General features: G+C 44.7%; 1 protein-coding gene across 6 annotated transcripts; it reads right to left on the reverse strand.

The window, feature by feature from the left end:
* Positions 1-43,183: 43,183 nt before the first annotated feature.
* Positions 43,184-485,413, reverse strand: LOC141148368 (uncharacterized). Of its 6 annotated transcripts, none has more exons than XM_073635779.1 (14): positions 484,803-485,413; positions 460,928-461,066; positions 395,672-395,986; positions 386,421-386,718; positions 315,306-315,380; positions 264,363-264,560; positions 264,113-264,275; positions 251,493-251,659; positions 179,271-179,578; positions 177,973-178,267; positions 141,004-141,317; positions 99,228-99,528; positions 57,787-57,897; positions 43,184-44,410 (listed from the first exon to the last, which is right to left on the reverse strand). In XM_073635779.1, exons 2-14 carry the CDS (start codon positions 460,931-460,933, stop codon positions 44,382-44,384), a joined length of 2,580 nt encoding a protein of 859 aa, XP_073491880.1. In that variant the 5' UTR covers positions 460,934-461,066; positions 484,803-485,413; the 3' UTR covers positions 43,184-44,381. The 6 variants fall into 6 exon arrangements, with proteins under 6 accessions (XP_073491880.1, XP_073491882.1, XP_073491881.1 ...); XM_073635781.1 differs by lacking the exon at positions 484,803-485,413 and adding an exon at positions 472,757-472,797 and having other exon boundaries at positions 395,672-395,950; XM_073635780.1 differs by lacking the exon at positions 484,803-485,413 and adding an exon at positions 472,757-472,797 and having other exon boundaries at positions 386,421-386,715.
* Positions 485,414-540,980: the final 55,567 nt, after the last annotated feature.

The raw sequence follows: 540,980 nt of genomic DNA on the forward strand, positions 1-540,980 counted from the left end.
GAAGACAAGCCTTAAAGAGGCTTCAAGTGCAACAGCCCACAAAAGCCTTAAACAGGCTTGCTGGAGGATTGGCCAGGGAACCCTCAATATGGCCTCAGAAAATAAGCCTTAAACAGGCTTAGTTGTGTGCAGCGGTCTCCATTCCCCCTCTCTTCCTTCCCCCCCCTCTCTGACATACCGTGGGTGTTCTGCTGGGCGCTGTGGTCCATGCAGTGCTGTGTGGGACCGCCGAGCGCTCTCGGCGTCCTCGCGCATGCGCAGTACGGCTCTTTGGGCGCTTCTATGCTATTTGCCAGTCTCCAAGATGGCGCCGGGTGCCTCGCGGTGCTACTGCGCATGCGCGAGCGTCCGACGCCAATGGCGGCAGATGTAAAAACCACAGCATTGCTGTGGAGGCTGCTGATGGTTGCTGCATGCTACAGACGCCTGCTCTGCGAACCATAGCAAAGGAAAACGCTCTACAAAGGTGGGTCTCTTTCCCCCCCCCCTCCTGTCCAGGTCTGGGTCAGTCTCTACATTTGCTGCTTGTCTTTTCCTTCCAGGTTTCCAACCCACTCACCATGGAGACCGCTGCCCCAGCAGATCACCGCCAGCCTACTAGGTAAAGGGGGGGAAGAAGAGGGTAAGTAGTGAAGATTGAAAAAGAGAGCACTTCTAACGCTACCTAAATTGGTCAGCCCTACCAGGTCCTCAGGAACGTCTGCGTCAAGACATAGAGAGTCCTCGCGCAGGAGAAGTCGCTCCAGACATAGACGGAGCCGCTCCTACCATAGGAGAAGCCGCTCAAGAGGAAGCCAAGATCGCATTCTCGGCATGGTCGATCCCGCCACAGAAGGTCGTCCTCACGTAGGCACCGCTCCCCTGCACGCCATTCCCGTCCTGCCGGGAACGCATGCTGGATTTGTGGTACAGCGGCTGTTCCGGATAAGCTGGTTTGTCAGAGATGCCTGGAATAGGCCACAAGAGACAGAGCCTCAGAGGTTGGGGATTCAGCCCCTCAGGCCTCAATACCAGATGTGGATCTCTCCACCATTACCTCTCCAGCCCGGGCCAGCACATCAAAGGAGCAAGACTCCCTATCTGATAATGAAGGCCTGGAGGTGTCGGCCGGATTCGACTTTGGCCTTATAGAGCCGTTTGTTAAATCGGTCAAGGAGGCAATAGGATGGGAGGAACCCCAGGAAGTCCAGCCAAAGCAGAGAAAATATTTTCCTCAGCTTAAAAAGGAACCAGAAACTTTTCCGTTCATCAATGAACTGGAAGATTTAATCAAAGAAGAGTGGCAGAGACCGGAGAAGAAATCTGGTCTGAACAACAGACTCCAGAAGCTGTACCCACTCAAGGAGCCTAAAGTGAACCCTCTGGTATCCCCTCCGGTAGTGGACGCATCTTTAATGCGCCTCGCCAGGCATGTTACCCTCCCGCTAGAAGATGCGGTAATGTTTAGAGACGTTCTTGACAGAAAGATCGACACGGATCTTAAGCGGGCTTACCTTTCGGCCGAAGGCGCATGCAGGCCTGCGATAGCACTCGCGGCAGTAGGAAGGGCCATCTCGAGTTGGTCTTCAAGCACGGAAAAGCTGGTATTAGAGGGGGCAGACCAAGAGAAAATAGTGAAGGCATTACAAGAGTTAAGCTTGGCTGGTGATTTCGTGGCTGAGGCCTCAGTTGACACTATCAGGTCTGCATCAAAGTCTATGTTGGCCTCAGTGATGGCCAGAAGAGCTTTGTGGCTGAAGCCCTGGACGGCGGATCCGGCATCCAAGTCTAACTGGTGCCGTATTCCGTTCGACGGTGAGCACCTCTTCGGAACAAAGTTGGATACGGCCATCTCCAAAGTAACTGCTGGAAAATCCGGGCTCATTCCCTCAGATAGGAGGCCCAAACAGAGACCTCCTCCTTTTAAGTGGAATCTCCCAGAAAGGTATAGAGACGCGAAAGCGTACAGACCAGGGAAGGAGTACCGAAGGAACTGGAAGAACCCTCAAACTTCTTTTATGAAATTCCAAAAGCCTAAGATTCCCGCTCCCAGTGACCAGAAGCCTTTTTGAAGGTGCGCCCGTCCGGCCAGCAGTAGTAGGAGCAAGGCTTTCCAGTTTCAAGCTGGTCTGGGCGGGGACCATACACGATACCTGGACCCTGGCCACCGTCAGTTTCGGCCACAGATGGGCCTTCAAAAATCGACCCCCAAGAGATCAATTCTGTCCAACCCGTATTCCTCCTCCCGGGGAGAAAAGGTTGTCCCTTCTAATTTATGTCCTAGAACTTCTTCAAAAACGAGCGATAACAGAGGTTCCGCCAGCACAACGAGGCAGGGGATTCTATTCTCCACTATTCCTCGTCAAAAAGAAGTCAGGGGACTTTCAGCCGGTTCTAGACCTGAAGAAACTCAACAAGTCCATCAGAGTGGAGTCATTCAGGATGGAAAGCCTGCAGTCTATCCTTCAGGCCATAAACTTAGGAGACTGGATGCTCTCCATAGATCTCCAGGATGCCTACCTACACATACCAATTCACGTGGCATTCCAAAATTTCCTGCGATTCTCGGTGGGCCAGGAACACTTCCAATTTCGAAGCCTCCCTTTCGGGATCTCTACGGCCCCCAGAACGTTTACAAAGGTTCTGCTTCCAGTAATAGCCTCTTTGAGGGAGAAGGGTCAAAGGGTCCACCATTACCTGGACGACATTCTTCTCCTCTCAAACAGCCAGGAATCACTCGTGCAACATCGCGAGATCTTAGTTTCCACCCTAACGAGTCTGGGTTGGATAATCAACTGGCAGAAGAGCAACATTCAGCCTACCCAGAGGATGGTCTTCCTGGGAGCCGAACTAGATACCCGAGCCAACACGGTAGAACTGCCAAGGGAGAAGTTGTCCCTACTAATTCAGAAAGTGAAAGATGTGGTTCCAGCATCATACTTACCGGCCAGAGCATACCTCAGCCTGCTGGGGTCCCTGTCAGCAACCATTCCAATGGTCAGATGGGCGCAATGGAATACCAGGCCTCTGCAAGCCTCCTTCCTGTGCCAGTGGGATGGATGGTCCATGTCCCAATCGATTCGCATCTCAGAAGAAGCCAGATTATCTCTACGGTGGTGGACTCACCCCGACAACCTCAGCAGATGCAAACAGATAGTCATCCTCCATCAGGATGTGGTAACTTTGGACGCCAGTCTGGAGGGATGGGGGGCACACTACCTACATTATGCAGCTCAGGGCTGCTGGCACTTCAAAACCAGGGATGTAGTGTCAAACGTCCTAGAGATGAAGGCAGCCTTCCAAGCCCTCTTGGCATTCAGCTCACTTCTGAGAGGGAAACAGGTCCTCATCCAAATGGACAACCGAGTGGCTGTGGCCTACATCAACAGGCAGGGGGGTACCAAGAGCATCTCCATGATGCGGGAAGTTGGTCCGGTGATGCGATGGGCTCAACAGGACATTCGTTTCCAACAACGAGTGGTGTCTAAGCCCGCAGGCCTTCGCCCTCATATGCCAGACATGGGGTCATCCAGACATAGACCTCGCAGCAACACCAGAGAACAGGAAATGTCAGAGGTTTCTGTCGAGGAACCCCTTCCCCTCAGCGGAGGGAACGGATTGTCTCCAGCACACCTGGAACTTTCGTCTAGGTTACATTTTTCCACCAACCCCACTGATAGCCAAGTTCCTTCTGAGGCTCAAACATTCAGCAGTTTTAGTCCTGGCCGTGATTCCCTTCTGGCCACGGAGGCCTTGGTTCACCACCCTCCTGCAACTGAGCACAGCGGATCCAATTCCTCTTCCGGTGACAACGGATCTACTAACCCAGGGCCAGCTACTACATCCGAATCCAGAGAGATTGCACCTAGCGGCCTGGAGACTGAAAGGTCTAGGTTCCTAGATCAAGGCTGTTCGCAGAAGGTAGTCGAAACCCTGCTTCTAGCCAGGAAATCTTCCACGAATAACACCTACGAGAGAGTCTGGGGAAAGTTCTCTTCCTTTGCTCAGGAGCAAGGTTGGGACCCTTCTTCCCCATCAGCAATACAAGTGCTTGAGTTCCTACAGTCAGGCCTAGACAAAGGCCTTAGATCCAGCACCCTGAAAGTCCAAGTCTCTGCCATCTCTGCTCTGACAGGGGTTAGGTGGGCACTTAACCCTCTCGTGGTTCAATTCCAGAAAGCATGCCTGAAGCTAAGGCCTCCCAGAAAGCCTTCATTCCCAACATGGGACCTATCAACTGTCCTAGAAATTCTATCCGGAGAACCATTTTCCCCTCTTGAAGATACCTCCCTCTGGGACCTGACTCTGAAAGTATCATTCCTAATTGCCATCACTTCAGCGAAAAGGGTCTCGGAAATGCAAGCCTTACTGATCAAGGAACCGTACCTGATGGTTTACCCAGACAGGCTAACCCTGAAGCCTTCAGACAGATTTATCCCAAAGGTCTCCTCTTCATTCCACTTGATCTCCCGGCTTTGAGCACAGATCAGGGCGTTCCTCATCCCCTGGATGTTAGGGGCAACATTCTGCATTACCTCTCGGTGGCCAAGTCATTTAGGAAATGCGAAAACCTTTTAGTCATCCCACATGGGTTCAGGAAGGGCCAGGCAGCTTCTGCCCGTACCATCGCCTCATGGCTCCTGAAAACTACGAAGAAGGCTTACTCCTTAAGCACCTTGCAGATTCCGGAAGATCTTAGAGCGCATTCCACCAGGGCAATGGCTACTTCATGGGCAGCTTACTGTAAAGTTTCAGCGGAAACCATTTGTAGAGCGGCCACTTGGTCTTCGAGAAACACCTTCATTTCCCATTATAAAATAGACGCTGCACGCTTAGCAGCAGTTGAATTTGGGAGGGCCGTCATACAGGCCAATTCTTCTGTTTCTTGTCAATAAATTTGATTTTTGCATTCCCACCCAGTTTGGCGAGTTACTCCCCAACGTGTATGCTGCCATGATGCGACAGGAAAACGGAAAATTGTATACTCACCTTTCCGTAATTTTCCTTTCCTGTCGCATCTTCATGGCAGCATACAATCACCCACCCTCTGAGGTGACATGTGTATATATTTACAGAGAATACTGGGGCAGGTGTCTACTCTCTAATTTATAGCTATGTGGTCCTATCAGGTTGTGGAGGCGGAGTCACAACCCAACGTGTATGCTGCCATGAAGATGCGACAGGAAAGGAAAATTACGGAAAGGTGAGTATACAATTTTCCGTTTTTTTCCTTTAGAAATGTCATTTTGCTGTCAGACTGTTCTAAACACGGGAAACATGCGCAAATTTACAGACATACTATAGACACCCCCCAGCTACGAAATTTAAAGGAATATTTCATTTTTATTGTTTCACTTTAAGCATCATTAAAATCACTGCTCCCGAAAAAACGTCTGTTTTTAAAACTTTTTTTGCATTGATCCATGTCCCCTGGGGCAGGACCCAGGTCCCCAAACACTTTTTATGGCAATAAATTGCATATAAGCCTTTAAAATTAACACTTTTGATTTTTTTATGTTAGTGTCCCATAGACTTTAACGGGGTTCTGCGGCTTTCGAATTTGCCGCAAACACTGCATATTGTTCGCTATTCGGCGAACAGACGAACACCCGATGTTCGACGCGAACATCGGGCTCATCCCTGTTAGTATCACTCTTCCCCAAAAAAGTGTCAAAAATGTCAGTTAGGTGTCCGATTTGTCCACAACTGCAATGTCGCAGTCCCGCTAAAAATCGTCGATTGCCGCCTTTACGAGTAAAAAAAATTAAAAATTCCATAAAAATATCCTATCATTTGTAGACACTATAACTGTAAATTGATGAAAAAATTTGATATATATTTTTTTTTTATTGGATATGTTTTATAGCAGAAAGTAAAAAATATTGTTTTTTGTTTTTTTTTTCAAAATTGTCGCTATTTTATTGTTTAAAGAACGACAATAAAAAACGCAGAGGTGATCAAATACCACCAAAAGAAAGCTCTATTTGTGGGGAAAAAAAGACATCAATATTATTATTTATCTGGGTACAGCATGGCAGCACTGCGCAATTGTCAGTTAAAGTAACGCAGTGCCGTATCCCAAAAAAATGGCCTGGTCACTAAGGGGGTAAATCTTCCAGGGCTGAAGTGCTTAAAGAGGAGCTCCAGGCTCCTTAGGAAAAAAAAATTGAAGTCAACAGCTACACATACTGTAGCTGCTGACTCTTAATATTAGGACACTTACCGGTCCAGGAATCCAGCATTGTCCACACCCCAGCCAATTTTTCAATCAGCTATCGGGTGCTGCCACCGCCATCTCTACAAAGGGAAACTGGCAGCGCAGCCTTGCGGCTTCACAGCCGGTTCCCTACTGCGAATGCGCAAAGTGCGCTGTGTTCTGTGAATGGGGGTGGCTGTGAGGGAAGGAGGGGGGGGCAGAACTTCTGTTTGAGTTCACTGCGGCAAATTTAGCTGGAAGTGGGAGGGGGTACCTGTCAAAACCAGGTCCCCCCCCTCCCGCGAAAAGGTGCCAAATGTGGCAGCGGATGGGGGAGGGGAGGCAGACAAGCGGAGTTTCCCCTTTTGGGTTGAGCTCTGCTTTAAAAACAGACCAAGTTTGAGGGTCTCCCCCTTAGACTGGGGCTACCAGAACATGGTAACCTATTGAAGATTTCCCCTCTATTCTTGTTCTGGTGACACATTTTATATTCCCATCACTTTCTGTCTCAGAGATATCAGTGACCACAACAACTAAAGAAGATGAATCTCCCCAGTGGGGACACAAACATCAGTAAAAACCTGACAGGGGTTTCAGCCCTCCTATACTCCAAAACAACAACAAAAGTTTTGGCTTACACTTTAACCGCTTGCTGACCAGTGCACGATGATATACGTCAGCACAATGGCACGGCTGCGCAAATGGGCGTACAGGTACATCCCCTTTAAGAAGCGTCATTGTGGGCGCGCGCCCGCTGCGTGCTCCGTGACCGTGCCCGCAGGACCCGCGGACTTGATGTCCGCCGGGGTCCCACGATCGTGTCACGGAGCCGCAGAACAGCCGCAGAAATGCCTTGTTTACATAGGAGATGCATATGTAAACAAGGCATTTCTCTGTTCTAGCAACATGACAGAGATCAACTGCTCCCTGTCATCCAGTGATCTCTGTCATGTTCTAGTGAGCCCAAAAAAACTTACACAATGAGGGAACACAGTTAACCCCTTGATCGCCCCCTAGTGGTTAACCCCTTCCTTGCCAGTGTCACTTATACAGTATTCAATGCATTTTTATAGCACTGATCGCTGTATAAATGACAATGGTCCCTAAATAGTGTCAAAAGTGTCCGTTGTGTCCACCATAATGTCGCAGTCATGCTAAAAATCGCAGATCGTCGCCATTACTAATAAAAAAAATCATAATAAAAATGCCATAAATCTATCCCCTATTTTGTAGGTGCTATAACTTTTGTGCAAACCAATCAATATACGCTTATTGCGATTGATAATTTTTTACCAAAAAGATGTAGAAGAATACATATCGGCCTAAACTGAGGAAAGACATTTTTTTAAATATATTTTTTGGGGGATATTTATTATAGCAAAAAGTAAAAAATATTGTTTTTTTTTCAAAATTGTCGCTCTTTTTTTGTTTATAGCGCAAAAAATAAAAACCGCAGAGGTGATCAAATACCACCAAAAGAAAGCTCTATTTGTGGGAAAAAAAGGACGTCAATTTTGTTTGGGTGCAAGGACCGCGCAATTGTCAGTTAAAGCGACGCAGTGCATATCGCAAAAAGTGCTCTGGTCAGGAAGGGGGTAAATTCTTCCACGGCTGAAGTGGTTAAATATACTTTACATTGTAGATATGAAAGCAGATTGTGTACTCACCTTCCTCTGAGAGTGGACACGGCTTCTGTACTGTCACTTTCATTTCTCCTGATTTATAATCACGGAGCTCTTACCTGTTCTGCAGGAGTTTGAATTTCCCGCTCACCCAGCAGTGTCAGGGAAATTCCCCGCGTATTGCAGCCAATAGGAGTACAGAAGGAAACGATGAGACATGAAGAAGTTACATCTGCAGGCGGTTTATTCAGCAACACAATGTAAGGAATGAAGGTCTAAGGTTTAACAAGGGGACCTCCAGATCCCGGCCCCCTTAAAAAAAAAAAAATGTCCTGTGATGTCCATTCATCTTCTATCATGCCGCTCGACAAATTGAAAAAGCTGTTGCGTTTTTTTTTTTTTTTACGGTCCGTCGGGTGGCGTGATAGAAGATGAATGGACATTGCGGGACATTTTTATTTTTTTAAGGGGGCCGGGATCTGGGGGTCCCCTTGTTAAAGGGGGCCTCCAGATTCCGATAAGCCCCCCGCCCACAGACCCCCACAACCACCAGGCAAGGGTTGTGGGGATGAGGCCTTGTCCCCATCAACACGGGGACAAGGTACTTTGGGGGGCTACGCCAAAGCACCATCCTCATGTTGAGGGCATGTGGCCTGGTACGGTTCAAGAGGGGGGGGCTCTCTTGTCCCCCCCTCTTTTCCTGCGGCCTGCCAGGTTGTGTGCTCGGATAAGGGTCTGCTATGGATTTTGGGGGGACCCCTACACCATTTTTTAAAAAGAGTTGGTGCAGAGTTTTCCTTAATATCCATACCAGACCTGAAGGGCCTGGTATGGATTTTGGGGGGCCCCCACGCAATTTATTTTTTTAATTTTGATTTGGGGTTCCCCTTAATATTCATTGCAGGCACAAAGTGCCTGGTAATGGACTGGGGGGGAACCCATGCCGTTTTTTTTTAATGATTTTTCATCTATATTGCCGAGACCCGACAATTCATTACAGCTGCGATCAGTTTTAAAATACTTTTTTTACTTTAGAAATGTCATTTTGCTGTCAGACTGTTCTAAACACGGGAAACATGCGCTACTTTACAGGCATACTATAGACACCCCCCAGGTACGAAATTTTAAGGAATATTACACTTTTATTGTTTCACTTTAAGCATTATTAAAATCACTGCTCCCGAAAAAACGGCCGTTTTTAAAACTTTTTTTTGCATTGATCCATGTCCCCTGGGGCAGGACCCAGGTCCCCAAACACTTTTTATGACAATAACTTGCATATAAGCCTTTAAAATTAACACTTGATTTTTTGATGTTAGTGTCCCATAGACTTTAACAGGGTTCTGCGGCTTTCGAATTTGCTGCGAACACCGCATATTGTTCGCTATTCGGCGAACACCCGATGTTCGACTCGAGCATCGGGCTCATCCCTGTTAGTATCACTGGTCCCCAAAAAAGTGTCAAAAATGTCAGTTAGGTGTCCAATTTGTCCGCAACTGCAATGTTCAGTCCCGCTAAAAATCGCTGATTGCCGCCATTGCGAGTAAAAAAAATTAAAAATTCCATAAAACTATCCCATCATTTGTAGACACTATAATTGTAAATTGATCAAGAAATTTTATTTTTATTTTTTTTATTGGCTATGTTTTATAGCAGAAAGTAAAAAATTTTTTTTTTTTTTTTTTTTTCAAAATTGTCGCTCTTTTTTTGTTTATAGAACGACAATAAAAACCGCAGAGATGATCAAATACCACCAAAAGAAAGCTCTATATGTGGGGGAAAAAAGACAACAATTTTATCTGGGTACAGCATGGCAGGACTGCGCAATTAAAGATATATATGTGTGGCGCTAGACTGATTATGTTGGTAAATACCAACTGATATCTAGATAAAGTATGTGTAGTGGGCGGGTGCAGTCTCATGACTCTCTCCGGGTGGGGTGGCGGCTGGCTGGACTGACTTTGCTGCAACCTTCGGAGGGGGGGAAGAGAGAGAGTGCAGCCTGGACTGGGGACAGTTCCTGTAAGGGTCGTGATATCCCGGGTTTTAGCCGTAGAAGGATCCCCAAGATTCCATCCCGGTTGCCAGTTTAACACACAAGCTTGTTTGACTCATAGAACGTATGTTCTCTTGAGTTCAAACCATCTGGTAAGCTCATATCTGCTTTGGTGAGGGTCTCATTGCACTGACGTTTTATATATCCATCGCACTCTGATACCATTGTGGTGAACTGGATTCTCTCTCTTTTCACTATAGATTGTGGACTGTGCGGAACTTCCACGGATTTTCATACGCAAGATTTATTATTTAATTTTTAGATTAATAAGCACATGTCATATGTGATACATCATTGTGGTGAATCGGATTTTTTTTCTTTCACTATACACTGTGAACTTTTCAGAAATTTCATGGACTTTTTTCACACATGATTGTCTATATATAATTTTATTCAGCATATTAGGCATATGTTATATATGTTATTTTTGGTTTAGGTTATTACCTTTATGATTTGTATATTTAGATCGATTCACCGTTATTTCACATACTTTATCTAGATATCAGTTGGTATTTACCAACATAATCAGTCTAGCGCTGCCCTTATATATATTTATGATTTGAACAAATTATCTGTTTGTTGTGTGAGCAGCTCCACTAGTTTAGGCAGCGCGGGGTACACTCCTCCTTTTTTTTTACCAATTAGGACTGCGCAATTGTCAGTTAAAGTAACGCAGTGCCGTATCGCAAAAAATGGCCTGGTCACTAAGGGGGTAAATCTTCCAGGGCTGAAGTGCTTAAAGAGGAGCTCCAGGCTCCTTAGGAAAAAAAAATTGAAGTCAACAGCTACAAATACTGTAGCTGCTGACTCTTAATATTAGGACACTTACCTGTCCAGGAATCCAGCATTGTCCACACCCCAGCCGATTTTTCAATCAGCTATCGGGTGCTATCACCGCCATCTCTACAAAGGGAAACTGGCAGCGCAGCCTTGCGGCTTCACAGCCGGTTCCCTACTGCGAAAGCGTGAAGTGCGCTGTGTTCTGTGAATGGGGTGGCTGCGGGGGAAGGAGGGGGGGGGAACTTCTGTTTGAGTTCACCGCGGCAAATTTAGCTGGAAGTGGGAGGGGATACCTGTCAAAACCAGCCCCCCCCCCCCCGAAAAGGTGCCAAATGTGGCAGTGGATGGGGGAGGGGAGGCAGACAAGCGGAGTTTCCCCTTTTGGGTTGAGCTCCGCTTTAAAAACAGACCAAGTTTGAGGGTCTCCCCCTTAGACTGGGGCTACCAGAACATGGTAACCTATTGAAGATTTCCCCTCTATTCTTGTTCTGGTGACACATTTTATATTCCCATCACTTTCTGTCTCAGAGATATCAGTGACCACAACAACTAAAGAAGATGAATCTCCCCAGTGGGGACACAAACATCAGTAAAAACCTGACAGGGGTTTCAGCCCTCCTATACTCCAAAACAACAACAAAAGTTTTGGCTTACACTTTAACCACTTGCCGACCAGTGCACGATGATATACGTCGGCACAATGGCACGGCTGCGCAAATGGGCGTACAGGTACGTCCCCTTTAAGAAGCGGCATTGTGGGCGCGCGCCACGTGCTCCATGACTGTGCCCACAGGACCCGCGGACTCTATGTCCGCCGGGGTCCCACGATCGTGTCACGGAGCTGCAAAACTCGTGTCACGGAGCCGCAGAACAGCCGCAGAAATGCCTTGTTTACATAGGAGATGCATATGTAACCAAGGCATTTCTCTGTTCTAGCAACATGACAGAGATCTACTGCTCCCTGTCATCTAGTGATCTCTGTTATGTTCTAGTGAGCCCATCCCCCTTACACAGTGAGGGAACACAGTTAACCCCTTGATCGCCCCCTAGTGTTAACTCCTTCCCTGCCAGTGTCATTTATATCGTAATCAATGCATTTTTATAGCACTGATCGCTGTATAAATGACAATGGTCCCTAAATAGTGTCAAAAGTGTCCGTTGTGTCCGCCATAATGTCACAGTCATGCTAAAAATCGCAGATTCTCGCCATTACTAATAAAAAAAAATTCATAATAAAAATGCCATAAATCTATCCCCTATTTTGTAGGCGCTATAACTTTTGTGCAAACCAATCAATATACGCTTATTGCGATTGATAATTTTTTACCAAAAGTATGTAGAAGAATACATATCGGCCTAAACTGAGGAAAGACATTTTTTAAAATATATTTTTTGGAGGATATTTATTATAGCAAAAAGTAAAAAATATTGCTTTTTTTTCAAAATTGTCGCTCTTTTTTTGTTTATAGCGCAAAAAAAAAAAACCGCAGAGGTGATCAAATACCACCAAAAGAAAGCTCTATTTGTGCGAAAAAAAGGACGTCAATTTTACTTTACATTGTAGATATGAAAGCACATTGTGTACTCACCTTCCTCTGAGAGTGGACACGGCTTCTGTACTGTCACTTTCATTTCTCCTGATTTATAATCACGGAGCTCTTACCTGTTCTGCTCATAGTTGTTTGAATTTCCCGCTCACCCAGCAGTGTCAGGGAAATTCCCCGTGTTTTGCAGCCAATACGAGTACAGAAGGAAACGATGAGACATAAAGAACTTACATCTGCAGGCGGTTTATTCAGCAACACAATGTAAGGAATGAAGGTCTAAGAGCGAGCACACCCATCCCATAATATACCAGTCTGGCTTCAGTAAAGTGTATAACTGTATGGGGTACTGTTAATAATAATAAAGGAGAAGAAAAAAAATCTGCTTCCCACCCTGCAAAGGGTTAAACGCTTGTTATTTCTAACCCTAGAGTCCATACGGGGTCCTTTTGAGGTTGCTGGGAGTTCCTAGAGCAATTAGTGATGGTGGGTCAATCTCTCCCCTACGCTGTCTACCAAGGCAAGGGGCAACTTTTCCAGTAGCCACCAACACTGACCTCCTCTCTAACCTGCACACATCCACCGTATGCAATGCAGGATTAATGGCACATTGCACAATATGATGCACACAGACCGGGCAGAGGAGGGCAGCATAAAAGCCAGGGGGGGGGGGGGGGGAATTGGGAGGGTAAGTAATGATGTCTGGACTGTGCCAGTATTTCTCGGTCAGTCTTCCTCGGGACCCTTTTTTTTGAGGTTGCTAGGGGTTCCTTTACCAATGAGCAATGGTGGATCAATGGTCAATCTCCCACCTACACAGGGTACCAAAGAAAGCAAGCTAATTCTAATCCTCTCTAATCTGTATACATTCACCATATGCAATGTATGATAAATAGTCCAGCTTTGCATATTATGATGCCCACAGACCGGGAGAGGAGAGCAGCACCAAAGCCAGGAGGGGGGGTTAGAGGAATAGGGTAAGTAACAATATCTGGTCCTATACCAGTGCTCCTCAGCCAGGCTTCCTTGGGACCCTAGGGTTCCTTTTGAGGTTGCTAAGTGTTCCTTTAACAATGAGCGATGGTGGGTCAAGGGTCAACCTCCCACCTACACTGACTACTGAAGTAAGGAAGCAATTTTCCAGGGATCACCAATATAAGGTCTTACTTTTACACTCACCTCCTCTCTAATCTGTACACATCCACCATATGCGATATGCACACTCATATCATGTACAATGCTGGAATAATAGTTCTAGATTGTATGTGATGACACTAGGAGACTGCCCACAGATCAGAAAGAAGACAGCAGCACTAGAGCACTAGAGCAGACCAGAGCGGAGGAATAGGGTAAGTAACAATGCCGGTATCTCCTAGGTCAGTGTTTCTCAACCAGGGTTCTGTATGAGGTTGGTAGGGATTTCTTGACCAATGAGCAATGGTGGGTTGTTCTCCCACCTACACTGATTACCAGTGCAAGGGGGTAATTTTCCACTAGCCAATAAGATAAGGGCTCACTTCTACACATACCACTAACAATAGAGGACATTTGGGTGGCAAGTAGGGTTGCACCGATACCAGTATTGGCATCGGTGGCAATACCAAGTACTTGTACTCATAAAAATGCTCTGATACCTGAAACTAATTCCTTTGTGGTGCAATTTGAACTCATACAAAATGAATGGGCCCAAATTGCACTGCAAAGAATCGCATGTGATTAGAACAGGAATGCTGTGCGATTCCTTTCCAAATCGCATGTGGTTTGCCGTACCACTCCTGTGTGAACCCAGGCTTGTCATAGTGATTTCAGCCTGGTTTCACAAAGGAGCAGTGCGGGAAACTGCATGCAATTCTTTGCAGTGCGCTTTGAGCCCATTCATTTTGTATGGGTTCAAATCACACCGCAAAGGTATCGGTGAGTACTTGACTGAAAATATTGGTGCTGGTACTCGCCAGTAAAATAAAGGTATCGGTGCAAGGCTGATCTAGACATCATGAGCATGTAACCCTTGCAGTGTGGGGGGGGGGGTCCTTTCAAGGGTAGATGTTTTCCAATTTTCTGGATCTGGGCTTTAAACTAGGTGTAAACCCTGACCGAATGACATTTAGATTGATAAAATACTGTACAGGGGGAGATTTACTAAAACTGGAGAGTGTAAAATCTGGTGCAGCTCTACATAGAAACCAATCAGCTTCCAGGTTTTATTGTCAAAGCTTAACTGAACAAGCTGAAGTTAGAAGCCGACTGGCTACCATGCACAGCTCCACCAGATTCTGAGTGCACCAGTATTAGTTAATCTCCCTCCACTGTGTGATTAACAATTACCTTGATATACAACAAGTGACACCAGCGCTAAAACATGGCCATCTGTGGATGAAGGAGAAAGGGCATGGTTAATAGCATGGGGTCTTAACCCAGTGCAACTGGACGGCAGCCATCTCTGGAAGGTATGGATAAACAATGTACAACAAAACAAACGGACCAGCCCTCAATGGGTTGATGAGTGATCACAGTCTCACAGCAGACAATTGAACATAAATAGTCCTAGTTTATTCAGTAATACATATGTAAGAACAATCCTGTTATCAGACAGGAAGGGATATGAGGTAGATAAAAAAAGAAATCAACAGCTTATGCCGTGTACACACGAATCCGGCAGACAATTTGACCGTGTGTGGGCTTCATCGGAACTTTTCTGTCAAAAATCTGACGGACTTTAGAAATAGAACATGTTTCAAATCTTTCCGTCGGACTTGAGTCCGGTTGAAAAATCAGTTCGTTTGTATGCTAGTCCGACGGACGAAAAAGGATGCTAGGGCAGCTATTGGCTACTGGCTATGAACTTCCTTATTCTAGTCTGGTCGTACGTCATCACGTTTGAATCCATCGGACTTTGGTGTGATTGCATGTTGACAAGTCCGATTCAACTGAACTCCATCGAAACTTTGTCGAAAAAGTCCTTCAGAATTCAGTCCGTCAAAAAGTCTGCTTGTGTGTACACGGCATTACAGTTTCACAGAAGGTCCATGGAGCAACAAGGAGCTGACGGCATTGGGGTTTACAAAAAACCTCCTGCAGCATGAGGGGGTGCCTATACCTCTGCTGCACTGTGGCCGAATGTGGAACACGCTCACCAACATGTGGAGGAGGGCTGGACGTGCTGGAGGAGAGAGCAAAGATGACTGACAGCGGGAAGGTGGAAACCCGAACTGCGAGCTGCACGTGGCTAGGGCGCCAAATCCACTGGCATGCTGACAGGTGGAGGCAAGAAAGCCATGATGCTGCAGTATGGATAACGCTATACGTTCCCAGCATGTGGAGCCCAATGGATGTGAATCCCAGCTGTGAGGGAGTGTCCCAAACCGGTGTAGACCTCAGAGAGATGGAAAACCAGGGCTGGATGGGTCAATGTGAATGTCGGTCAGCGATGTTGGGGTTCTAGGAGTGCTGGTCATTGGAGCACCTCATGGACCTGAGTGACCTGTTAGCTGTGGTGGTTGCCTTGACGACGCATTTCGCGCACATGTGCTTTTTTAAAGTCAAACAATTACCTTGGTGACAACAGTTTTCTTTTTTGTATTTACTAAATGTTCCATTTATGCAGTTCAAGGAACAAGGTCTTTAGGCACCCAAGGTGAAGATGGCAATGTGCACATGCCCTCCAGAGCTGAGATGAATCATTCAGTGGTCAGGTCAGCACAGAAATGGCAGCTGCTCCTTCTTTTAGTTCATGGGGTCCAAAGAACCATCTGCACTCTTTGAACCCTTGTCATTTAGTAATGAATATTGGGAAACAGAGACATGATTTTATTATATAATAGTCAAGATTTTTTTTTCTAAATGTGGGAACTAAGACACCTTCTCACAAGTGCAAATTTTTTCTAATTTTGCCACTAAATTATTGTTGGCACAATGTACAGTGACATTTTTAATAAATTAAATGAAGGCTTTTTCAAATTTTCTGCAAGTTTCAACACATTCCAAAAAGAAGGCCAAAGAAAATGAAATGGACAGTAACCCAAAAAAATAACAATTAAAATAAAGACAGAAAATGAGAAGGAAAGAAGGGGATAGGGGGAAAGTTGGTATCTGCTTACTTAAAATGGTTGTTAACCCACTCACATGACCCACAGCCTCTCTCCTCTCCCGAATGACAGCTGCAGTGGGCAGGGCCCAGGATCCCCTGCTGACTTCATTCAGGAGGAGAGAGGCGGCCCCGCCCGCTGCAGCTGTCATGCGGGAGAGGAGAGAGGCGGTGGGTCACGTGAACGCCGATCTGCGCTCTGTAAACAGGTGTCATAAACCTTGGAATATTGAAGTATTTCTCCTTTGATTCTATTACACAGTGGGGGGTCTTCTGCCCTGTTTTAAGGCTAACCCCCTCCAGACGGCTCCATGGTCTGGAAGGAAGGCATTGTTCTGTGTTTGACCATTTGTTTATGTACTTTAATTACCCCCTGGGGCTTCTCTGCGTCATTACACATATCAGTCCTCCTAATCAAGCTATCGGACCAATCCCTGCTGACCCTGTTTCAAGTCCTCATTTGCATGGCCAAGAGGACCTAATTGAAGACTAAAGTGTACTTTACAATTGACCAATAGGAAAGTGGTTGTTGGGGGCGGGGTGTTCAAACTGCTGTGTATAAAATTGTGTTGTGTGCATCCAATAAAAGTGAGATTCCTGTTTGAACTTACATACAGCCTGCCTGGTGTTTGTTCTGAGCTATCACAACTGGATTAGAACGGCACATAGCTGTAGTTCGATTCCCGAAGCATCGGATGACCGAACCATCAGACGTTGCGATCTGCAATCTGATTCTATAGCCACAGAGGAGTGCTGGGAGAGTGGAATCGAGCGAGCAAGGGGCTCGTTACAACAGGTATATACAGTAGATGTATTTTTTATAAAACACAGTCACAGGGGGACATTAAATTAATCAACCAACATAACTGGGTACTAACATTTATAAGTAAAGTTGATCCAGGGAAAATCTGATTGCCTCTTGGAGGTCAGGAAGGAATTTTTTTTCCCTGCTGTAGCAAATTGGATCATGCTTTGCTGGGGTTTTCGCCTTCCTCTGGATCAACTGTTGGTATAGGATTGGGTATATAGGATTGTTCGATATTTTTATTTATTTATTTTTATGGTTGAACTAGATGGACTTGTGTCTTTTTTCAACCTGACTATGTACCTATGAACCAAGAGGATAAAGTAAATTTAACTTTAATTTGAGCAGCAGGAGCGGAGGGGGTGGGCACGGACCCGGAGCTTACAGGCAGGCAGGGAGGGGAGGTGCCGGTGGACAGAGGAGACAGAGAGCAGGACTGGAGATGACAGAGGCACGTAAACTGACCACAGTGTCAGGGCTTAGCAGCCATTATATACCGTGGTCAGTTTACAGGGGGTAGGGTAGAACAAGGCAGGATCAGCCAGGTATTACAGGTGATACAGGGGGCCAAATTACACAACACAAGCACTGTGCTATATAACATGCTTTAAAGCAGGGGTCTCAAACTGGCGGCCCTCCAGCTGTTGCGAAACTACAAGTCCCATGAGGCATTGCAAGGCTGACAGTTACAAGCATGACTCACACAGGCAAAGGCATGATGGGACTTGTAGTTTTGCAACAGCTGGAGGGCCGCCAGTTTGAGACCCCTGCTTTAAAGGAACAGGATCTTTATTTTTTATTTTTTGGGGTTAACAAACGCTTTAACTCAGTCTCATCTTTTATATTTTTATAGAAATGTTAAGATTCTATTGTGTTCGTATGCACTAAAATGAATTTGGGTGTATTTTTACTAAAAATATGGATTGGAGAAACAGTTGTGCTAATATTGTGTGGCATAAATAAATTGCAACTGAAATTATTTAATTGTATTGGTCCTCTGCTGTTTTGAGAGATTTTTTTGTACGTTTTCATGTACAAAATATGGATTTTAACATGTGTGCAAAAAAAAAAAGTCTCTGGCAGTGAAAGCAGTTAATAACTCTCTTTGAATAAGGAAGCAGGTGTCAGTATTACAAAAATGCCATTATTTACTTACAACCACCAATCAAGTCCAGCCCTGCCTGGTGATGGATTTAAACTTTTGAATCTGTTTGTTGTCAGTGTGAAATAATAAGAAATGCAAAATACTCAACCAATAAGGAAAAACCAGTTTGTTTCTCTGTCAAGCACTCAGCATGGATCACACAACAATTTGTATCTTTTTTTTCCCTACATAGGAGTCTCTTTTCTTGCCTTTACATACACCACATGTGATGTGTGCCGATTTATAACATCAATCTGATCAAATGTACCTAAAAATATAGAAAGTGACCCTATTATTAAAAGTGTATGTAGATCCTACCAAGGAGCTTCTCTTATTTGCTTCTATTTGGTTTGTTAAATACACTAATACGTGTTTTGTTATAGTGCTTTGAAAAAGTATTCATACCCCTTGAAATTTTCCACATGTTAAAAAACCATAAACTTTAATGTATTTTATTGGGATTTTATGTGATAGACCAACACAAAGTGGCACATAATTGTGAAGTGGAAGGAAAATGATAAATGGTTTTCAATTTTTTTTTACAAATACATTTTTGAAAAGTGTGGCATACATTTGTATTCAGCCCCCCTGAGTCAATACTTTGTAGAAACCCCTTTTGCTGCAATTACAGCTGCAAGTCTTTTTGGGGATGTCTCTACCAGCTTTGCACATCTAGAGAGGGACATTTTTGCCCATTCTTCTTTGCAAAATATCTCAAGCTCTGTCAGATTGGATGGAGAGCGTCTCTGAACAGCAACTTTCAAGTCTTGCCACAGATTCTCAATTGGATTTAGTGTATTTAGTGTATTTAACAAACCAAACAAGAAGCAAATAAGAGAAGCTCCTTGGTAGGCTCTACATACACTTTTAATAATAGGGTCACTTTCTATATTTTTAGGTTCATTTTATCAGATTGATGTTATAATTCTGCACACATCACGTGTGGTGTATGTAAAGGCAAGAAAAGAGACTCCTATGTAGGGTTTTTGGATGTAACATGACAAAATGTGGATAATTTTAAAGGGTATGAAATACTTTTTCAAGGCACTGTATATCTGTTTTTAGCACAAAACACCTGTTGATCCTGCCAGAAGCCCAGTGAGCTGAGAACTCTCTATGCTCTCTGCCTGTACTGCACTCTTATCAATCACACATTTCCTACTTTTCTCTGTAAAATCTGCCCCTACAGTATGGTATGGAGGAGAGAGGGGTCGGTGTTCTTTTCTAAGGTGACAACGTCCATAGACTCAGTACAATGGGGGGAGTGTTGTCACCCTAGAACAGGAAGTGTGTTACTGACAGAATAAATTATATGACCAAAGGAATTTTCAATCTAGGTCCTTCTACTGAAGACATGGGTAATATGGGTTTGAATGGACACAGCAGCCATATTATTTACAAAACCAAACAACAAAATAAATCAATTAAAATGAACATAAACAACAAACAATTGTACAATGCAACCAGGAGGGGTCTTGGGTGCCCTTAAAGGCACAGTCTATAACTAGAAACTACCCTTGTCCTCAGCTGCACCCCAACTGACTGGGAGACATGTTCTTACTTTTTCTCCTAGGAGAACCAACAATAACTAACCAAGTGGAAGTACTTTAACCCAGGAGTAATGTAAAGGATGCCCTGACTGGATCAAAGATATCACAAACTCATACGCTCTCACATAGCTCCTGGAAGAATCATTAATAACCAATCAAGAGCAAGCACTATACCCCAGAATGGCCGCCAGTTTTGTAATATAATGGGTGACTCTTATTTAGAACTAGAATTGCTCATGTCATCAGCCACACCCCAACCGGATTGAAGATATTTGGAACTCACATGTTCTTACTTTTTTTCCCAGGAGACCTAGCTCCTGGGAGAACCACCGATAACTAACCAAATGTACCACTGTAGCACCCTCCTAGGTAGGTGCTAGAAGAGAGAATATCGTTTCTGGTCTTTCTGCATCATAGGAAGATGGTCAGGTAAAACTTAGAGTGCTCTCTGCCTACCAGGGAGCAGGATCTATTGGTTGATCTGCTCATTGTGCTCAGGTGCAGCTCAGCTTGTCCGACTGTCCCCCACTGGTCCAATAGGGAGGAATATTGAACAGTGGGATGGGACTTGGCAAGTGAGTACATAGGCATTGTTACAGCCCTGGCTATTGGCAGAGGAAAAGTGCTGCATTGCATGCTGGGATACTGTATAAATGCAAAGGGCACATGTGCTCAGGGTTAGTTGAGGCGGAGAGCAGAGTCCAGGTGGGAGGGGGCGGCAGCCCCTCCTCCATGGAGGCTGTTGTGTGGCCTTGGGTGGTCAACCCAAGGGCCTAGAGAGAGCCAGAGAGAAGCTGAACCCAGAGGTCCTGCAGAGCTGACTGGAAGGGGGACACCAGGAAGGATCTGATTCTGCCTACAGGGAGTCAGGGCCATTTTTAAGGCAGGGAAAAAGGGGAAGCTGCCCTGGGCCCCATCATTGTTGTGGGGCCCAAAGCAGCTGCCTCATACTTGCCAACTATCCCAGTTTAAATTCCCTTGTCCCTTGAAAGTTTTAGTACCGTGCTGTGTCCAGGTATCTCAGTGTGAACTTATGTTACTAATAGTGCCCAGCTCTGCCCAATTGCAGTGTACAGATGACTCACCTGCAGACCCTGTGTTTACATGGAAATAACCTGCACTGATGTGTAAATAGCGGCGGCATTAATATGTAAACAGCCACTAAGTAGCTGCATTGATATGTAAATAGAGGCGGAATTCATATGTACATCATGCCCCCCTGAGGTCATATCCACCATCACTTCTGCTGAATGCTGCCCACTGAGAAGTAAAGGGGCATGCTTGAAAGTTCTGCCTACAGCTGTGGTCATTAAGCCTAACATCAGCCTGTTCTGCAAAAGGTAAGCAAATTGGAGGTGGAACCCTTTTTCAAAATAACATGGTGTCACAGCACCGTGAATTTTTGGTGCATGTGAATATGCACATCTCAGTAGATGCATGAGGGTGTCAAACAATTAATATCACTGCTGTGTATCTGCTAAAGAGCAGCACATTTATGTGGTGTGAGGAAAGCAATTTTGCATGCGTTCCCAACACACACAAATGTGAACGCAGGATAAATGTCTTGGTTACATTGGCGGTAAGTGTAAATCTTCTCATTACATTGGGGCTTGGTGTACAATTCTTTCATTCACACTAGTGTCCAGCGTGAATCCCCACTTACATTGGGGCTTACTGTGAATGCTCCTATTACATTAGTGGTCAGTGTAAATCCCCATTACATTGGTGGCCAGTGTAGAAATTCCTCTTTATATTGGTAATTGGTAAAAAAAATTCAAACTTACATTTGTGGTCAGTTTCAAATCCTCCCTTAATTTGGTGATCCATGTAGAAGCCCCCTTTAAATTGGTGGTGCATGTAAATCCCCCCTTACATTGGTTGCCAGTGTAGAAATCCCCCTTTATTGGTTCTTGATGTAAATTCTTTATTACATTGGGGATCAGTGTACATTTCCCTTTATATTGGTGGTAAGTGCAGAATTACCCTTACACTGGTGGTCAGTGTAAGCCCCCCCTAACATTATTGGTCCATATAGAAGTGTCAACTTACATGGATGTCATTGTATATCCCCCCTTACACTGGTGGTTGGTGTATATGCTCCTATTACATTGGTGTGAGTGTAGAAATCCCTCTTTATATTGGTGGGTGGCATAAAATCTCCTGTTACATGGTGGTCAGGGCAAATTCCTGCTCACATTGGTGGTCAGTGTAAAGCCCCCCTCACATTGATGGTCATTGTAAATTCCCCATTACATTGGTGGTCATTGTAAATCCCCCACTATATACTTGCCAAAGATTTCCAGCTTTGCTCTACATGATTTAGAATTTGCCAAAGTGTACTGCCTTCTACCTAATCCCATCCCCTCACCACTGATTCCATCAAACCCCCAGCATTGCCACTGATCACACACCCCCTCCCCCAGCATTGCCCCTGATCCCAGGAGTCCTATAATCCCTAGGAGTTTTCTGTTTATTGATGGGTTCCCTCACCTCCCCAGTCCATGGGGGGCATTCAGTGAGGAGATAATGTGCTATAACTTTTAGCAACCAATCAGTGAGCAGTAATGATGCACACTAATCTCTTGCAGCCAATCATTGAGCGGTAAAGATATGCAGTACCTCTAGCAACCAATCAGTAAGCAGTAATAACGTGCAAGAACCTCTAGCAACCAATTAGTGAGTGATACGGATGTTCAGTAACCTCTAGCAAACAAGCAGTGAGCAGTATTGATGTACAGTAATCTCTAGCAACCAATCAACAAGCAGAAGTCATGTGCTGTAACCTCTAGAAAATAATCAGTGAGCTATAATGTGTGCTGTAACCTCTAGCAGCCAGATCAGTGAGTGGTAATGATACACTGTAACCTCTGGCAACCAATAACAATCGCTGCCTGATCTGATTCAGTAAACTGATTTTGAGTCTAGCAGCTATTTATTGTATATCTCAGAGCAGGTGTAGAGCGAAATTGCATGGAGGGGGGCCCCCCAAGAAAATGTTTGCCCAGGGTCCAATCAATATTAAAGACGGCCCTGCAGTGAGTACAGATCTGTGTCTTTGGGCCTGTCCTGTGAGGGACACCCCCTTCAGCTAGAAGAGTCAGTGGACGGGTGTCAGTAAAGGGGATGCTAGAGAGTGTCCTGAAGATAAGATAGTGCACCAAGTCTTCTGCTAGTGAGAGCAAGAAGACTTAATTCATCCATACATGTGGCAGTATGGTTAAAGCAGTGTGACTGCTTCCACAGATCTTTCAGTGAGGTCAAGTGAGAGTTGTCCTTATTTGTTGGGAATAGTTCAAGTTGGAGTATCCCACTCATCCCTTCTCCCATCCAAGTTCCAAAATAAAATACAAAGACACTGGTCATTGAGTAACGAGCAAGTGGGAGCAAGGGAGGGATGAGTGAAAACCCCTAGCAACCAAAGTGATAAAACCCCTAGCAACTAGCTGCCGGTAACCAGAGAGAGGCCTCAGAAGTCAACACTCAGCAAGCCCTACGGGGACAGTGCTACACCATATTAACCACTTGCTGACTAAGGATGAGCCCGATGTTCGAGTCAAACGTAACAGCAAACAATATGCAGTGTTTGTGGCAAATTCGAAAGCTGCCGGAACACCGTTAAAGTCTATGGGACACTAACATGAAAAATCAAAAGTGTTCATTTTAAAGGCTTATATGCAATGTATTGTCATAAAAAGTGTTTGGGGACCCTGGTCCTGCCCCAGGGAACATGTATCAATGCAAAATTTCTTTTTAAAAACGCCCGTTCTTTTCTGGGGCAGCGATTTTTTTTAAAGCTTAACCGCTTGCCGACCGCCTCATGCAGATATACTGCGGCAGAAGGGCTCGTACAGGCAAAACCACGTACCTGTACGTTTCCCCTTAAGAGGCGGCCTCCGCGTGCGCCCGTGGCAAGCTCCGTGAGTCGGGTTGCGGGTGGACTCGATCGCCGCGGGGATACCTGCGATCGCCTCATGGGGAGGAAGAACGGGGAGATGCTGATGTAAACAGCATCTCCCCATTCTGCCTAGTGACAGTGTCACTCGATCTCTGCTCCCTGTCATCGGAGCAGAGATCAGTGACATCACACACACAGCCCATCCCCCTGACAGTTAGAAACACGCCCCTAGGACACACTTAACCCCTACACTGCCACCTAGTGGTTAACCCCTTCACTGCCAGTGTCATTTACACAGGAATCAGTGCATTTTTATAGCACTGATTGCTGTATAAATGACAATGGTCCCAAAAATGTGTCAAAAATGTCCGATGTGTCTGCCATAATGTCGCAGTCACGATAAAAATCGCTGATCACCGCCATTAAAAAAAAAATAAATGTTAATAAAAATGCCAAAAACTATCCCCTATTTTGTAAACGCTATAACTTTTGCGCAAACTGATCAATAATCGCTTATTGCGATTTTTTTACCAAAAATATGTAGAAGAATACTTATTGGTCTAAACTGAGGGAAAAAATAGTTTTTTTTATATATTTTTGGGGGATATTTGTTATAGCAAAAAGTAAAGAATAATGCGTTTTTTTCAAAATTGTCGCTCTATTTTTGTTTATAGCGCAAAAAATAAAAACCGCAGAGGCGATCAAATACCACCAAAAGAAAGCTCTATTTGTAGGAAAAAAAGGACGTCAATTTTGTTTGGGAGCAACGTCGCACGACCGCGCAATTGTCAGTTAAAATGACGCAGTGCCGAATCGCAAAAAGTGCTCTTGTCAGGAAGGGGGTAAATTCTTCCGGGGCTGAAGTGGTTAAAGTGAAACAATAAAAATGAAATATTCCTTTAAATATTGTGCCTGGGGGTGTCTATAGTATGCCTGTAAAGTGGCACATTTTTGCCGTGTTTAGAACAGTACCACAGCAAAATGACATTGCTAGTCCCCATGGCGTCAGAGGGGGGCAGGGTCACCAGGTGGCCCCGCCCTCAGTTATATAAGAGCTGTCACAGCGAAGACGCATCAGACGGCAGAAGCCTCCCATGGAGGCGGGTCGGTTGCGGCTTTTTTTTTTTTTTTTCTTTTTTTGGTCCATCGGGCGGCGTGAACTTACTACGTGGGACATTTTTATTTTTTTAATTTTTTAATAAAGGACTTGTCCCAAGCTGTGTCTTGTCTTTTTTACCATTTTGACACTTTTTTTGTGAAACGGTAGGGGTACATTTATACCCCCTTACCAATACACAGGGGATGAGGCCCTTGTCCCCATCAACATAAGAACTAGGTGCTTTGGGGGCTACCCCAAAGCACCCTCCCCATGTTGAAGGCTTGTGGCCTGGTACAGTTCAGGAGGGGGGGCGCTCTCCCTCTTTTCCTGCGACCTGCCAGGTTGCGTGCACGGATAAGGGTCTGGTATGGATTTTAGGGGGACCCCTACACCATTTTTTTTTTAATTTGGAGCAGGGTTCCCCTTAATTTCCATATCAGACCCAAAGGGCCTGGTATGGATTTTAGGGGGACCCCCACACAATTTATAAAAAATTTGGATTCCACTTAATATTCATACCAGACCCAAAGGGCCTGGTAATGGACGGTGGGGGATCACATGCTCTTTTTCTCAATCATGTTGCCGAGTCCCGACAATTCATTACAGCCGCGATCAGTTTTAATTGACAATTTTTCCTTTAGAAATGTCATTTTGCTTTGGTACTGTTCTAAACATAGGAAAAATGTGCCACTTTACAGGCATACTATAGACACCTCCCAGGCATGATATTTAAAGGAATATTTCATTTTTATTGTTTCACTTTAAGCATTAGAAAAATCACTGCTCCCAAAAAAAGTCAGTTTTAAAAAAAATGTTTGCATTGATACATGTCCCCTGGGGCAGGACTCGGGTCCCCAAACACTTTTTATGACAATAACTTGCATATAAGCCTTTAAAATTAGCACTTTTGATTATTGATGTTCGTGTCCCATAGACTTTAACGGTGTTCGCGTGTTCAAACAAATTTTTGGCCTGTTCGCATGTTCTGCATAGTTACATCAGCATCAGGTGCTTGATAGCTGCTGATCCAAGACTTATTCATTTTTATGAATGTGAGCCTATCAACGGAGTCTGTGGACAGGCACACTCTTTGATCCGTTACAAACCCTCCAGCAGCAATGAATGTGCGTTCAGAAAGCACACTGGTTGCACTTCAGGCCGGTAGCTCAATTGCAAATTGAGCAAGTTCTGGCCAGTGGTCCATCCTCAAGACCCAGTAACCCAGTGGATGTTCTGTTGGAAAGGTCTCCAAGTCTGCTCTTGCCCCTAGATATTCCTGCACCATGTAATGCAGACACTGGCGATGCTTGCTTGAACTGATCAGACCTTGGCACTGAGAACTGAAAAATTATTTAAAGGCATCGGTCAGCCGACCACCTTCTCCACCGCTCTTCCTCTGACTGAACGAAACTTCAGCAACACATTGTCTAGCACCAGGAAATTGTAAACTCCCAGGGTCTGGAAATGCATTGCACAAACCTTTCTTCAAGGCCTCATGAAGATGTTTCATCCTCTGCTCACTCTTCGAACCTTACCCTTGTAACCTGGATCAAGAAGGGTTGCCAGCCAGTAATAATCCCTCTCCTTGATACCAAGAATCCTAGGGTCTTTTTGCAGGCTTTTCAGAATCAGGGAGGCCATGCAGCGTAAGTTTGCAGAGGCATTTGATTCTGAGTCCTCTGGATCACTAAGGATCATATGAGCTGTAACTACCTCCTCCCAGCCACGTACAACTCCTGAAAACCATCCCTTGAAGACTGCTGCTGAGTGTTATCCTCTACATCCATGCTGACACAATCCTCCTCCTCCTTCTTCCTGTGTGTTTGGCAGGCCCGCAGGAATGCTATCTGGATAAAAGGGGCCTTGAGAGGTAAGGAAGTCCTCCTCTTCCTCCCGCTGTTCTGCCTCAAGTGCCCTGTCCATGATTCCACGAAGCGTGCGCTAAAACAGGAAAACTAGAGGGACAGTGTCACTAATGTATGCATTGTCGCTGCTCACCATCCTTGTGGCTTCCTCAAATGGTGAAAGGACATTGCATGCATCCTTGTTCAGTAGCCACTGTCTTGGCAAAAAGAAGCCAAGCTCCCCTGAACCTGTTCTGGTGCCATAATCGCACAGGTACTCATTGATGGCCCTCTGCTGTGTATGCAGTCACTGCAGCATTGCCAACGTTGAGTCCCACCCTGTGGGCATGTCACAAATGAGGCGATTGGTGGGCAGGTTGCATTCCCTTTGAATGTTAGCCAGCCGAGCACTGGCATTGTATGACCGGCAGAAATGACCACAGACTTTTCTGGCTTGCCTCAGGAGATCTTGTAAACCTGGGTACCTGCTCAAGAACCGCTGCACCACCAAATTCAGGACATGTGCCAAACATGGAACATGGGTCAAGTGTCCATGTCGGAGGGCGGAGAGATGGTTGGTGCCATTGTCGCATACAACCATTCCTGGCTGAAGCTGGCTTGGTGTCAACCAAGTCTGAGCCTGCCCCTGCAGAGCTGACAGAATCTCTGCCCCAGTGTGGCTCCTGTCCCCTAAGCAGACCAACTCAAGCACCGCATGGCATCTTTTAGCCTGACTGCTTGCATAGCCCCTCGAACACTTACGGAGCACCGCTGGTTCAGAGTACAAATCTGCAGAAGAGGCCACAGAGGAAGAGGAGGGGGTGGAGGAGAGAGCTGTGGCAGAATCACCACTAGCATTTTGGAGGCATGGTGGCGATACAAGCTCCAACAACACTGAACCCTGTCCTGCATCCTTACCAGCTGCCAGCAGAGTTACCCAGTGCGCTGTGAAGGAAAGGTAACGTCCCTGCCCATGCCTGCGGGACCATGAGTCAGCAGTAATATGCACCTTACTGCTGACCGCCCTGTCCAACAAGGCCAAAACATTGGCTTCTACATGCCAGTAGAGAGCCAGAATGGCCTTCCGTGAAAAGAAATAGCGTTTTGGAACCTGCCACTGAGGTACAGCACATTCCACAAATTCACGAAAGGGGGGCAGAGTCTACCAGCTGAAAAGGCAGCAGTTGCAGTGCTAGCAATTTGGCCAAGCTAGCATTTAGACGCTGAGCATGTGGATGGCTGGGACCAAATTTCTTTTTACGGTTCAGCAACTGGGGTAGGGAAATTTGCCTGATAAAATTAGATGGTGGTGTACTGCTAGCAGATTGGTTGCAAGTACTTGGGACACCTATTGCTATACCTTCATTCCTCTCAGTGCAGGTTTTTGAGAGGACTGGAGGTATAGTAGGGTTGGAGATCCCAGATGAGGAGCAAGGAGAAGTCCACCTTTTTCTTTGATGTTGGTCTTTCAAGTGCTGTTGCCAACGGACTGCATGGCAGGTCGTCATATGTCTGGTCAAGCATGTGGTGCCCATGCGGCTGCTGTTCTGGCCATGCTTGATCCGCTGCAGACATAGGTTTCAAACAGCAACGGTGTGATCTACTGCACACGTGTCAAAAAAGGCCCACACCAAGGAACTTTTAAAAGTTAGCGGGGAGTCAGCAGCGTCCTGCACCAGTGGAGCTCTGTGGTGTGATGCAATAGGGTGGGTGCCCTTAAGCTGCCCCCTAGAGGACATCCTGCCTCTTTGGAGTTGTGCCTCCTCCTTCTCCTCCTCTCTTCTCTCAGGTACCCAAGTACAGTCAGTGACCTCATCATCCTCTCCCTCCTCGTCACTGGAGCAAACTTGGCAGTATGCTGCAGCTGGGGGAACATGACTGCCAGTTTCTTGTCCTTCTTGGGCACCCCCTCTCTCTAGGCTGACGTTACTCCCTTCCTCAACCTGGGAACCAACATCCGAGCCTTCAAATCGTTGCGCATCCTCCAGCAGCATGTACACAACACTGTGGTTGAATAATTATGGGGACTCTTCCGTGCATGATGGTGGGGCTACGGAACAAGTGACTGTGGACAAGGAGCTGGTGGAATAGGCTGCTTTGGTAGCTGCTTTGGAAGGCAAACTACTCTGAGCCTGGGTGACAGAGAATAAGGAGGATGAGGACGGCTTTGTTATCCACTCCACCAACTCTTCTGCATGTTCTGGCTCAATAACACGGCCAGCAGCAGAAAAAAAGGACAAGCGTACCCCACGGCCACCTGCAGAGGATGCACCATGTCTACGACTAGCACTGTTGACTGTAGACAAAGAGGCTGCTTGCCCTCTTTTAGTGGCCTGTGAGTGACTGCCTCTCCTTGGTGGCCTTCCGGACATAATGTATATTTTGTTTTGCAACACCATACTACACTGTATTAGATACTGTGTACATCACCAGAAGTGTAGTAGAAACTGTAGACACTGTATTAGATACTGTGTACACCACCTGCACTGTATTTGCAACTGTACTACGGCTGCACTGTATTGTGTACTGTGTACACCACCAGAAGTGTAGTAGAAACTGTACACACTGTATTAGATACTGTGTACACCACTTGCACTGCATTAGCAACTGTACTATGGCTGCACTGTATTGTGTATACCACCAGAAGTGTAGTAGAAACTGTACACACTGTATTAGATACTGTGTACACCGCCTGCACTGTATTAGCAACTGTACAATGGCTGCACTCTATTTTAAACTGTGTACACCACCAGAAGTGTAGTAAACACTGTACACACTGTATTAGATACTGTGTACACCACCTAAAGTGTATTAGAAACAGTACACCACGGAATGCACTAGGGTTGTCCCGATACTGATACTAGTATCGGTATCGGCACCTATACCGAGCATTTGCCCGAGTACTTGTACTCGGGCAAATGCTCCCGATGCTTCCCCCGATACCTGGACTGTCAGCAGTGATCTTCGCGTGGGGGAGTTACAGGCTTCTCCCCCCGCGGCTTTCAGCTGCTTTCGTGACATACAGTGGTGATCGGTGCTTGTAACTCCCCCACACGCGATCACCACTGACTGTCACTGTCCCCTCCGTTCTGCTGTGCCTCTCCGCTGTCCCCTCCGTTCAGCCGTTCCACCGTTCCCCTCTCCTTCTCTGTCCCCTCCGTTCAGCCGTTCCACCGTTCCCCTCTCCTTCTCTGTCCCTTCCATTCTGCTGTGCCTCTCCGCTGTCCCCTCCATTCTGCTGTCCTCCTCCTCCTCCTTCCTTTGTGAATGGACAGAGTCAGCTGACTCTGTCCATTCACATAACTGAAACATTGTAATCTCTTGTGATTACGATGTGTCAGTTTATGAATGGAGAGGAGTCGCTGTCTTCTCTCCATTCATTTTCAGTGCAGCTGAGGCTGCAGAGAAAGGGACTGGGGAATCTCTACCCTCTGTCTCTTTCTCTGTCTCAAGGGGGAGATATCAGAGGTCTGGTAAGACCCCTGATATCTCACCAAAGCCCCAGAACAGGGCTGATTAAAAAAAAAAAAAAAAAACACACATATTGCAATAAAGAATAAAAAAAAATATTATTGTAAAAAATAAAAATTATAAATAAAAAAAAAACACACAGACACACAGACACCGTTCACCCCCTCCTCCCCCCCCCCCCCCGAAAAAAAGAAAGCATTGTTTAAAAAAAAAAAAAAAAAACACTGTCACGTGACATTAAAAAAAAAAGTATCTGTAATCGGTATCGGCGAGTACTTGAAAAAAAGTATCGATACTTGTACTCGGTCCTAAAAAAGTGGTATAGGGACAACCCTAGAATGCACTGTAGATATAGGCTACACTGGATGCAGAGTATATATATATATATATATATATATATATATATATATATATATATATATATATATATATATATATATATATATATATATATACACACACACGAGACTGAAGTGTATTAGAAACAGTACACCACAGAATGCACTGTAGATATAGGCCACACTCGATGCAGAGTATATATATATATATATATATATATATATATATATATAGTAGTGATGGAAAGTGTTCAGACCCCCTTAAATTATTCACTCTTTGTTATATTGCAGCCATTTGCTAAAAATCATTTCAGTTCATTTTTTTCCTCATTAATGTACACACAGCGCCCCATATTGACAGAAAAACAGAATTGTTGACATCTTTGCAGATTTATTAAAAAAGAAAAACTGAAATATCACATGGTCCTAAGTATTCAGACCCTTTGCTCAGTATTTAGTAGAAGCATCCTTTTGATCTAATACAGCCATGAGTCTTTTTGGGAAAGATGCAACAAGTTTTTCACACCTGGATTTGGGGATCCTCTGCCATTCCTCCTTGCAGATCCTCTCCAGTTCTGTCAGGTTGGGTGGTAAACGTTGGTGGACAGCCATTTTTAGGTCTCTCCAGAGATGCTCAATTGGGTTTAAGCCAGGGCTCTGGCTGGGCCATTCAAGAACAGTCACGGCGTTGTTGTGAAGCTATTTTAGCTGTGTGCTTAGGGTCATTGTCTTATTGGAAGGTAAACCTTCAGGCCAGTCTGAGGTCCTGAGCACTCTGGAGAAGGTTTTCGTCCAGGATATCCCTGTACTTGGCCGCATTCATCTTTCCCTCGATTGAAACCAGTCGTCCTGTCCCTGCAGCTGAAAAATACCCCCCACAGCATGATGCATGATGAAGCACCATGCTTCACTATTGGGACTGTATTGGACAGGTGATGAGCAGTGCCTGGTTTTCTCCACACATACCGCTTAGAATTAAGGCCAAAAAGTTCTATCTTAGTCTCATCAGACCAGAGAATCTTATTTCTCACCATCTTGGAGTCCTTCAGGTGTTTTTTAGCAAACTCCCATGTGGGCTTTCATGTGTCTTACACCGAGGAGAGGCTTCCGTCGGGCCACTCTGCCATAAAGCCCCAACTGGTGGTGGGCTGCAGTGATGGTTGACTTTCTACAACTTTCTCCCATCTCCCGACTGCATCTCTGGAGCTCAGCCACTGTGATCTTTGGGTTCTTCTTTACCTCTCTCACTCAGGCTCTTCTCCCCGATAGCTCAGTTTGGCCAGACGGCCAGCTCTAGGAAGGGTTCTGGTGGTCCCAAATGTCTTCTATTTAAGGATTATGGAGGCCACTGTGCTCTCAGTAACTTTAAGTGCAGCAGAAATTTTTTTGTAACCTTGGCCATATCTGTGCCTTGCCACAACTCTGTCTCTGAGCTCTTCAGGCAGTTCCTTTGACCTAATGATTCTCATTTGCTCTGACATGCACTGTGAGCTGTGCGGTCTCATATAGACAGTTGTGTGGCTTTCCTAAGTCCAATCAGTATAATCAAACACAGCTGGACTCAAATGAAGGTGTAGAACCATCTCAAGGATGATCAGAAGAAATGGACAGCACCTGAGTTAAATATATGAGTGTCACAGCAAAGGGTCTGAATACTTAGGACCATGTGATATTTCTGTTTTTCTTTTTTAATAAATCTGCAAAAATGTCAATAATTCTGTGTTTTTCTGTCAATATGGGGTGCTGTGTGTACATTAATGAGAAAAAAATGAACTTAAATGATTTTAGCAAATGGCTGCAATATAACAAAGAGTGAAAAATGTAAGGGAGTCTGAATATTTTCTGTCCCCACTGTATATATATACTCATTACTGTATATTAGGGATGAGCCGAACACCCCCCTGTTCGGTTCGCACCAGAACATGCGAACAGGAAAAAAGTTTGTTCGAACACGCGAACACCGTTAAAGTCTATGGGACACGAACATGAATAATCAAAAGTGCTAATTTTAAAGGCTTATAGGCAAGTTATTGTCATAAAAAGTGTTTGGGGACCTGGGTCCTGCCCCAGGGGACATGGATCAATGCAAAAAAAAGTTTTAAAAACGGCCGTTTTTTCAGGAGCAGTGATTTTAATAATGCTTAAAGTCAAACAATAAAAGTGTAATATCCCTTTAAATTTCATACCTGGGGGGTGTCTATAGTATGCCTGTAAAGGGGCGCATGTTTCCTGTGTTTAGAACAGTCTGACAGCAAAATGACATTTCGAAGGAAAAACCCATTTAAAACTACTTGCGGCTATTGCATTGCCGACAATACACATAGAAGTTCATTGATAAAAACAGCATGGGAATTCCCCACAGGGAAACCCCGAAAAAAAAATAAAAAAAAAAAAATGACGTGGGAGTCCCCCTAAATTCCATACCAGGCCCTTTAGGTCTGGTATGGATATTAAGGGGAACCCCGGCCAAAATTTAAAAAAAAAATGACGTGGGGTTCCCCCTAAATTCCATACCAGACCCTTCAGGTCTGGTATGGATTTAAAGGGGAACCCCGCGCCAAAAAAAAAAAAAAAAACGACGTGGGGTCCCCCCAAAAATCCATGCCAGACCCTTATCCGAGCACGCAACCTGGCAGGCTGCTGGAAAAGAGGGGGGACAAGAGTGCGGCCCCCCCCTCCTTAACCGTACCAGGCCACATGCCCTCAACATTGGGAGGGTGCTTTGGGGTAGCCCCCCAAAACACCTTGTCCCCATGTTGATGAGGACAAGGGCCTCATCCCCACAACCCTGGCCGGTGGTTGTGGGGGTCTGCGGGCGGGGGGCTTATCGGAATCTGGAAGCCCCCTTTAACAAGGGGACCCCCAGATCCCAGCCCCCCCTGTGTGAAATGGTAAGGGGGTACTTACCCCTACCATTTCACTAAAAAACTGTCAAAAATGACAAGAGACAGTTTTTGACAATTCCTTTATTTAAATGCTTCTTCTTTCTTCTATATTCCTTCATCTTCTGGTTCTTCTGGTTCTTCCTCCGGCGTTCTCGTCCAGCATCTCCTCCGCGGCGTCTTCTATCTTCTTCTCCTCGGGCCGCTCCGCACCCATGGCATGGGGGGAGGCTTCCGCTCTTCTCTTCTTCTTTTCTTCTCTTCTTCTCTTCTTCATTTTCTTCTCTGGGCCGCTCCGCACCCATGCTGGCATGGAGGGAGGCTCCCGCTCTGTGACGGCGTCTCCTCGTCTGACGGTTCTTAAATAACGGGGGGCGGGGCCACCCGGTGACCCCGCCCCCCTCTGACGCACGGTGACTTGACGGGACTTCCCGGTGACGTCACGGGGAATGCCACAGGGAAGTCCCATCATGTCCCGTGCGTCAGAGGGGGGCGGGGTCACCGGGTGGCCCCCCGTTATTTAAGAACCGTCAGACGAGGAGACGCTGTCACACAGCAGGAGCCTCCCTCCATGCCAGCATGGATGCGGAGCGGCCCGGAGAAGAAAATGAAGAAGAGAAGAAGAGAAGGAAGAAGAGAAGAAGATGAAGAGAAGAGCGGGAGCCTCCCCCCATGCCATGGGTGTGGAGCGGCCCAAGGAGAAGAATATAGAAGACGCCACGGAGGAGATGTTGGACGAGAACGCCGGAGGAAGAACCAGAAGAACCAGAAGAACCAGAAGATGAAGGAAGATAGAAGAAAGAAGAAGCATTTAAATAAAGGAATTGTCAAAAACTGTCTCTTGTCATTTTTAAAATTTTTGAAAGTTTTTTAGTGAATTGGTAGGGGTAAGTACCCCCTTACCATTTCACACGGGGGGGCGGGATCTGGGGGTCCCCTTGTTAAAGGGGGCTTCCAGATTCTGATAAGCCCCCCACCCGCAGACCCCCACAACCACCGGCCAGGGTTGTGGGGATGAGGCCCTTGTCCTCATCAACATGGGGACAAGGTGTTTTGGGGGGCTACCCCAAAGCACCCTCCCAATGTTGAGGGCATGTGGCCTGGTACGGTTCAGGAGGGGGGCCGCACTCTCGTCCCCCCCTCTTTTCCTGCAGCCTGCCAGGTTGCGTGCTCGGATAAGGGTCTGGTATGGATTTTTGGGGGGACCCCACGCCGTTTTTTTTTTTTTTTTTTTGGCGCGGGGTTCCCCTTTAAATCCATACCAGACCCTGGTATGGAATTTAGGGGGAACCCCACGTCATTTTTTTAAAAAAATTTTGGCCGGGGTTCCCCTTAATATCTATACCAGACCTGAAGGGCCTGGTATGGAATTAAGGGGGACTCCCACATCATTTTTTTTTTTAAATTTTGGTTCGGGGTTCCCCTGTGGGGAATTCCCATGCCGTTTTTATCAATGAACTTCTATGTGCATTGTCGGCAATGCAATAGCCGCGAGTAGTTTTAAATGGGTTTTTTCCTTCGAAATGTCAATTTGCTGTCAGACTGTTCTAAACACGGGAAACATGTGCCCCTTTACAGGCATACTATAGACACCCCCCAGCTATGAAATTTAAAGGGATACTACACTTTTATTGTTTGACTTTAAGAATTATTAAAATCACTGCTCCTGAAAAAACGGCCGTTTTTAAAACTTTTTTTTGCATTAATCCATGTCCCCTGGGGCAGGATCCGGGTCCCCAAACACTTTTTATGACAATAACGTGCATATAAGCCTTTAAAATTAGCACTTTTGATTTCTCCCATAGACTTTTAAAGGGTGTTCCGCGGCATTCGAATTTGCCGCGAACACCCCAAATTGTTCGCTGTTTGGCGAACTTGCAAACAGCCAATGTTCGAGTCGAACATGAGTTTGACTCGAACTCGAAGCTCATCCCTACTGTATATATTCATTAATACACTGCCTGCACTGACTGAATATTTAGTCTATGCTAAATGCAGATGCAGCGACCTCTACCAATAGCTAGGTGCTAGTAAGGGTTATTTTACTAGGCTTTTTCAGCACAGGCAAATTTAGGCAGGCCTATGCTGCAAGCTAGGCCTGTCTGTTTTGATCTGGGGGCTGGGAGTGGTCAGAGTAGCAGTGGGTGTGACCACCTGTGCTCTAGTTCTGGGGCACCTCCCCTGCTTCCAGAGAGAAGATTCTGGAAGAGAGGCTGGTCCTGGAACTGGAGTGACAGGCAGCTTATGTGGGAGCCCTGACCAATCCCCAATTGGTATTGGCAGGGGGCGGGCCTCCTATATAAGCTGAGGTGAGATGCCACTGGGGGGAGAAGTCGGCTGAGTGAAGTGAGGAATGGAATGCTAGGCTGCAGCAGGAGGACACAGCCATCTGGTGGGGGGGGTGCCGATCGCAGGAGAAGGCCCAGGGAGAGCTGTGAGGGAACTTTGCCTCTACACGGTCATTGACAATGTCTTTGCTACCACACGGTCGGTGCCAGAGAACTCCTGGAGCAGAGGGGCAGGCCAAGCTGTTGGAACGCATGGTCCAGTCAAGTTCCTCATTAAGGACTCAGGACAGTGGACGGTCGGTGAGTGTTACCACAGTGGAGGGCTGGATGTGCCAGGAAGTCTGTGAGGGAACTCTGCTTTTACACGGTCATTAGCAGAGTCTTCATCATACACACGGTGGGGAGTCCTGGATCAGAGAAGAGGCTGTGGGGATCTGTGTCTAATCAATGTGACAGGAGGGCACAGGATTTGCAAGTTGGGTTGGCTGGGAACAGTGGTCCACCATCTAAAGACATGCTTTTAACCTACTAGGCCTCCGGGGAGAGATACTGCAGGCCTCAGGCCTAGTAGCAGCGAGCAGCCAGAGCCTTATTAGGGGCTTATTCAGCGTGAGTCCTTACTATTTAAAAGAAGAAGATGTGACATGACCCTAACTCTGTAACTACAAGTTTGTGCAGGAGGAAACAAGTCTGTGCAGGAGGAAATACGTTTGGGCAGGAGGAGAAAGAGTTCTAAGACCATCACTTTTACACGGTCAAAAGTGATGTTTTCTTTCTTCACATGGCGATGGATGGGGAATTCTTAGAAGGAATAGTCTGCGGTTGAGCAAAGGAGGAGCAACAGTCTGCATGGAGATGCAGGAGGAGATTTATACTCAGTTTAAATGCACATCTAATCTTCTAACCTTATCCTATTTTACTTCAATCTTAAAATAATATGATGGCAATTATATGTTCTATGGGCATCCTATATCCCTATGCCCTATCCAAGTTGTACCCCCTGTAGCAGAGCGTCCCAGAGAGAGCCAGGAAAAGTCCTGTTCGGGGTTTATACATCTCCCAGGCTCCTCTCATACACGTTCAGGGATCTCTGATCCATGGTCCAGTTCAGGTCTTGGTCCTCTCCCCCAGGCTAATTTAAGCTCACCTGAGCAGACAGCCTTTGCTCTTGGCCTGGGATACTCAGACAAACTTCTGTGTAGGAGAGCAAAAAGGTATGTGGAAGCTGACAAGCTGTAGGCTTGCTCAGCCTGATAGTTAGGATCTGTAAATATTGTTTAGTTAGTGCCGAGACACGGCTAGGTTTTGTTTTGGCTATTTTTGTTCCTATTTGTTTTTTTTGGAACACTGTACAGCACCTGTATATAAACTTGTATATATCACAAATAAACACCGCACTGTTTGTCACTATTTCACTGGATTTGGTATCTGTGCCTGAAAGACTGCTCATCACAGGGAGCTTTGTACCTGCTACCTGTCCCCCAGGTTACATATGGTGAAGACTGCGACCAGCTGTAGTAAGTTACTACTTAAAAGGCCAGTACCTAGAGTGACTAAACATGGAGGAAATCCTAAAACAATTGGTGATATCCAATGCTGCACAGCAACAATCCAATGCTGCACAGCAACAAGCAAACGCTGCACTGTATCAAGCAAGCGCTACACAGCAGCAAACAAACGCTATCGCACAGGAGCAAACCAAGGCGCTGTGCCAACAGATTGGTGCTGTACAGGAGCTATCGCAGAGGCTGTTTGAACAGCTAGCCACTGATGCAAAAGAGGATAGGAAAACCCTGGCTGCGGTTGTGGAGACGCTAGCACAGTGGTCACCTGCTAAAGTTAATGTTGTTGGAGACAAGCCCTCAGCCATCCATGTGGGTCGCTTTCTTTCCAAGATGACTGCAGATGATGATCCAGAGGCCTTTCTCTTAACGTTTGAACGGACCGCTGAGAGGGAAGGTTGGCCCAAAACCCAGTGGGCAGGACTGGTCGCCCCCTTGCTGTCTGGAGAATCGCAGAAGGCCTACTATGATTTGGAGTCAGCAGAAGCAGGAGACTATGAAAAGGTCAAGCGGGAAATCCTGGCGCGATTTGGTGTCACCTTTGCAGTTCGAGCACAGCGGGTCCACAGCTGGTTCTTCCAAGACGAGAGGCCCCCAAGATCGCAGATGTTCGACCTAATTCACTTGGTGAGAAAATGGCTACAGCCGGAGTCCCTGTCTGGGCCACAAATAGTGGAGCGTGTGGTCATGGACCAGTTCCTGAGGTCACTACCAATTCCCCTGCAGAAGTGGGTGAGTCAAGGAGACCCCAACTCGGCGGACAACCTCGTGGAACTTGTTGAAAGGTACTTTGCTGCAGAGAACCTGGTCACCACCCCTACCGCCGCACGGACTTTCCGCCCAAAGCCACGGTCTCCCCAGGCAACCGGTAAGACTGTTCCAGGGGAAGTGGGTGGTAAGCATGGCAAGGGGGGAGGATTTTTGGTGCCAGGACTGAAGTTTGGCGTCCCAAACAAGGGAAGCTACTGCCTGTCAGCAAACCAAACTGGGAAAACATCAGGTGTTTTCGTTGCCAAGAACTGGGACATGTTGCAGCAAACTGTCCATTGACAGATGAACCAATGCAGTGTGATCTATCTATTAGAAGGCAGTCTATGTTTGCTGCTGTTTCATGTGCTGCAGCACCAAGTATGGGAAAACACATGTGCCAAATGACTGTTAATAATAAGCCTATTACGGCCTTGCTGGACTCTGGAAGTCTAGTGACTTTGGTTACAGCTGAGATGGTTGACACTGTGAATTTGCATGCTAAAAAAGTTGCTGTGATCTGTGTACATGGGGATACCCATGAGTATCCTATAGCTACTGTTCAAGTTTAAAACTGGCTTAGGTACGGTGACCCATCCGGTCGGACTTGTGCCCCACTTGGTGCACGAGGCCATCATTGGTAGGGACTTCCCTAAGTTTTGGGAACTGTGGGATCGTCCCGACCCGGTCGCAGTAGCTGACTCTGTGACAGAGCCAGAACTCCTGGCCGCTACTGAAAATGTGGGTTCAGGGGACTCTTCTCAGTGCTCCCCGGGTTTTCCTTTCTCAGTTATGGCAGGAGAGCTGGAGGAGCCTGAGGAGGTCCCCACAACCAGTGGAGCTGGACAGCCATCTGCTGAATCTGAGCCTACGTTGGAGTTTGCTGACCTTAATGTACACAAGGAAAATTTTGGTACCGAGCAGAGAAAAGACCCAACCCTTGCCAGGGCCTGGGAAAATGTAATGGTGATTAATGATGTACCTGTCGAATCAGGGGACAGGCTCTGTTTTCCTTATTTTAGCAGCATCGAGGATTTACTGTATCGTGTATGTAAAAAAAAATGATGAAGTGGTTGAACAGTTGGTGGTCCCTAAGCCATACAGGCGGGTGGTGTTGGAACTTGCCCATGGGCACTTGCTAGGAGGTCATTTAGGGGTTGAGAAAACTACTGAAAGGGTGTTGCGCAGGTTTTATTGGCCCGGGATACAGAAGGATATTGAGAATTATTGTCAATCCTGTCCTGTGTGTCAGATGTCAGCCCCACTACAACATTTCCGAATTCCTTTAGTGCCCTTGCCCATTATTGAAGTACCCTTTGAGAGGATTGCCATGGACCTTGTGGGTCCACTCCCCAAGTCTGCCGAGGTCATCAGTATATCCTTGTAATCATGGATTATGCTACCCGTTACCCTGAGGCCATTCCCTTACGCACCGCGTCTACTAAAAACATTGCCAAAGAGCTGTTTATGGTGTTCAGTCGTGTTGGAATCCCTAAAGAAGTCCTTACAGACCAGGGCACCCCATTTATGTCCCGAATAACTAGAGAGCTGTGCAAGTTATTTAAGGTGTCGCAATTGCGAACCTCGGTGTACCATCCTCAAACAGATGGCTTGGTGGAACGCTTCAATAAGACATTAAAGAGCATGTTAAAAAAGGTTGTTGACAAGGATGGGAAAAACTGGGACTTCCTGATACCATACTTGATGTTTGCCATCAGGTAGGTTCCCCAGTCCTCCACGGGGTACTCTCCATTTGAGTTGCTTTATGGGAGACACCCTCGGGGACTCTTGGACATAGCCAAAGAAACTTGGGAGGGGGAGCAGACACCCCATAAAAGTGTCATTGAGCATATCGCTCAAATGCAGGACGGGATTGCAGCAATCATGCCGATGGTAAAAGAACACTTACTGCAGGCCCAAGCAGCCCAACAGAGGATATACAACAGGGGGGCCCAACTCCGTGTTTTCTCACCTGGTGACAGGGTCCTGGTATTAGTTCCCACTGTTGAGAACAAGTTCCTGGCTAAGTGGCAGGGTCCCTTTGAAGTAATTGAAAGAGTTGGGGAGGTCAATTACAAAATATATCAACCAGGAAAAAGGAAGCCCGAACAGATTTACCACATAAACCTGTTAAAGCCCTGGAAGGATAGACTGGCGTTAACTGCGAGGTCCCTCCCGGTAACTCCTAAGGGTACTGAGTCTCCTCTGATCCCTGAGGTCACGTTTCCAGACACCCTGTCATATTCCCAAAAGCAGGAAACTAGAGAATTCCTGATAAGAAATAGAGAGAAATTTTCAGAGTTACCTGGCACGACTTCAGCAGTTCAGCATGATATTGTTACTGAACCTGGGGTCCGTGTCAAGCTCAAACCATACCGAATTCCTGAAGCGAGGAGAAAGGACATCAGCAAGGAAGTTAAAAGAATGTTGGAGCTAGATGTCATTGAGGAATCCAATAGTGACTGGTCTAGCCCCATCGTGTTAGTCCCAAAACCGGATGGCACTTGGAGGTTCTGTAATGACTTCAGGAAGCTTAATGCAGTGACAAAGTTTGACACGTACCCAATGCCCAGAGTGGACGAACTTATAGACCGACTTGGCAAGGCTCGCTATCTGACCACTTTGGACTTGACAAAAGGTTATTGGCAAATACCCCTGACTGGTAGCGCCAAAGAGAAGACTGCATTTGTGACCCCGGAGGGTTCCTTTTAATACAAAAAAATGCCTTTTGGGTTGCAAAATGCCCCGCGACATTTCAGAGGGCCATGGACAGGACTCTAAGACCCCACCGACAATATGCAGCAGCATATCTAGATGACATAGTGGTACAGAGCACTGACTGGGAGTCTCACTTGCCCCGTGTCCAGGCTTTCCTTGATTCCCTCTTCAAAGAAGGTTTTACAGCAAATCCAAAAAAATGTGCCATTGGTCTAGAGGAAGCCAAGTATTTGGGCTACACTATTGGGCGTGGTGTCATAAAACTTCAAGTGAATAAAATAGAAGCCATCCAGGAATGGCCACGTCCTGCAAACAAGAAGCAGGTCAGGGCCTTTCTTGGCATTGCGGGGTATTATAGAAGATTTATCCAAAATTTTGCAACTATAGCTGCCCCACTGACAGACCTTACGAAAGGGAAAGACTCTGTAATGGTGAAATGGTCCTCAGTAGCAGAGGAATCTTTCCAAGTTCTGAAGAAGGCTCTTTGTGCACAACCAGTACTGTACTCCCCCGATTTCTCCAAAGATTTTTTGGTTCAGACGGATGCGTCTGATGTTGGTATCGGGGCAGTACTATCACAGGTACACAATGGGGAAGAACACCCTGTGGTGTACCTAAGCAGAAAGCTCAATGACCATGAGCAAAGGTATGCAGTCATTGAAAAGGAGTGTTTAGCCATAAAGTGGGCCGTGGACGCACTCAGGTACTATTTGTTAGGACGCCAGTTTGAGTTAATAACTGACCATGCTCCTCTGAAATGGATGGCCCAAAAGAAGGAGACTAATAGACGGGTGAACCGGTGGTTTTTGGCTCTACAGGATTACTCATTCACTGTAAACCACAGGCCAGGTGTTGAGATGGGGAATGTAGATGCCCTGTCCCGTGTTCACTCCTGTTGGGCCACAGGTGTTCCAACCCTGGGGTTGAAAAAAGGGGGGAGGATATGTAGCAGAGCGTCCCAGAGAGAGACAGGAAAAGTCCAGTTTGGGGTTTATACATCTCCCAGGCTCCTCTCATACACGTTCAGGGATCTCTGATCCATGGTCCAGTTCAGGTCTTGGTCCTCTCCCCCAGGCTAATTTAAGCTCACCTGAGCAGACAGCCTTTGCTCTTGGCTACTCCTGGGATACTCAGACAAACTTCTGTGTAGGAGAGCAAAAAGGTATGTGGAAGCTGACAAGCTGTAGGCTTGCTCAGCCTGGTAGTTAGGATCTGTAAATATTGTTTAGTTAGTGCCGAGACACGGCTAGGTTTTGTTTTTGGCTATTTTTTGTTCCTATTTGTTTTTTTTTGGAACACTGTACAGCACCTGTATATAGACTTGTATAAATCACAAATAAACATCGCACTGTTTGTCACTATTTCACTGGATTTGGTATCTGTGCCTGAAAGACTGCTCATCCCAGGGAGCTTTGTACCTGCTACCTGTCCCCCAGGTTACACCCCCAATAAAACAACAAAAACAAAACCAGCAAAAGACTGTTCATTGTCTCTGGAAGTGATGTATGAAGTCTGGCAGTGGGGTGAATTGGTGGATTGTTTGTTACTGGCGGCAACTACATCGCTACACAGAGTATATATGTATGTATATATCTCAAATACACTGCCACTAACTGAATAACCTGCCTGCTTAATCCACACCAACAACACTACACAGGGCCACTCTGTAAGCAGCCTTATATATTGTGGGGCGTGGACTTAGTCCCCCTGAGCCATGATTGGCCAAAGGCACCCTGTCTTTGGCCAATTATGGCTCTCTTAGCAGAGGGCACTGTGATTGGCCAAAAAATGCAGGTCAGTTGCATGCTTTGGCCAGTCATCATACAGCAATGCACTGTGATCTCGCAGTGCATTATGGGGCATTCCACGGCACTCGAATTTGCCACAAACGCCCCATAATGTTCGTTTTTCGGCGAACTGGCGAAAACCCGAAGTTCGAGTCGAACTTATGTTCGACCCAAACACCAAGCTCATCCCTAATGGTAATATGTGAAACAGTGATTAAGTGCACCAATTAAAGAAGCTAAACAGCAAAAATAGACAAATACACATAAATGGCTAACCCTAATTAAAAAAATACAGTAATATGCGATAATATGTGAAACAGTGATTGAGTGCTTGAATCAAAAGCAGATATCCATCGGATTTTACAAAAAAAATATTAAAATAGATCACAAATAATAAAGTGCTTGTGCATCAAAACGTGAAAAGATGTGAAGGTCACGTGCTCAAAAAACAGTTCATGAAAGTTGTGAACACAATTGCTCCCACCATCCAGCTATCCACCAGGGGTGTTCTCTAGCAGCTCACCTTCAACAAAGACCACAACAGGTCTAGTGGTGCTTTTGTATACATATCCTTAGCAGCAGTTCATGTTCCACTCTCCTCTCCTGCATCGAAATCCACAGCTAGTCTGAAAAGGCTGTAATATATGGATCCTTTATGGACAATCACATTCCACTCTCCTCTTCTCTCCTTATAGCATAAACCCAGGGATAAATATCCTCTATGCTGTATTGGATCTCCTCCTCTCCTTCATTCACAGGCCGTACAAGACAAATAAGAATTCCACAGTGTAGTAATTTCACAGGAGAAATATTTTTATTAAAGCATAATACCTTACATCTAGGTTAAAAGCAAGCAGTATCGATAAAATCCCTACTTCCTGGTCTTGGCCGTGACCGGAAGTGATGTCACCGGCTCCTTCTACACTTTATGTCGCTGGTCACGTGACTTTTTAAAAAAACACTTTAACAACTGTTGAGATAAGATAGCAGCCACACAAGGAGTATCCCATTTTTAATGTGTCAAAAGGAGTGCCGTGCTCCAGGGACCCAATGCACAATGTACTCAACAAGCAGACTTAAGCCTGGTACACAGTTTTATTCATTTTTTTGTTCAACCTAGCGGGTTGAATGACAGAAAACTGAGGAGCTGATAGGGGGTGCTACACTGGTCCATGCTCTCAGCCATTAGTCGGCAGACTTTTTTTGGTCATGCCTCATTGACAGAAGTTGGCCAAAAGGCTAAATTCTGTCGGACTGGCTGCAGTAAACACGGGCCCGAATGTCAGCCGGTTTTTATTGTCTGGGAACATATAACAAACATGTAGTGGGGTTTTCTCAAATTTGACTTTGAGAGTGGAAATTACACTTTAGGTTGATTTTGCATTCCCATACACATGTATAGGAAGAAAAGACGTTGGATTTTAAAAGTTCGCCACAAAATTAAAAATTTTGGAAAATGGACTTGAAAGAAAAAATCAATAAAACAAAGCATGGAGCCCCACATCCAAAATGAGAGTACAAATTTGAAATTTTATTCCATTAAAACAGATAAATAGGTTCCACATATGTAGCCAATACATTTGGAAGTCAGAGAATGCCCACTTCATCAAAAACAGAATCAATAGAAACAAGCAAAATGGTTTACAAAATATGCAACTACAATTAAAAAAACAAACATGAACTGAAAGAAGTAAAATGTGTATAATATACTGTATATTAAAAGACTTGGCATACAGTACATAGTGACTATAATAATAAGTAGTTAAAATATAAAATCACAAAATAATAGATCTATAGGTATGAGCAAATGATTATATATATTTATATAGTTCATAACTTTTGCAAAATGATTTCAGAAGCATGTGATAAAGGTATGTGACTTATGAGTACATATTATATAAGCCTATCAGGTTTTAAATCAATGATAAGATACATTGCAAATAAAATCATCTTCTTTTAAATCAAGGAGACTGTCCAACAGAAGGTAAATTCATTCCTCGAGATTATGTAGATCATGTCCTAAAATAGAAAAAACACTTGGATAAAGACTGTGATTACATAGATAAGTTTACCAAAATAAAATGTGCAAAAAGCATGCAGTGCTCCAAAAACGACATGACATACTTTGAATATACTATATTTAATTTGCTGCCAAACTATTAATTGCATGGTTAAAAAGACCAAGTACCAGTTAACTTAATCTAAAGAATTATTATAATTTGCTTTAATTGTTAAGCTTAAATAATATCATCTTAAACTTTGGTCTTTATATAAATGTAATTTAAATAAATTGAAAATAAATAGAGGCATTTAATCACTTGACAACTGGGCACTTAAACCCCCTTCCTAACCAGACCAATTTTCAGCTTTCGGTGCTCTCACATTTTGAATGACAATTACTCAGTCATGCAACACTGTACCTATATGAAATTTTTGTCCTTTTTTTCACACAAATAGAGCTTTCTTTTGGTGGTATTTAATCACCACTGGGTTCTTTATTTTTTGCGCTATAAAAGAAAAAAGACCGAAAAATCTGTAAAGAAATGCCTTTTTCTTAATTTCTGTTATAAAATTTAGCAAATTAGTAATTTTTCTTCATATATTTTGGCCAAAATTTATACCACTACTTATCTTTGGTAAAAATAACCCAAATTGGTGGATATTATTTGGTCTTTGTGAAAGTTATAGAGTCCAAAAGCTATGGTGTCAATATCTGAAAATTAATCACACCTGAAGTACTGACGGCCTATCTAATTTCTTGAGACCCTAACATGCCAGAAAAGTACAAATACCCCCCAAATGACCCCTTTTTGGAAAGAAGACGTTCCAAGGTATTTAGAAAGATGCATGGTGAGTTTTTTTAAGTTGTCATTTTTCCCACAATTCTTTGCAAAATCAAGTTTTTTTTTTTTTTACTTTTTTTTTTCACAAAATTGTCATATTAGCAGGTTATTTCTCACACACAGCATATGCATACCACAAATTACACCCCAGAACACATTCTGCTATTACTCCCGAGTACAGTGATACCACATGTGTGAGTCTTTTACACAGCGTGGCCACATACAGAGGCCCAACATGAACGGAGCACCTTCAGGCGTTCTGGAGCTCCCAGGCCAATTCTGACATTTCTCTCCTACATGTAAAAATCATCATTTATTAGCTAGAAAATTGCATAGAATCCCAAAACATTATATATGTTATTTTAGCAAAGACCCTGGAGAATACAATGGTGGTCATTGCAACTTTTTATCTCGCACGGTATTTGTGCAGCAATTTTTTTAACACTTTTTTTTTGTAAAAAAAACAGTTTTGTGCTTTAAAAAAAACCAAAACAGTAAAGTTAGCCAAATGTTTTTACATAATGTGAAAGATGAAGTTACGCCGAGTAAATAGATACCCAACATGTCACCTTTCAAAATTGCACGCGCTTGTGGACTGGCGCCAAACTTCGCTACTCAAAAATCCCCATAGGCGACGCTTTAAAATTTTTTGCTGGTTACATGTTTTGAGTTACAGAGGAGGTCTAGGGCCAAAATTATTGCTCTCGCTCTACCAATCGCAGCAATACCTCACATGTGTGGTTTTAACACCGTTTTCATATGTGGGTGGGACTTAAGTATGCGTTTGCTTCTGCATGCGAGCACACAGGGACAGGGGCGCTTTACATTTTTTTTTTTTATTGTTCATTTTACTTTATTTATTTTAGTTTGATGCTTTTTTCCAAAAAATTTTTTTTTTGACCACTTTTATTTCTAGTACAAGAATGTAAACATCCCTTGTAATAGGAATATGGCATGACAGGTCCTCTTTACAGTGAGATATGGGGTCAATAAGACCCCACATCTCACCTCTAGGTTGGGAAGCCTGTAATAATAAAAAAAAAAAGATCCTGGCTTCGATCATAGCGGTGAGTCGGTAGAAGCACCGGAGGGTGGCGGGAGGGGGGGACATCCCCTCTCACCTCCCATAAGAACGATCAAGCAGTGGAACAGCCGCTATGATCTTTCATATGGTGTAGGGAATCACCGGCTGAAAAAGCTGATATCTGAATGATGCCTGTAGCTGCACCCATCATTCAGATATCCCCGCACAAAGTCAAGGACGTTGTATGACAGCCGGCGGGCGGGAAGTGGTTAAAACTTTTTTTTTTCCTTTTAACACAAAGTTGTCCATTTATACAATATTTCTAACACATAGCATGTACATACCAAAAATGACACCCCAAAATAGATTCTCCTACTCCTCCTGAGTACGGCGATACCACATGTGTCAGACTTCCACAGCCGGGCCACATACAGAGGCCGAGTACAGCCGAGTATGGCTGAGCATGGCAGAGCATGGCTGTGTATGTCAGGGTATGGCTGAGTATGGCTGGGTATGGCTGAGTATGGCTGGGTATTGCAGGGTATGGCTGAGTATGGCTGAGTATGGCGGGGTATTGCAGGGTATTGCAGAGTACTGCGGGGTATTGCAGGGTATTGCAGAGTACTGTGGGGTATTGCAGGGTATTGCAGAGTACTGCGGGGTATTGCAGAGTACTGCGGGGTATTGTGGGGGTATTGCAGAGTATTGTGGGGGTATTGCAGAGTATTGTGGGGTATTGCAGAGTATTGTGGGGCATTGCAGAGTAGTGCAGGGCATTGCAGAGTATTGCACAGCATTGCAGAGCATTATGGATGGCTGAGCATGGATGGATGGATGGCTGGATGTCACTGTGCAGCGCTGTGGGCATTACACATCCAGCCCACAGCGCTGCAGCCATCCATCCATCCCCCTCTCCGCTCACAGTGTACCGATCGATACACAGGAGGGGAGGAGAGGAAACGGCGTCATTAGATGACGCCGGTCTGTTTACATGTGATCGATCCGTCATTTGACGGAGCGATCACATGGTAAATGGCCTGCGATCACAGATGCGTTCGGGTGCGCGCCCCAGGGGGCGCGCGAGAGGGGAATTCTGGGAGGACGTCATAGTATGCCCTCCCAGAGTTATCCAACCACCCTGCAGCCGTCATTCGGCTATGGGCCGGTTGGTAAGTGGTTAAAATTAAAAAAAGTTATAACGACGCTTACTAAGAATCAGTGTGCGAAGCACTGTTTGGATACCCTGGCAGTAATATCTGGGCTCTCAGTAAGTAGGCCTCAAATGTTATCCTTGGAGGGAAGAGCTTCCTTCCTTCCTTCCTTTCTTCTTTTTCTCTTCTCCCCTTTCTTTTCTCTTTTTCTTCATTTTCTTTGTACACTTTACTGGTCTAATGTGAAAAAACTGACAGGGTGAAGACCCTAATTATGGACGAGCCGAACCCCCCGGTTTGGTTTGCAGCAGAACATGCGAACAGGCAAAAAAATTGTTCAAACACGTGAATACCGTTAAAGTCTATAGGACACGAACATGAAAAAACAAAAGTGCTAATTTTAACCACTTACGGACCACCCGCCGTCGTTATACGTCGGTACTTTGAAGAGGGATACTGTTGTTATGGCAGCAGCTAGCTACCATAACCCTGGTATCCTCTTCTTCAGCGGGCGGTCTGCTTTCAGATAAAAGTGGTCTCTGTGGTGGATTCGCAGTGAGATCACTCTTATCGGTGGCGGGAGAGGGCCACTCCCCTCCCGCCGCGCTCTGGTGTTTTTCGGGAGCAGTGATTTTAATAAGTGAAATAATCCTTTAAATATCATGCCTGGGGGGTGTCCTTAGTATGCCTGTAAAGTAGTACATCTTTCCCATGTTTATAAAAGTGCCACAGCAAAATGACATTTCTAAAGGAAAAAATGTCCTTTAAAACTTTTTGTAATGTATTGTTGGATCCCGGCAATAAAGATAAAAATAGCAAACATACCAAAAAAAATTACGTGGATGTAACCCTCAGAATCCATACCAGGCCCTTCAGAACTTGTATGAAAATTAAGGGGAACCCTGCACCCAAATTAAAAACCAAATGGTGTGGGGGGCCCCCAGGCACTATATACTCTGAACAGCAGTATATATACTATATGGCCTGCCCTATATACTCTGCAGAAAATTGGGCCTTAGGTGTTGGTGGTACCAGAACACTGTAAGCCCTCAAAGTTACTCTTGGTAGGCACAGGAATGGGCCCTGCTGTGAAATATTATATCATATATTGTAATTACATGCCCCTGTTAAACAGGGGCAGAAAAATTGGGCCTTTGGTGGTGGTGCCACAACACTGTAACCCCTCACAGATACTCTTGTTGGGAGCAGGAACGGCCCTGCGTTGAAATATTATATCAAGAATTGTAATTACATGCCCCGGTTAAACAGGGGCAGAAAAATTGGGCCTTGGGTGGTGGTGGTGCCACAACACTGTAACCCCTCACAGATACTCTTGTTGGGCGCAGGAACTGCAGGTCTGATCAGTTCAAGCAACCATCGCCAGCGCCTTCATTACATGGTGCAGGAATATCTAGGGGCAAGAGCAGACTTGGAGACCTTTCCAACAGAGCATCCACTGTGTTACTGGGTCTTGAGGATGGACCACTGGCCAGAACTTGCTCAATATGCAATTGAGCTACTGCCCTGTTCTGCATCCAACGTGCTTTCTGAACTGTGCGTTGGAGTGCTGCTGGAGGGTTTGTAAATATCAAAGAGTGCGCCTGTCCACATACTCCATTGATAGGCTCACATTCATAAAAATGAATCATTTTTGGATCAGCAGCTATCAAGCACCTGATGCTGATGTAACTGATTGAATTTGCTATGGATGTGGGATCCTTTGAAGACTTCCTATGCTGACTATTCTATTCCTCCTTGATCTTGATGATGCTAGCTTCCAACAATATTTTTGGTTTAGGGCACCACCACTACCACCCAAGGCCCAATTTTTCTGCCCCGTATAACAGGGGCATGTAATTAAAATTTTTGATCTAATATTTCACAGCAGGGCCTGTTTCTGTGCCCAACTAAAGTATCTGTGAGGGGTTACAGTGTTGTGGCACCACCACCACCCAAGGCCCAATTTTTCTGCCCCTGTTTAACAGGGGCATGTAATTACAATTTTTGATCTAGTATTTCACAGCAGCGCCCATTCCTGCACCCACCAAGAGTAACTATGAGGGCTTACAGTGTTGTAGCACCACCACCACCACCACCAAAGGCCCAATTTTTCTGCCCCTGTTTAACAGGGGCATGTAATTACAATTCTTGATATTGTATTTCACAGCAGGGCCCGTTCCTGCGCTTACCAAGAGTAACTGTGAGGGCTTACAGTGTTCTGGTACCACCAACACCTAAGGCCCAATTTTCTGCAGAGTATATAGGGCAGACCGTATAGTATATATACGGTTGTTCAGAGTATATAGTGCCTGGGGGACCCCCACGCCATTTGCTTAAAAAATTTGGGTGCAGAGTTCCCTTTAATATCCATACCAGACCCAAAGGGCCTGGTAATGGACTGGGGGGGTAACCCCATGCCGTTTTTTTCAATGATTTTCATCTATATTGTCGGGACCCGACAATACATTACAGCCGCAATCAGTTTTAAATGACTTTTTTTCCTTTAGAAATGTCATTTTGGGTTACTTTACATTGGAGAGACCATTCAGAAAGTTAAAGATAGGATAACAAGGCATAAATATTCAAAGACAAATTGGTACAGTTGCATTTAGCAAGACATTTTTTGGAGAAAAGACATTTGATTTTTCAATTAAAATTCATGGTGCTTAGGGGATTAATAAGAATAGGAGGGGTGGTAACCGAGAATCTATTTAAAAAAAGCGAGAAGTACATTGGATTAATTTTCTTGATATGATTGCCTGGGTTGAATACAGATCTGGATTTATATCTGTTCATTTAGGTGATAATTCATTCGATGTGATGTCTAGATGGTGATACACTATGTACATCGGGTTCCCCGGTGGGACAGGAGAACCCGAGAAAGACCACGGGGGGGGGGGGGGACATTCCCTCCCACTGCTTGTAAAAGCAGTCTAGTGGCTAATTAGCAACTAGTATTGCTTTTGCATTGAAAGCCAACCGCCGGCTGAAAAGAACAATACCAAGATGATACCTGAACCCGCAGGCATCATTCTGGTATAACCACTCAAAGTCCAGCAACAGACCAGTACGTCGCTGGTCATTGTTGGGCTTATATTGTAATGTTCTTTTTTTTTCATGCAGCCTGTGGGCTGAACGAAAAAAAGAGATTGTTTGGTGGGTATGCCCACCATTAGAATACCGCCCTGCATCCACCCACTTCTAATGATGGGCATACATGCACCATTTCTTTTTTAACTGTGGTGGTGAAATCACCTCCTACAGCGCTGGATTTGCTAATTTACGTATCGTGAGAGCAAACCCTGTTGCTGTCAAAATAAATACATCCCTGCTGCAGCTGAATGGCGTACCTGAAAAGCAAACAATGGTAACAATAAAACATTAACTCAATAAAACAACTTTTTTTAATTGCAATCTGTGAATAAAAAATATATGTCGAAGCATGGGGGCAATCCACTCCTAATGTTAGGGGCAAATCGCCCCTCCGCCCCTGCCCCCATGCTTTGGCATATATGCTCTTTCAACTGTGGTGGTGAAATCACCTCCTACAGCGCTGGTTTACGTATCGTGGAAGCAAATGCTGTTGCTGTAAAGATAAATAAATCAGTGCTGCAGCTGAATGACGTAACTGCAAAAAAAAAAATGGTTAACAATAAAACACAGTAAACAGTAGAGTATAAAAGAATTACATAGCAAACATGACAAAACATAGTATCAATAAAACATTGCATAAAATACAGTAAAACAGAGCAGAACAATAGAGATGGAACAATAGAGTTTTATATATATATATATATATATATAATTTTTTTTTTTTCTTTTTTTTTCTTTTTTTTTGGACATTTTCTTCAATAGTGCAAATATAATTTATTTGATACATGAGGTGACAATCTCTTCTTCAGCGAACTATTATTATGTTGTGGGTCTGCTACACACACCTTGTTTTTGTTAATGTATGTAATGTATTACTGAGAAAAATATTAATCATTTTCAGCACCGTAGAGTCACGAAAATGGCCTGATTGTGGCAAATTCTAAAGCACTGTGGGTGTTATTTACTAAAGGATATTCCGCTTTGCACTCCAAGTGTACTGCAAAAGTGCACTTAAAACTGCACTGAAACTGCACTTGTAGTGCAAAGTGGATTTGCCTGTAGTAACAAACCCCCATTGTCACTGTAAAAACCAACTTACTGCAAAAATTGCTATTGAGCATTGAAAGAAGAAGCCACACATTGTTGAGTAGAAAACATTTTACTCAAAGCACATTCACATGTGCGTTAGAAAAGGGTTTTGGAACAAACCAACATCTTTGGTGTATAACTTTTTTTTTTCACATTGTAAATATCCTTTTTTTGGTTAAACAGGCATGTTTCAAAGCATAACATACACAACTCAGGAACTTACAAAGTTCAACTTTGACAAAGTGAAGGCAATATCAGTCATTAGTATGTCCAAACTCTGTTGTTATTGCCTTCATCAGATGGGGTGATGTCACCCCTGTAAAAGCCAAATTTTGAAGTTGCACACAAATTGGGATTCAAACTGGGGATTTCCCTCCTGATCCCATGCCTAATGTCAACATGTGCTAGCTCCCATCATGGGGGATCAATGGACGTGTTTTGGGGGCGCAACCCCTTCCTCTCACCTAATTGAGTTGCGAGGAAGGGGTTGCACCCACAAAACGCGTACATTGATATCCCGTGATGGCAGATAGCACACGTTGACACACAGTGTGCATATTCAAAATTTGGCTCTTAACCCCTTCCCGCTGACCGTATGCAGATGTGCGTACTCGGCTTTCCGGGGTTATATCGGGATGATGCCTGCAGCTGCAGGCATCATCCCAGTACCGTTGTTTAGAGCCGGCGATCGGCTATCTGAGTATAACAACCGATGCGGCCAAAAGCCGCTTGGCTGTTATACCTGAGGAGCAGGAGGGAACGCCCCCCCTCCCGCCGCCTCCCGCCACTCTTACTGGGCCTCCCGTACGATCAGGAGGCCCAGTGACCAATTGGCTGCCTCCAGCGGCTGGGGGCGGCTGGAACGAAGCTGCGGGCTGTGAATATGTGCAGCAAAACAATTTCATTCTTCTAGCAGAAGAAGAAAATGCGCTGCATTAAACTATTTAAAAAATTGCAGCGTGACGAATGTGCTATCTCCATTACGAACGCTAGTTTTACCAGACCGAGCTGTCTCTTTACACTTAATATCATAATAACGATAGTCTATATTTTAGTATTTATTTTAATAAAATTAATTTTTATTATATTTTTTAATATCATAGGGATCATATATTTGATTTTACTGTAAATGAGTGTATAGTATCAAATATTTGGGTTGTGCATGTAGTCAATTATGTGTATCAATTTATTTGGTATTTTAATTTAATTTTTCAATATAAAAATTTTTTTTTTGAAACATTGTTGCAATGGCGAACTAGTGGCGCAACAATGTAACCTTAATCTTTTATTTTAATTTTTTTATATTTTTTTATATAATTTTCACTAGTGGATGTGAGTGTAATACGGGCCTATTCAATATGTTGCTAGTAACTACACAATATGGATCAATTGGTATTTTACTTGCGGAAGTACACATACATATTAGTGATTTTGCTATCTACATAGTTGCCAACATTGGGAAAAAAAAATTCGGGACACTTTTTTTGGCTGTAGGCGGAGTCAGGCTATAATTAGGGGGCGGGGCATGCGATAGTAGGCGGGGCATAGGAAAAAGGAAAAATGTGGCGCGCGAAGCGCGCCGCGCAAAAAGATGGGCGTGGTTTACGTGAAATAGTGGGCGTGGCTTACATGGGCGTGGCTAAATGGGGTGTGGTTAGAGTCTGAGATGAATGAGGGATGCAGAGGGAAAGGGGGGTAGAGGGATGGAGGGACAGCAGACCCAGATCCTACACCATAATAGCAATGTGTATTCCAGAGTTTAATAATCAGCAGATAAAGATACTCCAAACACCTGGTGTTAGCACTTCAATCATCCCGGCACCATGGTTGTTATAATGTCAGGATGATTGAAGCGCATTATTACTATTATTACATTGTAATATAAATAATGAAATCATTCAACTCACCATAATGCAGAATCAGTGGGACCCCTGAGCGTGTCACCTGCCACGTCACCTGCCACGTCACCTGCCACCAGATGCCATCAGGTTCCCCCAGCAGAGTCTGTCCTTACATAAGGTGCCCCCAGCAGAGGGGGGAGAAGGGGGTGCAGGTATGTTGGTGACACAGGGGGGAGAGGGGGGTGCAGGTATGTTGGTGACACAGGGGGGAGAGGGGGGTGCAGGTATGGTGGTGACACAGGGGGGTGCAGGTATGGTGGTGACACAGGGGGGTGCAGGTATGGTGGTGACACAGGGGGGTGCAGGTATGGTGGTGACACGGGGGGGAGAGGGGGGTGCAGGTATGGTGGTGACACAGGGGGGGAGAGGGGGGTGCAGGTATGGTGGTGACACAGGGGGGGAGAGGGGGGTGCAGGTATGGTGGTGACACAGGGGGGGAGAGGGGGGTGCAGGTATGGTGGTGACACAGGGGGGGAGAGGGGGGTGCAGGTATGGTGGTGACACAGGGGGGGAGAGGGGGGTGCAGGTATGGTGGTGACACGGGGGGGGGAGAGGGGGGGTGCAGGTATGGTGGTGACACGGGGGGGGGGGGAGGGGGGGTGCAGGTATGGTGGTGACACGGGGGGGAGAGGGCGGTGCAGGTATGGTGGTGACACAGGGGGGGGAGAGGGGGGTGCAGGTATGGTGGTGACACGGGGGGGGAGAGGGGGGTGCAGGTATGGTGGTGACACAGGGGGGGAGAGGGGGGTGCAGGTATGGTGGTGACACAGGGGGGGAGAGGGGGGTGCAGGTATGGTGGTGACACAGGGGGGGAGAGGGGGTGCAGGTATGGTGGTGACACGGGGGGGAGAGGGGGGTGCAGGTATGGTGGTGACACGGGGGGGAGAGGGCGGGGCAGGTATGGTGGTGACACAGGGGGGGGAGAGGGGGGTGCAGGTATGGTGGTGACACAGGGGGGGAGAGGGGGGTGCAGGTATGGTGGTGACACAGGGGGGAGAGGGGGGTGCAGGTATGGTGGTGACACAGGGGGGGGAGAGGGGGGTGCAGGTATGGTGGTGACACAGGGGGGAGGGGGGTGCAGGTATGTTGGTGACACAGGGGGGAGGGGGGAATCAGGTATGGTGGTGACACGGGGGGAGAGGGGTGCAGGTATGGTGGTGACATGGTGTGCAAGAGGGGAGCCAGGACCATCAATGTCCCCAGCCAGCGGAGCCCCAGTCCATCCATGCTGGACCTCAGCCTTTGAGAAGTGTACTGCAGGGAAAGCTCCAAGCCTCCCATACACTGAGTACACCCCCTCCCCCTATCTCTCTTCTCCCCCACTACACTGACAGGCCACTACTCACAGGTCAGACAACTCCTGAACAGCCAGATGAAAGCCTCCCTTCTTCCCTCCCGTCACTCCCACTATTCCTCAGAGCTCCGTTGGACACACGGGGGCGGAGGGTGATGGCAGTGGAGGCTGATCACGTCTTCCTTGTGTTCAGTGTAGAGCGGGGAGGGGTTGCCAATCCCTCCAGCCAATAGGCTTCAGTGTACAATAGAATTTTCTATTTGTACACTGAAGAGAGAAGCGGATTGGCTGCCCCTCTCCCCTGCACTGAACACAAGGGGAACTTTGTGACTGACTCGTGGAGGCAACGGCGGCCATTTTTGTGGAGCCGTTGCCGTTTTTTACAAAAACACTCACGATTTTCTTGGGACAAACCCCAAAAATTCGGGAAAACACCCGGGACAAAATTAAATCGGGACAAGGGTCCCAAAATCGGGATTGTCCCGGGAAAATCGGGACTGTTGGCAACTATGTATCTATCGCAGTATGTAATGACATGCGATCTGAGGTGTTAACATTGAATGTGTAGTAACACTATTTACCAATGGAGGGAGTTTCGTGACTGCACTAATTAGGTCCATTTTTATGTTCTTATTTTTTATCTGGAAGTGTTCTATATTTGTTTGCAAACCTGTATTTATAAATATATGTTCCCCTTTTTTTGTAAAACAATTAAATAAGGCTGAAGCCAAAATATTTACATGTCATTAGTAGCAGAAAGCAGTATGATGATCCAATGAACACAGCGCTGTCTCCATGGTAACCACAATGCCATAGGACTTAAATACAGAGGCCGTGGCTTCCTGGGTTTATCCTTGAAAAAGTCATGTGTCAGTGATGTAACGCGTGGGAGGAGCTTAGGACGTTCAGTGCTGCAATACACCTGAAGGTTAACAGCAGCTGTTTCTCTATGGGAAACCTCGTCCACAGCGGCTGACTGCAATCTGCTTATTTGAATGCTTCTAATAGACCGGGAGTTTGTGAGTGTATCTCTTGTCTCTGTTTTGCTTATGTACTATCTAGTAAGTTCACTGCACAACGATCTATTTTTTCTTTGCTTGCTTTGCATAAAACCTTTATCCTGAGAGCCGAATCACCAGCAGTATAATTGTTGAAGTGGGATGCAAGAAAAACTAAATATCCTGATACAAACGATCTAACCCAGTGAGTCAATCAATCTGGATTAAGGGAAGGAACTGTTTAATTATTTTTACTTTCTCCCACTATTTATCTCTGCCTGGACATTGTACTCAGAGTGTCATTATTATTTTATTTATACTAACCGTCACATCACCAATTTGAAGATTTTTTTTTTGGCATTTTTTTTTGGCAATTTTTTTTTTTTGGCAATTTTAACACATGTATTAGCACCATAATTATGTATTTATTTTATTCACATGTATGCATTTTTTATTCCTGGATTTAAGCTTAGTCGCAGCAGCATATTGTGCACTATTTATTTAAAGCGCATCAATTTTATACTTAGTACTATTTGTTTGGTTATCTGATCACCCTATATTGATAGCAGCTTTAATTTACAGATTTTTTTTATAGTACTAACTATATTGGTATATATATATTTTTAAGCACAATTTATTTATATCACACATATCTATCCACATCAGCGCTTGGTTTTTATTCATTTTTTTACCAGACCGAGCGCTTCCGTCTCATAATTTATTCTGAGCATGCGTGGCACTTTGTGCGTTGGAATTGTGTACACACGATCAGAATTTACACAAACAGATTTTGTTGTCGGAAAATTTGAGAACCAGATCTCAAATTTTGTGCGACGGAAATTCCGATGGAAACTGTCCAATGGAGCCTACACGGTCGGAGTTTCCGACAAAAGGCTCACATCAAACATTTTCCGTAGGAAAATCCAACCGCGTGTACGGGGCATAACAGGTTTTTTTCTAGGATTGCCCTGTATTTGGCTCCATCAATCTTCCCATCAACTCCGACCAGCTTCGTCCCTGCTGAAGAAAAGCATCCTCACAACATGATGCTGCCACCACCATGTTTCATGGTGGTGATGGTGTGTTCAGGGTGATGTGGAGGGTTTGTTTTCCACCACACATAGAGTTTTGCTTTTAGGCGAAAAAGTTTAATTTTGGTCTCATCTGACCAGAGCACCTTCTTCCACATGTTTGCTGTGTCCCCCACATGGCTTCTCACAAACTGCAAACGGGACTTCTTATGGCTTTCTTTTAACAATGACTTTCTTCTTGCCACTATTCCATAAAGGCCAGATTTGTGGAACGCACTACTAATAGTTGTCCTGTGGACAGATTCTCCTACCTGAGCTATGGATCTCTGCAGCTCCTCCAGAGTTACCATGGGCCTCTTGGCCGCTTCTCTGTTTAATGCTCTCCTTGCCCGGCCTGTCAGTTTAGGTGGACGGCCATGTCTTGGTAGGTTTGTAGTTGTGCCATACTATTTCCATTTTCGGATGACGGATTGAACAGTGCTCCGTGAGATGTTCAAAGCTTGGGATATTTTTTTATAACCTAACCCTGCTTTAAACTTCTCCACAACTTTATCCCTGACCTGTCTGGTGTGTTCCTTGGCCTTCATGATGCCGTTTGTTCACTAAAGTTCTCTAACAAACCTCTGAGGTGCAGCTGTATTTATACTGAGATTAAATTACACACAGGTGGACTCTATTTACTAATTAGGTGACCTCTGAAGGCAATTGGTTCAACTAGATTTTAGTTAGGGGTAGCAGAGTAAAGGGGGCTAAATACAAATGCACGCCACACTTTTCAGATATTTATTTGTAAAAAAAATTGAAAACCATTTATCATTTTCCTTCCACTTCACAATTATGTGCCACTTTGTGTTGGTCTATCACATAAAATGCCAATAAAATACATTTATGTTTTTGGTTGTAACATGACAAAATGTGGAAAATTTTAAGGGGTATGAATACTTTTTCAAGGCACTGTTTTTCTCTGTTACCTTGTTTTGGTTGTTCCTGGGCTGAACTTGGTCCTCCCATTGTATCTGCAATCTGTTCGATGTTATGTGACTTTCCTGGAACATCTCTGCCTTGTTTTCTTTTTTTCTTTGCTGAGGGTTGAGAGCATGATACAGAATCATCATTCGGTATTGCATCTTTGGTAGTGGTGTATGTAGGTTTTGTGCTGGCCTAGGCCTGACTAAACTTGTGCACCCCCTAATTTAAATATGACCCACCCCTACCCATCAAGGCCATGCCCCTTCCTGTTTAAGACACACTCTGGTATCTGTAAACCACACCTCTTCCTCTTTAGGTCCCACTGTTTTACTCTTTGAGTGGCCATCAGTGCCGCCTCATCAGTGGCCATCAGTGCAGCCTATTAGGCTCCATTCAAACTAGCGCGTTTTTTGATGCATTTTGCATTTTGCAGAAATGCACGGGAATTTTTTAACATGGGTTCCTATGGAACATGTTCACATCAATGCCTTTTTGTTTCTCTGCATTTTTGGAAAGGGTCGGGGACTTTTTTTCATGCAAAATGCAGCGTTTTGCATGTAATAGAATTCAATGGACAAGCATCAAAAACGCAAGTGCACCGTTTTTGCACCGTTTTTGCACCGTTTTTGCAGCGTTTTTGGTGCGTTTTTGCCGTTTTTTTTTTTTTTTTTTTAATTTTTTTTAAATTTTTTTTTTAGACTGTAAAAAAAAACTGTAAAAAAAAAAAAAAAAACGCAAATCGCGGCAAAAACGCCGCAAAAACGCCGCAAAAACGCTGCTCAAAAACGTGGCAAGCATGGAAAAAAAAACCTCCAAAAACGCTCAAAAGCAACATGCATAGGTGTGAATCGAGCCTTAGTGCCCATCAGTGCAGTATATCAGTGCAGCATATCAGTGCTGCCTTATCAGTGCAGCTTATCAGTGTCGCCTCATCAGTGGCCATCAGTGCTGCCTCATAAGTGCCTATCAGTGCATCCTTATTAGTGGCCATCAGTGCCGACTTTTAGTGCTGGGACTTTGTTCTAATTAAACTAGGACCTTCTCGCTTATATGTGCTATCACAATATGTCACTGGATTAGTAAAATGACTCCTATCTTATCTCCTAAGATGTTTGGACTGCCACTGATTGTAATCATAAGATCATTTCACTTATTTGTATAATGACTAGGAAGTCCCTAGTCATTATACAAACAAGTGAAATAATCAGTGGCAGCAAACACAAGTCCAAATATCTTACAAGATAAGAATAATCTTATTAATCCAGTGACATATTGTGATAGGCTAGCACATGTGATATAGGTGAGCAGGTCCAAAATATTTTTGCATCATATACAATTAAAAGTCTTAACTGTATATGATGCAATTCAATATGCTCGCTCAAGGATGTTTAAGGAAATGAAATGAATAATATTTATTGAAATGATGCGTGCCTGCCAGCCATCGCCATACCTGGGGGCTTCCCTCTTCTCTTCTCTGCAATATCGACACATATTTACATATCATAACTTCCTCCCAACGATGCCATCGGGGAGGGTAGGCAGAGCATTAGGCTGCTAAGACCTGCCAGTGCCACACTTAGTAGTATTGGTGGCCGCCGGTCTGTCTGAACGTCCTCACTGGCCAGTATTACCATACCAGCAGGCAGCATGTTTTTGGGCCACCCTACTGGCCACTTCTACTTTTAATTATCATGTCCCACATTTTTAACATGCCCTCAGACAACTGTTTACAGACTTTAGGAAGATATTGAAGGTATAAAGACAAAATGCCTTATGCCGCGTACACACGGTCGGACTTTCCGGCATACTTGGTCCGGCGGACCAGAGTGTGCCGAACAATCCGCCCGTGTGTAGGCTCCGGCGGACTTTTCCGGCGGACTTTTTCCCAAAAGCCCACCGGACCTAGATTTGAAACAAGTTTTAAATCTTTCCGTCGGACTCAGTTTCGGGCGGAAAGTCCGCTCGTCTGTGTGCTGGTCCGACGGAAAGCCCGCTCGTGTGTATGCTGGTCCAACGGACCAGATACGACGCGAGGGCAGGGTATTGCATCTCGCACTCGCTGCAATAGGAAAAACAAATTTCCCATTCACCTAGGGAAAAAGTGTAAATAATAAAACACTACACAGGTTTTTAAAATATTTTATTAAACAGCTGCGGGGGGGATCTTCCTCCGGCTTCGGGGGTCTTCTTCCGGCTTCGGGGGTCCCTCCGGTTCATCTTCTCCCGGCGTCCGGTTGGTTCTTCGGCCAGCTCCTCTGCTGTCTTCAGGTAGCTCTCTTGCCAGCAGAGGTCCGGACTTCTGGGCTTCTTGTCTTCTGGGCTTTTTGTCTTCTCTTCTCCAGATGTTGACACGACACTCTCTCCGGCTGGACTGCTCTCTGAGGGCTGCGTTGTGACTTATATACGCGGAGACCCTGCCCCCTTTTGATGTCACAGTCCCTGGGCATGCTGGGACTGTGACGTTTTAGGGGGCGTGGTCACTGGGTGATGTTGACTACGCCTCCTAAAACCTCACAGTCCCAGCATGCCCAGGGACTGTGACATCAAAAGGGGGCGGGGTCTCCGCCTATATAAGTCACAACGCAGCCCTCAGAGAGCAGTCCAACCGGAGAGAGCGTTGTGTCAACATCTGGAGAAGAGAAGAGAAGACAAGAAGCCCAGAAGTCCGGACCTCTGCTGGCAAGAGAGCTACCTGAAGACAGCAGAGGAGCCGGCCGAAGAACCAACCAGACGCCGGGAGAAGATGAACCGGAGGGACCCCCGAAGCCGGAGGAAGATCCCCCCCCCGGAGCTGTTTAATAAAATATTTTAAAAACCTAAAATATTTTAAAAAATACTCCATACTCATTCACATAGGGTGGGGGGCCGGGATCTGGGGGCCCCCTTATTAAAGGGGGCTCCCAGATTCCGATAAGCCCCCCGCCCGCAGACCCCGACAACCAACGGCCAGGGTTGTCGGGAAGAGGCCCTTGTCCTCATCAACATGGGGACAAGGTGCTTTGGGGGAGGGGGGGCCCCGCAGGGCGCCCCCCCTCCCCAAAGCACCCACCCCCCATGTTGAGGGCATGCAGCCTGGTACGGTTCAGGAGGGGGGGGGCGCTCGCTCGTCCCCACCCCCTTTCCTGACCGGCCAGGCTGCGTGCTCGGATCGGGGTCTGGTATGGATTTTAGGGGGGACCCCACGCTGTTTTTTCGGCGTAGGGGCTTCCCTTTATAATTCACACCAGACCTAAGGGCCTGGTATGACCCGCGACGGGGCTCGCAAGGTGTCAAGCTCGCCGATAAAAGCGGAAAGATTGACATCCTTTTCTAGTCCCGTCGCACCCGAGTCACATTCAAAATGAACGGACTTGTCCGTGTGTGGGCAAGTCCGTTCATTCTGAAAGTCCGCCGTAACTCCGGCGAAAGTCCGTCGGAAAGATGGGCGGACTTAGCCCGCCGCAATAGTCTGGTCGTGTGTGGGCAAGTCCGTCCGTTTTAAAGTCCGGCGCACCTGGCGGACAAAGTCCGGCAAAAAGTGTGCCGGACCAAGTAGGACAGAAAGTCCGACCGTGTGTACGCGGCATAAGACATCATAAGTAAATAAACTATGTAGTGCATGCTGCAGCAAATTGTAGATATGACCAAATGGCTGTAACATTGCAGGGACATAACATGGTATGGTTAAAAAAAACCTGAACCTTCTCTGCTCTTGGTCAAGATATATATATATATACACTTACATATACATACATACACAGTGGATATAAAAAATCTACACTCTCCTGTTAAAATGTCAGGTTTCTGTGATGTAAAAAAAATGAGACAAAGATAAATAATTTCAGAACTTTTTCCACAAATAATGTGACCTATAAAGTGTACAACTGTGTAGCTGTGTTCAAAATTAAGCAATCACATTCAGTCTCATGTTAAAAAGGAGTCAGTACACACCTGCGATCATTTAACCGCTTCAATACCCGGCCATAGTCAAATGACGTCCACAGATGGGATCTCCCATCCTGGGTGGACGTCATATGACGGCCTCGGCTTTCCGCCGCTACTGCGGGCCCCCGGGGGCCCGCAGAGTGGCGATCGGGGTACCGTTGTGTCCCTCAGGACACAGCTGTTCCCCGATGGGGGTACTGAAGCAGCGGCGGCGGCGTGCGGAGGGCGGTGGAGCGTCGGTAACGGCGGATGCAGAGCGGCATTGGGAAGCGTGTACTTCTCGGTTTCCGGCGGAAGAGGAGTGATCAGGGCGGTGATCGGGGCTGAGGCTTTTCCCCTGGATACAGCTCAGCCCCGATCACTGTAGCCAATGGCATGGCTCTGCATCACATGACCGGCTGTGTCCAATCACAGCCGGTCACTAATGTAAACAAAACACACACAGTCAGATAGTAACTGCTGTTGCTGGGCTCTTCTCACACACCGATCCAGTGTGAGGAGAAGAGATCAGCTAACAGTGAGTTACTAATTACATGTACTACTGTGCCCAGATCGCCCCTCCTAAATAAAGAGTACCTGTCACCTCAGTACCTGTCACCTCAGTACCTGTCACCTCAGAGTACCTGTCATCTCAGAGTACCTGTCCATCACCTGCCATCAGAGTACCCGCCACCTCATCACCTGCCACCAGAGTACCCGCCACCTCATCACCTGCCACCAGAGTACTTGCCACCAGAGTACCCGCCACCTCACCACCAGAGTACCTGCCACCAGAGTACCCGCCACCTCATCACCTGCCACCAGAGTACCCGCCACTTCATCACCTGCCACCAGAGTACCTACCACCTCATCACCTGCCACCAGAGTACCTACCACCTCATCACCTGCCACCAGAGTACCCGCCACCTCATCATCTGCCACCAGAGTACCCACCACCTCATCACTTGCCACCAGAGTACATACAGCCAGTCAGCCAATATGTCCAGAAAGATGTACACCCCAGAAGAGGCATACCAGATCCTGAGTCTGACCGATGAGAGCAACGGGGAGCTCTCACCGCTCAGTTCAGATTCTGGTTCTGATTCGGAATATGAGCCCCCCGAAGGCAGCACATCCGGATCAGATTTAGAGGAGGAAGTAGTCCGTCCAAAAAGACAACGGTCTGAAAACCAGGCAGCTACCAGCAGTGCCAGCGGCGATAGACCCCAGGAGGAGGGGCCCAGTACAAGCGCTGCTAGACCCCAGGAGGAAAGACCCAGCACAAGTGGACGCCAAAGAAGTAGGGCCCAAACCCATCTTCCAGATTCCTTGGCAAACCCATTGTGTCTGCCTTCTACCACAGGGTCAGCCACGATCCCCCCTTTTACAGCACAGTCGGGTGTGCAGGTCAACACTGCAGGATTTACACAAATGGATTTTTTTAATTTATTTTTCCCGAACGATTGGATTCAAGGCATCGTGGACCAAACTAATCTGTTTGCCCAACAATTTATTGCAGCCAACCCCAGCTCCAGCTATGCCCGCCCTTTTGAGTGGAGACCGCTAACAGTAGTGGAGCTAAAATTGTTTTTAGGCCTAACCCTGAACATGGGGCTTACAAAAAAAAAAGTATTGGTCGACCAAACCCATCCAACATATGCCAATTTTTTCAGCAGCCATGTCCAGGTCCCGATACGAAATCATAATGCACTTCTTGCATTTCAATGACAACTCACAGTGCCCCCCCCCCCGAAATCACCCAAACTTTGACAAATTATATAAAGTTCGCCCCCTAATTAATTTTTTTTCCCAGAAGTTTGCCGAAGTTTATGTCCCTGAAAAAAATATATCTGTGGACGAATCCCTGGTGCATTTCACAGGCCGGCTGGGAATCAAACAATATATACCCAGTAAGAGGGCGAGGTATGGCTTGAAGCTTAACAAGCTTTGTGAAAGTGCCACCGGTTATGTGTACGCATTCCGCGTGTACGAAGGGAAAGATACCCAGCTCCAGCCCCCTGAGTGTCCCTCGTACATGGGAATAAGTGGGAAAATTGTTTGGGAGTTGGCATTCCCACTCCTCCAAAAAGGGTACCATATTTATATGGATAATTATTATACGAGTTTGTCCCTTCTCCGCCACCTATATCTCAAACAAACTTTGGCCTGTGGTACAGCTAGAAAAAACCGAAAGGGCTTCCCACAGTGTCTTGTCACCACAAACATTCCAAGGGGGGAATCGACAAGCTTGAGGAACGAAGAAGTGTTGGCTGTGAAGTGGAGGGATAGAAAAGACGTGTACATCATGTCCACCATCCACGATGACACCTCGGTGGAACTTCACAGAAGACGCGGTACCGTTCGCAAGCCAACCTGTATCGCTGAGTACAATAAATACATGGGGGGGGTGGATTTAAATGATCTGTTGTTGCAGCCCTATCTTTCAACAAGAAAAACCTTATTCTGGTACAAAAAAGTCGCAATTTACTTTTTTCATTTGGCCCTTTTAAATTCTTTCATAATATACCAAAAATCCACAGAAACGCCCACCACCTTCATAAAGTTTATTGAAGACATTGTCACTGCCCTGATTTATCAGCAAGTATCCCCCCCAGAAAGCATTCGCTCCGATTCTGTCAGCAGACTACATGAGCGCCATTTCCCAGACCATATTCCACCAACAGGATCCGGAAGACGACGCCAAAAAAATGTCGGGTGTGCACCAAAAGAGGAATTAGGAAAGATACGAGCTTCCATTGTACCGACTGTCCCTCCCAACCTGGCCTTTGCATCGGAGAATGCTTCAGGCGATATCACACTCTGGAAAATTATTAGTCCATATTTCTAATACTGCCATTTCCCCATTTTTAATTTCTGTCCTGAATATTTACCTTCCTCAACCAACCATATTATTGCCTTCCATGTGAACCGACCCTGGCCTGTTTCTCGACTATGCCTCTGTCTACCGTCTGCATTGTTTTTCCGCCATGTTTTTGCCTTTCACGTGAACTGACCCTGGACTGTATCGACTATGCCTCTGCCTACCGTCTATTTCTGCCTTTTACCTGCACTGACCTCGGCCTGTTGACCATGTTTTTGCCTGCCCCTTGGATTGATCTTTCACCCTGCTACACAGGGGTCTCACATATGTGAGGGGCTCCAGAATAGTGTTCGGAGTTCAGAAAAACAGTTTTTGGTTTTCTGTGTTCCCATAACAGGGTCTGGTTGCCCGGAGGCTTCAAAGCGATTTGGGTGGGAGAAGCCTCTACCCCTGTCCCCATTCTTTCCTGACCAATGCCCTAAGCTTGATGATACTGCCTGCTCCCTGGCCAAATACTCTGGCTGTGCTGACCATACCTCTGCCTGCTGCATGTACTAACTATGGACAGTATTCCTGCCTGCTGCATGGACGATCCTTTGATCCTTTTGCTGCTGCTGACCACATCCCTGCCTGCTATCTGGACTAATGCTTTGGCTGTGCTGACATCTCTACCTGTACTGACTATTCCTGCCTGCTGCCTGTTTTGCTGTCGCTGTCCACGTTCCTGCCTGCTGCCTGGACCGATGCTCTTCTCTGTGGACCACTGCACTACTAAAACTGCAGGTAATCTTTTCTTTACCCTTTACTCAGCAGAATGTATTTTGGTTTGTAATTGGTATGTACAGTACATGCTATGTGTTAGAAATATGAAGGGCCTTCAACAATGTGATAGGTTGGCAGGAATTTGTGTGTAATGTATGCTCCTAGAACAACTGACAGTGCTACTTGGATGTTGGGCCTCTGTATGTGGCCAGACTATGTAAAAGTCTCACACATGTGGTATCGCCATACTCAGGAGGAGTAGCAGAATGTATTTTGGGGTGTCATTTTTGCTATGTACATGCTATGTGTTGGAAATATCTTATGAATGGACAACTTTGTGTAAAAAAAAATGCGTTTTCATTTTTTTTCCACAGTTTCCAAAAACTTTGGGAAAAAAATGAACCATTCAAAAGACTAATTATGCCTCATAGATTATACGTTGGGGTGTTAGCTTTCTAAAATGGGGTCATTTTGTGGGCGTTTCCGTTGTCCTGGTGCTCCAGGGCCTTCAAAATTGTAATAGGTGGTTGAGAAATGAGATGTGTAATTTATGCTCCTAAAATGCCTGGAGCTGCTACTTCAATGTTGGGCCTCTGTATGTGGCCAGGCTGTGTAAAAGTCTCACACATTTGGTATCACCACACTCAGGAGGAGTAGCAGAATGTATTTTGGGGTATCATTTTTGCTATGTACATGCTATGTGTTGGAAATATCTTATGAATGGACAACTTTGTGTAAAAAAAAAATGCATTTTCATTTTTTTTCCACAGTTTCCAAAAACTTCGGGAAAAAAATGAACCATTCAAAAGACTAATTATGCCTCATAGATTATACGTTGGGGTGTTAGCTTTCCAAAGCTGATAGGTTGTCATCATATGAGATGTGCAATTTATGCTCGTAAAATGCCTGACGGTGCTAGTTGGATTTTAGACCTCTGTATGTGGCCAGGCTGTGTAAAAGTCTCACACATGTGGTATCACTATACTCAGGAGGAGTAGCAGAATGTATTTTGGGGTGTTATTGCAAGTATGCATGTGCTGTGTGAGAGAAATAACTTGTTATGACAATTTTGTGCAAAAAAAAAAAAAAATTTCCAAGAATTGTGGGAAAAAATTACAACTTCAAAAAGCTCACCATGCCTCTTGCTAAATACCTTGGAATGTCTGCTTTCCAAAAAGGGGTAATTTGGGGGGTATTTGTACTTTCCTGACTTGTTAGGGCCTCAAGAAATGAGATAGGCCTTCAGTACATCAGGTGTGATCAGATGTGATCATTTTTCAATGATTTGCACCATAGCTTGTAGACTCTATAACTTTCACAGAGACCAAATAATATACACTAATTTGGGTTATTTTTACTAAAGATATGTAGCAGTATACATTTTGGCCCAAATTTATGAAGAAAAATTACTTATTTGCAAAATTTTACAATAAAAACTAAAAAAAAGTGTTTTTTTTTTCAAAAATTTCTCTCTTTTTTCGCTTATATTGCAAAAAATAAAAAAAACAGCAGTGATTAAATACCACCAAAAGAAAGCTATGTTTGTGAGAAAAAAATGATAAAAATTTGGTTTGGGTACAGTGTAGCATGACTGAGTAATTGTCATTCAAAGTGTGAGAGCGCTGAAAGCTAAAATTTGGTCTGGGAAGGAAGGGTGTATAAAAGCCCTGTATTGAAGTGGTTAAAGTGCCTCTGATTAACCAAAAATAAAGTTCAGCTGTTTTAATAGGTCTTTCCTGACATTTTTTTAGTTGCATCCTACAGCAAAAGCCATAGTCCGCAAAAAGCTTCCAAAGCATTAGAGGGATCTCATTTTTAAAAGGTATCAGTCAGGAGAAGGGTACAAAAGAATTTCCAAGGCATTAGATATACCATGGAACACAGTGAAGACAGTCATTATCAAGTGGAGAAAACAACAGTGACATTATCAAGAACTGGACGTCCCTCCAAAATTGATGAAAAGACAAGAATAAAACTGGTCAGGGAGGCTGCCAAGAGGCCTACAGAAACATTAAAGGAACTGCTGGAATATCTGGCAAGTATTCTTCATATGTCTGGACTATGGGGTAGAGTGGCAAGACGGAAGCCTTTTCTTATGAAGAAAACATCCAAGCCCAGCTAAAAAACTTGTTTGAAGACTCCAAAAAGCATGTTGGAAAATGTGTTACGGTCTGATGAAATGAAGGTTGAACTTTTTGCCCATAATTCCAAAAGATATGTTTGGAGCAAAAACAACACTGCACATCACCAAAAGACCACCATACCCACCGTGAAGCATGGTGGTGGCAGCATCATGCTTTGCGGCTGTTTTTCTTCAGCTGGAACAGGGGCCTTAGTCAAGGTAGAGGGAATTATGAACAGTTCCAAATACCAGACAATATTGGCACAAAACCTTCAGGCTTCTGCTAGAAAGCTGAACATGAAGAGGAACTTCATCTTTCAGCATGATAACGACCCAAATCATACATCCAAATAAACAAAGGAATGGCTTCACCAGAAGAGCCCAGACCCGAATCCGATTGAAAATCTGTGGGGTGATCTGAAGAGGGCTGTGCACAGGAGATGCTCTCACAACCTGACAGATTTGGAGTGTTTTTGCAAATTTTGCCAAGTCAAGATGTGCCATGCCGATACCCACAAAAACTGAGTGCTGTAATAAAATCAAAAGGTGCTTCAACAAAGTATTAGCTTAAGGGTGTGCACACTTATGCAACCATATTATTTAAATTTTTTATTTTTACTTCCCTCCACCTAAAAGATTTCAGTTTGTTTTTCAACTGAGTTGTACAGTTTATAGGTCACATTAAAGGTGGAAAAATGATTTATCTTTGTCTATTTTTTTTACATCACAGAATCCTGACATTTTAACAGGGTTGTTAAAATGTGTGTGTATGTGTGTGTGTATATATATATATATATATATATATATATATATATATATATATATATATATATATATATATATATATATACACATACATACAGTGGGAACGGAAAGTATTCAGACCCCCTTACATTTTTCACTCTTTGTTATATTGCAGCCATTTGCTAAAATCATTTAAGTTAAATTTTTTCCTCATTAATGTACACACAGCACCCCATATTGACAGAAAAACACATAATTGTTGACATTTTTGCAGATTTATTAAAGAAGAAAAACTGAAACATCACATGGTCATCACATCACATGGTCCTAAGTATTCAGACCCTTTGCTGTGACACTCATATATTTAACTCAGGTGCTGTCCAAGTATTCAGATCCTTTGCTCAGTATTTAGTAGAAGCACCCTTTTGATCTAATACAGCCATGAGTCTTTTTGTGGAAAGATGCAACAATTTTTTCACACCTGGATTTGGGGATACCCTGCCATTCCTCCTTGCAGATCCTCTCCAGTTCTGTCAGGTTGGATGGTAAATGTTGGTGGACAACCCCTTCCCAGGCTTCCGACGGTTCATATCCCTCTTCGTCCTTGCTGGAACTGGAGCCATATCCTTTTTCCTTCTTGCTGGAGCTGGAGCCAATCACGACGAGCGATGTATTCTATTAATGAATACAAAGCCTGCTTGGATTGGCAGAGGCTGTAACATCATCAGCCCACGCCTCACTGACTCTCAAAGCCAATCCGAGCAGGCTAGTGTATGTAGCCTGCTCGAATTGGCAGAGGTTGTTAATCCAATCCGAGCAGGGTCTGTATTCATTTGAATACATCGCTCACCGGGATTGGCTCAGCGGTATATACTATATGTAGCCAAAGCTACATACAGTATTACCACACATCCAGCAGGCATCCGAGCAGCTGACCCAGCGTATAAGATGACCCCTGCTTTTTGGCCAGTTTTCTTAAGTGTAAAAGGTTGTCTTATACGCCAGAAAATACGGTACACTATCTCACAAAAGTGAGTACACCCCTCACATTTTTGTAAATATTTTATTATGTCTTTTCATGTGACAAAACTGAAGAAATTACACTTTGCTACAATGTAAATTAGTGAGTGTACAGCTTGTATAACTGTAAATTTGCTGTCCCCTTAAAATAACTCAACACACAGCCATTAATGTCAAAACCGCTTACAACAAAAGTGACTACACCCCTAAGTGAAAATGGTCCCAAAGTGTCAATATTTTGTGTGGCCACTATTATTTTCCAGTACTGCATTAACCCTCTTGGACATGGAGTTCACCAGAGCTTCACAGGTTGTCAATGGAGTCCTCTTCCACTCCTCCATGACGACATCACGGAGCTGGTGGATGTTAGAGACCTTGCCCTCCTCCACCTTCCATTTGAGGATGCCTCACAGATGCTCAATAGGGTTTAGGTCTGGAGACATGCTTGGCCAGTCCATCACCTTTACCCTCAACTTCTTTAGCAAGGCAGTGGTCATCTTGGAGGTGTGTTTGGGGCCTTTATCATGTTGGAATACTGCCCTGTGGCCCTGTGACAGACCTAGCTGGGACAGAGGCTTTTGGAGAGGACTGAATGCTAGCCTCTTGCCTTCTGATTATGGGCCCTGGATTTTAAGGGAACAATACTCTTTGCGATGTGTATGCCTGGGGACCTTGAAGTAATGTTACTTTGGATTCAAGTCCATATCCCCCCCAAATGCCAAAATTCTGGGAACCCTGTATATGCCATATTATAAATAGTGACTGATTCATAATGTTGGGGCTCATAGAAGATGTTGATGTCATCAACTCAAGCCAACTGTCTGCTGTCCGCTATAATGTGTTTATTGTAAATAAGGCTAGTGTGGGCTCTAATGCCCCGTAAACACGATCGGACATTGATCGGACATTCCGACAACAAAATCCATGGATTTTTTCCGACGGATGTTGTCTCAAACTTGTTTTGCGTACACACGGTCGCACAAGGTTGTCGGAATTTCCTTTCGCCAAGAACGCGGTCACGTACACCACGTACGACGAGACTAGAAAAGGCCAGTTCAGAACCAAGCGCGGCACCGTTTGGGCTCCTTTTGCTAATCTCGTGTTAGTAAAAGTTTGGTGAGAGACGATTCGCGCTTTTTCAGACTCGTGGTTTTCAGATTGTTTTCTGCTGTTCAGTTTGTGCTTGTGGGTTTGTATCTGCTCTTCAGTGCGTGCAGCAAGTGACGCGTGATTCTTGTCATTCTGTTCTTGTTCATTCATTACTGTTTTTCAGGTCGCTCTTCACAGTCCTTGCTGTTCTGCAGTGTGTTCTGTTACTTCGCTCTGAGCAACCGACCGTTTTCTAGCCACTTTGCGTATACGTACTCCCCATAGAGTTCGTGCTGTGCGGGGGCTTGGTGTTGGGGTCCTGACCTTGACACAAATCCAGTCCATGAACAGGGTGGGGAGGAGTTCATGGACCAAGAATTGGTTGCTTCAGTGTGACCAGTTCTGTCATATGCCTTTGCTCCGTGAGATCCGTGAGAATAATCCTGATGAATCCTGAACTTTCTCCGAATGACGGACCCCGTATTTCACTGTTTGTTGGCTTTGCTGACCCCCTATATCAGCAGGCAGGATACCTGCATGAGGCAAGCCATCACTCCGGAGCAGAGGCTGGTCACCACCCTGTGGTACTTGGCGACAGGGAGAAGCCTGCATGACTTGAAGTTCTCGACAGGCATCTCCCCCCAGGCTCTGGGGATCATTATCCCAGAGACCTGTTCTGCCATCATACAGGTCCTGCAGAAGGAGTATATTAGATAAGATTTTTATCCTTTAACATCACATTTTATTGTATTTAATGTTTGCTAATATATTGTATTTATTTCCTCATTCCCTAATTACCATGATTGGCATATGCTGTGAATGTCCCCTTTGTCCTCATGCATGCTTGATATTTTTGTAATTATTTTTTTGCTCCTTCATACATATTTGCCTTCACTTACCTCCTAAGCATGCTCTCCTGGCCCTATATTCACCTCATGTAGTCACTTAACAATGTATTTTATCAGCTCCATAGTAGTGTTTTATCCCAAACACCCCCTCAAATTTTTTGAAATGTGATTTGTGCTTCAAATTCATGCAGAGTGCCAGAGGCTTTTTTTAGGGGGTCCCCAAATCATTTGGAACCCTCCCTCCCCCCAACTGCTAATTCAGCTGATACCAATTCTCTATCTATCCTCAATCATCTATCTGCTGACTTTGCCAAACCCATACACACTATACCCATCTCTTTAGTGGTCAGATTTATGGATGAATTCCCCAAAGCATGTAGTGCAAGGGCCTGCCTGTATACTTTCAAATGGTAATGTTTAAAGTATTTGTATCCTATTATTATCTTGGTAGGTAATAGCAGAATGTCCAAATGTGCTCAAATGTGTACAGTGTGTATTTATATCTTTGTATTATGACACTTCTTACCTGTCCAGTGGGCTGCCAATAGTGTAACTAAGGAGGGGCTGTTCAAAGTAATACCCATTATTTAGGCATTCATCTCTAAATGAAGTGAAGAGGGTTACCTGTCCAAGAGTCCCCCCCCCTATAATATAGATATTAGAAATGGCCCATGAGAGGGGGGGGAGGGGGAATCTGATAGGTGTACCTTATACTTTGGTGTTTAAAAATTACCTCTAATAAATGGTATCTTGATGTTGGCCAACAATGTTTGTGTCTAATCTGCTTTCCCTATTTATGTGCACAAAGTCTAATTAATTTTTTTTATTTTACTCCACAGTTTCCTTCCACGCCACAGGAATGGCAGACTGTGGCCTCCCACTTTTCCCAGCGGTGGGACTTTCCTAACTGCGGAGGGGCAATTGATGGGAAACACGTCCACATCGTCCCACCATCCAACTCGGGGTTGTACTATTATAATTATATATAATATAATATGTCTGATGGTGGAGTTATCGCCCAGACAGGGTTCTACAGGCGTCTCCAGAATGGCAGCTTGGACTTGCCACCTCCAGAAGACAATGTGGAAGGACTCCCATTTGTCTTCGTTGCAGATGAAGCCTTTGCGCTGGGGGACCATCTTATGCGGCCATTCCCGATGAGGACCCTCACCCCGGACCAGAGGGTTTTTAATTACCGGCTGGCCAGAGCCAGAAGAGTGGTGGAGAACACGTTTGGAATCATGGCCAGCCGGTTCTGCCTATTTCTTACACGCATACATATGGCGGAGCATAAACTGAATCATATTATCCTGACATGCTGTGTTATACACAACTTTTTACGGAAACATTCTGCCAACTATGCTGGCTCAGTTGGGCCTGAGGCTGCAATTACAAATGAACCAACCCTGATGGCGCTTGAAAGTGGCCATCCTGGCTTGCCCTCCCTGAGTGCCCGTGATGTCCGGCTAAGATACCTTGAATTCTTTGCGGGTAGGGGGGCTATCAATATGCCAGAGAGTGTCTAAAACCTTTTTCAATTAAAAAAACAAAAAAAATACTCAAATTTTTGGTGACATTTACTGCTTGTGTTTGTTTTAGCTGACCCTGACAGAAATGTGGTGAGTCCTGAAAATGGCGTGATTGTGTAACCTTACAAAGCACTGTTGGGTGTTATTTACTAAAGGCAAAGACACTTTGCACTACAAGTGCAGTTGAAACTGCACTTGTAGTGCAAAGTGGATTTTCCTTTAGGAAATAACCCCCATTGTCACAGCAAACACCAATTCGAGCACCACAAAAGTGTTGTAGCGTTGAGACAATAATCCACACAATCTTGATTAACAATCTTTTTAATACCAGCACAACCACATGTGCATTTACAAAAGGTTTTTAAAACAAACCAACATGTTTGTTGTATAATAATTTTTAGGGTCACATTAGTAAAAGTTGCAATGTCCATTTAAGATAAAACAGGCATGTTTAAAACCAACAAGAGACACAAATTTTGAACTTACAAAGTTCACATTTGTTAAAACTTGAAGGCAATATCAGACATGAGTATTTACAAACTATGTTTGATATTGCGTTCAGATGGGGTGAAGTCACCCCAGGAAAAGCCAAATTTGGAAGATGCACACAAATTTCCGAATGTCAACATGTGCTACCTGCCATCATGGGGATCAAGGGACGTGTTTTGGGGGTGCAACCTCTTCCTCACAGCTAATTTATTATTGAGGAAGGGGTTGCACCCCCAAAACGCGTCCATTGATCTCCCGTGATGGCAGATAGCACATTTTGACACACTGTGTGCCTCTTCCAAATTTGGCTTTGCTAAAAATTTACACAAAAATGAAAATTAGTTTGACCACAACAAAAACCCAAGGGATTTCGAGGGGTTTTAAACTCTCCCTAAAACATCAGTGATGTCCTTCATTTTTTGCTGAACATCATTGATGTTTTTCAGGATGTTTTCCAAGTCCCTATTACAACCTATGATCTCCCCAATCAGGATCTGGGCACTTTCTGAGGTGAAAGGATCTGGATCCACAACATCACAATCACCTAAAAAGATAGAAACAAAAACACACCATGTATTATAAATATGGCAGCATCCATCTCTTACCTGAGCCTGTGGTCCCAGACACTCACCTGTTGTGATGACTATTTCCACCACGTCTTCCTCCTCCTGCTCTGCTGGTCTTCGGTGGATTTCCCCTTCTTCCAGAGGTGTGGGGTTTGTGGTCTCCTCGGATGAGGGGTGTCCTCCGAGTCTTTTATCCCCTATGTACAAAAAATAGGTATACTTAGCACACAGATATTTGATGGCAGAAATAGGAATATGAAACATTGCTTGGAAGTGGGGTACAATTGTCTGTTTTGGCAGAGTTCAAAGATGTTGCATTTGTCTTGTCCTTTGTCAAGCTTGAATACTTTACCTGTCTTGTACAAGCTTCACAGTTGGAGACACCCCTATAGTATACACTGGAGCACCTGTGTGGGCCCCTAAAAAAAAGTGTGTTCTTGTGTCCCACACTAGTGCTCCAGTGTCCAGATGTGAAAACTGCTGCTGAGTGTCCTCTCCTTACACAGAATCTAGTTTGCATTTCATTCTAGTAACAAACCCATCTACACAACCAAATTAGTTTCAGACAAGTAGGCCCTAAAAAATGTGGGGAAATGCATATGGCCAAAACAATGGTGTTTTCTAGGCCTAAGGAACAATGTTTGATACGAACGAATAATGTGCCCATGAACATGAAAGTTGACATTTTAAACTGGATAAAAGCACATGGAGCAGCACGAACGTAATAAACATAAAAAGAATCAGAACACAACACAACTACTTACTTTTTTGCAGCACTCTCCGGATCTTTCTGTACTGTTCATGCTCTCTTAACTTGAGGTCCGACCACCGCTTCCTGAGCTGATCCTTGGATCGTCGTACCCCGAAATTCCGGTGCAGACTCTTGACTACTTTCGCCATGATCTTGGCCTTTCTGACATTGGGGTTGGGGTAAGGTCCATACTTCCCATCATAGTCGGCCCTCTTCATTATGTCGACCATCTCCAACATCTCCCCAAAGGACATATTTGATGCCTTATATCGTCTCCTTCTGGATCGGGACATTTCAGGCTCCGGGCTTTCCTCCTCCTCCTCCTCGTTGGTGTAATTATCTGACACCTGCTGTGTCTCCGCCATGTGCTCTTGCCCACTGCGACGAACGAGAAGGGGCCAGGGAATAGACTAGAAAGAACGTCAGGGGTGGGCAGAGTTTCACGCATGCACAGTGTCTATAATGCGTAACACGTGTGCGTAGTACGTACGATCTGTGAGCGGAGGAAGGAGCAACGGAGGCGCCGATCGTGATAGCGAAGGTAAGATTTTACATTGGGCCTATACTGCTTCTAGATTAAGGCCTGTATTTGCACAAGTTTAGTAGACTTTAGGCTGACATTAGGGTTTGTCTTGTGTTGTGTCTTGCAGTGAAAATGGAGATCTTTAAAGATGAGGAATTTATGCCCATATTCATTGATATGTTCAGGGAGCTGCCTTGTCTATGGCAGATAAACCACCCTGAATATAAGAACCAAACAAAGAGGAAGGCAGCACTGGATAGTTTGTTGGAATTTGTGAAGCAGCTGATCCCCACGGCAGACATCACCTATTTGAAGGTTCTAATTGGTGGCCTGAGGAGCACATATCTAAGGGAGCGCAAGAAGGTACAGGAGTCCCAGAGATCAGGAGCTGCAGATGACATTTATGTCCCCAGGCTGTGGTACTATGACAGACTGCATTTTCTGGCAGGTCAGACTGAACCCGGGTCATCACTCTCCACTCTTCCTTCCACGCTTCCTTCCCCCCCAGCTGAGGCTTCTGACGCCCAACCCAGGCCTTCCAGGCAGCAACATGTGGAGGAGCCCAGATTGAGCCAGGTATAGCATTCCTCTCAATATTTCTGGTTGTCCAATCAATGATGTTAAATAGATGTTAATTTGGAGTACTAATTTATGATTGTGATTGATGAAGCAAAAACTAAAACCATGTCCCTTTTTCATACACAGGGAAGTCTCAGCCAGGAGGTGGCCGGGCCAAGCAGGCTGCCTGATATCCAGGTCCCTCCCCTACACCTGCAAAGACAAAGTGCCAGGAAGAGGAGTAACCTGGAGGAGGCTGCCATAGGCCTCTTTTGGAAGGCTACAGAGGTCCTGAGAACCCCCCACACTGTGGAGGAGGACTTTGCTGGCATAACTGCCTGCAAAATGATGCAGATGGAGGAGGGCCAATGACTCCTGTGTGAGTTCCTAATTTTGGAAGCTCTCAATAAGGGGTTGAGGGGAGAAAACATGTGCTACCCACATTTGTGACCTCACACATAGTCCTCCTTCTCCTCCTCCTCCAGGTCCTCCTCCTCCTCCTCCAGGTCCTACTCCTCCTCCTGCCACATCTCCAACACCAGAGCCACAGCATGGAAGGAAGCATCTAAGGAAGACCAGAGAGTGATGGCACTGGGTTCAGTCTGGTCTGGCAAAATATACAGCCTCTTGTAGTACCACAGCCTGGGGACAATACATGTCATCTGCTGCTTTACGGATCTCTGGGACTTCTGGACCAGACTGCACTCCCTTAGATATGGACTCCTCAGGCCACCAATTTTGCTGGAAAAGAATTGATGTCTGCCCTGGGGGTCCAAGGCTTCGCTAATTTCAGCTGTTTCTCCAGCGTTGCCTCCCTCTTTGTTTGGTTCTGAGCCCTTCATAAAGGATTTTTGTTTTCAATTATACTCGCCTATGTGTGTTTTCCTTCAAAAAGGACAATTTGTTTGTGAGTAGGCAGGTACATTTCAAATATACAATGTGAAATTAACAAGGGACACCAACACCAAACAATCTCCTTGAGATTCAATAATACAAGATAATAATGGTGTTGTGGTAACTTGACACACAAAACACACACAAAAATATTATGTAGTAAAACACCAAAAAACAACAATAAAAATAAATTAAAAAAATTAAAAAAATACAAACCCCCCCCCAAAAAAAAACAGCCTTGAAAAAAATACAAACCACAAAAAAAAGACAAAAACAGCCTTGAATAAAAAAATAATATTTAAAAACAACCAAAAAAATATTTGGTCAGATGTGACAAGTCTAAATATATTGAGGTAATCACAATAAATAATAAAGAAAGAAGTTTGTGAGAAGTCTGTGTGAATATGAGCAGCAAAACTACTTCATTCTTCTCACATTATAAAGAAGAAGAGAGTGCACTGTATTAAACTATTGAAAACACTGCAGCGTCACGAAAGTGCTGTATCCATTCCAAAGGCTAATTTTACCAGACCGAGCTGTTCCGTCTCGGAATTTCTTCTGAGCATGCGTGGCACTTTGTGCGTCGGAACCGGCCACACACGGTCGGAATTGACGCGATCGGATTTTGTTGTCGGAAAATTTTATAGCCTGCTCTCAAACTTTGTGTGTCGGAAAATCTGATGGAAAAAGTCCGATGGAGCCCACACACGGTCGGACTGTCCGACAACACGCTCCGATCAGACATTTTCCATCAGAAAATCTGACCGTGTGTACGGGGCATAAGAGTCTTTCACCCATTGTTGTTTGTGTTAATTAACTCTGCTATTGTGAGAAGGTTTTCTGTGTTTCTATTTATGATAATGTTGATTGTGTCGTCTGAGCTAAAAGACGGCAAGTCTGTCCTAAAGGTCATGTCTCTGAGTCACCTAGTCTGGGTAAATGATTTAGTAAACTAGCTCATGTTAATTAGGTTTCTGGTTTCAGTTGTATTGTTAGAGTAATATGAGCAGGAGGTGGGAACCTCCTCTTTATTTGTATATAAAGACCATGTTCAGCAACTAAACAAGTATCGTCTCGTTTTGTGCTTGTGAGCGGTTGGAATATCTGATATCTGTATTTAGACTGGGAGAAAGTGGTATATGACGAAAGCACTCAAGCGGAGTGTAGGGACGTTTCGTTACAGGCCCAGTCTCTGAAGGGGGGTCATGCTTGGCTTCAGTATGTCACAGTACATGTTGGCATTCATGGTTCCCTCAATGAACTGTAGCTCCCCAGTGCCGGCAGCACTCATGCAGCCCCAGACCATGACATTTCCACCACCATGCTTGACTGTAGGCAAGACACACTTGTCTTTGTACTCCCCACCTGGTTGCCGCCACACACGCTTGAGACCATCTGAACCAAATAGGTTTATCTTTGTCTCATCAGACCACAGGACATGGTTCCAGTAGCCCATGTCCTTAGTCTGCTTGTCTTCAGCAAACTGTTTGCGGGCTTTCTTGTGCATCATCTTTAGAAGAGGATTCCTTCTGGGATGACAGCCACGCAGACCAATTTAATGCAGTGTACGGCATATGGTCTGAGCACTGACAGGCTGACCCCCCATCCCTTCAACCTCTGCAGCAATGCTGGCAGCACTCATACAGCTATTTCCCAAATACAACCTCTGGATATGATGTTGAGCACGTGTACTCAACTTCTTTGGTCGACCATGGTGAGGCCTGTTCTGAGTGTAACCTGTTCTGTTTAACTGCTGTATGGTCTTTGCCACCGTGCTGCAGCTCAGTTTCAGGGTCTTGGCAATCTTTTTATAGCCTAGGCCATCTTTATGTAGAGCAACAATTCTTTTTTTCAGATCCTCAGAGAGTTCTTTGCCATGAGGTGCCATGTTGAACACTCAGTGACCAGTATGAGAAAGTGAGAGCGATAACACCAAATTTAACACACCTGCTCTCCATTCACACCTGTTACACTAACGAGTCACATGACACCGGGGATGTAAAATGGCTAATTGGGCCCAATTTGGACATTTTCACTTAGGGGTGTACTCACTTTTGTTGCCAGCGGTTTAGACATTAATGGCTGTGTGTTGAGTTATTTTGAGGGGACAGCAAATTTACACTGTTATACAAGCTGTACACTCACTACTTTACATTGTAGCAAAGTGTCATTTCTTCAGTGTTGTCATATGAAAAGATATAATAAAATATTTATAAAAATGTGAGTCACTTTTGTGAGATACTGTATGACCCGTGGAAGGGTCTGATTGCTCAGCACTGCTACATTTGGATCGTGTGCACTTCGCCTTCAACACTTGTTTTATATATATAGATAAATACACCGCCTGAAGCCCTGAAGTGTATTATATACTTTACACCGCCAAATGCACTGTATATATATTCAACACTGCCTGCAAGCCACTAACTAACCTGCCTAACATAGGTGTGCGCAGCCTATTGTATTAGGGTGTGCACCTCAAAGCTCCAACACATATGCCTTTGTGACATATTAACTGGCCTCTTCCCTACTGGTCATCCTAAAACAAAGGAGGGCAGCAGGTGAGCACACAGGGGGACCTGGGCAGCAGAAAGAAAAGGAACTGGGACAAAAGGGGTGGCATACATTGGTACCAATCCCCTGTATTTTCCTCCCGTGGCAGCTGAATATCGGCGACAGGAAGAGGAGGAGAAGCCTACTTTCAGCTGCTGCAGAAGAAAATACAGATCGGTCCCTTAATTTCCACTCTACCTGCCTATCCTGTCCAGGTTCTGGGGGGTCGGCAAGTAAGGATCGCGGCTTACCTGTCACCTGCCCACAATTGATGGGTTGCCATCTCTAGGATTAGGGTGTGCCCAGGCACACCTGGCACACCCCTTGTGCACGCCTATGCTGCCTAATCTAGCTCAAGTTCTCTCTATCTTTGTCCACTCCAACACACTTCACACGGCCGCAGTTATAGTGTGGGGCGTGGACTTGGCCCTCTAGGCCATAATTGGCCAAAGGCACCCGTCTTTGACCAATTACGGCTCTCGCAGCAGAGCACGCTGTGATTGGCCAAAGCATGCAGGTTAGGTGCATGCTTTGGCCAATCATCAGACGTCAATGCAACTCCAATGATCTCGCAGTGCATTATGGGGTGTTCCACGGCGCCCAAATTTGTCACGAACGCCCCATAATGTTTGATATTCAGCTAACACCTGATGTTCGAGTCAAAGTTACGTTTGACTCGAACATCGGCCCCATCCCTACATACAAGCCTTCCAAATATACACTTTTGATTTTTCTTGTTTAGCTTCCATAGACTTCAATGGGGTTCGCTGTTATGGGTTAGAACATTTCCCGTGTTCAGGAGTTCTGCTGCAAACTGAACAGTCCCATCCCTGCCTCCTACCAAGTTCACTGTTCAATAGCTGCAACCCAACATAGCAATCAACTCTTATCTCACACCACCATATCTCCCAAAGTCAATCAATTTCAGCACACCAGTCATGGTAAGTAACTTTGTTTCGGCATGCAGCTGTGCATCCAAGTTCTGAAAACACAGACATGCCACAGTTTGCTAAATACATGTTTTACAAAGAGCTCACCAAGTCAGGTCTCACTAAGTTCAATGACAAACCTGAAAACCACAAAGGATGGAAATCCCCCTTTAAAGCCACCATAAATGAACTAGATATCACTACAGAAGAGATAGATTGATTTGCTTATGAGGTGGCAAGGTATTCAATCTATTGAACATATATCAAAAGACTCAAAGATTTTCACATTAACAACCCTGCTGCAGGTCCTAACTACTTCGGCTCTCACAAATGTTTACCCCCTATGAACCAGACCATATTTTCACATTTCTGCTATGTGTCTATTCATTACTTATGATAAAGAATTGATACATACTGTTTTAGGGGGACAAACGGGGCTTTCTAAAGTCCTCTGAGAATTGTTTTAATTTATTTGCATTTTAAGGCGAAAAAGAGTAAAAATCTAAAAAAAAAAAGCATGTAAACCACTTGCTGACCGCCTCACAACGATATACGTCGGCAGAATGGTACGGGCAGGCAGAATCACGTACTTGTACGTGATCTGCCTCCCGCGGGCGGGGGGTCTGATCGTACCCCCCCGGTGCCCGAGGCGGTCGGCATTTCTCCCCCGGCGATCGGAGGTGAGGGGGAGGCCATCCATTCGTGGCCCCCCCTCGCGATCGCTCCCAGCCAATGGGATCTTTCCTCTGCTGCTGTATAGTAAACAGCAGCAGAGGAAGTGAAGTCATCTCTCCTCGGCTCTGTATTTTCCGTTCCGGCGCCGAGGAGAGAAGACATCAATGTGAGTGCACAACACACACACATACAGTAGAACATGCCAGGCACACATTACACCCCCAATCCTCCCCCGATCACCCCCTAATCACCCCCCCGTCACAGTGACACCAAGCATTACTGCACTGGTGTCAGTTTGTGACTGTTATAAGTGGTAGGGCAGTTAGTGTTAGGTCCCCTTTAGGTCTAGGATACCCCCCAACCACCCCTAATAAAGTTTTAACCCCTTGATCACCCCCGTCGCCAGTGTCACTAAGCGATCATTTTTCTGATCGCTGTATTAGTGTCACTGGTGACGCTAGTTAGGGAAGTAAATATATATTTTCGCCGTCATCATTTTATAGCGTCAGGGACCCCCATATACTACCTAATAAAGGTTTTAACCCCTTGATTGCCCTAGTTAACCCTTTCATCAGTGATCACTGTATAACTGTTACGGGTGACGCTGGTTAGTTAGTTTATTTTTTATAGTGTCAGGGCACCCGCCGTTTATTACCTAATAAAGGTTTAGCCCCCTGATCGGTTATATAACTTAGGTTTTAGGGTCAGATAGGGTCTGCGTCGCCCCAGGCAGCGTCAGGTTAGCGCCAGTACCGCTAACACCCATGCATGCACCGTACACCTCCCTTAGTGGTATAGTATCTGAACGGATCAATATCTGATCCCATCAGATCTATACTAGCGACCGCAGCAGTTTAGGGTTCCCAAAAATGCAGTGTTAGCGGGATCAGCCCAGATACCTGCTAGCACCTGCGTTTTGCCCCTCTGCCCGGCCCAGCCCACCTAAGTGCAGTATCGATCGATCACTGTCACTTACAAAACACTAAACACATAACTGCAGCATTCGCAGAGTCAGGCCTGATCCCTGCGATCGCTAACAGTTTTTTTGGTAGCGTTTTGATGAACTGGTAAGCACCAGCGGCCTAGTACACCCCGGTCATAGTCAAACCAGCACTGCAGTAACACTTGGTGACGTGGCGAGTCCCATAAGTGCAGTTCAAGCTGGTGAGGTGGCAAGCACAAGTAGTGTCCCGCTGCCACCAAAAAGACAAACACAGGCCCGTCGTGCCCATAGTGCCCTTCCTGCTGCATTCGCCAATCCTAATTGGGAACCCACCACTTCTGCAGCACCCGTACTTCCCCCATTCACATCCCCAACCAAATGCAGTCGGCTGTATGAGAGGCATTTTCTTTATGTCCTCCCGAGTACCCCTACCCAACGAACCTCCCCCAAAAAAGATGTCGTGTCTGCAGCAAGCGCGGATATAGGCGTGACACCCACTATTATTGTCCCTCCTGTCCTGACAATCCTGGTCTTTGCATTGGTGAATGTTTTGAATGTTACCATTCACTAGTTGAGTATTAGCATAGGGTACAGCATTGCACAGACTAGGCACACTTTCACAGGGTCTCCCAAGAAAAAAAAAATATATAAAATAAAAAAAATAGTTGTCGTTTCATTGTTCTCTCTCTCTCTATTCTCTCTCTATTGTTCTGCTCTTTACTGTATTCTATTCTGCAATTTTTTATTGTTATTATGTTTTATCATGTTTGATTTTCAGGCATGCAATTTTTTATACTTTACCGTTTACTGTGCTTTATTGTTAACCACTTTTTTGTCTTCAGGTACGCCATTCACGACTTTGAGAGGTTATACCAGAATGATGCCTGCAGGTTTAGGTATCATCTTGGTATCATTCTTTTCAGCCACCGGTCGGCTTTCATGTAAAAGCAATCCTAGCGGCTAATTAGCCTCTAGACTGCTTTTACAAGCAGTGGGAGGGAATGCACCCCCCCCCACCGTCTTCCGTGTTTTTCTATGGTTCTCCTGTCTCAACAGGGAACCTGAGAATGCAGCCGGTGATTCAGCCAGCTGACCATAGAGCTGATCAGAGACCAGAGTGTCTCCAAACATCTCTATGAGCTAAGAAACCAGAAGCTACAAGCATTTCATGATTTCGCCGGATGTAAACAGCGCCATTGGGAAATTGGGAAAGCATTTTATCACACCGATCTTGGTGTGCTCAGATGCTTTGAGGGCAGAGGAGAGATCTAGGGTCTAATAGACTCCATTTTTTTCAAAAAAAGAGTACCTGTCACTACCTATTGCCATCATAGGGGATATTTACATTCCCTGAGATAACAATAAAATATATTTTTAAAAAAATGAAAGGAACAGTTTAAAAATAAGATAAAAAAGAGATAAAAAAAAAAAGAAAAAAAAAAAAGCACCCCTGTCCCCCCCTGCTCTCACGCTAAGGCGAATGCAAGCGATGGTCTGGTTTCAAATGTAAACAGCAATTGCACCATGCATGTGAGGTATCACCGCGAAGGTCAGATTGAGGGCAGTAATTTTAGCAGTAGACCTCCTCTGTAAATCTAAAGTGGTAACCTGTAAAGGCTTTTAAAGGCTTTTAAAAATGTATTTAATTTTGTTGCCACTGCAAGTTTGTGCGCAATTTTAAAGCATGTCATGTTTGGTATCCATGTACTTGGCCTAAGATCATCTTTTTTATTTCATCAAACATTTGGGCAATATAGTGTGTTTTAATGCATTAAAATGTAAAAAAGTGTGTTTTTTCCCCAAAAAATGTGTTTGAAAAATCGCTGCGCAAATACTGTGTGGAAAAAAAAATGAAACACCCACCATTTTAATCTGTAGGGCATTTGCTTTAAAAAAATATATAATTTTTGGGGGTTCAAAGTAATTTTCTTGCAAAAAAAATTTTTTTTTCATGTAAACAAAGTGTCGGAAAGGGCTTTGTCTTCAAGTGGTTAGAAGAGTGGGTGATGTGTGACATAAGCTTCTAAATGTTGTGCATAAAATGCCAGGACAGTTCAAAACCCCCCAAATGACCCCATTTTGGAAAGTAGACACCCCAAGCTATTTGCTGAGAGGCCTGTCGAGTCTATGGAATATTTTATATTGTGACATAAGTTGCGGGAAAAAGACAATTTTTTTTTTTTGCACAAAGTTGTCACTAAATGATATATTGCTCAAACATGCCATGGGCATATGTGAAATTACACCCCAAAATACATTCTGCTGCTTCTCCTGGGTACAGGGATACCACATGTGTAAGACTTTTTGAGAGCCTAGCCGCGTACGGGACCCCGAAAACCAAGCACCGCCTTCAGGCTTTCTAAGGGTGTAAATTTTTGATTTCACTCTTCACTGCCTATTACAGTTTTGGAGGCCATGGAATGCCCAGGAGGCACAAACCCCCCCCCCCCCCAAATGACCCCATTTTGGAAAGTAGACACCCCAAGCCATTTGCTGAGAGGTATAGTGAGTATTTTGCAGACCTCACTTTTTGTCACAAAGTTTTAAAAATTGAGAAAAGAAAAAAAAAAAAATGTTCTTGTCTTTCTTCATTTTCAAAAACAAATGAGAGCTGCAAAATACTCACCATGCCTCTCAGCAAATAGCTTGGGGTGTCTACTTTCCAAAATAGGGGCATTTGGGGGGGGGGGGGGCGTTGTGCCACCTGGGCATTCCATGGCCTCCGAAACTGTGATAGGTAGTGAAGAGTGAAATCAAAAATTTACACCCTTAGAAATCCTGAAGGCGGTGATTGGTTTTCGGGGCCCCGTACGCGGCTAGGCTCCAAAAAAGTCCCACACATGTGGTATCACCATACTCAGGAGAAGCAGTTAAATGTATTTTGGGGTGTAATTCCACATATGCCCATGGCTTGTGTGAGCAATATATCATTTAGTGACAATTTTTTGTAATTTTTTTTTTATGTCATTATTCAATCACTTGGGACAAAAATATTAATATTCAATGGGCTCAACATGCCTCTCAGCAATTTCCTTGGGGTGTCTACTTTCCAAAATGGGGTAATTTGGGGGGGTTTTGTACTGCCCTGCCACTTTAGCACCTCAAGAAATGACATAGGCAGTCAAAAAATAATAGCTAAGTGAATTCCAGAAAATGTACCCTAGTTTGTAGACGCTATAACTTTTGCGCAAACCAATAAATATACGCTTATTGACATTTTTTTTACCAAAGACATGTGGCCGAATAAATTTTGGCCTAAATGTATGACTAAAATTGAGTTTATTGGATTTTTTTTTATAACAAAAAGTAGAAAATATCATTTTTTTTCAAAATGTTCGCTCTTTTTCCGTTTATAGCGCAAAAAATAAAAACCGCAGAGGTGATCAAATACCATCAAAAGAAAGCTCTATTTGTGGGAAAAAAAAGGACGCAAATTTAGTTTGGGTACAGCATTGCATGACCGCGCAATTAGCAGTTAAAGCGACGCAGTGCCAAATTGTAAAAAGTGCTCTGGTCAGGAAGGGGGTAAATCCTTCCGGGGCTGAAGTGGTTAAAGTTATTTAAAAAAGAAATAAAGTTTTTGGGTTCTTTTGCATATATTTCATTTTTCTTATAATGCACAGTGGCATCTGGTGCTCAAAAATTTTTTGGGGGGTGCAAACAAACTGAAAAATACTGAAACCCCCCATCAATTGCAGCCTCACTGTGCCCATCAAATGCAGCCATTGTGCCTTTTAAATGCAGCCACTGTGCCCATCAAACACAGCCATTGTGCCCATTATACACAGCCACTTGTGCCCATCATACGCAGCCACTTGTGCCCATCATACACATCCACTTGTGCCCCATCATATGCAGCCACTTGTGCCCCATCATATGCAGCCACTTGTGCCCCATCAAATGCAGCCACTTGTGCCCCAGCAAATGCAGCCATTTGTGCCCCATTAAATGCAGCCACTTGTGCCCCATCAAATGCAGCCACTTGTGCCCGTCAAATGCAGCCACTTGTGCCCGTCAAATGCAGCCACTTGTGCCCATCATATGCAGCCACTTCCCCCCCATCAAATGCAGCCACTTCCCCCCCATCAAATGCAGCCACTTGTGCCCCATCATATGCAGCCACTTGTGCCCCATCATATGCAGCCACTTGTGCCCCATCATATGCAGCACTTGTGCCCCATCAAATGCAGCCACTTGTGCCCATCATATGCAGCCACTTCCCCCCCATCAAATGCAGCCACTTCCCCCCCATCAAATGCAGCCACTTGTGCCCCATCAAATGCAGCCATTTGTGCCCCATCAAATGCAGCCTCTTGTGTCTGTCAAATGCAGCCACTTGTGCCCATCAAATGCAGCAACTTATGCCTGTCAAATGCAGCCAGTTGTGCCCATCATATGCAGCCACTTGTGCCTGTCAAATGCAGCCACTTGTGCCCCATCAAATGCAGCCACTTGTGCCCCATCAAATGCAGCCACTTGTGCCCCATCAAATGCAGCCACTTGTGCCCCATCAAATGCAGCCACTTGTGCCCGTCAAATGCAGCCACTTGGGCCCATCATATGCAGCCACTTCCCCCCATCAAATGCAGCCACTTGTGCCCCATCATATGCAGCCACTTGTGCCCCATCATATGCAGCCACTTGTGCCTGTCAAATGCAGCCATTTGTGCCCATCATATGCAGCCACTTGTGCCCGTCAAATGCAGCCACTTGTACCCCATCAAATGCAGCCACTTGTGCCCCATCAAATGCAGCCACTTGTGCCCATCATATGCAGCCACTTGTGCCCCATCAAATGCAGCCACTTGTGCCCATCATATGCATCCACTTGTACCCATCATATGCAGCCAGGCTCGGCTGTCACTTCACTAACCCCCTCTACTTACCACTCCTCTCCTGGAGTGGCGGGGCTCTCCTCCTTGGCGGGAAGTGGCGGCTCTTCTCCTCGGCGGCTCTTCTCCTTGGCGGCTCTATTCCTCGACGGCTCTTCTCCTCGGCGGCTCTCTTTCTCGGTGGCTATCATCTCTTCCTCGGTGGCTCTTCTCCTCGGTGGGAAGCGCCGGATGCGGCTCCTGTGTCCGCTTGTCTCCTCTTCCGCCAAAGCATTAAGCATCCAAAAAGATCGCCTACTGCTTTGGCCAATTGGGAGACAGGTCTTACTGACCTGCCTGCTGATTGGCAGGGAGGAACATTAGTGTGAAAATAGCAAAAATTTATTTGCTATGCCACACAACAGGGTGGGATCAGAATGCAGTGCTCTGCGCCCCGAGCCCACCTTATTTTGAAGCCTATTAGAGCCTCTCACGTGCTTCAAAATACACACCCCCGCCTATCCCCGCCATAGTAATTCATGTGTCCAGCATCCTGAAAGGGGCCGGGTACATGAATAGGGAGGGCGGCGGAGGTGTCAGGGGGGGGCGGTGGCCGTGCGCCCACAATGCATGGGCCGCCACTGATAATGCATCAGTAATTTAAAGTTCTTACTAATTTAAAATAAAATAGATATACCCTAAACCATATATTTTTAAAGTAAATCCTTAACCACTTACGGACCACCAGAGATAAAAGACAAGATGCGCCAATCTAAGTGCAGTATTAAAACGTAGCTTTAATATAAATATAAAAGAAACGAACGGCCAAATTGCTACTCACTTCATTTTCATATTCATTTTTATTTTAACATTTTTTCACGTTTCCATTTCCCATTCTTCATATTGCTTTTCATCATTTTCTTTTTCTACTTTTCATCTACACTTCCTCATATTCCCCCTTTTCTCTTTTCTAGGGTATGAATTCCATCTGTTTATAGTTCTCTTTAAAATTTGCATCACCACTTGCTCTTTCTACAATTACCTTATATATTGCTAGCACCTTTTGTCTCCTGCTGACGCTTAGCTACGGACTCCAGCCTCTCTATAAAGGATGCCTACTCCATCAGCCTATTAGAGCTGAAGAAAATGCGGATGCATTTGTAGCACTGGTAGATTTTCCAATCTACCGCTTATAGGTAAATTTAGTGGGTCATCTGTTCTGTACATAGTCAGATTTAGCCTCTTTTCCAGTTTTTGCTGTGTTGCGTGTAGTTTCACACTGTGCCTGTGGGTGTTGTTGTCACCAGAGGTCGATGTTGGAAAGGCAACACGTTGAAGCGTATGAGTGCTCCTCTGTCCCGGAGATAACTCGGCGGAGGTGGTCCTCCGAGTTGCATTCTGGGAGAGGGTATTTATGGGACAGACGCCATGTTTAAGGGTCTTTTTTCTTTCCACCTGCTGGCCCTCCTGGCCGACAGGTATGTGTTAGGTGTAATACCGCGTGGTCCTCTGACCGGGAGGATCGCGTTGCTGCAGCGTGTGGGTGGGCCCAGAAGTCTGTCTGGGGCCTACTACAGCAGCTTTGGAGATGGTCCTGTGCTGTCTGTCCTGCGGAAAGTAGCTGGACAATTGAAAAGAACCCAGGGGAGGACCCGTCATGGAAGGATCATGCAGAGTGCTGGTCTGGAGAGGGGCCTGGTGACTCAATTGGAGGACGCATCCTAAAGTAATCCTACCGCATAGTACTGCCGGGTTGGCTTAAAGGTTCTAGTACTGTGTTTGCTGTTTATCGAAAACCATTACATCCTGTAGCAGAGGATCGTACTGGTTTTATTCCACTCAAGTCTGTGGCAGAGACTTTTTGTTCGTGCTGCGTACCGGCTGCTAGGTTAATGAGAGAAACCTATCCAGGCGGGCAAAGATTTAACTCTGAAAGGAAAGTACATTCATCTACAAGATTTAAATTCCTTAATGCTACACCAAGAAAAGGTATTTGAACTTCCCTGCAACTCTTCTTCTACCTCTCTCCTGCTACGTCTTCCAGTTATCTCCCATTAAAGCATTCAAAAAAATACTCAAGTGACTGGTGCCTACACTGTCTGGTATTAAGCTCAACGGGACCCTAGACCCGGTACTGGTGAAATTACAGGTAACAAAGGTGACGGTAACAGCCCGCTCTAAATCAGCAGCTCCACTGTGAGTTAGTGCTACACATTGAAACGTGTCATCTGACACGTCCATACGCCATTTCCGCTGCCCTGTTCCTAGTGTAAGGTGCGCTTCACGCTGGTTTTCATCCGGTTCCTGCTTCCGGTCCTGGCTTTCGGTGCCCGACTAGATGCCGGCTCACCTTGCGGACACCTGGGTTTTACCATCTTCCCCACAGCCTAGCACCCATCAGTGGAGATTTCCACACTGTGGACAGCCTCTCCACCCTCTCCCCAGCGCCTTGATCACATCGTTTGGAGCCTGCACCGTGAACAGCTGAGATGACGTCCCTGGGCTAGCTACACGTTTTTATGTGCCTTACTTTTACCTTGTCCTTGTGAGTAGCCATTTCGCCGTTCGTTTCTTTTATATTTATATTAAAGCTACGTTTTGATACTGCACTTAGATTGGCACATCTTGTCTTTTATCTCCACATTGCCTTTCAGAGTTCTGCTTCTACTCTCAACAATGCAGCCGCTGGTGCATAGTATCATTCTCATTTGAACTTTATATTATTTCATTGCTATTTTTGGGACTTCCTAGGTATAGCGTATATGTGTCCTGTATTGCCAATACTTATACGCCTTATCGTAGCCATACATTGTCTTTTTGGACATTTTGAACATTTGGGACATTATTTTGATATCCTTATTTCTTCCTCATGTTTGGTTGAGATCTTACGCCATGTCTCCCTTTTTCACTTACGGACCACCCGCCGCAGTTTTATGTCGGCTGTTTGAAGGAGGATATCTTTGTTATGGCAGCAGCTAGCTGCCATAACCTCGGTATCCACTTCTTCAATGGGGGGTCCGCTATAAAATAAAAGTGGTCTCTACGGCGGATTCGCCGCAAGATCACTTTTATTGGCGGCGGGAGAGGGCCCCCCCTCCCACTGCGCTCCATTGCTCTCCGCGGCTTACCGGAGCCGCTGGCAGCGGCGGAGGTGATCGCATGTTGTCTGCTGTCAGGTATGGAGACGAGTGAGGGGCCCCCACCCATCTCCATGCAATTGCTGGGCAGAAGCGACGTCAAAACGTCACTTCCACCCACAGCTCTTAAAGGGCCATTTTTTTAAACTAATTTTTTTAAATGACAATTTTTATTTTTATTTTATTGCATTTTAGTGCAAATATGAGATCTGAGGTCTTTTTGTCCCCAGGTCTCATATTTAAGAGATCCTGTCATGATTTTTTCTATTACAAGGGATGTTTACAATCCTTGTAATAGGAATAAAAGTGAATTTTTAAAAAAAAAACAGTGTAAAAATAAAAGGTAAAGTAAATAAGAAAAAAAATTTAAACGCTCCCCGTCCCGACGAGCTCGCGTGCAGAAGCAAACGCATACGTGAGTAGCACCCGCATATGAAAACGGTGTTCAAACCACACATGTGAGGTATCGCCGTGATCAGTAGAGAAAGAGCAATAATTCTAGCCCTAGACCTCCTCTGTAATTCAAAACATGAAACCTGTAGATTTTTTTAAACGTCGCTTAGGCTGGATTCACACTTATGCAGTTTTAGTGCTTTTTGCATTTTGCAGATTTGCACTACAGTCCATTTAACATGGTTTCCTATGGAACACGTTCTGTAGTGCAAATCTGCAAAATGCAAAAAGCACTAAAAATGCATAGGTGTGAATCCAGCCTTATGGAGATTTTTAAGGGTAAAAGTTTGTCGCCATTCCACGAGCGGGCGCAATTTTGAAGTATGACATGTTGGATATCAATTTACTCCGCTGTCTTATATTTCAATTAAAAAAAGTGTATTTTTTCCAAAAAAAGTGCACTTGTAAGACCGCTGCGCAAATACGGTGTGACAGAAAGTATTGCAACGACTGCAATTTTATTCTCTAGGGTGTTAGAAAAAAAAATTATAATGTTTGGGGGTTCTAAGTAATTTTCTAGCAAAAAAAAATGTTTTTAACTTGTAAACAACAAATCTCTGAAAGAGGCTCGGTCCTTAAGTGGCTAAAGAATACAATGTATATATTTATAGAATAATAGGAAATGGAAATGGGACTTTACATGAAACATGTCATTGTGGGTAGGAATAATATGTATGAATAAATTAAATAAATTTTAATTGAGTTTGATATCATTAACCCCTAAGTCCCATTTCTATTTCCTATTTTTCTACAAATTAATTAGGGATGGAAGCATGTCATTGTTATACCAAGGTTGCGATAGGTCACTTCCTCTGAAATGTATATATGTGCTTTATATTATTTTTTTTCCAACAAATTATTTAAATTAGAAGCATGGAACAGGAGATGGAACTGTTCAATAATGCTTATACATGTTGAAATTCATGTGTTAAGTAGTAAAATAAGAGCATGTCCTGGTTACTTAAAGTGGGGTTCCACCCAAAAAAACAAAACTACATGAAAAATCCTAAAAAGAAATACAAAAAAACATTTGGATATTTTTTTTTTACTTACCTCTAAATGCCTGTTGCTAGGGGGTCCCTCGTAGTCTGCCTCTTCCAGTGCCTGGGCTGGTGACATCACTTCCCCATCGGCACAGGAAGGGCTCGGCTCTGCTCCCTCCCTCCTGTCAATCATCTGGGACCCATTACATGTGCAGTGGGTGCCAGTCTGTATAGCCACAGCCCGGGTCCACAGTTGCAATGCCGGCGCCACTGAACGGAGGGGGAGAGGAGCGGGACTTCGATCCCCCGCATCGCTGGACCCTGGGACAGGTAAGTGTCATTAAAAGTCAGCAGCTGCAGTATTTGTAGCTGCTGACTTTTAATTTTTTTTTTTTGACTGGAACTCCTCTTTAAGATGCCTTTCACACTGATACATTTTTCCTGTGTTTATTCTGCAAGAAAAACGCAAGAAATTTTTTACCTTTTTAATCCTATGGGACTTTTCACAGCACTGTGCTGTGGGGGCGGTGCATTTTGAAAAGTTGTGAATACTGCAAAACGCAGCCTACCATTGAAATGAATGGAAATTGCTGCAAATCACGGTAAATTTGCTGTAAAAACGTACCTCGATTTGTGTTTTTGGTGCGTTTTTGAGTCACAAGAACATTTTTCACAGGTGCAGGCAACCCAAAAACACACCAGAAACACCGCAGAAAGGTGGTAAAAACAAATATGCGTTTTTACCTCTGTGACGGACTCACCAGGGACAGAGGCTTTTGGAGGGGACTAAATGCTAGCCTCTTGCCTACCGAATATGGGCCCTGGCATTTGAGGGAGCTACAAGCATTTAGGAAGATGTTCTGTTATGTAATGCAAAAAGACACTATTACATTTAACAATCAAGGAACCCATGATGGTCTCTGCCAAACTGAAACTCAGTAAACAGATGTATGTGAAAAGAAAGCTGATTAATGAGATCTGGAAAGTCCTGGGTCTTCTGTTAAGGTCTGAGGAGGGGGGAGATCAGTGCTTGTATTGTTCATTGTGCTAACTAACTCATCTATTGTTTGTCTGCAAACTAATATAAAAGTGTAATGTAATGTTGTGACCTTGGGGCCAGGAAGTCTGACCTGAAGTGGGGATACCTGATAAATCACAACATCACCCAGGTGGCTAATTGTTTAATCACTTCAGCCCCGGAAGAATTTGCCCCCTTCCTGACCAGGCCATTTTTTGCGATACGCTACTGCGTCGCTTTAACTGACAATTGCGTGACCATGTGACATTGTAGCCAAACTAAATTGACGTCCTTTTTCCCCTACAAATAGAGCTTTCTTTTGGTGGTATTTGATCACCTCTGCGGTTTTTATTTTTTGCGCTATAAACAAAATAAGAGCGACCATTTTGAAAAAAACACAATATTTGTTACTTTTTGCTATAATAATTATCCCAAAAATTAAAAAAACAAAAGACACATTTCTTCGTCAGTTTAGGCCGATACCTATTCTTCTACATATTTTTGGTAAAAAAAATTAGCAATAAACGTATATTGATTGGTTTGTACAAAAGTTATAGCGTCTACAAAATAGGGGATAGATTTATGGCATTTTTACATTTTTTTTTTTTACTAGTAATATGGCGGCAATCTGCGATTTTTATCGGGATTGCGGCGGACAGATCAGACACTTTTGACACTTTTTTGGGACCATTGTCATTTATACAGCGATCAGAGCTATAAAAATGCACTGATTACTGTATAAATGTCACTGGCAGGGAAGGGGTTCACACTAGGGGGCGATCAAGGGGTTAAATGTGTTCCCTCAGTGTGTGTTCTGTGGGGGGATGGGACTGACTGAGGAGGAGGAGACCGATCATTGTTCCTAAGCAACCCCTGACAGAATGTGGATTTATGTGTTTACCTTACGGCACGTGCATCGACTCCTTAGTGATGAGGCGTCCCCTATACCCCCTAAAGCACTTGCCGTACAGCTACGGCGATTTGCGCACGGGAGGCATTCTGCCGCCGTCTCTCACTCACAAATCTGTCTGACAGGGAACTCAAGAGATAAGACAGCTAATCTAACTGCAGCTCCCACCCCTCCTCTGTGATACTGACAAATGCAGAACAATTTTATCCAAAATCAGCCCTTTTGAAGGGATGTACAAAAACGAGAAGACTGCAGGTAAACAAGTAAAACTTATGTAGGGGGACTTGTTTCATCTCTGTTTATCACCTGAGGCTGTTCACTGCACTGGGTATATGAGAGCCCCCTGGAAGATTTGCCACCCTTCATGACCAGGCCTCACCCGAAGCCGACCCGTCCTTCAGCTCTGCCATCTTAAGTAAGGGAATCAGGAAGTGAAGCCTTGCGGCTTCACAGCCTGGTTCCTTACTGCGCATGCGCGGGTCGCGCTGCGTGTCCTGAGTGTTCCTTGCTGTCTTCTGGGACCTGTGTGTCTCCCAGAAGACAGCAGGGGGGGGGACGGAGGAGGGGCCGGACATGTCGTCGATCACCACGAATACTGCAGCGATCTTTTGTCGGAAGTGGGAGCAAATACCTGTATTAGACAGGTATCTGCTCCCCCGCCCCCCTGAAAGGTGCCAAATGTGAGGGGAGGAATCTGGACAGCGGAAGTTCCATTTTTGGGTGGAACTCCGCTTTAATTTTTGTGCCTAGCTGGTGTTTTCTTACTGTGGGGGAGGTGCTTGTACTAGGGGAAGGCATAGATTAGTGTCCCTGCTTTGCAGGAACACATGGTCCATGCCTTCTGTACTGACAGAACGGCAATCTGCCTTGTTTACATAGGCAGACCGCTGGTTTCCCTCTGTACCGAAGAATCAACAGGTGCCAGCGGACATCGAGTCCGCAGTACCCGCTGTGATTAATCACAGCAGGAGCAGGCCAGTGGCAGTGCGCAAGCATGCCCCAGACCCGGAAAGTGTCAGATCACACACTAGATACGTGATCCGGCACAGCCATACCACTTTGCCACTGTGCATCTAAATTATACGGTCAGCAAGTGGTTAATGCCACTTGGGACAGACTTGAGCGTAGCTTTGGCAGCCCAAAAGCCATTGAGGAGATTTGAGTGAAAAGGTTGCAGCAGTTATTAGGTGTATATACAAGGAGACAGGGGTGTGGTGACATCACAGACCAAACATGGACATGGCCATATTTGGTTGGTAATATCATCACCATTCCTCCCTTATGCTTAGGGAGGAAACTGATACTACCTGCACCTGTTTGCAACCTTAACAACTATTGACAGCGGGACTACGCTGACCGGCCACTTTATTAGGTACACCTGTTCAATTGCTTGGTAACACAAATTGCTAATCAGCCAATCACATGGCAGCACTCAATGCATTCAGGCATCTAGACGTGGTGAAGACGACTTGCTTAAGTTCAAACGTAGTATCAGAATGGGGAAGAAAGGGGAAAGTGACTTTGAATGTGACATGGTTGTTGGTGCCAGAAAGGCTGGTCTGAGTATTTCAAAAACTGCTGATCTACTGAGATTTTCACACACAACCATCTCTCGGGGTTTACAGAGAATGATGGGAAAAAGAGAAAATATCCAGTGAGTGGCAGTTCTGTGGAGGAAAATGCCTTGTTGAAGTCAGAGGAGAATGGGCAGACTGTTTCCAGATGATAGAAAGGCAACAGTAACTCAAATAACCACTCGTAACAACCATGGTATACATAATACATCTCTGAATGCACAACACATGGAACCTTGAAGCAGATGGGCTACAGCAGCAGAAGACCACTCCGGGTGCCACTCCTGTCAGCTAAGAACAGGAAACTGAGGCTACAATTGGCACAGGCTCACCAAAATTGGATGGCTGATACAAAGACAGAGCTGTGCCTCTCCAGGAGGGAATGATTGCTCCCTTCAACCTTGTGGTGCAGGTCCAGTCTGCAGCCTGGATATAAGCCAATAGTTCAAGAAAGGTTGACCGCACTCCTGGGTATGAAGCAGTGATGATTACTTTATTGAAGATGAAAATCCGTCAAGATACATCAAAGACATCATGAGACCTCTATGCAGGCATGGCAAGATTACCGCGTTTCACGAATCAAGGTTTGCTTAAAGGGGTTGTAAAGTTATTTTTTTTTTTTAAATAACAAACATGTTATACTTACCTTCACTGTGCAGCTCGTTCTGCACAGAGTGGCCCCGAACCTGGTCTTCTGGGGTCCCTCGGCGGCTGTTTCAGCTCCTCCCCGCAAGCATTAACCACCTTAATGCAAGCTCCCTCGCATGGTGGTGAGTGCTTGCGGGCGCGCTCCCGTGATACAGCCGGCGGCTATAGCCGCTCGCTGTATCACTCGGCCCCGCCCCCCGGCGCGCCGCATCATCGGATGTGATTGACAGCAGCGCGAGCCAATGGCTGCGCTGCTTTCAATCCATCCACTGCAGCCAATCAGCGACAAGGCTGAGCTGCAATGAAGATGACGAGAACGAGCAGCGAAGATTCGAGGCGTCAGGTAAGTAAAACGGGGGGGCTGGGGGGCGGCGGTATTGTCAAAAGTTTTTTCACCTTAATGCATAGAATGCATTAAGGTGAAAAAATTTTTACCTTTACAACCCCTTTAATCATAATCACCAAAATTGGACAATAGAAGTGTAGCGACAGTGGACTACAGTTACCTTATTATGCGGACCCCCCCCCCCCCGTCATTCGTCATCTATTTTGATGTCCCTCTAGAGCTGGGCGCCAGTCACTGCTATCATATCTGTGAGCCAAGCCGGGAGGATTGTGGGACTAGTAGTCTCTTTGATCAGTCATTCTGATGTTGTGATATTAACCCTGGACTACACATCCCAGAGATCCCTCTGCAACATGAACAGATCTCTGGGGGAACTATAAAAGAACCAGCTGATCCGCCCCGCACTCTCTTCTCCCTGGGCCTCACTGAGTGCACTGCATACAACTCTGCTGCTAAGAGAGAGGGCTGCCGTCTACCACATGGTAATCGAGTGATTCCAGCCCGGCCCCAAAGGGCCCGACTGCTCGTCAGACATCCATGTGGCACCAACTCATCTGACTGACACCACGACCATCGCATCCAGCAGCTGGTGGGTCATCGCTGTTAGTCTTCCTGAAGGAGGTCTCTTCCAGGGTCGCTGTTCACGAGGCCTCTATGCGGTCTGGTTGTTGGTGAGAGGGCAATCGCCCATCATTTGCAATTCTTATCTTTGCTTGGACACTGTGTACAGACACCTTGCCCTTGGGAACACTTTACTGCATTACATAAGACACTGTGCATAGACACCTTTACCTCAAACCACTTCAAGAAGTACTGCTAGCCTGTTTAAGCTTGCCACCATCACATCACTGTACCATATTTGGATATAATATAATGAGCTCCAACTGCCGGTGAAGATTATCGCAGGCCTGCATTTTGGATATGCATTCTGCTGTTATTACTAGTTAAAGGGCCCTATCCTATTCCTATTCTGGTATCTCGTTGGGACATAAAGGTTGAATAGGCCGGCCTTGGATTCCCCTTTAGTGTTGTAATTTATTACATTAAACAGTGATTTCTTTACCATCCTTCCAGGATATACTCCAGTTGGTATTCCATTGTACATAAATGTACTTTTGTACTGTTGAACTGTTACTAAGCTGTGTTTGGGAGATTCCTCTTCTGAGTCTTGGCTGTTATCCATAACTCAGTTGATCGATTATCCCTTGTGTACATATACCTTTGTTTGCTCTAGTAAAAGCTGAGATAATATAAACATACAGTATTTGACTTGTGTGAAGTGTCATTTAAAGGTGCCTGCAAGAAGATGTCTAAACCCAGAGTGTCAGGTGGTTTGGAGAGTTCACAGGGTCAGGGCGATGCAGATGAACAGGTAAATTCAAGCAGCCTTCAAGGGGGCCGTGCTACAGAAGATTGGAAAAACGTTGCTTGGTCTAAAGAGTCTCGATTTCAGCTGGGACATTCAGATGGTAAAGTCAGGATTTGGCAAAAACAATATGAAAGCATTAGACCATCCTGCCTTGTATGCATATACTCAGGCTGGTTGTGGTGGTGTAATGGTGTGGGGGATATTTTCCTGGCACACTTTGGGCCCCTTAGCACAACTTGAGCATCGTTTAAACACCATGGCCTACCTGTGCATTGTTGCTGACCAGTGGCGGCCCGTCCATAGGGGGCACCTGGGCACCGCCCCCCCTCCCCCCTCCGGGCAGTCACAAAAAAAATGTCAAATTTTTTTTTTTTAAACTGGCCCTTAAAAAAAAAAAAAATTACAAAAAAAGGTCCTTAAGTGCACTGTGTTCAGACGCCAGACACAGTGCGACGCTGGACACAGTGCACTTATGGGAAATCATGAGGATTGCAGGCATGGCGCTTCATTTGCGGGAGTTTAGCCCGCCTTGCGGCGCTTTCTGAAGTATGTATTACTACGGCCGGGCGGTTTGATTGACATCTGAGTTTGATGTCACCGGGAGAGAGGAAACAGGAAGTATGAGAGGAACGGACCTTTCCACAGGTGACACTGCTGGAGAGGACAACACACAGCAAGGTAAGTAACAGGAGGAAGGGGGGTTTGATGTGACACAGGTAGGCTGCTGCATTTGGTGGTGACACATGCTGCTGCATTTGGTGGTGACACAGGCTGCTGCATTTGGTGGTGACACATCCTGTTGCATTTGGTGGTGACACATACTGCTGCATTTGGTGGTGACACAGGCTGCTGCATTTGGTGGTGACACATGCTGCTGCATTTGGTGGTGACACATGCTGCTGCATTTGGTGGTGACACATCCTGTTGCGTTTGGTGGTGACACATCCTGTTGCGTTTGGTGGTGACACAGGCTGCTGCATTTGGTGGTGACACATGCTGCTGCATTTGGTGGTGACACATGCTGCTGCATTTGGTGGTGACACATGCTGCTGCATTTGGTGGTGACACATGCTGCTGCATTTGGTGGTGACACATGCTGCTGCATTTGGTGGTGACACATCCTGTTGCGTTTGGTGGTGACACATGCTGCTGCATTTAGTGGTGACACATGCTGCTGCATTTGGTGGTGACACATCCTGTTGCATTTGGTGGTGACACAGGCTGCTGCATTTGGTGGTGACACAGGCTGCTGCATTTGGTGGTGACACAGGCTGCTGCATTTGGTGGTGACACATGCTGCTGCATTTGGTGGTGACACATGCTGCTTTATTTGATGGTGACACAGGCTGCTGCATTTGGTGGGAAACAGGCAGGCTGTATTTGGTGGGACACAGGCTGTATTTGGTGGGACACAGGCTGTATTTGGTGGGACACAGGCTGTATTTAGTGGGACAAAGGCTGCATTTTATGTGACACAGGCTGCATGTAAGGAGGAACTCCGCTGGAGCACCTTATGTAAGGATGGACTCCGCTGGGGACACCTGACGGCATCTAATGGCAGGCGACGTGGCTAGTGAGATGCTCAGGGCTCCCACTGATTCTGCATTATGGTGAGTTGAATGAATTCCTTTTATATTACAATGTAATAATGAAATAATGCACTTCAATCATCCTGACACCATAACAACCATGGTGCCGGGATGATTATAGTGCTAACACCAGGTGTTTGGAATATCTTTATCTGCTGATTGTTAAACTTTATAGAATACACATATTTCTATTGTTGTGTAGGATCTGGGCCTGCTGTCCCTCCATCCCTCTCTCCCTCCATTACCTCGTTCATCTCAGACGCTAACCACGCCACCTTAGAGCCACGCTCACTATTTTGCTGAAACCCATTTTCACCAAGTGGGAGTGGTCAAAAAGGAAGGGCGAGGTCTGGCACCCCCCCATCCTAAAACTTCACCAGCCGCCACTGTTGCTGACCATGTCCATCCCTTTATGACTACAGTGTACCCGTCTTGGCCGTTGAGTGTATATTAGTGGTGGTATTACTGCTATTATACCTGATGTTTGGTTCCTGCCAGATAAATGTTTGGGTGTTGTCTCTGTGTTTGGACTGAACCCTAAACTTTTATATCTGCTGGAGAGCCAATAAAAAATGTCCATGTCACACAGGCAGACACTTGAAGAAGGACCCTCCCACTTTGCAATCTAGAAGATAGAATACTTAGAACCCGGAGCGTCACATGACCACAGATTGTAAGCAAAAGAGGTTTTTACATAAGTATTTTAGTTTAAACTAACATGGTGATTATCTGGGAGTGTGTGTGTGTGTGTGTGTGTGGGGGGGGGGGGTTAATGACCAAATTTTTAGTATAGGAATCATAGCTGTGATGAAGTGGTTTGTGATCACCCTTATACAGAATATACTGTTGGACATGTATATGATATACTGTACAAATGTGTGTTACTCACCGTCACCTTCTCTGAGCATTCTCTGCATCTTACTCCTTATCTTAGGTTCTTTTAAAATTTTAAGAATCTCCAAGATTTTTTCTGTCCCGAGTTTTTCATTGTAGCACCTGAAGATTAACTCAACAACTCGCCACTTGTGTTTACCGTTCAGATTTTCCATTGTAATTTCTTCAGCTTCACCTGGAGGCTTCATGTTGCAAAGAGCCGTCTTAAATTTTTTCCATTTTGCTGCTGAAAGCTCTTTAAGATATTTTGTTATTATTGCTTGATTTTTCATATTTAGGCTGGTGGTTGCTGAAATCTGCCAATAAAAAAATAGACATAAAAATAAAATAGTTAAAAATAACAGCGTAGAATTGTCACCATAAAACAAATTATTCTTCATAATAGCAAATTCTATGAATGCTGATTTTTTTATACACAATGTAAGCACTCAATTACACTAGCGTCAGCCCTTCATACCCCTCTGAAAAGCGATCTATGATGGAGTTGAATGGTGGCTTGTAGGGGATACGTCTCCTCCTTACCGCCCGTTTTAACCCCGAAAAGCCTACACCACTGTCATTGGTTCTGAGTGTTTGTACTTTGGACTAAAGTCCTATGGACTTGTGTACACACGATAGGATTTTGCACCATAGGACTTTTGTTGCTGGAAAGTTTGTTTGCACAACCAACATTTGTCCGATGAAAACCGAAAAAGTTTGTCTGATGGAGCGTACACAGGATGTTGCCTTAAAACAGCTAATTTGTATGTTTGTTGTCAAAAAGTCCTATCGTGTGTATGGGCCTTTACTTTCAGCATTTTACTATGTACAATACTGCACAGAGGTTTTAACCAGCTGAGAAAAAATAATGTCGAGTACAAATGCTTTCAAATATTTATATTTTACTGGTTTCTTTTTATCAATTTTACATTTGCAAAGTGACCGAACAAAAGAAAAATCTTCTTCAAATGATTACAATAACTCTTTAAATCACCTTTGGCTTAACAAAAACAGCATTATTTCCAACTGGTACTCTAATAACACACACAGTATTTGATTTCAGCAATGTGTTTACAGTTTGAATTCGCATGGAATTCGATTTAAAATTCGATTTGATTTTCAATACGAATTTCGTTTCAATATTCAGAGAATTCGGTAAAATTTGTTTGTACTGTAATTCAGGTATTCAGATATTTCCAAATCTCTGAATAATGAAAATGTTGTCTGAATATTTATTTGAAACAAAATGAGCCGCACATGTCTACTGCTGTTACCACCCCCGCCTCCCATGTGAATGAGATCAGATTAGATTTCTGAGAATGCAGATTTTTATCTAATTAATTTTTATCTTTTAATCTAATGTGCATCTTTTTTATTTTTACCTAAGAATGTAACAGTAAAAACCATAGTTGCCAGTAACAAACAAAATCCTAATTTCATCTCAAAATTAAGATGATTCTCAGTGTTCTGTATGTATGGAGATTTTTATTTGTAAAAACAAACAAGATACATAATAACAAACTAACTGAATGAAAATAACAGAAATACAACAATTACTGACATGTTGTTTACGTCAAAAACTTAGCAGTTAAAGGGCATCAATAGTAATAAATGTGACAATAAGACTCCTTTCCATAAATCCATACTTCTCCAACATTCCATTATAAGTCAGAATCGGAGTCACTCTGCTGACTACCAGTTTCCATATCAGATTCTGCGGATCCAGGATCAGGGGGCGGACGCCTCTTAGTGGGCGGGTCATCCTCTGAGCCAATCACATACTCCTTTCCCACTCTTTTTAATTCCTGCTCCAGTTCCTGGGCCTCCAGAGAATAGGAGTCAGCATCTGAATCTGATAAGGCTTCATACCTATTGGTGGAAAGTGCCGTACCCACTTCTGGTGCCCCTTTCACTTTTTTAGCTGGCTTCTGCACTAATGTCCAGTCACTTTCGGGTTTACGGGTAGATTTATCTTTTTTCCTATTCCTCCTCTTCTGACCAGTGATCTTCACAGAGACAGGAACTGGAACAGAAGAGGAATGTGGGGCCGGCTGCTCCTCAGCCTGCTGAACACTGTCCGTCCGTCCGGGAGTAGTCTCCTGGACCTCCGGGACCACCTCCTCCCTAGTCAATACAGCCCCATTCATTAAGGCTTCCTCCTCTAGTTGTTCTGCTGCAGCCAACAATTCATTGTCTGCAGATTCCCCATCCTTATTATGGAAGGCCTCCGGGCAATCCCTATGGAAATGGCCAAGCCCACCACATAGATTGCACTTAACCTTCTCACAGGTAGAACTGATATGGCCAACCTCCCCACAAAGATTACACTTCAGGATCGTACAAACATTCGCCACATGGCCAGATTTACCACATTTATAACATAACCTGGGCTGACCTGCATAGAAGCAAACTCCTCTCTCCTGCCCAATGAAAAAAGAGTTTGGTAGGTGATGGGTAACATTGTTACTTTGCCTCAACTTAACAAGAACCCTCCAACCACCCGTCCAGATCCCATCACTGTCTTTAGTTTTTGTCAACTCAGAAACCATTTCACAATGTCTTCTAAGCCAGATGACAACATCCTGGGGGGGCACAGACTCATTCCAGAACATGATGGTAACATTTGCTGTGTCAGGTTTGGAGATGGGAATAAAGATGAAATTCCTCCAACCCTCTTTGTCCCGCAAACCACTGAAACTGGCCCAGAACCTGTCTAAGTCAGACATGAGCTTAAAGCTGACATCATAACCTTGTCTGTCAGGGAGATTGATGACTGCCAGTATGTCTGGAGGAGCAAACCCCATCTGATGACACAGCAACTCCCTTACTACAAACCTTCTATCAGGGAGCTCCTCTCTGGAACCCCTATGCTTCAATCTCACCACATTCCTTCTCTTAAAGGCCTGACCAGTATAGTTGTTACTGGTGGAAAAAGAAGGGGCCCCACGGCTCCAGGCATTCCGAGGAGGGACATGACCAGATGGACCAGCATTCCCTTGTGGAGCAGGTGGTGGATCCACCAAAGGGGGGAAATCCTGAGAGTTATTCTGAACTGACTCCTCCATCGCTACATTCTCAGAGCCCTCAGACTGCTGATGACCCCATTCAGATATACCAGCATTGATACCATCAGAATTATTCACCACATCAATATTAGTGACATCATCACTGCACCTCATATCATCATTACTAGCAGCATCATTACTAGTTACCCCAGTGTTACTCCCCCCATGAACACCAGTCACCCCAGCATGGCTCCCACCATGAACACCAGTCACCCCAGCATGGCTCCCACCATGAACACCAGTCCCCCCAGCATGGCTCCCACTATGAACACCAGTCACCCCAGCATGGCTCCCACCATGAACACCAGTCACCCCAGCATGGCTCCCACCATGAACACCAGTCCCCCCAGCATGGCTCCCACCAGGAGTACTAGTGGCAGCAGCACTGTTCTCACAATCCATGTGCTGGGAGTCCACCATGTCACTCCTCTGAGTCTCCTGTACTGTGAATGTCTGCTGGGTTATATTGATGTTCCCACCACCCTCCAGAGCTGGAAGTCCAGCAGGAGGATCTACTCCAACCTCACTGTCCTCCAGAGGCTGCACAGTCTTCCGTTCAGTAGACACATGTGGTGGCTGCGTGCGTTGGACCGAATCCCCAGAGTCTGACTCTGTAGAAGACTCAATCCTTCCACTCAATCCCGCCTCAAATCGATCACGATTGTGGTAAACCTCTGCCACTGGTCCCAGTTCTTCCAGAACAGCATCAATGTCCTTTGACACACCGGCCAGTTCAATGCCCAGGGAATTCAGTTTGCTGTCATATAAAATTTCCTTCTTGGGGTTGGCAGCTTTAAGTCTATAAACACAGTCAATCTGCTTCTGGATCCTAGTCTTGGCTTTTCTCAGGGACGCCATTCTTTTTACAAGAAAAGGAATCTTGTCAGCCAGGTGCAGCGCAGGTTCAGACTTTAACACTTTCTGCTTTGCGGCTGCAGGACGCTTGAAATCCTGATCCACCTTCCTATTACCAGTGCTGGTCTGAGGGTATCTGCTGGGTGTAGATGGTTTCACTGGGGCGGATTGTGGAAAATTATTACCACCCTCCTCTTTATTCTTCTGCAGCTTAGAGCGCAATGAACGTCCCTGGCTGCTGCCCACCATTACACACTGTTGTAAGTTCTCTTTAATGGTTTTCTGTTCTAAGGAAGTTCTGGTGTATTTGCGAGGAGTACTGGGAGAAATCGATGTCTCTGCTCCACTCTGAGCTCTATGAGCTGCACTCTGCTGAGCTTGCTGTGGTTGTAATGGCTGACTGGATTGGATCACACTTCCAGAACTTGGACTGTACTGGGTGGTATTAGTATGTTGCTGGACTGAATGAGCCCCACTCTGCGGGGTTTGCATTGACTGTATTGACTGGCTAGATTGAGTTGCACTTCCAGAGTATGGACTGTGCTGAGCGATAATAACATGTCTCTGAACAGACTGAGCTGCACTGTGCTGGGCTTGCAATGGCTGGCTGGATTGGATCATGCTTACAAAACTTGGACTGTACTGGGTGGTATTAGTATGTTCCTGGACTGAATGAGCCCCACTCTGAGGGGTTCTTTGAGTTGCACTTCCAGAGTTTGGACTGTGCTGAGCGATAATAACATGTCTCTGAACAGACTGAGCTGCACTGTGCTGGGCTTGCTGGGCCTGCAATAGCTGGCTGGACTGAGAACTCTTTTGCTGAATAACATCACCAGACTTCCTCTTATCAGTATTATCGGTACTTTTCATACAAACATTTCCACGTCTACTTACAGTCTCTGCAAGTGTCTTCCCATTCCCAGAACTCTGTCCTCCGGCTTCACCACCAACCACAGCTTCACCTGACAGTCCTTGTGTAGGCAGGAAAGCCTGGGACTCTCCTGAGAGAGATCCCCACCCAGGGGAGCCCAACCCTGGGCTTGTACCAGACATCAGAGGAGCTCAGCACCACACAGACGTCAGCTGCTCCACAAGCAGCCACACCCTCTGCACAGTACTACTTCTCTTGTCCTGTATGTCGAATGTAATTCTCAGTATCTGTTCTTATTCTCTATGTATGGAGATTTTTATTTGTAAAAAACAAACAAGATACATAATAACAAACTAACTGACTGAAAATAACAGAAATACAACAATTACTGACATGTTGTTTACGTCAAAAACTTAGCAGTTAAAGGGCATCAATAGGAATAAATGTCACAATAAGACTCCTTTCCATAAATCTATACTTCTCCAACATTCCATTATAAGTCAGAATCGGAGTCACTCTGCCCACTACCAGTTTCCATATCAGATTCTGCGGATCCAGGATCAGGGGGCGGACGCCTCTTAGTGGGCGGGTCATCCTCTGAGCCAATCACATTCTCTTTTCCCACTCTTTTTAATTCCTGCTCCAGTTCCTGGGCCTCCAGAGAATAGGAGTCGGCATCCGAATCTGATAACGCTTCATACCTATTGGTGGAAAGTGCCGTACCCACTTCTGGTGCCCCTTTCACTTTTTTAGCTGGCCTCTGCACTAATGTCCAGTCACTTTCGGGTTTACGGGTAGACTTATCTTTTTTCCTATTCCTCCTCTTCTGACCAGTGATCTTCACAGAGACAGGAACTGGAACAGAAGAGGAGTGTGGGGTCGGCTGCTCCTCAGCCCGCTGAACACTGTCCGTCCGCCCGGGAGTAGCGCCCGGAGGTCCAGGGCGGACTGTCCGTCTGCCCTGGACCTCCAGGACCACCTCTTCCCTAGTCAATACAGCTCCATTCATTAAGGCTTCCTCATCTAGTTGTTCTGCCTCAGCCAACAATTCATTGTCTGCAGATTCTCCATCTTTATTATGGAAGGCCTCCGGGCAATCCCTGTGGAAATGGCCAAGCCCACCACATAGATTGCACTTAACCTTCTCACAGGTAGAACTGATGTGGCCAACCTCCCCACAAAGATTACACTTCAGGATCGTACAAACATTCGCCACATGGCCAGATTTATCACATTTATAACATAACCTGGGCTGACCTGCATAGAAGCAAACTCCTCTCTCCCGCCCAATGAAAAAAGAGTTTGGTAGGTGATGGGTAACATTGTTACTTTGCCTCAACTTAACAAGAACCCTCCAACCACCCGTCCAGATCCCATCACTGTCTTTAGTTTTTGTCAACTCAGAAACCATTTCACAATGTCTTCTAAGCCAGATGACAACATCCTGGGGGGGCACAGACTCATTCCAGAACATGATGGTAACATTTGCTGTGTCAGGTTTGGAGATGGGAATAAAGATGAAATTCCTCCAACCCTCTTTGTCCCGCAAACCACTGAAACTGGCCCAGAACCTGTCTAAGTCAGACATGAGCTTAAAGCTGACATCATAACCTTGTCTGTCAGGGAGATTGATGACTGCCAGTATGTCTGCAGGAGCAAACCCCATCTGATGACACAGCAACTCCCTTACTACAAACCTCCTATCAGGGAGCTCCTCTCTGGAACCCCTATGCTTCAATCTCACCACATTCCTTCTCTTAAAGGCCTGACCAGTATAATTGTTACTGGTGGAAAAAGAAGGGGCCCCACGGCTCCAGGCATTCTGAGGAGGGACATGACAAGATGGACCAGCATTCCCTTACGGAGCAGGTGGTGGATCCACCAAAGGGGGGTAAGTCTTGAGGGTTATTCTGAACTGACTCCTCCATCGCTACATTCTCAGAGCCCTCAGACTGCTGATGACCCCATTCAGATATACCAGCATTGATAACATCAGAATTATTCACCACATCAATATTAGTGACATCATCACTGCACCTCATATCATCATTACTAGCAGCATCATTACTAGTTACCCCAGTGTTACTCCCCCCATGAACGCCAGTCCCCCCAGCATGGCTCCCACCATGAAGACCAGTCACCCCAGCATGGCTCCCACCATGAAGACCAGTCACCCCAGCATGGCTCCCACCATGAAGACCAGTCACCCCAGCATGGCTCCCACCATGAACACCAGTCACCCCAGGAGTACTAGTGGCAGCAGCACTGTTCTCACAATCCATGAGCTGGAAGTCCACCATGTCACTCCTCTGAGTCTCCTGTACTGTGAATGTCTGCTGGGTTATACTGATGTTCCCACTACCCTCCAGAGCTGGAAGTCCAGCAGGAGGATCTACTCCAACCTCACTGTCACCCAGAGGCTGCACAGTCTTCCCTTCAGGAGACACATGTGGTGGCTGCGTGCGTTGGACCGAATCCCCAGAGTCTGACTTTGTAGAAGACTCAATCCTTCCACTCAATCCCGCCTCAAATCGATCACGATTGTGGTACACCTCCGCCACTGGTCCCAGTTCTTCCAGAACAGCATCAATGTCCTTTGACACACAGGCCAGTTCAATGCCCAGGGAGTTTAGTTTGCTGTCATATAAAATTTCCTTCTTGGGGTTGGCAGCTTTAAGTCTATACACACAGTCAATCTGCTTCTGGATCCTAGTCTTGGTTTTTCTCAGGGACGCCATTCTTTTTACAAGGAAAGGAATCTTGTCAGCCAGGTGCAGCGCAGGCTCAGACTTTAACACTTTCTGCTTCGCGGCTGCAGGACGCTTGAAATCCTGATCCACCTTCCTATTACCAGTGCTGGTCTGAGGGTCTCTGCTGGGTGTAGATGGTTTCACTGGGGCAGATTGTGGAAAATTATTACCACCCTCCTCTTTATTCTGCTGCAACTTAGAACGCGATGAACGTCCCTGGCCGCTGCTCACCATTACACACTGTTGTAAGTTCTCTTTAATGGTTTTCTGTTCTAAGGAAGTTCTGGTGTATTTGCGAGGAGTACTGGGAGAAACCGATGTCTCTACTCCACTCTGAGCTCTATGAGCTGCACTCTGCTGAGCTTGCTGTGGTTGTAATGGCTGGCTGGATTGGATCACACTTCCAGAACTTGGACTGTACTGGGTGGTATTAGTATGTTCCTGGACTGAATGAGCCCCGTTCTGAGGGGTTTGCAATGACTGTAATGACTGGCTGGATTGAGTTGCACTTCCAGAGTTTGGACTGTGCTGAGCGATAATAACATGTCTCTGAACAGACTGAGCTGCACTGTGCTGGGCTTGCAATGGCTGGCTGGATTGGATCACGCTTCCAGAACTTGGACTGTACTGGGTGGTATTAGTATGTTCCTGGACTGAATGAGCCCCACTCTGCGGGGTTCTTTGAGTTGCACTTCCAGTGTTTGGACTGTGCTGAGCGATAATAACATGTCTCTGAGTAGACTGAGCTGGACTGTGCTGGGCCTGCTGGGCCTGCAATAGCTGGCTGGACTGAGAACTCTTTTGCTGAATAACATCACCAGACTTCCTCTTATCAGTATTATCGGTACTTTTCATACAAACATTTCCATGTCTACTTACAGTCTCTGCAGATTGCTTCCCATTCCCAGAGCTCTGTTCTCCGGCTTCACCACCAACCACAGCTTCACCTGACAGTCCTTGTGTAGGCCGAAAAGCCTGGGACTCTCCTGAGAGAGATCCCCGCCCAGGGGAGCCCAACCCTGGGCTTGTACCAGACATCAGAGGAGCTCAGCACCACACAGACTTCAGCTGCTCCACAAGCAGCCACACCCTCTGCACAGTACTACTTCTCTTGTCCTGTATTTCGGGTGTAATTCTCAGTATCTGTTCTTATTCTCTATGTATGGACTCTGCACAGTACCACTTCTCTTGTCCTGTATGATGGGTGTAATTCTCAGTATCTGTTCTTATTCTCTATGTATGGACTCTGCACAGTACTACTTCTCTTGTCCTGTATGCTGGGTGTAATTTTCAGCGTTTGTTCTTATTATATACTGTATGTATGCACAGTACCACTTCTCTTGTCCTGTATGCGAATTTCGGAATCACAATAAGAACAAATTTAACCACTTGCCGCCCGCCCACCGCCAAATGATGGTGGGGCGGTTCTATTTCTGGGTGGACATCATATCACGGCTAGTCAAATGTAAACAAGGAGATGCCGGTAATTGGCGCTCCTCGCCTCACACCGACAGAGTATGAGGAGAGTTGAGCCGATCAGCGGCATCTCCTCGAAGAGGACATCTAGGAATGTAATCAGGGCACTGATCATCAGTGCCCTGATTACAATAAAGCCCCCACAGTGCCAGCAAAAAGTGCCCACCAGTTGAGTTGCATCTTGATATAGCACAGTCCTTTAACCTGCAGGGTCCCGACGCGCTTACAAACACATACACATATATACATACTAGGGCCAATTTATAGACAGGATCTGATTAACCTACCAGTATGTGTTTGGAGTGTAGGAGGAAACCGGAGTACCCGGAGGAAACCCACGCAGGCACAGGGAGAACATGCAAACTCCAGGAAGATGGTGTCATGGTCAGGATTTGAACCAGCGACCCTATTGCTGCTAGGTGAGAGTGCTAACCACTAAACCACTGTGCCACCTTCAAGTGCCAGCAATCAGTGGTCATTAGTGATGCCATCAGTGCTGCCCATCAATGCCCATCACTTCTGCCCACCAATGCCACCCATCAATGCCCATCAGTGCCCATCAGTGCCACCTATCAGTGCCCATAAATGTGGCATATTCGTGCCTCCTCATCAGTGCCACCTAATCAGTGCCCGTAAGTGCAGCCTCATCAGTGCCCATAAGTGCCACCTCATCAGTGCCCATCAGTGCAGCCTATCAGTGATCATCAGTGCCGCCTCATCAGAGGCCATCAGTGAAGGAGAAAAATTACTTATTTACAAAAGTTACTGACAGAAACTAAGAAAAACTTTTATTTCAAAATTTTCAGTCTTTTTTAAAACAAATTTAGGAAAAATAAAAAACCTAGAAGTGATTTAATACCATTAAAAGAAAGCTAAATTTGTGTGAGGAAAATGATAAAAATGTCACATGATTACAGTGTAGCATGACCGCGCAATTGTCTTTCAAAGTGTGACAGCGCTGAAAGCTGAAAAATGACCTGAGCAGGAAGGGGATGAAAGTGCCCTGTATTGAGGTGGTTAAACAAATCCAAATAAAATTATAACAAAATAAAATTTTGTTTGAACTTGAATTGAATTTGAAACAAATTCAAAATTCAAAAACAAATTTTGAAATTTAAACATATTGCTGATTTCCTTCAAAAACTGTGTGTAAGTGTACCTAAAATAATTGATGCTGTTTTGAAGCCAAATGGTATTCAAATATTCTATTTGCTCATCCTGCATTTTTAAAATTGATAAAAATAAATTAAAAATAAGTAAAATATAAATTTTGAAAGCATTTACATTACTTTTTCACACTTACCTAAAACTTTTGCACACTACTGCACATCGAGACAGCAAAATGTTGCACTCAGATATTTATTTTATAACATAGAAAACGTCTCATATTCTGAATAAACCATATCAATACAAAGAAGATTAACGTGTCAAAAATCAAACTGTCAGCATTTCTGGTGAATGGAATAATTTTAGCATAATTTGTGTCCAGACCAACATACAGTATATGCTTTTTATAACCTAGGACCCTTTACATTTTTCTGTTTCCTTTTAGTAAAAGTTTAATCCGGCCATAGATGGTGCAGTTTTCTTTTCTGCAGCCACAAGTTGATGGGTGAATTATGTTCTCCCGGGAAGGGGGGGGGGGGTGGCGTATTGTGGGCGTGGGGAGCCATTCCTACCAGGAGAACTAGCAATATTGCTAGTGGCTATATATAGGGACAATTTTAACTGGCTGGGCTTCCTCAGCTTTTGTATAAACACCAAAAAAAATTCTGCATTTGAGAGCGTACTGTATCAATGCAAAACAAACTTTAAAAAAGATGATTTTTAAAGGAGCAGTGATTTTAATGATGCTTAAATTAAATAAAAGTGAAGATTTCCGTTAAAGTGCTTGGGGGTCCCCTTAGTCTGCCCGTAAAGTGGTGCATCTGCATCGTATATAGAACCTGCTGCAGCAAAACTGACATATATAAAAGGAAAAAAAATGACATTTAATTTGATTTTCCCTGCAAGCTTTCTTTATTATGTAAGCAACGGCTTGGGGAGCCAGTCTAAAGTCAAGATTAAAGATTTTTTGGATAAATTCTGGTGTTTCTTTGGTAGACTTTGGATGGAAATTACAAATTTTTGCACCACAGTGAGCAAGCCCTATGTGAAGAAGCCAAACTATAGTACACTCAGGCCAGGATTAACATTTTTTTTTAAATAAAGTCTTGTGTGTCTCTTGTGAAAATTTTGGATAGAAGTAACAAGTGTGGATCCTTGGCACACACAAGATTGGACTTGGCTCTTAAAAATGATGTCAAACAGGTGCGGAAACATTTGGTCCTGGGTGTTAATTGTGCCCATAAAACTTATACCAAAAATCTACTTAAAGAGAAAATAAACACACACAAAGCTAGGCAGTCTTGCAGAGATTCTAGATTCCCAACAAATTTAATTAGCAACATTAGCTTGCTAGCTGCTGCTAATCCAGGACTGATTCATTTTGTGAAACGTCAGCCAGTCAATGGAGTCTGTGGACAGATATGCTCTTTTTTCTGTCACAAAACCTCGGGCAGCACTGAATGCCCATTCGAAAAGCACGCTGGATGCAGCCCAGTAGCTCAATTGCATACTGGGCAAGTTCTGGCCAGTGGTCTGTTCTCATGACCCAGTGGATTATCTATTGGAAAGCTCCATATCTGTTTTCGCCCCTAGATACTTTTTCACCATATCATACAAATCCTGCTGATGGGATCTTGAGCTGACAGCCCTTGGCGCTGAGGACTAAAATTTTTTTAAATGCATCACTTTTTCCATTAGACTGTAACCTACCAGCATATTTAAAGGTTTTACATAAACTCCTCTTTAAGGTGTCCTCAAGCTAGTTTATCCTGTGCTCCCTCTGCGAGGGGAGGATGAGTTCTGAGACTTTCCCCTTAACCGTGGTCAAAAAGGGTTTTCAAGCAATAATCATCCTTCCTTCTCAGGTCCTTTCGCAAGCTTTGAAGAATAAGGGAGCCCATGCACCACAAGTTTGTGGAGGCATGAGACACGTACTACATCCAAGACTTCTGGGGACTGAAAAGCATGTCTTTGACGTATGCCATTCTCTGCTTCAATGCCTCAACAACTGCCATGATCCTCCTCCTATTGTTTGTTCTGTGGTAGAAAGTGGACCTTGAGAGGAATAGAAGTCCTCCTCTTCCTCCCGCTGCTCTGCCTCAAGTGCCCTGTCAATAATGCCATGCAGAATATGCTCCAGCAGGAATACAAAAGGGATAGTGTCACTGATGCATGCATTGTCACACCTCACTATCCTTGTCGCCTCCTCAAATTGTGACAGTACAGTATATGCATCCTTTATTAGCAGCCATTGGTGTGGGGGAAAAAAGCTGAGCTCTCCCGAGCCTGTCCTTGTGCCATACTCACACAGGTACTTGTTGATGGCCCTCTGTTGCATGTGAAACCAATGCAGCATTGCCAAAGTTAAGTTCCACCTTGTGGGGTTGTCACAAATCAGGCAGTTTACAGGCAGGTGGAATTCCCACTGAATTTAAGCCAACGGAACACTGGTTGTGTATGACTACCTGAAATGACTACAGACTGTTCTCGTCTGCCTTAGAAGATCTTGCAACCCTGGGTATCTGTTTAAGAAATGCTGCAGCACCAACTTGAGGACATGTGCCAGGCATGGTACATATGTCATTTCTCCCTGTCGTATGGCGGACAGAAAGTTAGTTCCATTATCACACACCACCATTCCTGGTTCAAGCTACCATGGTGTTAACTACCTCTGGGCCTGCTTCTGCAGAACTGAAAGAATCTCTGCTCCGGTGTGGCTCCTGTCCCCTAGACAGACCAGCTGAAGCACTGCATGGCATCTTTTAGCCTGACTGGTTGAATAGCCCCTTGAATGCTTAGGGGGTACTGGTGGTTCAAAGGACAATTTAGCAGAAGAGGGCATTCAGGAGGAGCAGGGGTGGAGACAACAGATCTTGCATCATCACCACCAGCTATATGGAGACTGTAGATTTTGTGGAAACAATGATGAATAATCAGATGAATCTTGTAGAGAACGTGTTTATTCCTTGCAGTGAACAGTCTGTGTACCTTTTCTTAATTTCACTTCATAACTTCCTACTTCCTGTTTCCACCCCCAGGTCCTCACACATATATATTCTACATCTTTCCCCTTTTAAAAAAAAGATATGCATATATAAAAGAAGTGTAATATAGAACCAACAAGGAGTGCAGCATAGCAAGGAACAATAACAAACTAAAATATAAAACAAAACACTGGGTAAGAGTCAGTGTGTGATAAAGTCTTGTAACTTTGGATTGGGTTTACACGCTCTTCCAGATCAAGTAACAACTTGTGGGGCTTGCGAGTCTGAAACCTCTTGCCTGTCACCATCATAATTTTGTGGTTGTGTGTTACATCCGTTGTTGGAAGTGTTAGTTGGCACAGCAGCAGATTGCTGAAGTGATCATAGGCACATGGGCAGTGGCAGTACAGTATGATTCAGGTACCTGTAGGAGGTGACAGCGGTTTCTTACATAGGTCCTACCATCAGAATGGACAACATAGCTGTTTGGTTGTCAGACCTTTCCATGAACCGTGGCCAGTTTGTCAAACCCATGGGTTGTCTCCATCCTTACCACCTGCCCAGGCTCCAGAGGAGAAAGGTGTCTGGCTGATTTGTCATGGCTTATCTTTCCTTTGTGCCTAAATATAAATAAAAGCAGCCTGAACATCAGTCTCAATTCTTAGCAGGAGCTGGGATCGGACCATAGGAATCAGAGTCCTGATTCATCGTGATAGTAAACGTTGTGCCAGAGAAGGCATGCCATCCCTAGGTGTGTTGCAGAGGTTGAGTAGGGCTCCATAAACGTCAGAACCATCATGTGCACATTTTTTTAGGAGATGCTTGGCCGACCTTATACTACTCTCTGCAAGACCATTGCATCTAGGGTGATTGGGACAGCTAGTGACATGCTGAAAATCCCATTGGTGAGCAAAGTTCTTGATTTCTCTACTTGAAAATGATTTTGCATTGTCAGTCATCAATTAATAGGGAATTCCATGTGTAGAAAATATTCGCTTTAATGTCCTGATCACTGTGTTACTGGAAGTGTTTGGGAGGACATCAAATTCCCACCAGCCAGAGTACGAATCTACTAAGACTAAGTAATCCTTGTTTAACCACTTAAATAAGTCAGCTGCTGTGATAGACCATGGTCTGTGTCAGGAAAGGGTCCGTCCGCTGGTAAGATATATCATTTGGCGTGCAGTACTGGGGTCCACCAGCAGGTGTCTCCTGGCAGTTTGGAACTGTCAGGGGAATCTTTCCCTGCTGGTGTTATTTCATCTTTTGGCCACAGTACTGACGTCCACCTGCGGATGGATCCTGGCAGTATGGAGCAGACAACACTCCCTGCGCTCAGGTGTTACATGAAGACAATTATTGTCAGTCCCATAAATACCCGGCAAGCCCTCACATGCTTGCCTTGGTATCTCTCTCCTTGAGCCCTGACCTTGTTTGCCTGTTTACCAATCCTGAGCCTGCATCCGACCTTGTTCCCGAGCTTATCCTGACCCGGTCCCTTCTGTGTTCCTGTACCCTTCAGCCCGATCCATCCCCTCTGTCCTGTTGGTTCCCTGTCCCTCATTTACTTATCTTCCTGTGTATGACCTTGGCTTGGTCAACGTTTACGCTTCTGGAATATCCCTTGTCCTACTGACCTGCCGTGTATGACCCTGGCCTGGCTGACATCTGTGATTCTGGTACTGCCCCTTGCTGTATATATTGTTGTTGTTGGTGGGTTTGTTGGGTTGGTTGTGCATTGTTTGTATTTTCTTATTTATCTTCTTCCTTAATAAATATCATTATTCACTTTACATACATTTTGGGTTATCTCTGTGCAGTCCACACAGTCTGGTCTACTAATTCTCCTGACAGTATACCAAGGCCATCCCAGACCAGACATGGCTGCATTGAGGAATCCTCCTGGTTTGCTTGGCTCGCTAAAGATGGATTTCAATGAAATTGTCTATTACTCTCTGCTGGCGGCAGAGGATAGTGAATATTGTCGCCAGACATTAAAAGATCGGTCCAGTGACCAGCTGCTGGAAACAATCCGATCGGCTCATTTCCTAGTAGATCAGGGTCATATGTTATTTGAGGATGTGCAGCCTTTAATTCAGTTATGTGCAAAGCCAGCCCTATCATGTTTGCCCGAAGGAAGTGATGACTTCTCTCCCCCCTTCAATTGTGGCCAAGTTGAATCCCTGGTATGGCTGTTAGAGGATGATCTGTTTTTGTTCGATGAACATTTTTCCTCTTGTTCCCAGCAGGTGTTATCTGATTGTATTTGTTCAGTACAATCTCAGATTAAACAGGCTGTATGTGAACCAACTGTTGTTCAACCTGTGCTACAGGCATCTGCCTTCCCAAAAATCTATCTCCCCGTCACCCATGGCAACCTCAGCTACAGTCCAGTATACACAGCTTCCCACCAAGTACTATTACCCAGTCTCTACTCACTGCACCTATCCTGCTTTCAATCCACCTGCCTCTTCTCTTCCACCTGTAACAATTCCACAAAACCCTCCTCCAGCCACTACTCCCTGGTCTTCCTTTTACCCAGTTACATCTTTTTCTTACAGCCCTGCAGTTACCTACAAAACAACAGTGACTAACCCAGTCTACCTCCACACTGACCAACCTGCCCCAGTCTACCTTCACGCCAGTTGAGCCTGATGACCCACCTAAGTCTGATGTCCCCGTGCCTGCTACCCAGTCTGACGTCCCCGTGCCTGCTACCCTGTCTGACGTCCCAGTGCCTGCTACCCAGTCTGACGTCCCAGTGACTGCTACCCAGTCTGACTTCCCAGTGCCTGCTACCCAGTCTGACGTCCCAGTGCCTGCTACCCAGTCTGACGTCCCAGTGCCTGCTACCCAGTCTGACGTCCCTGTGCCTGCTACCCAGTCTTACGTCCCTGTGCCTGCTACCCAGTCTGACGTCCCAGTGCCCGCTACCCAGTCTGACGTCTCAGTGCCTGCTGACAAGTCTGATGACCTTGTGTCCATGTCAGGAACGGTGTCATCTCCGGTTTCTCCTGCTGGTGGCACTATTACATTCAGCACCAAAAGGGTGTAATTCCAGTGGCCACCAGCGGGGGTCTCCCTGCCTGGACTGCAGACTTGCCATCAAGCACACCTGTCATGGTTTTGCTGGACTATATAAACCCGTCCTGAACTAACCTCAGTGCTTCAGTATTCCTCTGCTAAGCCCTTGTCCCTGCCAGTACCTGCTCTTGTTCCAGCTCTTGTTCCAGCCTGTTCCTGTTTGTTCCTGAACCCCGTTTGTGTATCCTGACCTTGAACCCTGTTTCCTGTTCCCTGCTCCTTGGTCTGCTTCATTATTCCTGGTTTCTGTTCCCTTGTCGCTTTGGCCCATGCCTTATTTTTTATTTCATGTTGGTTTGCTCTTGTATTATATTAGTTAGATAGATAGTTAGGTGGGTTTGGGGGTTGCTGTGTTTTCACCATTTTCTTGTTTTTGGTTTGCTGTCTTGTTTTCACGTGTGTCTTTATCATTAATAATAAACATACTTTATTTACTGGTTTGTCCCCGATTCCTTGGTGCAGCCCAGCGATCTGATCACCTGCATTGGATGTTGTGTATAACATCCCCTGACAGAATTCTGAAGCCATACAATCAGATCGGTTGCACCTGGGAATTGGGGCCTGAGTCCCAGCTATTGTTGAAAGATGGACTTTGAAAGTATTTTGTATTTATCGCTCCTGGCAACTGATGACAGAGACCTTTGCTATCAGACATTGGCTGAATACACTAGGGAACAGTTGTTAGAAGGCATCCACCTAGCTCATGTTTTTATTGAGCAAGGCAGTTTTTTGTTTGAAGATGTGCAACCATTAATTTGGATCTGTACTGAGTTGGCCCTGTCTGATGTCGCTGAGGGAGGTGATGACTATACACCCCCTTTTAGTGCAGCTCAGGTAGAATCTTTAGTTTGGCTGTTGGAGGATGACTCAGCATTTTTTTTTAACAATATTCAGCTTGTCCTCAGCAGGTGCTTGCAAAATGCATTGAATCAGTGCAGTCTCTGGTCAGACAAGCCAAGTGCAAACCTGATTCAGTGCAATCATTAATACAGGCCTGGTCAAGTCTGTTGCATTCAGCTTCTGTTAGCTCCGAATATACTTCTCTACCAATGAAATACCAGTACCCGGTTTCCTCCTGTTGCACCTACCCTGCCTTTAACTCCCCTGCTGCTTCTCAACTGCCTCCATCATCTCCACTAAATCTCCCTTCAAAACCTACTCCCTCTGTTTTGCCATCCTTTCACTCTTCGCTTCTACCAGCTGCATTCACTACCTACAGCGTTCCCTGTGTATCCTGCAATTACCTACCTGACTTCCGTTCCTGTTGTGACCCGGCTTGCTTCCTGACGTTCCTGTTTCCTGCCTGCATCCGACCCCGGCTTGTCCTCTACTCTGCATCTGCCTGCTCCTTCTGCCACTTCGCTGCCAGTCTGCTGACGACCCGGCCTGTAATCTGATTCCGCTTCCGCTTCAGCCTCTGTTCCTGACTTGCCCGTTTGTGTATGACCCGGCCTGCCTGTACCTGCCTTCTCTTCAGCCTCGAGGGTGCCACCATCCCTTCTGCTGCACCTGCACTTCTGCCTGTGGGGACCGGTTGTCTATTCACTCCAGCTACCTGCCTACCACTGCTCTGGGATTCCCACAGACACCTCTACAGCCCGGCCAAGTGCTCCGATCCAGCTCCAGGTTCAGTGATCCCACCAGGCACTCGTGCAACTCTGCATCTCGGTGCTTCCTGTCAGCTCTATCAGGGGCTCCAAGTCAGAGTTGTAAGAGAGGCCGTCCTCTGCATATCAGGCTCCATCACCAGGTACGTGACAGTAGCAGACAGCACCTGCTGTTCTGCCTGATGTGCCTACTGCCCAGTCTGAAGTTCCAGTGCCTGCCCTCCAGCCTGATGTCTCGGTGCCTGCTCTCCAGCTTGATGAGCCCACTGCCCAGCTTGAAGTGCCCATGGCTGCTGCCCAGCTTGAAGTGCCCATGCCTGCTGCCCAGCTCGATGCAGATGTGCCACTGCCCAGCGTGATGTACCTCTGCTTTCTGCTCAGCCTGATGACATGGGGCCTGCTAAAAATGTTCCTGAATGATGGCCATCTTGCCGCTGGGTCAATCCTGTCTGTCGCCTGGCTTTAATGTAATGCTCCTGTGTGGTCTGCCTCCGATGGTTTCTTTTCCGTTACCCTGCTAATTTTCATTTCCAGATCCAAACTTCCTGACCCGGGTGGTGGGGTACGTGTCCTATTTTCAGACTCTGATGGCACGCCCCCCAGTGAACTAAAAGACTCTGGCCTCTGGACTCAAAGACTCTGGAAGTGCGAAGAAGTCCGCAGACTCAGTAGGGAAACATTTTAAGGTGTTTCTGCACCCACTCGGACTGTCGTACCCAGGGCTGAATGGAGTGTCCGGAGGCCACTCCTTTAGGAGGGGGAACTGTCAGGAACGGTGTCATCTCCGGTTTCTCCTGCTGGTGGCACTATTACATTCAATAATAGATTGAGAGTCTGCGCTTAGGATATTAACAGGGCTGCTGCCTCCCCTTAATTAATTCCTAGTCAGGAGTTAATTGGATGTACTGGAAAGGGAAATGGGGAAATTGGCGCTGCCCTATACAAGTAAATTTTCTAAAACTTTACAAGTACTGGATTAGTGTGTACTACATAAAAGGGGGTACTATTGTGAGTGACTCCCCCCTACATATGTGCTAAAATTTATAAATACGTGAAAAATAGTATATGGTTCTTAAAAGTGAACGTGCTGCTCCTCTGTGTAACTTAAATAGATATCAAGATGTGTAGGTTTAGTTAAAATGTGCTCCACCTCTAATACAACGTATCAAAAAATATCACCAATGCCTTACTATAGTATTATTGCCACAAAAATAGGGATAAGCATTAACCATGTAAGGGTCTCCTTATATCCCTTGTAAATGCGGAACCAAAAGTGCACTGTGCATAAAATGAAACAATGGTGCAATTAAACTTATATTACTAAATTACATAAAGACTAAATTCATATGAGCAAAACCATCAAGGCATAAGTCCAAACATTAATGTTCATGTAAAAAGTACATCTGTGGGCAATGAAAGTCCCTGAGATAAAAGCCAAACCAGGGAAAACCTTAATAAAGTCTTAGTAGAAGAAAGAATGTTTAGGTAAGTCTGGATCAATTAGCATGCATTCCCAGCTGTCCAAGGGGTGGTAATAGGTGACTCCTGTGCGTATAGAGACTGGTGACTCCAAGTGCTCCCCCCCGTGCTCCCCCACTCACCGGATTCCGTCACCCTCAAAGGGGTATTAGGCAAGAGAGTGGGTGCCTCAGGATGCCTGCTTCTGTGGGATATCCCTCTACCGCTCTGCTCGTTCGTTCGTGGATCCCTCCTTGTGTGCTGATGGTAAGGTTCCCCTTGATCGAATCTGGATGTTGCCACTATTTTCCACCTCCGTGCTGTTAAAAACTCCTCCCGTGAAGAAAACAAACAGGGGGCTTGTATGGTGAAGTACGTCCAATTTATTCAGAGATAAAAACATTTAAAACAAAAAGCGTTTAAAAACAAAAGCGTTTTAAAACAAAAACTCCCGCCGCTGCCTGCAAAGATGGGACCGGGAATCGAATCCAAGCGTGCGTCCCACCTTGCGTTCCAGCCGGCTCTTCCGGGTATGACGTGTGAGCGTGACTCCGCCTTACGCGTTTCGTCAGACGTTGTCAAAGACGAACGAACGAGCAGAGCGGTAGAGGGATATCGTTGTATTAGAGGTGGAGCACATTTTAACTAAACCTACACATCTTGATATCTATTTAAGTTACACAGAGGAGCAGCACGTTCACTTTTAAGAACCATATACTATTTTTCACGTATTTATAAATTTTAGCACATATGTAGGAGGGAGTCACTCACAATAGTACCCCCTTTTATGTAGTACACACTAATCCAGTACTTGTAAAGTTTTAGAAAATTTACTTGTATAGGGCAGCGCCAATTTCCCCATTTCCCTTTCCGGCACTATTACATTCAGCACCAAAAGTGTGTAATTCCAGTGGCCACCAGCGGGGGTCTCCCTGCCTGGACTGCAGACTTGCCATCAAGCACACCTGTCATGGTTTTGCTGGACTATATAAACCCGCCCTGAACTAACCTCAGTGCTTCAGTATTCCTCTGCTAAGCCCTTGTCCCTGCCAGTACCTGCTCTTGTTCCAGCCTGTTCCTGTTTGTTCCTTTTTTTTTTTTTTTCCACTTCAGCGAAAATTTTCCGAGAGACATTATTTCAACTTTATGTGTCAAACTTTATCTCTTCTCCTTTTTCACATCATTGTGGATTGTTTCCGTCACATCTTTATTATTTTTCCCTTCTAGGATATTCTTAAATATTTTTAAAAACCGGCAACAAACCGCCTTCTATAATTATAAACCCTATTATTATCTTATTCTCTCTCAGTTCCTCTTATTTCCCCCCACCCCCCCTCCCCCTCCCCTGTGTCTGGTCCGTTCCTTTATGTTATTTATTTATCCACTTGGCTCTGCACCTGTTCTTTCTTTTATCCTATCTAAATAAATATCCGAGACTTTGTAGTTTTTCCAACTTTCCCATCTACTATTATCCCCTTTCTCTCCTCCTTCCATTTTGTAGTGATAATCTATTTCCTTTAGCCAGTTTCTAATGTCTGGTTTTCCACTTTTTAGCCAATTCTTGGGAATTAAGGCCTTGGCCGCATTCAGGAGGTTAGGTATTATTGATTTTCTATATTGTTTCTTAGGTTTATTGTAGATATGGAAGAGGCATGTCCAAATATTTTGTTCTATTTCTTCTCCAGTTATTTCCTTTATGTTGTTTAACACTTCCTTCCAGTACTCCATTATTATTGGGCATTCCCACCATATGTGTATGATCGTTGCTATTTGGCCACATTTTCTCCAACACAAGGAGGTTCTATCTTGATGGAATCTGTGTATTCTTACTGGGGTCATATACCATCTTGATACTAGTTTATAATTCATTTCTATGGTCTTCATGTCCCAGGCCTTATTATATCCCATTTCTATCATTTTTTCCACTTTTTGGTTATCTATTTTTAAATTCATTTCTTTTTCCCATTGATTTATATATTCTGGTCTTTCTTGTGCTTCCAAATCTGTCAGTATACTATAAATTTTTGATGTTCCGTTTTTTAATGGTGTTTCATTGCTACATAGCTTTTCCAGTGCAGTTAATTTTGTTTCATCTCTCAGTGGGTGTGGTATTGTGCTTACTAGGTGCCTTATTTGAATATAATTCCATTCATTCATCTTCCATCCATTCCTTTCCTCTATTTCTACTCGTGTTCTTATTTTGCCATTTCTAGTGATATCTTTCAGTCGTGGGTTACCTATTCCTTGGATTTCAAATATTTCCCTCCCAGGGGTGAAGAGATTCGATCCTGTGAGTGCTAATAGTGGTGAATTATATTTCCATTCATTCTTTAAGTGAATGGTGTCCCAAATTTTAAATACATTTTTTGTTATTTCGTGCGTGTCGGTGTCCAATATTCTATATTTCCGTGGAATCCAAATATTCTTATGTAGTGTGGCTCCACTTATTGTGTTTTCCATTTCCACCCATTTTTTTTCATTTTTCTCATTTGTCCACTCTAACATTCGTGTTAAAACTATGGCTTTATAGTACCTACTTATATCTGGGACGGCAAGACCCCCATGCTCCTTTTTCCTTGTGATCAGCGTGTATTTAATTCTTGGTTTTTTATTAAGCCATATGTATTTTAGCAGGATTGTTTTAATTATTTTAAAAAAGCTCTGCGGGATTTTTACTGGTAACATCTGTAATCTGTAATTTATTTTAGGTAATATCGTCATCTTAAACATATTTATTCTTCCAATCCATGAAAGTGGCTGTATTCTTAACTTTTTCATTTCTTCTTTGACCTCATTGATCAGTGGAATAAAGTTTGCCTGATAAATTTTTTCGACTCTAGGAGTTATTTTAATTCCAAGGTAATTGAGTTCTTTTACCCAAGTGAATGGGAATTCTTTTTGTAAAAACTGAACTTCCTTTTCCTCTAGACCTATGTTTAATATTTCCGTTTTTATTGGATTAATTTTGAAGTTTGACAGTTCTCCGTATTTTTTAATTTCTTTCAGTATGTTTGGGAGTGACACTCTTGGGTTGGATACGTACATCAAGATGTCGTCCGCGTAGGCAGCGATCTTATGCTCTTTTCCTCCTAGTTTCGCTCCTTCTACCTCTTTGTTATTGCGGAGTGTTACTAATAGTGGTTCTAAGGCCAATACATATAATAGTGGAGACAGTGGACAGCCTTGCCGTGTTCCATTCTGCATCTTAATTTTTGGAGAGAGTCTACCGTTCACTTTTACGACTGCTGTCGGGCCATTATACAAATTTGTTATCCACTTCATCATTTTTGTCCCAATACCCAAGTGCCGCAATGTATCCATCATGAAACCCCAGTCTACCCTGTCAAATGCTTTTTCTGCATCCAATGACAGGAATAGAACTGGGGTCTCATTCTGCACCTTCTTGTGCAACATCAATAATGATTTTAGGCTGTTGTCCCGCCCCTCTCTCCCCGGGACAAAACCAGTTTGGTCCGGGTTGATCCACAGTGGGATTAGTTTTTTTATCCTAGTGGCCAGGATCTTGGAGTACAGCTTCGTATCAGCGTTCAATAGGGCTATTGGCCTGTAGCTTGAGCAGTTAACTTTGTCTTTCCCTTCTTTTGGTAGTATTGTAATATGAGCTAATAACGATTCACTTCTTATTTCTTCATCTTCCCCTAAGGAATTCATATATTCTAATAGTTTTGGAGTCAGCTGTTCTTCAAATTTTTTATAGTATTTGACCGTAAACCCGTCTGGTCCTGGGCTTTTTCCTACGGGAGTTTCCTTTAATGCCAGTTTTACCTCTTCATGCGTAATATTTTTTTCCAATTCTTCTAGTTGGTCTATTTTTAGTTTTGGTAAGTTTGCTTTTTTTAAATATTCTTGTATCTTCTTTGTTCTTGTATTCGCTTCTTTCCAACTTTCCTGTCCTTTTATTGCATAAAGGGAGCTGAAGTATTTTTGAAATGTTATCGCTATATCTGTGGTTTTATTTACCACTTCTCCTTTTTCATTTTTGATCTTCTCAATGTAATTCAAAGACTTCTTTTTTTTTACCAGATTTGCTAGGTATTTTCCTGGTTTATTAGCCCATTTATATTTTTCTTGTACTACTCTGTTGTAGTCCTTCCTTTCTTCTTGTTCCATCCAGTCTTTTAATTGCTCTCTCTTTTGAGATAGTAGGCCGAAGATTTTGTTGTTTACTTGATTTTTGTGTTTTCGTTCCAATTCATAAATTTCTTTAATTATTTGTTGCATGTTTGTTTTCCTTTCCTGTTTTTTTCTTGCCCCTATAGCTATTAACTTGCCCCTAATAACAGATTTATGCGCCTCCCATATTGTTGCTTTCGATACTTCTGGTGTATCGTTTTCTTCAAAATATCTTTTAATTTCTTCTATGATGCTTATTTCGGTCTCACTGTCTTCTAATAAAGTTTCGTTGATTCTCCATGGACCCCTTTCAAGGACTTCTCCTTTTATTTTCATTCTCAAGATTACTGGGCTGTGATCTGAGGCGGTTATTATGCCTATTTTTGTTTCTTCTATTTCTTCCAAGTTTCTATGTTCGACCATGATGTAATCCAATCTGGAGTAAATTTTGTGTACTGTTGAGTAGAATGTGTAGTCCTTTGTGCTGGGGTGCTGAATTCTCCAAGGGTCTATTAGTTGTTGTTCATATAATGTTCTTTTTAATTTCTTTAGTTGATTTACCTCTTTGTCCCTTACTCTTGAGGTACTGTCCATTTTATTATCCATGCTGAAGTTGAAGTCTCCAGCTAGTATTAATTTTCCTTGCTTGAATTCCATTAGTATTTTAATTATATCTATCAAATATTTTTTAGGGTTCTTATTAGGACAGTAGACATTGGCCAATGTATATTTTACCCCATGTATAGTTCCTGTAATAAAAAGATATCGACCCTCCGGGTCTATTTTCCTTTGATCTATTAGAAAACGTACATTTTTCCCTATACCGATGGCTACTCCTTTGGCCCTTCTTATTGGCGAGTCTCCTTGATACCATGTTGGTATGTTTCTTGAATAAATTTTGGCACTTGAGTTTTGGGTTATATGCGTCTCCTGTAGGAAAATTATTTCTGCTTTACTTTTTTCTAGTTCTCGGAGGATGATGTTTCTCTTCCCTGGGGAATTTAGTCCTCGGACATTGTAAGAGATTATTTTTATGCTGTTTACATTTTCCATTCTTGTGCCTTTTCTTCCCCGCCCGTCCTCCGGCCCTCCCCCCCACGCGGTCCCCCTAGGAGACCGGATGGAGGGGACACCCAGCGGACGCACGGGGTCTCCTCATCTCTTGTCTCAGAATAGGTGTGCCTATGTAACCACTCATGTGACTCAGACCTCTCCCTCCCCACCCTCCCACCCCCTCCCCTCCCTCCTCCCACCCTCCCCTCCCTCCCTTTTTTCTGATATGGGTTTTTTACCCCCATATTCTCTAGAGCTGAGAGCATTTTACTTTGTTTTGTGGGGCACGCTCTGCCCCCTCTGCTCTATTTATTGTGAGGCGGAGCTCTGTAAGACACCCTATTACCCCCCTGCCTAAGCACTAATAGGGCGACCCCCTGTCCACTCCGTGAGTCCCTGTCTCCCTCTCCCTGCGTTTTTGTTGTGTTTTACCAATCCTTTCACTTTCCTTTTTTTCCCATCCCATCAACCCCAGCCCCCCCCCCCCTTTCCACTCTAAGGCCCCTTGCACCGTTGTGTGGTATTTTCTCAGATATTAATTTCCTCGAGAGTCCACATCTTGATGTCTGATCCTTGAATTTACTTGCCACTGTAGGTCATCTCTTGCCGTTATTCGCTCCTGACTATTTGCGTATTTTTCCAGTTCTGGGGAGGGGATTTCTAGTTTGTTGCAAAAGTCCGTTTTTCCTTGCTATTAGACATGCTGGAAAACCCCAGTTGTATTGAATTTCTTGCTCCCGGAGGATTTCTAATAATGGCTTTAGTATCCGTCGTCTTTTCAACGTTTCTTGAGATAAGTCTTGAAATATTTGTAATTTACCTCCCGCAAACTCTATTTGTGTTTTCCTCTTTAGGTTTATCCAGATCTGTTTTTTTTCTTCCCATTTTTCAAAGCGTACGATTACATCTCTAGGTGTTTCCCTTGCAAACCTTTGAGGTTTTTTTACTCGAAAGACACTTTCTATTCCTATTGTGTTAGTTGTTTCCTTTCCCAAGATTTGGTTGAAGAGATTGTTCATTTTTTCTATTAGATTTTCTGCTTGTTCTGTTTCCGGTAACCCACGTATTCTCAAGTTTTTCTTTTTATCTCTATTTTCTTGCTCTTCTATTTTATATGATTGTTCCTGTTGTTCCCGTTTTAATTTCTTTATTTCATCTTCTAGTTCCTTTATGTTTTTTTGATGTAGGTCTACTTTGATCTCTACTTCTTCCACTCTGTTTAACATATATCCCATATCTTTATGGAGTGTTGACATCTCTGCTTTTAGGGAATTCTCTAGTGCCGCAAACATTTTTTCCATATCCTGTTTTGTTGGCAACTGTGGCCCTTGTTGTCCTTCCTCCTTTCCTCTGTCTTCCTCTCCCATTTCTGGCTCCATTCTGGGTTCTGAGAGGTGGCTGGTTTCTGTTTGTACTTTATACTGGCCTTTTTTATCCTTGTTGTCCTTCTCTTTTGTATCTATTTGTCTGCCCTTTGAACCCACTTGTTTCTCTCCTTCTCCGATTCCTTGCTGTATATACCTGTTCATAGGGCCTGGACTTGGGCCTAGGCTGGTCCTAGGTGATTTCGGTATTGCTCCCGCACTTCTTGTTGTTTTCCCCTTCATGTTTGTTTCTATGGCTGGATTTATAAGATCTTCAAAGCTGCCTTCCAGAATACCCCTTGATTGGGATTTCTTAATGATGAAAAAATCTCCCAGCCTTTTTAAATTGACTTATTTTTACTAATATTTCTTTTATTCCGTTCTCATACCCGGCATCCTCCCCACAATCCAATAATAGAAATAAATTAATGAGATATGAGTGGTCCCCGTTTTCCAGAAGTTATGTTACTACCTTAAATACATTAAGCATTCCTTAGTGCTGTTCAATTGTTTAAGCGTTCTTAAGCTGGAAAAAAAAAAAAAAAAAAAAAAAAAAAAAAAGGCTCAAAAACGCTCAAAAACGCTATTGCAAAAATGCTGAAAAAAAGCTGGAAAAAGTTAAAAAAAAAAAAAAAAAAAAAAAAAAAGTCACTGCAAAGACACCGGCGTCTTCACAGCGCTTTTCCAGCAGCCCGTGTGCATGGGGGCCCAGGTGCTCAGGAAAATAATTCAAATGTTTTAGCGATATAATGCAATCTAATTCAAGTATTCAGCAAGATGATTTATATATTCAGCAGTATAGTTCCAGTATAAGCTTATTTGTTCCACATTTTGTTACTATGGAATTTCTTCTTATTCTATAGTTTGTACTATCAAGCCTATAATTAGTACCCTTTGCAAAAAAAAAAAAAAAAAAAAAAAATTCACAAGAAAGGGAGATACTGCAGCAGCAGCAGCAGCAGCAGCAGGCAGGTGGGGGCTGGGAGACAACTCTTCCGTTGGCTTGTCTTTCTTTCACCTTCTCCTTCTCTTCTCCCCTGTTCCCCCCCCCTGTTTTTATTGTTTTTCTTAGCTCACTTGATTCTACTTTTTCAGCTCTTTCGCCTTTTCCCCTGCTTGTTCACTTCAAGACAATTGCAATAGAAGAGCCAAAAGAGGAGGAAAAAACAAAAACAAAAAAAAAACGCTCCAAAAACGCTCAAAGACGCTATTGCAAAAACGCTGAAAAAAGTAAAAAAAAAAAAAAAAAAAAAAGTCACTGCAAAGACACTAGCGTTTTCACAACGTTCTCCCAACAGCCCATGTGCATGAGGGCCCAGGTGCTCATAAAAATAATTCAAATGTTTTAGCGGTATAATGCAATCTAATTCAAGTATTCAGCAAGATGATTTATATGTTCAGCAGTATAGTTCCAGTATGAGCTTATATCTTCCACATTTTGTTACTATGAAATTTCTTCTTATTCTATAGTTTATACTATCGAGCCTATAGTTAATACCATTTGCAAAAAACAAAAACAAAAAAAAGACCAAAAAAAAAAAAAAGGATCACAAGAAAGGGAGCTACTGCAGCAGCAGCAGCAAACAGGTGGGGGCTGGGAGACGACTCTTCCGTTGGCTTGTCTCTCATTCACCTTCTCCTTCTCCCCTGTTCCCCCCCCTGTTTTTATTGTTTTTCTTAGCTCACTTGATTCTACTTTTTCAGCTCTTTCGCCTTCATTTACTTTCGCTTTTTATTCCATTTTATTTCGTTTTATTTCAATATGTTCTTTCCCTTTCCCTTTCTCTTGCTCCATTACTTTTCCTTTGCCTTTTCACTTCAAGACAATTGCAATAGAAAAAAAGCCAAAAAAAAAAAAAAAAAATACGGTACTTATCTTTTAGTTGTTGTTGAATTTGGGACAAAAAGGGACGCTCACTACAGCTTGTTGCAGTCAGACGCAGGTACAAACTTCCTCTGGCTTACTCCACAAGACAGCTCAGTGAGTGATGAGCAGGGGGGGCGGGGAGGGAAGCTACCTACACCTTCTCATCAGGCCGATCATTCCTCTCAGCTGCAGGGAGAGGGTTCTCAGGATCCTCACGCCGTGCACAGAGCCATTACCAGGCTCCTCCCTCCTCAAGGAGCTTCCTGTTTGTTCCTGAACCCCGTTTGTGTATCCTGACCTTGAACCCTGTTTCCTGTTCCCTGCTCCTTGGTCTGCTTCATTATTCCTGGTTTCTGTTCCCTTGTCGCTTTGGCCCATGCCTTATTTTTTATTTCATGTTGGTTTCCTTGCTCTTGCATTATATTAGTTAGATAGATAGTTAGGTGGGTTTGGGGGTTGCTGTGTTTTCACCATTTTCTTGTTTTTGGTTTGCTGTCTTGTTTTCAAGTGTATCTTTATCATTAATAATAAACATACTTTATTTACTGGTTTGTCCCTGATTCCTTGGTGCAGCCCAGCGATCTGATCACCTACATTGGATGTTGTGTATAACATCCCCTTACAGTCCATGTTCCAGCCTAAAGTTTTGCTGCCAATGTTCCAGTCTGATGTGCCCACTTCCCAGTCTGAAGATCCTCTGTCTGCTGTCCAGCCTGATGTGTTCCTGTCCGCTGCCCAGCCTGATGTGCCAGTGTCTTCTACTCAGCCTGTTGTGCCAATGCCTGTGCCCGCTGCCCAGTTTGAGGTCCCAGTGCCTGCTGCTCAGCCTGACATCCCAGTGCCCATGTTCCAGTCTGATGCTTCAGTGACTACTGTCCAGTCCGATGTACCTGTTGTTCAGCCAGTTGTGCCAGTACCTGCTGTTCTGCTTGATGTGCCAGTGCCTGTGTCTGCTGCCCAGCCTGAAGTTCCAGTACCTGCTGCCCGGTCTGATGTCTCGGTGCCCACTTTCCAGCCTGATGTGCCCACTTTCCAGCCTGATGTGCCCACTTTTCAGCCTGATGTGCCCGCTGTTCAGCCTGATGAGCTGCTTTCCGGACTGATGTGCCCGTCTTCCAGCCTGATATCCTGGTACCTGCCTTCCAGCCTGGTGTCTCATTGCCTGCCTTCCAGCCTGATGTCGTGATATTGGTATCTCAGCCTGAAGTTTCGGTGCCCGTGTCTTAGCCTGAAGTTTCGGTGCCCGTTACCCAGTCTGTTGAACCGGTGCCCGTTACCCAGTCTGTTGAACCGGTGCCCGTTACCCAGTCTGTTGAATCGGTGCCCGTTAACCAGTCTGCTGAACCGGTGCCCGTTACCCAGTCTGCTAAACCGAAGTCCGTCACTGTTAAGCCAGTACCCGTTATTCGGCTTGCCGAACCAGTGCCCGGTGTCCAGCTCGCTGAGCCGGGGCCCGTTACCCAGCCCACTGGGCCGGGGCCCGTTACCCAGCTTGCTGAGCCGGTGCCTGTGATCCGGCCTGCCCTTACAGTGCTCGCTGTTTGGCCTAATGTTCCAGAGCCTGCTGCCCAGATCGACGACCCGGAGCCTGCTGCCCAGCTCGACGACCCGGAGCCCGCTGTCTGCTGTGATGTGCCCGCTGTCTGCTGTGATGTGCCCGCTGTCTGGTTTGAAGTACCCGATGCCGAGTCTGACTTGCCCTCATCTGTTGTTCAGTGTGAGGCCATTAACTTTGGACAATTACTTCTAGTTTGAGCGTCCGGAGGCCGCTCAAACTGAGGGGGGGTACTGTCAGGAAAGGGTCCGTCCACTTGTAAGATATATCATTTGGCGTGCAGTACTGGGGTCCACCAGCAGGTGTCTCCTGGCAGTTTGGAACTGTCAGGGGAATCTTTCCCTGCTGGTGTTATTTCATCTTTTGGCCGCAGTACTGACGTCCACCTGCGGATGGATCCTGGCAGTATGGAGCAGACAACACTCCCTGCGCTCAGGTGTTACATGAAGACAATTATTGTCAGTCCCATAAATACCCGGCAAGCCCTCACATGCTTGCCTTGGTATCTCTCTCCTTGAGCCCTGACCTTGTTTGCCTGTTTACCGATCCTGAGCCTGCATCCGACCTTGTTCCTGAGCTTATCCTGACCCGGTCCCTTCTGTGTTCCTGTACCTTTCAGCCCGATCCATCCCCTCTCTGTCCTGTTGGTTCCCTGTCCCTCATTTACTAATCTTCCTGTGTATGACCTTGGCTTGGCTAACATTTACGCTTCTGGAATATCCCTTGTCCTGCTGACCTGCCGTGTATGACCCTGGCCTGGCTGACATCTGTGATTCTGGTACTGCCCCTTGCTGTATATATTGTTGTTGGTGGGTTTGTTGGGTTGGTTGTGCACTGTTTGTATTTTCTTATTTATTATCTATCTTAATAAATATTATTATTCACTTTACATGAGTTTTGCTTTATCTATGTGCAGTCCACACAGTCTGGTCTACTAATTCTCCTGACAGTCTGTCAGATATATGGTGAAGAGTTAAAGTGGTTGTAAACCCTTTACAACCACTTTAAACCTGCACGGAAAAAAGAGAGACTTCCACCATGTAAAGTATGGAGTATGGTGGTCCCATCCCTACTATTTAAGTAAGAAAGAGTAACCCCCTATATGGGACTTTGACAGACCACCAACTCAATGATAAAAAATTATATCTTTTAATAATATATACTATAAAAAACATGTGCCATTAACACATAACAAGAATACATACAATGCATCACATGGAAGACATGAAAAAATATGCACAAATACAAATTATCCTAAGTACTCTCCAAGGGGTTGTATGCCCTGATGCCCAACGCGTTTCCAGTATTCAACATTCAGATACCTTCATCATGGGTTGAGAGTTGGATGTATTTACAAAAATATTAATTCCACTGGAATGATTCCATGTTGAAGAAGCACTAAAGGCGAATAAGTCCAATCAAATCCAATCAAAAGTCCAATCAAATATTGCAAGGGCGCCAAACTATATTGATGAACGAATTTTTAAAGTGCAATGCATATACGGCATCAAAAAATGGAGGACGAGGAATATGGGACAAGCTGTCGTTGGAGCCTGGAATATGGGCTCAGTGACAGACGGAGAAATGTCCAAGTGTCCCAAGGTAGGTGTATCCTACTTGGAGGTGTCCCAATTCGGTGTGTGGCGTGCTGTCTTTGTAAACCTGCTGGTATAATCAGGTTTACTTTATTTGACTGATCAGTTTCAGCTTTGGGGTCAATGCTGTGCAATGTGGATAAGGACATGACATTGCATTTGGCACCAGTGTCAATTTTCAACTTGACATGTTTGTTGCATGCAGTTGAGAAGGTGGTGAATACTTCTCCTTAATTTGCAATTGGGTCCACACTTTTACAATGAAAACAGTTTTAGTGATCATCACTTTCCACTTCATAAATTCTGTGCACATTTTGTTGTTTAGTGTCACTAGATGGTGTTATCCATGTACCTATATTTTAAGGCTTGGACCTACAACATTTTGCAAAATGATTCCATTTGTTTCATGAGTTACACCTTTCGTTAAAATCCAGACACTTGTTGCGCTCAGTTGCATGTTCACTACCACAGTTGCTGCATTGCCTTTTGTTCTGTTGCACCACAAACACTTCTGCCTCTCTTTTTAGTTCCTTAGTTGCCCTTTCAGTATGTTCAAAGAACATACATATTCTGGGGCGTGGCCAGCTGGGATAGCAGATGGACGCCTAATTCCACAGCTCTAAGCCAGGGGACAGAATCCAACGCCATCGGCTGCCAAAAAACGATCCTAACTTACCCATTCGTACTCCTCACAGTCAGGGGACAAAAAGGAGGTCATCCAGAAAGAGATTAACCGATCACATACCGCAAAAACTCACTGAATTTGCCTACAAGCCGGCGGGCTGGAAAAACCAAGATGGCACCGGCCAGGCCGCGCCGTCCACAGCATACACGGACCTACCAGATGATGTGACAGAGGATCCTCCAGACACAGGTACTGTGGACAGCCTCCCCCATGCCCCAGAAGGTGACCCCAGCCTAGGCAGCCCAGCAAAGGCAAAGATGAGGCTAGACAAGATCCTGCAGCGGTCGCGGTACTCGCAAATTGAGGCCCAGGCTCCTATCCCCTACTCACTAGACCAGGCCCTACATTCATCTATGTCCTCCTTCCCCACCTCAGGGCAGCCAGTCATGGATACAACACTCAAGGATATGCTCATATCCCTGCAGACCTCCCTCATGACAGATCTATCATCCCTCTTTCACAAGATCACCACTGACATCCACACACTGGATGATAGAGTGACAAACGCTGAGAGAGAACACATGCCGGCACCTCCACAGTGAATGACACCATTGAAGCTGTTAGAGAGGAACAGACATGAATGCGCGCCAAGCTGGCCGACTTAGAAGACAGATCTCGCAGGAACAACGTTAAGCTGAGGGGGGTTCCTGAGTCCATACTACCCGCAGATCTGCCTCGCTATGCAAAAGAACTGATGCATTTAGTTCTCCCTGAGGCTTCCCCGAGGGACGTCATTGTGGATAGGATCCATAGAATTGCTAAACCATCCCATCTAGCTGCCTCGGTCCCCAGAGATGTCCTGATGAGGGTTCACTTTTACCACATCAAAGAAAAACTGCTCATGGGACTCGGGGCTAAATCGCCACTACCAGCTCCCTATAGGGGAATTCAACTCTTCCCTGATCTCTCAAAATACACCCTCCAAATGAGGCGCCAATTTAACCCGATCACCAAAGGCCTACAAAATCATAAGCTGCAATACAAATGGCGATACCCCGCCACCATTCTCATTGTCCGCAACGGTCAAACCCACGCAATAGGGGAACTAGAAAAAGGCCTGAAACTACTCCACACCTGGGGTATAAACCCAGAACCGCCTAATCCTGCTCTACATAACAGAAGTTCATCCTCACCCCACAGACACCTAGATCAAAACATCAAATGAAAGACATCACCCTCCAGAATTCATGAAGCTGATAACAGCTATAATAGCTCCCCTGTGCTATGGCTATATGTTACTTTTGTCTCCTGCTACCCGCGGTATTAACTCTTTGTACCCCCCATACAGAGGTTTTCCAGGTGCTCAGCACCCCCTCTAATTTGTTCTCTGTTTTTGTTCTCTCTCTCTCAAATTTTTTATTCTTGAAACGATATAATCGACACCTATTATTCAGCAAGCTAACTCTACAGTTCACATCACAGATCTTTTTCAAAATTTTCATCGTTCCTTAAATATATCCATGATCTTTATTTGGTTACAATTGTCTTGCTACCTAACGTATTGCTCTATTTGCAGTCTACTAGTCCATCCTCGCCTCGGCCCCCTGGCCAGCCAGAAGCAACGCTCACCGATCCTCCACGCGGAAGTCATCTGACCTAATTCTCGGATCTCCATAACTCATCCTACCCATCACATCGCCTGAAAAAGCCAGCTCCACATGGTATCGTCTAACTGTAAGTGTTACACAAAACACATACCAACTCCACACTCACAAGATGCCGTTTAACATTCTTTCACTTAACGTTAATGGGCTTAATCATCCCGCCAAACGCCACTCACTATGGAAAACCATCAGGGATCTCCAAGGTGACATCCTTTGTGTCCAAGAAACCCACCTACTAGCCCCCAATACTCTTCTGTGTATGAACCGTCACTTTCCAAATGTATTCCACGCAACTCACTCTACTAAGACCAGAGGAGTCATGATTGCTATCAAAGATACCATAGACTTTCAACTACTAGAAGTAGTCCCAGACCCCGAAGGTCGTTTCATTATTCTAATCTGCACCATCAATAGAGCAACTTACACCATTATCAATCTATATGCTCCGAACTCTCACCAGATGAAGTTCCTACGCAGAATTATCCGCACATTGAAACCCATCCAAAAAGGCCACACAATTGTGTGTGGGGACTTCAACCTGGTCCCAGATGTGTCCCTGGACTCCACCTCTTCAGCGAAGAGACGCGACTCACCTCTAAAATCGTTTATAAACTCCCACGAACTGTATGATGTCTGGCGCTGTCACCATGGCGCCGAACGCGACTTCACCTTTTTTTCCTCTAGGCACCGCTCCTACTCCAGAATTGACTTGTTTTTGTCTGATAAGCATATTTTACAAAAAATATCTAAGTCTGTGATCCACACCACGACATGGTCGGACCACGCCCCCACCTCAATTACAATCCAAGATCACAACCTTCAACAAAATACATTCCTCTGGAGACTAAACAACTCCATTATTCAAAATACTAAATACACCCCAGAAATATCAGAACACATTTCAGAATTCTTCTCATTGAATAAGGGATCGGCACCCGACCCTGCCGTGGTGTGGAGCGCACATAAAGCGTATATGAGGGGAATGCTCATAAAATTGAGCTCTCACCATAAACGACAGAGGACGCACCGCATAGATGCATTAACAGCCCAAATAGCGGACCTAGAAAAGAAACACAAATCTGACCCTCAAAACCCACACACAAACCAACTACTATCCCTCAGACAGGAACTAAAAACCCTTCTCCTTCACTCCTATGAATTCCTTCAAAGGAAATTTAAAGCATCTTCCTATTCCACCTCCAACAAAGCAGGAAAGACATTAGCCCAACGTCTCAAAGGTAGACGAAATAAAACCAGAATAACATTACTTAAACACCCCCACACTAACGCTCCACTGAGCAACCCCCAAGACATTGCTGATGCTTTCAGCGTCTATTATGAAGACCTATACAACTTAAAACAAGATCCTCAAACCCCCCAACCCACACAAGACGACATTAAACACTTTCTCACTAAGATCAACCTACCCAACTGACTACCCTGAATGCACCATTCACCGAACAGGAAATCAAAGCTACTATTAATTCATTGCCTAGTGACAAAGCACCAGGTCCAGACGGGATAACAGGGGAATACTACAAACTATTCTCCAATCAACTAGCCCCACACCTCACTGAACTCTTTAACCACGCTGCCTCCTCTGCTAGCTTCTCGAAAGAATACTTAAAAGCGCTAGTAATAACTATACCAAAACCAGGGAAACAGTCGGATACCCCCAAAATTTTTGCCCGATCTCTTTACTCAACTTAGACCTAAATATCTACTCCAAAACCATAGCCAACAGACTAATTGAGATTATGCCCACTATCATACACCAAGATCAAACTGGTTTCACTAGAGGCAGACAATCCTCAGATGCCACCAGAAGAATGCTTGACCTCATACATCATGCTGAATCCACCGGAACGCCTTCTCTGCTTCTTTCCCTAGATGCAGAGAAGGCGTTCGATAGAGTTCACTGGTCCTACCTAGAAGCGGTCCTCCACAAATTTGGATTCCAGGGACAAATCCTAACAGCCATCCTGGCATTATATTCCAACCCTGAAGCTCAGGTGTTTACAGAGGGCATGCTTTCACGCCCATTCCCCATCACAAACGGCACATGCCAGGGCTGCCCCCTCACCCCTCTAATATTTAACATGCTTATGGAACCCCAGGCTGAACACGTACTTTCCCACCCTAACATTTCGGGTATGCGTATCGGCCTCTCTCACCACAAAATCAGTCTATTCGCTGATGATGTAATTCTAATTCTTACAGATCCGACTGTTTTCCTGGCAGCAGTACAAAAATTGCTTACATGGTTTAGCTCAATCTCTTATTACAAAGCTAATGTGACCAAATCATTCATACTAGACATAAACATAAACGTCACCATGAAAAAACTCCTACAACTACAATACCCATTTAAATGGGCAGAAACTGACATATCATACTTGGGCATTCAACTCCCGAGAGAAACTAAGAAAATATACTCGTGTAACTACATACCACTCCTACAACAAATTCAATCAACCTCACAACAAATAGCAAAGCATGAACTCTCATGGTCGGGCAGACTTGCGGCATTTAAGATGATATGCCTCCCCCAAATACTATACCATTTTAGAACCCTACCTATACCTCTGCCAGCTAACTTCTTCAAATTTCTCAAAACTATTTTCAACAAATACCTATGGAATGGGAAAAAACCGAGGAGTGCCCACCACAACTTAGTAAAACACAAACTAATCGGTGGAACAGGATCTATAGACTTCGAGGACTATTACTTAGCAACAATTCTAGCTCAACTACCCTCCTGGTTCCAAACACACCCAAATACACTTTGGGGACAAATTGAAAACTCCTCACTAACGCAACCCAATTTGAAAACTTGGATACTTAGCATACTTAGCATTCCACTGGGCACCATAATACCAAAATCATTACCCCCGACCATGAGAGCATCGGCACATGCCTGGAAAAAATCATTAACCTTACTGACATCCACACCCGCCACATCTCCAAGATACATACCCTTGGAATCCCTAACACACACAGTACCCAAAATCTCTCTATCACCTTGGATCACCAAAGGCATACATTTCATACAGGATCTAATACATAACAACCACATTAAATCATTCGCACAACTCCAATCTGAATTCAATCTAACTACGACTGACAACTTCACTTACATCTGACTACGCCACTACCTGAATATTCTACCTCTCCCCCTCTACAATATACACCCTAAAACCTGGGAATACCTCACCAACACAGCCACTAAAACCAGAGGTATCTCTTACTTCTATAACATTCTCCACAACAAACGTACCTTCCATAAACTAAAATCCCACCAAAGTTGGGAAAATGACCTAGCCCATGCTTTTACGGATGACCAATGGCACCTTGCCCTCAAAACTATGTACACGGCCACTAAATGCGCGGCCCTATGGGAACGCACGCAGAAAATCACAATACGTTGGTATCTCACCCCAGCCAGAATTAAATCCTTTAATCCAAGAATCCCCAACATATGCTGGAGATGCCACTCTTCTCCTAGCGACATACTACATGTATTCTGGACATGTACTAAAATACATAAATACTCGGAAAACCTTTTCGGTTTAATCTCGAACATAACCCACATCAAAATTCCTCCCTCCCCAGCACTGGCGATACTTAACCTAACTATAGAATCCATCCCATACTCATTCAGACTAGTGGTTACTCATATCCTCTTGGCAGCAAACTCAACATAACAAGACACTGGAAGTCTGACAACCTCCTGACAATAGCCCAAGTCATTGACTTAGTAGCCCTGCACTACAGCTACGAGATCACAACAGCTACCTACACAGGCCAGGCGACGAAAATACACAGGAACTGGCAACCATGGACTAACTGGACTGCACACTGCGCAACCCACATACCTAAACATTGATACATAGATCTTCTTCTTGACCGAGCAATACCTTTACATATGCAAGAGAAACAAGATGTATGCAACAGCTAGTACTAACTAGCACATATTTATCAATGTAAATTCATACTAAACAGGGCCTCTTCACTCCTGTGGCACTAAAGCTACCATTTGGGGTGCGACACTAGTGAAGAGAAACAAATTATACAATTACGAGTTATATTTATGTAAATCTAGAATTTATAATGGATATATGTTTAATAAACGTTACAACCAACCCAGGTTAGTGAATAGCAATACATATGGAATTCATACGCTGTACCGTATACCTTGTATTGACTAACCAGAACGTCGTTGCACAACATACAATGTCCAATTGTACAATGTATTTTGTTTGAAAATTCCAATAAAAACATGGCAATAAAAGAACATACATATTCTGATGGCTGATTCCAGTGTCAAATCTTTCTCCCTGAACAACTGAGCACAAACTGCCTCTTTGTAGATCCCATATACAATCCTGTCACATATCAGTTCATCTGTTAGTGCACCAAAATCACATTTTTTAGCCAGCAGTGTCAGTGTGGCTGCATAGGATTGTATTCCTTCATCAGGTTTATGAGCCATGATGTTAAATGCATGTCTTTCTATTATCACATTACGTTGTGGTAAGCATATCTCATCAAATTTCTTGATTAACCACTTCCCTACCCAGCCATAGTCATATGACGTCCTGGGATGGGATCTCCCATCCTGGGTGGACGTCATATGACGTCCTAGGATTCCCGGACGTCTAGGGGGCGCACGCGCCCGCCGCGTTGCTCGGGACCCGGTGCGTGTGCCCGGTGGCCGCGATGTCCGCCGGGCACCCGCGATTGCCCGTTAACAGGTCCTGTCAGGTGAGAGGAGAGCGATCTGTGTTCCCAGAACGGAGGAACACTGATCGGTCTCCTCCCCTTGTGCGTCCCCTCCCCCTACAGTTAGAATCATTCCCTAGGAAACATATTAACCCCTCCCCGCCCCCTAGTGGTTAACCCCTTCACTGCCTGTCACATTTACACAGTAATCAATGCAATTTTATAGCATTGATCGCTGTATAAATGTGAATGGTCCCAAAAATGTGTCAAAAGTGTCCGATGTGTCCGCCATAATGTCGCAGTCATGAAAAAAAATTGCAATCGCCACTAAAAAAATAAATAAATATTTTTTTTTTTAAAATGCCATAAATCTATCCCGTATTTTGTAGACGCTATAACTTTTGCGCAAACCAATCAATATACGCTTATTGCGATTTTTTTTACCAAAAATATGTAGAATACGTATCGGCTAAAACTGAGGAAAAAAATTGTTTTTTAAAAAAAATTGGGATATTTATTATAGCAAAAAGTAAAAAATATTGTGTTTTTTTCAAAATTGTCGCTCTTCTTTTGTTTATAGCGCAAAAAATAAAAACCGCAGAGGCGATCAAATACCACCAAAAGAAAGATCTATTTGTGGGGAAAAAAGGACGTCAATTTTTTTTGGGTACAACGTCGCACGACCGCGCAATTGACGTTTAAATTGCGACAGCGCTGAAAACTAAAAATTGGCCTGGGAAGAAAGGGGGTGAAATTGCCCTGTATTGAACCGGTTAAGACATCAGGATCCTCTCTGTCCTCATTGTCATGAAAATGAAATGACTCATATTTGTCTAGTGCATCTGAACCAGCAAAACTGAGAAGAGTGTAAGCTTTTACCTTTTTTACTTGTCTGAAAGTCCTGCTTTGCTGTACTTGTCCCATTCTATTTTGAATTTCAGACAGTTGTTAGCAATGTCATCCAAAGATCTTACCAAAGATTAGGAGTTGTATGCCACGGAGATTCTGAGCCATAATGTTTCAGTGATCTGACTTCTGTCATCGTGTAGATTTTGTGGAAACAGTGATGAATAGTCAGATGAATCTTGTAAATAACTTGTTTATTCCCAGCCAGCAGTGAACAGCATGTGTACCTTTTCTTAGTTTCACTTCATAATTTCCTACTTCCTGTTCTCACCCCCAGGTCCTCACACATACATATTCTACATATTCCACATACATAGTCCTGTCCTGCATCCTTCCTAGTTGCAAGCAGTTACCCAGTGCGTTGTAAAAGAAATATAGTGTCCCTGTCCATGCTTGCTGGACCATGTGTCAGCAGTAATGTGGATCTTGCAGCTGACTGCCTTGCCCAACGATGCCAAAACATTGCTTTCCATGTGATGGTACAGAGCTGGAATGGCCTTACCTGCAAAGAAATAAGGACTGGGAACCTGCCATTGTGGTACAGCACATTCTGCAAATCCACGGAAGGGGCAGAATCCACCAGATGGAAAGGCAGGAGTTGTAAAGCCAGCAATTTGGTCAAGCTGGAATTTAGACGCTGGGTGTGTGGGTGGCAGGGATTGTATTAGTTTTTTTCACTGCAGCAGCTGGGGCAGAGAAATTTGACTGCTAATCTCTACATTTGGTGGTGTGCTGCAGGCAGACTTGTTGCAAGAGCCTGTGACACCCTTTGCTATACCATAATCCCTGTCAGTGGAAGCTGCTGAGGGGCCATCATGCTATATAGCAGGGGTAGAGATTAAAGGTGAGGAGTGATTAGAAGTGTGTCGTTTTTGTGTGGCTTTCAGGTGTTCTTGCCAATGTTTTGTTTGTGTTTTTGCCTACACTTGATCTGCTTGTGGCAGAGACTGCAAATTGCAACAGTGCGATCAACTGCACATGTGCTAAAAAAGGCCCACGCAGCTGAGCTCTGGGAAGTGGGCTGGGAGATAAGAACTCTATAATCTGATGAATATGCGGGCTTCTCCCTATTATTTCATAATGGTTGCCTCTGAAGGACATTCTGCCTTGTTGGGGTTCTTTCTCCCCCTCACTTTCCTCCTCTGCTCTATCAGGCACCCAAGTCGAGTCAGGGACCTCATCATCATCATCCCCTCCATCCTCATTACTGGAGCCAACATGCTGTGGCTGGGGGAATATGACAATTTGTTGTTTATTAGTGTTCTCTCCTCTCTGTAGGCTCATGTTACTCTCTTTCTCAACCTCAGAACCAACATCAGAATCAAGTATTGTCTGCGCATTCTCAAGAAGCAAGTGGCTGACTCTGTGTTCAAATAAATCAGCTGACTCCTCCATGCATGATGCTGGGGCTATGGCAGCAGTAGCTGTGTACAAGAAAGCAGAATAGGCCGCTCTGGCAGCTGTGGTGGACTGCAAACTAGTGTCAACATGGGTGATAAAGGATAAGGAGGATGAGGATGGTTTAGTATGCCAGTCCACCACCTCTTCAGCATGCTGTGGCTGGACAGCAACGGCCAACATCAGTAAAAAGAGACAAACGTGCCTTGCCTGAGGATGGACCACGTCCACCTTTGCCTGTGGACACAGATGCTGCTGACCCCTTCATAGTGGCATGGTAACGTCTGCCTCTCCTTGTTGGCCTTCCAGACATGATTGGAGGGGGGGATTATTATATTAGATAATAGGAAATGGGTGATTACATGCACTTTATTTAATATGGCAAATTGAGGACTGCCGCTGACACCAAGTGGGCACCCTGGTGGGGTAAAAATGTGCCTAAACATGAAAATGCGCCAAAGCCATGTTTTTGTGAACGTGTTTAGGTGGATTGAGGCATGTTTATGCGTGTCAAGCGCATAGGTATTTCTTAATTTCTTTGGCCAGAACATTAATTTATAACGGTCATTAAAATGAAAAAACGTCCAAGCACTAAATGCACATGGCATTAACACACATTTACAAGCATTTTTGCCGCATTTAGTGCCTGTGGATCTTTTTTTGCCATTATGCTCCTCTCCAGGGTTTTTTCAACCGCTAAACTCCCCTGCCTGTAAGCTCCTCGAAACACCTATTTGTGTATGGACACATAGAATAACAAAGAGGGGCATTTAGAGGCAGGGAAAAAAACAAAAAAACTAAAAATGTCTCTAACAATGGCATTTTTTTTTTGCCCAGTGGGCATGGACCCTAAAAAGTTCAAATTTTTACACTTGTTCCCATTGTCTAAAAAGTCCTAAAAAAGGCTTAAACAAAGCAATTAACAGCAAAATACACCAAATATATAACATAACTTTTTTTTTGCCTAGGCAAATAATGTCATACATGCCAGGAGTCTTCAGGAGCAGGGATTTTCTTAGCTAAGCACACCCTCCTACCTGCATTCCTAAATTAAGGGCAGATGGATTCCAGGAAGTAAGTGCTATGGATGGATGGGGGAGTTTGCTTTGAATAATAAAGATGAATTAAATATTGTTTTGGTTTGTAGTGCTCAGATGCAGTGCAGTTCCACTTTAACAATTTTTTTAAATACAAAAAAAAAAATTTTTTGTATTTTTGTTATTTTACATCACATCATACATGGTCAGAGAACACGATTACACAATGTGATAAACACAAACATATTTTCTGTAAATCTGTTTCTTTGTATATATGATGGGTTTTGTATTTCTTTTGTTGCCTCGAATGAAGGTTCCATAAAATCAGCCCTGATGAAGCAGACATTCTGAATGCCCGTGAAATGCATTGGCTTTACAAATCTACAAATAATAAACACATCTCTGATAAGAATTGATCTGTTGCTTTTCCTGATAACTGACCACTTTGAAGTGAAGACTTTCTAGATTTCAATACTTCTGTCTTTAATAGAAACGCACGACAACCGCTGCCCACCCAAAACTAAGATATACAATTTGTTGCCTTGACCTGCGTTTGTATTATGGCAGAGAGACGAGACAGCTCAGATGATTAGTGTAGGTATTTGTGTTACTCACCTTACGGATATCTTCCACAATTAACATCTTTATTTCGGTTTTGCCCATACGGTCAAGAACCTCTTTGACTGTTGCTTGTGCGTGTTCCATAGTATGGCGGCTAATGATGAGGTTAACCATTTCCTTCACAGATTTATCTTTAATATCCTTCATCTGAATTTTGCTTCCTATAAAAGGCTTCTCTATTGAACAAAGAAAGTATTGAAATCCTACTATGTCTTCATCTCCCAGTTTTTCCAAATGTGTTGTCATGATTTTGCTGGTTCTCTTCTTCATACTGATGTTGGGCAGATATTTTCCTGACTGTGAAGATCCTGGAATAGAGACATAGATGTAAGAATCTGAACAAATACAGCACTTGAAAGGGTCAGTCCATCCAAAACCAACATTTTAATGTCTTAGCAGCTGGTAGATTGAACCCCCTCCAGTGCCCCAAATTGATCTCTATGAACTCCTCTGTTTGGATTCTCACTACTACTGCTAGAAGAGTCTCACCCATCATGTTGCATTCCTTACAATGTAGAATAAAATAAACATTTACAACACTTGGGCTGGGTTCACACCGCAGCACGCTCTGGCTCACAGCAGAAGTCCGGTGCGTCTCCATTTACAGTTTCATGTCCGATTCCAGCCTGAGTGTTTGGCTGAATTCGGACCTGAAACAAATCAAAAGACGCACAGGGCTCCTGTGCAATTTACACCGGAGCCACTGTGGAGATGTGTGAACCAACTCCATAGAGAGCCAGTCACATTCTCCTGCAATGCGAATTGGATGTGGAGAAACCACATCCAATTTGCATAGGTGTGAACCCAGCCTGAAAGCAACAGCAGCTGGGGGGAGATAAGAACTGAATCTTCTATTTTTATTAATATGTTTGGATAGAAAGACACTTTAATAGCATTTCAACAATAGAAACTAAACTTGGCTAATAACAGAAAAAAAATTCTACGTTATATTGTTGCAAAAACTGAGACTAATTTATGTACTGTAGAGGAGATTTTTCCTGTATCTGATCAGTCCTTCAAAAATTATTTGTTCCAGAAAAAAAGCAATGTGATTGGTTGATATTGAGAACTGATCCACTTTTTCTTTAGTTTAGTGCTGTAAATCATTTTACCATACCAATATTACAGGCAAGAAAAGTAAGGCCACAATAAGGATAGTTATCAATACAAAATGGAGATAAATCCAGGCTGCTTTGCACTGCATCTCCGTGTCAGAGCATCACTTGTGTTCAGCATGCCCATTATAATGTGCTCAGAGTGCTCTGCATGTACCTAGAAGAGCCCTCTGCATGTTTAGAAGGTCCTTTGCAAAGTACCTTTTGTGATTGCCATGTTCCTGGCTTATCCTCTCTATGTTTCTGGCAGAGTTCTCCATGTGCTTACTATGTCTGTTGTAGAGTTTAACCTTCTGAGCATGCTTAACATAGCACTAGCATAGTACATCCATTCCCCCGGCATATCTATGACAGAGAACTAAGTTTTGTTATGTGGCTATTCTGTGCTCACTATACTTCTCATGCCTCTGGATGAGGACATTTATGCTGATCATAACCCTGACAAACTTTTCAGTGTTTGCAGCATGTCATTGACAGAGGTTTATTATGCTACAAATTCCTCTAATAGAGTAATCTTAGTGCTCAGTATGTCACTGTATGGGTGCTTTGTGTGATCTGTAAGTCCCTGAAAGTGTGCTTAGTTGTAATAAACATATCCCTGGCAGAGAGATTAGTGTGTTCAGCCTGTCCTTTGCAAAGTGTCTTTTCTGATTACCATGTTCCTGATATATCACTTCTTCTGCTCTGTATGTCTGGTTCAATATATTTATTAAAGTTATAAAACAGACATTATAAATGATTACATGTGCATTTCATGTCCATAAAAAATTAAATAGGTTGTTTTGAAGGATATGCAATACCCCCACTGGCACAGAAATGGGAAAAACTCAAAAATAATGTAGAAGTTTCAGGAGAAATGCCATCTTTATAGCATTCAATCTCTCCAACCAAGATACATACAGTAGTATTTGTTCCATTTGCGCAAAAGATGGTGAGTGGAGGGTAATTTGTCTGATACAGCGTAGTGAAAGTGGGTGTCAAATGTATCCCTAAATATGGAAGGCGGGTAGTCCATGAGAAATTAACAGAGCGCTCTAGACACAATAAAGTTGTGGGATGTAAAGATATATCCATGACTATAGATTTAGACTGATTCATTTTCAGGCCCTAGAAAACAGCACATTTCTCTAAAGAGTGGAACAAAAATGGCAAGGAGACATAAGAAGAAGTAACATTAAAAGAATGCTGTCAGCAAAAAGTGACAACTTATTACCAATACCTGCCTTTTCCACTCCTCTAATATCACTGCATGCATGTACTGTATATACAGTATAATGTAAAAGGCTCTAAAGCCAATATAAATAATATGGGAAATAAAGGGCAGCCTTGCTTTGTACCCCTACCAATCAAAGGACGGGGCTTACATCCACATTAAAGTATAGAAGTGTTAGAAGTATTAGGGGAAGAGTAAAATGCTTCTATCCAGTTTAGGAAATTATCCTTAAAACCCTACCTACAAAAGACAAATAGCATATATTGCAACAAAACCTTGTCAAATGCCTTCTCTATATCTATTGAAAGCAACAGCATTTCTTGATCACAAGTAAGGGTTGTATGTATGAATAAGACTGAGCACCTTCCTGACATTATCACTAACTTGCCTCAGCACTGGCTAAGCTCAATTAGAAGATGCAGTGGGGAAAAACAGTGTATAAAACATGTGTAAGTAACAAATATGGGAAATTATTCCTGTAAACCACAACGAAAAACGATAATAAAAAATATACAAAAGATGAACAATACTGAGAAATAAGGTGAATCATTTACCTTTTTTCTTATTATTGTTCATCTTTTGTTTATTGCAGTGAATGGAGATACTAAAACTGGCATCACTTGGAATGGGTACAAAGAAAGGACATTTTTGCTGCATGTACAGTATATGGGCCATCCAAGAGATGTTGGGTGCACCCCAAGAAGTTAAAAAGCGAGTGGGAGATTTAATGAGGGGAGGGTAGTTGCCTCATACAGCGACTGGTAAGATGGTCTAAGGTGGATGCCCAAATAAGAAATGAAAGTGGACTACTGGAAAGGGAATTGAGTGTGGATGAAATCATATACAGTCTCTTTCAAGGACACATTCAATGCTTGAGATTTGGGCTGATTAACATGAAGACCTGAGAGGGAAGCAAATCCCTGCAAAAGGGAAATAAGGTTCAGTAAAAAGGTATGAGACAACCAAATATCATTTGCGAACAGTTTGTGTGGGATACCCGCAAGCCTAATCCTCAATATGTTGACATTCAAATGCACATGTCTCGCCAGGGTCTCCAGAGTCAGTACAAACAAACAGTATAAACAAAAGAAGAGGAAGGGGACACCACTCGAATGTGCCGCCTGAAATAACAAACAGGGAAGATTCATAGCTGAGATATTCCACCATTGTCGAGGGTTCCCATAAAGAGAGTTGATCCACGCTATGAAAGGGGCCCCAAAACCTCTATGAGCTAATACCACTCTGAGGTATGGCCATGAGAGTGTGTTGAATGCATTGCAAATTGAACAAAAGCAAAATTAGTTGTTAAGGCTGTCTTCATCAGATATTGCCAGGTGATTGTCTCACACGTGGTCCTTGTGGATCAACTTGTGGAGGATTTTTTTCAGGCAATTGGCCAACAACTTTATCAGTATTTTTATGTCCACTCTTAGTAAGGATATTGGACAAAATTTGGTCCAAGATTGAGTGTCCTTCCCTGGGTTAGGGAGTAAAACATATCATGGTACTCTGCAGGGGACAATGACATCTTGTAGTTTTTCATAGAACAAAGCCGTAAACCGATCCAGTTTGTGGTATTTGTTAGCTTTCCACTCCTGAATGACTTGTCGCACCTCATGCTTCATAACATCTGACATGAGAGAACAACACTGTTCCGCTAAAAGAGCAGGAAGGAAAGCTTCATTAAAAGTATCTAAATCAATGGAGGGCTGATCCTGAGGGGAAGAATACAAATTCTCCAAGTGGTAGAGAAACCTGTCCAGAATTTTCACTGGGTTAGAGGATTGAACATGGAACCTAGTTCTCAGGGAGAGGGCTGGTTTCTTAGGAGGGAAACATTTTAATCTATTTACCAACATGGTGCCAATTTTGTTGGCATTGGCATAAAATTTCTGTTTTGTCCATCACCGTCTCCATGAGACAGAGATCCAAATACATTCTGAGGTAGTCAACCTATGTTCTATTTTGCTTAGGATAGTGCTTGAAATCAATGGCAGTTGCTTCTAATTCCACCATCAGTGATATGAGCTTGCCTCTCTTTGTCTGGAAGCATATTGTATTATATGGCCCTTTTAATTTATTTCCACCTTGTGATCCTGCCAGTAAGTATATTATCTTGCACCTTCCTTTAACAGACTAAGCTGTCCAGTAAAAGCAGCAGTTAGAGGGTTGGGACAAAACCGTTTACCACTAGCAGGGGTGCCTAGAATGAATATATTCATTTATGTAAAACCTTTATCCCAAAAGGAACACAATTTTTACTATAACTGCTTGAAACATGGTAGATGAAGTTTTGCTTTAATTTATTGGTTAAGTCCATGTAAATCTGCTAGCCCATCTAATACTAATTCCCCTGTAGACTGACAATGCTGCTGCCAAAGGTGTCTCAATTGCTCCTCCATTCCGAGGGGAGTCACCTTAGGACAGGAAGTGTGTTATGTGCAGGATCGCCAGGTGAAAACAAAGAAAAAAATAGTCTAAAAAAGAACACTAATGCAGCTGCAATATATTACTTTTTATTTTTGTTTTTGGGTTTGATGCCACAATTATTGTGAACAAATAAATGTACAGTGCCTTGAAAAAGTATTCATACCCCTTTACATTTTCCACATTTTGTCATGTTACAACCAAAAACGTAAATGTATTTTATTAGGATTTTATGTGATAGACCAACACAAAGTGGCACATAATTGTGAAATGGAAAGAAAATCATAAATGTTTTTCAATTTTTTTCACAAATAAATATGTGAAAAGTGTGGCATACATTTGTATTCACCCCCCTTTACTCTGATACCTCTAGCTAAAATCTAGTGGAACAAATTGCCTTCAGAAGTCACCTAATAGAGTCCATCTGTGTGTAATTGAAGCTCAGAATAAATACAGCTGTTCTGTGAAGCCCCCAGAGGTTTGTTAGAGAACCTTAGTGAACAAACTGCATCATAAAGGCCAAGGAACACACCAGACAGGTGCTAATAGAAAAAGGTTACCATCCAGCTAGATCATGTATGTTGCCAACATCCCTAGATTGATAGGTGAAAAAAATACCCCCAAATAAGGTTGTGGGACTTTAACGGCAACAGCGTAATGTAAAAACAATTTTATTCCATAGAAAAATTTATATATGTATACAAAACATTAGCATGGTTAATAAACATAACACAGTGAACACAATAAAAAGCTGAAACACAGCTGTACTGATGTGCATTGGATAAAGATGCTTGTAATGTCTTCCACGAAGGCCTACGCGTTTTGGGACTGAAACTGACCTTCCCTTCATCAAGGGCGACTCGTGGGACAAGCTCTTACCAAAAATGACAGTGTTGGAGCACCCATTGCCCAAATCACGGTGGCGGATATGTCAAAACCACCCACGGATCCAAAAACCGGAGCCTGGGTGTGTGTGGCTGGCCCCACTCTGCCCACACTGATCCACCCCCAAAAAACAGACACCGAATCACGGAGCCTGTCCAAGAGGGTACTGTGTCAGGAAGGCACAGACCCAAGTGGATGTCTGAGTGCTAGAGAATATACAGTGGTGAATCCGTTTGGACATAGCTGCTGCAAGATCTGACGCCCACTAACTAAAGAGCCTTAAACAAACTCTGCTGGTGTGAAGATCAATATGTTCATGCGAGCTAATCAATGACCATTCAATTGGTACCCCACACTCCCTTCATATAGCCCCTTTTTTCTACTCGCCCTAGATTCACCACTGTATATTCTCTAGCACTCAGACATCCACTTGGGTCTGTGCCTTCCTGACACAGTACCCTCGTGGACGGGCTCCGTGATTCGGTGTCTCTTTTTTGGGGGTGGATCAGTGTGGGCAGAGTGGGGCCAGCCACACACACCCAGGCTCCGGTTTTTGGATCCGTGGGTGGTTTTGACATATCCGCCACCGTGATTTAGGCAATGGGTGCTTCAACACTGTCATGTTTGGTAAGAGTTTGTCCCACGAGTCGCCCTTGATGAAGGGACGGTCAGTTTCAGTCCCGAAATGCATAGGCTTTCGTGGAAGACATTACAAGCATCTTTATCCAATGCACATCAGTACAGCTGTGTTTCAGATTTTCATTGTGTTCACTGTGTTATGTTTATTAACTATGCTAATGTTTTGTATACATACATAAATTTTTCTATGGAATAAAATTGTTTTTACATTACGCTGTTGCCGTTAAAGTCCCACAACCTTATTTGGGGGTATTTTTTCACCCACCAGACAGGTGTGAAGTATAAAGCAGATGAAACCAAAATTGAGCTTTTTGGCCTAAAAGCAAAAAACACTATGTGTAGCAGGAAACTAACACTGCACATCACCCTGAACACACCATCCCCATCGTGAAACCTGGTGGCAGCAGCATCATTTTGTGGGGATGCTTTTCTTCAGCAAGGACAGGGAAGCTGGTCAGAGTTGATGGGAAGATGGATGAAGCCAAATAAAGGACAATCTTAGAAGAAAACCTGTTATGCCCCGTACACACGGTCGGATTTTCCGACGGAAAATGTGTGATAGGACCTTGTTGTCGGAAATTCCGACCGTGTGTAGGCTCCATCACACATTTTCCATCGGATTTTCCGACACACAAAGTTTGAGAGCAGGATATAAAATTTTCCGACAGCAAAATCCGTTGTCGGAAATTCCGATCGTGTGTACACAAATCCTACGGACAAAGTGCCACGCATGCTCAGAATAAATAAAGAGATGAAAGCTATTGCCCCGTTTATAGTCCCGACGTACGTGTTTTACGTCACCGCGTTCAGAACGATCGGATTTTCCGACAACTTTGTGTGACCGTGTGTATGCAAGACAAGTTTGAGCCAACATCCGTCTGAAAAAATCCTAGGATTTTGTTGTCGGAATGTCCGAACAAAGTCCGACCGTGTGTACGGGGTATTAGAGTCTGCAAAAACTTGAGACAGGGGCGGAGGTTCACCTTCTAGCAGGAAAACGACCCCAAACATACAGCCAGAGCTACAATAGAATGGTTTAGCTCAAAGCATATTCATGTGTTAGAATGGCCCAGTCAAAGTTCAGACCTAAAACCAATTGAGAATCTGTTCCAAGACTTGAAAATTGCTGTCACAGACGCTCTCCATCCAATCTGACAGAGCTTGAGCTATTTTGCAAAGAAGAATGGGCAAAAGTGTCGCTCTCTAGATGTGCAAAGCTGGTAGAGACATCCCCAAAAAGACTTGCAGCTGTAATTGCAGTGAAAGGCGGTTCTACAAAGTATTGACTCAGGGGGGTGCCATACAAATGTACACCACACTTTTCACATATTTATTTGTAAAAAATGTTAAAAATGAATTATCATTTTCCTTCCACATCACAATTATGTGCCACTTCGTGTTGGTCTATCACATAAAATCCCAATAAAATACATTTATGATTTGGGTTGTAACATGACAAAATGTAGAAAATTTCAAGGGGTATAAATACTGTTTCAAGGCACTGTACATGTATGTCTACTATCTCACCAGCATACCAAAACAGACTTTCAAACACATGGGAAGAGCAGCAAATGATGGAACCATCTAAACAAGAAAAAGCGAAGAGTAATCGAGCAGTAAATGTAAGTGAATGTTTAACAGCATCATGAGCAAATTACAAACATTTTGGGTACTTTCGGATACTTCTATTTAGGTGTTACATACAAATGTGCTGTCAGATTCATCTCTTTAAGTTGAACTAGTAATGAGCTGACAATTTAGTTCAAACCTATGTTCAGGTCGAACTTTGGCTGTTCAGACATTCAGACAAATGCCCGAACTACTGCCTGCTCAGACCCCTGTTTGGGGGGGGGATCGTGCATCATATATAGGTGGTATTTCTGCCGCTTCTTTACATAAGAGCTTCCCACTGTCACTGGTTCTTAAGGAAACCACAAGTGTATGCATTGGGAACCACTGACGTCACTGTCACTATGAATAACCATCCCTTTAAACCATTTCCCATCTGGTCATTGCATAAAGGGACAGACAGGCGTTTCATTAACGTGGGTGGACATACCAGTATGTTCTCCCACTGCTAATGCGCGGCTGCTATGGCACGCAGTGCCATGCTATGGCTATGGCATGCAGTGGCACGCCCTGTGAATGGGAATTAGTACTGTGTCACAAGAGCCAGTGCAGCCATCAACAGTGTCCCTGATTGCTGCCATATCAGGGGGGTTTACCCTCCAAAATATGGTTATATTGTAGGTGTTTCTAGTGTCCTGGTTCACCAGGGCATCCAAAAATGTGATAGGTAATGAGGAAATTAGATATATAATTTATACCGCTAGAAAGCCTAAAGGTGCTCTTTGGGTTTTGGTCCCCCCTTTGTGGCTAGGCTGTGAAAATGTGTCACACGTGTGGTAAGTATGGCAAAACAATGAAGGTGTTTGCTTTCCAAAATGTGGTAATTTTTACTGTCCTGGTTCTCTAGAGCCTCCAAAAAGTCTCACACATGTGGTATCTCCATATTTGTGAGGAGTAGTAAAATGTGTTTTGAGGTGTAATTCTAAGTATATTTAAGTATGGAAGCTGCGCTTAGGACAAAACGTATAGGTGTGCAGCCCCCCTAAAGGAGTTTCCCTAAGGATCCTCCACAAAGTAATGGAATATAAATTAAAAGGGGTGTGGCGCTCCCTACAGGGTTTAGGGATAATATAGGGGAGGGGACGGGATTGTCTGATGAATTATAATAAATCCAGAAGTGGTGACCCCCACTCAATCTAGTAGATACCTGATATTACCAGGAGTTAAAAATACACCAAAATTATTTAAACAAAAGTGATCTTCAGTAATTGTGTACAGATACAAAAATGCCTTATATATAAAAAAGGATGTGTGCTGAGACCCCTACATCTGTGATAGGTCTGCACCATACATCGCCACAGGTGAAATAAGTATAATCCAAATCATAACTATAAAAAATCAAACGTGCTCTACCTATCCGGTGCAAGTATTACTATATATTGTAATCTACCTAAAATAGTGCCAAATATTTTCACATTAGTGATCAAAGTCCAGTGAACAGGTGATTGCACCTCACCCTCATGACTGCAAATATAAAGCAATTAATACTATCATAGTCCTTAAAGTGTAAAAAACTCTTCAACCGCAATGTTCCAAGGAATTTTCTTAACAAGAGAAACCCGTGACAGGAGTGCTCTCAGGTGATTTCTGTGACTTTTGTGCTCCCCCTTTTGGATCCCCACTCACCGAATCCAACGACCCCAAAAGGGGCAAACCAGCATAGGGTATCTCGATCACGGTCAGCTCTCCACCACGGTCATGTAGGGCATTCAGGTAGTTTCCGTACTGTTGGTTTAAGGTGTTCCCAATGGCTCCCCGGATCCACCAACCCCAAAAGAGGGGGCAAAACTAATGGGGTATCACGGTCACGATATCCTCTCCACCACAATCCTACAGAGCATCCAGGGTAATTTCTGTTGAGTTGAAGTATCACAATGGCTCCCTCATGAAGAAAAAGAATAGAAGGCTCCCATGGTGTAGTAGGTGAAGCGGAAGACGTCGATGACGAAACGCGTACGACGGCGCCACGCACGCTACGTCACTTCCGGGTACGGACTCTGCTTGGAACGCAGGTGGAGTGCATACAGCTCCAACCAGTGTTACGCTGTCATTCCCTACAGGGTTGTTGTGTTTTCCAGGCACTTACTTTTACCCAGCGATAATAGACTGCTGGATTCTTTTCTTAGTTTAATCATACAGCCTATTTGTTTAGGTTTTTAGTTTTTTAATGTTAACTCCTATTGAGTGTGTATGGAGTTTTTTTTAATAAAAAATCTTCCGTTTACCTACTACACCATGGGAGCCTTCTATTCTTTTTCTTCATGAGGGAGCCATTGTGATACTTCAACTCAACAGAAATTACCCTGGATGCTCTGTAGGATTGTGGTGGAGAGGATATCGTGACCGTGATACCCCATTAGTTTTGCCCCCTCTTTTGGGGTTGGTGGATCCGGGGAGCCATTGGGAACACCTTAAACCAACAGTACGGAAACCACCTGAATGCCCTACATGACCGTGGTGGAGAGCTGACCGTGATCGAGATACCCTATGCTGGTTTGCCCCTTTTGGGGTCGTTGGATTCGGTGAGTGGGGACCCAAAAGGGGGAGCACAAAAGTCACAGAAATCACCTGAGAGCACTCCTGTCACGGGTTTCTCTTGTTAAGAAAATTCCTTGGAACATTGCGGTTGAAGAGTTTTTTACACTTTAAGGACTATGATAGTATTAATTGCTTTATATTTGCAGTCATGAGGGTGAGGTGCAATCACCTGTTCACTGGACTTTGATCACTAATGTGAAAATATTTGGCACTATTTTAGGTAGATTACAATATTTAGTAATACTTGCACCGAATAGGTAGAGCACGTTTGATTTTTTATAGTTATGATTTGGATTATACTTATTTCACCTGTGGCGATGTATGGTGCAGACCTATCACAGATGTAGGGGTCTCAGCACACATCCTTTTTTATATATAAGGCATTTTTGTATCTGTACACAATCACTGAAGATCACTTTTGTTTAAATAATTTTGGTGTATATTTAACTCCTGGTAATATCAGGTATCTACTAGGTTGAGTGGGGGTCACCACTTCTGGATTTATTATAATTCATCAGACAATCCCGTCCCCTCCCCTATATTATCCCTAAACCCTGTAGGGAGCGCCACACCCCTTTTAATTTATATTCCGTAATTCTAAGTATGCCTATGCTGTATTAAAGAAATATTGTATTTATTGACAACTTTGTGTTTAAAAATATATTTTTCATAAACTTGTGACAAAAAAATTACATTTCCAAAAAACACACTATGCTCTCAGAAAATAACGTGAGGTGTTTTCTTTCCAAAATGTCATTTTGTGGGTGTTTCTATTGTCCTGGCACTTCAGGGACTCAAGAATTATGATAAGCATTAAGGAAATGAGATATGTAATTATTTCTCTCTGAAAGCCCAAAGGTGCTCCTTGGATTTAAGTTGTAAAAAAGTCTCATATGAGGCATCCCTATACTTGGGAGGAGTAGCAGAATGTGTTTTAGAGTGTATTTGTAAGTATGGCTATTGCATATGCTCTGTGTGAGCAACTCGCTAAAATTACAACTCTGTGAAAGAAAAATTGTGACAAAAAAATGTCAACTTAAAAAAACTCACTATGCCTCTTGCTAAATACCTTGAACTGTCTACTCTCCACAAAGCTCAAACCAACCACTTGGTGATTTTGGTGGTAGTTGCACTTTCCAGGCATTTTAGGGCCTCAAAATATGATAGGCAGTCAGTATATCAAGATTGATCAATTTCCAAATATATATCCCATAGTTTGTAGACTATAACTTTCACATAGACTAAATAATATACACATTTTTTTCACCAAAAAATGTAGCAGAATACATTTTGGCTCACATTTATGAAGAACAATTATTTGCAACTTTTTTTAAACAGAAAATAAGAAACTTTTTTTAAAAATATTGGGTATCTTTATATAGCAAAAAAAACAAAAGCCCAGTGGTGAATAAATACCACCAAAAGAAAGCTTTATCTGTCTCAGAAAAATGATATAAAATTAATTTGGGTACAGTGCTTCCCCACTGAGTAATTGGTATTCAAAGTGGTTAAGCAGAGGGTCAGGGATAGCAGTGACACAGAGATAAAAAGAGGGGTGCACCAACCATGTGCATTATCTTTTTGTAAAAGTGTTTATTAAATAAAATAGTAAAGGAAATTACTCACAAACGGTAGTGGAACAAGGTGCAATGTGAAGACTGCACCGACTAGCAGCAAGTCGCTCTAAGATGAGCAAGACCTTCCAAAGATCGTAGAGCACACAAGCGTCACTGCCAGCTGACACGTTTCGAAGGACACATTCCTTCTTCCTCAGAGTCTGACTGCTGAGCTCTGAGGAAGAAGGGATGTGCCCTTCAAAACGCACCTTGTTCCACTACTCCCTTGTTCCACTACCATTTGTGAGTAATTTCCTTTACTATTTTATTTACTAAACACTTTTACAAAAAGATAATGCACATGGCTGGTGCGCCCCTCTTTTCTTTTTATCTCGTTGTTATTAGGATTCCCCATCCTTGAGGGCAGCAAGGCCTGTGTCGTATCATCTATCTAACCATCCACTTGTGCGCAGGAGTTATTTTTTTTATTTTTTTATTTTTTTATAGCAGTGACACCACTGGCCATATTTGGGCAATTACATTTACCAAATATGGCCATGGCCATATTTGGTAAATGATTTCACCACCTTCCCTGTGATTTCCTTTTACATAGCTGATAATAGCAAAATGAGCTGTCATTCGGCTATGAGTACTGTCAGGATTGGGTTGTGTGCGTCGGGTCATTAAGTTTGTTTTTTCCGATGGAGGAGGAGCCTGATAATGGCGTCCGCACAGAGCCCATGCTAGGAGTGCCAGGAAGACTCGTCCCAAACCATGCAGAGAAGGATATAAATAAAACTTCTCTTATTGCCTCTATGTTGCTCCTACGTCTATGCCATTGTTGCCACAGTAGGAGATGGAGGCGGTGATGGACCCGGCCAGCAGCGAGTGGCCCTGGCAAGCAGCCTCGGTGGTAGAGGAGAGGAGGAGGGAAGGAAACTGAGGAGGTAGGCAGTGGCTCCGTGAGAGGGAGAAGCCGAGCCGAAGCAGACCTCTGAGGGGAGAGACTCGGAAGAGATCGTCAGGATCCTGCAGGGTTCAGTGGGGAGCAGAATGGGGTAGACTCTACTAGGTCCAGGCAGACTCAGTCACACTCGGCCGGGTTCGGCAGGGCTTGGTAAAAACCGGAAGACCCAACAGCAGTCCCCGAGAGAGCCAGCTGAGGATCAATTAAATCTCTGGAGGAGAGAACCTGACACATCAGCGGATTGGAAAACTCCATATAGCAAGCACAGTGACAAAAAACACAGGGAAAAGGACTCTATCTTTATCCGTGGGGATATTCCCCCTCTCATCTGGAGTTGTGAGTGTGCTACCATTTAACCGCTTCCCGACCACCTCATGCAGATATACTGTGGCAGAAGGGCACATACAGGCAGAATAACATGCCTGTACGTTGCCCTTTAAGAGGCGGCTCGCGGGCGCGCCCACCGGGAGCTCCGTGACCGTGATCGCGGGTCCCGCGGACTCGATGTCCGCTGGCATACCTGCGTTCGTCTCACGGTGAGGAAGAACGGGGTGATGCTAATGTAAACAAGCATCTCCCCATTCTGCCTAATGACAGTGATACTGATCACGCTCCCTGTAATCGTTAGCGGTGATCAGTGATGTGTCACACACAGCCCTTCCCCCCACAGTTATAATCACTCCCTAGGACACACTTAACCCCTACAGCGTCACCTAATGGTTAACCCCTTCACTGCCAGTCACATTTTTACAGTAAAATATAAAAAAAATATTGTGCTGTCAAAAGAAAATATAAATAAGCAGCTAACACATACAAGTGACCCATTCAAGTAATTACAACCATATAAAGAAAAGTGTAGCGCTAAAAATTATAAACATCATCACTGTTCATGTGCAAAGTTGTGTAAATTATATGTGAAATATAATTGTGCAAACTCCTTATAACACTGTACACAATAAGTCCATAGTATGAAAGGAAGTACTATTGGTACATCTCTCAAACAAAAAATTAAAGGTAGAAAATAGCAAAATTGAAAAGTCCTCAAAGGGTTTAGGAAATCCTTAAGGAATATTTAACACCCAAAAAATTGTGACGAAACTCTATGTTTGTTGATAGAAGATCCACCACCCTTAAGCTGGAGGCTTACCGGAGGGATTGGACACAGCTGGGTGTACACCCACTGGGTCAATCAAGCTTTAAATAGTGGGGATCCACATTGGTATCTGTGCTCTGTAAAGGTTAATCCAGGTGACCCGGATGCTTGGATATATTAAGTGAAATATAGGAGGTAGATCCACTCAGGCATCCAATACGTATATAGAAGAAATGTAAAGATACATAGCGTGATACTGTATAGATGATTTAAAACTCATTTATTGAGAAATAAAAACACTCACATTTGAGAAGAAAGAACAGCGCTTGTAAAAATGCAAATCTCTGGCAATGTTGGTGGTGTCAGCAGTAGTTCCGATGCATTTCGTCCAAGGGGACATCATCTGGGGTCTACATTTTTACAGTAATCAATGCAATTTTTTAGCATTGATCGGTGCATTGATGTGTCCGCCATAATGTCGCAGTCACGGTAAAAAAAAAATTATCAATAAAAATGCCATAAAACTATCCCCTATTTTGTAGACGCTATAAATTTTGCCAAACCAATCAATAAACGCTTATTGCGATTTTATTTACCAAAAATATGTAGAAGAATATGTATCGGCCTAAACTGAGGAAAAACATGTTTTTTTATATATTTTTAGGGGATATTTATTATAGTAAAAAGTAAAAAATAATGAGTTTTTTTCAAAGTTGTCGCTATTTTTTTGTTTATAGCGCGAAAAATAAAAATCGCAGAGGCAATCAAATACCACCAAAAGAAAGCTCTATTTGTGGGGAAAAAAGGACGTCAATTTTTTTTGGGAGCCACGTCGCACGACCGCGCAATTGTCAGTTAAAGCGACGCAGTGCCGAATCGCAAAAAGTGCTGAGGTCAGGAAGGGGATAAATCCTTCCGGGGCTGAAGTGGTTAAATGTCATAGGTGTTTCCTGCTATACATGAACTGTGGATATATGTAGGACATATCTCAGAAGATTACACACACAATTGAGTGAAATAGTGGTGGTTATCTAGTTGAAAGGCATGATGAGGGGCAAAACAGTAAAAGCAATTGGAAATGTAAAATCACCAAAAATAAGCGCTAGCCCCAGGACAATAACAAAAGTACATGTCACACGAAGGGAGTAATGACAAGACAGCAACTGAAAAAAATTGGGAGCCTGGGCAAAAGCAACAGGGGTAAATAAAAACGGATAGGATATCAGGCAGGATGGAGACGCTAAAGCAATCCAAAATTGGTCTGGAGATAGAAAGTGATACAGAAATGGGATATATGGAAAAAGAAAATTTAAAAGAGCAATTGCCCATGAAAGGGAAATGGCGAGTATATTTGCGAAATTAAAACTTTCTTTAAAAACAGGGGGAGGGAAAAGAATAGACCTCACTAAAGATTTGGAAGTCGCCTTACCTCTGGCCCCCTCTTGGTCTCCTCAGGCTATCCCCTACCATACTGTTCCCAAAGAGCTTCCCAGCCTCTGGGCCCGGCTAAGGATGGGAACAGACTAAGGAATGGAGCATGGAAGAAAGGAGAGGGAGAGACAACATGACATTGAATTTTATAACCTAAAATGTAAGAGGTTTAAACACCCCAGTAAAGAGAAAAAAGGGTCTTAAAGAAATTAAACAATACTCTGCAAGCATAGTCTTCTTACAGGAAACACATATATCACACAATGTAAATAATAAATTATACTCAAAACATCAGTACTATGGAGACTCAACAACAAAAAGAGCTAAGGGTGTAGCACTAGGATTTGCAAAAGAGGTTAAGTTCTCCTTGGAATAAAGGATGATAGACCCTGAAGGACTATGTATGTTTTTTAAAGGGAGGTTACATGGGATTGAAAGTACTCTGAGTAATATATATTGCCAAAACAAAAATCCAGCAGGGTCTCTGAAGGAGATATTGGGAAGGTTGATGGACTTTAAAAAAGATAAATTGATTTTGGCAGGAGAATTGAATTTCTGCATGGACCCAAGGACAGACAGTTTGTTGCACATGCTGGGGAGGGATAACCATCAAATAAAGATGGTGAAGAAGAAATGGTATCAAGCCTAGTTGGTGGATGTATAGAGAGTACAACACCCAAGGGTAAAAGACTATACATTTTACTCCCCAGCGCATGGGAAATATTCTAGGTTGGACTATATATTGATAGACCATAGATGGTTGGATTCCGTAGTCAAAACATCTATAGGAGATAATATTTTTATCAGACCATGCCCCTGTAATAATGGAGTTGAGGTTAAAAGAGAACCAGAACAGGATAAGCACTTGGAGATTAAATACGGAACTAATACAAGACAGAGAGGTGGTAGGTAGGATAAAAGAATAATTACAACAATACTTCCTGTTGAATGAAACCCCAGGGGTATCTGAGGCTACGATATGGGAGTCATATAAAGCCTATATTAGAGGTATCTTGATTGCAAAAAAAAAGAGGGAAAGCTTAAATAACATGAAAATATTAACAACAGAAACATACGCATTAGAACAGGGACATAAAAAAAACAGTAGAGAAAGAGGTACAATATACCTTAGTCAAAAAAAGGGAGGAAATAAAAGAGTTAATGGAGCAGGAAACAAGAAAAGTCTTTAATTTAGTAGCCAAAGCAGGATACCAATGGGGAAATAAACCTGGGAAATATTTAGCATGAGTACGTATAAATAGAAAATCAATATATTTTATAGGGAAAATGCTAAATAATAAAGGGGAAATGGTATACATGACTATAATGCCCTGTACACATGGTCGGACATTGATCGGACATTCTGACAACAAAATCCATGGATTTTTTCTGACGGATGTTGGCTCGAACTTGTCTTGCATACACACGGTCACACAAAGTTGTCGGAAAATCCAATCGTTCTGAATGTGGTGGCGTAAAACACGTACACCGGGACTATAAACCGGGCAGTAGCCAATAGCTTTCGTTTCTTAATTTCTTCTGAGCATGCGTGGCACTTTGTGTGTCGGATTTGTGTCGGAATTTCCGACAACGGATTTTGTTGTCGGAAAATTTTATAGCAAGCTCTCAAACTTTGTGTGTCAGAAATTCCAATGGAAAATGTGTGATGGAGCCCACACATGGTCGGAATTTCCGACAACAAGGTCCTATCACACATTTTCCATCGGAAAATCCTATCGTGTGTACAGGGCATAAGAATAAACCTCAAAAAGTGGGATTATGTAGGCAATTTGAAAGAAGAGAGTGTATTTATAAAACCTATATATTTATTACAAATAGATTTCAATAAAATTCCAGATTGGAAAATTTAAAAAACAATGACAATAAGTGATGATATCATATATCATGAAAATTGGATGTAAACATAAAGTGGTAGTCCCCAGCTACTTGCTGTTTCTTCATCGATAGATTGCGATGAAATAAAGTAGGTGGGGATCTCCAACGTGTTTCGAAATTTGCAAATACAAGCAAATCTTCTTCAGGGCACAATACCACTTCTGAAAAAACAATTTCAATTGAAAACACAAAGTATTGTATATAACTGTATATGGAACTGCATTCACAAATGTACATACGTAAATACATGTCCATACTCATATATACACTCACAATGTTTGAGCTTTCTAGCAGGAGCACTCCTTAAGGTGACAAGAGAACCATATATCATTGTATCAAAACTCTTCATAGACTGCAGGGACCCAACAGAACCAGCTTCAAACTACCCCCCCCAAAAAAATGAGTAGACGCTTAGATCTATCCCAATTATATATCAGCGTAGGTTCCTTTGGATGTTAGGTATTACTGCTGTTCAGATATCATATCTGTAATGTGCATCTCCTATTTCTTATTTGTTGTAGCATTCACACACCATTGATATGATTTACATTTATATTTTCAATAAAAATATTCTTGGAAAAAATAAAAATAATTAAAAAAAACCCCAGTGGTGATAAAATACCACCATTAGGGTTTACTTCCTCTTTAAGGACTATCAGGTATACAGCATTCTACTTAAAAAGAAATTCACTGACAAACTGTATCCTGCTCGTTAGGTTGATGAGGCCTTTTCCCTCTTTTTAGAGGATAATACTTCCCACAAGCCCACACTGGATACAGCCTCGGCTGTTCATTTTATTACACAGTACCAGTGTAAGTATAAGAGGATGGAGAACATTTTCAAAAAACATTAGGCAATCCTACTAGAGAACCCTCACCTTAAATCCATCATTGGTGAACAGCCTAGAATGACAGACAGAAAGACCCCTAGTATGAAAAACAGAGTAGCCCCCAACAAGCTTAGGCCAAATAAAAATACCAATAAACATCTTTATGTTTTTTCTTTTCTCTCAGAGGGATGTGTTAGTGTAGGAAGCTTAGATGCCTAACCTGCCAGTACATCCAACATGGTCAGAAACAATTTTTAGCAAAAGGCAAAAAGTGTAATGCCCCGTACACACGGTCGGATTTTCTGATGGACAATGTCCGATCGGAGCGTGTTGTCGGAAATTCCGACCGTGTGTGGGCGCCATCGGACATTTTCCATCGGATTTTCCGACACACAAAGTTGGACAGCAGGAGATAAAATTTTCCGACAACAAAATCCGATCGCGTCAATTCCGACCGTGTGTGGCCTGTTCCGACGCACAAAGTGCCACGCATGCTCAGAAGAAATTCCGACACGGGACAGCTCGTTCTGGTAAACTTAGCGTTCGTAATGGATAAAGCACTTTCGTCACGCTGCAATGTTCAAAATGGTTTAATATAGCGCACTCTCTTCTTCTTTATAATGTGACAAGAATTAAGTCGTTTTGATGCTCATATTCACACACACTTCTCACAAACTTTTTTCGTTACTATTTATCGGGATTCCCTCAATATATTTTGATTTCTCACATCTGACAACATATTTTTTTTTTTTTTACTTTAATGTAGAATCTTTTTTTGTGTTTCTCTTTTTATTTTTTATTTTTTTGGTGATTTTGATTTGTACTCCCGAAAATGTTTGTGTGTTTTTTGTGACAAGTTCCCACAACACCATTGATATGTTGTTCTATTTAATCTGTAGGAGATTGTTTGGTGTTGTTGTCCCTTGTTAATTTCACATTGTACTTTAGAAATGTACCTGAATACTCACCAACAAACTGTCCTTTTTGGATGAAAACACACACAGGAGAGTAGAATTTACCTAAAAATATTTTATTAAGGGGTCACAACTATAAACAAAGAGGGAGGCAACGCTGGAGAAACTGCAGAAGTGGGCGAAGCCTTGGACTCCCAGGGCACACATCAATTATTTAAAAGCAAAATTGGTGGCCTGAGGAGTCCATATCTAAGGGAGGGCAGTCTGGTCCAGAAGTCCCAGAGATCCGGAAAGCAGCAGATGACATCTGTGTCCCCAGGCTGTGGTCATACGAGAGACTGAAGCTTTTGTCAGACCAGACTGAACCCAGGGTCATCACTCTTTGGTCTTCCTTCCACGCTTCCTTACAGGCTTTGGCTGTGGTGGTGGAGTTGTGGCAGCAGGAGGAGGAGGAGGAGGAGGATCGTCCCTCTCCATGACATCTGTCTTGTGTGTCAGTTCCCCACTCTCCCCCTTACGAAGGACTTTATAAATCAGGTCCTCAGAAATCTTGCCCTCCTGCATGCCCTGCAATTTGGTGGCAGCCATGCAGGCAAAGGCCTCTTCAGGACTGGGGAAGGCTCTGAGGGACGCGCAAGCCTCCTGGATCAGCCTGTACGCTGAATCCTGCACAGGACTGGGAGTGGCCTTCCTGGCCCTTTTATATGGCAGGCGGAGGGGAGGGACCTGAGACTCAGTCAGGCTGCGACTAGTCCCTGGCTTCTCTTGGCTGACACTTAGCCCCGCCTCCTCCTGGCTGCCACTAATCCCCGCCTCCTCCTGACTGCCACATTCCACAGCCTCCTCCTGGCTGAGGTCTTCCTGTGTATGAAAAAGGGACATAGTTTTAGTATTGTTTTCATCAATCACACACAATTTTCACCTCCTGACTGCTGCAAATTCAATGTTAACAAATATAACAGACTATCCTTCTGAGCCCAGCATTTTGCATTCTTGTCCCAATTTTGGGTGCCCACTACTGTCTATTGATATGTAAAACACTTTCAAGCAGCAATTAGTGATCAATAATAACATCTAGTAAACATCATTTATTTATTGACCAGAAATCTGTAGAAGAATGCTATACCTGACTCCAGCTGGGCTCCTCCACTTCTTCCTGGCTGGAAGGCCTAGGTTGGACATCAGAAGCCTCAGCTGGTGTGGAAGGAAGGGTGGAAGGAAGAGTGGAGAGGGATTCCCTGACTTCAGTGTGGTCTGACAGAAATCGCAGTCTCTCATAGTACCACAGCCTGGGGACATAAACGTCATCTGCTGCAGCTCCGGACCTCTGGGAATCTGTGACCTTCTTGCGCTCCCTCAGATAAGTGCTCCTCAGGCCACCAATTTTAGCTTTGAAATAAGGGATGGTTGCTGTGGGGACCACCGGCTTCACCAACTCCAGCAGTTTCTCCAGCGCTGCCTGCCTCTTCTGTTTGTGATTATAGTGGGGGTGTCTGACCTGCCACAGACAGGGCAGCTCTCTGTACTTGTCAATAAACAGGGGCAGGAAATTGTGGTCGTTGAACCCATCCATTTTCTCTGCAAGACACAACACAAGACAAACCCTAATGTCAGGCCAAACTCCCCTAATCTTGTTACAATATAGGCTTCAATTTCGAAGCAGTATAGGCCCAAGTTTAGATCCTACCTTCGTTAGCACGATCGGCGTCTCCGATGCTCCTTCCTCCGCTCACAGATCGTACGTAAGACGCGCGCGTTACGATTTATACACACTGCGCATGCGTATAACTCCGCCCGCCCCTGACGTTCTTTCTATTCTATTCCCCGCCCCTTTTCGTTCGGCTCAGTGGAGGAAGAGCACATGGCGGATAGACAGCAGGATCATGCTAATTACAGCAACGAGGAGGAGGAGGACGAGGAAAGGCCGGAGCCTGAAACGTCCCAATCCAGAAGGAGATTAAAGGACTCAAATATGTCCTTTGGGGAGATGTTGGAGATGGTGGACATCCTGAAGAGGGCCGACTATGATGGAAAGTATGGGCCTTACCCCAACCCCAATGTCCGAAAGGCCAAGATCATGGCGAAAGTGGTCAGGAGTCTGCACCGGAAATTCGGGGTACGACGATCGAAAGATCAGCTCAGGAAGCGGTGGTCGGACCTGAAATTACGAGAACATGAGCAGTACAGAAAGATCCGGAGAGTGCTGCAAAAAAGTAAGTAGTTGTGCTGTGTTCCTATTGTTCTTGTGTTTATTATGTTCGTGCTGCTCCATGTGCTTTTAGGAACTGTTGTACAGTTTAAAATGGCAACTTTCATGTTCATGGGCACATTATTCGTTCGGATCACACATTTTTTTTTCGGACTATAAAATACCATTGTTTAGCCCATATGCATTTGGCCACCATTTTGAGGCCCTATACTTGTCTTCAAAGAATTGGGTTGTGTAGATGGCTTTGTTACTAGAATGAAATGCAAACTAGATTGTGTGTAAGGAGAGGATACTGAGCAGCTGTTTTCACATCTGGACACTGGAGCACTAGTGTGGGACACAAGAACACCATTTTTATTAGGGGGGCCACACAGGTGCTCCAGTGTATACTATAGGGGGGTCTCCATCTGTGAAGCTTGTACCAAACAGGTAAAGTATTGCAGCTTGACAAAGGACACTAAAAAAGCTACACCTTGGAACTCTGCTAAAATAGACAATTGTACCCCACTTCCAAGCAATGTTTCATCTTTATAGGTCTGACATTAAATATCTGTGTGCTAATTATACCATTTTTGTTTTACATAGGGGAGAAAAGACTCGGAGGACACCCCTCATCCGAGGAGACCAGAGCCCCCCCCCTCTGGAAGAAGGGGAAATCCCCCCAACACAAGATGAGCAGGAGGATGAAGACGTGGTGGAACTAGTCACCACAACAGGTGAGTGTCTGCGACCACAGTCTCAGATAAGAGATGGATGGCGGCATTTTTTTTAGACCTAATTTATTTTGGGTTTCCTTTCTTTTTAGGTGATCGTGAGGTTGTGGATGAAGATCCTTTCACATCCGAAAGTGCCCAGATCCTGATCGGGGAGATCATGGGGTGTAATTTACAATTGGAAAACATCAAGCAAAACATCAATGATGTTATTCCAAAATATAAAAACATCATTGATGTTTTGGGGCGAGTTTAAAGCCCCTCAAAATCACTTTCTTCTTTTGTCTGCTACAATGTGCGAAATGTTTTTGTGATTTTTCCCAAAGCCAAATTTGGAGGATGCACACAGTGTGCCAACATGTGCTATCTGCCATCACGGGAGATCAATGGACGCGTTTTGGGGGTGCAACCCCTTCCTCAATAATAAAGTAATGGTGAGGAAGGGCTTTCTCCCCCAAAACACGTCCCTTCATCCCCCGTGATGGCAGATAGCACATGTTGACATTGGGAAATTTGTGTGCATCTTCCAAATTTTCCAGGGGTGATTTCCCACCATCTGAACGCAATATCAAACACAGTTCCTAAATACTCATGTCTGATATTGCCTTCAAGTTCTACCAAATGTGAACTTTGTAAGATCAAGATTTGTGTCTTTCTTGTTGGTTTTACACATGCCTGTTTTCTATAAAATGGACATTTTGATTTTGGATAATGACACCACAAAAATTGTTATACAACAAACATGTTGGTTTGTCAGAAAAACCTTTGGTAAATGCACATGTGATTGTGCAGGTATTAAAAAGATTGTTCATCAAGAATGTGTGGATTATTGTCTCAACGCTAAAACACTTTTGGGGTGATGTAATTGTTGTTTGATGAGAAAATGGGGGTAATTTCCTAAGGGCAAATCCACTTTGCACTACAAGTGCAGTTTCAGTGCAGTTGCAAGTGCACTTGTAGTGAAAAGTGTCTTTGCATTTAGTAAATAACAGCCAACAGTGCTTTGTATAAGGTTACACAATCACAACATTTTCTGCACTCCACACATTTCTGTCAGGGTAAGCTAAAACAAACACAAGCAGTAAATGTCACCAAAGAAGAGCCTGGGGGGAGATGCCTGTCGAGAACTTGAGGTCCTGCAGACTTCTCCCTGTGGCCAAATACCGCAGGGTAGCGACCAACCTCTGCTCCGGAGTGATGGCTTGCCTCATGCAGGTATCCTGCCTGCTGATATAGGGGGTTAGCGAAGCCAACAAACGGTGAAACACGGGGTCCGTCATCCTGAGAAAGTTCCTGAAATCATCAGGATTATTCTCACGGATCTCACGGAGCAAAGGCATATGACAGAACTGTTAAATAAAAGATATGTGGCGCTATTCCATCAATCAGTAGTACCACTTGAAATATAAAATAATGGGCCGATCAAACCCCACCTTCTACAGTAAATATCCGGAGAAAGTACCCAATAAATAATAGCATACCAAGTGAATAAAAAATATAAAATGGTGGAGATACAATTCTAAGGTATGGGAAAATTTAAAATCTATCAATATACTATCAAGTGCTTAATCAACAATACCAATTTCCCCTCGTTAAGTAAAAACAAAATATTGTTCTATGTGGATCTGTGAAAAAATAAAACTAACTTCTCAAATAAGATGCTCAAAACCAAAGTACATGTGATAATGATGAATCAGTGCCTTACAAACAAATCAATACCTCATACATATTCACTGTGAATAAAATAAATAAATATATGGATATAAATATGACTAATATGGTAAAGTGACCCTTAATCGTGAGTATGCATATACAGATATTAAAGTGACAAAATAGTGCAAAGATGTTCAGCATAAAATGTGCAATAATTAATACATAGCCAAATGCAAATTTCAATCGTACCATAAAATTATAATAAATAAATAATAAAAATAATAAATTAATAGGGCAGTCAATCCCACCACAGGGATGCTGTCCCAAACAGTGACAATGGTGTAGTAAAGTCCAAAAAAGTGCAGTAGTGGTAGGTGGTTTCCACAGCAAAGTCTTTACACACAGTGCTAAACCAATGTGCAGTGATTTTTTCTTTTTTCTATGCACGTTTTAGTGCATCTCCCAAGTCTTTCCCCCAGCCTCTCACCTCCAGAAGCGGCCCCCAATGGGCCAAGTAGAGCGGGTGGATAATAACTAGGAAAGGCTGTGTTCCCTGCAGCGTGTCTTTAAGCATCAAATGAGTCTGTCTCTCATCCCCAGCTTCCAGCGCTTTCAGCGGTCCCAGCAATTTAATCAAGAACAGAGGAGAGGTCTCATGGTGTAGTATTTAAAACATTTATTTGAAAAAAACGTAATAACTTACATTAAAAATAAGCAGCAAACGGTAGATGTAAGCAAAGCTTCCGGGTTCGGCCGTCCCCGTGAAGCGTCGGCACCTGACTCCTCCTACCCTGACGCGTTGCGTCACAGCACGTGACTTTATCAAAGGGATCCCGCATTTGATGCTTAAAGACACGCTGCAGGGAACACAGCCTTTCCTAGTTATTATCCACCCGCTCTACTTGGCCCATTGGGGGCCGCTTCTGGAGGTGAGAGGCTGGGGGAAAGACTTGGGAGATGCACTAAAACGTGCATAGAAAAAAGAAAAAATCACTGCACATTGGTTTAGCACTGTGTGTAAAGACTTTGCTGTGGAAACCACCTACCACTACTGCACTTTTTTGGACTTTACTACACCATTGTCACTGTTTGGGACAGCATCCCTGTGGTGGGATTGACTGCCCTATTAATTTATTATTTTTATTATTTATTTATTATAATTTTATGGTACGATTGAAATTTGCATTTGGCTATGTATTAATTATTGCACATTTTATGCTGAACATCTTTGCACTATTTTGTCACTTTAATATCTGTATATGCATATTCACGATTAAGGGTCACTTTACCATATTAGTCATATTTATATCCATATATTTATTTATTTTATTCACAGTGAATATGTATGAGGTATTGATTTGTTTGTAAGGCACTGATTCATCATTATCACATGTACTTTGGTTTTGAGCATCTTATTTGAGAAGTTAGTTTTATTTTTTCACAGATCCACATAGAACAATATTTTGTTTTTACTTAACGAGGGGAAATTGGTATTGTTGATTAAGCACTTGATAGTATATTGATAGATTTTAAATTTTCCCTTACCTTAGAATTGTATCTCCACCATTTTATATTTTTTATTCACTTGGTATGCTATTATTTATTGGGTACTTTCTCCGGATATTTACTGTAGAAGGTGGGGTTTGATCGGCCCATTATTTTATATTTCAAGTGGTACTACTGATTGATGGAATAGCGCCACATATCTTTTATTTAATTGTATTTTGGGGAACTGAGTGGACCTGTCTATGTTGGCGGCTCTCCATCGGGTGGTTTACCGTCAGGTTCAAGATTTTCTTGCCCACATTGTGGTTTTGCGCACTAGTTCCCATTCATTTAGTTCTATATGACAGAACTGGTCACGCTGAAGCAACCAATTCTTGGTCCATGAACTCCTCCCCACCCTGTTCATGGACTGGACTTGTGTCAAGGTCAGGACCCCAACACCAAGCCCCCGCACAGCACGAACTCTACGAGGAGTACGCATACGCAACATGGCTAGAAAACGGTCGGCTGCTCAGAACGAAGTAACAGAACGCACTGAAGAACAGCAAGGCCTGTGAAGAGCGACCTGAAAAACAGCAACGAGCGGACAAGATCGCACAGAAAACTCCGATACGAACTGACTGCACGCACTGAAGAGCAGATACAAACCCACAAGCACAAACTGAACGGCAGAAAACGATCTGAAAGCCACGAGTCTGAAAAAGCACGAATCGTCTCTCACCAAACTTTTACTAACACGAGATTAGCAAAAGGAGCCCAAAGGGTGCCGCGCTTGGTTCTGAACCGGCCTTTTCTAGTCTCGTCGTACGTGGTGTACGTGACCGCGTGGTTGTCGATCGGAAATTCCGACAACTTTGTGCAACCGTGTGTAGGCAAAACAAGTTTGAGCCAACATCCGTCGGAAAAAATCCTAGGATTTTGTTGTCGGAATGTCCGAACAAAGTCCGACCGTGTGTACGGGGCATAAGACATGAAGGCATTTCGTAATTGCTCCTCAGAGTTTGTTGTATACTGCCTCAGTTCTCTGTGTGATCTCCTTTATCTTGATAGGACCATATGGACACTGAGGACATTTTTTGGGGAGCACTGCCACTTTATTGAGGAAGGGAGAGAGAAATATAGCGTTCCCAGACACTTTGCAAAATATCATGATAAGAAGACGGACAGTCTGAGATTCAGGGTCATTGTATCTATCCCTACTTTCTACTAGGCAGAACGTTGGCCAGCATGAAATCTTTTGAATTTACGCATTGGATACCCTTGTTCCTGGTGGCCTTAATGAGGAGATCAAGATTAATACTATCCTATAATATTTATGCTCTCTCCCACATATCTATCCAGATGAGGACTATATTGCACTCAGAGTATCCATTTTCGTTGGGATCCTTCTCTGCTTCGCTACCATATATCCTTTTCTTTTTTTTTTTTCTATATCCTTTTCTTATATCATATTCATTTATGCAGTTTCTATAGAGTATGGGTTTTTTGTACATGCTTTTTTTTTTATAAATGCGTTTTTATGTGTGCAATGCCTTTATATGTGCATATTTTCCATTTATTCATACTACTATTAGCTGATAGGTAGTCTTGCCCACACATACATACCAATAGAGTATTCTTTTAGGTTTATGCATGCAGTTTTTTTTACATACTTATGCTTTTCTTTTATATGTGCATTTTTTTATGTATAAATGGGCACTATGTATTTATTAGCTATATATTCTTAATATTAGATTTATTATAGCCTACTTTTTTTCTGTTATTATTAACTGGTTGCAATAGGCGTCAGTCTGCTGGGCTTAGTACTTTCACAGCTCCGCAGCAGCATATGGTTTTGTGATTGTCTTTCCCCTTCCTCTCTTTCCACCTTTGCACTGCCTATTTATTGCTGAGTGTTTTGTGATCGGCAGATACCCACCCCCAAACCCCTCTGTTAAATAGAGCTTGCCTGTCTATGATTTTCAATGATTTGAGAAAGGAGCCAATAGGAGTTCTGAAATGCATCACCATAGCAACCAGCCCACCAACGGTGGTGTGATGTCACATACTGCCCAGTGTTCCACAGTGGCTATCTGTCAGAAATCATGAAATCAGACCGAGACAGAAGTACAGTTAAATCACACTTGTTTAATAATAAAGTAAAAAGAACAAATGCAGTCAAAACATAGCCAAAGTTCAGTAACCGTAACGGATAGTCAGCCAAGCCAGAAGTCAGGGATCAACGTAGTGAAACAGCAAGCAGGATCTGAAGCCAGAAGGGATGTCAGCAAAGCAAGTTTTTAAACAGGAACGCAGGAGATGTTCTCTGTGATGTTGACCAAGGCGAAGGCAGAGCTCCTCTGGACTGGAAGGCTTAAGTAGGCAGGACTGACTAGCAGTATATCAGCAACAGCTGAGTAACCGTGGAGAGATAGGAGCTGGCAATTAGCCGACAGCTAAGCGCCCAGCTCAGAGAAGGAAGGGCTGAGTCCAGCCCTGACACTATCGCTTCCTGAAACATTGGACTTGTAATCAATTGTAATAAACCCATTCATGCTGCACTTAGCTGGCGCCCCTTGTGTTTCTTTTTTCAGCCACAGCAGCTGTATCCCTCACCTAAGGTCAATACACTGCGCCTAACATCTCTCAAGACAATTACCTACTCATCCATCAGTACACCAGGCTTTTGCATTGCAGGAAACTGTAGACACCAGTATGCAGATAATAGACAATACATCTTACCATGAGGCTAGTCAATTATCTCCTACCAAGTTAACTGTTCAACAGCTGCAACCCAACACAGCAATCAACTCTGAATCAGTGTCAGGTATGAATGCCCTTGCACCACCTTATCTCCCATAGTCAATAAATCTCAGCACACCAGTCATGGTAAGTAGCTTTGTTCTGCAGGCAGCTGTGCATCCAAGATCTGAAAACACAGACATGCCACAGTTTGCTAAATACATGTTTCACAAAGAGCTCACCAAGGTTCAATGACAAACCTGAAAACTACAGAGGATGGAAAATCCCCTTCAAAGCCACCATAAATGAACTAGATGTCACTACATAATTGATGGATTGATTTGATTATGAGGTGGCAAGGTATTCAATCTCCTGAACATATCAAAAACACAAAGTGGTTGTAAAGCTCAGTCATAAAATCTGAACAAAGTACATAAATCTGTAGCATTTACTTGTTTCTCTCTGAAGCTCTAAGTGCCTTTTCTCTCTGGTGCTTTGTTCCTCTGTTATCAGCATGAGTCACTTCTGAGAAGTTTTCCCAACACATAAGATACATTTGTGTCTTCTGTGCTTTGTGAAAAGGAGTGTGTTCCTTTCCTCCAATCAGCTCTCACACAGTGTCTCAGTGCTCTAACTGCAGCTCCCACCCCCTCCTCTGTCTGACAAATGCAGAACGATTTTACCTGAAATCAGCTCTTTTGAAGGGATGTACAAAATAGAAGACTGCAGATAAACAAGTATAACCTATTTTTTTCAACTCTTTGTATCATCTGAGGCTGTTCACTTTACTGGGTATATGAGAGACAAGGGTGTGGATACAGACCAAACATAGACATGGCCATATTTGGTTGGTAATATAATCACCATTCCTTCCTTTTGCTTAGATGGCCAGGAAACTGGTACTACCTGCACCTGTTTGTATCCTTAACAACCATTGACAGTGGGACTACACTCCTGGCCACTTTATTATTGCTTGGTAACACAAATTGCTAACCAGCCAATCCCATGGCAGCTATCAGACTGCTACGAACCTGACTGGTGAATCCGCTTGGGCAGAGGATGGTCTCCCTTATGTATCCAACTCATGGCCCCTGGTAGAGAGGACAGATAGCACTGAAGTACGGAATAGTATGAGAGCCTGGTAATGAGGATCCTGATGCTGGAAGTAGGGGATCTTCAGACAGCCAGATGGTAGACAGGAACACAGGCAACGGGTGCTGAGCAGGAGCAGAGCAGGCAAGTCCGGGTTCAGGCCGGGTTCAGCAATGGGCGGGCAGCAAGGTACAGCAGAGTAGGCAGAAGCGGAGTCAATCACGCCGAGGTCAGGTGCAGGCAGAAATCCAGGGAGTCCGAGAGGCAAGCCAAGTCGTCAGGAGATCAGAACACAGATACGGGTACAGGAGCAAGGTCATGGGAAGCTGATGATCAGGCAGCACGCGCAAAGGGTGCTGCAGAACTAAATAGACCAGTCGGCGCCAAACAGTGCGCACATGTGTGCGTCACCCACATGCGCGTGCACACCGGCGCCCATAGGAGCACGCGGACAAGTGCCCACAGGAACACGCGTCCGCGCACCAGGGCCAGCCGGCACATGCACACCAGTGCCCACAGGGGACACGCGCAACAACACGCACCAGAGCGGCCAGCAAGTCATCCAGCCAGGTAACCTCTCTGACAGCAGCAATTCAATGCATTTAGGCATCTAGATCAGGTTAGGATGATTTGCTAGAGTTCAAACCGAGCATGAGAATGGGGCAGAAATGGGATTTAAGTGACTTTGAAAGTGGCATGGTTGTTGATGCCAGACGAGCTGGTCTGAGTATTTCAAAAACTACTGATCTACTGGGATTTTCACGCACCACCATCTCTCAGATTTACAGAGAATGGTCCGAAAAAGAAAAAATATCCAGTGAGCGGCAGTTGTGTGGAGGAAAATGCCTTGTTGATGTCAGAGGTCAGAGAAGAATGGGCAGTAACTTAAATAACCACTTGTTACATCCAAGGTATGCAGAATACCATCTCTGAATGCACAACAAATTGAACCTTGAAGCAGATGGGCTACAGAAGCAGAAGACCACACCGGGTGCCACTCCTGTAAGCTAAGAACAGGAAACTGAGGCTACATTTAGAACAGGCTCACCAAAATTGGACAATAGAAGGAAAACGTTGCCTGGTCTGATGAGTCTTAATTTCAGCTGCGACATTCAGATGGTGGGGTCAGAATTTGGTGTAAACATAAAAGCATGGATCCATCCTGCCTTGTATCAATGGTTCAGGCTGGTGGTGGTGTAATGGTGTGGGGGATATTTTCTTGGCATACTTTGAGCCCCTTAACACCAATTGAGCATCTTTTAAATGCCACGTCCTAGCTGAGTATTGTTGCTGATCATGTCCATACCCAGTGCTGGGACTAGGTCATCTAGAGCCCAGGGCGAATGTACCAAACTGCACCCCCTGCCAAGATACATGAGCATTATGTGTCAGCAAAAAACCCCCCCAAAAATGAGCACTAATCTGCATAATTACCCCCTAAGCATGAATGTCCCCTCCTTTCAGTACAAATCTGCCCCTCCTGCTGAATTCCTCCCTCCCAGAACAAATATTTGCCCCCCATCTCCCAAATCCCCCCAGCACAAATGCACCCCCCCAGACTAGCATAAATCCTCTACCATTAAAATTTCCCCTCCATCATGTTGCTTAAAATTTTTGTAATGGTATCCTAATAGAGCTTGTTACATACACCACACCATGTCATGGGCAAAGAGAGTGGGCAGGGAGGACAAATCCTCTAAAATAAAATATAAGCATAAACATAAACTGTATTCTAACATCTATATTCATACCTAGCAAAAACTACCAAGAAGACTGCTAATTCACCAGTGTAATGTTTGTCAGCCGGTCCGGTGGAGGAGAAGCCTGGGGAGCCAGGGGGGATTACCTCAGTGTCCCCCCCAAAGAGAAAACAGACTCCTATTTGATGATGGTGGTAAAGTAAACTTACTGGGGATATCAGAGAAATGGGGGCTAGGGAAGGAAAAGAAGGAAGGGGTGGGGGGAGGAAAGGGGAGGAAAAGGAACAAAGGAAAAAGGAAACGGAGGGAGAGGGAAGGGGGGGAGGGGAAGGAAGAAGGAAGGAGAACGGGAAAAGGGGGGGAGAAAAAAAAGGGAGAGGAGGTAAAAAAGGGGTGAGAGAAAGGGGAATGGGAAAGACTAGTGGAGAGAAAAAAAGAAGGGTGAGAAAAGAGGGAAAGAGAGAAAGAGAGGGGAGAGGGAAGGGAGTCAGAAACAGGAAAACCAAATAGGTTAGGGAAGGAGGGAAGGAAAAAGAGGGGAAGGAAAGAAGGGGGTGGAAGGAAGTGTAGGAGGGGGGGAGTGAGAAAGGGGAAAGTGGGGGGAAGGGAAAGAGGAGGGAGGGGGAAGAAAAAAGGTGGGGGGGTGAGGAGCAAAAAAATCTAGCCTTAAATTATCAAAAGGGGCCAGAACTGGGTCAAAAGAGGGTCCCAGGTTACAAGAGGCAAAATTGAAGAGTAAATCAAACGACACCTATGTTTTTGCTTATTCTTGCAGCATGGATTGAACCGTGGACAAATCTATATGAAAACCAATAAAAGGTTATTAAATCACTATAAGTAAAGTGAACCCAGAAGGTAGAACACAGATAGAGGAAATGTACTAAAAATTTGGGAAAACGCATGTAATGAGTCCGGAGGCTGCACACCGCAAGGAATATATAGAAAAAAGGAAGAGTTCACCCAGGGGGTTTTTAACAACATGGTGTATTAGTCAAAGGAGTTGAAGATATAATAAAATCAAATCATTTCTTTTATTTATACCCCTATGGGTACTCATATGGATGTCAATTTTATAATTGTATACAATGTACTGTATTGTTGACTTTTACTAACATTGATGGTACATTTCTTAGACTTCCTGTAACCAGAGTTTATAATTTTATGAATTTAATTCATTTATATCTTGATTCATTGTATAAAAAAAAGAAATGATTTGATTTTATGATATCTTCATCTCCTTTGACTAATATACCATGTTGCTAAAAAAAAACCCTGGGGGAACTCTTCCTTTTTTCTATGTACTAGAAATTTAATCCCTTTTTAAAGGGTTCCTCACCTAAATTAAAGGCTTGCTGGTTGTGCATACTTCCTCAGCTGTGCCTTCAAATGAATGACCAGCCACATGCAAGCAGCCATGGGTGGAGGTATTTCTATGTATAAGGGAGTCTCTTTTAATTGCAGGGGGAGGGTGGAGAAATCCCTGATACCGCCCCTGTCACCCGGATCAAAAGTCCAGGATGGCCATATTGAATCCAGAGGGGTGGGAGCGGGCTCATCTGTCCACTGACTTTCCAGTATGGGATGTAGACTAAGGCAGTGGTATACACCCCGTGAAAGTCCCTCTCCAGTGCGTACCACCCACCAAGTAGGCGGTGTGTTGGGTTTCTCCCAGCTGGTCACCATTAAGTTTACTTTACCACCATCATCACATAGGAGTCTGTTTTCTCTTTGAGGGGACACAGAGTTAATCCCCATGGGCTCCCCAGGCTTCTCCTCCAGCGGACCGGCTGACAAAAACTACACTGGTGAATTAGCAGTCTTCTTGGTAGTTTTCTAGGTATGAATATAGATGTTAGAATACAGTTTATGTTTATACTTACATTTTACTTGAGAGGATTTGTCCTCCCTGCCCACTCTCTTTGCACATGACATGCTGTGGTGTATGTAACAAGCTCTATTAGGATACCATTACAAAAATTCAATATATTGAAAGTTTTTAATGTTTAATATTTCATGGTAATATAATTATTTGCTAATGTTTATATACGTTATTTGTCAATAATATGTTTGTATATCTTTCCAGTATTTGTACAAATTTGTGTTCCAATCTAAGGCCCTGATGAAGCGGGACTCCCCACGAAACGCATAGGCCAGTTTTTTGATTCTTCAGCCAGGACCCACACACCCTGGATAAACTTACAGTAACTATGGTTTTATCCAGTTGTATTCAACTTTTTTTAAAGCTAACCATTTGTATATGGAAATTAAAGATTTTTTTAAAGCCTATTTGGTATGTGTATTTATTAGACCCTGCAAGGTACATGTAAAGTCCCACCCAATTTTTGTTATCATTCAGTACAAAAACTAATGTGTCATCACTCTCATTTTTCCCACCCTGTAGTCTTATCCTCACCTCAGGGAGTGTGAGCTAACAATTGGGTTTGGTCAAACAGTGCTTGCGAGCCTCACCTGGGCTTAAACATAAAGATGGATCTCCAGACTCCTATATCGATCCTCAGATCAGTGTCCCAGATACATGTAGACAAAAAATAGGCTCCGATAGTGCTTATAATGTTTAAAAACCAACTCCTTTATTTAAAAATCATAAAATGGATACTCGCATGTACCTGGTGCTTCCAGCGCACCAGGCTATATTGCACATTCAATAGATATGTGTCCTCAAACAGCCACACAACTGCTATATTCCCACAACTACTTGCTCCTCATGAAGCTGCGGTTGCCTCCACCGCCCTTGCCCCTCCCCTACGTGTGACAACACAGGGATATCGTGTCTTCCTCAGGGAAGGCAAATCCCCCATCTCCAAATTTCCCCTCCTAGCACAAATCCCCCACCAATCATCCCTATTTCCCACCCCCCAAATCACCACTCCTAGCACACACACACCAAATTTCTCCTAGAACAGTTCTTACTACCTGCCGCCCCCCAATCTCCTTACAGGGACCTCCCACCACACATGATACCACAGTGCCCAGGGCAGCTTCCCCTCCTGCCCACCCCTTGTCCCGGTCCTGAGTGTACCTATCTTCTGATGGCTCCTTCCAGCAGGATAATGCTCCATGTCACAAAGCTCAAATCATCTCAACACTGGACAATGAGGTCCCTGTACTCCAATCATCTCACCACTGGACAATGAGGTCACTGTACTCCAATGGCCTCCATACTCACTAGATCTCAATCCAATCCCTTTGGGATGTGGTGGAACGGGAGATCGGCATCATGGATGTGCAGCCGACCAATCTGCAGCAACTGCGTGATGCTATCATGTCACTATGGAGCAAAATCTCTGAGGAATGTTTTCTACACCTTGTTGAATCTATGCCACGAAGAATGAAGGCAGTTCTGAAGGAAAAAGGGGGTCCAACCCCATACTAGCAAGGTGTACCTAATAAAGTGGCTGGTGAGTGTATATAAGTGGTAGTATTACTGCTAATATTGTATATCGAAAACTCCAGAGCAAAGGTGGAAAAATCTATATATGCAGTGAATATGAATACAGATATTTTAAATATTAAATATTGCTGCTGGCATTACCCAGTTTTCACACCTGCACCTATGTGGTTCAATAAATGATAATATATGCCGGTGCAATATAAAGGTATAAATGAATAAAGTGCCATCCATGCTGCAATGTATTTATCTGTGCAAAGTAAATAAAGTGCGTTTTTTAGCCACTGATTGTGTACAAGATTTTTGTTTGCAGTGTATCGTGCCTGTATATTTAATGGATCATATACACTATTTATACAATCAATAATATTCAACAATCATTAATTATTAGTCATTACATATACACACCTTTTTGAAAGGCCCCAGAGGCTGCAACACCTAAGCAAGAGGCACCACTAACCAAACACTGCCATGAAGACCAAGGAACTCTCCAAACAAGTAAGGGACAATGTTGTTGAGAAGAACAAGTCAGGGTTAGGTTATAAAAAATATCCAAATCTTTGATGATCCCTAGGAGCACCATCAACTCTATCATAACCAAATGAAAAGAACATGGCACAACAGCAAACCTGCCAAGAGACGGCCGCACACCAAAACTCACAGACCGGACAAGGAGGGCATTAATCAGAGAGGCAGCACAGAGACCTAAGGTAACCCTGGAGGAGCTGCAGAGTTCCACAGCAGAGACTGGAGAATCTGTACATAGGACGACAATAAGCAGTACGCTCCATAGAGTTGGGCTTTATGGCAGAGTGGCCAGAAGAAAGCCATTACTTTCAGGAAAAAACAAAATGCCACGTTTTGAGTTTGCTAAAAGGCATGTGGGAGATTCCGAAAATGTATGGAGGAAGGTGCTCTGGTCTGATGAGACTAAAATTGAACTTTTTGTCCATCAAAAAAAATGCTATGTCTGGCGCAAACCCAACACATCACATCACCCAAAGAACACCATCCCCACAGTGAAACATGGTGGTGGCAGCATCATGCTGTGGGGATGTTTTTGGGCTTTCGGTTTTTGGGTTGAAGCCAGGTAGAGGCACCCGTAGATATATGTGAGTAGGAGTTTTTTTCCTTTCTCCAATCAGTAGGGGAAAGGAGATTGGCCTTAAGTACCATTAGGGGTAAGATTAGCCCCTATCCATTTTTTTTTCAGAGGCCGTTGTTTCTCACTCCTTGATTCATACTTCATACAGGGTGGAACGCAGACCGTCCCGCCTGTCAAGCCACTCTTGTGTCCTTGGGACTTGAATTTGCTCTTGACTGTCCTTGCAGAGGCCATCTTTTGAACCAATTATTAGTCCTTGACTCGGAAGGTGGCTTCTTTGGTTGCTATCACCTCAGCAAGTGGAGTATCAGAGCTGACGGCTCTCTCATGCAAGGAGCCGTTCTTGGTCTTACATCATAAGGTGATGTTGCGTCCTCATCCATCTTTATTGCCTAGAGTCGTTTCTAGTTTTTACTTAAATCAGGACAGTGTCTTGACTTTTCTAATCCTCAGTTGGCAGGAGTAAGATCGCTGCATACTCTGGAGGTAGTTCAGGCGGTCAGGATTTACTTAAATTGTCAGCGCAGGTCAGGAATCCTGGTTTGTGCTGCCAGCAGAGCCCAGGAAGGGCAGTCAGCTATTAAGTTAACAATTTTTTCATTGGATCCGCCAGTTAAATATTCAAGCCTTTGGCTTGAAAGGGCATGGTCCCCACCCCTTTTTGGAAGAGTGCTTGCTACCAGGTGTGTGGGGGCATCTTAGGCCATCCACCATCAGGTGTCCGTGGCTCAGGTTTTTAAGACCAGTACATGGTCCTTGGTTCATACATTCACAGGATTTTACCAGATGGATATCAAAGCTACGGAGTATACTGCTTTGGCCACAGTATGCTACGGGTGACAGAATAAGTCCTTCTCGGGTGGCGGTTTCTGTGATTGATTGTGTCTCCCTAGCCTCAAGGACATTGCTTTAGGACATCCCACATAGTAATTATTATGGCTGCCCTGTGTCCCGTGATGTACGATAAAGAAAAATTGATTTTTCCTACAGCTTACCTGTAAAATCCTTTTCTTGGAGTACATCATGGGATACAGAGGCCCCCCCCTCTTTTTTGGGGATATTTATTACTTTGCTACAAAAATTAGGTACTTCCTGTGTAGGAGGGGTTATATACGGGAGGACTTCCTGTTTGATTAATCTGCCAGTGTGGTGCATAACCCATATAGTCATTATTATGACTGCTCTGTGTCCCATGATGTACTCCAAGAAAAGGATTTTTCAGGTAAGCTGTAGGAAAAATCCAATTATTAATAAATACTTTTAAATTGCGCAGGCATATATTATCATTTACAACTGCTATTATACCTGACGTTTGGCTCCTGCCAGATAAATGTTTGGGTTTTGTTGTCTCTTTGTTTTGATTGAACCCTAAACTTTTATATCTGCTGGAGAGCCAATAAGAAATGTCCATGTCACACAGGCAGACACTTGAAGAAGGACCTTCCCACTTTGCAGTCTAGAAGATAGAATACTTAGAACCAGGAGTGTCACATGACCACAGATTGTAAGTAAAAGGGGCTTTAGTATCAGGATTTTGATTTAAACGAACATGGAGATTGTCTAGGGGGTGGGTTAATGACCGGAGTCCAGCTTTAACACGCCAAATTTTTAGTAATCATTGTACTGGAATCATAGCTGTGATAAAGTGATTTTTGATCACCCTTATACAGAATATACTGTTGGACATGTATATGATGTACTGTACAAATGCATGTTACTCACCTTCTCTAAATATTCTCTGAATCTTACTCCTTATCTTAGGCTCTTTTAGATCTTTAAGAATCCCCAAGATTTTTTCTCTCCCGAGTTTTTCATTGTAGCACTTGAAGATTAACTCAACAACTTGCTTCCTGAGTTTATTGTTCAGATTTTCCATCGTAATTTCTTCAGCTTCACCTGGAGGCTTCATGTTGCAAAGATTCATCTTAAATTGTCTCCATTTTCCTACTGGAAGCTTTTTCAGATTTTTTGCTACTTTGTCTTGCTTTTTCATAGGTAGGCTGGTAAATGCTAAACTCTGCCAATAAAATAAATCAGCATGAAAATAACATATTTAAAAATAACAGCGTAGAATTGTCACCATAAAATAAATTATTCTTCATAATAACAATTTCTATGAATGCTGATTTTTTTCAATAATTCGGAAATTCGAAAATTTGGATATTTCTGAATTAATGAATTTGTCTAAATTCGTTAAAAAATGAATTTGGAACGAAACTAATTGCACATGTCTAATAATGATATAAGTAATATGTAAGAATGTTATACATCCCAGGAGTCTTAAGGAGGAGGGGTTTTCTCAGCTAAGCACACCCTCCTGCCTGGATTCCTCTGCTAAGGGCAGATGGATTCCAGGAAGTAAATGCTATATGAATGATCTGCCCTTACTCAAGTAGACCACGACCAGAAATGCTAGGGGGTGCTTTTAAAAGTGATTTCTCAACAAAATAATGCATGGAGATATGGATGGATGGGGGAGTTTATGTTGGTTTGTAGTGCTCAGATGCAGGGTAGTGTCACTTTAACAGTTTTTATTTTATTTTTTGTTTTATATTTTTACATCATTATTTTTACATTATTTTAGATCACATCATACATGGTCAGAGAACATGATTACACAATGTGATAAACACAAACATATTTTCTGTTAGCTAAAAGCAGACTTTCTTTGTATATATGATGGGGTTTGTATTTCTTTTTGTTGCCTCGAGAATGAAGGTTCCATAAAATCAGCCCTGATGAAGCAGACATTCTGAATGCCCGTGAAATGCATTGGCTTTACAAATCTACAAATAATAAACACATCTCTGATCAGAATTGATCTGTTGCTTTTCCTGATAATTGACCACTTTGAAGTGGAGACTTTCTAGATTTCAACACTTCTGTCTTTGATAGAAACGCACGGCAACCGCTACCCACCCAAAACTAAGATATACATTTTGTTGCCTTGATCTGTGTTTGTATTATGGCAGAGAGAAGTGACAGCACAGATGATTAGTGTAGGTATTTGTGTTACTCACCTTACTGATATCTTCCACAATTAACATCTTTATTTCGGTTTTGCCCATACGGTCAAGAACTTCATTGACTGTTGCTTGTGCGTGTTCCATAGTATGGCGGCTAATGATGAGGTCAACCATTTCCTTCACAGATTTACCTTTAATATCCTTCATCAGAATTTTGCTTCCTCTAAAACGCTCTATTAAACAAAGAAAGTATTGAAATCCTCCTATGTCCTCTCCCAGTATTTTCAGATGGGTTGCCATGATGTTGCTTATTTCCTTTTCCATTCTGGTGTTGGGCAGAGATTTTCTCGACTGTGAAGATCCTGGAATAGAGACATAGATGTAGGAATCTGAACACATACAGTACATGAAAGGCCAGTTCATCCAAAACTAATATTTTAATGTCTTAGAAGCTGGTAGATTGAACCCCCTCCAGTGTTCCAAATTGATCTCTATGAACTCTCCTGTTTCGATTCTCACTACTACTGCTAGAGGGGTCTCACCAATCATGTTGCATTCTTTACAATGTAGAATAAACAAAACATTTAAAACACTGAAAGAAACAGCAGGTGGGGGGGAGATAAGAACTGAACCTTCTATCCTTATTAATATGTTTGTGTAGCAAGGTCCCAGGCCTCCTTCAGTCTAATGAGAACTTCCAGGGCCAAAAGACAGCTGACATCCTTCTGTATATGGTGGGTTGTGAGGCATGGTGGGTGCAAGGTGGATAAAGTTATTGGGCGCCAGACACTTTTTGATTGCAAAAGAGATTTTTATTTCTCTTAACAAACTTTTTGGGGGAAAGAGGGTTAGGGCCAGGACACCCTTAGTTGCAAGTTCAATTGGCAGACTCAGAGACTTCAATAGGAGGACAGCCATGCAGGGAAAGGCATCCAGCAAGCCGCTACATCTGCATGTTAAGGAATGCTGTCTCCTATGGCAACAGTCTTTAACTGTTCCTAACACAAAGCGTAACAGTTCCTTTCACTTCTACTAAAATCTCTCCTTGTAGTTCTTCAGCCCACTGAGCTCCCGGTCTCTCACTAGACATACTGATTTACTGCCATTGAATCCCTTGAGCTCCTTCAATCTTCACAGTGGTATCTTCCTGGAGCATCACCCCCGCCTCTCTGCAGGGTCCCTAGCTTGGCACTCACGATACCTCTCAAGCTTCACCCTACTGGCCTGCTCGGCCCCTGGCTTGACACACAAGGCTGCTCTGCAAGCGTCACTTTCCTGGCTTGATACCCACTGAAGTTTCCCAATTCTTCACTATCCCCGGTTGGTGAGAATGCTCCCTTCTACCTCCAACCACGACAGCTTCTCCGGCTGGCTGAACCATAACTTTTGGTTGGACTGCAAGCCGCAATCCCAACCCTACGCTACTCTCTTGTTTCTGGATAGGCCCTCAGACAGTCTAGCAGCCAGATTTGCCTGGGATAGGCTCAATCTCTGGCCTAGCAGCTGGGGCAGTACAACACACATCCACCCAGACAGCTGTCCAGGTGGCACAGAACACATATCACCTGACTCCACCCAAATATATAGGTTCTCCCAGCAGGACAAGGGATCCAAGAAAACTCCTGCCCATTGGCTGAGATACCCCATATACCCATAACCTGACCTTGCATTGCCCTTCTCGTATCCAGTACCACCAAGTACCCAGCCACCTAGTGGTAGAAAAGAAAAGTGCAACAAGGCCAAACTTAGGGAGAAATCAATGGATCTTTAACAATCGACCAGGATAATTATTCCTGGCAAGTAAATTTTGGGGAGCAACCCTGCCTAAACTCCAGGGTGCTACATTTGTATAGATACTATAGACACTTTAATAGTATTCAAAATTAAAAACTAAATATCTTTCTCGTACATCACGGGACACAGAGTCTCAGTAATTACTGATGGGTTATATGGGTATCACTAGGTGATTGGACACTGGCACACCCTAGACAGGAAGTTCAACCCCCTATAAAATCCCTCCCCTTACTGGCAGTGCCTCAGTTTTTTCGCCAGTGTCTTAGGTGTTGGTTTATGAGTAAAGATGTGCTGTGCTGAGCTCCACTGGAATATCCTATACTGGGGCAAGCCATGCAACCAGATCCATTCGAAGTGACTTTTCCAGGCCGAATTGTATGGTACCCGGGCCTTGTGTCTGAAGAAACAATGTTTTACCTGTAACGCTTCTCTTTTTAGAGAGCTGGACCCCAGGATCCAGTATTTGTTTTTTTCAGCCATATCCCTGGCGTGGTGCTTTACAGGCCCAGAACTGCGGATCCCCCTATACATAGGGGGCCCCTGTCTCTAAAGGTTTTTCTCTAAACGGAGCCCACCGTGAGAGTTGAAGATTGGGTCTGTTACACAGAACCCTGCAGCTGGATAAGGTAAGGGAGACTCCTTAAGAATTTTTCTAGTTCTAATAGGTTTCTCCTTTAAGTAAATGTATGCTATGCCTATAGTCACCACCGGGGGCTGTCAAGAGCACATATCTTTCATGCTTGTTCAGTCTGTCTCGGTGTCCATGCTGTATGCTCATCTAAGCCATGCACCAGGTAGGATGTGGGTAGGGGGGTTTTCTCCTACAGGGATTCTCCCCCCACAGCTTAAGTTGTGCACAGGGAAGCGGTAGTATGCTACACCACCCGCCGCTGCCGCTCGCTGCCACCGCCATGATGGCGGCTTCCCATCCACCGGACCTCTTCCCTCCTCCACCCCAGCCTCCTCTCCAGGCTTGTCCCGAGGATCAGAGCCTCGGGTCACGCTGGAAATCGGTCTTTTTTTTGAAAGGACGAGGGGGGGCTGAAGGGGTGAACGGAGAAGGGGGGGCAGAACATTAATGCAACGTCGGCGTGGTTAGACGCCCACATCGCAGGCTACACACAAGCCATAAAGTGCATCCTTTTCAGATGCACACGGCCTATGGAGGGACACAGAGCAGACGGGAGCATGTGAGGTGGAAGACACAGGCATTCCCAAGGCAACATTTACTTAAGCACCAGACTAAAAACTTGGTAGCAGCAGCAGTTGCTGAACTACATTGCTCAGCAGTCAGTGCATTCTGGTAGTACCTCTGCCTTGTTGCTTGGCACTATGGGCAGAAGAAGTACAAGTACCCCCGAAGAATAGGGGCTCTAATGGTTCTTCCTCAGGCTCTGAGGACCCCCCTCTGCAGCACCTTCCCCCCCTGAAGGACCTGGGGAAGCTGGCCAGGGTGAGCCGTCGGGGTCAGAGGCTGCATCTGCTTCTGGCACTTCAGCCCCCGTGTACATTACTCAGGAGGTTTTTTCCTCAACCTTAAATGGATTAGAGGAAAGACTAGTGACCTTAATCGCATCTTTACTCAGTGGAAGAAAACGCACTAGGTCCCCCTCTGCCACCCAGGACCCTCAAACAGAGGAACTCTGGGAAAAAGGAGAGGAATCCCCCTCAGACAATCGGGATGAAACTGATGACTCCTCTTATGAGGAATCAAGTGTGGAAGAACCCTCTTCACCTTCTTAGGAAGAGAGGTTACTGGGGCAAATTCTTGCTGGATTGGTCCGCTCCACATTTAAGTTACCCGTATCTGAGTCAGTTAAAGAACCCTCCTCTTGTTTGGGTTCACTGAAACCTCCTCTAACTCTACATGCCTTTTCTGCTTCATGGTTTACTGGAAAAGCTATTTATTCTGAGTGGGTTCACTCAGATAAACATTTTTTCCCTCCTAAAAAGTTTTCAACACTTTATCCTATGGAGAAAAAATTTACAAAGATGGGGGTATACCGGCAATTGACGCCAGCATATCCTCCGTAAATAAAAGTCTGACTTGTCCTGTTAACAATGTTCAAATGCTCAGGGATCCAACTGAAAATGGAATTCCTGTTAAAAAACGTTTTTCGCCTTGGCAGGTTCAGTGGCTCAACCTGCAGTGGCAGCAATCGGTCTTTGTCAATACCTGAGAGACCATGTTAAACAGGTCCTCAAAGTTTTACCTGAACAGCAAGCCTGGGAGTGACTTCCAGCGGCTTTGTGTTTTGCAGTTCATGCAATCAGAGACTCTATCCTCCAGACCTCTTGCCTTACGCTTGGGTTGGTGCATATGCGTAGAGTCTTATGGTTGATAAATTGGTCAGCCAAATCACCATATAAGAAGCTTCTGGCTGGATTTCCTTTCATGGTGCAAAGCTGTTCGGAGAGGATTTGGACAATTATATCCAAAGGATCTCTTGACAGTTAAGAAAAGGAGTAAACGTCCCTCTTTTAAACGTGCTCTGTCTCCAGTGCCAATGGCATCAACCTCCAGGTAGTAGCGGTGGCCTCCTCCGTCAGGCTCAATAACTAAATTTCAGAGTCAACCCCAGGGACAAAAGAAGTCCTGGGGGAAGAAGTCTACAAGACAAAACGCTAAAGCCTCCTTATAAAGGGGTGCCCCCGCTTGCTCGGGTGGGGGGAAGACTGCTGCAATTCCCAAGGCTCTGGCAGGAGGTTTTTCAGGACAGATGGGTTATTTCCACAATAACTCTAGGTTACAAACGAGAGTTCCAAGAATTCCCCTCTCCTCGTTTTCTCAGATCAGATGTTTCCAGAGACCCAGAGAAAAAGAAGTCTCTCTTTCTAGCGCTGGAGTGACTTTTGTCGCAAAAGGTCATCGTGGTAGTTCCCATGCAAGAGCAGGGATTAGGGTTTTATTCCATCCTTTTCACGGTGCCAAAGCCAAATGGCGATGTCAGACCCATTCTAGATCTCAAAGATCCAAAATTGATTCCTAAAGGTACGGTCCTTTTGCATGGAATAGATTCCATCGGTAGTCTCCATCCTACAAGGAGGAGAACTTCTGGTGTCAATAGACATCAAGGTTGTACCTGTTTTACCTGCTCATCAAAAGTACCTGAGTTTTGAGGTAGAAGAACGCCACTTTCAGTTTGTAGCTCTGCCTTTCGGGCTAGCTACTGCACCTCGGGTGTTTACAAAAATCTTGGCCCCTCCTCTGGCCAGATTAAGGGCCCAAGGTATAACGGTAATAGCATACCTAGACGGTCTGCTCTTAATAGACCGGTCGGTAGCCCGCCTGGACCAAAACTTGGTCACCACAATCAACTACCTGGAATACCTAGGTTGGGTCCTCAACTTAGAGAAATCTTCTTTAAAACTAGTAAGAAGATTGGAGTATTTGGGTCTGGTCATAGATACAGCCCAGAAAGGGGTATTTTTTCCCCAGGCAAAGATCAGTGCCATAAAAGATCTGATTCAGGTAGTCAGGGCAAAGAAGGGTACTTCTATTCGCCTTTGTATGAGGCTGCTGGGGAAGATGGTGGCTTCATTCAAAGCAGTTCCCTATGCTCAGTATTCACTCAAGACTGCTGCAAAACAGTATCCTGTCTGCCTGGAACAAGAAGGTTCAGGCGTTAGATTTTCTGATGTGTCTGTCTCCTACAGTGCATCAGAGCCTCAGTTGGTGATTGATACCCGAGAATCTGCAAAAAGGGAAATCCTTTTAACCAGTTACCTGGAGAGTGGTAACAACAGATGCCAGTCTTTCCAGTTGGGGAGCAGTTCTGGAACAGTTAACTGTCCAAGGGAGATGGTCTAAGACCGAGAGGGCCTTACCCATCAACATTCTGGAGATCCGTGCGGCATATCTAGCCCTAAAGGCCTGGACCTGGACAGGTTACAGGGTTGCCCTGTCAGGATCCAGTCCGACAATGCCACAGCAGTGGCTTATATCAATCACCAAGGAGGCACCAGGAGTCATGCAGCTCAGAGAGAAGTAAACCAGATCTTAATCTGGGCGGAAAAGCATGCGCTGTGCATATCGGCAATCTTCATTCCGGGGGTAGAGAACTGGCAGGCGGACTACTTAAATCACCGGCAGTTAGTCCCAGGGGAATGGTCTCTTCACCCCGACATCTTTTTGGCCATATGCCAAAGATGGGGAGGCCCTGCTGAAAAGTATTGCATCAAAAATTGTAATTACACGCCCCTGTTAACCAGTAAGCCACCGCCCACCGTCATATGACGGTGGGACGAGGCTTCTGTTGTTCTGGGCGGACGTCATATGACGTCCTCGCCCTCCCGAGGCACTAGGGGGTGCGCGCGTACCCGCTGCGTCGCTCAGGACCCGGTGCGCGTGCCCGGCGGCCGCGATGTCCGCCGGGCACCCGCGATTGCCGGGTAACAGAGCAGGACTGTGGATCTGTGCATGTAACATTAACCCCTCGATCGCCCCCTAGTGTTAACCCCTTCCCTGCCAGTCACATTTACACAGTAATCAATGCAATTTTATAGCATTGATCGCTGTATAAATGTGAATGGTTCCAAAAATGTGTCAAAAGTGTCCGATGTGTCCGCCGCAATATCGCAGTCACAATAAAAATCGCAGATCGCCGCCATTACTAGTAAAAAATAAATTAATAATAAAAATGCTATAAATCTATCCCCTATTTTGTAGACGCTATAACTTTTGCGCAAACCAATCAATATACGCTTATCGCAATTTTTTTTTACCAAAAATATGGAGAAGAATACATAATGGCCTAAACTGAGGAAAAAATTTGTTAAAAAAAAAAAAAAATTGGATATTTTTTATAGCAAAAAGTAAAAAAATATTGTGTTTTTTCAAAATTGTCCCTCTTCTTTTGTTTATGGCAAAAAGTAAAAACCGCAGAGGTGATCAAATACCACCAAAAGAAAGCTCTATTTGTGGGGAAAAAATGATAAAAATTTCATTAGGGTGCAGTGTTACATGACCGCGCAATTGTCATTCAAAGTGCGACAGCGCTGAAAACTGAAAAATGGCTTGGGCAGGAAGGGGGTGAAAGTGCCCTGTATTGAGGTGGTTAAACAAGGGCTGAAAAATTGGGCCTTAGCCACTGGTAGCGGCGCCCAGAACCAAAAATATTCTTACAGGCTATCAGAATGATCATTGAGGAGGAAGATAGTCACTCAGCATAACAGGATAGTCACTCAGCATCAGCATAGGCAGTCTTGAAGGAATCTGACATTTAAAAAAGAATTATTTACATCAGCATCAGGTGCTTGGTAGCTGATGGTGATCCAAGACTGATTAATTTTTATGAAGGTCAGTCGATCGACTGAGTCGGTGGACAGGCGCACCCTATGGTCGGTTACAAAGCCTCCAGCAGCACTGAATGTGCGTTCCGAAAGAATGCTGGATGCAGGACAGGCCAGTAGCTCAATTGCATACTGTGGTACAATGTAAAATTGAGGGTGCTCTGGACAACAGGACTAAGCAGGCAATGTATATATAAGACCAAGGGTCCCGTGGTGGTAATGGTGGTTCTTCAACACTAAGGGCAGCAGCTTTGAAAGTGGAAGCAAACTCTAAAAAACACAAGCAGAAAAAAAGGCGCCTCTAAGTGCAGAAGATTAAAATATTTAATATCCCCAGCGGGATTAAAAACACTTACAAGATCAGAAAGTAGAATAAGCATAACATCGTTGATGGTAAGAGCGATCCAGCATCAGGAGGGTCCGCAGCTTGTTGTAAGACTCCCAGGACTGTGGGTAAGTAGCGGCAGGGACTCCAATGAAGTTGCCAGCAGATGTTGGAAGATCCTGGAGATGCCGGTGGAGGTCACACGATCTGAGTCTAGGGAAAACGAAGATCCCGGAAGTGACGTCGGCGGTGAGGGACAGCAACCAGTGTGGAATGGATGTAGTCATCAAAAAGGGACGCATTTCGGAACTGCTATTGGTTCCTTTTTCAACCAATAGCAGTTCCGAAATGCGTCCCTTTTTGATGACTACATCCGTTCCACGCTGGTTGCTGTCCCTCACCGCCAACGTCACTTCCAGGATCTTCGTTTTCCCTAGACTCGGATCGTGTGACCTCCACTGGCATCTCCAGGATCTCCATCAAACTTTCACTTTTTAATACTTGGTTGCAAATCCTTTGCAGTCAATTACAGCCTGAAGTCTGGAACACATAGAGATCACCAGACGCTGGGTTTCATCCCTGGTGACGCTCTACCTGGCCTCTACTGCAACTGTCTTCAGTTCCTGCTTGTTCTTGGGGCATTTTCCCTTCAGTTTTTTCTTCAGCAACTGAAATGCTTGCTCAATCTGATTCAGGTCAGTTGATTGACTTGGCCATTGCATAACATTCCACTTTGTTCCCTTAAAAAACTCTTTGGTTGCTTTCGAAGTATGCTTCGGGTCATTGTCCATCTGCACTGTGAAGCGCCGTCCAATGAGTTCTGAAGCATTTTGCCGAATATGAGCAGATCATTTCACTAAAACACTTCAGAATTCATCCTGCTGCTTTTGTCAGCAGTTCACATCATCAATAAATACAAGAGAACCAGTTCCATTGGCAGCCATACATGCCCACACCATGACACTACCACCACCATGCTTCACTGATGAGGTGGTATGCTTTGGATCATGAGCAGTTCCTTTCCTTCTCCATACTCTTCTCTTCCCATCACTCTGGTACAAGTTGATCTTGGTCTCATCTGTCCATAGGATGTTGTTCCATAACTGTGAAGGCTTTTTTAGATGTTGTTTGGAAAACTCTAATCTGGCTTTCCTGTTTTTGAGGCTCACCAATAGTTTACATCTTGTGGTGAACCCTTTGTATTCACTCTGGTGAAGTCTTGTTGACTTAGACACACATACACCTACCTCCTGGAGAGTGTTCTTGATCTGGCCAACTGTTGTGAAGGGTGTTTTCTTCACCAGGGAAAGAATTCTTCAGTTGTTTTCCGTGGTCTTCTGGGTCTTTTGGTGTTGCTAAGCTCACCCGTGCGTTCTTTCTTTTTAAGGATGTTCCAAATAGTTGATTTGGCCACACCTAATGTTTTTGCTATCTCTCTGATGGGTTTGTTTTGTTTTTTCAGCCTAATGATGGCCTGCTTCACTGATAGTGACAGCTCTTTGGATCTCATATTGAGAGTTGAGAGCAACAGATTCCAAATGCAAAAGTACACTTGAAATGAACTATGGACCTTTTATCTGCTCCTTGTAAATGGGATAATGAGGGAATAACACACACCTGGCCATGGAACAGCTGAGCAGCCACTTGTCCCATTAATTTTGGTCCTTTAAAAAGTGGGAGGCACATATACAAACTGTTGTAATTCCTACACGGTTCACCTGATTTGGATGTAAATACCCTCAAAATAAAGTTGAAAGTATGCAGTTAAAGCACATCTTGTTTGTTTCATTTCAAATCCATTGTGGTGGTGTATAGAGCCAAAAAGATTAGAATTGTGTTGATGTCCCAATATTTATGGACCTGACTGTATATATATATATATATATTTATTCAGTGTAGCCAATAATATACAGTGCATTCGGTGGTGTACAGTTTCTAATACACTTCAGGCGGTGTACACAGTATATAATACAGTGCAGGTGGTGTACACAGTATATAATACAGTGTAGTGTGCTATGAAAAGAAAAAATCCCCATCATGTCCCGAAGGCCACCAAGGAGAGGCAGACGCTCACAGGCCACTAAAAGAGGGCAAGCAGCCTCTGTGTCTACAGTCAACAGTAGTGGTGGCCGTGGACATGGTGCATTCTCTGCAGATGGCCATGGGGCAAGCTTGTCCTTTTTTTTTTTTTTCTGCTTCTGGCCATGTTATTGAGCCACAACATGCAGAAGAGTTGGTGGAGTGGATAATGATGCCGTCCTCATCCTCACTCCTTCCATAGCCCCACCATCATGCATGGAGGAGTCCCCAGAATTATTCAACCACAGTGAAGGTTACATGCTGCTGGAGTATGCGCAGCAATTTGAAGGCAATTTGAAGGCTCCGACGTTGGTTCCCAGGTGGAGGAAGGGAGTAACGTGAACCTAGAGAGAGGGGGTGCCACAGAAGGACAGGAAACTGGCAGTCATGTTCCCCAAGCTGCAGCATACTGCCAAGTTTTCTCCAGTGACGAGGAGGGAGGGGATGATGAGGTCACTGACCGTACTTGGGTGCCTGAGAGAAGAGAGGAAAGTGAGAAGGAGGAGGCACAACTCCAACGAGGCAGGATGTCCTCTAGGGGGCAGCTTAAGGGCACCCACCCTATTGCATCACACCGCAGAGCTCCGCAGGTGCAGGACGCTGCTGACTCCACGCTGACTTTTAAAAGTTCCTTGGTGTGGGCCTTTTTTGACACGTGTGCAGCAGATCATCCGTTGCTGTTTGCAACCTATGTCTGAAGCGGAGCAAGCGTGGCCAGAACAGCACGCTTGCGGTGCTGTAAGGTCAGCAGTAAGGTTCATATTACCACTGACTCATGGTCCAGCAGGCATGGGAAGGGACATAACCTTTCCTTCACGGCGCACTGGGTAACTGCTGGCAGCTGGGAAGGATGCAGCACAGGGTTCAGTGTTGGAGCTTGTTCCGCCACTATGCCTCCAAAAGCTAGTGGTGATTCTGCCACAACATCTGTATGCTCCCCTCCCTCCTCTTATTCTTCCTTTATGGCCTCTTCTGCAGAATTGTCCTCTGAACCAGCAGTGCTCCCTAAATCTCAAGGGGCTACGCAAGCAGTAAGGCAAAAAGATGTCATGCGGTGCTTGAGTTGGTCTGCCTAGGGGACAGGAGCCACACTGGGGCAGAGATTCTGTCAGCTCTGCAGGGGCAGGCTCAGAGGTGGTTGACACCACGCCAGCTTTAGCCAGGAATGGTTGTATGCGACAATGGCACCAACCTTCTCTCGGCCCTCTGACAGGGACACTTGGCCCATGTTCCTCATTTGGCACATGTCCTGAATTTGGTGGTGCAGCGTTTCTTGACCAGGTACTCAGGCTTACAAGATCTCCTGAGGCAGGCCAGAAAAGTCTGTGGTCATCTCCACTGGTCATACAATGCCAGTGCTTGGCTGGCTGACATTCAAAGGGAATGCAACCTGCCCACCAACCGCCTCATTTGTGACCCCACGCCATTTCTTTCAAATTTTTTTTTATTGCCAGGTGCCAACAATGGCTTGCAGTCGCGAGCCATTGTTAATGCATTCTTTTTCTTTAGAAATGTCAGTTTTGCTGCAGCAGATTCTATACATGGTACAGATGAAGCCACTTTACATGCACACTAAGGGGACCCCCAAGCACTATATTTAAAGAAATGTTTAATTTTTTATTGTTTCACTTTAAGCTTTAATAAAATCACTGCACCTTTAAAAACAATCATTTTTAAAAACAAATTTTGGAAATTGATACACATCTCCCAGAGTAGTACCCAGACCCCCATACACTCTTTATGGCCAATTACTTGCATATAAGCCTTGAAAATGGGGACTTTTGATTTTTCATGTTCGGGTTCCATAGACTTTAATAGAGCTTGCGGCTCAGGGCCAAACTTTTCCCTTGTTTGGGAGTTCTGGTGTGAACCGAACTGGGGGGTGTACATATTATTTGTAGTAGAGTGTTCAGCCTAATTCCATTTATTGCTGGCAGGGAATGCCCTGTGACCAACATGTCTATGGCAAGGTCTTTCATATGTTAAAGGGGTTGTAAACTCTTGTGTTTTTTCACCTTAATGCATTCTATGCATTAAGGTGACAAACCTTCTATAGTGCAGCACCCCCAGACTCCCTTTTTACTCACCTATCCCCGGTCTTTCCAGCGCAGAGAACGAGCACACCCTCTCCACTCAGTGACTCGGGTCCTGATTGGATAGATTGATAGCAGTCCAGCCATTGGCTCCTGCTGCTGTCAATCAAGTCCAATGATGCGGGCACCAGGGGGGCGAGGCCGAGTCCTGCTGTCTGTGTCAATAGACACCACATAACAGAGCCCATGGAAATAATAACCAAGAAATCAATAATTAGATCAAAATAAATTTATTGAAAAAACAGACCAATTATTATTGGACAAGATAGTCTGGGGACAAGGACAGACAAAAAACCTACAAAACAAAACATAAGACATTACCTAAAATGTATCAATAACACCAATAAAGTACAAAAAAGTGAAAATAAGAGTAACCGCATCAGCAGCCGAACATACAGTGCCTTGCAAAAGTATTCAACCCCTTGGCATTTTTCGTGTTTTGTTGCCTCACAACCTGGAATTAACATGGATTGTTTGAAGATTTGCATCATTTAATTTACAGAACATGCACACAAATTTGAAGATTTTTTTTATTGTGAAGCAAACAACAAATAGGACAAAATAACAGAAAAAGTCAATGTGCATAACTATTCACACCCCTAAAGTCAATACTTTGTAGAGCCAGCTTTTGCGGCTATCACAGCTCCAAGTCGCTTTGGATAAGTCTCTATGAGTCTGCCACATCTTACCACTGGGATTTTTGCCCATTCCTCCTTGCAAAACTGCTCCAGCTCCTTCAAGTTGGATGGTTTGCACTTGTGAACAGCAATCTTTAAGTCTGACCACAGATTTAATATTGGATTGAGAGTGGTACAGGTTTTGCTCAAGAATATCCCTGTATTTAGCACATCCATCTTTCTCTCAACTCTGACCAGTTTCCCAGTCCCGACTGCTGAATAACATCCCCACAGCATGATGCTGCCACCACCATGTTTCACTGTGGGGATGGTGTTCTTTGGGTGATGTGTTGGGTTTGCACCAGACATAGCGTTTTCTTTGATTGCCAAAAAGTTCAATTTTAGTCTCATCAGACTAGAGCACCTTCCTCCATACATTTTGGGATCCTCCCACATACCTTTTCGCAAACTCAAAACGTGTAATTTTGTTCTTTGCTGAAAGTAATGGCTTTCTTCTGGCCACTCTGCCATAAAGCCCAACTCTATATGGAGCGTACGGCTTATTGTCGTCCTATGTACAGATACTCCAGTCTCTGCTGTGAAACTCTGCAGCTCCTACAGGGTTACCTTAGGTCTCTGTGCTGCCTATCTGACTAATGTCCTTCTTGCTCGGTCCGTGAGTTTTGGTGTGCGCCCGTCTCTTGGCAGGTTTGCTGTTGTGCCATGTTCTTTGGTTATGATAGATTTGATGGCGCTCCTAGGAATCATCAAAGATTTGGATTTTTTTTTATAGCCTAACCCTGACTTGTACTTCTCAACAACATTGTCCCTTACTTGTTTGGAGAGTTCCTTGGTCTTCATGGCAGTGTTTGGTTAGTGGTGCCCCTTGCTTAGGTGTTGCAGCCTCTGGGGCCTTTCAAAAAGGTGTGTATATGTAATGACAGATCATGAGACACTTAGATTGCACACAGGTGGACATAATTTCACTAATTATGTGACTTCTGAAGGTAATTGGTTGCACCAGAGCTTTTTATGGGCTTCATAACAAAGGGGGTGAATACATACGCACATGCCAATTACTGATATGTATATATTTTTTCTAATTTTACTTCACCAACTTAGACTATTGTGTTCTGATCCATCACATATAATTCAGATTAAAAAAAAACATTAAACTAAAGGCTGTAATTAGGGATGAGCATCGTGTTCGAGTCGAACTCATGTTCGACTTGAACATCGCCTGTTCGCCGAATTGCGAACAATATGGGCCGTTCGTGCCAAATTCGTGTGGCACGTCACGGCCCATAATTCACTGCGGCATCGCAGTGCATTGCTGGCTGATGATTGGCCAAGCATGCACTATGACCCACATGCTTGGCCAATCACCGCGCCGTCTGTAGAGAGAGCTGTAATTGGCCAAAGCCGCGGTGGTTTTGGCCAAATATGGCTCAGGGGGTTTAGTACATGCCCCACACTATATAAGGCAGCTTGCACGGCGGCCCTGTGTAGTGTGTTCCGGCGTTGAGAGACAGAGACAGGGAGACAGTGTAATTTGATTTGAGTTAGATTAGGCAGGACAGTCAGTCAGTTAGCTGCACTTACAGTGTATTGTGTATATATACGCATCCCAGGTGTTGTGTGTATATATATATATATACACACTGTATTCAGTTTAGCTAGATCCGTTCCTGTTATTATCTTCCTACTGACAGGCAGGCTTGTGTTGTTACAGTATTTACAGCTACCTGAAGAAAATTGCTGGTGTTCTTCTGATCCTATTAGTACCACAGTCAGGCAGCTAGACTATTTACAGTTAGTGTAGTGCGTCCTCCTCACAGTGTTCAGTTAACCACTTCAGCCCCGGAAGGTTTTACCCCCTTCCTGACCAGAGCACTTTTTACAATTTGGCACTGCGTCGCTTTAACTGCTAATTGCGCGGTCATGCAATGCTGTACCCAAACGAAATTTGCGTCCTTTTCTTCCCACAAATAGAGCTTTCTTTTGATGTTATTTGATCAGCTCTGCCGTTTTTATTTTTTGCGCTATACACGGAAAAAGACCGAAAATTTTGAAAAAAAATGATATTTTCTACTTTTTGTTCTAAAAAAAATCCAATAAACTCAATTTTAGTCATACATTTAGGCCAAAATGTATTCGGCCACATGTCTTTGGTAAAAAAAATGTCAATAAGTGTATATTTATTGGTTTGGGCAAAAGTTATAGCGCCTACAAACTAGGGTACATTTTCTGGAATTTACACAGCCTTTAATTTATGACTGCCTATGTCGTTTCTTGAGGTGCTAAAATGGCAGGGCAGTACAAAACCCCCACAAATGACCCCATTTTGGAAAGTAGACAGCCCAAGGAAATTGCTGAGAGGCATGTTGAGCCCATTGAATATTCATTTTTTTTGTCCCAAGTGATTGAATAATGACAAAAAAAAAAAAAATAATAAATAAATTACTAAAAGTTGTCACTAAATGATATATTGCTCACACAGGCCATGGGCATATGTGGAATTGCACCCCAAAATACATTTAGCTGCTTCTCCTGAGTATGGGGATACCTCATGTGTGGGACTTTTTGGGAGCCTAGCCGCGTACGGGGCCCCGAAAACCAATCACTGCCTTCAGGATTTCTAAGGGCGTACATTTTTGATTTTACTTCTCACTACCTATCACAGTTTTGAAGGCCATAAAATGCCCAGATGGCATTAAACCCCCCAAATGACCCCATTTTGGAAAGTAGACACCCCAAGCTATTTGCTTTGAGGCATGTTGAGTCCATGGATTGTTTTATATTTTGACACAAATTGCGGGAAAGTGACACATTTTTTTTTTTTGCACAAAGTTGTCACTAAATGATATATTGCTCACACAGGCCATGGGCATATGTGGAATTGCACCCCAAAATACATTTAGCTACTTCTCCTGAGTACGGGGATACCACATGTGTGGGACTTTTTGGGAGCCTAGCCGCGTACGGGGCCCCGAAAACCAATCACCGCCTTCAGGATTTCTAAGGGTGAAAATTTTTGATTTCACTCTTCACTGCCTATCACAGTTTCGGAGGCCATGGAATGCCCAGGTGGCACAAACCCCCCCCAAATGACCCCATTTTGGAAAGTAGACACCCCAAGCTATTTGCTGAGAGGCATGGTGAGTATTTTGTAGCTCTCATTTGTTTTTGAAAATAAAGAAAGACGAGAAAAAACATTTTTTTTTTCTTTTTTCAATTTTTAAAACTTTGTGACAAAAAGTAAGGTCTGCAAAATACTCACTATACCTCTCAGCAAATAGCTTGGGGTGTCTACTTTCCAAAATGGGGTCATTTGGGGTTTTTTTTTGCCACCTGGGCATTCCATGGCCTCCGAAACTGTGATAGGCAGTGAAGAGTGAAATCAAAAATTTACGGCCTTAGAAAGCCTGAAGGCGGTGCTTGGTTTTCGGGGTCCCGTACGCGGCTAGGCTCCCAAAAAGTCTCACACATGTGGTATCCCCGTACTCAGGAGAAGCAGCAGAATCTATTTTGGGGTGTAATTTCACATATTCCCATGGCATGTTTGAGCAATATATCATTTAGTGACAACTTTGTGCAAAAAAAAAAAAAAATTTAAAAAAATTGTCTCTTTCCCGCAACTTGTGTCACAATATAAAATATTCCATGGACTCGACATGCCTCTCAGCAAATAGCTTGGGGTGTCTACTTTCCAAAATGGGGTCATTTGGGGGGGTTTTGAACTGTCCTGGCATTTTATGCACAACATTTAGAAGCTTATGTCACACATCACCCACTCTTCTAACCACTTGAAGACAAAGCCCTTTCTGACACTTTTTGATTACATAAAAAAATAATTTTTTTTTGCAAGAAAATTACTTTGAACCCCCAAACATTATATATTTTCTTTAAAGCAAATGCCCTACAGATTAAAATGGTGGGTGTTTAATTTTTTTTTTTACACAGTATTTGCGCAGCGATTTTTCAAACGCATTTTTTGGGGAAAAAACACACTTTTTTAAATTTTAATGCACTAAAACACACTATATTGCCCAAATGTTTGATGAAATAAAAAAGATGATCTTAGGCCGAGTACATGGATACCAAACATGACATGCTTTTAAATTGCGCACAAACGTGCAGTGGCGACAAACTAAATACATTTTTAAAAGCCTTTAAAAGCCTTTACAGGTTACCACTTTAGATTTACAGAGGAGGTCTACTGCTAAAATTATTGCCCTCGATCTGACCTTCGCGGTGATACCTCACATGCATGGTGCAATTGCTTTTTACATTTGACGCCAGACCGACGCTTGCGTTCGCCTTAGCGCGAGAGCAGGGGGGACAGGGGTGCTTTTTTTTTTTTTTTTTTTTTTTCTTTATTATTATTTTTTTTTTTTATCTTATTTTTAAACTGTTCCTTTCATTTTTTTTTTTTAAATCATTTTTATTGTTATCTCAGGGAATGTAAATATACCCTATCATAGCAATAGGTAGTGACAGGTACTCTTTTTTGAAAAAATTGGGGTCTATTAGACCCTAGATTTCTCCTCTGCCCTCAAAGCATCTGACCACACCAAGATCGGTGTGATAAAATGCTTTCCCAATTTTCCAATGGCGCTGTTTACATCCGGCGAAATCTAAGTCATAAAATGCTCGTAGCTTCCGGTTTCTTAGGCCATAGAGATGTTTGGAGCCACTCTGGTCTCTGATCAGCTCTATGGTCAGCTGGCTGAATCACCGGCTGCATTTTCAGGTTCCCTGTTGAGACAGAAGAGCCAGAGAAAAACACGGAAGACGTTGGGGGGGGGGATTCCCTCCCACTGCTTGTAAAAGCAGTCTAGAGGCTAATTAGCCGCAAGGATTGCTTTTACATGAAAGCCGACCGCTGGCTGAAAAGAATGATACCAAGATGATACCTAAACCTGCAGGCATCATTCTGGTATAACCATTCAAAGTCGTGAATGGCGTACCTGAAGACAAAAAAATGGTTAACAATAAAGCACAGTAAACGGTAAAGTATAAAAAAATTGCATACCTGAAAAACAAACATGATAAAACATAATAACAATAAAACATTGCAGAATAGAATACAGTAAAAAAGAGCAGAACAATAGAGAGAATAGAGAGAGAGAGAGAACAATAAAACGACAACTATTTTTTTTTATTTTATATTTTTGTTTGTGTTTTTTTAATTTTTTTACACTTTTTTTTGTAACTGTAACTTTTATAACTGTAACCGGTTCCAGGTTCGGGTCTCTCAAAATGCGATGGCATCTTGGGAGACCCTGTGAAAGTGTGTCCTAGTCTGTGCAATGCTGTACCCTACGCTAATACTAATGGTAGCGTTCAAAACATTCACCAATGCAAAGACCAGGATTGTCAGGACAGGAGGGACAATAATAGCGGGTGTCACGCCTATATCCGCGCTTGCTGCAGACACGACATCTTTTTTGGGGGGGTTCGTTGGGTAGGGGTACTCGGGAGGACATAAAGAAAATGCCTCTCATGCAGCCGACTGCATTTGGTTGGGGATGTGAATGGGGGAAGTACGGGCGCTGCAGAAGTGGTGGGTTCCCAATTAGGATTGGTGAATGCAGCAGGAAGGGCACTATGGGCACGACGGGCCTGTGTTTGTCTTTCTGGTGGCAGCAGGACACTACTTGTGCTTGCCACCTCACCAGCTTGAACTGCACTTATGGGACTCGCCACGTCACCAAGTGTTACTGCAATGCTGGTTTGACTACGACCGGGGTGTACTAGGCCGCTGGTGCTTGCCAGTTCACCAAAATGCTACCAAAAAAACTGTTAGCGATCGCAGGGATCAGGCCTGACTCTGCGAACGCTGCAGTTATGCGTTTAGTGTTTTGTAAGTGACAGTGATCGATCGATACTGCACTTGGGTGGGCTGGCCTGGGCCGGGCGGAGGGGCAAAACGCAGGTGCTAGCAGGTATCTGTGCTGATCCCGCTAACACTGCGTTTTTGGGAACCCTAAACTGCTGGGGACGCTAGTATAGATCTGATTGGATCAGATATTGATCCGTTCAGATACTATACCACTAAGGGAGGTGTACGGTGCGTGCGTGGGTGTTAGCGGTACTGGCGCTAATCTGACGCTGCCTGGGGCTGGTGCTTGCCAGTTCACCAAAACGTTACCAAAAAAACTGTTAGCGATCGCAGGGATCAGGCTTGACTCTGCGAACGCTGCAGTTATGCGTTTAGTGTTTTGTAAGTGACAGTGATCGATCGATACTGCACTTGGGTGGGCTGGGCCGGGCGGAGGGGCAAAACGCAGGTGCTAGCGGGTATCTGGGCTGATCCCGCTAACACTGCGTTTTTGGGAGCCCTAAACTGCTGGGGATGCTAGTATAGATCTGATCGGATCAGATATTGATCCGCACAGATACTATACCACTAAGGGAGGCGTATGCTGCGTGCGTGGGTGTTATCGGTACTGGCGCTAATCTGACACTGCCTGGGGCAACGCATATCACTGCCGGGCGATCAGGGGGCTAAACCTTTATTCGGTAATAAACGGCGGGTGCCCTGACACTATAAAAAATAAACGAACTAACCAGCGTCACCCGTAACAGTTATACGGTGATCAGGGGTGAAAGGGTTAACTAGGGGGCAATCAAGGGGTTAAAACATTTATTAGGTAGTATATGGGGGTCCCTGACGCTATAAAACGCTGACGGCGAACCTAAATATTTACCTCCCTAACTAGCGTCACCAGCGACACTAATACAACGATCAGAAAAATGATCGCTTAGTGACACTGGTGACGGGGGGTGATCAAGGGGTTAAAACTTTATTAGGGGGGGTTAGTGGGGGTACCCTAGACCTACAGGGGGGTAATACTCACTGCCCTAACACTTCTAACTGTCACAAACTGACACCATGCAGTAATCAGGAAAAAAAAAAAAATACTGCTTGGTGTCAGTTTGTGACGGGGGGGTTGATTGGGGGGGATCGGGGGGCGATCGGGGGGGGGGGGGGTCGGGGGTGTAAAGTATGCCTGGCATGTTCTACTGTGTGTGTGTGTGTGTGTTGTGCACTTACATGTCTTCTCTCCTCGGCGCTGGAACGAAACTGCCAAGCCGAGGAGAGATGACATCACATCCTCTGCCTGTGTGAAACTACACACAGGCAGAGGAGGATTCCCATTGGCTGGGAGCGATCGCCAGGGGGGGCCACAATCGGATGGTCTCCCCCTCGCCTCTCATCGCTTCCAGCCACAAGCCGACCTCCGCTGGCACCGGGGGGGGTCCGATCGGACCCCCCGCCCGCGGGAGGCAGATCATGTACGGGTACGTGATTCTGCCAGCCCGTGCCATTCTGCCGCAGTATATCTGCGTTAGGCGGTCGGCAAGTGGTTAAAGCTACAAGTTAGTTTAGTGTGACCTCTGCACAGTGTTCAGCTAAAGCTACAAGTTAGTGTAGTGCTTCCTCTGAACAGTGTTCAGCTAAAGCTACAAGTTAGTGTACTGCATCCTCCTCACAGTGTTCAGCTAAAGCTAAAAGTTAGTGTAGTGCGTCCTCCTCACAGTGTTCAGTAGGGATGAGCCGAACACCCCCCTGTTCGGTTCGCACCAGAACATGCGAACAGGAAAAAAGTTCGTTCGAACACGCAAACACCGTTAAAGTCTATGGGACACAGACATGAATAATCAAATGTGCTAATTTTAAAGGCTTATATGCAAGTTATTGTCATAAAAAGTGTTTGGGGACCTGGGTCCTGCCCCAGGGGACATGGATCAATGCAAAAAAAAGTTTTAAAAACGGACGTTTTTTCAGGAGCAGTGATTTTAATAATGCTTAAAGTCAAAGAATGAAAGTGTAATATCCCTTTAACCTTCGTAGCTGGGGGGTGTCTATAGTATGCCTGTAAAGGGGCGCATGTTTCCCGTGTTTAGAACAGTCTGACGACAAAAATCCATTTAAAACTACTCGCGGCTATTGCATCGCCGGTCCGACAATACACAAGTTCATTGATAAAAACAGCATGGGAATTCCCCACAGGGGAACCCCGAACCAAAATTTTAAAAAAAATGACGTGGGGGTCCCCCTAAATTCCATACCAGGCCCTTCAGGTCTGGTATGGATATTAAGGGGAACCCCGGCCAAAATTTTTTTTTAAAAATGACGTGGGGGTCCCCCTAAATTCCATACCAGACCCTTCAGGTCTGGTATGGATTTTAAGGGGAACCCCGCGCCAAAATTAAAAATAAAAAACGGCGTGGGGTCCCCCAAAAATCCATACCAGACCCTTATCCAAGCACGCAACCTGGCAGGCCGCAGGAAAAGAGGGGGGAACGAGAGAGTGCCCCCCCTGAACCGTACCAGGCCACATGCCCTCAACATTGGGAGGGTACTTTGGTGTAGCCCCTCAAAACACTCTGTCCCCATGTTGATGAGGAAAAGGGCCTCATCCCCACAACCCTGGCCGGTGGTTGTGGGGGTCTGCGGGCGGGGGGCTTATCGGAATCTGGAAGCCCCCTTTAACAAGGGGACCCCCAGATCCTGGCCACCCACTGTGTGAAATGGTAAGGGGGTACAAAAGTACCCCTACCATTTCACTAAAAAACTGTCAAAAATGTTAAAAATGACAAGAGACAGTTTTTGACAATTCCTTTATTTAAATGCTTCTTCTTTCTTCTATCTTCCTTCATCTTCTTCTTCTTCTTCTGGCTCTTCTGGTTCTTCCTCTGGTGTTCTCGTCCAGCATCTCCTCCGCGGCATCTTCTATCTTCTTCTCCTCAGGCCGCTCCCCACCCATGGCATGGGGGGAGGCTCCCGTTCTTCTCTTCATCTTCTCTTCTTCATCTTCTTCATCTTCTTCTCAGGGCTGCTTCGCATCCATGCTGGCATGGTGGGAGGCTCCCGCTGTGTGACGCGTCTCCTCTTCTGATGGTTCTTAAATAACGGGGGGGGCCACCCGGTGACCCCGCCCCCCTCTGATGCACGGTGACTTGACAGGACTTCCCTGTGACATCACAGTGAATGCCACAGGGAAGTCCCGTCATGTCCCGTGTGTCAGAGGGGGCGGGGTCACCGGGTGGCCCCACCCCCCGTTATTTAAGAACCGTCAGAAGAGGAGACGCTTCACACAGCGGGAGCCTCCCAGCATGCCATGGGTGCGGAGCGGCCCGAGGAGAAGAAGATAGAAGACACCGCGGAGGAGATGCTGGACGAGAACACCGGAGGAAGAACCAGAAGAGCCAGAAGAACCAGAAGAAGAAGAAGATGAAGGAAGATAGAAGAAAGAAGAAAGAAGAAGAAGCATTTAAATAAAGGAATTGTCAAAAACTGTCTCTTGTAATTTTTAACATTTTTGACAGTTTTTTTAGTGAAATGGTAGGGGTACTTTTGTACCCCCTTACCATTTCACACAGGGGGGGGCCGGGATCTGGGGGTCCCCTTGTTAAAGGGGGCTTCCAGATTCCGATAAGCCCCCCGCCCGCAGACCCCCACAACCACCGGGCCAGGGTTGTGGGGATGAGGCCCTTGTCCTCATCAACATGGGGACAAGGTGTTTTGGGGGCTACCCCAAAGCACCCTTCCAATGTTGAGGGCATGTGGCCTGGTAAGGTTCAGGAGGGGGCGCTCTCTCGTCCCCCCCTCTTTTCCTGCGGCCTGCCAGGTTGCGTGCTCGGATAAGGGTCTGGTATGGATCTTTAGGGGGACCCCACGCCGTTTTTTATTTTTAATTTTGGCGCGGGGTTCCCCTTAAAATCCATACCAGACCTGAAGGGTCTGGTTTGGAATTTAGGGGTACTCCCACATCTTTTTTTTTTAATTTTGGCCGGGGTTCCCCTTAATATCCATACCAGACCTGAAGGGCCTTGTATGGTATTTAGGGGGACCCCCACATCATTTTTTTTTTAAATTTTGTTTCGGGGTTCCCCTGTGGGGAATTCCCATGCCGTTTTTATCAATGAACTTCTATATGTATTGTCGGACCGGCAATGCAATAGCCGCGAGTAGTTTTAAATGACTTTTTTTCCTTTGAAATGTAATTTTGCTGTCAGACTGTTCTAAACATGGGAAACATGCACCCCTTTACAGGCATACTATAGACATCCCCCAGCTACGAAATTTAAAGGGATATTACACTTATTGTTTGACTTTAAGCATTATTAAAATCACTGCTCCTGAAAAAACGGCCGTTTTTAAAACTTTTTTTGCATTGATCCATGTCCCCCTTATGACAATAACTTGCATATAAGCCTTTAAAATTAGCACTTTTGATTTCTCCCATAGACTTTTAAAGGGTGTTCCGCGGCATTCGAATTTGCCGCGAACACCCCAAATTGTTCGCTGTTCGGCGAACTTGTGAACTTGTGAACAGCCGATGTTTGAGTTGAACATGAGTTCGACTCGAACTCGAAGCTCATCACTAGTGTTCAGCTAAAGCTACAAATTAGTTTAGTGTGACCTCTGCACAGTGTTCAGCTAAAGCTACAAGTTAGTGTAGTTCGACCTCTGCACAGTGTTCAGCTAAAGCTACAAGTTAGTGTAGTGCGTCCTCCTCCCAGTGTTCAGCTAAAGCTACAAGTTAGTGTAGTGCGACTTCTGCAACGATTGCACGAAGTTGTGCTTGGATGTGTGCTTGCAATGATTGCAAGAAGTTATGTTTGGATGCGTGCTTGCAACGATTGGGGGAAGTTGTGCTTGGATGCGTGCTTGCAACTATTGCAAGTTGTGATTGGATGCATGCTTGCAATGATTGCAAGAAGTTGTGTATGAACGTGTATGAAATTTAATCCGATATGAATCGGTTGTATGAATTTAGGCTGATATGACCCGATTGTAGAATGTATGAAAATTAATCCAATATAAAATCGGACTGTGGAGAGTATGAATATGGATACGATCTGAATCGCTGTGCCACCGACGCGACTAGATTTGAATCTAACTGTAGCGTGTATGAAATTAAACCGATACGAATCATTCGTAAGTTGCATACAATGAATTCTGATACAAATCGGTTTGTAAGGCCCCTTTCACACGAGGCGGACTCCGTTTCTACGGAGTCCGCCTCCGTCCGCCGGCTCAGCGGGAGATCAGTCCGTTGATCTCCGCTGAGCCGGCGGATGACAGGTCCCTCTCTGCTCACTGAGCGGGGAGGGGCTTGTCAGGTGCCGCTGCTGCCTATGGAGGGATCGGATGAAAACGGACAGCATGTCCGTTTTCATCAGATCTCACCCGATCCGATCCGCCAGCGACAGACCTGGACGTAGAGCCATCCGTCTGATGGGGTCGGATGTCAGCGGACATGTCTCCGCTGACATCTGACGCTCCATAGACTAACATGGAGCGCCTGTTCAGGTCCGCCGTCAAAACTGACAGGCGGACCTGAATGGTCCGATCGTGTGAAAGGGGCCTAAAGTGTATGAAATGAAACCAACATGAATCGGATTGTGCGACTATAAGGGGGAATAGTAATGAGGCGAAGGTTTTAACGAATTAATCGGGACCGTGACTGAACTTCGAGGGAAGACGGGGTGTGGCTTTTTTTTTTTTTAACTTGACTGACCTGGAGGAAAATGACAGATGACAACCGGTGAAAGGTTTGACTACCTGACTTTTAAAAGTGACTTGTAACGTGTTTAAGCGACAGGTGCATGAAATTAAATAAAATGAGTGAAATGTTTATGCCATTATAGAGGCACGAATCGGTGTGCCGCGACTGTGCCAATGAGGCCAAGCCAACTGGGGCTTGCCGGGATGAATCGATGCCTGACAGATGCCCTGGACTCGAATCGGGGCGTGGCATGTGACAATGAAATGAATGAAATGTTTGTCATAGAGTGAAATTAATGAAAATGTTTCGCCATGACAGAGGCACGAATCGGTCGTGCCGCAGCTGCGACTGACAGCGAACTGGACTCTGGAGCATGTACTGAAATGAGGCAAGAAGAAAAAACACTAGTGCACACCGGAACAAATCGGTGCATCACGGATGCGACTGGATTTGAATCGGAGCGCTGTACGTAACCGTGAAATGAATGAAATGTTTGCCCCGACAGAGGCACGAATCGGTCGTACTGCAACTGACATTGAACCAAGCTCTGGTGCAGGTGCTGGATGAGGCCGAAACATTTTTTTTGACTGCGACAAATGACGAGTCGGACTGTGAAGCACACAATGAAATGAGGCCAAGACACCTGGGGCACGCCGGGACAAATCGGTGCATCTCGGATGCTACTGGATTCGAATCGAGGCACGGTACGTGACAGTGAAATGAGTGAAATGATGAAATGAATGAAATGATTTGTCATGGTAGAGGCACGTGCCATGACAGAGGCACGAATCGGTCATGCCGCGACTGCGACTGACAACGAACCGGACTCTGTAGCTTGTACTGAAATGTGGCCAAAAATGCCTGGGGCACGCCAAAACGAATCGGTGCATCATGGATGTGACTGGATTCGAATCAGAATGTGATACGTGACAGTGAAATGATTTCCCATGACAGAGGCACGAATAGGGGAGCCGTAAACTGCGACTGACAACGAGCCTGACTCTGGAGCATGTACTGAAATGAGGCCGAAAAATAACTGGGGCACATCGGAATGAATCGGTGCATCACGAATGCGACTGGATTTGAAGCAGGACGTGATACGTGACGGTGAAATGATTTCCCATGACAGAGGCACGAATCTGTGAGCTGTAAACTGCGACTGACAACGACCGGACTCTGGAGAATGTACTGAAATGAGGCCAAATAACAACTGGGGCACATCGGGACGACTCGGTGCATCTCGGATGCGACTAGATTCGAATCAGAGCGTGGTACATGAGGTGAAATGAGTGAAATGATAAGCCATGACAGAGGCACGACTCTGTGTGCCGTAATTGCGAATGATAACTAACCGGACTGTGGAGCATGGTATAAACATGGGACAAGAACAACTGAGACATGGCTGGACAAACAGGTGCGAAGCGGACGCAACTGGATTCGAATCAGAGTGAGGTACGTAAAAATGAATGAAAAAAAAAGTTTTAGAAATGATAGAGGCAGGAATCGGTGGCTGAGTGCTACGGCTATGTGCAGGGTTTCTTAACGAATGACTCGTAAGTTCGGTATCGGGGTTTGAGCAACACACGGTATCTAGCATATGGTGATACATGAAATGAAGAAATGTCAACGAAACCCTACCTGCGACAGCTGAGTCAGACAAGTTTGTACGAAAAACTACGAATGGGAACGGAAGCCTCTCAGAAACTGCGAACGGGAACCGAAAGCCGCTGAAATTTCAAACGTGCAACTCACGAACGTCAACAAGTGACATAACGTACCGCGCACAGGAAACCGACAAAGACCACAGGCGAGCGGGCTGGTTAAATACCCCCCCGGGCTCCTCCCATAAATTCAGGCCACCATACTGGCCTTTCTACATATATATATACCAACTTAGTGGCGCTACATCTCACTGCAGGCCATTAGTATGTCTGGAAGGCCAACAAGGAGAGGCAGACAGTCACAAGCCAATAAAAGAGGGCAAGCAGGCTCTGTGTCTAGAGGCAACAGTGCTGGTCGTGGAGATGGTGCATCCTAATCAGCACGTGGCCGTGGGACACGCTTGGCCTTTTTTTCGGCAGCTGGCCGCGTTGAGCCGTAACATGCGGAAGACTTGGTCGAGTGGATGACCAAGCCGTCCTCATCCTCCTCATCCTCTCTCACACATGCTCAGGGTACTTTGTCTGGCAAAGCAGCTGCCAACGCGGCCTCTTCCCTCGGCTCAATGGCAGCATCAGTGACTCCTTCCCTAGCCCCACTATGTCCTCCTGAGGAGTCCCTCGAACTGTTTGACCACAGTGTTGGGTACATGCTCCAGGAGGATACCCAGCGTTTAGAAGGCTCTGATGATGATACTGAGCTAGATGAAGGCAGTAACATGAGCACGAACAGAGGGGGTGCCCAAGAAGGACAGCAATCTGGCAGTCATGCTCCCCCTGCTGCAGCAAACTGCCAGGTTTGCTCCAGTGATGAGGAGGGAGGGGATGATGAGGTCACTGACTCAACGTGGGTGCCTGATAGGAGAGAGGAGGAGGAGGAGGAGGCACATCAGCAATGAGGCAGGATGCCCTCCAGGGGCCAGCCTAAGGGCAGCACACTGACTGCATCACACCGCAAAGCTCCGCATGTGCAGGGCGCTGCTGTCTCTGCGCATTATTCCAAAAGTTCTTTGGTGTGGGCCTTTTTTGAGACGAGTGCATCAGATCACACCGCTGCTATTTGCAACATATGTCTCAAGCGTATCTTGTGTGGCCAAAACATCTCCCGCTTGGGCACCACATGCTTGACCAGACGTATGTTGACCTGCCATGCAGTTTGTTGGCAAGCGTACCTAAAAGACCCACACCAAAGAACAAAGAGGACCTCTCCTTGCTCCTCATAAGCTGAGATCTCCAACCCCACTATACCTTCAGTCCTCTCTGAGACCTGCACTGAGAGGAATGAAGGTGTAGAATTAGGTGTGACACAGCCAAGTACTTGTGGGCAATCTGCTTTCGGTACACCGACGTCAGATTGTACCAGGCAAATTTCCCTGCCCCAGCTGCTGCACCGCCGAAAGAAGTTCGCTCCCAGCCATCCACATGCCCAGCGGTTGAATGCTAGCTTGGCAAAATTGCTAGCACTTCAACTGCTATTTTCAGTTGGTAGACTCTGCCCCCTTCCGTGAGTTTGTGGAATGTGCGGTTCCTCAGTGGCAGGTACCCAAACGCCACTTTTTCTCACGGAAGGCGATTCCGGCTCTCTACCGGCATGTGGAAGGCAATGTCCATGCCTCGCTGGACAGGGCGGTCAGCGGTGAGGTGCATATTACCGCTGACTCATGGTCCAGCAGGCATGGACAGGGACGTTACCTAAGTTTCACCTCGCATTGGGTGACTCTGCTGGCAGCTGGGAAGGATGCAGGACAAGGTGCAGTAGTGTTGGAAGTTGTTCCGCCACCACGCCTCCAAAATGCCACTACTAATGATTCTGACACACCTCTCTCCTCCACCCCCTCCTCTTCTTCTTCCTTCATGGCCTCTTCCTGTGCTTTGTCATCGGAACCAGCCGTGCTCCATAGGCTTCAAGGGGCTATGCAAGTATGCAGGCCAAAATGCCATGCAGTGCTTGAGCTGGTGTTCTTGGGGGACAGGAGCCAGACTGGAGCAGAGGTTCTGTCAGCTCTGCAGGGGCAAGTTCAGAGGTGGTTGACGCCACGCCAACTTAAGGCAGGAATGGTGGTTTGCGACAATGGCACCAACCTGCTCTCCGCCCTCCGACAGGGACAACTGACCCATGTGCCCTGTTTGGCTCCCGTCCTTAACTTGGTGGTGCAGCGGCTCTTGGGCAGGTACCTGGGCTTACAGGATGTCCCGAGGCAGGCCAGGAAAGTCTGTGTGCATTTCCGCCGGTCATATAATGCCAGTGCTCAGCTGGTAGACCTCCAAAAGGAATTTAACCTGCCCAAGAACCGCCTAATCTGTGATATGCCCACCAGGTGGAACTCAACGTTGGTCATGCTGCAGTGGCTGCACACGCAGCAGAGGGCCATCAATGAGTACCTGTGCGACTATGGCACCAGGACAGGGTCAGGGGAGCTTGTTTTTTTTTTCCCCGCGACAGTGGGCCATGATCAGGGATCCATGCACTGTTTCTGTCACCATTTGAGGAGGCCACGAGGATGGTGAGCAGTGACAGTGCATGCATCAGTGACACTGTCCCCCTTGTCCACCTGTTGGAGCACACGCTGCATGGAATAATGGACAGGGCACTTGAGGCAGAACAGAGGCAGGAAGAGGAGGACTTCCTTAGCTCTCAAGGCCCCCTTTATTCAGACAGTGTTCCTGCGTGCCCGCCGATCACACAGGAAGAGGACGAGGAGGAGGATTGTGTCAGTATGGAGGTGGAGCCTGGCACTCAGCATCAGCAGCAGTCTTTAAGGGATCATTTACAGTCCCAAGAAACACATGGACTTGTACGTGGCTGGGAGGAGGTGGCTGCGGATCATGTCGTCCTTAGTGACTTAGAGGACTCCGGACCGAATGCTTCAGCAAACCTATGCTGCATGGCCTCCCTGATCCTGCAAAGCCTGCGGAAGGCTCCTCGTATTCTTGGTTTTAAGGAGAAGGAACAATACTGGCTGGCAACCCTCCTTGATCCATGTTACAAGGGTAAGATTGCGGACCTTATCTTGCTGTCACAGAGAGAGCAGAGGAGGAAACATCTTCGGGAGGCCTTGCAGAAAGGTCTGTGCAACACGTTCCCAGAGACTGGGAGGTTACAAATTCCAGTTTCTGGACAACGTGTTGCTGAGGCTTCGGTCAGTCAAAGAAGGAGCGGTGGAGAAGGTGGCCGTCTGACCGATGCATTCAGACAATATTTTAGTCCGCAGCCCCAAGGTATGATCGGTTCCAGCAACCATGGCCAGCGTCTGTTTTACATGGTGCAGGAATACCTAGGGGCAAGATCTGACTTGGACACCTTTCCCACCGAAAATCCTCTGGGTTACTGGGTCTTGAGGATGGATCACTGGCCAGAGCTTGCACAGTATGCAATTGAGCTACTGGCCTGTCCTGCATCCAGCGTTCTTTTGGAACGCACTTGCAGTGCTGCTGAAGGCTTTGTAACCGATCACAGGGTGCGTCTGTCCACCGACTCGGTCGATCGACTGACCTTCATAAAAATGAATCAGTCTTGGATCACCACCAGCTACCAAGCACCTGATGCTGATGTAATCGAATACATTTTTTGAAATGTCAGATCCCTTCAAAGACAGCCTATGCTGATCCTGAGTGACTATCCTGTTATACTGAGTAATTATCCTCTTCCTCCTCAATGATCATGATGATAGCTTCTAAGAACATTTTTGGTTCTGGGCGCCGCCAGTCCTGCCAACAGTGCCTAAGGCCCAATTTTTCAGCCCCTGTTTAACAGGGGCATGTAATTACAATTTTTCATGCAATTCTTTGCAGCAGGGCTAGTTCCTGCGCTCCAACTAGTGTATCTGTGAGGGTTTGCAGTATTGTGGCACCAGCACCAGTGCCTAAGGCCCAATTTTTCAGCCCCTGTTTAACAGGGGCGTGTAATTACAATTTTTGATGCAATTCTTTGCAGGAGGACTAGTTCCTGCACTCCAACTAGAGTATCTGTGAGGTGTTGCAGTGTGGTGTTGCAGTGTTGTGGCACTAGCACCAGTGCCTAAGGCCCAATTTTTCAGCCCCTGTTTTACAGGGGCGTGTAATTACAATTTTTGATGCAATTCTTTGCAGCAGGGCTAGTTCCTGCGCTTCAACTAGAGCATCTGTGAGGGGTTCCAGTGTTGTGGCACTAGCACCAGTGCGTAAGGCCCAATTTTTCTGCCCTTGTTTAACAGGTGCATGTAATTAGAATTCTTGATCTAATATTTCACAGCAGGGCCCGTTTCTGTGCCCACCAAGAGTATCTGTGAGGACTTACAGTGTTGTGGCACCAGCACCACCACCATCACTAAAGGCTAAATTTTTCTGCCCCTGTTCAACAGGGACATGTAATTACAATTCTTGATCTAATATTTCACAGCAGGGCCCTGTGAGGGCTTACAGTGTTGTGGCCACAACAACACCTAAGGCCCAAATTTCTGCTGAGTATATAGGGCAGACCCCTACTTTCAAACATCCAACTTACAAATGACTACTACTTGCAAACGGAAGGAGACAACAGGAAGTGAGATGAAATCTACCCCTAGGAAGGGAAATTCTCTCCTGTAAGAGTTAGTATGGGAAAAACTTTTCTCCTTTCCACTGATGCTTTATCACCAATCCTTGTTTCACAAAAAAAAACAAATTTTCAAAAAACATTTGTCATTGGGGCAAAAAGGGAGGTGAAATCTTCTGAAGAGGAGCACAGACAGCAAAACAAATGTCACAGGGGTGATAACCCTTCCCTAGGTTTTCCAAAAAGCATTAAAATAGATTTTTTGTCTGGAGCTAAACACGTTAAAAATGTACCAGTTCAAAATTACAAACAGATTCTACTTAACAAACCTACAGTCCCTGTCTTGTTTGCACCGCCTGTATACTGCTGTTTAGAGTATATAGGGCCTGGGGGCCCCACACGTTGCCTTTTTTAATTTGGGTGCGGGGTTCCCCTTAATATCCATACAAGACCCAAAGGGCCTGGTAATGGACTGGGGGGTACCCATGCTGTTTGTCTCACTGATTTTCATTCATATTGCCAGGACCCGACATTACATTAAAGCCGCAAGCAGTTTGAAATGACTTTTTTTTCCTTTAAAAATGACATTTTGTGCAGGGACTGTTCTAAGCATGGGAAACTTGCGCCACTGTACAGGCATACTATAGATACCCCCCAGGTACGATATTTAAAGGAATATTTCACTTTTTTTTTTTTTTACTTTAAGCATTATTAAAATCACTGCTCCCGAAAAAACGGTCGTTTTTAAAAGTTTTTTTTGCATTGATAAATGTCCCCTAGGGCAGGACCCGGGTCCCCAAACCTTTTTTAGGACAATACCATGCAAAAGGAGGAGCCTGTGAAGTACCCAGCATCTGCAGTGTGTGAGATAGCAGCAGCGGTGAATGAAGCATCTTACCGCTGTGCTCTGGTTTTGCAGCTGATCAATAGAAAGCGATCCCATCTAGGAGAGAGTGTGAGTGGAACAACTCTATCTGATTGATAGTATCCAATTAGTGGTTAATCTCTGTGCAATGGATATTTAATTTCTCTTTTTACATGTCCGGAATCTGAGTGAAGGAGCGATTAGCAGTTAAGAAGAAGTGAAAGAAGTAAAGTAACACATTTTGTTTGACACCAAGTTTATGATATTTTGTTTCAATATTATCACAATATATCTGACACTGAGGAGTCTGATTATATAACACTGATTAATTGTCTACATCTCACATGAAGGATCTTTTAGAAAAAGGAAGATATTTTGCATACTTTTGGCATATTTACATTTATTTATTTCTGGAAGTTTTAAACAGCACGGTATATATTTAATTAGTGGGACTGCTTTAGCAGTCCCACTATTGTTATTCGATTTTATTTATTAGTGGGACTGCTTTAGCAGTCCCACTATTGTTATTCGATTTTATCTATTGTTATTATTCCGTACGTTTTTTGGTTCTGCGTAACTTCTGCATACTTTCAGCTATTAAAACCATTCAACTATCAAAATGTTCGTCTCTTTTAGCTGATGTGTGCTCTTTTTCAACGTTTTTTCTACCATTTATACTTTTTAAAATATTAAGCTTTTTATCACTTTTTTTTAACATTGAAGTCAATGGGAGCATGCTTGAGAAACTTAAAATCTTCTTCCACTCCCAAAAGTTTCAGCTCCTTCATACTTTCACCTAGAGACACCAAGCAAACTTTAAAATGTTCACAAAATATTCAGCTATCTGGCTATATCTTTTCAGTTTGATATCTTTTACAGTTTTTGAGAAAAAGCTTTTTGTTTAGAGGTCATTTCAGGAAATTTTAGCCATTAATCAGAGTGTACTGTGTTTGTTTTGTTGCCATGGTTACCAAAGCTTCTGTTATACACCGGGGGGGAGGTGGCTGGAGCATCTCAGCTCTGAATACAGAGCCCGGGGGAGGGGACAGACACACCATGTACTGATTTATAATAGAGGAATATGATGGGGCAGTTTTGATAGGGTAATTCTGATGGGGCAGTTTTGATGGTGGCAATATGATGGGGCAGTTTTGATGGGGCAATTCTGATGGGGCAGTTTTGATGGTGACAATATGATGGGGCAGTTTTGATGGGGACAATTTTTATGGAGCAGTTTTAAAGGTGGCAATATGATGGGGCAGTTTTGATGGGGGCAGTTTTGATGGGGGCAGTTTTGATGGGGGGCAATATGATGGGGGCAGTTGTGATGTGGCAGTTTTGATGGTGGCAATATGACGGGGCAGTTTTGATGGGGCAATTCTGATGGGGCAGTTTTGATGGGGCAATTCTGATGGGGCAGTTTTGATGGTGGCAATATGATGGGGCAGTTTTGATAGGGCAATTCTGATGGGGCAGTTTTGATGGGGCAATTCTTATGGGGCAGTTTTGATGGGGGCAGTTTTGATGGTGGCAATATGATGGGGCAGTTTGTATGGGGCAATTCTGAGGGGCAGTTTTGATGGTGGCAATATGATGGGGCAGTTTTGATAGGGCAATTCTGATGGGGCAGTTTTGATGGGGCAATTCTGATGGGGCAGTTTTGATGGGGCAATTCTGATGGGGCAGTTTTGATGGTGGCAAAATGATGGGGCAGTTTTGATGGGGGCAATTTTTATGGAGCAGTTTTAAAGGTGGCAATATGATGGGGCAGTTTTGATGGGGGTAGTTTTGATGGTGGCAATATGATGGGGGCAGTTGTGATGGGGCAATTCTGATGGGGCAGTTTTGATGGTGGCAAGATGACGGGGCAGTTTGGATGGGGCAATTCTGATGGGGCAGTTTTGATGGGGCAATTCTGATGGGGCAGTTTTGATGGTGGCAATATGATGGGGCAGTTTTGATAGGGCAATTCTGATGGGGCAGTTTTGATGGGGCAATTCTGATGGAGCAGTTTTGATGGGGGCAGTTTTGATGGTGGCAATATGATGGGGCAATTCTGATGGGGCAGTTTTGATGGTGGCAATATGATGGGGCAGTTTTGATGGGGCAATTCTGATGGGGCAGTTTTGATGGTGGCAATATGATGGGGCAGTTTTGATGGGGCAATTCTGATGGTGGCAATATGATGGGACAATTTTGATGGAGCAATTCTGATGGGGCAGTTTTGATGGTGGCAATATGATGGGGCAGTTTTAATGGGGACAATTTTGATGGGGCAATTCTGATGGGGCAGTTTTGATGGCAGTATGATGGGGCAGTTTTAATGGTGGCCATTTTAGCAATTTAGCTATTCAGCATTCCCACGCATTTTCCCCAGGAAATGCATTTTCTAGTTTTTAATAATTTTATTCCGTACGTTTTTTGGCTCTGCGTAACTTCTGCATACTTTCAGCTATTAAAACCATTTAACTATTAAAATGTTCGTCTCTTTTAGCTGATGTGTGCTCTTTTTCGACTTTTATTCTACCATTTATACTTTTTAAAATATTAAGCTTTTTAACACTTTTTTTAACATTGAAGTCAATGGGAGCATGCTTCAGAAACTTAATATCTTCTTCCGCTCCCAAAAGTTTCAGCTCCTTCATACTTTCACCTACAGACGCCAAACAAACTTTAAAATGTTCACAAAATATTCAGCTATCTGGCTATATCTTTTCAGTTTGATATCTTTTACAGTTTTTGAGAAAAAGCTTTTTGTTTAGAGGTCATTTCAGGAAATTTTAGCCATTAATCAGAGTGTACTGTGTTTGTTTTGTTGCCATGGTTACCAAAGCTTCTGTTATACACAGGGGGGGAGGTGGCTGGAGCATCTCAGCTCTGATTACAGAGCCCGGGGGAGGGGACAGACACACCATGTACTGATTTATAATAGAGGAATATGATGGGGCAGTTTTGATGGGGCAATTCTGATGGGGCAGTTTTGATGGTGGCAATATGATGGGGCAGTTTTGATGGGGACAATTTTTATGGAGCAGTTTTAAAGGTGGCAATATGATGGGGCAGTTTTGATGGTGACAATATGATGGGGGCAGTTGTGATGGGGCAATTCTGATGGGGCAGTTTTGATGGTGGCAATATGACGGGGCAGTTTTGATTGGGCAATTCTGATGGTGGCAATATGATGGGACAATTTTGATGGAGCAATTCTGATGGGGCAGTTTTGATGGTGGCAATATGATGGGGCAGTTTTAATGGGGACAATTGTGATGGGGCAATTCTGATGGGGCAGTTTTGATGGCAGTATGATGGGGCAGTTTTGATGGCGGCCATTTTATCAATTTAGCTATTCAGCATTCCCCATGCATTTTCCCCAGGAAATGCATTTTCTAGTTTTAATTTTAATTTTATTCCGTACGTTTTTTGGCTCTGCGTAACTTCTGCATACTTTCAGCTATTAAAACCATTCAACTATCAAAATGTTCGTCTCTTTTAGCTGATGTGTGCTCTTTTTCAACTTTTTTTCTACCATTTATACTTTTTAAAATATTAAGCTTTTTATCACTTTTTTTTAACATTGAAGTCAATGGGAGCATGCTTGAAATCCTTAAATTCTTCTTCCGCTCCCAAAAGTTTCAGCTCCTTCATACTTTTACCTAGAGACACCAAACTTTAAAATGTTCACAAAATATTCAGCTATCTGGCTATATCTTTTCAGTTTGATATCTTTTACAGTTTTTGAGAAAAAGCTTTTTGTTTAGAGGTCATTTCAGGAAATTTTAGCCATTAATCAGAGTGTACTGTGTTTGTTTTGTTGCCATGGTTACCAAAGCTTCTGTTATACACAGGGGGGGAGGTGGCTGGAGCATCTCAGCTCTGAATACAGAGCCCGGGGGAGGGGACAGACACACGATGTACTGATTTATAATAGAGGAATATGATGGGGCAGTTTTGATAGGGCAATTCTGATGGGGCAGTTTTGATGGGGCAATTATGATGGGGCAGTTTTATTGGTGGCAATTCTGATGGGGCAGTTTAGATGGTGGCAATATGATGGGCAGTTTTGATAGGGCAACTCTGATGGGGCAGTTTTGATGGTGGCAATATGATGGGGCAGTTTTGATGGGGACAATTTTAATGGAGCAGTTTTAAAAGTGGCAATATGATGGGGCAGTTTTGATGGTGGCAATATGATGGGGCAGTTTTGATGGGGCAGTTTTGATGGTGGCAATATGATGGGGCAGTTTTAATGGGGACAATTCTGATGGGGCAATTCTGATGGGGCAGTTTTGATGGCGGCCATTTTAGCAATTTAGCTATTCAGCATTCCCACGCATTTTCCCCAGGAAATGCATTTTCTAGACAATTCTGATGGGGCAGTTTTGATGGTGGCAATATGATGGGCAGTTTTGATAGGGCAATTCTGATGGGGCAGTTTTCATGGTGGCAATGTGATGGGGCAGTTTTGATGGGGCAATTCTGATGGGGCAGTTTTGATGGTGGCAATATGATGGGGCAGTTTTGATGGGGACAATTTTAATGGAGCAGTTTTAAAGGTGGCAATATGATGGGGCAGTTTTGATGGGGGCAGTTTTGATGGTGGCAATATGATGGGGCAGTTTTGATTTGGCAATTCTGATGGGGCAGTTTTGATGGTGGCAATATGATGGGGCAGTTTTATTGGGGACAATTTTGATGGGGCATGTCTGATGGGGCAGTTTTGATGGCAGTATGATGGGGCAGTTTTGATAGCCGCCATTTTAGCAATTTAGCTATTAAGCATTCCCACGCATTTTCCCCAGGAAATGCATTTTCTAGTTAGTGGGAATGCTTTAGCAGTCCCACTATTGTTATTCGTTTTTTTATTTATTTTTCTTCTTATTCCGTACGTTTTTTGGTTCTGCGTAACTTCTGCATACTTTCAGCTATTAAAACCATTCAACTATTAAAATGTTCGTCTCTTTTAGCTGAGGTGTGCTCTTTTTCAACTTTTTTTCTACCATTTATACTTTTTAAAATATTAAGCTTTTTAACACTTTTTTTTAACATTGAAGTCAATGGGAGCATGCTTGAAATCCTTAAATTCTTCTACCGCTCCCAAAAGTTTCAGCTCCTTCATACTTTCACCTAGAGACACCAAACAAACTTTAAAATGTTCACAAAATATTCAGCTATCTGGCTATAGCTTTTCAGTTTGATATCTTTTATGGTTTTTGAGAAAAAGCTTTTTGTTTAGAGGTAATTTCAGGAAATTTTAGCCATTAATCAGAGTGTACTGTGTTTGTTTTGTTGCCATGGTTACCAAAGCTTCTGTTATACACAGGGGGGGAGGTGGCTGGAGCATCTCAGCTCTGATTACAGAGCCCGGGGGAGGGGATAGACACACCATGTACTGATTTATAATAGAGGAATATGATGGGGCAATTCTGATGGGGTAATTCTGATGGGGCAGTTTTGATGGTGGCAATATGATGGGGCAATTCTGATGGGGCAGTTTTGATGGGACAATTCTGATGGGGCAGTTTTGATGGTGGCAATTCTGATGGGGCAGTTTTGATGGTGGCAATATGATGGGACAGTTTTGATGGGGAAATTTTGATGGTGGCAATATGATGGGGCAGTTTTGATGGGGCAATTCTGATGGGGCAGTTTTGATGGTGGCAATATGGTGGGGCAGTTTTGATGGGGCAATTCTGATGGGGCAGTTTTGATGGGACAATTCTGATGGGGCAGTTTTGATGGTGGCAATTCTGATGGGGCAGTTTTGATGGTGGCAATATGATGGGGCAGTTTTGATAGGGCAATTCTGATGGGGCAGTTTTGATGGGGCAATTCTGATGGAGCAGTTTTGATGGGGGCAGTTTTGATGGTGGCAATATGATGGGGCAATTCTGATGGGGCAGTTTTGATGGTGGCAATATGATGGGGCAGTTTTGATGGGGCAATTCTGATGGGGCAGTTTTGATGGTGGCAATATGATGGGGCAGTTTTGATGGGGCAATTCTGATGGTGGCAATATGATGGGACAATTTTGATGGAGCAATTCTGATGGGGCAGTTTTGATGGTGGCAATATGATGGGGCAGTTTTAATGGGGACAATTTTGATGGGGCAATTCTGATGGGGCAGTTTTGATGGCAGTATGATGGGGCAGTTTTAATGGTGGCCATTTTAGCAATTTAGCTATTCAGCATTCCCACGCATTTTCCCCAGGAAATGCATTTTCTAGTTTTTAATAATTTTATTCCGTACGTTTTTTGGCTCTGCGTAACTTCTGCATACTTTCAGCTATTAAAACCATTTAACTATTAAAATGTTCGTCTCTTTTAGCTGATGTGTGCTCTTTTTCGACTTTTATTCTACCATTTATACTTTTTAAAATATTAAGCTTTTTAACACTTTTTTTAACATTGAAGTCAATGGGAGCATGCTTCAGAAACTTAATATCTTCTTCCGCTCCCAAAAGTTTCAGCTCCTTCATACTTTCACCTACAGACGCCAAACAAACTTTAAAATGTTCACAAAATATTCAGCTATCTGGCTATATCTTTTCAGTTTGATATCTTTTACAGTTTTTGAGAAAAAGCTTTTTGTTTAGAGGTCATTTCAGGAAATTTTAGCCATTAATCAGAGTGTACTGTGTTTGTTTTGTTGCCATGGTTACCAAAGCTTCTGTTATACACAGGGGGGGAGGTGGCTGGAGCATCTCAGCTCTGATTACAGAGCCCGGGGGAGGGGACAGACACACCATGTACTGATTTATAATAGAGGAATATGATGGGGCAGTTTTGATGGGGCAATTCTGATGGGGCAGTTTTGATGGTGGCAATATGATGGGGCAGTTTTGATGGGGACAATTTTTATGGAGCAGTTTTAAAGGTGGCAATATGATGGGGCAGTTTTGATGGTGACAATATGATGGGGGCAGTTGTGATGGGGCAATTCTGATGGGGCAGTTTTGATGGTGGCAATATGACGGGGCAGTTTTGATTGGGCAATTCTGATGGTGGCAATATGATGGGACAATTTTGATGGAGCAATTCTGATGGGGCAGTTTTGATGGTGGCAATATGATGGGGCAGTTTTAATGGGGACAATTGTGATGGGGCAATTCTGATGGGGCAGTTTTGATGGCAGTATGATGGGGCAGTTTTGATGGCGGCCATTTTATCAATTTAGCTATTCAGCATTCCCCATGCATTTTCCCCAGGAAATGCATTTTCTAGTTTTAATTTTAATTTTATTCCGTACGTTTTTTGGCTCTGCGTAACTTCTGCATACTTTCAGCTATTAAAACCATTCAACTATCAAAATGTTCGTCTCTTTTAGCTGATGTGTGCTCTTTTTCAACTTTTTTTCTACCATTTATACTTTTTAAAATATTAAGCTTTTTATCACTTTTTTTTAACATTGAAGTCAATGGGAGCATGCTTGAAATCCTTAAATTCTTCTTCCGCTCCCAAAAGTTTCAGCTCCTTCATACTTTTACCTAGAGACACCAAACTTTAAAATGTTCACAAAATATTCAGCTATCTGGCTATATCTTTTCAGTTTGATATCTTTTACAGTTTTTGAGAAAAAGCTTTTTGTTTAGAGGTCATTTCAGGAAATTTTAGCCATTAATCAGAGTGTACTGTGTTTGTTTTGTTGCCATGGTTACCAAAGCTTCTGTTATACACAGGGGGGGAGGTGGCTGGAGCATCTCAGCTCTGAATACAGAGCCCGGGGGAGGGGACAGACACACGATGTACTGATTTATAATAGAGGAATATGATGGGGCAGTTTTGATAGGGCAATTCTGATGGGGCAGTTTTGATGGGGCAATTATGATGGGGCAGTTTTATTGGTGGCAATTCTGATGGGGCAGTTTAGATGGTGGCAATATGATGGGCAGTTTTGATAGGGCAACTCTGATGGGGCAGTTTTGATGGTGGCAATATGATGGGGCAGTTTTGATGGGGACAATTTTAATGGAGCAGTTTTAAAAGTGGCAATATGATGGGGCAGTTTTGATGGTGGCAATATGATGGGGCAGTTTTGATGGGGCAGTTTTGATGGTGGCAATATGATGGGGCAGTTTTAATGGGGACAATTCTGATGGGGCAATTCTGATGGGGCAGTTTTGATGGCGGCCATTTTAGCAATTTAGCTATTCAGCATTCCCACGCATTTTCCCCAGGAAATGCATTTTCTAGACAATTCTGATGGGGCAGTTTTGATGGTGGCAATATGATGGGCAGTTTTGATAGGGCAATTCTGATGGGGCAGTTTTCATGGTGGCAATATGATGGGGCAGTTTTGATGGGGCAATTCTGATGGGGCAGTTTTGATGGTGGCAATATGATGGGGCAGTTTTGATGGGGACAATTTTAATGGAGCAGTTTTAAAGGTGGCAATATGATGGGGCAGTTTTGATGGGGGCAGTTTTGATGGTGGCAATATGATGGGGCAGTTTTGATTTGGCAATTCTGATGGGGCAGTTTTGATGGTGGCAATATGATGGGCAGTTTTGATAGGGCAATTCTGATGGGGCAGTTTTCATGGTGGCAATATGATGGGGCAGTTTTGATGGGGCAATTCTGATGGGGCAGTTTTGATGGTGGCAATATGATGGGGCAGTTTTGATGGGGACAATTTTAATGGAGCAGTTTTAAAGGTGGCAATATGATGGGGCAGTTTTGATGGGGGCAGTTTTGATGGTGGCAATATGATGGGGCAGTTTTGATTTGGCAATTCTGATGGGGCAGTTTTGATGGTGGCAATATGATGGGGCAGTTTTATTGGGGACAATTTTGATGGGGCATGTCTGATGGGGCAGTTTTGATGGCAGTATGATGGGGCAGGTTTGATAGCCGCCATTTTAGCAATTTAGCTATTAAGCATTCCCACGCATTTTCCCCAGGAAATGCATTTTCTAGTTAGTGGGAATGCTTTAGCAGTCCCACTATTGTTATTCGTTTTTTTATTTATTTTTCTTCTTATTCCGTACGTTTTTTGGTTCTGCGTAACTTCTGCATACTTTCAGCTATTAAAACCATTCAACTATTAAAATGTTCGTCTCTTTTAGCTGAGGTGTGCTCTTTTTCAACTTTTTTTCTACCATTTATACTTTTTAAAATATTAAGCTTTTTAACACTTTTTTTTAACATTGAAGTCAATGGGAGCATGCTTGAAATCCTTAAATTCTTCTACCGCTCCCAAAAGTTTCAGCTCCTTCATACTTTCACCTAGAGACACCAAACAAACTTTAAAATGTTCACAAAATATTCAGCTATCTGGCTATAGCTTTTCAGTTTGATATCTTTTATGGTTTTTGAGAAAAAGCTTTTTGTTTAGAGGTAATTTCAGGAAATTTTAGCCATTAATCAGAGTGTACTGTGTTTGTTTTGTTGCCATGGTTACCAAAGCTTCTGTTATACACAGGGGGGGAGGTGGCTGGAGCATCTCAGCTCTGATTACAGAGCCCGGGGGAGGGGATAGACACACCATGTACTGATTTATAATAGAGGAATATGATGGGGCAATTCTGATGGGGTAATTCTGATGGGGCAGTTTTGATGGTGGCAATATGATGGGGCAATTCTGATGGGGCAGTTTTGATGGGACAATTCTGATGGGGCAGTTTTGATGGTGGCAATTCTGATGGGGCAGTTTTGATGGTGGCAATATGATGGGACAGTTTTGATGGGGAAATTTTGATGGTGGCAATATGATGGGGCAGTTTTGATGGGGCAATTCTGATGGGGCAGTTTTGATGGTGGCAATATGGTGGGGCAGTTTTGATGGGGCAATTCTGATGGGGCAGTTTTGATGGGACAATTCTGATGGGGCAGTTTTGATGGTGGCAATTCTGATGGGGCAGTTTTGATGGTGGCAATATGATGGGGCAGTTTTGATAGGGCAATTCTGATGGGGCAGTTTTGATGGGGCAATTCTGATGGAGCAGTTTTGATGGGGGCAGTTTTGATGGTGGCAATATGATGGGGCAATTCTGATGGGGCAGTTTTGATGGTGGCAATATGATGGGGCAGTTTTGATGGGGCAATTCTGATGGGGCAGTTTTGATGGTGGCAATATGATGGGGCAGTTTTGATGGGGCAATTCTGATGGTGGCAATATGATGGGACAATTTTGATGGAGCAATTCTGATGGGGCAGTTTTGATGGTGGCAATATGATGGGGCAGTTTTAATGGGGACAATTTTGATGGGGCAATTCTGATGGGGCAGTTTTGATGGCAGTATGATGGGGCAGTTTTAATGGTGGCCATTTTAGCAATTTAGCTATTCAGCATTCCCACGCATTTTCCCCAGGAAATGCATTTTCTAGTTTTTAATAATTTTATTCCGTACGTTTTTTGGCTCTGCGTAACTTCTGCATACTTTCAGCTATTAAAACCATTTAACTATTAAAATGTTCGTCTCTTTTAGCTGATGTGTGCTCTTTTTCGACTTTTATTCTACCATTTATACTTTTTAAAATATTAAGCTTTTTAACACTTTTTTTAACATTGAAGTCAATGGGAGCATGCTTCAGAAACTTAATATCTTCTTCCGCTCCCAAAAGTTTCAGCTCCTTCATACTTTCACCTACAGACGCCAAACAAACTTTAAAATGTTCACAAAATATTCAGCTATCTGGCTATATCTTTTCAGTTTGATATCTTTTACAGTTTTTGAGAAAAAGCTTTTTGTTTAGAGGTCATTTCAGGAAATTTTAGCCATTAATCAGAGTGTACTGTGTTTGTTTTGTTGCCATGGTTACCAAAGCTTCTGTTATACACAGGGGGGGAGGTGGCTGGAGCATCTCAGCTCTGATTACAGAGCCCGGGGGAGGGGACAGACACACCATGTACTGATTTATAATAGAGGAATATGATGGGGCAGTTTTGATGGGGCAATTCTGATGGGGCAGTTTTGATGGTGGCAATATGATGGGGCAGTTTTGATGGGGACAATTTTTATGGAGCAGTTTTAAAGGTGGCAATATGATGGGGCAGTTTTGATGGTGACAATATGATGGGGGCAGTTGTGATGGGGCAATTCTGATGGGGCAGTTTTGATGGTGGCAATATGACGGGGCAGTTTTGATTGGGCAATTCTGATGGTGGCAATATGATGGGACAATTTTGATGGAGCAATTCTGATGGGGCAGTTTTGATGGTGGCAATATGATGGGGCAGTTTTAATGGGGACAATTGTGATGGGGCAATTCTGATGGGGCAGTTTTGATGGCAGTATGATGGGGCAGTTTTGATGGCGGCCATTTTATCAATTTAGCTATTCAGCATTCCCCATGCATTTTCCCCAGGAAATGCATTTTCTAGTTTTAATTTTAATTTTATTCCGTACGTTTTTTGGCTCTGCGTAACTTCTGCATACTTTCAGCTATTAAAACCATTCAACTATCAAAATGTTCGTCTCTTTTAGCTGATGTGTGCTCTTTTTCAACTTTTTTTCTACCATTTATACTTTTTAAAATATTAAGCTTTTTATCACTTTTTTTTAACATTGAAGTCAATGGGAGCATGCTTGAAATCCTTAAATTCTTCTTCCGCTCCCAAAAGTTTCAGCTCCTTCATACTTTTACCTAGAGACACCAAACTTTAAAATGTTCACAAAATATTCAGCTATCTGGCTATATCTTTTCAGTTTGATATCTTTTACAGTTTTTGAGAAAAAGCTTTTTGTTTAGAGGTCATTTCAGGAAATTTTAGCCATTAATCAGAGTGTACTGTGTTTGTTTTGTTGCCATGGTTACCAAAGCTTCTGTTATACACAGGGGGGGAGGTGGCTGGAGCATCTCAGCTCTGAATACAGAGCCCGGGGGAGGGGACAGACACACGATGTACTGATTTATAATAGAGGAATATGATGGGGCAGTTTTGATAGGGCAATTCTGATGGGGCAGTTTTGATGGGGCAATTATGATGGGGCAGTTTTATTGGTGGCAATTCTGATGGGGCAGTTTAGATGGTGGCAATATGATGGGCAGTTTTGATAGGGCAACTCTGATGGGGCAGTTTTGATGGTGGCAATATGATGGGGCAGTTTTGATGGGGACAATTTTAATGGAGCAGTTTTAAAAGTGGCAATATGATGGGGCAGTTTTGATGGTGGCAATATGATGGGGCAGTTTTGATGGGGCAGTTTTGATGGTGGCAATATGATGGGGCAGTTTTAATGGGGACAATTCTGATGGGGCAATTCTGATGGGGCAGTTTTGATGGCGGCCATTTTAGCAATTTAGCTATTCAGCATTCCCACGCATTTTCCCCAGGAAATGCATTTTCTAGACAATTCTGATGGGGCAGTTTTGATGGTGGCAATATGATGGGCAGTTTTGATAGGGCAATTCTGATGGGGCAGTTTTCATGGTGGCAATATGATGGGGCAGTTTTGATGGGGCAATTCTGATGGGGCAGTTTTGATGGTGGCAATATGATGGGGCAGTTTTGATGGGGACAATTTTAATGGAGCAGTTTTAAAGGTGGCAATATGATGGGGCAGTTTTGATGGGGGCAGTTTTGATGGTGGCAATATGATGGGGCAGTTTTGATTTGGCAATTCTGATGGGGCAGTTTTGATGGTGGCAATATGATGGGCAGTTTTGATAGGGCAATTCTGATGGGGCAGTTTTCATGGTGGCAATATGATGGGGCAGTTTTGATGGGGCAATTCTGATGGGGCAGTTTTGATGGTGGCAATATGATGGGGCAGTTTTGATGGGGACAATTTTAATGGAGCAGTTTTAAAGGTGGCAATATGATGGGGCAGTTTTGATGGGGGCAGTTTTGATGGTGGCAATATGATGGGGCAGTTTTGATTTGGCAATTCTGATGGGGCAGTTTTGATGGTGGCAATATGATGGGGCAGTTTTATTGGGGACAATTTTGATGGGGCATGTCTGATGGGGCAGTTTTGATGGCAGTATGATGGGGCAGGTTTGATAGCCGCCATTTTAGCAATTTAGCTATTAAGCATTCCCACGCATTTTCCCCAGGAAATGCATTTTCTAGTTAGTGGGAATGCTTTAGCAGTCCCACTATTGTTATTCGTTTTTTTATTTATTTTTCTTCTTATTCCGTACGTTTTTTGGTTCTGCGTAACTTCTGCATACTTTCAGCTATTAAAACCATTCAACTATTAAAATGTTCGTCTCTTTTAGCTGAGGTGTGCTCTTTTTCAACTTTTTTTCTACCATTTATACTTTTTAAAATATTAAGCTTTTTAACACTTTTTTTTAACATTGAAGTCAATGGGAGCATGCTTGAAATCCTTAAATTCTTCTACCGCTCCCAAAAGTTTCAGCTCCTTCATACTTTCACCTAGAGACACCAAACAAACTTTAAAATGTTCACAAAATATTCAGCTATCTGGCTATAGCTTTTCAGTTTGATATCTTTTATGGTTTTTGAGAAAAAGCTTTTTGTTTAGAGGTAATTTCAGGAAATTTTAGCCATTAATCAGAGTGTACTGTGTTTGTTTTGTTGCCATGGTTACCAAAGCTTCTGTTATACACAGGGGGGGAGGTGGCTGGAGCATCTCAGCTCTGATTACAGAGCCCGGGGGAGGGGATAGACACACCATGTACTGATTTATAATAGAGGAATATGATGGGGCAATTCTGATGGGGTAATTCTGATGGGGCAGTTTTGATGGTGGCAATATGATGGGGCAATTCTGATGGGGCAGTTTTGATGGGACAATTCTGATGGGGCAGTTTTGATGGTGGCAATTCTGATGGGGCAGTTTTGATGGTGGCAATATGATGGGACAGTTTTGATGGGGAAATTTTGATGGTGGCAATATGATGGGGCAGTTTTGATGGGGCAATTCTGATGGGGCAGTTTTGATGGTGGCAATATGGTGGGGCAGTTTTGATGGGGCAATTCTGATGGGGCAGTTTTGATGGGACAATTCTGATGGGGCAGTTTTGATGGTGGCAATTCTGATGGGGCAGTTTTGATGGTGGCAATATGATGGGGCAGTTTTGATAGGGCAATTCTGATGGGGCAGTTTTGATGGGGCAATTCTGATGGAGCAGTTTTGATGGGGGCAGTTTTGATGGTGGCAATATGATGGGGCAATTCTGATGGGGCAGTTTTGATGGTGGCAATATGATGGGGCAGTTTTGATGGGGCAATTCTGATGGGGCAGTTTTGATGGTGGCAATATGATGGGGCAGTTTTGATGGGGCAATTCTGATGGTGGCAATATGATGGGACAATTTTGATGGAGCAATTCTGATGGGGCAGTTTTGATGGTGGCAATATGATGGGGCAGTTTTAATGGGGACAATTTTGATGGGGCAATTCTGATGGGGCAGTTTTGATGGCAGTATGATGGGGCAGTTTTAATGGTGGCCATTTTAGCAATTTAGCTATTCAGCATTCCCACGCATTTTCCCCAGGAAATGCATTTTCTAGTTTTTAATAATTTTATTCCGTACGTTTTTTGGCTCTGCGTAACTTCTGCATACTTTCAGCTATTAAAACCATTTAACTATTAAAATGTTCGTCTCTTTTAGCTGATGTGTGCTCTTTTTCGACTTTTATTCTACCATTTATACTTTTTAAAATATTAAGCTTTTTAACACTTTTTTTAACATTGAAGTCAATGGGAGCATGCTTCAGAAACTTAATATCTTCTTCCGCTCCCAAAAGTTTCAGCTCCTTCATACTTTCACCTACAGACGCCAAACAAACTTTAAAATGTTCACAAAATATTCAGCTATCTGGCTATATCTTTTCAGTTTGATATCTTTTACAGTTTTTGAGAAAAAGCTTTTTGTTTAGAGGTCATTTCAGGAAATTTTAGCCATTAATCAGAGTGTACTGTGTTTGTTTTGTTGCCATGGTTACCAAAGCTTCTGTTATACACAGGGGGGGAGGTGGCTGGAGCATCTCAGCTCTGATTACAGAGCCCGGGGGAGGGGACAGACACACCATGTACTGATTTATAATAGAGGAATATGATGGGGCAGTTTTGATGGGGCAATTCTGATGGGGCAGTTTTGATGGTGGCAATATGATGGGGCAGTTTTGATGGGGACAATTTTTATGGAGCAGTTTTAAAGGTGGCAATATGATGGGGCAGTTTTGATGGTGACAATATGATGGGGGCAGTTGTGATGGGGCAATTCTGATGGGGCAGTTTTGATGGTGGCAATATGACGGGGCAGTTTTGATTGGGCAATTCTGATGGTGGCAATATGATGGGACAATTTTGATGGAGCAATTCTGATGGGGCAGTTTTGATGGTGGCAATATGATGGGGCAGTTTTAATGGGGACAATTGTGATGGGGCAATTCTGATGGGGCAGTTTTGATGGCAGTATGATGGGGCAGTTTTGATGGCGGCCATTTTATCAATTTAGCTATTCAGCATTCCCCATGCATTTTCCCCAGGAAATGCATTTTCTAGTTTTAATTCTAATTTTATTCCGTACGTTTTTTGGCTCTGCGTAACTTCTTCATACTTTCAGCTATTAAAACCATTCAACTATCAAAATGTTCGTCTCTTTTAGCTGATGTGTGCTCTTTTTCAACTTTTTTTCTACCATTTATACTTTTTAAAATATTAAGCTTTTTATCACTTTTTTTTAACATTGAAGTCAATGGGAGCATGCTTGAAATCCTTAAATTCTTCTTCCGCTCCCAAAAGTTTCAGCTCCTTCATACTTTTACCTAGAGACACCAAACTTTAAAATGTTCACAAAATATTCAGCTATCTGGCTATATCTTTTCAGTTTGATATCTTTTACAGTTTTTGAGAAAAAGCTTTTTGTTTAGAGGTCATTTCAGGAAATTTTAGCCATTAATCAGAGTGTACTGTGTTTGTTTTGTTGCCATGGTTACCAAAGCTTCTGTTATACACAGGGGGGGAGGTGGCTGGAGCATCTCAGCTCTGAATACAGAGCCCGGGGGAGGGGACAGACACACGATGTACTGATTTATAATAGAGGAATATGATGGGGCAGTTTTGATAGGGCAATTCTGATGGGGCAGTTTTGATGGGGCAATTATGATGGGGCAGTTTTATTGGTGGCAATTCTGATGGGGCAGTTTAGATGGTGGCAATATGATGGGCAGTTTTGATAGGGCAACTCTGATGGGGCAGTTTTGATGGTGGCAATATGATGGGGCAGTTTTGATGGGGACAATTTTAATGGAGCAGTTTTAAAAGTGGCAATATGATGGGGCAGTTTTGATGGTGGCAATATGATGGGGCAGTTTTGATGGGGCAGTTTTGATGGTGGCAATATGATGGGGCAGTTTTAATGGGGACAATTCTGATGGGGCAATTCTGATGGGGCAGTTTTGATGGCGGCCATTTTAGCAATTTAGCTATTCAGCATTCCCACGCATTTTCCCCAGGAAATGCATTTTCTAGACAATTCTGATGGGGCAGTTTTGATGGTGGCAATATGATGGGCAGTTTTGATAGGGCAATTCTGATGGGGCAGTTTTCATGGTGGCAATATGATGGGGCAGTTTTGATGGGGCAATTCTGATGGGGCAGTTTTGATGGTGGCAATATGATGGGGCAGTTTTGATGGGGACAATTTTAATGGAGCAGTTTTAAAGGTGGCAATATGATGGGGCAGTTTTGATGGGGGCAGTTTTGATGGTGGCAATATGATGGGGCAGTTTTGATTTGGCAATTCTGATGGGGCAGTTTTGATGGTGGCAATATGATGGGGCAGTTTTATTGGGGACAATTTTGATGGGGCATGTCTGATGGGGCAGTTTTGATGGCAGTATGATGGGGCAGTTTTGATAGCCGCCATTTTAGCAATTTAGCTATTAAGCATTCCCACGCATTTTCCCCAGGAAATGCATTTTCTAGTTAGTGGGAATGCTTTAGCAGTCCCACTATTGTTATTCGTTTTTTTATTTATTTTTCTTCTTATTCCGTACGTTTTTTGGTTCTGCGTAACTTCTGCATACTTTCAGCTATTAAAACCATTCAACTATTAAAATGTTCGTCTCTTTTAGCTGAGGTGTGCTCTTTTTCAACTTTTTTTCTACCATTTATACTTTTTAAAATATTAAGCTTTTTAACACTTTTTTTTAACATTGAAGTCAATGGGAGCATGCTTGAAATCCTTAAATTCTTCTACCGCTCCCAAAAGTTTCAGCTCCTTCATACTTTCACCTAGAGACACCAAACAAACTTTAAAATGTTCACAAAATATTCAGCTATCTGGCTATAGCTTTTCAGTTTGATATCTTTTATGGTTTTTGAGAAAAAGCTTTTTGTTTAGAGGTAATTTCAGGAAATTTTAGCCATTAATCAGAGTGTACTGTGTTTGTTTTGTTGCCATGGTTACCAAAGCTTCTGTTATACACAGGGGGGGAGGTGGCTGGAGCATCTCAGCTCTGATTACAGAGCCCGGGGGAGGGGATAGACACACCATGTACTGATTTATAATAGAGGAATATGATGGGGCAATTCTGATGGGGTAATTCTGATGGGGCAGTTTTGATGGTGGCAATATGATGGGGCAATTTTGATGGGGCAATTCTGATGGGGCAGTTTTGATGGGACAATTCTGATGGGGCAGTTTTGATGGTGGCAATTCTGATGGGGCAGTTTTGATGGTGGCAATATGATGGGACAGTTTTGATGGGGAAATTTTGATGGTGGCAATATGATGGGGCAGTTTTGATGGGGCAATTCTGATGGGGCAGTTTTGATGGTGGCAATATGGTGGGGCAGTTTTGATGGTGGCAATATGGTGGGGCAGTTTTGATGGGGCAATTCTGATGGGGCAGTTTTGATGGGGCAATTCTGATGGGGCAGTTTTGATGGGGCAATTCTGATGGGGCAGTTTTGATGGGGCAATTCTGATGGGGCAGTTTTGATGGTGGCAATATGATGGGGCAGTTTTGATGGCAATATGATGGGGCAGTTTTGCTGGGGGCCGTTTTAGCAATTCAGCATTCCCACGCATTTTCCCCAGGAAATGCATTTTCTAGTTATTTTTAATCATTTTTATTTTATTCCGTACGTTTTTTGGTTCTGCGTAACTTCTGCATACTTTCAGCTATTAAAACCATTCAACTATCAAAATGTTCGTCTCTTTTAGCTGATGTGTGCTCTTTTTCAACTTTTTTTCTACCATTTATACTTTTTAAAATATTAAGCTTTTTATCACTTTTTTTTAACATTGAAGTCAATGGGAGCATGCTTGAGAAACTTAAAATCTTCTTCCACTCCCAAAAGTTTCAGCTCCTTCATACTTTCACCTACAGACGCCAAACAAACTTTAAAATGTTCACAAAATATTCAGCTATCTGGCTATATCTTTTCAGTTTGATATCTTTTACAGTTTTTGAGAAAAAGCTTTTTGTTTAGAGGTCATTTCAGGAAATTTTAGCCATTAATCAGAGTGTACTGTGTTTGTTTTGTTGCCATGGTTACCAAAGCTTCTGTTATACACAGGGGGGGGGTGGTTGGAGCATCTCAGCTCTGATTACAGAGCCCGGGGGAGGGGACAGACACACCATGTACTGATTTATAATAGAGGAATATGATGGGGCATTTTTGATAGAGCAATTCTGATGGGGCAGTTTTGATGGGGCAATTATGATGGTGGCAATATGATGGTGCAGTTTTGATGGGACAATTCTGATGGGGCAGTTTTGATGGTGGCAATATGATGGGGCAGTTTTGATGGGGCAATTCTGATGGGGCAGTTTTGATGGTGGCAATATGATGGGGCAGTTTTGATGGGGACAATTTTAATGGAGCAGTTTTAAAGGTGGCAATATGATGGGGCAGTTTTGATGGGGGCAGTTTTGATGGTGGCAATATGATGGGGCAGTTTTGATGCAGCAATTCTGATGGGGCAGTTTTGATGGTGGCAATATGATGGGGCAGTTTTAATGGGGACAATTTTGATGGGGCAATTCTGATGTGGCAGTTTTGATGGCAGTATGATGGGGCAGTTTTGATGGCGGCAATATGATGGGGCAGTTTTTATGGGGCAATTCTGATGGGGCAGTTTTGATGGGGGCAGTTTTGATGGAGCAGTTTTAAAAGTGGCAATATGATGGGGCAGTTTTGATGGTGGCAATATGATGGGGCAGTTTTGATGGCAATATGATGGGGGCAGGTTTGATGGTGGTAATATGATGGGGCAATTCTGATGGGGCAGTTTTGATGGTGGCAATATGATGGGGCAGTTTTGATGGGGCAATTCTGATGGTGGCAATATGATGGGACAATTTTGATGGAGCAATTCTGATGGGGCAGTTTTGATGGTGGCAATATGATGGGGCAGTTTTAATTGGGACAATTTTGATGGGGCAATTCTGATGGGGCAGTTTTGGTGGCAGTATGATGGGGCAGTTCTGATGGCGGCCATTTTTGCAATTTAGCTATTCAGCATTCCCACGCATTTTCCCCAGGAAATGCATTTTCTAGTTCTTCTTTTTCTTCTTATTCCATACGTTTTTTGGTTCTGCGTAACTTCTGCATACTTTCAGCTATTAAAACCATTCAACTATCAAATTGTTCGTCTCTTTTAGCTGATGTGTGCTCTTTTTCAACTTTTTTTCTACCATTTGTACTTTTTAAAATATTAAGCTTTTTATCACTTTTTTTTAACATTGAAGTCTATGGGAGCATGCTTGAAATCCTTAAATTCTTCTTCCGCTCCCAAAAGTTTCAGCTCCTTCATACTTTCACCTACAGACACCAAACTTTAAAATGTTCACAAAATATTCAGCTATCTGGCTATAGCTTTTCAGTTTGATATCTTTTACAGTTTTTGAGAAAAAGCTTTTTGTTTAGAGGTAATTTCAGGAAATTTTAGCCATTAATCAGAGTGTACTGTGTTTGTTTTGTTGCCATGGTTACCAAAGCTTCTGTTATACACAGGGGGGGAGGTGGCTGGAGCATCTCAGCTCTGATTACAGAGCCCGGGGGAGGGGACAGACACACCATGTACTGATTTATAATAGAGGAATATGATGGGGCAGTTTTGATGGGGTAATTCTGATGGGGCAGTTTTGATGGTGGCAATATGATGGGGCAGTTTTGATGGGGCAATTCTGATGGGGCAGTTTTGATGGTGGCAATATGATGGGGCAGATTTGATAGGGACAATTTTTATGGAGCAGTTTTAAAGGTGGCAATATGATGGGGCAGTTTTGATGGGGGCAGTTTTGATGGTGGCAATATGACGGGGCAGTTTTGATGGGGCAATTCTGATGGGGCAGTTTTGATGGGGCAATTCTGATGGGGCAGTTTTGATGGTGGCAATATGATGGGGCAGTTTTGATGGGGCAATTCTGATGGGGCAGTTTTGATGGGGCAATTCTGATGGGGCAGTTTTGATGGGGCAATTCTGATGGGGCAGTTTTGATGGTGGCAATATGATGGGGCAGTTTTGATGGGGACAATTTTGATGGGGCAATTCTAATGGGGCAGTTTTGATGGCAATATGATGGGGGCAGTTTTGATGGTGGCAATATGATGGGGCAGTTTTGATGGTGGTAATATGATGGGGCAATTCTGATGGGGCAGTTTTGATGGTGGCAATATGATGGGGCAGTTTTGATGGGGCAATTCTGATGGGGCAGTTTTGATGGGGCAATTCTGATGGGGCAGTTTTGATGGGGGCAGTTTTGATGGGGCAATTCTGATGGGGCAGTTTTGATAGGGCAATTCTGATGGGGCAGTTTTGATGGGGGCAGTTTTGATGGTGGAAATATGATGGGGCAGTTTTGATGGGGCAATTCTGATGGGGCAGTTTTAATGGTGGCAATATGATGGGGCAGTTTTGATGGGGAAATTTTTGATGGGGCCATTCTAATGGGGCAGTTTTGATCGCAATATGATGGGGCAGTTTTGATGGTGATAATATGATGGGGCAATTTTGATGGTGGCAATATGATGGGGCAGTTTTGATGGGGCAATTCTGATGGTGGCAATATGATGGGACAATTTTGATGGAGCAATTCTGATGGGGCAGTTTTGATGGCGTCCGTTTTAGCAATTTAGCTATTCAGCATTCCCACGCATTTTCCTCAGGAAATACATTTTCTAGTTTTTAATAATTTTAATAATTTTATTCCGTACGTTTTTTGGTTCTGCGTAACTTCTGCATACTTTCAGCTATTAAAACCATTCAACTATTAAAATGTCCGTCTCTTTTAGCTGATGTGTGCTCTTTTTCAACTTTTTTTCTACCATTTATACTTTTTAAAATATTAAGCTTTTTAACACTTTTTTTTAACATTGAAGTCAATGGGAGCATGCTTGAAATTCTTAAATTCTTCTTCCTCTCCCAAAAGTTTCAGCTCCTTCATACTTTCACCTAGAGACACCAAACAAACTTTAAAATGTTCACAAAATATTCAGCTGTCTGGCTATAGCTTTTCCGTTTGATATCTTTTACAGTTTTTGAGAAAAAGCTTTTTGTTTAGAGGTCATTTCAGGAAATTTTAGCCATTAATCAGAATGTACTGTGTTTGTTTTGTTGCCATGGTTACCAAAGCTTCTGTTATACACAGGGGGGAGGTGGCTGGAGCATCTTAGCTCTGATTACAGAGCCCGGGGGAGGGGACAGACACACCATGTACTGATTTATAATAGAGGAATATGATGGGGCAGTTTTGATGGGGCAATTCTGATGGGGCAGTTTTGATGGTGGCAATATGATGGGGCAATTTTGATGGGGGCAGTTTTGATGGGGGCAATATGATGGGGGCAGTTTTGATGGGGCAATTCTGATGGGGCAGTTTTGATGGTGGCAATATGACAGGGCAGTTTTGATGGTGGCAATATGACGGGGCAGTTTTGATGGGGCAAATCTGATGGGGCAGTTTTGATGGTGGCAATATGATGGGGCAGTTTTGATGGTGGCAATATGATGGGGCAGTTTTGATGGGGCAGTTTTTATGGTGGCAATATGATGGGGCAGTTTTGATGGGGCAATTCTGATGGGGCAATTTTGATGGGGCAATTCTGATGGGGCAGTTTTGATGGTGGCAATATGATGGGGCAGTTTTGATAGGGCAATTCTGATGGGGCAGTTTTGATGGGGCAATTCTGATGGGGCAGTTTTGATGGCAATATTATGGGGGCAGTTTTGATGGTGGCAATATGATGGGGCAGTTTTGATGGTGGTAATATGATGGGGCAATTCTGATGGGGCAGTTTTGATGGTGGCAATATGATGGGGCAGTTTTGATGGGGCAATTCTGATGGTGGTAATATGATGGGACAATTTTGATGGAGCAATTCTGATGGGGCAGTTTTGATGGTGGCAATATGATGGGGCAGTTTTGATGGCAATATTATGGGGGCAGTTTTGATGGTGGCAATATGATGGGGCAATTCTGATGGGGCAGTTTTGATGGTGGCAATATGATGGGGCAGTTTTGATGGGGCAATTCTGATGGTGGTAATATGATGGGACAATTTTGATGGAGCAATTCTGATGGGGCAGTTTTGATGGTGGCAATATGATGGGGCAGTTTTAATGGGGACAATTTTGATGGGGCAATTCTGATGGGGCAGTTTTGATGGCTGTATGATGGGGCAGTTTTGATGGCGGCCGTTTTAGCAATTTAGCTATTCAGCATTCCCACGCATTTTCCCAAGGAAATGCATTTTCTAGTTAGATATATTTTATTTTATTTATTTTGTTTAAGAGCACATGCACATTTTTAATAAGTCTTATCACTAATGCATTTTATGAGCAAATTACATGTATAATGGTGGAATCATATTTTTTCATTTTATAATAATTTTGTAAAAATTTGCAGATTAGGAATATTTGGAGGTAATTTTAGGAGTATATTTTTACCTTTCACTATTTTAATGGGCATATGAGGACAATATAAGCGCAACTGACCACTTTATTATTCATTGATCTATCACTTATTTAGTTGCAGCTATATTATTTGGTCATCTCATATTAACCATTTAGTCTCCATAGCAGTAACTTTTAACCACGTCAGCGCTTGAGCCTTTTATATACCATGCAAATTAGTCTTTAAAATTAGCACTTTTTATTTAGAACGTTCGAGTCCCATAGACGTCAATGGGGTTCTAACTTTCGTGCATATTTTCGGTCCGTTCGCAGGTTCTGCTGTGAACTGAACCGGGGGGTATTGGGCTCATCCCTACTCCTGGAGAGTGTTCTTGATCTGGCTAACTGTTGTGAAGGGTGTTTTTTTCACTAGGGTAATAATTCGTCATTCACCACAGTTGTTTTCCGTGGTCTTCCGGGTCTTTTGGTGTTGCTGAGCTCACCAGTAGGGATGAGCTTCGAGTTCGAGTCGAACTCATGTTCGACTTGAACATTGGCTTTTCGCAAGTTCGCCGAACAGCGAACAATTTGGGGTGTTCGCGGCAAATTTGAATGCCGCGGAACACCCTTTAAAAGTCTATGGGAGAAATCAAAAGTGCTAATTTTAAAGGCTTATATGCAAGTTATTGTCATAAAAAGTCTTTGGGGACCCGGGTCCTGCCCCAGGGGACATGGATCAATGCAAAAAAAAGTTTTAAAAACGGCCGTTTTTTCAGGAGCAGTGATTTTAATAATGCTTAAAGTGAAACAATAAAAGTGTAATATCCCTTTAAATTTCGTAGCTGGGGGGTGTCTATAGTATGCCTGTAAAGGGGCGCATGTTTCCCGTGTTTAGAACAGTCTGACAGCAAAATGACATTTGGAAGGAAAAAACCCATTTAAAACTACTTGCGGCTATTGCATTGCCGGTCCGACAATACACATAGAAGTTCATTGATAAAAACGGCATGGGAATTCCCCACAGGGGAACCCCAAACCAAAATTAAAAAAAAAAAAAGACGTGGGAGTCCCCCTAAATTCCATACCAGGCCCTTCAGATCTGGTATGGATATTAAGGGGAACCCCGGCCAAAATTAAAAAAAAAATGACGTGGGGTTCCCCCTAAATTCCATACCAGACCCTTCAGGTCTGGTATGGATTTTAAGGGGAACCCCGTGCCAAAAAAAAACACGTTGTGGGGTCCCCCCAAAAATCCATACCAGACTCTTATCCGAGCACGCAACCTGGCAGGCTGCAGGAAAAGAGGGGGGGACGAGAGTGTGGCCCCCCTCCTGAACCGTACCAGGCCACATGCCCTCAACATTGGGAGGGTGCTTTGGGGTAGCCCCCCAAAACACCTTGTCCCCATGTTGATGAGGCCAGGGGCCTCATCCCCACAACCCTGGCCGGTGGTTGTGGGGGTCTGCGGGCGGGGGGCTTATCAGAATCTGGAAGCCCCTTTAACAAGGGGACCCCCAGATCCCGGCCCCCCCCTGTGTGAAATGGTAAGGGGGTACTTACCCCTACCATTTCACTAAAAAACTGTCAAAAATTTTAAAAATGACAAGAGACAGTTTTTGACAATTCCTTTATTTAAATGCTTCTTCTTTCTTCTATCTTCCTTCATCTTCTTCTTCTGGTTCTTCTGGCTCTTCTGGTGCTTCCTCCGGCGTTCTTGTCCAGCATCTCCTCCGCGGCGTCTTCTATCTTCTTCTCCTCAGGCCGCTCCGCATCCATGGCATGGGGGGAGGCTCCCGCTCTTCTCTTCTTCTTTTCTTCTCTTCTTTTCTTCTTTATTTTCTTCTCCGGGCTGCTCCGCACCCATGCTGGCATGGAGGGAGGCTCCCGCTGTATAACGGCATCTCCTCGTCTGACGGTTCTTAAATAATGGGGGGCGAGGTCACCCGGTGACCCCGCCCCCCTCTGACGCATGGTGACTTGATGGGATTTCCCTGTGACGTCACGGGGAATGCCACAGGGAAGTTCCATCATGTCCTGTGCGTCAGAGGGGGGCGGGGTCACCAGGTGGCCCTGCACCCCGTTATTTAAGAACTGTCAGACGAGGAGACGCCGTCACACAGCGGGAGTCTCCCTCCATGCCAGCATGGATGCGGAGCGGCCCAGAGAAGAAAATGAAGAAGAGAAGAAGGAAGAAGAGAAGAAGATGAAGAAGAAGATGAAGAGAAGAGCGGGAGCCTCCCCCCATGCCATGGGTGCGGAGCGGCCCGAGGAGAAGAAGATAGAAGACGCCGCGGAGGAGATGCTGGATGAGAACGCCAGAGGAAGAACCAGAAGAACCAGAAGATGAAGGAAGATAAAAGAAGCATTTAAATAAAGGAATTGTCAAAAACTGTCTCTTGTCATTTTTAACATTTTTGACAGTTTTTTTAGTGAAATGGTAGGGGTAAGTACCCCCTTACCATTTCACACGGGGGGGCCAGGATCTGGGGGTACCCTTGTTAAAGGGGGCTTCCAGATTCCGATAAGCCCCCCGCCCGCAGACCCCCACAACCACCGGCCAGGGTTGTGGGGATGAGGCCCTTATCCTCATCAACATGGGGACAAGGTGTTTTGGGGGGCTACCCCAAAGCACCCTCCCAATGTTGAGGGCATGTGTCCTGGTACGGTTCAGGAGGGGAGGCCGCACTCTCGTCCCCCCTCTTTTCCTGCGGCCTGCCAGGTTGCATGCTCGGATAAGGGTCTGGTATGGATTTTTGGGGGGACCCCATGCCGTTTTTTTTTTTTTGGTGCGGGGTTCTCCTTAAAATCCATACCAGACCTGAAGGGTCTGGTATGGAATTTAGGGGGAACCCCACGCAATGCAATAGCCGCGAGTAGTTTTAAATGGGTTTTTTCCTTCGAAATGTCGTTTTGCTGTCAGACTGTTCTAAACACGGGAAACATGCGCCCCTTTACAGGCATACTATAGACACCCCCCAGCTACGAAATTTAAAGGGATATTACACTTTTATTGTTTGACTTTAAGCATTATTAAAATCACTGCTCCTGAAAAAACGGCCGTTTTTAAAACTTTTTTTGCATTGATCCATGTCCCCTGGGGCAGGACCCGTGTCCCCAAACACTTTTTATGACAATAACTTGCCTATAAGCCTTTAAAATTAGCACTTTTGATTATTCATGTTCGTGTCCCATAGACTTTAACGGTGTTCACGTGTTCGAACTAACTTTTTTCCTGTTCGCATGTTCTGGTGCGAACCGAACAGGGGGGTGTTCGGATCATCCCTACTCACCAGTGCGTTGTTTCTTTTTAAGGATGTTCCAAACAGTTGATTTGGCCACACCTAATGTTTTTGCTATTTCTCTGATGAGTTTGTTTTGTTTTTTCAGCCTAATGATGGCTTGCTTCACTGATAGTGACAGCTCTTTGGATCTCATATTGAGAGTTGACAGCAACAGATTCCAAATGCAAATAGCACACTTGAATTGAACTCTGGACCTTTTATCTGCTCCTTGTAATTGTGATAATGAGGGAATAACACTCACCTGGCCATGGAACAGCCGAGCAGCCAATTGTCCCATTACTTTTGGTCCCTTAAAAAGTGGGAGGCACATATACAAACTGTTTTAATTCCTACACCGTTCACCTGATTTGGATGTAAATGCCCTCAAATTAAAGCTGAAAGTCTGCAGTTAAAGCACATCTTGTTCGTTTCATTTCAAATCCATTGTGGTGGTGTATAGAGCCAAAAAGATTAGAATTGTGTCAATGTCCCAATATTTATGGACCTGACTGTATGTCCGGATTACCATCGAGATGACCAAGGACCATAAGTTCCCCGATCATCTCTGTGGTCTAGGAAACTGGAAGCGATGAGGACTTAGTCATTTCCGGTTTCGCTCTGATGTAAAGCTGTTGCTGGCTTATGAAAGCATCTGATCAAACCGATCTCAGTTTGATCAGATGCTTTTAAGGGCAGAGGAGAGATCTGGTCTAATAGACCACAAATGTCTTAGGAAAGATAAAACTGTCACTGCTCATGCTATTACAAGGGATGTTGTCCATTCCTTGTGATAGCAATAAAAGTGATAAAGGCAAAGGCGATCATATACATAGGTCCTGCAAGCATATGTTAACGGTGTTAGCACCACACATGTGAGGTATCACCACAAATGCTGTAGTGAGAGCAAATTTGTAGTACCAGACTCTAAACTGGTAACCTGTAAAGGCTTTTAAAGCGTCACCTATGGAGATTTTTAGGTACCGTAGTTTGTTGCTCTTCCACAGGCGTGACATGTTAGTTATCCATTTACATAATATTTTATATTTTAACAAACAATTGGGTGTTTTTGTGCATTAAAATTCATTAAAGTGTTTTTTCTTTTAAATTGTGTTTGAAAAACCACTGCACAAATATCATGTGACATACAAAATTGCAACACCCTTAATTTTATTCTCTAGGGCCTTTGCTTTAAAACTATATACAATGTTTGGTGTTCTAAGTAATTTTCTAGCAAAAAGCTTACATTTGTATGTGTGAGTGAAGTATCAGAACTGGCCCAGAATTTAAGTGGTTAAAGTAAAATTCCACTTTTTCTTTGACTTTAAATACGGTAGTTCATTTGAGCCAAGCTGGCCCAAATAAACTATTTCCATTACTAACTGATGCAGCCGCTGTGTGCTCTGTACTTTACTGTAGTAGCATTAGCTACATATAGTATTCGACAATGCGTTCCACAGCAGTATATCAATGGATAGAAGGCTTCCTATGATTGACCAAGGTGGAAATGTGTGATGTCACCTGCCTGCCTCTCCACCTCTGCCAATTAGAGGAAGACTTGTATTCATTGATAAAAAATATAAGGCTTTTCTTGAATGGCAGAGAAGCATTTAGGGCAACTTGATTTAGTTCCAGAAGCAGATGAGAAGTCGCCCGTACTGCTGCAAAACACAGAGCTGCATACTGCATATAGCTGAGGCCACAACAGTAAAGTACAGTGCACAGAGCGGCTGCATCGGTATGTAATAGAAATAGTTTGTTTGGACCCCCTTGGCCCAGTATGTGAGATTGGCTTGAGCTTGGAGTTCTAGGATTACTGCCAGATAAATTATGGATTATTTGGCTGATTATACTTGATCACAGTATTATAGTTACAGTGGGCCAAAAAAGTATTTAGTCAGCCACCAATTGTGCAAGTTCTCATACTTAAAAAGATGAGAGAGGCCTGTAATTGTCATCATAGGTATACCTCAACTATGAGAGACAAAATGTGGAAACAAATCCAGACAATCACATTGTCTGATTTTTGAAAGAATTTATTTGCAAATTATGGTGGAAAATAAGTATTTGGTCAATATCAAAAGTTCATCTCAATACTTTGTTATATATCCTTTGTTGGCAATGACAGAGGTCAAACGTTTTCTGTAAGTCTTCACAAGGTTGTCACACACTGTTGCTGGTTTGTTGGCCCATTCCTCCATGCAGATCTCCTTTAAAGCAATGATGTTTTGGGGCTGTCGCTGGGCAACACAGACTTTCGACTCCCTCCAAAGGTTTTCTATGGGGTTGAGATCTGGAGACTGGCTAGGCCACTCCAGGACCTTAAAAATGCTTCTTATGAAGCCACTCCTTCGTTGCCCGGGTGATGTGTTTGGGATCATTGTCATGCTGAAAGACCCAGCCATGTTTCATCTTCAATGTCCTTGCTGATGGGAGGCGATTTGCACCCTAAATCTCATGATACTTTTATGTACACGGATCAGTCGTCCTGTTACCTTTGCAGAGAAACAGCCCCAAAGCATGATGTTGCAACCCCCATGCTTCACAGTAGGTATGGTGTTCTTTGGTTGCAACTCAGCATTCTCTCTCCTCCAAACACGACGAGTTGTGTTTCTACAAAACAGTTCTACTTTGGTTTCATCTGACCATATGACATTCTCCCAATCCTCTTCTGGATCATCCAAATGCTCTCTAGCAAACCTCAGATGGGCCCGGACATGTACTGGCTTAAGCAGGGGGACACGTCTGGCACTGCAGGATCTGAGTCCCTGGCGGCGTAGTGTGTTACTGATGGTAGCCTTTGTTACGTTGGTCCCAGCTCTCTGCAGGTCATTCACTAGGTCCCCAGTGTGGTTCTGGGATTTTTGCTCAGCATTCTTGTGATCATTTTGACCCCACGGGGTGAGATCTTGCGTGGAGCCCCAGATCGAGGGAGATTATCAGTGGTCTTGTATGTCTTCCATTTTCTAATTATTGCTCCCACAGTTGATTTCTTCACACCAAGCTGCTTACCTATTGCAGAATCAGTCTTCCCAGCCTGGTGCAGGTCTACAATTTTGTTTCTGGTGTCCTTCGACAGCTCTTTGGTCTTCACCATAGTGGAGTTTGGAGTGTGACTGAGGTTGTAGACAGGTGTCTTTTATACTGATAACAAGTTCAAATAGGTGCCATAAATACAGGTAATGAGTGGAGGACAGAGGAGCCTCTTAAAGAAGAAGATACAGGTCTGTGAGAGCCAGAAATCTTGCTTGTTTGTAGGTGACCAAATACTTATTTTCCACCATAATTTGCAAATAAATTCTTTCAAAAATCAGACAATGTGATTGTCTGGATTTGTTTCCATATTTTGTCTCTCATAGTTGCAGTATACCTATGATGACAATTACAGGCCTCTCTCATCTTTTTAAGTAGGAGAACTTGGTGGCTGACTAAATACTTTTTTGCCCCACTGTATGTGAAACATTGAATTTGAGAACATTTAAAAAACTGCCTCTTTGCGGATGATGTCATCCTTTGCCTAATGGATCAGTCTTCTTCCCTGGTTAATGCTCATAATGTCCTGTCTGCCTTTAGTGACATTTAGTGACATTTACTACTAAAAGGTCAATTTTACTAAATCACTCATTTTACACATGAACATACCCTCTCCCCTTAAGACTGTCCTTAAGGCCTGGTTCACACTGATGCGCTGTAATTTTGTTCCGTTTTTTGTCCTTTGTGAGGTGCGAATTTACAGCGAATTTACAGCAATTTTACTGTGAATTTCAGGAGTTGGACATAGCTGTGATTGATATTCTAGCCAATGGAATCATAATGTAAAAAAAAAAAAGGTGTTAACTTCCTGTGTACTTCCTGGTTTTTGTGGAGAGTAGTGTGGTGGAATTTGCACATATGTGAACCATCAATGCGATTCAAGAACGATTTACATTGATGTCTATGGAGACTAAATTCGCAACGCAACGCAGTAAACTCGCACAAGACCTTTTTTTTAATCACATCGCATTCGTAGAAGAATCGCAACGCATGTATGTGAACGACCGTCATTGAAAACAATGACTTTAGGGATGACATGCAAATTTAAATTGTTTTTGACGCTTTGCATTCGTCATGAACTCGCATCAGTGTGAACCGGGCCTCAGACCTCCTTCCCATATTCCTGGACTGACGCCAGCATCCCATACTTGGGACTCCAGCTGAAAGCAGATCCCGCAAATTTAACAGACACTAACTATTTACCTTTAATCGATAAGATATCTAAGGAGAACAGGTGTTTGGACAGGGTGCTTAGCCTCCTAAGCACCCTGTTATTTCTTCCTCAGATCCTATACCTATTTCGTACTTTACCCATTCCTCTTAAAAATAACAATCTAAGAGCTTTACAGAGCATTATTAAACAATATCTTTGGCAGTCCAAGTGTCCCCCCGATGCTCTCGTGCACTACTACTCCAGTACAATATTCTTCTGACCCCCCCCAGTACCGTGCCCCCCTAACCCCCCTATACCTTGCCCTCCTGACCTCCCTATACCATGCCCTCCCGACCCCTACCATACATCCTACTAACCTCTGTACACTGCCCTACATCCTACCGACCTCTGTACGCTGCCCTACATCCTACCGACCTCTATATGCCGCCCTACATACTACTGACCTCTGTACGCCGCCCTACATCCTACCGACCTCTGTAAGCTGCCCTACATACTACCAACCTCTGTACGCTGCCCTACATACTACTGACTTCTGTACACTGCCCTACAGTTTACTGATCTCTGTACATTGCCCTACACACTACTGACCTCTGTACACTGCTCTACATCCTACTGACCTTTGTACACTGCTTTACATACCATTGACCTCTGTACACTAACCTACATACTACTGGACCTCTGTACACTACCCTACATACTACTGACCTCTGTACACTACCCTACATACTACTGACCTCTGTACACTGCTCTACATACCACTGACCTCTGTACACTACCCTACATACTACTGACCTCTGTACACTACCCTACATACTACTGACCTCTGTACACTACCCTACATACTACTGACCTCTATACACTACCCTACATACTAATGATCTCTGTACACTGCTCTACATACCACTGACCTCTGTACACTACCCTACATACTACTGACCTCTGTACACTACCCTACATACTACTGACCTCTGTACACTGCTCTACATACCACTGACCTCTGTACACTACCCTACATACTACTGACCTCTGTACACTACCCTACATACTACTGACCTCTGTACACTACCCTACATACTAATGATCTCTGTACACTGCTCTACATACCACTGACCTCTGTACACTACCCTACATACCACTGACCTCTGTACACTACCCTACATACTACTGAGCTCTGTACACTGCCCTACATACTACTGACCTCTATACATTACCCTACATACTACTGACCTCTGTACACTTCCCTACATACTACTGACCTCTGTACACTGCCCTACCTACTACTGACCTTTGTACACTGCTCTATATACTACTGACCTTTGTACACTACTCTACATGCTACTGACCTCTGTACACTGCACTACATACTACTGAGCTTTGTACACTGCTCTACATACTACTGACCTCTGTACACTGCTCTACATACTACTGACCTCTGTACACTGCCCTACATCCTACTGACCTCTGTACACTGCCCTACATATTACTAACCTCTGTACATTGAGCTACACACTACTGACCTCTGTACACTGCCCTATATACTATTGACCACTGTACATTACTCTACACACTACAGACCTCTGTACATCACCCTACAAACTACTTGCACTGGCCAGAAATCAGAGCAGATAGCCAGGCCTGAAATTAATCAAGAAAATCAGCCTGCAGTGCTAGAAGTTCTGTCTTCACGTGGAACTCCGGCAACAGACTTGTGGGGGTGACCAATTACTCGCCAGACATGGAAAAAAATTGTGATTGAAAGTGAATTCTGAGTTTCTCACTGAAGCTAACTTTTAAGGTAGACCAAGTTTATATTTTTACAGTGACATTAGTTTTAGTAGATTTTTCAAGGTTTTTAATGCTGTCTTAACTTTTTATTGGGGGCTTGCTAGGTAATTTCTTTTAAAAAAAGGGGGGTGCAGCACCCCGGTGATCTTTGATCTCTTAAGACCCCTTTTCGCACTGGGGCCGTGGCCACATTAGTGTGAAAATGCTGCTCATTTTAGCGGCGCTAGCTGGGCGCTTTTAACCTCAAAGAAGGAGTTAAAAGTGCCCGTGTTCATTTCAATAGGCAGGGCATTTTTGGAGCGCTAAACCGCCCGAAAGATGCTGCTTGCAGGACTTTTCCTAACATACCGCAAGCGCACCGCCCCAGTGTGAAAAGTCACACAGAATTGAATGGGAGGCGGTTTTCAGGCGCTATTTCTAGCGTTAAAATGCCTGAAAACTGCCTCAGTTTGAAAGGGGTCTTAATGTTGTCCAGGTAGATCTCTATCTCTCAAAGCTTGACTACCCCTGCTCTGCACCAACTTCCACCTAAAATGCAGGCTTCGCTACTGGCCTGGAGGGTGTTGAGGAGAATTCAATGCTCTCCTTACACACAAATTATTATTCCTCTACCCATCAGCATTTTAGAGAATGTGATCCCAAATATATCCCTTGAGCATTGGCATAGTAAAGGTATCACTCTAATCACGGACCTTTACACCAATAATCAAATTAAGTCACTTGAGGAGTTAGAGTCTTTGACTTACCATTCTCAGATTACAATCAGTACCTCAAAAAATGCCATTTTCTCAGAACCCTTAAGGCACACAAACTTTCCCTTCATCCCACAGCTTGGAGGTTTTTTTAATTCAAACCCAACCCCCTCTAAGGGTATATCCATATTTTTAAATTTATTTCAGGATAAGCTTACATACATGAAATCGATTCCTTACTGTGACAGACCTAGCCGGGACAGAGGCTTTTGGAGGGGACTGAATGCCAGCCTCTTGCTGACTGATTATGGGCCCTGGCATTTGGGGGAATGGTGCTCCTTGTGAACTGTATGCCTGGGGACCCTGGTAGTAATGTTACTTTGGATTCAAGTCCATGTCCCCCCCTCCATTGTCATTGGACAGTTTAACCCGCCCTCTTTTCCAAGGGTGGGGGGAAAGAGTCTGAGTTATTTTATCTGTTGTGTCCATGTGTGATAATAAAGGAGTTGATTCCTGGTTGACCCTCAAGACAGAGCTTTGTCTCGTATTTGGGGGGAGAGTTATTCGTATGGGTTTCTTGTTCAGCTGATCGGAGTGTTCGGTAGCTGCCTTGGTGTTCGGGAAGGAAATGTCCTAAACGACTTTAACCCCTTTCATACTCGGGGTGTCGTTACAACTGGTGGCAGCAGTGGGATCATTCCCACAGCCCAGAAGGACAGCTACAAGAGGACACAGGACAATGGAAGCACAGTATGAACAGCTAAAGCTCTCTTCCCTCAAGAACTTACTGGAGAACCGGGGGCCGACCGGCCAACAACCGTAAGAAGAGGGACATTATCGCAGAACTAGTTGAAATGGATAGAGCCGAAAGACCCAACATAACCGAAAGGCCCAGCATAACAGACAGGACACCCGAAGAGGCATGGTTTGATCGGGCTGTTAAAATAAGACTGGCACATTATGGTCTTAACCCTACAGCGGAGATCATAGACCTAGTTATAGTGGCTGTGGATGCAGATTGGCTACAGCAAAGAGGTGCTGCAGCAGCAGCAGAAGTCACAGCAGCACCAACTGAAAGGAGAGGAGAGGTACAGATACCAGCCACCATGGAAGAGGAATTCAGAAGGAGGTTGCGAGAGATGCAGATACAGCATAGAGGGCCAGTATTAGAGCAGGTCCTGCTGGGATGGTCTGATTCTATCCGATGCGAACTCTGGAGGGAAGCGCTAGCTCTCGAGCAGCAACACCAGGGAAGTGCTCTCCCCTCCATCCATGTAAGGTACCGGTCGCAATATAAAGTACGAATGTTGTTATAGGGGGAACAACCGAAGCAGGAGTGGACAGCTGAGTTAAGCAGGCTGATCCAGGCAGAGATGCCTTTGGATGAGAGCTACAGAGCCCTCCGGTGGTATGTAGCCCAAGAGTGCCCATGGTCAGCGCATGGCAGCCCCACGGAAGGCTTTGATTATGATGGCCTGGGATTGTTGTATTGGAGGCTGTCCAGGAACCCTGACTTTGGGAGTGATCGGGAGTGGCGTTTTGAGGAAATAATGGAGCACAGAGAGCGAAGACTGAATGTCTCAGAAGGGCACTGGGCACAGTAAGATTTGGAGTTTCTGGCCGTGCAGGAATGGGAGCTAGAGATCACCTACAGACAGCTGCTAGACTCTGCTCAGCAGCAGGGTGGGGCTTCCTTTGCCTGGGACTATCAGGAAATACCAGTTGACAACTCCGAAATCCTGGCTGAAGAATCAGCAGTGGAAAATCTGGAGATTGCCATCCCCAAAGCTGAAGTGCTGACAACAGGGCAGAGTTCTGCTAACCTCTGCCCAGCACTGATAGCATCTTCTGGGTTCCACGTGTGACAGACTCACCCGGGACAGAGGCTATTGGAGGGGACTAATGAATTCCATAAGTACTTAAAAAGTAAAAAGTTTATTTCGACAATCCCTCATTTGTCGATCTATATAACTTTATAACTTTAAAAAAATAAGAAAAATTATTGGGAATTCCTCAGGTATGTTCTCACTGATGTTGTTGTTTAATGTTTGGATCGCAGGCGCTGCCAGTCCACGTGCCCCCTATCTACTGTGAGAGGGGGAGTTAATCCCAAGTGTAGACCATCGTAAGTCACACAGGTGCTGCTCATGCCTCCCCCTCTATGTATTTGGGGGTTTACGGTTACTGATCGGGGGTTCTGATGGTTGGACCTGATGGTGGAGGCTTCTCATAGAATTGCAAATCCAGAGGACACAGCTATACGTATATTCTTGGTAATTATGTCCAAAAAATCCTTACCACGTACAATTGTATCTTCTTGTCACAACTATATATATATTATTAGTGTTGTTTCATGTATACAAAATTCTCCCACAGCACATGCATTTCCTCTGAAGAAGACCCGATGGGGTCGAAACGCGTCAGGACCATCCAAGCGCTTATTTAACATATCATTTATGTATAGCCTGTTGTACACTTCTGTGCCCATTTCATAGTTCCATGTATACAGTTCATGTTTTTACTCTGATGTGCCATGAATAAATAAAGCTATTTTTATATCTACAACATTTTTTGTTGTTTGCTGCCGCCAAAGCCCCGTTACCAGTTGGGGGTCAATTCCTGTTTTACGATTTTGGTGTGGGCAGCTCCCCCCTCTCCCAGGTGTCTTTTCCCTCTTTTTGAATGTGAGCCTCTTGCCAACAGATTATGGTCCCTGGATTTTAAGGGAACAATACTCTGCAAGGTGAATTAGAAACCCAGTCTGATCTGTACTAATCAGACTCAATTGTGTATATATGTATATATTGTATGTTGTCTCATTCTGTTGTGGACTCTTTGCTGTGGTCATTTTGGGATGTGTGTCCCTGTAGAGCAGGGGTCTCAAACTGGTGGCCCTCCAGCTGTTGCAAAACTACAAGTCCCATCATGCCTCTGCCTGTGGGATTCAAGCTTGTACCTGTTAGCCTTGCAATGCCTCATGGGACTTGTAGTTTTGCAACAGCTGGAGGGCCGCCAGTTTGAGACCCCTGCTGTAGAGGGAGGGGTGGATTCCTTCAGCAGCCCCCCTGCTGATAAGACTGATTCATAATGCTGGGACAAATACTGTTAGGAGATGCTGATGTCAATTCCAGCCACCTGTCTGTCTGTTGCCTGCTAGAATGTGTTTATAGTAAATAAGTCTAGTATGGGATCTAAGAGTCATTAGATCCCCATTGTTGTTTGTGTTAATTAACTCTGCTATTGTGTGAAGAAGAGTTCTGTGTTGATTTGTGACAATTTTTATTGTGTTTTCTGAGCTACAAGACGACCAGTCTGGCCTAAAGGTCATGACTGAGTCATCTAGGCTGTCTAAAGGGATTAGTTAATTAGCCCATGTTAATTAGGTTTCTGGTCACAGGTGTATGTTCAGAGTAATATGAGCAGGAGGTATGCACCTCCTCTTTTACTGTATAAAAGAGCCTGTATTCCTTTCAATAAAAGAGATTCCTGGTTGAACTTGCATACAGCCTGCCTGCTGTTTATTCTGAGCTATCACAACTGGATTCGAACGGCACATAGCTGTAGTTCGATTCCCGGAGCATCGGATGACTGAGCCATCAGACGTTGCGATCTGCAATCTGATTCAATAGCCACAGAGGAGTGTTGGGAGAGTGGAACCGAGCGAGCAGGGGCTCGTTACACCACGGACATGAGATTGTGAACTTCTATCCCCAGACACCAGTTATAGAGATTGGGGATTTGATAGACTGTTCTGCTGAAGAAGAACAACCTGGTGAGCCTCCAGCAGAAGAGCTGGTATCAGGGCCAAACTTCAGTGTGCTCTGCCAAGCACCAACAGCAGCATTTGTGGAGTTACCAGAGATTTCCCCAGCTGAAGCGATGGCCACCGGACAGAGGGTCCTAGACCTCTGCCCCACACCTATGGCAGTTCTGGAGGCCCAGGGTGAGGAGGTGGTGGTCACTCCCGAGCAGAAGATCAGGACCCAAGGAGAGAATGCAATCTGCACCTCACAACTACAGCTTGAGCTGATATCAGTAGATGGGACTTCAGTCTCCACTTGTATACCCCAGGGATGCTGGGCAGTCGGCCCATATACCCAAAAGCATGATGGAGTGAGCCCAGTCACCCTGTCTTCTCTCCAGTGGCTGAAAAGACTCCATGGAGAAGGGCCAGTCCAGGCCTCTCCCCAACGGAGGGCGTGTTCTCTGAGAGAGGCAGAGGTTGGATGGGTAAGTAGTGCTCTGTTTGGGACGATTTATTTGGGGTACTGTGTGGATACCGGCATTGAGGGACTGGAACCAGAGGCGGCTCTCTAATTAGGCGAAATAGGCGGTGGCCTTAGGCCTCGCAGTCATAGGGGCCTCGCACAGCTGAATTGTTTACCTAATTAGAGAGCCGCCCCTTCCAGCAGCAGAGGTATCCGCCATCACACAGTCCTGAGTCCCCTCGTTTTGTTACAGGGAGAGATAACAGGCTGCGAGTGAGATGTGTGATAGGAGCTCACGTACATCTCCGGATCACAGACAGGGAGAGCCGCTCAGCATAGCCTGTTCTGACAGATCTCCCCCCTCCCCCTTCTGCCCGCACAGCCAGACAGAAGAGGAGAAAGAGCTTCTGCTCCTCCTCCTCCCACCCTCTCCTCCTGTGTCTGCCCCACCCACTCTCCTCGGCAGTGTTCTCTGCTCTGCCTCAGAGAAGGAGATGTGTGGGCGGGAAGATTCAAGCTGAAGAAGAAAACAGAAAAGGAAAAGGGAAGTCTGATCCATCCATGCAGTCCCTCCTGCCTCCCAGTGAGTACACTGATGTAGGGGATGCTTTCTTTCTTTCTTTCTTTCTTTCTTTCTTTCTTTCTTTCCTTCTTTCTTTCTTTCTTTCTTTCTTTCTTTCTTTCTTTCTTTCTTTCTTTTTCTTTCTTTCTTTCTTTCTTTCTTTCTTTCTTTCTTTCTCTTTCCATCCATCTTTCTTTCTCTTTCCATCCTTCTTTCTTTCTCTTTCCTTCTTTCTTTCTCTTTCCTTCTTTCCTTCTTTCTTTCTCTTTCCTTCTTTCTTTCTCTTTCCTTCTTTCTTTCTTTCTCTTTCTTTCTTTCCTTCCATCTTTTTTTCTCTTTCTTTCTTTCCTTCCATCTTTCTTTCTCTTTCTTTCTTTCCTTCCATCTTTCTTTCTTTTTCTTTCCTTCCATCTTTCTTTCTCTTTCTTTCCTTCCATCTTTCTTTCTCTTTCTTTCCTTCCATCTTTCTTTCTCTTTCTTTCCTTCCATCTTTCTTTCTCTCTTTTTCTCTTTCCTTCCTTCCTTCCTTCTCCACCCATCCCCCTTTATTTCTCTCTTTGTGACAGCCTACCAGAATAGGTAGGATCTGTGAGAGCAGCTTCCCTGTGCAGCTCTGCTTGAGGAAAATATATCTTTATTATGCCCACTTACCTACCCCCTGTACTGTCCACTTCCCTATACTGTACACTCCTAATACAGTTCATTTTCATCCCTTGAATTATTTTTCCCATTATGGGAGTGAGTGGGGCCTCATGTCTAAGTTTTGCCTAAGGCCTCACAAAGTCTAGAGCCGCCTCTGACTGGAACTATGGACTAACTTCGGAGTCAACCTGTCTGGGGTCTCCTCCTGTGTTAGTCTCCTGCCAAAAGGGGAGAAACGTGACAGACCCAGCCGGGACAGAGGCTTTTGGAGTGGACTGAATGCCAGCCTCTTGCCGACCGATTATGGACCCTGGCATTTGGGGAAACGGTGCTCGTTGTGAGCTGTATGCCTGGGGACCCTGGAAGTAATGTTACTTTGGATTCAAGTCCATGTCCCCCGCTCCATTGTCATTGGACAGTTTAACCCGCCCTCTTTTCCAAGGGTGGGGGGAAAGAGTCTCTGAGTTATTTTATCTGTTGTGTCCATGTGTGATAATAAAGGAGTTGATTCCTGGTTGACCCTCAAGACAGAGCTTTGTCTCGTATTTGGGGGATAGTTATTCGTATAGGTTTCTTGTTCGGCTGATCGGAGTGTTCGGTAGCTGCCTTGATGTTTGGGAAGGGAATGTCCTAAACGACTTTAACCCCTTTCATACTCAGGGTGTCATTACACTGACCAAAAATTGGAAATATTTATACAGTGCTGTGAAAAAGTATTTGCCCCCTTCCTGATTTTTTTTTTTGCTTATTTGTCACACTTAAATGATTCAGATCATCAAACAAATATTAATATTACACAAAGATAACCCGAGTAAATACAAAATGTAGTTTTTAATTGCGGATTTCATTTATTAAGGGAAAAAAAGCTGTCCAAACCTGCCTGGCCCTAAGTGAAAAAGTAATTGCCCCCCTAAAAACAACAACTGGCAGCAACAACTGCAATCAAGCGTTTGCGATAACTGGCAATGACCCTTTCACATTGCTGTGGAGAAACTCTGGCCTACTCTTCTTTGCAGAATTGTTTTCATTCAGCCACATTGGGGGTTTTCCAGCATGAACGGCCTGTTTATGGTCATGAAAAAGGAAATGTCAACAGCACACCAGGATCTCCAAAATTGGTCCAAAACTTTAATCACATAGTATCAAAAAGTGATGTTTCGGAGTCACGCAGGGCCCCTTCTTCAGGTCACATGCCTAAAAAAGGGGTCCTGCGTGGTTCCGAAATGTCGCATTTGCTTTTTGATACTATGTGATTAAAGTTTTGAACCCATTTTTGGAGATCCTGGTGTGCTGGTGACATTTCCTTTTTCATAATTGCATTCGGTTCAAGCCGGTCAGTGGCGGCTGGTGCTCAAAATTTTTTTTTTTGGGGGGGGGGGCACACACTGAAAAATTCTGAAAAAAAAAACCCATCACTTGCAGCCTCACTGTACCATCAAACGCAGCCACTGTGTCATCAAATGCTGCCACTGTGCCATCAAACACTGACACTGTGCCCATCAAACGCTGCCACTGCGCCCATCAAACGCTGCCACTGCGCCATTAAATGCTCCCACTGTGCCCATCAAATGCAGCCACTGTGGCACATCAAATGCTCCCACTGTGCCATCGAATGCTGCCACTGTGCCCATCAAATGCTGCCACTGTGCCCATCAAATGCTCCCACTGTGCCATCAAATGCTCCCACTGTGCCCATCGAATACAGCCACTGTGCCCATCAAATGCTCAAACTGTGCCTATCCAATATAGCCACTGTTCCCGTTCACCGTCTGCCCGGGACTTACCCTGTCTTGGTGGAGCAGCGGGTGATGGTGGCGGGCGTTCTCGATGTCTCTTCCTGTCCTCTCCTATCATTGGATGCCTGATAGGCATCCAATCACAGCACTGGGTATCAGACCCAAGCACCTGATTAGCAGAGAGTGTACCCTTATGGACGCACCGCCACTGTCAAGCACCCAATTCAATAATACAATTGTTTGTGCAGGAACGTGTGCATTGGGAATATTGCATTGGCTGTTTATGGTCATGCCACAGCATCTCAATTGGATTTAAGTCCAGACTTTGATTAAGCCACTCCAAACCTTAATTTTGTTTTTTTCGAGCCATTCAGAGGTGGACTTGCTGGTGTGCTTTCGGATCACTGTCCTGCTGCAAAACTCAAGTGTGCTTGAGCTTGAGATCTGGAACTGATGGTTGGACATTCTCCTTCAGGATTTTTTTGGTAGAGTGCAGAATTCATGGTTCCATCAATTATGGTAAGTCGTCCAGGTCCTGAAGCTGCAAAGCAGCCCCAGACCATCACACTAACACCACCATGTCTAACTGTTGGTATGGTGTTCCTTTTATAAAATGCTGTGTAATATTTGCCCAAAAGTCTTTGGGATGATCAAGATTTTTTTGGCAAATGTCAGAGGCGCCTTAGGGGGAGATTTACTAAAGCTAGTGCACACAAATTTGGTGCAACTGTGCATAGCAACCAATCGGCTTCTAACTTCAGCTTGTTCAATTAAGCTTTGCCAATAAAACCTAGAAGCTGATTGGTTACTATGCACAGTTGCACCAAATTCTGTGTGCACCAGTTTTAGTAAATCAACCCCTGTGTGTTCTTTTTGGTCAGCAGTGGCTTTGGCCTTGGAACTCCCCCATGGAAGCCATTTTTTCTCAGTCTCTTTCTTATTGTTGAATCATGAACACTGATCTTACCTGAGGCAAGTGAGGCCTGCAGTTCTTTAGATGTTGTTCTGGGTTCTTTTATGACCTCCTGGATGAGTCGTCGTCATGCTCTTGGAGTAATTTTTGTAGACCAGCCACTCCTGGGAAGGTTCGCCACTGTTCCAAGTTTTCCACATTTGTGGATAATGGCTCTCCCCGTGGTTGGCTGGAATCCCAAAGCCTTAGAAATGGCTTTTAACCCTCTCCACATGTGTGGCTTTTTTAGATCTTTTAGCATGCTTCACTTTGTCAGACAGCTTCTATTTATGTGATTTCTGGATTCTACAAGTCTGGCAGTAATCAGGCCTGGGTGTGGCAAGTGAAATTTAACTCAGCTTTCCAAAAAATGTGATTAATTACAGTTCATTCACGATTTAGCAAGGGGAGGTAAATACTTTTTCACACAACTGTAAGTAGATTTTACATCCCTGCACAATGGAGCTTTGCATTTAACTCCCTTTATAAGGCTTTAAACTGTGTCAATCACTGGGAATTGTCACAAAAAACTGCATTACATTGGTATCTCACCCCTCATCTTATTTCAAAATGTGTGCTACACATATTTGAAATTAATAAAAACTAATGAAAAAAAAAAAAAATCTCAAAAACTGATTGTTTCTGCTTTTAAACAAATGATAAAACACTTATTCATTTGATATATTACCCTGTGAAAATCTTTCAGATACAGTTTGAAGACCTTTTAAGTCACCTTGTTTAGATTTCTTAGTCTTTGCTGCAGCTTGCTTTTCTTTTGGTCTGCCTTCATCTTGATTTATAGAATCCTGCTGCACATCATCCTGCTCACAGTCGATGAGCCGATTGGAAGATGTTCTATCAAAATCAAAACCAGCGACAAATTGTAATAACATATTAAGCTACATTGTTTTTTTGGATATACTAGTAAATAAAATAGGTGATGGATAGCAGAGGTTAAAAGTTGCATGGGTTAGTGTTCACAAATTTTGTCCCTAGGGTTGTGGTCAGTTGAAGAAAAAATGCTCCTAAGCAGTGTTAATTTCGTAGACGAAGACATTTTCGTCATCATTTTCGTCAGCTGCGTGTTTCCAATGCCGTAAATTATGTGAAAATGACCCCACATTTTTCATCAATTGACAAACTATGACGAAAACTAAACAAATAAATGAAAACGGAATGAAAATGTGAGGAAGGGACGTTTATCCATGCGAACTTACGGTTTCCTCGGAGCTCCGCCTATAAAGCCTGCGAGTGTTTCCCCTCTCAGCAAGCAAGGTAGCCACCATGGTGTGGCATGCTTAGCACTGTGCAGCATTACAGTCCTCATCAGATTGTCCAGAAAGTCTGTGTAGTTTTTTTACTCCAGGAGTATATTATGATTTTAGAAATAGTAGAGAAATGCCTAAAAAATTGAACTTTCGCTTTAAGGGAAGATGTCCCCCTGACATGCACCATTTGGCATGTCATTTTTTTTTTGGGGGGGGGGGGCGGAAACCCTCTGTTTAGAGGGTTCCAGCTCCCACTTCCTCCCGGGGCACCGCAGTGCCGGAAGGAAGTTCACCTCTCTCCCCTCCCTCTCGGCAATCATCTGGGACACGTCACAGGTCCCAGAAGATTGCCCAGCCAATCATGATGCGTAGCTCGCTCATGCGCAGTGTGTGCCCAGATGTGAAGCCACAGCCAGGCGCCCACAGTCACAATGCCGCAGAGAGCAGGAGGAGACGAGTGGGGCTTTGTATGCCCACATCGCTGGAACCTGGTAAGTGTCCGATTTTTTTGCACTTTTTGTAGCTGCTGACTTTTATATTGGTGGAACTCCGCTTTAAAGTGGATGTAAATCCTCTCCTATACCCAGTGAAGTGAACATCCTCAGATGATACACAGAGATGAAACAAATCTCCCTACATAAGTTTTACATGTATATCTGCTGTCTTCAGCTTTATATACTGTTTAGAAAGTGAACATCGTGTTAGAAATTTTTCTGTTCCACCACTGGGTGTGGAGTCTTGGCATCAGGGCCGGCCTAAGACATTGTGCCGCCTGTAGGGCCGGCCCTATGATGGGACCCGGTGGTACCATGGGTACCGACCGGCACTTTCAGGGGGGGCGGCAAACTGATGCCTGCCAGCCAGCCCATTCCGCCTGCTCCGCTGCCTGTGAGGAGCCTGGCGCCGCTGCTGTTAGTGGTGACAGGAGCAGGTGGGCGGAACACTCTCAGCGGGGGGGAGCAGTCAGCGAGTGAACAGGCAGGGGAACAGAGAGAGGATGTCATCTCTCACCACCCGCCCTGCATCACTGCAGTTCTGCCCTCACTGTGCGACCGCGGGCAGATCATCTCTCTGCTGCCTGCCTTCACTCTGGGACACAGCAAGTGACAACATGTGGCAAGTGACCATCCGCAACGTGTGGCAGGTGACGTGGCAAGTGACAATCCGCAATGTGTGGCATGTGATGTGGCAAGTGACCATCCGCAACGTGTAGCAGGTGACGTGGCAAGTGACATCCACAACGTGTGGCAGGTGACGTGGCAAGTGACATCCACAACATGTGGCAGGTGACATGGCAAGTGACAATCAGCAACGTGTGGCATGTGATGTGGCAAGTGACCATCCGCAGCGTGTAGCAGGTGACATGGCAAGTGACAATCCGGAACGTGTGGCATGTGATGTGGCAAGTGACAATCCACAATGTGTGGCAGATGACAATCCGCAATGTGTGGCAAGTGACAATCCGCATCTGGTGAATCAAAACTGTAAGTACAAACACACATCACAAGTTGTATGAGACATGAGAGCCTGAGAGGGACTTGCCTTGCCCAGCCCTGATTAACCACTTAAGGACCAGAAGGATTTATCCCCTTAATGACCGGGCCATTTTTTGCGATCCGTCACTGTGTCGCTTTAACTGAAAGTTGCGCGGTCGTGCGACGCTGTACCCAAATAAAATCAATGTCCTTTTTTTTTCCAACAAATATAGCTTTCTTTTGGTGGTATTTGATCACCTCTGCGATTTTTATTTTTTGAGCTTTAAACAAAAAAAGAGCGACAATTTAAAAAAAATAAATAAACAATATGTTTTACTTTTTGCTATAATAACTATCCAAAAAATAAATTAAAAAAAAAAATTTTCTTCATCAGTTCAGGCCAATATGTATTCTGATACATATTTTTGGTGCAAAAAACCCAGCAATTAGCGTGCATTGATTAGTTTGCACAAAAGTTATAATGTCTATGAAATAGGGTATAGATTTATGGGATTTTTTTTTTTTTACTAGTAATGGCATCGATCTGCGATTTTTAGCAGGACTGCGACATTGCGGCGACAGATCGGACACTTTTGACACATTTTTGGGACCAGTGACATTTATACAGCGATCAGTGCAAAAAAAATGCACTGATTATTGTGTAAATGTCACTGACAGGGAAGGGGTTAACATTAGAGGGTGATCAAGGGGTTAAATGTGTTCCCTGGGAGGTGTTTCTAACTGTAGGGGGAGAGGATTGACTGAAGGAGGAGAGTGATTGCTGTTCCTAATCACTAGGAACAGCAGATCTGTCTCTCCTCCCCTCTCAGAATGGGGATCTGTCTGTTTACATTGACAGATCCCTGTTCTGGCTCTCTGTGGAGCGATTGCGGGTGGCCACTCAAAGGTCCTTTTATACTCCTATAAACATGTGTAGAGCCATGACAGGTCCTCTTTATATTCCTTTACATGTATGGAGCCATTACAGGTTCTCTTTCTACCCCTATATACATGTATAGAGCCATGACAGGTCCTTTTACATTTCTATACACATGTAGAGAGCCCTGACAGGTCCTTTTATACTCCTATATACATGAAAAGAGCCATAACAGGTCCTCTTTGTACTTCTATATACATGTATAGAGCTATGACAGATCCTCTATATACATGAATAGAGCCATGACAGGTCCTCTTTATACTCCTTTATACATGTAGAGAGCCATGACAGGTTCTCTATTTACTCCTATATATATATGTATGGAGCCATGACAGGTCCTCTTTTTACTCTTATGAAAAGAGGACCTGTCATGGTTCTATACATGTATAGGAGTATAAAGAGGACCTGTCATGGTTCTATATGTGTATATGAGTATAAAGAGGACCCAGGACTGGTGTAAGGATTTTTGACACCCTAGGCGAAACCTAATTTTGCCGCCCCATTGGCTCCACCCCTGACTCCACCTCCTTTGCCCTGCCCATGTGACAGAAGGCGCCACTATACAGGAAGCATCGGCTCTGCTTCCTCTAGCGCTGGCTCCAGTACTGCGCTACACCTCTAATTACACTACCGGTCAGACTGAGTTAGTTACATGCTGCAGCCTGCAAAGCATGCAGATGCGGAGGGAAACCAGCGGCCGGGCGCCCCTAGGCAGCAGATCGCCCTAGGCGGCTGCCTAGTTTGCCTAGTGGTAGCACCGGCCCTGAGAGGACCTGTCATGGCTCTATAGATGTATACGAGTATAAAGAGGACCTGTCATGGCTCTATACGTGTATATGAGTATAAAGAGGACCTGTCATGGCTCTTTACATGTATATAGGAGTATAAAGAGGACCTGTCATGGCTCTATACATCTATATAGGAGTATGAAGAGGACCTGTCATGGCTCTATACATCTATATAGGAGTATGAAGAGGACCTGTCATGGCTCTATACATGTATATAGGAATATAAAGAGGACCTGTCATGGCTCTATACATGTATATAGGAGTATAAAGAGGACCTGTCATGGTTCTATACATGTATATAGGAGTATAAAGAGGACCTGTTATGGCTCTATACATGTATATAGAAGTGTAACCCCTTGGCGCTGACCGTACACATATGTGCGGCCCCGGGTTTAGGGGGTTATACTGGGATGATGCCCGCAGTTGCATGCATCATCCCGGTACCGTTTTTTAGAGCCAGTGATAACAACCGATGTGGCTAAAAGCCGCTCAGTTGTTATCCTGGAGGAGCGGGAGGGGACATCTCCCCCTCCTGCCGCCTTCCACCACTCTTACGGGGCCTCCCGTCCCACAGGGAGACGCGATCCGCCACTTTCGGCGGCTAGAGGCAGACTGGCACAAAGCCGGAAACGGCTTTGTTTCAGTCTTCCCTCTGTAAACACGGAAGTGACGGCACAACGTCACTTCCGGTTTACTCGATAGCCAATGGCGCCGGTTTAAAAAAAAATACAGTAGTCATAATCGCTGTTGTCGGCGATCTGAATACTTTGTAGTGCAGAGGAGGGATTTGGGGTCTTTTAGACTCCCGATCCCTCCATAAAGAGCACCTGTCACCACCTATTACTGTCACAAGGGATGTTTACATTCCTTGTGTCAGCAATAAAAGTGATCAATTTTTTTTTAAAACACAACGTAAAAAAATAAAATAAATAAGAAAAAAAATTTTTTTTTAAAAAGCGCCTTCCCAGCGAGCTTGCGCAGCAAAGAAAACACATACGTATGTCGCGCCCGCATATGTAAACGTTGTTCAAATCACACATGTGAGGTATCGTTGCAATCATCAGAGTGAGAGCAATAATTCTAGCACTAGACCTCTAGCACTAAACTCTAAACTTTTAACCGTTAATTTTTTTTAAATCGTCGCCTATGGAGATTCTTAGGTACCGTCGTTTGTCGCCATTCCACGAGTGTGCGCAATTTTAAAGCGTTACATGTTTGGTATCTATTTACTCGACGTAACACCATCTTTCACATCATACCAAAAAATTGGGATAACTTTACTGTTTAGTTTTTTTAAATTCATGAAAGTGTCTTTTCCCCCAAAAAGTTGTGTTTGAAAGACCGCTGCACAAATACCGTGTGACAAAATATTGCAACAATCGCCATTTTATTCTCTAGATTCTCTGCTAAAAAATATATATATAATTTTTGAGGGTTCTAAGTAATTTTCTAGCAAAAAATATAGATTTTAACTTGTAAGCAACAGATGTAAAAAAATAGGCTTAGTCATGAAAGGGATAAAGAGGACCTGTCATGGCTCTATACATGTATATAGGAGTATAAAAGGACCTGTGTCCGACGGCCACCCGCGATCGCTCCACAGAGAGCCAGAACGGGGATCTGTTAATGTAAACAGACAGATCCCCATTCTGACAGGGGAGGAGAGACAGATCTGATGTTCCTAGTGATAAGGAACAGAGATCTCTCTCCTCCTCTTGTCAGTCCCACCCCCCCCCCCCCCCCACAGTTAGAAACACCTCCCAGGGAACACATTTAACCCCTTCCCTGCCAGTGACATTTACACAATGATCCGTGCATTTTTATAGCACAGATCGCTGTATAAATGTCAATGGTCCCAGAAAGGTGTCAAAAGTGTCCGATCTGTCCGGCGCAATCCCGCTAAAAATCGCAGATCGCTGCCCTTACTAGTAACAAAAATAAAAATAAAATAAAAATGCCATAAATCTATCCCCTATTTTGTAGACGCTACAACTTTTGCGCAAACTAATCAATGTACGCTAATTGCGTTTTTTTACCAAACATGTAGAAGAATACATATTGGTCTGAACTGATGAAGAAATATTTTTTTGGGGATATTTATTATAGCAAAAAGTAAAAAAATATTGTTTTTTTTTTTCAAAATTGTCGGTCTTTTTTGTTTACAGCGCAAAAAATTAAAACCGCACAAGTGATCAAATACCACTAAAAGAAACCTCTATTTGTGGAAAAAAAAGGACGTAAATTTTGTTCTGGGCTCCAGTCCTCAGGAAGGATGTACTGGAAATGGAGCGAGTACAAAGAAGGGCAACAAAGCTAATAGTCTGGAAGATATTAGTTATGAGGAAAGGTTGCGAGCACTGAACTTATTCTCTCTGGAGACGATTGAGAGGGGATATGATTTCAATATACAAATACCGTACTGGTGACCCCACAATAGAGATAAAACTTTTTTGCAGAAGGGAATTTAACAAGACACGTGGCCACTCATTAAAATTAGAGAGGAACCTGACGTGATCGCTCCGTCATTTGTAAACAAACTGGTGTCACATCAGGTTCCTCTCTCCCTCTATGTACAGAGAGATCAGATGCTGCTGCAGCGCTGTGGGCGGGATGTGTACTGCCCACAGTGCTGATTTGTGCCCACTCCAGCCATTCAGCCAGCCATCCATCCATCTATACTCAGCCAGCCATCCATACTGAGCCAGCTATCCATCCATCCATAATCAGCCAGCCATCCATGCTCAACCAGCCATCCATCCACGCTCAGCCAGCCATCCATACTCAGCAATACTCATCCATCCATGCTCAGCCATCCATCCATACTCATCCATCAATCCATACTCATCAATCCATCCAATGTCAGCAATCCATCCATGCTCAGGAATACTCATCCATCCATCCATACTCATCCATCCATCCATACTCATCCATCCATCCATACTCAGCAATACTCATCCATCCATACTAATCCATCCATCCATACTCAGCCAGCCATCCATACTCAGCAATACTCATCCATCCATTCATACTCAGCAATACTCATCCATCCATCCATACTCAGCCAGCCATCCATACTCAGAAATATTCATCCATGCTCATCCATCCATCCATACTCAGCAATACTCATCCATGCTCATCCATCCATCCATACTCAGCAATACTCATCCATGCTCAGCCATCCATTCATACTCAGCAATACTTGTCCATCCATCCATGCTCAGCCATCCATAAACACTCAGCAATACTCATCCATCCATCCATACTCAGCAATACTCATCAATGCTCATCCATCCATCCATACTCAACAATACTCATCCATCCATCCATGCTCAGCCATCCCATCCACCCCATCCATACTCAGCAATACCCAGCCATCCCATCTGTACCCATCTATACCCAGCCCTACTCAGCTATACCCAGCCATCCCATCTGTACTCAGCCATCCCATCAATACTCAGCCATACTCAGCCGTACCCAGCCATCCCATCTGTACCTAGCCGTACCCAGCCATACTCAGCTGTACTCATTCATGCTCAGTCATCCCATCCATACTCAGCCATTCCCATCCACGGCTCATCAAACCCCATTCATGCTTATCCATGCTGTGTGTGTGTGCTAATATACCAATTTTGTGAAAAAAAGAAAAAAAAATCTTGATATTGCAAAGAATTGTGGGAAAAAAATTACAACTTCAAAAAACTCACCATGCCTCTTGCTAAATATCTTGGAATGTCTACTTTCCAAAAAGAGGTCATTTGGGGGGTATTTGTACTTTCCTGGCTTGTTAGGCTCGGTTCACACTGGGGCGACTTGTCAGGTGACCTAGTCGCCTGACAAGTCGCCTCCCGTTCTGTGCTATGAAACCGTTCTAATTGGAGCGACGCAAGTCGCTCCGACTTAGAAAAAGGTTCCTGTATTACTTTGGGGGCGACTTGGGGCGACTTGCATAGACTTCTATGCAGAAGTCGTCTCGCAAGTCGCCCCGCAGTCGTTTGCAGGTCGCCTCGCTGAGGCGACCTGCAAGTCGTGCCGCCCATGTGTGAACCGAGCCTCAGGGTCTCAAGAAATGAGATGGGCCATCAGTACATCAGGTGTGATCAATTTTCAGAGATTGGCACCATAGCTTGTGGACTCTAGAACTTTTACAAAGACCAAATAATATAACACGATTTGGGTTATTTTTGCCAAAGATATGTAGCAGTATAAATTTTGGTCAAAATTTATGAAGAAAAATTACTAATTAGCAAAATTTTATAACGGAAACTAAGAAAAATGCATTTTTTACAGAATTTTCAGACTTTTTTCTTTTAAAAGTGAAAAAATAAAAAATCCAGAGGTGATTAAATACCACCAAAAGAAAGCTCTATTTATGTAAAAAAAGGACAAAAATGTCATATAGCTTCAGTGTTGCATGACTGAGTAATTGTCATTCAGATTGTGAGAGCACCGAAAGCTGAAAATTGGTCTGGTTAGGAAGGAGGTTTAAGTGCCCAGTGGTCAAGTGGTTAAACTACGTAGAGGGCTCTTTACTGTAAGAGAGGCAAGGGTGTGGAATTCCCTTCCACAGGCGGTGGTCTCAGTGTGGGGCATCGATAGTTTCTAGAAACTATTAGATAAGCACCTGAACGACTGGAAAGTGACACGCCCTGAGCGTGTCACTTTCCACGTCACCTGCCACCAGATGTGGATTGTCACTTACCACATGTTGTAGATTGTCACTTACCATGGCGCCACCTGCCACACGTAGTGGATTGTCCCTTGTCACAACATCACTTGCCACATCACCTGCCACACATAGTGGATTATCACTTGCCATGACGTCACCTGCTACATGTTGCAGATTGTCATTTGCCACTTCACCTGCCACACATAGCGGATTGTTACTTGCTGTGTCCCAGAGTGAAGGCAGGCAGCAGAGAGATGATGTAATCTCTCTGCTGCCCACGGCTGCACAGTGAGGGCTGAACTGCAGTGATGCAGGGCGGACGGCGAGAGATGATGTCATCTCTCTGCTCCACCACCCGCCAGCCTGCTGATTGCCCAGCAAGCCCGTTCACCTGCCAACTGGCCCTCCCACCCGCTGACTGTTCTCCTGTTCTGCCCGCACGCTCCTGTCACCTCGGCGCCGGGCTCCTCACAGTGGGATAAGCAGCGGAGCGGGCTGCCTGGCGGGCAGCAATTTGCCGCCCCCCAGAAAGTGCCACTCGGGACCGATGGTACCATCGGATCCCATGGTAGGGCCGGCCCTGCTTGGCATACACCGGGTGACAGCTGATCGGAGGAAAGGCACACCACCACAACCCCTTTCCCTCCACATACACAGAGGAATGAAGAAACTTGCAGAGCTGTACTGTGAATAGACAAGCTCTCTGCTATTCTATCTCTAAGCACCATCCCTGACACAAATTTCCAGCTGCTTTTATCTTCTGTGTCAGAGAGCTTGTCAGAAGTTATCATGCTGATAATAGAGGAACACAGCAGCAGAAAGACACAGGACTCAGTGCTTTGGAGAGAGTTAAGCAAACACTGCAAACACTGATATATGTGCCCAGGTCAGATTTCATGAATCGGGTTTACATCCACTTTAAATAATGCATTAGGCTCGGTTCACACCTATGCAGTTTGCTTTTGATCCGTTTCTGCAGTGCTTTTTGCTGTACATTTTGCGTTTTTGCACACGTGTTTTTGACGTGTTTTTCAAGCTATATTTGATGCTGTTTGTGTTTTACTTTAAAAAAAAAAATGGCAAATTTGTTGTTGGGCACATTAACCACCTCCCTACCCAGCCATAGTCAAATGACGTCCACAGATGGGATCTCCCATCCTGGGTGGACGTCATATGACATCCTGGGATTCCCGGCCATCTAGGGGGCGGGCGCACGCGCCTGCCGCGCTGCTCGGCACCCGGTGCGTGTGCCCGGCGGCCGCGATGTCCGCCGGGTACCCGCGATTGCCCGTTAACTGGGCCGGACCGTGGATCTGTGTGTGTAAACACACAGATCCACGTCCTGTCAGTTGTGAGGAGAGCGATCTGTGTTCCCAGAACGGAGGAACACTGATCGGTCTCCTCCCCTTGTGCGTCCCCTCCCCCTACAGTTAGAATCATTCCCTAGGAAACATATTAACCCCTCCCCGCCCCCTAGTGGTTAACCCCTTCACTGCCTGTCACATTTACACAGTAATCAATGCAATTTTATAGCATTGATCGCTGTATAAATGTGAATGGTCCCAAAAATGTGTCAAAAGTGTCCGATGTGTCCGCCATAATGTCGCAGTCACGAAAAAAAATCGCGATCGCCGCTAAAAAAATAAATAAATATATATTTTTTAAAAAATGCCATAAATCTATCCCGTATTTTGTAGATGCTATAACTTTTGCGCAAACCAATCAATATACGCTTTTGCGATTTTTTTTACCAAAAATATGTAGAAGAATACGTATCGGCTGAAACTGAGGAAAAAAATTTTTTTTTTTTTTAAATTGGGATATTTATTATAGCAAAAAGTTAAAAATGTGTTTTTTTCAAAATTGTCGCTCTTCTTTTGTTTATAGCGCAAAAAATAAAAACCGCAGAGGCGATCAAATACCACCAAAAGAAAGCTCTATTTGTGGGGAAAAAAGGACCTCAATTTTTTTTGGGTACAACGTCGCACGATCGCGCAATTGTAGTTTAAAGTGCGACAGCGCTGAAACATAAAAATTGGCCTGGGAAAGAAGGGGGTGAAAATGCCCTGTATTGAACCGGTTAAAAACCGTAAAACATGTCAAAAATGCATAAAAACACACCAAAACCGCACTACATGCTTTTCTACAGTGTCTCAATTGAAGTCTACTAAAGAAAAAAGCACTGTTAACCACTTCAGCCCCCGAAGGATTTACCCCCTTAATGACCAGGCCATTTTTTGCGATATGGCACTGCGTTATTTTAACTGACAATTGTGCTGTTGTGCAACACTACCCAAACAAAATTGACGTCCTTTTTCCCCCACAAATAGAGCTTTCCTTTGGTAGTATTTGATCACCTCTGCAGTTTTTATTTTTTTGTGCTATAAACAAAGAACAACAATTATGAAAAAATAACTTTTTTTACTTTTTGCTATAATATATATCTAAATATATATATATATATATATATATATATATATATATATATATATATATATATATAAAAGACACATTAGTTCATTAGTTTAGGTCAATAAATATTCTTCTACATATTTTTGGTAAAAAATCGCAAATTGGAGTATGTTGATTGGTTTGCCCAAAAGTTATCGCGTCTACAAACTATGGGATAGATTTAGGGACTTTTATTTATTTTTGTTGTTTTTACTGTAATGGTGGCGATCTGCGTTTTTTAGCCAGACTGCGACATTGCGGCGGACATATCTGACTCCAAATGACAGTATTTGGGGACCAGTGACATTATTACATTGATCAGTGCTAGAAAAATGCACTGATTACTATGTAAATGGCACTGGCAGGGAAGGGGATAACACTAGGGGGCGATCAAGGGGTTAACTGTGTTCCCTGGGAGGTGTTTCTAACTGTAGGGGGGTGGGCTGCCAGGGACATGACAGAGATCACTGAAAACAGTAGATCTCTGTCATGTCATCTGTCAGAATGGGGAGCCACTGCACAGCTACGGCAGTTTGAGCCGGAGAGCCGACCTGCCACGTATAACGATGGCGGCTGGTCGGCAAGTGGTTAAAAAAGTCCAAAAATGCATAGATATGAACGTGTCCCATAGGAAACCATGTTAAATGGACTGTAGTGCGTTTCTGCAAAAAGCACCAAAACATGCATCGACGTGAACTGAGCCTTCCAATTTAACTAAACCCATTAAATTTTAGTGGACTATAATGTACTTTAGATTTTAGTCAACTAAATATGATTAAAACAATTCAGATTACTTATATAACTAAACTAAAATGGCATTTTGTTCAAAAGACTGTGACTAAAACTACCGTATATACTCGAGTATAAGTCGAATTTTTCAGCCCTTTTTTTTGGGCTGAAAGTGTCCCTTCGACTTATACTCGAGTCACCGCCGTCTGTCTGCATGATCAGCGTGTCATGCAGGCAGACGGCGGCTGGCGTGTGATGATACTGTTCGGCGGCTATTGCAGCTTTCAAAAGCCGCGCCTCCTGCTTGTCTGTGATAGGCTGAACAGCTGTCAGTGTACAGCCTATCACGGACATTCTCTCATCCTCGTCCATGGTATGAGAATGAGAGAATGTCCGTGATAGGCAGTCAGCGGTCAGCCTATCACAGACGAGGAGGAGGCGCGGCTTTTGAACTGTGGAATGGCCGCCGAACAGTATCATCACACGCCGGCCGCCGCTTGAGGATGGAGATCACCACAGAGAGGATGGAGATCACTACAGGGAGGCTGGAGATCGCCGCAGGGAGGCTGCACAGGACACAGGTAGGCTGCACATGCACACAGGACACATGCACACAGGACATGTACAGGACACACATGTACAGGACACACATGTACAGGACACACACACATGTACAGGACACATGCACAGGGTACAGGTAGGCTGCACAGGACACAGGGAGGCATACAGCTGCAGATGGGCATTGTTGACCCTCTGCATTTCTCACCCTCGTCTTATACTCGGGTCAATAAATTTTTCCCAGTTTTTTGTGGTAAATTAGGGGCCTCGACTTATACTTGGGACGACTTATACTCGAGTATATACGGTAAATGAAAATTTGACACCAAAATTAACACTACTCATAAGTTAGGGTTAGTGAAAGAAATCTATAAACTACATCCATGCAATAAGTAATCACATCCGTGGGTCAGAGAAAATGATGCTTTTTACTTACTGCCTTTGTTGCATCGTTGGTAACAAGAACCTAAGCACTTCATAATAACAGTACTTGGTCCTTGTGGATGACGTTGAACCACTCTCCCTTTCCTTCATTTGTTTATTAAATTCTCTTCGGAAAGTATCTGCAAAATTTCTCCATTTTTTGGGCACTGAACTTACTGGAAAAAACAATTACCAGTAATTTAATGAAAAAAATTAACAGCAAACAATGTAAAATGGCTTAATATGATTAGGTAATCACTTACTTATCTCCTCTTTGCTTTTGGAATTTAGTTTTTTCCAGTTTTTGATCACCTTACTTGCTACTTTTTCCCATAATTTCTTCTTCTTCATTTTCCTGTTACAGGTATCTTGAGAATTTTTGTTATATAAAGCAGGCCGGGCCTCAACCTCTTTGAAGAACATAATAGGATTCTTAACAAGTTCTTTCAAAGCTGTTATTGCTGTATAAAAAGTTGATAATTTTAGATTTATGCACTAATAATTCCCTGTATTGCTGTCAGTGAATGCAAGAACGAAAAAACATTGATGTCAGTGGTCACAATGAAAATTGGTGCTAATAGGCCACATTTATAACCCCCAGCATTGCTGTCACTCACCTCTTGAATAACCACAATTGTGACCTAATACACCTAATCCCTAGCCCTCACAATGAAAGCTCATGTCTGCTGCACTTACGGTACTTTCTTTAGCCATTTGAGCACAGCCAGGGTCTCATTTCAGCAGAATGCTGCTCTGTCACCTTCTGAGGGACCACACGCCATCTGCCAGAGGTTTTCCACAATACCAATGCTCGGGTGATCCCAGAAATACATCCCCTTGCATGCCATGTCATAATGTTGCTGATCATTGCTACAAGCTGCTATCCAAAAGTCATTTGTAGCTAAGCATTGCGATCAGTGCAACATTTCACAAAAACGCATTAGGAACAATTGTTGCTAGCACTTTTGCCACAAGGCTATAACACTGCTGAATCTCGATTGCTGAGTAATACAGCAACAAATGAGTTAAGCAGCCCATAGATGCATGCATTTTGTTTCGCTCAACCAGCTGTTGAATAAAAAAAACTGGCTAATTTTCCCATCCATGCACAGTCTCGACGTGTATGAGGCAATCCTCCCATTGACCTATTGTATTCTGACAATGAGAAACCTTCGCTGCCATCATAATACACTGATCAGTGCTGCCGGCTACAGCCTGCAACAATGATCAAGTGGGGAAAATCCGACAGGATGGTTGTACTGCAGTCAATCGGTAGATCAACACCTGTACAACCTGTACATACATGGATCAAAATTTGACGGGTCCTTGCTGAACCAGACACATTTTGATCCATCTATGGCAGGGGTGTCAAACTCAATTTCATTGTGGGCCGCATCAGCCTTACGGTTGTCCTCAAAGGGCCAGTTTTACAGTAAGATTATATAAACTTTGTGCAACCACGCCCCCCAGCAAACCACATTGAACGTTGGGTGTGGCCAGTTACAGTGGGAGGATCTTAAAGGGGCAATAAATACCAGGAGAATGTTATGTGTGGAGTTCAGGGGTGCGCTATGTACAGAGTTCAGGGGTGCGCTATGTACAGAGTTCAGGGGTGCCCTATGTACAGAGTTCAGGGGTGCGCTAGGTACAGAGTTCAGGGATGTGCTATGTACAGAGTTCAGGGGTTTGCTATGCATAGTGTGCAAAAATCAGCCCTTTTTCATAGGCTATTCACATCTCACTTTCACCCCTCCCCCTGGGTGCGAGGGCCACATGAAATGGCCTGGGGGGGCCGGATTTGGCACGCGGGCCTTGTGTTTGACACATATGATATATGGGCAGCTTTAGCTATCCCATAGAAAATAATTATGAGTTTTTCAGCAAGGAATCACTCTAACAAGGCAGGGGGTTGTTTGTGTGTGTGTTTTCAGTTACTTGTTGCAAAAAATCTCTCATGTGTCATCAGCCTTCGTTATTGTAAAGCTTTGTTTTTTTTCTTTGTTTTTTAACTACTAGCTGCCTGCCCACTGTCATATGACGGCGGGACGAGGCAGCTGTTGTTCTGGGCGGACGTCATATGACGTGATCGCCCTCCTGAGCCAGTAGGGGCGCGCGCGCGTGCCCGTCGCGCCGCTTGGGACCCAATGCGCATGTCCGGCGGCCGCGATGTCCGCTGGGCATCCGCGATCGCCGGGTAACAGAGCAGGACCGTGGATCTGTGTATGTAAACACAGATATCCACGTCCTGTCAGAGGAGAGGAGACCGATGGTGTGTCCCTGGGGACACCAATCGGTCACCTCCCCCAGCCAGTCCCCTCCCCCCACAGTTAGAATCCCTCCCCTAGGACACACATTAACCCCTCGATCACCCCCTAGTGTTAACCCCTTCCCTGCCAGTCACATTTATACAGTAATCAATGCATTTTTATAGCACAGATCGCTGTATAAATGTGAATGGTCCCAAAAATGTGTCAAAAGTGTCTGATATGTCCGCCGCAATATCGCAGTCACAATAAAAATCGCAGATCGCCGCAATTGCTAGTAAAACAAACAAACAAAAAAAATAAAAATGCTATAAATCTATACCCTATTTTGTAGACGCTATAACTTTTGCGCAAACCAATCAATATACGCTTATTGCGATTTTTTTTTACCAAAAATATGTAAAAATATACATATCGGCCTAAACTGAGGAAAAAATTTGTTTAAAAAAAATTGGATATTTATTATAGCAAAAAGTAAAAAATATTGTGTTTTTTCAAACTTGTCCCTCTTCTTTTGTTTATAGCGCAATAAATAAAGACCACAGAGGTGATCAAATACGACCAAAAGAAAGCTCTATTTGTGAGTAAAAAATGATAAAAATCTCATTACGGTGCAGTGTTGCATGACCGCGCAATTGTCATTCAAAATGCGACAGCGCTGAAAGCTGAAAAATGGCTTGGGCTGGAAGGGGGTGAAAGTGCCCTGTATTGAGGTGGTTAAATAACAAACATGTCATACTTACCTCCACTGTGCAGTTCGTTTTGCAAAGAGTAGCCCTGAACACCGACTTCGGGGGTCCTTTCTTAGCTGAAATCTTCATTGCCCTGCCTCAACCCCCCAATACTCTTGCAGCTGTGATCCTCTGATATGGAGGTTAATACGAGCTCCTTGTCACAGGCACTTGTCCAAACTGCTGACTTTGGCCGCCCTTTCCACCCCCATTCATAGACACTGTACTACAGCCTCCATCAGTAAAAATACTCTATTAGTGGAAAATGGGTTTAATGAATGAATGGTCTGTCTCCTCCATTCATACAGTCTCTATGAAAAGAGTAAACAGTGCACTGATTATCAGTGTAAATAATGTACTGACTGTCTTGCTGGTTAATGGCTCTCTTTTCCTCACACAAACACAGTGTGGGAGGAAACGACTGCCAATTCCCGGAAAGTTTGTTTACATGTGATCAGCTAATCACATGGTAAAGGGCTGCTATGAGTGGCCCTTCACCATGCTCAGTCACAGTGGGTGCTGGATGCATGGTCCAAGGAGCACGCAGGAGGCAGGGTTCTGGAAGGATGTCTGTCACGGAACGTCCCTCACTCCGCTTGAGTGCTTCCGTCAGTATACCGCTTCCTAAGTTCTGGAACACGAGCCCAATGGATCTGGCTATAGGAACCCCCAAGAACTAGACAACACCAGTCTTGGAGTACATCAGAACTAACCCTTTATTTGAGATCTCACACACATTTATACAGCAGGGATGACTCAAAGCTAACCTAATTAACATGAGCAAATTTACTAAAAAATTTACCCAGACCAGGTGACAGACTTGTGGGCACCGAGCTTCACAAAGTAGTATAAACACAATAGCTGGAGCTAATTACAACTAACAATACAAACAACAATCTATTTAACCTAATTAACATGAGCTCCAATAGGAGTCGTCCCGTCTCCTACATTGTATAGAGGACAATGTGAGCAGCTCATTCAATTAACATAAACACAGGTAGTTGATGACACCAGCATCTCCTCACAGGATGTGTCCCAACAGTATAATTCAGTCTTACCATTTTAATATGGCATATAAAGGGTTCCCAGAGTCTGTGTGTTTTGGGGGGACAAGGAGCTAATTCCAAAGTAACACCAACCCCAGGGTCCCCAGGCATACAGCTCACAGAGAGCACCATTCCCCCAAATGCTAGGGCCCATAATCAGTGGGCAAGAGGCTTGCGTTCAGTCCCCTCCAATAGCCTCTGTCCCGGGTGAGTCTGTCACAATGTCCATGCACGCCCTCCAAAAACTGGAAGCACAGGGCTCAGATGGAAGTGGGAGGAGGGAGGTCAGGGGGGGCTGTTTGTGGTTTCTTGCACTAGGGCCCTGAAGGTCCTAGGCAGTCAGCAAACTTAATGCATACAGTAACTTAAGCCCCTAAAATATCTGAAGGTACTCCTTACTATTATGTGCCCATATATGTGGCTAGGCTGTAAAAAAAAGTCACACATATAAGGCAGGGGCGTTGCTAGGTGGCAAAAAGACCAGGGGCTTCAGCCCGAAGTCCACGGCCGGCAACGGCGGGAGCGGGGGGAGGGGGTGTGAATGTGGCGCAGGCTTTTTTTTTGGCTGGGTGGTGGGGTTGTGTAGCGGGGGTAACCTCACTTGCTGGTTGCTGCCTGGGGCTTACCAGTGTGCCCATCAATGCTGACCAATAAATTCACTTGCCTGACACACTGACCATTACACTGACCTACAAACACTGACCTACATACACTGATCTACATACACGGACCTACCTGACCTACATACACTAACATACATACACTGACCTACCTGACCTACATACACTGACCTACATACACGGACCTACCTGACCTACATACACTGACCTACATACACGGACCTACCTGACCCACATACACTAACCTACATACACTGACCTACCTGACCTACATACACTGACCTACATACACGGACCTACCTGACCTACATACACTGACCTACATACACTGACCTACCTGACCTACATACACTGACCTACCTGACCTACATATACTGACCTACATACACTGACCTACCTGACCTACATACACTGATCTACATACACTGACCTACCTGACCTACATAGACTGACCTACATACACTGACGTACCTGACCTACATACACTGACCTACCTGACCTACATATACTGACCTACATACACTGACCTACATACACTGACCTACCTGACCTACATACACTGACCTACCTGACCTACATACACTGATCTACATACACTGACCTACCTGACCTACATAGACTGACCTACATACACTGACCTACCTGACCTACATACACTGACCTACATACACTGACCTACCTGACCTACATACACTGACCTACATACACTGACCTACATAGACTGACCTACATACACTGACCTACCTGACCTACATAGACTGACCTACATAGACTGACCTACCTGACCTACATACACTGACCTACATACACTGACCTACCTGACCTACATACACTGACCTACATAGACTGACCTACCTGACCTACATACACTGACCTACATACACTGACCTAAATACACTGACTTGCCTGACCTACATACACTGACCTACATACACTGACCTACCTGACCTACAAACACTGACCTACATACACGGACCTACCTGACCTACATACACTGACCTACATACACTGACCTACCTGACCTACATACACTGACCTACCTGACCTACATATACTGACCTACATACACTGACCTACCTGACCTACATACACTGATCTACATACACTGACCTACCTGACCTACATAGACTGACCTACATACACTGACGTACCTGACCTACATACACTGACCTACCTGACCTACATATACTGACCTACATACACTGACCTACATACACTGACCTACCTGACCTACATACACTGACCTACCTGACCTACATACACTGATCTACATACACTGACCTACCTGACCTACATAGACTGACCTACATACACTGACCTACCTGACCTACATACACTGACCTACATAGACTGACCTACATACACTGACCTACCTGACCTACATAGACTGACCTACATAGACTGACCTACATACACTGACCTACATACACTGACCTACCTGACCTACATACACTGACCTACATAGACTGACCTACCTGACCTACATACACTGACCTACCTGACCTACATACACTGACCTACATACACTGACCTAAATACACTGACTTGCCTGACCTACATACACTGACCTACATACACTGACCTACCTGACCTACATACACTGACCTACATAGACTCACCTACCTGACCTACATACACTGACCTACCTGACCTACATACACTGACCTACATAGACTCACCTACCTGACCTACATACACTGACCTACCTGACCTACATACACTGACCTACCTGATCTACATCCACTGACCTACATAGACTGACCTACCTGACCTAAATACACTGACCTACCTGACCTACAAACACTGACCTACATACACTGACCTACCTGACCTACATACACTGACCTACATACACTGACCTACCTGACCTACATACACTTACCTACATAGACTGACCTACCTGACCAACATACACTGACCTACGTACACGGACCTACCTGACCTACATACACTAACCTACATACACTGACCTACCTGACCTACATACACTGACCTACATACACGGACCTACCTGACCTACATACACTGACCTACATACACGGACCTACCTGACCTACATACACTAACCTACATACACTGACCTACATACACTGACCTACATACACGGAGCTACCTGACCTACATACACTAACCTACATACACTGACCTACCTGACCTACATACGCTGACCTACCTGACCTACATACAATGACCTACATACACTGACCTGCCTGACCTACATACACTGACCTACATACACTGACCTACCTGACCTACATACACTGACCTACCTGACCTACATACACTGACCTACGTGACCTACATACACTGACCTACATGCACTGACCTACCTGACCTACATACACTGATCTACATAGACTGACCTACCTGACCTACATAGACTGACCTACCTGACCTACATAGACTGACCTACATACACTGACCTACATAGACTGACCTACATACACTGACCTACCTGACCTACATACACTGACCTACATATACTGACCTACCTGACCTACATACACTGACCTACATACACTGACCTACCTGACCTACATACACTGATCTACATACACTGACCTACCTGACCTACATAGACTGACCTACATACACTGACCTACCTGACCTACATAGACTGACCTACATACACTGACCTACCTGACCTACATACACTGACCTACATACACTGACCTACCTGACCTACATACACTGACCTACCTGACCTACATACACTGACCTACCTGACCTACATACACTGACCTACCTGACCTACATACACTGACCTACCTGACCTACATACACTGACCTACATACACTGACCTAAATACACTGCCTTACCTGACCTACATACACTGACCTACATACACTGACCTACCTGACCTACATACACTGACCTACATAGACTCACCTACCTGACCTACATACACTGACCTACCTGACCTACATACACTGACCTACCTGACCTACATACACTGACCTACATACACTGACCTACCCGATCTACATCCACTGACCTACATAGACTGACCGACCTGACCTACATACACTGACCTACCTGACCTACATACACTGACCTACATACACTGACCTACCTGACCTACATACACTGACCTACATACACTGACCTAAATACACTGATCTACCTGACCTACATACACTGACCTACCTGACCTACATACACTGACCTACATACACTGACCTACCTGACCTACATACACTGACCTACTAAGACTGACCTACCTGACCTACATACACTGACCTACCTGACCTACATACACTGACCTACATACACTGACCTCCCTGACCTACATACACTGACCTACATACACTGACCTACCTGATCTACATACACTGACCTACATAGACTGACCTCCCTGACCTACATACACTGACCTACATACACTGATCTACCTGACCTACATACACTGACCTACCTGACCTACATACACTGACCTACTAAGACTGACCTACCTGACCTACATACACTGACCTACCTGACCCACATACACTGACCTACATACACTGACCTCCCTGACCTACATACACTGACCTACATACACTGACCTACCTGATCTACATACACTGACCTACATAGACTGACCTACCTGACCTACATACACTGACCTACCTGACCTACATACACTGACCTACATACACTGACCTACCTGATCTACATAAACTGACCTAAATACACTGACCTACCTAACCTACATACACTGACCTACCTAACCTACATACACTGACCTCCCTGACCTACATACACTGACCTACATACACTGACCTACCTGATCTACATACACTGACCTACATAGACTGACCTACCTGACCTACATACACGGACCTACCTGACCTACATACACTGACCCACATACACTGATCTACCTGACCTACATACACTGACCTACATACACTGACCTACCTGACCTACATACACTGACCTACATAAACTGACCTACCTGACCTACATACACTGACCTACCTGACCTACATACACTGACCTACCTGATCTACATACACTAATCTACATACTCTGACCTACCTGACCTACATACACTGACCTACCTGTCCTACATACACAGACCTACCTGACCTACATACACTGATCTAACTGACCTACATACACTGACCTACATACACTGACCTACCTGACCTACATACACTGACCTACCTGACCTACATACACTGACCACTGACCTACATACACAGACCTACCTGACCTACATACACTGACCTACCTGACCTACATACACTGACCTACATACACTGACCTACCTGACCTACATACACTGACCTTCCTGACCTACATACACTGACCACTGACCTACATACACAGACCTACCTGACCTACATACACTGACCTACCTGACCTACATACACTGACCTACCTGACCTATATACATGACCTACCTGACCTACATACACTGACCTACATACACTGACCTACCTGACCTACATACACTGACCTACCTGACCTACATACACAGACCTACCTGACCTACATACACTGATCTACCTGACCTACATACACTGACCTATATACACTGACCTACCTGACCTACATACACTGACCTACCTGACCTACATACACTGACCTACCTGACCTATATACATGACCTACCTGACCTACATACACTGACCTACATACACTGACCTACCTGACCTACATACACTGACCTACCTGACCTACATACACAGACCTACCTGACCTACATACACTGATCTACCTGACCTACATACACTGACCTATATACACTGACCTACCTGACCTACATACACTGACCTACCTGACCTACATACACTGACCACTGACCTACATACACTGACCTACCTGACCTACAAAGACTGACCTACATACACTGACCTACATAGACTGACCTACCTGACCTACATACACTGACCTACCTGACCTACATACATGACCTACCTGACCTACATACACTGACCTATCTGACCTACATACACTGACCTACCTGACCTACATACATGACCTACCTGACCTACATACATGACCTACCTGACCTACATACACTGACCTATCTGACCTACATACACTGAACTACCTGACCTACATACATGACCTACCTGACCTACATACACTGAATTACCTTACCTACATACACTGACCTACATGACCTACATACACTGACCTATCTGACCTACATACACTGACCTACCTGACCTACATACACTGACCTATCTGACCTACATACACCGAATTACCTTACCTACATACACTGACCTACATACACTGACCTACCTGACCTACATACATGACCTACCTGACCTACATACACTGACCTACCTGACCTAAATACACTGACCTACCTAACCTACATACACTGACCTACCTGACCTACATATACTGACCTACCTGACCTACATACACTGACCTACCTGACCTACATACACTGACCTTCCTGACCTACATACACTGACCACTGACCTACATACACTGACCTACATACGCAGACCTACCTGACCTACATAAACTGACCTACCTGACCTACATACACTGACCTACATACACTGACCTACCTTACCTACATACACTGACCTACCTGACCTACATACACTGATCTACATACACTGACCTACCTGACCTACATACACTGACCTACCTGACCTACATACACTGACCTACATACACTTACCTACCTGACCTACATACATGACCTACCTGACCTACATACACTGACCTACCTGACCTACATACACTGACCTACCTAACCTACATACACTGACCTACATACACAGACCTACCTGACCTACATAAACTGACCTACCTAACCTACATACACTGACCTACATACACAGACCTACCTGACCTACATAAACTGACCTACCTGACCTACATACACTGACCTACCTAACCTACATACACTGATCTACATACACTGACCTACCTGACCTACATACACAGACCTACCTGACCTACATAGACTGACCTACCTGACCTACATACACTGACCGACATACACTGACCTACCTGACCTACATACACTGACCTACCTGACCTACATACACTGATCTACATACACTGACCTACCTGACCTACATACACTGACCTACCTGACCTACATACACTGACCTACCTGACCTACATACACTGACCTACCTGATCTACATACACTAATCTACATACTCTGACCTACCTGACCTACATACACTGACCTACCTGACCTACATACACTGACCTACCTGTCCTACATACACAGACCTACCTGACCTACATACACTGATCTACCTGACCTACATACACTGACCTACATATACTGACCTACCTGACCTACATACACTGACCTACCTGACCTACATACACTGACCTACCTGACCTACATACACAGACCTACCTGACCTACATACACTGACCTACCTGACCTACATACACTGACCTACATACACTGACCTACCTGACCTACATACACTGACCTACCTGACCTACATACACTGACCACTGACCTACATACACAGACCTACCTGACCTACCTGACCTACATACACTGACCTACCTGACCTATATACATGACCTACCTGACCTACATACACTGACCTACATACACTGACCTACCTGACCTACATACACTGACCTACCTGACCTACATACACAGACCTACCTGACCTACATACACTGATCTACCTGACCTACATACACTGACCTATATACACTGACCTACCTGACCTACATACACTGACCTACCTGACCTACATACACTGACCACTGACCTACATACACTGACCTACCTGACCTACAAAGACTGACCTACATACACTGACCTACATAGACTGACCTACCTGACCTACATACACTGACCTACCTGACCTACATACATGACCTACCTGACCTACATACACTGACCTATCTGACCTACATACACTGACCTACCTGACCTACATACATGACCTACCTGACCTACATACACTGACCTATCTGACCTACATACACTGAACTACCTGACCTACATACATGACCTACCTGACCTACATACGCTGAATTACCTTACCTACATACACTGACCTACATACACTGACCTACATGACCTACATACACTGACCTATCTGACCTACATACACTGACCTACCTGACCTACATACACTGACCTATCTGACCTACATACACCGAATTACCTTACCTACATACACTGACCTACATACACTGACCTACCTGACCTACATACACTGACCTACCTGACCTACATACATGACCTACCTGACCTACATACACTGACCTACCTGACCTACATACACTGACCTACCTGACCTACATATACTGACCTACCTGACCTACATACACTGACCTACCTGACCTACATACACTGACCTTCCTGACCTACATACACTGACCACTGACCTACATACACTGACCTACATACACAGACCTACCTGACCTACATAAACTGACCTACCTGACCTACATACACTGACCTACATACACTGACCTACCTGACCTACATACACTGACCTACCTGACCTACATACACTGATCTACATACACTGACCTACCTGACCTACATACACTGACCTACCTGACCTACATACACTGACCTACATACACTTACCTACCTGACCTACATACATGACCTACCTGACCTACATACACTGATCTACCTGACCTACATACACTGACCTATATACACTGACCTACCTGACCTACATACACTGACCTACCTGACCTACATACACTGACCACTGACCTACATACACTGACCTACATACACTGACCTACATAGACTGACCTACCTGACCTACATACACTGACCTACCTGACCTACATACATGACCTACCTGACCTACATACACTGACCTATCTGACCTACATACACTGACCTACCTGACCTACATACATGACCTACCTGACCTACATACACTGACCTATCTGACCTACATACACTGAACTACCTGACCTACATACATGACCTACCTGACCTACATACGCTGAATTACCTTACCTACATACACTGACCTACATACACTGACCTATATACACTGACCTACATGACCTACATACACTGACCTATCTGACCTACATACACTGACCTACCTGACCTACATACACTGACCTATCTGACCTACATACACCGAATTACCTTACCTACATACACTGACCTACATACACTGACCTACCTGACCTACATACACTGACCTACCTGACCTACATACATGACCTACCTGACCTACATACACTGACCTACCTGACCTACATACACTGACCTACCTAACCTACATACACTGACCTACCTGACCTACATATACTGACCTACCTGACCTACATACACTGACCTACCTGACCTACATACACTGACCTTCCTGACCTACATACACTGACCACTGACCTACATACACTGACCTACATACACAGACCTACCTGACCTACATAAACTGACCTACCTGACCTACATACACTGACCTACCTGACCTACATACACTGACCTACCTGACCTACATACACTGATCTACATACACTGACCTACCTGACCTACATACACTGACCTACCTGACCTACATACACTGACCTACATACACTTACCTACCTGACCTACATACATGACCTACCTGACCTACATACACTGACCTACCTGACCTACATACACTGACCTACCTAACCTACATACACTGACCTACATACACAGACCTACCTGACCTACATAAACTGACCTACCTGACCTACATACACTGACCTACCTAACCTACATACACTAATCTACATACACTGACCTACCTGACCTACATACACAGACCTACCTGACCTACATAAACTGACCTACCTGACCTACATACACTGACCTACCTGACCTACATACACTGACCTACCTGACCTACATACACTGATCTACATACACTGACCTACCTGACCTACATACACTGACCTACCTGACCTACATACACTGACCTACATACACTGACCTACCTGACCTACATACACTGATCTACATAGACTGACCTACATACACTGATCTACCTGACCTACATACACTGACCTACATACACTGACCTACCTGACCTACATACACTGACCTACATACACTGACTTACCTGACCTACATACATTGACCTAGATAGACTGACCTACCTGACCTACATACACTAACCTACCTGACCTACATACACTGATCTACATACACTGACCTACCTGACCTACATACACTGACCTACCTGACCTACATACAATGACCTACCTGACCTACATACACAGACCTACCTGACCTACATACACTGATCTACCTGACCTACATACACTGACCTACATACACTGACCTACCTGACCTACATACACTGACCTACATACACTGACCTACCTGACCTACATACACTGACCTACCTGACCTACATACACTGACCACTGACCTACATATACTGACCTACTTGACCTACATACATTGACCTACATACACTGACCACTGACCTACATACACAGACCTACCTGACCTACATACATTGACCTACATACACTGACCTACCTGACCTACATACACTGACCTACCTTACCTATATACATGACCTACCTGACCTACATACACTGACCTACATACACTGACCTACATACACTGACCTACCAGACCTATATACACAGACCTACCTGACCTACATACACTGATCTATCTGACCTACATACACTGACCTACATACACTTAACTTCATACACTGACCTACCTGACCTATATACACTGACCTATATACACTGACCTACCTGACCTACATACACTGACCTACCTGACCTACATACACTGACCACTGACCTACATACAATGACCTACATAGACTGACCTACCTGACCTACATACATGACCTACCTGACCTACATACACTGACCTATCTGACCTACATACACTGACCTACCTGACCTACATACATGACCTACCTGACCTACATATACTGACCTATCTGACCTACATACACTGAATTACCTGACCTACATACACTGACCTACCTGACCTACATACATGACCTACCTGACCTACATACACTGACCTATCTGACTTACATACACTGAATTACCTTACCTACATACACTGACCTACATACACTGACCTACCTGACCTACATACACTGACCTACCTGACCTAAATACATGACCTACATACACTGACCTACCTGACCTACATACACTGACCACTGACCTACATACATTGACCTACATACACAGACCAACCTGACCTACATACACTGACCTACATACACTGACCTACCTGCCCTACATACACTGACCTACCTGACCTACATACACAGACCTACCTGACCTACATACACTGATCTACCTGACCTACATACACTGACCTACATACACTTCACTTCATACTCTGACCTACCTGACCTACATACACTGACCTACCTGACCTACATACACTGACCTATCTGACTTACATACACTGAATTACCTTACCTACATACACTGACCTACATACACTGACCTACCTGACCTAAATACATGACCTACATACACTGACCTACCTGACCTACATACACTGACCACTGACCTACATACACTGACCTACATACACAGACCTATCTGACCTACATACACTGACCTACATACACTGACCTACCTGGCCTACATACACTGACCTACCTGACCTACATACACTGACCTACCTGACCTACATACACTGACCTACCTGACCTACATACACTGACCACTGACCTACATACACTGACCTACATACACAGACCTATCTGACCTACATACACTGACCTACATACACTGACCTACCTGACCTACATACACTGACCTACCTGACCTACATACACTGACCTACCTGACCTACATACACTGATCACTGACCTACATACACTGACCTACATACACAGACCAACCTGACCTACATACACTGACCTACATACACTGGCCTACATACACTGGCCTACCTGACCTACATACACAGACCTACCTGACCTACATACACTGACCTACATACACAGACCTACCTGACCTACATACATTGACCTGCCTGACCTACATACACTGACCTACATACACTGACCTACCTGACCTAAATACACAGACCTACCAGACCTACATACACTGACCTACCTGACCTACATACACTGACCTACCTCACCTACATACACTGACCTACCTCACCTACATACACTGACCTACCCAACATACATACACTGACCTACATACACTGACCTACCTGACCTACATACACTGACCTACCTGACCTACATACACTGACTTACCTGTCATTCATACACTGACTTACATACACTAACCTACCTGACATACACTGACCTACATGCACTGACCTACCTGACCTACATACATTGACCTACCTAACCTACATACACTGACCTACCTGACATACACTGACCTACCTTAAATACACACACTGACCTACCTTAAATACATACACTGACCTACCTGACATACACTGACCTACATACACGGACCTACCTGACCTATATACACTGACCTACATACACTGACCTACCTGACATACATACACTGACCTACCTGACCTACATACACTGACCTACATACACTGACCTACCTGACATACATACACTGACCTACCTCACCTACATACACTGACCTACCTGACATACATACACTGACCTACCTGACCTACATACACTGACCTACATACACTGACCTACCTGACATACATACACTGACCTACCTCACCTACATACACTGACCTACCTGACATACATACACTGACCTACATACACTGGCCTACCTGACCAACATACACTAACCTACCTGACATACATACACTGACCTACATACACTGACCTACATACACTGACCTACTTGACCTACATACACTACCTGTCAGTGTATGTATGATCTACCTGACATACATACACTGACCTACCTGACATACATACACTGACCTACATACAGTGACCTATCTGACCTATATACACTGACCTACCTGACCTACATACACCGGCCTACCTGACATACATACTCTGACCTATATACACTGAACTACCTGACATACATACACTGATCTACCTGACATACATACACTGATCTACCTGACCTACATACACTGATCTACCTGACCTACATACACTGACCTACCTGACCTACATACACTGACCTACATACACTGACCTACCTGACCTACATACACTGACATACATACACTGACCTACCTGACCTACATACACTGACATACATACCCTTATCTACCTGACCTACATACACTCACCTACATACACTGACCTACCTGACATACACTGACCTACCAGACCTACATACACTGACCTACCTGACCTACTGTCAGGATAAATGGTAGACCAGACTGTGTGGACTGCACAGAGATAACCCAAAACACATGTAAGTGAATAGTGATATTTATTAAAATAGGTGATAATTCAGGAAATACAAACAGTGCAACACCAACACAACAAACCCACTACAAACAACGATATCTACAGCAAGGGGCAATACCGGAATCACAGATGTCAGCCAGGCCAGGGTCATACACAGCAGGTCAGCAAGAACAAGGGATATACCAGAGACATAAACGTTTAGCCAAGGTCATACACAGGAAGATCAGTAAATGAGGGACAGGGAACCAACAGGACAGAGCGGGGATGGATCGGGCTGAAGGGTACAGGAACACAGAAGGGATCGGGTCAGGATAAGCTCGGGCACAAGGTCAGATGCAGGCTCAGGATCGGGTAACAGGCGAACAAGGTCAGGGCTCAAGGAGAGAGATACCAAGGCAAGCATATGAGGGCTTGCCGGGTATTTATAGGATTGACTATGATTGACTTCAAGTCACACCTGAGCGCAGGGAGTGTTGTCTGCTCCATACTGCCAGGATCCATCCACTGGTGGACGTCAGTACTGCAGCCAAAAGATGAAATGACACCAGCAGGGAAATATTCTCCTGACAGTTCAACACTGCCAGGAGACACCTGCTGGTGGACCCCAGTACTGCATGCCAAATGATATATCTTACCAGCGGATGGATCCTTTCCTGACACCTACCTGACCTACATACACTAACCTACATACACTGACCTAACTGACCTACATAGACTGACCTACCTGACCTACATACACGGACCTACCTAACATACACTGACCTACCTGACCTACATACACTGACCTACCTGACCTACATACACTGACCTACCTGACATACATACTCTGACCTACATACACTGACCTTCCTGACCTACATACACTGACCTACCTGACATACATATACTGATCTACCTGAGCTACATACACTGACCTACCTGACATACATACACTGACCTACATACACTGACCTACCTGACCTACATACATTGACCTACATACACTGACCTGCCTGCCCTACTTACACTGACCTACATACACTGACATACATACACTGACCTACCTGACATACATACACTGACCTACATACACTGACCTACCTGACCTACATGCACTGACCTATCTGACCTACATACACTAACCTACCTGACCTACATACACTGACCTACCTGACATACATACATTGACCTACCTGACATACATACACTGACCTACATACACAGAGCTACCTGACCTACATACACCAACCTACATACACTGACCTACCGGACCTACATACACTGACTTACCTGACCTACATACACTGACCTAACTGACCTATATACACTGACCTACATACACTGACCTACCTGACCTATATACACTGACCTACATACTCTGACCTACCTAACCTACATACACTGACCTACCTGACCTACATACACTGACCTACCTGACCTCCATACACTGACCTACATACACTAACTAAAAGAGGTTAAAGCTGTTTAGGACATAACAATTCTGAACACAAAGGCAGCTACCGAACACTCCAATCAGCCGAACAAGAAACCCATACGAATAATTCTCCCCCAAGTACGAGACGAGGCTGTGTATTGAGGGTCAAACAGGAATCAGACCACACCAGTCTTGGAGTACATCAGGAATAGGCTTTTATTTGAGATTTCACACAAATATATACAGCAGGATGACAATACAAACTGTATCCAGAAACCTAATTAACATGAGCTTATTATCTAATCCTTTAGACAGCCTAAGTGACTAAGAGACATGACCTTTAGGACAGATTTGCCGTCTTTAAGCTCAGAAGACACAATCAACATTATCAACACAGAACTCCGTCATACAATAGCAAGGTTAATTAGTGTAACGAAACGTCCCACACTCCGCTTGAGTGCTTTTGTCAAGACAAGGCGATACTTGTTTAGCAGCTGAGATGGACTGTTTTATTTGAGATGACACACAAATATATACAACAGGCTTACAATAAAACTGTACCCATAAACCTAATTAACATGAGCTAGTTATCTAATCATTGACCCAGACTAGGTGACTCAGAGATATGACCTTTCAGGGTAACACATTACGTCTCCTAGCTCACTGACTATACAATACACTTTACCATAAACATCAACACAGAACTCCTTCATACAATAGCAAGGTTAATTAGCACAAACAACAATGGGTGAAATACTCTTAGAAGCTGTGGCAAGCCAGACTAGACTCATTTACATTATAGAAGACAACAGACAGGTGGCTGGAGTTGATGACATTAGCATCTCCTCACAGTATGTGTCCCAACAGTATGAATCAGTCACTATTTCTAATATGGCATATACAGGGTCCCCAGAGTCTGTGTGTCTTGGGGACATGGACCTGAATCTAAAGTAACACCACCTCAAGGGTCCCCAGGCATACAACTCACAAAGAGCATCGTTCCCCCAAATGTCAGAGCCTATAATTGGTAGGCAAGAGGCTAGCATTCAGTCCCCTCCAAAAGTGCAATGATTGAAGGTTTTAAGTTCAATAAATTTTATATGTTTTACGGTATCACACTATGTTGAGTTTTTTCTATGCATTGAGGTGACACTGGGACAAACAAGGAATTCGGAGCTCACACCCTCAGCTGACCAGCTTTACACCTATGCTTTGTTGCCAAAACACGAGAGTGTGAGGCATTTTGAGTCGGTGAGTGCTGAATTCAAGGGGAGTGGAGTCACTGACACTAAGTGAATTGGTGGACCGTTTCCAGATTCATCACATTTTCTGCACGGTGGTCTGTCTATGGACTTTTATGGACTATACTACTTGATCCCACTTTTGTTTTTATGTGTCATTGAAATTGTCTTGTGTATGGCACACTTTCACATACATTGGTTTATTTTTCACTGTTAATTTTACATTGAATAGGTTTTCTCTGATACAGATTGCCTCACGTTATCTATTCTATTTTCCTTTTGTAGATAGATGTACTAGATCACTTTTGAGTTTTGAATGATCTATCACTGGTATTTAGCGCCACTTATATTGTTTCACAGGGGTCGCATTTGGGCTCTTGGAAATAATAGGACGTATAGGTCAGGTATGTAGGTCAGGTAGATCAGTGTATGTATGTCAGAAGTTTGGCCCTGATACCAGCTCTTCTGCTGGAGGCTCATCAGGTTGTTCTTCCTCAGAAGAAAAGTCCATCAAATCCCCTGTCTCTGCAACTGGTGTTTGGGGATAGATGTTCATCATCTCCTGTCCGTGGAACCCAGAAGATGCTATCGGTGTTGGGCAGAGGTTAGCAGACCTTTGCCCTGTTGTCAGCACTTCAGCTTTGGGGGTGTTAAGCTCCAGATCTCCTCAGGTTTCCACTGGCGATTCTCTAGCATGCTGCTGGACAGGCACATTCCTCCATCTAAGATCATCCCATGCAGAAACAGGATCATCAAGGTAAGTCAGCACTTGCTGCATCTGCCATAAGACCTCCGCGTCCATAGCTGCGGGGGCAGGTTAGCAAAGCACACTGTTACTCTGCCACATTGCCGACTCTTCAGCCAGGATTTCAGAGTTGTCAACTGGTATTTCCTGATAGTCCCAGGCAAAGGGAGCCCAGCCCTGGCGCTGAGCAGAGTCTAGCAGCCGTCTCCAGGCAATCTCCAGGTCCCATTCCTGAATGGCCAGCAACTCTATATCTTCCAGTGCCCAGTGCACTGGAAGATACCCTGTCATCCGCCATCCAAGGTCATGCTTGGGATACATGCCACCGGAGGGCTCTGTAGCTCTCCTCCAGCCACATCTCTTCCCAGACTAGCCTGCTTAATTCAGCTGTCTGCTCCTTGTGCGGTTTTTCTCCCAAAAACAGCACCCGCAAGCCATACTGCGACCAGTACCTTTCCTGGATGGAGGGGAGAACTTTTCCCTGGTGTCGCTGCTCACGGGCTAGCGCTTCCTTCCAGAGTTCGCAGCGGATAGAATCAAACCATCCCAGCAGGACCTGCTCTGATACTGGTCCTCTGTGCTTTATCTGCATCTCTCACAACCTCCATCTGAATTTCTCTTCCATGGCGGCTGGTATCTGTACCTCTCCTCTCCTGCTATCCGGACCTTTGATCCAGGTGGAAGTTTGGATGTCCCAGACTGGAGGAAGCGTCCCGCTGCTTGCCACCAATGTAACGAAACGCCCCACACTCCGCTTGAGTGCTTTCCTCATATACCACTTCCTCCCAGTCTGAATCTAGATATCAGATATTCCAACCGCTCACAAGCACAAAACAAGACAATACTTGTTTAGCTGATGACATGGACTGTTTTATTTGAGATGACACACAAATATATACAGCAGGTTTACAATAAAACTGTACCCAGAAACCTAATTAACATGAGCTAGTTATCTAATCATTGACCCAGACTAGGTGTCTCAGAGATATTTCAGGGTAAGACTTTACGTCTCCTAGCTCACTGACTATACAATACACATTACCATAAACATCAACACAGAACTCCTTCATACAATAGCATAGTTAATTAGCACAAACAACAATGGGTAAAATACTCTTAGAAGCTGTGGCAAGCCAGACTAGACTCATTTACATTATAGAAGACAACAGACAGGTGGCTGGAGTTGATGACATTAGCATCTCTTCACTGTATGTATCCCAACAGTATGAATCAGTCACTATTTCTAATATGGCATATACAGGGTACCCAGAGTCTGTGTGTCCTGGGGGACATGGACCTGAATCTAAAGTAACACCACCTCAAGGGTCCCCAGGTATACAGCTCACAAAGAGCACCGTTCCCCCAAATGCCAGGGCCCATAATCGGTAGGCAAGAGGCTAGCATTCAATCCCCTCCAAAAGCCTCTGTCCCGGGTGAGTCTGCCACAATTAGCACAAACAACAATGGGTGAAATACTCTTAGAAGTAGACAACAGGAGAGTTCATTAGCACACTTAATAATAGGTGAAGGGAAAACTGCCTCAGACAAGATTAACACGATTTACTTATCCAGACAAAAAGCAACATCATTAAGCAATAGAAGGTCGGTCTCTCACATTGAACTTCCTGGACTGCCCATATTAGGAGTTAAACTTCCTGGCCATAGACCTCACAGTGTACAGGGCATAAAATCTTCATATTTCTTGAGAGATATTGTTAATGAATATTACTGTCCCAATTGAAGTATTCCAAGCATATTCTCAGGGTTCATTATTTTCTTGGTCACCCTGTGCCCAAAAGTGACACTAACCTACCTGACCTACATACACTGACATACATACACTGACCTACCTGACATACATACATTGCCCTACATACACTGACCTACCTGACCTACATACACTAACCTACCTGACCTACATACACTGACCTACCTGACCTTCATACACTACCCTACCTGACCTACATACACTGACCTACCTAACCTACACACACTAACCTACCTGACCTACATACACTGACCTACATACACTGACCTACTTGACATACACTGACCTACATACACTGACCTACCTGACCTACATACACTGACCTACCTGACCTACATACACTGACCTACCTGACATACACTAAACTACATACACTGACCTACCTGACATACATACACTGACCCACATACACTGACCTAAATACACTGACCTACCTGACCTACATACACTGACCTACCTGACCTACATACACTAACCTACCTGACCTACATACACTGACCTACATACACTAACCTACCTGACCTACATACACTGACCTACATACATTGACCTACCTGACCTACATACACTGACCTACCTGACCTACATACACTGACCTATCTGACCTACATACACTAACCTACCTGACCTACATACACTGACCTACATGCACTGACCTACCTGACCTACATACACTGACCTACCTGACCTGCATACACTGACCCAGATACACTGACCTACCTGACCTACATACACTGACCTACCTGACATACACTGACCTACATACACTGTCCTACCTGACATACATACACTGACCTACCTGACCTACATACACTGACCTACCTGACATACATACACTGACTTACATACACTGACCTACTTGATATACATACACTGACCTACCTGACACACACTGACCTACATACACTGTCCTACCTGACATACATACACTGACCTACATACACTGACCTACCTGACCTACATGCACTGACCTACATACACTGACCTACCTGACATACATACACTGCCCTACAAACACTGACTTACCTGACCTACATACACTGACCTACCTGACATGCATACACTGACCTACATACACTGAACTACCTGACCTACATACACTGACCTACCTGACATACACTGACCTACATACACTGACCTACCTGACCTACATACACTGACCTACCTGACCTACATACACGGACCTACCTGATATACATACACTGACCTAGTACCTAGTGCATTTGGCACCCGGGGCGGATCCTATATCCGGCACCCCCCCACCTTAAAATGTAAAAACACCCCGCTGTGCCCCCTGCATACCTCTGCATCCTTAAATATCTCTTTATCACTACTGTGTACATTACATTACACATCACCCTGCACCTCTGGACCCCTTTACATTACATAGCACCCTGCACCTCTGGACCCCTTTACATTACACGGCACCCTGCACCCTTTTACATTACACAGCCCTTGTACCTCTGGACCCCTTTACATTACACAGCACCCTGCACCTCTGGACCCCTTTACATTACACAGCACCCTGCACCTCTGGACCCCTTTACATTACACAGCACCCTGCACCTCTGGACCCATTTACATTACACAGCACCCTGCACCTCTGGACCTCTTTACATTACACAGCACCTCTGGACCCCTCTCCATTACACTGCACCCTTCACCTCTAGACCCCTTTACATTACACAGCACTTGTACCTCTAGACCCCTTTACATTACATAGCACCCTACACCTCTGGATCCCTTTACATTACACAGCACCCTGCACCTCTCCACCCATTTACATTACACAGCACCCTGCACCTCTGGACCCCTTAACATTACACAGCACCCTGCACCTCTGGACCCCTTTACATTACACAGCCCCCACAGCTCTGGACGCCTGTATGTTACACAGACACCCCCCTAACAGCTCTGGACCCCCCGCATGTTACACAGATCCCCCTACAGTGCAGACCCCCCCACAGTGCAGAGACCCCCCCATTCAGTACAAAACCCCCTACAGTACAGACTCCCCTACAATACAGATCCCCCTACAATACAGACCCCCCTACAATACAGACCCCCTCTACAGTACAGACCCCCCTACAGTACAGAACCTTCCCTACAATACAGACCCCCTAAAGTGCAGACCACCCTACAATACAGACCCCCCTACAGGCAGACCCCCCTACAATGCAGACCCCCCTACAATGCAGATCCCCCATTTGCAAAGCCACTACAGGCTCTCCATGTGTGTACTGTGTTCTTACCTGCCACTGCCTGTCACTGCGCCGTGCCGCTGTGCTGCTTAAATCGGCCCGCTGTCTCCGCTTCAGTCACTTAGTATGCCACTGTCCTGAGTAAACACTGGAAGGTACCGAAGAATGACCACAATATAGACCCTTATCCGAGCACACAGCACGGCAGGTCAGTAAAGGGGGTGGGGACGAACGAGCTTCCCCCCTCCTGAACCGTACCAGGCCGTATGCCCTCAACATTGGGGGGTGGCTTCTTTGGGGCAGGGGGGGCCCTGTGCCCTCCACCCCAAAGAACCTTGTCCCCATGTTGATGAGGACAAGGGCCTCGTCATGACAACCCTGGCCTTTGGTTGTCAGGGTCTGCGGGCGGCCCCATCTGAATTTCCGAATAACAAAAATTCGTCCGAATTTTAATTTGAAATGAAACTAACTGCACATGTCTACTTAATGCTGATAAGATGACATTGTAATCCTCTCGGATCTCAGCGTCAATTTTGGTGGAAAATAATGCTTGCAAATTAATCTGTCTATTATTTAAAAATTCCACTGCTGCCATAACTGCTCAGTAATAAGGAAAAAGATAAAGAATAAATAAGTGCAATAGGGGGGCCCCACACAGCCAAGCACTTCAGTAGGCAGTAGAAATGAACATTAATTAAAACAGGGAAAGAGCACACAGTGTTCAATTCGTGTCAGAAAGCCTCCCGGAAAGAAGAGAGGGGGTGTATGGTAGCTGCAATCTTGAATGAGCGAGCGGACAGCTGTTACCCCATTATCCAGTGCTTGAACGGACTTATCTGTAACCATCACGCTTTTAACACATCCACTTAGTGTATGTGGTTTTTATGCTATTTGACCAATAAAAAAAAATTTAAATGGAGATACGCTATTGGACTACAATTCGTCTTTGAGACCGTAGTATCGCTTCTGAGACCTCTGATTGAAGATGATTTGGCAGTGGATGTAACTGAAAGATCAGCGGGACAAGTGATCTATTCCCTGAGGTCCAAGCACAGCCTGCCTAGAATCATCCTTCAGTGTGAACAATCAAGGAGGATTGAGGAGATCTCTCTATCAGGCTTTACACTTGCCGACATCTGGTAAGTGTGAAATTCATAGGCAATGGGATCCGTTGATAAGAATACACGCTGCTGAGCCTGTGAGAGAGGCATTTTTTCAGCAGAAGAACGATTTCACATTAGAACTGTTTATTTAAAGAGGAAGTAAACCCTGATGGGTTTTACTTCCTCTTTATTTCCCTGCAAAGATAAAGCATAATGGGCTACTATGCATTGCATAGTAGCCCATTATGTGTCACTTACACTTACATGAAACCGAAGCCCGTGATGTCTCCGCTGTCTCCACTAGCAGCGAGCGTCCATAGCGGGAGCCGCTAGTCACGGCATGACCCCTTTAGAAATGGGACGATCACCGTTTCTAAGGTGCGCCGGCACCATAGACATCGGCACACGGCTCTATTGTAAATATCTCCTAAACCGTGGAGGTTTAGGAGATATTTCCAGCACCTACAGGTAAGCCTTAATATAGGCTTACCTGCAGGTAAAAGTGGTTGTACTGGGTTTACAACCACTTTAAGCTTATCCTTTATCACCTACACTGTATTTAGTAACAGCTTATATCAACAAGTGGTTGATTTACGAGCGCTGCTTGCTTTTCATTATATTTATTTTGGGTTGGATCTTATCTTGAGGATTCCTTCAGCAGCTGCCCACAGACTGTCCACAGACTGTTTTTTCTTCATTGATTAGACTTATTGGTCATGTTTTAATTAATGTTCATTTCTACTGCCTACTGAAGCGCTTGGATGTGTGGGCCCCCCTATTGCACTTATTTATTCTTTATAAGATATAGAGAATGCATAATTATATTGGTCCAAGCTATACCAATGTAACTATGCAAGAAAAAGCCATACCTAAACTTTAGCATTAAAGTGTGTAAGAAAGGTGTAGGTCCACCTTAAAGCGGAGTTCCACCCTAAAGTGGAACTTCCGCTCATCGGATTCCTCCCCCCCTCCGGTGTCACAATTGGCACCTTTCAGGGGGGAGGGGGGTGCAGATACCTGTATAATACAGGTATCTGCACCCACTTCCGGGTACAGCTAGCCGCAGCTAGCCGCAGACACCCCGCCCACCCCCGTTGTGTTGTGGGAAATACACAGTTCCCACAACACAACGGGGACCATTGAGAAAGCGCAGCGCGACTCGCGCATGCGCAGTAGGGAACCGGGCAGTGAAGCGCAACGCTTCACTTCCTGATTCCCTCAGTGTGAATGGCGGCGGCAGCACCCGAGGATCGAGGGACGGCTCGGTCTCGGGTGCCGACATCGCTGGACTCCTGGACAGGTAAGTGTCCTTATGTTAAAAGTCAGCAGCTGCAGTATTTAAGCTACACAATTCACTTTATTTTACAAAAGCCCTGATGAAAGAGTCCCCAAAGCAGGTCCTCAAAAAACGTTGGCTCTTCTTTTGCTACAATAAAAACTCTTCTTAAAGCTTAGCTTCTGTTCATTGCCTGTTCTAAACACATCACTTCAGCTTGCCCCCATGTTTTCAGTTTCTTTTGGCAATAAACCATAACAGAGTTTTTAAGTCCAATCCAAATCTATCCAAAAAAGGTTTTATCTGGAGTTAAGAATTACAGAAGATTTGCTTTAGAAAGCTGAGGGTGAAGCTCCCATCTTCTTGTCATGCTTCGTATTCCTCAGAAAGCCTCCACCGACTGTTAAATTGTAAATTTATCGTAGCACTGTCCCCGTAGGGATTGCTGTATGTAGACTTCCCTGGGCCTTCCCCTTTTTATCTTGCAGCCAGTTACTAGAGGTTTTCACACAACTACCCGTACTCTCATCCGCTCGTTGTCCAATAATCAATCCAGGGGTTTATTTGTTTTTTGGGGTATTTATTGTTGGAACTTGGATGGGAGAAGGGAATAGTAGGATACTCCAACTGGAACTATTTACAGATGAGGACAACTCTCACTTTGCCTCACCAGGTTAACTGTGGTAGCAGATTCTTTGCTATGCCATACAACACTTGTATGGAAGAAATAAGTTCTTTGATTGCATTATTTTGCCACCTCACCGATTATTTTTTATCAATACAAGTGTTTTTTATTTGGGGATTGAAGAAAAAAGAAAAAAAATACAATACAGTTCTGATATTTTAAAAGCATATAGCATAAGCTGGGATGCAACCCAAGTGACTAAACAAGATCAAAGAAAGGTTCCATTTAACAATATGGGGTCACGTAAGGAGCATCTGTTGTTCATAGAGGGGGGAATAATAACAAAATCATAACAAGGGGAAAGAAAAAAAACAAACATAATAAACACTCTGTATTCAGGTTTTATGGCTATATTGTACTACAGAAATTACCTAATTTGTGCACAAAGACATTTGGAGGTCTATTGGTAATGTTATTGTATAATGGCGTTACTTAAAATGTATCACCGTATGAAGTCCATCCGGACCATTTGTTATGGTAGATATGCAATGTGTCTAATATAGTGTGATGGATCCTTTCCATTAGTTTAATGGAGTCCATCCTCTGGAGCACTTGGACCCAGAGAACCGTCGGGGAACACCAATTCAGGGCTATTGCCCACAGGATAGCGCAGAATAATGTGTTCACTAGTTTCTGTGTGTGTGGGGGGGCTCTGGTATAGGTGTGAAAAGCAAGCACATGTCTGTCAATGGGGCTGTCAATGTAACCATGGATCCTGATCTCTGTGCCACCTTGTTGGTTGCCTGGGACCATATGTGTTTCAGTTGTGGACAGCTCCAAAAGGTATGGAGCAAGGAGCCCGAAGCTTGGCACCCCCTAAAGCATGTGGATGGGACTCCAGGGTAACATTTATGTACTCTGTCCAGGGTGAGATACCACCTCGTGTGTAGTTTAACTACAGTTTCTTTAACAGCCATGGAGCAGGGGCATTTATGCATGTTACTCAGCATATCCGACCAGTCCTCTGTAGAGTATACCTGGCCAACATCCATTTCTCAACGGATAATAGCTGTTGATTTCTCAGGAAGGTCTATTTTGTTGAGGTGTCTATATATCATAGAGATGGTACCCCATTCTCTGGAAGAGTTAAGGCATAAATTTTCGTATTGAGAGAATATGGGATTACCATGCAACGAAAATAGAGATTCAAAGAAATGTCTTTTTTGAAGATATCTATAAAACTAATTTCTTGGGATATCAAACTGTTCTTGTTATTGTGTAAAGGAGTAAAACTGTGATCCGTTAGTTAAGGCCCTAAGTGTGGTGAGAGATCTGAGTTCCCACCAGTGGAATTCATTGGGTAGAGCATAGGCGGGGGGGAATCTTTTGTCTCCTAAAAATGAGGATAGAAGAGGCCTGTTTGAAGCTTGAACTTCTGATTGTATAAATTCCATAGGTGGATAGTTTGGCCTACAATATTATTTAGTGTGCCGACTTCTCTAGATTTTATTCCAGATTGCCCACAAGAGTCCAGGTATATCATCTCAAACTGCAACTATGGAATCATAGCCGGGGTGAGTGCCACTGGGCTGCTTGGGCAAGTCTGGCAGCCAAATAGTATAGCCATATGTTTGGCAACCCCAATCCTCCCTGTAAAAGTGGTCTATGTGTGAGCAATTTACCAAATCTGGGGGGTTTGCCTTTCAAAATGAATTTGTTAATGGCTCTCTGGATCATGTTGATAGTTTGGCGAGAGACATATAGGGGAAGCGCTTAAAAAAAAATACAATAATTTTAGGAGGATAGAAATTTTAATAGCTGTGATCCGTCCCAGAAGAGGGATGGAAAATGTGGACCAAAGTTGTAGCCATTGTTTAGTTTTAAGGAAGGCCTGAGGATAATTGGCGTTGTACATAGCACAGAGGGAGGGTGCTAATCTAACTCCCAGATATTGTAGGGAATTGTCCGTAAGGGTGATACTGAATGAGTCCCTAATGCTAGAGGGGATATGAGATGGGATAGGGGGAGCAGAATATTTAGCAAGGTTTACTCCCAGTCCAGAAATGGAGTGGAAGCCTTGCAGGGTGGACATTAGGTTGGGGAGGGAAACCACTGGTTCTGGCAAGAACATGAGCACATCATCTGCACAGAGACTCAGTCTGAACTCCTCCTTCCCTTTTGTGTATCCCTTCGGGTTAGTGATAATGGCCCTGACCAATGGTTCTATGGCCAGGGCAAAAATCAATGGTGACAAAGGGCACCCCTGTCTAGTTCTGCGACTGGGTGGAAAGAACTCTGAAGAACATCCTGAGAGTTTGATTCAGGTGTGAGGGTTATGATATAATGCCTTAAAACCGTTGAAAAATTCTCCCTGGAAACCGAATATAGTCAGAACAGCGTCTATATAGGGCCAGAGGACACTGTCAAAGGCTTTATGTATGTCTAGCCCCAAAATCAATACTTTGTGGGAACCGATGTCTGCATCTTGTATAATATTAGCTGCAAGACGGATGTTATCTGTGATCTGTCTCGTGGGGATAAAGCCTGTCTGTTCTGGGCCTATTAGTGTGGAGATAATGGATGTTAGTCTGTCTGCTAACACTTGGGCTAAGATTTTAGTGTCATTGTTAAGAATCCAAATTGGTCTTTAATTTTGTGGTAGGGAATGGTCCTTATTAGGTTTGGGAATAAGGGTCATATTGGTTGATAGCATCTCTTAAGGGAGTTTATGGCCCAGTAGGATGTGGTTGATTACTCTTGTAAGTTTAGGGGCTAATGTGCCTGCAAATTTTTTGTAGTAGGAAGTGGTATAGCCGTCTGGGCCTGGGGCTGTTGATGATTTTAGGGATTTCATGATAGATAAGATTTCTTGTACGGTGCAGGGGGTGTACAGGTTTTGTAATTGCTCCTCTGTCAGTGATGGAAGGAAAATAGATCTCAACCATGAGTCCATGTCAGTTAGTGAGGGTGAGTCCGGGGATGTTAACAGGCATCTGTAGAAGGACGTATAAGACTTGTAATATCTCCTTGGGATGGGAAATCAGTTGACCCAAACCATTCTTTAGTTTATAAACGTGAGTCGGTTGGAGGGATTGGTGGAGTTTTCGTGTGAACATAGCAGAGACAGAATTGCTATGGAGTAGGAACTAGGGATGAGCTTCGTGTTTGAGTCGAACCCATGTTCGACTCGAACATCGGCTGTTCGCCCGTTCGCCGAATTGCGAACGATATGGGCCGTTCGCGCCAAATTCGTGTGGCGCGTCACGGCCCATAATTCACTGCGGCATCGCAGTGCATTGCTTGCTGATGATTGGCCAAGCATGCACTATGACCCGCATGCTTGGCCAACCACAGCGCCGCCTGAACAGAGAGCCGTAATTGGCCAAAGCCAAGGAGGCTTTGGCCAATTATGGCTCAGGGGATTTAGTACACGCCCCACACTATATAAGGCCGCCTGCATGGCGGCCCTGTGCAGTGTGTTCCGGTGTGCAGAGAGATAGAGAGAGAGAGAGACAGTGTCATTTCATTTGAGTTAGCTAGATTAGGCAGGACAGTCAGTCAGTTAGCTGCACTTAAAGTGTATTGTGTATATATATATGCATCCCAGGTGTTGCATATATATATATATATATATACACTGTATTCAGTTTAGCTAGATCTGTTCCTGTTATCTTCTAGACTATTTACATTTAGTGCAGTGCGTCCTGCTCACAGTGTTCAGCTAGATCCGTTCCTGTTATCTTCCTACTGACAGGCAGGCTTGTCTTGTTACAGTATATAAAGCTACCTGAAGAAAATTACTGGTGTTCTTTTGATCCTATTAGTACCACAGTCAGGCAGCTAGACTATTTACATTTAGTGCAGTGCATCCTGCTCACAGTGTTCAGCTAGATCCGTTCCTGTTATCTTCTTACTGACAGGCAGGCTTGTCTTGTTACAGTATTTACAGTTACCTAAAGAAAATTACTGGTGTTCTTTTGATCCTATTAGTACCACAGTCAGGCAGCTAGACTATTAACATTTAGTGCAATGCGTCCTGCTCACAGTGTTCAGCTAGATCCGTTCCTGTTATCTTCCTACTGACAGGCAGGCTTGTCTTGTTACAGTATATAAAGCTACCTGAAGAAAATTACTGGTGTTCTTTTGATCCTATTAGTACCACAGTCAGGCAGCTAGACTATTTACATTTAGTGCAGTGCGTCCTGCTCACAGTGTTCAGCTAGATCCGTTCCTGTTATCTTCCTACTGACAGGCAGGCTTGTCTTATTACAGTATATAAAGCTACCTGAAGAAAATTACTGGTGTTCTTTTGATCCTATTAGTACCACAGTCAGGCAGCTAGACTATTTACATTTAGTGCAGTGTGTCCTGCTCACAGTGTTCAGCTAGATCCGTTCCTGTTATCTTCTTACTGACAGGAAGGCTTGTCTTGTTACAGTATTTACAGCTACCTAAAGAAAATTACTGGTGTTCTTTTGATCCTATTAGTACCACAGTCAGGCAGCTAGACTATTTACAGTTAGTGCAGTGCGTCCTGCTCACAGTGTTCTGCTAAACCTACAAGTTAGTGGGGTGCGTCCTGCTCACAGTGTTCAGCTAAACCTACAAGTTAGTGGGGTGCGTCCACCTCACAGTGTTCAGCTAAACCTACAAGCTAGTGGGGTGCGTCCTGCTCACAGTGTTCAGCTAGATCCGTTTCTGTTATCTTCTTACTGACAGGCAGGCTTGTCTTGTTACAGTAAATACAGCTACCTGAAGAAAATTGCTGGTGTTCTTTTGATCCTATTAGTACCACAGTCAGGCAGCTACACTATTTACAGTTAGTGCAGTGTGTCCTGCTCACAGTGTTCAGCTAAACCTACAAGTTAGTGGGGTGCGTCCACCTCACAGTGTTCAGCTAAAGCTACCTGTAGAAGGTTGGTGGTGTTCTCATACTACAGGCAGGCAGTTGATTTTGCTAGCTGCAGTATCAGCAGCGGCCTCTTCCCTCAGCTCAATGTCATCAGTGACTCCTTCCCTAGCCCCACCATGTCCTCCTGAGGAGTCCCTCGAACTGTTTGACCACAGTGTTGGGTACATGCTCCAGGAGGATGCCCAGCATTTGGAAGGCTCTGATGATGATACTGAGGTCGATGAAGGCAGTAACATGAGCACGGACAGAGGGGGTGCCCAAGAAGGACAGCAATCTGGCAGCCATGCTCCCCCTGCTGCAGCATACTGTCAGGTTTGCTCCAGTGATGAGGAGGGAGGGGATGATGAGGTCACTGACTCAACGTGGGTGCCTGATAGGAGAGAGAAGGAGGAGGAGGCGGCACATCACCAACGAGGCAGGATGCCCTCCAGGGGCCAGCCTAAGGGCAGCACATTGACTGCATCACACCCCAAAGCTCCACATGTGCAGGGCGATGCAGTCTCTGCGCGTTATTCAAAAAGTTCTTTGGTGTGGGCCTTTTTTGAGATGAGTGCATCAGATCGCACCGCTGCTATTTGCAACATATGTCTCAAGCGTATCTCATGTGGCCAAAACATCTCCCGCTTGGGTACCACATGGTTGACCAGACATATGTTGACCTGCCATGCATTTCGTTGGCAAGCGTATCTAAAAGACCCACACCAAAGAACAAAGAGGACCTCTCCTTGCTCCTCATCAGCTGAGATTTCCAACCCCACTAGACCTTCAGTCCTCTCTGAGACCTGCACTGAGAGGAATGAAGGTGTAGAATTAGGTGTGTCACAGCCAAGTACTTGTGGGCAATCTGCTTTTGGTACACCGACGTCAGATTGTACCAGGCAAATTTCCCTGCCCCAGCTGCTGCACCGCCGAAAGAAGTTTGCTCCCAGCCATCCACATGCCCAGCGGTTGAATGCTAGCTTGGCAAAATTGCTAGCACTTCAACTGCTGCCTTTTCAGTTGGTAGACTCTGCCCCCTTCCGTGAGTTTGTGGAATGTGCGGTTCCTCAGTGGCAGGTACCCAAGCGCCACTTTTTCTCACAGAAGGCGATTCCGGCTCTCTACCGGCATGTGGAAGGCAATGTCCATGCCTCGCTGGACAGGGCGGTCAGCGGTAAGGTGCATATTACCACTGACTCATGGTCCAGCAGGCATGGACAGGGACGTTACCTAAGTTGCACGGCGCATTGGGTGACTCTGCTGGCAGCTGGGAAGGATGCAGGACAAGGTGCAGTAGTGTTGGAGGTTGTTCCGCCACCACGCCTCCAAAATGCAAATGATTGTGACACACCTCTCTCCTCCACCCCCTCCTCTTCTTCTTCCTCCATGGCCTCTTCCTCGGAACCAGCGGTGCTCCGTAGTCGTTCAAGGGGCTACGCAAGTACGCAGGCCAAAAGATGCCATGCGGTGCTTGAGCTGGTGTGCTTGGGGGACAGGAGCCACACTGGGGCAGAGGTTCTGTCAGCTCTGCAGGGGCAGGTTCAGAGGTGGTTGACGCCATGCCAACTTAAGGCAGGAATGGTGGTTTGCGACAATGGCACCAACCTCCTCTCTGCCCTCCGACAGGGAGAAATGACCCATGTGCCCTGTTTGGCTCACGTCCTTAACTTGGTGGTGCAGCGGTACTTGGGCAGGTACCCGGGCTTACAGGATGTCCTGAGGCAGGCCAGGAAAGTCTGTGTGCATTTCCGCCGGTCATATAATGCCAGTGCTCGGCTGACGGACCTCCAAAACGAGTTTAACCTGCCCAAGAACCGCCTAATCTGTGACATGCCCACCAGGTGGAACTCAACGTTGGCCATGCTGCAGCGGCTGCACATGCAGCAGAGGGCCATCAATGAGTACCTGTGCGACTATGGCACCAGGACAGGGTCAGGGGAGCTTGGTTTTTTTTCCCCACGCCAGTGGGCCATGATCAGGGATGCATGCACTGTCCTGTCACCATTTGAGGAGGCCACGAGGATGGTGAGCAGTGACAGTGCATGCATCAGTGACACTGTCCCCCTTGTCCACCTGTTGGAGCACAAGCTGCGTGGAATAATGGACAGGGCACTTGAGGCAGAACAGAGGCAGGAAGAGGAGGACTTCCTTAGCTCTCAAGGCCCCCTTTATCCAGACAGTGTTCCTGCGTGCCCGCCGATCACACAGGAAGAGGATGAGGAGGAGGAGGAGGAGGAGGAAGATTGTGTCAGTATGGAGGTGGAGCCTGGCACTCAGCATCAGCAGCAGTCTTTAAGGGATCAGTCCCAAGAAACACATGGACTTGTACGTGGCTGGGAGGAGGTGGCTGCGGACCAGGTCGTCCTTAGTGACCCAGAGGACTCCGGACTGAATGCCTCAGCAAACCTACGCTGCATGGCCTCCCTGATCCTGCAAAGCCTGCGTAAGGATCCTCGTATTCGTGGTATCAAGGAGAAGGACCAATACTGGCTGGCAACCCTCCTTGATCCACGTTACAAGGGTAAGGTTGCGGACCTTATCTTGCCATCGCAGAGGGAGCAGAGGATGAAACATCTTCGGGAGGCCTTGCAGAAAGGTCTGTGCAACGCGTTCCCAGAGACTGGGAGGTTACATACTCCTGTTTCTGGACAACGTGTTGCTGAGGCTTCGGTCAGTCAAAGAAGGAGCGTTGGAGAAGGTGGCCGTCTGACCGATGCGTTCAGACAATTTTTTGGTCCGCAGCCCCAAGGTATGATCGGTTCCAGCAACCATCGCCAGCGTCTACTGATACTGCAGCTAGCAAAATCAACTGCCTGCCTGTAGTATGAGAACACCACCAACCTTCTACAGGTAGCTTTAGCTGAACACTGTGAGGTGGACGCACCCCACTAACTTGTAGGTTTAGCAGAACACTGTGAGCAGGACGCACTGCACTAACTGTAAATAGTCTAGCTGCCTGACTGTGGTACTAATAGGATCAAAAGAACACCAGCAATTTTCTTCAGGTAGCTGTATTTACTGTAACAAGACAAGCCTGACTGTCAGTAAGAAGATAACAGAAACGGATCTAGCTGAACACTGTGAGCAGGACGCACCCCACTAACTTGTAGGTTTAGCTGAACACTGTGAGCAGGACGCACCCCACTAACTTTTAGGTTTAGCAGAACACTGTGAGCACTGCACTAACTGTAAATAGTCTAGCTGTCTGACTGTGGTACTAATAGGATCAAAAGAACATCAGTAATGTTCTTTAAAATACTGTAACAAGACAAGCCTGCCTGTCAGTAAGAAGATAACAGGAACGGATCTAGCTGAACACTGTGAGCAGGACGCACCCCACTAGCTTGTAGGTTTAGCTGAACACTGTGAGATGGACGCACCCCACTAACTTGTAGGTTTAGCTGAACACTGTGAGCAGGACGCACCCCACTAACTTGTAGGTTTAGCAGAACACTGTGAGCAGGACGCACTGCACTAACTGTAAATAGTCTAGCTGCCTGACTGTGGTACTAATAGGATCAAAAGAACATCAGTAATTTTCTTTAAAATACTGTAACAAGACAAGCCTGCCTGTCAGTAAGAAGATAACAGGAACGGATCTAGTTGAACACTGTGAGCAGGACGCACCCCACTAGCTTGTAGGTTTAGCTGAACACTGTGAGGTGGACGCACCCCACTAACTTGTAGGTTTAGCTGAACACTGTGAGCAGGATGCACCCCACTAACTTGTAGGTTTAGCAGAACACTGTGAGCAGGACGCACTGCACTAACTGTAAATAGTCTAGCTGCCTGACTGTGGTACTAATAGGATCAAAAGAACACCAGCAATTTTCTTTAAAATACTGTAACAAGACAAGCCTGCCTGTCAGTAAGAAGATAACAGGAACGGATCTAGCTGAACACTGTGAGCAGGACGCACCCCACTAGCTTGTAGGTTTAGCTGAACACTGTGAGGTGGACGCACCCCACTAACTTGTAGGTTTAGCTGAACACTGTGAGCAGGACGCACCCCACTAACTTGTAGGTTTAGCAGAACACTGTGAGCAGGACGCACTGCACTAACTGTAAATAGTCTAGCTGCCTGACTGTGGTACTAATAGGATCAAAAGAACACCAGCAATTTTCTTTAAAATACTGTAACAAGACAAGACTGCCTGTCAGTAAGAAGATAACAGGAACAGATCTAGCTGAACACTGTGAGCAGGACGCACCCCACTAGCTTGTAGGTTTAGCTGAACACTGTGAGGTGGACGCACCCCACTAACTTGTAGGTTTTGCTGAACACTGTGAGCAGCACGCACCCCACTAACTTGTAGGTTTAGCAAAACACTGTGAGCAGGACGCACTGCACTAACTGTAAATAGTCTAGCTGCCTGACTGTGGTACTAATAGGATCAAAAGAACACCAGTAATTTTCTTTAAAATACTGTAACAAGACAAGCCTGCCTGTCAGTAAGAAGATAACAGGAACGGATCTAGCTGAACACTGTGAGCAGGACGCACTGCACTGAATGTAAATAGTCTAGCTGCCTGACTGTGGCACTAATAGGATCAAAAGAACACCAGTAATTTTCTTCAAAATACTGTAACAAGACAAGCCTGCCTGTCAGTAGGAATATAACAGGAACGGATCTAGCTGAACACTGTGAGCAGGACGCACTGCACTAAATGTAAATAGTCTAGAAGATAACAGGAACGGATCTAGCTAAACTGAATACAGTGTATATATATATATATATCCAACAACTGACTGACTGTCCTGCCTAATCTAGCTAACTCAAATGAAATGACACTGTCTCTCTCTCTCTCTAAGCACACCGGTACACACTGCACAGGGCCGCCGTGCAGGCGGCCTTATATAGTGTGGGGCGTGTACTAAATCCCCTGAGCCATAATTGGCCAAAGCCTCCTTGGCTTTGGCCAATTATGGCTCTCTGTTAAGGCGGCGCTGTGATTGGCCAAGCATGCGGGTCATAGTGCATGCTTGGCCAATCATCAGCAAGCAATGCACTGCGATGCCGCAGTGAATTATGGGCCGTGACGCGCCACACGAATTTGGCGCGAACGGCCCATATCGTTCGCAATTCGACGAACGATCGAACAGCCGATGTTCGAGTCGAACATGGGTTCGACTCGAACACGAAGCTCATCCCTAATGTCAAGAGCCTACACAAGCACCTGACTTCAGGTAGCTATACTGTAGGTGCAACTGTGCAAGGTACCCAGTACAGTAACTGGAAATACGTCAAGAGCCTACACAAGCACCTTGCTTCAGGTAGCTATACTGTAGGTGCAACTGTGCAGGGTACACAGTACAGTAACTGGAAATACTTTAAAGAGCCTACACAAGCACCTGGCTTCAGGTAGCTATACTGTAGGTGCAACTGTGCAGGGTACACAGTAAAGTAACTGGAAATTAGTCAAGAGCCTACACAGGCCCTGACTTCAGGTAGCTATACTGTAGGTGCAACTGTGCAGGGTACACAGTACAGTAACTGGAAATACTTCAAAGAGCCTACACAAGGACCTGGCTTCAGGTAGCTATACTGTAGGTGCAACTGTGCGTGCAGGGTACACAGTACAGTAACTGGAAATACTTCTAGAGCCTACACAAGCACCTGGCTTCAGTTAGCTATACTGTAGGTGCAACTGTGCAGGGTACACAGTACAGTAACTGGAAATACTTCTAGAGCCTACACAAGCACCTGGCTTAAGGTAGCTATACTGTAGGTGCAACTGTGCAGGGTACACAGTACAGTAACTGGAAATACTTCAGAGAGCCTACACAAGCACCTGGCTTCAGGTATCTATACTGTAGGTGCAACTGTGCAGGGTACCTAGAACAGTAGCTGGAAATACGTCAAGAGCCTACACAAGCACCTGGCTTTAGGTAGCTACACTGTAGGTGCAACTGTGCAGGGTACACTGTACAGTAACTGGAAATACTTCAAGAGCCTACACAAGCACCTGGCTTCAGGTATCTATACTGTAGGTGCAACTGTGCAGGGTACACAGTACAGTAACTGGAAAAACTTCAAAGAGCCTACACAAGCACCTGGCTTCAGGTAGCTATACTGTAGGTGCAACTGTGCAGGGTACATAGTACAGTAACTGCAAATAGGTCAAGAGCATACACAAGCAACTGGCTTCAGGTAGCTATACTGTAGGTGCAACTGTGCAGGGTACACAGTATAGTAACTGGAAATACTTCAAGAGTCTACACAAGCACCTGGCTTCACATAGCTATTCTGTAAGTGCAACTGTGCAGGGTACACAGTACAGTAACTGGAGATATGTCAAGAGCCTACACAAGCACCTGGCTTCAGGTATCTATACTGTAGGTGCAACTGTGCAGGGTACCTAGAACAGTAGCTGGAAATACGTCAAGAGCCTACACAAGCACCTGGCTTTAGGTAGCTACACTGTAGGTGCAACTGTGCAGGGTACACTGTACAGTAACTGGAAATACTTCAAGAGCCTACACAAGCACCTGGCTTCAGGTATCTATACTGTAGGTGCAACTGTGCAGGGTACACAGTACAGTAACTGGAAAAACTTCAAAGAGCCTACACAAGCACCTGGCTTCAGGTAGCTATACTGTAGGTGCAACTGTGCAGGGTACATAGTACAGTAACTGCAAATAGGTCAAGAGCATACACAAGCAACTGGCTTCAGGTAGCTATACTGTAGGTGCAACTGTGCAGGGTACACAGTATAGTAACTGGAAATACTTCAAGAGTCTACACAAGCACCTGGCTTCACATAGCTATTCTGTAAGTGCAACTGTGCAGGGTACACAGTACAGTAACTGTAAATACTTCAAAGAGCCTACACAAGCACCTGGCTTCAGGTAGCTTTACTGTAGGTGCAACTGTGCAGGGTACACAGTACAGTAACTGGAAATACTTCAAAGAGCTTACACAAGCACCTGGCTTCAGGTAGCTATACTGTAGGTGCAACTGTGCAGGGTACACAGTACAGTAACTCTAAATACGTCAAGAGCCTACACAAGCACGTGGCTTCGGGTTGCTATACTGTAGGTGCAACTGTGCAGGGTACACAGTAAAGTAACTGGAAATATGTCAAGAGCCTACACAAGCACCTGGCTTCAGGTAGCTATACTGTAGGTGCAACTGTGCAGGGTACTCAGTACAATAACTCTAAATACGTCAAGAGCCTACACAAGCACCTGGCTTCAGGTAGCTATACTGTAGGTGCAACTGTGCAGGGTACACAGTACAGTAACTGGAGATACGTCAAGAGCCTACACAAGCACCTGGCTTAAGGTAGCTATACTGTAGGTGCAACTGTACAGGGTACACAGTACAGTAACTGGAGATATGTCAAGAGCCTACACAAGCAACTGACTTCAGGTAGCTATACTGTAGGTGCAACTGTGCAAGGTACCCAGTACAGTAACTGGAAATACGTCAAGAGCCTACACAAGCACCTTGTTTCAGGTAGCTATACTGTAGGTGCAACTGTGCAGGGTACACAGTACAGTAACTGGAAATACTTTAAAGAGCCTACACAAGCACCTGGCTTCAGGTAGCTATACTGTAGGTGCAACTGTGCAGGGTACACAGTACAGTAACTGGAAATACTTCAAAGAGCCTACAGAAGGACCTGGCTTCAGGTAGCTATACTGTAGGTGCAACTGTGCAGGGTACACAGTACAGTAACTGGAAATACTTCTAGAGCCTACACAAGCACCTGGCTTCAGTTAGCTATACTGTAGGTGCAACTGTGCAGGGTACACAGTACAGTAACTGGAAATACTTCTAGAGCCTACACAAGCACCTGGCTTAAGGTAGCTATACTGTAGGTGCAACTGTGCAGGGTACACAGTACAGTAACTGGAAATACTTCAAAGAGCCTACACAAGGACCTGGCTTCAGGTAGCTATACTGTAGGTGCAACTGTGCAGGGTACACAGTACAGTAAATGGAAATACTTCAGAGAGCCTACACAAGCACCTGGCTTCAGGTAGCTATACTGTAGGTGCAACTGTGCAGGGTACCTAGAACAGTAGCTGGAAATACGTCAAGAGCCTACACAAGCACCTGGCTTTAGGTAGCTACACTGTAGGTGCAACTGTGCAGGGTACACTGTACAGTAACTGGAAATACTTCAAGAGCCTACACAAGCACCTGGCTTCAGGTATCTATACTGTAGGTGCAAATGTGCAGGGTACACAGTACAGTAACTGGAAATACTTCAAAGAGCCTACACAAGCACCTGGCTTCAGGTAGCTATACTGTAGGTGCAACTGTGCAGGGTACATAGTACAGTAACTGCAAATACGTCAAGAGCATACACAAGCAACTGGCTTCAGGTAGCTATACTGTAGGTGCAACTGTGCAGGGTACACAGTATAGTAACTGGAAATACGTCAAGAGCCTACACAAGCACCTGGCTTAAGGTAGCTATACTGTAGGTGCAACTGTGCAGGGTACACAGTACAGTAACTGGAGATACGTCAAGAGCCTACACAAGCACCTGGCTTCAGGTAGCTATACTGTAGGTGCAACTGTGCAGGGTACACAGTAAAGTAACTGGAAATACGTCAAGAGCCTACACAAGCACCTGGCTTAAGGTAGCTATACTGTAGGTGCAACTGTACAGGGTACACAGTACAGTAACTGGAGATACGTCAAGAGCCTACACAAGCACCTGGCTTAAGGTAGCTGTCGTGGACACTGGCTGCAAGGACCTTTTTCTGTCCACATTCACCCTGTTATTTGGTATTTCTATATTAATCTTTTATTTTTTTGAACTTGCCCAAAGACTATTCTCAGTTGTTTATTCTGAACAATACATGATTCTTGAAAGAGCTCATCACATTAACCTGCAGAGACGAACTGTCTGGTCACCAGGTCTGCCTTAAGTGTTGTGTTAATTAACATGTTAATTATATTATTGTCTTTTAAGTTTTTGCTAGAGGGGAGGGGGGAGTGACCATGAGTCAGCCCTACCTCGTTATCTAACCCCTTGTGTTAAATGTGTATAAAAAGGCTGTGTTCTGCCCAATAAAGCAGTCAAGATTCCACAAGCTATTATCGACTAGACTTGTATTTAATGCAGCTATAATATTATATCTGTCTGATGGTCATACTGGAGGAAGCGGTGTTATTGACGGAGGCACTCAGTGGAGTGTGGAATAGGATCCGTCACAATTGGTGGCAGCAGTGGGATGCTTCCTCTTGCCTAGGCACACCCAAATCACCACCGGGACCCCCTGCTCCTAACAGCAGATGGAACATCACTACGCCAGACTCAAGCGCAGCACCTTGAAGGATCTCTTGGAAGCCCGTGGAAAAGTCTCCAGCAACAAATCCAAAGCGACTCTCATCACCGAACTAATGGAAATTGACCAGGCCAGCAACCCACCAGCAGACACCTCAGAGGTGACAGAGTTCCAGCGTGACGTCCAGTGGCGACTGGCCTTGTATGGTACTCACCCCCCGCAGGAGGTTATTAGTCAAGTGTTACGAGAGGTGTCCCAGCTGCGAATGGCTGAACTCCAGCGGGACCAAGGAGCCTCAGTTATGTTCAACCGGGAAGCTCCAGCGGCCCGCAAAAAGCTACCCTATGCCGCCTTCCACATGTTTCAAGATGGTGAAGATGAGATGGATGTTTACCTGCAAATGTTTGAGCGTCAATGCGGTCTCCAAGGTGTCAATAAAGCAGATTGGGTTACGCCCCTGGTCAGCCGTCTCACAGGAAGGGCTGCAGAGGTGTACAATAATGTCCCTGATGAGATCAGCCAGGACTATGACCGGGTAAAAGAAAGACTATTGGCTCACTTCGGCATTACTCCAGAGGCACACCGTTTGAGGTTTCGCAACCTCCGCCGAAAGGAGAGAGAGCCTTACACAGAATGGGCTCATCAAATGACCCAAGCAGCAGAGAGTTGGATGACCGGGCGCCAAGCTGTTACCATGGCAGATGCGCTCCAGCTAATCCTCCTGGAACAATTCTACGATCATACCCCACATGAGGTTAGAGACTGGGTAAAGGATCGGCGGCCAGTCACAGTAGATGAAGCTGCCACCCTAGCTGACCAATACGTGGATTCAAGGCGGACTGTACAACCAGAGCCTAAGACCCCAGCTCGGCCTGTCCCCAACATTCCACGGAGCTTTGCCCCTCCACACCAGCCGTTGATCCCCGGCCCCACTCAGCTACCATCTTCCCGAGGAAAAGGGGACCTCTGCTACAGATGCAACCAATCAGGGCATGTTAGGAGGTATTGTCCGCAGAATGTTTCCCAGGACGCGCGGAACAACAGGCCCCTTGGACCTACCCGGGCTGCTGCACACTGTCTGGAGAGAGATGATGTGACTTACCCAAGCGAGGAGAATATTGGAATTCTACATGAGGCAGACCTTGTGCAAGCTGCCACTACAGATAATCGTTTGCACCATCGACAAGCCGTGTGGATTAATGGTCGGGCTGCCCAGTGACTGCGGGACACGGAAGCTACTATTACCCTGATACAGTCCCTAATGATAAACCCGGCAGAGCAGATGGGACGGTCTGTGACTGTGCGGGTGGCCGGGGGGAAATGTTATGCGGGTCCCCACTGCCAGGGTTCACCTTGATTGGGGTTCGGGGGCCAAAGAAGTGGAAGTGGGAATAATGCAGAACCTACCTGCAGAGGTTTTGTTGGGCAACAATTTGGGACGTTTAAATTCAGCCTTCTCCCTGGATGTATCCCCGGAAGCTTATCCTGTTACCACCCGCCAGCAAGCTCGGATGGAGGTGCGCTCCCTCGAGGACGGGACCCAGGTAAGACCTGTCACCCCTGACCTAGACTGTACTACCCCAACTATCCCTACCCCGACTTGGGCTTCTCCCCAAGAATTTGCTCAGGCAACTCTTAGCGACCCTTCCTTAACTAGCTATAGGGAAAGAGCAGGATTGGACCCTGGGGGGTTGGAGAGGGAGCGAATAGAGTGGGTCCAGGGATTACTCTATCGGGTTACTGAGGGAAAGACAGCCTCCCATCCACCCAAGCGGCAGCTGGTTGTGCCGCAGAAATATCGTCATGACCTGCTGCGCATTGGGCATGACATACCCTTAGCTGGACACCTGGGGATGTCCCGGACCCTCCACCATCTGACTCAGTCGTTTTTTTGGCCAGGGATTACAGGGCATGTCCGACAGTATTGCCGGACCTGTGACACATGCCAGCGGGTGGGTAAGCATGGGGGCCCGCTGAAAGCTCCCCTACACCCTTTACCGATCATTGATGAACCCTTTAGCCGTGTTGCCGTAGACCTGGTTGGACCATTGCCCAGACCTAGTACTTCTGGGAAGAGATATATCCTTACTGTGGTGGATTATGCCACCCGGTACCCGGAGGCCATTCCCCTGGCAAATATCCATGCAGAAACTGTGGCTGATGCTTTGCTCCGGATCTTTGCCAGGGTGGGTTTCCCTCGGGAAATCATCTCTGACCAGGGGACCCAGTTCACTGCTGAGCTCACTCAGCAGTTATGGAGGCTGTGTGGGATAAAGCCCCTACAGAGCTCTCCCTATCACCCCCAGACCAACGGACTGTGTGAGAGGTTCAATGGAACACTGAAACAGCTGCTTAGGACATTTGCAACCTCTCACAGGGATTGGGAGAGATATCTGCCACACCTTCTCTTCGCTTATCGGGAGGTGCCGCAGGAATCTACCGGGTTCTCCCCATTTGAGTTACTGTATGGGAGGCGGGTGGGGGGGCCCCTAGATCTAGTCAGAGCCCACTGGGAAGGGGGAATTGATCCCCAAGGGTCCTCTATCGTAGCATACGTTCTTGAGTTTAGGGACAGACTGAAGGAGCTCACGGACACTGTCCAGGAGAACCTTTGGGCTGCCCAAAGGCAGCAGAAACGATGGTACGATCGTACTGCTCGGAACCGCACTCTGGAGGTTGGGCAGAAGGTTCTTGCCCTCAGACCAACCAAGCAGGACAAGTTACAGGCCACTTGGCAGGGACCTTACCGGGTTGTGGCAAAGCTCTGTGACACAACCTACGTAGTGGCTAAATGTTCGGATGAAAGAGTCCGACGGACCTTTCATGTGAACATGTTGAAAGCATACTGGGAAAGATCAGGAGAGGTAGCCGCTATATGTGCTCCAGCTGTGGAAGATTCTGAAAATCTTCCCCTGCTGATGCACCCGGAGCTAAATAGAATTACTGCAGGGATAGAGATGATAAAGCTTGACAACCAGCTAGGGCCGATGCAGAGAGAACAAGCTAGACAGGTCCTTAGTCAGAGAAGGGAAATGTTCTCCACAGTCCCCGGGTACACTACTATGGCAGTGCACCGAGTGGAGACCCCGGGACAACTGCCGCTAAGACAGGTGGCTTACCGGATAACTGACGCAGTGAGAGAGGGGATGTGTCATGAGATTAAGGAGATGCTTGAATTGGGAGTCATTGAGCCATCCAGCAGCCCCTGGGCTTCCCCGGTGGTCCTTGTACCGAAGCGGGATGGCACAACTTGCTTCTGTGTAGACTACCGCAGATTAAATGAGTGCACCACCACTGATGCTTACCCTATGCCCCGGGTCGATGATCTGTTAGATCGCATTGCTCGGGGAAAATTCCTGACAACCCTTGACCTATGCAAAGGATACTGGCAAATTCCTCTGGATGCGGAATCTATTCCGAAATCGGCGTTCATTACCCCATTTGGCTTATACCAGTCTAAAGTAATGCCATTTGGGATAAGGAATGCACCGGCGACTTTCCAGAGGATGGTAGACCAACTCCTCGATGGCCTCCAGGACTATGCTTGTGCATATCTGGACGACATTGTGATCTATAGTGATACCTGGGAGGACCATCTGGTTCACCTGGGTGTCGTGCTAGACAGCATCAAGGCTGCAGGACTAACCCTTAAGCCAGAGAAATGCAGCATAGGGATGTCCGAGGTACAGTACCTTGGACATCGAGTAGGCAGTGGACAACAACGACCTGAGCCTGCTAAGATTGAGGCAGTTGCCAAGTGGCCGACCCCCCGTACTAAAACCCAGGCCCTGGCGTTCCTCGGCACAGCTGGGTACTATAGGAAATTTGTCCCGCAATATAGTTCCATCGCTAAGCCCCTGACAGACCTGACTAAGAAGCACCTTCCCCGACAGGTACTGTGGTCCCCTGAGTGTGAAGCTGCCTTCCAACGATTAAAGAATGCACTAACTTCAGCTCCTGTTCTAGCTGCCCCTGACCCAACCAAACGTTTTTGTGTCCAAAGAGATGCCTCTACATTCGGGCTGGGGGCAGTACTTAGCCAAGTAGGACCTGATGGCGGTGAGCACCCAGTGGCCTACATCATTCGGAAGCTGCTACCCAGGGAAGTCGGTTATGCAGCCGTGGAGAAGGAGTGTTTGGCGCTGGTGTGGGCTCTCAAGAAATTCCAACCTTATCTCTACGGACGATCTTTTACAGTGCTCACCGACCACAATCCATTAATCTGGCTTAATCGGGTCTCCGGGGATAATGGACGTTTGTTACGATGGAGCTTGGCACTGCAGCCCTACAATTTTACCATACAGTATCGGCCAGGAAAGCAGAATGGGAATGCTGATGGACTTTCCCGGCAAACGGAACTATAAAACTCTCCCGGACAGCCCCAAGCTGACCCGTGGTGGATCTAGTTGGGTCTGCCGGACTATGGGACAGGGGGGGGGCACTGTCGCGGACACTGGCTGAAAGGACCTTTTTCTGTCCACATTCACCCTGTTATTTGGTATTTCTATATTAATCTTTTATTTTTTTGAACTTGCCCAAAGACTATTCTCAGTTGTTTTTTCTGAACAATACATGATTCTTGAAAGAGCTCATCACATTAACCTGCAGAGACGAACTGTCTGGTCACCAGATCTGCCTTAAGTGTTGTGTTAATTAACATGTTAATTATATTATTGTCTTTTAAGTTTTTGCTAGAGGGGAGGGGGGGAGTGTCCATGAGTCAGCCCTACCTCGTTATCTAATCCCTTGTGTTAAATGTGTATAAAAAGGCTGTGTTCTGCCCAATAAAGCAGTCAAGATTCTACAAGCTATTATCGACTAGACTTGTATTTAATGCAGCTATAATATTATATCTGTCTGATGGTCATACTGGAGGAAGCGGTGTTATTGACGGAGGCACTCAGTGGAGTGTGGAATAGGATGCGTCACAGTAGCTATACTGTAGGTGCAACTGTGCAGGATACACAATACAGTAACTCTAAATACGTCAAGAGCCTACACAAGCACCTGGCTTAAGGTAGCTATACTGTAGGTGCAACTGTGCAGGGTACACAGTACAGTAACTGGAGATACGTCAAGAGCCTACACAAGCACCTGGCTTCAGATAGCTATACTGTAGGTGCAACTGTGCAGGGTACACAGTACAGTAAATGGAAATACTTCAGAGAGCCTACACAAGCACCTGTCTTCAGGTAGCTATACTCTAGATGCAACTGTGCAGGGTACCTAGTACAGTTACTGGATATACGTCAAGAGCCTACACAAGCACCTTGCTTTAGGTAGCTATACTGTAGGTGCAACTGTGCCCGGTACACAGTACATTAACTGGAAATACGTCAAGAGACTACACATGCACCTGGCTTCAGGTAGCTATACTATAGGTGCAACTGTGCAGGATACACAGTACAGTAACTGGAAATACTTTAAGAGCCTACACAAGCACCTGGTTTCAAGTATCTATACTGTAGGTGCAACTGTGCAGGGTACACAGTACAGTAACTGGAAATACTTCAAAGAGCCTACACAAGCACCTGGCTTCAGGTAGCTATACTGTAGGTGCAACTGTGCAGGGTACACAGTACAGTAACTGCAAATACGTCAAGAGCCTACACAAGCACCTGGCTTTAGGTAGCTATACTGTAGGTGCAACTGTGCAGGGTACACAGTACAGTAACTGGAAATACTTCAAAGAGCCTACACAAGGAACTGCCTTCAGGTAGCTATACTGTAGGTGCAACTGTGCAGGGTACACATTACAGTAACTGGAAATACTTCAAGAGCCTACATAAGCACTTGGCTTCAGGTAGCTATACTGTAGGTGCAACTGCGCAGGGTACACAGTAGAGTAACTGAAAATTTGTCAAGAGCCTACACAAGCCCCTTACTTCAGGTAGCTATACTGTAGGTTCAACTGTGCAGGGTACACAGTACAGTAACTGGAAATACTTCAAAGAGCCTACACAAGGACCTGGCTTCAGGTAGCTATACTGTAGCTGCAACTGTGCAGGGTACACTGTACAGTAACTGGAAATACTTCAAGAGCCTACATAAGCACCTGGCTTCAGGTAGCTATAATGTAGGTGCAACTGTGCAGGGTACACAGTACAGTAACTGGAAATACTTCAAAGAGCCTACACAAGCACCTGGCTTCAGGTAGCTATACTGTAGGTGCAACTGTGCAGGATACATAGTACAGTAACTGCAAATACGTCAAGAGCATATACAAGCAACTGGCTTCAGGTAGCTATACTGTAGGTGCAACTGTGCAGGGTACACAGTATAGTAACTGGAAATACTTCAAGAGCCTACACAAGTACCTGGCTTCAGGTAGCTATACTGTAAGTGCAACTGTGCAGGGTACACAGTACAGTAACTGTGAATACGTCAAGAGCCTACACAAGCACCTGGCTTCAGGTAGCTACACTGTAGGTGCAACTGTGCAGGGTACACAGTAAAGTAACTGGAAATACATCAAGAGCCTACACAAGCACCTGGCTTAAGGTAGCTATACTGTAGGTGCAACTGTGCAGGGTACACAGTACAGTAACTGGAGATACGTCAAGAGCCTACACAAGCACCTGGCTTCAGGTAGCTATACTGTAGGTGCAACTGTGCAGGGTACCTAGTACAGTAACTGGATATACGTCAAGAGCCTACACAAGCACCTTGCTTTAGGTAACTATACTGTAGGTGCAACTGTGCAGGGTACACAGTACAGTAACTGGAGATACGTCAAGAGCCTACACAAGGACCTGGCTTCAGGTAGCTATACTGTAGGTGCAACTGTGCAGGGTACACTGTACTTTAACTGGATATACTTCAAAGAGCCTACACAAGCACCTGGCTTCAGGTAGCTATACTGAAGTTGCCAATGTGCAGGGTACACAGTACAGTAACTGGAAATACTTCAAGAGCCTACACAAGCAGCTGGCTTCAGGTAGCTATACTGTAGTTGCAACTGTGCAGGGTACACAGTACACCAGGGGTGTAACTACCACCATAGCGGCCCATGCGGGCGCTATGGGGCCCGCCACCAAGTGGGGCCCAGTGAGGATGAGAGCACCGCTGACACAGTCTCCCAGCCAGGGGAAGAGAGAGGAGAGGAAGAGGCAAGCTGTGACCTTTGCCCAATGCAGCGTGACCTGTGCCCAATACAGCGTTGCCTGTGCCCAATATAGCCTGGTCTGCCTGTGCCCCATACAGCTTCACCTGTGCAGAGGAAGAGGCAAGCCACCCGGATCAGCAGAGAGCTGAATTGCCCGATGTAATAGCTTTTATTAGAACTTCCAGTGTTCCCGGGGCTCACGTCACATAGCTCCACCTCTTGGCCCGGCGCCTTTGATAGACAGAACGCCAATCAAATGCGGGACATGTGACGTCATCAAAGGCGTCAGGCCAAGAGGTGGGGCTATGTGACAATGAGCCCCGGGAAGACAGGAAATTCAAATGAAAGCTATTACAGCGGGCAATCCCGCTCTCTGCTGATCCGGGTGGCTTGCCTCTTCCTCTGCACAGGTGAGGCTGTATGGAGCACAGGCAGACCAGGCTGTATTGGGCACAGGCAATGCTGTATTTGGCATAGGTCACGCTGCATTGGGCACAGGTCACGCTGCATGGGGCACAGGTAACGCTGTATGGGGCACAAGTCATGCTGCATTGGGCACAGGTCACGCTGTATGGGGCACAGGTCATGCTGCATTGGGCACAGGTCATGCTGTATGGGGCACAGGTCACGCTGTATGGGGCACAGGTCATGCTGTATGGGGCACAGGTCACGCTGTATGGGGCACGGGTCACATTGTATGGGGCACAGGTCATGCTGCATTGAGCACAGGTCACGCTGTATGGGGCACAGGTCATGCTGCATTGGGCACAGGTCACGCTGCATTGTGCACAGGTCACGCTGCATTGTGCACAGGTCACGCTATATGTGGCACAGGTCACGCTGCATTGACACTAGGGCAGCTGTGGGGGGGTTATTTGCGGGGGGGTCCCATACAACATTTTGCTATGGGGCCCTGCTATTTCTAGTTACGCCCCTGCAGTACACTAACTGGAAATACTGTATAAACACCTGCCTGCCTGTCAGTATATTATGAAGAGGAGAACAGGATCTAGCTAAACTGAATACAATATATATATATATATATATATATATATATATATATATATATATATATATATACACACACACACAACACCTGGGATGCATATATATATATACACAATACACTGTAGGTGCAGCTAACTGACTCCACCTGCGTACTCTAATTTAAATCAAATTACACTGTCTCTCTCTCTATCTTTCTCTCAATGCCGGAACACACTACACAGGGCTAACGTGCAGGCGGCCTTATATAGTGTGGGGCATGTACTAAGCCCCCTGAGCCATAATTGGCCAAAGCCTCCTTGGCTTTGGCCAATTACGGCTCTCTGTACACACAGCGCTGTTATTGGCCAAGCATGCGGGTCATAGTGCATGCTTGGCTAATAATCAACCAGCAATGCACTGCGATGCCACAGTGAATTATGGGCCGTGATGCGCCACGTGAATTTGGCGCGAACGGCCCATATCGTTCGTAATTCAGCGAACCACCGAACACACGGTGTTCGAGTCGAACATGTGTTCGACTCGAACACGAAGCTCATCCCTATCTATCACCATACTTGGGAAGAGTGGCAGAATGTAAAAGGGTGCAAATATCTGGAAAAATGTCCTTTGCTATTGGAGCATCAAACACATGACTTTTTGCAACATTGGTCTGACTCCTCATGGACCGGCAATCACTGCATGTGTTTGCTGACAAACACAGGAGGTCATATGTGGTGAAACTAATGCAGAGTTACTGATGCCTTAAAGAAAAGTACACTGATCAATGTAATTGCATCACCATCCATGTAATACCAACATTGATCAATGTTACCTCGTTTTGGTTTTCTTTTAGCTAGTCTAGGTCCTTCCTTTTTATTTGCATTTTTTGAAAATCAGTGAAAATCATGCAGGATTACAGATTACATTAAAAATAATACAAAGATCATTGTAAAGGACAGAAGAAAAAACAAACATCCAGGGGACAAAGCCTCCTATTTGTTCATGTAGGACTTTAAGGGATGTGTAATTGTCAAGGAGGCAAAACATGAAATGATTACATTTAAATCAGATTAACTTTATTACAGATTAATACAATTGTAGGTTCAGTTCTAACATGACCACATAAACTTTAAAATATTCCATATACATGTAGGGAAAAACATGATAGGCAAAAAAGTCAATTGATGGGAATTATTGATGATCAGTCCCGACGTGTTTCACAGATTTGATCTGCTTCTTCAGGGAACTTTGATCTCCATCAACTGTAAAACACATTGGAACTATTCAGTTGCTGCAGCTCAAAGAGGGACACCACAGCAGAAGGTCAGCTATGCCCCAACAAGTAGATAAGGGCCACTTTGCCAGACACTGGACCATTCGAGAGGGAAGGTCAACTCTACAATATCTTGTCACGGTCACTGTGGGTAGGAACCCGTCGGCAAATGGAGGCCACCGCTACACTTATTTTAATATAATCATTACATGTTTTGCCTCCTTGACAATTACACATCCTTTAAAGTCCTACATGAACAAATGGGAGACTTTGTCCCCTGGATGTTCTTTACATATTACATTGGATGTGGATGTGTATTGTCATTTTCTCAGCTGGTATTATTCACTTAATACAAAGATCATTGTATTTTTATTACCATATAATACTAACATTGATTGATGTTACCTTGTTTTGGTTTTCCTTTGATGGATCTAGAGCCTCCCTTTTTATTTGCTTTTTTTCCAGTGTTGTGCGAATTTCCTAGAACACAAAACAAGTGAGACTCAAACAGGGTTACAGATTACATTAATAAAAAAACTGAATTTTTGACTTATCAGTAAACTTAGTCATTATGACTGAGCTACAGTATATGCAGCTACCTTTAAGTGATTCAAAAAAAGGAAAACCTTCAGGGACAGGCTGCTATGTAATTCATCCTACTCTGTTTTCCAGGAAGCAATAGGGAGATCATAAATAACAGAGGTGTCAGAGCATCTATGAATAAAACAATTATATGATTTATCATTGCTCTCATTTTGAATTATGAAACGGGATTGTCAGATAGGCCAAAAGCCACCATCATGTGAAATGTTTCCCAGTTGATGATATTAAAGGGGGCGTGGCTTGACCCATGTCTAAGATGAATTCCTGAACCTCCTGCACTGAGGGGTCTGTAATTTGCTATTAAGGAGCCCTTCCCTGCTTCCAAGATGATTAAATCTGACAGGAGTACGTCCGCTTCACCGGTACCTTGAGACTCAGGCACCCAGCTAAAAGGCAATATCCCGCAGTGTTCTGGACCAGGGCCACGGCCAGCCCTGAGGCCTCCCAGATGCCTCCTCAGCACTCTCCTAGCAGTGACTTGGATTATCACACCAGAGAAGGGAAGAGAGCTCACGCTTCTTCAACCCAGCTTGCTAGCCTCATGGACATGCAGACCATACCGTCACACATCCGTCAGTGTTTATCCTCATGACACAACACAGGAAGCACCTCCATGGTTAACAGAGGACAGAATTAAAATTAGACTTGAGAAACTTAACATTAATAAATCACCGGGACCAGATGGCTTGCATCCGAGGGTACTTAGGGAACTCAGTCAAGTGATTGCCAGACCGTTGCTCCTAATTTTTATAGACAGTCTACTGACTGGAATGGTACCAGCTGATTGGAAAAAAGCCAATGTAGCACCAATATTTAAAAAGGGCCCAAAATACATCCCTGGGAATTACAGACCAGTTAGCCTAACATCAATAGTATGTAAACTCTTGGAGGGGATGATAAGGGACTATATACATTACCTGACTGCGAGATTGTGTTTCCAGCGCGATACCATCGCGCTGGTTCTCGGCGACAGGGTACTGTGCATGTCGCGCTGGCTCACTCATCGGGAAAGGAAAACTTTTTTTTCATTTCGCGATGAGTGACAGGCAGTGCTGACAGCTGTCTGGTATGAATCCTGAGGGGGAATGCCGCGCCAAATTTTAAATGAAAAAACCAGCGTGGGTTCCCCCCGGGGCATACCAGGCTCATAGGTCTGGTATGGATTGTAAATCGGCGTGGGGGTCCCCCCAAAATCCATACCAGACCCTTATCCGAACACAGCCCGGCCGGCCAGGAAAGGGGGTGGGGACGAGCGAGCGCCCCCCTCCTGAGCCATAGATCCCGGCCCCCCACCCTGTGTGAATGAGTATGGGGTACATGGTACCCCTACCCATTCAGCTAGGGAAAAGTGTCAATAAAAAAAACACAGTACACAGGTTTTAAGAGTAATTTATTAGGCAGCTCCGTGGTCTTCTTCCGACTTCGGGGGGTCTCCTTCCGACTTCTCCCGGAGTTCGGCCTCTTCTCCCGGTGTTCCGCCTCTTCTCCCTGGCCCCGCCGCTATCTTCTTCCAGCTCTTTTGCCAGCGAGGGGCCCGGTCTGCTGCCGCTGTATTGTCGCCCCCCCTTGTGACGTCATGGTCCCAGCATGCGCAGAGATTCTGGGGTCACGCCCCCTTATGACGCCAGAGTCCCTGCGCATGCTGGGACCATGACGTCACAAGGGGGCGGGGTCACCGCCTATATAAATGGCTCCGCAGCTCGCACAAAGCATTCCAGCCGGAGAGAGCATCAGGTCAACATCGGAAGAAGAGAAGAAGCGACGAGACAGTGGCGGCGAGACAGCAGCGGCAAGACAGCGGTGACAAGACAGCGGCGACAAGACAGCGGCAGCAGACCGGGCCCCTCGCTGGCAAAAGAGCTGGAAGAAGATAGCGGCGGGGCACAGGAGAAGAGGCGGAACACCGGGAGAAGAGGCCGAACACTGGGAGAAGTTGGAAGGAGAGCCCCCGAAGTTGGAAGAAGACCCCGGAGCTGCCTAATAAATTACTCTTAAAACCTGTGTACTGTGTTTTTTTTTATTGACACGTTTCCCTAGGTGAATGGGTAGGGGTACCATGTACCCCATACTCATTCACACAGGGTGGGGGGCCAGGATCTGGGGGCCCCCTTATTAAAGGGGGCTTCCGGATTCCGATAATCCCCCCGCCCGCAGACCCCGACAACCAACAGCCATGGTTGTCGGGAAGATGCCCTTGTCCTCTCCAACATGGGGGCAAGGTGCTTTGGGGTGGGGGGGCCCCACAGGGTGCCCCCCTCTCCCAAGGCACCCACCCCCCCAATGTTGAGGGCATACGGCCTGGTATGGCTCAGGAGGGGGGGCGCTCGCTCGTCCCCACCCCCTTTCCTGGCCGGCCTGCGTGCTCGGATAAGGGTCTGGTATGGATTTTGGGGGGACCCCCACGCCGATTTTTCGGCGTAGGGGGTTCCCCTTACAATCCATACCAGACCTAAGGGCCTGGTATGCCCCGGGGGGAACCCACGCCGGTTTTTTCTTTTAAAATTTGGCGCGGCGTTCCCCCTCAGGATTCATACCAGACAGCTGTCAGCACTGCCTGTCACTCATCGCGAAAGGAAAACAAAGTTTAAGCCATCTCGGCACTGGCTCCCGCGACGGGGTTCGCAGGTGTCAAATCTCGCCGAAAAATGAGGCGAGATTGACACAATATCGTGGTCACCTACTGTACAAGATTTTAGTAATGAGAACGGTATCATTAGCAGTAATCAGCATGGATTCATGAAGAATCGTTCTTGCCAAACCAATCTGCTAACCTTCTATGAGGAGGTGAGTTGCCATCTAGATAAAGGAAGGCCCATAGACCTGGTGTATCTGGATTTTGCAAAAGCATTTGACACAGTTCCCCATAAACGTTTACTGTACAAAATAAGGTCCGTTGGCATGGACCATAGGGTGAGTACATGGATTGAAAACTGGCTACAAGGGCGAGTTCAGAGGGTGGTGATAAATGGGGAGTACTCGGAATGGTCAGGGGTGGGTAGTGGGGTTCCCCAGGGTTCTGTGCTGTGACCAATCCTATTTAATTTTTTAATAAAGGACCTGGAGGATGGGATAAATAGTTCAATCTCTGTATTTGCAGACAATACTAAGCTAAGCAGGGCAATAACTTCTCCGCAGGATGTGGAAACCTTGCAAAAAGATCTGAACACATGAATGGGGTGGGCAACTACATGGCAGATGAGGGTTAATATAGAAAAATGTAAAATAATGCATTTGGGTGGCAAAAATATGAATGCAATCTATACACTGGGGGGAGAACCTCTGGGGGAATCTAGGATGGAAAAGGACCTGGGGGTCCTAGTAGATGATAGGCTCAGCAATGGCAGGCAATGCCAAGCTGCTGCTAACAAAGCAAACAGAATATTGGCATGCATTAAAAAGGGGATCAACTCCAGAAATAAAACGATAATTCTCCCACTCTACAAGACTCTGGTCCGGCCGCACCTAGAGTATGCTGTCCAGTTCTGGGCACCAGTCCTCAGGAAGGATGTACTGGAAATGGAGCGAGTACAAAGAAGGGCAACAAAGCTAATAAAGGGTCCGGAGGATCTTAGTTATGAGGAAAGGTTGCGAGCACTGAACTTATTCTCTCTGGAGAAGAGACGCTTGAGAGGGGATATGATTTCAATATACAAATACCGTACTGGTGACCCTACAATGGAAATAAAACTTTTTTGCAGAAGAGAGTTTAACAAGACTCGTGGCCACTCATTAAAATTAGAAGAAAAGAGGTTTAACCTTAAACTACAAAGAGGGTTCTTTACTGTAAGTGCGGCAAGGATGTGGAATTCCCTTCCACAGGCGGTGGTCTCAGTGGGGAGCATCGATAGGGGGGACATGTATCAATGCAAAAAAAAAGTTTTAAAAACTGACGTTTTTTTCGGGAGCAGTGATTTTAATGATGCTTAAAGTAAAAAAAAGTGAAATATTCCTTTAAATATCGTACCTGGGGGGTGTCTATAGTATGCCTGTAAAGTGGCGCGTGTTTCCCGTGCTTAGAACAGTCCCTGCACAAAATGACATTTTTAAAGGAATAAAAGTCATTTAAAACTGCTTGCGGCTTTAATGTAATGTCAGGTCCTGGCAATATGGATGAAAATCAGTGAGACAAACGGCTTGGGTACCCCCCAGTCCATTACCAGGTCCTTTGGGTCTTGTATGGAAATTAAGGGGTACCCTGCAGCCAAATTAAAAAAAGGAAAGGCGTGGGGACCCCAGGCCCTATATACTCTGAACAGCAGTATACAGGCAGTGCAAACACGACAGGGACTGTAGGTTTGTTGTTAAGTAAAATCTGTTTGTAATTTTGAACTGATACATTTTTAACATGTTTAGCTCCAGCCAAAAAATCTATTTTAAGCTTTTTGGAAAACCTAGGGAAGGGTTATCACCCCTGTGACATTTGTTTTGCTGTCTGTGCTCCTCTTCAGAAGATTTCACCTCACTTTCTGTCCCAATGACAAATGTTTTTTGAAAATGTGGGGTTTTTAGTGAAACAAGGATTGGTGATAAAGCATCAGTGGAAAGGAGAAATGTTTTTCCCATATTAACTCTTACAGGAGAGAATTTCCCTTCCTAGGGGTAGATTTCATCTCACTTCCTGTTGTCTCCTTCTGTTTGCAAGTAGGAGTCATTTGTAAGTTGGATGTTTGAAAGTAGGGGCCTGCCCTACATACTCTGCAGAAATTTGGCCCTTAGGTGTTGGTGTTGCAACAACACTGTACCCCTCACAGGGCCCTGCTGTGAAATATTAGATCAAAAATTGTAATTACATGCACCTGTTGAACAGTGGCAGAAAAATTGGGCCTTTGGTGGTGGTGGTGCTGGTGCCACAACACTGTAAGTCCTCACAGTTACTCTTGGTGGGTGCAGAAACGGGCCCTACTGTGAAATATTTGATCAAGAATTGAAATTACATGCACCTGTTGAACAGGGGCAGAAAAATTGGGCCTTTGGTGGTGGTGGTGGTGCTGGTGCCACAACACTATAAGTCCTCACAGTTACTCTTGGTGGGCGCTGGAACGGGCCCTGTTGTGAAATATTACATCAAAAATTGTAATTACACGCACCTGTTAAACAAGGGCAGAAAAATTGGGCCTTAGGCACTGGTGCTGGTGCCACAACACTGCAACCCCTCAAAGATACTCTAGTTGAGCGCAGCAACTAACCCTCCTGCAAAATATTGCATCAAAAATTGTAATTACATGCCCCTGTTAAACAGGGGCTGAAAAATTGGGCCTTAGCCACTGGTGGCTGCGCCCAGAACAAAAATGTTCTTACAAGCTATCAGCATGATCATTGAGAAGGAAGAGGATAATCACTCAGCATAACAGGATAGTCACTCCGCATCAGCATAGGAAGTCTTGAAGGGATCTGACATTTCAAAAAAAATTATTCGATTACATTAGCATAAGGTGCTTGGTAGCTGGTGATCCAAGACTGATTCATTTTTATGAAGGTCAGTCGATCGGTCGAGTCAGTGGACAGACGCACCCTGTGATCAGTTACAAAGCCTCCTGCAGCACTTAATGTGCGTTCCGAAAGAATGCTGGATGCAGGACAGGCCAGTAGCTCAATTGCATACTGTGTAAGCTCTGGCCAGTGATCCATCCTCAAGACCCAGTAACCCAGAAGATTTTCGGTGGGAAATGTGTCCAAGTCAGATCTTGCCCCTAGGTATTCCTGCACCATGTAAAACAGATGCTGGTGATGGTTGCTGGAACCGATCATACCTTGGGGCTGCGGACTAAAAAAATTGTCTGAAGGCATCGGTCAGATGGCCACCTTCTCCACCGCTCCTTCTTTGACCGACCAACGCCTCAGCAACACGTTGTCCAGAAACAGGAGTTTGTAACCTCCCTGTCTCTGGGAACCCTTTGCACAGACCTTTTTGCAAGGCCTCCCAAAGATGTTTCATCCTCTGCTCCCTCTGTGACGGCAAGATAAGGTCCGCAACCTTACCCTTGTAATGTGGATCAAGGAGGGTTGCCAGCCAGTATTGATCCCTCTCCTTGATACTGAGAATACGAAGATCCTTCCGCAGGCTATGCAGGATCAGGGAGGCCATGCAGCGTAGGTTTGCTGAGGCATTCGGTCCCGAGTCCTCTGGGTCACTAAGGACGACATGATCTGCAGCCACCTCCTCCCAGCCACATACAATTCCATGGGTTTCTTGGGACTGTAAATGATCCCTTAAAGACTGCTGCTGATGCTGAGTGCCAGGCTCCACCTCCATGCTCACACAATCCTCCTCCTCCTCTTCCTGTGTGATCAGCTGGCACGCAGGAACACTGTCTGGATAAAGGGGGCCTTGAGAGCTAAGGAAGTCCTTCTCTTCCTGCCTCTGTTCTGCCTCAAGTTCCCTGTCCATTATTCCATGCAGCGTGTGCTCCAACAGGTATACAAGGGGGACAGTGTCACTGATGCATGCACTGTCACTGCTCACCATCCTCGTGGCCTCCTCAAATGGTGACAGGACAGTGCATGCATCCCTGATCATGGCCCACTGGCGTGGGGAAAAAAACAAGCTCCCCTGACCCTGTCCTGGTCACATAGTCGCACAGGTACTCATTGATGGCCCTCTGCTGCGTGTGCAGCCGCTGCAGCATGGCCAACATTGAGTTCCACCTGGTGGGCATGTCACAGATTAGGCGGTTCTTGGGCAGGTTAAATTCCTTTTGGAGGTCTGCCAGCCGAGCACTGGCATTATATGACTGGCGGAAATGCACACAGACTTTCCTGGCCTGCCTCAGGACATCCTGTAAGCCCGGTGTGACAGGAGGGCCCGTGGAACTCAGAATCCCTTGGAAAGTAGGGGATGCCCTTGTTTCAGCTCCCCATACACCTCTTATGTCTAAGTTACCCTGTGCTATCCTGGCACAGGGTGAGTGAGAAAATATATCTTGGACTACTTAAAATGGGACAGTAATATTTGTCCACAATATCTCCCAGGATGTATGTAGAGACTATTCTTGGTTTGATTGATTCTGAACTCAACATGTTAATTGAGTGAGCTGATCACATTGTCCTCTATACAATGTAGGAGACGGGCCGACTCCTATTGGAGCTCCTGCTATTGTGAGAAAATGTCCTGTGGTTGTACTTATGATAATTAACTCTGCTACTGTGTGAAGCTCGGTGACCACAAGTCTGGGCAAAAGGTCATGTCTCAGTCACCTAGGCTGTATAAAAGATTAGGTAATTAGCTCATGTTTATTTGTTACAGGTGTATTGTTAGAGTAATATGAGCAGGAGGAGGGAACCTCCTCTAACGTTGTATAAAGTCTTGTATTCTGGTTCTAATAAAATATAGTCCATGTTAGCAGTGAAACAAGTGTCGCCTTGTTTTATGCTTGGGAGCGGTTGGAATATCTGATATCTGTATTCAGACTGGGAGGAAGTAGTATACTGACGGAAGCACTCAAGCGGAGTGAGGGACATTCAGTGACAGCCTACACAACCACCTGGCTGCAGGTAGCTATACTGTAGGTGCAACTGTGCGGGGTACACAGTACAGTAACTGTAAATACTTCAAAGAGCCTTGTGACAGACCTAACCGGAAGGGGACTGTATGCTAGCCTCTTGCAGATCGATCGTGGGCCCTGACATTTGGGGGAACGGTGCTCTTTGTGAGCTGTGTGCCTGGGGACCCTTGAAGTGGTACTACTGTGGATTCGGGTCCTGGTCCCCCAGCACACAGACTCTGGGGACCCTGGATTTGCCATATTAGAAATAGTGGCTGATTCATAATGCTGGGACAAATACTGTTGGGAGGTGCTGGTGTCAATTCCAGCCACCTGTCTGTCTGTTGCCTGCTAGAATGTGTATCGTAAATAAGTCTCTAGTATGGGATCTAAGAGTCATTAGATTCCAATTGGTGTTTGTGTTAATTAACTCTGCTATTGTGATAATGTTGATTGGGTTTTCTGAGCTACAAGACGGCCAGTCTGGCCTAAAGGTCATGTCTGAGTCATCTAGGCTGTCTAAAGGGATTAGTTAATTAGCCCATGTTAATTAGGTTTCTGGTCACAGGTGTATGTTCAGAGTAATATGAGACGGAGGTACGCACCTCCTCTTTTATTGTATAAAAGAGCCTGTATTTTTCAATAAAAGAGATTCCTGGTTCAACTTACATACAGTCTGCCTGGTGTTTGTTCTGAGCTACACAACTGGATTAGAACGGCACATAGCTGTAGTTGTAGTCCCGGAGCATCGGATGACCGAACAATCAGATGTTGATATCTGCAATCTGATTCTATAGCAGCAGAGGAGTGTCGGGAGAGTTTAACCGAGCGAGCAGGGGCTCGTTACAAGCCTACACGAGCACCTGGCTGCAGGTAGCTATACTGTAGGTGCAACTGTGCGGGGTACACAGTACAATAACTGGAAATACTTCAAGAGCCTACACGAGCACCTGGCTGCAGGTAGCTATACTGTAGGTGCAAATGTGCGGGGTACACAGTACAGTAACTGGGAATACTTCAAGAGCCGACACAAGCACCTGGCTGCAGGTAGCTATACTGTAGGTACAACTATGCGGGGTACACAGTACAGTAACTGGAAATACTTCAAGAGCCTACACAAGCACCTGGCTGCAGTCAGCTATACTGTAGGTGCAACTGTGTGGGGTACACAGTACAGTAACTGGAAATACTTCAAAGAGCCTACACAAGTACCTGGCTGCAGGTAGCTATACTGTAGGTGCAACTGTGCGGGGTACACAGTACAGTAACTGGAAACATTTCAAAGAGCGTACACAAGCACCTGGCTGCAGGTAGCTATACTGTAGGTGCAACTGTGCAGGGTACACAGTACAGTAACTAGAAATACTTCAAGATCCTACACAAGCACCTGGCTGCAGGTAGCTATACTGTAGGTGCAACTGTGCGGGGTACACAGTACAGTAACTGAAAATACTTCAAAGAGCCTACACAAGCACCTGGCTGCAGGTAGCTATACTGTAGGTGCAACTGTACAGGGTACACAGTACAGTAACTGGAAATACGTCAAGAGCCTACACAAGCACCTGGCTTCAGGTAGCTATACTGTAGGTGCAACTGTGCAGGGTACACAGTACAGTAACTGGAAATACGTCAAGAGTCAACACAAGCACCTGGCTAAAGGTAGTTATACTGTAGGTGAAACTGTGTAGGGTATACAGTACAGTAACTGGAATTACATCAAGAGCCTACAAAAGCACCTGGCTTCAGGTAGTTAAACTATAGGTGCAACTGTTCAGGGTACACAGTACAGTAATTGGAAATACTTCAAGAGCCTACACAAGCACCTGGCTTAAGGTAGCTATACTGTAGGTGCAACTGTGCAGGGTACACAGTACAGTAAATGGAAATACTTCAGAGAGCCTACACAAGCACCTGGCTTCAGGTAGCTATACTGTAGGTGCAACTGTGCAGGGTACCTAGTACAGTAACTGGATATACGTCAAGAGCATACACAAGCACCTTGCTTTAGGTAGCTATACTGTAGGTGCAACTGTGCAGGGTACACAGTACATTAACTGGAAATACGTCAAGAGCCTACACAAGCACCTGGCTGCAGGTAACTATACTGTAGGTGCAACTGTGTGGGGTACACAGTACAGTAACTTGAAAAACTTCAAAGAGCCCACACAAGCAACTGGCTGCAGGTAGCTATACTGTAGGTGCAACTGTGCGGGGTACACAGTACAGTAACTGAAAATACTTCAAAGAGCCTACACAAGCACCTGGCTGCAGGTAGCTATACTGTAGGTGCAACTGTGCAGGGTACACAGTACAGTAACTGGAAATACGTCAAGAGCCTACACAAGCACCTGGCTTCAGGTAGCTATACTGTAGGTGTAACTGTGCAGGGTACACAGTACAGTAACTGGAAATACGTCAAGTGCCTACACAAGCACCAGGCTTCGGGTAGCTATACTGTATGTGCAACTGTGCAGGGTACACAGTACAGTAAATGGAAATACTTCAGAGAGCCTACACAAGCACCTGGCTTCAGGTAGCTATACTGTAGGTGCAACTGTGCAGGGTACCTAGTACAGTAACTGGATATACGTCAAGAGCCTACACAAGCACCTTGCTTTAGGTAGCTATACTGTAGGTGCAACTGTGCAGGGTACACAGTACATTAACTGGAAATACGTCAAGAGCCTACACAAGCACCTGGCTGCAGGTAGCTATACTGTAGGTGCAACTGTGCGGGGTACACAGTACAGTAACTTGAAAAACTTCAAAGAGCCTACACAAGCACCTGGCTGCAGGTAGCTATACTGTAGGTGCAACTGTGCAGGGTACACAGTACAGTAACTGGAAATACTTCAAGAGCCTACACAAGCACCTGGCTGCAGGTAGCTATACTGTAGGTGCAACTGTGCGGGGTACACAGTACAGTAACTGGAAATACTTCAAGAGCCTACACAAGCACCTGGCTGCAGGTAGCTATACTGTAGGTGCAACTGTGCAGGGTACACAGTACAGTAACTGGAAATACTTCAAGGAGCCTACACAAGCACCTGGCTGTAGGTAGCTATACTGTAGGTGCAACTGTGCGGGGTACACAGTACAGTAAGTGGAAATACTTCAAAGAGCCTATACAAGCACCTGGCTGCAGGTAGCTATTCTGTAGGTGCAACTGTGCGGGGTACACAGTACAGTAACTGGAAATACTTCAAGAGCCTACACAAGCACCTGGCTGCAGGTAGCTACACTGTAGGTGCAACTGTGCGGGGTACACAGTACAGTAACTGGAAATACTTCAAAGAGCCTACACAAGCACCTGGCTGCAGGTAGCTATACTGTAGGTGCAACTGTGCGGGGTAGACAGTACAGTAACTACACACTACACAGGGCTGACATGCAGGCGGCCTTATATAGTGTGGGGCGTGTACTAAACCCCCTGAGCCATAATTGCCCAAAGCCTCCTTGGCCAATTACGGCTCTCTGTACACACAGCACTGTAATTGGCCAAGCATGGGAGTCATAGTGCATGCTTGGCCAATCATCAGTCAGCAATGCATTGCGATGCTGCAGTGAATTATGGGCCGTTACGCGCCACTCGAATTTGGCACGAATGGCCCATATCGTTTGTAATTCGGCGAACAACCGAACACACGATGTTCGAGTCGAACATGGGTTCGACTCGAATGCGAAGCTCATCCCTAATATCAAGTTCTCCTTTTCGGCAGCTGTTTTCGAGCTTCGTTCTGACATCCAAGTGGTAGCAGCAAGATTAGGCGATGTGGAGAAAGTGACCGCCATCCACGCAGAGGCCCAACAGACAGACTCAATGCTCTTCTGACCTCCGCTTTTCCATCTTTTGGAGATGTACTACCACTTGGAGGACCTAGACAGTCATGGCTAAAGACACAATGTCCGTGTTCAGGGTATCCCCAAATCAACAGAACAGCCTGCATTGGTACAATTGGTATATACAATCTTTAATTATCTCTCAAGAGGCCAGCAAACTCCTCTGATAGAGATTGAAAGAGTGCACAGGGCCTTGCCACCAAGGGGCTGAGACACTGATTCCCCATGGGATGTAATTTGCTGTTTAGTAAAGTTCCCTTTGAAAGAGGCCATTCTCAAGGAAGCCTGTGAATGGGATCGTATACTATTTAAGGCTGAAATCAAGTTATTCCAGGATCAATCGCCTAATACACTGCAGCAGCAACACGCATTATGACCTCTGCTGAAACTATTGTGTACAAGAGGCATTCCTTATCACTAGCAGTTCCCTTTCTGCCTTGTGCTTACATTACAAGGTCGCACAGCCCTGCTATGCACTCCTGATGATCTATAACTTTTCTGCAACAATCAGGACCTGGGGGGGAGACAGATGCTGCAGAAATCGCATTGCTGAGAAGTTTTAGCATCCCTTATCATTGTAATAAAGAGACTGGACGTGTTCACAGGTATGTGAACACTGGTTTGGGGCCCCCATTGGAGTGTTACCCTTATGCCCCGTACACACGGTCGGACATTGATCGGACATTCCGACAACAAAATCCATGGATTTTTTCCGATGGATGTTGGCTCAAACTTGTCTTGCATACACATGGTCACACAAAGTTGTCGGAAAATCCAATCGTTCTGAACGCGGTGACGTAAAACACGTACGTCGGGACTATAAACGGGGCAATAGCCAATAGCTTTTGTCTCTTAATTTATTCTGAGCATGCGTGGCACTTTGTCCGTCGGATTTGTCTACACATGATCGGAATTTAAAGGATCGGATTTTGTTGTCGGAAAATTTTATAGCCTGCTCTCAAACTATGTGTGTCAGAAATTCCGATGGAAAAAGTCCGATGGAGGCCACACACAGTCGGAATTTCCGACAACAAGCTCCGATCACACATATTCCGTCGGAATGTCTGACCGTGTGTACAGGGCATAATGCTGCTGTTTGAGTTCGTTGGTGCCAAGCTGTTGTTCTGATCTAGGATCCATTGTGGTTGTCCAAGGAGATGTACCCCTCCAGTCAGCTGGTTTAAAAGCCTTTGCGACTTGGGTGGTATAAGCCTCCCCAAGTCACCAACATCTGGTAAGCCTCCTTAAGATCTTTGGTGGTGGCTCCCTTACTATCCCAGCTTCCCTTGAAGTGTTGATGTCTAATAAATATTGGTCCTGGTGTTTGAGAATACCCTTTACGCTTTTGGACTTTAACATACATTTTTGCTAACGTATGTCTGGACTGCTGCCTTTATTGGAATCTCTTTGTGTTTGCACATTGGCACTTTAATTCACACTGGCTACCTCTTTTTATTATTATTTTTTTTTCATTTTTTTCACTTATCTATATCACTTGTGTCTATTTAAACACATATGTATTGTATTATATTTATAACATACTTCGTATTGGGTAGGATTTTATCACATTTGTATATATCCCTTGATATCCCTTGATATTGGGTCCTTTTCACTGATTTATTACTCTAAAGATTTAGAGTTCTAAGTTTTGTATTTATATCCCTTGATATTGGGATTCTAACACTGGTTTCATTACTGTATTAACTTAAAGGTTCTATTTAGGGTTTATAGCTCTACACTTTTACATTCACATTTACTGCTTTGGACTATAGCTGTGTTGGCTGCTGTTTAATCCTATATTTTCACAGTATTTTTCTTTTTTTATAACAATCAGGACCTGCCTAGAGTGGAATTACTGGACTGGTACAGTTCCTTCTTTCTCGCAGATCCTTGGATAGAGGTGATGAGTAACTGCACCCCTAGAGCATAGCAGCAACATAATCATCCCAGATGCTCTCATCCCTTGTCTCCATCTAGCCAGCAACATCACAGGGATGGAGAAACTGGAAGTCTGGATCCTTCTCCGCCTCATCACCAGGACAGGCTGGAAGTCTGAATCCGCATCCTGACCATAATAAGTCAATTTTTTAATCTGAATGTTCTTTTGACTTTTAGCCCTTGCACCTTCTCATTACATCTGCAATACGGATATGGGTGCAGTGCTTCTTTACAGTTTGACAATTACCTAACCCTTTTCCAGTCATTGTACAACATGAACAAGGCCATTTTCGTTATTGCCCCCTAAGTGACCTAACGTCTTGACTCCTCATTGACCTTTAGTCTATTGTACATACTGTTTCAACTAATAGAACTGTGAGCTGGATCACATCGTTAACATACCGGTGTCCCCTTTTTACACCGTCTCCCTGACTGCCCATTTTTGAAATACAGTGGGCACCTTTCAAATGTGTTTGTTAGGCCTTGGATGTGCTCAATCTTCCTTTAAAGTACTGTGTGCTGCATCTATGTTTGGCTCTGCAGAAGCCAAAATGGTTTTGCAGACCCAGTTTAGCCATCGATAGGCCTTTATTATGGTTTAAACATATTATGTCATTCATCTGTGGTTATTTTCCTATATTGTAAATGCTATTGTGCCCATGTAGGGAGGCCCACAATGTCAAGGAGTGTAATCTAACCACGTGCCCTTGTAGTTTCTGTACTTCTTACTCCCTTTTCCTTTTCCTTGCTATCCACTCCCTCTTTACCCCTCCTTTCCGGCTTTCATCCCTTTCTCTTCGTCTCGCACTTTCTCCATTATCATGGTTTAATCCATATAACAGTGCCACATATGGGCTTTAGCGACCAGGGTGACTGCATTACAGCTAGTCTCAAGCCTTTATACTGCTCAAATTAGTTTGTTTATTTGCTGTTAATAGACCTGTTTGGTTCTGTTTGTCCGGCTGAGTCTAGAAAAGGTATTGAAGCTTTACACCTTACTTCTTTGGCTGAGCTTATTTAATGCTCTGTAACGGCCACAGTTAATGATCATATGGCATTTGCTGTGGTTTTTTTCGCCATTTATCTACTGTGCCTCGCATTTGCATTATATTGGGACTTTTGAAGTTTTTTGTCCTCACTGACGTGCTACACTGAGCCACCTCGGGTTCCAAACCGGGTCTATTAACATTGCTGTTTTAAGAATTTTACCTGTGAATTATGCTGTGGTGTATAGTTGATCCCTTCTTTACTTGTTTGATCAGAATTTAATGTAGCTATTCATTTGTTTTGTTATCACTATACTGTAGACACCTTATTATAGATTTCGGTATAATTTGCACCTGACCTGGACCGCTTTGTTTAATCTCTCTGTGACAGACTCACCCGGGATAGAGGCTTTTGGAGGGGACTGAATGTGAGCCTCTTGCCTACAGATTATGGGCCCTGGCATTTGGGGTACCCTTGAGGTGTTGTTATTTTGGCTTCGGGTCCTTGTCCCCCAGGACACAGACTCTGGGGACCCTGTATTTGCCATAGTAGCAATAGTGACTGAGTCATACTGTTGGGACTCATACTGTGAGAAGATGCTAATGTCATCAACTCCACTCACCTGTCTGATGTCAGCTATAATATGTTTAATGTAAATGAGTTTAGTCTGGCTTACCACAGGTTCTAAGGGTATTCAACTCATTGTTGTTTGTTCTAATTAAGCCTGTGTTGATGTTTATGGTAATGTGTGTTAATTGAATGAGCTGATCACATTAGCCACCAGGACTGGCTAGGAGACAAACAGTCTAGGCTGAGGAGGGGGGAGATTTTCGTTTGTATTGGTAATTGTAATTAGCTCCTGCTATTGTGTTTATACTACTGTGTGAAGCTCGATGCCCCCAGGTCTGTGTCCTACAGGTCATGTCTCTGAGTCATCTGGTCTGGGTAAATGATTAGTTAATTAGCTCATGTTAATTAGGTTAGGTTTTAGTCATTCTGCTGTGTATATATTTGTGTGAGATCTCAAATAAAAAGTCAGTTCATGTTAGCATCTAAGCAAGTGTCGCCTCGTTTTGTGCTTGGAAGCATTTGGAATATCTGATATCTGTATACAGACTGGGAGGAAGTGGTATATGACGGAAGCACTCAAGCGGAGTGTGGGACGTTCCGCGACACTCTCTATCTTTTTTTTTCACGCAGACCATCTTCTGGAGTTTAGTACTACTGCTCTTTAAATGTCCTGACCCCCCCGCACACAGGACCTTAACCTCTTTGACTTCTACAACTCTCGCACCAATATTGTGGACTCTGCACCTCCGGACCTTCTCTATCTGTTTCCCTCTGTTGCTTCTTCTTAGCCTGTTTTTCTCCTCCACCCCAGATCTTTTTCTTTGTAGTTACTCTTTCATCCTTCTTTCTTCTTTTTCCCACCTCTATTTAATTAACCCCCCCCCCCTTTTTTTGCCCCCTCCTCACCCCCTGCACTACTCTGTTGTGACTTCTGCTATGCTTCTTCAGAGTCAACAGTCCCTTCCCTTATCATTAAAACTGGTTTCCTTAAATCATAAAGTACTGAACATCCCAGAGAAGTGTTCTCAATTCCTAGATGACCGAGGGCCCAACTTGTCCACCTGCAGAAAACCCATTTCAATACAGGTGCTGTTCCTAAGCTTTCTGACAGATATTTTCAGTTAGTGTATCATGCCTCAAATGTGGAATACAAAACTAAATGTGTCTCCATTTTGTATTCCTAGCATGTTCCCTTTCAATTGCAAGACTAACTGGAGGAGTCTAATGGTCTATACCTGTTTCTTAAGGGTGTAATGGGAGCACAGCCCTTTATGATAGCCAATATTTACGTTCCAAGCTAAAAACAAGTGTTGTTTTCTTGCTTGATCGGTGATCATTTGTCCTCCTTCACTTCGGGCATTATTTTCCTAGGTGCTAATTTTAATTTCCGCCTTGATCCTCTCAGATTCCTCCACTGGAAAGTCCGCCCTACCTTGTAGGTGGCTTTGTCAGATCAAATCGCAACTACACGGTTTAATGCCTCGCGATCCCTGGCACACATTAAAACCTCACGAGAAGACTACATTTACTTTTCTGCCCTTCATCAAAAGTATTCCAGAATTGGCTACTTTTCCTCTCCCAAGTGGACCTTCCTCTATTACAACAAGCTACGATTGAACCTATGGTATTGTCTGATCACCACCCCATCACGGTTACATTGCCATTCCCTGGGAGGATTACCAGAACAAAAATTTGGAGGCCTAATACTGTCCTAATTAGGACCCTATTGAAGTTTAGCGTCTCACTTCTTGCATTCACGATTTCTTCTTATATGATGATGTTCCAGGTATCTCTCCTCTGCTTTAATGGGAGGCCCACAATTGTGTGATGTTAGGAAACTGAAAAAAATATGCCAAGCAACGATTGCATCCCTGGCTGCCAAAATCCTATCTCTATAGGGGTCTCATAAAAAAAACTAGGGCGACTTCCACCCATGAGAACTAATTAGGGTTAGGGCTCTTTTACTTGATGAATTAAGAAAGAAAACAAAAAGGCATTTTATCCTAAAACACAAGTTGTTCTATGAACACGGTAATAAATGCTGCAGATTGCTTGTGAAGGCTGTACAATCGAAGAAGGCCTCTATGTCGGTCCATCATATCCACCACATCAAAGGTGACATTCATTATGAGTCTGAGATTTACAACCTTCAGAAGAATTCACCTGATCCTCGTGTAGAAGTTTGATGGTCACACTTTGTTGAAGATTTGTAAATATAGCCCTAGCCGTTGCCCAGAGACCAAGCGTAGAAACTTGAAGCTCCACTTTCGGGTGAGAAATTTGATAAGACACTGAAAGAGATGAAATCGGGTAAGAGCCCTGACCCTAACGGACTGACCTTTCAGTATTTCCATATCTTCACTGACTCCTTGAAGCCTCATTTTTTTGGCTGGCTTTAGATCTCGATATCTTGCCCTTCTCCCCAGCTTTTAAAAGCCTGCATTGTTGTGATTCCAAAAGATTGCAAGGGTGAGACACTCATTTTTCCAATTATGGTTCGATCTCACATGTTGTCAACATTTATGCTAAGATACTCGCAAATAGAATACTTCCCCTCATTCCTTCCCTATTTCCTTAGATCAGGTTGGTTTTATACCAAACAGGGAAGGGAAGGACGTGACAACACAACCAAGGCTCTGAACTTGCACTATTGGTTGACCTCTCAGGACCAACAGGAGTTCTTTCTCTCCCTAGACACCGAGAAGGCGTTTGATAATGTGGCATGGGACTATATAGAGGTGGTCCTTCGTTCCATTGGACTCATGCCTCACTGTATATTCGGGAGCTCTATCGAAACCCAAGTGCTAAGGTGGGGTCAATGGCCACCTATCGGACGCCTTCAGCTTGAGCAGCTGTACCAGACAGGGGTGTCCTTTGTCTCCGTAGTTCTTTGTTTTAACTTTGGAGCCTTTTTTAAATAGATTTTGCTTGAACCCCGATATTAAGAGCTAGGGATGATCTTTGAGTCGAACCCATGTTCGACTCGAACATCGCCTGTTTGATTGGTCGTCGAATTGCGAACGTTATGGGCCGTTCGCACCAAATTCGAGTGGCGCATCACGGCCCATAATTCATGGCGGCATCGCAGTGCTTTTCTGGCTGATGATTGGCCAAGCATGCACTATGACCCGCATGCTTGGCCAATCACAGCGCCGTCTGTACAGAGAGCCGTAATTGGCCAAAGCCAGGGTGGCTTTGGCCAATTATGGCTCAGGGGGTTTAGTACACACCCCAAACTATATAAGGCCTCCTGCGTGGCGGCCTTGTGTAGTGTGTTGCGGCAGTGGAGAGATAGACAGAGAGACAGTGTCATTTGATTTAAGTTAGATAGAGTAGGCAGGCGAGTCAGTTAGCTGAACTTACAGTGTATTGTGTATATATATGCATCCTAGGTGTTGTATGTATATATATATATATATATATATATATATATATATATATATATACACACTTTATTCAGTTTAGCTAGATCCGTTCCTGTTATTCTCTTCCTAATATACTGACAGGCAGGCAGGTTTTTTTTTTAAAGTATTTACAGTTAGTGTACTGTGTCCTCTGCACAAAAGCTACCTGAAGACAATTGCTGGTGTTCTTTTGATCCTATTAGTACCACAGGCGGGCAGCTGCAGTATTTACAGTTAGTGTACGGTGTCCTCTGCACAGTGTGCACCTAAAGCTACCTGAAGACAATTGCTGGTGTTCTGATCCTATTAATACCACAGGCGGGCAGCTGCGGTATTTACAGTTAGTGTACTGTGTCCTCTGCACAGTGTGCACCTAAAGCTACCTGAAGACAATTGCTGGTGTTCTTCTGATCCCATTAGTACCACAGGCAGGCAGCTGCAGTATTTACAGTTAGTGTACTGTGTCCTCTGCACAGTGTGCACCTAAAGCTACCTGAAGACAATTGCTGGTGTTCTCATACTAATAATACTACAGGCAGGCAGTTGATTCTGCTAGCTGCAGTATAATCAGTATATATATACACATCACAGATTTGTGCAGCTACATCTCACTGCAGCCCATTAGTATGTCTGGAAGGCCAACAAGCAGAGGCAGACAGTCACAAGCCAATAAAAGAGGGAAAGCAGGCTCTGTGTCTAGAGGCAACAGTGCTGGTCGTGGACACGGTGCATCTTCATCAGCTTGTGGCCGTGGGACATGCTTGTCCTTTTTTCGGCAGCTGGCCGTGTTGGGCCGCAACATGCCGAAGACTTGGTAGAGTGGATGACCAAACCATCTCATCCTCCTCATCCTCTCTCACCCAGGCTCAGGGTACTTTGTCTGGCAAAGCAGCTGCCAGCGTGGCCTCTTCCCTTGGCTCAATGGCATCAGTCACTCCTTTGCTAGCCCCACCATGTCCTCCTAAGGCAGTGGTTCTCAACTCCAGTCCTCAGGACCCACCAACAGGCCAGATTTTAAGTATTACCTTGGTGAGATGCAGACTAGAATACTGCAATCACTGAGCAGCAAATTATATCACCTGTGATGTATTTCAGTTATATTGCAAACCTGGCCTGTTAGTGGGTCCTGAGGACCGGAGTTGAGAACCACTGTCCTAAGGAGTTCCCCGAACTGTATGACCACAGTGTTGGGTACATACTCCAGGAGGATTCGATGATGGTACCCAGCTAGAGGAAGGCAGTAACGTGAGCCCAGAGAGAGGGGGTGCCCAAGAAGGACAGCAATCTGGCAGTCATGTTCCCCCAGCTGCAGCATACTGCCAGGTTTGCTCTAGTGATGAGGAGGGAGGGGATGAAGACGAAGTCACTGACTCCACGTGGGTGCCTGATAGGAGAGAGGAGGAGGCACATCTCCAGCGAGGCAGGATGCCCTCCAGGGGCCAGCTTAAGGGCAGCACACCAACTGCATCACACTGCAGAGCTCCGCATGTGCAAGGCGCTGCTGTCTCTGCGCGTTATTCCAAAAGTTCTTTGGTGTGGGCCTTTTTTGAGATGAGTGCATTAGATCCCACTACTGCTATTTGCAACATATGTCTCAAGCGTATCTCGCGTTGCCAAAACATCACCCGCACCACATGCTTGACCAGACATATGTCGACCTGCCATGCAGTTCATTGGCAAGTGTAACTAAAAGACCCACACCAAAGAACAAAGAGGACCTCTCCTTGCTCCTCATCAGCTGGGATCTCCAACCCCACTATGCCTTCAGTCCTCTCTGAAACCTGCACTGAGAGGAATGAAGGTGTAGAATTAGATGCGTCACAGCCAAGTACTTGCGGGCAATCTGCTATCGGTACACCAACGTCAGATTGTACCAGGCAAATTTCCCTGCCCCAGCTGCTGCACCGCCAAAAGAAGTTCACTCCCAGCCATCCACATGCCCAGCGGTTGAATGCTAGCTTGGCTAAATTGCTAGCACTTCAACTGCTGCCTTTTCAGTTGGCAGACTCTGCCCTCTTCAGTGAGTTTGTGGAATGTGCGATTTCTCAGTGGAAGGTTCCGAAATGCCACTTTTTCTCACGGAAGGCGATTCTGGCTCTCTACCGGCATGTGAAAGGCAATGTCTTGGCCTCGCTGGACAGGGCGGTCAGCGGAACGGTGCATATGGCAGTCAGTGGTAGAGTCCAGCAGGCATGGACAGGGACGTTACCTATCATTCACCGTGCACTGGGTGACTCTTCTGGCAGCTGGGAAGGATGCAGGACAGGGTGCGGTAGTGTTGGAGGTTGTTCCGCCACCATGCCTCCAAAATTCTACTAGTGGTGATTCTGCCACTCCTCTCTCCTCCACCCCCTACTCTTCTTCTTCCTCCATGGCCTCTTCCTGTGCTGATTTGTCCTCGGAACCAGCGGTGCTCCGTAGGTGTTCAATGGGCTATGCAAGCATGCAGGCAAAAAGATGCCATACGGTGCTTGAGCTGGTGTGCTTGGGGGACAGGAGCCACACTGGGGCAGAGATTCTGTCAGCTCTGCAGGGGCAGGTTAAGAGGTGGTTGACGCCATGCCAGCTTAAGCCAGGAATGGTGGTTTGCGACAATGGCACCAAGCTCCTCTCCGCCCTCTGACAGGGACAATTGACCCATGTGCCCTGTTTGGCTCACGTACTTAACTTGGTGATGCAGCGGTTCTTGGGCAGGTACACGGGCTTACAGTCTGTGTGCATTTCTGCTGGTCATATAATGCCAGTGCTCGGCTGTCTGACCTCCAAAAGGAATTTAACCTGCCCAAGAACCGCCTAATCTGTAACATGCCCACCAGGTGGAACTCAACGTTGGCCATGCTGCAGCACCAGCACATGCAGCAGAGGGCCATCAATGAGTACCTATGCGACTATGGCACCAGGACAGGGCCAGGGGAGCTTGTTTTTTTTTTCCTATGCCAGTGGGCTATGATCAGGGATGCATGCATTGTCCTGTCACCATTTGAGGAAGCCACGAGGATGGTGAGCAGTGACAGTGCATGCATTAGTGACACTGTCCCTCTTGTCCACTTGTTGGAGCACACGCTGCGTGGAATAATGGACAGGGCACTTGAGGCAGAACAGAGTGAGGAAGAGGAGGACTTCCTTACCTCTCATGGTCCCCTTTATCCAGACAGTGTTCCTGCTTGCCTGCCGATCACACAGCAAGAGGACGAGGAGGAGGATTGTGTCAGCATGGAGGTAGAGCCTGGCACTCAGCATCAGCAGCAGTCTTCAAGGGATCATTTACAGTCTGAAGAAACCCATGGACTTGTACATGGCTGGGAGGAGGTGGCTGTGGATCATGTTGTCCTTAGTGACCCAGAGGACTCTGTACCGAATGCCTCAGCAAACCTACGCTGCATGGCCTCCCTGATCCTGCAAAGCCTGCGGAAGGATCCTTGTATTCGTGGTATCAAGGGGAGGGATCATTACTGGCTGGCAACCCTCCTTGATCCACGTTACACGGGTAAAGTAGCGGACCTTATCTTGCCGTTGCAGAGGGAGCAGAGGATGAAACATCTTCGCGAGGCCTTGCAGAAAGGTTTGTGCAATGCTTTTCCAGAGCCTGCGAGGTTACAATTTCCTGGTCCTCCTGGACAACGTGTTGCTGAGGCTTCCATCAGTCACAGAAGGAGCAGTGGAGAAGGTGGCCGTCTGACCGATGCGTCCAGACAATTTTTTAATCCGCAGCCCCAAGGTATGATCGGTTCCAGCAACCATCACCAGCGCCTGATTCACATGGTGCAGGAATACCTAGGGGCAAGATAAGACTTGGACATTTCCCACTGAAAATCGTTTGGGTTACTGGGTCTTGAGGATGGATCACTGGCCAGAGCTTGCACAGTATGCAATTGAGCTACTGGCCTGTCCTGCATTCAGCGTTCTTTCGGAATGCACATTCAGTGCTGCTGGAGGCTTTGTAACCGATCACAGGGTGCCTGTTCACCGAATCAGTCAATCGGCTGACCTTGATAAATATGAATCAGTCTTGGATCACCAGCTACCAAGCACCTGATGCTGATGTAACCAAATAATTTTTTTTTTAATGTGAGATCCCTTTAAGACTGCCTATACTGATGCTGAGTGACTATCCTGTTATGCTGAGTGACAATCCTCTTCCTCCTCAATTTTCAGGCTGATAGCTTGTAAGAACATTTTTGGTTCTGGGCACCGCCACCAGTGGCTAAAGCCCAATTTTTCTGCCCCTGTTTAACATGGGCATGTAATTACAATATTTGAATCAATACTTTGCAGCAGGGCTCCTTCCTGCGCTCCAACTAGAGTATCTGTGAGGGGTTGCAGTGTTGTGGCACCAGCACCATTGCCCAAGGCCCAATTTTTCAGCCCCTGTTTAACAGGGGCGTATAATTACAATTTTTGATGCAATACTTTGCAGCAGGGGTCATTCCTGCACTCCAACTATAGTATCTGTGAGGGGTTGCAGTGTTGTGGCAGCAGTGGCTAAGGCCCAATTTTTCTGCCCCTGTTTAACAGGGGCATGTAATTACAATTTTTGATGCAATACTTTGCAGCAGGGCTCATTCCTGTGCTTTAACTATAGTATCTGTGAGGGGTTGCAGTTTTGTGGCACCAGTGCCTAAGGCCCAGTTTTTCTGCCCCTGTTCAACAGGGACATGTAATTACAATTCTTGATCTAATATCTCACAGCAGGGCCCATCCTGCACCCACCAAGAGTAACTGTGAGGGCTTACAGTGTTGTGGCAACACCACCACCACCACCACCACCAAAGGCCCAATTTTCTGCCCCTGTTCAACAGGTGCATGTAATTACAGTTCTTGATCTAATATTTCACAGCATGGCCCGTTTCTTCGCCCACCAAGAGTAACTGTGAGGGCTTACAGTGTTGTGGCAACACCAACACCTAAGGGCCAAATTTCTGCAGCGTATATAGGGCAGGCCCCTACTTTCAAACATCCAACTTACAAACGACTCCTACTTGCAAACAGGAGACAACAGGAAATGAGATGAAATCTACCCCTAGGAAGGAAAATTTTCTCCTGTAGGAGTTAATATGGAAAACGTGTCTCCTCTCCACTGATGCTTTATCACCAATCCTTGTTTCACTAAAACCCCCAAATTTTCAAAAAAACATTTGTCATTGGGACAGAAAGTGAGGTGAAATCTTCTGAAGAGGTGCACAGACAGCAAAACAAATGTTACAGGGATGATAACCCTTCCCTATGTTTTTCAAAAAGCTTAAAAATTAAAGATTTTTTGGCTGGAGCTACACTTTAAAAATGTACCAGTTCAAAATTACAAACAGATTCTACTAACAACAAACCTACAGTCCCTGTCTTGTTGGCACCGCCTGTATACTGCTGTTCAGAGTATATAGGGCCTGGGGACCCCACGCCTTTCCTTTTTTTAATTTAGGTGCAGGGCTCCCCTTAATATTCATACAAGACTGCAGCTGCTGACTTTTAAGTATTTTTTTTTCCCAGGCAAAACGGACAACAGATTGCAAAAGATAGTAAGACAGACCCCAAACATGAGCATGTAGGCCACTTACAAAATAATATAGAGTGGGTGACTGGGGACAAGAGAAGGCAAATTTATTAAATACTTCCTTCAGCTCTGTGTATACAAAGGAGCATGAAAGAACTCATGCCCATAATGGGGATGGTATTAACACAGCCGCAAATGATCCACAATGACTCAAAAGTGATATGATCCATAAATATCTAGAACGAATAAAGGTTGATAAAGCACCTGGACCAGATGGCATCCACCCACGGATCCTAAAATAATTGAGCTCTGTCATTTCAAAGCTATTGTTTCTAATTTTTAGGGACTCGTTAATGAATGGAATAGTACCACTGGATTGGCGTATAGCCAATGTGGTGCCTATGTTTAAAAAGGGATCAAAGTCTTTACTAAGTAACTATAGACCTGTTAGTTTAACTTCTATATTTGGGAAGATACTGGAGAGTTTAATAAAAGACCACATAGACGAGTTCTTGATGGAAAAAAATATTTTAAGCAACAGACAGCATGGATTCATGAAAGACAGAAGTTGTCAGACAAATCTCATTTCTTTTTATGAGGAGGTAAGTAAAACCTTGGACAGAGAGGTGGCTGTGGACGTGGTATACTTGGATTTTGGAAAATCATTTGACACAGTTCCCCACACACGGCTCATGGGTACGGTAAAGTCTACAGATTTGTAAATTGATAGAAAACTGGCTAAAAGACAGAATTCAGAGAGTAGTGGTTAATGATTCATATTCTGAATGGTCTAAGGTTATCAGTGGTGTACCCCAAGGTTCAGTGTCGGGACCCTTACTTTTTAATATCTTTATAGATGTTATAGGGTCTGGGATTAAAAGTACCATTTCAGTGTTTGCAGATGACACCAAACTATGCAGTGGAATAACGTCCTTACAGGATGTCTCCAACTTACTAGCCGACCTCAATGCACTGTCTAATTGGGGACTATGTGGCAGATGAGGTTTAATGTAGATCAGGGCTCGAGTTCTGTGGGAACGCAGGGGAATGATGTTCCTGTACTTATTCCACAGCAGGAACGCCGTTCCAATAGCAACCGCGACCTGGTGAATCCATCATTCGATCCTGTACCTGTGCTACATTATGCCCATCCCCATCCCTCCCCCTGCGTGGATGTACAGACTTTGGCTGGGTTTGACAAAATTTAGGCCACGGCTTTGCAGCCTGCTGGAGAAGAATACACGCAGCTTGCACTCACTGCCTGCCAATCTCCGACATCATCTTCCCAGTTTGACAGCTGGGGTTGAGGTTGCGGGCTTGATCGGTCGCCCATTTCTTACCCCTGCTGTGGATGGAAAGTGCTGTCTGTCAGTGCCACCTGTCAGTGCCATCTCAATGCTGCCTGTCAGTGCCACCTGTCAGTGCCCATAGGAGGCATCTCAGTGTTGCCTATCAGTCCCACCTGTCAGTGCCCTACATTGCCTCCTGAGTGCTGCCTGTCAGTGCCACCTCAGTGCTGCCCATCAGTGCCACCTGTCAATGCCCATCATTGCTGCCTATCAGTGCCACCTGCCAGTGCCCATTATTGCCACCTGTCAGTGCTGCCTATCAGTGCCACCTCAGTTCTACCTGTCAGTGCAACCTCAGTGCTGCCTATCAGTGCCACCTCAGTGCTGCCTATCAATGCCCATTAGTGCTGGCTATCACTTCCACCTATCAGTGCCCATCAGTGCCACCTAAGTGTTGCCTATCAATGCCACCTGTCAGTGCCTGTGACGGACTCCGGACACCCTGTTGGGTATTTCCGCCAAGAAGCTGCTTCCCGAGTCCTGGAACACAAGACCAATGGATCTGGCTATAGAAACCCCAAGGACCAGACAACACCAATCTTGGAGTGCACCAGAAAAGGAACTGCTTTATTTTTAGAAACACACTGAATTGCTACAGAAAACCATCAGATAAGGGCTACTCCCATTATTTAAGACAAAGGTCACCTTACACAGTAGAGATAGTCCTATTATCATAACAAAGACCTCCTTAGCCAGTCCCCAGGCCTATTCTCCTGCAGCCCAAAGTTCATGACAATACTCCCCCCTGTTCCATAGTCCAGCAGACACGGCTAGATCCAATACAGGACAGCTTGGGGATATCCGGGAGCTATAGTACAACCTAAATTCAGTTTGCAGGGAAAGTTCATCTGTGCTGCCGTTTTGTCGGCCCGGCCTGTACTGCACAGTAAAGTTGTAGGGCTGCAGGGCAAGACTCGATCTCAATAAGCGTCCATTGTCCCCGGATACTCGATTTAACCAGATCAAAGGGTTGTGGTCCGTGAGCACCGTGAAGGATCATCCATTCCATAGAGATACAGCTGAAGTTTTTTCAAGGCCCACACCAGCGCCAAACATTCTTTTTCTATGGCTGCATACCCCACCTCCCGGGGTAGTAGTTGCGACTGATGTAGGCAACAGGTTGCTCACCGTCATCAGCTCCCACTTGGCTTAGCACTGCTCTCAAACCGAAGGTGGAAGCATCTGTATGTACACAAAAATGTTTGTTTGGGTCAGGAGCAGCCAAAACAGAATTTTTCAGGCGCTGGAAATCATTTTCACACTCTGGGGAGCACAGGACCGGGCGGGGGAGATTCTTTCTAGTCAAGTCAGTCAGGGGTTTAGCTATCGTGCTATAGTCAGGAACAAGCCTCTTACAGTATCCTGCAGTGCCTAGGAATGCCAAGACCTGGGTTTTCGTCCAGGGGTGAGCCAGTTGGCAACGGCCTACCCGATGCCTGAGGTAATGAACCTCAGACATCCCTATGCTACATTTCTCTGGCTTTAATGTTAGTCCCGCAGTCCTGATGCGGTCTAACACAGTACCCAGGTGGAGTAGATGTTCCTCCCAGGTATTGCTGTAGATCGCAGGTATGCACAGGCATAATCCTGAAGGCCATCGAGGAGTTGATCTACCATCCTCTGGAACATTGCCAGAGCATTTTTCATTCCAAATGGCATGACTTTAGACTGGTACAAGCCAAAGGGTGTGATGAATGCTGACTTCGGAATCTGTCAGTACCCTTTGCATAGGTCAAGGGTAGTTAGGAAATTACCTCAGGCGATGCGGTCTAACAGTTCATCAACATGGGGCATGGGGTAGGTGTCAGCCATTGTGCAGTCGTTTAGTCGGCAATAATCTATGCAGAAGCGAGTAGTGCCATCCCACTTTGGCATTAACACTACTGGGGATGCCCAGGGGCTGTTGGAGGGCTCGATGACTCCTAAATTGAGCATGTCCTTTATCTCCTGCCTCATACCCTCTCTCACTGACTCAGGTAACTGGTAAGCAACCTGCCAGATAAGGGACTGTCCCGGGGTTTCCACTCGGTGCACTGTCATAGTAGTGTATCCAGGCTTGGTGGAATACATTTCCTGATGCTGCCTAAGGACCCGCCTGGCCTGGTCCTGCTGCTCAGGCCCTAGTTGCCCGTCTAACCTTACTGTCTCTACACCTGCTCTGTCCCCATCTCTCACCAGTAGCTCTGGCAGGAGAAGGTTCTCGGAATCTTCCCTGGCTGGAGCACATATGGCAGCTATCTCCTCAGGCCTCTCTCGGTACGCTTTGAGCATGTTCACATGGAATGTCCGCCGGTCTCTTTCATCTGAGCACTTAACTACCAGGTAGGTAGTGTCACATATTTGCTGCACTACCTTGCAGGGTCCCTACCAAGAGGCCTGTAATTTGTCCGACTTGGTAGGCTTGAGGGCAAGAATTTTCTGCCCTACAGCCAAGGTGCGATTCCAGGCGGTATGATCATACCACCGCTTCTGCTGCCCCTCTGCAGTCTGAAGGTTCTCCTGTATGGTGTCCATGAGTTCCTTCAGCCGGTCCCTGAGCGCTAGTATGTACCCTACCACAGAGGTCTCTCCAGCCCCTATACCTCTTCCCAATGGGCTCTAAGTAGATCTAGTGACCCCCTCACCCGTCTTCCATACAATAATTCAAATAGGGAGAACCCCGTAGATTCCTGCGGCACGTCCCTGTAAGCGAACTGGAGGTGTGGCAGAAATTTCTCCCAATTCCAGTGAGAAGTTGCGAACGTCCGCAGCAATTGCTTTAGCGTTCCATTAAACTGTTCACATGGTCCATTAGTCTGGGGGTGGTAGGGAGCGCTGTGTATAGGCTTAATTTCACAGAGCTTCCACAACTGCTGGGTTAGGTCCGCAGAAATCTGAGTCCCTTGGTCTGAGATTAATCTCCTGAGGGAAACCCACCCTGGCAAAGATTTGGAGCAGGGCTCCACTACTGTCTCTGCATGGATGTTTGTCAGAGGAACTGCCTCCGGGTAACGAATAGCATAATCCACCACAGTCATGAGATATCTCTTCCCAGATGGACTGGGTCGTGGTAATGGTCCTACCAGGTCTACCTCTATCTGGCTAAAGGGCTCAGCTATGATCAGTAGGGGGTACAATGGAGCTTTAGATCGGTCGCCCTTCTTTCCCACGCGCTGACAAGTATCACAGGTACAGCAATACTGTCTAATATCCCCAGTTACTCCTGGCCAGAAGAATAGCTGAATCAAAAGGTGAACAGTTTTGGTCACTCCAAAGTTACCAGCTAAGGGAATGTCATGTCCGATGCTAAGTAGGTTGCGCCGATATTTCTGCGGCACGACCAGCTGTCGCTTGGGCACTGGATGAGATCCCTTCCCTTTGGTCACCCGATAAAGTAATTCCTGATCCCACTCTATCCGTTCCCTTTCTAATCCCCCAGGGTCCATCCCTGCCCTCTCCCAGTAACTAGCTAATGTCGAGCCACATAGTAGTTCCTAGGTAAAGTCAGTCGGGGTAGCTCAGGTAAAGGGTGGTACAGTCTGGGTGGGGTTAGGGAAGTTAGGCCTCACCTGGGTCCCATCATCAAATACCTCCTCTGCTCGCCTTGCTTGCTAAATAAAACCAAAGAATTTCCAAGTTTAACTTACCAACCAGCCTGCGATCAACCGATTTAACCTGCCTAACAGTATGCGTTAAAAACAAGGGTTTAGTTGCACACAATTGCAAATACATGCATAAGCTGCAGGCCACGGCAAGATACCCTGTATCCTGCAGACCCTAACTCTAACTTTGAAGAGTCTCCACAGTGGGAGCAAATGGTTCCGTCTTCCTGTTCTCTTGAACCGCACGGCCGCACTGCGCATGTGCGGCCGAATAAAGCTGTGTTTTATTTCCTGGCTCCTTGATAGCACGGCTGTAGTGCGCATGTGCGGCCGGAGCTTGTAAAGGAAAACAGCTGCTGTATATGTCATGCTGCCCTATCAGAGGTGAGCATGGCTTGAGATGTTTACTATTTATTTGGGCGTGCTTGCATCATTGGCCACGCCTCTGATGATATCCACATAGGATGAAACATGTCAGGCTGGCCGATGCAAGTACGCTGTGAGCCGCGGATTATTTTGTGATGATGTTCCTTTTTTACCTGTAAGTAGACTACAATAAATACGTGTATTTTACCTTTACGGGCTTCACTATTGTTGCTTTTTCCCTTACTGGGTTATATCCTGCTGGTGATCGCACAATTTATCCATCTCCTTGTGTAAGTCCTGATGTCTTTTTGATATTGATGACCTGGATAATTCTGTGACCTGCCTGTCAAGTATGGAGTGTGTCATTCGGATCCACTATTAACCTCTTGCATCATATGATTACATTGCTTGTTTTCATATCTTTCTGGTAAGCAGATTGATAGCATGTGGGTGTGGTGTGCCTTTCCTTTGCACATTGAAGTTTGGTGGAGGCTCCACGTCATCTCTATCCTATATTGATTTTCTATGGACTATTACACATTTTTATATATTTGTTTCACCTAAGCGCTGCATTTTGGATTTTTATATTTGTGTTTGATGAATCAACAAACTATGCTGGCTGCTTTTCTTGTTTTTTTTTAGTTAGCACAGATATTTGTTCACCCTGTTTTTCAGTTTTGATTTAGATTTATTTAATATCAGCCGCTTACTTTTATTCTCCCATGAATATTGATGTGTTTGATTTTCGTAATTCACGTTCTTTGAACCTTAAAGATGTTTTCAATAATGTGGAGGTTCAACAAAATTTAGATATGGGAGGTCTTTTCGTTCGATTAAAAAAACTGATGGTTTCTGAGGTTCATGGCCATTGGGATGTTGCTCTGTTAGAGAACTATCTAGATGATAACATGGTACCTAGAAGCCTGAGGTTTGAGATTACTCATCAGGAGGATGAAATTGATCTCCCAGGATGGTATAAATACTTTAACGATGTGAAGACCTCTAGAAGACCTCAACATTATAATCAACGTCCCCCCCACCATTCTGGCCCATCTATCTCCTCTTCCTCTTTTTTTCCCAATGCCCCACAGAAAAACGAGGGGGGAGAACCAAGAGAGGGACCAGAGTGGGGAGGAGGAACCGATCGAAAAAGACGAAGAGTATAAGAGATGCTGGGATTTTTAACCTCAGCAAAAGTACACTTACAGAGAATGAGTAATTTGTACTTGACCATGGACTCAAATTTGCTCCGGATAAACCCCTGAGCAAGTTTGGGGCCTTTATAGATGTACAAAAGTACATTAGAAAGATCAGTATAAAAAGATATTTTTTATCACAAACCACTACTCTTAAAGAGATGGATGGAGTGAGACATTCGGGACTTTCTAATGCTTCTCTTTTCAATCTGCCAGGGTTTATACCACCATCTATATCGGTGTTTAAGGAATTAGTCCTGAAAGACATAGATATGTTAAAAATAAGGAAGAATCAAAAAAATTTGAGATTTCATGAGGGATTAAAGTCTTTGAAACAGAGGAATGACATCATTATCTGCCCCGCTAATAAGGGGGGGCGGGATAGTGATGGACAAGAGCTCATATGTCTCAGAAATGAATAGAATCTTGTCTGGCACTGACATATACCGTTGGGTCATGATCCCATTTTCCTTGTCAAAAGAAGTTTATTGAGTATACAATATTATAAAGATACATAAAGTACGTTTACAAGGATCTATAAAGTAAGCTCATTGTTTTACAGTAGGGTTTATATAGGTAAATATCATGAAAATTCAAATATTAAACATTGGGTTCACGTAAACCTAAATTAAAGATATATATATCATTTCCTTAGTTACTTTTGTAGGTATTTAAATGATTTATACCTACTATACATATTGTTTACAGGTAGAGTGTATATAGGTCAAATAAATTCTGATAATGAGCTTTAATCGTAAGGTGCAGAAAAGGAAAGAGAAAGAAGAAAAAGGGTAGAAAGGCAGAGGTATGGTCCACAAGGTTGTCCCGCTCGTCAGTTTATTATTCTTTTTAGTTCTCTTTGAAGCCTTAGAATGGGTGTCTCTGTAAGTCATTTAATCTGTTACCATGGCAACAGGACAGAGTCATTGAAATTTGACAGGAACTGTTGTTTTATCCAAGGATGCCAAAGTTTTTCAAATTTTGGAATTTGATTTTGATCGATGGCTACCATCTTAGCATGGGACATTGTATTATTCATTCTGTGAATTGTTTCTGCTAGTACCAATGTAGGAGATTTCCATGCCTTGGCCACTGTTTGTTTTGCAGCCGTTATTAGTTGGATCATAAGTTTGAATTGAGAGAGTGTTAACCATTCCGGTTTTAGATTAAGTAAAGTTATATATGGATCTGGTTGTATTATTTTTTTAAATATTTTAGATGCAATCACGAAGACTTCCTTCCAGAAGGTTTGGATTACTGGGCACGTCCACTACATGTGTAAATGTGTGCCTATTTCTGGGCATCCTCGAAAACAAAGAGCTGAGGTATTAGGTGAATATTTTGAAACTCTAGCGGGTACAAGGTACCAGCAAGTTAGGACTTTATAATTTGTCTCCAGTGCTAAGATGTTGGGTGAAGATGACTTAGATGTGAGCCATATGTTAGACCAGTCCGTGTCTTCTAAAGTTCGTCCCAGGTCCTCCTCCCACCTCTGAACGTAAGAGGGTCTATTAAGATTTACTACTCCATATAATTGATTATAAAGTGATGAAATTGTACCTTTAGCAAATGGATCTTTTGTACAGATTGATTCAAAAATGGATAATTGGGATAATGGTGTATCCCCCTTTAGGAATGGTGTATAGAAATTTTTGATTTGGAGATATCTAAATATCTCACAGTTTGGTAGATCATATTTTTCTCTAAGCGATGGGAATGAAAGGAATGATTTAGATGCTATGAAGTCATTTAGTGTCTGAATGCCTGATGTTGTCCAAGCTTTAAAAGAATTTGGGTAGATCCATGCCGGATAAAAGGCCGGATTTCTGATAAAAGAAAGGAGAGGATTATGTGGAGATTGCAACTGATATTTGGTTTTTAGTTTATCCCAGAGAGATAAGAAGTGTTTAGTTATGGGATTATGAATTTTAAAGCGGTCTTTAGGATCAAGCCATAACAAGTTTGATATTAATAGAGGGTCATTTTCTGAAGCCTCTATAAATACCCATAATGGGATTTCCTGTTTTGCATGGTATTTGGACAGACTGGCCAAATGTGCTGCTCTGTAGTAGTTAGTAAAATTAGGGTATCCCAGGCCTCCTTTATTTTTGGGAAGATGTAGTGTGTGTATAGCTATACGTGGTTTAGAAGAGCCCCATATAAACGATGTTGCTCTTTTTTGTACTATTCTCAAAAAATAGGAAGGAATTGGAATAGGGAGGACTCTGAATAGATAAAGCAATTTGGGTAGAATAGTCATTTTGATTGCATTAATCTTCCCTATCCAGGATAAAGGAAGTTGCGACCATTGTTTTATTAGATTTGTGATCTGTCTTAATACAGGAGGATAATTGGTTGAGAATAAGTCAGAATGAGATGCTGTTAAATGAATTCCAAGATATGGGATTGATTTTTCTGCCCATGTGAATGGGAGTGCAGCCCTAGCCGGGATCAATTCCATGTTTGTGAGCGAAATATTAAGCACTAGGCATTTCTTAGGATTAATCATAAGGCCGGATAGGGCTGCAAATCCATCAAGAGCTGGTATTAAGTTAGGACCAGAGACCTGTGGTGATGATAGAAAAAGTAATATATCGTCTGCAAATATACATAATTTGTGTGTAATACCTCTTACTTCAATGCCAGTTATAGTTTGGTTTGTTCTGATGTATTGGGCCATGGGTTCGAGTATAAGGGCAAATAATAAGGGAGATAATGGGCAACCCTGTCGGGTACCTCTTTCGATATTAAAGGCATCAGATTTGTATCCAGCATATTTTATATAGGCTTTGAGTTTATTATATAATGCTTTGATCCATGTTAAAAAGTGGGGTCCAAAACCCCATTTTTGTAATGAATATTGCATATATTGCCAGGATACTGTGTCAAATGCCCTCTTAATATCGAGAGATAGAAAACATAAAGGGATTTTCCGTTTTTTAGCAATATGTGCCAATAACACTGCCCTGCGTATATTATCGCCTGCCTGTCTATTTGGCATGAAGCCTACTTGATCTCTATGTATTAATTTTCCTATAATGCTATTGAGGCGTTTTGCTATTATTTTTGCTAATCATTTAATATCAAGGTTTAACAGAGAGATAGGCTGCTGATAATTCACACAGGAAGTATCATCAGAAAGGGGTTTTGGGATCATACAAACAATTGCCATTAGTGTTTCTTGCCGAAAAGAATGTCCTTCTAGAAGTTTGTTAAAAGTTTCAGTGAGAATGGGAGAGAGTATTTCTGAGAAGGCTTTATACTATAAAACAGAGTAGCCGTCTGGGCCTGGTCTTTTGTTAAGTTTTAGGTCTTTTATGGCGTTAGCAACTTCATCTATAGTTATAGGCTCATCCAAACTGCTTTTTTGATTCTGAGACAACTCAGGTAAGGTTATTTTTGAGAAGAAGGATTCAGCTTCTGTAGTATTAAATTCATTGTTTGTCTTGTATAAAGTTGCGAGATGTGAGTGAAATTTATGGACTATTTTAACTGGATTACAAGTATAAACATTTTTTGATAATTTCAAACGTATTGGTTTGAAAGATTTGTTAGTTGAATTTAATGCCCGAGCCAAATATGTACTTGGTTTGTTTGTATTCATGTAGAAATTGTGTTTGGAGCGTTTGAGGGATTTATCAACTGACTCAGTGAGAAATAGATCGTATTCCAATCTAGATTTTTCCAGATGAGATTTTGTACTCTGAGATGGATTATCTTGGAATGATATGTAGGCTGCATTAAAATTGAGTTCTAGTTTTTTTGCTAGATTTTTGCGTTCCCGTTTAAATAGTGCCATTTGTCTTTGTATTGTACCACACAAGACAGGCTTATGAGCTTCCCACAGTGTTATTGGGGAAATGTCTGTTGTATTATTAATTGATATGTATTCCTTTAAAGCTTGTTCAATGGCCATCTGATGTAGTGGGTGTTTGAGCATTATGTCCGGTAAGTACCACGTTGGGTCATGCGCTTTTGGTATGGCTGAGGCTATAGTAGTGTATACTGCATTATGGTCAGACCACGGAATCGGAATTATATCTGATGCAATAATTTCTGGTATCATTCCTATTGCTAGAAAAATATGATCTATTCTGGTGAAGGTTTGATGAGGGTGCGAGAAATAAGTGAATTTCTTTTTCATTGGGTTACTTTCTCTCCACGAATCTACCAGATTGTATTTGGAAAGAAGTTGAGTAAAGGTAATCTAGAGGTTATTTTGGATGGTGTAAAAGGTGATTTATCTAGAAATGGGAGGAGGACCTGGTTCGAATCCCCGCACATTATCACTGTTCCTATTTTGTGTGTATTAATCACTTGTAATATATGTGAGAGGAATGGTGTAGGTTGTTTGTTAGGAGCGTAGTAGGAAATCACCGTGATTGCTGTATCCATTATATAACCCATGAGTATCAGGTATCTACCTTCTAGGTCTTTAATTTCTGATGATAAGGTGAATGGTGTGGATCGGTGAAATGCAATTAGAGTACCCCTTTGTTTGGTACAGGCAGAAGCCGTGTAAATTTGTTGATAAAAAGGAGAAATATATTTTGGAGTAGAATCTTTGGTGAAGTGTGTTTCTTGGAGGCATACTATGTGAGCCTTCTTGTTATGGAAAATACGGAAGGCTTTGGTCCTTTTTTGGAGGGACATTTATTCCCTGAACATTCAGGGAAAGTATATTCAGTGGTGCCATGGCAACAGATCAAATAGTTTTGACTTACTTTTTGTAATGCAAAGCTGACTGCGCAGATCAACCTGTGTGGACTGAAGAGATGAAAAGATAGGAAAGAAACCAGTGAATTCTGGAGTAAAGAGTAAACAAAAAACATATGAGATTAGATGATACATTGTATAAATTATTTTTTGCAAGTAATCACAATTTACCTGTGAAAGAGAATAAATCTCTCTCTCAGGGGAATAAGTGCCTTCATCACACTCCCACATAATATGGTTGGGAGAATGAGGAGGGCTAATGGGGGTACACGGATCTTCCGCTTACAGGAGAGAAGTGCTATGTCAAAAGACATCAAAATGATGATTCATTAATTGGAGTGCAGAATATAGTTTTTGTTGAAATTATTTATTCCAGGGTGATTGTATATGGTTAGTCTTGCCCTAGGCTAAATAATTCAGTTAGAAAGGTACTGTTAATAACTTTGGTATTGATGAAGATAGTTTGAATTATTTTGGGATTTTAACCCTTTTAGAGTAAACAATTACATATTTTATTCATATGTAACTGTTTAGATATGTTAACTCATAAAATTGAGGTTGTATTGCTTCAGATTAGAATAAACAAAAACATAGTTCTAGGAACTAGTTAGGTAATAATATATTTGTTTTAAGAAAAACAAGAAAAAGCTTCCATTACTTCTGGATTATTGAACATATTTGTCCTAAAAAGTAATAAATCTATTGTTATTACCTGAAAATATATAACTGAACAAGAATTTCCTTATTTCACTTATATATTCTAAGGCTATATGAATCAGAAGTAATAAGAAATATAACTGGAATGTAACATGATCCCACACAGTGTTTGACTATCAGAATGCAGTTACATTCAGCTATAAATACAGGTTTTTTTATAGAGAACCATCTCTTAGTATAATAAATGAAGAGATATCAGGAATTAGGATGTCGGTCCATTGAATCTTCTTGGTCCATGGATGATGTGGTATAACGGCCTCTTTTGTGAGAATGATGATTCCCATTTTGTTCTGAAATTTTCTGGGTGCTGCCTGAAGGTGAAGATGATGCCATTCTTCTGCGTGTGGGAGAGTTGCTGCTTGTGGGTTCTGTCAGATTTAATTTTAAAAGGGTTTGTTGTAGTTCATCTGCTGATCTGCTTCTGTAAATTGTACCTTGGTAGTTAAATCTGACTGAAAAGGGGAAGCCCCATTGATACATAATGTTGTGGCGTTGCAGTTCCATTAGTTGGGGTTTCATGGATCGTTTTTTAGTAATAGTAAGTTGGGATACGTCAGCAAAAATTTGATAATTGTGTCCTTGAAAATTAAGTTCCTTTTTTTCTCTTGCAGCAATTAGTATTTGTTCTTTCGTTCTGTAATAATGAAATTTTGTGATTATATCACGTGGGGGTCCATCTTTCTTTTTGGCTGTGAGGGCTCTGTGTACTCTGTCCAGTTCTAAACGTTCAATAGGGATATCTGGCTTTAGTTCTTGTAATAGAGCAGTAATAGTAGATTGCAGGTCTGTCACAGTTTCAGGTATTCCCCTTATGCGCAAGTTTGAACGTCTGGCTCTATTTTCGTAATCTTCGAGCTTAGTTTGAAGTATTAAATTCTCTTCTTTTAATTGTTCCAATTCTGTTATATTTTCTTGGGTTGTAATTTCAATTTCATCCATTTTTATTTCTAAGGCTGCGGTGCGGTTTCCCAGCTCTCTTATTTCTTTGGTTAGGCTGTTTGTTATTTGGTCTGAGGTTTGTTTTAAAGCCTTATGAAGCATCTTTTCAAATTGTAATAATATTACTGGGGATGCTGAGGAGGCTTGTGGAGAAGTTTGTGAGAGGATTTGTTCTGTAACTGACTCAAATGGAGAGTCTTGCTGTGACATTTTCTGTCTGTGAGAGCGCCCTGATGCTGTATATTGTGAGGTGACTGGAGCTGCGTTAGTTGCAGTGAGTGCCTGTGAGCTCTTTGTGAGGTGATTTTTATTTCTGCCACGGCTTCCTCCCAGTACCATATTTCCTGCCCAAACTTTCACAGTTTGTTCCCTGGGGCAAAAAGGTTCAAATGGATACCTTTTGAGCCTGCAGGCTCTGCTTTGTCCTTCTCTTCTCTCCTCAGCGGTGCGGAGCTCTAACAATGCATGTCTGCTCCGCTAGACTCCGCCAACTCCCCCCCATGATCCCATTTTCAAGCATAAAAAGGAACTTACTGGGCTTGTTGATGCTGATTTGTGTAATAAATTGCTTAATAAGAAGGAGAGGGATTTTTTTATCCCGTTGGCACCCAGAAAGCCAATTATATACTTTTTACCAAAGGTACACAAGAGTTTAGTCAACCCCCCGGGGAGACCCATTATTAGTGGGCTGGACTCTATTACCACCAGAATTGGTAAATATATTGACGGCTTTTTACAACCTCTTGTATCTGGTACTCCTTCTTATATTAAAGATTCTGTGCAAGTGATTCGCAGTTTTGAAAGTTTAGAGTGGAAAGAGGGTTACATTATGGCCAGTGCCGATGTGGCATTCCTTTATACTATTTTTTCCCATTCAGATAGGTTAGAAGTTGTGGATATGTTTTTGAGAAGAGATGTTGAGCTGATTCCTGCCCAACGGGAATTTACCTTGGATTTATTGAGGTATGCTATGACCCATAACTATTTCTGGTTTATTATTCCAATTTATTCATGGCCAAATGGGAGGACGATGTCGTCTATTCCAACAGGCGATCGGAATTGATCTTCTGGGGTAGGTATATAGAAGACATACTCCTCCTGTGGGATGGTGACATGATGTCACTTACCACGTTCATGCACCAACTCAATGATAACCCATTGGGTATTGTGTTACAGTTTGAGAGTAGCACCAGTAAAATCAATTTCTTGGATCCAACTATACAGGTCAAAGATGGTGCATACAATATGTCCACTTTCTTTAAGAGTACAGATAGAAATGGGTATATTGACAGGGTAGCTGCCATCATCCTTCGTGGCTTAAATCAGTACCTAAGAGACAATTCCTCCGTTTACGGAGGAATTGTACTCTTTAAGAAGATTTCTTCATACAGGCCGCCACTCTGAAAGAAAGATTTATTGAAAAAGGCTATTCACCTAATGATCTGAACACAGTGATTAATTAAGTGGGTAGTATGGATTGAGCCTTTATTCTTCAAAATAAGAAAAAACCCTCATCTAGTAAGATTGATTACAATTTCTCAATGATTACTACTTATTCCCAGCAACATTTTGATATTAAGAAGATTTTAACTAAACATTGGGGAGTTCTAAAAAATGACAAACTCTTGGGTCCAGTGCTTCCAGATCGGCCACATGTTATATTTAGAGGAGTCCCCTCCCTTAAACTTCAAGTAGCACCCAATATCTTGGATGCTCCTAATAGAGTGTCATTTTTTCAAAAATCTAAAGGCTATCACCCTTGCCGTTGTTGCAATGTTTGTGCTATCAATAAGGATAAGAGTAAGAAAATATGACAATTTAAATCTCATACTACGGGTAGAGTTTTTGACATTAACACCGTTATTACCTGTACCTCATTAAATGTGGTATACTTATTGATTTGCCCTTGCGGCTTACAATATGTTGGCCGCACGACACGTGCTATGCACGTTAGGGTAAATGAGCACATTACAAATATAAAGAAGGGATTCCCGAAACATACAGTTTCCCGACACTACTTGGAGTGCCATAATCAAAATTCTAAGGGAACTACCTTTGTGGCTATTGACAGGTTCAGTCCACATTGGCGTGGAAGTTCGTCCAAACATGAAATTTCCAAACTCGAAACCCGCTGGATATATGATTTAAAGTGTTACACCCCTTTCGGCATGAATGTCGATTGGGATGTAAATTGTTTCATTAATAACAGTTAATCTTTTATATGTTTTAACACTAGGGGGCAGTGTTTACATACTATTTTTACAATTTTTTACCCATGCATTTTTATATTTTTTATTAGTATATGTCTACCACATTAGTTTTTATGAGTGTGTACATATTTTTGGGCGGTTAATATCTTTTGATTGCTGCTTTGTATATTTAAGAGCCTCCTAATTCCTCTTTTCAGTGTAATAGAAGATGACCCCCACTGGGGGTGTTCACAAACCGGAAGTGCAACAAGTAAGAATCACTTCCGGTTTTCAGGGTCATAGGATGACTAATTGACTATTTAAGAACAAATTAATGAAGCAGAGAACCATGTATCTCATGTTTCTAAATTATTAGTGGTTATTATGCTTTTTTGACTTGTCTGGCGTACGCCATTTCAGGTCAATTCTTTCCGGTAAGCCTCCTCTACTCTTGGTGTTGGCCCCGGCACTGATGTACAATCTATGTACGCTTGTGGTCTCCCTTCTGCCCACTCGCCAGATTTGGTGCGATTAAAATTCTGTGAATACCATCTGGCCATGCATCACCTCTTTTGAACTCTGTTGATGTTTTCTTCACTATTTTTCTACACATTTTTATGGACTTCTAAAGTTTTATGTTTTTTATGTTTGGTGTCTGGCTCATGGAACCAGCTTGGGTTTTTATTAATCACTGGCACATCTGATGATTAAGTATTATTGTATATTTACCTTATATGTGATCTACACTGATTATTTGACACTATCCATTTCATGGTCATACATTTTTTGGTAGTATTCACCATTTTCATATGTCTTTATTGTAATACACACGGTTGTGGATGTGATATAAAGCGCCACACTTTTGTTTCTTCTGTTCTCTTGAACCGCACGGCTGCAGTGTGCATGTGCAGCTGAATAAAGCTGTCTTTTATTTCCTGCTTCCTTGATAGCACGCTGTAGTGCGCATGTGCGGCCCGAGCTTGTAAATGAAAGCAGCTGCTGTATATGTTATGCTGCCCTATCAGAGGTCAGCATGGCTTGAGATGTTTACTATTTATTTGGGCGTGCTTGCATCATTGGCTACCCCTCTGATGATATCCACATAGAATGAAACATGTCAGACTGGCCGATGCAAGTACGCTGTGAGCCGCGGATTATTTTCTATATGTGATGATGTTCCTTTTTACCTGTAAGTAGTCTACAATAAATACGTGTATTTTAACTTTACGGGCTTCACCATTGTTGCTTTTTTCCTTACTGGGTTATATCCTGCTGGTGATCGCATAATTTATCCATCTCCTTGTGTGAGTCCTGATGTCTTTTTGATATTGATGACCTGGATATTTCTGTGACCTGCCTGTCAAGTATGGAGTGTGTCATTCGGATCCACTATTAACCTCTTGCATCATATGATTACATTGCTTGTTTTCATATCTTTCTGGTAAGCAGATTGATAGCACGTGGGTGTGGTGTGACTTTCCTTTGCACACTGAAGTTTGGTGGAGGCTCCACGTCATCTCTATCCTATATTGATTTTCTATGGACTATTACATATTTTTATATATTTGTTTCACCTAAGCGCTGCATTTTGGATTTTTATATTTGTGTTTGATGAATCAACAAACTATGCTGGCTGCTTTTCTTGTGTAGGCTCTTGACGTATTTCCAGTTACTGTACTGTGTACCCTGCACAGTTGCACCTACAGTATAGCTACCCAAAGCCAGGTGCTTGTGTAGGCTCTTGACGTATTTCCAGTTAGTGTACTGTGTACCCTGCACAGTTGCACCTACAGTATATCTACCTGAAGACAAGTGCAGGTGTTCTGATACTAATAATACTACAGGCAGGCAGTTGATTCTGCTAGCTGCAGTATAATCGGTATATATATACATCCCAGTTTTGTGAAGCTACATCTCACTGCAGGCCAATAGTATGTCTGGAAGGCCAACAAGGAGAGGCAGACAGTCACAAGCCAATAAAAGAGGGAAAGCAGGCTCTGTGTCTAGAGACAACAGTGCTGGTCGTGGAGACAGTGCATCCTCATCAGTACGTGGCACACGCTTGGCCTTTTTTTCGGCAGCTGGCTGCGTTGAGCCGCAACATGCGGAAGACCTGGTCGAGTGGATGACCAAGCCGTCCTCATCCTCCTCATCCTCTCTCACTCAGGCTCAGGGTACTTTGTCTGGCAAAGCAGCTGCCAACGCGGCCTCTTTCCTCAGCTCAATGGCATCAGTGACTCCTTCCCTAGCCTCACCATGTCCTCCTGAGGAGTCCCCCGAACTGTTTGACCACAGTGTTGGGTACTTGCTCCAGGAGGATGCCCAGCGTTTTGAAGGCTCCGATGATGGTACTCAGCTAGAGGAAGGCAGTAACATGAGCCCAGACAGAGCGGGTGCCCAAGAAGGACAGCAATCTGGCAATCATGTTCCCCCTGCTGCAGCATACTGCCAGGTTTGCTCCAGTGATGAGGAGGGAGGGGATGATGAGGTCACTGACTCCACGTGGGTGCCTGATAGGAGAGAGGAGGAGGCACATCACCAATGAGGCAGGATGCCCTCCAGGGGCCAGCCTAAGGGCAGCACACTGACTGCATCACACCGCAGAGCTCCGCATGTGCAGAGCGCTGCTGCCTGCGCGTTATTCCAAAAGTTCTTTGGTGTGGGCCTTTTTTGAGATGAGTGCATCAGATCACACCGCTGCTATTTGCAACATATGTCTCAAGCGTATGTCGTGTGGCCAAAACATCTCCCGCTTGGGCACCACATGCTTGACCAGACATATGTTGACCTGCCATGCAGTTCGTTGGTAAACGTACCTAAAACACCCACACCAAAGAACAAAGAGGACCTCTCCTTGCTCCTCATCAGCTGGGATCTCCAACCCCACTATACCTTCAGTCCTCTCTGAGACCTGCACTGAGAGGAATGAAGGTGTAGAATTAGGTGTGTCACAGCCAAGTACTTGTGGGCAATCTGCTATCGGTACACCGACGTCAGATTGTACCAAGAAAATTTCCCTGCCCCAGCTGCTGCACCGCAGAAAGAAGTTTGCTTCTAGCCATCCACATGCCCAGCGGTTGAATGCTAGCTTGGCAAAATTGCTAGCACTTCAACTGCTACCTTTTCAGTTGGTAGACTCTGTCCCCTTCCGTGAGTTTGTGGAATGTGCGGTTCCTCAGTGGCAGGTTCCCAAATGCCACTTTTTCTCACGGAAGGCAATTCCGGCTCTCTACCGGCATGTGGAAGGCAATGTCTTGGCCTCTCTGGACAGGGCGGTCAGTGGTAAGGTGCATATTACCGCTGATTCATGGTCCAGCAGGCATGGACAGGGACGTTAGATAATTTTTACGGCGCATTGGGTGACTCTGCTGGCAGCTGGGAAGGATGCAGGACAAAGTACAGTAGTGTTGGAAGTTGTTCCGCCACCACGCCTCCAAAATGCCAGTACTGGTGATTCTGACTCGCCTCTCTCCTCCACCCCCTCCTCTTTTTCTTCCTCCATGGCCTCTTCCTGTGCTTTGTCCTCGAAACCAGCGGTGTCCGTAGGCGTTCAAGGGGCTACGCAAGTACGCAGGCCAAAAGATGCCATGTGGTGCTTGAGCTGGTGTGCTTGGGGGACAGGAGCCACACTGGGGCAGAGATTCTGTCAGCTCTGCAGGGGCAGGTTCAGAGGTGGTTGACGCCATGCCAACTTAAGGCAGGAATGGTGGTTTGCAACAATGGCACCAACCTCCTCTCTGCCCTCCGACAGGGACAACTGACCCATGTGCCCTGTTTGGCTCACGTCCTTAACTTGGTGGTACAGCGGTTCTTGGGCAGGTACCCGAGCTCACAAGATGACCTGAGGCAGGCCAGCAAAGTCTGTGTGCATTTCCACCGGTCATATAATGCCAGTTCTCGACTGGCAGACCTCCAAAAGGAATTTAACCTGCCCAAGAACTGCCTAATCTGTGACATGCCCACCAGGTGGAACTCAACGTTGGCCATGCTGCAGCGGCTGCACATGCAGCAGAGGGCCATCAATGAGTACCTGTGCGACTATGGCACCAGGACAGGGTCAGGGGAGGTTGTTTTTTTTCCCCATGCCAGTGGGCCATGATCAGGGATGCATGCACTGTCCTGTCACCATTTGAGGAGGCCACGAGGATGGTGAGCAGTGACAGTGCATGCATCAGTGAAACTGTCCCCCTTGTCCACCTGTTGGAGCACACACTGCGTGGAATAATGGATAGGGCACTTGGGGCAGAACAGAGGCAGGAAGAGGAGGACTTCCATAGCTCTCAAGGCCCCCTTTATCCAGACACTTGAGGCAGAACTGTGGCAGGAAGATGAGGACTTCCTCAGCTCTCAAGGCCCCCTTTATCCAGACAGTGTTCCTGCATGCCCGCCGATCACACAGGAAGAGGACGAGGAGGAGGAGGATTGTGTCAGCATGGAGGTGGAGCCTGGCACTCAGCATCAGCAGCAGTCTTTAAGGGATCATTTACAGTCCCAAGAAACCCATGGACTTGTAGCAAACCTACATTATCATAATGGGGTATTTTAATTATCCAGACATAGACTGGGCAGAGGGAACCGCGCATTCATTTAAGGCTCGCCAGTTCCTTAATGTCTTGCAGGACAATTTTATGGGTCAGATGGTAGACGCACCAACTAGAAATAAAACATTACTGTATCTACTGATTACCAACAATACAGACCTGATCACGGATGTGGAAATGCGGGGCAATTTAGGTAACAGCGATCACAGGTCAATTAGTTTCAGTATAAATCACACAAATAGGAAACATAAAGGGAATACAAAGACACTGAATTTCAAAAGAGCCAACTTCCCTAAACTACAAACCTTGCTAAAAGGCATAAACTGGGATAAAATATTAGGAACAAAGAATACGGAGGAGAGATGGGTTTGCTTTAAGAGCATATTAAATAAGGGCATTAGCCAATGTATCCCATTGGGTAATAAATTTAAAAGAGCGAACAAAAGTCCTGGATGGCTTAACTCCAATGTAAAAATGCATATAAAAGCAAAGGAGAAGGCCTTCAAAAAATACAAGGTTGAGGGATCATCCTCAGCATTCAGACTTTATAAAGAATGAAACAAGAAATGTAAGGGTGCAATTAGGACAGCTAAGATAGAACATGAAAGACACATAGTGGAGGAGAGCAAAAAAAATCCCAAGAAATTCTTTAAGTATGTAAACAGTAAAAAAGGAGGACAGACCATATTGGCCCCATAAAGAATGAGGAAGGACATCTGGTTACAAAGGATGGGGAGATGACGAAGGTATTGAATTTATTCTTCTCCTCAGTCTTCACGTGTGAATCGGGGGGCTTCATTACCAAAACTGCAGTGTTTATCCTCATGACACAACATGGGAAGCACCTCCATGGTTAACAGAGGACGGAATTAAAATTAGACTTGAGAAACTTAACATTAATAAATCACTGGGACCAGATGGCTTGCATCCGAGGGTACTTAGGGAACTCAGTCAAGTGATTGCCAGACCGTTGTTCCTAATTTTTACAGATAGTCTACTGACTGGAATGGTACCAGCTGATTGGAGAAAAGCCAATGTAGCACCTATATTTAAAAAGGGCCCAAAATACATCCCTGGGAATTACAGACCAGTTAGCCTAACATCAATAGTATGTAAACTCTTGGAGGGGATGATAAGGGACTATATACAGGATTTTAGTAATACGAACGGTATCATTAGCAGTAATCAGCATGGATTCATGAAGAATCGTTCTTGCCAAACCAATCTATTAACCTTCTATGAGGAGGTGAGTTGCCATCTAGATAAAGGAAGGCCCGTAGACGTGGTGTATCTGGATTTTGCAAAAGCATTTGACACAGTTCCCCATAAACGTTTACTGTACAAAATAAGGTCCATTGGCATTGACCATAGGGTGAGTACATGGATTGAAAACTGGCTACAAGGGCGAGTTCAGAGGGTGGTGATAAATGGGGAGTACTCGGAATGGTCAGGGGTGGGTAGTGGGGTTCCCCAGGATTCTGTGCTGGGACCAATCCTATTTAATTTGTTCATAAACGATCTGGAGGATGGGATAAACAGTTCAATCTCTGTATTTGCAGACGATACTAAGCTAAGCAGGGCAATAACTTCTCCGCAGGATGTGGAAACCTTGCAAAAAGATCTGAACAAATTAATGGGGTGGGCGACTACATGGCAAATGAGGTTCAATGTAGAAAAATGTAAAATAATGCATTTGGGTGGCAAAAATATGAATGCAATCTATACACTGGGGGGAGAACCTCTGGGGGAATCTAGGATGGAAAAGGACCTGGGGGTCCTAGTAGATGATAGGCTCAGCAATGGCAGGCAATGCCAAGCTGCTGCTAACAAAGCAAACAGAATATTGGCATGCATTAAAAGGGGGATCAACTCCAGAGATAAAACGATAATTCTCCCGCTCTACAAGACTCTGGTCTGGCCGCACCTAGAGTATGCGGCCCAGTTCTGGGCACCAGTCCTCAGGAAGGATGTACTGGAAATGGAGCGAGTACAAAGAAGGGCAACAAAGCTAATAAAGGGTCTTAAGGATCTTAGTTATGATGAAAGGTTGCGAGCACTGAACTTATTCTCTCTGGAGAAGAGACGCTTGAGAGGGGATATGATTTCAATTTACAAATACCGGACTGGTGACCCCACAATAGGGATAAAACTTTTTCGCAGAAGAGAGTTTAACAAGACTCGTGGCCACTCATTAAAATTAGAAGAAAACAGGTTTAACCTTAAACTATGTAGAGGGTTCTTTACTGTAAGAGCAGCAAGGATGTGGAATTCCCTTCCACAGGCGGTGGTCTCAGCGGGGAGCATTGATAGCTTCAAGAAACTATTAGATAAGCACCTGAATGACCACAACATACAGGGATATACAATGCAATACTGACACATAATCACACACATAGGTTGGACTTGATGGACTTGTGTCTTTTTTCAACCTCACCTACTATGTAACTATGTAACTATGTAAACCTCAGCAAACCTACGCTGCATGGCCTCCCTGATCCTGCAAAGCCTGCGGAAGGATCCTCGTATTTGTGGTATCAAGGAGGGGGCTGGCAACCCTCCTTGATCCACGTTACAAGGGTAAGGTTGCAGACCTTATCTTGCCGTCGTAGAGGGAGCAGAGGCTGAAACATCTTCGGGAGGCCCTGCAGAAAGGTTTCTGCAACGCGTTCCCAGAGACTGGGAGGTTACAAATTCCTGTTCCTGGACAACGTGTTGCTGAGGCTTCAGTCAGTCAAAGAAGGAGCAGTGGAGAAGGTGGCCGTCTGACCGATGCGTTCAGACAATTTTTTAGTCCGCAGCCCCAAGGTATGATCGGTTCTAGCAACCAAACCCAGCGTCTGTTTTACATGGTGCAGGTATACCTAGGGGTAAGATCTGACTTGGGCACCTTTCCCACCGAAAATCCTCTGGGTTACTGGGTCTTGAGGATGGATCACTGGCCAGAGCTTGCACAGTATGCAATTGAGCTACTGGCCTGTCCTGCATCCAGCGTTCTTTCGGAACGCACATTCAGTGCTGCTGGAGGCTTTGTAACCGATCAAAGTGTGCGCCTGTCCACCGACTCGGTTGATCGAATGACCTTCATAAAAATTCATCAGTCTTGGATCACCACCAGATACCAAGCACCTGATGCTGATGTAACCGAATACATTTTTTTGAAATGTCAGATCCCTTCAAGACTGCCTATGCTGATGCTGAGTGACTATCCTGTTATGCTGAGTGACTATCCTCTTCCTCCTCAATGATCATGCTGATAGCTTGTAAGAATATTTTTGTTTCTGGGCGCCGCCACTAGTGGCTAAGGCCCGAGTTTTCAGCCCCTGTTTAACAGGGGCGTGTAATTACAATTTATGATGCAATACTTTGCAGCAGGGCTCGTTCCTGCACTCCAACTAGAGTATCTGTGAGGGGTTGCAGTGTTGTAGCACCAGCACCACCAACACCAAAGGCCCAATTTTTTTGCCCCTGTTCAACAGGTGCATGTAATTACAATTCTTGATCTAATATTTCACAGCAAGGCCCTTTTCCTGCGCCCACCAAGAGTAACTGTGAGGACTTACAGTGCTGTGGCACCAGCACCACCACCATCACTAAAGGCTAAATTTTTCTGCCCCTGTTGAACAGGGACATGTAATTACAATTCTTGATCTAATATTTCACAGCAGGGCCCTGTGAGGGCTTACGGTGTTGTGGCAACACCAACACCTAAGGCCACAATTTCTGCAGAGTATATAGGGCAGGCCCCTACTTTCAAACATCCAACTTACAAACGACTCCTACTTGCAAATGGAAGAAGACAACAGAAAGTGAGATGAAATCTACTCCTAGGAAGGGAAAGTTAATATGGGAAAAATGTTTCTCTTTTCCACTGATGCTTTATCACCAATACTTGTTTCACTAAAAACCCCACATTTTCTAAAAACATTTGTCATTGGGACAGAAAGTGAGGTGAAATCTTCTGAAAAGGAGCACAGACAGCAAAACAAATGTCACAGGGGTGATAACCCTTCCCTATGTTTTCCAAAAAGCTTAAAATAGATTTTTTGGCTGGAGCTAAACACGTTGAAAATGTACCAGTTCAAAATTACAAACAGATTCTACTTAACAACAAACCTGTTCAGAGCGTTTTTTTTTTTTGTTGCTTGGGAAGAGGGTGAAGCCCAGGTGGAGGGGGGAATAGAGGGGGGGACATGAGGGAAAATGAGGACCTTGTGTAGGTCAATAGGTCAACCCCAATTAAAGGGGAGAGTAATCCTGCGGAATGCAGGGAAGGGGGGTAGCATGCGCATGGGAGGTGTCGATATGCACAAGTTCTCCGCCCGATTTTTAGATATACCCCTAAAGAGAGGTTTTTTGTATGGGGGAAGAGTATGTAAGGGTTATGTTTATAACACAAATGTGATGTATCTTTTGCTTTTTTGCTATGTTATGCATAAGTATGTGTTTAATGGGGTATTGAATGTTGGAAATGGGGAGGTAACAGGGGGGGTGGGAGTGGCAGAGGGGAAGACAGAGATTAAGGGCAAGGGAGCAGGGGGTTCCTGGGATAAAAGGAAATGACAGCAATATTGAAAATACTTTCATACAATGTGAGGGGTTTGAGCTCACCAAATAAGAGAGGGAGACTGTGGGTGGAGCTGCAACACCTGGGAGCTGACGTGATTCTCTTGCAAGAGACCCACTTTGGAGGCAGCTCGATTACGGGTCTGCCCCAGAATATATTGAAATGCTGGGATGTATCATGCGGTATCCCCAGTAGCAAGGGCAAGAGGGGTTTCAATTGCATTTAAGAAATCATGCCCCTGGATATTGGAGAATGTACAATGCGACCCAGAAGGTCGGTATTTGTTTGTAAAAGGAGTAATACAGGGGAGACGATATACCTTTGCTTCAATATATGCACCCAATGAAGGGACTGTTCATTTTTTGGTTAAAATGTTTAAAAAACTGGAAGAATTTAAGGAGGGATGTGTAGTGGTAGGAGGAGACTTCAATATGGTGCTAGATCCAAGTACAGATACATCTACGGGTAGATCCGCTTTATCGTTTGGAGCCATAAAGCGAGTTAAACAAATCTTATGCGCACAACATCTTGTGGACAGCTGGCGAGCTCTACATCCAGGGACTAGGGACTTTAGCTACTACTCTAAAACACATGATATGTACTCACGGCTGGACCTTTTTCTGGTGGACCAATTCTACCTGGGAAATGTTAACACAAGTACAATCGAACCAATAACTATATCCGACCACGCCCCAATAATTCTGACCATCAGACCAACTCAAATGGCCCGTTCGGAACAAATATGGCGTCTGAACGAGTCACTGCTGGATAAGGAGGACACAGTGGAGAAAATAAGCATTAAGATAAGGGAATATTTTGAAATAAATAAAACAGAAGGAATGTCAGATCAAGTGGTGTGGGAAGCCCATAAGGCAGTTGTAAGAGGGGAGCTAATCGCCATTGGTGCGCACATGAAGAAGGAAGGTAAAAGAGAGATAGACGAACTATTAGAGAAGATTAAGGCCCTAGAGATAAAGCATAAGGAAAATCTCAACCGAACAGATGGTAGGTGTCTGGAAAGCTTACGAGTAGAGCTTTCACAATGCCTAGAATATAGAGCGAAGAACAAGATCAGGTTTTTTGCTAACAGAGCATACGAGCAGGGAAACAAATGCGGAAGGCTGTTAGCAAAACAACTTAAAAAACAACAGGACTCTAGACACGTGCATACCTTATTAGTGCAAGGCAAGAAGATACTGGACACAAAAGCTATAGCTAAAGAATTTGGTAAATTTTATGAAGCACTATATAACATCGCTAAAACGGAACCATCTGAGGGAGGGGAAAGCGAGGATCAAAGGAGGAATGAGATAGATGAATACATGGAGAGCGCTGTCATGCCTACAATACCTAAAGAGATATCTGAGGACATGGAGCGTCCAGTCACGGTTGAAGAGTTGAGCAGAGTGATAGCAGACCTGCCCTCCGGGAAAAGTCCAGGGCCAGATGGGCTGACAAACTCATACTATAAGAAATTTCTCCCAGTTTTGGTAAAGCCACTCCGCAATTATTTTAACTCCATTAATGCTGCGAATCCACTCTCTCCAGAAGCATTACTGGCATATATAACGGTATTACCAAAAGAGGGAAAAGATCCCCAGGTGTGTGCTAACTACAGGCCTATCTCTCTGCTGAACTCCGATACCAAACTACTGGCAAAAATTCTGGCCTTGAGACTTCAGGAATATGTAGGCGATCTGGTCCATCCAGATCAAACAGGGTTTATAAAAGGACGGGAAGCCAGGGACAATACCATCCGTGCCCTCCATGTATTGCAATGGATGCGACATGGTCCGGCTAGAGCCCCAGGTATCGCTCTGTCGATGGATGCCGAAAAGGCCTTCGACAGAGGGAACTGGGGCTTTATGAGAGCAGTATTGGGTAGGATAGGTCTGGGGGGAAAAATGCTGGGATGGATCATGTCACTATATGGGAAACCAAGAGGAAGAATTAAGGTCAATGGGACAGTATCCGAATGCTTTAACATACAAAATGGTACTAGGCAAGGGTGTCCACTGTCCTGTTTGATATTTGCGATAGTGATGGAACCATTTCTACGCAGAATTAGAAAGAACAAGGAGATAGTGGGGACGTACATAGGACATATGGAACATAAAGTAGCAGCGTATGCGGATGACCTGTTATTTTTCCTCTCCGCTCCTCAAACATCTACAGCCGCATTAATGGCGGAGGTACAGAGATTTGGAAGGGTGTCTGGTTTCAAGATTAATTTTGAGAAATCAGTCATCCTTCCTAGTAATATCTCAGCGGAGATGGAGAGGTCACTGAAAGATGTATCCATTCCGGTTTCTCTGCCTCATCACCGCAGGTCTGAAGGTGGATGACAGGCAACATGTGTGGGAGGGGGGACATCTGCTGTAAAGGGGGGCTCTGATAGGGACATCTGCTGTAAAGGGGGGCTCTAATGGTGTCATGTGATGTAAAGGAGGACTCTGATGATGACATCTAATGTAAAGGAGGGCTTTGATGGTGACATCTAATGTAAAGGAGGACTCTGATGGGGACATCTAATGTAAAGGGGAACTCTGATGGTGACATCTAATGTAAAGGAAATCTCTGATGGGGGCATCTAATGTAAAGTGTCATGGCCGGGATATATAAAAATCTTCATAATTCATGAAACACTCAGCTAAGGAGTCGTCATACCAGAGGAGTGCCCCCCCCCCCCCCCCCCACACCAGAAAAGGTTGAATCACATTCTCCAAGTGGAGGTTAATACACAAACCTTATGTTGAAACAAAGTCACCTGAACAATAGTGCCATTTTCATGAAAACAAAAGATAATTACCTGTTTTGTTCTCCTGAAACCACTTAAGACAAGAATAGAGAGAAACTGGTTCTTCAGACAATCAACTCATTGTGAAGCACAAATCAAAGCTATTTACCTGTCCTTCTTGGGTAGATAAAAGGATATACCCAACACTGCCATAAAAAGTTACACAGATACGTAATTGGATTGTTCTCACAGAGAAAATCACCCTTATCTAATGGAACCCATTGTTTAGACTCTAGGAATTGTGTATACATCTAAACTCTAAATAGTCATTGAGTATGTCCAAAGTTCACTTCAAAAGACTTTTAGGAAGACATTTGAAAGTTGTGCATTCAGTATTATTTAAAAATACCTATATTTGATTATGTCACTCAAATTATATATTATATTCCGGGTCATAATTAAAACTCTGATTTTATTGTCTACTGACTAGGGATGAGCTGAACACCCCCCAGTTCAGTTTGCATCCAGAACATGCGAATGGACCGAAAGTTTGCGCGAACATTCGAACACCGTTAATGTCTATGGGACTCGAACATGAGAAATCAAAAGTGCGAATTTCAAAGGCTAATATGCAAGTTATTGTCCTAAAAAGGGTTTGGGGACCCAGTTCCTGCCCCAGGGGACATGTATCAATGCAAAAGAAAGTTTTAAAAATGGATGTTTTTTCAGGAGCAGTGATTTTAATGATGCTTAAAATAAAAAAATAAAAGTGAAATATTCCTTTAAATATCGTACCTGGGGGGTGTCTATAGTATGCCTGTAAAGTGGCGCATATTTCCCATGTTTAGAACAGTCCCTGCACAAAATGACATTTCTAAAAGAATAAAAGGAATTTAAAACTGCTTGCGGCTGTAATGTAATGTCGGGTTATGGTAATATGGATGAAAATTATTGAGAAAAACGGTATGGGTAACCCCCCAGCCCTTTACAAGGCTCTTTGGGTGCCTTGCCACTGCAACACCTGCCACTGAGGTACCGCACATTCCACAAATTCTTGAAAGGGGGCAGAGTCTATCAGCTGAAAAGGCAGCAGTTGGAGTGCTAGCAATTTAGCCAAACTAGCTTTCACCTGCTGAGCATGTGGATGGCCTGCTACAATCGGATTTAGGTGTACCGCTAGCAGATTGCCCGCAAGTGCTTGGGACACCTAATTCTACACCTTCATTCCTCTGAGAGGACTGAAGGTATAGTGGGGTTGGAGATCCCAGCTGATGAGAAGCAAGGAGAGGTCCGCCTTGTTCTTTGGTGTGGGTCTTTTACGTACTGTTGCCAACGGACTGTATACGAGCTCGACATATGTCTGGTCAAGCATGTGGTGCCCAAGCGGCTGCTGTTTTGGCCAAGCTTGATACACTGACATATGTTGCAAGCAGCAATGGTGCGATCTGCTGCACACATCTCAAAAAAGGCCCACACCAAAGAACTTTTGAAAAAACGCGCGGAGTCAGCAGCGCCCTGCACATGCGGCGCTCTGCAGTGCAATGCAGTCGGTTGGCTGTCCTTAAGCTGGCCCCTGGAGGGCATCCTGCCTCCTTGGAGATGTGCCTCCTCCTCCTCCTCTCTTCTATCTGGCACCCACATAGAGTCAGTGACCTCATCATCCCCTCCCTCCTCGCCACTGGAGCAAACCTGGCAGTATGCTGCAGCTGGAAGAACATTACTGCCAATTTCTTGTTCTTCTTGGGCACCCCCTCTCTCTGGGCCTCCTGCAGCATGTACCCGACACTTTGGTTGAACAGTTCGTGGGACTCCTCAGGACATGATGGTGGGGATAGGGAAGGAGTGACTGATGCCATTGAGCCGATGGAATAGGCTGCTTTGGCAGCTGCATTGGCTGCCAAACTTCTCTTGGAGGATGAGGACAGCTTTGTCATCCACTCTACCAACTCTTCTGCATGTTGTGACTCAGCACGGCCAGCTGCCGAAAAAAAAGGCAAGTGTGCCCCACGGCCATGTGCTGAGGATGCACCGTGTCCACGACCAGCACTGTTGGCTGTAGACACAGAGCCTGCTTGCCCTCTTTTAGTGGCCTGTGAGCATCTGCCTTTCCTTGGTGGCCTTCCAGATATGCTTTAAAATTGGATTAGCAAAACACCACCTGAAGTTTACTAGAAAAATTACATCAGGAATGGCCTGCAGTCAGGTATAGGCTTGGCTAGACTAGAATGCAGTGGATATATATGTAGGAGACTGTATATATATATTTTATGCACTGCAGATCACTGAATCACCTGCCTGCCTGCAAGTGTATTTGAAAACGTACACCAGGAACTACCTGAAGTCAGATATAGGCTTGGCTAGACTAGAATTCAGTGGATATATATATGTAGGAGAATGTATATATATTTTATGCACTGCAGATCACTGAATCGCCTGCCTGAAAGTGTATTTGAAAATGTACACTAGGAACTACCTGCAGTCAGATATAGACTTGGCTAGACTAGAATGCAGTGGATATATATATGTAGGAGACTGTATATATATTTTATGCACTGCAGATCACTGAATCACCTGCCTGCCTGCCTGAAAGTGTATTTGAAAATGTACACCAGGAACTACCTGCAGTCAGATATAGGCTTGGCTAGACTAAAATGCAGTGGATATATATATGTAGGAGACTGTATATATATATATTATGCACTGCAGATCACTGAATCACCTGCCTGCCTGCCTGAAAGCGTATTTGAAAACATACACCAGGAACTACCTGCAGTCAGATAAAGGGTTGGCTAGACTAGAATGCAGTGGATATATATATATATATATATGTTGGAGACTGTATATATATTTGATGCACTGCAGATCACTGAATCACTTGCCTGCCTGAAGTGTATTTGAAAACGTACACCAGCAATGGCCTGCAGTCAGATATAGGCTTGGCTAGAATAGAATGCAGTGGATATATATGTAGGAGACAGTATATATATTTTATGCACTGCAGATCACGGAATCACCTGCCTAGCCTGCTTGCCTGAAAGTGTATTTGAATACGTACACCAGGAATGGCTTGCAGTGATATCTAGCTACACAGGATACAGTGTATATATATATATATATATATATACATACATACACAAAGCTGGGATGTGTATATATATATATATATATATATATATATATATATATATATATATATATATATACATACATACATATACACATATATATATACACACACACACACACACACACACACACACACACACACACACACACTAAATACACTGCAGCTAACTGAATCAACTTAAATAAAAATAGGTGGTGGTTGCGCTGTGACAAAGGGAAAGGAGGGGGTGGGAGTGGAAGGGACTAAATAAAGTGCATAGAGAGGTGAAGAAAATGTAGCACTAACTCTCGGTAGAGCTGCTGCTTTAAAGCGGGCTGTTACCTTCACTCTCGATACCTCTGTTTCACCAGCACCGGGTCTAGGGTTCCGTTGAGTTTACCTCTGGATGATGTAGACACCAACACTTGAGTAGATTTTCCAATGCTTTAATGAACAAATAATAAAGGAAGTAGCAGGAAAGAGGCAGGAGGAAAGTTGCAGGGAAGCTCAAATACCTTTCCTTAGTATTCTTTAGAACATTCTCTGGAATTGAACACTTGTGGTTGAATGGTTGAATAAGCTCCCCTTGTGGGACTCAATCTTTGCCCGCCTGGATAGGCCTCTCTCACTTGCCTAGCAGCCAGTACGCAGCACAAACAAAAGTCTCTGCAACAGACTTGTTTGGAATAAAACCCGTACGATCCTCTGCCACAGGATGTATTGGTTTACAATGAATGTCAGACACAGTACTTGAACCTTTAAGCCAACCCGGCAGTACTATGCAGTAAGATTACTTCAGGGTACATCCTCCAACCGAGTCACCAGGCCCCTCTCCAGACCAGCACCCAGCATGATCCCTCCATGATGGGTCCTCCCCTGGGATCTTCTCGGTTGTCCAGCTTCTTCACTCAGGATAGACAGCTCAGGACCGTTCCTCTGTTGCTGTGGTAGGCCCCAGACAGGCTTCTGGGCCCACCCATACGCCTCAGCGACGGAACAGAGGACCATGAGGTGGTACTCTTAACGCATACCTGTCGGCCAGGAGGGCCAGCAGGTGGCTGAAAACGAACCCCTAAACATGGCGTCTGTCCCATAAATACCCTCTCCCAGAATGCAACTCGGAGGACCACCTCCACTGAGTTGTCTCCGGGACAGAGGAGCACTCATACGCTTCAACACGTTGCTTTTCCAACACCAGCCCATGGTGACAACGACACCCACCGACACAGTGTGGAACTACGTGCAACTCAGCCAAGCTGGAACAGAGGCAAATCTAACTTCCTCTAACATGTAACCCACAAGGTTTACCTATCAGCGGTAGATTAAAAAATCTACCAGCGCTACATATACATATATATACACATACACATATACACACACACACACATATACACACACACACATATACACACACACACACACACACTAAATACACTGCAGCTAACTGAATCAACTTAAATAAAAATAGGTGGTGGTTGCGCTGTGACAAAGGGAAAGGAGGGGGTGGGAGTGGAAGGGACTAAATAAAATGCATAGAGAGGTGAAGAAAATGGCTGAGATAAATAAGCCAAGCACACATAAACCTCATAAATACTAGATGAAAGTGCTAACATAAGTGAAAGAAACTGCAAAAATGTAACAAAATACATATATAACAGTAAAAATCAATTAATAAGTCCAAGTGGGTGTGGGCTAGTATCACACTAGCACATAAGTGGCAAATCAAACTAGCTGTAAGTGACAAATCCACAGGGGTGAGTAACTGTCAGTCCCACCACCAAATAATAAAAAACTCCCAGATCAAAAACAGTTCCAATGATAGGGGGGCGATCTTCAGTGGGGACACGTCCGTGTTCGCAAGCCGCTTACCTTAATGCTGTAAGGCATACAGCTTGTGTTGCAAGCAGCTAGCAGGCATGGAAATCCCATCCAGTTATACAGATAATGGCGGTAGTAGATATGCAGGGCGAAATATAAAAAAGACAAAAATAGACAATATATAGTGTGACTCCGTGACGGCCAAAGTAGGAGGGCAGCAAGACACAGAAGGGGGGTGCACACACTTTTTTGAAAATGAGTGTGGGCATCAATCCACGAGCGCCGAGCTCGTATGCCTCAATAGGTATCTTCAATCTGTCCCCGCTCCCGGCTCATCAATGCTCGTCAGGTGGAGTGTGTATATAGGATGTGTAAGGAGAAAGCGCACATAGCGTGATCCCATATAAAAAGTCAATTTATTAAGTAAAACAATAAAATAAACTCACATTTAAAAAACGGCTATAGTATGAAACATCCACGAGCGCCAAGCTCGTCTCCTACTGTCTGTGACAGCGTCCCGTGCTCCAATCCTAACGCGTATTGTCACGTCACGTGACTTCTTCAGAGGAACTGAATCAACTGCCTGCCTGAAGTAGATTAGAAGCAGTACACCCGGAACGGTCTGCAGTGAGATCTAGCTAAACTGGATACAGTGTATATATATATATATATATATATATATATATATATATATATATATATATATATATATATATATATATATATATATATATATATACACACACACATACATATAATATACAGAGCCAGGATGTATATATATATTGTAATATCGGGGACCATTAGCTCTCGTGGCAGATGCGTTTGTCAGTGATTCAAGCGAGTCAGGAACTATATTTAAGGGCATGGTAGCCCATTTTTATTAAAAAGGCAAATAAAAGTCCGTAACATAAAGGGTTCCCATGCAGGGGTTCATCTCCAGCAAATAAACACAATAGAAAATGCTAGCCCACCTGGCTCTCTTTAGCAGTACCTCTGTTCTTTATTCTGGTCACACAGACCACAAGATTCCTCAATGTGGATGGCTTTACTTTAGCGCCCACAGCTCCGTTTTGGCCTTAGTCCTCAGGCCGTTCCACTGCCTCTTGCAGTCACATGTTCTGGCTGCCTCCTGCAGCCCCTCTGACTCCTGAAGACCTCCTGTCTCCCTGGGTGCGGAGCAGTCTCCAACTGGGAGCCATGAGGTCTTTCCATACCCTCATTATAAGTGCTGTGCTCACCTGAGCACACGCCCTGCTGGTAATTTACAAAGTCTGGACACAGGGTTGGAGATCCCATCCCACCCAAGACACTGTGGAATCTCCAAACTACAGAGCCCCATGACTGAATACCAAAACCTGGAGAAAGCAGTTTTCTCCAGTCCACATTTATGCTCTGTAGCCTTGCACCAAGCAAATGTGCATACCCTGTCCCCCCCAAACTATCAATCTTACCTTGACAGCATCTCCTACTGTCACAATATATATATATATATATATATATATATATATACAAAATACACTGCAGCTAACTGAATCAACTGACTGCCTGAAATAGATTAGAAACAGTACAGCAGGAACGGTCTGCAGTGAGATCTAGCTAAACTGGATACAGTGTATATATATATATATATATATATATATATATATATATATATATATATATATATATATATATATATATATATACATACATATATACAGTCAGGTCCATAAATATTGGGACATCGACACAATTCTAATCTTTTTGGCTCTATACACCAACACAATGGATTTTAAATGAAGCGAACAAGATGTGCTTTAACTGAAGACTTTCAGCTTTAATTTGAGGGTATTTACATCCAAATCAGGTGAACGGTGTAGAAATTACAACAGTTTGTATATGTGCCTCCCCCTTTTTAAGGGACCAAAAGTAATAGGACAGATTAACAATCATCCATCAAACTTTCACTTTTTAATACTTTTTTGAAAATCCTTTACAGTCAATTACAGCCTGAAATCTGGAACGCATAGACATCACCAGACGCTGGGTTTCATCACTGGTGATGCTCTGCCAGGCCTCTACTGCACCTGTCTTCAGTTCCTGCTTGTTCTTGGGGCATTTCCCCTTCAGTTTTGTCTTCAGCAAGTGAAATGCATGCTCAATCGGATTCAGGTTAGGTGATTGACTTGGCCATTGCATAACATTCCACTTCATTGTCCATCTGCACTGTGAAGCGTCGTCCAATGAGTTCTGAAGCATTTTGCTGAATATGAGCAGATAATATTGCCCGAACACTTCAGAATTCATCCTGATGTCAGCAGTCACATCATCAATAAATACAAGAGAACCAGTTCCATTGGCAGCCATACATGCCCACGCCATGACACTACCACCACCATGCTTCACTGATGAGGTGGTATGCTTGGCATCATGAGCAGTTCCTTTCCTTCTCCATACTCTTCTCTTCCCATCACTCTGGTACAAGTTGATCTTGGTCTCATCTGTCTATAGGATGTTGTTCCAGAACTGTGAAGGCTTTTTTAGATGTTTTTTGGCAAACTCTAATCTGGCCTTCCTGTTTTGAGGCTCACCAATGGTTTACATCTTGTGGTGAACCCTCTGTATTCACTCTGGTGAAGTCTTCTCTTAAATGTTGACTTTGACACACATACACCTACCTCCTGGAGAGTGTTCTTGATCTGGCCAACTGTTGTGAAGGGTGTTTTCTTCACCAGGGAAAGAATTCTTTGGTCATCCACCACAGTTGTTTTCCGTGGTCTTTTGGTGTTGCTGAGCTCACCGGTGCGTTCTTTCTTTTTAAGGATGTTCCAAACAGTTGATTTGGCCACACCTAATGTTTATGCTATCTCTCTGATAGGTTTGTTTTGTTTTTTTCAGCCTAATGATGGCTTGCTTCACTGATAGTGACAGCTCTTTGTGTAAGAGAGCCTGCTGGTTCGGTTCCACTCTCCCGACACTCCTCTGTGGCTATTAAATCAGATTGCAACGTCTGATGGTTCGGTCATCCGATGCTCCGGGAATTGAACTACAGCTATGTGCCGTTCAAATCCAGTTGTGATAGCTCAGAACAAACACCAGGGAGACTGTATGCAAGTTCAACCAGGAATCTCATTTATTAAAAGGAATACAGGCTCTTTTATATAGTAAAAGAGGAGGTGCATACCTCCTGCTTATATTACTCTGAACATACACCTGTGACCAGAAACCTAATTAACATGGGCTAATTAACTAATCCTTTTAGACAGCCTAGATGACTCAGACATGACCTTTAGGCCAAACTGGCCGTCTTGTAGCTCAGAAAACCCAATCAGCATTATCACAAATCAACACCGAACTCTTCTTCACACAATAGCAGAGTTTAACAACACAGAAAACAATGGGGATCTAATGACTCTTAGATCCCATACTAGACTTATTTACACATTCTAGCAGGCAACAGACAGACAGGTGGCTGGAATTGACATCAGCATCTCCTAACAGTATTTGTCCTAGCATTAGGAATCAGCCACTATTTCTAATATGGCAAATCCAGGGTCCCCAGAGTCTGTGTGTCCTGGGGGGCCAGGACCCAAATCCACAGTAATACCACCTCAAGGGTCCCCAGGCATACAGCTCACAAGGAGCACCATTCTCCCAAATGCCAGGGCCCACGATCGATCGGCAAGAGGCTAGCATTCAGTCTCCTCCAAAAGTCTCTCTCACCGGCTAGTTCTGTCACATTTCTCCCCTTTTGGCAGGAGACTAACACAGAAGGAGACCCCAGACGGGTTGACTCCGAAGTTAGTCAGTAGTTCCAGTTCTCTAATGCCTGTACCCACACAGTACCCCAAACAAATTGTTCCAAACAAAGCATTACTCACCCAGCCAACCTCTGCCTCTCTCAGAGAACATATCTGCTGCTGGGGAGAGGCCTGTACTGGCCCTTCTCCCTGGAGTCTTTTCTGTCGCTGGAGAGAAGACAGGGTGTCTGGGCTCACTCCGTCATGCTGTTGGGGATCTGGGCCGACTGCCCAGCATCCCTGGGGTGGAGACTGAAGTCCCATCCACCTTCTCAGGAAATCCATCCTCTGTTAGTTGAGGGCAGAGTCCAGCAATACTTGGCCCTGTTGCCAGCCCTTCTGCTGGAAACCCCACACCATCTTCTCCGGCTAACTGTTGGGGAGGGAGGCCGACTGCCCCGCCTCCCTGGAACTCTGTAGTTGTTGCCGGTGCTGGGCAGAGGTTGGTAGCACTCTGCCCTGTTGCCAGCACTTCTGCTGGGGACTCCGCATCCTCCGCTCCAGCTAACTGTTGGGGCAGGAGGCTGGCTTCCTCCACTCCCAAACTGTGTAGCTGCCATTGGGGAGGTGAGCCGGCTGCTTCCTTTTCCATTCCCTCATCTGGATGTTGGGACGATATGTCTGTGGTACTGTCTCCCAGGTGCACGGATCTTTGCTGGGGAGGAAAGACCACTTCCTCCATCCTGGCCAACTGTTGGGGAGGGACAACGAACACCTCCTCTCCCTTCTCCCCCTGTATCCTGATCTGCTGCTGGGAAGTGACCACCTCCTTCTCACCCTGAGCCTCCGGAACCGCCGCAGGTGTAGGGCAAAGATCTTGGACCCTCTGTCTGGTTGCCAGCGCTTCAGCTGGGGAAGTTCCTTGCGACTCCACAGATACTGCTGTTGGTGCTGGGCAGTGCACAGTGAAGTTTGGCCCTAATAACAGCTCTTCTTCTGCTGGAGGCTCATCAGGTTGTTCTTCCTTAGCAGAAAAGTCTATCAAATCCCCTGTCTCTGCAACTGGTGTCTGGGGATAAAGGTTCACCATCTCCTCTCCATGGAACCCAGAATATGCTATTGGGCAGAGGTTAGCAGAGCTCTGCCCTGTGGTCAGCACTTCAGGTTTGGGGATGGCAATCTTCAGATTTTCCACTGCCGATTCTCTGGCATGCTGCTGGACAGGCACATTCCTCCATCCAAGATCATCCAATGCAGAAACAGGTTCATCAAGGTCAGTCAGCACTTGCTGCATCCGCCATAAGACCTCCGCCTCCATAGCTGCGGGGGCAGGTTGGCAAAGCACACTGTTACTCTGCCACATTGTCAACTCAGCCAGGATTTCAGAGTTGTCAACTGGTATTTCCTGATAGCCCCAGGCAAAGGGAGCACCACCCTGCTGCTGAGCAGAGTCTAACAGCTGTCTGTAGGCGATCTCCAGCTCCCATTCCTGAATGGCCAGAAACTCCAAATCTTCCTGTGCCCAGTGCACTTCTGAGACATTCAGTCTTTGCTCTCTGTGCTCCATTATTTCCTCCAAACGCCACTCCCAATCACTCCCAAAGTCAGGGTCCCTGGACAGCCTCCAGTACAACAATCCCAGGCCATTGTAGTCAAAGCCTTCTGTGGGGCTGTCATCCACTGTTCATGGGCACACTTGGGCTACATACCACTGGAGGGCTCTGTAGCTCTCGTCCAACCGCATTTCTGCCTGGATCAGCCTGCTTAACTCAGCTGTCCATTCCTGGTTCGGCTGTTCCCCCAATAACAGCATTTACACTTCATGCTGCGACCAGTACCTTACATGGATGGAGGGGAGAACTTTTCCCTGGTTTCGCTGCTCACGGGCTAGCGCTTCCTTCCAGAGTTTGCAGCAGATAGAATCAAACCATCCTAGCAGGACCTGCTCTGATACTGGTCCTCTGTGCTGTATCTGCATCTCTCGCAACCTCCTTTTGAATTCCTCTTCCATGGTGGCTGGTATCTGTACCTCTCCTCTCCTGCTATCTGGACCTTGGATCCAGGTGATGGTTTGGATGTGTTCACGGCAAGGAAGCACTATCCCACCGGTCCCTCCCGGCTCTCAAGTAAGTCTTTCAGAGTGGCTCTCCTGCAGGCTGGTTTGGAGTGTCCCAGTAACTGGAGAGCAAATCCCACAGCTGCCAACTAGGGATGAGCTTCGAGTTCGAGTCGAACCCCAGTTCGACTCGAACATTGGCTGTTCGCAAGTTCGCCGAACAGCAAACAATTTGGGGTGTTCGCGGCAAATTCGAATGCCGCGGAACACCCTTTAAAAGTCTATGGGAGAAATCAAAAGTGCTAATTTTAAAGGATAATATGCAAGTTATTGTCATAAAAACTGTTTGGGGACCTGGGTCCTGCCCCAGGGGACATGGATCAATGCAAAAAAAAGTTTTAAAAACGGCCGTTTTTGCAGGAGCAGTGATTTTAATAATGCTTAAAGTCAAACAATAAAAGTGTAATATCCCTTTAAATTTTGTACCTGGGGGGTGTCTATAGTATGTCTGTAAAGGGGCGCATGTTTCCTGTGTTTAGAACAGTCTGACAGCAAAATGACATTTTGAAGGAAAAAACTCATTTAAAACTACCCGCGGCTATTGCATTGCCGACAATACACATAGAAGTTCATTGATAAAAACGGCATTGGAATTCTCCAAAGGGGAACCCCGAACCAAAATTTAAAAAAAAAACATGACGTGGGAGTCCTCCTAAATTCCATACCAGGCCCTTCAGGTCTGGTATGGATATTAAGGGGAACCCCGGCCAAAATTTCAAAAAAAAAATGACGTGGGGTTCCCCCTAAATTCTATACCAGACCCTTCAGGTCTGGTATGGATTTTAAGGGGAACCCCGCGCCAAAAAAAAAAAAAACGGCGTGGGGTCCCCCCAAAAATCCATACCAGACCCTTATCCGAGCATGCAACCTGGCAGGCCGCAGGAAAAGAGGGGGGGACGAGAGTGCGCCCCCCCTCCTGAACCGTACCAGGCCACATGCCCTCAACATTGGGAGGGTGCTTTGCGGTAGCCCCCCAAAACACCTTGTCCCCATGTTGATGAGGACAAGGGCCTCATCCCCACAACCCTGGCCGGTGGTTGTGGGGGTCTGCGGGCGGGGGGCTTATCGGAATCTGGAAGCCCCCTTTAACAAGGGGACCCCCAGATCCTGGCCTCCCCCCTGTGTGAAATGGTAAGGGGGTACTTACCCCTACCATTTCACTAAAAAACTGTCAAAAATGTTAAAAATGACAAGAGACAGTTTTTGACAATGCCTTTATTTAAATGCTTCTTCTTTCTTCTATCTTCCTTCATCTTCTGGTTCTTCTGGTTCTTCTGGCTCTTCTGGTTCTTCCTCCTGCGTTCTCGTCCAGCATCTCCTCCGCGGCGTCTTCTATCTTCTTCTCCTCGGGCCGCTCTGCACCCATGGCATGGGGGGGAGGCTCCCGCTCTTCTCCTCTTCTCCTCTTCATTTTCTTCTCCGGGCCGCTCCGCAATCCATGCTGGCATGGAGGGAGGCTCCCGCTGTGTGACGGCGCTCCTCGTCTGACAGTTCCTAAATAACGGGGGGCAGGGCCACCCGGTGACCCCACCCCCCTCTGACACACGGGACATGACAGGACTTCCCTGTGGCATTCCCCGTTACATCACAGGGAAGTCCTGTCAAGTCACCGTGCGTCAGGGGGGCGGGGTCACCGGGTGGCCCCGCCCCCCGTTATATAAGAACTGTCAGACGAGGAGCGCCGTCACACAGCGGGAGCCTCCCTCCATGCCAGCATGGATTGCGGAGCGGCCCGGAGAAGAAAATGAAGAAGAGAAGAAGAGAAGAAAAGAAGAAGAGAAGAGCGGGAGCCTCCCCCCATGCCATGGGTGCGGAGCGGCCCGAGGAGAAGAAGATAGAAGACGCCGCGGAGGAGATGCTGGACGAGAACGCCGGAGGAAGAACCAGAAGAGCCAGAAGAACCAGAAGAACCAGAAGATGAAGGAAGATAGAAGAAAGAAGAAGCATTTAAATAAAGGAATTGTCAAAAACTGTCTCTTGTCATTTTTAACATTTTTGACAGTTTTTTTGTGAAATGGTAGGGGTAAGTACCCCCTTACCATTTCACACAGGGGGGGGCCGGGATCTGGGGGTCCCCTTGTTAAAAGGGGGCTTCCAGATTCCGATAAGCCCCCCGCCCGCAGACCCCCACAACCACCGGCCAGGGTTGTGGGGATGAGGCCCTTGTCCTCATCAACATGGGGACAAGGTGTTTTGGGGGGCTACCCCAAAGCACCCTCCCAATGTTGAGGGCATGTGGCCTGGTACGGTTCAGGAGGGGGGGGCGCACTCTCGCTCCCCCCTCTTTTCCTGCGGCCTGCCAGGTTGCGTGCTCGGATAAGGGTCTGGTATGGATCTTTGGGGGGACCCCACGCCGTTTTTTTTTTTTTTTTTGGCGCGGGGTTCCTCTTAAAATCCATACCAGACCTGAAGGGTCTGGTATGGAATTTAGGGGGAACCCCACGTCATTTTTTTTTTTTAAATTTTGGTTTGGGGTTCCCCTTTGGGGAATTCCAATGCCGTTTTTATCAATGAACTTCTATGTGTATTGTCGGCAATGCAATAGCCGCGGGTAGTTTTAAATGAGTTTTTTCCTTCAAAATGTCATTTTGCTGTCAGACTGTTCTAAACACAGGAAACATGCGCCCCTTTACAGGCATACTATAGACACCCCCCAGGTACGAAATTTAAAGGGATATTACACTTTTATTGTTAGACTTTAAGCATTATTAAAATCACTGCTCCTGAAAAAACGGCCGTTTTTAAAACTTTTTTTTGCATTGATCCATGTCCCCTGGGGCAGGACCCAGGTCCCCAAACACTTTTTATGACAATAACTTGCATATTATCCTTTAAAATTAGCACTTTTGATTATTCATGTTCGTGTCCCATAGACTTTAACGGTGTTCGCGTGTTCGAACGAACTTTTTTCCTGTTCGCATGTTCTGATGCAAACCGAACAGGGGGGTGTTCGGCTCATCCCTACTGCCAACCAATGTAACGAGCCCCTGCTCGCTCGATTCCACTCTCCCGACACTCCTCTGTGGCTATTGAATCAGATTGCAGCGTCTGATGGTTAATTCATCCGATGCTCCGAGAATTGAACAACAGCTATGTGCCGTTCAAATCCAGTTGTGATAGCTCAGAACAAACACCAGGCCGGCTGTATGTAAGTTCAACCTGGAATCTCATTTATTGAAAGGAATGCAGGCTCTTTGATACAGTAAAAGAGGAGGTGCATACCTCCTGCTCATATTACTCTGAACATACACCTGTGACCAGAAACCTAATTAACATGGGCTAATTAACTAATCCCTTTAGACAGCCTAGATGACTCAGACATGACCTTTAGGCCAGACTGGCCGTCTTGTAGCTCAGAAAACCCAATCAGCATTATCACAAATCAACACCGAACTCTTCTTCACACAATAGCAGAGTTAATTAACACAAACAACAATGGGGATCTAATGACTCTTAGATCCCATACTAGACTTATTTACAATACACATTCTAGCAGGCAACAGACAGACAGGTGGCTGGAATTGACATCAACATCTCCTAACAGTATTTGTCCCAGCATTAGGAATCAGCCACTATTTCTAATATGGCAAATCCAGGGTCCCCAGAGTCTGTGTGTCCTGGGGGACCAGGACCCGAATCCACAGTAATACCACCTCAAGGGTCCCCAGGCATACAGCTCACAAAGAGCACCGTTCCCCCAAATGCCAGGGCCCACGATCGATCGGCAAGAGGCTAGCATTCAGTCCCCTCCAAAAGTGTCTCTCCCGGCTAGGTCTGTCACACTTTGGATCTCATATTGAGAGTTGACAGCAACAGATTCCAAATGCAAATAGCACACTTGAAATGAACTCTGAACCTTTTATCTGCTACCTGTAAATGGGATAATGAAGGAATAACACACACCGGGCCATGGAACAGCTGAGCAGCCATTACTTTTGGTCCCTTAAAAAGTCGGAGGCACATATACAAACTCTTGTAATTCCTACACCATTCATCTGATTTGGATGTAAATACCCTCAAATTAAAGCTGAAAGTCTACAGTTAAAGCACATCTTGTTTGTTTCATTTCAAATCCATTGTGGTGGTGTATAGAGCCAAAAATATTAGAATTGTGTTGGTGTCCCAATATTTATGGACCTGACTGTAATATATATATATATATATATATATATATATATATATTTTTTTTTTTTTTTATTTATTTATACGAAGCCGGGATGTATATATATATATATATATATATATATATATATATATATATATATATATATATATATATATATATATATATATATATCTATACTAAATACACTGCAGCTAACTGAATCAACTGCCTAGCTGAAGTAGGTTAGAAACAGTACAGCGGGAACGGTCTGCAGTGAGATCTAGCTAAACAGTGAGATCTAGCTAAACTGTTTACAGTGTGTATGTATATATATATATATATATATATATATATACACATACATATATACATACAAAGCTGGGATGTATATATATATTTATACAAAATACACTGCAGATAACTGAATCAACTGCCTACCTGAAGTAGATTAGAAACAGTACAGCAGGAACGGTCTGCAGTGAGATCTAGCTAACTGAATAAACTGCCTGCTCAAAGTAAATGAAATGACACTCTCTCTATCTCTCTCTCTGACAGCAACACACTACACAAGGCCGACGTGCAGGCGGCCTTATATAGTGTGGGGCGTGGACTTAACCCCCTGAGCCATAATTGGCCAAAGGCTCCCTGCCTTTGGCCAATTATGGCTCTCTTTGCTTACGGTGCTGTGATTGGCCAAAGCATGCAGGTCATAGTGCATGCTTGGCCAATCATCAGCAAGCAATGCACTGCGATGACGCAGTTAATTATGGGGAGTGACTCGCCGCTCTAACTTGGCACAAACGCCCCATAATGTTCGATCTTCGAACGATCGAACAGCCGATGTTCGAGTCGAACTCATGTTCGACTCGAATTCGAAGCACATCCCTACTACTGACCCAATGATAAACATAAGACTTATGCCCCATACACACGGTCGGACTTTCCGACGTAAAATGTGCGATCGGAGCTTGTTGTCGGAAATTCCGACCATGTGTAGGCTCCATCGGACAGTTTCCATTGGAATTTCCGTTGCACAAAATTTGAGATCTGGTTCTCAAATTTTCCGACAACAAAATCCGTTCGCATAAATTCCGATCGTGTGTACACAATTCCGACGCACAAAGTTCCACGCATGCTCAGAACCAAGCAGAAGAGCCGCACTGGCTAATGAACTTAATTTTTCTCGGCTCGTCGTACGTGTTGTACGTCACCGTGTTCTTGACGTTCGCAATTTCCGACCAACTTTGTGTGACCGTGTGCATGCAAAACAAGTTTGAGCCAACATCTGTAGGAAAAAATCCATGGATTTTGTTGTCGGAATGTCCGATCAATGTCCGATCGTGTGTACGGGGCATTAGATGTAAGAACAAATTAGAAGTAAGAAATGCTTTAAAATGGCATTCAGTGTTATGAATGACATATGAACCATGACTATAACTGTATAAAAAATTTACCTCTAGCATGTGTTTCCCTAGATAAATAAGTATTCACAGGATATACCAGAATTATACATATATATATATATATATATATATATATATATATATATATATATATATATATATATATAACCATTTTATGTGATATTGATTCATCAGAATTATATTGAGCGTATTTTATATTGGACCGGTTACCAGAGTACTTAAATAATATATATATTCCAGTACCAATATACAAACAGTGTGACAGTACAGTTCCCTGTCCTAGTAATTGTCGCCCAGGGTTCTCAAATAAGCAGGTTGAGGGGCTCCAGGGCTATTTAATGTCGAGGAATCTGTTTTATCAGTTTCCTCCAAAGTTTGTAAAATCCATTTGGGGACCTGGAGCCCAGAGATTCCATAGCGTTATGGGTGGGACGGAATCTCCATTCCTGGGACCGGGTTTTGGGAACAGCCAGGAGTCTGGCTTGTTGATTGAGCAGGTGGGTCCTGGGCTTAAAGCAGAGTCAGGATTAGGGTTCTGGGCTCCACCCAGAGAGACAGGAGGTCTCCAGGAGTCCAGAGAGTGTAGGTGTGCACTAGTGAAAGCTAGAGAACCAAGTCTGAGGAGCAGTGAGGGGCTGCTTTCTAGACAGACGCTGTGTGCATCTAAGGAGACAGCTGAGAGCCTAAGTGGAAGGCCTGACCAGCAAGGAAGCTGAAAAGAGGTACAGTAGTTGTACGGGAAACCTGTTATGTGGTCAAGAGGGTTGAAGCGTAAAGCCTAAGTGGCAGTACTACTGAAGAGAGCCAGGTGGCTTGGCATTTTTTCATTTGTTATTGTTTTTGGGAGAATAACCCCTGTGTGGGCATCCAAGTGCATATATGAATTTTCCTTTATGTTGTTCCTTTTAATAAAAGCGGGCTACCATGCCCTTAAACTAAAGTTCCTGTTCGCTGTGAAACTCACTAAAAAGGCATCTACCACTGAGCTAGACATCCCCCAATGTCACAACAGATACACATTATCAAAAGAGAACATATTATCTATCTCAGTGTTTCTCAACTCCAGTCCTCAAGGCGCACCAACAGGTCACGTTTTCAGGATTTCCCTCAGAAGAAACGGCTGTGGTAATTACTAAGGCAATGAAACTGATCAAATCACCTGTGCAAACTAGTGGAAATCCTGAAAACATGACCTGTTGGTGCGCCTTGAGGACTGGAGTTGAGAAACACTGATCTATCTAACAGGTAGTTCAGAACATGTTTTTCTGCCCTCAGACATGCCTAGTGGTTGAAGGTGATATTACCTGAACTCACCAAAATAAATCATTACATTTTTCCAACCAATGGAAAATAAGCCATACCTTCTGGACTGAGCTTACTATAATTTTATGAGCTTATTGTCCCAGATGGTATAAGGTATGTAAGGGGCAATAGAGAGAGGACCACAGACCCACACGCTGACATACACCCTCTGGACGAACACAAATTTGGTAATAAGCGACCACTCCCCATCTCGTTGGACATTGCTGCTAGGACGAATCGAACATACATCCTTTTCTTAAAACAGTGGTGAGATACTGACCTTATAATTATTGATGATAATTTCTCTTCCCAAAATCATAGGAATTGTATCTTACTGTATACCTTGTATCTTATCCAATACTGTGTGAAGGGAAAATTAAAGGAATCATATTTTACTGTTTACATTTTAGCTTATCCAATACAGTGTGAAGGGTAGTTTAGTATTTAATAATTGTCCCACATTATTGGCCTTGGTGTTGAAGCTGCTTGTGGGTGAAATCAAGATCAACCTGTATTACAACAAATTTGGCTACTGTGGTCCCAGGGAAATTATTTATCGCCCCATTCAATCTGGTAGCTCTGATGGGGACACCTAATGTAAAGGAGGACTCTGATGGGGATACCTGATGTAAAGAGGGACTCTGATGAGGACACCTGATTTATAGGGGGATGCTGATGGGTACACCTGTTGTAAAGGGGGACTCTGATTGGGACATCTGATGTAACAGGGGGCTCTGATAAGGACACCTTATGTTAAGTGGTTTTATTTTATTTTACTTAAAATGTGGGTGTGATTTGCCTACTGTGACGGTCACAGTGAGGCTCCAATTGATGGGCACAGTGAGGTTGCATCTGATAGGCACAGTGAGGCTGCATCTGATGGGCACAGTGAGGCTGAAATTGATTGGCACAGTGAGGCTGCATATATTGGGCAAAGTTTTTTATCACTGCTGCAGAGGTTGAAGGGGTCAGCCCCATCAGTTCTCAGACCATACGCCGCACACTGCATCAAATTGGTCTACATTGCTGTCATCCCAGAAAAAAGCCTCTTCTAAAGATGATGCACAAGAAAACCTGCAAATAGTTTGCTGAAGACAAGCAGACATGGATTACTGGAACTATGTTCTGTGGTCTGATGAGATCAAGATAAACTTATTTGGTTCAGATGGTGTCAAGCGTGTGTGGCAGCAACCAGGTGAGAAGTACAAAGACAAATGTGTCTTGCCTACAGTCAAGCATGGTGGTGGGAGTGTCATGGTCTGGGGCAGCATGAGTGCTGCTGGCACTGGGGAGCTACAGTTCATTGAGGGAACCATGAATGGCAACATGTACTGTGACATTCTAAAGCAGAACATGACCACTGCCTCACCAAAGAAGCTGAGGATAAAGGTGATGGACTGGCCAAGCATGTCTCCAGACCTAAACCCTATTGAGCATCTGTGGGGAATCCTCAGACAGAAGGTGGAAGAAGACAAGGTCTCTAAAATCCACCAGCTCCATGATGTCATCATGAAGGAGTGGAAGAGGACTCCAGTGGCAACCTGTGAAGCTCTGGTGAACTCCATGCCCAAGAGGTTTAAGGCAGTGCTGGAAAATACTGGTGGCCACACAAAATATTGACACTTTGGGCCCAATTTGGACATTTTCACTTAGGGGTGTACTCACTTTTGTTGCCAGTGGTGTAGACAATAATGGCTGTGTGTTGAGTTATTTTGAGGGGACAGCAAATTTACACTGTTCTACAAGCTGTACACTCACTACTTTACATTGTAGCAAAGTGTCATTTCTTCAGTGTTGTCACTATCAAAATGTGAGGGTTGTACTCACTTTTGTAATACTGTATATAACCAGAGCTCATATTTAAAAACCTTCTTAGATTTTAATATTTGTACAATAAAATACCTTTTTTATACATTTGAATCTGTTTGATAATTTGCTGCAAAAAATAACCCGGGGTACCTTTTTTGATTCCTTTCTGTAACAAGTTAACAAAAGACTAATCCCGTAGGAAACTCTAGGAGGATTAGCCAACAGACAGGAACAATAGGTGACTCAATTAACAATGGAAATTCACACCTATACAATGTTTTCATTAATTAAAGATCCCAGACGCTCTCACTCCCACATAGGAGTACATGGAACAGAGGCCACTGTAACTAGCTTGTTACATGAATGTGTATAGTTCTGAATCAAATAAACCAGGAATAGTCTTCAGGGCAAATACAAGAAAACAGTCCATCAAAAATGTAACAAAAAAGAGAAATATAGCAATGAAAATAAGGAGAATGTGGGCAGAAAAGGTCCCTGCAGCCAGTGTCTGTGACAGCCTCATTCACATCGGGTGTACATAAATGTACCGTTGTGAAGACAATGTTTACCTGTATGGGAATGAACAGGTGTTCTGTGCTTCTCCATGCAGGAATCTCACTGCTGTCAATCAGGATGCAGCAGCTGCATGGACACAGCCATTGCTCCCAATCTGACATCCATGTGGGTGCACAGCCCCTGCATCTGCACAGAAGTCACATTGGGAGCAGTGGCTATGTCTGTGCAGTTGCTGCATCCCGATTGACAGCAGTGAAATTCCTGCATGGAGATGCTCAGAACACCTGTCCATTCCCGTGCAGGTAAACACTGCCCTTCACAAGGGTACTCTTATGTGCACCCAATGTGAACAAAGCCTTAAAAAGTATATATTGTTTAAAATTTTAGTAGACCTACCATTCCTGATATCTCTCCCTATCGACAACCTTATCTGATTCTCGCTGATTGATTGAAGAGCCTTTATGATGGTTGCTGTTCCATGTATTTCAGTGTGACATCTGAAGATAAACGTAACAATTTGCTCTGGAGATTTATCTCTCAGCTGTTCCATAGTAATGGGTCCAGCTCCAGGGGGAAATTTCATCCGGCAAACAGCCTTCTTAAACATTTCCATTCTCTTTTTGTTCATTTTTCGAAGATGTTTCGATATTATTTGTTTCTTCGTCTTAACTGGGGTGGTAGGTTTTGAACTCTGCTAATTACAAAAACAATACGTAAGGAACAAAATGAATATGCCACTTTTCCCTGGGACATAATTCTCAGTATCTGTTCTTATTCTTTGTTTATGGACTCCGCTCAGTACCATTTCTCTTCTCCTGTATGCTGCGTATAATTCTCAACATCTGTTCTTATTCTGTATGTATGTCTTCAGCTTATTACTGCACACATTAGCTCCTGCTAATTCTGAACCCATATACCAATAAAACCTCCAGGACACTGGGACTTGTCCCCCCCCCCCACATAAGTCACACTCCCATATCATCTCTCTCACCCTTCTGCTCCTCCTAACTTCTGGAGATATTTACCCAAATCCTGGACCGCCATCATTTACCTTCAGCCAACATACCCTGCACCCCCTATCCTCTGATAGCAACACAACAATCAACACAATCTCTTTTCTATTCCTCTTCTGCCTAGAGCCAGCCTCCCCTTCTCCTGTGCCCTTTGGAATGCCCGCTCTGTTTGTAACAAACTCATCACCATCCATGACCTATTTATCACAAACTCCCTGAACCTACTTGCAATTACTGAGACCTGGCTTCAAGAATCTGACTTTCCTTCTCCTGCTGCCCTCTCCTTTGTTGGCCTCCTGTGGACTCACTCTCCCGGGCCTAGTGGACGAAAAGGAGGTGGTGTTGGAATCCTCCTATCCCCTCAAAGCACTTTTCATGTTCTTCATCCACCCCTCCTCTGTCCCTATCCTTATTTGCAGCTCACTGTATTCATCTTATTTCCAGTTTCATTGAGAATTGCTGTGATCTATCGGCCTCCTGGACCGGTATCAAGCTTCCTTGATGACTTCTCTGCCTGGCTACACTACTTTCTCTCTTCTGAAATTTCAACAATCATTCTTGGTGACTTCAACATCATATTCTCCTACCTATGCACTCTGCACAACCTCTTCAACAATCCTTTTCCTCTCTCTGATCACCACCTTATTAGTTTCACTCTCTCCTTATCTTCCTCCGCCTTGCCTTCCAACTACCAAACTATTACCTGTAGAAACCTTCGCCATCTTAACCTTTCTCTTCTTTTTTCTGCTACAGATTGTCTCTAGGACAAAATCACATCCTTGTCCTGCCCCAACCTGGCCACTTCTGTCTAGAACAGTTCACTGTCATCCACCCTGGATACCTTGGCCCCCCTCACTATACACAGAATCAGGCCCCGACCGCTAAAACCCTGGCAGACAGGTAATACCAGAAACCCAAAAAAAGCTGAGCATCTGTGGCGTAAGACTAACTCTCAGCAAGATTTGAGCCAATATAAATCTGCCCTCCAAATATACCATTCCTGCCTCCACACTGCCAAACAGACCTACTTAATCATTCTCCCCCTCTAACACACTCCCCTTTAACTCTTTTCTACCTTTACTGCACTACTTCATCGTCGATTACCTCCACCCACTAACTTACTCACTTCCCAGGAGATTGCTAATCACTTCAAAAATAAGATTACGACAATTCGTCCTGAGATCTCTACTCTATAGATATCTCCCTCACTTTACACTCGTTGTCCTCCTGCACAATCAATACTTCCCTTTTTTAACCCATTTTTCTCCCCTCGTCTTTCAGGACAGCACCTGGAGAGAGCGCAGCTCCACCCACTTTTCCCAGGAAACACTGCAGTCAGTTTTTCCTTTAAAGACCAGACACTTCCACCATGGCCTCAGTTGTAGTGTTTCCTCCGCCATGGTGGAAGCGCCGCAGGGAACCAAGGGTGTGCTGCGCTGTCTCCAGGTGGAGAGAGTTTGGGGCATACCGGTATTTGTGTTCTTTTTGTGTTACAGGCCAGCCCAGCTTCCTCCCTTCACATGCGGGGGTTGCTCCGGCGTCCTCCCCTCTTCATACCCGGCGAGGGTCAGGCTGCTGGAGGTCCCCGCTCCTTTAGACCGGCGGCTAGCTTGGGAGGAGCGGCGTCTCCTCTTCATCCCCATAGCTCAGCCTTCCGGGTTCCGGTGGCGAGCACGTCACTACGGCCGGGGGCGGGACCTCTAGCGACGCAGCTTCCGGTTCCGGCCGCTGGAACGCAGGAGAGGAGGGCAGGTCTCTTCCGGCTGACATCATTTCCGGCCCTCGCAGCAGCGAGTGGACCGGGAAACTTTAAAAAGCAAGCACCAAACGCCATTGCAAATCCTGACAGTATGGAGGAGGAACAATCGGTGGTGGCAGGAGCAGGAGCCACACAAGTCAGCCAGGCAGCCAAGCCCAGGTAAGCGGGGACAGTGTGTCTCTGTAACTTACTCTATGGGCATGTTTTAGTTCCCTCTTTGGTAAAAGTTTTAAAGAGCCTGCAGCATTCTTCCTGTGTATTGAAGCAGGAAGTAAATGTGTTTTAAGATTGTGAAGTAAATCTGTGGGGGGATTTACTGGCTGAGTGAAGGAGGGGGGGTTAAAGTGTTAGCTCTTCCAGTCTTTTTCAGCATGCTGTTTATAGGTTTTTTCTGTTTGTGTATTTCAGAAGGCAAAAGAAAAGACCAAACATTCGTCTTTTTCTGTTAAAAGAAAATGCCCATCTTGTAAAAATGTGCTTAAAGAGTCTTGGGCAAAAGTGTTATGCAAGGGATGTATTGCAGACTTAGTGAAGGAGGAAACCACTCCTAGTGCACCTGTGGTTCAGCAGGATTTACTGAGCTCGTTTAGGAAGGATTTGGCAGATACTTTTGAGTCATTTAAATCCTACCTTGACAAACGTCCAGCCGCAGGCAGCTCAGTACCTCTTTCCCAGTCCTCTGTTTCCGCATATAGGGGTGATAGTGACTCGAAAGAGGAAAATCGTAGCGTGGCTATGGAATCGGAGGAAGAAGCAGAGGAAGAGAGAGAATCTTCTTCTTCTTCTCGATATAAAATGTTGCTAGAGGAGGTGGATGATCTGCTAAAAACTATCCACACTACTCTTAATATTACAGAGGACAAAGCCCAGCTGTCATTACACGACAAAATATTTCAAGGCATGGGCGAAGTGAAACACAGGATGTTTCCGGTGCACAAGTTTCTGTCAGAAACAATTAAAAGAGAATGGAAGGACCCAGAGAGGGCCCCCTTCTTTTCTAGATCCCTCAAACGCAGGTTTCCCTTTGAGGAAGATAGCACACAGGTCTGGAACAAAAAGCCTAGACTGGATGCGGCCATCTCTCAAGTTTCGAGAAACACTGACCTTGCGTTTGAGGACATGGGTATCCTCAAGGATCCCATGGACAAGAGGGCTGACTCCCTGCTAAAGAAAGCTTGAGATTCCACCCTAGCAAATCTAAAACCAGCTATGGCATCAACAGTGGTAGCCAGAAACCTGGAGCACTGGCTGGAACAAATAAAGGCTCATATCGAGGCAGGTACACCTCGTAAGGATCTTTTGGAGACCTTACCAGTGCTTATGAAAGCTGTTGGATATATAGCAGATGCTTCGGCGGAATCAGTTAGGATGTCGGCCAGATCATCTGCTCTAATCAATTCAACGCGCAGAGCTCTATGGGTCAAGACTTGGACCGGGGATACAGCCTCTAAGACCAAGTTATGTGGTTTACCCTTTGAGGGGGATTTGGTTTTTGGCCCGGTCTTGAGAGAACGGCCGACAAGAAGAAGGCCTTCCCCATTAAGAAAAAGGTGGTTCCTCAGGGCAACAAAAATTTTCGTCCTTTTCGGAAAACCTCAGACTCAAAGGAGACAGGATATAAAAGACCTTGGAGGTCTCAGAGAGGCAGGGGCAAGTCAGGGGTACTCTTTCGCCCCCCTACCCCAAATACAAAGAGCCAGTGACTGTCCCCCATCTGTGGGAGCAAAGTTACAGACCTTCTTCCCACAGTGGCAGAGGATAACAGACAGTCCGTTTATCCTAAAAACTATAAGGGAGGGTTACGGACTGGAGTTTGCCCAACCCCCTCCGGTTCGGTTTTATTTAACTCAGGCTCCCAGAGATCCAGAAAAGCTTACAGCGATGTCGGCAATTCTTCAGGAGTTAATTCAGCAGAAGGTGGTAGTAAATGTTCCCCCCAACGAGGTAGAACAGGGGTGCTATTCGCACATCTTTCTGGTGAAGAAGCCTTCAGGCAAGTTCAGATTAATCCTGAACCTGAAGATTCTCAACAGAGCGGTCAGGTACAAGAAATTCAAGATGGATACGATCTTTTCGGTAAGGGGTCTCCTGACCCTAAACTGCTTTATGGTATCCATAGACCTGAGAGATGCATATCTCCATGTGCCTATAGCCCCAGCATCACAAAAACACCTCAGATTTGCGACCAGGATAGAGGGGTCTGTCATACATCTGCAATTCAGAGCTCTCCCTTTCGGGCTGTCAGCCTCTCCGAGGATATTCGCAAAGATTCTGGCAGAGGCCTTAGCCCCTCTCAGAATAGAAGGAATCTCGATTGTTCCATATTTAGACGATCTGCTAATATTTGCCAAAGCAAGGCACATATTAGAGAGGGATCTACAAAGGACAAGGAGTCATCTGGAGAGCCTGGGGTGGTTAATAAACGAGGAAAAATCGAACATGATCCCATCACAGGCTATAACCTTTCTAGGTTACACTATCGATTCCATACAGGAGAAAATCTGCCTCCCAGAGGAGAAGATAGTAAAGCTTCAGAACGCTGTAAAAAAGGCTCAGATAAACCTGCCAATTTCTATCAGGGCAGTGATATCTGTTTTGGGGCTCCTTACTGCAGCAATACCTGCAGTACAGTGGGCACGTTTGCACGCAAGGGAACTTCAACAGACAATTTTGAAAAATTGGTCCTATGGAGAGTCCCTAGAAAAAATAACAATTCCCCCCGAGTTCAGAGGAAGCTCTGGTGGTGGAGGAGTCACTCCAATCTGGACAAGGGCCTGCTCTGGTGTTTTCCCCAGGAGAGGAGATTAACAACAGATGCGAGTTCCTGGGGTTGGGGCGCCCACCTGGAAGGACAGATGGCTCAGGGGAATTGGACAAAAAGGGAGGCCAGGAGATCCTCCAATTGGAGGGAGCTAAGGGCTATTCTCCTAGGACTATGGGCTTTCGAGGAAATAGTCCGGGGTCACCATGTTCAGGTGCTATCAGACAATGCCACAGCAGTGGCATATGTTACAAGACAGGGGGGCACGAGAAGCAAGGTCTTGCTAGCCTTGTCAGTTCAGATGCTATCCTGGGCGGAAGGCAACGTAAAGTCCCTAACAGCTGTACACCTAAAAGGAGAGCTGAATCTAGTGGCCGACTTTCTAAGCAGAGAAAGGATACTAGAGGCAGAGTGGAGTCTGAACAAAGAGGTATTCCAGGAATTAACAGAGAAATGGGGAACTCCTCAGATAGACCTGTTCGCATCCCACAAGAATTCAAAGTTGAAGGCCTATTACTCACTAAACAGGCAAGATCAGGCGAAAGGATTGGATGCGCTGGCACAACCATGGAACTTCCACTTGTGCTACGCCTTTCCCCTCTTTCAAATGATCCCTTTGGTGTTGAAAAAAACTTCAACGAGAGACCACAAGTATGATCCTAGTGGCTCCTTTTTGGCCCAAGAGGCCCTGGTTTGCAACCATACAGAGGATGGCAGTGGAACCACATTGGGTTCTCCCACTTCGAAAGGAACTACTATCCCAGGGACCCCTTCAACATCCAAATATCAACCAGCTCAAGCTGACAGGTTGGTTACTGAGGAGCAGCTTCTAAAAAGAAGGGGCTTCTCAGATAAGCTGATGTCAACCCTGTTAAGTAGCCGAAAGAAGGTTACCAGGGGTATTTATTTTAAGACATGGAAATGGTTTAATTCCTGGTGCATGACTAAAAAATGTTCACCACAGGAATTGCCCTCAATATTAGAGTTTCTCAATGAGAGATGGGGCTGGCGGCCAGTACCCTGAAGGTCCAGATAGCTGCCTTGTCGGTGTTTCTTGAGAGAAGGTTATCTCAAGAACCATTTATAGTTAGATTCTTCAAAGCATTGGCCAGGCTTAGGCCGGTACCTTGCAAATCTTTTCCTAAGTGGGATTTATCTCTGGTGCTACAGGGGTTGATCAGAACACCTTTTGAGCCCCCACAGGAAGCGACTTTAAAAGTATGGACGCTTAAGCTGGTTCTTTTTGTAGCAATTACCTAAGCCAGAAGAATAAGTGAGTTGCAAGCTCTATCTATAATAGAACCCTTTTGTTGGATATTTCCAGACCGGGTAGTGCTGAAGACTGACCCGTGTTTTTTGCCAAAAGTCGCAACCTTTTTTCATAGGGCACAAGAGATAGTTTTACCTACTTTTTGTCCTACACCATCCAACTCTAAGGAGGAGGCTTTTCATACCCTGGATGTGAGAAGATGTTTACTCCATTATTTAGAGATTACGAGAGAGTTTAGGAAGACAAATTCTCTTTTTATTCTTTTTTCTGGATCACGCAAGGGTCATTGTGCTTCTAAAAGCACTATAGGCAGATGGCTAAGAATGGCGATCAGTGAAGCCTACAGAGCTTCAGGGGCTGATCCTCCCACAGGGCTAATGGCCCATTCAACAAGGGCAGTAGCAACGTCCTGGGCGGAAAGAGCAGGGGCTTCTCCAGGTCGGATCTGTAAAGTGGCCATGTTGACAAGCTTCTCCACCTTCACCCACCACTACAGGTTGGACTTGCTATCAGCAGCGGATCAATTGTTTGGCAGGAAGGTCCTGCAGGCGGTGGTCCCACCCTAGAGTAAGTACTCTTTTATCATCTCCAGGTGCTGTCATGAAAGACGAGGGGAGAAAAACCCTAGTTAGACTTACCGGTAACAGTATTTCTACGAGTCTTTCAGAACAGCACCGATGACCCGCCCTTATTGGTTTTTAAAAATGTGGTGTTATTGCTATGTTCTGCTTATCTAATTTCAGCATGGCTGGAGGTACTCTATGAACAACTGAGGCCATGGTGGAAGTGTCCGGTCTTTAAAGAAAAAACTGACTGCAGTGTTTCCTGGGAAAAGTGGGTGGAGCTGCCCTCTCTCCAGGTGCTGTCCTGAAAGACTCGTAGAAATACCGTTACCGGTAAGTCTAACTAGGGTTTTTTTCCTCACTGGACCCCACCAGTCTTAACAACCTAAGACCCATCTTATTACTCCCTTTTGCCTCCAAACTCCTTGAACTTTCAGTCTACAACCGACTGAGCGACTACCTCATTGAGAATAACCCTCTTGATCCCTTTCAGTCTGGATTTCACCCACAGCACTCCGCAGAAACTGTCGTCCTGAAACTCACAAACGACTTACTAAAAGCCAAAACCAATGGTCATTATTCCGTACTCTTACTCTTGGACCTTTCCGCTACCTTTGATACAGTTGACCGCCCCCTCCTCCTCAAACTCAGTTTGCTTGGTCTCCATGTCTGCACTCTCCATTGGTTTGAATCTTACCTATCTCATTGCACCTTTAGTTTCACTTACAACTCCACTTCCTCCTCTCCAACTCCTCTTACCGTTGGGGTCCCCCAAGGTTCTGTCCTTGGACCTCTACTATTCTCGATCTACACTTCCTCCCTGGGTCAGCTGATAGCCTCCCATGGCTTTCGCTACCATTTATATGCTGATGACACCCAAATCTATCTCTCTGCCTTTCAGCTCACCCCATCAGTCTCCTTACGCATCACTGATTTACTAACAGACATATCAGCCAGGATGTCACACCACTTCCTCAAACTGAATCTATCTAAAACTGATCTTTAAATATTTCTTCCTCCATGTACCCCTTCCCCTGACTTCTCTGTCAAGATCAATGGCACATCTATCAGTCCGTCCCCACATTTCAGGGTGCTACGGGTAGACTCTGAACTGTCCTTTCAGGCCCACATCCAATCCCTGTCCAAATCATGCCGCCTTTAGCCTGTGTGACATTTCTAGAATACGCCCCTTTTTAACTGACACCACCATGCTTCTAATTTATTCCTTGGTTATCTCTCGTCTCGATTACTGTAACTCCCTCCTCATTGGATTACCTTTACATAGACTATCCCCCCTTCAGTCCATAATGAATGTCGCTGCAAGACTCATCCACCTTAACAACCATTCAGTGTCCTCCACCCCTCTCTGCCAATCCCTCCACTGGCTTACACTCACCAAACAAGTAAAGTACTAACAATAATTTACAAAGCCATCCAAAACTTTGTCCCCAGCTACATCACTAACCTCGTCTCAAAATACCAACCAAGCCGCTCTCTTCAGTCCTCCCAAGACCTTCTGCTCTCTAGCTCTATTGTCATCTCCTCTCATGCTCTCCTCCATGATTTCTCCAGAGCTTCTCCCATCCTTTAGAACTCCTTACCCCAATCTGTCTGACTGCCCCCAATCTATCCATCTTTAAACGATCCCTGAAAACCCTTCTCTTTAAAGAAGCCTATCCTGCTTCTAACTAGTACACTGTTTTACTTCCTCCATCAGCTCATCCCCCACAGCTATTACCTTTTGTATAAATTGACTCTTCCTTTTAGATTGTAAGCTCTAATGAGAATGGCTCTCTGATTCTTCTTGTACCAAAGTGTAATGTAACTGTAATGTCTGCCTTCAGTTTGTTAAGCGGTGGGCAAACTGTTGGCACTGTATAAATCCTGTATTATTATTATTATTATTATTATTATATATGGACTCTGCACAGTACCACTTCTCTTGTCCTGTATGTTGGGTTTAATTCTCAGTATCTGTTCTTATTCTGTATGTATGGAGATTTTTATTTGTAAAAACAAACAAATCTTTGACAAGGTTGTGGTGTGAGAGGACGTGTGTTGGGCGTGCTCTGGCTCTTCTATCCTGTTGATTGCTCTGGCTGACTTCCCAGGATTTACACCCGGTTTGTCTGGGTGGTAGCTGTCCTGATCTGCCTTAGACCTTCCCCTTCAACTTAATGACTGCAGAGCATAGCCGCATGCTAGCTGAAACTTAGCATGGACGCTGTCCGCTTGTGCCTGGAACCTTGTCTCTCTTGCTGCTCCATTTCCCCCGCCTCACCTTGTTCAGAGCTCTTCCCTGTTGCCTTTGCGGTAGTCGAGCGGGGCACTGCCGGTGGTTTGTGGATCTTCTTTCTTCATCCTGATCCCTGTCTGCGCTTCTCTCCATGGAGGTACTCAGGACTGTGGAGCTGGGAGAGTCGGCGACCCTCAGTGTGGGTTCGGCCAGCGCCGGCTGGGGTGGGCGGTGCTTGCTAGCACTCCAGCGAGCCTCAGGAAAAATCGTCGAGGCTTGGGGTGAAGATGCTGACGATCCCCCTGCAGCTCGGTGGATCAGGAGCTGTAACCGGCAAAGATTGTCAGAACTCGACAGAGCCTGTGGAATCCGAATGAAAGCCGATTGAATGCACAAGTAATTCTAACTTTAATAGCTTAAAAGCTGAGAAGAGCTGAGCTGTAATGCAGCAGAAATAACTGTATATTAAATAATAAATATGGGGGGAGTGGAAGTGCAAATAAAAATATAAAACTATAAAAAGGAGGAGAGGACGAGGAAGGGAGGGGAAAAAGAAAAAAAGAACTCATATTGTTTAAAGGAGTCCCCCTGTCATGGCCGAGATCCATTAAAATATTATTTTTTCATGGAGCTTTCAAAAGCTTAGGAAACATCACTCAAGGAGAGCATCCCCCCCCCCCCTTCCAACAGGAAGGGCTGATTATGCCATCCATTGGAGAGTTAAAGTTAAGAGACAAAACCTTCTCGAAACCGAATAAACATGAATCTGATACGAAACCAGCTGATTATGGTCAAATATTGTCTTTTTAAAGGTTACAAAACCTTCAATTAACCACTTGCTTACCGGGCACTTAAACCCCCCTCCTATCCAGACCAATTTTGAGCTTTCAGTGCTGACGCATTTTGAATGACAATTGCGCGGTCATACAACACTGTACCCAAATGAAATTTTTATCATTTTTTCACCACAAATAGAGCTTTCTTTTGGTGGTATTTGATCACCTCTGCAGTTTTTACTTTTTGTTAAAAAAAAAGTAAAAAACTGAATTTAAAAAAATATAATTTTTTTATATTTTGTTATAAAAAATGTAAAACAGGTCATTTTTCTCCTTCATTGATGTACGCTGATGAGGCGGCAGTGATGGGCACTGATGGGTGGCAGTGATGGGCACTGATGGGTGGCAGTGATGGGCAGCACTGCTAGGTGGCACTGATTGGCACTACAGGTGGGCATTGATAGGTGGCACTGTGGGCACTGTTAGGTGGCACTGTTAGGTGGCACTATTAGGTGGCACTGATGAGGCATATGTGCCTCTTCCACTTCGGGACCGATGTCCCTGACATCTGAGCCGGCGATCGGCCTTTTTTTCTACTCACGCTGTTAGCGTGAGTAGAAAAAAAGATTACCGATCTTTTGTTTACATCATGTGATCAGCTATCATTGGCTGATAGCTGATCACATGGTAAGGGGCCGGAACTGGCCCCTTACTTAGATCGGTGATAACCCGAGTCTCAGTGACTCGGTGATCACAGCGCGCTCGGCACGCGCCCTGCAGGGAGCGTGCACAGGGGAGGCCGTCATATGACGGCCTCCTGGGAATTCAGGTCCGCGCTGTGGCCGTCATTCGGCCATAGCGCAGATGTGAGGTGGTTAAAGGAAAAGCTTGGGTAAATAACCCCATTGTTTTACAGGGTGAAATTGCCTCCATAGTCAGCCCCAATGTTGATTCAAGCTTTCCCTCAGACATTGACTGAGATGCGAGGTTAAAGTGGATGTAAACCCAATGTCATCCTATCTAAACTACTGCCATAGGGATTATCTATAAGGATATACATGCCCCCTGCATGTATCCTTACCTGTCAAATGTCTCCCCTCTGTCTGTTATGAGACCTGAAAAACTGCAGTTTTTGTGGGTGGGTCTGTTGTCTGGAGCTCGGTGGGTGGAGTCGTGATGTCAGTAGACTCCCTGCCCACCTCTACACTCCCCTTGTCAATATGCCTTTTCTCCTGTGTATTTCTTACACTGAACTTCTGCTATGATCTCTAACATCCAGTGAAAAGACAGGAAAGTAACCACATGACTTCAGCATGCCAAATCATGCTGAGGTGTGGAACAGCCAATCCTTGCAGAGCTGCTGAAGAAAGGAGTAGGGGAGGGAATTAAAAAATAATGCATGTCTTAGGCTAGTGCACGAGATATGTAAATCACCTGTCACTCACAGCAAGGGGGAAGATTTGACAAAGTTTTTCTCTGTTGTCAAGTTTTAGCTCACTGAACAATAAAAGAGGATTGCTCAGAGCTGGATTAACTCTTTGTGGCAAGACTGGGCTCAAATGATAGGAAATCTATAAAATTTTTCGGGTTTACAGCCACTTTAATGTTTCACCAAAATGACAACAGTCCCAAATATATGAACATACTATAATGATATTGACTAAAAGTGCCTATAAGGAGAAATTGATTGTACAGCTAAGCTTTTCTCTAAACCCTCAGTAAAGCCTGTCCAAAGTCCATTTCAAATGCTCAAGGAAGACATTCAATTCCTGTATGTATGTTTTTTTTGTTTTTTTGTTTTTTTTATATGTAATCATAAGTGATGCAAATGCTATATCAGACTCCATGTCACAGATACGACCATAATTGTAATATCCACTGACCCCATGAGTAATCTGCCATAAGATAGAAATATAAATTTTGATATAGAACAAATGAAGAACTGTGTTTAGATACCCATCATTGTTGTAAATACATAAACTGTGACCGCATCTACATGAAAATACCCATATAACATGTGTTGTCCCAAGACACAGGTTTTTAATAGGATATGCAGGAGTCATGCATTTATCTATATAAACATTAATTTTGTATGATATTATTTAACCAGTTGCCGACTGCCGCACGCCGATGTATGTCAGCACAATGGCATGGGCAGGCATAAGGGCTTACCTGTACGTCCGATCGGACCCCCCCCCCACCGGTGCCTGCGGCGGTCGGATTAGCTCCAGGAGTGTTTTGTGCTAAGGGGTAGGCCACTGATTAATGGCCACTCCTCTCGATCGCTCCTGGCAAATGACAAGCTTCCTCTGCTTCTGAACTGTAAACAGAAGCGGAGGAAGTGATGTCATCGCTCCTCGTGAAGCCTTTACGTTCCAGCTTCTGAGGAGAGAAGACATTCAAGTAAGTGCACCAACACGCAGACACACTATTTACTCCCCGATCACCCCCCCTGCACCCTCTGTCAGAGTGACACCAATAGCAGTTTTTTTTTTTTTTACTGATTACTGCATTAGTGTCATTTGTGACTGTTATAAGTGGTAGGGCAGTTAGTGGTAGGCCCCTTTAGGTCTAGGGTACCCCCCAACCCCCCTAATAAAGGTTTAACCCCTTGATCACCCCCCCAGTTAACTCCTGTCGCCAGTGTCACTAAGCAATCTTTTTCTGATCGCCGTATTAGTGTCACAGGTGACGCTAGTTAGCCAGGTAAGTATTTAGGTTCAGCGTCAGGATTTTAGAGCATCAGGTACCCCCATATACTACCTAGTAAAAGGTTTTAACCCCCTGATTGCCCCCTAGTTAACCCTTTCACCAGTGATCACCGTAAAACTGTTAAGGGTGACCTGGTTAGTTAGTTTGTTTTTTATAGTGTCAGGGCACCCGCCGTTTATTACCTAATAAAGGTTTACCCCCTGATCGCCCTGTGGGTGATATAAGTTAGGTTTTAGGGTCAGATAGGGTCTGCGTCACCCCAGGCAGCATCAGGTTAGCGCCAGTACCGCTAACACCTATGCGTGCAGCATACACCTCCCATAGTGGTATAGTATATGAATGGATCAATATCTGATCTGATCAGATCTATACTAGCGTCCCCAGCAGTTTAGGGTTCCCAAAAACGCAGTGTTAGCGGTATCAGCCCAGATACCTGCTAGCACCTGCATTTAGTCCCTCTGCCCAGCCCAGCCCACCCAAATGCAGTATCAATCGATCACTGTCACTTACAAAACACTAAACACATAACTGTAGCGTTTGCAGAGTCAGGCCTTATCCCTGCGATCATTAACAGTTTTTTTGATACAGTCGCTGACAGTCAGGAGCTTTTTTACCTATGAGTCTCACTACTGTACCACTAAATTTAGAGCCCAAAATGACAAATCGAAGGTACAGTAGTGAAGAGGCCTACACATCTCTGAGCATGGCAGATAGTGAAGAGGAAGTCGCTCATCTGTCAGATTCAGGCTCAGAATACGAACCTGTAGACAGCAGCCGCTCCATGACAGATAGCTCTGATGATGGAGTTGTGGTCCCTGCCAAGGTCAGGTGTACCAGACCCCAATCTTCTTCTGCTGTTGAGGTGCAAGAACCCCAGGGCTCTCATATGGAGCAGAGAAGTACTAGCGCCGCTATTCCTTCTGGTGAACTGGCAAGCACCAGCGGCCTAGTATACCCTGGTCATACATCCAGCACTGTAGTAACACTTGGTGACGTGGCGAGTCCCATAAGTGCAGTTCAAGCTGGCAAGGTGGCAAGCACAAGTAGTGTCTCGCTGCCACCAAGAAGACAAAGACAGGCCCGTCGAGCCTATAGTGCCCTTCCTGCTGCATTTGCCAGTCCTAATTGGGAACCCACCACTTCTGCAGCACCCGTACTCCCCCCCCCCCCCCCCCCCCCATGGCCAACCCGGCATTCAGGTGGAAACAGTTGATTTTACGCCACTTGATTTTTATTCGCTGTTTTTCACCGAAGATCTCTATAGATCTATTGTGGACCAAAGCAATTTGTATGCTTGTCAATACATCGCCACTAATCCCCAGTCCTTCCTTGCCAGAGATTGGAAACCAATTACGGATTCCGAATTTAAGACCTTTCTGGGCCTATCCCTCCTCATGGGCATAACTAAAAACAGTAAGTTGCGGTCATATTGGTCCACAGACCGAATTCACCATATGCCCGTGTTCTCTGCTTCCATGGCCAGGGCACGATATGAGCAGATTTTGCGGTTCATGCAATTCAACAACAATGAACTCTGTCGTTCTCATGGAGACCCTGGATACTATCGGCTCTACAAAATTCAGCCCCTCGTAAACCACTTCAACCAGCATTTTGCAGACTTGTTTACTCCCCATCAAGTTGTCTGCGTTGATGAGTCCCTAATTAAGTTTTCTGGTGGCTTGTCATTCAAACAGTATCTTCCCAGCAAGCGTGCCAGATACGGGGGCAAGATGTATAAGCTCTGTGACAGGGCCACAGGCTATACATGTAGTTTTATGGTTTACGAGGGAAGAGATAGTCGCGTAGAGCCGACAAACTGCCCTGACTACATAGGAAGCACTGGCAAGATTGTGTGGGACTTGGTGTCACCTTTATTCGGAAAGGGGTTTCACTTGTACGTGGACAATTATTACACGAGCGTGCCACTTTTTAGTCACTTGTTTGATCATCAGATTGGAGCACGTGGCACCGTGCGATCTAATCGCCAGGGCTTTCCCCAGCGGCTTGTAGATTTCCGTCTTGGGCTGGGGGAGAGAGCCTGCTTAAAGTGTAATAACTTGCTCGCTATGAAGTGGAGGCATAATAAGAATGTTTTCCTTCTTACCTCCCTTCATCCAGACATGACGGTCCAAATTACTACGGCGACTGGTGTTGTGGAGGAACCCCTCTGTGTCCATGAATATAACCAAAATATGGGAGGGGTGGACCTCAACGACCAGTTGTTGGCGCCGTACCTAGTTGCCCGTAAGGCCAGACGCTGGCATAAAAAAGTGTCTGTATACTTATTTCTATTGGCTTTGCTGAACGCTCATGTGCTATACAGAGCTTCAGGAGGGACTGGATCCTTCCTTAAATTCCAGGAAGAGATCGTCTGTGCCCTTCTGTTTCCAGACGGTGCTCCACCTCACCTTCCCAATCCAAATGCAGTAAGCCGGCTGCATGAGAGGCATTTTCCTTATGTCCTCCCGAGTACCCCTACCCAACGAGCCCCCAAAGAAAATGTTGTGTCTGTAGAAAGCACGGATATAGGCGTGACACCCGCTATTATTGTCCCTCCTGTCCTGACAATCCTGGTCTTTGCATTGGTGAATGTTTTGAGCACTACCATACACTAGTTGAGTTTTAGATTGGGTACAGCATGGTACAGACTAGGCACACTTTCACAGGGTCTCCCAAGATGCCATTGCATTTTGAGAGACCCGAACCTCGAATTGAACCGTTACAGTTACAAATAAAAGTGTAAAAAAAAAAAAATGTAAAAAATACACACAAAAAATATAAAATAAAAAAACGAAAATAGTTGTCAATTTAACTCACTCTCACACTCTTTCTCTCCTCTTTTTTACTGTATTCTATTCTGCAATGTTTTATTGTTATGTTTTATCATGTTTGCTTTTCAGGTATGTCATTTTTTTTATACTTTACTGTTTACTGTGTTTTATTGTTAATTTTTTTTTGTTTTCAGGTACGCCATTTAGCTGCAGCGCGGATTAATTTATCTTGACAGCAACAGCGTTTGCTCCCACGATACATAAAGCCGCGACTCCAGCACTGTCGGAGGTGATTTCACCACCACAGTTAAAAAAAAGAGCATATATGCCGAAGCATGGGGGCAGCAGGGGTGGAGGAGCGATTTGCTCCTAACTTTTGGGGGCGGATGCCCCCATGCTTCGGCATATATATATATATATTTATTTATTTATTTATTTATTTATTTGGTACAGGTTGCGTTAAATGTGTTTTTTACAATTTTTTTTTTTTTTTTTGTATTTGCTTTGCAGGTATGGTATGTCTTACTGTTATACTGTAATGTTACGGATGCCCCCATGCTTCGTCATATATAAATGGTGCATGTATGCCCATTATTAGAAGTGGGTGGATGAAGGGAGGTATTCTAATGGTGGGCATACCCACCGATCAATCTTTTTTTCATGCAGCCCACAGGCTGCATGAAAAAAATATTACAATATATGCCCAACAAGGACCAGCAACGTACTGGTATGTTGCTGGGACTTTGAGTGGTTATACCAGAATGTTGCCTGCAGGTTTCGGTATCATACTTTTCAGCCAGCGGTTGGCTTTCATGTAAAAGCAATCCTATTGGCTAATTAGCCTCTAGACTGCTTTTACAAGCAGTGGGAGGGAATGTCCCCCCCACCGTCTTCCATGGTTTTCCTGGCTCTCCTGTCCCAACAGGGAATCTGAGAATGCTGACCATAGAGCTGATCAGAGACCAGAATGGCTCCAATCATCTCTATGGCCTAAGAAACCAGAAGCTACGAGCATTTCATGACTTAGATTTTGCCGGATATAAACAGCGCCATTAGAAAATTGGGAAAGCATTTTATCACACCGATCTTGGTGTGGTCAGATGCTTTGAGGGCAGAGGAGAGATCTAGGGTCTAATAGACCCCCATTTTTTTCAAAAAAAGAGCACCTGTCACTACCTATTGCTATCATAGGGGATATTTATACTCACTGAGATAACAATAAAAATGATAAAAAAAATATATATAAATGAAAGGAACAGTTTAAAAATAAAATAAAAAAGCAAAATAAATAATTAAAAAAAAAAACACCCCTGTCCCCCCCTGCTCTTGCGCAAAGGTGAACGCTAGCGTCGGTCTGGCGTCATATGTAAACAGCAATTGCACCATGCATGTGAGGTATCACCATGAAGGTCAGATCGAGGGCAGTAATTTTAGCAGTAGATTTCCTCCATAAATCTAAACTGGTAACCTGCAAAGGCATTTAATGGTTTTTAAAAATGTTTGTAGTTTGCCGCCGCTGCACGTTTGTGCGCAATTTTAAAGCATGTCGTGTTTGGTATCCATGTACACGGCCTAAGATCATCTTTTTTATTTCATCAAACATTTGGGCAATATAGTATGTGTTTTTAGTGCATTAAAATTAAAAAAGTGTGTTTTTTCCAAAAAAAAAATGCGTTTGAAAAATCGCTGCGCAAATACTGTGTGAAAAGAAAAAATGAAACACCCACCATTTAAATCTGTAGGGCCTTTACTTAAAAAAATATATAATGTTTGGGGGCCTCAAAGTAATTTTCTTGCAAAAAAAATATTTTTCTCAAGTCATCTTCCAGGACGGCACACCTGAGAGATGAGAGGCTCCTCCCCACAGGAAACACAATCAATCAACAGCTGTTTTAAGTCCACACCCTTCCCCCTGATCCTCAGTTTTTGATTGTGTTTCTCCCTACACGGCGAAACTGTTTGTTTGTTTTTTTCCAAATGACCAAAGCCTGGGGCTGGTGGTCTCCCCCTGGGAGCCGGACCAAATGCCTGGGAAGCCTCTGGGTCTGGCGGGATATATTTATCCTTCCCGGGGGGTTCCACTATCCTTTCCTCAGGGGGGGCAGCAGAAACTGGGAAAGCCCCCCTGAGAGCTGAAGGCCCCTGGGTACAGTGGTGTCCCCTGAACTTCAGGGGCCTTTATCCTGTCTCCCCCCCCCTTACCTGTCCGGAAGTCCTTTCAGATGGGGGTGCTGGCCGTCGGTTCTTTCCAGGGGGATCGTATCCCCTGACTCCTGGGTCCCTGGTAGCTCGCGTGGGCTGCTGGGGAGGGCACCGCCTGAACGACCCGCGTTCTTACCCAGAAGGGAAGGCTGAGAGTCAGCAGGAGCAGGCGCCCACATCCTCCTTTCGAGGAGGCACCAGTTTACTATGGTGAATGTCTGCCTAAACCACCTCAGATGGGAATGAGGAACGTACGGCATTGCCCCCCCCCCCATGTGTATATACTGACTGGACAGTGCAGGACACAGCCTAACCTTGCAGCTCCCTAAAGGGACAGCAGTTGTGGGGGGGGGCACTTTGGCGGCTATCCTCCTTGCGTGTGGACCGTAAGGATGGAAAAGCAAGCCCGGTGGCTGTGGAAAAAGGGGAAGACGACAACGGTGAGTCAAAAATCCCCAATCCCAGCCAGATGGTTTCTGGGCATTTGAGATATCTCCCCTGGGGGTCTGGATTCAAATAGCCCAGAAGCTTTTGCTAAAGACACCAGCCACAGCTCCCTCCTACATCAGAGATGCTGTATGGTGGACAAGTGGTGCAGAGGAGCGAGTGTGCCTAAACCACCTCAGATGGGAAAGAGGTAGGTAAGGCATTTTTTCCCCTTCCACCTGTATTTACTGAGTGGTGCAGTGTAGGACCTGGGGTCTCCATAACAAAATAGCCCAGAAGCTACTGCTAAAAACCACCAGCCACAGCTTCCTCTTATAGCAGAGACACTGTGGTTATCACAACAGTAGGTTGCCAGCCTCTCCCTACATACCCCGTTGTGGTACATTAGTAGGGGTGAATACAGCAAAGAGGGTGACCTGGTAGAACAAAGAGTTCCTTACTGGCCAGGTATACCACTGAACAAGTTATTAATGGTGCAATGGTTGAAGGATTCAGGAGTAAGCTCCCTTGCTCAGCAGGTGCACTAGGTTATCTGGCCCTATTAGCCCAGCTGCTAGGAATCTGCTTAAAGTTGCTCCAAGATGCTTAAAAGCTGACCTAACTTTCAACAATGTGGCAGGGACCAAGCTTCTGTGTGGCACATTAGGGGTTCCCTTGTGACAGATCCTCCTTTTGGGGGTTGCTTGCTATGGGTAACTTTTCATAAGCTCCAACCTCCCACTCCACTCTTACATTGTGGTTATATTTTAATGCAGGGGGTAAGAAAAACCTTTTTGTTGGTTTGGGCTACAGTCCACTCAGTGACAGATCTAAAAGCGATTTACCATAAATCGTTTTTTCTATATCCTTTGATTAAGGATTTTCTGTGCAAACGTATGCAAGAGCTAGATGGCTATATGATTGCTTCTTTAAGGGCTGCAGGTGGCTATTTACCTCCAGGCTAAATTGGTAACCACCCTTTTTTTTAGAGGTCTTATATTGGTCTCTAGGGCTGGGCTCATTGAGACTTTAGTTACTGATCAGCCCCACCCGTGTATGAGCTGGCTAGCGTTTGCTCAATCTACGGAGGTAAGGTAGGACAACAGCTACTATAGTAAGGTGTCCAACCATTTTAGGATTGGTATCTACAGCCCAGGCTATGCCTATGAAATAATTTGCTCCTGTTTGGTTATTTCATAAAGGGATACACCATGACTCCTTCTTGGCTGCTCACCAGTAAACCTCAGTAGTGAAGGTTTGTCCTTGCTGGGGTATTTGGTGGCACAACTAAAGTACACATTGAGATTTGTGACATCTCTGCTGAAGCTTGTTGGGTGTCCTTTATATCCTAAAGGTACTGCTTTGTTTGGCTACAGATCAGAAAATACAACAGGGAAGGTGGTCTGTACTTTCTGGTTTTGTGCCGCACGCCAGAAACGCACATCATTGAGTCTGGTGATGACATTTCTGCTCATAATTGTTATATTGCTGCACATCAGACCTACACAAGATTGGGGTCTGTCTGTGGGGTTTTTGTGTCCTGTATTACTGCCTTATTGGTTGCTTATCAGAAAGGCAGCAGGAAAGATTGATGGCAGGGGTAGTTCATATACTGCCTTTGGTAATCGGTACAGCACCACAAGGTGGCGTCGTGCTGATTCAGACAGTGCTATTAACGGCAATAGCTGCCGATTTTAGGCATGCGATTTGACATGTGAGTCGCATGCCAAATCGCTTCAATATGGATGTGCTATCTCTATTCAGAATTGTTAGATTGTTGCACATTAGAGATATACACGATTGAAGTTTGTCTGTGGGTCCTGTATTACTGCCTTATTGGTTGCTTATCAGAAAGGTAGCAGTGAAGATGGATGGTCCTGATTTTGTTGGAAAATACAAATTGAACCTGTGCCATGGGTAGTACACATACTGCCATTTGTAATCGGGGCAGCACCACAAAGTGACGTGCTGATTCAGACAGCGCTATTAACAGCAATGGCTGCCGATTTTAGGCATGCGACTTTGACATGTTGAGTTGCATGCCAAATCACTTCAATATGGATGGGCTATCTCTATTCAGAACTGTTATATTATTGCACATCAGAGATATACAAGATTGAGGTCTGTCTGTGGGTCCTGTATTACTGCCTTATTGGTTGCTTATCAGAAAGGCAGCAGTGATGACGGATGGTCCTGATTTTGTTGGCAAATACAAAATTGAACCTGTGCCAGGGGTAGTACACATACTGCCATTGGTAATCAGTGCAGCACCACAAAGTGGCCTGGGCTGATTCAGACAGTGCTATTAACGGCAATGGCTGCCAATTTTAGGCATGCGATTTGACATGTTGAGTCACATGCCAAATCACTTGAATATGGATGTGCTATCTCTATTCAAGATTGTTGTTGCACATCAGACACATACAAAATTGAAGGATTACTGCCTTATTGGCTGCATATCAGAAAGGACACAACAGTGAAAGTTGTTTGTCTTTTTCTGATTTGTTTTTGCTGCTCAGCAGGGAGACACATTGAGGGTAATGACATCTCTGCTCAGTATTGGTATATGCTACACATCAGACATACACAAAGATTGAACATTGTTTGTGTCCTGTATGTCCTATATTTACTGACTTATCGTCCGTATATCAGAAAGGCACAGCAGTAAGTGGTGATCTTCCTTGCTGTTTCTTAGGTATACACAGTAGGGGGTTTGTTGGCTGCACTCCTCCAGGGAGCCACAGCATGGGGACCCCTTGTTTGTTCGACCCGAAAACTGCTTTTCCTGCGACCTGTGTAATCTTGAGGTCTGTGGTTCCGTAAGCAGGGACTGCTGGATACGCTGCGACCTGGAGTCGCACAGTCACGAATGATACCCTTTGGAAGCCATAGTATGACTTCTCATGCGTCTTGCAGTCCCAAGTGCCAGGTTGGGTCGCACGGGTGTGGGAACCCTAAGCTTATCTGTCCCTTCTGGTTCAGGTTTTGCAATGCTGCAGGAATACTCATTGTGGAGTTATTGCCTTATTTTGCAGTAGACCAGAAAGATCGCAGCTGTAAAGGCTGTCTGTTGTTTGTTTGTTTTTATGTTGCTGCACAGCAGAAGTACTCAACATTGAAGCTTGTTGGTGCTTTCTGTTTCATATTGCCTTGACTGTTGGATACCAGATGTTACTCTCACCATCTCTATACCCCCCTTTGATCTTAAACCCCTATAATTAAGACCACACCATTCGTTGGGGTATAAAAGGCCGTAGCAGCCTACTTTATTTATATAAAAATACTTTTTCAAAATTAACTTATGGAAAAAATTATCCATCAATAACCAAAACAATAACTTACGGAAAAAAGAGAGCGTTGGTCTGGGCAATAAAACCTTGACACTCAAACCGATGGCCATCACCAAAAATTTATGGCACTGCAGTCCATCTCCAATATCAAAAATTAGGCCTCAAGCCGACAAGCTGGCTCAGAGACTGCCAGTGACCGCAGTGCCCCCATATCACTTCCCGGCTAACCTCCGTTAGCCGGGAACCAGCATCTGGACCCATACAACGTCAGGTCCCACTCTTACTTGCCATCTTCCTTCCCTTGCGCAGACCAACGCCCGCCACTGCCACGACTTCTCTTCATCTCACACCTGTAAAACAGTTAAAACAACCACCACGCAAAACATAAAAGCACAACAACCTTAGGGAGGGTGGGCGGGAACTTTCCACAACTTTCTGCTTGTCCCTCCCAGGGCGGGCCTCCTATTTATCAGTCCCTCCCTGTGTTATCCTCCCCCTCGGCACCATGTCTCCACCCTCTAATTCCTTAACCCTGTTACCTCCGTCATGTGCGCCTTGCACATACCTCATTTCGTTCGGCTGCTCCAGGCTTTTCTTGACTGTTGGATACCAGATGTTACTCTCACCATCTCTATACCCCCCTTTGATCTTAAACCCCTATAATTAAGACCACACCATTCGTTGGGGTATAAAAGGCCGTAGCAGCCTACTTTATTTATATAAAAATACTTTTTCAAAATTAACTTATGGAAAAAATTATCCATCAATAACCAAAACAATAACTTACGGAAAAAAGAGAGCGTTGGTCTGGGCAATAAAACCTTGACACTCAAACCGATGGCCATCACCAAAAATTTATGGCACTGCAGTCCATCTCCAATATCAAAAATTAGGCCTCAAGCCGACAAGCTGGCTCAGAGACTGCCAGTGACCGCAGTGCCCCCATATCACTTCCCGGCTAACCTCCGTTAGCCGGGAACCAGCATCTGGACCCATACAACGTCAGGTCCCACTCTTACTTGCCATCTTCCTTCCCTTGCGCAGACCAACGCCCGCCACAGCACCCTAAGAGTAAAGCCTTACTCGCGGGTGCCCTCCCAAACCCGAAAAGCTCGCTGGATCCCGTCCTGCAATCCCAAGTTCCATAAATCAATTCCCACCTCATTGAGGTGGACGCCGTCAGCCCTCAAGTACCTCCAGGTCTCAAATTCCAACTCCATATGTCTTATGGCCAAACCCCCATTATTAACTACAAATTTGCTCACTTCCCGGTTAATCTTTTTCCTGGCCCTGTTAACACCTGCCACCGACCTGGCCATTCTCCACGAACTGCGAGCCACCATATCTGACCACACTATAATAGTATGGGGGAATTCCGCCATTAATCGCCGCACATCACTTTTTATGTCCCGCGTGATATCCACCATTGTACGCAAGCCAAGGTCATTACCTCCCGCATGAACTACCAAGATGTCTGGTGGTCTGTCCCGCTGGGCGTGGCGCTGCACTTCTGGTACTAATCGACCCCATAACATGCCCGGTATCCCCAACCATTTTATGCATACTTCTCTCCTGTTAAACCCCAACTGCCTGCCCCCATGTCGAGCATCTCCCCTTCTTGCCCCCCAACACACATAAGAATGGCCCATAATCCAGACCAATCTTGCCACCGGACCTGAAATTAGAAGAAGACAAGAAAAACTAACCACTAACAATTTAGTGATGAAAACCCACTAACATCTATAACTGAAACTGTAACGACATAAAACTTACTGCAATATTTCTCTTCCTCTTCCTTACCTTCTTTCTTTTTTTTTTTTTTTTTTTTTTTTTTATATTCCTACCACCAAATGAGGACGTACATAAGATTGGAACCTGTTGGATTCCCACCTCCCAATACGTTTTACCGACTCCACGTCGAGACCATGCTTGGCTGCCTCTGTAGCAGCCCCAATCCTGAACGAATGTGAAGAAAATTCCTTTTCTTCCAAGCCTACCCCCTTCAAACATCTTCGAAAAACTACTGCAAACTGAAACCTGGATAACCAACTCCCATCCCGATGCACTAACAGGGAACCTTTGAAATCTGGACGTACCGCTAAAAATTCCCTGACCGTGGCCACCGGACACAAAGAGGAACCATGAACCGGAAAAACTTGGACCAACTTACCTTTTCCAACCTGATCCGTTTTTGACCTCTTGAAAAACACCTGCAAAATCTCCTTAACCAACTTTACATCCTGGCAACCCAAACCCCCTTCTACCTTTTTTGAAGGACTAACCAGTTCCCCTATCCTAAATGCCCCAAAGAACGCTAACACGAAAGCCACTTTAAACAACAAAACTTCGTACTCTGATGAACACACCACCTTTAATTGATCAACAACACCCCCCAAAATTTCGAAAGTAACCGGTCTCCTGGAGTCCCGCTTCACCACCGACCTCCTGTAGCCCTTTAGCGCTTGTCTCACTCGAAAGTCTTTTGTTACGTCCGGCTGTCCCTGTAACTTGAACAGGAAAGCCAACCCTGCTAAGTTCGCGCTAATCACAGATGCCGACCTACCTTCCTCCATTTTCCTAATAATGAAATATAGCAATAACAAATTCACTGCCTGCCCTATCGGTTCCTCCCCAATCCCTGCCACAAAAGCCAACCACTCTTTCCATACCTTTTGATATGCCGACCAGGTGCCCCCACTTACCGACCGCTCAATCCATCCTGCGGCGATTCTAACGCTATGTCCCACATCCACTCGGGACAAGGCACCCCGCGTTGCTCCGCTTCCGGCGCCAACTCTCGGAACCTGTCCCACTGGAATCGAGACAACGCGTCAGCTATCACATTTTCCACCCCCGGTAAGTGAACAGCATGAATAAAAATATTCAATTGTAAACATCTTAGCACTAGATGCTGTAGCAACCTGATCACTGGCGGAGAGGACGCCGTGATCCTATTAATCACCTGCACTACCCCTAAGTTATCACCATGGAAACGCACCTTCCGATCCTTGAAAGATGCTCCCCATAATTCCACCGCCAGCACCACTGGAAACAGTTCCAGCAGCACTAAGTTCTTCGTGAACCCTCCTGCTACCCAAGATTGTGGCCAAGGACCAGCACTCCACTGTCCCTGAAAAAACGCACCAAAACCATAGGCACCCGCCGCATCAGTAAAGAGCTCCAAGTCAAAATTGCTGACTGGGCCCGACATCCACATTGCCCTGCCATTAAATGACTCCAAAAAGGTATGCCATACCCTTAAATCTTCCCTGTGCGTTTTTTTGATCCTAACGAAATGCCTTGGTGATTGTATGCCACTTGTGCTAGCCGCAAGCCTGCGGCTAAACACTCTCCCCATTGGTAGTATCCGGCACGCAAAATTAAGTTTTCCCAACACCGACTGTAACACCCGCAACTGAACTTTGTGCAAACCTATTAAACCTGCAACCTCTTTTTTTAGATCCTCCAGCTTGTCGTCCGGCAGCCTGCATTCCATTGCCTCCGAATCCAAAATTATGCCCAGAAATTTGATGACCGTGCATGGTCCCTCCGTCTTGTCCGCCGCCAATGGAATGCCGAATCTGTCAGTGATATGTGCCAACGTCGCCATGAGCACCGCGCAGATTCTGGATGCCGCCGGGCCGATACAAAGGAAATCGTCCAAGTAGTGAATGACCGAATTCACCCCTGACACGTCCCTCACCACCCATTCCACGAATGAGCTAAATTGCTCAAATAATGCACATGACATAGAGCAGCCCATTGGCAAGCACATGTCTACGTAGAATTCGCCATTCCAATGGCAGCCCAGTAGCCGGAAACTTTCCGGGTGAACCGGCAGTAGCCGAAATGCTGATTCCACATCTGCCTTTGCCATCAAAGCCCCCTTGCCGTAATGCCGTACCCATCCTACTGCCGCATCAAATGACGTGTACGTCACCGAGCACTCCTCCTGGCCAATAGCGTCATTCACCGACCCACCCTTAGGGAACGATAAGTGGTGAATTAGCCTAAATTTGTTGGGTTCCCTCTTCGGCACAACTCCTAATGGAGATACAACCAAATCTGCCAGAGGTGCTTCGGCGAAGGGGCCGCCCATTCTACCCATTGCAACCTCTTTCTTCAGCTTCTCTGAAACCACCTCCGGATGTTGCAATGCAGAACGTAAATTTTTTGGCACAGGAGGAACAACCGTTAACGTACATGGGATCCTAAAACCTAACGAAAAACCTTCCTCCAACAGGACTGCCGCTCTTCTATCCGGATACCTACCTAGAAACGGTCGCATCCTTTCCACTTTCACCGGAGTCCTCCCTCTTGTTTCCAGCGTCAGCAGTTCGTCCCTTACTTTGCTTAAAGCATCTTGACGCTGGGTGCGTTCCCCCGCAGCCTGTACACTCGTGTTTGTACTTGCACGTGGCCCCAAATTTGCAGGCCCCTGTGTTGTACTGCCAGCAACTCCCTTTCTTATTTCCTGCCGAATGTCCCTGGGCTGAAGGTCCACCGGCTCCCCCCTGAAAAAACTGGTTAGGAGCCCTCACCGTTGTCATCAGGCGCATCCACAGGCTGATGTCCTTGTGGTCCCAGCGAAGCTCCGGACGCACCGCTCACCTCTGCCTGAACTGTTCATCGTACCGGAGCCAAGCTGTGCCCCCGTAGACTCTGTACGCTTCCCCTATCGCATCTTGATAACAAAATAACGCGGAACAGTGTTCCGGTTGTTTTTCCCCGATCACACTTGCCATGATAGCAAATGCCTGCAACCAATTCGTAAATGTCCTAGGTATTAACCGATATCTCCTCTTCTCCTCGTCGTCTTTTTTGGAGCTATCAGGTTTCACCCTGTCCAAGTTAAATTTCTCTAGGGGCAACAATGAAAAAATTTCTATGTACTCACCCTTCCACAGCTTCTCTCGAACCTCCTGCTTCAGGTGAGCTCCCAATGGCCCCTCAAAACACACATATACCTCACAACGAGCTGCGTCCCCCAATCTAGTTATATCCTGTCTACCCGCGACTTCCTTAGCCGCCACAGCATTGTCCGTCCCCTGCTTATCTCCGCTCACCACTGCCTCCAGCACCGCAGGTGGTGTCGCCACTGCTGGCAAAGCTACTGTTACATCTGCACTCCCCGTAGTCGGGACCCATGCCGCCGCCGGTACCGGAGCCGGCCGTTCCGCCGCCTCAAATTTCTGTACCAACTCCTTAATGCCCGCCAAAAACCCCAATAAACCAGAAGCCCCCCCAGCAGGCCCAACGCTTACTGTACTAGCACATGACCCCCCGACAGTAGCCCCCATCCCTGCCATGTCAGCACTAACTATAGTATGTCCTGATGTACAAGACTCACCGGGCTGCACAGGTACGATCCCATCAGCCGACCTTCCGCCCGCTGCTGCTGCTACTCTCCTGGAAGGGGGGTGCGCCTCCTCTTCCGATCCGGATCCTTCTTCCACCACGCCAGGGATGTCCTCTTCCTCCTCAGATGAGGGCCCGCTAGGCCTGCCGACCGTAGCTGCCGCAGCGACCTCCATGTTTTCCCTCCTCTGCGCAGGAACCGTTCCGCCCGACTTCCGGACAGCCTTCCCAGGACCGGTGTTGGAAACCGCAGTCCTGCCGGCCTCCGCTCTCCTGTTCCCCGTGCCCGATCGGCCTCTCTCTCCTCTGTACTGTTCCCCTGCTGCAGATGCAGGTGTCCCGGGCACTCTCCCTCTGGTCCTGGCCTGCGTTCCTGCTGGGCCGCCCGCCATGTTCCTGGGGGCGGGGCTTTCGTACCTTTTCGATCCTCTCCTCCTAGGCCTCAGCTCCGCTCCGTCCTCTTCCCGCCCCGCTGTCCGGTCCACTGCGGTCGCATAACCGCTGCTACCTTCTCCCCCAGCCGCTCGTTTCGACGGTGGGCCCGCTGGGAGCCCCGCACCGGGACTACCCAGCTGCCGCTGTGCTGTCCCTGGATGCTCTGGGGAGAAACGCTCCGGCGGCCTAGAGCGGCGCGCTCTGTTGCCGGTTCTCCCACGTTCCACCGATAACCGCTCCTCACCTGCCAGTGCTGCACCGACTGCTGCCTGGAGCCAAGCTGTGCCCCGCACCGCCGCTTCATCCCTCAGCTGGGCCATGATCCGCTCTACCTCTGCCATGCTGCCTCGGAACTTTCCACAACTTTCTGCTTGTCCCTCCCAGGGCGGGCCTCCTATTTATCAGTCCCTCCCTGTGTTATCCTCCCCCTCGGCACCATGTCTCCACCCTCTAATTCCTTAACCCTGTTACCTCCGTCATGTGCGCCTTGCACATACCTCATTTCGTTCGGCTGCTCCAGGCTTTTCTTACCTTATGGCACTTCAGAAAAATACAATGCTGTAGGTTGCTTGTGTTCTTTCTCTGTTGGTTCTATGTAACTGCACCACAGAACTGCATAACAGGAAGGATTGTCTTATAATTGTACTTGGTGGTTCGTCATAAATACGCAACATAGAAGTTTGGGTCTTTCTGTCTTCTCTTTATAGCCTTGTTTTGCTGTACATCAGTAAAACACCACTGTAAAAGGGGGTTCCCCTCCTTTCTGTATTTACCAGTTATGAGCTAGCTGCACTTCAGAAATGCGCAGCATTTAAGGTGTGTTTGTGTCTTAATGTTTACATATTGGCCGCACATCAGAAAACCAGACTGTGAGGTTCAGATTTGGGTCTCTTCCCATATTTGATATTTTGGTTTAGCTAGTCACACTCAGATACACAACATTGATGTCTATGCTTGTGTCCTTTCTGTCTAAATCTATGATTTTTTTATTTGTGATATTTAATAATACATGTATCACCTTTTTGTATTTCAGCCTTCTCTTCCGTGAAAGGGCCAGGAGTTCTGGTGCAGATGTCACATGTCAGAAAGCCTCGACCCCTTACATTCAGGGATGCCAGAGCCATTTCCTAGGGTTGAAGCCCAGTAGAGTTATGGGTCACTGGAGGAAGGCGATAATGAATCGCCCTGTTTAATAAGAACTTAGGAAGTTCGGTTCAGAGGAGTTTTATGGCCTGAAGATGAAGTATAAACATGTATACCTGACCAAATAGGTTACAGCTCAGTGCATGGCCTTCATTTTGCCCTTCTAGCAAAACTAGATGTAGCAATATGAGTGTTCTTCTCCTGCTATAGATGTTAATCTCCTGAGTAGGCTCTCAGGCGTAAGTAAAACTATAGATTGGGCATGCCTTAAACCCAGGGATTAAGTTTTTGTTAATCTATTTCCCTTAAGAAGGTTTCCCTTCAGTCTTTGCTGACGTAAAGCTAAAAATGAACAAAAAGGGGTCTGTCAGGGGCCCCCCTTTTTTGGCAGTTTTATTTCCCTGGACAGGGTTGTGTTAAGACAGGCCCCCTTATGGATCAATGTAGTGTCCTTGTCTTACAACACAGGTCTCCGATTAATCTTTTTAGTGGTTCTAAACAGCACCTATAGGCAGAATAGGCCATTGTTGGTAGATGTGTGACGGGCAACATTGATAACCTACAAGTTTAACATGTTTTCTGATTCCATCTTTAAGAGCCCACTCCACCTAGATCCTGCATCCGAAACAGAGAAGGCAGGGACACCGGTGGAGTAGACCGGCAGATCAGCCGCATGATCCAGCTAAGATACCTTCATCAAGCATATGGAGTAAAGGTAAAGCTTACTGCAGAACCGAGGTTCGCCAAGAGTCTTGCAGTGGTCCCACCCTAAGGTAGGCCTGAGGTACTTGATTATCCTCTCAGGTGTGCCGTCCTGGAAGATGACTTGAGAAAAGTACTAGTTACTTACCGGTAACTGTCTTTCTGGGAAATCTTCCAGGACGGCAGGCCTACTTCCCACCCGTTGGAGGAGGGAAAATTTTAGAACACTAGAAGGTGAGTGCCTATGAGGAATGATTTCCCTTGTGAACCAGGTTCAGGAGTTACTTCTCTACAAACTGAGGATCAGGGGGAAGGGTGTGGACTTAAAACAGCTGTTGATTGATTGTGTTTCCTGTGGGGAGGAGCCTCTCATCTCTCAGGTGTGCTGTCCTAGAAGATTTCCCAGAAAGACAGTTACCGGTAAGTAACTAGTACTTTTTCATGTAAACAAAAAAGTGACAGGGCTTTGTCTTCAAGTGGTTAGAAGAGTGGGTGATGTGTGACACAAGCTTCTAAATGTCGTGCATAAAATGCCAGGACAGTTCAAAACCCCCCCAAATGACCCCATTTTGGAAAGTAGACACCCCAAGCTATTTGTTGAGAGGCATGTCAAGTCCATGGAATATTTTATATGTGGACACAAGTTGCGGGAAATTTTTATTTTTTTTTTTGCACAAAGTTGTCACTAAATGATATATTGCTCAAACATGCCATTGGCATATGTGAAATTACACCCCAAAATACATTCTGTTGCTTCTCCTGAGTCCGGGGATACCACATGTGTGAGACTTTTTGGGAGCCTAGCCGCGTACGGGACCCCGAAAACCAAGCACCAAATTCAGGCTTTCTAAGGGTGTAAATTTTTGATTTCACTCCTCACTACCTATCACTGTTTCGGAGGCCATGGAATGCCCAGATGGCACAAACCCCCCCACCAAATGGAAATTGGAAAATAGACACCCCAAGCTATTTGCTGAGAGGTATGGTGAGTATTTTGCAGATCTTGCTTTTTGTCACAAAGTTTTGAAAATTGAAAAAAGAAAAAAACAAATTTTTCTTTTCTTTCTTTTTCGAAAACAAATGAGAGCTGAAAAATACTCACCATGCCTCTCAGCAAATAGCTTGGGGTGTCTACTTTCCAAAATGGAGTAATTTGTTGGGATTTTGTGCCATCTTGGCATTTTATGGCAAAACTGTGATAGGTAGTGAGGAGTGAAATCAAAAATTTACACCCTTAGAAATCCCGATGGTTTTCGGGACCCCGTACACGGCTAGGCTCCCAAAAAGTCCCACATTTTGGGGTGTAATTCCACATATGCCCATGGCATGTGTGAGCAATATATCATTTAGTGACAACTTTGTGCAAAAAAAAAAAAGTTTGTCATTTTCCCACAACTTGTGGCAAAATATAAAATATTCCATGGACTTAACATGCCTCTCAGCAAATAGCTTGAGGTGTCTACTTTCCAAAATGGGGACATTTGGGGGGATTTTATGCCATCTTGGCATTTTATGGCCTTCAAAACTCTGATAGGTAGTGAGGAGTGAAATCAAAAAATTTACACCCTTAGAAATCCTAACAGTGCTTGGTTTTCAGGGGCCCCGTACACGGCTAGGCTCTCACAAAGTCCCACACATGTGGCATCCCCATACTCAGGAGAAGCAGCAAAATGTATTTTGGGGTGCAATTCCACATATAACATTTAGTGACAACTTTTTGTAATTATTTTTTGTCATTATTCATTATTATTGGGACAAAAAAATAAAATATTCAATGGGCTCAACATGCCTCTTAGCAATTTCCTTAGGGTGTCTACTTTTCAAAATGGGGTCATTTGGGGGGGGGTTGTACTGCCCTGCCATTTTAGCACCTCAAGAAATGAGATAGGCAGTCATAAACTAAAAGCTGCGTAAGTTCCAGAAAATGTACCCTAGTTTGTAGACGCTATAACTTTTGCGCAAACCAATAAATATACGCTTATTGACATTTTTTTTACCAGAGACGTGGCCGAATACATTTTGGCCTAAATGTTTGACTAAAATTGAGTTTATTGGATTTTTCTTATAACAAAAATTAGAAAATATCTTTTTTTTTTTTTTTTCCAAATTTTCGGTCTTTTTCCGTTTTTATAAAGCAAAAAATAAAAATTGCAGAGGTAATCAAATACCATCAAAAGAAAGCTCTATTTGTGGGAAAAAAAGGACACAAATTTAGTTTGGGTACAACATTGCATGACTGCGCAATTACCAGTTAAAGCAGCGCAGTGCCAAATTGTAAAAAGTCCTCTGGTCTTTGGCCAGCCAAATGATCCGGGGCTGAAGTGGTTAATCAAATTTTTACTAAGTGTATTGTATTTAGTACCAATTGCTGGGGTCCCTGAGCAATATAGATATATTTTCATAAGCCACAATATATAGATAGATGCCAATTATGAAAGAACATATTTTCTTTTAACGAATAGTTTAGAATACATTTTCTGTCCTCAGACACATCTGGTGGCTGAAGATATTACCTGAGCTTATCAGGTAAATCATTAAAGTTCTCCAACCAGTGGAGAATAAGCCAAACCTTCTGGGCTCAGCTGATAATTTTATGAGCTTATTGTCCCAGATGGTATAAAGGATGTGAGGGCCATAGAGAGAGGAACAGAGACCCACACGCCAGATACACCCCCTAGATGATCAAGAGGTCTGCTGATATTTGTCCACTCCCCATCTTGCTGGACCTTGTGACTGGAACCACTCGATGTACTTAGATATTGTCGGACATCTTCCCCTTTTAAACTATTGGTAAGATACAGACCATACAAATCTTAATCATCTTTTTCTCTCAAAATTGTAGGTATTATATTTTATAGTTTATGTATTGACATTATCATATGCCGTATGTAGGGTAGTTTATCATTATCATTTGCCCATATTGATTGTCTAGGCTGTGTATTATTGAAGCAGTGTTTGGGGGAATTCAGACAAACTTGTATTACATCAAACTGAATTTCTGTGGTCCCATGGAAAGTATTTATTGCCCCATTCAATTTAGTAAGCTCTGTTGGTTTAATATTTCTTTCAAATTGGCAATATTTTTCTGTTGACTCTGTGAGACATACTTTGGATTCCTTCGGGCCGGAGAAATTCAAAGAACTGTTTCCCCGAGCGACAATATTGTGTTCTTGAACGTAAAGCGCGATTACCGCACATATTTTTCTAACAGAACAATTTGGCGCCTCCTGAGCCACTTGTAATATATTAACCACTTGCCGACCGCCTCACGACGATATAAGTCGGCAGAATGACACGGGCAGGCAGAATCACGTACCTGTACGTGATCTGCCTCCCGCGGGCGGGCCAATCGGACCCCCCGGTGCCCGAGGCGGTTGGCTTTGGTCTGGGAGCGATGAGAGGTGAGGGGGAGACTATCCGTTCGTGGCCCCCTCCTCGCGATCACTCCCAGCCAATGAGAATATTCCTTTGCTGCTGTATGCTAAACAGCAGCAAAGGAAATGATGTCATCTCTCCTCGGCTCGGTATTTTCCGTTCCGGCGCCGAGGAGAGAAGACATCACTGTGAGTGTAAAACACACACTCAGTAGAACATGCCAGGCACACATTACCCCCCCGATCCCTCCCCCTGTCACACTGACACCAAGCAGTTTTTATTTTTTCTGATTACTACATGGTGTCAGTTTGTGACAGTTAGTGTGTTAGGGCAGTTAGGGTTAGCCCCCTTTAGGTCTAGGATACCCCCCTAACCCCCCTAATAACGTTTTAACCCCTTGATCACCCCCCGTCGCCAGTGTCACTAAGCGATCATTTTTATGATCGCTGTATTAATGTCACTGGTGACGCTAGTTAGGGAGATAAATATTTAGGTTCGCCGTCAGCGTTTTATAGCGTCAAGGACCCCCATATACTATCTAATAAATGTTTTAACCCCTTGATTGCCCCCTAGTTAACCCTTTCACCACTGATCACCGTATAAGTGTTACGGGTGACGCTGGTTAGTTTGTTTATTTTTTATAGTGTCAGGGCACCCGCCGTTTATTACCGAATAAAGGTTTAGCCCCCAAATCGCCCGGCGGTGATATGCATCGCCCCGGGCAATGTCAGGTTAGCGCCAGAACCGCTAACACCCACGCACGCAGCATACGCCTCCCTTAGTGGTATAGTATCTGAACGGATCAATATCTGATCCGATCAGATCTATACTAGCGTCCCCAGCAGTTTAGGGTTCCCAAAAATGCAGTGTTAGTGTGATCAGCTCAGACACCTGCTAGCACCTGCGTTTTGCTCCTCCGCCCGGCCCAGCCCAGCCCACTCAAGTGCAATATCGATCGATCACTGTCACTTACAAAACACTTATACCGATCAAAAACAGTCAGCGCAAAACCTAATGACTACTAACAGCAGCTGGACACTAAAGGCAAATATAGAAACCCTTTTAAACTAAGTATACTAAACAGTGCAGCGCTAAAATAATAAACAACTAAAGTAATCAATGAATGAAAAGTCCATAAGCTCATATGTAAAAACACACATGTAGATAGAAAACCAAAGACGTCAGCGGTGATAAAGGGTGCTTCATGCAAAATCAGAAGTGCTCCTTAGTCCGTGCTCACACCATTTGTTAGCCAAACTGCTCACCTTGCGTAATAGACCCCTGAGCTAACAGGAAGGTCATAAGGGCATTCACCACCACTGGTGGTTAAGGTAAACTTGTAAATGGAAGCCGGGCGTCTCTTAAACTCCGCAGATAGAACTTGTATCTCTCCCGTGACAACATAAAATGCAAAGAAAATATCTAGTGCTCTCTGTATATCTTGAAACAGGTATCATTTATTAAAAAGACAGGTACTCACATCAAAAGCACTTAGTCCAAGTGCTAGGATAAAAAACATATAGTGACTGGTAACAGCAAAGCTGGTAAGGTGGCTGCAGTGACATTCAGGGGAACTTACCAGTAGCAGACCAGTAGCAGACAGCCATGTCTGAGCCTGAGCAGGGAACCTCTCCCATGGAGGAACTTTGTGCACACCTGGCAGGATTGACTGAAGCAGTCAAGAATCTGCAGCAAGGATATACCAGGTTGGAGGAACGAGTGCTAACTTTGTCTAGTCCCATTGGGGCTCCTTCTGCTCCTGCTCCTTCAGTCGGGCCTTCCTCAACGGTGGTGATGCTCCCCCCAGAACCCAAGGTTCCTACACCTGAACGTTTCTCCGGAGATTGCATAAGTTCAGGGCCTTCCGTAACTCCTGTGAATTATTTTTCGCTCTTCAGCCACGTACCTTTTCCCTGGAGGCTACCAAGGTGGGCTATGTTATTTCTCTGCTTTCTGGTGACCCCCAAACCTGGGCCCATCGCCTCCTGAAGCAAAAGGATATATCCTTAACCAACCTTTCCACTTTCTTTGACGCACTGGGCCAGTTGTATGATGACCCCCAGCTGTCCGTAACTGCGGAGACAGTCCTGCATACCCTTCAACAGGGTCGCCGGGCGGCAGAGGACTATGTGGCTGAATTCAGAAAATGGAGTGCGGACACTAATTGGAATGATGCGGCTCTCCGCTATCAATTTCGGATGGGACGGTCTGACTCTCTGAAGGATGAATTGGCCAGGGTGGGTACACCACTGACTTTAAATGCCTTAATCGATCTGGCCATTCAGATTGATCGACGCCTACAAGAGCGTAGGTCTGAGAGAGCGATGGGGTCTTCCCGTCCAACTTGGGTTACCCCTAAGGTTCCCCATCATTCAGCACAAGCACCACCTGTCTCCATGTTCAACCGATCTGAGCCAATGCAAGTAGGAGTCCTGCGGCCTTCTCTCACCCAGGAGGAACGACAACGTCGTCGAGCAAATAATTTGTGCCTGTATTGCGGGGAACCTGGGCACTATGTCAGGAACTGTCCCATCAAACTCCGTAAGTGCTTATCTTTGTCCACGGACTATATTGCACCTCTGGCTAAAAATACCACTCACCTCGCTCTCTCTCTCCTGCTACAGCTTCCAGGAAGGACTCTGCAAATAACCGCTATTATTGATTCCGGAGCTTGCAGCTGTTTCATGGACTCTCTTTTTGCCACCCAACATCAGATACCTCTGTTACCTAAAACCCACGGGTTCTCCATCCACCTAGCTGATGGAACCGCTATCAAATCTGGACCTGTTACTCAGGAGACTACCCCAATACCCGTCTCCATTTCTAACGTACATCAAGAACAGCTACGCCTGGATATTATCACTTCACCCCTGTTTCCCATAATCCTCGGCATGCCATGGTTACAGGCTCATAATCCGGACATTAATTGGATCACGGGTGAGGTTACCTTCCCTTCTTCCTATTGTCAGCAGTTCTGCAGAACCCAGAATGCCCAGGAAAACCCTACTCTGCTCTGCCTGGATACAGACCCTAGTCTACATCCGTCCATCCCTGCTGCATATCATGACTTTTTGGACGTATTTAGCAAGCAGAGGGCCGAGGTGTTACCTCCTCACCGGGCCTATGACTGTCCCATCGAATTACTTCCCAGTGCTGAAATTCTTTTGGAAGAATCTTTTCTTTAACTGAAGTGGAACAAGGGGCTTTGAAAGAATACATTGATGAGAACCTTGAAAGAGGCTTCATTCGTCCATCCACGTCCCCCGCAGGTGCCGGCATCTTCTTTGTTCAGAAAAAGGATAAGACCCTCAGACCTTGTGTGGATTACCGCAAACTAAACAAGATTACTGTGAAGAATAGGTACCCTCTCCCCCTGGTGCCAGAGTTGTTCCAAAGACTAGGGTCGGCCACCATATTCACCAAACTTGATCTCCGCTGGGCCTACAATTTAGTTCGTATTAGGGATGGAAACGAATGGAAGACCGCCTTTCGTACCTGCTATGGACATTTTGAATACCTCGTGATGCCGTTCGGCCTGTGCAATGCCCCTGCCACATTTCAGTACTTTATCAATGATGTGTTACGTGACTTTCTAGACCTGTTTGTTATCGTCTATTTAGACGACATATTAATTTTCTCTTGTTCCTTTGAATCCCATCGCAGGCACATCAGAAGTGTGTTGGGCCGGCTTCGACTGGTCTATATGCAAAAGCTGAAAAATGTGAATTTGAACAGGAAAGTATTCCATTTTTGGGGTTAGTCATTTCCAGTAAGGGCATTAAGATGGACCCTCAAAAGGTCACTGCAGTCCTAGATTGGCCAGTCCCGACAGACAAGAAAGGAATCCAGCGGTTTGTTGGGTTCGCTAACTTTTACCGTAAATTTATTAAGGGGTTTTCAGCTATCATTACACCTATCACCCAACTAACAAAACAAGGTACACGCTTCCATTGGTCTGCTGAAGCCCAAAAAGCTTTTGAGACTCTCAAAGGTCTTTTTACCTCCGCCTCTGTACTCAAACATCCAGATTCCTCTCTGCCATTTATATTCGAGGTGGACACATTTGAAATCGCAGTAGGGGCAGTGCTATCCCAAAGACAGGGAACTAAGGCCCTGCTGCACCCTGTGGCCTTCTTTTCTCGTAAATTGTCCACAGCAGAGATAAATTATGATGTAGGTGACAGAGAGTTGTTGGCAATCAAGTCAGCATTAGAGGAGTGGTGTTATCTGTTGGAGGGAGCTGCTCATCCAGTTCTAATCTTTACGGATCACAAGAACCTGGAGCATTTGAGATCTGCAAAGAGGTTGAAGCCACGTCAGGCCAGGTGGGCTCTCTTTTTCTCCAGGTTCTCCTTCCATGTCACTTATCGCCCTGGTTCCAAAAATACCAAACCTGATGCCCTATCCAGGATGTTCCATAAATCCCAAGAGATTTCTCCTCCAGACACCATTCTGGCTCCAAGGGATTGGAATCTCCCATTAGGGCGGAGCTCCAAGTTAAGGATGGGTTACTGTGGCATGAGAATAGGATCTTTATACCTGAGACACTACAAGTTGCAGTACTAGAGCTCTGCCATGATCATGCATTGGCTGGGCATTTTGGCGTGGCTAAGACCACTGATTTGGTACAGCGTACCTTTTGGTGGCCTCAGTTACGTGAGGATTGTAAAAGGTTTGTAGAGTCCTGTACCACCTGTATCCGAAACAAAGGGCACAGAACAAAGGCATGGGGACTCCTAAAGCCCTTGCCTGTCACAGATAGACCCTGGAAAATGCTCTCTATAGACTTTATTGTAGAATTACCCCCGGCTGAGGGTATAACTTCAATCTTTGTCATAGTGGACCGATTGTTGAAGATGGCTCACTTTGTCCCAATGAAGGGCACCCCTTCAGCCACAGAGACGGCACAAGCATTCATCAAAGAAGTCATCAGGCTCCATGGGGTACCAGTCAATATTGTTTCAGATCGGGGGGTACAGTTTACCTCCCGATTCTGGAGGTCCCTGTGTAAAACCTTAAACATTGAACTTTCATTTTCATCAGCTTATCATCCTCAGACGAATGGGCAAACAGAACAAATCAGACCCTTGAACAATATTTGCGATGTTTTTCTTCTTTTGCCCAGGATGATTGGATTTCTGTTCTTCCATTGGCCGAATTCGCCTATAACAATTCTATTCACTCTGCTATCAAACAAACTCCGTTTTTTGCAAATTACATTTTCCACCCTTCATTTTTGCCTAACTCTCTTCCAGAATGTACAGTACCCGCTGTCCAGGAGAAATTGGATTTCTTTTCCTCCAACAACCAAGTTTTACAGGAGACCATGACCAGGACCCAGGAGTATAACAAAGCAACCTTCGACAAGAAAAGGCGAGGTGAGCTATTACTTGCACCTGGGGATCAGGTATGGTTGTCCACAGTAAACCTCAGGTTGGCTTGCCCGTCCAAGAAATTGGGCCCCAAGTTTCTTGGGCCGTTTTCTGTTAAACGGAGAATTAATGAAGTTGCATATGAACTTGAACTCCCGGACTCACTAAAAGTGCATCCAGTTTTTCACGTGTCCCTGCTCAAACCCTCTGTCTCCAACCCATTTCCAGGCCGAAGTACGGATCCCCCTGATCCAATCTTGGTAGATGGGGAGGAGGAATTCGAGGTGGAGGCTATCATGGACTACAGGAAAAGAGGTAACCAGAATCAATTTTTGATAAAGTGGAGGGGGTTTGGCCCAGAAGAGAATTCTTGGGAACCAGAAGATAATATTCATGCTGAAGATCTGTTACAATCTTTTAAAAGGTCCCATCCAGAGAAATTTTCTCAAAGGGGCATCCGGAGGCTGCCCCTTGGGAGGGGGGGCAATGTCATGAAGATCCTGCCAGTAACCGGCGATCCAGGCGCCCGGGAACAGGGCCACGGGTCCCACTGCGCATGCGCGCGCATTCACGGGTGCGGTCACGCACGGGCACGCGCACGCACACTCCCGCTGGTGTCAGGCAGGCTATTTAAACCGGTCTATCACACACTATCCCCGCTGTCTGCTCTACAGCGTTCTGTGTGTGTAACCTGATCTGATCTGAGTATCCTGCTATCTGACCCGGCTTTCCTGTTGATCATCCTGCTATCCGCCTGCACCAGACCCTCTTGGCTTGCCTGACCATCCCTCTGTCTTATCCCTGGTACCTCTGCTGCCCGACCGATACCGACCACCGGCTTGTTGACCCTGCTACCTGCTGTCTGTTCCAGTCCAGCGTTCCAGTCTACTACCTGCTGTCTGTTCCAGTCCAGCGTTCCAGGCTCCTACCTGCTGTTTGTTCCAGTCCAGCGTTCCAGGCTCCTACCTGCTGTCTGTTCCAGTCCAGTGTTCCAGGCTCCTACCTGCTGTCTGTTCCAGTCCAGTGTTCCAGGCTCCTACCTGCTGTCTGTTCCAGTCCAGTGTTCCAGGCTCCTACCTGCTGTCTGTTCCAGGCTCCTACCTGCTGTCTGTTCCAGTCCAGCGTTCCAGGCTCCTACCTGCTGTCTGTTCCAGTCCAGCGTTCCAGGCTCCTACCTGCTGTCTGTTCCAGTCCAGCGTTCCAGGCTCCTACCTGCTGTCTGTTCCAGTCCAGCGTTCCAGGCTCCTACCTGCTGTCTGTTCCAGTCCAGCGTTCCAGGCTCCTACCTGCTGTCTGTTCCAGTCCAGCGTTCCAGGCTCCTACCTGCTGTCTGTTCCAGTCCAGCGTTCCAGGCTCCTACCTGCTGTCTGTTCCAGTCCAGCGTTCCAGGCTCCTACCTGCTGTCTGTTCCAGTCCAGCGTTCCAGGCTCCTACCTGCTGTCTGTTCCAGTCCAGCGTTCCAGGCTCCTACCTGCTGTCTGTTCCAGTCCAGCGTTCCAGGCTCCTACCTGCTGTCTGTTCCAGTCCAGCGTTCCAGTCTACTACCTGCTGTTCCTGGTTCCAGTCCAGCGTTCCAGGCTCCTATCTGCTGTCTGTTCCAGTCTACTACCTGCTGTTGTTCCTGGTTCCAGTCCAGCGTTCCAGGCTCCCACCTGCTGTCTGTTCCAGTCTACTACCTGCTGTCTGTTCCAGTCCAGCGTTCCATTCTACTACCTGCTGTTGTTCCTGGTTCCAGTCCAGCGTTCCAGGCTCTTACCTGCTGGGTTCCTGGTCCTCCCTGCAGTCCAGTCTCTGTCTTCAGTCTTCTCTTGGCTTCAGATTCCAGAGGGTGCCACCACTACTGAACTCCACGACTGTTGATCCTGCCAGGCACCCATACCACTCCTCACTCCTGGCCCTCTGTCTCCATTCCAGGGGAACAGGAGTGGGAGGTGTAAGGGAGGTCTCTCTCTGCACTTCAAGCTCAAAACCTACCAGGTACGTAACAGCAATAGAGATCTCATTCTCCGAAAAGTCAGAGTACTGAAGGAAGTTCTTTTTAATGGAACCAAAATTATGTTTTTCTCCTGATTTTTTTTTTTTTTTTTTTCCCAGAAGTACAAAAACAGCATGTTAGATTTCAGGATGTGAAAAAAAGATTGCAAACTCTACAATTGTCATATTCAATGTTATACCATGCTAAAGTTATTCACCTTACTTATTGAACCTTTAGCACAACTGATAAGCTCCGATCCTGATGTCAAGCCATTGAAATGGCAGGCCATTACCACAAAGTGTGCCTCTTTGCTGATGACATACTTGTCTTTTTATCTTACCCTCACATCTCGGCCCCCAAACTGCTTCCTATATTGGGGGATTTGCCCATATCTCAGGCCTATGTGTTAATCTGAACAAATCGAATGCTCTCAATATATCCCTCTCACTGACAGAACTCCAAAAAGTCAAATCCTCTCTACCATTTACTTGGGTGCCGCACCAACTCCCATACCTGGGGGTACAACTCACTGCCTCTATGTCTGGTCTTGTTGCTATTAATTATTTACCCCTACTAAAACAGGTTACTAGCCTCATGGCCCAATGGTCCGCTCTTCCCCATCCTGGCTGGGCAGAGTCAATGCTGTTAAAATGTCTATACTACCCAAATTGTTATACCTCTTTAGAGTATTTCCCACCCCTTTATCAACGTATCTCTTACGCCTTATACAGCACAGAGTAATGTCCTTTTATATGGGGCACCATCAAACCTTGTATCCCCAAATCTACCCTCTACCTCCCCAAACTTAGGGGCGGACAAGGAATCCCAAATTTTTCGTCCTACTATTATGCAGCACAACTTGCGCAATTGCCCAAGTACCACGCAGCAAAAGAAACACCTTTATGGGTAGCCATTGAAACTGTAGACTGCGATCCCATATCTGTGAAAAACATATTATGGCTACAACCAAAAGACCGAATCTCTATCATAAACCCCATCACAAAACATTCCCTATATATATGGGACAAATTGAGGCACTCACAAAATCTACAATCTCCTCATAACCCTCTCCTTTAATTTACTTAGATTCCACAAACTGGTCTAAATTCTATACATACATTCCCTACCCTCTGTGAGTCCTACGGACTCCCTAGATCCGAGCTTTTCCGCTACCTACAAATTAAAAATTTTTTAATGCCATTCCTCAGAACCAGTTCATTGCTAAGTCAGATGACACAATTTGAATTGATTTGTAAGAGCGACCCCCATGTTAGGGGCCTTATTTCAATTCTATATCGGCAATTGAACACCATTCCAGATACTGCACTTCTATCATATATTGATAAATGGGCACATGATTTGGAGCGCACAATTGAGATCACAAATTGGTCCAATATATGGCTAGCCACTAAATCTTCCTCACCCAACTTATTGGCAATCAAAACTAACTACAAGGTCCTAGCAAGTTGGTATCTTGATCCTGGCAGGGATTGCAAAATATGTCACCTCATTCAGGGGGACGTGTTTAAGGTTGCTCAGCCCTAGGCACCCACATACACGTCTGATGGCAATGCCCAGTCGCCCAAGAGTTCTGGAAGAGCATTTTTGGAGTTGGCCTCCAAGGCCTTAGAAACCAATATACCCATTGACCGGGCAACAGCTCTCTTGAACCTTAAGCCGGCCAAGCTTACCCGTACCCAATTCCAATTACTCTTACAACTTACCACAGCGGCCAAGCAAACCATAGCCAAGGCGTGGAAATCGCAGACATTTTGGTAGTGGCTGAAGTTAAACATATAGAATGAATAGGGCCCTTATCTACGCTAAAATGACAGCCATTGAAAATGACAAAATACAGCAGTTTGAAAAAATATGGCAACCTTGGGTCAAGCACTGCTTACCCCCTGACTTCGACCATTCCTTATTATTGCCTTGGTAGTCAAACCTCTCTTTTACTCGCTTGTTACATGTCCTGGATCAGGGCTGCTCTACCGTATTGAGAATCCTATCCCCCTCTAGACCTTGTCCTCCCTCTCCTCTGCCTGACCCTTTGGGCGTGCATGTTCTACAGCTGACGTTCACTGGCATCACACCTTCTAGGTTCCCAGACACGCTCACACCCGTACTTCTCTCTTTCACCCTTCTTCTATTTTCGTGCTGCATTTTCTTCTTCTATCTGTTACACCTGCTAGCGGGATCGTCTCTTGTTTCCATCCACATTCTATGATGGGTTAACTTCTCGATTGTTATATCAATACCAACTGTTTATTTCTTTACAATTGTTAGTTTATTTTGGTCGCAATCACATTCATAAGCCATCTATGTGAACCCCAGACTCCACTCGTCCCTGACGAAACTGTGTTGTTCGGATGTTTGTTAATCCCTGTGCACTATGTGAGACGATTCTTTTTTGTTCATGTATGTACTTGCCTTTCCTTTAATTACAATAAAATTAATTGACAAGTGAGAGAGAGAGGGGGATGAAGAAGGGAAGGGAAAGAATTATCTTTTTTTTTTTTTTTCTTCTTTTTTGTCTCTCTCCCCCCTTTTTTTTTTTTTTTTTTTTTTTTTTTTTTTTATTCTTCTTCTTCCACTTCCCCCCCCCCCACCTTTTTTTAAAATTTTATTTCTTTATTCTCTATAATTGGGAATTAGTTAGATTTATTCTTTTTAATACACAGAGCTCAGTAATTTATAGAATGGACTCTCTATTTTCTTTTCCCGAGGGACATGTTTGTTGATGTTGTTTTTTTTTTTTTTTTTTTTTTTTTTTATTTCTGGAATTTTTATAAGCATATGGTAATTTTTTGGAGATTATTTTTAATTTACTCTCAATATTTGCTTCTAATTGTGATTGGAATACAGAGTTTTTGTTTCTGCTTTTCTTGATCATCTAATAGTCATTAGTATTAGAGCAAAGGCATTATGTGTATATTGTGATGCTCCTATATTCTATATAAGACCCCTCAGGAGGTAGATACTGAGGGAAAGGGGGGGGGGGGGCAATTTTCTAAGGGTTTGTGTGAGTTTTGTACAAGATTTGGGATTTTTCTTTTTTTGTTATCCTTTGTAACCTTTTTTTCCACAAAGAACCTCAAGGGACTTAAATGTGGTTCTATTGGAATGGGAACCAGCTATGGGACCTTTTCAATATTATATCCCCTAATTTCAAGGTTTATTTGATTCGGAGCTACGGTCCTGAATCTGATACTATAGCAATATGTCAGCTTTAATGCAAGTCTTGGTATCTTGGAATGTTAGGGGGTTTAGCGACCCAGTAAAGAGACAAACAATGTTTACTACACTGAAACAGTTTTCTCTGACTATTATCTGCCTGCAGGAAACCCATTTAAATATATATAATTTGAATTATTTGAAACGTGCACAATATGGTAGGCAATATCATTCTACTTATACTACACATTCTAGAGGTGTATCTATATTGATAGCAAATGGTGTTGATTTTTCCTGTAGGTAGGTACAAACGGACACTCTTTCTTTCCCCATTTTATTATGTAGTTTTTAACACCTTTTAAAAGTTTGATCATTCTACTAATAAGACAAGTTGTGCCAAAAATACTGACCCTCTTTCTAAAACTATAGACAGTCTGAAACAGAATCAGGATATAATCATATGAAAGGCGGATAAAGGGGGAAGTCTTGTCATTCAAAATAAAGATGAGTATGTCAATGAGGCAAAGAGACTTCTGGCATGCACACTTATATATGCATACACACATATGCGTGTGTGTCTATTTATGAGTGCTTACATGTGAGTGTGCATACCTTGTCGACTATATGGCCATTTATTCCTTTATTCAGCGACATTACTGATCAACATGCTCCCTTTGTGTAGACGTAGACACACATTATTCGTGTGGGGTTGCAAGTGTTTACAAGTGCACAGATGAAGGCCTCTTGAGCCCCTTTAGGGAGAGAGAGCCTTGACTGATGGGGGCATGGCCAGGGGTGGGACAAGGTGGCTGAGTGGTCACCAAGGATTGGTTGTTAGGGGGGATGGGGCTGGGCCTGAGCTCAAGAAAAGTTTTGCCCCAGAGAATTCTGGGTCTTTCAAGGAACATTTTTGGAAGAGCTGACACAGGCATTTCCTATTGCTGACACATCCCAGAGCGACAGCGGGCACACAGGAAGTGACACGGAGCTTTCACTTCTGCTCCCTAGACCGCACAACACACAACGAATATGGCGTGCGTTCCAACCGCCGCCTATAGTCATACAGCGTTCTTGAGGTAAGATCTGTTGTATTTACACACTTTGGGGATGAAGTTATTTGTCTCCTTAGATGACAAGTGTGGATGGGTCCTGCTGTTTTAGGTAATTATTGTCCCTTATGACATCTCTTATATGCTGTCTATGGTGCAGACTTTTACATATGATTTGATAGCCATAGCTATCTTTGTTTATGCAAGTGGCCGCATTTATGGGATTTTTAAGATTAGAGCTTGCCTGGCTGTCTGATGTGCTGCACTACACATTCTATGCGCACACTAACTCCTGTCATCATTGTTGGATTTCCCCCCCACCCTCTTTGAGACACATGCCACACTCATGGTTTGTGCACTTGTGCTCCCCACACATTTTGGTATGTCCTTATATGTGTATACAAATGGTTTCTGTGGTGCTGTGTCAGGGCCCACCTCTAGACCGTCCATCTACATGGGAGTGGCTCCTGGGTCAGCCTAGTCTGTGCTTCCTAGATGAGCACACTATTTAAGTAGCTGTAAGAGATGAACACTGTTAGGCTCTGAAGAAGAAGGTGCTACCTTTGAAACGCGTCAGCCAGCAGCGGTCTGCACGTCCATAGGTCTGGAGACTGCCATCGGTGGATCTACCACCACCATCATTAGACCATTATGCGTGATTTTCATCTACCCTTGTGAGTAGTAACTTTTACGTTTTCTTTTTTATTAAGCTTTTTTAAAGATAATGCACAAGGCCGGTGCGCCCTCTCTTTTCTGTTTTTTGTCTGTATGTTAGGATATCCCTATCCTTGAGGGCAGCAAGGCTGAAAGCTACCGTCCATCTAGAACTTTGAACTGTCAGGCTTACACATTTATGCGCAAGAGTTTTTGTTTTGTTGTACAAACAGACTCTAGAGGTGACTTGATGTTCCTTGGTTAGTAAGAGATTTTAATAATTCTCTTGACCCTTCTTTAGATAAATTTGGTATGACTGTGGCTCAAGTGACCTCTGCATGTATGTCAGGGAAGACCAGCCAGTACTCAAGATGGCCGACGGAGAAGTTGACCTGTGACCTCAGCCTCTGCCAGAACACTTCTGGTGCACCTGCGTGCACATGACCAAGAGGCTATTTAAACTTGGTCTGTGCTTGCATCCAGTGCTGTCCATTCTACAGCGTTCCCGTGTGTTCCTGCCTGCTTACTTCTGATACCTATACCTGTTTACCGACCCGGCTTGCCTTGACTCCGCTACCTGCTGCCTGCACCTGACCCGGCTTTTTCTGACCTCCGCACCTGCCTGCTCCTTCTACTACCACGCTGCCAGCCCATTGCCAACCTGTCCTGTGTCCTGACTACGCTTCTGCCTCCGCTTCTGCTCCTGACGTTCTCGCCAGTGTATGACCCGGTCTGCTTAACCTGCCTCTTCCGCCAGCTGGAGAATCCCGCTCGAGCACCGTGCCCCCTGTTGCTGTTCCCAGTTCCAGGAAGACGACCCGTCAGGCACTTGTGCGACTCTGCACTTCTGCGCCTCCTGTCTGCTCTATCAGGGGGCTAGAATCAGATGAGTAAGAGAGGCCGCTCCCTGCATATCAGGCTCTACCGTCAGGTACATGACCGTAACGGACAGCCATGTCTGAGCCTGCGCAGGGACCCTCTCCCATGGATGAACTTTGCCAGCACCTGGCCAGCCATGCACAAGCTGTCAAGGACTTACAGGGCTACACTCAGCTGGAGGGACGCCTACAGACTCTGACGAACTCTGCCACCCCTCAGGGACCGTCATTAGCATCCGCTTCCTCCCAAGGATCCTCTCCTGCTCCTGCAGTGGTTATGCTTCCACCTGAGCCCAGGGTACCAACCCCAGACCGGTTCCTGGGTGAATGCAGCAAGTTTAGAGCGTTCCGGAACGCATGTGAACTTTACTTCGCCCTTTAACCCCGCAACTTCTCTTTGGAAGCTACAAAAGTCAGCTTTGTGATTTCCTTGCTGCAAGTCCTGGGCCCAACGCCTCCTGGAACAGAAGGCCGAATGTTTATCGGACTTAACTACATTCTTCAGTGCCATGACCCAGCTGTATGAAGATCCCCAGCAGACGGCTTCAGCAGAAGCAGCCCTTCATGCACTCCAACAGGGTCATTGGGCAGTGGAAGATTACATCTCAGAATTTAGACGATGGGCATTTGACACGAATTGGAACGACGCTGCCCTACGCTACCAATTTCGCACGGGCCTCTCCGAACTGCTCAAGGACGAGCTAGCGCGGGTAGGGGTACCCTCTACCCTCGAAACTAACCTAATTGATCTATCTATTCAGATCGATCACTGGCTGAGAGAATGAAGACTAGAGAGAGCGGCAGCTCCATTCTATCCGGTATGGATGTTACCCCGGGCACCCAGTTCATTTAATCCAGCCCCACCTGCTCTGGCCACTCCGGCTCCTGATGCTCCGGAACCTATGCAGCTCGGCCTGCTGCGTCCCTCTCTCTCCGCCGAAGAGCAAAAACGCAGTCGCCAGCAGAACCTGTGCCTATACTGCGGGGGATCCAGACATTACGTGAGGTACTGCCCAGTGAAACCTCGTAAGTCCATCTCCACTACTTGTGCCTCGCTGACTCCAAGCTCGCTTAACAATCCCGCTCACCTTACTTTTCTCATCTCCTTACAGCTGCCAGGAAGGACTATTCAGACTACCGCCATAATTGACTCCGGAGCCTGCAGCTGTTTTGTGGACTTGACCTTTGCTGCCGAACATCACATCCCCTTGCAGCCTAAGGCACAGAAGCTCTCGGTTCACTTGGCCGATGGCTCCACTATTAAATCCGGAGCAGTCACCCACGAGACCATCCCTCTGCTTACCACCATTTCCAAGGACCACCAAGAACTACTGCGTCTGGATGCCATCGCTTCCCCTCTGTTCCCGGTCATCCTCGGTATGCCTTGGCTGAGGGCCCATAACCCCCATATCGATTGGTCTAAAGAAAGAATTAACTTTGTTTCTTCCTACTGCACCCAGTACTGCTTACAGACCCCCTGTGGTGTACCCGCTTTGCTAGGCCTGGACACGGACTCTGAAACCAGTCAGCTTGTGCCTCCAGCCTACCATGACTTTCTAGACGTGTTTAGCAAGAAAGGGGCAGAGATCCTCCCTCCTCACCGGTCTTACGACTGCCCTTTAGAGTTACTTCCCGGAGCCGAAGTCCCTTTTGGGAGAATTTTCCCCTTGTCCGAAAGCGAGCTGGTAGGACTACATTAATGACAATCTAAGGAAAGGGTTCATCCCCCCTTCTACATCTCCAGCTGGGGCGGGGATTTTCTTTGTTGAGAAAAAGGATCATTCATTAAGACCCTGTGTGGATTACCGTGAGCTCAACAAGGTTACGGTGAAGAACTGTTAGCCACTTCCACTAGCTCCCAAACTTTTTCAGAGACTTGGTTCCACTACCATATTCACCAAACTGGATCTTCGGATGCCTATAATTTGGTGAGCATTCAAAAAGGTGACGAGTGGAAGACTGCCTTCCGCACACGATTTGGGCATTTTGAATATCTCGTGATGCCCTTTGGACTCTGTAACTCCCCGGCCACTTTCCAGCACTTCATTAATGACGTCCTCAGAGACTTCCTGGACTTATTCGTTATTGTATACCTTGATGATATTCTAATCTTTTCTTCCTCCTTAGATCACCACCGCAGACACGTCAGAAGCGTATTAACTCGCCTTCGACAACATGGATTGTACGCCAAACCCGAGAAGTGCGAGTTTGAACGCCAGAGTATCCAGTTCCTGGGCCTGATCATTTCCACCGAGGGCATCAAGATGGATCCCCAGAAGGTCACGGCTATCCTGGACTGGCCTATCCCATGTGACAAGAAAGGCATTCAACGCTTCATAGGCTTTGCAAACTTTTACCGAAAATTTATTCGGGGGTTTTCAGCAATTATTGCCCCCATTACACAACTCACCAAACAGGGTTCCAGATTCCGCTGGTCTTCAGAGGCTCAGACAGCCTTTGAGGCGCTCAAGAAGTTTTTCACGTCCGCACCCGTTTTGAAGCACCCTGACTCAGCCTTACCTTATGTCTTAGAAGTGGATGCCTCGGAAATAGCGGTTGGAGCTATCTTGTCTCAAAGACAGGGTCCTAAGGCCCTGTTGCACCCAGTCGCATTCTTCTCGCGTAAATTGTCTAGCGTGGAGAAGAATTACGATGTCGGGGATCGTGAACTTTTAGCGATTAAGGCAGCACTAGAAGAATGGAGATACCTTCTCGAGGGAGCTGCACATCCAATCCTAATCTATAAAGACCACTAAATCTAGAATATCTAAGGACAGCAAGAAGATTGAGACCCTGTCAGGCCAGGTGGGCACTTTTTTTTTTCTAGATTTACCTTTCACCTGACATACAGACCCGGATCCAAGAACATAAAGCCGGATGCACTATCACGCATGTTCAGTAAATCTCAAGATGTCTCTCCCCCGGATACGATCCTGTCCTCTGGGAACTTCCTTCTTCTACAAGGGGACGTAATGACTCATATCAAGCAAGCCTCTGTGGGAAGTTCTACATCACCCGGGACCACCTTACGGGGAGGGGCTACACTGGTATGAGGATAAGATCTTTGTGCCGGAAGATCTGCGAACAGCCACTTTCGGTATGTGCCATGATCACGCGCTGGCAGGGCAATTCGGGGTCAGCAAGACTTCTGAACATGTGCAGCAAACTTTCTGGTGGCCGGGGGTGGCGAAGGACTGCAGGAAATACGTGGAATCTTGTACCACTTGTATCCGTAATAAGAACAGCAAATCCAGGGCCTGGGGTCTGTTGAAGCCATTACCTGTCCCGAATAGACCGTGGAGAATGATCTCAATTGATTTCATTGTGGAGCTGCCCCCATCCGAGGGCTACAGTACTATTTTTGTGATTGTTGTTCGATTATCCAAGATGGCCCACTTCATTCCCATGAAAGCCACTCCCTCTGCACAAGAGACTGCACGGATTTTTATCAGAGAAGTTATAAGACTCCATGGGGTTCCGGCAAACATCGTCTCAGACAGAGGGGTCCAGTTTACCTCCTCAATCTCCACCTCAATTCTGGAGATCCTTGTGTGAATCTTTGGGGATTGAACTGTCCTTTTCTTCAGCCTATAACCCGAAAAACTAATGGTCAGACAGAAAGGACCAACCAAACACTGGAACAATATCTGCGCTGCTTTTCTTCCTTCTCACAAGACGATTGGGTGTCCCTACTTCCCTTAGCCGAGTTTAGCTACAATAATTCTTCTCACTCAGCCACGAAACAATCCCCTTTCTTTGCAAACTATGGTTTTCATCCTTCCTTTCTGTTTAATAACATTCCGGAATGCCCCGTACCCGCTGTACTCAGTGTTGGATTTCTTTAACTCCAACAACACATTGTTACAAGAGACTATGGCTAAGACGCAGGCTTACAATAAACAGATCTTCGACAAGAAGAGAAGAGGGGAGTTGATCCTGAACCCAGGGGACCAAGTCTGGCTAGCCACAACGAACCTGAAATTATCCTGTCCCTAGAGGAAATTAGGCCCCAGATTTGTGGGACCTTTCCCTGTAAAGAGGCGGATTAACGATGTCGCCTATGAACTGGAATTACCAGAGACCTTCAGGATCCACCCTGTGTTCCATATAGCCTTACTGAAGCCCGCCATCCCTAACTCTTTTCCGGATCGGAATACAGAGCCACCCGAACCCGTGGTAATAAACGGCGAAGAGGAATTTGAAGTAGAGGCGATTTTAGATTGCAGAAGAACGAGAGGTCAAGTTCAATACCTTATTAAGTGGAGGGGTTTCGGTCCTGAAGACAACTCGTGGGAACCTGAAACCAACATTCATGCCCAAGAACTGATCCAAACCTTTAAGAGGACTTATCCTGACAAAGTAGCCAGATTGGGCATCCGGAGGCTGCCCGTTAGGGGGGGGCAATGTCAGGGAAGACCAGCCAGTACTCAAGATGGCCGACGGAGAAGTCGACCTGTGACCTCAGCCTCTGGCAGAACACTTCCGGTGCACCTGCGTGCACATGACTAAGAGGCTATTTAAACGTGGTCTGTGCTTGCATCCAGTGCTGTCCGTTCTACAGCGTTCCTGTGTGTTCCTGCCTGCTTACTTCTGATACTTGTACCTGTTTACCGACCCGGCTTGCCTTGACTCTGCTACCTGCTGCCTGCACCTGACCCGGCTTGTTCTGACCTCCGCACCTGCCTGCTCCTTCTACTACCACGCTGCCAGCCCGTTGCCGACCCGGCCTGTGTCCTGACTACGCTTCTGCTCCTGACGTTCTCGCCAGTGTATGACCCGGTCTGCTTGACCTGCCTCTTCCCCCAGCTGGAGAATCCTGCTTGAGCACCGTGCCCCCTGCTGCTGTTCCCAGTTCCAGGAAGACGACCCGTCAGGCACTCGTGCGACTCTGCACTTCTGTGCCTCTTGTCTGCTCTATCAGGGGGCCAGAATCAGAGGAGTAAGAGAGGCTGCTCCCTGCATTTTAGGCTCTACCGTCAGGTACGTGACAATGTACTTCTTTTGCTGGCTCTATTTGGGAGATTGGCCTAATGGATGTTTGGAGAATGTCACATCTTCATGATAGAGTGTTTTCCTGTTTCTCTAGCACCCATAGGGCCTTATCTAGAATAGACTTGCCATTGGCTACCTCTGTGATATCTGAAGTGACTTATGCAGCTAGGGGGTTGTCTGATGACTCCATATTGGTTCTTAACAACTTAAAGGATAACTTCACCTTTGTTCACTTTTTTTCCTAAATTCCAGCTCACCTATGCACCAATATTGCATTCATGTACTTTCTTGCAAAAATATCAAAGCTTTCCATAAAATCTACAGACACTTACCTTACTATCCTCCATCCATGTTTCCAAACATATCTATTGCTTCTGCCTAAGTTCCTGATCAGACTATAGGTCATGACACAGGAAGGAGTTGACCAGCTGACCTCATTAGCACACACCCTGCATCATCCACCTGACAGACGTTTTTTCGGGAGCAGTGATTTTAATAATGCTTGAAGTGAAATAAAAAAGAGTGAAATATTCCTTTAAATTTCTTACCTGGGGATGTCTATAGTATGCCTGTAAAGTGACGCATTTTTCCCTTTGTTTAGAACAGTCCCTGCACAAAATGACATTTCTAAAGGAAAAAAGTAATTTAAAAGTACTCGCGGCTATAATGAATGGTCGTGTCGGCAATACAGATAAAAGTAATTGAATAAAATGGCATGGGATCCCCCACACTCCATTACCAGGCCCTTTGGGTCTGGTATGAATATTAAGGGGAACCCCGAACCCAATTTTTTTAAAAAAATTGCGTGGGGGTCCCCCCAAACTCCATACTAGGCCCTTCAGGTCTGGTATGGATTTTAAGGGGAACCCTGCGACAAAATTTAAAAAAAAAATGTCGTGGGGGTCCCCCCAAAAATCCATACCAGACCCTTATCTGAGCACACAACCTGGCAGGCCACAGGAAAAGAGGGCCACATGCCCTCAACATGGGGAGGGTGCTTGGGGTAGCATGTTGATGGGGACAAGGGCCTCATCTCCACAACCCTTGCCCGGTGGTTGTGGGGGCCTGTGGGTGGAGGGATTATCGGAATCTGGAAGCCCCCTTTAACAAGGGGACCCCTTGTTATGGAGTTATAGGCAGCTGCCACAGGGCGTCCCCACGTGGGGGGCGCATCGAGCGGGGAGGAGGGATAGAGGAGGATGTATTGCTGGATAAAGATCTTCACCATGGAGTTGGTGCCAAGCTGTTGTAACCGGGGAACACAGGACGAGATCGGTGAAGGCAAAGCAACAGTAGGACCGAGGAGAGTAGAACAAAGTTCTGGGACCGGGCAACACAGAACTTGCGCACAGGAGAAGGTCAGTGTGAGAGAAGCAGAAGGAGAGTTGTTGAGAGTAGTGCAGAATGCTGTGGCCAGGGAATGCAGCGTTTGCAGTTATGGACTGGCTGGGAACAGTAGTCCGCTTATTACCATATGCTAGGCCGTCGGGGAGAGGTACCGAGTATCTCTGGCCTGGTAAAGCACTCTGGTAATACCTTCCAAGAGACTGTGTAGCTACCAAACTCACTGAGCCAGGGAGAGGTATTGCATGCCTCTGGCTTATTGATTTGCTAAAACCACACTATTCAAGAGACTTGAGACTTAAAATACAGCCAGCAAACTGGGGTTATTCAGAGTGATCCTTTTTGTATTACTGGAAGTGAAGCAACAGGAATCTAATAGTTTTACAGTAGAGGATTTGTACAAGAAGAGAGGAATCTAGAAGATTTCCTTTTTGGGGTTGGCAGCTTTGAGTCTATAGAAAGAGGCAATCTGCTTCTGGATTTCTGGACTTTCCTCAGGGTATCCGTTTTCTTCACCAGGAAAAGAATCTTATGAGTCAGGTGCAGGACAGGTTAAGGGGGCTTAAACCCCTACTGCTTTGTGTCTGCAGGACATTTGAAATCCTGATCCACCTTTCCATCACCAGTACTGCAGACATCTCAAGTCTCCCGGAAGTTGCGGGAGCCTCCTGCATTTCTGCGGCGGCTCTCACACACCCGCAAGTATCTCCCGGGAATGATCGGTGGGGCGGGGATCAGCTGTGATCACCGATCTCTTTTGTATAGATTTTTAGCTGACAGCCGCTTCTCTTTCTCTCCCTTCCATGGCTGACGGCTAAAAAGCTATACAGGGAGATCGGTGATAACAGCTGTCCCTCCAGCCGCATCGATCATCCCCAGCTTCTCTGTGTGCTCCTCCCCCTCCGTGTCCTTCTCCGTCCCCCCCTCATCCCCTGCAGCCGGCTCCCCTTCTCTCCACTCCCGCTAGCTGTGGGGGGAACTAGTAATAGAACACAGTGAGCAAGATCGCTCCTGTGTCCTGTGATTACTGAGCAGAGTGAACTGTGTTTGTAGTCAGCCTTCAAGTGAGAAAGTGATACTCCTAAGTAGGGATGAGCCGAACACCCCCCCGGTTCGGTTCGCACCAGAACCTGCAAAAGGACCGAAAATTCGCACGAACGTTAGAACCCCATTGACGTCTATGGGACTCGAATGTTCGAAATCAAAAGTGCTCATTTTAAAGGCTAATTTGCATGGTATTGTCCTAAAAAGGGTTTGGGGACCAGGTCCTGCCCCAGGGTACATGTATCAATGCAAAAAAAACTTTTAAAAACGGCAGTTTTTTTTCGGGAGCAGTGATTTTAATGATGCTTAAAGTAAAAAAAAAAAAGTGAAATATTCCTTTAAATATTGTACCTGGGGGGTGTCTATAGTATGCCTGTAAAGTGGCGCATGTTTCCCGTGCTTAGAACAGTCCCTGCACAAAATGTCATTTTTAAAAGAAAAAAAGCCATTTAAAACTGCTTGCGGCTTTAATGTAATGTCGGGTCCTGGCAATATGGTCTTGTATAGATATTAAGGGGAACCCCACACCCAAACTAAAAAAGGAAACCGCAGTATACAGGCTCTGTACTCTGAACAGCAGGTTTGTTGTTAAAGTGGAGTTCCACCCACTTTTACAACTCTTCAGCATCCCTCACTAAACTGTGCACTGTAAACAAATTGGATATTTTTAAAATTTTTTTCAGCACCTACTATATATCTGCTGTGTTCATTTTTCACTTCCTCCTCCCTGGCCGCGGCCCATCGCACCATTTCCTGTTTGCAATGCCTTCTGGGAAGGGGTGGCAACTTCCTCTGAAACTGCCATTGCTATGGAAACCTGACCTGAAACCTATTACACTGCTTGTGCTGCACTGAGCAGGTGCGAGATCTGCAAGGATGAGATCCATGAAGAAATACAATCTGGCTTCAGATGCCCACACTTAAGATGGCCACGGCCTGCTGTAAGTTTATAACATAACAAACTACTGCTATAAACAAAACAGACCTTAGTTTACAGACTATACTTACTAGAATACATTAAGCTTGTGTATTATAGGGGTATTTTTATTTAAAAAGTATAATTTTGGCCGGAACACCACTTTAAGTAGAATCTGTTTGTAATTTCGAACTGGTACATTTTTAACGTGTTTAGCTCCAGCCAAAAAATCTATGCTTTTTGGAAAACATAGAGAAGGGTTATCACCCCTGTGACATTTGTTTTGCTGCCTGTGCTCCTCTTCAGAAGATTTCACGTCACTTTTTGTCCCAATGACAAATGTTTTTTGAAAATTTGGGTTTTTTTGTGAAACAAGGATTGGTGATAAAGCATCAGTGGAAAGGAGAAATGTTTTTCCTAGGGGTAGATTTCATCTCACTCCCTGTTGTCTCCTTCTGTTTGCAAGTAGGAGTTGTTTGTAAGTTGGATGTTTGAAAGTAGGGGCCTGCCCTATATACTCAGCAGAAATTTGGGCCTTAGGTGTTGTTGTGGCCACAACACTGTAAGCCCTCACAGGGCCCTGCTGTGAAATATTAGATCAAGAATTGTAATTACATGCCCAACAGGGGCAGAAAAATTGGGCCTTTGGTGGTGGTGGTGGTGCTGGTGCCACAACACTGTAAGTCCTCACTCGCTCTTGGTGGGCGCAGAAACGGGCCCTGCTGCAAAGTATTGCATCAAAAATTGTAATTACACGCCCCTGTTAAACAGGGGCTGAAAAATTGGGCCTTAGGCACTGGTGTCGGAGGCCAAAACCAAAAATGTTCTTACAAGCTATCAGCATGATCATTGAGGAGGAAGAGGATAATTACTCAGGATAGTCACTCAGCATCAGCACAGGCAGTCTTTGAAGGGATCTGAGATTTCAAAAAAAAATTATTCAGTTACATCAGCATTAGGTGCTTGGTAGTTGGTGATCCAAGACTGATTCATTTTTATGAAGGTCAGTTGATCGACCGAGTCGGTGGACAGACGCACCCTGTGATCAGTTACAAAGCCTCCAGCAGCACTGAATGTGCGTTCCGAAAGAACGCTGGACGCAGGACAGGCCAGTAGCTCAATTGCATACTGTGCAAGCTCTGGCCAGTGATCCATCCTCAAGACCCAGTAACCCAGAAGATTTTCGGTGGGAAAGGTGTCCAAGTCAGAACTTGCCCCTAGGTATTCCGGCACCATGTAAAACAGACGCTGGCGATGGTTGCTGGAACCGATCATACCTTGGGGCTGCGGAGTAAAAAATTGTCTGAATGCATTGGTCAGACGGCCACCTTCTCCACCGCTCCTTCTTTGACTGACCGAAGCCTCAGCAACACGTCCAGAAACAGAAGTTTGTAACCTCCCAGTCTCAGGGAACGCGTTGCACAGACCTTTCTGCAAGGCCTCCCAAAGATGTTTGATCCTCTGCTCCCTCTGCGATGGCAAGATAAGGTCCGCAACCTTACCCTTGTAACGTGGATCAAGGAGGGTTGCCAGCCAGTATCGGTCCTTCTCCTTGATACCACGAATACGAGGATCCTTACGCAGGCTTTGCAGGATCAGGGAGGCCATGCAGTGTAGGTTTGCTGAGGCATTCAAGTCCTCTGGGTCACTAAGGATGACATGGTCCGCAGCCACCTCCTCCCAGCCACGAACAAGTCCATGTGTTTCTTGGGACTGATCGCTTAAAGACTGCTGCTGATGCTGAGTGCCAGGCACCACCTCCATACTGACACAATGCTCCTCCTCCTCCTCCTCATCCTCCTCATCCTCCTCATCCTCTTCCTGTGTGATCGGCGGGCACGCAGGAACACTGTCTGGATAAAGGGGGCCTTGAGAGCTAAGGAAGTCCTCCTCTTCCTGCTTCTGTAATGCCTCAAGTGCCCTGTCCATTATTCCACGCAGCGTGTGCTCCAACAGGTGGACAAGGGGGACAGTGTCACTGATGCATGCACTGTCACTGCTCACCATCCTCGTGGCCTCCTCAAATGGTGACAGGACAGTGCATGCATCCCTGATCATGGCCCACTGGCGTGGGGAAAAAAAAATAAGCTCCCCTTACCCTGTCCTGGTGCCATAGTCGCACAGGTACTCATTGATGGCCCTCTGCTGCATGTGCAGCCGCTGCAGCATGGCCAACGTTGAGTTCCACCTGGTGTGCATGTCACAGATTAGGCGGTTCTTGGGCAGGTTAAACTCCTTTTGGAGGTCTGCCAGCCGAGCACTGGCATTATATGACCGGCGGAAATGCACACAGACTTTCCTGGCCTGCCTCAGCCCAGGTACCTGCCCAAGAACTGCTGCACCACCAAGTTAAGGACGTGAGCAAAACAGGGCACATGGGTCATGTGTCCCTGTCGGAGGGCAAAAGAGGAGGTTGGTGCCATTGTCACAAACCAACATTCCTGCCTTAAGTTGGCGTGGCGTCAACCACCTCTGAACCTGCCCCAGCAGAGCTGACAGAACCTCTGCCCCAGTGTGGCTCCTGTCCCCCAAGCACACCAGCTCAAGCACCGCATGGCATCTTTTGGCCTGCATACTTATGTAGCCCCTTGAACGGCTACGGAGCACCGCTGGTTCCAAGGACAAAGCACAGGAAGAGGCAATGGAGGAAGAAGAGGGGGTGGAGGAGAGAGGTGTGTCACAATCATTAGTAGTGGCATTTTGGAGGCATAGTGGTGGAACAACCTCCAACACTACTGCACCTTGTCCTGCATCCTTCCCAGCTGCCAGCAGAGTCACCCAATGTGCGGTGAAAATTAGGTAACGTCCCTGTCCATGCCTGCTGGACCATGAGTCAGCGGTAATATGCACCTTACTGCTGACCGCCCTATCCAGCGAGGCATGGACATTGCCTTCCACATGCTGGTAGAGAGCCGGAATCGCCTTCCGTGAGAAAAAGTGGCGTTTGGGTACCTGCCACTGAGGAACCGCACATTCCACAAATTCACGGAAGGGGGCAGAGTCTACCAACCGAAAAGGCAGCAGTTGAAGTGCTAGCAATTTTGCCAAGCTAGCATTCAACCGCTGGGCGTGTGGATGGCTGGGAGTGAACTTCTTTCGGCGGTGCAGCACCTGGGGCAGGGAAATTTGCCTGGTACAATCTGAATGTCGGTGTACCGAAAGCAGATTGCCCACAAGTACTTGGCTGTGACACACCTAATTCTACACCTTCATTCCTCTCAGTGCAGGTCTCAGAGAGGAATGAAGGTATAGTGGGGTTAGAGATCTCAGCTGATGAGGAGCAAGGAGAGGTCCTCTTTGTTCTTTGGTGTGGGTCTTTTAGATACGCTTGCCAACGAACTGCATGGCAGGTCAACATATGTCTGGTCAAGCATGCGGTGCCCACGCGAGATACTCTTGAGACATATGTTGCAAATAGCAGCGGTGCGATCTGATGCACTCGTCTCAAAAAAGGCCCACACCAAGGAACTTTTGGATTAACGCGCAGAAACAGCAGTGCCCTGCACATGCGGAGCTTTGGGGTGTGATGCAGTCAGTGTGCTGCCCTTAGGCTGGCCTCTGGAGGGCATTCTGCCTTGTTGGTGATGTGCCTCCTCCTCTCTCCTATCAGGCACCCACGTTGAGTCAGTGACCTCATCATCCCCTCCCTCCTCATCACTGGAGCAAACCTGGCAGTATGCTGCAGCAGGGGGAGCATGACTGCCAGATTGCTGTCCTTCTTGGGCACCCCCCCTGTCCGTGCTCACGTTACTGCCTTCATCTAGCTCAGTATCATCATCAGAGCCTTCTAAACGCTGGGCATCCTCCTGGAGCATGTACCCAACACTGTGGTCAAACAGTTCGAGGGACTCCTCAGGAGGACATGGTGGGGCTAGGGAAGGAGTCACTGATGCCATTGAGACAAAGTACCCTGAGCATGGGTGAGAGAGGATGAGGACGGCTTGGTCATCCACTCGACCAAGTCTTCCGCATGTTACGGCTCAACACGGCCAGCTGCCGAAAAAAAGGCCAAGCGTGTCCCATGGCCACGTGCTGATGAGGATGCACCGTCTCCATGACCAGCACTGTTGCCTCTAGACACAGCGCCTGCTTGCCCTCTTTTTTTGGCTTGTGACTGTCTGCCCCTCCTTGTTGGCCTGCCAGAAATACTAATGGCCTGTGGCTGCACTAAGCTAAGATAGAGATATATAGATAGATAGATAGATAGATAGATATATATATATACTGATACTGCAGCTAGCAAAATCAACTGCCTGCCTGTAGTATGATTACACCACCAACCTTCTACAGGTAGCTCTGAACACTGTGCAGAGCTCGCAAAAAACTAACTTGTAGCTTATTTAGCTAATTTATGTAGTGCATCCTCAGAACAGTGTTCAGCTAAAGCTACAAGTTAGTGTAGTGCGTCCTCTGAACAGTGTTCAGCTAAAGCTACAAGTTAGTGTGTTCACCTAAAGCTACCTGTAGAAGGTTGGTGGTGTTTAGTGATAGGATCAGGAAAACACCACCAACCTTCTACAGGTAGCTTTAGGTGAACACTATGCAGAGCTCACAAAAAACTAACTTGTAGCTTATTTAGCTGCCTGCGGTAGTGATAGGATCAGGAAAACACCACTAACCTTCTACAGGTAGCATTAGCTGAACACTGTGCAGAGCTCGCACACACTAACTTGTATCTTTAGCTGAACACTGTTCAGAGGACACACTACACTAACTTGTAGCTTTAGCTGAACACTGTCCTGAGGATGCACTACACTAACTTGCAGTTTTATCTGAACACTGTGAGGAGGACGCATTATACTAACTTGTAGCTTTAGCTGAACACTGTGCAGAGGTCGCACTACACTAACTTGTAGTTGTAGCTGAACACTGTGAGGATTTTTTGCAGCATGAGGATATTTGCAGCATATGTCTGAAACGTATCTCGCGTGGCCAAAACATCACCCGCTTGGGCACCACATGCTTGACCAGACATATGTCGACCTGCCATGCAGTTCGTTGGCAAGCGTACCTAAAAGAACCACACCAAAGAACAAAGAGGACCTCTCCTTGCTCCTCTTCAGCTGGGATCTCCAACCCCACTGTACCTTCAGTCCTCTCTGAAACCTGCACTGAGAGGAATGAAGGTGTAGAATTAGGTGTGTCACAGCCAAGTACTTGCGGGCAATCTGCTATCAGTACACTGACTTCAGATTGTACCAGGCAAATTTCCCTGCCCCAGCTGCTGCACCGCCGAAAGAAGTTCGCTCCCAGCCATCCACATGCCCAGCGGTTGAATGCTAGCTTGGCTAAATTCCTAGCACTTCAACTGCTGCCTTTTTAGTTGGTAGACTCTGCCCCCTTCCGTGAGTTTGTGGAATGTGTGGTTCCTCAGTGGCAGGTACCCAAATGCCACTTTTTCTCATGGAAGGTGATTACGGCTCTCTACCGGCATGTGGAAGGCAATGTCTTGGTCTCGCTGGACAGGGCGGTCAGCGGTAAGGTGCATATTACCACTGACTCATGTTTCAGGCATGGACAGGGACCTTTACCTATCTTTCACGGCGCATTTGGTGACTCTGCTGGCAGCTGGGAAGGATGCAGGACAAGGTGCAGAAGTGTTGGAGGTTGTTCCGCCACCATGCCTCCAAAATGCTACTACTGGCGATTCTGACACACCTCTCTCCTCCTGTGCTTTGTCCTCGGAACCACGTAGGCGTTTAAGGGGCTACGCAAGTACGCAGGCAAAAAGATGCCATGCGGTGCTTGAGCTGGTGTGCTTGGGGGACAGGAGCCACACTGGGGCAGAGATTCTGTCAGCTCTGCAGGGGCAGGCTCAGAGGTGGTTGATGCCACGCCAGCTTAAGGCAGGAATGGTGGTTTGCGACAATGGCACCAACCTCCTCTCCACCCTCCGACGGGGACAACTGACCCATGTGCCCAGTTTGGCTCACATCCTTAACTTGGTGGTGCAGAGGTTCTTGGGCAGGTACCCGGGCTTACAGGATGTCCTGAGGCAGGCTAGGAAAGTCTGTGTGCATTTCCGCCAGTCATATAATGCCAGTGCTCGGCTGGATGACCTCCAAAAGGAATTTAACCTGCCCAAGAACCGCCTAATCTGTGACATGCCCACCAGGTGGAACTCAACGTTGGCCCTGCTGCAGCGGCTGCACATGCAGCAGAGGGCCAGCAATGAGTACCTGTGCGACTATGGCACCAGGACAGGGTCAGGGGAGCTTGTTTTTTTTTCCCCATGCTAGTCGGCCATGATCAGGGGTGCATGCACTGTCCTGTCACCATTTGAGGAGGCCACGAGGATGGTGAGCAGTGACAGTGCATGCATCAGTGACACTGTCCCTCTTGTCCACCTGTTGGAGCACACGCTGCGTGGAATAATGGACAGGACACTTGAGGCAGAAAAGAGGCAGGAAGAGGAGGACTTCCTTACCTCTCAAGGCCCCCTTTATCCAGACAGTGTTCCTGCGTGCCCGCCAATCACACAGGAAGAGGAGGAGGAGGATTGTGTCAGCATGGAGGTGGAGCCTGGCACTCAGCATCAGCAGCAGTCTTCAAGGGATCATTTACAGTCCCAAGAAACCCATGGACTTGTACGTGGCTGGGAGGAGGTGGCTGTGGATCATGTCGTCCTTAGTGACCCAGAGGACTTCGGACCGAATGCCTCAGCAAACCTACGCTGCATGGCCTCCTTGATCCTGCAAAGCCTGCAGAAGGATCCTCGTATTCGTGGTATCAAGGAGAGGGATCATTACTGGGTGGCAACCCTCCTTGATCCATGTTACAAGGGTAAACAAAAACAAAAAAACAAAAAAAGAGCAACCATTTTGAAAAAACACAATATATTTTACTCTTTGCTATAATAAATATTCTACAAAAATATATAAAAAAAACTATTTTTTACCTCAGTTTAGGCCAATATGTATTCTTCTATATATTTTTGGTAAAAAAAAAAAAAAAAAAAAAAAAAAAAAAAAATCGCAATAATCATATATTGATTGGTTTGCGCAAAAGTTATAGCGTCTACAAAATAGGGGATAGTTTTATGGCATTTTTCCTATTCATTTTTTTTTTTTTACTAGTAATGGAGGCGATCTGTGACTTTTATTGGGTTTGCGACATTATGGCAAGCACATGGGACAATTTTGACACATTTTTGGGACCATTGTCATTAATACAGCGATCGGTGCTGTAAAAATGCATGTAAAAATGTCACTGGCAGTGAAGAGGTTAACAATAGGGGGTGATCAAGGGGTTAATTGTGTTCCCTGTTTGTGTTTCTAACTGAAGGGGGGAGGGGACTGTCTAGGGAAAGAGCTAGATCGCTGTTCATACTCTGTATGAACAGACGATCTGTCACTTCTCCCCTCAGAGAACCGGAAATTGTGTGTTTACACACACAGATCCCGTTCTCTGTGTCTCAGCGGCGATCGCGGGAGCCTGGCGACTGCCGGGCACTCGCATCGGCGCGGGGGGGCATGCAGCGGGCACGCGCCCCTAGTGGCCTCAGGGTGAAGCGACGTAACATAACGTCCCTTCGCCCAGCCGTGCCATTCTGCCTCAGTAAAACTGCGGCGGCTGTTTGGCAAGTGGTTAAAGGCCTGACCAGTATAACTATTACTGGTGGAAAAAGAAGGGGCCCCACGGCTCCAGGCATTCCGAGGAGGGACATGACCAGATGGACCAGATTCCCATGTGGAGCAGGTAGTGGATCCACCAAAGGGGGGGAAGTCCTGAGGGTTATTCTGAACTGACTCCTCCATCGCTACATTCTCAGAGCTCTCAGACTGCTGATGACCCCATTCAGATATACCAGCATTAGTGTTAATAACATCAGAATTATTCACCACATCAATATTAGTGACATCATCACTTCACATCATATCATTGCTAGCAGCATCATTACCAGTTACCCCAGTGTTATTCCCACCATGAACACCAGTCACGCCCAGCATAGCTCCCACCAGGAGTACTAGTGGCAGCAGCACGGTTCTCACAATCCATGTGCTGGGAGTCCACCATGTCACTCCTCTGAGTCTCCTGTACTGTGAATGTTTGCTGGGTTAAACTGATGTTCCCACAGTCTCCCAAAGCTGGAAGCTCTGTCTGTGGGTGTGGGCTCAAATGCATGTCCTGGTCACGAATACTGGAAATGGGTAACCTGCTTACAAGCTTCCTGCAAGAAGGTCCAGAACCACCAGTCCAGGGTTGTGGAAGAGAGGCCCTTGTCCTCACCAACATGGGGTCAAGGTGCTTTGTCAGGCTTTGTGCATGATTGTCTCCTCTAAAGAACAGTCTCTCATGGATGCGGAGCGGCCGAGGAACGAAGTGGGGAAGAAGACGCTGCGGAGGAAGATGCCGGACGAGAACACCGGAGCAAGAAGAAGAGGATCAGAGAAAGAAGCAGAGGAAGTAGATGGCTGAAGAAACCGAAGGAAGGAAGAAGCCCTGAAGAAGATGGAAAGAAGACTTTAAAAAAAGGAATTGTCAAAAACTGTCTCTTGTCATTTTTAACATTTTTGACACTTTTTTTGTGAAATGGTACGGGTACCATTTCACACGGAGGGGACGGGATCTGGGGGTCCCCTTGTTAAAGGGGGCTTCCAGATTCTGATAAGCCCCCCGCCCGCAGACCCCAACAAACACCGGCCAAGGGTTGTGGGGATGAGGCCCTTGTCCTCATCAACTTGTCCTCATCATCAATGTTGAGGGCATGTGGCCTGGCACGGTTCAGGAGGAGGCGGGGCACTCTCTTGTCCCCCCCTCTTTTCCTGCGGCCTGCCAGGTTGCATGTTCAGATAAGGGTTTGGTATGGATTTTTGGGGGGACCCCACGCCATTTTTTTTTTTTAATTTTGGCGCGTGGTTCCCCTTATAATCCATACCAGACATGATTTTAAGGGGGACCCCCACGCCATTTTTAAAAAACATTTTGGCACGGGGTTCCCCTCAATATCCATACCAGACCTGAAGGGCCTGGTATGGAATTTTAGGGGGACCCCATGCCAGTTTTTTTTAAATTGTGGTTCAGGGTTCCCCTTGTGGGGAAATCCCATGCCATTTTTATAAATGAACTTTTATGTGTATTGTCGGACCGATAATTCATTAATAGCCGCGAGTAGTTTTAAAATACTTTTTTTTTCCTTTGAAATGTCATTTTGCTGTCAGACTGTTCTAAACACGGGAAACATGCGCCCCTTTACAGGCATACTATAGACACACCCCCCCCCCCCCCCAGGTACGAAATTTAAAGGAATATTACAGTTTTATTGTTTCACTTTAAGCATTATTAAAATCACTGCTCCCAAACTTTTTTTGCATTGATCCATGTCCCCTGGGGCAGGACCCAGGTCCCCAAACACTTTTTATGATAATAACTTGCATATAAGCTTTTAAAATTAGCACTTTTGATTGGTCATGTTCGAGTCCCATAGACTTTAACGGTGTTCGCGTGTTCAAACAAATTTTTTGCCTGTTCGCATGTTCTGGTGCGAACCAAACAGGGGGGTGTTCGGCTTATCCCTAGCCAGTAGCCAATGCCCTAGCGTCAGTTTTCGGTCTGTTGGACCAGTCCGGTCGAAAAGTCCACTCGTGTGTAAAGGGCATTAGAATTACAGGCCTACAATATAAAACGCCAAATTTCCATGCAAAACAATTGTACCGCTTTGAGCATCAAAAATCTGAAATAATCATACCGCCAGGGAGGTTAAGAGGAGGTTAAGAGGAGTACTGAGGTTGGGCGCTGGGATATTTTCAGGAAGCTATGTAGAGCACCCTGCCGGTCTCTCCCACCAGCCATTGTCTGCCTGCATTGCATAGAGAAGCAGAGAGACCTAGAGTCTAAAATAAGGTATGTAACAGTGGCGGCTGGTGCTCAAAATTTTTCTGGGGAGGCACAAACAAACTGAAAAATTCTGACAAAAAACCTCATCAATTGCAGCCTCACTTTGCCCACAGCCACTGTACCAAACACTGCCACTGTGCCCAAACGCAGCCACTGTGCCATCAAACGCAGCCACTGTGCCATCAAACGCAGCCACTGTGCCCATCAAACGCAGCCACTGTACCAAACGCAGCCACTGTGCCCATCAAACGCAGCCACTGTACCAAACACAGCCACTGTGCCCATCAAACGCAGCCACTGTGCCCATCAAATGCAGCCACTGTACCAAACGCAGCCACTGGGCCCATCAAATGCAGCCACTGTGCCTATCAAACGCAGCCACTGTGCCTATCAAACGCTGTCACTGTGCCCATCAAACGCTGCCACTGTGCCCATCAAACGCTGCCACTGTGCCCATCAAACGCTGCCACTGTGCCCATCAAACGCTGCCACTGTGCCCATCAAATGCTGCCACTGTGCCCCAAATGTTGCCACTGTGCCCATCAAATGCTACCTCTGTGCCCCAAATGTTGCCACTGTGCCCATCAAATGCTACCACTGTGCCCCAAATGTTGCGACTGCCCATCAAATGCTACCACTGTGCCCCAAATGTTGCCACTGTGCCCCAAATGTTGCCACTGTGCCCATCAAATGCTACCACTGTGCCCCAAATGTTGCCACTGTGCCCCAAGTGCTGCCACTGTGCCCCAATGCTGCTACTGTGCCCCCGCCATCTGCCCGGCACTTACCTTGTCCCGGGTGGGCAGCGGGTGTCGGCGTCAGGTGGCGAGCGGTGTCCGGTGTCCTCCATTTCTTCCTGACCCCAATGTCTTCTCCAGCCCACTCCTCCTCTCGTCCCCTGCTATGATTGGACGACTTGGGCGTCCAATCACAGCGCCTGTCATTTCAGCTAATCAGGTGACAGGTAACACAGACCCGGCAACCTGATTGGCTGAAAGGCAGTTCAATGTTAGCAAAGCGAATTCCTTCGCTTTGCTAACATACAGCTGAGTGAGAAGCGAACGCACAGCGTTGCACCCGCTTCTCACATTTTTTGGGTGCCTATTAGAGCCTATGGCTCTAATCAGGTGCTTCCAAAAACACCCCCGCTGGTGTAATTCAGATGCCCAGTGCCCGTAATTGGGCTGGACACCTGAATAGGGGGTGTCAGCAGCGAGCATAGATAGATTTATGCAATGCATGAATCTATCAATGGTAATTAGAGCGGTGCAGGAGAGGGGGGGGGGCGGCGCTCCTGCGCCCTTTATGGACGCACCGCCACTGGTATGTAATTAAAAGGCTTTATTTAAAATATCATTATCGTGTTATAGAGGGGGAAGGAAGGAACCAGGAAGGTAAAATATAAGAAGCATAAAATTTCAGCTTTGGGCGGCGGTGCCGAGATATTTGAAAGATTGACATTTACATTTTAGTTCATGATTCCTCTGAATGAAGAAAGACCGGTCCTTGTCTGCAGGTAGTCAGCAAAATATGTCACAAAACACGTTTCATCTTTCATCTCTATTTTTTTTTTTGTTTTTTTCTTCTATAGTACTTTCTTTTCTCCCCCTGAATACAGCTCATGCTGATCAGAAGGAAAGTAAGCCTTGGTGCGGAGTCATGTTCCTGAGGTAGTTTGGAGATAAATGCCTCTTATAGGTAAGTAAATGTGCCATAAGTTTACATACCCCTGTATTATGTTATTCTGGCTGTCTTCAGTTTATTTTTACCTGCTGATCCCGCCAGTAACACACTTCCTATCCCAGAGTGACAACACGTCCTCACTGTACTGTATGCATGGAGAAGCAGTGTTGTCACCCTAGGCTGCTCCCCTAATGGACTACAAACATGTCCTCCTTTCCTTATCTCTGTTATATGGTGAGGGAGATTTGTAATTTACAAAGTCTACAACAGATAGCTGGTAAAGAAGAGAATGTTGCTTTATATATCAGCATGCAGAAGGTGTCAAGGACACTGCATTTCTGGCAGGATCAGCTGATATTTTTTGTATTTGCTGAAAATGAATTTAGCCTAAAAAAAAGGAAAACTAATGCAGCCACCATATTTAAGGATTGGTAAGATGCAATATACGACATTTCTGTTCTTGGGGTTAGACACACTTTAACTACTTGCCAACCGTGCTATAGCTGAATGATGGCTAGTTCTGGGACATTGCGGATACTGCTGATCGCTTATTGAGGTAAATAGCCAATTAGCGGCTCTTTACCACATGATCAGCCTAGTCCAATCACAGTTAATCACAGATGTAAACAGGAGTTGGTTATCGGCACTCCTTTCCTGAGCTAACAGCCTGAGGAGGGAAGAGAACTCAGAACTCAGTGCCTTTCATGGAAACTCTCTCACTGCATCTTCAAACAACACCTCAAGACACCATTCACATACTACTATGCTACAGACCACCAGGACCAAAGACCAATCTCCTTACTTCACTCACCGAATTCTTCTTAACACACACCCTGAAAACCAAAAACCTGCTGGTACTTGGGGATTTTAACCTTTGGGCAAACTCTGCCCAAGACTGTATCGCAACCGCCTGCGTCAACCAATTGGAAGAACTGGGCCTGCAACAACTGATAAATGCTCCCACACACGGTTCAGGACACACTCTAGACCTCATCTTCAAACAGAATATGGACATCAACATACTCGACAACACTCCACTACCGTGGACAGACCACCACGCTATCAAATTCAAAATCACCATCAACACCACCTCCCAAAAACAGAAGCGGGCAACAACAACAAACTGGAATAGATCCCAGAAGAAACTACACTCCGAACTCTTTAAAACTACACTATCAAACAAAATACTTCTGCTAAACGCAAACCTCTCAACGGAACAAACACTCAACTCCCTAAACAAGGTATTAATACAAACAGCAGACTCAGTGGCGCCAAAACGCAAAACACCCATCCGTATTAAAAACTCGAGATGGTTTAATGCCACTCTCACCCTACTCAAGCAGGAACGTAGAAGAGCTGAAAGAGCCTGGAGAAGAAATCCCACCAAGGAAAACCGTACCAACTACAAAGAACTTACTGTAAAATACCACAAGGCAATCTTCAAAGCCAAAAAAGAACATTTCTCAGACACCATCTCAACTGCCCTAAACCGTCCGCGAGAACTTTTCAAATTAGTCACTCAATCAATGAACCCGACTTGCTTAGAGCCACCCGGTAACAATACTCAAGAATTCTGCAATGAATTATCAGATTACTTCATCGACAAAATCGACAACATCCGGAAGTCAATTCATCAGAAAAGAACAACCAACCTCACTCAACCAAAGCAAAAAGAGGATATTAACACGAACGTCACACAACCACCGAATTTTTCTTTCTCTCCTATCACCGCTGACACGACTATAAACATCATCAGAAGCCTTCTCGACAGCACATCCCCAAACGACATCATTCCCACAAAACTCCTTAAAGAATGTTCCGACATCTTGACCCCTACTCTTACACACCTCATAAATCAATCTTTCAAAGAAGGGACTGTACCAACCTCCCTCAAGCAAGGCATCGTCAAACCTCTGCTGAAGAAACACAATCTTGACCCTAAGGACCCAAACTGCCACAGACCAATAACAAGCCTCAACACCATCTCCAAGATTATGGAGAAAGCAGTAGTACTGCAGCTACAACGCCACCTGGACACACACCAACTCCTGGACCCACTGCAATCAGGCTTCCGCCCGGGCCATGGCACAGAAACAGCACTCCTCAAAATATGGGACGACGCCCTTGAAGCAGCAGATGATGGAGAATCCAGTCTCCTGGTACTCTTGGACCTCAGCGCAGCATTTGATACAGTGAACCACAATACTTTACTTGTCCGCCTCTCAGAAGTGGCAGGAGCCACAGGTCCGGCTCTAAAATGGTTTGCATCCTTCCTAGAGAATTGCTCTCAGATTGTGAAGCTAGGAACATTCAATCTCCTGCGGAGTTCCTCAGGGCTCGCCCCTCTCACCAGTACTATTCAACATATACATCCGCCCACTTCTAAATATCATCAGGAAAACCGATCTCTGCTTCCACTCATACGCTGACGACACCCAACTCTACTTTCGCATCACCGGACAAAAAAACCATCATCAACAATTAGAAGAATGTCTCACGTTAATAGATGACTGGATGACCATCAGCTCCCTCAAACTTAACAGCGCAAAAACAGAACTTCTTCTTCTACATGCCAACAAAAATTCCAAAATTAAGACCCCGTGGACACCTCCCACCATCTTAGGACAGACCGTCGCTCCAAGCATCAAAGCCAAGAGTCTCGGAGTCATCTTTGACTCAGGAATGACAATGGATGCACAAATAGGATCAGTGGTGAGCGATTCCCACCATCTCCTCCGCCTCCTACGCAGACTCATCCCCTTCATCCCAGAAGAAGATAAAGCAGCAGTTGTGGGAACAATCATCAATTCCCGACTCGATTACGCAAATTCGCTCTACTTAGGACTACCCCAATATCAGCTTGCGCGCTTACAACTCATTCAAAACACGGCGGCAAGACTGTTAACAGGAAAAAAACCCTGGGAATCTATTTCACCATCCTTAAAGTCCCTACACTGGCTAACCGTAAAGAATCGGATCAAATTCAAGACCCTCTGCCTCACCCACAAATGCATACAAGGAAACGCTCCGCTATACCTTCAGGAGAAAATAAAACACTATACACCCAATCGCAGCCTTCGATCAGCTAACCAAAATCTCCTCATCATGCCTAAATATCGCTACAAAGCAAAGGGAGAACGAAGATTCGTAGTCCAAGGACCCCGACTATGGAACGCTCTTCCGACCCACATCCGCATGGAAGAAAACCATCAGGCCTTCAGGAAAAAACTAAAGACCTTCCTTTTCTAAGAGCTGGTAACAGAGAACGCATTCTAGCGCCTTGAGGCGATTCAGTTCGCATTTGCAGCGCTCTACAAATCCTTCATTCATTCATTCATTCAAGAGAGCCGATAACCGGCTTGTGTTAAAGGGACACGTACACTGATTATCAGTGCAGTCCCAACAGTGCCCACCAGTGCTGCCAATCAGTGCCCATCAGTGCCACCTACCACTGTCCACCATTGCTGCCTACCATTGCCCATCAGTGCCACCTACCAGTGCGTCCTATAAGTGCCACCTATCAGTGGAGCCTCATCAGTGCCCACAAGTGCCGCCCATCAGTGCCACCTACCAGTGCCCCCTATAAGTGCCCATAAGTGCCACCTATCAGTGCAGCCTATCAGTGCCCATCAATGCCCATCAGTGCTTTCTCATCATCAGTGTTAATTTTGGCGGCAAATTTCAATTTAATTTTAGTCTTAGGACTAAAATGGCATTTTAGTTTTAGTCCTATTTTAGTCTTCTGCAATTGTTTTAGTTTTAGTCGTATTTAGTCGACGAAATCTCCAGTACATTTTAGTCTACTAAAACTAATTTTGGTCTTCTAAAATCTAATGGGTATAATTAAATTGTAATGCATTAGTTACCAATTCTCTCCAATTTCCAAACTCATTATGTACTGCTGGAGTAAAAAATCTCATATATTATTTATTATGGTATTGAGGTATGAACATGCACTACAGACCAGTGTTCATTTTGAAGTCAAATTTCAATTTAGTTTTAGTCATATGCCGCGTACACGCGATCGGTTTTGCCGTCGGAATAAACTCCGAAGGTTTCTCCAACAGAACTCCAACGGAATTCCTTTTAAGCGGTCTTGCCTACACACGGTCAACCCAAAGTCCGACCATCCAGAACGTGGTGATGTACAACACGTACGAAGGAGCTAGAAAAAGGAAGTTCAATAGCCAGTAGCCAATAGCCTCTGTCTCGTACTTGCTTCAGAGCATGCGTCGTTTTTGGTCCATCGGAACAGCATACAGACGATCGGTTTTCCCGATAGGAGTTGGTTCCGTCGGAAATATTTAGAACATGTTCTATTACTAGGTCCGTCAGAATTTTCAAAAAAAGAAGTCCGTTGAGGCCTACACACGATCGAAATAGACGATGAAAAGCTTCCGTCTGACTTTTTCTGTCGGACATTCCGCTCGTGTGTACAGGGCATTAGTCTTTTGACTAAAATGCCATTTTAGTTTTTGGGCTCTTTCACACGGACGTGTCCATGTACGGAGCCCACTCTGCTCAGCGGGGGATCAGATAATGATGGACCATAGAGTCCGTCGTCACCCGATCCGATCTGCAGATGGATGGAAAAGTAGGGTTTTCCTCCGTCGCACTTTTTTGGATCGGAGCGGGTCGGATGTCAGCGGACATGTCACCACTGACATCCGACCCTCCATAGACCTCTATGGAGTGTCCGTTTAGGTCCACCTAAAAAACTGACAGGGTTTGAAACAAGAAAATCTGGATGCCGCACACCGGATAAAGTTGAAAACATCTTCTTTATTGTAAAACTTGGATCATAAAAAACAGGACAATCAGGCGGGTGGTACAGACACAGCTGATGCGTTTCGCGCTTTAGTTCGAGCGCTTACTCATAGCTGACAAATATTGGGATGACTGTCTTATATATCTTAATAAGAGATACCACATGACTTCATGGTCACTCATCTAATGGATATCAGCTGAAAGCTAATTGTGCAAAGTCTCGGCATCTGCTATCAAAGACATGTGCTACCCAATAAGAAAAAAACTCTTATGGATATAACTTTTTAAAACAACAATGAATACATTATATATATATATATATATATATATATATATATATATATATATATATATATATATATATATATATATATATATATACACACACACACACACACACACACACACACACACACACACACACACACACACACACACACACATATATATATGTATGTGTTTGAATATGTGGGTGAAGTGAGATAAACACACAATATGTATGAACAAAGGGGGAGTGTAGTGCAACTTAATTGTGTTAAAACAAAATGCAAAAAAGCACAGCAACAAATGAGTGAAAAATTAGTGAGTGAAAAAACTGTATATATGTAAAAAAAGTGTAAAAGTGTGTGGACCTGAATTTTATATGTAAAACGCATGACTACAGCAGTGTATGTGCACTACTAGTAAAAAAATATAATAAATACATAAATAAGTAAAAATGAAAATAAATAAATATGTGCATTAATAATTGATAGTGAAAATTGAATATGTGCACCAATAGATAATGCAATGTAGCAATATGCATTAAAAAATGACAATAATGAAAAAATATTAATAATAATAAAAAAGTGAAGATGAAAATAGAATGGGATATAGTGAAAGAAACTAATAAGATAGAATTTGAAAGATAAAATCCAAATTGTAATTGTATATGTATACAAGCCCTTTAAATATCAAAGCATGGGATGCATAATAAAATAAATAGCCAAATTATTTGGTCAAACCAGTGTATATACATAAACGTGGTTTTGTTTCCAAGATCGTATATAAAATATAAATAAAAAGATGAATAAAAGAAAATGTCAAATAACTAAACAGGAACTATGTTATGGTGCTATCAGTTTGAGTGATAAATTGTGCATGTAAATCGGCTTGTGTATGAATGTGTCAAAAGCCCATCAGAGTGATCGCAACTAAAACTGAAGTGTCTTGTGTGTAGCAATCAATCCGGGCGATTGATCATGAATAGAGATCTGCCCGTGTGTGGGCATACCAAAACCCATCGATGTGATCACAGAAACCATATTATGGTGCTGTCAATCTAAATGATTAGTTGTGAACAGGAATCGGTTTGTGTGTAGATGTATTAAAGCCTGTCAAAGTGCACGCATCTAAAGGTAGAATGCCTTATGTATAGCAATTAGTGTAAGTAGTTGATCCTGAATAGAGATCGGTTTGTGTGTGGGTATATCAAAACCTGTCTAAGCAATCACATATAAAATTGAGATGCTTTGTATGTAACACAAGGTTTATAAGCAGTGGGTGGCGGTCCCACCACAGACCAAGTGTGTAAAAAAGGGGTTGTCAAAGTAATGAATAAACATAGATGTAAGTATGGTATAGCTGGAGCAATAGAAACATATAAAGTGCCCTGCGATGTGATGTAAAACTGCATATGATAGAGCAACGATGTCTCTGTGGACTGGGAGCGCATCAAGCTATTCAGCAAATAAGGACAACATTAAGAATAAAGAGTGGGCATGGATGTTTAAATAGAAATGTATCAGTGAGTATAGCAGTGTGATACAAAGTTTCAATAGGAACGGCAGTTGTGTATGTGGTATGTAAGCTGGCTGTAGAGGGTAAAGATGTTGCAAAAAAACGGGAGTAAATATTGAGCCACAACAAATAACAATATGCTGAATGTTGTGTTAATTGTGTCTCGTGTAAAGGATTATATTAAGCAATACATGTCAGCAGATGCCGGACCACTAAACAGCTGACCATCTAGTAATTCACATTAAAATGTACAGAAACTGTGAGCACACTAATACATGATCCAGATGATAATGCATTCAGTAAGTAGAATATTAATAATATATCAATACGCAGGTAGACACCTGGAAAATTGATGCGAATCCAAGTCCGCAGAGACATCGTTGCTCTATCATATGCAGTTTTACATCACATCGCAGGGCACTTTATATGTTTCTATTGCTCCATCTATACCATACTTACATCTATGTTTATTCATTACTTTGACAACCCCTTTTTTACACACTTGGTCTGTGGTGGGACCGCCACCCACTGCTTATAAACCTTGTGTTACATACAAAGCATCTCAATTTTATATGTGATTGCTTAGACAGGTTTTGATATACCCACACACAAACCGATCTGTATTCAGGATCAACTACTTAAACTAATTGCTATACATAAGGCATTCTACCTTTTAGATGCGTGCACTTTGACAGGCTTTAATACATCTACACACAAACCGATTCCTGTTCACAACTAATCATTTAGATGGACAGCACCATAATATGGTTTCTGTGATCACATCGATGGGTTTTGGTATGCCCACACACGGGCAGATCTCTATTCATGATCAATCGCCCGGATTGATTGCTACACACAAGACACTTCAGTTTTAGTTGCGATCGCTCTGATGGGCTTTTGACACATTCATACACAAGCCGATTTACATGCACAATTTATCACTTAAACTGATAGCACCATAACATAGTTCCTGTTTAGTTATTTGACATTTTCTTTTATTCATCTTTTTATTTATATTTTATATACTATCTTGGAATCAAAACCACGTTTATGTATATACACTGGTTTGACCAAATAATTTGGCTGTTTATTTTATTATGCATCCCATGCTTTGACATTTTACCGGCTTGTATACATATACAATTACAATTTGGATTTTATCTTTCAAATTCTATCTTATTAGTTTCTTTCACTATATCCCATTCTATTTTCATCTTCACTTTTTTATTATTATTAATATTTTTTCATTATTGTCATTTTTTAATGCATATTGCTACATTGCATTATCTATTGGTGCACATATTCAATTTTCACTATCAATTATTAATGCACATATTTATTTATTTTCATTTTTACTTATTTATGTATTTATTATATTTTTTTACTAGTAGTGCACATACACTGCTGTAGTCATGCGTTTTACATATAAATTCAGGTCCACACACTTTTACACTTTTTTTACATATATACAGTTTTTTTCACTCACTAATTTTTCAGTCATTTGTTGCTGTGCTTTTTTGCATTTTGTTTTAACACAATTAAGTTGCACTACACTCCCCCTTTGTTCATACATATTGTGTGTTTATCTCACTTCACCCACATATTCAAACACATACATATATATGTGTGTGTGTGTGTATTATATTTCTATGTATTCGTTGTTGTTTTAAAAAGTTATATCCATAAGAGTTTTTTTCTTATTGGGTAGCACATGTCTTTGATAGCAGATGCCGAGACTTTGCACAATTAGCTTTCAGCTGATATCCATTAGATGAGTGACCATGAAGTCATGTGGTATCTCTTATTAAGATATATAAGACAGTCATCCCAATATTTGTCAGCTATGAGTAAGCGCTCGAACTAAAGCGCGAAACGCATCAGCTGTGTCTGTACCACCCGCCTGATTGTCCTGTTTTTTATGATCCAAGTTTTACAATAAAGAAGATGTTTTCAACTTTATCCGGTGTGCGGCATCCAGATTTTCTTGTTTCAAACCCTGCTTCAATTTGCATTTAGCCAGCACCTGGGACTCCCCTCCTCTGAAGGATTCACTAACACACACCTGAAAGCAAGTTCTCCTGAGCGGTGATTTATTTTCTCTGTCTTGTCTGCACCTAAAAAACTGACAGGCGGACCTGAACGGATCGCTCGTGTGAAAGAGGCCTTAGTCGTATTTTAGTCATCTCAATTGTTTTACTTTTAGTCGTATTTTAGTCGACTAAAATAGTATTCATTTAGTCGACTAAAATGTTTTAGCTGACAAAATGAATACTGCTCATCAGTGCCCATCAGTGCAGCTTATCAGTGCTGCCTCATCAGGGCCCATCAGTGAAGGAGAATAATTACCTGTTTGCAAACTTTTATAACAAACTATGAAAGTTTTTTTTTTTCCAAATGTTTCAGTCTATATTCATTTGTTTAGCAAAAGATAAAAAAACCCAGCAATGATTAAATACCACCAAAAGGAATCTCTATTTGTGTGAAAACATGATAAAAATGTCATATGTGTACAGTGTAGCATGACCGCGCAATTGTCATTCAAAGTGCAACAGCGCTGAAAACTGAAAATTGGCCTGGACAGGAAGTGGGTGAGTGGTTAGTAGTGGTGAGTAGGCAAGTGGTTATGGAGAGCATATTGAACACTTACCTCCATTGTGATGAGGGAAGTCGCTCGTCTACTGTACAGATGGTGTCACTTGTCCTGATCTGGTAATTCAAAGATTTTGTTTGCTGTTCTGTTGAAGGTTCAAATTTCCCGCTTCCCCAGCAGTGTCACGGGATTCTCACTGTTTTCAAACAATAGGGACAAGAGAAAATAGGCATGAAGATCAGTCACCTGTAACATGCACCCCCCTGTCCTTGTCATTGTGTAATAATATGATTATAGCAGAGCCCAGAACCGGACTCCATCCTCTGCCTGACTTCTCCAAACTGACTACTACAGATCCTAGCATGTTCACCTGTTAATGTTAAAGAGGAACTCCAGATAGATATATAGAAGTCCCATTAACCACTTCACCTCCCTGAACATACAATGTACACCCAGAGAGTGATGGGTGATAAACAAGCCCATGACGGCAGCCACACCATAGTACTGATAGTGATGGACAGATCTTGTTTAGGATTAGGGGCTCTTTCACACTGTTGGGGGAGAAGGAGAGGCAGTAAAAGTGAGCAGTTGAACTGAGGTTTTATCACCCACCTGACCTCCCATCTAAATACACGTAGGGCTAGTTTACACTTTGCTTCAAAACAAGGCTTCGGACACACATTGTTAATGCTCTCTGAACGCCAGTCAAAGCTCCTGTCACTAACTACAATGATTAGCTTACAGTCCTGTTTGCACCTTGCTTTTGCTTTGCTTCGGCTTTGCTTCAAAAATTATACCCCATGTCACTTTAGTGGTGCTTCAAAGCCTCCATAGAAGTCTATGGCAAAGCTCGCTTGAAGCCCCACAAAGCCTCATCAAAGCCTCATGGAAACCTCATGGAAGCACCAAGCAAAAGCAAGGTGTAAACAGGACTATAAGCTAACCATTTTATTTTGTGACAGGAGCTTTGACTGGCATTCAGAGAGCTTTAACAAAGTGTGTCCGAGGTTTTTGTTTTGAGGCAAGTGTAAACCAGCCCTTAAAGCTCTCTAAAGGCCAGTCAAAGCTCCTGTCAAAAAATAAAATGGTTAGCTTACAGTCCTGTTCACACCTTGCTTTTGCTTTGCTTCAGCTTTGCTTCAAAAATTATACCCCATGTCGCTTTAGTGGTGCTTTAAAGCCTCCATAGAACTCTATGATAAAGCTTGCTTGAAGCACCTGTGGATTTTGAGAGGCTTTAATTCAGCTTTAACTTCGCCTTGTTTTGGAGAACTTGCAAGTATTGCCCCATACACACGGTCGGATGGAAAATGTCAGATCGGAGCGTGTTGTCGGAAATTCCGACCGTATGTGGGCTCCATCGGACATTTTCTATCGGATTCGCAGCGGGTTACAGTGTGAACTCGGCCTCAAAAGAGCATTACGGAAGCATCACCGACGCTTCACCAAAACATCACCGAATCTTCATTGAAGCACCACTAAAGCTTCATCAAAGCAACACCAAAGTATCAACAAAGCTTCAGCAAAGCTTCATCGAATCACCACCAAAGCTTTATCGAGCCAGCATGGTTCGATGGTTCCAACCGGCCGAGATTCAAACTGTGTATGGCCGGCCTAAGGCAAGCCATACAGTGCATCCAAAAAGTATTCACAGCGCTTCACTTTTTACACATTTTGTTATGTTACAGCCTTATTCCAAAAATGGATTAAATTCATTATTTTCCTCAAAATTCTACAAACAATAACCCATAATGACAATGTGAAAGCAGTTTTGTTTGAAATATTTGCAAATTTATTAAAAATAAAAAACAGGGAAAAAAATCCCATGTATATAAGTATCACAGTCCATTTGGAATAAGGCTGTACCATAACATGTGGAAAAAGTGAAGCGCTGTGAATACTTTCCGGTTGCACTGTAGATGATGAAAAATTCTTTCTTGTGGTTGCGGGATAGAAAATTGCTAGATTGCTCGATCAACACAGTCAGTGCTGATGGGGTAATCCCTCCGGCAGAGCTATTGTGACCTGCCGGTAGGAAACCTACCCTGCCGCATGAACACAATGTTCGTTGCTATAGCCACCAGCAGTAATCACGTATGAAAAATCTGACAGGCTGGTTGCACAAAGTCGATCAATGGATTGACTTCAGTACAACCAGCCTGCCCATAGTTGGAACAAATCTCATCCACTCCCTGTTAAACCGAACGAGATTCGATCCATCTATAGCCGGCTTAAGCGTACTTCTTGAAATGTGTGATCTCTGTGTAATCCTGTCATTGGGGTTACTAATTGTATAATAAAACTTGGTTGAAGCCGCGCTCTTTATCTACTGGTAGAGTAATAGGATACCCCTATGCTGGCCATACACGTATAGATTTTTGGACGAGAATATTTGCATGAACATTTGTATGAAAATTCTTTGCGCATTCAATGAACGGACGAGTGTCTTTTGAGAACTGTCTATTGCATTTAAAAACAATTTCAAAATGAATGTAATTTCTGTAATTTCTGAACGATAACTACATACACTTCCCAAAAATTAGTTTGATCGAGAAAAGTTTTCCTTCCCGCCCCTTCAAATTTTCCCGTCACTGCGTTTGAAAGCAAACATCAATTTGACCCCAATAACGATTAGAAAATCAAACGACTGTTCTTAAAATGAAAATTTTCGAATGAAAATCTATACATAAGGCATAATTCTCGGATCACACCAATGCGTTTTTTTCAAGCTTTTTGTAGAAATGCAGGACATTATTTTTAACATGAGTTCCTACGCAACACGTTCACATCAAACATTTCTGTCCCTTTGCGTTTTTGGAAAGGGTCGGGGACTTTTTTAAACGTAAAATGCTGCTTTTTTTTTTTTTTTTTTTTTAGGTTCAATAGACTTCAATGAAGAAGCTGCAGAAAAACATGTAGTGCGTTTTTACTGTGATTTTGCTGTGATTTGCGTTTTGAGGTTTTTAATCTGCCCAAAAAAAAAAAAAGCATAAAAAAACGCAAAATGCAAATCGCTGTACAAAAGCAGAGCAAAAAGCACTACAGAAACGCTAACAAAGCAAACTGCATAGGTGTTAATGGAGCCCTATGGAGCGTGCTCAGGACACGCTTCATCCGGACTGGTATAAATTCAGCACTCTATTCAAAACTAAAAACAAAAATTATCTTTAGTTACATTTTTAACATTTGATTTTGGAATGAATTTAATTTCCTGAACTAAAATAACATTCATTGTTAGAACTTTGATTGATTGGGACAAATTTTCCATGCAACTCCTTTTTGAATTTTCTCATCGCTGCTGTCAAAGGCAAACATCTATTTGATCCCACTAACCATTTAAATTTTGAATGAAATCCTAGTCGTGTATAGACAGCTTAAATCTAAATCACATTTTCAGTTCTGGATAGCATAAGGAAGGATTACAATCTTTTTTTTTTTAGCTGTTTGTGTCTAATTGGGGAGATTTTCTATTCATTTCCTGCCTCACAGACATAGCAGGAAGTTTAACCACTTCTGGACCGCCTTCCACACAAAGACATGCTGGTAGGTTAATTGGCTTCTGTCCAAAAATTGGCCCTAGTATATGAATGTGAGTTGGGGACCTTGGATTGTGGGCTCCTTGAGGGTAGGGACCGATGTGAGTGTGCGATATATGTGTGGAACGCTGCATAAATTGATGGCGCTATATGGGTACCTTAAATAAACAATAATATAATAGATGAAAAAAAAAATGGAAACTCCTGCGCTGTCGGGGGAGGCGAGGCCTACGCTAAAGAAACACTGCTGCAACACCTATGTACTGATCCAGAGTAGGACAAATGAAACAAAAGTGGGGAAAGATGGTAGTTGCGCTGTGATGAAAAGGGGAGAGGGGGGGGGGTTACAAAACTAACTAAAATGGCAAAGTATACTAGAAGAGAGAGGGCAAGTGCATGAAAGGATCCTAAATACAAAGATAGTGAGGATACAGTGCAGTGCAAAGTGGCTAATCAACGTAATGAATGTGTTACGGGCAGACAAAGCCTGATGAATGAAAAGTATATGTGAAACAGTGAATGCTTAAATAAAATAAAGCAATGAATACATGTGCAAACCAAAATATAATGATGGCACAATCCAAACTGATATAATGCAAAAACTATATAAAATGAATCACAGTTGCATGTGGGCTAGTGCCCCATAAACAAAAAACATGCCAAATCCTGATGGACTACAAGTGACAAATCCCAATAAGAAAACAGTATTAGCATCAAGTCCAAAACACAAACTTGTGATCAAAAAACAGTCCCAATTGTGAAGGGAGGGGGGATCTTCAGTGAGGACACCTCTGTGTATGCAAGCCGCTTACCTTACAGCTGTAAGGTATACAGCTTGTGTTTGCAAATGACCCGCAGGTGTAGACGGTCTGTGTATACAAGTATTAATGATGAACATGCCAGGCGAAATATAAAATAGAATATAAAGCATGTAAAATGGCTCTGCGACGACCACAGTGGAGGGGGGGTAAGACACACAGGGATAGAAGGTTGCACTCACTTGCATGAAGTGAGCGTAGGCATATATCCACGAGCGCCGAGCTCGTATGCCTCCAGGGCTGTCACCAAACTGGAATCTGTCCCTGTGCCTGGAAACTGGAATTGATCCCCATACCTCTCTCCTCAGTGTTCGTCGGGTAGAGTAGTACAGTGTAAAGGGAAAGAGACGCACATAGCGTGATCCCGTATTAAAAATGTATATTTATTAGGTAAAAAGTCCAATCAACTTACATTAAAAACAATTCTGCAGCGTGTAGTAACTACGAGCGCCGAGCTCGTCTCCTTTTGTCTGTCTGTGGCTGCGTCCCGTGCTCCAATCCTAACGCGTATCGTCACGTCACGTGACTTCTCTCTTCTAGTTTACTTTGCCATTTTAGTTAGTTTTGTAACCCCCCCCTCTCCCCTTTTCATCACAGAGCAACTACCATCTTTCCCCACTTTTAATATAATAGATGAGCATCTTAATGAGACACAATGTACAGGGATAGGGACAATTGTAGACACGCACCCACACTCACTCAGGTTGAACTGGATGGACTGGTGATTTTATTCAACCTTACTAACTATGTAAATATGTAAGGCGGCTGGGCTGCGTGAAAATATTTACCTGAAAGTCGTTTCGTGCAGTAGGCTCCGGGGAGCGCACACCGATTGGACAGAGGAGGAGCCAATCAGCCTATGTAAGCAAGGCAGATTGCTGTTCTGACAGGGGAGAACATAGAGATCTTTTGTTCCTGCTAAGCATCTCTGTGTTCTCCCAGTCAGTCCATCCCCCACACAGTTAGTAAGCATCCCCAAGGGACACGCTTAACCCCTTTATCGCCCGATTTTAACCCCTTCCCTGCCAGAGTCATTAGTACAGTGACAGTGCATATTTTTTGCACTGATCACTGTATTAGTGTCTAAGGATGAGCCAAACACCCTCTGGTTCGGTTCGCACCAGAACATGCGAACAGGCAAAAGATCCGGAAGAACACACAAACACCGTTAGTCTATGGGACACGAACATGAATAATCAAAAGTGTAATTTTAAAGGCTTATATGCAAGTTATTGTCATAAAAAGTGTTTGGGGACCCGTGTCTTGCCCCAGGGGATATGGATCAATGCAAAAAAAGTTTTAAAAACGGACGTTTTTTCGGGAGCAGTGATTTTAATAATGCTTAAAGTGAAACAATAAAAGTTAAAAATATTCCTTTTAAATATCGTACCTGGGGGGTGTCTATAGTATGCCTGTAAAGTGGCGCATTTTTCCCGTGTTTAGAACAGTCCCTGCACAAAATGACATTTCTAAAGGAAAAATTGTCTTTTAAAACTGATCGCGGCTATAATGAATTGTCGGGCCTCAGCAATATAGATAAAACTGATTGGAAAAAAAAAGGCATAGTCCCCCCCCCCCAGTCCATTACCGGGCCCTTTGGGTCTGGTATAAATATTAAGGGAAACCCTGAACCAACATTTTTTAACCACTTCCCGACCGCCGCACGACTATATACGTCCTAAGTTTGAACGGGGATATCGTTGTTATGGCAGCAGCTAGCTGCCATAACCCCGGTATCCCCGTTTTCGTGCGGCGGCCGGCTTTCAGATAAAAGTGGTCCCTGTGGCGGATTCGCCGCGAGATCACTTTTATCGGTGGCGGGAGAGGGCCCCCCCCTCCCGCCGCGATCCGATGCCCTCCGCCGCTTACCGGAGCCGTCGGTAGTGGCGGAGGCGATCGCGTCCTCTTCCGTGGTTTGTCTGGAGACAAGTGAGGCCAAGATGGCGCTCACTCGTCTCCATGACACTGCTGGGCGGAAGCGACGTCAAAACGTCACTTCCGTCCAAGCCTCTTAAAGGCATATTTTTTCAAATGTAATTTTTCTAAATGACTTTTTTTTTTTTTTATTGCATTTTAGTGTAAATATGAGATCTGAGGTCTTTTTGACCCCAGATCTCATATTTAAGAGGTCCTGCCATGCTTTTTTCTATTACAAGGGATGTTTACATTCCTTGTAATAGGAATAAAAGTGACACAATTTTTTATTTTTTTTTAAACAGTGTAAAAATAAATAAAATATTGTAAAATAAATAATAAAAATAAAAAAAAAATTTTTTTAAACCCCCCTGTCCCGACGAGCTTGCGCGCAGAAGCGAACGCATACGCGAGTAGCGCCCGCATATGAAAACGGTGGTCAAACCACACATGTGAGGTATCGCCGCGACCGGTAGAGCGAGAGCAATAATGCTAGCCCTAGACCTCCTCTGTAGCACAAAATATGCAACCTGTAGAATTTTTTAAACGTCGCCTATGGAGATTTTTGAGGGTAAGTTTGACGCCATTCCACGAGCGGGCGCAATTTTCAAGCATGACATGTTGGGTATCAATTTACTTGGCGTAACATTATATTTCACAATATAAAAAAAAATTGGGATAACTTTACTGTTTTATTTTTTTGTTCAAAAAATTTTTTCCAAAAAAAGTGCGTTTATAAGACCGCTGCGCAAATACGGTGCAAAAAAAAGTATTGCAATGACCGCCATTGTATTCTCTAGGGTGTTAGAAGAAAAACCATATATAATGTTTGGGGGTTCTAAGTAATTTTCTAGCAGAAAAACCTGTTTTAAACATGTAAACACCTAAAATCCAAAACGAGGCTGGTCCTTAAATGGTTAAAAAAAGTATGTGGGGGTCTCCCCAAAATCCATACCAGGCCCTTTAGGTCATGGTATGGATATTAAGGGGAACCCTTCACCAAAATTTTTTTAAAAATTGGTGTAGGGTCCCCCCCAAAATTCATACCAGACCCTTATCCGAGCACGCAACTTGGCAGGCTGCAGGAAAAGAGGGGGGACGAGAGAGCACCCCCCTCCTGAACCGTACCAGGATACATGCCCTCAACATTGGGAGGGTGCTTCAGAGTTGCCCCCCAAAGCACCTTGTCCCTATGTTGATGGGGAGAAGGGCCTTATCCCCACAACCCTTGCCTGGTGGTTGTGTGGGTCTGCGGGCAGGGGGCTTATCGGAATCTGAAAGAAGATGAATGGATATTGCTTGACATTTTTTTTTTTTAAGGGGACCGGGATCTGGGGGTCCCCTTGTTAAAGGGGGCCTCCAGATTCCGATAAGCCCCCCGCCCGCAGACCCCCACAACCACCAGGCAAGGGTTTTGGGGATGAGGCTTTGTCCCCATCAACACAGGGACAAGGTGCTTTGGGGGGCTACCCCAAAGCACCATCCCTATGTTGAGGGCATGTGGCCTGGTACGGTTCAAGAGGGGGCTCTCTTGTCCCCCCCTCTTTTCCTGCAGCCTGCCAGGTTGCGTGCTCGGATAAGGGTCTGCTATGGATTTTGGGGGGACCCCTACACCATTTTTTAAAAAGAGTTGGTGCAGAGTTTTCCTTAATATCCATACCGGACCTGAAGGGCCTGGTATGGATTTTGGGGGGGGCCCCACGCAATTTTTTTTTTAATTTTGATTTGGGGTTCCCCTTAATATTCATTGCATACCCAAAGGCCCTGGTAATGGACTGGGGGGAACCCATGGCGTTTTTTTTCAATGATTTTTCATCTATATTGCCGAGACCCGACAATTCATTACAGCTGCGATCAGTTTTAAAATACTTTTTTTCCCTTTAGAAATGTCATTTTGCTCTCGGACTGTTCTAAACACGGGAAACATGCGCTACTTTACAGGAATACTATAGACACCCCCCAGGTATGATATTTAAAGGAATATTTCATTTTTGTTGTTTCATTTTAAGCCTTATTAAAATCACTGCTCCCGAAAAAACGTCAGTTTTTAAAACTTCTTTTTGCATTGATCGATGTCCCCTGGGGCAGGACCCGGGTCCCCAAACACTTTTTATGGCAATAACTTGCATATAAGCCTTTAAAATGAACACTTTTGATTTTTTTATGTTAGTGTCCAATAGACTTTAACCACCTCAATACTGGGCATTTTCACCCCCTTCCTGCCCAAGCCATTTTTCAGCTTTCAGCGCTGTCACACTTTGAATGACAATTGCGCGGTCATACAACACTGTACCCAAATGAAATTGTTATCATTTTTCCCCACAAATAGAGCTTTCTTTTGGTGGCATTTGATCACCTCTGCGGTTTTTATTTTTTGCGCTATAAACAAAAGAATAGTGACAAGTTTTAAAAAAAACACAATAATTTTTACCTTTTGCGATAATAAATATCCAATTTTTTTTTCTTTAAAACAAATGTTTTCTCAGTTTAGGCCGATATGTATTCTTGTACATATTTTTGGTGAAAAAAAATTGCAATAAGCGTATATAGATTGGTTTGCGCAAAAGTTATAGCGTCTACAAAATAGAGGATAGTTTTATAACATTTTTTTTTTTTTTTTCTATTAATGGCGAGCGATCTGTGATTTTTATCGTGACTGCGATATTGCGGCGGACACATCGGACACTTTTGACACATATTTGGGACCATTCACATTTATACAGCGATCCGTGCTATAAAAATGCATTGATTACTGTATAAATGTGACAGGCAGTGAAGGGGTTAACACTAGGTGGTGATCGAGGGGTTAACTGTGTTGCTAGGGAGTGATTCTAACTGTAGGGGGCGGGAACTCACTAGGGGAGGAGACCGATCGGTGTTCCGCTGTACTGGGAACATACCATTGGTCTCCTCTCCTCTGACAGGACCGTGGATCTGTGTGTTTACACACACAGATCCATGGTCCTGCTGTGTTACCGGTAATCGCGGGTGCCCGGCAGACATCGCGGCCGCCGGGCACGCGCACCGGGTGCCTAGGGACACGGCGGGCGCGCGCGCCCCCTGGTGGCCTAGGAATGCGAGGACGTCATATGACGCCCACCCGCAACGAGAGCTGCGCCGCCTGGCCGTCAATTGACGGCCGGCGGTCGGCAGGCGGTTAACAGGGTTTTGCGGCTTTCGAATTTGCCGCAAACACCGCATATTGTTCGCTATTCGGCAAACAGGCGAACACCCAATGTTCGACTCGAACATCGGGCTCATCCCTATTAGTGTCACTGGTCCCCAAAAAAGTGTCAAAAATGTCAGTTAGGTGTCCAATTTGTCCGCAGCTGCAATGTCGCAGTCCCGCTAAAAATCGCCGATTGCCGCCATTGCGAGTAAAAAAAATTTAAAATTCCATAAAAATATCCCATCATTTGTAGACACTATAACTGTAAATTGATGAAGAAATTTGATTTTTATTTTTTTTTTATTGGATATGTTTTATAGCAGAAAGAAAAAAATATTGTTTTGTTTTTTTTTCAAAATTGTCGCTCTTTTTTTGTTTATAGAACGACAATAAAAACCGCAGAGGTGATCAAATACCACCAAAAGAAAGCTTTATTTGTGGGGAAAAAAAGACATCAATATTATTATTTATCTGGGTACAGCATGGCAGGACTGCGCAGTTGTCAGTTAAAGTAACGCAGTGCCGTATCGCAAAAAATGGCCTGGTCACTAAGGGGGTAAATCTTCCTGGGCTGAAGTGCTTAAAGAGGAGCTCCAGGCTCCTTAGGAAAAAAAAATTGAAGTCAACAGCTACAAATACTGTAGCTGCTGACTCTTAATATTAGGACACTTACCTGTCCAGGAATCAAGCATTGTCCACACCCCAGCCGATTTTTCAATCAGCTATCGGGTGCTATCACCGCCATCTCTACAAAGGGAAACTGGCAGCGCAGCCTTGCGGCTTAACAGCCGGTTCCCTACTGCGAATGCGCGAAGTGCGCTGTGTTCTGTGAATGGGGGTGGCTGCGGGGAAAGGAGGGGGGGTGGAAGTGGGAGGGGGTACCTGTCAAAACCAGGTTCCCCCCCCAAAAGGGTGCCAAATGTGGCAGCGGATGGGGGAGGGGAGGCAGACAAGCGGAGTTTCCTCTTTTGGGTTGAGCTCCGCTTTAAAAACAGACCAAGTTTGAGGGTCTCCCCCTTAGACTGGGGCTACCAGAACATGGTAACCTATTGAAGATTTCCCCTCTATTCTTGTTCTGGTGACACATTTTATATTCCCATCACTTTCTGTCTCTGAGATATCAGTGACCACAACAACTAAAGTAGATGAATCTCCCCAGTGGGGACACAAACATCAGTAAAAACCTGACAGGGGTTTCAGCCCTCCTATACTCCAAAACAACAGCAAAAATTTTGGCTTACACTTTAACCACTTGCCGACCAGTGCACGATGATATACGTCGGCACAATGGCACGGCTGCGCAAATGGGCGTACAGGTACGTCCCCTGTAGCCTCCCTGGCGGTTTTCCCGAGTGTGGCTCGGGGTTAAAATTCAGCACCATTAGCGGTAACCCCGAGCCACACTCGGGATTACATTGCAGGATCCTGGAGCGGTACACTTACCTTGTCCCCGGGTTCCTGCAATGTCCCCCGCAGTGTCCGTGGGCTCCGTCCTCCTCCCGAAGCCTCTCCTTGCCAGGCTCCGTTCCCTGCGAGCGTCGCGACGCACAGGGGCAGAGCCTGGCAGCAAATTCAAAAAAATGTAAAAATCATAACACATACAGTACTGTAATCTTACAGATTACAGTACTGTATGAAATTATTTCACATCCCTTTTGTCCCTAGTGCTTTGGTCCATGCCCTGCATGCAGTTTTTTATTACATATACTGTTCTTTCTGCCTGGAAACTGGAGATTGTCCATAGCAACCAAAAAGTGTCCCTTTACGTCAAAAGTGGCTTTAGACCAGCTAGAAAACACCCCTTCCCTGCCAGTGTCATTTATACAGTAATCAGTGCATTTTTATAGCACTGATCGCTGTATAAACGACAATGGTCCCTAAATAGTGTAAAAAGTGTCCGTTGTGTCCGCCATCATGTCGCAGTCATGATAAAAATCGCAGATCACCACCATTACTAATAAAATAAATTCATAATAAAAATGCCATAAATCTATCCCCTATTTTGTAGGCGCTATAACTTTTGTGCAAACCAATCAATATATGCTTATTGTGATTGATAATTTTTTACCAAAAGTATGTAGAAGAATACATATCGGCCTAAACTGAGGAAAGAAATTTTTTTTAATATAATTTTGGGGGGATATTTATTATAGCAAAAAGTAAAAAATATTGCTTTTTTTCAAAATTGTCGCTCTTTTTTTGTTTATAGCGCAAAAAATAAAAACCGCAGAGGTGATCAAATACCACCAAAAGGAAGCTCTATTTGTGGGGAAAAAAGGGCGTCAACTTTGTTTGGGAGCCACGTCGCATGACCGCGCAATTGTCAGTTAAAGCGACGCAGCGCCATATCGCAAAAAGTACTCTGGTCAGGAAGGGGGTAAATTCTTCTGGGGCTGAAGTGGTTAAATATACTTTACATTGTAGATATGAAAGCAGATTGTGTACTCACCTTCCTCTGAGAGTGGACACGGCTTCTGTACTGTCACTTTCCTTGTCAAAAGAAGTTTATTGAGTATACAATATTATAAAGATAAATACAAGAAGAGCAGCGCTGTGACAAAAAACATGTGATATAACAAATCAAATAAATTGAATAATAAACCCAATCTCGAGATAGACTCAAAAGTTCATATAAAGTGCATAATAAACAAAGGTGTAGGAAGTCCTATCCAAAATCGGTCCTAGATAGTGGATATAGTGGGAAGCGTAGGTAGGTAGATATGTGAATAGATCAATATGTCCTTCACCGCACCACTGTGGTATTGTTAAAAATACGCGCTTACCAAACGGCAAGCTTAGGAAGCTTGCGACCTTAACCCGGTCGGGGCCTTTCAGGATGGACCATCAAGGAAAAGCACACCACCTTCGCTTTAGGATAAGCACGCTGTTCAGCAGTTATCACTGTATGTGAAGATGTAACCCCTGGCTAGGGATAAACCTCAGGAGAGGTATACCAAAGAAAAGAAGGAGAGCGACATAGCGTAATCCTGCTTTCACTATTTATTAAAATCAATAAAATTACACTTACATTTAGGATAAACACAAGCACATAAGCCGGCCGGCTAGAAGCGAACGCCCGTCCTACAGACGGTAATGCAGCGCGTCAGCACGTCAGCACGCCCGACGTACGTTTCATCACACTCTGACGTCGTCTGGGGCACGGGCGACGCACTGACGTGTCTCATTAATATAGTAAACAGCGTAACCAAGCCTCGTACTGAGGACGGGACCGGAAATCACCTTGCGTTCCACTAGTTGCGGGCGGATACCAGAGAAACGCCATCTTTTATGTGGGATTATGCATAACATCCTGTGCACGCTTTTAGTATACTGAAAACGGACCAACACATAATGCCAAATATAAATTAACATCATACGTAGGTTGATCATAGACTTGACAAAAAAAATCAAATTTTAAGTAATTTAGTGAGAATAAAAAGTTCATTAAAATTAATTAAAATCAATATACTTTTTATTCTCACTAAATTACTTAAAATTTGATTTTTTTGTCAAGTCTATGATCAACCTACGTATGATGTTAATTTATATTTGGCATTATGTGTTGGTCCGTTTTCAGTATACTAAAAGCGTGCACAGGATGTTATGCATAATCCCACATAAAAGATGGCGTTTCTCTGGTATCCGCCCGAAACTAGTGGAACGCAGGGTGATTTCCGGTCCCGTCCTCAGTACGAGGCTTGGTTACGTTGTTTACTATATTAATGCGACACGTCAGTGCGTCGCCCGTGCCCCAGACGACGTCAGAGTGTGACGAAACGTACGTCGGGCGTGCTGACGTGCTGATGCTCTGCATTACCGTCTGTAGGACGGGCGTTCGCTTCTAGCCGGCCGGCTTATGTGCTTGTGTTTATCCTTCTAAATGTAAGTGTAATTTTATTGATTTTAATAAATAGTGAAAGCAGGATTACGCTATGTCGCTCTCCTTCTTTTCTTTGGTATACCTCTCCTGAGGTTTATCCCTAGCCAGGGGTTACATCTTCACATACAGTGATAACTGCTGAACAGCGTGCTTATCCTAAAGCGAAGGTGGTGTGCTTTTCCTTGATGGTCCATCCTGAAAGGCCCCGACCGGGTTAAGGTCGCAAGCTTCCTAAGCTTGCCGTTTGGTAAGCGCGTATTTTTAACAATACCACAGTGGTGCGGTGAAGGACATATTGATCTATTCACATATCTACCTACCTACGCTTCCCACTATATCCACTATCTAGGACCGATTTTGGATAGGACTTCCTACACCTTTGTTTATTATGCACTTTATATGAACTTTTGAGTCTATCTCGAGATTGGGTTTATTATTCAATTTATTTGATTTGTTATATCACATGTTTTTTGTCACAGCGCTGCTCTTCTTGCATTTATCTCTTATTAAGTAATGTGTATCTTACTTTTAGCGGCTGCTTTTGTATTTAGTTTTGATCAGTGAATTGTCACCTTCTGTACCTCGATTTTTTTCTTTCAATTTTTGTTCTCATCAACTTCTTTACACTAATATCCCTTCACAGCGCGGTGTTCTGCCCCTCTTTTTTAATATTATAAAGATACATAAAGTAAGTTTACAAGGATCTATAAAGTAAGCTCATTGTTTTACAGTAGGGTTTATATAGGTAAATATCATGAAATTTCAAATATTAAACCTTGGGTTCACGTAAACCTAAATTAAAGATATATATAATTTCCTTAGTTACTTTTGTAGATATTTAAATGATTTATACCTACTATACATATTGTTTACAGGTAGAGTGTATATAGGTCAAATAAATTCTGGTAATGAGCTTTAATCGTAAGGTGGAGAAAAGCAAAGAAAAAGAAGAAAAAGGGTAGAAAGGCAGAGGTATGGTCCACAAGGTTGTCCCGCTTGTCAGTTTATTATTCTTTTTCGTTCTCTTTGAAGCCTTAGAATGGGTGTCTCTGTAAGTCATTTAATCTGTTACCATGGCAACAGGACAGAGTCATTGAAATTTGACAGGAACTGTTGTTTTATCCAAGGATGCCAAAGTTTTTCAAATTTTGGAATTTGATTTTGATCGATGGCTACCATCTTAGCATGGGACATTGTATTATTCATTCTGTGAATTGTTTCTGCTAGTACCAATGTAGGAGATTTCCATGCCTTGGCCACTGTTTGTTTTGCAGCCGTTATTAGTTGGATCATAAGTTTGAATTGAGAGAGTGTTAACCATTCCGGTTTTAGATTAAGTAAAGTTATATATGGATCTGGTTGTATTATTTTTTTAAATATTTTAGATGCAATCACGAAGACTTCCTTCCAGAAGGTTTGGATTACTGGGCACGTCCACCATATGTGTAAATGTGTGCCTATTTCTGGGCATCCTCGAAAACAAAGAGCTGAGGTATTAGGTGAATATTTTGCCACTCTAGCAGGTACAAGGTACCAGCGAGTTAGGACTTTATAATTTGTCTCCAGCGCTAAGATGTTGGGTGAAGATGACTTAGATGTGAGCCATATGTTAGACCAGTCCGTGTCTTCTAAAGTTCGTCCCAGGTCCTCCTCCCACCTCTGAACGTAAGAGGGTCTATTAAGATTTACTACTCCATATAATTGATTATAAAGTGATGAAATTGTACCTTTAGCAAATGGATCTTTTGTACAGATTGATTCAAAAATGGATAATTGGGATAATGGTGTATCCCCCTTTAGGAATGGTGTATAGAAATTTTTGATTTGGAGATATCTAAATATCTCACAGTTTGGTAGATCATATTTTTCTCTAAGCGATGGGAATGAAAGGAATGATTTAGATGCTATGAAGTCATTTAGTGTCTGAATGCCTGATGTTGTCCAAGCTTTAAAAGAATTTGGGTAGATCCATGCCGGATAAAAGGCTGGATTTCTGATAAAAGAAAGGAGAGGATTGTGTGGAGATTGTAAGTGATATTTGGTTTTTAGTTTATCCCAGAGAGATAAGAAGTGTTTAGTTATGGGATTATGAATTTTAAAGCGGTCTTTAGGATCAAGCCATAACAAGTTTGATATTAATAGAGGGTCATTTTCTGAAGCCTCTATAAATACCCATAATGGGATTTCCTGTTTTGCATGGTATTTGGACAGACTGGCCAAATGTGCTGCTCTGTAGTAGTTAGTAAAATTAGGGTATCCCAGGCCTCCTTTATTTTTGGGAAGATGTAGTGTGTGTATAGGTATACATGGTTTAGAAGAGCCCCATATAAACGAAGTTGCTCTTTTTTGTACTATTCTCAAAAAATAGGAAGGAATTGGAATAGGGAGGACTCTGAATAGATAAAGCAATTTGGGTAGAATAGTCATTTTGATTGCATTAATCTTCCCTATCCAGGATAAAGGAAGTTGCGACCATTGTTTTATTAGATTTGTGATCTGTCTTAATACAGGAGGATAATTGGTTGAGAATAAGTCAGAATGAGATGCTGTTAAATGAATTCCAAGATATGGGATTGATTTTTCTGCCCATGTGAATGGGAGTGCAGACCTAGCCGGGATCAATTCCATGTTTGTGAGCGAAATATTAAGCACTAGGCATTTCTTAGGATTAATCATAAGGCCGGATAGGGCTGCAAATCCATCAAGAGCTGGTATTAAGTTAGGACCAGAGACCTGTGGTGATGATAGAAAAAGTAATATATCGTCTGCAAATATACATAATTTGTGTGTAATACCTCCTACTTCAATGCCAGTTATAGTTTGGTTTGTTCTGATGTATTGGGCCATGGGTTCGAGTATAAGGGCAAATAATAAGGGAGATAATGGGCAACCCTGTCGGGTACCTCTTTCGATATTAAAGGCTTCAGATTTGTATCCAGCATATTTTATATAGGCTTTGGGTTTATTATATAATGCTTTGATCCATGTTAAAAAGTGGGGTCCAAAACCCAATTTTTGTAATGAATATTGCATATATTGCCAGGATACTGTGTCAAATGCCCTCTTAATATCGAGAGATAGAAAACATAAAGGGATTTTCCGTTTTTTAGCAATATGTGCCAATAACACTGCCCTGCGTATATTATCGCCTGCCTGTCTATTAGGCATGAAGCCTACTTGATCTCTATGTATTAATTTTCCTATAATGCTATTGAGGCGTTTTGCTATTATTTTTGCTAATCATTTAATATCAAGGTTTAACAGAGAGGCCGATAATTCACACAGGAAGTATCATCAGAAAGGGGTTTTGGGATCATACAAACAATTGCCATTAATGTTTCTTGCCGAAAAGAATGTCCTTCTAGAAGTTTGTTAAAAGTTTCAGTGAGAATGGGAGAGAGTATTTCTGAGAATGTTTTATAGTATAAAGCCGAGTAGCCGTCTGGGCCTGGTCTTTTGTTAAGTTTTAGGTCTTTTATGGCATTAGCAACTTCATCTATAGTTATAGGCTCATCCAAACTGCTTTTTTGATTCTGAGACAACTCAGGTAAGGTTATTTTTGAGAAGAAGGATTCAGCCTCTGTAGGATTAAATTCATTGTTTGTCTTGTATAGAGTTGCGAGGTGTGAGTGAAATTTATGGACTATTTTAACTGGATTACAAGTATAAACATTTTTTGATAATTTCAAACGTATTGGTTTGAAAGATTTGTTAGTTGAATTTAATGCCTGAGCCAAATATGTACCTGGTTTGTTTGTATTCATGTAGAAATTGTGTTTGGAGCGTTTGAGGGATTTATCAACTGACTCAGTGAGAAATAGATCGTATTCCAATCTAGATTTTTCCAGATGAGATTTTGTACTCTGAGATGGATTATCTTGGAATGATATGTAGGCTGCATTAAAATTGAGTTCTAGTTTTTTTGCTAGATTTTTGCGTTCCCGTTTAAATAGTGCCATTTGTCTTTGTATTGTACCACGCAAGACAGGCTTATGAGCTTCCCACAGTGTTATTGGGGAAATGTCTGTTGTATTATTAATTGTTATGTATTCCTTTAAAGCTTGTTCAATGGCCATCTGATGTAGTGGGTGTTTGAGCATTATGTCCGGTAAGTACCACGTTGGGTCATGCGCTTTTGGTATGGCTGAGGCTATAGTAGTGTATACTGCATTATGATCAGACCACGGAATCGGAATTATATCTGATGCAATAATTTCTGGTATCATTCCTATTGTTAGAAAAATATGATCTATTCTGGTGAAGGTTTGATGAGGGTGCGAGAAATAAGTGAATTTCTTTTTCATTGGGTTACTTTCTCTCCACGAATCTACCAGATTGTATTTGGAAAGAAGTTGAGGAAAAGGTAATCTAGAGGTTATTTTGGATGGTGTAAAAGGTGATTTATCTAGAAATGGGAGGAGGACCTGGTTCGAATCCCCGTACATTATCACTGTTCCTATTTTGTGTGTATTAATCACTTGTAATATATGTGAGAGGAATGGTGTAGGTTGTTTGTTAGGAGCGTAGTAGGAAATCACCGTGATTGCTGTATCCATTATATAACCCATGAGTATCAGGTATCTACCTTCTGGGTCTTTAATTTCTGATGATAAGGTGAATGGTGTGGATCGGTGAAATGCAATTAGAGTACCCCTTTGTTTGGTACAGGCAGAAGTCGTGTAAATTTGTTGATAAAAAGGAGAAATATATTTTGGAGTAGAATCTTTGGTGAAGTGTGTTTCTTGGAGGCATACTATGTGAGCCTTCTTGTTATGGAAAGTACGGAAGGCTTTGGTCCTTTTTTGAGGGACATTTATTCCCTGAACATTCAGGGAAAGTATATTCAGTGGTGCCATGGCAACAGATCAAATAGTTTTGACTTACTTTTTGTTATGCAGAGCTGACTGCGCAGATCAACCTGTGTGGACTGAAGAGATGAAAAGATAGAAAAGAAACCAGTGAATTCTGGAGTAAAGAGTAAACAAAAAATATATGAGATTAGATGATACATTGTATAAATTATTTTTTGCAAGTAATCACAATTTACCCGTGAAAGAGAATAAATATCTCTCTCAGGGGAATAAGTGCCTTCGTCACACTCCCACATAATATGGTTGGGAGAATGAGGAGGGCTAATGGGGGTACACGGATCTTCCGCTTACAGGAGAGAAGTGCTATGTCAAAAGACATCAAAATGATGATTCATTAATTGGAGTGCAGAATATAGTTTTTGTTGAAATTATTTATTCCAGGGTGGTTGTATATGGTTAGTCTTGCCCTAGGCTAAATAATTCAGTTAGGAAGGTACTGTTAATAACTTTGGTATTGATGAAGATAGTTTGAATTATTTTGGGATTTTAACCCTTTTAGAGTAAACAATTACATATTTTATTCATATGTAACTGTTTAGATATGTTAACTCATAAAATTGAGGTTGTATTGCTTCAGATTAGAATAAACAAAAACATAGTTCTAGGAACTAGTTAGGTAATAATATATTTGTTTTAAGAAAAGAAAGAAAAAGCTTCCATTACTTCTGGATTATTAAACATATTTGTCCTAAAAAGTAATACATCTATTGTTATTACCTGATAATATATAACTGAACAAGAATTTCCTTATTTCACTTATATATTCTAAGGCTATATGAATCAGAAGTAATAAGAAATATAACTGGAATGTAACATGATCCCACACAGTGTGTGACTATCAGAATGCAGTTACATTCAGTTATAAATACAGGTTTTTTATAGAGAACCATCTCTTAGTATAATAAATGAAGAGATATCAGGAATTAGGATGTCAGTCCATTGAATCTTCTTGGTCCATGGATGATGTGGCATAACGGCCTCTTTTGTGAGAATGATGATTCCCATTTTGTTCTGAAATTTTCTGGGTGCTGCCTGAAGGTGAAGATGATGCCATTCTTCTGCGTGTGGGAGAGTTGCTGCTTGTGGGTTCTGTCAGATTTAATTTTAAAAGGGTTTGTTGTAGTTCATCTGCTGATCTGCTTCTGTAAATTGTACCTTGGTAGTTAAATCTGACTGAAAAGGGGAAGCCCCATTGATACATAATGTTGTGGCGTTGCAGTTCCATTAGTTGGGGTTTCATGGATCGTCTTTTAGTAATAGTAAGTTGGGATAGGTCAGCAAAAATTTGATAATTGTGTCCTTGAAAAATAAGTTCCTTTTTTTCTCTTGCAGCAATTAGTATTTGTTCTTTCGTTCTGTAATAATGAAATTTTGTGATTATATCACGTGGGGGTCCATCTTTCTTTTTAGCTGTGAGGGCTCTGTGTACTCTGTCCAGTTCTAAACACTCAATAGGGATATCTGGCTTTAGTTCTTGTAATAGAGCAGTAATAGTAGATTGCAGGTCTGTCACAGTTTCAGGTATTCCCCTTATGCGCAAGTTTGAACGTCTGGCTCTATTTTCGTAATCTTCAAGCTTAGTTTGAAGTATTAAATTCTCTTCTTTTAATTGTTCCAATTCTGTTATATTTTCTTGGGTTGTAATTTCAATTTCATCCATTTTTATTTCTAAGGCTGCGGTGCGGTTTCCCAGCTCTCTTATTTCTTTGGTTAGGCTTTTTGTTATTTGGTCTGAGGTTTGTTTTAAAGCCTTATGAAGCATCTTTTCAAATTGTAATAATATTACTGGGGATACTGAGGAGGCTTGTGGAGAAGTTTGTGAGAGGATTTGTTCTGTATCTGACTCAAATGGAGAGTCTTGCTGTGACATTTTCTGTCTGTGAGAGCGCCCTGATGCTGTATCTTGTGAGGTGACTGGAGCTGCTTTAGTTGCAGTGAGTGCCTGTGAGCTCTTTGTGAGGTGATTTTTATTTCTGCCACGGCTTCCTCCCAGTACCATATTTCCTGCCCAAACTTTCACAGTTTGTTCTCTGGGGCAAAAAGGTTCAAATGGATACCTTTTGAGCCTGCAGGCTCCGCTTTGTCCTTCTCTTCTCTCCTCAGCGGTGCGGAGCTCTAACAATGCATGTCTGCTCCGCTAGGCTCCGCCCATGCACCTCCTGTACTGTCACTTTCATTTCTCCTGATTTATAATCACGGAGCTCTTACCTGTTCTGCTGGTAATTTGAATTTCCCGCTCACACAGCAGTGTCAGGGAAATTCCCCGCGTATTGCAGCCAATAGGAGTACAGAAGGAAACGATGAGACATAAAGAAGTTACATCTGCGGGCGGTTTATTCAGCAACACAATGTAAGGAATGAAGGTCTAAGGTTTAACAAGGGGACCTCCAGATCCCGGTCCCCTTAAAAAAATAAAAATGTCCCGCGATGTCTATTCATCCTCTATCACGCCGCCCGACAAAACGAAAAAGCTGTTGCTTTTTGTTTTTTTTTACGGTCCGTCGGGTGGCGTGATAGAAGATGAATGGACATTGCGGGACATTTTTATTTTTTTAAGGGGGCCGGGACCTGGGGGTCCCCTTGTTAAAGGGGGCCTCCAGATTCCGATAAGCCCCCCGCCCGCAGACCCCCACAACCACCAGGCAAGGGTTGTGGGGATGAGGCCTTGTCCCCATCAACACGGGGACAAGGTGCTTTGGGGGGCTACCCCAAAGCACCATCCCCATGTTGAGGGCATGTGGCCTGGTACGGTTCAAGAGGGGGGCTCTCTCTTGTCCCCCCCTCTTTTCCTGCAGCCTGCCAGGTTGTGTGCTCGGATAAGGGTCTGCTATGGATTTTGGGGGGACCCCTACACCATTTTTTAAAAAAGAGTTGGTGCAGAGTTTTCCTTAATATCCATACCAGACCTGAAGGGCCTTGAATGGATTTTGGGGGGCCCCCCACACAATTTTTTTTAAAATTTTGATTCGGGGTTCCCCTTAATATTCATTGCAGACCCAAAGGGCCTGGTAATAGACTGGGGGGGAACCCATGCCGTTTTTTTCAATGATTTTTTATGTATATTGCCGAGACCCGACAATTCATTACAGCTGTGATCAGTTTTAAAATACTTTTTTTCCTTTAGAAATTTCATTTTGCTGTCAGACTGTTCTAAACACGGGAAACATGCGCTACTTTACAGACATACTATAGACACCCCCCAGGTACGTTATTTAAAGGAATATTTCATTTTTATTGTTTCACTTTAATCATTATTAAAATCACTGCTCCCGAAAAAACGTCTATTTTTAAAACTTCCTTTTGCATTGATCCATGTCCCCTGGGGCAGGACCCAGGTCCCCAAACACTTTTTATGACAATAACTTGCATATTAGCCTTTAAAATTAGCACTTTTGATTTTTTTATGTTAGTGTCCAATAGACTTTAACGGGGTTCTGCGGCTTTCGAATTTGCCGCAAACACCGCATATTCTTCGCTATTCGGCAAACAGGCGAACACCCAATGTTCGACTCGAACATCGGGCTCATCCCTATTAGTGTCACTGGTCCCCAAAAAAGTGTCAAAAATGTCAGTTATGTGTCCAATTCGTCCACAACTGCAATGTCGCAGTCCCGCTAAAAATCGCTGATTGCCGCCATTGCGAGTAAAAAAAATTTAAAAATATCCTATCATTTGTAGACACTATAACTGTAAATTGATGAAGAAATTTGATTTTTTTTTTTTAATTGGATATGTTTTATAGCAGAAAGTAAAAAATATTGTTTTTTTTTTTTTTTCAAAATTGTCGCTCTTTTTTTGTTTATAGAACGACAATAAAAACTGCAGAGGTGATCAAATACCACCAAAAGAAAGCTCTATATGTGGGGGAAAAAAGACAACAATTTTATCTGGGTGCAGCATGGCAGGACTGCGCAATTGTCAGTTAAAGTAACGCAGTGCCGTATCGCAAAAAATGGCCTGGTCACTAAGGGGGTAAATCTTCCAGGGCTGAAGTGCTTAAAGAGGAGCTCCAGGCTCCTTAGGAAAAAAAAATTGAAGTCAACAGCTACAAATACTGTAGCTGCTGACTCTTAATATTAGGACACTTACCTGTCCAGGAATCCAGCATTGTCCACACCCCAGCCGATTTTTCAATCAGCTATCGGGTGCTATCACCGCCATCTCTACAAAGGGAAACTGGCAGCGCAGCCTTGCGGCTTCACAGCCGGTTCCCTACTGCGAATGCGCGAAGTGCGCTGTGTTCTTTGAATGGGGGTGGCTGCGGGGGAAGGAGGGGGGGGGCGGAACTTCTGTCTGAGTTCACCGCGGCAAATTTAGCTGGAAGTGGGAGGGGGTACCTGTCAAAACCAGGCCCCCCCCCCCGAAAAGGTGCCAAATGTGGCAGCGCATGGGGGAGCGGAGGCAGACAAGCGGAGTTTCCTCTTTTGGGTTGAGCTCCGCTTTAAAAACAGACCAAGTTTGAGGGTCTCCCCCTTAGACTGGGGCTACCAGAAGATGGTAACCTATTGAAGATTTCCCCTCTATTCTTGTTCTGGTGACACATTTTATATTCCCATCACTTTCTGTCTCAGAGATATCAGTGACCACAACAACTAAAGAAGATGAATCTCCCCAGTGGGGACACAAACATCAGTAAAAACCTGACAGGGGTTTCAGCCCTCCTATACTCCAAAACAACAGCAAAAGTTTTGGCTTACACTTTAACCACTTGCCGACCAGTGCACGATGATATACGTCGGCACAATGGCACGGCTGCGATAATGGGCATACAGGTACGTCCCCTTTAAGAAGCGGCATTGTGGGCGCACGCCCGCCGCGTGCTCCGTGACCATGCCCGCAGGACCCACGGACTTGATGTCTGCCGGGGTCCCACGATCGTGTCACGGAGCCGCAGAACAGCCGCAGAAATGCCTTGTTTACATAGGAGATGCCTATGTAAACAAGGCATTTCTCTGTTCTAGCAACATGACAGAGATCTACTGCTCCCTGTCATCCAGTGATCTCTGTCATGTTCTAGTGAGCCCATCCCCCTTACACTTAGAACACAGTGAGGGAACACAGTTAACCCCTTGATCGCCCCCTAGTGGTTAACCCCTTCCCTGCCAGTGTCATTTATACAGTAATCAATGCATTTTTATAGCACTGATCGCTGTATAAATGACAATGGTCCCTAAATAGTGTCAAAAGTGTCTGTTGTGTCCGCCATAATGTCGCAGTCATGCTAAAAATCGCAGATCGTCGCCATTACTAATAAAAAAAATTCATAATAAAAATGCCATAAATCTATCCCCTATTTTGTAGGTGCTATAACTTTTGTGCAAACCAATCAATATACGCTTATTGGGATCGATCATTTTTTACCAAAAGTATGTAGAAGAATACATATCGGCCTAAACTGAGGAAAGACATTTTTTTTAATATATTTTCGGGGGGATATTTATTATAGCAAAAAGTAAAAAATATTGCTTTTTTTTCAAAATTGTTGCTCTTTTTTTGTTTATAGCGCAAAAAAATAAAAACCGCAGAGATGATCAAATACCACCAAAAGAAAGCTCTATTTGTGGGGAAAAAAGGGCGTCAATTTTGTTTGGGTGCAACGTCGCATGACTGCGCAATTGCCAGTTAAAACAACGCAGTGCCGAATCGCAAAAAGTGCTCTGGTCAGGAAGGGGGTAAAATCTTCCGGGGCTGAAGTGGTTAAATATACTTTACATTGTAGATATGAAAGCAGATTGTGTACTCACCTTCCTCTGAGAGTGGACACGGCTTCTGTACTGTCACTTTCATTTCTCCTGATTTATAATCACAGAGCTCTTACCTGTTCTGCTGATAGTTTGAATTTCCCGCTCACCCAGCAGTGTCAGGGAAATTCCCCGCGTATTGCAGCCAATAGGAGTACAGAAGGAAACGATGAGACATAAAGAAGTTACATCTGCAGGCGGTTTATTCAGCAACACAATGTAAGGAATGAAGGTCTAAGGTTTAACAAGGGGACCTCCAGATCCCGGCCCCCTTAAAAAAATAAAAATGTCCCGCGATGTCTATTCATCCTCTATCACGCCGCCCGACAAATCGAAAAAGCTGTTGCGTTTTTTTTTTTGTTTTTTTTTATGGTCCGTCGGGCGGCGTGATAGAAGATGAATGGACTTTGCGGGAATATTTTTTTTTTTTAAAGGGGCTGGGATCTGGGGGTTCCCTTGTTAAAGGGGGCCTCCAGATTCCGATAAGCCCCCCGCCCGCAGACCCCCACAACCACCAGGCAAGGGTTGTGGGGATGAGGCCTTGTACCCATCAACACGGGGACAAGGTGCTTTGGGGGGCTACGCCAAAGCACCATCCCCATGTTGAGGGCATGTGGCCTGGTAAGGTTCAAGAGGGGGGGGCTCTCTTGTCCCCCCCTCTTTTCCTGCGGCCTGCCAGGTTGCGTGCTCAGATAAGGGTCTGCTATGGATTTTGGGGGGACCCCTACACCATTTTTTAAAAAAGAGTTGGTGCAGAGTTTTCCTTAATATCCATACCAGACCTGAAGGGCCTGGTATGGATTTTGGGGGGCCCCCACGCAATTTTTTAAAAAATTTTAATTCGGGGTTCCCCTTAATATTCATTGCAGACCCAAAGGGCCTGGTAATGGACTGGGGGGAACCCATGCCGTTTTTTTCAATGATTTTATATCTATATTGCTGAGACCCGACAATTCATTACAACTGCGATCAGTTTTAAAATACTTTTTTTTCCTTTAGAAATGTCATTTTGCTGTCAGACTGTTCTAAATACGGGAAACATGCGCTACTTTACAGACATACTATAGACACCCCCCAGGTACGAAATTTAAAGGAATATTACACTTTTATTGTTTCACTTTAAGCATTATTAAAATCACTGCTCCTGAAAAAACTTCTGTTTTTAAAACTTTTTTTTGTATTGATCCATGTCCCCTGGGGCAGGACCCGGCTCCCCAAACACTTTTTATGACAATAACTTGCATATAAGCCTTTAAAATTAGCACTTTTGATTTTTTGATGTTAGTGTCCCATAGACTTTAACGGGGTTCTGCGGCTTTCGAATTTGCCGCGAACATCCCATATTGTTCGCCATTCGGCGAACAGGCGAACACCCGATGTTCGACTCGAGCATCGGGCTCATCCCTGTTAGTATCACTGGTCCCCAAAAAAGTGTCAAAAATGTCAGTTAGGGGTCCGATTTGTCCGCAACTGCAATGTTCAGTCCCGCTAAAAATCGCTGATTGCCACCATTGCGAGTAAAGAAAAAGTAAAATTCCATAAAATTATCCCATCATTTGTAGACACTATAACTGTAAATTGATCAAGAAATGTGATTTTTATTTTTTTTATTTTTTTTCTATGTTTTATAGCAGAAAGTAAAAAATGTTTTTTTTTTTCAAAATTGTCGCTCTTTTTTTGTTTATAGAACGACAATAAAAACCGCAGAGGTGATTAAATACCACCGAAAGAAAGCTCTATATGTGGGGGGAAAAAGACATCAATTTTATCTGGGTACAGCATGGCAGGATTGTGCAATTAAAGATATATAAGTGTGGCGCTAGACTGATTATGTTGGTAAATACCAACTGATATCTAGATAAAGTATGTGTAGTGGGCGGGTGCAGTCTCATGACTCTCTCCGGGTGGGGTGGCGGCTGGCTGGACTGACTTTGCTGGAACCTTCGGAGGGGGGGAAGAGAGAGAGTGCAGCCTGGACTGGGGACAGTTCCTGTAAGGGTCGTGATATCCCGGGTTTTAGCCGTAGAAGGATCCCCAAGATTCCATCCCGGTTGCCAGTTTAACACACAAGCTTGTTTGACTCATAGAACGTATGTTCTCTTGAGTTCAAACCATCTGGTAAGCTCATATCTGCTTTGGTGGGGGTCTCATTGCACTGACGTTTTCTATATCCATCGCACTCTGATACCATTGTGGTGAACTGGATTCTCTCTCTTTTCACTATATATTGTGGACTGTGCGGAACTTCCACGGATTTTCATACGCAAGATTTATTATTTAATTTTTAGATTAATAAGCACATGTCATATGTGATACACCATTGTGGTGAATCGGATTTTTTTTCTTTCACTATACACTGTGAACTTTTCAGAAATTTCATGGACTTTTTTCACACATGATTGTCTATATATAATTTTATTCAGCATATTAGGCATATGTTATATATGTTATTTTTGGTTTAGGTTATTACCTTTTTATGATTTGTATATTTAGATCGATTCACCGTTATTTCACATACTTTATCTAGATATCAGTTGGTATTTACCAACATAATCAGTCTAGCGCTACCCTTATATATATTTATGATTTGAACAAATTATCTGTTTGTTGTGTGAGCAGCTCCACTAGTTTAGGCAGCGCGGGGTACACTCCTCCTTTTTTTACCAATTAGGACTGCGCAATTGTCAGTTAAAGTAACGCAGTGCCGTATCGCAAAAAATGGCCTGGTCACTAAGGGGGTAAATCTTCCAGGGCTGAAGTGAAGAGGAGCTCCAGGCTCCTTAGGAAAAAAAAATTGAAGTCAACAGCTACAAATACTGTAGCTGCTGACTCTTAATATTAGGACACTTACCTGTCCAGGAATCCAGCATTGTCCACACCCCAGATGATTTTTCAATCAGCTATCGGGTGCTATCACCGCCATCTCTACAAAGGGAAACTGGCAGCACAGCCTTGCGGCTTCACAGCCGGTTCCCTACTGCGAACGCGCGAAGAGCGCTGTGTTCTGTGAATGGGGGTGGCTGCGGGGGAAGGAGGGGGGCGGAACTTCTGTTTGAGTTCACTGCGGCAAATTTAGCTGGAAGTGGGAGGGGGTACCTGTCAAAACCAGGTCCCCCCCCCCAAAAAGGTGCCAAATGTGGCAGCGGATGGGGGAGGGGAGGCAGACAAGCGGAGTTTCCCCTTTTGGGTTGAGCTCCGCTTTAAAAACAGACCAAGTTTGAGGGTCTCCCCCTTAGACTGGGGCTACCAGAAGATGGTAACCTATTGAAGATTTCCCCTCTATTCTTGTTCTGGTGACACATTTTATATTCCCATCACTTTCTGTCTCAGAGATATCAGTGACCACAACAACTAAAGAAGATGAATCTCCCCAGTGGGGACACAAACATCAGTAAAAACCTGACAGGGGTTTCAGCCCTCCTATACTCCAAAACAACAGCAAAAGTTTTGGCTTACACTTTAACCGCTTGCCGACCAGTGCACGATGATATACGTCGGCACAATGGCATGGCTGCGCCAATGGGCAAACAGGTACGTCCCCTTTAAGAAGCGGCATTGTGGGCGCGCGCCCACCACGTGCTCCGTGACCGTGCCCGCAGGACCCGCTGAATCGATGTCCGCCGGGGTCCCGCGAACGTGTCACAGGGCTGCAGAACTCATGTCATTGAGCCGCAGAACAGCCGCAGAAATGCCTTGTTTACATAGGAGATGCATATGTAAACAAGGCATTTCTCTGTTCTAGCAACATGACAGAGATCTACTGCTCCCTGTCATCTAGTGATCTCTGTTATGTTCTAGTGAGCCCATCCCCCTTACACTTAGAACACAGAGCGGGAACACAGTTAACCCCTCCCCGCCCCCTAGTGGTTAACCCCTTCTCTGCCAGTGTCACTTATACAGTAATCAATGCATTTTTATAGCACTGATCGCTGTATAAATGACAATGGTCCCTAAATAGTTTCAAAAGTGTCCGTTGTGTCCGCCATAATGTCGCAGTCATGATAAAAATCGCAGATTGTCGCCATTACTAATAAAAAAAAAAAAATCATAATAAAAATGCCATAAATCTATCCCCTATTTTGTAGACGCTATAACTTTTGTGCAAACCAATCAATATACGCTTATTGGAATTGATAATTTTTTACCAAAAGTATGTAGAAGAATACATATCGGCCTAAACTGAGGAAAGAGATTTTTTTTTAATATATTTTTTGGAGGATATTTATTATAGCAAAAAGTAAAAAATATTGCTTTTTTTTCAAAATTGTCGCTCTTTTTTTGTTTATAGCGAAAAAAATAAAAAACACAGAGGTGATCAAGTACCACCAAAAGAAAGCTCTATATGTAGGGAAAAAAGACATCAATTTTGTGTGGGTGCCACGTCGCACGACCGCACAATTGTCAGTTAAAGCGACGCAGTGCCGAATCGCAAAAAGTACTCTGGTCAGGAAGGGGGTAAAATCTTCCGGGGCTGAAGTGGTTAAATATACTTTACATTGTAGATATGAAAGCAGATTGTGTACTCACCTTCCTCTGAGAGTGGACACGGCTTCTGTACTGTCACTTTCATTTCTCCTGATTTATAATCACGGAGCTCTTACCTGTTCTGCTGATAGTTTGAATTTCCCGCTCACCCAGCAGTGTCAGGGAAATTCCCCGCGTATTGCAGCCAATAGGAGTACAGAAGGAAACGATGAGACATAAAGAAGTTACATCTGCAGGCGGTTTATTCAGCAACACAATGTAAGGAATGAAGGTCTAAGGTTTAACAAGGTGACCTCCAGATCCTGGCCCCCTTAAAAAAAAAAAAAATGTCCCGCAATGTCCATTCATCTTCTATCACGCTGCCCGACAAATCGAAAAAGCTGTTGCATTTTTTTTTTTTTACGGTCTATCGGGCAGCGTGATAGAAGATAAATTCACATTGCGGGACATTTTTATTTTTTTAAGGGGGCCGGGATCTGGGGGTCCCCTTGTTAAAGGGGGCCTCCAGATTCCGATAAGCCCCCCGCCCGCAGACCCCCACAACCACCAGGCAAGGGTTGTGGGGATGAGGCCTTGTCCCCATCAACCAGACCTGAAGGGTCTGGTATGGATTTTGGGGGCCCCCCACGCAATTTATTTTTTTAATTTTGATTTGGGGTTCCCCTTAATATTCATTGCAGACCCAAAGGGCCTGGTAATGGACTGGGGGGGAACTTATGCCGTTTTTTTCAATGATTTTTCATCTATATTGCCGAGGCCCGACAATTCATTACAGCTGCGATCAGTTTTAAAAGACAATTTTTCCTTTAGAAATGTCATTTTGTGCAGGGACTGTTCTAAACACAGGAAACATGCGCCCCTTTACAGGCATACTATAGACACCCCCCAGGTACGAAATTTAAAGGAATATTACACTTTTATTGTTTGACTTTAAGCATTATTAAAATCACTGCTCCCAAAAAAAAGGCCGTTTTTAAAACTTTTTTTGCATTGATCCATGTCCCCTGGGGCAGGACCCGGGTCCCCAAACACTTTTTATGACAATAACTTGCATATAAGCCTTTAAAATTAACACTTTTGATTTTTTGATGTCAGTGTCCCATAGACTTTAACAGGGTTCTGTGGCTTTCGAATTTGCCACGAACACTGCATATTATTCGCTATTCAGCGAACAGGCGAACACCCGATGTTCGACTCGAACATCGGGCTCATCCCTGTTAGTATCACTGGTCCCCAAAAAAGTGTCAAAAATGTCAGTTAGGTGTCCGATTTGTCCGCAACTGCAATGTCGCCATTGCGAGTAAAAAAATATTAAAAATTCCATAAAAATATCCCATCATTTGTAGACACTACAACTGTAAATTGATGAAGAAATTTGATTTTAATTTTTTTTTTATTGGCTATGTTTTATAGCAGAAAGTAAAAAATATTGTTTTTTTTTTTCTTTTTCAAAATTGTCGCTCTTTTTTTGTTTATAGAACGACAATAAAAACCACAGAGGTGATCAAATACCACCAAAAGAAAGCTCTATATGTGGGGAAAAAAAGACGTCAATTTTATCTGGGTACAGCATGGCAGGACTGCGCAATTAAAGATATATAAGTGTGGCGCTAGACTGATTATGTTGGTAAATACCAACTGATATCTAGATAAAGTATGTGTAGTGGGCGGGTGCAGTCTCATGACTCTCTCCGGGTGGGGTGGCGGCTGGCTGGACTGAATTTGCTGGAACCTCCAGAGGGGGGGAGAGAGAGAGTGCAGCCTGGACTGGGGACAGTTCCTGTAAGGGTCGTGATATCCCGGGTTTTAGCCGTAGAAGGATCCCCAAGATTCCATCCCGGTTGCCAGTTTAACACACAAGCTTGTTTGACTCATAGAACGTATGTTCTCTTGAGTTTAAACCATCTGGTAAGCTTATATCTGCTTTGGTGGGGGTCTCATTGCACTGACGTTTTCTATATCCATCGCACTCTGATACCATTGTGGTGAACTGGATTCTCTCTCTTTTCACTATATATTGTGGACTGTGCGGAACTTCCACGGATTTTCATACGCAAGATTTATTATTTAATTTTTAGATTAATAAGCACATGTCATATGTGATACACCATTGTGATGAATCAGATTTTTTTTCCTTTCACTATACACTGTGGACTTTTCAGAAATTTCATGTACTTTTTTTTACACATGATTGTCTATATATAATTTTATTCAGCATATTAGGCATATGTTATATATGTTATTTTTGGTTTAGGTTATTACCTTTATGATTTGTATATTTAGATCGATTCACCGTTATTTCACATACTTTATCTAGATATCAGTTGGTATTTACCAACATAATCAGTCTAGCGCCACACTTATATATATTTATGATTTGAACAAATTATCTGTTTGTTGTGTGAGCAGCTCCACTAGTTTAGGCAGCGCGGGGTACACTCCTCCTTTTTTTTTTTACCAATTAGGACTGCGCAATTGTCAGTTAAAGTAACGCAGTGCCGTATCGCAAAAAATGGCCTGGTCATTAAGGGGGTAAATCTTCCAGGGCTGAAGTGAAGAGGAGCTCCAGGCTCCTTAGGAAAAAAAAATTGAAGTCAACAGCTACAAATACTGTAGCTGCTGACTCTTAATATTAGGACACTTACCTGTCCAGGAATCCAGCATTGTCCACACCCCAGCCGATTTTTCAATCAGCTATCGGGTGCTATCACCGCCATCTCTACAAAGGGAAACTGGCAGCGCAGCCTTGCGGCTTCACAGCCGGTTCCCTACTGCGAACGCGTGAAGAGCGCTGTGTTCTGTGAATGGGGGTGGCTGCGGGAGAAGGGGGGGTGGAACTTCTGTTTGAGTTCACCGCGGCAAATTTAGCTGGAAGTGGGAGGGGGTACCTGTCAAAACCAGCCCCCCCCCCCCCGAAAAGGTGCCAAATGTGGCAGCGGATGGGGGAGGGGAGGCAGACAAGCAGAGTTTCCCCTTTTGGGTTGAGCTCCGCTTTAAAAACAGACCAAGTTTGAGGGTCTCCCCCTTAGACTGGGGCTACCAGAAGATGGTAACCTATTGAAGATTTCCCCTCTATTCTTGTTCTGGTGACACATTTTATATTCCCATCACTTTCTGTCTCAGAGATATCAGTGACCACAACAACTAAAGAAGATGAATCTCCCCAGTGGGGATACAAACATCAGTAAAAACCTGACAGGGGTTTCAGCCCTTCTATACTCCAAAACAACAACAGAAGTTTTGGCTTACACTTTAACCGCTTGCCGACCAGTGCACAATGATATACGTCGGCACAATGGCATGGCTGCGCCAATGGGCATACAGGTACGTCCCCTTTAAAAAGCGGCATTGTGTGCGCGCGCCCGCCGCTTGTTCCGTGACCGTGCCCGCAGGACCCGCGGAATCGATGTCCGCCGGGGTCCTGCGATCGTGTCACGGAGCTGCAGAACAGCCACAGAAATGCCTTGTTTACATAGGAGATGCATATGTAAACAAGGCATTTCTCTGTTCTAGCAACATGACAGAGATCTACTGCTCCCTGTCATCCAGTGATCTCTGTCATGTTCTAGTGAACCCATCCCCCTTACACTTAGAACACAGAGAGGGAACACAGTTAACCCCTCCCCGCCCCCTAGTGGTTAACCCCTTCTCTGCCAGTGTCATTTATACAGTAATCAGTGCATTTTTTTAGCACTGATCACTGTATAAATGACAGTGGTCCCTAAATAGTGTCAAAAGTGTCCGTTGTGTCCGCCATAATGTCACAGTCATGATAAAAATCGCAGATCGTCGCCATTACTAATAAAAAAAAATCATAATAAAAATGCCATAAATCTATCCCCTATTTTGTAGACGCTATAACTTTTGTGCAAACCAATCAATATACGCTTATTGCGATTGATAATTTTTTACCAAAAGTATGTAGAAGAATACATATCGGCCTAAACTGAGGAAAGAGATTTTTTTAAATATATTTTTTGGGGGATATTTATTATAGCAAAAAGTAAAAAATATTGCTTTTTTTTCAAAATTGTCGCTCTTTTTTTGTTTATAGCGCAAAAAATAAAAAAACACAGAGGTGATCAAATACCACCAAAAGAAAGCTCTATATGTGGGGGAAAAAAACATCAATTTTGTTTGTGTGTCACGTCGCACGACCGCGCAATTGTCAATTAAAGCGACGCAGTGCCGAATCGCAAAAAGTACTCTGGTCAGGAAGGGGGTAAATTCTTCCAGGGCTGAAGTGGTTAAATATACTTTACATTGTAGATATGAAAGCAGATTGTGTACTCACCTTCCCCTGAGAGTGGACACGGCTTCTGTACTGTCACTTTTATTTCTCCTGATTTATAATTACGGAGCTCTTACCTGTTCTGCTGATAGTTTGAATTTCCCGCTCACCCAGCAGTGTCAGGGAAATTCCCCGCGTATTGCAGCCAATAGGAGTACAGAAGGAAACGATGAGACATAAAGAAGTTACATCTGCAGGTGGTTTATTCAGCAACACAATGTAAGGAATGAAGGTCTAAGGTTTAACAAGGGGACCTCCAGATCCCGGCCCCCTTAAAAAAATAAAAATGTCCCGCAATGTCCATTCATCTTCGACAAATCGAAAAAGCTGTTGCATTTTTTTTTTTTTACGGTCCGTCGGGCGGCGTGATAGAAGATGAATGGACATTGCGGGACATTTTTATTTTTTTTAAGGGGGCCGGGATCTGGGGGTTCCCTTGTTAAAGGGGGCCTCCAGATTCCGATAAGCCCCCCGCCCGCAGACCCCCACAACTACCAGGCAAGGGTTTTGGGGATGAGGCCTTGTCCCCATCAACACGGGGACAAGGTGTTTTGCGGGGCTACCCCAAAGCACCATCCCCATGTTGAGGGCATGCGGCCTGGTACGGTTCAAGAGGGGGGGCGCTCTCTTGCCCCCCCCCTCTTTTCCTGCGGCCTGCCAGGTTGCATGCTCGGATAAGGGTCTGGTATGGATTTTGGGGGGACCCCTACACCATTTTTTAAAAAAGAGTTGGTGCAGAGTTTTCCTAAATATCCATACCAGACCTGAGGGGCCTGGTATGAATTTTGGGGGGCCCCCACGCAATTCTTTTTTAAATTTTGATTCGGGGTTCCCCTTAATATTTATTGCAGACCCAAAGGGCCTGGTAATGGACTGGGGGGAACCCATGTCGTTTTTTTCAATTATTTTTTATCTATATTGCTGAGACCCGACAATTCATTACAGCTGCGATCAGTTTTAAAATACTTTTTTTCCTTTAGAAATGTCATTTTGCTGTCAGACTGTTCTAAACACGGGAAACATGCGCTACTTTACAGACATACTATAGAAACCCCCCAGGTACGATATTTAAAGGAATATTACACTTTTATTGTTTCACTTTAAGCATTATTAAAATCACTGCTCCCGAAAAAACGTCTGTTTTTAAAACTTTTTTTTGCATTGATACATGTCCCTGGGGCAGGACCCGGGTCCCCAAACACTTTTTATGGCAATAACTTGCATATAAGCCTTTAAAATGAACACTTTTGATTTTTTTATGTTAGTGTCCCATAGACTTTAACGGGGTTCTGCGGCTTTCGAATTTGCCGCAAACACCGCATATTCTTCGCTATTCGGCGAACAGACAAACACCCGATGTTCGACGCAAACATCAGGCTCATCCCTGTTAGTATCACTCTTCCCCAAAAAAAAGTGTCAAAAATGTCAATTAGGTGTCCGATTTGTCCGCAACTGCAATGTCGCAGTCCCGCTAAAAATCGTCGATTGCCGCCTTTACGAGTAAAAAAAAATTAAAAATTCCATAAAAATATCCTATCATTTGTAGACACTATAACTGTAAATTGATGAAAAAATTTGATATATATTTTTTTTTTTTATTGGATATGTTTTATAGCAGAAAGTAAAAAATATTGTTTTTTTTTTTTTTTCAAAATTGTCGCTATTTTTTTGTTTATAGAACGACAATAAAAAACGCAGAAGTGATCAAATACCACCAAAAGAAAGCTCTATTTGTGGGGAAAAAAAGACATCAATATTATTATTTATCTGGGTACAGCATGGCAGGACTGCGCAGTTGTCAGTTAAAGTAACGCAGTGCCGTATCGCAAAAAATGGCCTGGTCACTAAGGGGGTAAATCTTCCAGGGCTGAAGTGCTTAAAGAGGAGCTCCAGGCTCCTTAGGAAAAAAAATTGAAGTCAACAGCTACAAATACTGTAGCTGCTGACTCTTAATATTAGGACACTTACCTGTCCAGGAATCCAGCATTGTCCACACCCCAGCCGATTTTTCAATCAGCTATCGGGTGCTATCACCGCCATCTCTACAAAGGGAAACTGGCAGCGCAGCCTTGCGGCTTCACAGCCGGTTCCCTACTGCGAATGCGCTAAGTACGCTGTGTTCTGTGAATGGGGGTGGCTGCGGAGGAAGGAGGGGGGGCGGAACTTCTGTCTGAGTTCACCGCGGCAAAATTAGCTGGAAGTGGGAGGGGGTACCTGTCAAAACCAGGCCCCCTCCCCGAAAAGGTGCAAAATGTGGCAGCGGATGGGGGAGGGGAGGCAGACAGGCAGAGTTTCCCCTTTTGGGTTGAGCTCCGCTTTAAAAACAGACCAAGTTTGAAGGTCTCCCCCTTAGACTGGGGCTACCAGAACATGGTAACCTATTGAAGATTTCCCCTCTATTCTTGTTCTGGTGACACATTTTATATTCCCATCACTTTCTGTCTCAGAGATATCAGTGACCACAACAACTAAAGAAGATGAATCTCCCCAGTGGGGACACAAACATCAGTAAAAACCTGACAGGGGTTTCAGCCCTCCTATACTCCAAAACAACAACAAAAGTTTTGGCTTACACTTTAACCACTTGCCGACCAGTGCACAATGATATACGTCGGCACAATGGCACGGCTGCACAAATGGACATACAGGTACATCCCCTTTAAGAAGCGGTATTGTGGGCGCGCGCCCGCCGCGTGCTCTGTGACCGTGTCTGCAGGACCCGCGGACTTGATGTCTGCCAAGGGTCCCGTGATTGTGTCACAGAGCCGCAGAACAGCCGCAGAAATGCCTTGTTTACATAGGAGATGCATATGTAAACAAGGCATTTCTCTGTTCTAGCAACATGACAGAGATCTACTGCTCCCTGTCATCCAGTGATCTGTCATGTTCTAGTGAGCCCATCCCCCTTACACTTAGAACACAGAGAGGGAACACAGTTAACCCCTTGATCGCCCCCTAATGTTAACCCCTTCCCTGCCAGTGTCATTTATACAGTAATCAATGCATTTTTATAGCACTGATCGCTGTATAAATGTCAATGGTCCCTAAATAGTGTCAAAAGTGTCCGTTGTGTCCGCCATAATGTCACAGTCATGATAAAAATCACAGATCGTCGCCATTACTAATAAAAGAAATTCATAATAAAAATGCCATAAATCTATCCCCTATTTTGTAGACGCTATAACTTTTGTGCAAACCAATCAATATACGCTTATTGCGATTGATAATTTTTTACCAAAAGTATGTAGAAGAATACATATCGGCCTAAACTGAGGAAAGACATTTTTTTAATATATTTTTTGGGGGATATTTATTATAGCAAAAAGCAAAAAATAAAAACCGCAGAGGTGATCAAATACCACCAAAAGAAAGCTCTGTTTGTGGGAAAAAAAGGCCGTCAATTTTGTTCGGGTGCCACGTCGCACGACCGCGCAATTGTCAGTTAAAGTGACGCAGTGCCAAATCGCAAAAAGTACTCTGGTCAGGAAGGGGGTAAATTATTCCAGGGCTGAAGTGGTTAAATATACTTTACATTGTAGATATGACAGCAGATTGTGTACTCACCTTCCTCTGAGAGTGGACACGGCTTCTGTACTGTCACTTTCATTTCTCCTGATTTATAATCACGGAGCTCTTACCTGTTCTGCAGGAGTTTGAATTTCCCGCTCACCCAGCAGTGTCTCGGAAATTCCCCGCGTATTGCAGCCAATAGGAGTACAGATGAGACATAAAGAAGTTACATCTGCAGGCGGTTTATTCAGCAACACAATGTAAGGAATGAAGGTCTAAAAGTGAGCACACCCATCCCATAATATACCAGTCTGGCTTCAGTAAAGTGTATAACTGTATGGGTTACTGTTAATAATAATAAAGGAGAAGAAAAAAAATCTGCTTCCCACCCTGCAAAGGGTTAAACGCTTGTTATTTCTAACCCTAGAGTCAATAAGGGGTCCTTTTGAGGTTGCTGGGAGTTCCTAGAGCAATGAGCAATGGTGGGTCAATCTCCCACCTACACTGACTACCAATGCAAGGGGCAACTTTTCCAGTAGCCACCAACACTGACCTCCTCTCTAACCTGCACACATCCACCGTATGCAATGAAGGATTAATGGCACATTGCACAATATGATGCACACAGACCGGGGAGAGGAGGGCAGCATAAAAGCCAGGGGGGGGGGGAATAGGGAGGGTAAGTAATGATGTCTGGACTGTGCCAGTATTTCTCGGTCAGTCTTCCTTGGGACCCATTTTTTGAGGTTGCTAGGGGTTCCTTTACCAATGAGCAATGGTGGATCAATGGTCAATCTCGAACCTACACAGGGTACCAAAGAAAGCAAGCTAATTCTAATCCCCTCTAATCTGTACACATCCACCATATACAATGTATGAATAATAGTCCTGCTTTGCATATTATGATGCCCACAGACCAGGAGAGGAGAGCAGCACCAAAGCCAGGAGGGGGGGTTAGAGGAATAGGGTAAGTAACAATGTCTGGTCCTATACCAGTGCTCCTCAGCCAGGCTTCCTTGGCACCCTAGGGTTCCTTTTGAGGTTGCTAAGTGTTCCTTTAACAATGAGCAATGGTGGGTCAAGGGTCAATCTCCCACCTACACTGACTACTGAAGTAAGGAAGCAATTTTCCAGGGGTCACCAATATAAGGTCTTACTTTTACACTTCATAAAATGCAGTACAGCGCATAAAAAATTAATAAATCACTTGAAGCAATAATTTTTCATAAAATGTCCAAAGAAGAATTTCTGATAGTAATCCAATGGTGCGAGTGACATGCACACAAGATGAGTGACTGTAGTGAGATAAACCTCCACCAACGGTAACACTAGCCGCTCACCTCAGCAGGTGGACCCCTGAGTGAATCAGTCAGGTCAATAACAGCCTTTCCCACAAAAGGGAAATAAACAGGAGCAGGTACACTTGTGGCCGGTCAGCTTTCAATCTTAGTAGAGCTCGCAGGGATCACATGTAATAAAATGAAGAACATCTGGTGCTCTCTGTATTTTGCATAAAATTTTAATGTATAAAAAGTAGAAAACTTACAAACGAAGCACTGTTCCCCAGTGCGAAGGATAAAAGCCTAGTAGGATAATCCACGGAGATCAGCGAGCGAGCCGCGGGTGACGTCACGATCCAAGTCACGTGATATTTTTCGTGCGCGTTACGTCCCTTGTAATGGGCGGGACTTCTTCAGCGGCGACGGCATGACGTGGTACACCCACTATAAATATAGCTCAGCTGATCGAGACAGCCAATAGGCTGTAATGTGTGTATAATACCATGGTAACCGGAGAACGGAAACGAAGGCAACAGTCCTTATATCAGAACAACAAAGGGGTCAATTATAGCGGTGATGCATAACCGAAACTAAGCCCATATTCGCTTTATAAATGTAATGTTACTTTATGTAACTAATATAAATATGACCACCATGCCTATATGATGTCTAATTAGTGGAACAACCCGCTGTGCTCGCTCGGTTCTGTGGATCATCCTAATACATCGCATAGTAGTACTGAATCAAAATTCATAATTTTATTCAAAACATAAAACTCATGTAAATTAACGGTCAGAAATAAAACAGTTAACGTCAAACTCGACGTTCAAGCCTCTAGGTAAAAGAACCTTGGTTTCGTGAATCCAATGGGATTCCCTGCGACCAAGCTGGCGAAGGAAATTTCCTCCCCTCCAATGTCTATTGACCTTTTCGATACCCCAGAATTTTAATCCTCTGGGATTTTGACCATGTACTAGTTTGAAATGCTTGGAAACATTATGAGTTTTTAATTCTTTTTTAATGTTATTGATATGTTCACCTAGACGTACATGGAGGGGCCTGGAAGTCCTTCCGATGTATTGGAGGCCACATCCACACTCCAACATGTAGACGACCCCAACTGTCGTGCAGGTGATCAATTGGTCAATTTTATATTCCTTGCCAGTAGAGGTGGCAATAAACTGTTTTCGTTTTTTATTATTGCATTTGGAATGCCTGCAGGCTGTGCAACGTCCACAGGCGTAGAAACCTGAGAAGAAGGAGAACAATCTATTGTCTGTTTGTGTAGGGGGATCTACCACTCCAGGTGCTAGACGGTCCCTTAAGGACGGGGCTTTTTTGTAGATGAAAGACGGACGTGATGGCAACAGGGGACCCAGCACACGATCTTGTTTCAGGATTGACCAGTTTTTCGCGACCAGCTTCTCAAATTGTTTGTATTGAACATTATAATTGAGTATCATTTTAAAGTTGGGGGTGTTAATACTGGTATCCCTGACTCTATTGGAAACCAACTCAGACCTGTCCATAGCTAAAACTTTTTCCATATCATTCTTTAAGACTAGTTTATCATAACCCTTTTCATGGAATTTAGAAGTAAATAACATAGTTTGAGTGATAAAATCACTATCATCAGTGCAATTTCGTCTGAGTCTCACAAAGTGTCCCTTGGGAATGTTGCATAGCCATGATTTGTGATGGAAGCTCTCTAATGGGATAAAAGAATTACGATCCGTGGGATTTAAATAATGACACAATCCAAACTTATCGTTATCCTTACGTATCTCCAAATCTAAGAAGACTATTTTTTCATCGCTAAAGTTCCAGGTGAGCTGAATGTTTTTGGTATTAGCATCAAGAGTTTGCACAAACGTAGCTAAACTGGATTGATCACCCTCCCAGATCATTATCAGGTCGTCTATGTACCGTTTATAGCAAACTAGTTCTGGAGAGCGGTGCTTGAACACCACATCTTCCTCCCAGTGGGCCATAAACAAGTTGGCCACACTGGGAGCAAAACGGGCGCCCATCGCAACGCCCCTCTTTTGTAGATAAAATTGACGATTAAACCAAAAATAATTCTTGGCTAAACAAAAGCGTAAACACTTTAACAAAAAATTCATGTGTCTCGTTGAGAGGTCAGAAAACCTGAATAAAGCCCACTGAACCGAGGACAGAGCATCCTCATGTCCAATAATAGTGTATAGGGACCCTACGTCCGCTGTCACTAGAATGCATGGGGAGGAGCATCTAGTGGATTCGATAATTTGAATAATATGTTTTGTGTCTTTCAGAAACGCTTCCGTTTTATTCACTAGCGGTTGAAGGAAGTGGTCGATGTATTGACCCACCCTGGAGGAAATGGAATCAATGCCATTAACTATGGGCCTTCCAGGGGGGTCAACACTATCCTTATGGATTTTTGGAAGACAATAAATAATTGGAGTTCTGCAAAAAAGGGGTCCAAATAGGACGCCTCCTTCTTTGTCAGAATCCCATGTGTCTTCCCTTCCTCTATTAACCAGTGTAGCTCATCTTTATACACCAGCATAGGGTCCTTATTGAGAATCAGATAGGTGTCTGGATCATCTAACAGTCTATTTAATTCTGTCAGATACTTAGATTTATCTAAAATGACCAGACCACCACCTTTATCTGCCGGGCGTATTATAATGTCATTTCTGGCCTCAAGGTCTTTCATGCCCTGCCTGATAAACTGTGGGTCCATTACCTTTCTTCCTGTCCAGATCATTGAATAACATATTTTTGAACACCTCAAGGTACTTGTTGTCGTGGTTCAAAGGATTGAAAGTGGATTTATTCCTTAAACCGGAATGTGAACCTTTTACAGTAACAGGAGGTCTGGTGGGATTTGACAAAAAATATTTTTTCATGTTAAGGTTCCTGACAAATTTGTGAATACTCACATAAGGGCTCTTTTACACGGGGCGGATCAGTGATGATCCGCCCCGTGAACATCCACTGGCTCAGAGGGGATCACTCCGCCGATCCCCGCTGAGCAGGAAGATGACAGGTCCATCGCTGCACGCTGTGCAGCGGCGGACCTGTCAGAGCGCCGCTCTCCCCTATGGGGGATCGGATGATGACGGACCGTAGTGTCCGTCGTCACCTGATCCGATCCGAAAACGGATGGAAAAGTAGGTTTTTCCTCCGTTACACTTTTCGGATCGGAGCGAGGTCGGATGTCAGCGGACATGTCACCGCTGACATCCGACGCTCCATAGGGATGAATGTATGTCCGTTTTTCATCCGAAAACGGAAGGATGAAAAACGGACATACGGATCGTCCGTGTGAAAGAGGCCTTAGTTTGATATTTATTCATGTTTTGAACGGGAGCAAATTTGAGCCCTCTATCCAGGACCCTCATTTCATTTTCAGTCAAGGGACAACTGCTTAAATTATAAATGCCAGAGCCTAATGGGGCTTTTTCTTTTTGTAATCTCCTGCCCCCTCTCCTTCCTCCCTCTCTTTTCTTTTTCTGGGGTGGCCTTTTGTTTGTGGGGATGGTAGCTGTTGATGTTTCCACCATTCCATTTGGTTGGGTTGGTGCATCGGTACTCCCCTCCCCAGCCCGCTCTGGGCCCCCGAAAAATCCCCTCCCTCATTAGAATTATGATGTTGTATCGGGGTGAATCTATTAGACAGGGGCAAAGGTTCCCCACGTGTATATTGAGGAATATCTCTTCTTCCATAATTACTAGAGTGGTCATAATAATCCTGCCTATGATTTTCCCATCTCTGAGGTGATTCATAATTAGATTGATAATAAGAGTAATAGGGATTATTTCTTGTAGGGGTTCCTGGGGGGCCATTGCGTTTGCCTTTACCTCTCTTACCTTTAAAATTCCCTCTATTTACTAAACCTCCTCTGCTCGTGGAAGGTGCAGGTGGGGGATAGTTATATGAATTTGACATAGTGGGTGGAGGTCTACCTAAACCAGAATTTAGTTCCCCCTGTGGTGGATTATGGGTTTATCTCAGATGTGTGGGGGGGGGGGGGCAGAAGTGGTCTGCCATTTGAAAATATTACCATTCCTAAAATCATCATAATCTCTAATATATTTTTTCTTTTTCTTATTTTGAATCTCAGTATCCCATTTGGAAAGCTTATTGCCAAGGTCAACAGATAATTTTTGAAATTCTTCACTGTTTTTGTGAGGTTCAAATGTTTTCCTAATATCACTGATTTGTAATTCAAGGAATTCCATTTTCCTTTGCTTTCGTGCAAGTAATAATTGTAGCAATTCTGAACCTTTTTTCACAAAAAAATCTCTCCACTCTAACATCGATTCCTCATCATACAGACCATCATTGGGTGGAATATTCCACCTAAGTCTTCTTGGGACCAGGTTGGAGGAAATACTGTTTAAATGAGGTAATGTCCCACCATGTCTTTACCTTCTTCTCAAAAATATGGTTCAATTTTTTGAAAGAAGAGGTTAAATCATTATTATTTTCAGACACAGGACCATGAGAGAAAACCTCATCTAATTTAACTTCACATTTTTCTAAATAGAAAAAAACATCCATGATAGCTGCTGAAATTGTGATAAATTAAAGTAGAAAAACAATATAATGAAAAAATCAACCAGCGCTAATCATATGAGATTAAACTAAAGCAGCTAATACTGAGGATAAAACTTATCAATTCCAGCAAATAATTCATAAAAAGCAGTACAGGGCATAAAAATTAATTAATCACTTGAAGCAATAATTTTTCATAAAATGTCCAAAGAAGAATTTCTGATAGTAATCCAATGGTGTGAGTGACATCCGCACAAGATGAGTGACTGTAGTGAGATAAACCTCCACCAACGGTAACACTAGCCGCTCACCTCAGCAGGTGGACCCCTGAGTGAATCAGTCAGGTCAATAACAGCCTTTCCCACAAAAGGGAAATAAACAGGAGCAGGTACACTTGTGGCCGGTCAGCTTTCAATCTTAGTAGAGCTCGCAGGGATCACATGTAATAAAATGAAGAACATCTAGTGCTCTCTGTATTTTGCATAAAATTTTAATGTATAAAAAGTAGAAAACTTACAAACGAAGCACTGTTCCCCAGTGCGAAGGATAAAAGCCTAGTAGGATAATCCACGGAGATCATCGAGCGAGCCGCGGGTGACGTCACGATCCAAGTCACGTGATATTTTCCGTACACGTTACATCCCTTGTAATGGGCGGGACTTCTTCAGCGGCGACGGCATGACGTGGTACACCCACTATAAATATAGCTCAGCTGATCGAGACAGCCAATAGGCTGTAATGTGTGTATAATACCATGGTAACCGGAGAACGGAAACGAAGGCAACAGTCCTTATATCAGAACAACAAAGGGGTCAATTATAGCGGTGATGCATAACCGAAACTAAGCCCATATTCGCTTTATAAATGTAATGTTACTTTATGTAAGTAATATAAATATGACCACCATGCCTATATGATGTCTACTTAGTGGAACAACGCGCTGTGCTCGCTCGGTTCTGTGGATCATCCTAATACATCGCATAGTAGTACTGAATCAAAATTCATAATTTTATTCAAAACATAAAACTCATGTAAATTAACGGTCAGAAATAAAACCGTTAACGTCAAACTCGACGTTCAAGCCTCTAGGTAAAAGAACCTTGGTTTTGTGAATCCAATGGGATTCCCTGCGACTAAGCTGGCGAAGGAAATTTCCTCCCCTGCAATGTCTATTGACCTTTTCGATACCCCAGAATTTTAATCCTCTGGGATTTTGACCATGTACTAGTTTGAAATGCTTGGAAACATTATGAGTTTTTAATCCCTTTTTAATGTTATTGACATGTTCACCTAGACGTACATGGAGGGGCCTGGAAGTCCTTCCGATGTAGTGGAGGCCACATCCACGCTCCAACATGTAGACGACCCCAACTGTCGTGCAGGTGATCAATTGGTCAATTTTATATTCCTTGCCAGTAGAGGTGGCAATAAACTGTTTTCGTTTTTTATTATTGCATTTGGAATGCCTGCAGGCTGTGCAACGTCCACAGGCATAGAAACCTGAGAGGAAGGAGAACAATCTATTGTCTGTTTGTGTAGGGGGATCTACCACTCCAGGTGCTAGATGGTCCCTTAAGGACGGGGCTTTTTTGTAGATGAAAGACGGACGTGGTGGCAGCAGGGGACCCAGCACACGATCTTGTTTCAGGATTGACCAGTTTTTCGCGACCAGCTTCTCAAATTGTTTGTATTGAACATTATAATTGAGTATCATTTTAAAGTTGGGGGCGTTAATACTGGTATCCCTGACTCTATTGGAAACCAACTCAGACCTGTCCATAGCTAAAACTTTTTCCATATCATTCTTTAAGACTAGTTTATCATAACCCTGTTCATGGAATTTAGAAGTAAGTAACACAGATTGAGTGATAAAATCACTATCATCAGTGCAATTTCGTCTGAGTCTCACAAATTGTCCCTTGGGAATGTTGCATAGCCATGATTTGTGATGGTAGCTCTCTAATGGGAAGAATTACGATCCGTGGGTTTTAAATAATTACACAATCCAAACTTATCGTTATCTTTACTTATCTCTAAATCTAAGAAGACTATTTTTTCTTCGCTAAAGTTCCAGGTGAGCTGAATGTTTTTGGTATTAGCATCCAGAGTTTGCACAAACGTAGCTAAACTGGATTGATCACCCTCCCAGATCATTATCAGGTCGTCTATGTACCGTTTATAGCAAACTAGTTCTGGAGGGCGGTGTTTGAACACCACATCTTACTCCCAGTGGGCCATAAACAAGTTGGCCACACTGGGAGCAAAACGGGCACCCATCGCAACGCCCCTCTTTTGTAGATAAAATTGACGATTAAACCAAAAATAATTCTTGGCTAAACAAAAGCGTAAACACTTTAACAAAAAATTCTTGTGTCTCGTTGAAAGGTCAGAAAACCTGGATAAAGCCCATTGAACCGAGGACAGAGCATTCTCATGTCCAATAATAGTGTATAGGGACCCTACGTCCGCTGTCACTAGAATGCATGGGGAGGAGCATCTAGTGGATTCGATAATTTGAATAATATGTTTCGTGTCTTTCAGAAATGCTTCCGTTTTATTCACTAGCGGTTGAAGGAAGTGGTCGATGTATTGACCCACCCTGGAGGAAATGGAATCAATGCCATTAACTATGGGCCTTCCAGGGGGGTCAACACTATCCTTATGGATTTTTGGAAGACAATAAATAATTGGAGTTCTGCAAAATAAGGGGTCCAAATAGGACCCCTCCTTCTTTGTCAGAATCCCATGTGTCTTCCCTTCCTCTATTAACCAGTGTAGCTCATCTTTATACACCAGCATAGGGTCCTTATTGAGAATCAGATAGGTGTCTGGATAGTCTAACAGTCTACTTAATTCTGTCAGATACTTAGATTTATCTAAAATGACCAGACCACCACCTTTATCTGACCTCCTCTCTAATCTGTACACATCCACCATATGCGATATGCACACTCATATCATGTACAATGCTGGAATAATAGTTATAGATTGTATGTGATGACACCAGGGGACTGCCCACAGATCAGAAAGAAGACAGCAGCACAAGAGCAGACCAGAGCGGAGGAATAGGGTAAGTAACAATGCCGGCTCTTGTATCTCCTAGGTCAGTGTTTCTCAATCAGGGTTCTGTATGATGTTGGTAGGGATTTCTTGACCAATGAGTAATGGTGGGTTGTTCTCCCACCTACACTGATTACCAGTGCAAGGGGGTAATTTTCCACTAGCCAATGAGATAAGGGCTCACTTCTGCACTTACCACTAACAATAGAGGACATTTGGGTGCCAAGTAGGGTTGCACCGATACCAGAGTACTTGTACTCATAAAAATGCTCTGATACCTGAAACCAATACCTTTGTGGTGCAATTTGAACTCATGCAAAATGAATGGGCCCAAATTGCACTGCAAAGAATCGCATGTGATTAGAACAGGAATGCTGTGCGATTCCTTTCCAAATCGCATGTGGTTTGCCGTACCACTCCTGTGTGAACCCAGGCTTGTCATAGTGATTTCAGACTGGTTTCACACAGGAGCAGTGCGGGAAACTGCATGCAATTCTTTGCAGTGCGCTTTGAGCCCATTTATTTTGTATGGGTTCAAATCACACTGCAAAGGTATCGGTGAGTACTTGACTGAAAATATCGGTGCTAGTACTCGCCAGTAAAAAAAAGGTATCATTGGAACCCTAGTGCCAAGTATGAGAAAGGCTGATCTAGACATCATGAGCATTTAACCCTTGCAGTGTGGGGGGGGTCCTTTCAAGGGTAGATGTTTTCCAATTTTCTGGATCTGGGATTTAAACTAGGTGTAAACCCTGACCGAATGACATTTAGATTGATAAAATACTGTACAGGGGGAGATTTACTAAAAATGGAGAGTGTAAAATCTGGTGCAGCTCTACATAGAAACCAATCAGCTTCCAGGTTTTATTGTCAAAGCTTAACTGAACAAGCTGAAGTTATAAGCTGATTGGCTACACTGCACAGCTCTACCAGATTCTGAGTGCACCAGTATTAGTAAATCTCCCCCCACTGTGTGATTATCAATTACCTTGATATACAACAAGTGACACCAGCGCTAAAACATGGCCATCTGTGGATGAAGGAGAAAGGGCATGGTTAATAGCATGGGGTCTTAACCCAGTGCAACTGGACGGCAGCCATCTCTGGAAGGTATGGATAAACAATGTACAACAAAACAAACGGACCAGCCCTCAATGGGTTGATGAGTGATCACAGTCTCACAGCAGACAATTGAACATAAATAGTCCTAGTTTATTCAGTAATACATATGTAAGAACAATCCTGTTATCAGACAGGAAGGGATATGAGGTAGATAAAAAAAGAAATCAACAGCTTATGCCGTGTACACACGAATCCGGCAGACAATTTGACCGTGTGTGGGCTTCATCGGACCTTTTCTGTCAAAAATCTGACAAACTTTAGAAATAGAACATGTTTCAAATCTTTCCAACGGACTTGAGTCCGGTCGAAAAATCAGTTCGTTTGTATGCTAGTCCGACGGACGAAAAACGATGCTAGGGCAGCTATTGGCTACTGGCTATGAACTTCCTTATTCTAGTCTGGTCGTACGTCATCATGTTCGAATCCATCGGACTTTGGTGTGATCGCATGTTGACAAGTCCGATTCATCCGAACTCCGTCAAAAAGTCCTTCAGAATTCAGTCCGTCAAAAAGTCCGCTTGTGTGTACACGGCATTAGAGTTTCACAGAAGGTCCACAGAGCAACAAGGAGCTGACGGCATTGGAGTTTACAAAAAACCTCCTGCAGCATGAGGGGGTGCCTATACCCCTGCTGCACTGTGGCCGAATGTGGAACAAGCTCACCAACATGTGGAGGAGGGCTGGACGTGCTGGAGGAGAGAGCGAAGATGACTGACAGCGGGAAGGTGGAAACCCGAACTGCGAGCTGCATGTGGCTAGGGCGCCAAATCCACTGACATGCTGACAGGTGGAGGTGAGAGAGCCGTGATGCTGCAGTATGGTTAACGCTATACGTTCCCAGCATGTGGAGCCCAATGGATGTGAATCCCAGCTGTGAGGGAGTGTCCCAAACCGATGTAGACCTCAGAGAGATGGAAAACCAGGGGCTGGATGGGCCGATGTGAATGTCGGTCAATGATGTTGGGGTTCTAGGAGTGCTGGTCATTGGAGCACCTCATGGACCTGAGTGACCTGTTAGCTGTGGTGGTTGCCTTGACGACACGTTTTGCGCGCATGTGCTTTTTCAGTCAAACAATTACCTTGGTGACAACAGTTTTCTTTTTTGTATTTACTAAATGTTCCATTTATGCAGTTCAAGGAACAAAGTCTTTAGGCACCCAAGGTGAAGATGGCAATGTGCACATGCCCTCCTGAGCTGAGATGGATCATTCAGTTGTCAGGTCAGCACAGAAATGGCAGCTGCTCCTTCTTTTAGTTCATGGGGTCCAAAGAACCATCTGCACTCTTTGAACCCTTGTCATTTAGTAATGAATATTGGGAAACAGAGACATGAATTTATTATATAATAGCCAAGATTTTTTTTCTAAATGTGAGAACTAAGACCCCTTCTCACAAGTGCTAATTTTATTCTAATTTTGCCACTAAATTATTGTTGGCACAATGCACAGTGACATTTTTAATAAATTAAATGAAGGCTATATGAAAAAAGGAAGACACATATAAAAAGAGACAAGAAAGGCTGCACACCCCGAAATTGGATTAAAGAAAAATTATTTTCCCCATGGGGCTTTAAAACAGCAATGCACATAATGAAAGGAAGTTCTTAATGGATGTATAAAAAGTTTTATCCAATATCATGGTTTGGAGTACAGTATAGAGAATCATCTGGTACAGTAACACATCTTATTCCCCAGTGCAGTAACAAACACATATTAATACACATAGTTAGGTTACATAATGTTACATAAATAGCAAGCCCCGACGCGTTTCGACCTGTATATGGTCTCTTCAGGGGGACAGTTGGATCTAAAAAAGAATTACATAAATTAAATTCAAATAGATAAATATATATTATTGTGCATCACTTGGATTAAACCAAGATAATGAGTCTTTACCGCTAAGTGGTGGAATGGGTGTTCTCTAGTCCAGGATATGTGCTGAGGGCCAATGGAAACACCGGAGGGCTCGGGGGGCCACCCTCACTCTCCCAGGAGAGCCAGCCTCAGGGGGCTTACAAGGAGCCACACTTAGCGCGCCCCCCCGGGAGGGGGGGGGGGGAGATGAGGGGGAGGAGCCCACACCTGCAACAGAAACCCAAGAATAGCCATGTATTAGTTAGAGGAAGTTTAATAATTAACTTGATAATGTACTGAGTGTTTCCAATTTGTCTATGTGGAGACTGGCGTTGGATAGGATTTTAACTATGTAAATATATTGAGATGTTAATTCCATCCCATAAATGTAATCGACAAAATTTAATGATCGTGTGATCCAACAATGCAGTGGCATGGTAGGTCTATTATAATGGATAGGTAAATAAGAAGGATGGAATGGGTGAAAAAGAGGGGGAAAGGTGTGTGTGTAAAAAAAAAAAAAAAAAAAAAGGGAAAAACAACAACGATGGCCTAAATGAAGAGGAGTGCATTATGTGGTGGAGGATAGTGTGAATGAGGTGGTGCATGATGTGGTAACATGACATAGTGCTTGCTTGGTGCCTACTGTGTGAAACAAAAATGAAAAGTAAACTAAAAAGTCTAAAATTAGGTGAAAAGCCAATAAAAATGTGAAAATGTGTATGTAGGGTGGTGGAAAGTGCTGTGTGGAATAAAGGTGAAATAACAAGACGTTTACCTTATCAGTTGTATAAATCGTGTAGGCTGGAGGTAATGCTGAACTTGTTGATAAGTTCAATGTGATAAGCTTGGTGGCGATCATGCAAAAATAGGGGCTCTAGTGTAGAAAGAACCTGGCAGCAGTAGCATTCATCCTGGCCTGTAGGAGATCATGATCTGATTGTCAGGCCTCCAGTCTCCCTTTATATCCAAATTCAGGCAAATGGGATAATCATGTGCAGGTGCAAACCCCCCACCCACACCGCCCACAAGAAAAAAAAAAAAAAAAAAAAAAAAACCCGGAAGGATTGGCGCTGGAACCGCTGATGGAGCGGCCCCTGTGTGGCTCCCTCGGCGTCCCGGAAGGCCAACAGGCCCCGACCACTGTCGCCATCTCCGCCGCAATGCGCGTGACGTCATGACGTTGTGCGCAAGCCGGGCCCTTACAGGCATGCGCACTCCGCCAAACGTCCGGAGATGAACACGGGACGCCACCGGCAGGATAGAGCTCACCTTAACTGCAGCGATGAGCAAAAAAGGGGGCACGCAAAGGAATTCGCATGCCCCCCCTTTTCCTGCCGGGAAGCCGCGAGGGGTCAGACTCACTATGTGTATTAATATGTGTTTGTTACTGCACTAGGGAATAAGATGTGTGTTACTGTACCAGATGATTCTCTATACTGTACTCCAAACCATGATATTGGATAAAACTTTTTATACATCCATTAAGAACTTCCTTTCATTATGTGCATTGCTGTTTTAAAGCCCCATGGGGAAAATAATTTTTCTTTAATCCAATTTCGGGGTGTGCAGCCTTTCTTGTCTCTTTTTATATGTGTCTTCCTTTTTTCATATTGCAATTTTGGGTGGTTAAACACCCCTCCCCACCTTGACACATTAGAGATAAGACATGGGCTGTGTGTTTCCTTCTCTTCACGTATCCTGCACATTGTTAATCAATTGTTCCCACTCGGTCAATTTTTAACAACCCCATGCATGAGGGGGAATCTAACTTAGACCCCCACACTGCATGATATTCAATTGTCTTATATGGCAATTGCTGACAAACTCTATTTATATTCTACCTATCTCATACTGACATTCGATGCAGGAACGTGGGGACCTGGAACCAACACACAGCCCATGTAAAAAATAAAAAATGTAAAAATAAACAAAAAACATACCAGACCATCAACATTTGCTGTGTGCTATGTTGGTGATCCCATAAAGTCAATCATTCATGTCCTACTGACACCATCCCTAGTATTTTGTTTTTGTTTTGAGGGCCGTTTTTTGGACTGGCGGGTGTTGGTGGTGCCCCCTCTCCCTTCTTGGGGTGAGTCTGACCCCTCGCGGCTTCCCGGCAGGAAAAGGGGGGGCATGCGAATTCCTTTGCGTGCCCCCTTTTTTGCTCATCGCTGCAGTTAAGGTGAGCTCTATCCTGCCGGCGGCGTCCCGTGTTCATCTCCGGACGTTTGGCGGAGTGCGCATGCCTGTAAGGGCCCGGCTTGCGCACAACGTCATGACGTCACGCGCATTGCGGCGGAGATGACAACAGTGGTCAGGGCCTGTTGGCCTTCCGGGACGCCGAGGGAGCCACACAGGGGCCGCTCCATCAGCGGTTCCAGCGCCAATCCTTCCGGGTTTTTTTTTTTTTCTTGTGGGCGGTGTGGGTGGGGGGTTTGCACCTGCACATGATTATCCCATTTGCCTGAATTTGGATATAAAGGGAGACTGGAGGCCTGACAATCAGATCATGATCTCCTACAGGCCAGGATGAATGCTACTGCTGCCAGGTTCTTTCTACACTAGAGCCCCTATTTTTGCATGATCGCCACCAAGCTTATCACATTGAACTTATCAACAAGTTCAGCATTACCTCCAGCCTACACGATTTATACAACTGATAAGGTAAACTTCTTGTTATTTCACCTTTATTCCACACAGCACTTTCCACCACCCTACATACACATTTTCACATTTTTATTGGCTTTTCACCTAATTTTAGACTTTTTAGTTTACTTTTCATTTTTGTTTCACACAGTAGGCACCAAGCAAGCACTATGTCATGTTACCACATCATGCACCACCTCATTCACACTATCCTCCACCACATAATGCACTCCTCTTCATTTAGGCCATCGTTGTTGTTTTTCCCTTTTTTTTTTTTTTTTTTTTTTTTTACACACACACCTTTCCCCCTCTTTTTCACCCATTCCATCCTTCTTATTTACCTATCCATTATAATAGACCTACCATGCCACTGCATTGTTGGATCACACGATCATTAAATTTTGTCGATTACATTTATGGGATGGAATTAACATCTCAATATATTTACATAGTTAAAATCCTATCCAACGCCAGTCTCCACATAGACAAATTGGAAACACTCAGTACATTATCAAGTTAATTATTAAACTTCCTCTAACTAATACATGCCTATTCTTGGGTTTCTGTTGCAGGTGTGGGCTCCTCCCCCTCATCTCCCCTCCCCCCCCCCTCCTGGGGGGCACGCTAAGTGTGGCTCCTTGTAAGCCCCCTGAGGCTGGCTCTCCTGGGAGAGTGAGGGTGGCCCCCCGAGCCCTCCGGTGTTTCCATTGGCCCTCAGCACATATCCTGGACTAGAGAACACCCATTCCACCACTTAGCGGTAAAGACTCATTATCTTGGTTTAATCCAAGTGATGCACAATAATATATATTTATCTATTTGAATTTAATTTATGTAATTCTTTTTTAGATCCAACTGTCCCCCTGAAGAGACCATATACAGGTCGAAATGCGTCGGGGCTTGCTATTTATGTAACATTATGTAACCTAACTATGTGTATTAATATGTGTTACTGCACTGGGGAATAAGATGTGTGTTACTGTACCAGATGATTCTCTATACTGTACTCCAAACCATGATATTGGATAAAACTTTTCATACATCCATTAAGAACTTCCTTTCATTATGTGCATTGCTGTTTTAAAGCCCCATGGGGAAAATAATTTTTCTTTAATTAAATGAAGTCTTTTTCTAATTTTCTGCAAGTTTCAACACATTCCAAAAAGAAGGCCAAAGAAAAATGGACAGTAACCCAAAAAAATAACAATTAAAATAAAGACAGAAAATGAGAAGGGAAGAAGGGGATAAGGGGAAAGTTGGTATCTGCTTACTTAAAATGGTTGTTAACCCATTCATGTGACCCACAGCCTCTCTCCTCTCCCGCATGACAGCTGCAGCGGGCAGGGCCCAGGATCCCCTGCTGACTTCATTCAGGAGGAGAGAGGCAGCCCCGCCCGCTGCAGCTGTCATGCGGGAGAGGAGAGAGGCGGTGGGTCACGTGAACGCCGATCTGCGCTCTGTAAACAGGTGTCATAAACCTTGGAATATTGAAGTATTTCTCCTTTGATTCTATTACACAGTGGGGGGTCTTCTGCCCTGTTTTAAGGCTAACCCCCTCCAGATGGCTCCATGGTCTGGAAGGAAGGCATTGTTCTGTGTTTGACCATTTGTTTATGTACTTTAATTACCCCCTGGGGCTTCTCTGCGTCATTACACATATCAGTCCTCCTATTCAAGCTATCGGACCAATCCCTGCTGACCCTGTTTCGAGTCCTCATTTGCATCGCCAAGAGGACCTAATTGAAGACTAAAGTGTACTTTACAATTGACCAATAGGAAAGTGGTTGTTGGGGGCAGGGTGTTCAAACTGCTGCTGCCTACCTGGTGTTTGTTCTGAGCTATCACAACTGGATTAGAACGGCACATAGCTGTAGTTCGATTCCCGGAGCATCGGATAACCGAACCATCAGACGTTGCGATCTGCAATCTGATTCTATAGCCACAGAGGAGTGTCGGGAGAGTGGAATCGAGCGAGCAAGGGGCTCGTTACAACAGGTATATACAGTAGATGTATTTTTTATAAAACAGTCACAGGGGGACATTAAATTAATCAACCAACATAACTGGGTACTAACATTTATAGGTAAAGTTGATCCAGGGAAAATCCGATTGCCTCTTGGAGGTCAGGAAGGATTTTTTTTTCCCTGCTGTAGCAAATTGGATCATGCTTTGCTGGGGTTTTCGCCTTCCTCTGGATCAACTGTTGGTATAGGTTTGGGTATATAGGATTATTTGATATTTTTATTAATTTATTTTTATGGTTGAACTAGATGGACTTGTGTCTTTTTTCAACCTGACTATGTACCTATGGAACCAAGAGGATAATGTAAATTTAACCTTAATTTGAGCAGCAGGAGCGGAGGGGGTGGGAACGGACCCGGAGCTTACAGGCAGGCAGGGAGGGGAGGTGTCGGTGGACAGAGGAGACAGAGAGCAGGACTGGAGATGACGGAGGCACGTAAACTGACCACAGTGTCAGGGCTTAGCAGCCATTATATACCATGGTCAGTTTACAGGGGGGAGGGTAGAACCAGGCAGGATCAGCCAGGTATTACAGGTGATACAGGGGGCCAAATTACACAACACAAGCACTGTGCTATATAACATGCTTTAAAGGAACAGGATCTTTATTTTTTATTTTTTTGGGTTAACAAACGCTTTAACTCAGTCTCATCTTTTATATTTTTATAGAAATGTTAAGATTCTATTGTGTTCGTATGCACTAAAATGAATTTGGGTGTATTTTTACTAAAAATATGGATTGGAGAAACAGTTGTGCTAATATTGTGTGGCATAAATAAATTGCAACTGAAATTATTTAATTGTATTGGTCCTCTGCTGTTTTGAGAGATTTTTTTGTAGGTTTTCATGTACAAAATATGGATTTTAACATGTGTGCAAAAAAAAAAGTCTCTGGCAGTGAAAGCAGTTAATAACTCTCTTTGAATAAGGAAGCAGGTGTCAGTATTACAAAAATGCCATTATTTACTTACAACCACCAATCAAGTCCAGCCCTGCCTGGTGATGGATTTAAACTTTTGAATCTGTTTGTTGTCAGTGTGAAATAATAAGAAATGCAAAATACTCAACCAATAAGGAAAAACCAGTTTGTTTCTCTGTCAAGCACTCAGCGTGGATCACACAATTTGTATCTTTTTTTTCCCTACATAGGAGTCTCTTTTCTTGCCTTTACATACACCATACGTGATATGTGCCGATTTATAACATCAATCTGATCAAATGTACCTAAAAATATAGAAAGTGACCCTATTATTAAAAGTGTATGTAGATCCTACCAAGGAGCTTCTCTTATTTGCTTCTATTTGGTTTGTTAAATACACTAATACGTGTTTTGTTATAGTGCTTTGAAAAAGTATTCATACCCCTTGAAATTTTCCACATGTTAAAAAACCATAAACTTTAATGTATTTATTGGGAGTTTATGTGATAGACCAACACAGTGGCACATAATTGTGAAGTGGAAGGAAAATGATAAATGGTTTTCAATTTTTTTTTACAAATACATTTTTGAAAAGTGTGGCATACATTTGTATTCAGCCCCCCTGAGTCAATACTTTGTAGAAACCCCTTTTGCTGCAATTACAGCTGCAAGTCTTTTTGGGGATGTCTCTACCAGCTTTGCACATCTAGAGAGGGACATTTTTGCCCATTCTTCTTTGCAAAATATCTCAAGCTCTGTCAGATTGGATGGAGAGCGTCTCTGAACAGCAACTTTCAAGTCTTGCCACAGATTCTCAATTGGATTTAGTGTATTTAGTGTATTTAACAAACCAAACAAGAAGCAAATAAGAGAAGCTCCTTGGTAGGCTCTACATACACTTTTAATAATAGGGTCACTTTCTATATTTTTAGGTTCATTTTATCAGATTGATGTTATAATTCTGCACACATCACGTGTGGTGTATGTAAAGGCAAGAAAAGAGACTCCTATGTAGGGTTTTTGGATGTAACATGACAAAATGTGGATAATTTTAAAGGGTATGAAATACTTTTTCAAGGCACTGTATATCTGTTTTTAGCACAAAACACCTGTTGATCCTGCCAGAAGCTCAGTGAGCTGAGAACTCTCTATGCTCTCTGCCTGTACTGCACTCTTATCAATCACACATTTCCTACTTTTCTCTGTAAAATCTGCCCCTACAGTATGGTATGGAGGAGAGAGGGGTCGGTGTTCTTTTCTAAGGTGACAACGTCCATAGACTCAGTACAATGGGGGGAGTGTTGTCACCCTAGAACAGGAAGTATGTTACTGACAGAATAAATTATATGACCAAAGGAATTTTCAATCTAGGTCCTTCTACTGAAGACATGGGTAATATGGGTTTGAATGGACACAGCAGCCATATTATTTACAAAACCAAATAACAAAATAAATCAATTAAAATGAACATAAACAACAAACAATTGTACAATGCAACCAGGAGGGGTCTTGGGTGCCCTTAAAGGCACAGTCTATAACTAGAAACTACCCTTGTCCTCAGCTGCACCCCAACTGACTGGGAGACATGTTCTTACTTTTTCTCCTAGGAGAACCAACAATAACTAACCAAGTGGAAGTACTTTAACCCAGGAGTAATGTAAAGGATGCCCTGACTGGATCAAAGATATCACAAACTCATACGCTCTCACATAGCTCCTGGAAGAATCATTAATAACCAATCAAGAGCAAGCACTATACCCCAGAATGGCCGCCAGTTTTGTAATATAATGGGTGACTCTTATTTAGAACTAGAATTGCTCATGTCATCAGCCACGCCCCAACCGGATTGAAGATATTTGGAACTCACATGTTCTTACTTTTTTTCCCAGGAGACCTAGCTCCTGGGAGAACCACCAATAACTAACCAAATGTACCACTGTAGCACCCTCCTAGGTAGGTGCTAGAAGAGAGAATATCGTTTTTGGTCTTTCTGCATCATAGGAAGATGGTCAGGTAAAACTTAGAGTGCTCTCTGCCTACCAGGGAGCAGGATCTATTGGTTGATCTGCTCATTGTGCTCAGGTGCAGCTCAGCTTGTCCGACTGTCCCCCACCGGTCCAATAGGGAGGAATATTGAACAGTGGGATGGGACTTGGCAAGTGAGTGCATAGGCATTGTTACAACCTTGGCTATTGGCAGAGGAAAAGTGCTGCATTGCATGCTGGGATACTGTATAAATGCAAAGGGCACATGTGCTCAGGGTTAGTTGAGGCAGAGAGCAGAGTCCAGGTGGGAGGGGGCGGCAGCCCCTCCTCCATGTAGGCTGTTGTGTGGCCTTGGGTGGTCAACCCAAGGGCCTAGAGAGAGCCAGAGAGAAGCTGAACCCAGAGGTCCTGCAGAGCTGACTGGAAGGGGGACACCAGGAAGGATCTGATTCTGCCTACAGGGAGTCAGGGCCATTTTTAAGGCAGGGAAAAAGGGGAAGCTGCCCTGGGCCCCATCATTGTTGTGGGGCCCAAAGCAGCTGCCTCATACTTGCCAACTATCCCAGTTTAAATTCCCTTGTCCCTTGAAAGTTTTAGTACCGTGCTGTGTCCAGGTATCTCAGTGTGAACTTATGTTACTAATAGTGCCCAGCTCTGCCCAATTGCAGTGTACAGATGACTCACCTGCAGACCCTGTGTTTACATGGAAATAACCTGCACTGATGTGTAAATAGCGGCGGCATTAATATGTAAACAGCCACTAAGTAGCTGCATTGATATGTAAATAGAGGCAGAATTCATATGTACATCATGCCCCCCTGAGGTCATATCCACCATCACTTCTGCTGAATGCTGCCCACTGAGAAGTAAAGGGGCATGCTTGAAAGTTCTGCCTACAGCTGTGGTCATTAAGCCTAACATCAGCCTGTTCTGCAAAAGGTAAGCAAATTGGAGGTGGAACCCTTTTTCAAAATAACATGGTGCCACAGCACCGTGAATTTTTGGTGCATGTGAATATGCACATCTCAGTAGATGCATGAGGGTGTCAAATAAATAATATCACTGCTGTGTATCTGCTAAAGAGCAGCACATTTATGTGGTGTGAGGAAAGCAATTTTGCATGCGTTCCCAACACACACAAATGTGAACGCAGGATAAATGTCTTGGTTACATTGGCGGTAAGTGTAAATCTTCTCATTACATTGGGGCTTGGTGTACAATTCTTTCATTCACACTAGTGTCCAGCGTGAATCCCCACTTACATTGGGGCTTACTGTGAATGCTCCTATTACATTAGTGGTCAGTGTAAATCCCCATTACATTGGTGGCCAGTGTAGAAATTCCTCTTTATATTGGTAATTGGTAAAAAAAAATTCAAACTTGCATTTGTGGTCAGTTTCAAATCCTCCCTTAATTTGGTGATCCATGTAGAAGCCCCCTTTAAATTGGTGGTGCGTGTAAATCCCCCCTTACATTGGTTGCCAGTGTAGAAATCCCCCTTTATTGGTTCTTGATGTAAATTCTTTATTACATTGGGGATCAGTGTACATTTCCCTTTATATTGGTGGTAAGTGCAGAATTACCCTTACACTGGTGGTCAGTGTAAGCCCCCCCTAACATTATTGGTCCATATAGAAGTGTCAACTTACATGGATGTCATTGTATATCCCCCCTTACACTGGTGGTTGGTGTATATGCTCCTATTACATTGGTGTGAGTGTAGAAATCCCTCTTTATATTGGTGGGTGGCATAAAATCTCCTGTTACATGGTGGTCAGGGCAAATTCCTGCTCACATTGGTGGTCAGTGTAAAGCCCCCCTCACATTGATGGTCATTGTAAATTCCCCATTACATTGGTGGTCATTGTAAATCCCCCACTATATACTTGCCAAAGATTTCCAGCTTTGCTCTACATGATTTAGAATTTGCCACAGTGTACTGCCTTCTACCTAATCCCATCCCCTCACCACTGATTCCATCAAACCCCCAGCATTGCCACTGATCACACACCCCCTCCCCCAGCATTGCCCCTGATCCCAGGAGTCCTATAATCCCTAGGAGTTTTCTGTTTATTGATGGGTTCCCTCACCTCCCCAGTCCATGGGGGGCATTCAGTGAGGAGATAATGTGCTATAACTTTTAGCAACCAATCAGTGAGCAGTAATGATGCACACTAATCTCTTGCAGCCAATCATTGAGCGGTAAAGATATGTAGTACCTCTAGCAACCAATCAGTAAGCAGTAATAACGTGCAAGAACCTCTAGCAACCAATTAGTGAGTGATACGGATGTTCAGTAACCTCTAGCAAACAAGCAGTGAGCAGTATTGATGTACAGTAATCTCTAGCAACCAATCAACAAGCAGAAGTCATGTGCTGTAACCTCTAGAAAATAATCAGTGAGCTATAATGTGTGCTGTAACCTCTAGCAGCCAGATCAGTGAGTGGTAATGATACACTGTAACCTCTGGCAACCAATAACAATCGCTGCCTGATCTGATTCAGTAAACTGATTTTGAGTCTAGCAGCTATTTATTGTATATCTCAGAGCAGGTGTAGAGCGAAATTGCATGGAGGGGGGGCCCCCAAGAAAATGTTTGCCCAGGGTCCAATCAATATTAAAGACGGCCCTGCAGTGAGTACAGATCTGTGTCTTTGGGCCTGTCCTGTGAGGGACACCCCCTTCAGCTAGAAGAGTCAGTGGACGGGTGTCAGTAAAGGGGATGCTAGAGAGTGTCCTGAAGATAAGATAGTGCACCAAGTCTTCTGCTAGTGAGAGCAAGAAGACTTAATTCATCCATACATGTGGCAGTATGGTTAAAGCAGTGTGACTGCTTCCACAGATCTTTCAGTGAGGTCAAGTGAGAGTTGTCCTTATTTGTTGGGAATAGTTCAAGTTGGAGTATCCCACTCATCCCTTCTCCCATCCAAGTTCCAAAATAAAATACAAAGACACTGGTCATTGAGTAACGAGCAAGTGGGAGCAAGGGAGGGATGAGTGAAAACCCCTAGCAACCAAAGTGATAAAACCCCTAGCAACTAGCTGCCGGTAACCAGAGAGAGGCCTCAGAAGTCAACACTCAGCAAGCCCTACGGGGACAGTGCTACACCATATTAACCACTTGCTGACTAAGGATGAGCCCGATGTTCGAGTCAAACGTAACAGCAAACAATATGCAGTGTTTGTGGCAAATTCGAAAGCTGCCGGAACACCGTTAAAGTCTATGGGACTCTAACATGAAAAATCAAAAGTGTTCATTTTAAAGGCTTATATGCAATGTATTGTCATAAAAAGTGTTTGGGGACCCGGGTCCTGCCCCAGGGAACATGTATCAATGCAAAATTTTTTTTTAAAAACGGCCGTTTTTTCTGGGGCAGCGATTATTTTTAAAGCTTAATCGCTTGCCGACCGCCTCATGCAGATATACTGCGGCAGAAGGGCTCGTACAGGCAAAACCACGTACCTGTACGTTGCCCCTTAAGAGGCGGCCTCCGCGTGCGCCCGTGGCAAGCTCCGTGAGTCGGGTTGCGGGTGGACTCGATTGCCGCGGGGATACCTGCGATCGCCTCACGGGGAGGAAGAACGGGGAGATGCTTCTCCCCATTCTGCCTAGTGACAGTGTCACTCGATCTCTGCTCCCTGTCATCGGAGCAGAGATCAGTGATGTCACACACACAGCCCATCCCCCTGACAGTTAGAAACACGCCCCTAGGACACAGTTAACCCCTACACTGCCACCTAGTGGTTAACCCCTTCACTGCCAGTGTCATTTACACAGGAATCAGTGCATTTTTATAGCACTGATTGCTGTATAAATGACAATGGTCCCAAAAATGTGTCAAAAATGTCCGATGTGTCCGCCATAATGTCGCAGTCATGATAAAAATCGCTGATCACCGCCATTAAAAAAAAAAATATGTTAATAAAAATGCCATAAAACTATCCCCTATTTTGTAAACGCTATAACTTTTGCGCAAACCGATCAATAATCGCTTATTGCAATTTTTTTACCAAAAATATGTAGAAGAATACTTATTGGTCTAAACTGAGGAAAAAAATAGTTTTTTTATATATTTTTGGGGGATATTTATTATAGCAAAAAGTAAAAAATAATGCGTTTTTTTAAAAATTGTCGCTCTATTTTTGTTTATAGCGCAAAAAATAAAAACCGCAGAGGCGATCAAATACCACCAAAAGAAAGCTCTATTTGTAGGAACAAAAGGACGTCAATTTTGTTTGGGAGCCACGTCGCACGACCGCGCAATTGTCAGTTAAAATGACGCAGTGCCGAATCGCAAAAAGTGCTCTGGTCAGGAAGGGGGTAAATTCTTCCGGGGCTGAAGTGGTTAAAGTGAAAAGTTAAAAATGAAATATTCCTTTAAATATTGTGCCTGGGGGGTGTCTATAGTATGCCTGTAAAGTGGCACATTTTTGCCGTGTTTAGAACAGTACCACAGCAAAATGACATTTCTAAAGGAAAAATTTAAAACTGAAGTCCCCATGGCGTCAGAGGGGGGCAGGGTCACCAGGTGGCCCCGCCCTCAGTTATATAAGAGCTGTCACAGCGAAGACGCGTCAGACGGCAGAAGCCTCCCATGGAGGCGGGTCGGTTGTGGCTTTTTTTTTTCTTTTTTCTTTTTTTGGTCTGTCGGGCGGCGTGAACTTACTACGTGGGACATTTTTATTTTTTAAATTTTTTAATAAAGGACTTGTCCCAAGCTGTGTCTTGTCTTTTTTACCATTTTGACACTTTTTTTGTGAAACGGTAGGGGTACATTTATACCCCCTTACCAATACACAGGGGATGAGGCCCTTGTCCCCATCAACATAAGAACTAGGTGCTTTGGGGGCTACCCCAAAGCACCCTCCCCATGTTGAAGGCTTGTGGCCTGGTACGGTTCAGGAGTGGGGGCGCTCTCCCTCTTTTCCTGCGACCTGCCAGGTTGCGTGCACGGATTTAGGGTCTGGTATGGATTTTGGGGGGACCCCTACACCATTTTTTTAAAATTTGGAGCAGGGTTCCCCTTAATTTCCATATCAGACCCAAAGGGCCTGGTATGGATTTTAGGGGGACCCCCACACAATTTTTAAAAAATTTGGATTCCACTTAATATTCATACCAGACCCAAAGGGCCTGGTAATGGACGGTGGGGGATCACATGCTCTTTTTCTCAATCATGTTGCCGAGTCCCGACAATTCATTACAGCCACGATCAGTTTTAATTGACAATTTTTCCTTTAGAAATGTCATTTTGCTGTGGTACTGTTCTAAACACAGGAAAAATGTGCCACTTTACAGGCATACTATAGACACCTCCCAGGCATGATATTTAAAGGAATATTTCATTTTTATTGTTTCACTTTAAGCATTAAAAAAATCACTGCTCCCAAAAAAAGTCAGTTTTAAAAAAAAATGTTTGCATTGATACATGTCCCCTGGGGCAGGACTCGGGTCCCCAAACACTTTTTATGACAATAACTTGCATATAAGCCTTTAAAATTAGCACTTTTGATTATTGATGTTCGTGTCCCATAGACTTTAACGGTGTTCGCGTGTTCAATCAAATTATTGGCCTGTTTGCATGTTCTGCATAGTTACATCAGCATCAAGTGCTTGATAGCTGCTGATTCAAGACTGATTCATTTTTATGAATGTGAACCTATCAACGGAGTCTGTGGACAGGCACACTCTTTGATCCGTTACAAACCCTCCAGCAGCAATGAATGTGCGTTCAGAAAGCACACTGGTTGCACTTCAGGGCGGTAGCTCAATTGCAAATTGAGCAAGTTCTGGCCAGTGGTCCATCCTCAAGACCCAGTAACCCAGTGGATGTTCTGTTGGAAAGGTCTCCAAGTCTGCTCTTTCCCCTAGATATTCCTGCACCATGTAACGCAGACACTGGCGATGCTTGCTTGAAGTGATCAGACCTTGGCGCTGAGAACTGAAAAATTATTTAAAGGCATTGGTCAGCCGACCACCTTCTCCACCGCTCTTCCTCTGACTGAACGAAGCTTCAGCAACACATTGTCTAGCACCAGGAAATTGTAAACTCCCAGGGTCTGGAAATGCATTGCACAAACCTTTCTTCAAGGCCTCATGAAGATGTTTCATCCTCTGCTCCCTCTTCGAACCTTACCCTTGTAACCTGGATCAGGAAGGGTTGCCAGCCAGTAATAATCCCTCTCCTTGATACCAAGAATCCTAGGGTCTTTTTGCAGGCTTTTCAGAATCAGGGAGGCCATGCAGCGTAAGTTTGCAGAGGCATTTGATTCTGAGTCCTCTGGATCCCTAAGGATCACATGATCTGTAACTACCTCCTCTCAGCCACGTACAACTCCTGAAAACCATCCCTTGAAGACTGCTGCTGAGTGTTATCCTCTACATCCATGCTGACACAATCCTCCTCCTCCTTCTTCCTGTGTGTTTGGCAGGCCCGCAGGAATGCTATCTGGATAAAAGGGGCCTTGAGAGGTAAGGAAGTCCTCCTCTTCCTCCTGCTGTTCTGCCTCAAGTGCCCTGTCCATGATTCCACGAAGCGTGCGCTAAAACAGGAAGACTAGAGGGACAGTGTCACTAATGCATGCATTGTCACTGCTCACCATCCTTGGGGCTTCCTCAAATGGTGAAAGGACATTGCATGCATCCTTGTTCAGTAGCCACTGTCTTGGCAAAAAGAAGCCAAGCTCCCCTGAACCTGTTCTGGTGCCATAATCGCACAGGTACTCATTGATGGCCCTCTGCTGTGTATGCAGTCACTGCAGCATTGCCAACGTTGAGTCCCACCCTGTGGGCATGTCACAAATGAGGCGATTGGTGGGCAGGTTGCATTCCCTTTGAATGTTAGCCAGCCAAGCACTGGCATTGTATGACCGGCGGAAATGACCACAGACTTTTCTGGCTTGCCTCAGGAGATCTTGTAAACCTGGGTACCTGCTCAAGAACCGCTGCACCACCGAATTCAGGACGTGTGCCAAACATGGAACATGGGTCAAGTGTCCATGTCGGAGGGCGGAGAGATGGTTGGTGCCATTGTCGCATACAACCATTCCTGGCTGAAGCTGGCTTGGTGTCAACCAAGTCTGAGCCTGCCCCTGCAGAGCTGACAGAATCTCTGCCCCAGTGTGGCTCCTGTCCCCTAAGCAGACCAACTCAAGCACCGCATGGCATCTTTTAGCCTGACTGCTTGCGTAGCCCCTCGAACACTTACGGAGCACCACTGGTTCAGTGTACAAATCTGCAGAAGAGGCCATAGAGGAAGAGGAGGGGGTGGAGCAGAGAACTGTGTCAGAATCACCACTAGCATTTTGGAGGCATGGTGGCGATACAAGCTCCAACAACACTGAACCCTGTCCTGCATCCTTACCAGCTGCCAGCAGAGTTACCCAGTGCGCTGTGAAGGAAAGGTAACGTCCCTGCCCATGCCTGCGGGACCATGAGTCAGCGGTAATATGCACCTTACTGCTGACCGCCCTGTCCAACAAGGCCAAAACATTGCCTTCTACATGGCGGTAGAGAGCCAGAATAGCCTTCCGTGAAAAGAAATGGCATTTTGGAACCTGCCACTGAGGTACAGCACATTCCACAAATTCACGAAAGGGGGCAGAGTCTACCAGCTGAAAAGGCAGCAGTTGCAGTGCTAGCAATTTGGCCAAGCTAGCATTTAGACGCTGAGCATGTGGATGGCTGGGACCAAATTTCTTTTTACGGTTCAGCAACTGGGGTAGGGAAATTTGCCTGATAAAATTAGATGGTGGTGTACTGCTAGCAGATTGGGTGCAAGTACTTGGGACACCTATTGCTATACCTTCATTCCTCTCAGTGCAGGTTTTTGAGAGGACTGGAGTTATAGTAGGGTTGGAGATCCCAGATGAGGAGCAAGGAGAAGTCCACCTTTTTCTTTGATGTGGGTCTTTCAAGTGCTGCTACCAACGGACTGCATGGCAGGTCGTCATATGTCTGGTAAAGCATGTGGTGCCCAAGCGGCTGCTGTTCTGGCCACGCTTGATCCGCTGCAGACATAGGTTTCAAACAGCAATGGTGCGATCTACTGCACACGTGTCAAAAAAGGCCCACACCAAGGAACTTTTAAAAGTTAGCGGGGAGTCAGCAGCATCCTGCACCAGTGGAGCTCTGTGGTGTGATGCAATAGGGTGGGTGCCCTTAAGCTGCCCCCTAGAGGACATCCTGCCTCTTTGGAGTTGTGCCTCCTCCTTCTCCTCCTCTATTCTCTCAGGTACCCAAGTACAGCCAGTGACCTCATCATCCTCTCCCTCCTCGTCACTGGAGCAAACTTGGCAGTATGCTGCAGCTGGGGGAACATGACTGCCAGTTTCTTGTCCTTCTTGGGCACCCCCTCTCTCTAGGCTGACGTTACTCCCTTCCTCAACCTGGGAACCAACATCCGAGCCTTCAAATCGTTGAGCATCCTCCAGCAGCATGTACACAACACTGTGGTTGAATAATTATGGGGACTCTTCCGTGCATGATGGTGGGGCTACGGAACAAGTGACTGTGGACAAGGAGCTGGTGGAATATGCTGCTTTGGTAGCTGCTTTTGGAAGGCAAACTACTCTGAGCCTGGGTGACAGAGAATAAGGAGGATGAGGACGGCTTTGTTATCCACTCCACCAACTCTTCTGCATGTTCTGGCTCAATAACATGGCCAGCAGCAGAAAAAAAGGACAAGCGTGCCCCACGGCCACCTGCAGAGGATGCACCATGTCTACGACTAGCACTGTTGACTGTAGACACAAAGGCTACTCGCCCTCTGTGGCCTGTGAGTGCCTGCCTCTCCTTGGTGGCCTTCCGGACATGATGTATATTTTGTTTTACAACACCATACTACACTGTATTAGATACTGTGTACATCACCAGAAGTGTAGTAGAAACTGTAGACACTGTATTAGATACTGTGTACACCACCTACACCATATTAGCAACTGTACTACGGCTGCACTGTATTGTGTACTATGTACACCACCAGAAGTGTAGTAGAAACTGTGCACACTGTATTAGATACTGTGTACACCGCTTGCACTGTATTAGCAACTGTACTATGGCTGCATTGTATTGTGTATACCACCAGAAGTGTAGTAGAAACTGTACACACTGTATTAGATACTGTGTACACCGCCTGCACTGTATTAGCAACTGTACAATGGCTGCACTCTATTTTAAACTGTGTAGACCACCAGAAGTGTAGTAAACACTGTACACACTGTATTAGATACTGTGTACACCACCTAAAGTGTATTAGAAACAGTACACCACGGAATGCACTAGGGTTGTCCCGATACCGATACTAGTATCGGTATCGGCACCGATACCGAGCATTTGCCCGAGTACTTGTACTCGGGCAAATGCTCCCGATGCTTCCCCCGATACCTGGACTGTCAGCAGTGATCTTCGCGTGGGGGAGTTACAGGCTTCTCCCCCCGCGGCTTTCAGCTGCTTTCGTGACATACAGCGGTGATCGGTGCTTGTAACTCCCCCACACGCGATCACCACTGACTGTCACTGTCCCCTCCGTTCTGCTGTGCCTCTCCGCTGTCCCCTCCGTTCAGCCGTTCCGCCGTTCCCCTCAACTTCTCTGTCCCCTCCGTTCAGCCGTTCCACCGTTCCCCTCTCCTTCTCTGTCCCCTCCATTCTGCTGTGCCTCTCCGCTGTCCCCTCCATTCTGCTGTCCTCCTCCTCCTTCCTTTGTGAATGGACAGAGTCAGCTGACTCTGTCCATTCACATAACTGAAACATTGTAATCTCTTGTGATTACGATGTGTCAGTTTATGAATGGAGAGGAGTCGCTGTCTTCTCTCCATTCATTTTCAGTGCAGCTGAGGCTGCAGAGAAAGGGACTGGGGAATCTCTATCCTCTGTCTCTTTCTCTGTCTCAAGGGGGAAATATCAGAGGTCTGGTAAGACCCCTGATATCTCACCAAAGCCCCACAACAGGGCTGATTAAAAAAAAAAAAAAAAAAACACATATTGCAATAAAGAATAAAATTATTATTGTAAAAAACAAAAATTGTAAATTAAAAAAAAAACACACAGACACACAGACACCGTTCACCCCCTCCTCCCCCCCTCACTATCTTTCCATCTTCTTCTTCTGGTTCTTCTGGCTCTTCTGGTTCTTCCTCCGGCGTTCTCGTCCAGCATCTCCTCCGCAGCATCTTCTATCTTCTTCTCCTCGGGCCGCTCCGCACCCATGGCATGGGGGGAGGCTCCTGCTCTTCTCTTCTTCTTTTCTTCTCTTCTTCATTTTCTTCTCTGGGCCGCTCCGCACCCATGCTGGCATGGAGGGAGGCTCCCGCTGTGTGACGGCGTCTCCTCGTCTGACGGTTCTCAAATAATGGGGGGCGGGGCCACCCGGTGACTCCGCCCCCCTCTGACGCATGGTGACTTGACGGGACTTCCCTGTGACGTCACGGGGAATGCCACAGGGAAGTCCCGTCATGTCCCGTGCGTCAGAGGGGGGCGGGGTCACCGGGTGGCCCCCCATTATTTAAGAACCGTCAGATGAGGAGACGCCGTCACACAGCGGGAGCCTCCCTCCATGCCAGCATGGATGCGGAGCGGCCCAGAGAAGAAAATGAAGAAGAGAAGAAGAGAAGAAGGAAGAAGATGAAGAGAAGAGCGGGAGCCTCCCCCCATGCCATGGGTGCGGAGCGGCCCAAGGAGAAGAAGATAGAAGACGCCACGGAGGAGATGTTGGACGAGAACGCCGGAGGAAGAACCAGAAGAACCAGAAGATGAAGGAAGATAGAAGAAAGAAGAAGCATTTAAATAAAGGAATTGTCAAAAACTGTCTCTTGTCATTTTTAACATTTTTGACAGTTTTTTAGTGAATTGGTAGGGGTAAGTACCCCCTTACCATTTCACACGGGGGGGGCCGGGATCTGGGGGTCCCCTTGTTAAAGGGGGCTTCCAGATTCCGATAAGCCCCCACCCGCAGACCCCCACAACCACCGGCCAGGGTTGTGGGGATGAGGCCCTTGTCCTCATCAACATGGGAACAAGGTGTTTTGGGGGGGGCTACCCCAAAGCACCCTCCCAATGTTGAGGGCATGTGGCCTGGTACGGTTCAGGAGGGGGGGGCCGCACTCTCGTCCCCCCCTCTTTTCCTGCGGCCTGCCAGGTTGCGTGCTCGGATAAGGGTCTGGTATGGATTTTTGGGGGGACCCCACGCCGTTTTTTTTTTTTTTTTTGGCGCGGGGTTCCCCTTAAAATCCATACCAGACCTGAAGGGTCTGGTATGGAATTTAGGGGGAAACCCACGTCATTTTTTAAAAAAATTTTGGCCGGGGTTCCCCTTCATATCCATACCAGACCTGAAGGGCCTGGTATGGAATTAAGGGGGACTCCCACATCTTTTTTTTTTTTTTGGTTCGGGGTTCCCCTGTGGGGAATTCCCATGCCGTTTTTATCAATGAACTTCTATGTGTATTGTCGGCAATGCAATAGCCGCGAGTAGTTTTAAATGGGTTTTTTCCTTCGAAATGTCATTTTGCTGTCAGACTGTTCTAAACACGAGAAACATGTGCCCCTTTACAGGCATACTATAGACACCCCCCAGCTATGAAATTTAAAGGGATATTACACTTTTATTGTTTGACTTTAAGCATTATTAAAATCACTGCTCCTGAAAAAACGGCCGTTTTTAAAACTTTTTTTTGCATTGATCCATGTCCCCTGGGGCAGGACCCGGGTCCCCAAACACTTTTTATGACAATAACTTGCATATAAGCCTTTAAAATTAGCACTTTTGATTTCTCCCATAGACTTTTAAAGGGTGTTCCGCGGCATTCAAATTTGCCGCGAACACCCCAAATTATTTGCTGTTCGGCGAACTTGCGAACAGCCAATGTTCGAGTCGAACATGAGTTCGACTCGAACTCGAAGCTCATCCCTACTGTATATATTCATTAATACACTGCCTGCACTGACTGAATATTTAGTCTATGCTAAATGCAGATGCAGCACCCTCTACCAATAGCTAGGTGCTAGTAAGGGTTATTTTACTAGGCTTTTTCAGCACAGGCAAATTTAGGCAGGCCTATGCTGCAAGCTAGGCCTGTCTGTTTTGATCTGGGGGCTGGGAGTGGTCAGAGTAGCAGTGGGTGTGACCACCTGTGCTCTAGTTCTGGGGCACCTCCCCTGCTTCCAGAGAGAAGATTCTGGAAGAGAGGCTGGTCCTGGAACTGGAGTGACAGGCAGCTTATGTGGGAGCCCTGACCAATCCCCAATTGGTATTGGCAGGGGGCGGGCCTCCTATATAAGCTGAGGTGAGATGCCACTGGGGGGAGAAGACGGCTGAGTGAAGTGAGGAATGGAATGCTAGGCTGCAGCAGGAGGACACACCCATCTGGTGGGGGGGTGTGCCGATCGCAGGAGAAGGCCCAGGGAGAGCTGTGAGGGAACTTTGCTACCACACGGTCGGTGCCAGAGAACTCCTGGAGCAGAGGGGCAGGCCAAGCTGTCGGAACGCATGGTCCAGTCAAGTTCCTCTTTAAGGACTCAGAACAGTGGACGGTCGGTGAGTGTTACCACAGTGGAGGGCTGGATGTGCCAGGAAGTCTGTGAGGGAACTCTGCTTTTACACAGTCATTAGCAGAGTCTTCATCATACACATGGTGGGGAGTCCTGGATCAGAGAAGAGACTGTGGGGATCTGTGTCTAATCAATGTAACAGGAGGGCACAGGATTTGCAAGTTGGGTTGGCTGGGAACAGTGTTCCACCATCTAAAGACATGCTTTTAACCTACTAGGCCTCCGGGGAGAGATACTGCAGGCCTCAGGCCTAGTAGCAGTGAGCAGCCAGAGCCTTATTAGGGGCTTATTCAGAGTGAGTCCATACTATTTAACAGAAGAAGATGTGACATGACCCTAACTCTGTAACTACAAGTTTGTGCAGGAGGAAACAAGTCTGTGCAGGAGGAAATACGTTTGGGCAGGAGGAGAAAGAGTTCTAAGACCATCACTTTTACACGGTCAAAAGTGATGTTTTCTTTCCTCACACGGCGATGGATGGGGAATTCTTAGAAGGAATAGTCTGCGGTTGAGGAAAGGAGGAGCAACAGTCTGCATGGAGATGCAGGAGGAGATTTATACTCAGTTTAAATGCACATCTAATCTTCTTCTAACCTTATCCTATTTTACTTCAATCTTAAATTAATATGATGGCAATTATATGTTCTATGGGCATCCTATATCCCTATGCCCTATCCAAGTTGAACCCCCTGTAGCAGAGCCTCCCAGAGAGAGCCAGGAAAAGTCCTGTTTGGGGTTTATACATCTCCCAGGCTCCTCTCATACACGTTCAGGGATCTCTGATCCATGGTCCAGTTCAGGTCTTGGTCCTCTCCCCTAGGCTAATTTAAGCTCACCTGAGCAGACAGCCTTTGCTCTTGGCTATTTTTGTTCCTATTTGTTTTTTTTGGAACACTGTACAGCACCTGTATATAGACTTGTATATATCACAAATAAACACCGCACTGTTGGTCACTATTTTACCGGATTTGGTATCTGTGCCTGAAAGACTGCTCATCCCAGGGAGCTTTGTACCTGCTACCTGTCCCCCAGGTTACATATGGTGAAGACTGCGACCAGCTGTAGTAAGTTACTACTTAAAAGGCCAGTACCTAGAGTGACTAAACATGGAGGAAATCCTAAAACAATTGGTGATATCCAATGCTGCACAGCAACAATCCAATGCTGCACAGCAACAAGCAAACGCTGCACTGTATCAAGCAAACGCTACACAGCAGCAAACAAACGCTATCGCACAGGAGCAAACCAAGGCGCTGTGCCAACAGATTGGTGCTGTACAGGAGCTATCGCAGAGGCTGTTTGAACAGCTAGCCACTGATGCAAAAGAGGATAGGAAAACCCTGGCTGCGGTTGTGGAGACGCTAGCACAGTGGTTACCTGCTAAAGTTAATGTTGTTGGAGACAAGCCCTCAGCCATCCATGTGGGTCGCTTTCTTTCCAAGATGACTGCAGATGATGATCCAGAGGCCTTTCTCTTAACGTTTGAACGGACCGCTGAGAGGGAAGGTTTGCCCAAAACCCAGTGGGCAGGACTGGTCGCCCCCTTGCTGTCTGGAGAATCACAGAAGGCCTACTATGATTTGGAGTCAGCAGAAGCAGGAGACTATGAAAAGGTCAAGCGGGAAATCCTGGCGTGACTTGGTGTCACCTTGGCAGTTCGAGCACAGCGGGTCCACAGCTGGTTCTTCCAAGACGAGAGGCCCCCAAGATCGCAGATGTTCGACCTAATTCACTTGGTGAGAAAATGGCTACAGCCGGAGTCCCTGTCTGGGCCACAAATAGTGGAGCGTGTGGTCATGGACCAGTTCCTGAGGTCACTACCAGTTCCTCTGCAGAAGTGGGTGAGTCAAGGAGACCCCAACTCGGCGGACAACCTCGTGGAACATGTTGAAAGGTACTTTGCTGCAGAGAACCTGGTCACCACCCCTACAGCCGCACGGACTTTCCGCCCAAATCCACGGTCTCCCCAGGCAACCGGTAAGACTGTTCCAGGGGAAGTGGGTGGTAAGCATGGCAAGGAAATAGGGGGGAGGATTTTTGGTGCCAGGACTGAAGTTTGGCGTCCCAAACAAGGGAAGCTACTGCCTGTCAGCAAACCAAACTTGGGAAACATCAGGTGTTTTCGTTGCCAAGAACTGGGACATGTTGCAGCAAACTGTCCATTGACAGATGAACCAATGCAGTGTGATCTATCTATTAGAAGGCAGTCTATGTTTGCTGCTGTTTCATGCGCTGCAGCACCAAGTATGGGAAAACACATGTGCCAAATGACTGTTAATAATAAGCCTATTACGGCCTTGCTGGACTCTGGAAGTCTAGTGACTTTGGTTACAGCTGAGATGGTTGAAACTGTGAATTTGCATGCTAAAAAAGTTGCTGTGATATGTATACATGGGGATACCCGCGAGTATCCTATAGCCACTGTTCAGTTTAAAACTGGCTTAGGTACAGTGACCCATCCGGTCGGACTTGTGCCCCACTTGGTGCACGAGGCCATCATTGGTAGGGACTTCCCTAAGTTTTGGGAACTGTGGGATCGTCCCGACCCAGTCGCAGTAGTTGACTCAGTGACAGAGCCAGACCTCCTGGCCGCTACTGACAATGTGGCTTCAGGGGACTCTTCTCAGTGCTCCCCGGGTTTTCCTTTCTCAGTTATGGCAGGAGAGCTGGAGGAGCCTGAGGAGGTCCCCACAACCAGTGGAGCTGGACAGCCATCTGCTGAATCTGAGCCTACGTTGGAGTTTGCTGACCTTAATGTACACAAGGAAAATTTTGGTACTGAGCAGAGAAAAGACCCAACCCTTGCCAGGGCCTGGGAAAATGTAATGGTGATTAATGATCTACCTGTCGAATCAGGGGACAGGCTCTGTTTTCCTTATTTTAGCAGCAATGAGGATTTAATGTATCGTGTATGTAAAAAAAAAAATGATGAAGTGATTGAACAGTTGGTGGTCCCTAAGCCATACAGAGGGGTGGTGTTGGAACTTGCCCATGGGCACTTGCTAGGAGGTCATTTAGGGGTTGAGAAAACTACTGAAAGGGTGTTGCGCAGGTTTTATTGGCCCGGGATACAGAAGGATATTGAGAATTATTGTCAATCCTGTCCTGTGTGTCAGATGTCAGCCCCACTACCCCACTTCCGAAGTCCTTTAGTGCCCTTGCCCATTATTGAAGTGCCCTTTGAGAGGATTGCCATGGACCTTGTGGGTCCACTCCCCAAGTCTGCCCGAGGTCATCAGCATATCCTCGTCATCATGGATTATGCTACCCGTTACCCAGAGGCCATTCCCTTACGCACCGCGTCTGCTAAAAACATTGCCAAAGAGCTGTTTATGGTGTTCAGTCGTGTTGGAATCCCTAAAGAAGTCCTTACAGACCAGGGCACCCCATTTATGTCACGAATAACTAGAGAGCTGTGCAAGTTATTTAAGGTGACGCAATTGCGAACCTCGGTGTACCATCCTCAAACGGATGGCTTGGTGGAACGCTTCAATAAAACATTAAAGAGCATGTTAAAAAAGGTTGTTGACAAGGATGGGAAAAACTGGGACTTCCTGATACCATACTTGATGTTTGCCATCAGGGAGGTTCCCCAGTCCTCCACGGGGGAACTCTCCCTTTGAGTTGCTTTATGGGAGACACCCTCTGGGACTCTTGGACATAGCCAAAGAAACTTGGGAGGGGGAGCAGACACCCCATAAAAGTGTCATTGAGCATATCGCTCAAATGCAGGACAGGATTGCAGCAATCATGCCGATGGTAAAAGAACACTTACTGCAGGCCCAAACAGCTCAACAGAGGATATACAACAGGGGGGCCCAACTCTGTGTTTTCTCACCTGGTGATAGGGTCCTAGTGTTAGTTCCCACTGTTGAGAGCAAGTTCCTGGCTAAGTGGCAGGGTCCCTTTGAAGTAATTGAAAGAGTTGGGGAGGTCAATTACAAAATATATCAATCAGGAAAAAGGAAGCCCAAACAGATTTACCACATAAACCTGTTAAAGCCCTGGAAGGATAGACTGGCGTTAACTGCGAGGTCCTCCCGGTAACGCCTAAGGGTACTGAGTCCCCTCTGATCCCTGAGGTCACAATTCCAGACACCCTGTCATATTCTCAAAGCAGGAAACTAGAGAATTCCTGATAAGAAATAGAGAGAAATTTTCAGAGTTACCTCGCACGACTTCAGCAGTTCAGCATGATATTGTTACTGAACCTGGGGTCCGTATCAAGCTCAAACCATACCGAATTCCTGAAGCGAGGAGAAAGGACATCAGCGAGGAAGTTAAAAGAATGTTGGAGCTAGATGTCATTGAGGAATCCAATAGTGACTGGTCTAGCCCCATCGTGTTAGTCCCAAAACCGGATGCCACTTGGAGGTTCTGTAATGACTTCAGGAAGCTTAATGCAGTGACAAAGTTTGACACGTACCCAATGCCCAGAGTGGACGAACTTATAGACCGACTTGGCAAGGCTCGCTATCTGACCACTTTGGACTTGACAAAAGGTTATTGGCAAATACCCCTGACTGGTAGCGCCAAAGAGAAGACTGCATTTGTGACCCCGGAGGGTTCCTAGCAATATAAAAAAATACCTTTTGGGTTGCAAAATGCCCCTGCCACATTTCAGAGGGCCATGGACAGGACTCTAAGACCCCACTGACAATATGCAGCATATCTAGATGACATAGTGGTACATAGCACTGACTGGGAGTCTCACTTGCCCCGTGTCCAGGCTTTCCTTGATTCCCTCTTCAAAGAAGGTTTTACAGCAAATCCAAAAAAATGTGCCATTGGTCTAGAGGAAGCCAAGTATTTGGGCTACACTATTGGGCGTGGTGTCATAAAACCTCAAGTGAATAAAATAGAAGCCATCCAGGAATGGCCACGTCCTGCAAACAAGAAGCAGGTCAGGGCCTTTCTTGGCATTGCGGGGTATTATAGAAGATTTATCCCAAATTTTGCAACTATAGCTGCCCCACTGACAGACCTTACGAAAGGGAAAGACTCTGTAATGGTGAAATGGTCCTCAGTAGCAGAAGAATCTTTCCAAGTCCTGAAGAAGGCTCTTTGTGCACAACCAGTACTGTACTCCCCCGATTTCTCCAAAGATTTTTTGGTTCAGACGGATGCGTCTGATGTTGGTATCGGGGCAGTACTATCACAGGTACACAATGGGGAAGAACACCCTGTGGTGTACCTAAGCAGAAAGCTCAATGACCATGAGCAAAGGTATGCAGTCATTGAAAAGGAGTGTTTAGCCATAAAGTGGGCCGTGGATGCACTCAGGTACTATTTGTTAGGATGCCAGTTTGAGTTAATAACTGACCATGCTCCTCTGAAATGGATGGCCCAAAAGAAGGAGACTAATAGACGGGTGAACCGGTGGTTTTTGGCTCTACAGGATTACTCATTCACTGTAAAACACAGGCCAGGTGTTGTAATGGGGAATGTAGATGCCCTGTCCCGTGTTCACTCCTGTTGGGCTACAGGTGTTCCAACCCTGGGGTTGAAACAAGGGGGGGGGATATGTAGCAGAGCGTCCCAGAGAGAGCCAGGAAAAGTCCTGTTCGGGGTTTATACATCTCCCAGGCTCCTCTCATACAGGTTCAGGGATCTCTGATCCATGGTCCAGTTCAGGTCTTGGTCCTCTCCCCCAGGCTAATTTAAGCTCACCTGAGCAGACAGCCTTTGCTCTTGGCCTGGGATACTCAGACAACTTCTGTGTAGGAGAGCAAAAAGGTATGTGGAAGCTGACAAGCTGTAGGCTTGCTCAGCCTGGTAGTTAGGATCTGTAAATATTGTTTAGTTAGTGCCGAGACACGGCTGGGTTTTGTTTTGGCTATTTTTGTTCCTATTTGTTTTTTTTTGGAACACTGTACAGCACCTGTATATAGACTTGTATATATCACAAATAAACACTGCACTGTTTGTCACTATTTCACTGGATTTGGTATCTGTGCCTGAAAGACTGCTCATCCCAGGGAGCTTTGTACCTGCCACCTGTCCCCCCAGGTTACACCTCCTATAGGCGATTGGATGCCTGATAGGCGTCCAATCACAGCGCCTGATGTTTCAGCCAATCAGGTGATGGGTAACAGACTGGAGCACCTGATTGGCGGAGAGGTGGTTCAAATATTCATTTGCTGTTCTAACACACCTGGGTGAACTCCGAGCGTCAAGCATGGCTCTAATCAGGTGTTCAAAAACACCCCCGCCACTGTAATTCAGGCGCCCGGCGTCTGGAAAGGGGGGTGTCAGCGGCGGCCATGGATAGATTCATGCATAAATCTATCTATTGGTGATAAAGGGGGTGGCTGGAGAGAGGGGGTGCCGCCCGTGCGCCCTTATGGACGCACCGCCACTGCGAGTTGTGCACATGTGCCAAAAAATCTTCTGGTTCAGCAGGATCTAGCTGACTTTTGGTCCATTTGTACAACTTTGGATAGAGAAGATTACCGCACTAGTAAATTTGTGCAGAGCTGCTAGCACCACAATTGACAAATATTGTGTAAAACCTCAGAAATCAAAGTGTTGCGCTGAACAATCGTTTCATAGGTGATCATAAATGTATGCATATGTCACAAACCAAGTGGAAAAGAAATACAAAAGTCCAAGGAAATGTCCACAAGGGGTAACCAATAATGTACCCATGCAAAATCAAAGTCCATGAAAGTGCTTGAAGTGATGATTCATAAATAGCGACAGCCACCATAGATAATGAGATTACGCTTACCAGAGAGTGTGGACCCAAACACCTTAAGGTAGTGAGTCAAATAAGCAGGGGTAAGTAGGCATCTCATAGGGAAGCAAAATCGCTTAGGTGTCTCATATGGATGGATCTTACGAATCCCCTTGGTTCTGGTGTGGATGGACTCCAACTTGGACACACCTTCTCTCTCAGATCAGACACATATATGGAAGCACACCAAGTAATTGCACACAGTGTAAAACCATCAAACTGTTTTTTTTTTAACTACAGAACACTTATAGGAAAAAGATGTATACAGCACTTGTTAAAATATTTTCCCAAATGGTATGCAATGACCTTAGCAGGAGCAGAACCCAACACATTTCATCAGAAATGACATCCTCATGGGGAGGGACCCGTGTGTACAACTGACTGTACGGGCATGTTGGAAAACTAGCATATGACCCACATACAATCAGTGCTTGCAGCCAATGGCTAAGTGCTTTCTGGTGGGTGGGGGCACACAAAGGCACAGGGTGGTAGATTGCTGCACTAGCATCGCTTGTGTTAGTAAATCGATCTCTCTGTTTTTTGTCTACTTAGACATATGGAGGGTACTCACATCCCTCCTGGTGCCCTGCTTGTTGCTATTGATATTGAATCCTTGTATTAGAGTATCCCGCGCGAACAGGGCACCCGAATGGAGGAAGACAGACATTCTTGGCCACTAAACCATTTTGTTTTAGATTTACTTACTTTCATCTTGACAAAAAATATTTTGTCTTCATAGATCAACTGTTTTTGCAGGTGCAGGGAGTAGCTATGGACACATGTTGCGCTCCATCCTATGCTAACCTCTATCTAGGGGGGGTGGGAGAGAGAGGTTTTCTCCAGCGATATATATGTGTCCTGGCTCCCCTGCATCCTGTGTTGGTTTAGGTACATCGATGACCTTTTGGTCATCTGTCCTGGCACAGAGAGGGACCTACATAGGTTTTTGGATCGATTGAACTCCAATTGTTACAATTTAAAATTCACATATACATGAATGTATCCTTTCTCGATTTTAACATTTCCATCGACCCAGAGGCTTATATACAATCTGACCTTTACCGCAAGCTGAGTGCCGGCAATACCTTACTCCATTCCAGCAGCTCCCACCCAAGCTCACTGATTCGGACTATCCCGTATGCCCAGTACCTCCGCTTGCGGAGGAACTGCACTTCTGATTTAGATTTCAAAAGACAGGCAAACCTGCTGTGTGAGAGGTTACTAGCAGGAGGCTACTCTCGCACACTTCTGAGACATTCCTATAATAGGGCACGGACAAAAACAAGAGGGTCCTTTATTGTACAATATTCCATCCAAACAAAGTCCCCAAACTGTGTGCCTAGTTACAAGGTTCCCCACTCATGAACCACAATTGCGAACACTGATCGCAAAAAAATTGGCATTTCCTCACTAAGGACTACACCAGTTTTAAATTTGTAAGATCTACTCCAGAGCTGATCTTTAGACGAGCCATCACTTTAGGAGAACAACTTACTAGCCACTATGTGCTGCTCAAAGATAGTAATTCCTCACCACGACGGAACATAACGCTGTGGCAGCTGTCCACACTGTCGCTGGATTAAGGAAGGCCAGGGCATCATATTACCAAACGGCCAATTGCATAGATCTAGAACCTTTGCCAAACACACACAACAAACCAACAAACCAAGTTTAGCGCTGTCCCCACTACACCTATTACAACAGTAAACAGTCTGTATGTATATTCCTCGCTCTAGGTGTTGCAGCTCTCCCACAAGTCCACTGGGTGGCGGACATGAATCTGAAAATATAAAAAGCAAGAGAGAGCGCACGCCAGCCCTAGTGTATGGGACCCTACCATATACATTTTTATAATATATAATATATTGTTCTTATAATTAATATCAATAAACCAAAAAAACATATAACACATTATACATATAAATTAATTCTCAGATTTAATATTGTATTTTATATATCATGAATTGATTTAAAATGTATGACTATGATCTTGCAGCGTGATTTTCTGTTGTTGATGATATTAACCTATATATAGTACATTTTGTATAGTACTTCTCATATAAGTACTTTTTAATTAAGTTTTAACAATATATGATTAGTATTCTTTTTTCATTTATTTAGATTGATATTAAAGTTAGTGTAATTTTTCTATAATGAACTGTATCAATATAATTTTAGGAAGCTGTTGCTATATAACCCCTTCCGATTTATATACATCTTTTACTGTGAACTCTGTGCCCCTGGTCTGTTATGATGCCATTGGTTCATTGATAGGAGGGGCGGGGGGTTTGAGCATATAATGTCACTTGAGGAGAGTAGGGCGTTACCTGAAGAAGGAGGCCACGCCTCCGAAACATGTTGTCTTAGCAACCGCATGAAGCGTATTAGAGGAGTCAGCTGTCACACCGTGCATCCCCTCCCAAGCCACGAGTGACGTCATGCAGCACCGGCTGGTCCGTGCGAGTGCCCTGAGCGGCGGCGTGTGTTACAAGGTAGCAGGCGGCTTCAGCTTACTGAAACCCTTCACCACGCTGCAAGTCACTGTGAGCCAACTGATTTCAACAGACCAGGAGAGGAGGCTTTTATGGAGCTGTTTATGCCATTTAACATCGGATGTTTGTGAGTGCAAACCCTTGTTTTTTATATACTGATCTTCATCAATTAAAACGAAAATACACTAGGGCTGGCGTGCGCTCTCTCTTGCTTTTTATATTTCTAGAACCTTTGCCGACTGCTCTACAAGAGGAGTTATATACATTATGTATTGCCGATGTGGTGTATTCTACATCGGCAAGACTAAACGTGAACTTAGACAGAGAATCGGTGATCACACTTATTACTCAAGTGGAGGCAAAAGCCTTACGCCCGTCACTAGACATATAGGTCTATACCATAAATACCACACTGAAATAGTATCTTTTTTTTGTCCTTGAGGTGATCTCAATGAACCCCAGAGGAGGGAATTGGGAAAAACTCATACTTCAAGATGAGATGCTCTGGATAGAGCATCTGAAGGCTATGACCCTGCCTGGCCTGAATGAGGCCAACTCATACAAACCTTTTCTTTTAATGTATGTGTTCAATGCCTTTTGCTGTTTTTGTGTCCCCCTCATCTTTCATTGTTCATCAATTCTTTTCCTGCTTTTCTTTTTTTCTTTCCTCCCTTTTTTTTTTTCTTTTTCTTTCCTTTCATAATGATTTGTAAGTTTAGGACTTCTAGCGGTCACTTTGCAGACAGACTTTAATGTATTGTATATGTTTATTAATGACGTTTTATGTTATAAATTTTTTTCACCTTACTTCTATTGTTGTGATGAGTCTTGTGGTGTATGTGCCCCTTCTTTGGGTCATTATTGATGCTCCCTTTGGAGCATCTACCCATTTTGATCCACTAGGGGGCCCCCTGTCATCATCATCTAGGTAGGGTCTTCAACATGGCTGCCCCTTACTCCTTGCCTTGGAGCGTGGTGTTTGCGCAACGGCCCTGTTTTTTTGGCTTTCCCCGGCTGGTTTGCTGTCCTGGAACGGCGCTGGAGTATATGCAGCTGCAATGCTCAGGCCTCATTGCCTTTATGGCCATGTACGGATGTCCTCCGTGGTGTGCAAGATGCCGTGTTTGGACACCAAACATGCGCCGAACTAGCGCATGTGCACTCCGAGTCTGGAGACGTCAGACGCTATGCGGCGTTGTGGGCATCGCCAGATAGGAGCTCACTTGTGCATGGGCACATAAATAGAGAGGATGCTATGCTCATCCTCTGTTGTCATTGGGGCTATGCTGGCATTTTGGTCTGTCAAGGTAGGCTCACTGCATTTATGTCTTTCATTCCAACTTTCCAGTTTTTCCAAGTCTTGCATAGTTTATATATCTCACTGCTGCCTATGTGCCCACTGTGTTTCATTTTAGTGGGTTTACTATTCATAGTAGCCCCGGTGGATATCTCTATATACCTACCCCCCCATGGGTGTCAACAGAGGCGGCTCTTTAATTAGGCAAATTAGGCAATTGCCTTAGGCCTCGCCCCCTTAAGGGCCTCGCTGCCTAATTTGCCTAACATTCTGACAAGATGGATGGGACATTCTGACAAGCCGGCAGTGTGGAGTGAGCGAGCCGAGCGCTGCACGACTGACGCCGGCGCCGCCTGTGTGAGCTGATGACTCTCAGCCTGGCTCCGCAGACGGCTCTCGGCTCAGTCGGCTCAGGCTGCAGCATCCTCCAATAGCATGCTCCACCGCCGCGGCGCCGTCCTTTTAGCCTGTCCCCCCTAGTGCATGGCGGCGGGAGTTGTAGTTTTTCACAGCACAGAACAGACTTGGCCCTCTGGTGCCTGTGCTGTGCAGAGACTACAACTCCCAGATTGCACTGCAGCCTGCAGGGAGCTTGAAGAAACATCACTCACCTGTCCAGTGTCCAGCTTCTCATGCTGCCTTTAGAAGGATAGGGTACCGAGGAGCAGGTATAGTGTATTGTACACTCACATGTCACATCTCTACTAAATGCTGTCTGTACATTACCCTGTCTTCTATGGTCTCATGGTCATGGTCTTTACCCTGTCTATCCCCACTCCCCAGTACCCTGTCTGTCCCCAGTACCCTGTCTGTCCCCAGTACCCTGTCTGTCCCCAGCACCCTGTCTGTCTCCCGGTCTGTCCCCAGCACCCTGTCTGTCTCCCGGTCTGTCCCCAGCACCCTGTCTGTCTCCCGGTCTGTCCCCAGCACCCCGTCTGTCTCCCGGTCTGTCCCCAGCACCCCGTCTGTCTCCCGGTCTGTCCCCAGCACCCCGTCTGTCTCCCGGTCTGTCCCCAGCACCCCGTCTGTCTCACGGTCTGTCCCCAGCACTCGGTCTGTCTCACGGTCTGTCCCCAGTACCCCGTCTGTCTCACGGTCTGTCCCCAGTACCCCGTCTGTCTCACGGTCTGTCCCCAGCACCCCGTCTGTCTCACGGTCTGTCCCCAGCACCATGTCTGTCTCACGGTCTGTCCCCAGCACCCCGTCTGTCTCACGGTCTGTCCCCAGCACCCCGTCTGTCTCACGGTCTGTCCCCAGCACCCCGTCTGTCTCACGGTCTGTCCCCAGCACCCCGTCTGTCTCACGGTCTGTCCCCAGCACCCCGTCTGTCTCACGGTCTGTCCCCAGCACCCCGTCTGTCTCACGGTCTGTCCCCAGCCCCCT

This window comes from Aquarana catesbeiana, linkage group LG06 (assembly GCF_042186555.1).
Source record: "Aquarana catesbeiana isolate 2022-GZ linkage group LG06, ASM4218655v1, whole genome shotgun sequence".
In the NCBI taxonomy this organism is placed as follows: domain Eukaryota; kingdom Metazoa; phylum Chordata; class Amphibia; order Anura; family Ranidae; genus Aquarana; species Aquarana catesbeiana.

What these genes read in the sequence shown, in the direction of transcription:
- LOC141148368 (XM_073635779.1), bottom strand. An exon ending in CCAACGATGCAACAAAGGCA is followed by an intron (nt 251,660 to 264,112) that starts GTAAGTAAAAAG and finishes TGATTTTGATAG; the next exon opens with AACATCTTCCAATCGGCTCA. An exon ending in ATCTGAAAGATTTTCACAGG is followed by an intron (nt 179,579 to 251,492) that starts GTAATATATCAA and finishes TCTCTATTCCAG; the next exon opens with GATCTTCACAGTCGAGAAAA.